Source organism: Lissotriton helveticus, chromosome 10, assembly GCF_964261635.1.
Source record: "Lissotriton helveticus chromosome 10, aLisHel1.1, whole genome shotgun sequence".
Lineage (NCBI taxonomy): Eukaryota > Metazoa > Chordata > Amphibia > Caudata > Salamandridae > Lissotriton > Lissotriton helveticus.
Window position 1 is genome coordinate 167,129,055 of NC_136071.1, and position 550,210 is coordinate 167,679,264.

General features: G+C 44.2%; 1 protein-coding gene and 1 long non-coding RNA gene across 3 annotated transcripts; both read right to left on the reverse strand.

The window, feature by feature from the left end:
* Nucleotides 1–164,954: 164,954 nt before the first annotated feature.
* On the reverse strand, nt 164,955–461,204 carry LOC144786058 (cytochrome P450 3A21-like). The gene is made up of 13 exons (XM_078665004.1): nt 460,981–461,204; nt 416,310–416,403; nt 391,991–392,043; nt 364,520–364,619; nt 360,414–360,527; nt 347,017–347,105; nt 301,761–301,909; nt 280,214–280,341; nt 258,181–258,265; nt 218,564–218,724; nt 203,532–203,758; nt 191,135–191,297; nt 164,955–168,051 (listed from the first exon to the last, which is right to left on the reverse strand). Exons 1-13 carry the CDS (start codon nt 461,055–461,057, stop codon nt 167,953–167,955), a joined length of 1,539 nt encoding a protein of 512 aa, XP_078521130.1. The 5' UTR covers nt 461,058–461,204; the 3' UTR covers nt 164,955–167,952.
* Nucleotides 461,205–494,246: 33,042 nt separating this feature from the next.
* LOC144785103 (uncharacterized) lies at nt 494,247–495,892 on the reverse strand. 2 transcript variants are annotated; one of them, XR_013601759.1, is made up of 6 exons: nt 495,769–495,892; nt 495,549–495,648; nt 495,344–495,427; nt 495,127–495,239; nt 494,958–495,016; nt 494,247–494,629 (listed from the first exon to the last, which is right to left on the reverse strand). It is a non-coding gene; the product is annotated as an uncharacterized LOC144785103 (long non-coding RNA). The 2 variants fall into 2 exon arrangements; XR_013601758.1 differs by having other exon boundaries at nt 494,958–495,239.
* Nucleotides 495,893–550,210: the final 54,318 nt, after the last annotated feature.

A 550,210-nucleotide genomic window follows, 5' to 3' on the forward strand; every position in this document is an offset into this window, starting at 1 on the left:
GTTCTTCATCAGGAGTATTAAAATCATTGTCCGCTTGTGCATCGTCACTTTGAAAAATTGTTCTAAAATGAGTTAACCACTCATCCTCGGGTATATTTGACCCAATCACAGAATTACTGGGGTCATCGAACAGGGGCTGATTTATAATGTTCCAGAACTTGGAGCTATTACCCAGAATTGCTGGGTCACTCAGAGATTCCCAGATGCTTGCCTTCACTTCTTTTTTCCGGGCTGCTAGGGATGTCTTATAGATGTTTCTCAGTTCTTTTACAAGGGTGGAATCTCTGGGGTTAGTCTTTAGTGCTTTTTTTAAGTTACGTCCGGCCTTTGAGCAGGTTTGGTCGAACCATTTCGGGTGGGGTTCATGATGACCCTTCACTGGTATGGTTAACAGTTCGCCCACTCTATCTACCACAACTGAAAAGGCGGATAGAGTCACTTCAGGCAAGGTGGTAGGAGAGGCACAAAGCGCGAGTTCTTTGCCACAACTATTATTAATTGAGTTATACAGAGTAACACTGTTGACTTTTGACCACTTCAAACGCCGATTTCCGTTTATTGGCTTTAAGCTGCCGCAGTCTTTCCTGGGCTTTCGAAGTTCGAAGAATCCTCCTCTGATTTTGATGGAGATGGGATTGTGATCACTGAACAAACTTATTAGAATTTCAAAGTCAGTTACTAGATCAACCAGGTCTCTTGAAAGAAGAATGTGATCTATATAGGTGCCATTTCCGGGTCCTTTATACGTGGGAATGTCAAAGATGTAGGAATCCTCTGATATAGACATTGCAACTGTCAGGTTCCTGTCATCAGTTAGATTATTTACAAGGGTACCACGTGGCGAGTGATCAAAGTGGAAGCCAGATCTGTTTTTGCAACCTAAAAGTCAGATCGGTGTGTCTACAGGGTTACCGCATGGATGCGTGTTAAAATCTCCAGCAATGATGGTGCTGCGGGGCAGACTTAAAGCTTTAGTTTTAAGGAAGTCATGTAGATAGATAATGTTGCACTCCCTATTTGATAATACGGCATTATAAAAGTTAATAAGGGTCAATGCCCTTTTTCCCCTCCTGAGTACCAGGGTTTGAATATGTCTGTTGTTGGATTCCCTGTTTGAAACCTGGCAATTGAGTGCAAGGCTAACGTAAGCTACCAAGCCCCCCTTTGATCTTCCGCTATTCGATGGAGTTGCAGGTAGGAAGAAACTTTGGAAGCCCTCAATATGTACGTTTACGTCTTCCAGCCATGTTTCTTGGAAACACAAAATGGTGTAGTCTTTTATGTATAATACCCATGTTGGATCCTTTACCTTGGAGGCCAGGCCAGCAACGTTCCAGGACAGAAGTTTTATAGTACTTGTTGATGTGTCATTTGGGCCTACTTCCTGGGCGTTGGTTGTAGGAGGAGGTGTCACTTGATTCCCTTGGACAGATATTGTATCCGCTTGTATTCCAGTGCTAGGTAGAGAGTTTACAGCGCCGGTGGTGTCGCAGAGAACTTGGTTCTGAGGATGTGGGGGACTAGGTTCATATGGGGGCAATGTGCTCTCTAACTGGTTTACTGGAAGAGCTGCCTCGGGGGTTACACCTAACCCTTGAGTAGGATTATTCGTACACTCTAGTGTGGTACTCACTAGATTGTTCGAAAGTGCCTCCATACAAAAGGACTCGGAGTGTGTAGGAGGGGGGGTTAGGGGTACAGTATGTCAATCAATCTCGTCCAGATAGTCTGAGGCATAAAGCGTGTCATATCTGTTTGAGACGGGGACCCCATAGTGCATGTTTAGCTGTTGTGGGTGTGAATAGTGTTGAAGCTGTGGGCGAGGTGGAAACTCCCTTCTCTCCTGAAAATTTGTACGATATCTGTTTTGCCTGTTAAACCATGGGGGTTCGTTCCTGTGGTTTGTATGATCCAACGGAGTGAGCGGGTCATACTGCCATGAGGTTTCCCTAGCTTGGTGATACGCCGTTTGCTCAGGCAGCCCCCCCTGACCATAGGTTAGCTGAGAATGATTTACGTTGTGAATGGGATTATTAAAGGGATAAAAGTAGCTCAGATCCATTGTGCGGATTAGGCTATTGGTCGTGCCATTTTTCCAGCTGTTCACAAAACTAGCTGCACGGCTATCGCCGAAGGTAATCACAATGCAATCACCCTCAGTTGATTTAAATCTGGTGCCCACCCAGTCTACTCTTTTCACATGTGAGATATGGCCAGTTATATGTTGTGGAATCGGTCTGTGATTTGTAAGCCAGTGGCTGACCTTATTTTTTAGTTCCGCATGGGATTCTGTTTTCTCGTCCGGTAGTTTAGGTACCCCGATCTTAACACTGGTATAAGGGCTGGATTCAGGTGAAAGATTTACGTGGGTTGGTCTTTTGACTGCCACTGGTTTTGGCAATTTGTCCCCTGTTAGCGTTATAGGTATACTCAAATGTGTAGTTTTAGTTTGACTCGGTAGTTCTGGGTGGGTTGATATTAGTTTGACTGGGGAACTTTCAGCGGCCCATTCACTTTCCTCAGTTTCGTTTTCAGGTGGAATTTGGGCATTAGTCAGGGTAGTGGCCACTGTGGGGGGAGGGTTAGCCGCCGTGTCTGGATTTACTCTCGGCATAAAGTGAGGAGTTTTATCCTGACAGGCTGGCAGAGTGTGGTTATTTGCAGTGTTATGATTAGTTTGCTTTGTCCTTACAGCTTTGTTACTAGTTGAGGCAAGTGAACTACGGGCTGGTACAAAGGTGGAAGTGTTTTTTGGTGCATTCAATATTTTAAGTAAGGTGGTAGATGCATCATTTTGAGCCCTTTCGAATTTCCCTAGAGCCTTCTCGATGTTAATGACTCTCTCACTGATGGGCTTCAGGAGGGTCTTGATTAGGGCTTCTAGTTGACCCAGAAGCGGCTCATTGCTTGATTGTGTGTTGGCTAACTGATCTGAGTGGGCTATAATCGTGAGTGTAGGACCTATCTGCTGCTTGCTCAAGGGCGGCCCTAGCTCCTGACTAATTGTGGGTGGGCAAGAATTTACTGCTTTAGATGTAGTGTTAGCCAGTCTGAAAGTGGACCAAATATCTTTGACTGGATGGTGTTTTTTGGCCTTTAAGCGAGAGGTTTTTTTAACTAAGGATGTTTTTTTGATTCGAAGACCACGGGACCTGTTTGTATTTTTTGACCCTAGTCTCCTAGCCGGGGAGGGTTCTATTCCTGTAGGAGCTATAGATGTTAAGTCTGCCAGGGATAAAGACCCGGGGTCGAAATGGTCTGAAGACGGTAGGCGTATATTAGTACCGTTTTCGCTAGGCACCATAAGACTGTTGTCCCTACTGCTGCCTGGGGAGGGAATGGACAGGACAGATGGAGTGTTGTCTCTTGTTTGGGGACTTGGGAGCCCTGTGAAGGACAGCATTAAAATTGATTCTTGGGAATTCATTGTAGTGTCTTTTGAGTTAACGTTTTCGGTAGTGTGTAGGGAAAGGTCCGGAAAACAAAGGTCTGGCGTTAGAGATAGTCGTCTTTCAGTATCCTGAATAGCATCAGCCACCACACTGATTGTTTTCTGTAACATTAAGTCAATAACAGTTATTGTAGGAAGAGGTGTTTTAGGTGCACTTGTTGTTCTTGTTACAGATCTCGTGGCCACGGGGGTCTTTCGTGTTTTGGACATCCTCACGTTGTTATCCGAGGTGTGACAGTAATGGGGAGCTCCCTTTTAATGCGCTGCAGGTAGAGAGCAAGGCGTATTAAGATGCTTTGGCACAGATGAAAGGGGGATGGGCCGTCCCGTCCTCCTCGGTCCCCTGAGGGCCACAGAGGGCCCGCCCTTTGCCCGGGCTTAGCCCGGCGCTGCCCCGCGCGCTCCCGCGACGCGGGGGATGAAGGCTGTTTTTAAGCGCCTCCTGGCGCGCTCCGCCTCGACGCGACTTCCGGTCGCGGAGGCCGCTGGGAAATGTAGTCTTTCCCTCTCCCCCACTCAGCGGCAGCGCGGTTGTTGTGAGGCTGCGGCGGGGGGAGGAGCTACTCGGCGGTGGAGCTGCAGCGAGGTCGACGGCAATGGCGCTCTTGCGAGGATTCTGCTGGCTGGAATGGCGACGTTACTCCCAGTAAGTTGCTGGCGTTTAGAAAGTTCACCCACTCCTCTGATGCTGAGGGCTGCTTTTAAGCGCCTCCTGGCGCGCTCCGCCTCGACGCGACTTCCGGTCGCGGAGGCCGCTGGGAAATGTAGTCTTTCCCTCTCCCCCACTCAGCGGCAGCGCGGTTGTTGTGAGGCTGCGGCAGAGGGAGGAGCTACTCGGCGGTGGAGCTGCAGCGAGGTCGACGGCAATGGCGCTCTTGCGAGGATTCTGCTGGCTGGAATGGCGACGTTACTCCCAGTAAGTTGCTGGCGTTTAGAAAGTTCACCCACTCCTCTGATGCTGAGGGCTGCTTTTAAGCGCCTCCTGGCGCGCTCCGCCTCGACGCGACTTCCGGTCGCGGAGGCCGCTGGGAAATGTAGTCTTTCCCTCTCCCCCACTCAGCGGCAGCGCGGTTGTTGTGAGGCTGCGGCGGGGGGAGGAGCTACTCGGCGGTGGAGCTGCAGCGAGGTCGACGGCAATGGCGCTCTTGCGAGGATTCTGCTGGCTGGAATGGCGACGTTACTCCCAGTAAGTTGCTGGCGTTTAGAAAGTTCACCCACTCCTCTGATGCTGAGGGCTGCTTTTAAGCGCCTCCTGGCGCGCTCCGCCTCGACGCGACTTCCGGTCGCGGAGGCCGCTGGGAAATGTAGTCTTTCCCTCTCCCCCACTCAGCGGCAGCGCGGTTGTTGTGAGGCTGCGGCGGGGGGAGGAGCTACTCGGCGGTGGAGCTGCAGCGAGGTCGACGGCAATGGCGCTCTTGCGAGGATTCTGCTGGCTGGAATGGCGACGTTACTCCCAGTAAGTTGCTGGCGTTTAGAAAGTTCACCCACTCCTCTGATGCTGAGGGCTGCTTTTAAGCGCCTCCTGGCGCGCTCCGCCTCGACGCGACTTCCGGTCGCGGAGGCCGCTGGGAAATGTAGTCTTTCCCTCTCCCCCACTCAGCGGCAGCGCGGTTGTTGTGAGGCTGCGGCGGGGGGAGGAGCTACTCGGCGGTGGAGCTGCAGCGAGGTCGACGGCAATGGCGCTCTTGCGAGGATTCTGCTGGCTGGAATGGCGACGTTACTCCCAGTAAGTTGCTGGCGTTTAGAAAGTTCACCCACTCCTCTGATGCTGAGGGCTGCTTTTAAGCGCCTCCTGGCGCGCTCCGCCTCGACGTGACTTCCGGTCGCGGAGGCCGCTGGGAAATGTAGTCTTTCCCTCTCCCCCACTCAGCGGCAGCGCGGTTGTTGTGAGGCTGCGGCGGGGGGAGGAGCTACTCGGCGGTGGAGCTGCAGCGAGGTCGACGGCAATGGCGCTCTTGCGAGGATTCTGCTGGCTGGAATGGCGACGTTACTCCCAGTAAGTTGCTGGCGTTTAGAAAGTTCACCCACTCCTCTGATGCTGAGGGCTGCTTTTAAGCGCCTCCTGGCGCTCTCCGCCTCGACGCGACTTCCGGTCGCGGAGGCCGCTGGGAAATGTAGTCTTTCCCTCTCCCCCACTCAGCGGCAGCGCGGTTGTTGTGAGGCTGCGGCGGGGGGAGGAGCTACTCGGCGGTGGAGCTGCAGCGAGGTCGACGGCAATGGCGCTCTTGCGAGGATTCTGCTGGCTGGAATGGCGACGTTACTCCCAGTAAGTTGCTGGCGTTTAGAAAGTTCATATAGTTCATATAGTTATTGCTTTAAAAGCTTCGGCATTTCATTGAGCTTTAGTAAAAGATGTTACTGTTTTTGGTAATCAGGTAATCAACTTCAGAAGTTAATACTACGTCGATGCTGCCAGGATTTGAATTGATGACCTGCACATAACACATAGACAAGAGTACTTAAAGGTTTGATTTATTAAAACATTTGTTGTCACAAACCCTGCAATTTACAAAATCACAGGCTTGACAATCGCCAAATCCTATGTTTCAGTGTAAAAAATCTACATTATAAGTCACAAATGTCTTCGCATTTATCAATCTCAACATTGCAACACATTGAAATTTGGCAGGGGCTGTGAAAGGACACCTGCGTTAGAAATCACATTGAAATGTATCAGTGCTTTTTTAAAACTGTTAAAATTGCAAACTATTAATACATTTAAATTCATGCACCTTTTACACTCCCCTCTTCCTTCAAACTGGACAGAGTCACAAGATGTACTTCAGTAGTCGCGAAAGACAATTCTGGAATGTAAGGTACCTTTTGTGCATTTGTAAGTTGGGTTCTTGCGATTGCTAAAACCCTTCAATTTTGCACATCAAAGGCTTTGGGACCACAAAAATCTTTTGTACATCGAGTCCCTAGTTCTGTAATCGAGTAAAGGATACATTTAACAGATTAATTTCCTTATTAATCTAAAGCTGTTGAGGTCAATCTGATTTAATCAAACTGTTTTCTGAGCTAATAAAATACTCCTCTGCAACTTCTTCTTGGGTGATGCACACCATCCAGAGAAGCAATAATTATCTTCAGCATCATTGCCTGCACACTTTTCTCTGCTCTGTGAATCTCCTTTACCTATTAGAAGACAACACTTCCAAACCAGGCCCGTTTACTATGTTTACACTAACCTTTTGTCACACATATCCACCAACTTAAGCACCGATCATTAAATTAAACGTGACATAGCAGGAAGATTGATCCCATAAATCTCATTGTGATCTCAGTAGAGGCCATTCCTCAGAGCACAGAGGGACATTCTAATCACTGGCCAAAGATAATCTTCCGAACACTAATACAATTTAGACCTAGAACTTTAATCTTTTGAAGTTAAATAAATAATCTCCAACAATCATTGAATTGCTAATCCCCAATATACCGAACCATTTGACTAAACACCAAAGCCAAGAAAGGAGGCAGGGTGACTGTGATTTGTTGTAAATGAATCTAGGACCAAAGTGTACATTTTCCTGATTCATGCCCTTATATAGGTATACATTATCCAATCCATATATAGGCATAGAAATCATTACCATATTTAGACTGAGCCTATGGAGCCCAAATACGGAAAGGCTACTTCCACTAAGTTCCAAGAATCAACAACGATTTCTTAGAAAAACCCGCCTTCAGCAGCTAGGGACTTCCCCTTGCCTGAATACTAATTTATCTAGGAAATCATGGAGTTTTCAAAGAACTTGGTCATTAATTAAATTTTAATGGGCAATTAATTTTAATTAATTGATTAATTGCTAATTATGTTAATTTTACTAATTTATTTTCTGTAGCGGGTTGTGGGTTTATAGGGGAATTGGGTGGGAAGTAATTTATTTATAATTAATTAAATATGTAAAATTATTTATTGGTATTTATTTAGAATTAATTGTTAATTAATTTTTTATGGGTAATTAATTAAATTTGAATTGCCAATTAATTTTATTTAATTTATTAATTGCTAATTATGTTAATTTTACTAATTTATTTTCTGTGCGGGTTGTGCGTTTATAGGGGAATAGGGTGGGAAGTAATTTATTTATAATTAATTAAATAAATAAATGTATTAATTTGTATTTAATTTGAATTTATTGTTAATTTTTAAATGTTAAATTATTAATTGTTAATTTGTAAATAATTTGTATTAATAGGTAATTAATTGTAATAATTAATTTTTATTTGTAATTTTAATTGATTAATTATTATATTATATTAAATTGGCAATTATTTTTAATTCATTTTTTATAGATATTAATTTATATTTTTTTAAATAATATATGAAGTATTTACTTTCTCTACTGTCGCACTTTCTGGAGTGGGAATAGTAATTTTTACCCCTACGCTATCCAACGCTTTCCCTACTGTTGCACTCTTTGGAGTTGGGATAGTAATTTTTACCCCTACACTATCCAACGCTTTCCCTACTGTTGAACCCACTGGAGTGAGAATAGTAATTTTTACCCCTACGCTATCCAACGCTTTCCCTACTGTTGCACCCACTGGAGTGGGAATAGTAATTTTAACCCCTACGCTATCAACGCTTTCCCTACTGTTGCACTATTTGGAGTGGGAATAGTAATTTTTACCCCTACGCTATCCAGCGCTTTCCCTACTGTTGCAATCTTTGGAGTTGGAATAGTAATTTTTACCTCTACGCTATCTAACGCTTTCCCTACTGTTGCACTCACTGGAGTGAGAATAGTAATTTTTACCCCTACGCTATCCAACGCTTTCCCCACTGTTGCACCCACTGGAGTGGGAATAGTAATTTTTACCTCTACGCTATCCAACGCTTTCCCTACTGTTGCACTCACTGGAGTGGGAATAGTAATTTTTACCCCTACACTATCCAACGCTTTCCCTACTGTTGCACCCACTGGAGTGGGAATAGTAATTTTTACCCCTACGCTATCCAACGCTTTCCCTACTGCTGCACTCTTTGGAGTGGGAATAGTAATTTTAACCCCTACGCTATCCAACGCTTTCCCTACTGTTGCACTATTTGGAGTGGGAATAGTAATTTTTACCCCTACGCTATCCAACGCTTTCCCTACTGTTGCACTCTTTGGAGTTGGAATAGTAACTTTTATCCCTACGCTATCCAATGCTTTCCCTACTGTTGCACCCACTGGAGTGGGAATAGTAATTTTTACCCCTATGCTATCCAACGCTTTCCCTACTGTTGTAGTCACTGGAGTGGGAATAGTAATTTTGATCCCTACGCTATCCAACGCTTTCCCTACTGTTGCACTCTCTGGAGTGGGAATAGTAATTTTTACACTTTCGCTATCGTACGGTAATAATATTGGATATTATTTAATTATAATATGTTACTATATATATATGTTTTAACAAATATGAGTGTAAAGATTTTTTTTTATAATTTTCATTAATTATTTAATTATTATAAGTTAATTTAAGTATTTTTAAGTATATATATTAGTAATTAATTTTTAATATTAATTTAATTTAACACTGTTTTTAATAAAGTCGATATTTTTATAAACTATATTTTTGTAAACGATATTTTGTACTCGATATTTTTGTACTTACCTGTTTGTAGATACAAACTGTCGATATTTTGTCAACGATATTTTTGCTACTCGATATTATGTCCCTCGATATTATGTCAGTGATCCCCTTCAAAGTATAAATATGCCTAGAATTGCCCAGTCAAACACACAGTGGTTTGTAGCAGATCAACTAACTACTTGCCCGACGCCCTGCAGCAGCAAGAGCCGAAGGAAGCCGACCCTCCAGCTGACGCACTGAGAGAGGCTGTCTTTTCTCTTGCCGAGAAATCCAGCTCAAGTGTTTCCAGGCTACCCTTGTGGGTTGCTGGGAAATCGAGTCCCGAGAGAGAGATACAAAACCTCCTTCATTCTAAACCAAGGTACGGAGCTGATTAGACCCTTAGAGAATTCTTGATTAGATTCTTGGCAAGAAATACTAAACTTAAAACTACTCCTCACTTACTTCTTCCCTTGTGCTAGCATTAGGTCAGGTAAACCGGGGTAGGCGTATTTTAGAAGCACCAGTTGAGTTCTTTTAGCCATCATTTTAACACTGCATGTATTTTATCTGTTTTAAGGCAATTTATGGCTTAGAAACCATATCATGCTTTTACAGTACTACTTTATAATACTGTTCGTATTAAATACTCTGTACTACGATTGTAGCAGTACATTACTTATGCTTGAGAAAGAAGACTGTTCAATAAATACTTTTCTTGAGAACGCCCGTCTCTCTATTTTCTCAGCACCTCTGGTGAAACGAAGCATGCACGAATGACTGAGTAAAATAGCTATCTATTGTTTCCATGACGCTAGAGATTGATTTCTTATTCTTGGGAAACAAAGTTGTCATGTTTATGCGGTTGTCACTTGTCAGAAACTAATCCCTTCTTGTGAATTCGAGAAAGTTTCTAGTGACCTCTGAGCTAGCTGGCACTCACAATTAATTTTAATATATACAATAGAGACCTAGTCGTCTTCACTCCTACATCTAAACTATAGTATATGTTATTCCAATGCGCAGAGCCTATTGGGAATATAGGAACTACACTACATGGCGCTCAACGTTTGGTAAGGCGATAATTTAACGCTAGATACTAGAGTAACTCAGTCGTGCTTTTCCCACAGACCCCTTTTTCCCGTAAAAACTCCAATAGACATCTGGAGTGGGTAAAAGGTTAATATCCGCCAGAACTAAGTAGGACGAAAATCCTATATATTAGTTTTTTTGTTTATTCAACGTTGAAGGATACAGTGTTCCACAATATTGGGCACCTAATCGTTGTTTCCTTGAAACTTGCTCTGCAAAACTTTCAACCGCCAAAAAGTCAGAAAGTGACGACGAGAGAGAAAGATTAAGAGCTGCAGCTGCAGCCCAAGCAGTTTTAGTTGACAGAAATAGGCTCCAGAAAGACCCGGATACTATAATCATCCCAGTAAACGTAAGAAAAACTATAACTTTCAGACTCATAAATAATGGGGTATCATCGAGAGGTGGTAAAGTAATCTTTGTTATAGAGGCACATGAATATCGGCAAACAGAGGTATTCTATTCATGGATTCATTTTCCTCCAGCAGATGGAGGAACACACGTGTTCCACTACTACAAAGTAGAGGAACCTCCGGAGGAATACGTTCCTTACGAGGACATTGAAATTCCATTAACTTACCAAGAGCATCAGCTCTGGTTTAAAGGCGCCCTAAAACATGAAAATCACATTACCAGGCTCGGTCCACTATGTAGACCAGGAGCTACATGGCCGTTACTAGCCAGCTATACACCACATCCTGACATAGAAAAAAATGACAGGTCGAGAACTGTTAGCTCAGCTGAAAGAGTTAATCAAAATACATAGACAATTGGTCCAATATGTCATGCGGACCTTACCAGTGCAACCTACTGTAAGGATTCCACAGCACACCCCTCACCAGGGGAACACAAACAAAATTACACCACAGACTATACAATCAGTCATTGGAAAATTGCTTGCCAAAAGCAAACAAATTCCGTTTTGGTTAGCACAAAAAATTACTCAAATTGAGGCAGTGTTCCCTGATAGTACACCTCATGAGAAACACAGAATTCTGACAATCTGTTCACCAATGGGGATAGCATCACATGTGGAGGACTGCGACACTTGGGGTACAGTCTTTGCTTCTATCTACACAAAAACACATGGGTGCCGATTCCGATCCTGGAAAAAATCATCCGTATGATTTTGATTCGGAGCCGTAGCCGTACGAATCGTACCCGTCCGTCTGAGTCGCGTAGTACGATCCGCATTCTGTGAATCCGTCCGAATCATCGCGATCCGTACATATTGCAAGGCTGAAACCGTGAACCGTACGACTCATACACATGCCGTTCGTCCCGCCGAGTAGGATCCGGACCGGGGAATCAGGACGCAATTCGTACGGTCCACGTCAGGTAAGGGCGATTCGTACGGAAAAGCACACAATCACATACACACCGTACGGCGCATACCCCCATGATCTCAGGGGTACGCGCCGTACCCCGCGATCGCAGGGTGTACGCACCGTACACCCAGCGAACATGGGGTACGGTGCGCACACCCCGAGATCGCGGGGTACGGCACGTACCCCCCATGATCGTAGGGGTACGGCGCATACCCCTGCGATCATGGGGGGTACGCGTCGTACCCGGGGGGGGGGGGCGTTCCGTACCTGTTTTGGGGCAGACTCTGCTTTTACGGCTGTTTTCAGCTCCCGTAGGAAAAGGGTCGTACGGTGCGTACCCGACACGAATCGTACTTGCCAGGTCGTAAAAAGCAGCCGCGAACCGTACAAACGTCACGTACAGAGGGTTCCGATGGCGATGCCTATGGAAATTCCATCCGTACGGTTCCTGGTACGATTCGTACGGATGGCTGCATTGGGGGTGAATCGTACTACGTTGTACGTATGGGGACGGTTACGGGTATGATTCGTATGGGAAAAAACACTCCGTACGACGATTCGGAGCGCTTTTTACAGGATCGGAATCGGCACCATGGTGTACCGTCCATGGTGGTGATACCAGACGTTCTGAGACAGATTCAAAATGAGTACGGTCCAGAACCGGCCTTAAATCTAGGTTTGAAATCACTGAAAGATTTCAAACAGGTCTCGGCTATACGATTAGCCAACATTAAAGGTGAAGCAGCATCCGTGGCAATCCGCCAAAAGTTAAAAGAAACAGATATAACAGACCAACCATATGATCTTGCAAGAATTATTGAAAAATCATATGAAGAACTAGGAAGAGATAGTTTGAGTGGGAAACCAGTAAAACCCGAATTAACAGAAAATCCTGAAAAGGTGTTTATTTAAAATAATCTCACTACTCCTAAGAAGAAGTGGGAAAGTAATAAACAGACACTTCCTAAAGAGAAATGTTCTCAGTCCAGAGGAAGATCTCCCCAGCTGGGAGGTAGGTCTCCCCAACGGGGGCCCTCTGAAAAAAGGTATAACCTTAGAAATAGGGATACTTTAAGAAAACCTGATAGATATCAAGATACTGATACTCGTTCCTCTTGTACCTTTCAGACTTCCTCGCAGAAATCCGAGAGGAGAGGTCGATCAGAGCAGAAAGAGGAATGCGTGAAGTCCAAAGAAGAACAGCACGCTCCAAAAAATAAGAAAACTCAATTCATCAAGAAGAAGGTAGCAAGCATAAAGATCAGACATGCCGAGGATCTAAAGGACACAACTCAGGAACGCGGAGTGGGCCCAGACAATGCTAGACAGCGCAGAAGAAGTCACCATAGTTTGCAGGATCCTGATGGATCATGTGGAGACAGTGGACTTAAATGAATGCATTCAGGTTGAAACTACTGACACCAGGGTTAGTGTACCCCACAAGTTATATGAAGTAACACTCTGGATGGAGGGGGATATAACTAGAAAAATAAGAGCACTCTTTTGGGAGAAGCTCTCTAAAGGCTATGACTTTCTTCTAGCTGAACAAGACTGGCCACCTGAATTTGTTAGGGAGTGCACACATGGCGAGGAAGTAATTATGCCAGCCTTCTCAAATCATATTCCTATTCATAAAAAATACACCTATGCCAGAAAATGGGCTGTGGCCCAAGCTCCAGCATTATGCAAAAATCATGCAGGATGGGATGAGGACTCTCCTCACCATAAAATCCAGTTAAAAAATCAACCTACTGCACAAAGGCAGTAACCAGTTAAGCAAGAAGCTAAAAAACAAGTCAGGGAGATTTTAAATCAACTTGAATACCAAGGGGTGATTGAAACATGCACCTCGTCAATGAACAATCCTTTGTTTCCTGTCTCCAAACCAGACAATTCATATCGTCTAGTTTTGGATTACAGACATCTAAACTCCTGTTGCAAAACATTTGCAGTACAAAATGCACATAGTGCAGCACTGATGAATAACATCGTTCGGAAAAAATATAAAACCACATTAGATATTTCAAATGGGTTTTTCTGTCAAAACATTGCACCTGAAAGCAGGAATTTGACGGCTTTCTCAATTATGGGGACACAGAGACAATATTGCCGTCTCACCCAGGGATTCAAGAATAGTCCAGGGTTATTTTCAGCCAGGATAACAGAGTTACTACAAACATACGATGATGAGGCATTATCATATGTCGATGACATCTATCTTACAGATGACGACTTGGACAGGCACTTGAAAAGAGTGAACACCATAATACTTGGGTTTGCTTCGGAAGGGTACAAATTCAATTTTAAGAAATCACGAATTGCCCACCTCAACGTCCTATTCTTAGGATACGAGTTATCAAGTGAAGGCAAATGCCTGGCAGCAAACGTTCTAGAGGAATGTGCGCTGCTCCAGCCTCCAAAAACGCTGAAGAACTTACAGTCAATTCTAGGTTTCCTGAATTTTGGAAGAACTTATGTTCTGAATTACGCAGAAAGGGTTAAACCTCTCTACGAACTAATCAAACCTGATTTCAAACCAACAAATTGGACTCAAACACATACAGAAATTTTGCGTTCAGTGCAAACAGACATGTTAGCGAAAACACAGTTAGAAACACGCGACAATGTGCGCAACCTTGTGATCCGAATCATCCCAGGGAGATGCGGATTCACGTACCTGACCATTAATGAAGGTGAAAAGGTACCAATAGCATATAAATCACACTTGTACACACAAGCGGAAGTAAAATTCACTTCTACAGAGAAAATTCTGGCAGCGGTTCAAACTGCAGTAGCAAAGGAGAGAGCCCTAGCGCAGGGTAAACGCATAATGATCGTTACACCTGTACCTGCCTTAGAGGCAGTGACAAAGGCAAGCATTCCAAATGCTAAAGCTTTACATCCAAGATGGATACAATGGGTTAACTCTCTTGCTGTAACAGACGTTGAATACGTGTTTGACCCCTACTTAAAAACACAAGAATTCCTACAACATGAGTACGAATGTCCTCTGCCGACCGAGATTCTGCCTCTAGAACATTACGGATGTATAATCTATACAGACGGATCAGCACAGCCCGCAGTTGGGGATAAACAAGCTTATAGTGCTGCGTGCGCGATCGTTAAAGGTCGTTGGCGCGAAGGTAAATTCGGACCTATGGTCACTAAAACTCAATCACTCGGAGACTGTACAGCTCAGCGAGCTGAACTACAGGCTTTCAAGATGGCGCTTGAAAATGCCGATCGCGAATTCCCCACACTAATAGTGTGCAATTCGTATTTCTGCGTTGAATCTTACAACGAACACTTGCAGAACTAGGTTCGAAATGGTTTCAAAAATTCAAAAGGTGGCACAATCAAGCATAAAACACTTTGGGAACAAGTAGTTCTTTTGCACAAATAACTACAAAAGACTCACGTGATTCATACACTGAGTCATCAGCGTGATGGCGTTCACGTTGCAGGGAATTCATTGGCTGATGAAGCCGCGAAGGCAGCTGTGCAAACGGTTTCCGTAGCTACAATCAAACACTCAAGAAAAGTAATAGATGGTCAAACGTTATTAGCAGTAAAAGCCTCAATGGAAGGCAATCATGCAGCGTTACCTCTAAACTATCCACTCACGTATACATACATAATTGATGCAAACTCCGTTCCTTTTGCTCAGATCCCTGAAGTGGGGGACAGAGTAATTCCAAACAGGAAACGGAGAGCTTACTTGGTTCAAGAAGCACATATGGGAGAGGGTCTGAGACATCATGGGATCTTGGAATCTCTAATAGAACTAGAAGAGATGTACTGGTGGCCAGGAATGAGCATCCGAGTTTACGAATTCGGAATCAACTGTGATACCTGTTACGGAAATCATAATTTTGACAACCACCAGATACCTGACTACAGTGTAGCCAGCCCAGCTCAGATGCCTTTGTTAGACAGCATTAGACTATCTACACGCAGACGTCATCATGATCAGATGCGGTCCCACAACTACTAGGACAAGATTTATTTGGATTGTGGCCCCAGCGCTCGGCTGACGCCAGAACTGTTATAAAGGATTTGCGAGTCTTTATCGGCACAAACGCAATCGGCACGCTACATTCTGACCAGGGTCCTGCGTTTAGCTCTCGAGCTTACAAAGAGGCCATGGCTAGCTTGGGCGTTGCATTGCGGTATTCTAGTCCCTTCCATCCTGAGAGTAATGCGGTAGTAGAAAGAAAAAAACGTGACATAAAGCAATCCATAACAGCTAAGGTATTAGGTTCGGGTGATAGGTGGGTCAAACATATAATAAGTGTCCAGCGTAGTCTTAATAATCTGTCAAGAAATTCTCTGGGTGGAATCACTCCTTATGAATTACTGTTTGGTACTAGAATGATAATCGAAGACCTCGATTGTCAAACTTCAGTGGTGGAACAAAAACCCTTTCATGTCAAAGATCGTTTGGCTGTTTTACAGGACTTAAACAAAACAAGAAGAAGTCTAAGTAACACAACACAGAAGCCAACATCCACTGAAGAAAAACCACCTGTCCCAGCAAGACCTGTCTGGATTCCAAAGATTGGGGATCTAGTCAGGGAAAAGGTCGCGGTAAAGAAGGAATTTGGGCCTTCTTACAGAAAAGCAGTACCTGTCTTGGCAATCAAAGGAACAAGATCAGTAGTACTACCGCCCCATGCTGGTAAAAGGGAGAACAGAGTTGTGTCCATCGACCTGGTCAAACCCCAATCATGTGGCCAATAATAAGTAGTAGGCCCAGTGGACTCCCAAGAAGTAGCAGAAGATCAAATCTCGCTACTATTCAAGAGGTTCAAACTGAAAGACTTATCATCTTCGATAAACCTGCAGTGAGAAAAGAAGGACTATACAACAAAGCCATGGAACTCGTGCCTCTTGAGACCCAAATAACAGTTCGTCAAGAAACACCTGTCTACAATGATGTAGCCTCTGACTATACCAATATGACAAAGGAAGAAGCAGCTCCAAAGATTAATAACAATCCTGATGCAATTCCAACAATTTACAGAACTGCCTCTGACTATTTTATCAACTTTGATACATTTTCTGAGGATCCCAGTGAGCCCGAAGATGAGCCAGCAACTAAAACTTTCAAAGTAAAAATAAAAGAACTCTTTCATCAACTTGAGGAAATATATCTGGTTTCACCATGGATTGAATTTTGGATTATGTTAGGTGTATTTTTCCTCCTCTGGCTCATTCTGGTTTTGAGCTTCGGAAGAATGATAGATGGAAAATATAGTACAATGGACACAGCAAGTCAGAAAATCAACTTGGTCCTGAAACCTCACAAATCATCCCATCGTGAAAGAATAGATCGGTCATCAGTAAACATCACAGCTGTTCCTATACCTGGTGTTATAGCATGGGACAAAACTGAGTATGACATCTATGGCCCGGTGGAGCTTCTGAAGATTTCACACCAGTTCAAGATCTCTTTAAGTGACTTTGTATCACCCAGCACATTTTCTGATGATTGGGACTTTGAGACTATTAATAATATGATGTTGGATTTAGAGATATATTATAGAGAACAATGGTCCCTGGTATTTGGAGGATCAGAAGAATAATAGACATACACTAAATAGTAAGTATGTCCTTTGTCCAGCCGGACAGGAGTTTATTTTGCAGGTATAGGCAATAACACATGGATTTTTCAAAATGACAAGTGGGCACGACCCATGACCCACAGTGAACAAGACAAAACAACGAACGTTTTAGGAAAAGGGGAACAAGGCGGTCTGTATACTTGTGCTCAGTGAACAGACTTAATTCAATTTCTTAATCACCATTGCACAAATCATTGTTGGACATTTCTACTGCATATGGTGCTAATTTGTCGACGACGTTTCGATGCCGAAACTAAATACAGGGCATCATCTTCAGGACATGAGAGTATATCATGTTTGTCTTAAAATCATAATAACATTATGCCTTTTAAAACTGTACACAATTAACAAGGGGGAAAAAATAACAGAGGGCAAAAGAAAAATAGAAACAGGGTTTAGTTTAAAAAAGGCTAGGCATGTATTTCTAGTAGAACGTGACTTGGATACAAAGGGGTGACATTCCCTAACTTGCAAGGAAGGAGTGACTTAAGAATAAAAGAGGTGACATTCCCTAATCATAACGGAAGTGAGACCTATATTTTAGAGTCAAGGCCCAGTGAGTTTAAAACACTTAAAGTATCTACTGATTGGTACGGTTGGAATAAAAGTGACAAGACAGGTGGAGAAATGATTAAAAAGCCGCGTTTTCAAAAAGGTGCCACTTGAGAAAGAACGGCGCAGTTGTGGTGATGAGATTAAGTGACATACATTGATGAGATAATGAAACATTTTTAAAAAGACAGTGGTTGGACCAGAAGTGAAAGAAAGATCTAGGCCGCCTGTGGGGGGGAAAAAAACAGAGCGGAGGGCGGGATAGCGTGATCGAAGGTAGGAATAAAAATGAAAAAATACCTATCAGGCGAATGTCGCATTGGTGCATCTGTAGTAGGGACAGGATTTAGTATTCCAATTAGATTCAGGAGTTTGTTAAAGCATCTGTAGTCGGGAGGTACAATTCCAATTATGAGCCCGGTGGTGTGAGTGATATTACGCTGTCTGCCGGGTTTCAAGGAGCGGGATGCTCATTCTGTTGCCTGGCATAAACAAAGGGGAGATGGGATGAGAATCGAGGGGGCAGAAGTAGACGATGCAAGTGGGGTGGATCGTAGTAATATATTTACCGGCAGCCCAGCAAGATCGCACTTCCATACGAGACCATGCCCGATCGTGTCTCGCTGTGGGGGAAGGAAAGGAAAAACAGGACATCAGGCTGGGACCTTGCACATTCAGATTGGGCAGGGGGAGGTGGGAGATTCCACAGGGTGGACTTACTTGTATGCCGGTTGCTCGATGGCATCCACGGCGGTCCGCGGGCGGGGATCGCTGCTGGGCCAGTTGCGAGGTGTCGGATTAAATGCAAAATCATGGCGTAAGTGAAAGAGAGGAAGGACCGCACTCGTGGTTGCGGCGGCCATGTTGAGGCAGGCTAGGGTGAGTGATATCGGCTGCCATCTTAGAGTGGTGGTGAATGTGAGAATGTAATTGAAAGACACGCGAGTGAGGATGCATTGTGAACAAAAGTGCATAACATCTTGATATCATGAATACATTGTGAAAAGAAGTGCATAACATCTTGGTATCATGAATACATTTGTATGGAAATTACTACATAGGAGGACACCATTGATTTTTTCAGGAAACAGGTATGGGCAAAACAATGAATTAGAGTAATGAAGTCCAATCTTCAAGTCTGTTGAGACCATTGCGGAAGCTGTTGGTTTGTAAAATCCAGTGCAGTTCCTCTTTATTCAGTAATTGTATCATATCCGCACCCCTAGGTGGGGGTTTAATCAATGTGATTATTGTCCATCTCAAGTCTTTTTCAGTATGTCCCTTGTCCGTGAAATGTTCCACAAGGGGGGCATTGGCTGTTTTACAGCGGATCCTGCTCCGGTGCTGTCCAATCCGAAGCTTTATCTTTTGGCTGGTTTGACCTACATAGATCAGCATGCAAGGGCAGAAAATTGCATATACTACATTCGACGAGTTGCAATTGGAAAAGTACTTTCTGTCAAACTTAATTATGCCAAAGGTAAAGGTTTTTCCCTCAATGGTAGATTCACAACATACGCAGCTTCAGCATTTTACGTGGCCTGTCAGGGTAGGTAGGCCCCATGCGTCATTGAGTGTGGTTTTAAATGTGGGCTGCGGGAGGGAAGCCCGTACCAGGTGGTCTTTTATGTTTTTTTCTCTTTTAAAGGCGAACATGGGGCGTTCCAGATTCAATGTGCCAGCATTTAGTACTGGCCAATGTTTTAACCGCATGCGCACTAGCGGTTTTCCCGCTGCGATTCGCAAAAACCCTCGTTACGTGACAAGGTCAGCTCGTCACACGCGCAGCGCAGGTAACGCCCATGACGAGCTGACCTTGTCACGCGCGTCGAAGGGGTTAATATGCTTTTCTTTATGGCGTTGGATGCTGGGGAGAATGTAGTTACACATATAAGTCTCTCCTGACTCTTCTTGGGTTTTGGTTCCAATAAGGTTTCCCTCGGGCAATACCAAGCTTGTTTTAAGGAACGGCGTACAAGTTTTCGTGGGTAACCCTTAATCCTAAGTTTATCGCTGAGATTCTTAGCCTCAGTGAAGTAGTCTTCTTTGAAATAGCAGTTCCTCCGAATACGGAGAAACTGTGAGAAGGGAAGGGAATCTCTCAATGCACGGGCATGGTGACTGTTGTAATTCAGTACGGTGTTACGCTCCGTGGGCTTGCGGTGTAGACTAGTGGTGAGGCGACCATCAGTGTGCTTTATTTCTAGGTCAAGAAAAGGAATTGATTCTTTACTCGTCGCGAGTGTGTATTTAAGCCCCCCACTGTTGTTATTTAACCAATGTAAGAATTGGTTGAGTGAGTCAGAGGAGTCAGTCCAAAGCAAAAAAAAATCGTCAATGTAACGTTTCCACAGGGTAATGCCACTGTGGAAAGTGTTTGATGTCTCCAGTATGCATGATGTCTCTAGGTGGTCCATATAAAGGATAGCTAGATTGGGGGCAAAAATATCCCCCATAGAGGTACCACGTACTTGGCCATAGAATTGTCCCTCAAAAAGGAAAAAAATATTTGTCAGACATATCTCCAAAAGTTGGAGGATAAAAAAAAATGGAGCATTATGTGGGCGTGGTCGTGATTCGAGGACTTTCTCAATAACTCGGAGTGATTCAAACCGGGGAATATTGGTATAGAGAGATTCCACATCCAGCGTGCACATAGTCCTGGATGTGGGATCAAACTGATGTTCTTCGATGAGATTAATCATCGACATGCTGTCTTTAATGTAGCATACAGTGTCGGGGACAAATTGCTTGATGAAGTAATCAATATAATGTCCGAGGGATTCCAGTATGGTGCCGCATCCCGAGACAATTGGTCGGCCTGGGAGGGTTTCGGAATTTTTGTGAATCTTCGGTAGGCAATAGATAACCGGTATTCAGGGAGCTTTAGTGTTGAGGAATTCATTTTCCTTCTTAGACAAGAAGCCTAATTCAAGGGCATCTTTGGTGACCTCGAGAATCAGCTTCTGTATCTCTTCGGTGGGGTTGCGTGGTAGTTTGCAGTAGTGCTCAGTGTTACTGAGTTGGCGTAGGATTTCATTCCTGTATCTATCAAGTTCCTGAATAATAATCCCACCTCCCTTATCTGCCAGTTTTATGACAAGGGACTGGTTGTTTTTTAGGGTCGACACGGCATTTTTCTCATTGATTGTGATGTTGTAGGGTATAAAAGATTTTTTATTTTCCAGGCCAGCAAGGTCATTTAAGACCAATTTCTCAAATGTGGGGATTTCTGGGGGTATCATTCCTCCGGTGGGAGAGAATTTAGAGGGTGGTTTGAACGGTATGTTAGAATGCTTCACAGGGGATGGGTTCATAAGGAAAAAACTATGTAGTCTCACCTTTCTAAAAAATCGAGTTCCGTTTGGGCGTCCAAATATTTTGAGCGTATGGTTGGGACAAACGATAGTCCTTTGTTAAGCAGTGACAATTCGTCACTAGACAATGTATGTTGGGTGAGATTAAAGATGGGCAGAAGAATATTCCCTTGTTCAATTTTACTACTGTTGCTGACAGAGTTGGGAGTCATTACCACCGGTAATGTTGACGACGGGTAAACCGTTCGCCCGGGACCTGGGGGTTCTGACTGGGCCCGGCCTCGACCTAAAATATTCTTCTGGGAAGGACCTGGGCTGTCACTTTGGTCTGAATGCTCTGATGAGTCCGCTGAGCTATCGGAGAAACCTACAAAATGTTGTCATCTGTTGAACCTTCCCCAGGGCCTCTGGTTTTGGGGGCCACTGTAGGAACGGTTAGTATAATAGTCTTTGTTGAGGTATGGGTATGCTCTCTCTGGGGAGAAGCTTTTAATGTCTTTTCTGACCTTTATGTTTTTTTTGTTGAGCTCAAATTTGTGGAAGTCTTCAATAGTTTTCTGTATTTGGTCAAGGAGTTTTTTGGCCTCAGTGGTGGTGTTTTTGTCTTGGATTTGTTTCTCTAGGTTGCGAATTTCACTACTTAGTTTTTGTAGCTCCTCTATGGCAATACCTATCCCGAGCACCATCCAGTGCCGGGAACAGGTAGTGCTGATGTAGCTAAATCCGTTGAGATATTTCGGGTTGTCGGTAAAGACACCCGGAATATTGCGCACTTGTAGGCCAACTGGGATTGTATTGGCCTTTAGGTAGTCTGTCAGAAGTTTTATCATAAGTGTCAATCTCACTTCTTTTTTCTTTGTTTTTTCTAATTCTTCAACTAATGTAGTACTTGGCTCATTGGGAGTTTCAGCAGAATCAGATAAAAGAGAGGGACCTCCTAAGATTTTATTAATGTATTCAAGAGTGTAGAGAGGTGGATGATCAGACATGCCTAGCAAGAGGGGCGTGTATATACAGCAGAGAATGGGTGGTAAGGAAGGTGGTAGAAAGAGGAGATGCTGAGGGGACCCACTTATCAAAAGAGGGTGAGGATTTCACAATCCCTTGCAATCCAGCGATTGCGCTACATACTGTTACAAGAAAATAAGGGAACCCAAAGGTAATGCACTAGGGACCTTGGGCGGTAACTTATTATAGAGAACAGTGGTCCCTGGTATTTGGAGGATCAGAAGAATAATAGACATACACTAAATAGTAAGTTTGTCCTTTGTCCAGCCGGACAGGAGTTTATTTTGCAGGTATAGGCAATAACACATGGACGACCCGTGACCCACAGTGAACAAGACAAAACAACGAAAGTTTTAGGAAAAGGTGAATAAGGCGGTCTGTATACTTGTGCTCAGTGAACAGACTTGATTCAATTTCTTAATCACCATTGCACAAATCATTGTTGGACATTTCTACTGCATATGGTGCTAATTTGTCGACGATGTTTCGATGCCGAAACTAAATACAGTACAGAAAAGGGGGTGGTGATGAACAGAGTGTCTGAATTAAGCAGACCACTCTTACCCAGTCCAAAGATCAGGGCTTGATCCATCACCGTTATTTATCTCACTGCCCCATCCCAGCTCAGAACCTGGCTATATGCAAATTAGTCTGTCCCTGGCCCAGTGCATCATGGGAACAGGGCAGACCAAACTACCAAGCCAATTCTTCACCAGAAAGGAGACAAGCTACCGGGGACCGGTTTCTGGCATTTCAGCCTCTTCGGCCCGGCTTGCTTGAATCCTGATGGAGCAGTGAGAAAGGGACTCATGTCTGAGTATACCCTGCCACACCTATAGTGGCCAAAAACGATACAGAAAAGGGGGTGGTGATGAACAGAGTGTCTGAATTAAGCAGACCACTCTTACCCAGTCCAAAGATCAGGGCTTGATCCATCACCGTTATTTATCTCACTGCCCCATCCGAGCTCAGAACCTGGCTATATGCAAATTAGTCTGTCCCTGGCCCAGTGCATCATGGGAACAGGGCAGACCAAGCTACCAAGCCAATTCTTCACCAGAAAGGAGACAAGCTACCGGGGACCGGTTTCTGGCATTTCAGCCTCTTCGGCCCGGCTTGCTTGAATCCTGATGGAGCAGTGAGAAAGGGACTCATGTCTGAGTATACCCTGCCACACCTATAGTGGCCAAAAACGATACAGAAAAGGGGGTGGTGATGAACAGAGTGTCTGAATTAAGCAGACCACTCTTACCCAGTCCAAAGATCAGGGCTTGATCCATCACCGTTATTTATCTCACTGCCCCATCCCAGCTCAGAACCTGGCTATATGCAAATTAGTCTGTCCCTGGCCCAGTGCATCATGGGAACAGGGCAGACCAAACTACCAAGCCAATTCTTCACCAGAAAGGAGACAAGCTACCGGGGACCGGTTTCTGGCATTTCAGCCTCTTCGGCCCGGCTTGCTTGAATCCTGATGGAGCAGTGAGAAAGGGACTCATGTCTGAGTATACCCTGCCACACCTATAGTGGCCAAAAACGATACAGAAAAGGGGGTGGTGATGAACAGAGTGTCTGAATTAAGCAGACCACTCTTACCCAGTCCAAAGATCAGGGCTTGATCCATCACCGTTATTTATCTCACTGCCCCATCCCAGCTCAGAACCTGGCTATATGCAAATTAGTCTGTCCCTGGCCCAGTGCATCATGGGAACAGGGCAGACCAAACTACCAAGCCAATTCTTCACCAGAAAGGAGACAAGCTACCGGGGACCGGTTTCTGGCATTTCAGCCTCTTCGGCCCGGCTTGCTTGAATCCTGATGGAGCAGTGAGAAAGGGACTCATGTCTGAGTATACCCTGCCACACCTATAGTGGCCAAAAACGATACAGAAAAGGGGGTGGTGATGAACAGAGTGTCTGAATTAAGCAGACCACTCTTACCCAGTCCAAAGATCAGGGCTTGATCCATCACCGTTATTTATCTCACTGCCCCATCCCAGCTCAGAACCTGGCTATATGCAAATTAGTCTGTCCCTGGCCCAGTGCATCATGGGAACAGGGCAGACCAAACTACCAAGCCAATTCTTCACCAGAAAGGAGACAAGCTACCGGGGACCGGTTTCTGGCATTTCAGCCTCTTCGGCCCGGCTTGCTTGAATCCTGATGGAGCAGTGAGAAAGGGACTCATGTCTGAGTATACCCTGCCACACCTATAGTGGCCAAAAACGATACAGAAAAGGGGGTGGTGATGAACAGAGTGTCTGAATTAAGCAGACCACTCTTACCCAGTCCAAAGATCAGGGCTTGATCCATCACCGTTATTTATCTCACTGCCCCATCCCAGCTCAGAACCTGGCTATATGCAAATTAGTCTGTCCCTGGCCCAGTGCATCATGGGAACAGGGCAGACCAAACTACCAAGCCAATTCTTCACCAGAAAGGAGACAAGCTACCGGGGACCGGTTTCTGGCATTTCAGCCTCTTCGGCCCGGCTTGCTTGAATCCTGATGGAGCAGTGAGAAAGGGACTCATGTCTGAGTATGCCCTGCCACACCTATAGTGGCCAAAAACGATACAGAAAAGGGGGTGGTGATGAACAGAGTGTCTGAATTAAGCAGACCACTCTTACCCAGTCCAAAGATCAGGGCTTGATCCATCACCGTTATTTATCTCACTGCCCCATCCCAGCTCAGAACCTGGCTATATGCAAATTAGTCTGTCCCTGGCCCAGTGCATCATGGGAACAGGGCAGACCAAACTACCAAGCCAATTCTTCACCAGAAAGGAGACAAGCTACCGGGGACCGGTTTCTGGCATTTCAGCCTCTTCGGCCCGGCTTGCTTGAATCCTGATGGAGCAGTGAGAAAGGGACTCATGTCTGAGTATACCCTGCCACACCTATAGTGGCCAAAAACGATACAGAAAAGGGGGGTGAGCTAAAAAACGGTGTTGGATCTAGCCCTGATCTCTTGACTGGGTGAGAGTATTCTGCTTAATTCAGAAAATCTGTCCATCACCAACCCTTGTTGTGAAACTAAATACAGGGCATCATCTTCAGGACATGAGAGTATATCATGTTTGTTTTGAAATCATAATAACATTATGCCTTTTAAAACTGTACACAATTAGCAAGGGGGAAAAAAATAACAGAGGGCAAAAGAAAAATAGAAACAGGGTTTAGTTTCAAAAAGGCTAGGCATGTATTTCTAGTAGAACGTGACTTGGATACAAAGGGGTGACATTCCCTAACTTACAAGGAAGGAGTGACTTAAGAATAAAAGAGGTGACATTTCCTAGTGATAACGGAAGTGAGACCTATATTTTAGAGTCAAGGCGCAGTGAGTTTAAAACACTTAAAGTATCTACTGATTGGTACGGTTGGAATAAAAGTGACAAGACAGGTGGAGAAATTATTAAAAAGCCGCGTTTTCAAAAAGGTGCCATTTGAGAAAGAACGGAGCAGTTGTGGTGATGAGATTAAGTGACATACAGTGATGAGATAATGAAACATTTTTTTAAAAAAACTGTGGGTGGACCAGAAGTGAAGGAAAGATCTAGGCCGCCTGTGGGAGGTGGGGTGGGGGGGGAAACGGAGCGGAGGGCGGGATAGCGTGATCAAAGGTTGGAATAAAAATGAAAAAATACCTATCAGGCTAATGTCGCATTGGTAGGGACAGGATTTACAATTCCAATTAGGTTCAGGATTTTGTTAATGCGTCCGTAGTCGGGAAGTACAATTCCAATTATGAGCCCGGTGGTGCGAGTGATATTACGGTGTCTGCTGGGTTTCAAGGAGCGGGATGCTCATACTCATGGATTTAGAGATGTCAGCTAGATTTACCGAACATGAATACTTACAAGGTTCATCAAATTATGAACATATGTATTGTTTTAATCATTATGGTCACCATTATTTGCATAAATCTGCAAGCCCTAGAAATGTTTATACATATAATCAATGGGAACACTATCCAATGCCACCAAAAGGCAGTTCAAAAACGTTCTATGAAAAGTTTCCATACTTCACAGGGTTTAATGTTACAAATCCAGAAACATTTTATTTAAAAAATGAGAATAAGACAGGAATGAAAACAATGTTGACCAATACTAAACAAATTTATTCTGCAAACTTTCATGTTCAGCTGTCTACATTAGGTTTTGAATTTCGGAAAGACAACATCGAGACAAAAACTGTCTGGGGCACAAGAGACTGGCAGGTGCAAGGATTAGAAGCCCTGTTCAGAGCCTAAATTATACCAGAACAAATAATGTTTTTAAATGACACTGTTCAACAAACTTCTTGTCTTGGCTTAGATAAGATAAAAGATTTAAATAAACCGTTTATACCTAAACCCACATCTGACAGTGATAACACTACAGAAGAGGAGGTAGACTTATCATATATTTTAAAACAGAACAGAACTAATCCTGATTGGAAAAAATGGTTAATCTGGCCCACAGACACTTATACCTGTCATGATAGATTCCTGAACAAAACACAGGGGTTCAAAATGAACAGGCCAGATCCAAGATATTCCCAGAGACAACATCCAGGGATAGTAACAACATACAGTGTAGGAAAACTATGCCTTGAATGGTTACAGAAATCTACACTTCCGGAAATCAAACAACACTTATCTTTACTTAAAGAAGGCAATGCTTTGCGAGATTTCTTAATGGGACCTCGCAAACCACGGCAAAAACGTTTCATATACGCTGGTATATACGCTGCGTACAACGAAGCTTGGAAAATAACGCAAATGGAAACAGCAGAAAGAATACGAGATATTGATCGTATTCATTTGGAGAAAGCACTCTCTGTAGTGGACAATGGGTTAACGATTCTGTCCTCCAGAATATATTCTTTGGACAGCATTGTATCCTCTGCAATTGACATAATAGAGCAGGACTTGCTAATGTTGCAACATGGCCAGTCTCAACTACGTTCTATAATGCAGCTAGGCTGGACATTACAAAATCTTCGTTCAGGCTATGTGCCATGGCGTCTAATCAACACAACCTCATTGTTTTCTGTATTTAACCTTACAGATAAACAAATCTCTTTGGCACAAAAAGGAGCAGACTATACGGTGCTGAGCATTGAAAAACTGGAAAGATTACCATTGACAGTTTCTGAGAAGCCTGTCATTGAATTGATAATACATGGCACCATTACGATATCAGTGACAATTTTCCAGTTTCAGTATTGTCTACAGCATATACCAACAGGCCTGTATGAAAGGTTGCGTAAAGAATACATTAAGTCGACCTGGACTTTACCTTACAGACACAAATGTTGGAATAAGGGAAAAGAGGTATTCCTTAGTGGTAAAAATTGTAAGAACTCACTAAGTGGTACACTTGTGTGCCAAGGTATTAATTTACACGGAGCCTGCGACGGTTCTGCAAATAACCTCTCTTGCCACCTGCACGGTACACCCTCCACAGTGATAGAACCAATTTTCAGGCAACTATCCAACGGCAGTTACGTTATGCTGAATGATCACAGCTGTTGTGGCATGTTGCCAGGAAAAGCTTATCTAGTTAGTGTGTCGTCCATGGTCACTTGTTGTATGCAAGCATTGTATCAAACGCACAAGGCAGACAGAGGGACGGACTTATGGCCTTCACTGAATATCTCTTCTATACAAATTGATACTTTAAGCAGAATGCAAGTCATTCTTTTGCAAAAAAATTTACCACTGACCTTGTCTAGAGAAACGTATGACCTGCAAGTTGCAAGGACTTCTGCAGAGATACATGCGCTATTATCAACAAACTGCCCAGTACATTTCGCAGAAATGTTAAGTCAAATCTTAAAAATGTCTGATACCAGCGGAATCGCACATGTATTTAAGACGATTTTTTTGGGACTGTTAACACCATTCGAATCAGTCCTCGTCATTTTTCCAAATTTCGTGCACTCTATGTTCGGCGGACTACCTCTCATCTTGGGACTCATAGCAGGAATACTATTTTTATTTCTTCTGCTTCGATATGGCAAGTCCAGTCACCGTCGATACCCAGACTACAATGGAAGGAACCCTTTTTGCCATGAGGTATCGTGAGAGAATTACACAGATTCTTGGCTTGGCTCGTTTAAGAGATCTGAACACAACCTCGTTTCTATCGTTCAGACCAATCTGGCTAGATTGCATCTTACCTGTTCTACGATGCCTGCTTTGCGGAGAAGAATGCTTGTTGGACATCTGTCTTACATTTCCATCAGTACAGCCATCGGATGTTGACGCCTTGCTATGTCTGGTAACGACTCATGCATCGTGTTGCCCCCAATGGCTGCCACTTCTGATGACGGCATTCATTGAGATCTCACCGGCAAGTCTAACTGAGGATGAGATACAAGGATCAACAGGCACACAGGTACCATCTGATATGAACACTGCTAATGCGGCACCTGGTGCTGACGGCAATGCTTCTCATCTGTGCACATTTGATCTGCTTGATCAAGTAGTTCCACTTTCACCTACTGTGGTAGATGATTTCTTTGCCAGCCTAGATGATCTGATGTTTTCTCCTGACACCGAGAATAACTTTTGATTCATGCACACAGCGTTCCCTGAACTCTGAAATTCGGCCTTCACTTTTTCAAAACAAAGACTACTAACTTTGGAAATCAATTTTTTCACAACCAATTGAAATTTTCTCTCCAAAACATTGAACTTTTTACACAGACTAATCTGCTTAAAGTAGAACTATTCTTAGAGAACATGAAATTCTTTTTGAAACAATTCCTAGAGAAAATATTTGGCCTTGTCCCCATTATTACAAACTATTGATAGGCTATGTCATGCTATGAAATGGTCTCGACCTTTTTTTCTGTATTTAAGAGCCATTTTCATAACTGTAATTATATGATTCATTCAGTTTGCATTTTATGTACAATGCTTTATGCTTAGAAGGACATCACTTCCTTAAATGCGTACTGTAGAAATGCTAATTTTCTCGTGTACAACCAGTTCAAGTGCATTTTTCATGTATTTTGGGGTGGGATTGTAAATACTAGCTTCAGATCTGTTCAGTGCTTATATGTTTAGTTTTATTGAACTTAAAATCGTGGTGTGGGTGTTGTGAATGAATCTAGGACCCTAGTGTAAATGTTCCCGATTCATGCCCTTATATAGGTATACATTATCCAATCCATATATAGGCATAAAAATCATCACCATATTTGGACTGAGCCTATGCAGCCCAAATACAGCAAGGCTACTTCCACTAAGTTCCAAGAATCAACAACGCTTTCTTAGAAAAACCCGCCTTCAGCAGCTAGGGACTTCCCCTTGCCTGAATACTAATTTATCTAGGAAATCATGGAGTTTGAAAAGAACTGAGTCTTTGATGACGTTATTAAGTCCAATCACACGTCAAACTCGGCACCTTCAAAGTATAAATATGCCTAGATTTGCCCAGTCAAACACACAGTGGTTTGGAGCAGATCGACTAACTACTTGCCCGACTCCCTGCTGCAGCAAGAGCCGAAGGAAGCCGACCCTCCAGCTGACGCACTGAGAGACGCTGTCTTTTCTCTTGCCGAGAAATCCAGCTCCAGTGTTTCCAGGCTACCCTTGCGGGTTGCTGGGAAATCGAGTCCTGAGAGAGAGATACAAGACCTCCTTCATTCTAAACCAAGGTACAGAGCTGATTAGACCCTTTGAGAATTCTTGATTAGATTCTTGGCAAGAAATACTAAACTTAAAACTACTCCTCACTTACTTCTTCCCTTGTGCTAGGCTTAGGTCAGGTACACCGGGGTAGGCGTATTTTAGAAGCACCAGTTGAGTACTTTTAGCCATCATTTTAACACTGTATGTATTTTATCCGTTTTAAAGCAATTTATGGCTTAGAAACCATATCATGCTTTTACAGTACTACTTTATAATACTGTTCGTATTATATACTCTGTACTTTATTACCGGTACTACGATTGTAGCAGTACATTTCTTATGCTTGAGAAAGAAGACTGTTCAATAAATACTTTTATTGAAAATGCCCAGTCTCTATTTTCTCAGCACCTCTGGTGAAACGAAGCATGCACGAATGACTGAGTAAAATAGCTATCTATTGTTTCCGCGACTCTAGAGATTGATTTCTTATTCTTGGGAAACAAAGTCGTCATGTTTATGCGGTTGTCAGAAACTAATCCCTTCTTGTGAATTCAATAAAGTTTCTAGTGACCTCTGAGCTAGCTGGCACTCACAATTAAGTTTAATATATACGATAGAGACCTAGTCGACTTCAGTCCTAGGTCTAAACTATAGTATATGTTATTCCAATGCGCAGAGCCTATTGGGAATATAGGAACTACACTACAGATTCACAAGAAGTACATCAGCCACAAACAATGATAAACTATTTCTGTTATGCATTTGAATGTCTTCCATTAAAGTTCGAATTGATAGCCCCCAAGTGTACATAAATAAACATCATATATGACTCAGAAATGGATAAAATCACATTTTTTGAGTAGTGCATGGAACATAAAATTCCCATAAGATACATTTCTCAAATAACATATTTGCAGGTAATTTCAAACTCCACTGGGGTTTTATTATAACTATCTTCTCTTACTTCTTCACTTTCTTATAAAATAAGACTCTTCTACAACATAGTATTATCACAATCCATAAGAAAGGTAAATATGATTCTTGAGGCCAGATGTAGGAGGCCATTTACCGACCGGTAACGGCCGATTTCGTCCGGTACCGACCGGTAAATGGGTATTTGGTATGTAGGGGGCCATTTTTACAGATTCGGTAAATTTACCGAAACAGTAAATTTACCGATTCTGTAAAATACCGAATCGGTATTTTTACCGATTCGGTAACGGCCAGATGTAGGTGGGACTCTTCAGAGTCCCTAAAGCCTTACAGATTCGGTATTTTACCACCCAATCCAATTGGGTGGTAAAATACCGAATCCAGGTGTGCATGCACATGTGTGCATGCACACCTAGTCATGTGACAGACAGACATGCCCCTAGGGCATGTCTGTGTGCCACATGGCACACATGCACGTCTTTGGGGTGCTAGAGGGTGTCAAAGTGACACCCCCTGCAACCCTGCTGAAATCGGTATTTACCCAATCGGTAAATACCGATTCGGTATTGCCCATTGATTCCTATGGGCTTCAAGGCCCATAGGAATCAATGGGCATTACCGAATCGGTATTTACAGAATCGGTAAATACCGAATCTTAACGATTCGGTATTTACCGATTTTGAAACACCTACATACCCCCCCCCCCCCCCCCCTCTATTTTACCACTTCTTAAATGCCGAATCGGTAAAATTCGGTATTTAAGAAGTGGTAAAATATAATTACCTACATCTAGCCCTGATTATCTTCAAAGGTGAATGCGTTTCAGATGATGATTCCACACATTACATGAAAGCACAAGCCTTGACACACAAAGCCTTTAAAGCGATGTGGGGTGTACTTAGCATTACATTTCTCATCCGTGCTATATTCAGCTCTGTGCTACTGCAGAGGAGCAAATGACTCAATCCTGTGGAAAGTAAATTAGGCCTTGGCAAGGGGTTCCCTTCACACTTTGGAAACATTATTCTTTTTAAAATATCGTCAGGGATTCTTAATTACATTTTTGCGAGAAAAAAACCATGTTGTGTATAAACATTGAAAGCATTGAATTCAATTAACAGTTTTGAGATACAATGCACTATTTCCCCCCAGTATTATGAAACGTGTTTGCCTTTTTCTTTTGTAAACAGTACTTTGCAGAAAAACATTGGAGAAGGCGATAGCTCAGCACTGCCATTACAAATGGTGAGACCTATTGGCTTTTATGGGTGGATTGGTCTTACAAGGCACCAGGCCATTTACTGGTGGGCTTGTGCCCTGGAGGTCATATTTTCCTCGGCCTGGGACATCCTGTACCTCTATACCAAACTAAAGTCTGCTCAGGCTTTTGGCACTGCTCTTCATTTTCTGCAGTTATTCTGGCGCAGTGCCAAGCACAGGTGCAGTCCCTCTGAATAACAGTCTCAGCACACAAATACAAACTGAACAAGTGAGCTGTGCTGACATGCAGTTTGTATACTAAACAGTGTGGCGGTGGTTTGGGAGGAGGTATGCATTCTGTCAAAGAGCTTCTCTTCTCCCTAAAGCTGCAATTCTCCAATGGCTGAGCTCTATGTCAGACCTACAATGTGGTTGTCAATCATATTGTGACGTCATCCCCTGTGAAGCGATGTAAACTTAAGCTGGAACTGCCAGTAAAACTGGATCTTTTGCATTGGCCACAAAGTAAGATAATGTAAACGATTTTTTTAAGTGTTTGTGCATTTGATAGGACCAATACCTGCTGACTAAGCCATTCTCATAGATTTGGGGACCTGGAATAGTCTGAATTGTCACTCTTGTAGGAGTGCAACGGTTAGTAGCTGTGTTGCTACTGTCACTAGCAGGGCTCGCTGGAAAATGGGTGGTGCAAGTTGCAGTGGCCTCTTGATCATCCTGCACTCAAAAAAGTGCAAATCTAAACTGCCATTTAGATCTCTAGAAAATAATACAGCCTTAATAATAGCTTTTCCTAAAACGCCCTTACTGTACTAACCAGATAATGCAATTAACTCAGAGGTACTCATTTTATCGATCTGAGAAGCATGAAAGGCTGAGTGAACACTTTCAATAATGTTTCAACTTGTGGACATCAAGTTCACAAAAAAAATCTCATTCACCGTATTGTGGGAAGGTGAGTGTTTTTAAATACTAATGTTGTTTGTTACATTATATAAACAAAGAAAGGCTAAGGCTAGAGATCCAGTTCCACAATTAATGCATGTCTCAGGGATTATGTTACGAATAATGGGTAACTAGTAGTAAAATCTGCCTAGAACAGGTTATTCTACAAGGGGCCAAGAAAAAGAAGATGCGTAAAGAGAAGAGGCAGGTCAAAGGAAGAAGCTGGAAGTAGTTCAGTTCGAGTCAAGTCAAGAATACTTTATTCGACTCTAAATGAGCCATAAAAGAATCCACATACACATTTTCATTTAAAAAGACAACACGTCCATATAGACCAAAATTACAAGTGATAAAAATATATAATATTTACCACGAACCTTAAAAGCAGGGGAAAGATAATTTAAAATGCAATATATGATCTAATTTGTTACTAAAGAGAGTAGATATTCCATTGACACTGTATAATTTCTAATCCCTGCTGCACGCAATAGCGGACAAATGAACTGCTTCTCCTGGGGAAAAGATAAAGTGCGTAGTGCTTTGGCATGAGCAACTGTCGCAAGGACAGACAGGGAGCTGGGAGCAAACTCTAGGGATGCAGAATGAGACATACATAGTTAGGAAAAGAAAAAAGAAGAAAGCAAGGGCGAGAGAAAATCAAAGCATTACTATGATTAGAGAAAGGAAGAGGAGAGGAGTTGAGAACATTATGGCAGAGGGAAGTAAATGATCCTAAGTGGACCAGATGAAATTAAAAATAAAGGGGTAAATGAAAACAGGATAAAAAGGCAATGTATGATCAAAAGGTATTGTTAAATGCTCCATTTTTAATCATTCCAGAACTATTTTCCCAGATCCAAACTTACAGTATTCAGACTAGCATGCTTGCTGTATTATAGGGGCTAGTATGACAACTTTTGCTGGGCTAATTTTTGGTCCCCAGCCTGGCCCTGGCTTTGCCAGTGCCTATTCCCATAGCCATCTGCAATGTAGATTGAATTTAAATTAGAAATCTTACCTTTGGAGGACATACATAGAATCCCTGCTATGCATTGGATAAGCCTTAACACCTATGTTGTCCTCTTTGTACCCACAAGGAGCATCCCTTGTGACACAAGGTGTATGATTTTCTAACTAAAGGTTTAAGTGTTCAAATCTGCCACGAACATAGCCCCGCGTAATGGAAATGGAGGAGAAGGTTTCAAATAAGCAAGCTGTTTCATCTGCATCTTGATTTCAATAAACACCTTCCCAGTTTACATCCTGCAGAAATTCTTGGTTGAGGCGCCTCTAGTTTTGAGTTGGAGTAGCGTAATTTTGATTCTACCCGCAGATACTGTAGATATGCATTATAATCATGTGTAGTCAGCACTCAAATATGTTCTGTGTGATTAATGTTATTAATGTTACCAATGAAAGATGGAGAATTTGATATTTAAAGTACTCCACATGAAACTCGTGATAAAATAAATAGTGGGCATAGAAATGTGACTGCTAGTGTTTTTTGCAAACTTACATATTAATGTTCTGAGGAGAACTTGAATTTATGATGTATCGTTGTGAACTAATAGTATATAATGTATGTGTAGATTAGTGTTTAGGCATTAATTCCTGTAGCAAGAATTATTTTGCTGATGTACTTTGAGATGGTATAGTTTGCAATTCTTTAAATTCATTCATTCAACTAGCTGTATTGGCAATATTCTGTATTTCTACACTGTGATGCCAAGGTTAATCTATGGCAACGTAACAACCAAAGCTGGATGTGGCATGGCTCTATGCGCAAGATTCTCAGTAACCCCCACAATAAAATGCAAAAATATAAAATTGTGTGCTCCAAGGACGAGGGCAGCCACTCAAACCCACAAAGGCGGACTAGAAAATCCAGTTATACAACAAGAAACAAGTTATCCAGAACAGCACCAAGTGTGTGTTATGAAAATAAATTCCAATCCGTTTTCTTTCCACTCCGATGTTTATTCTTGAAATATTTGCATCACAGGTCACTATTCATCATTCCTTGACACGCTACAATGTTCTCCAAATAGCCAACATGTGTTTAGTTGGACATGATGCGTTCGCATCTCTGACTTCATCAGGGCTCTCAAATATAATTCTACTCCAGACGTCAAATGCTTAAAGTGGATTTCTGTTCCACCACTATTCTTTTCTAGTCCTCTATCCAGGGCACTTGATAACAAAATTAAAATCCTTCTGACCCGAGTGGCAGAGAGTATTCCTCACTCGTCTTTCTTCGGCGTCTTGCAAGACGAGTGAGGAATACTCTCTGCCACTCGGGTCAGACGGATTTTAATTTTGTTATCAAGTGCCACTCGGGTCAGAAGGATTTTAATTTTGTTATCAAGTGTCCTGGATGGAGCACTAGAAAGGAATAGTGATTGAACAGAAATCCACTTTAAGCATTTGACGTCTGGAGTAGAGTGATATTTGAGAGCCCTGAGGAAGTCCAAGTTGTAGCATTTGCTAGTAAGAGATTGTCTAACCCTTTGGCTGAAGAAATACATGTGAAGATGGGGGCATTTGAAGATTATAATCAATATTTGGTGTGCGATTCCAGTCCTTTATGCCTCTTAGGACGTGATCTGTTGTGCAAGTTGCACCATTTATTGCACACCAAAGGGCATTGAGCTTCAAACAAATGATGAGGACATTGCTTTTAAATAGGCAAATCAAAATCTGCACGTTTCATTGGTCACCATGCTGACTGTAGAACACTTATCGTTAGATCATAGAGATACAGCGAGAGACCTGGTTTGGGATTTTTAGGAAGAATATTGGACTCATTAAAGTATTTGAGACAGTCCACATCCAAGTTAAGCCAAATGCTGAATACCTGAGAACCCCACAGTATAACGTGACACCTGAAACAGGTACTGGAATTACACCTGTAATTGAGTCTATGATTGAGCAAAGGCATTCTGAAAGAGATTTGGCGAATCCATGTAACTCACTGATAATGGGCTTGCAGAAGCCAAGCGGTAAGTACCACATGGGACAGGATCTCTGAGAAATTAACATAATAGTGGTTCCTTGTTGTCTTGTGATACCACATCCTTCTGTAATGTTGTTTCAGATTCCATGCAAGGCTGAATGGTTTACTGTCATTGATCTTTGCCAAGCTTTTTTTACCATTCCTCTGTATGAGGAGAGACACTTTTTGTTTGCTTTTCGGCTGGAAAATTGAGTTTTAACATGGTGCTTTGTCTCAGTACGGTATACAGAGTCATTCCATTTTTAATCAGATCTTGAAGAAGAATCTGGAGTCTTTGATCATGCCCTGCCCTTCTATTTTGGTTCAAGTTATCGATGACTTTTTGGTTGCATTGAATTCTAGAGAGGCATGTAAAACTGAAACCATTACCCTGTTGAACAATTTAGCTGAGAATGGACATAAAGTATCCCCGAGGAAGTTGCAGTACTGTATGACTGTAGTCCTCTACTTAGGACATCACATTGTGATTGGTGCATGAAAGGTGTCACAAGAGCGAACCTTAGCGATCATGGAAACCACGCACACAGAAGGACGTCAGGATGTTCCTGGGAATGGTGGGCTACTGTTGTCAGTGGATACCCAGCTTTTCCATAGTGGTGAAACGTCTGCAGAGTCTGACACACAAGGATGTGGCCAATCCGGTACTCTGGGACAATGATTGTTTGAATGCCTTCCTGGAGTTGAGAGAGGGCCTTTGTCATGCTTCTGCACTGGGAATACCTGACCACAATAATGTATTTTTTTCTTTTCTGAAGTGAAAGAGAAGGTTGTGCTCCCTCAATGTCACCTCAGAACACGGAGATACCCATAGACCAGTTGCCTGCTTCTCTGCTACTTTAGACCCAGTATAGAGTGAAGCAAGAGCATTCTAATGGGTCACCCTTTGACAGTTTATGTGGCACACTCTGTTGAAATTTTGTTGACCAGAACAAGTATGCAGCATTTGATGAATAGCCGGCTCACTAGGTATTGGACTCTTTTAGCTGCTGAAAGATGTTCAGTTCTAAATCCTGCTACTTTATTACCTTTACCTGATTGTGATGTGGATGAGACTGAAGTAGAAAATGACTGTCTCGATGTCACTGAACTGTCCACCAAGCCCCGTCCTGACATAATGGATGAGCCATTGCCTGAGTCTGATTGTATTTTATTTGTGGATGGCTCTTGTCTAAGGGATATTGATGGAAATCGGAGGGCTGCCTGTGCTGTCTGTACTGTCACATGAGTGGTGGAAGCTGCCTGGCTTACAGGAGTATTCTACACGCAGGTAGCTGAATTCATCGCCCTTACACAAGCATGCTGTGTTTCAGACTAGCTGAGAGTGACATTCACCAATAGCCAATATGGGATCGGTGTTGTTCACAACTTTGGACAGTTATGGTCTCAGAGGTGATTCATGACCTTGTTAGGGTCCCTGATCCACAATGAAGAAGATTTGAGAAAATTGTTGGAGACTCTACAAACTCCCAACAAGATTGCTGTTGTCAAATATTCTGCTCATTGTAAAGGAAACCATTTTGTGCAGTGGGGAATCATTATGTAGATGAGGTTGCATGTTACTCTGCTCTGAATGTTTGTACTTTCAATGGAGAATACACTAATAAGGGAGCAGATGAAACCAATTTCAACCTTTTGATGACTATCGCTGATACTTGGGATGAAGTGAAGAGATTGCAAGAGGAAGATATGGAGGAAGAGCAGCAAGGCTGGATTAGAGCAGGGTGTGTGAAGTGAGAAGATGACATTTGGGTTTCGGGTGATGGGAGGCCACTTTTGCCCAATAGTTTGTTGCCACCAATGATGATGCACTATCATGGGTCAATGCATGTAGGAAGGCATGCCACGGTGAGGTTCTTTAGGCAAACCTGGTTTAATCCAAAGTTTCTAGTGATGGCTAAAGCTTTGTGTCATAGACGTGTGACTTGTCAGCAAATTTATGTGGGAAAGAGAACTGCTGATACATTGAATCATATAGTAATATCTGGAGTATCTTTAAACAGGATGAGCTTGATTTCATTGAGATGCCAAAATACAATTGACTGAGGTACATTTTAGTAGTTGAGTGCATTTTCTCACGTTGGGTGGAAGCCTATCTGACTAGGAGATATGGTAGTCTCACAGTGGCTAAGCTGTTGTTGAGGAAACTCTTTCCGAGATTCAGATTTCCAACCTCTTTAGAATCAGAGCAAGGAACAATTTTAATAATGAGGTTCTGAGAATGTAATGCACAGCAAAACCGGTGGAACACAGATTGCATTGCAGCTATTGGCCAGAAGCTTCAGGTATTGTGGAACATGTCAATGGCATACTGAAATCTAGATTGGCTAAAGTGTGTGCTTCCACGTCTTTCAAATGGCTTGATGCTTAGCTTCTTGTGCTGATGAGTCTCTAAAGTGTCCCTGATCGAAGAACAGGTCATTTGCCCCATGAAATCATTATGGGGCTATGCAAGAGCCTGCGAATATGCTTGTAAACATCACAGATGATTTTGTGCTCTACTACTGTAAGGATTGGCTGACATGGATTGTTCTGTATCTCACCAGGTTGAAGTGTAAACAGCACAGCCATTTCAGGAGCAGTGTCATGAGTCATGGCCATAGTTCCGGTGACTGAGTTGTGGTGAAAAAACATGTGAGAAAGAGCTTTCTTAAGCCCAATTGGCGGGGTCCATACCAGGTGATCATGGTCACTGTGAATGCTGTGAAGTTTGGCGATCTTCCTAATTGGGTGCATGTATTCCACACTCTTAGAGTCCCCTGTCCCCTTGAAAAAGTAACAGCACCTCTCTCAGAGGAGAAACCAGCAGTGTTTGAAAGGCTCAAGAAGTGGTCAGCCAAGCTGTAAGAGACCGGACAGAGCCCAAGAAAGCCCTAGAGCAATCAGAGGGGTGTGTAGACAAATTAAAAGAGGAGGTTGAACAATGGTAGAGGGTGAATCAGATCTCGACACCAACCCAGTAGCTAGTGCTGTGGGACTGCAGGTGGTGGTGGTGGAAGAAAGTTGGCCAAGAAACAAAGCTAGAGAAAGACTGAAGTTGTCCTCTGAATGAACACTAGCACCCATAGCTGAAGCATCTGGAGAATCTGAACTGAGTGGAGATGAAGGTGAAGGGCCTAGTCTGAGAATGTCCAAAAGGTCAACAGTGCCTTGTCAGAGATATTCTTCTCCTGAGTGAACTTATCTTGCTACGGATGACAGCGAGGGAGTCTTTCTGAGATTCTGAAAAAATTGTGGAGATTCATCGGAAACTTTCGGAACTTGTTCACAACTTTCTGCTCACTTCTGAACTCCCTTATCCGACATGCTTGAGTGCCTTGAGCTACCTGGTACTGAATGAAGCTGAATTTCCCTATTTGAATTCAGGGGAATTTCCTGTGCTTGTAGATGGACTAATGATAATGATATTAGAAATGCTTGTAAATAAACCTGGTCCCTTTATCATTAGAGACGTTGTATGAACTTTGTTGAGTTGTTTAAAAGAAGATTACGTAGGCCCAAGTGGAAGAAGAATCAAGAAAAACATGGAGTAGAACTGGGGTAGTCTCAAGAAGACTGTTCACATTTTGTAAATAAAACTGAGCACCGATAAAGACTGGAGAAGATCCTGTGGCTGTTATTTCTCTACCCACTTGATCTGAGTCTAAATAGTATGGAAACTAATAATTCTAGTCATAGATGTAGGTACATGGTAGGTGCAGTAATAATATTACTAGTGTTGGGTTTAATAATCTTACTTGTAGGATTATATTCACATTCCACTAGTGCTATAGAAGAGAAACATACAAATAAGAAGAAACCTTCACATAAAGTAGATGGAAATGTATACTCATTAGGAGACCAGAACTTCCATGTAGATCTATCGAGAAGAGATTATACATCAAACACTTACACGAGGTTGCTGTATGAATATGTTAATACTATTGAGGCAAGGGATTGCTATATTTGCAAGCAGTTACCTGCTTCGGTAGTCAAAGGCAATACTTACCATCACATTACCACTGACATATGGTATCACTTGTAGTATATTGCTGAGTATTTTCGATGGAAAATGTCATTTTCAGTATTACTATTCTAATTATGATTTAGTTCTTTCAGAAGTTCCATTATTCAAACATTTGAATAGGCATTCATATACTCAGATTACTGAAACTGCTAATAGATATTTTGCTCTGGTTCACACATTGGACACTACTCATGCACACAGACATAATTTGACTTGTGTTCTCAGTGACATAGAAAACAAATTCTTAAATCAAGTAGAAGATAGATATAGAGAGGTGAAAACTAATGCAACTAAAGAAACACATTTTCCCATTTGGTCACAAGAAGAAAAGAATCACCAGACAGGAGGGAATACTGGAGCATTGACATTAGATTGGCAACACAGAGGGTAGTTGTGCATACAGAAAGATGCAAATGAATACAATACTGTTTTCCTAGAGGAGAGCGGATATGACCTTACTTTTGAAGTTCAAGGGACTTGGCAGTTGTTTGTGGATGGTGGTGATCCTGTGATTCCTGGAGTCTTCTTTATTTGTGGAAAGAACGCTTATTTCAAATTGCCTAATAAATGGCATGGCGCATGTTATTTTTAGTAGTGTTTCCAAAGATTTATGATGTAGAAAACTTCCATCATCCAGTTTGGGTAGAAAAATGTAGGTCTAAAAGAGGTGCTGGTGCTGGAGAGATTGTGGGAGATATTTTTGGCGCTATAATTACAAATGTAGGGGTAATACTGAACAATGTTGCGATCGAAAATTATCTACTGTAGTGGATAGGTTGTCTACTAATACTGCTGGAGATTTGTTGTTTGTAAATACTGAAATGGTTGCTATTAGGGCTATGGTTTTGCTAAATCAACTTGCTTTAGACATTATGCACGCAAAGGAAGGCAGAGTCTGACGGATTTCGACAGTCCAACAATGTTGTACTTATATCCCAGATAAGAGTAAGGACTTACAGGGGTATATAAAGAATATTACAGACATACAGAAGGAATTGAGTGTATTGGCATCTGCAGGTGTTTGGGATTCAGTTGAAAATGGATTTAGTGCCATTGGTACATGATTTAAAAAATTGGTGAGTGGTATATTTAGTTCCATCTTGAGGCCTCTGTTGATCATTGCTGTTTGTGCAGTGATCGTGGTGGTGACAGTGAAAGTGCACACTAGATATAAGGCAATGAAAGGACTATCCCGGAAAAGAGAAGACATAGACTTGGAAAAGAAGCAGAGTGATTATTACAATGAAATGAAGCATTTGAAAGAATTTTGACAAAAAGCAATTGCAACAACAAGGGTTTAGATTGGTTCATCTGATAAAATGAGAAGATAAGAATAAGAGATTATGTGATGGCTTGATACCCATCAGAGGGGCTTTGGGGTAGCGTCATTTTGATTCCATCCTCAGAAAATGTAGGAGTGTGTTATACTCATCTGCAGCCAACACTCAAATATATTCTGTGTGATTAATGTTACTAATGAAAGATGGACACTTTCATATTTAAAGTACTCCATATGAAACTCATGATGAAATATATTGTGTACTTAGAAATTTAAAACTGTAGAGTTTTCTGCAAACTTACATATTAATATTCTGAGGAGAGCTTGAGTTTATAATGTATCTTGTGAACTAATAGTATAAAATGCATATGTAGGTTAGTGTTTAGGCATTAATTCCTGTAACAAGAAGTATTTTGTCGATGCATTTTGAGATGCCGTAGTACTTAATTATTTGCATACATTCATTAACTGTTTTTGCTATAAGCTTGGAAATGTGCACATAATGTAACCCAGAGCAATGTTTCGTTAGCATAATTTGGGGCCTCAAGCATTTGTTTCAGTGCAAGCTCACATTAGAAAATAACATTTAATTCGCATTTAGCCTTCAAAGTAGGATGCATCTGCTTGTATTTCTTTCCCACTGCAGGTGTGGATAAGAATTAATTATTTCTTAAAGAAGTATTCTGTTTTAGTTAGATAGTAAGGTATGTGAAAATGGCTTTTGGCAAAGAGATATGCTGTAACAAGCAGGGGGATGAGTTCTTATGGCAGAGGAGAAGAATGCCAGTGGAAGAATGGAGAAACAATTTATCGATGTGGGCAAGGTGTTACCAGGAGCCATGGAAATTTGCTAGAATGAAAATGTGGTCTACCTTGATTGAGACAATATCTAATGTTGTAACATAGGATTTTATGCGGGGCTGACATCTTCTGTTTTGAGTGGATTTATGCTACCTGACCCTTGTATGGAGTTTTTCTGCTGAAGACTCTGACAGCTGACACCTTTCTCTTTTTCTCATTTTTCCTTTGAACTTATGCCTTTAGTTTAAGGTGTCCCTTTTGAGGTAGTTTAGGGAAAGATAAAGCGCACATGCTTAATTCTGAGAATCACTTGATGCAATTTTACGTTCAATTGTTTTTCGTTATTACCTGTGTTATCATAACGGAGTTAGTTGTATACTTTTTGTTATATAGGGTGAATCTCTTTTGGAGATTCTGACTCATTCTCTTTGTTCTGTATTCCTACACCAAGAGGCTAAGGTTGATTTATATTTTAAAATGTATAATATATAATATTTTATAATATAAACTCTTAACAAATCTCAAATGTAGTTGTCTAGGGGATGAGTGTGTAACTAAATTGGTTACATTGTTTTTGATATTTAATTGGAATAATTTTTCCGTCTTTCCTCTCAAACAGTCAAAAAGACCACTGACTAATGTGGAGATATCTATGTGGGCCCGAGCATCCTCAGAATCAACATCTGATTTATTCTACCCGGCCCAGTAGATCCATGAACTTTACAACATTTATTGTGGGATATAACAAAGAAGGACAGTTCCCTAAAAGCAAGCAATTGAAATGGGCCCTCTGCCTCTCTACTGGGAAGTAAAATACAGAAGTGAGTCTGGTGACACCACACCTGCTAAGTTAACGATAGCTTGGCCCTTGACTTTCTGGCTTCCTTACAGTGGAATCAAAGCACACAAAATGCTAGGAGGAATGCATGCAATTTGTCTAATCACTGGCTATTCCCTTGGGGTAGCATTCCAACCCATCATTCTCTTGCCCATCGTGCCACCTGTGTGGAGCCAGCCATATGCAAATCAGTCTTGCACCTTCTCCAATAGGAATAGTCCAGCCCAGACTGCCAGGCCAGGCCAGGTCCTTTCGTAACCAGAACATAAGCAACTTAGGAAGTCCGCAGATGTCACAGATGGTGAGTCACCAGTGTCATACAAGGGTAAAGTCTCTGAATCTCAGACAAGAGGTTACAGGTTCATATCCTGCTGTTGCCACAGCTTTGTACATGCTTAATGGTCCCTTTTTGCTCACACAGTGTCTGAGTAATCATGCTAGCAAGCAAACTTTCAGTAGTTTAGTGCTTTGTAAGCTTGGAATTGTCACGCAGGTTATATGCTTATCTTGAACAGATAGATAAGGCTTGTTCTAAGGTAGCATTACACAATCAAAGAAGCACTATTCATATTCTGTCATGTCACTTGATGTCTGCATTGTCTTACAGGCAGAGTTCAGAGAAGGATATTTACTGTATATAAGTTACCATTTAACACTTTCATTCTCTTCCTATAAATCCAGTGTTTCTATTCACCTGTCAGTGGCTATCAAAGCTCAGTTCTACTATTGAGATGTCCACAGCACATTGCTGCCAGGCCACACTCATGTTGTCATTTGTGAAGCATCTGGCACACAGTTCATTTTTAATTTACAGTTCTGAAACAAACATCCGCCATCTTCAAATGGCAATTTATCAAACTTTAAATAAAAACATCCAATATGATTGCTATGTGTGAGCATATAGGCATGCACAAGCACGAGTGACCATCTTGTTAATATTTTTTAATTAAAATTTAAAGAAAAGTAAACATTCCAATATGACCCATGTTAGAGACACCAACTTTATTAAACTTGATGATTTTTCATCTTGTGTCTCAATGAGTCTTCCTACTGGATCTCCAGATCAGAGAGTAGAGAACTCCCACTTGTCAATACAATGAGACCAATCCCAATATTGCTAACATCATTGCCTCCTCTAAGAAAATAACTAAAACTAAGTTTTGGCTCTTCGGTATTCAGAGGAGGTGAACGAAGAAAGTCATTTTATTAGGGAAACTGACATAAATGGCCTAAAAAAACAGCCAGATATGTCAAGCTTTTGTGTCACCCTTGGGCCACGCAAGGGGGCGCAAGTGTGACCCAAACCTAAGTGATATTTATCAAGCCACACAATGTCACCTTGTGTGGCCTGGAAATTGTGATGTAAGCAAGCCTCAGCTGGGCCTACCAGTGCAAGGGGTTCGCCCTTCTCTGCACAGAGTCCTCAGACCATAGGAAGAAGTTGGCACAGAAACTGGAAAATACAAAAGCAAAGTTTATTAAACCTTTAAAGGTGGTACTACAATCCACACAACACCCTTCAGTATTGTATAGAGTAGCACACCGAACTAAAGCACATGGCCCCTTTTATACACAATGAGGGGGCTCAAAAGAAGGCGGTACAAAATAGAAGAGCAGAGTTTATGTACATATAAGGACATATTGGAAAGCACAATCGATGAGGGGGCGGAGTTAACAGTTTTCAGAAACTAGTAAACACATTCCTATCTTGAACTAATTAGTAACAGCTGCAGACCATACTGCGCATGTCTGGGCATGTTAAAGTGGCGGATGCTAAATATATCCTGTTGCTGGGCAGACTTCAGGCACAGTTAACAAGGAGGTAGGACAAACCTTGTGGCGAGCACATGGCAATGTATGGCATACAAAATGGCCGCTACGAATACAAAATGGAGTCGCTTCATTTACTACGACAATGGTCAAAATACAGCATGTCTTCTGCTTTTTCTTAACCTAGTCGCCGTTAATTTACAACAATTGTTCCCTTGCTTTACTCTTCAGCAGTGAGGCAGTCCATGGGGATCCACCCATGGATTATTAATCATTCTCAGATTTACCATTAGTGGTAGATATGGGAATGTGTAAAAAATGCTACCCCTCCCCAGGTAAGGTGTAACAAGTAGAAATACCTTTATTTCTTCTTGGTTAACCCCTTTCTACGTATGCTGTATTCTGTAGCACACATAGAAAGAGGAAAATGTCCCAGAATTGTTGTTCTGCAGGAAGGTGTCCCTTCCTGCATAAAAAAACAATCCTACCTACAATGGAGGCACTCTTGCACCATGGCTCAAGGGTGTTTGCATTGACGCTAGGCAGTTAAATGTGCACCAGTGCTAGAAAAGGACAGGTATACACCATATAATGGTAAATATGGCGTATTCCTTATGTTACCCTTTAACGCAGCACAGTAAAGTGGCTTGCTGCATGTAAGAATGTGTAATCTGCTCCCAATTTCTCAACCGATCCAATTGTGCAGCATTTTCAAATTTGAGGCTGCTACAATAGAAGCAGAATTAAACCGACGTCAAAAAGTTGTGACTACGACTGAGCCTTTGACTCGCTTTGTATTTTTTAATGACCCTTCAATCACGCGCATTTTAATTTGCTCTTATCTCTAATTGCTGCTCTGGCGCTTAGCGTGAAACTTTATTAATTCTGCCTACCTTAGTGTAATGGTGCTCTCCACTGTGCACTTTTGAATCTTGCGTGTTTGCACATTTCAGGTCACTCCCGCCCTCAGCGCTCGGCCCCAGCGGTTCCCGGAAGTGAGGCGGGACCGCATTGCACCGGGGTTGGCGCTCTAGTTTCCGGAATCGGCCGACCCTATTTCACGCGTCAATGCGTCGAGAGCACAGCGGTCGCGCGCTGCGGGCACGCCGTCTGCGCGCCGAAGGAGCGCCAAAGGAGGGCCCGTCTGTGCCCGTCCGTGTCCCGGACGGGCCCAGGGCCCTGCCACCTCCCTATCTTCCCCGATGTGTTTATGCTGGCTCTCTGAAGTATACTTCTGAGGAACTTTTTGCCCTCAATACTTTCAGCTGCGATGCCACTAAACACTGGGAGGTGCTGGAGACCATGCTACATTGTTGTCCGGCCTGTGGGTTCCGTTTTACACACCAACCGTCCCCTGCCATTATATCCAGGACCAATGTAGACAATATTAAAGCCGGACTGATTAATGCAAGATCTATGGTCAGCCACGCGGCCGATATTTTTGAGCTGCTCGATGGCCAGGAGTTTGATCTCCTCTTCATTACTGAAACTTGGCTCACCGAATCTTGTATACCGGTGATCGAACTTGCCATTCCACGTGGATTTAGGATCACGAGGATGGACAGACCATCTGGCAGGGGCGGTGGTGTGGCGGTTATCTATCGTGACCATTGGGTAGTGGTGAATGAACCGCCAGATTTACTTGGCGACTCTGAAATGCTACACTTTGTTGTGGTCCTTTCCCCCCACTTCACTCTGGGAGGTACCCTACTCTACCGCCCCCCCGTCTATGCCGGCAGTTTTATGGGCAATATCGAGGAGGTTATTGTGCCTCGTGCCCTTAATTTTTCTCGCTATCTCCTGCTGGGTGACTTTAACATCCATATGGACATTGGGGACCTGCCCGAATCAAGGGGTTTGGCTGATGTCCTTGCGGTGGCGAACCTAACACAATGGGTGAACTTCCCCACTCATAAGGCTGGTCATTGGTTAGATTTGGTCTGCTCTAACTTCGAGATCACTATGTCACCCCCTATGAGGGTTACCTGGTCCGACCATGCCTTACTTCGGTTCACCTGGCCCTTGGGTCCTAAAGTGCTGAAGGATTTGCCTGCCCCTCAAGCTCACGCCCAGAGAATAAATGTAACCACCTTTTCAGATTCACTTTTGGCCAATCGGCCTACGTTGCCGTCTAACCTAGAGTCTGCAGTGGATTTATTCAATGCTTGGATTAAACATAGTGCCGCTGTGCCCACCAATAAAGGGGGCTGCAAACGGGTTAGGTCATCACCCTCTAAACCCTGGTTCTCCCACGCTCTCAGGGAACTTAAAGCCGGCTGTAAAAAACTGGAGCGAGCCTGGCGCCGTGAGTTCCGACCCGATCTGAAGATCGATCTGCGGAGGGCGCAGAAGGTTTACTACGCAGAAATTAAAGCTGCCAAAAGTAGGTACTTCTCTGATAGGATAGAGAAGGCGGACAACAATGGCAGAGAAGTCTTTGCCATTGTTCAGAGTTTTCTCTCTCCCTGTGCTGCCTCCCCAGTTCTTCCGGCTTCTGATCTCTGGTGCGAAGAACTGTCCTGTTTTTTTGATAACAAAATCATCAAAATCCAAGAGGAGCTCCGGAATTCCTGCGGTCTTCTTCAGCCCGCGCTACCCTTCGCCAGTTCTGGGGTGAAGCAATCTACTAGCCAATTGTCCACTTTTGAGCCAGCTACGCAAGCGGACGTGCTGGCCATCTTGGAGTCACTAAAGTCGGGCTCACCCTCTGACCCGTGCCCCGCCAGGGTTCTGGGGGGAGCTGCGAGCTTGGTCTACCAGGAGGCCACTCATGTGGTCAATCTGTCTCTGGCCTCTGCCTCTGTGCCCCTTTGCTGGAAACAGGCGAAATTGCTTCCCCTCCTTAAGAAGTCCGGCCTGGACCCTTTAGCCACGTCCAGCTATCGTCCGATATCGTTGCTCCCGGCACTGGCGAAGGTCTGTGAAAAGGTGGTCTTTAGGCAGCTGAATAATTTTATTGAGTCCTCCCAGGCCCTGCACCCGGCTCAATCGGGCTTCAGGGCGGCTTTCAGCACCGAGACGGCTCTGGTGGAAGTCTCGGAGGCCATCAGGGAGTGTCTGGACGGAGGCGGCAGAGCGGTCCTGGTTTTGCTGGACCTATCTGCCGCCTTCGATACGGTACCCCATGCTTTGCTGCTGAACCGGCTGGCTGAGGTTGGACTGTCAGGCGCGGTTCTGGCCTGGCTGTCCTCGTTTTTGTCGGAACGGACGCAGCAAGTTTGGATGCCTCCCTACGCCTCGTCTCCCAAGAAGCTCAGTACAGGGGTCCCCCAGGGGTCGACGTTAAGCCCCCTGTTGTTTAACGTTTATATGACCCCGTTGATCCATCTGGCTGAGCAGTGGGGGGCCAAAATAATGGCCTACGCCGACGACTCACAGCTGTTGTTTACCTGGCCTAAGAATAGCTTAGATGCCAGTGTCGTCGGCTCCTGTCTATCCAACGTCTTCCGGTGGCTCCTTTTAGCCCAACTTAAATGCAACGAGGACAAGACTGAGCTGTTGTTCTATGGCAACTTTTCGGCCAATTTTAAAGATCTTATTTGGCCGTCCGATTTTGCCTGTCCCAGCTCTCTTGGAGGCCTGGCAAAAAACTTGGGGGTCTGGTTCGGACAGGATCTTAAGTTTGAAGCACACCTAAAAAAACTAACGGCGACCTGTTTCTTGACCCTCAAGTCACTAAAAAGGTTCCTTCCACTGCTCCACAGGGAAGCAAAAGAGACGGTCCTGCGTGCTCTGATCCTTTCAAGGCTGGATTATGCCAATGCTCTCTTTAGCGGTCTCACTAAATATCTCATCAACCGAATGCAGATTATTCAGAATGCGGCGGTTCGACTTCTTTTCCATCTTCCTAGAAGAACTAGCGCATCTGTCCATCTCCAAAAACTCCACTGGCTTCCAGTGGCCCATCGTATTGTGTTCAAATCTTTGGTCCTGGCCTTTCGTGCCCTGCACCAACAGGGACCACAATATTTGCACAAAAGGTTTATTTTCTATACCCCTCGCCGTGCACTTCGATCAGCTAATCTCCTCCTGATGGACATGCCAAAATTCAGATATGTGAGATTGAGTGGTCAGTCCATTTCTGTCCAAACAGCCCGATCTTGGAACACCCTGCCGCTCTCTCTGCGAGCGTCAGCGACACTGACAGAATTTAAGAAAGGGTTAAAAACCCACCTTTTTAAACTCAGTATCTAGTTGCTCTTCCTCTCCCTCTGGTCAGGCTCTGTTCTAGCTCACATATCGCGCCAGGATACTCTGTAGTAGCAGAGCGCGTAATAAAATATTTTATACATACATACATACATACATACATTGTTAAATAGGCAACCAATCCTCCTCCCTATATACTGCAGTTGATCCGGATAACAAATGTAGGGAAATCACTAATCTCTTTGATGTAAAAGTAAAACACATCGAACTTGCCATTTTTAAGTGCCATTTTTTAAACTTAACATCAAATGGAAGTCGTACAATCTGTCAAAATGCTCTTAACAGTATTACTTTGAAACAAATATCCCAATCTGAATTGATCAACAGTTACTAACTTGAAACTTTCCAGTATTATTTGTAACCCAAACCCTGCCAAAATGTCAAAGGACTAAAGTAACTATCTTGTTGGGGGGCGCTAGGTGGCGCACTAGCGTATGGAAGCCTTCCTGTAAGGCTCCCGCAGTCCGGCGACATTTATCCGATAAAAAATCCTTTTAAAGGCAACTAAACGGGCTGTAGATGCTGGCAACGACACATAACGGTATCCGACACCTGTAAGCCGAGTTTGGTGGGAATCGGAGTGCAGTGGAGGCGGTGAACCGCCTGGGAAGTTTTGGCGGACTGGACAGTCGGAGATGACGAAGTGCTCAAACGGCCGCATAATCCAGGCAAGCCCGTGGCGGTGAATGAGGCCCTAGGCCAAGAGATCGGGATCATCGCGTGGCGTGCCCCTGCCACATCGCATTGCCGGGAGGATTGTGGTGGTGTCTGCCTAGGGTAGTGACGGCACGGCTCCCCCCCTGCAGACGGCTAATGCTGTACGCGGGTCTGTTTACTGGGGTCCGGTGGAACCGCTACTGATCGGGACTTCTGAGGCCCTACTGTTTAAGACGCGCAGCTTGAGGGAATCCTCGCCTAACTGCCGGACCAGGTGTGCTTGACTCTCCGTCCCCCTCCCCGCGGGAGGCGAAGTTACAATGCCGGGGGCCCACACGGGGGGTGAGTGAGCCGCCGGAAACCCCAAAGAGAGACTGGGAAGGAACCCCCCGGTGGCGAACTGGTGACGGAGCCCCGAGGGATAGCTTGTGCTGGCAACAGTTCGGCCCTTCAGAGTGCGTTCAGCACGCCTGGCTCTGGAAGATCTTGCTACCCCAGAAGAGATCCCTACCATTGGCGAGAGCCCTAACGTGAGTGACCATACAGTTTGGAGGGGAGCACCTGGTGATATCTGAGAGGCCACGCTTCAGACATATATGTCGTGTTGAAGAAAGCGGAGAGTCCGAATAAATGTGGGGACTGTAACGTTGCTTGTAGTGCCAGTGATATTGCGCTGCTCTTTACTCCTACGTACAGCAGGCGGAGTGCTGTGGGGTCCAGGAACTTAGTAGGGGAACTGGCGCCATTTTAAATTTGGAGGCGCTTAGCTGAGCTCGCGCTTCTTGATAGGCACAGCGTACAGTGCTGCCCTGGAATTGCAGAGTATTAAGGGAATGAAGTTGAGCTGCATGCACTGTTCCAGGAGTTGAGGGGCGTGAGATCGGGGACCCCGAAACGCACTGTGCTCCTGGCCTCTCCTGATAATTGGGGATCCTAAACCCCCCAACCCTCCCTGTGCGCCACAGCACTTTCGAACTGCTGGCTGAAGACTTGTAGCGTGGCCTTCGACGGAGCGAGATACTCTACACCGCTACGCAGAAAGGATGGGGCGGCCTGACACGAGACAACCAAAACTCACCTTTGACTCCACTAAGAAGTCGACTCCAGCTGGAAGGGCCCAACACAGAGCGGCGGGAGAATCATCGGACGCAGCGGGGAACCTACAAGAAGTCCTGCGCGAGATGCGGCAAGGATTTGCGACGATTGCTGACAAAGTTGATAGAATAACATCGCGGATGGATGCAGTAGTGCATAAATTAGACGCCCACGAGAACCGTCTGAAAGAAGCGGAACAGCGAATCTCGGAATTGGAGGACACCACTACGCGACACACCGCGCAGCTTTCCAGAATGGACAACCTACTGCGAATTATTGCGTCCAAGAACGAGGATTTGGAAGCAAGAAGTAGGCGTAATAATGTACGCATAGTGGGCCTTCCAGAGACAACAAATGTGGGCAAGATGGAGGAATACATTGAGAAGATGTTATTGGCGGCGATTGGCTCGGAAGTTTTTTCTCCCCAATTTATAGTGGAGAGAGCGCATCGATCCTTGGGCCCTAAACCAAAACCAGGTGCACCTCCTAGACCTATCATTGCTCGGCTACTGAATTATAGGGATAGGGATGCGGCCCTGCGTGCAGGCCGCAATGCAAAATCACTTTCATACGATGGCAATTCCTTTACCATATACCCAGACTTCACGCCGATGGTGCAAGAGGAGCGGAGGAAGTTTCTGACTGTGAAGGCTAAGTTGCGGAACCTACAAGTAGACTACGCACTACTGTACCCGGCTCGCCTGAGGGTCACATACCAGGGACGACAAAAAAAATTCTCAAACCCTCAGTAGGTGAAAGACTTCATTAAACATTACAAGCGTGCAAACAGGGAAGCTGAGGGGGCGGAGGAAGATCCGGATTCACTGCACGAGGAGATGGAGGAAGAGGGACAGTAAGTTGTTGAACATTGGCCACACCTGGTGACTGGGGTTCTTCGTATATGTGTATGGGACAGGGAGTATTGACATAAGGTTACTGGCCGGGAAAAAAAAAAAAAAAAAAGGATTGCACTGGAGCACTAAGGTTTGATTCTCCCCCAACTGTATGATTGCTGGGGTGCACGGGTGTCTATGTAGGACCCGCACTCTTCGTTGCTCCTTTATCCTTTTTATATTGACTGTTGGTGTTGTTGCTTGCTGATGCGGTACCCAAGTTGCCTATGTTTATAGCGCTGGACGCCCCTCAGGGTCAATGGACCGGGCTACAAGTCACATTGTGGTTTTGGCTAAAGTGAGGGGGATTGGTGTTGCCACATAGAAATGGTCCCTGAAGGGAAATACCCACAAAGTTCATTCTTGAGAGGGGAATCCACTGGCCCTAGTTCTCGGGGCAATTGTGGGAGGGATGGGGAGGGTACATGGCTGGCACGTTGGGGTTTGCTTCAGTGGGAGTGGGGAGGGTATGAAGTGCTAGAGGAAGAGCATGCTGTTAGGAATTCATTGGGGGGGAGGGAAGTTTGGGACGGTTAGGGTTTTTTTTCCTACAGAGGGGGGTGGAGTGGGAAGCACAATGGAATGCTATTTTTCATAGTCATGAATGTACATTACGCTGGTTGCTGGAGCCAATGCTGACACGAATACGGGTTCATGTGAAAAATACAATGCTCTGCAATATATTGTTGTTTAGGCGCTGGGAATTGATGAGAGATGGCAGACACTGAACGCATAACGAAACTCTCAGTCTTGTCCTGGAATGTGAGGGGATTAAATGACGCCAGAAAGGGCATGAAAGTGGTGGCTTATCTGGAACAACATCATATACAAATCGCATTATTGCGAGAAACGCATCTGAGCCCACGCGCTACTTATACCTTTGCTAGCAGGTGGGCAGCGTTCAGAAGATTTTCTTCATATTTCGCGTATGCTAGGGGCACTGTTATCTTAATTAAAAAGAATGTGCCGTTTATGAAACCAGGTGAGCATACGGATACAGAAGGGAGATTTGTCATATTGTGGGGCAGGCTAGGTACTGACACAGTCACAATAGTTAATTGTTATGGTCCTAACATAGATTCGCCTGAATTTTTCACGCAGCTATGGGGAAAGATATTGGACGCTGGGTCGGTGCATCTTCTGTGGGGAGGGGACTTTAATGTTGCGATGACCCCTGGTGTGGACAGATCTGATGGAAGCCCTCAATATAATAGGCGTGCCAGGGATGCATTGGAGGGTATAATGGCAGAAGGAGGACTTATAGATAGCTGGAGGTTTATACATACTGGGATTAGGGAGGGAACACATTTTACCACACACGTCAACACATGGGCCAGACTTGACTACTGTCTCCTGTCTCGGGGATTGGTGGTTAACTTGGGCAGAGTTACTCACTTACCGCGGTCCTACTCAGACCATTGCCCAGTACTTGTGCAGATATCAATCCCGGGATTTGATAGGGCCGCACCGACGTGGCGTATGCAACCCACGGCACTTCTAGATGCGCAGTTTAAAACAGAGCTGGGGGAGGAAATTGCAGAATTTTTTCCACGTAATCGCGGATCGGTAGATAATGTAGAAACCATCTGGGAGGCGTTCAAGGTGACAGTCAGAGGCTATTATATGTCAAAGAGCTTTGGGGTACTGAGGGATATACGTGGAATGCTTGAGAAATTAGAAAAAGAATTGAAGGAATTGGAATCCAGGTTGACTCGGGAACCGATGGGTCCCATACATAAAGAATTTCGAGACAGGCTCACGCAGTATGAGGAAGAAGCAGATAGGGAGGCTAAGTTTAGAGGCAAGCATTGGCAGGCACGACGATACTGTGAGGGAGAAAGGCCTGGTCGAGCATTGGCGGAAGTCACTAGACAACCACGATACAATACACACGTACTGGAAGTACGCACACCGGAGGGTGAAATATGTCGTGGATCGAAGGGTATACTAGGCCTCTTCACAGCATACTATGAGGGGTTATATGCCTCACAAGAGACTGGGGAGAATCACTTTGGGAGCTTCCTGGACGATGTAGCCCTATGCTGGCTGAGTGACACTCATAGGCAGTTCCTTGGGGCCCCATTCGAGCTTGATGAAATACGTGATGCAATTATGTCCCTGAATAATGGCAAGGCGACTGGATCGGATGGTCTGCCGGGGGAATTCTATAAATGTTATATTGATATCATGGCCCCGGTGTTGAAGGAGGTCTTTGAGGAGTCCTTGGAGGTGGGCATATTGCCGAGATCGATGAGGGAGGTGGTAATCACTTTTCTGTTGAAGCCAGGTAAAGAGCCCTCTGACTGCGACTCGTACAGGCCACTCTCATTAATAAACTGTGACGCAAAGATACTGGCGAAAGTACTAGCTACTAGGCTCTCCTTGCTTATGACCACGATAGTGCTTCCGGATCAAGCAGGGTTTGTCCCAGGACGATCCAGGGCCAGTAACTTGCGTACTCTTTTCTCGCTGATCCAAACGATAAAGCCAGACCTCCCTGTGGCCGCCATATTCCTTGATGCGACAAAAGCATTTGATTCGGTCGAATGGAGCTACCTTTTTACCGTGTTACACAGGGTGGGGTTCCCTAAAATATTCGTGGCGTGGTTAAAATGACTCTATACGGATCCAAAGGCAAGAATGCTCATTAATGGCGAACTGTCGGACTTGATTTCCCTTACCAGGGGCACCAGACAGGGGTGTCCATTATCCCCGCTATTATTCGCGATAGCGATTGAACCCTTAGCATGTCGCATACGACAATTAAACAAACACAGCGCTTTTAAATGTTTTCAACGACAGATAGACATTTCACTCTATGCCGACGACTTAACGCTATATGTGGTAGATCCGCAGACTAACCTCAACACATTTCTTAGGGAATTTTTGGTGTTTGGTTGACTATCTGGCATACAAATAAACTGGAGGGAGTCACAGTTTTTTCCCATTACCCCTGCAGTGGCCCGGTTCGCATTGGATTATCCACTGGAATGGTGTGACTCTGATCTACGATATTTAGGGATTCAGATATCGACCGTAAAGGAGGAGACACTGCGACTGAATTATGGCACTGCCATCACTAAACTGACGGAAGATGTCACACGGTGGATATCTCTTCCTTTCAGCATGGCTGGTAGGGCTTCGCTAATTAAAATGGTGGTCTTACCTCGTTTCTTATATTTGTTTCAGAATATCCCGTATTATCCAGGTGCATTTTTTTTTAAAACACTGCGGTCGGAATTGATTCGACTGTTTTGGGCTGGTAAGCAACCCAGATTGGCCTGGTCGATCATCACCCAACCTTACATAAGCGGGGGATTTGATGTCCCTGATTTTCTGGTCTACTACTTGAGTGCTCAAGCACATTTTGCCTACCATTGGTTTACACCTACTCCTTTCATGCCGCAACTGGCGGCGGAGGACTGGATAGCCAGACCCCTCCCGCTGAGGGGCATTATTCATGGACCGGTAAGTGCAATAGAGACACCAAATACGACGGTGACATGCACGGTTGATGCGTGGTGACGCATACTACGCCAAATACCGGCTACCTTATTGTATGCCCCGGCTCTGCCACTGGTTTATCATCCAGGTCTCTCCCTATTACAGGAAAGGGGGTTCCAAGCGATGTGTACTAAGCGGAAAATTTTCACCTGGGGCAACTTGTTCGAGAATGGTCAGTTTAAGACACGTGACCAACTGCTTCATAGCTACCAACCTACACCGCTGGAGATATTCTACTATGTCCGGCTACGGCAGGGACTGAGAACTGTTCTACCGCATTTTCTGGAGGAACCTGAAACGGTACTTCCGTTGCAAGTTCTGCTTACATCTACGGATGGTAGACATTTGGTTTCATACCTATACCGTAGGATCCGAGGGCAATGTGGGAGGGGAGAATGTAGGGCACTCGGTCGCTGGAGTACTGATATTGGAAGGGATATCACTGAAGCACAGTGGATATATTGCTGTGATCTCACTTCCAAGATCTCATCCAGCTGCAGACTACGGATTATCCACTATAAGTTTTTACAAAGAATGTATTACACCGGAAAAAAAGATGAGGTTCAACCTATCGGATAATGACAGATGTGAGCGATGCAACTCGGAGGGTGCAGGTTTCCTACATTTAGCATGGGCATGTCCGGGGGTGTTTGACTACTGGACTCAGGTACACACAGCACTACAGGCTATGGTGGGTGATACGGTTGAAAATGATCCACTTACTATGCTACTGGGATATACTCTGCAGATACCCAAAGCGACCAGGAAATTTGTAAATGTTGCACTTCTGCTGGCGAAGCGAAGGGTTGCGTGCAGGTGGGGTAGGGGCCGCGACCCGAAATTTAAGGAATGGCCGACTGATTTAGTGTATTGTCAGGAGCAGAACACGATATATGCTGATAGACAACCTTTGAGCAGCAGGGCTAGGGACATATGGGATCCACTCAGAGAGTACTTGCTAGCCACTACACATTCTTCGGATGATGGGAGTCAGGGAGAAGCGGTTACAGCCTTTGGTATAGGAGTGGAGGATCAAATAGAAAGGCCCCAGCGAATACCATGAGTGTAGAAAATTATGACATAAGGTTGAGCTCTGCAGGTGTATTGTGATTGAATATCCCCTGATCTGTCGCCCTTATTGTTATATCCTTACTGTGACAAGCCAGAAGAAGGTCTGTAATGTTCTAGAGCGCTGTTATTGCTATGAACCCGCTATGTATGTAACTACATTTATCTGAACTGGCAAAATTACGGCATCCACATGAATATGGTTAGCATGATAATTGTGGGAAAATCATACCCCAGGTTTACGATCACCGTTACTATGTTTTAAAAAACGCTTCATAGACCTTGGACTAATATGTACCGAGTTACAGTGATTGGAAGAATCAGCTATTGAAGTCTGCCGCCGGGCCTCCGGGTTATCGGCATGTTGGCTGTGTATATCTACAAAAGCTAATGACATGTTTCGTTGAAAGCAGCCGGCCCATGGGGTTGTAGGCATTGTGATGTGATATTTTTATTTTTTATTTTTTTGTGTTGGTACAATAAAGGTCTTTGAAAAATAAAAAATAAAATAAAAGTAACTATCTTGTTCCTTACTGAACAAACCCAGTGATCCTTTCTCTAGACCAGGGCGAGAACAGTTTTTCTTTAAGATTGAGATTGACTCACCCCTTATGTCAAAACGGTCCCTAGATTCCGAAGACTTCAACAATTTCACCTTGTCTCAAACATGCCCTTTCTAACCACAATACTTGAGAGGAGTATTAAATACTCAACTTAAGCAGTACATCTCTGAAAATAATCTCCTAACTGATTTTCAATAAGGATTTAGTTCTGGGTGCAGTAAAGACAGCCATTGTACAGATTTTTATGACTATTCTTGACTTGTCCACAGATTTTGATATTGTCAACCACGCATTCATACTTGAAATCCCCAAATTCTTCTGGATGTATAAGTAATGGCTTTATACAGTTGTGTCTTCTACTTAACTAATCACTCCCTGCAGAGTAAATTAAGAAACCTCTTTCAAACTCTGACCGAATATCACTTAAGTGTGCCATGTTTCAATTCTTGTTCATGCTTTTCATATGAAGGAGACTATAGACAGAAAAAAAATTGAGTGGATAAACCCGTTTTTCAGGTTTGGACAATAATCTGTGCCAATTCATTCTAATGGCCTATATTCAATATTTTGAATAAGTCAGGGACATTACTTGACAAGTGAAAGAATGAGTTGGCTGATTCAATCTTGCTTTAAAATGAATGTGTACATCTGTAACCAAACTAGGGCCATATTATCAAGAACAGGCGATAAAATGATCGCTGCTTTATCGGCAGGAAACTGCCGCTAAAGGGGCGATAATGGCCTTGATAATATGTCCTTGTAAATTCCCATAGCAGCCCAGGTTCTGGTGTTAACCAGGGCTGCTATGGGAATTCACAAGGGCATATTATCAAGCCCATCATCACTGCTTTAGCGGCAGTTTCCTGCCGATAAAGCGGCGATAATTTTATCGCCTGTTCTTGATAATATGCCCCCTAGTGCTCATGTAAAGCGCTCTATAAAACTCTAAAAAAATAAATAAAAAAATCACCCAGAATAAAAAGCTATTTGCGTTATACATTATCCAGTGAAATAGGAAAAGTAAAAACTTAAGTAACTGAAATTAAATAGAGCCTTGGACTATGCATTGGTGGTTTTATAAAGAGAGCTACTGCCTCATAAAATATTTACAAAAAATCAAACCAACTGAATAGGGGGCCCAATCCAAAGACAGACATGTATAGTTATAGGTTCTGTGTCGACCAAAAGGGGGCTTGGCAGTCTATATCTCTTCTGAGTTAAAGATTGAAAGTGAACAAATGGATTCAGAAGGACCAGATATTCAATTGATCAAACTGACATTAGGGCCTGCTAATAGATCAAAAATCGTCCTCTTGATGAACACATACACACATCCTTCGGCCAGGAAAAAATTGGCCCATAACAAACAATTAATCGAAATCATTACCAACATCCGGAGTACCTTTCCCTTGTGGGACTTGATACTCACAGGGGACTTTAACTCAAACCTAATTCATACTCCGGACGAGGACGAATCTACATCAGCAGACAACATATATTGGTCCGTCCCACATCAATACCAGCCAATGAGGCTAAAAGTGGACCGCGCAGGACAAGGGTTGGTTAATGCCTTAGAGTTTCTTGGGCTAAGAGTATTGAACGGTAGAACTCCAGACGATTTCCCCCCTAAGTTTACATTCCATGGGGGGAAGATAAGGTCAAGACTGGACTACACAGCAATCTCAGTATCGCTGATACCATCCCTATCGCACTTCTCGATAGAGTTCACAACCAGGAGTGACCATTCATATCAGCTGATACATTGTAGGTCAAAAATTCCCAAACACCAGGTAAATACAACTTTTGATGGTAACATACACACAGTGGACCTAAAACGTCTAAAATGGTCAAACGACACAGTTGAAACATTGCAGTTAAAAATAAAAAACTTGTTAATTACTAGCAAAATTGGAGCCCAGGACAAAATACATGCATGGGAAAGCTTTACAGCTGAGCTAAAAACATTAATGCCGTCAGGACAAAAGCAGTCCAACTCCCGGGAAAAAACAACCACGTTAGGTCTGCGAACCCTGAAACGTAAACTCAAAAAATGCATAAGGATGCTAAAAAGAACAACTCCAGACACAGCAGCATGGGACAGTGTAAGACAGCTCAGGAAATGTTATAAAAAAGACCTCTGGGAAGAAAAAAGAAAGAGCAACGACAAATTCTGGGCCGAACTCCTCTGTAGCTCAAAGAAATCCAACTCAAAACAGTTTTGGATCATTATAAACAACCTGAACCGACCGGTTACAGTGTTATCCTCAAGCATACAAGAATCTGAGTGGGTGGAATTTCTATCCAGGAGGTTTTGGGGAGCTCCCTTGCTACAACCAATCATGGGAAACACCTATGATCGAGGGGCAGTTCATGTAAATCCCACTGGGTTCTTTGAAAGCACCAGCCCAGAAGATGCCGCAACTTCAAAACAGAAGGAGCAATTGAACATGGTCACAAATCCAATGGAGGAAAATGTCTCCCTGATTCCAGCCATAAGTTACTCGTCCCCTTCGACTGAAGGAGTTAGACGTATAAATAAGAAAGGCAGAAACGACGGTGCACCAGGCCCCAACGGAATCCCCCAAGCAATCTTTAAATATGATATTCCGTTTTGGGGCAAACACCTTTCCAACTTATATCAAGAAATTGAGAAACTAAACATCATACCAGTAAACTGGCAAGGTTCGATTCTTTTTTATTTTTTTGTATTTTATTTTTTAGAATTTTGTATTCCTCATATACCAGATTGGGTATTCTAGCTAGGGCATCTCCTCCTCCCTACATTGCGATGTACGAACCTTAAGGATTATATCCTTTGTAGGGGAGGAGGCCGAAAACCCCTCTCTAGACTTGGCTGTTTGCTATGTCCGCTCCATACCCTTTCGACCTTGAAGACCCTTTCTTCGGCAGGCGAACAAGCACCAACAGTACCCAGGTGAAATCATAGGAACACTTTCATCGGTTCCGCCAAGCCACAAGGGCCGCCCAGATCTTATCTTGGCTAGAGCTGTCACAAGCCATATCGGACTCGCTAACATACACAATATACTTCAGACAATCCGTGAATGTAGGGGCATTCTCTGACTTCCAGGCCTTACAAATTTCACGCCTTGCTAGGATAATTACATAAAAGATGAATTTAGTCATCATATCCTGAAGCTGGTATTCTGCCCCTAACCCAAAGAAAATTGTCCTAGAAGAGATCTCAATATGTATACCTAGGACATCAGATATGAACTCTCCAATTTTAGTCCAATAGGGTAACAATCTTGGGCATTCTACGAACATGTGTATATCGTCTACCGCTGGGGCCTTACACCGTGGGCAGCTATATTCAAGATTTGTAATTCTAACCAGTTTTTTTGGAGTTATATAAACTCTGTTCAGGGTGAACAGATGATTGCACTTTAAGGGGGCAGATTTCACCACTATGTTTAACAATTTAAAGGAATCTCCCCATAATGCTAACAAGTTATCACATTGCAGGTCATCTATTTCTCCCCAGAGCTTGTTGAGTTCACCCTCTGTGATTTCATCCTTCTCATTTAGTGCCTCATACCAAAAGGAAATCTCCTTTTTCCATCCAGCTTTTCGCTTCACAGATTCAAATTTTGGGTTGGTTGTAAGCTCCCAAGAAATAGTAGACCATCAACTGGATAGCTGATAGTATTTGAACCTGGTGAGAGTTCCATTTGTCAGCCTAGAGAGTGAGTCCCACCCTAGTAGCTGGGAATTATCCAAAAGATCCTGCCATTGCATGATACCAGCTGTTTTAAGAGGAATTGATAATTGGTCTCTGAGACGTTCTGGCGTCCCAGGCGAATCCCATATAGGGGCCTGGGGTGTATAATAGGGAATACCTAATTTCTTTCTCACAAACACCCAGTTTCTCAGGGCAGTCCCTAACACCTTTAATCTAACCTTCTTATAGAATCTTGGATCCCCAAATTTAAATAAAAAGGATTCTTGCCCTAAAGGGGTGCCATGTAATAATGCCTGGAATAGCCGTCCTAAAGAAGATGTGTCAGCTTTGTCTGACATACGCCTGAAGTTTTTAAAGTGAAAAGAATGATAATAGTGCAAAATATCTGGCATGACAAGTCCTCCAGCTTTCAATTTCCGTCGCAATTTTTTTAAAGAGATTCTGGGCGATTTACAGTTCCAGATGAAGGATCCGATTCTTCCCTGTAGTTTGGCAATATCTTTAGAATTAAATGTCAGGGGTATTGAATTAAAAAGAAAAGTAACCTTTGGCAAAATAACCATCCTAATTAAATTAACCCTTCCAAAGATGTTTAGTGGTAGGCCAGACCAACGCTGCAAAGTCCCACAGATGTCCTTGTAGACTCTATCCAGATTCACCTTGGATGTTTCTGAGATGTTCTGAACTAAATGAATTCCAAGGTATCTCATCCAGGATTTTGTTTCAGGGAGTTTATCCACATAATTCCACTGCATGACCTCCGTTTTTTCTTTATTAATTCTATATCCTGAGACCACTCCAAAACTTTCGGCATGATGAAATAGACGGTGGATAGATATCTCAGGACTGGATGTATACATTAGGAGGTCGTCAGCATATAGTGCAAATCTTAGGTCTAACTCATTAATCTGGAAGGGTTTAATCAGAGCATCCGATCTTAGCTGGTTTACCAAAGGCTCTATATAGAGATTAAACAATAAAGGAGACAGGGGGCATCCCTGCCTAGTACCCCGTGTTATTTGAACCCAATCTGTTAGCAGATTATTTACAAGAAACTTGGCCTTAGGACTATGATACAGAGCTTTTATGGATGCTATAAAATTAGCTGGAATGCCAAACTTAGACAGAGCCTCCCATAGATATAGCCAATGGACCTGGTCAAAGGCCTTAGCGGCGTCAATTGCCACGATAGTCAAGGTTTTTTTTTGCTCTGAAGCATAGTCTATTGCAGCAATGGCTTGATGGGTCAGTTCATTTAACTGCCTACCTGGCATAAAGCCCCTCTGATCCTCATGTATTAAGGACTTAATTACTTTGGCCAATCTCGCCGCCAAAACCCCAGCGAAGATCTTATAATCTGTATTTAGCAGCGAGATTGGCCTATAGGACTCAACTGTCAAGGGGTCCTTATTGGGCTTAAGAACTAGCGTTACTGTAGCTTCCAGCCAGGTCGGTGGGATAGTCTGTCCCTCATAATGTATTTTATTAAATAGAGACGTAAGGATAGGAACGACTATGCCTGCCCCCATTTGATAAACTTCAACTGGAAGCCCATCTGGGCCAGCTGATTTTCCCCTGGCCATTCTTTTGAGCTGATCATGAATCTCCCCCTCTTTAATCAAAGAGCCTAGCAGCGAACTATCCTCATCTGTTAAATATGGGAGGCTAAGCTCCTCCAGCCAGTGAGCTGCTTCTTCAGTAGAAGTTTTATTGTTTGTACCTGTATATAAGTTCTGCATATATAACTTAACTTCTTCCAACAGCTCCTCATTATTAAATGTTATTTCACCAGAACTCTGTATCTTTAACCTACTTATCTGGTTTCTAGCTCGATCGGACCTAGCCTTCCATGCCAAAATACGGCCACATTTTTCGCCATAGGAAAAGTTCTGCAGTCTGCTTGCATCCCACCTCTCTTTAATGATCTTGTCAAGATTTGCCTGATATTTAACTCTTAAGTTCTCTAGCTCCTTCTGGATGGAAGGCAAGTTGGTTTGTTGCTCTAGTGAGGCTCTCTGTAGCTCTTGCTATTTTTGTTTAATTTTAAACAGCGAGTCTTCCTCTGTCTTCTTCCTACTTATATTTCTCTGTATCATTATGGTAGAAAGTGCCCCCTTTAAGTAAGACTTAAATGCTTCCCATACTGTTTGTTCTGACGCAGTGGCATTGTTAAATTCAAAATACTCCTCTATGTGCTTTAGTAGGTCATTTTCTAAGCCTTCCTGTAATAGGAGGGATCTATCTAAGGTCCACCGTCTTACCTGAATACATTGAGGAAATACAACTGTTAATTCTACCATAGAATGGTCAGATAAGATAGCAGGAATGTAAGTGGTGGACACAGTCTTTGGAAGTAGCCCTTGATCAATAAGAAAAAAATCTATGCGTGAGTGGTGCCTATGTCTATGACTATAGAATGAATAGTCTCTATTATTCGGATTCTTTACTCTCCAGATATCTAGTAAGTTAAAATCCTTCATCATGTTTCTGAGCTCTCTTTTGGATTTGTATGATGTGGCAGAGGTAGCTCGAGAAGTGCGATCCAATTTAGGATCAAATACTAAATTATAATCGCCCCCTAGTATAATAGGAGCATTTAAATTCTGGAAGCTAGTTTTTAAGCTAACCAGAGCATCCGGAGAGTCCTGGTTTGGTCCATAATATATAGCACATGTCACCCGTATATTTTTTATAAATAAGGATGCTGTTAGCCATCTGCCTGTATAATCAGTTTGATGTTTTTCAACTCTTATCCCACTATTAGATCTAATAACCATAGCCACTCCTCTGGTACTACCGCTCTGTTCAGAGCAGAGAAGATCCTGTACCCACACTTGATTCTTAAAAGCTGCCTTACATTCCTGCTGCTCTAAGTGGGTTTCTTCTAGAAATATAATGTTTGCTCCAGACTTGTTTAAAAATTCACAGATTCTATTAAATTTCCTATTTTCCCTTAATCCATTAACATTCCAGCTAATTATTTTTGTCTTATTCTCCATAATCCAAATTTGTTATAACCAAGGAAAGGGTATTTTGCCTCCATTTCACTCTGCTTAATAAGCCAATTTCATTTTTTACAGGTATATGAGGAAAATGTTTTCTCTTTTTATGCACCCACCTCCCACCACCGCCCTCCACCCCCATGAGGAACCCCCGCCGTTTTAACCTTGGCGATTGGATCGCCATACGAGGACTCTACCCCTAATCTGGATTATGGCCCTCAACAAAAAATTGTCTAACGAAGTGCACCTACACCAACACCAATCATGTGTGTTATAAAATATAATATTTTTTTTGTTGTGATTTATAGATTATATATATATATATATTTTTTTTTTTTTACTCTTATTTATTTTCCCCTATAGTGTATCTATTTTTTTAAATATTTTTTATTATCAATTCTTAACATCCATATACATGAGCCTAGTAAGCAAAATAGGGATTTATATATTAAATTCTTCTTCTAACCCTAGTAATATAACATTATCCTTATCCTTATTCCTAGTGCTGAGCTTCTTTCAAGGTAATGATGCAACTATCAACTTCCTGAGGGGAAATAAAATTGTATGTCTTATTCTTCCATACAACTCGTAATGCAGCCGGGAACTTCATCATGACCTGTGCCCCCAACTCTCTAATTTCCTGCATCCGAGTCCCCAACTCCCACTGTCTCTGTGCTGTCACTCTACCCACGTCGGAGCGGATTAAGTACTTAGTAGAGTCAATTTGAAGGGAAGAGTCAGTGAGAGCCCTACCTAGTATCAGATCTTTAACTGAGTATGAAAGAAAATTGACAAGTATCTTTCTGGGGGCATTCCTACCCGTATGCTGTCTAAAAGGGTCCCGATGTGCACGCTGTATTTCACTCTCTAGGTTAATGTCAGGTCTGTCCTTCAAAACTCCTTCTCTCAGTAGTCGACAGACAAAGGTCTTTACGTCCCCATTCTCAGCTCCTTCAGGAATTTTAAGGAATTTCAGGTTATTTCGTCTTGCATAAATTTCAAGACGCTCCATGCCCTGCTGCAAAGTCTTATTCTGAGTTTTCAGATCAGAGATTATTTTCGAGTGTGCCTGCGACACTTTATTAAGGACTGCCACTTCACTCTCCAGCGCTTCTGTTCTAGTACATATATCGTCAAGTTTATTTTCAAGATTGGTGCATTTCTCAGCTATTTCTCTTTGATTTCCTTCGGATATTTCGAACTTAGGCATCAATTTCGCCAAAAGATCTTCATGCATAGCTCTAAAGAGACTCTCCAGATTTCCGCCTGCCCCTCCACCTCTCTCTTCCTGTCGGTGTTGCTGATGGTTCACTTGATCACTGCTTTCCCCAACTAATCGAACAGCTTTTTCCAATATAGGGTCAGAAGAAGACTCCCCCAAGACTGTCTCTGGGTCTAATAGCAATGGACCGTACCTATTCTGGGTCACCACGGAGGAGCTATCTCTAGTACTAGAGCTAACACTAACACTAGCGCTGGCGCTGGGTATGGATATGGATAAGGAATCAGGAGCCAAGGCAGAAACAATGGTATCTGCCTGTAGGCCCGTCTGCGGCGTCCCCTGTTTTTTGGCTGTGTCCAAACCGGTTACAGTTTTCTCAATTATTCGAAAGTATGCCTTTAGAGAGGGTGCCGGTTTTGGCACGACTTGAGTTTTTTTTTGCTTTCTAACAACTTCTATTTTATTTTTCTCCTTTCTCTCTCTTCTTCTTTGCAGTGGGACTAAAGGAGCGGGAGCTGATGTGGGGGCTTGACCCAAAGATGTAAATGATGTACCCCTCTCGTGCAGAGAGCGAAGGAGATATCTGTTCTTAGGGACTAGGGGAGCAAAAGTTGCTTCTTCTGATGCTTTCAGTAAGTCTACAGTCTTAAAATTGCTGTCTCCTTTATTTAGCACTCCCTCTTCTGAAGCCCCTATAGCAGTTGCAGATTTCTTGGCTTTGATTATTTCCACTATGTCCATCCCCTTCGGGCTTATAAGCACGTCCCTAATAGTACCAGCAAAAAACAATGTTCTACCCCCAAGTGGGCAACAACTAAGGTTAATATCTCTATGCCCTTTAAATTGATAAATCACACTGCTGCTGCTGCTCAATGAATTTCCTCCCGTCACTGACTCCCCGGAAAAACACCCTCTCACCACCGTGGACCCGCGTCCTCCAGGGTAGACTCTTGCAGCCGCTGCCGAAATTCTTCTCCATACAATGGACTGGCTCGCCAAGCCGGCCTCTCCTCGAGCAACTGGGTCGCGGCGTCTGATGCGGAACTCCGCGTCTCCGAACATCGAGGTCAGAGGTCCTGGGCCCTAGTGCCGCCGCTTATCCAGCCGTCTTGAGTCCCGCTCCCAGTCCGAGCAAAAAGGAAGGGAAAAAACGAAAACACAGAGCAAGGGTTAGAAGGGGGGCATTCTAGACAAAATCAAAGAACCCCGCATATGCTCACCGCTCAGTGCCATGCGTCAGAAGGTGCAAATTACTGCCAGCCATCTCCAGGTCAGGGTCGGAGCTACCTCCCGGCCGGCATCAACCCGCCGCCATCTTCCTCCTCTGCCCAACCCCCGAATTAAACCCAGGTTATGCCGCAACTTCAAAACAGAAGGAGCAATTGAACATGGTCACAAATCCAATGGAGGAAAATGTCTCCCTGATTCCAGCCATAAGTTACTCGTCCCCTTCGACTGAAGGAGTTAGACGTATAAATAAGAAAGGCAGAAACGACGGTGCACCAGGCCCCAACGGAATCCCCCAAGCAATCTTTAAATATGATATTCCGTTTTGGGGCAAACACCTTTCCAACTTATATCAAGAAATTGAGAAACTAAACATCATACCAGTAAACTGGCAAGGTTCGATTCTGACACCTTTATTTAAAGGAGGAGACAGAGAAAACCCAGCGCACTACAGATTGATAGCCCTGCTGGATGTAGAGGCCAAATATTATGCCTCCCTGGTACTAGAAGAGCTTAAGGCATGGTCTGACGACCTTAACCTAATTCCGAAAAACCAGACGGGATTTAGACAAGGCCTTGGAACGACGATGAACATTTTAGGTCTTTCGCTAATTACAAACAAGTGTAAGCAGAGGAAACTGCAACTTTACCTATGCTTTATAGACCTAAAAGCAGCCTTCGACAGTGTTGATCGCCATCTTTTGTGGAAAAAGCTGCGAGCCTGGGATATCCCTGAAAGGCTTTTAAAAGGCATCCTGTTATTCTACTCAAACACCTGGCTAAGGATTAAGATAGGTGATGGGTCCAGACTCTCAAGGAAGCTGACAACCACCAGAGGCTTAAAACAAGGGTGTGTTCTGGCCCCCCATCTTTTTAATTTGTTTTTATCTGACCTCTCTCAAAGGCTGGACTGTACCAATTCCCATCCACCAAAGCTTGGCGAACTGAGACTTTCGCATCTCTCATACGCGGATGACGTGGTACTAATGAGCCAAACAAAGATCGGCCTGCAAAGATGCCTGAATGAAATGTCAGTTTATATTTCAGAAAACAAACTTGAAATAAACACATCCAAAACAAAAACTATGGTGATTGGAAAAAAACAGTTAAGAAAACAGACAATCTGGCTTAATGGAATCCAACTCGAGGAGGTAAAAAAATATAAATACTTAGGCCTTTATATTGACAACTCAAGAAACCTTACGGAGCATAAAAAATATATGTCTCAGAGATCAAGCGCACTAACATTTGCTTTCAGCATATTACCTAAAAAGCTGAAGGGCCCCTCCTATAAACCTTTGCTCGCCGTAATGAAGGCAAAAATCCTGCCAACTCTAACATATGCCAGCGCGGCCTTTCATGGCGAGGATGGAGAGCACCTAAACCAACTAATAGCTTCCATCTACAAAAAAGTATTCCAGATTCCAAGGTCAGCTGTCCCAGCCCAGTTTCGCCTGGAATTCAGCCTTACAAATGAAGAAGTTGGCAGAACGTATGCGACGGTGAAAACCTGGTATCGCTTCAAGCTAAACGATGCTACATCAAAAATCAATGAGGCCATTTGGTCTGAACTAAACCAAGACAAATCTTCTCCTTTGAATCAATACTTTTGTAAATCCCTTTCGGCCACATGTACGACGGAAATATGGAACAAAAACTTGCCGTACCAATCGTTTAAACGAGTTGTAAATAAAGCATCAAAAACCCATCCACTGCTACTGGACAAAAATATCCTAAGATCAAGGTCGCTCGCCTGGATGGTGATAAACCACTATAAGTCCCTTGCACCGGCAGCTTATTTATGCGAAACGTACTCAATTAACGTAAAAAAACAAGTTATGGCACTGCGTTTTGGAACACTACCAACCCAGGCTGAGCAGCCAGTTTGGCTGCACACAGGCTCTAAATCCTGCCGGCTGTACAATCATCACAAAGAAGACGTTATCCATATAATTTGCACATGTAAAAAACTGCGGGCTGAACGTGCAATCTTTCTAAAGACAAGTTTCAACGAAAGAGGTATTAGATCCTGCAGAGCTGCAATAATGGCATGCCTAAGCGCCTCAGACCCCCCACTGCATGGCAAACTGATCAAATTTCTTCAAGCCTTTAAAAAGCTTTGTTAAAAGGGTCGGAAGCTGGGCAAACGAGGTCTAACTTTCTGCATTGAACTTTTAAGAAACAAAATGATTTTATACTTACATTTCTGCTTTTTAACGATTTTTCGTAATATTGTGGTTTTGCTACTTGTTTTAAATTGTTATGGTTTTAACTAACTAAACAATAAACATTACTTACTTACTTACTTACTATAGGTTCTGTGTTGACTACAGACTCTCTTACGTAACCATGTGTTGTAGTAGGTACTCCTAAAACTGCCCATGCTGCCTTTAATCTCAGTACCCATGAAGGCAGGAGCAGGAAGCAAAAGTAAACAGAGCTCTAGGATCCCTCTTTAATTTCATAATTTCTTGCTTCTTGGACATTTTGCTGGCTACTCAGAAACAAAGAGGAGGCTAATGGAGCAAGTAATTGTGGGATGAATGTCACCACTATGGTGTTATTGCTGATCTAATGGTGCACAATGCTTTTTCCGTAGCTCATGTTATTTTGATGAACTACTCTCAAAAGCCTGGGTAGCTAGATAGGTAGCTGGCAGAATTACCACAACATTTGAATCAGTATAGCATTTACATTTCCATAAGTGGGTTCTTGACTATAGCATACTTTCATTGTAGACTTTACTAGTGAGGAACAAGCCTCCATAATCCTTGGTGGAAAGAATGAAGATACACAACTACGCGTAATCTGGGTTGTGAACTTGTAGTCCTAAGTGACAACAGAAATACACAACTTATGGAACACTTATACTTAAAGCAAGTATAAACCCATTCCATGTAGAACTGGGCCAAAGACAAAAAGGCTCTTTGGAAGCAGAGAGGGAGCATATTTTCAATCTCATAAATGTACATAATGACAATTCCTGTTCACTTCCATTAAACTGGGCGGGGTGAAAGAAGGTTGTAGAGACACAGAAATATTGTGACAATCGAATCTCATCAGCAGAGAATGTAGTTTGAGCAAGTTATTAGTGAGATTGCAGGGAGTTAGGAAAGCTTTTGGCAGGTGTCCACTTTACATGGGTTATGAAATACTCCAATGCTAAAAGACACTGCATCACAAAACCGAGTACAACAGCAGATGATAAGACAAAACATAAGAAATAAAAATCTATTGAAAAATACCCATTATATGCAAAACACATTTATTGGTGTTTTGTCTTTGTGCAGCTTTCAAACTAGCATTTACTTCAGTGTGGTCATATCAGTCTTTGACAATTCTACTGTAAATTCTGGCCCTCTTCTTTGTAACCCCTTGTGTTCCCTTGTGTCTTGTTTACTGTACTATCTTATATTGATTGCTTTGTAGTTGTACCCCCTTTCCCTAATGGAAATTTGGATCTCAATATAATCTGGTGGCAGCCTCATGGAGGGTAAGGCCAGATTTCCTTCAATGAAAGCCTATGACAGCTCTCACAAGCTCTCTGATTGGCTAGCTGTTAGAGTTTTAGAAAGTAAATGGCCACCGTGCATGTTTACTGTGAAAAATAGCAGGTGTTGTGGAAATGACATAAAAAATCTGTATACGGGGCTGCAGAAATGCATCCTGTCCTCCCACATTTAGAGATGAGGTCTCTAAGGCATAACTGGTGTGAAGAAAATACATTTATATTGCTAAATGTATGATCTCATGGGTCTCTTGCAGGATTGTGAATAGTAAAAAGGAGTAGGCAAGTTCTCAATATATTCTACTAGTAAAAAAGCATATTATGGCCCTTGCTATTGAGAGGAATTGTGTAAGATATAGGTACTGTGGTGAGTTGAAAATTAAGGGGGACATGTACAAGGAAGTGGCAGAGAGTGTTGTTAGCCTCCTTGGCTTAACGACACGCTCCGCCACTTGTGAAACGCAAAGCGGCACCATATTTACAAGAATGTGGTGCAGCCTTGTGTTTCCCCCGGCGATGGCGCTGAGTTTTACAACTTAGCGCCAACGCCAACACCTTTGCACCATAATGCAGGGCTATCTGTGTGCAGAGGAGGATTGGTTATGTCCAGGAAGGTGTCCCTTACCGCACATAAACAATCCTAAAATGCCATTTTGTAACTTTCATGTGTGCTGCTTCATGCATCATACATGAAAGTTACAGAATGGCATTTCTTTTAAAGGTTTTTTTATGTAAAGGAAGGGACACCTTCCTGTACATAAACAAACCATAGCATTTTGCTTTTTCCATGTGCGCCGCACAAGGCAGCACACATGGAAAAAGCAAAAATGAGGAGTAATAATGCATTTCTCCTCGTTTCACCAACTTAAGATCAGGGTTTTCCTGGTCTTAATTTTGGCGCTGCCTCATATGTATGCCACCCTTGTACATAGGGGGCAGCGTCAAATACTATGGGTGTTGTGGTAAAACGCCCACATAACACCCACTGCACGCCCCTTTCATGCTAACCATGGTGTGGAAGGGGGCCTTATGTACAAGGCAGTGTTAAGCCACATTAAGTGGCTTAATGCTGCCTTGTACATAAGGCGCAGCCCCCATCGCCACCACAACGTTCATAAAAGTGATGTTGTGGTGACGATAGGGGCTTATACATATGCCCCTAATTATTTTCTTAAACAATGTTACAATCTCGCAAGACTCGTGCAGGATTGTGAAAAATAGGAAGAAGTCGGTGATCTTTGAATACACTCTGGTATGCACATTTGTTATTGCAGGAAGGAGTCGTAGTGGAGATGGTGTCTATCAGTCTACTATTTACACCCTTTGGCTTGGGAAGTGATCTAGGTAGAGTTATGGTGCTTCCCACACCCTACTATGCACACCCATCATCCAAGAGAGGGGTCTGAGCAGAGAGGTCAGTCCCTCCCGACACTCTACTATGCTCATCCATCATGTGAAAGAGGTGTCAAAAAGGAGAGGCCAGTCCCTCCACACACCCTACTATGCACATCTGTCATCTGAGATAGTGGTCTCAAAGGAGAGGCCAGTACATCCACAAACCCTATTATACACACTTGTCATTTGAGAGAGAGGTCTCAAAGGAGAGGCCAGTCCCTCCCTACTCACTACTATGCACACCCGTCATTTGAGAGTGAGGTCTCAAATGAGAGGCCAGTTGCTCCCCATACACCCTGAAATGCAAACCTGTCATCTGAGAGAGAGGTCACAAAGGAAAGGCTAGTCCGTGCCCACACCCTACCACGAACAGCTGTCATTTGAGATAGAGGTCTCAAAGAAGAGTCAAGTCCATCCACACATGCCTCTATGCACACCCGCAATCTGAGACAGGGGTCTGAAAGGAGAGGTCAGTCCCTACTCTCACCCTACTACACACACCTGTCATCTGAAAGAAGGGTCAGAAGGGAGAGCCAAATCCCTCACCTCTCACTACTATGCACACTTGTCATTTACGAGAACAGTCTGAAAGGAAAGGCCAGTACCTCCCCACACCCTACTATGCACAACTGTCATTCAGGAGAGGGGACTCAACAAAGAGGCCAGTCTCTACCCACACCCTACTATGCACACCCATCATCTGAGGGAGGGGTCTGAAAGGAGAGGCCAGTCTCTCATGCACCCTACTATGTACACCAGTCATCCAAAAGAGAGATCTTAGCGGAGAGACTCACCCCTTCTCACACATTCCCATACACATCTGTCATCTGTGAGAGGGATCTGAAAGGAGAGCCCAGTCCCTCCCCACACCCTACTACTCACACCTTTCATCTGAGAGAAGGTCTGAAAGGAGAGGCAAGTCCATCCACAGACCATGATATGCACACCCGTCATTTGAAAGAGAGGTGTGAAAGGAGAGGACAGTTTATCCACACATGCTACTATGCACACTCGTCATCTGAAAGAGAGCTCTCAAAGGAGAGGCCAGTCTGTTCCTGCACCCTACTGCGCACACCAGTCATCTGGGACAGGAGCCCCTCCATACACCTTACTATGCATACCCATTATCTGTGAGAGGGGTCTGAAAAAAGAGATCAATCCATCCCCGCACCCTACTATGCACAACCATATTCTGAAAGAGGAGTCTGGAAGGGGAGGCCAGTCCCTCCCCACTCACTACTATGCACACTCGTCGTTTGAGAGAGGGTTCTGAAAGGGAAGTCCCTCCCCACACCTACTATGCACGTGTGTCATTCAAGAGAGGGGACTCAGCAAATAGATCAGCCCCTCCACACACCTTACTATGCACACCCATCAACTGAGAGAATGGTCTGAAAGGAGAGCCCAGTCCCTCCCCCACCGTGCTACGCATAATCATCATCCAAAACAGATGTCCAAGAGGAACCGCTAGTCCCTCCCCACACACTATTACACACACTTATCATCTGAGAAAGGGGTCTGAAAGGAGAGGAGAGTCCCTCTCCACACCCTAATACACATACCCATCATCTTAGAAGGAGGATTGAAAGGAGAGGCCAGTCACTCCAAAGGAGAGGCCAGTCTATCAACACACCCTCAAAGGAGAGGTCAGTCCATTCACACACCCTGTTACGTAGAAGTGCCATCTGAGGGAAAGGTCTCAAAGGAGAGGCTAGCCGCGACCCATAACACCCTACTAAGCACACCCATCATTTCAGAGATAGGTCTCAGAGAAGAGGCCAGTCCATCCATACACCCTATTGCGCACACCTGTGATTTGAGTGCGAGGTGTGAAAAAAGAGGCCAGTCCCTTCCCACTTACTGCTACGCATCATTTATCATATGAGAGAGAGATTATAAAGGAGAGGCTAGTCCATCCACTCACCCTTCTATGCATTAAAACTATGCATACCTGTCATCTGAGAGAGAGGTTTGAAAGAAAAGGGAAGTCCCACCATACACCCTAGGATGCTCGCTCCTAAAGCAAGAGAGGGTTGTCACTGGAGAGGCTAGTCCCTTCCACATACTACAAATTCTCTACAATACTGTTGAGATATCGCAAAAGTCTCAAGTGCGTAGAATGCAAGCTTCAGGGAGTGAAGCTTGCTGTATGAGGCTCGCTCGATCCCACGACCATCTTGCAAAACCTGCATGGAAAATCTTCGGGCCTGTCACGAGCCGTTTTACAATCCCATGAGAGTCTTGTAAGATCGTATGGGGAGAATTAGAGTAAAAAGGGCCAAGGTGAACCAACAGTTAACATTCATATTACATGGTTGAAGAAATTCTGTGATGTGATTGGCTGCAGAGGCAGAGATAATACACATTGTCCTTGGTGCTTTGGAGGAAAAGGACGTCTGTTTGAGTTGCGTTAAGTGAGTTGATTTGGAACTGAAATACACTGGTGTCTTCAGCTGCAGTTAAGAAAGGGCTTCAAGTTAAGGTATTTAATAATATACTTTATGAACTTTGTTGTGAAGTGTCAGTAAGTGCAGTACTGTTGCTAAACTTAATCTGCACAAAGTTTACTGAGTGAAAAGCTGTGTATCGAGGTGTAGATCTCTCAATATAGCTTTTGAAAAGTAGACATTAGAATGTAGAGAGATATCACCAGGTCTTTCACATTGTGTTAAAAAATGAACTGTGTAGTTCTAAGTGAAAGAGGGAGGGGCAGATTTACAAGCCCCTTGCGACACATTTACGCCACCGTTGCGTCACTTCTGTGAAGCAGCGGCGGCGTAAACCATGCGCCTTGTTGCACCTTATTTACAAAGTGACACATCTAGGGAGATGTGTGACGTTGTAAAACCCTGCGCCACATTAAACCTGCGTCAGGTTTAATGTATGCAGGGTCGGCGTTCCGCCAGAAAAAGCCTAGGAAAAGTGACGCGGTGAAATCTGCAAGATTTCACTGAGTCACTCTTCCGACGCCGCTGCATTAAAACCCTGCGCCTGCTTGAAGCAGATGTAAGGCGTGCTGCAGCATGTTAGGTTTGGGTGGCCCCTGAGCATTGCTGGAGTTGCGTCATGCTTGCGATACGACTCCAGCAATGCGCTGCCCTTACGCCATCAGTTGAGACACTCATCTGTCTATCCCTGCGCCACGGTGCACCGCATTGTAAATGCGGCGCATCCGTGGTGGCGCAAGGGTAGAATTGCGTGTCGCATCTTTACTGGCGCATCCCTGCTCATATGCAGGAATACGCCAGTCCTTGTAAATCTGCCCGGAGTGTTTCTCAAAGTATAAAAAGAATCTGGAATTTGTTAATACAAGGCCTAGTGTTTTTATGAACCTAAGTGTACATATACCTTACCTCTATAAGTTGTTTGAGTGGAGATATTGCTATTTCCAGAGTAAAACACTGTGGGGCATATTATCAAGGGGATTTATCTCTGCTTTTTTGGCTTTAAAAGCCAAGAAAGCGTAGATAAATGTATCTCCCTATTACCTAGCTGTCGCTAACACCAGTTAGTGACAGCTAGTAGGAGATAGCGACCATCTTGGGCCCCACTTTGCATGTCAGTGATATTTATCACTAATGACATGCAAAGTGGGCGTGCCAAGATGTTAGCGACTGGAAACAGTTGCTTTCATCGCTATCTCCAAAAGCTAACACCTGCCCTGAGCAGTTCTTAGTCATGTTATCCAATGGGAGGTGGATAACATGGCTAAGAGCATTAGCACGGTAATGCATGAATATAGCTGACTTTTCAGCGATATTCATGCATTGCGGCTGTTTTTTATCGCATTTGCGATAAACCTTGGTAATACCAAGGTTTATCTGCGATAAAAAGTGCCGCAGCTCAGCGGTAAAATTTTGGGGCATATTACCAACGTTAAGCGATATTTATCGCTAACGATGCTTAGCAATGAATTTTTTAACGCTAAGCATCGTCAGAAATGATCGCAGATAAACCTTGCTATTATCAAGGTTTATCGCAAATGCGATAAAAAACGGCCGCAATGCGTGAATATCGCTGAAAAGTCAGCGATATTCATGCATTACCGAGCTAATGCTCTTAGCCATGTTATCCACCTCCCATTGGATAACATGGCTAAGAACTGCTCAGGGCAGGTGTTAGTTTTTGGAGATATTCGCGCTTAGCGCGAATATCTCCAAAAGTTGGTAATAGGAGATAGCGATGTTAGCGACTGTTTCCAGTCGCTAACATCTTGGCACGCCCACTTTGCATGTCATTAGTGATAAATATCACTGACATGCAAAGTGGGGCCCAAGATGGTCGCTATCTCCTACTAGCTGTCGCTAACTGGTGTTAGCGACAGCTAGGTAATAGGGAGATAATTTTATCTCCGCTTTCTTGGCTTTTAAAGCCAAAAAAGCGGAGATAAACCCCCTTGATAATATGCCCCTTTGTCTCTAACCAAGCAATAGCGATAATTATCGCTATTGCTTGGTAATATGCCCCTGTGTTCACTGTTAGGAAAGGTGTGTCAAGAGGAATGTGTTACCTTACTGTTATGGAGTCATGTTTGATGGCATGTAATAGTTTAATTGTAAAAAGAAATGCACTGCTTGAGGGTGTGGAATTTCTCCAGAGAAAGGAATAAAAAGTTAATGGTACACTACATATAAATATGTGATGGCGGCTGAAAAAATGCAGAAATGTTTAGAGAATATAGTGATGTATCACTGTTATCAGTTATTGATCAGCAGGGGGCGTGGCTAGCAGGTCCAAGATGTTGGATGTATTCTAGGGAAGCTCCGTACTCCTAACCCCTTATCTGGCATGAATCCTTAATGCTGTTACACATCTAAAGATTCCGAGCTCACTACTTTGCTCCCAAAGGAGTATGCTGCTGCCTTTGTCTTGCTATTTGGTGCCTTCTTGGGGACATTTGACCCGAGCCTGGCTGTGGTCCATTGCCTCATGGTGGTGGATCAGAGCTGGCTCCAGAGATAGAATTGACACAGGTGCCCCAGATGGTGCCGTGCTCGACCTTGAGAGCTGGCCGCTGCCTGGTGCTAAGGGGCAGAGAGGAGACAATGCTACTGTGGGCGCACCTCATGAATCTTGGAGAGAGGAGACCCATGCACTTCAGTGCATGGGTGGTGAGGAGGGCTTGTGGAAAATGCACAGATGATGGTGGGTGCACCTGACATAATTTCAGTTCCATAAACCGGTGAGAGGGAGAAGCTTCAGCGCTGCCACGCCATTAGCCTCCTCCCTCTCTCTTTTTGACTTAGAGTGACTGGGAGTGACCTGGTGGCCCTGCCGGACCTGGCCTGAATGGGGACCGGGCTCAAGTGTGGACGATACCGAGGAACCTGTGAGGTGACCCCAGGAACCCATGACCCTATTGGACACCTGCTGGGGACCCACGACTGGTAGCGGGGCGGCAACAATATTACATGGTTGCAGTTCTGTCTGTGATGGCCGATAACATCATTGGTGGACCGTGGAATGTGCCGGGACCGGCCCACGCAGCTAATGCATGCCTGCGTTGGTGCAGTGGGTGTAACGGATGCTGCTTCTCTCTGACCATCTCTATCTGGGAACACCCAACCTATCCTTCCAACTGTGCTGTGCCTTGTGGGGCTCAAGTGCGACCCGGAGGTCTGATCGGACCTAAGCCCCGCCCTGCTGCCACTGCTGGACTTGGTGTGCTTTCTGGGGAGGGGGCTGCCTGAGGAAACATGCTGGGAATTGTCTCAGTTAGGTGCCGCACATGGACAAGGTGCTGGGACTTTAGGCTCTCGTCATAGAGCATGCTCCCCCTCGTGCCTGGGAAAACTGGCTCTGCTCCCGAACCTACATCAATCGTAGCTGCACACTTCTAGCTGCCATGCACCATCTATCGCATGTGTGGAAGATGGACTGAGCCCTGATCATACCCACTGACTAATGGCGGCTGTGCACCTGTTTGCATTGAGCCACTTTGTAAGTGAGCGACTTTTGCCTGGGGCTCTTTGTTGCTGAGGAAACACCTGGCTGCCTCCTACACTGCCTGGGTGTTGGAAACAGTATATTGCAGTGCGGCACCGGCCCACCACTCCCCCGCTGGGCACTTACTGAGGACACAGCAGTGTGGGTACCTTCTGGTCCAAAGTGTTGGAGGGCTCCTTGCTGCACTCGGGCAGTGCAATGGCCCGTATTCCCTTTGAGGTACTGGATGATCCTAGCTGGAGCTGCCACAGTGCTCATTCTCCTTGCCACACTGGGCCTGCCTCACTTAGAGACCTTAACTTTCTTCCCTCTCAGGGTTGCCAGGGGTAACGGTTTTCACCTACAAGACCTTAATCGTCTGCAGAAAGGCAGAGGTGGCCACTAACCCCCACCACCTCTCTGGTACCAGTACATCTGAACAAGTGGAACATAGCGACAGGAGATTGTGAACACAGCAGGGCTGCTCATGCTGCGACACCCCAGCGCCCACCAAGGTGTCAGAAAGCGGTCCCATCAAGGAGGTCACCACAGAGGTGTGGCTGAACAAACACCAGGTCCATGTATTGTTCCATTAGTCATCACACTGACAGCACAATGGTCTTGACGACCGGTGCTGCTCGTGCTGCGGCACCACCACGTTTATCCCGGTGCATGCAAGTGGGTCCCACTGTGCGCAACTTCCCATGAGCTCCTTGATGGAGACACCAGCTTAGTGCATCCCTCGGCTGCTCATCCTGCTGAGTCCCGTCAAGCACTACGGAGCAAGCAAATGGGCCCATTTTGGTTGCACACCCACATAGACTCAGAAGCCTTCGGTGGGCACGACACAGACACCCACTCGTCACGTTGACTCTGACCCCTGGAGCAAATCACACACTGTACTGCTCACTATAGGATCCCGGAGGGGCGAATACACTGGGCACCTCAGGCAAACCCCAATTCTTTGAGGCCCATCAATTGCTTAGTGCACGCCACCTGGCCACGGATATCACCTGCGCTCGGGAACCCATCCTACGATCCTGCGTCAACCATTAACTTTGAAGAAATCATCTGGTGACTAAGCATGGGCGGATTTTGCGAATTGGCAATCCGCAAAATTGCGGATTTACGGATTCGCAATCCGCAAAGTCCGCGAACTCTCGCGAATTTTTATTTTTTTGTGTTCGCAAGGATTTCTGCCAGTTCGCGAGGATTTTGTACCAGTTCGCTAACGCGAACTTACTTTTCGGGTAGCAACGGTCGCGAACATGTTGTTTCTACATCTGGTTCATCACAGCACCCTCTGGCTCACCCATGCCACCCTCTGGCTCACCCATGCCACCCTCTAGTTCATCACTGTAGATTATGGGTGGAAAAGCACACCCGCCCTGCCTCAACTGACATAAATGAATTAGGCCATTGAATCAATGGGGTTAACCCAATTAGTCACAGGACCTGGGTAGCAATTTGTATGTCGAAAACGGTCCTGGATATAACTCACGACACAATAGATGTACACCCTGCAATTATTTTAAGCAATTTCAATCTTTGGCAAAGTCAATTTGCACCTTAGGAGATGTATAACGTTACAACCAGCAATATTAAATGCATTTAACCCAACATATAAATCTCAAGAACAAAATTGTTATATATCACAAATTTATTTACATACTAAAAAGATTATGAACGATCCAGAGCAACTGTAGATGACAGTAAATAAGTGATAGATTCAGAAAAAAGGGGGTGCTCAAGTGAATTGAAAGGAACAATTTGAAAGAATAGATGCAGAATGGATTAACACAATCAAAGGGCGAAATTTGCCATTAAGAACACAGAAAGCCTACCCATACATTATTATATACATAATTTACAATGGAAATAAGGAGGTGGGTGTAGGCTGGGATGGGGGAATAGTCGTCGACGTTTCGACCCTAACGCAATACGGGCGATTTCAAGGCCTCTGCTACGGGTCTTCTTCAGGACAGGGATGGGGGGCAGGTAAGGACTGGATCGATTGACCATGAATGGTTAATAGCGGACGTCAGGCCAATGTTGGACCACCAATATTCGATGCCTCATATATTCCAATCAATGGGAGGAGTATGTGCTTCTGACGCTTTCAGGAATGGTCCGCACTTGAAAATTAAGGCGTCTGAAAAAAGGGAAGAATCCCCTACAGTTCAGCGTGGGAGGATCAACTGGACCGCTGACGGAAAAGAATTTCGGCGGTAATGGTAAACCTCAAGTTTTTTCTAGATGAGGAAGGTATCCTGCGAGTCCAATTCGAAGCAGGTGACGTGCTTCTCTCAGTCGAAGTACGAGTCAATCCTACATCCACGGTTGGCAATTTGAGCCGCGTCTCAAACGGGTTTGGCAAATATATATGAGGCATCGAATATTGGTGGTCCAACATTGGCCTGACGTCCGCTATTAACCATTCATGGTCAATCGATCCAGTCCTTACCTGCCCCCCATCCCTGTCCTGAAGAAGACCCGTAGCAGAGGCCTTGAAATGGCCCGTATTGCGTTAGGGTCGAAACGTCGACGACTATTCCCCCATCCCAGCCTACACCCACCTCCTTATTTCCATTGTAAATTATGTATATAATAATGTATGGGTAGGCTTTCTGTGTTCTAAATGGCAAATTTCGCCCTTTGATTGTGTTAATCCATTCTGCATCTATTCTTTCAAATTGTTCCTTTCAATTCACTTGAGCACCCCCTTTTTTCTGAATCTATCACTTATTTACTGTCATCTACAGTTGCTCTGGATCGTTCATAATCTTTTTAGTATGTAAATAAATTTGTGATATATAACAATTTTGTTCTTGAGATTTATATGTTGGGTTAAATGCATTTAATATTGCTGGTTGTAACGTTATACATCTCCTAAGGTGCAAATTGACTTTGCCAAAGATTGAAATTGCTTAAAATAATTGCAGGGTGTACATAAATGAATTAGGGGCTGATTAATGTGTTACTGAATTTTAACTTCCTGGCTGGAACCTGCTTCCTTATCTGTAATTGCTTTCTCTGAGACTGCTGTGAGGGTCAGAGCAGGGTCATAGAATAGTTGCAAGTAGGCAACTGAACTCTGAAGGGGCCCCTCAGGAAGCACTACAGGGAATGGTTACTAATGATAAGATTGAAATTTTGCACCTGCTGAGTGCTTTCAGTTTAGTAAAAATCCAAATATCCAGCAGCATCCACAAAAAGTAATCCTTCCAGGTACTACAGGGAATGGTTACTAATGATAAGATTGAACTTTTGCACCTGCTGAGTGCTTCCAGGTCAAGATCCAAATCAAAGTGACCAGCACATGAAGAAAGCACTGAGAGGAGCCTGCTGGACAGGAACAGGAAGTTGGAGACTGTGGGGCACTTCCTTCCTCCCACCCCCCCCCAAAATGGACTCCTTGCAAAAAAAAAGGGCAGGCAAATGTCAACCTGAGGAGTTATTCTGATAAAAATCATAATTTTCAAGGTTTATGCTGCCTGCTGGTGGATTTCTTGTGCGAAATTGCAAATTTTGCAATCTCGCAATTGCGAGATTGTCGCTGCCCGCCGCATCTACGTTTTCGCAAGTGTTTACTCCCGCGAAATTGTATAGTATTCTAGTTGGCAAGTGCGACCAAGCAAAAAAATCCGCTTCGCACAGATTTACGAATTTTCGGTAAGTTCGCGAGAGTTCGCGGATTGCGAATTTACCGAAAATCCGCAAAATCCGCGAGCGGAACGGATTTTACGCCCATGCTTACTGGTGACCCAGTAGCGGCAGGACCACCCAACTCCTCTGTGTCCCTCGGCGCCAAGCCGGATACTGTGTTACAGGCTGTGGAGAACTTTGGAGCAACTCTGGAACAAACATGCATGTCACTTGAAAGCAGAATTGATAAAGAAACAGCAGACTTCACCCTCCTGCATGCAGATCCACTGAAAATTAACAGATAAAGGGCCAGATGTAGGTAAATCTCATTTACCGATTCATAAATACCGAATTTTACCGATTCGGTATTTATGAATCTGTAAATGAGATGTAGGTAAAAATTCGGTATTTTTTACCGAATCGGTAAGATTCGGTATTTACCGATTCGGTAAATACCGAATCGGTATTTGCTATTGAATCCTATGGGCCTTGAAGCCCATAGGATTCAATAGCAAATACCGATTCGGTATTTACCGAATCGGTAAAAATACCGAATTGCTAAGGGGGACAGGGTGTCACTTTGACACCCTGTTGCACCCCTGTAACTGGCGTTTGCGCCATGTGGCACACATACATGTCCTTAGGGCATGTCTGTGTGCCACATGGCACAGGTGTACATGCACAGATGTGCATGTACACAAAAATTCGTAATTTACCATGCAATTGTATTGCATGGTAAATACCGAATTCTAAAGGCCCTGTAGCACTGTGAGAAGTGCTACCTACATCCCAAAATACATTTTCGGTATTTTTACCGAATGGTAAATTTACCGAATCGGTAAAATTTACAGAATCTGTAAATTTACTGATTCTGTAATTTTACAGATTCGGTAAAATTACCGAAAATGTAAGTTTTTTTGGCATCTCCATAGCCCTTTACCGGTCGGAAACGGCCGAAAATCAGTATTTTCGGCCGTTTCCGACCGGTAAAGGGCTACCTACATCTGGCCCAAAGTGTATAGTGTTGAACAGGCCCTAGCTAAACTCCAACTGACTACTGGAGAAAAAGACTTCTTGTTGCAGGCCTTGGTAGATTGTGTGTACACTGTGGAATGCAGGGAGGAAGATGCAAAGGCGCACGCTCGGAGGAACAGTATACAAGTGGTCAGCCATCCAGAGGGCGTGGAGGGACACAGTGACTTACGCTGACAACTGGATCCATGCCCTACTGCCTAATTCCTTGCTGTTTCCCTTCTTCACTGTATGGTTGCCCGGGAATACCCAGCTCTCCCGATTGCTCTCACCCACGATTACTACTACACGCCACAACACCCCCTGCCCTAATCGAACTGGCCACGTGTCATGTTTCTCACACGACCCTCACTAACATCATAATCTGGAATGTGCAGGGCATGCACACACTCTTGAGCCGTTATACCATGTACTTTTACCTCAAACGTAGATCCACTCGCATACCTCTATTTCAGGAGACGCATTTGAGCTAGCTGAAACCCATAGACTTCAAAGGCAATGGCGAGACCAAGTTTTTGCCACTGACTATTCCTCTTACGCTAGGGGAGTGCTAATCTGGGTGAAGCCTGGATTTCCATATATAGCAGATGAGTTGGTGATGAACATGGATGGTCGTTATGTGTTAGTACTGGGCCGCTTAGATGGTCTCTAACTTCTGCCCCTTTCACAGATCAGACCTCATTCCTGTATGTACTGTCTAGCAAGCTGTCCTGTCGGAGTGGGATCCTGTGGCTCCTAGAAGGTGACTTTAACTCTGTCCTGAGTATAGTTCTCAACTGCTCTTTCCCTCCCCTACCTCACATGCTAGCCATGTGAAATGCCAAGTTTCCTGCACTTTTAAACATATGGAGTGCTTGCAATACTGTAACATGAATGAACTCCTTTTACACTTTGCCTCACAACCTAAATGTTAGAATCAACCGATTCATTGTATATGGCCAGCCTACTCCATGCTATCCTACAAACAGACTACTTAAAACGCACACACTCAGACCATCTCCCTGAATTCCTGCAGCTCACATTGGGAGGACAGCATACCGCCATCCGCATGTGGCAGCTCCAACCTCCAACCCTAGAGGACCTACCCTTCCGTGTGTCTCCTGACTCTACCATAGCAGATTACTTGGAGTTTAACAGAAGCATAGCCACTGATAGGTTGATTAAATGGAACACCTCTTAGGTGGTCATCAGAGGACAATGCTTGGGTTTGCAATGGAATACTCACAAGCAATTAGATAGCGACCTTTCTCGTATTGATCGCACGCTCTAGCAACTTGAGAGCCGATCGGTACTTGACCCGGTTTACACCCACCAGTTAGCAGAAGTGCGGTGCGAGCATGCCTTACTACTGGAATCATACGATGTTTTAACAACACAACTCACGTATCGTGCCCATGGAACTTCAGATTTCTGGCATGGCTGACACTCCAGGATCAACCTAGGCACCCCATTCTCTCAGTGAACTCCTACACGGGACGCTTTCTCCAGCATGACACACATAGAATTTACACAAAACTTCATCTTGCTGTACTAGTCTTCCATGGAGGCCAGTCAAGGCCACCTTGAGGCATTTTCTCCACAATCCACCTACCCCACATCAAGCATATACAGCTGAAGGACCTAGACAAACCCATTGCTATCTCTGAAAATTGAGAGGCCATCAGGGTTCTGGTGACAGGCAAGTCTCTAGGATCAGAGGGCCTACCGGCTGAGTACTACAGAGACTGTGCTTCTAGGCTGGCCCCTCAATTACACACCCTATACGGTGAGGCCCTCCAAGCTTCCTGTCTTGCCGAGTACCTACGTGAGGCCTTACTCATAGGCCTACTTCAACCTAACAGGGATCCCACCCCTCTGAGATCCTACCATCCCTTGGCCTTACTCAACACTGGCCATAAATTATTGGCCAAGGTCCTTGCAGATCACCAGGCACTTTTGGTCCTGTTGCTGATCAATCAAGACCAAAACTAGGTTGTCCCGGCCCACAATACCTCATGAAATCGAGCATGCACCTTCTGTGTCTTTAAATATTTCAATCATCGCTGTCCACTCTCTTGGTGCCTCATACTGGACCTTGAGTATGCCTTCGTTCCCTGGAATGGGACTTTTTGTTTGCCATACTGTCTCAATCGACCCCTGTGTATCTACCCTACCTGGGTCCTTGGAGATGTCCCTATATCGTGGCAACCCAACACATTTAGATATTTAAGAGCCAGGGTGTACCATCAGCCAGCCAACTTGTTGGATGATAATCTTGCGAGAGCTACAACAACAATCAGGTTCCTGATGTCCTTCTGGCGCATGCGCCCGTTGTCTGTTGTGGGTCGCATAGCTCTTCTTAAAATGGTGGTCCTACCCATGGTACTCTGTTATTTCACTAACTTGCCTTAGTATGTCGCACCTCCCTTCTTTCGCTCTTTTGAGAGAACCATGAGATAGTTCCTTTGGAACAACTCCTGCTGCAGGGAGGCAGTGTCTAAGCTTTATTCACCTACTGACCAAGGCAGGCTGGCAGTACTGAACATGGAACAATATTAACTTGCTTCCCAGCTCCAATAGGTGGCCAAGTGGGTGGCATGCTTACATCTGTCAGACACTGCCACTTTGTTACAATCCTGGACTCTTCCAGCTCTATTCCGACTCTTACATCTCTGAAATCGTGAGAAAATGCCAAAGTCATTGCTCCTAGGAGTAAAGTATCAGTGCTACCATTGCTGCTTGTACATCGCCCACTCCACGGTGTTGTGTGCGCCGGTGCTACCCATACTTGGCACACCTCATAGTTGTAACACCACTACGCCAGCTGATATCTCTGCTTGGCTGGAGGCTAGTCTACACACCCTGGGGCACCTATACCAGGATCGTGCCCTGATGCTCTAGTACACACTAGTAGAGGAGTAGGGCCTACCTCCAAGCCAATTTCTTCTGCACTATTCGTTACTTCTGGTATTGGGTGATAAATGGGACGACATGATTAAAGAGCATCCAATCCACCTTACTGTACAGGGGCTTATTCGCGAACCCATTGCGCCGCAGGCGCATTACTTTTATTGATGCACTGGCAGCGCAGTGGGCTTCCCCATATTTACTAGTCCAAGTAAAGCCACCCTGCATGCCTATTCATAGCCTTGTAAAGATGTTTCCCTTTCACGCATAACTCTGCATGAAAGGGACGTTCCATAGGTTTTCCTGTGAATGTTCCCATGCAACATCCATGGAACTTGACACATTCCCAGTGTTACATTTTGTAAACCTGGGAATGCGTCTGAATCCTATGTCTCCCAAGGGGAGGGGTAAGGATGTGCAAAAAGGAGAAATACTTTATTTCTCTTTCTATGCGTGCTGCATTCTGATTGGTATATTCAGCTACTTTCAACATGGGGCATTCTGATTGGTATATTCAGCTACTTTCAACATGCAGCTTTATTTTCAGGTAATTACAAATGTAGTTTCATTAAAGTATAAAGTCTGTTACTACATTTTTAAGTAATGTAACCAGTCACAATATGTTTGTTTATTATGAGAGTTCTAATAATATGGATGTTTAAAATGCGAACTATCAATTAACAGTGGTTGCTACTTGAATCATAGCTAATTCTATCTTTGATATGTTGTTGAGTTTGTAGATGGCTATGAGATACTTTTGTTTTGAGATGTAGGTATCTCTCAGGAAGGGTGAAGTATTGTATTTACTACATATAATTTTGGACAGTGGGTGTCCTAAACACAGTGAGAAAGTGTGTTCACTAATATAAAAGGTGTTTGAAGGGAAGAGAGTTTATCAATAAACGGTATAGAACCTAGGTGTTATTACTAGAGAAGTGTGAGCTAAGAAGATATATTGTTATAAAATGAAATATTCGCCCTGTGGGGATTACTAAAATGAAAATCTAATGTATGAAAATGTACTGTAGAGAATGTATGCCCTGTTATAACGATACAAGCACAGCATAGTGGTTCTGTATAGAACCTACACAGTTTCACATTGAAGTGATGTGTCACTGTTAAGGCTGTTTTTTCAAACTCCATTATGAACCATGTTCACTGAAAGTAAGGTATGTGGAGAGAGCTTACTTCATCACTAAACGTTTTTAGATGTATACCAGAGTGTTGCCACACTAGAGAGTGTATACTATAGAGAAAATATGTTTCTATACGGAATGAGTTCCTTACTAAACTGATACAGTTCAAATAATTTTTTGGGAAAAAACAGATCTACATCATTGACAAGGGCCAATGAACCTGTCGTAAAATGGTACTTCAACTGCGTTTCAAAGCAGTAGTTACAAGGTCAGTACTCATTTTAGTCTGACAAACAAGAGACAGTAACAGTAAACATGTCATAGGAAATAGCTGGTCTTGTTGGATAGGACTAATCAATCAATCAATCAATCAGGTCATTTATATAGCGCACTACTCACCCGTAGGGTCTCAAGGCGCTGGGTGGGGGGGGGGTGCCGTTACTGCTCGAACAGCCAGGTCTTGAGCTTCTTCCTGAAGGAGAGGTGGTCTTGGGTCAGGCGCAGTTCGGTCGGGAGTGAGTTCCAGGTCTTGGCGGCCAGGTAGGAGAAGGACCTTCCTCCTGTTGTCGCTCTTCGGATGCGGGGGACGGCGGCGAGGGCGTGGTTGGTTGATCTGAGGAGGCGCTTGGGAGTGTAGAAGTTGATCCGGTTGTTGAGGTAGCTAGGGCCTTGGTCGTGTAGGGCTTTGTGCGCGTGGGTGAGGAGACGGAAGGTGATTCTCTTGTGGATCGGGAGCCAGTGTAGATCTCTCAGGTGTCCGGAGATGTGGCTGCGTCGGGGAATGTCGAGGATGAGTCTGGCCGAGGCGTTCTGGATCCGCTGCAGTCTCTTCTGGAGCTTGGCGGTGGTTCCGGCGTAGAGGGCGTTGCCGTAGTCCAGTCGGCTGGTGACGAGGGCCTGGGTGACCGTCTGCCTCGTCTCGGTGGGGATCCACCGGAAGATCTTACGTAGCATGCGCAGGATGTTGAAGCAGGACGAGGAGACGGCGTTTACTTGTTTGGTCATGGAGAGGGAGGAGTCCAGGATGAAGCCCAGGTTGCGTGCGTGGTCTGTCGGTTTGGGTGCGGTGCCCAGGGCTGGGGGCCACCAGGAGTCGTCCCAGGCGGAGGGCGAGGAGCCCAGGATGAGGACCTCCGTCTTGTCCGAGTTCAGTTTCAGGCGGCTGGTCGTCATCCATTCGGCTACATCTCTCATCCCTTCGTGCAGGTTGGCTCTGGCGGTGGCGGGGTCGTTGGTCAGGGAGAGGATCAGCTGGGTGTCGTCGGCGTAGGAGATTATGTTGAGGTTGTGTTGGCGTGCGATGGCCGCGAGGGGGCTCATGTAGACGTTGAAGAGGGTGGGGTTCAGTGAGGATCCTTGAGGGACGCCGCAGATGACTTTGGTGGCCTCTGACTTGTACGGTGGTAGGCGGACTCTCTGGGTTCTTCCGTCGAGGAAGGAGGTGATCCATTCCAGTGCCTTGTCCTGGATTCCGATGTTGCCGAGGCGCTGTACTAGGGTGCGGTGGCAGACAGTGTCGAAAGCCGCGGAGAGGTCCAGGAGGATGAGGGCCGCTGTTTCTCCGTTGTCCATCAGAGTTCGAATGTCGTCGGTGGCCGCGATGAGGGCGGTCTCGGTGCTGTGGTTCGCTCGGAAGCCCGACTGTGAGGGGTCGAGGGATCCATTCGTCTCGAGGAAGGCGGCCAGCTGTTTGTTGACGGTCTTCTCGATGACTTTGGCCGGGAACGGGAGGAGCGAGATGGGACGGTAGTTCTTGAGGTCGGTGGGGTCAGCTGTGGGTTTCTTGAGAAGAGCGCTGAGTTCTGCGTGCTTCCAGCTCTCAGGGAAGGTGGCGGTGTCGAAGGAGGTGTTGATGATGTCCCGCAGGTGGGGTGCGATGACAGCGTCGGCCTTGATGAAGACGTGGTGAGGGCAGGGGTCAGTCGGAGATCCGGAGTGGATGGAGTTCATTGTGCGGATGGTGTCTTCGGTGCTGATCGGACTCGAGGTGCGGAGGGTGGTGGTGGGTGGCGTTGTTGCGGTTGTGGCTTGCGTTGGTTGGTTGCTGAAGCTGTTGTGTATGTCCGTGATCTTGTTGTGGAAGTAGGACGCGAGGGAGTTGCAGAGGTCTTGCGTCGGGGTGATGTCATTGTTTCCGGCGTTGGGGTTGGAGAGCTCTTTCACGATGTTGAAGAGTTCCTTGCAGTTGTGTGCGTTGTTGTCCAGTCGGTCCTTGTATGTATTTTTCTTGGTGGCGCGGATCAGTTGGTGGTGTTTCCGGGTGGCGAGCTTGAGGGTGGTCATGTTGTCCGTAGTTGGTTCCCTTCTCCAGACTTTCTCGAGGGCTCGACAGTTCTTCTTGGAGCTCTTGAGTTCGTCGGTGAACCATGGTGTTTTTCTGCTGCAGGGTCTGCTGGGTGGGGTTCGCAGAGGGGCGAGTTCGTCCGCGCAGTTGTTGATCCACTTCGTGAGGTTGTCGGCGGCCTGGCTGGGGTTCGCTGAGCTGGCGGGAGGGTGCTGGCTCAGGGAAGTGGTGAGCTGGTCGGCTGTGATCTTGTTCCAGCTTCTTCGGGCAACCTGTTGCTGGTGGTGGTGGATCGTCGTTCTTCTGAAGGTGAAGTGGACGCAGCTGTGGTCCGTCCAGTGGAGTCCTGTTGCGTGGCTGAAGGTGACGTCTTTGCTGGATGAGAAGACGGCGTCGAGTGTGTGTCCGGCGAGGTGGGTGGGGGTGGACACCAGCTGCTTGAGTCCGAGGTTGGCGAGGTTGTCGAGCAGGCTGATGGTGTTGCGGTCGCTGTTGTTCTCCAGGTGGAAGTTGAGGTCCCCCAGGAGGATGTAGTCGGCGGAGGGGAGGGCATGCGGGCTGACGAAGTCGGCGATGTCCTCGCTGAATCGTGTGCGTGGTCCCGGGGGTCGGTAGATCAGGGTGCCTCTGAGGGTGGTGTTCGGGTTGGTGTGGATCTGGAAGTGCAGGTGTTCAGCGGTGGTTAGGGTGTCGTCGGTGTTGGTCGTGATGCGGATGGTGTCTCTGTGGATGATGGCGATGCCTCCTCCCGTCTGGTTGGCGGTGCGGTCCCTCCGGATGATCTTGTAGCCCTCTGGGATGGCGATGGCGATGTCGGGCGCTGAGGAGGCGTTCATCCAGGTCTCTGTGAGGAAGGCGACGTCAGGGGCGGTGGTGTCGAGGAGGTTCCAGAGTTCTACGGCGTGTCTGTGGACGGAGCGGGTGTTGAGCAGGATGCACTTGAGGTGGTTGCTGCTGGTGTTCGGCTTGGCGGGTGCGGGGAAGGTCCGGATGCAGGCGAACTTGCAGGCCTGGCAGCTGAAGGGTCCGTGGGTGTGCTTCGGGGCGGCTCGATGACATCCTGGGATGCGGCCGGTGTTGAGTGCGATGAGATCGGCGGCGCTGTAGGTTCGTCGGGTCGGCTTCCGTCGGTGGGGGCCAGGGGTCCTGGCGCTGGTCGTGATCCGGTCGCGGACGGGCGCAGACGGGCTTACCTTTGGCGCGCCTTCGGCGCGCCCGCTGCGCGTCAACGCTGCGCGTTCGCACGGTCGCCATTTAAGGCGAAGTGCGCGGGTGGGCGGGGCAGCTGGGAGGCGGGAGCGGGGAGGGAACAGAAGGAAAAAAGGGGCGGGGTCGGCGGTGGTGGCGGGAAGCGGGGGGCGGCGAGGGAGGCGGGAAACAGGATGGAGGACGGCCAAAAACTTAAGAAACAAGCACAAGTTACAGGCAAAAACGCTAAACACGGGCAAAGACTAAGAAAAACAGAAACAAGCACAAGTTACAGGCAAAAACGCTAAACACGGGCAAAGACTAAGAAAAACAGAAACAAGCGCAAGTTACAGGCAAAAACGCTAAACACGGGCAAAGACTAAGGAAAACAGAAACAAGCACAAATGAATGGCAAAACAGCAGGGTCAGCCGGCAGCGAGGCAGGCAGCGAGGCAGAGGGCACAGCAGAGGGGCACACGCAGCAGCTGGTGGCCGTGCGGCGCGGGGGTGTCCCACAAGTGGGTCACTAAGGTAATGTAATTTGCATCAGTAGGTATGCTTTTTGGAAAATAAACCTATGATTTGAAGGAATTTGCTTAGATATGGGACAGAACTCTAAATCAGGAGTTATGGACCTGAATAGCTCTGTCCCATAACCCTTCAGGCCACTGATATTCTCCCTAGAACCAAACAACACACTGTGCCCAACGAATGTAGGCTGCACCAGAGAGGCTGTAGTGTGCTGCGCCTCGGTAGAAATGAGATTCTGCAAGAAACACCTCTAAGATCTTAACTGTGGGCAAATGCAGGTAGGACACATGCCTGGCACAATGTGATGCAGTAGGACTAAGCAGGGTACACTGATAACACATTGACACCCAAAATATCCCCATACCACAATATCGAGTCATAAATTTAGATGTAAAAAATATCGACATGCTATATTTGTAAAAGGTAAGTACAAAAATATCGAAACCAAAATATTCATGACATAAATATAGATGTAAAAAATATATTGTTTCATATATAAAATAAAATAATAAATATTCAATAATAAACTAAAGTTAAAGAATAAATAGATTTAATATACATTTAATAAAAATAACAAATGAACTTAACTGAAAAAAGTTAAACACACATATATAATAATTATTATATATATTTACTGTAAAACAATAAATACATTTATGGGTTCTGCCTTCGCGCCTAGTTTCGCGAACCTTTTTGTGGGCAAATGGGAAGAGGAGCTTAGAAATTAGGTCAGTCTGACAGAAGATGTTGCCAAAGTACAAACTTGGATCAGATACATCGATGATCTTTTTATAGTGTGGTGTGGTACAGAAGAGGAAGCGGTAAGCTTCATTGATAAACTTAACAGGAATGTATATAATATACATCTCACCTACACGATAAGTAAAGATCATGTTGAATTCCTTGACACAGAGATTAATGTGGTAAATGGTAACCTCATCTTGAGTGTACATAGAAAAGAGACGGCTGGGAATAGCCTCCTGCACGCTCTTAGTGCCCATCCAGACCCCCTAAAATGGAGCATCCCCTACGGGGAGTTACTCAGAGCCAAAAGAAATTGCAGCGACAAAGATGGGTTTGCATTAGAACAAGAACGCATGCTGTCTAGCTTTCGGGAAAGAGGTTACCCTGAATGGGTGTTGAATAAAGCTACGAGAAAAGCAGCAGAAATAGAGAGATTAGAAACCTTGAAACCCAAATCTAAAATAGACAATGAAAAGAATGCAACCTGAATTATAACTACTTTCCATCAGAGATCAGACAAAGTCCGCAAAATCCTAGTGGATAATTGGAATATCCTACAGTCGGATAACATAATAGGACCTGAGCTTACTGAAAGACCCCAAATCACCTACAGAAGGGGGAGAAATCTCAGGGATATCCTAGTGAAAGGGGACATATCTGACAATAAGAAACAACATCTGCAGGGCCTCAAAGGATTTTACCCCTGTGGACATTGCCGGGCTTGTAAATCAAGCTACATGGTGAAAGAAGTCAGTATTCCTGGACACACAGAAAAACGCAAAATCAAACAATTTCTTACATGCAATACTAATTTTGTTATCTATGTACTTGAATGTCCATGCAAAAAGAGGTACGTAGGTAGCACATCCTGTATGGCTGAAAAACGGATACAGGAATATCTGAGAGCAATAACTAACATTGATGCCCATTATCCAGTTGCTAGACATTTTCAAGAGTTCCACCAATCGAATACCTCTTTGCTCAGGTATTTCGCAGTCGAACAAGTAAATGTAGGCAAAAGAGGGGGCAATCGGGTCCTAGCACTCAGAAAGAGAGAATCCAAGTGGATCATGGAATTATAAAGCATATTCCCCGGGGGTCACAATTTAGACGAAGAAGTAGCAACCCATTTATATGAAGAATAGCTCAAACACAGGGATAATAGGTTATGACCCAGTACTATTACCATCTTAAAAAGAAGTTTCAATGTTGTTTCCATTGCTATCTGTTATCTGATCTGAACTGTATAGATATAGAACATTCAAGCTAGTCTTGATTTATTTTAATGCATATTTTAATTAAGTCTATATGTTTCTTTCAGGAGGAAAGGAAGGGAGACATCACTTTTGTAAATACACTGCACATCTTCCCTGCCCTTTTCTTCGGCGAATGATGAAGTCACCTCACTGTATTAAGATAAGGAACTCACGTTTCACTGTTTTTGTTGGACATTATTTAGGAAGCTAATTGGTTAATTCTCTTAGGCTCCTTTTGCTTGTATATCAGCACACGCATGGTTGGACTTGTTAGTGATAATACTGTACTTTAAGGATAATTGTGGAAAAGTAGTAAGATATCGATCTGTTGATTCCAAACGAATATATGGTTTCTATAGGCACTAGTCCGCAGATAACTTTGTTTTGTTTTGATTGGATATAATTCATGGCTCACTGGCACTAGACCTTGAACGTGCGTTGCCTTTTTTGCAGAGTTGAAGACCTAATATGTTGGCAAATTGCAATATTTATGATTTATTTATTTATTATCATGTATTTGTGATACAATGTCGAGGGTTCGCTCTTACTAAACATAGCGGGGTGTTTAAAGATAGCATGCACTATTCTAATTGACACCATTCTAATGAGAGATGAATGCATTAGAGCCCGTTCATGAATATTACAATTGGTATCTTGGGCACTAGACCGCCAATGTAGTATAGCTCACGCTTCAAGACCAGTTAAATTGTTGGTTCTTCTTGCTTTTCCAGCCTACTATTTTTTGAAATATGACATAAAATGTTTCTTTCCAGTTTATATATACATTGTTGTACTAAGCACATTCGTAACTGGAAACCTATGCTGTAATTATATAGGGAGTTTACCACTCCAAAATGGCTGATCCATTTACCCTAAGTATCAACAAGCCAGAATACGTGTACCTTTTCACTGTTTGTCAAACTTTTTCCTTTGTTGATGTTTATTTAAACAAGCTGAATGTCATGTTGGTTAACGTATGAACAAGACACATTTAGTGTCGAAACGCGTAACGTTTTCTGAGAAATACATAACTGAGCATCTATACTGCTGAGTGCGCGTTATGCTTCCAAGCAAACTGAGAATTATAATATATATATATATATATATATATATATATATATATATATATATATATATACATACAAATACCAATAACATAACATTTATGTTAAACACTCTATTATTAATTAAAACATTAAACTATTTAAAAATATTTAAACTTAAATTTCTCACTCCGTTCAGTGCAACAGTAGGGAAAGTGATGGATAGCGGAGGGGTAAAAATTACTATTGTCACTACCGTGAGCGCAACAGTAGGGAAAAGGTTGGATAGCGGAGGGGAAAATGTAATATTCCCACTCTAATGAGTGCAACAGTAGATGAAAGTGTTGGATAGCGAAGGGGTAAACATTTATATTCCCACTCCAGTCAGTACAACAGTAGGGAAAGTGTTCAATAACGGAAGGTTAAAAATTACTATTCCCCTTTTGGCATGGAAAAATGGGTTGGACTTTAATATGGGCTTGGAGGTTCCCCTTTTTCGTGGATGCCCGATTAAACATTACAAGATCTGGAAGAGGTGGGCATTATATTGAGGCTTGGATCCGGAGCCCCCTGTTGTGAGAGATGTGGCACTTGAGGGATGCGCTGGGCGAGAGTTGTGGTTCTGGGCTTGTTGGGTCCTACAAATGGTGTTCTTCATGTTCGGGCGACTGTGTGCAAATATTGGTGGTGTGCAAAACAGTGCGGGGGGGGTTAGGTTTTCTTATAATTTCAGTTTTTTGTGTGTATCATGTTTATGTTAAACATCAACGTACTATGCTGTACGTAATAAGTGGCAGGTTGACTCTGGGTTACAGAGCTCTGCATTGTTTGTGACAATTGACAAAAGAAAAATTGTTGTTAAAAAAATAAATTACTATTCCCACTCCATTCAGTGCAACAGTAGGGAAAGGGTTAGATAGCGGGTGTAAACATTACTATTCCCACTCCAGTCTGTCCAACAGTAAGGAAAGTGTTGGATAGCCGATGGGTAAAAATTACTATTCCAAATTCCAATGAGTGCAACAGTAGGAAAAGATTTGGATAGTTGAGGGGAAAACATTACTATTCCCACTCCAGGGAGTGTAACAGTAGGGAAAGTGTTGGATTGCGGCGGGATAAAAGTTACTATTCCCACTACAGTCAATTCAAAATTAAAATCAAAATATCAACAACAACTAAAAATATTTGAAAAACAAAATACATTAAAAAATATATAAATATGTAAAACATTAAAATACAAATATATTTAATATTAAAACATTTAAAAAAAACTTATTATAATGTTAAATACATGTCACAAATACCTACAAGTATTATATCAAATAAAATATAAAATATTTTTCAAACTAAGAAATGTTTTTGCTACAAATTATTTATGAACAAAAACATTATTACATACATTTACCTTATTTACATCCTACCCCTTAACAAAACACAATTCACAACCCACATCTAAATTAAAAATAAAATGTACTTTCATAATTAACACAATTAATTATCAATTAAATACATATTATTAATTCAAAAACAAATTAAAACAAATACAGAAATAATTAATTTCCCATCCTTTACCCCTTTACATCCCACAACTAAAATTAATTATACAATTTAATTTTGAATTAATGAAATATTATTATTTAACAACAAATTATTAGTTAATTAAAAAGAAATGACTTCCCATCCTTTACCCCTATATACCCAACACCCCACACCTTAAAATAATTACACAATTGTAATATTTAATTTTCAATTAATTAATAATAATTAACAACAGACTATTAATTAATTTAAAAAAATACTTCCCACCCTTTACCCCTATTAACCCCACAACCTGCACCTAAATGTAATTACACAAGTTCAGTATTTAATTTTCAATTAATTAATATTAATTAACAAATTATTATTATTATTTTCAAATAGATTACTTCTCACCCTATACCCCTATAAACCCCGCAACAAACACCAAAAACTATTTACATGATGTCCATATTAAGTTTTAATGAATTAGTTAATGTTAATTAACAACAAATTAATAATTAATTAAAAATAAATAACTTCTCTAAATTAACACTATAACATATCAATTAAATAAATATTATTAAATAAATAAACTATCATTTATTTATCATAATTAAGATACTTCCCACCCTACAAACCTACAACCTGCTATGGAACTAAAAAACACAACATTTAATTAAAATAAAATTGATAACTACTATAAATTTAACACATATATAAAAAAACGTAAACAAAACATACAAAAAAATTCATCACATACATTTAAAATATATACTAAAATCCATAACTCTAATAAAAAAATCTATGTTTTAAACAGCTATATTTCTGCAAACAATATTTCTTCCCTTAAATTCGATGTTCTTGACCACGATATTCTTGCTGTGGATATTTCCCACTGACGATATTTAGGACTTGATATTCCTGTACTTTGATAATTTCAACTCTATATTTTGTCTTCATACCATGAGCAGCACTCGCAGCTCCATACTGTATGTGACTATGGGGGAAATGTATCAAGCTATTTTGAGATCCCAAACACTGCGAGTCGCAAAAAAACAGTGTTTGCAATCGCAAAATAGACTTGTCCATTGTACAACCTAGGTTCGCAGTGCAAAATAGGCATGTGCAAATTTTGCGATGACCTATTTTACGAGGCCCCAAATTTGCGAATTTTTAAGCGAATTCACAATTACCGATACGCTATTTGTAATATTACCAAATAGAGTAATCGCAAAATGCCAATTCACAAAGAAATGTATGGAAAAAATCACAAATTGCAAATTTATAAAATTCGCAAATTAGCAAATGCATTTTACCACCAACTCAAGGCAGGTGGTAACCAGGTGCAACCTATTTAAACCAGCCCACAATGCAACAGGGATTTCCACAATGGCAGCGCTGTATGTGAAAACGAGGAGGATGCAAATTCAAGCTGCAGCACAGAGAAGGAGTCGACAGGAACGGATCTTCAGAGTGCGCATCACTCTGTTCCAGCAGACTGACGAGGAGATCCATGAGAAGTATAGGCTGGACTCAGCTACCATTATGGACTTGATTGATGAGCTAAAACCCGTGCTTGAACACCCTATACGCAGGACCAAAACCATTCCAACCCATGTGCAAGTCCCTGCACTTACTGGCGTCAGGGTGTTTCCAGGGGGTGATAGCAGTAGCAGGAGGGTCTCCCAGAGTTGCCTGTCGCGCTTCTTCCATGCATTCTTAGATGCAATGGTACAAAGGCTACATCATCACATCCAATTCCCCAGCACACTACTGGCATTACAGCAAAAAAAACAGGACTTCTACCAGATTTCCCACTTTCCCCATGTGATTGGCTGTATATATGGAACCCATGTAGCCCTCTCCCCCATCAAACAATGAGTATGTATTCAGGAACCACAAATCTTATCATTCCCTCAACATACAGGTCATCTGCAATGCTAAATATATCATTACTGATATTGTTGCAAAATACCCTGGTAGTAATTATGACTCCTTTATATTTAGACACAGTGGGATATACAGACGTCTCACTGGTTACGATTTTGGCCAGGGCTACCTGCTAGGTAAATGCATGTCAAGCACTCTTACATACAGTTAAGGTCTGAAGTGAGAGGACAGTGATTAACCTTATGTCTTTCATCCTGTAGGAGACAGTGCATGTGCTGTGCGAGATTTCATCCTAACACCCAGTGCTTTAAATCGAAACAAATAAGTGCAGGTACTCACCAAAAATAATCAGTGGATTGGGGGTGGAGTTTGGGGCGGGGATATGTTTTTTTACCATTTTAAGCTTTGTATGCAAAAAATATGCATGCATTGTAAAAATGTCTAACCATTAACATAGTACTTACCTAAGTTTATGGTTATAAAACAAATGTTTATCAATAAATGGCACACTGATGAAACAGTACTAGTGGTGAAGTTTAAAAAAAAAGCATGAATGCATTGATTTAATCTAGTGGGCAGGGATTTTGTTTCATGCAAATCCCTTTTATTTAATTTGTTGATGGACGAAGATTGTTTGGCGTTTAAAACAGTGGGCATGCTAACAAGCTGCATACCTTGAACATTGTGGCCCACATTCGCACCTATTAGGTTTTATGGATACCTTCCGACCCCCTCTGAAAGGCACCATGCAGGGATACTACACGTTTCCCTCCAGAGAGGCACACACAGTTGTACAGAAGACGAGCTGCTGTGCTGGCGCTTTTGAACCAGCGCAGCCCAGGCTTCAGCTCGGTTTGGAAGATGCTTTAACCCATTGCAGGCCGTGGTGAAAGAGCTGCCAAAGATGGAGCTCAGCACCAACCGCATCAAAACCTGGCTGTCATGAGTACCGGTACTCTCCTTTTCCAAGGAAAGGTCCTGGTACTCAAGTGGAGAAAATATAAGAGTGCAGGTACTCAGAACCAGTGAGTACTTGCCCATTTAAAGCACTGCTAACACCATACCTCAATCCAGCCAATCCAAGGGAGCAGAGATATAATCACGCACTCAAATCTACGCGCTGTGAAATTGAGCAGACATTTGGGATACTGAAGAGCCGATTCGGCTGCCTGCATAAAAGGGGAGGAGCACTAAAATACAGCCCAGATACCTGCTGCAAGTTTGTGGCTACTTGTGCCATGCTCCACAACATAGCAACTAAAAAAGATATTCCAGTTGAACTTACTGATACAGATTCATCTGAGGATGAGGGCCATGTTGCAGGCCAGCAGGTGGTGTAGAGGCAGCTGCGGGCTGACAGAGGCGTGATGAGATAACACAAAACTATTTATTGGTGAGTAATGATGACACGATGCAAAAGATGATTTGTGTATGACTGTGTTTTATTATTCCTTTAACTGCATGTAAATATCAGTCACCCTACCTAAACACACACTTTGGGGCCGATACTGATCCTGGATTTTTATTTTCCATACAAATAGGATTTGTATTTTTTTCCATACAAATTGTAAAAGTCCCTTCCAACCCGTGTAACACGATTCGTACGGGAAAAATACATACAGATCGGCCCGATCCTTACAAATCAGATCAGGAAAAGCTGTACGACAAGGACTTGTAAAAAAGATCATACAATTTGTAAAAAGGCTGTCCAACCCGTCAAGTACGATTCGTACCGGGTTGTCAGCATACGATTTGTATGGAAAATGGGCTGTATACGAGGAATGACTCGTACCGGGCAACGAAGCGAACCCCTATACGCCTCGTACCCTGGTATGACTCATTCTGGGGGTACGACTCATACCGGGGTACGGGTCGTATAGGGGTATGAGGCAACAGGGGTCCCCCCACATGCGAGGCGTGTGTATGGTGCGTACCCCAACATCGCGCATGTACGCACCGTATGTACGCGATTTTGGCGTACGGTGCGTACGTATGCGATTTTGGGGTACGGTGCGTACACAGAGGATTTCGGGGTACGGTGCGTACATACGCGATTTTGGGGTACGGTGCATACACAGGCGATTTCGGGGTATGGTGCGTACACAGGCGATTCCGGGGTACGGTGCATACATACGCGATTTTGGGGTACGGTGCGTACACAGGTGATTTCGAGGTACGGTGGGTACACAGGCGATTTTGGGGTACCGTGCTTGTACGGTGCGTACACGGCCAGTACCCCTTCATCGCATATGTACGCACTGTACCCCACTTTCCGTGTCATCCGTACGCACTGTACATACGCACCATACCCCTGTATTCATGGGGTGTACGACGCGTACATGGGGGGGGGTCTGTCTCGTACTGTTTTCGGGGCGTACAAGGTTTTTCCGGCACTTTTTGGCTCTTGTAAAAAAAGAGCCGTACGGAGTGCCGTTTGTACAAATCGTACTTGCCGGGTTGTAAACTGCTGCCGAGAATACATGGGAACGTCGCGTACAGAGCAATCCTAATCGGAATCGCTTGTATATACGAGTTGTATGGTCTTTTTTACAATTTGTATGGAGTGCGTCTATTTGTACGGATCGTACTTCCTAGGTTGTAGGGGCCTCCTTACAAGTACGAGTTGTATGGGGAAAACTCTCCATACCACGATTTGTACAGCGTTTTTCCAGGATCGGAATCGGCCCCTTTATGTGTGTCACAATATGTTGCACATGTTATGTCCACAGTGCCTGGATGGAGGCCACACAAAAGTCCACATGCAATGGGTTACTTCACCCATTACCATTCTGTTTTGGTGACAGTTTATTTTCTGCATGCGCGTCCTGCTGTTACAAGCTCAGGGTGCTGACTGTTCTCCCTTGAGGAATCTGGTGTTGTTCCCTGCCTCACACTGAGCCGTCTCTGTTCGGCAATAGGTGGGGTGATGCTGCTTCTGCTTCTGCTTGAGAGCTCCTCACTATCCCCTGAGCTCAGGAGTCCTGTGCCACCTATGGTAGCTGTCTGCAGCTGTTCTACAGCATGTGTCACCTGCACCAACCCTTTGGCCACATCCTGGCTGCAGTATGCCATTTAAACCTGCATGCTCACTGGGCGGCATGACAGCAGGGAAGTGGCAGTACACAGGCTGTTGACCATCTTGCTGCAAGTGTCCAGACGGCTGTAGAGATGTTGTCTCCCCCATCATCTGGCTTGCCTGATCTCCCTTCATGGTGGCACAAGGTTCTTTAATTGCACCCGTCATTTCTCTAATGCCCTCCTTCATGTCACTTATGTTGTGGTTAAATGACAGCAGCTGCCTGTGTATTGACCTCACTGATTTCGTTTGCAGGTGCTGCACCTTTACCATGGTGCCTTCCAGTCCAGCAAACACCATCAGATCTTCAACAGCAGAAGCATTGGTGGCTGCCCTTGCCCTGCGTCTCCTGCATGTTTCTTCTCTATGGTGCACAGGAGGCTAATCGTGGACCTGTTGTGCCCGCAGCTCCTGGTATGGCTGGGCTTCATCCCCTCTGGCCTCTGGTTCTCCCTCTAACAGTGGAAGTCGAGTCAAAATATGACGCTGTCTACGTGGGACAGGTGTTGGCAGTGTGGTCTGCTCTGTGTCCTCTTTCCCTGCCTGGTCCTCTGTATGTGCTGCCTCCTCGGCTCCTGAACTGTCATCCTGTGTTTCAGGTTGCACTGTAAAAGAAAGGGCACATTTTAATGGTGTGTTTTGCTTCACATTGTTCACTGAATACAGTTTTCTGAATTTGGGTTAGCTAAGTACTGTCTAGAGTTGTTTGCCTTTACTGATATACTTCTACTGATTCTACATTGATGTGTCTCATTGCTCCACTGTATAATGCATGTGACTACATCTCCCATGATGCATTGCTGGGTGTGCTGGAAAAAGTGGAATGGACTTGCATTTTCACTTTGTAGTTGGTGCATTCCTGAGTGTTTGATTGAGATGGTAATGTGTCAGGGATGATTTGACATGCATCTTACCTTGGATGGTGTTGGGAGGGTCGGAGCTGTCTATGTCAGCCACACCACTGACACTCTCTGGCAGTAGGGTGGACTTCACCAGCTCCTCTAGAGGCGTGGATTTGGGCTCAGTGGATATTCCCCTGCCAGTCTTCTTTGCCTGTGCCAGCCTGGTCGCCATCTTGTCCTTGGACCTGGAGCGCTGGGTCACACCAACGGCATTAACCTTTGCCTGGATGTCCAGCCAGATTTTGGGATTCTGGCACATGGAGTGATTTGTTGCCAAAAAGCACCTCATGGCTATCGACCATTTCTTCTATCAAGACCTCCTGCTTCCTTTTCCTCACAGCCTCCTCCTTCTCTTTCTCCTGGGGATCCATTTGAATTTGGTGGAGTTGTAATCTAAAATGCCTCATCTCCCAGCCTCTCTCACAGCCTCAGGCAATCAGGAACAGCATGGGCAGTCTCACTTCCTGGGTGTGATGTCATCAAGCTGCACCTGAGTTGCAGATTCCCTATTTTTGAGATTCCTTATTTGCAAATTCGCAAATAAGGAATCGCTAATACTGAGTTTAGCAAAAGTATTCTGCACATTTTTGGTAATCGCAAATATTTTGCGTTTTTTATTTACATCGCATTTTGCGATTCTCAAAATGCAATTTGCTAAAAATCGCATTTTGAGAATCGCAAATTCCGAGTTTCATACATATGCCCCTATGATTCCTTGCCACTTCTCGGGTGCAACTTTGATTCTTCTCCGCCTTGTATACCCATTGGTCTAAGCTGGAGCACTACTTTACTTAGGTGGTGGTAGAGAAAGTATGGGGCAGTCACAGGGCCCGATTCGCAGAATGAACTTAAGACTAAATCCTAAACGTACTACTATTTTGGTATTCACAGAATGCACTTACTACTTTTGGCATTCACAGAATGCACTTACTACTTCGGGATTCACAGAATGAACTTACTACTTTCGGGATTCACAGAATGAATTTACTACTTTCGGTATTCACAGAATGAACTTAAGACTACCAACTTTACGTCCGCAGCCGGGCCGTATTTTCCACCACCGGGCCGGAATCTACGGCACTCTGGCGGAATTTACGAATACGCCCCGTAATTTACGAAACAGTGCCGGAATTTACGATTACGGGCCGGAAATTCCGATTTCGGGGCATAAAATACGAATTTTGGCAGTTGGTCATGTTATACAAGGGTAAACACCTGTTCAAGTGCCTACCATCCCCCACCAGGGATCAGCTGATACACTGCAGCCAATCCCAGCCAGCAGTCCCATTTTGCCATGGTGAATGTTGCCAGTGCCTACCATCCCCCACCACACTCCAGCTGAAGCCAATTAGCAATAATTGACCAGCACTAGAAAACACATAAAAGCAGCACACATTGAAGGAACCGGTTTGTCCACAGAGAGTTTGTGTCCACAACGCTCACAGTGACCCTGCAAATGGACATGAGGAGGAAAAGGAACTTCACAGCAGAAGAGACCACCATGCTTGTGGAGTTCATAGTAAGGCACCACAAGCGCCTCTAAGGCTTCCCACCCTACTGCACCAGTGGGGCACAGAAGGTAGAGCTATGGCAGAAGATAACCACTGCTGTCTCAGCCTTGGGGGAGGAGAGGCGCACAGTACAGGACATAAAAAAAAAGTGGCAGGACGAAAGGCAGAGGGTGAAGGAGAAATACTCAAGGATTGAGTTAAGCAGGATCCTCCCTGCTGCCTGCCCTGGACCCCGCATCCAGCTCACCCCACTGGAGGAGGATATCCTGACAACAATACACTCCAACTTGATCCATGGCCTGCCTGTCAGTGACGTCCACTACGTGGTACCAGGTAAGTGGAATGAAAAGGAAAAGTGCATGAAAAGATTGTCTGTGTTACACTGTCATTGTTATTAAGGAACTTGCCAAAGTGTAAATAAAAATATAGTCAGTCAGAGACTCATGTGTCACCCTCTGTATGTAGCACCACAAGTCCCAGAATCCTTTGCATTAGGAATGGCAAATCCCTCCCCCCTATTGAAAACATGGACACAGTACTGCAGCCGTACATACACAACCCTGCAAATTCAATAACTGTTCATACTGACTGAAAATGTGCAATGCTATATGGAAATGCTAAATAAAGTTACAAATATATAGTAGCAATTGACAGTTAGTAGCAGGGAAGCGCCAGTACCAATGTGACATGCAATTCAACCCTTGCGCATACACGTATGCGTTGTCTTTAGATGGTGGTGTACTGTGGCGCAGGGATAGACAGATGTGTGTTGAATCGGATGGTGTGTAGGGGGGCTTTGATGGAGTCGTGTTGCAAGAGCGATGCAACTCCAATAATGTCCATGCACTGCCCATACCTAACGTGCTGCACCACTCCTTACGTCTGCTTCAAGCAGGCGTAAGGTTGCGTCGCAGCGGCCTCTGAAATGTGACTCTGTGAAACCTTGTAGATTTCACGGAACCACTTGTACGCTGCTTTTCCCAAAGGAATGCCCACCCTGGCTACATCAAAGCTGATGCAGGTTCAATGTTGCTCAGGGCCTCACAATGGGATGCTTCACCATAGAAGCGTCACCTTGTGAATAATTCTAAATGTGTGGTCTGTTGTACACCACCGTTGTGTCACAGAAGTGATGTAACAGCAGTGTAAATCTTATTCATGGGGCTTGTAAACCTGCCACAAAATCTCTAAGAAGTACATCACCCTGTGCCAGCCTGATTCACAAAGCAGAAGGTGAGAATATCATCAGATGTAATTATGTCATTCACATATTCTGTTGTCCATTTTCCACTCTGCCACGCCATTACATCCCCAACACACCACTGCTCCTACCTGCCCCGTCTGCGGCAGTACTTCACAAACCTGTTAGCACGCAGAAGATATGGGCAAATCCCCAAAAAGTTCCACAAGCACATTTCCCATTTGTTTACTTTTCTCTATTCTCACCCATTGACACATTCAGCTACAGCACGGACAACTGCAGTAGCAGAGGTCACCGCATCTACTGGGAGGAATCAGGAACGTACAGAGGAAGGCATGACAACCACACTAACTGGTAAGTCATGCTGACCAGGAGATGGTCAAAATGCATACATTGTCATGAGACAACAGAGGGACAAATAGTGCCCAGCTATGTAAGTCAACCAGTGATGCAAAATTAGCTTCATTACAATTGGAGTTGTCAATGGACATTCACCTTTACCATATGACATTGGTGAACAGCCAAAGCCAAAATGTAAAATGTCTTGGCTCATCATACTTTTGTAATTGTGGTACACAACATATATTTCACCAACAGACCCAGACCGGGGAAACCATTCCTGCAATCGAAGGCCACAACTAGTCAAAAGGGTGTAGCCACTATATTGTTATTGTGTCTGTAGAACTTATCAAGAAAGTCTATTTGCACAGATATGGAAATGAAAAACAAACAGTGAGATACCAGTCTCTGTAGTATTGACAATGCATACACTGTCTAACTTCAAATCTTAACAACATACATTAAATTGCACAGTCCACACAGCTGGTCATGTACTGCGTACATTGGATGGATCATTTTCTGGGCATCAACAAAACACGATAGTGGACCTTACCTCAGAATTCGTAGGCATGTCATTGTGATATAGGTAGCATCAAGGTAGTGGGCCCATTCCAAGTGATATTTGGGATCACTCTTTACATTATGTATTACACACTTCTGCAACGGTGGTGCCCACAACTGCTTGTGCTTGTCCTCTGTGCCAGAAATTGAATGCATCACATGTGGCAGCAGGAATGTAAAGTTGCAAAACACACTTATCATTGTAGGTACAATGCGGTCCTCCCAGATACAAAGACGCACACTGACTCCTGCTACTAGGTTGGACTTGACATCTGTCCAGGGATCACACACTGCTCCGGTGCTGGGCCAAGGTAAGTCAACCTGGCTGAATGCACATCAATTGTACCTTTCACCTCCACCGTATGTGTTGTACAACACTGTTCTCCTGCATCACAATATGCTCACATATGACATCTGAACACATGGCCAATCAGACCCTGGTGGCAAATGAGAGGCTGACACAAAATGTATGCCAAGTTTGTGCAGAATGAACATACAATAGAACAATGTGTCATGTGAACTGACCAAAACACAACAGGCTTGCAATTCAATGATGGGATGAATCCGTAGAAAACTGTACATGGTCAAATCAAAATTAAATTGGTATGGCCGAGGCACACACTGGTGCCAGTTGTGTACCTTTCAGATGGGTGTAGGGGCTGCTAAGGTGACTCTTAATGCAGTTACACCTCCAAAATGAATTGGCTGAAGAGCTACACGATAATCCAGTGCAGGTGGGAAGCCTCAAAGCTTTTCAGCTCATCTGCAATGTGTGATCATAACCAAATTTTGTTTTCTGCTTGCCTCCCTTCTATCGTATTCACATGTATAGGTGAGTGTTTGACATATGAGGTTTGGATGTCTGCTGCACAAGACACCATCCATTGTCATGTAAGTAGTACCATGATGTTGGAAATGGAGTATGGGAACAGAGAACACTGAAAAGATGGACATTAGTAATCTGTGTTCTCTCATTCAAATATGAGCTGTGTTACCTCATGGGTAGGGAAGCACAAATGGGCAAGATCATGTCCCTGACAACTGCACATCTCACACATGAATTCCTTACTGACTTGTTAACAGGCAACATTAAACCCATGATAAAAGTTAGTCTCAATGGTAAAGGTGAAATCAGTGTGATGCAGATGAGTCAGGGTCATTTATCCCCTTCCTTGAAATATCAGTAACCTTCTCATACAAGTTTGTCAGTTGATGTGTCATCTTATTGATGTCAGTGCTGCATGGATGTAACAGCTGTCAAATGCTGCTTGTGAGCAGGTGCCCGCATGTAAAGTCAATGAGGTAAACATGCTGCACATCGTCCTTGATTATCCGCAAATGGTTAATGAGAATAACATGTTGGCTCATAGCTACAATCTGTTGTACTAAAATATGGATGTGTATTTCTCATCACAGGTGCTGACAGGATTAGGCCACTGCAGCGGACAACATCCCGGGGGATGCATGACATCCTGGCTGCAGCTGTGAAACCGTCGCGCACCTGTCCTTCAGGTAAATCGGACATGAGGTGTGTCACCAGCTTAGATTACTTAGCCATGACAGAGATCGATATCCCCTTCTGCATGGAATCAACAATTGTTGTTTACAAAGTGAAATACAAACCAGGAGTGTCACATATGCCTGTCTGTCAATTGTTGATGCAGATCATTGAGAATGTAGTTTCTACCCTCCACAGCTATGTCTACAACAACTATGAGAAGACAGGTGCAGCAGGATACACCAGGGGGGAGCGCGAAGGGACAGAGAGTTGTGGCTGGAGCTGGTGAGTTTGCTAGTATTATGTACATCTCTGTGTAACACCTCAGTGCTATGGTGTGAGCGGTCATTTGTGGTGGTACCCTGACCAGATAACATGATGCTCATCTGCTGATGCAAAGTACAGTTAAAACAACCCTGGTGTTGCAGCACATGTAATACCTGGTCAATCACTAATACGGTTGCAACCTCCATGTTTCAGATGATGCTGAGGGAGAGGTTGACAGACCGACAACCAGTGCTGGCCGACGGGGAATCAGAGGGGAGAATCCCCTGATCCTACAGGCAGTGATGTCGGCAGCAACTCATGCCCAAGAGGAGGCTCAAGATCAAGAGGACGTTGACTTGGAGGAGGAGGAGGAGCACATATACATTGACTCCGGGGATGACGGTACTGGCATCACTATTAACAAAATGGGGCTGGCTCTAATCAGTAAGGCTCAGCCTAATAAGTACAACAACAAGGAGGGGATGCCAATACTGATATGTTTTTTTGAGCAATTACTTATACCAAAGTACAGACGCCGGTTCAATACCTTGGATGGCTATAAAATAGCTATTTATTCACAATAATTCAAAAACAACGGACACAGTTTCAAGTTTTGTGCGCCTTTACAGGTTGTATTCTTAACAAACAATACAAATTAGAACAAAAAACAGTAAAAAAAAAAATTCAACCATATCGTCACTTTCCAAGCATGTCACATTCACACCACTCTCATTCAGACATATATACAATACACAAAAGATGAAGAAGAGTGAATTGGGAAGATGTAGGGTGAACTGAACAGTTCTAAAGTAATTATTAGGAGTAACACTATATACATCACTATCATTTCATTTTTGATTTTCAATCGTCAAAAAGAATATAAGCACTCAATGGGTGTATAAGCACGAAACCAAGTGCCAGAAAATTGAACACCAGGATAACACAGGTTGACCCTAAATGGTCTACGCGTTTCGAATCCTTACTAATCACAGGATTCTCATCAGGACCATAGAACGCACTGCAGGGGAAACAAAAAGAGAGCAAAGACCAAATCTGAGTATCTAATTCAGTAATAAAACCATATACACCTCTCAAGCACTACTACACCAGAAATCCAATAACAGCTTACCCATCAGAAGAGCAAACGGAGATTATGGTTGCTCCTACATGAAAGGAAGAATCGAAAAGGAAAAACAATCAACACAGGAAAGGGAAAGGGGGATATTAGTAACACTTCTCAGAGACCAATGTGGGCTCTATACATCTATTAACCACATAAGTTACCTTGAAAAAGAAATTTTCTTGGATGGCAAAAAATCCAATCTTCTTAAAAAAATCCAATCTTCTTAAAAGAGGCGCGGCCCGCTGGAATGCCCCTGGTGAAGCACAAATGCATGGTTAAGTGTACACACTTCATGACTCCACAACGAGTCGATACATGCATGTTAATCAGAGCCGTTAGTGTGCGCTTACCGGGCAGGGATCGTAGTTCAAGCCCGAGTGTAGTTCAAAAAGACTTGGCCAATGGTGGCAGCATCGGGGAATGAATCAGCACGCCGGCTATCTGCAGTGACAAAAGCCGGCGGGCGCCGTATTTAGTTTAAGCTGGGCTGTACTCCAGAATTGGAGCTAAAGTCGCTACTAAAGAAGACCTACGGTCTTACCGTTAGTTCGCCGAGCCGGACGCCGTGGGCGAGCACTTAACCGGTGGCGATCAGGAACTGATTGCGCATGCGTGCCCCTCAGCACGCTGGGTAATGTAGTTTCAGTGCGCGGGAGCGGTGGTACGGGCAGGAGAGTAACTGGTCCTGCTGTGACAACATCAGGGGGGGTGGTGGCTATCGCGTCATGGGTATGGGATATCATAATTAGTGAAAAATTAGTAAACGAACAGAATACTGCTGGCAAGTACAAAAAGCTACTGCGAGAACATAACGTTAAAGTTTGTAGATTTCGGACAGTTCATTGAGACCCGACACGGCCGTGTCGAATTTAACAATAAGAAGGGCTTCCCTCCTTGATAGTTTTAGTTCCCAATCACCTCCGCTGGGATCTTTTTCTACTTTGGAGATGACTGTCCATCTCAGGTCATTAATCCGGTGTTGGCATCTATTCCAATGATTGACCAATGGCGCAGTTTCCACTTTCTGTTTGAGTCTGGACTTGTGTTGCGAAATCCTTTGACGGATTTCTTGGTTGGTCTTGCCAATATACAAGAGCCCACAGGGGAATTTTATTCCGTAGACCACATATTTTGATTTGCAATTACTAAAAGTCTTGTGTTTCCACGAGATTCCATTGTGTTGGAAGAGTGTACCTTCTACAGTAAGGTCACAACACAGACATGTCCCACATTTGTGGTGACCTGTGATGGGGGGCAAACCCATAAGATGTCTTAAAGTGGGTTGTGATTCCTTCGAAGAGGCTGCTCTCACTACATAGTTGGCAATGCACTTTTCTTTTTTAAAAGCAAAAAGAGGAGACTCATATTGACTCTCATGTAGGTCCTTCACTAGATGCCAATTCTGTCCAATGATTTTTTTAAGTTTGTTGGCATTTGGGCAAAAAGTGGTGACGCACACTTGACGTTTCAGTGGGGATTTCTTTTTACGTTCAAGAAGGCATTCCCTAGGAGACCATCGAGCACGTTTCATTGAATTTCGCACTAGTTTTTTAGGGTAGCCTCGTTCACATAACTTTTTGACAAGATTGCCAGCATGCAGATTATAGTCATCATTGTAAGAACAATTTCTACACACGCGTAAAAATTGGCCGTAAGGCAGATTTTCCTTTAGACTCCTGGGATGATTACTGGAGAACAATAAGGCCTTGTTTCTATCAGTTGGCTTAGTAAATAATGAAGTCGCCAATTTCCCTTCAGCAGGAAAAACTTCCACATCCAGAAAGGATATTCTCTTGTCTGATTGAACCATACTAAACTGGATATCGATGGTTCTTGCATTCAACCAATTGTAGAAGAGTTCCAACTTTTCTCTCCCTCCTGACCAAATCATAAACACGTCATCGATGAACCGTAGCCATGTCTCAATGTACTAAGAGAATGGATTGTTCTCATGTACATAAGTGTCCTCGTATAGAGACATAAACAATACTGCCAGTTCTGGGGCGAAAGGACACCCCATAGCTACCCCCTTCGTTTGGAAAAATAATTCTTTCCCAAAACAGAAGTAGTTCTTTTTAAGGGCAAAAGAGGCCAGATCTACCAGAAATTGTGTGGGTACTTGAACGGTCTTGGTCTCAAGTCCAGAAAGTGGGAAAGCACTGCCACTGCTTCATCCTGAGGTATTTGTGTATAAAGAGAAGTCACATCCATTGTAACTAATAGGTCCTTCCCTGTTGTGAAGTTAATTGTTTCCAATTTTTTGATGAAGTCAGTGGTGTCTTGTATGTAAGAGGTTACATGCACCATGAATTGTTTCAAGAAACAGTCCACATATTTCGCAATTGGCTCCAATAATGAATCACAACCCGCCACAATTGGTCTTCCGGGCGGGTTGGTTTGGTTCTTATGGACCTTTGGTAAGATGTAAAACAATGGGACTCTGGGATGTTTATTCTGTAGATAGTCGTATTCTTTGGATCCAAGGAATCCTTGTTCATGGCCATCTTGGAGTATAGAAAAAAGTTGGTTTTGCAATTCAATTGTGGGATCCTTTTCGATTTTCCGGTAGCATGCTCGGTCATTGAGCTGCCTCATGACCTCGGATGTATATTCAGCAGTGTCCCAAACCACAATCGACCCACCTTTATCAGATCGTTTTATTGTGACGGTGGAATCATTGCGTAAAGTTGTCAAGGCATTAGTTTCGTCCTTTGAGATGTTAAATTTCACAAATTTCTTTTGTTTTTCCATTTCGACGATGGCAGATAAAACCGTTTTCTCAAACACAGTGAGTTCCTTAGGAATCTTATTAACTGGAGGGGAAAAGGTCGATTTCTTCCGTAAACCTGTAACTTCAGGTGTCAGAGTAGCTGGACTGTCTGCAAAAAACAATGTCAATCTCAGTTTGCGGCAGAATTCTATAAATTCAGTTTTCATTCTCACAAAATCAGTTCTCCTAGATGGCACAAAAGAAAGTCCCTTGGCAAGAACGCTTTTTTCCGCCTCATTTAGAATTCTTTGAGATAAGTTGAAAATAGGAGAGACCGCTAATTCTTGTAATGCTGGCGGCGGGTTGTCATTTCCCACGGTTGTGTGTATCTTTTTTTTGCTCTTGACCTGGGTTGACCTCTTCCTAAAAAAGAATTCGACGATTGTCCTTGAGGCTGTTGTTGTTGGTTCCATTTACGGTTCCTGTTTGGCCTATTACTACTATTGTCGCTGTCACTGCCTGCTGATGAGGACGAATCAGAAAATGTGATAAATTGGTTGCGAGACCTTCCTCGATTATCACTTAAAAAGCATCTTGAATCTGACTTGGTTTAGAAGTCCGCTTGTAAGAAAGGGTAGACGTTGTCCAATGAAAAGTTTTCTTTATCTTTTTGAAATTGGTTTGTTTTTTGCGTGATAGTATAATCTCTGAATTCCTGGATTTCCTTATCTACTTTTTCAAGTAGTAATTTGGAGTCTGTTATGGTTTGGCTGTTACTTATTTCAGATTCCAACTGTGCTATTTCCTCGAGTTCTTTTTGGGAGATCCTAGCTGCCGTTTCTATAGTAAGGACCATAAGGTCCCTACTACATTTAGTTTCCAATGCAGCTGAATCCTTTTTTAAACAGGGGATCCTCGGTGAAGATCACAGGTATATTCTTTATTTGAAGGCCACTGGCATCACAGCATCACATCCTCTGCCAAGCAACGCTCGTCTGCCTCCTCTCAAACAAACTGGGCACAAATCAAACCAGCAACGGCTCACACACATCCAATCACAGACATCACTCCGTCACAGCCCTCACGTCCGGGATCAACATGATATTTCCCCTTCCCAATCTTCCCTACGCAGTGTATCCCTGCCATCCTCTCCATCATCTGTGGGAAGTACCAGCCCTGTTGTGGTGCAGGTATCCCCTGGGCACTCTTCTCCTGCCCACAGTCTTCCACCTGCCACCCCCCCCTGTTGTTCGACCTGCTCATCTCATCCCTGGCAGACACCTGCAGAGGGGGCCTGCACGTGGCGATGGTGGCCAGTGGGAGCAGGACTTCAATCAACAGCAGGCAGATGAAAGGCAGGACATTCATGCCATAGGGGCTACACTGTCAGTCATGTCAGGGTCCCTGCAGGACATGGTCCAATTCCCTCAGGGGGTGGACAGGGTGTGCCAAGCTTTGGATAGGATGGATAGCACTTGGCAGGAAATGTCTAGGAATATGACTGACCTGAAATCCATCCAAAGGGAAGAGAGTGCAAGACGCCATGCCTTGGCCATGAAGATGATGGAGGGCATGGTGAGAGTGATCCAAAGTCTACCTTCACGGCCAATGCAGGGAGGGGAACCATCATATCGGCCTGCAGGACAGCACATCCCCACACCTGTAACACCAACTGCACAGCACCACAGCCAAGGTACACAAACACACCAGCACCCTGAACAGGCACCCCCCCCCACCTGCACAAACACCAACAACCTCTGAACAGGCACCCCCACCACCCCCACCACCTGCACAATCAATCAATCAATCAATCATGCCATTTGTATAGCACACTACTCACCCGGGAGGGTCTCAAGGCGCTTGGGGGGAGGGGTATGCTACTGCTCGAACAGCCAGGTCTTGAGTTGTTTCCTGAAGGCGAGATGGTCCTGGGTCAGCCGAAGGTGGATGGGGAGGGAGTTCCAAGTCTTGGCAGCCAGGTAAGAGAAGGATCTTCCTCCGGCGGTCGCTCTTCGGATGCGTGGTACGGCTGCGAGGGCGAGGCTGGTGGACCGTAGCTGGCGGGTGGGCGTGTAGAAGGTCAGGCGGTCGTTGAGGTACTTGGGGCCCAGGTCGTGGAGAGACTTGTGTGCGTGGGTGAGGAGCCGGAACGTGATCCTCTTGTCGACGGGGAGCCAGTGCAGGTTCCTCAGGTGGCTGGAGATGTGGCTGCATCGGGGCACATCCAGGATGAGTCGGGCGGAGGCGTTCTGGATGCGCTGGAGTCTTTTCTGTAGCTTGGCTGTGGTTCCGGCGTAGAGGGCGTTTCCGTAGTCCAGTCGGCTGGTGACGAGTGCCTGGGTGACAGTCTTCCTGGTCTCGGTCGGGATCCAGCGGAAGATCTTGCGAAGCATACGCAGGGTGTTGAAGCACGATGAGGAGACGGCGTTGACTTGTCTGGTCATCGAGAGGGAGGGGTCCAGGATGAAGCCCAGGTTGCGTGCGTGGTCGGTTGGCTTGGGTGCGGTGCCCAGGGCTGGGGGCCACCAGGAGTCGTCCCAGGCGGAGGGCGAAGATCCCAGGATGAGGACTTCCGTCTTGTCCGAGTTCAGTTTCAGGCGGCTGTCCTTCATCCACTCGGCGACGTCTTTCATCCCTTCGTGTAGGCAGGTTCTGGCGGTGTCGGGGTCTCTGGTGAGGGAGAGGATCAGCTGGGTGTCGTCGGCGTAAGAGATGATGTTGAGGTTGTGCTGGCGTGCGATGGCTGCGAGAGGTTTCATGTAGATGTTGGAGAGGGTGGGCTGAGTGAAGATCCTTGCGGGACGCCGCAGATGACTTCGGTGGCCTCGGAGCGAAACGGGGGGAGGCGGACTCTTTGTGTTCTTCCGGCGAGGAACAAGATGATCCACTCCAGTGCCTTCTCTTGGATACCGATGTTGCTGAGGCGCTGGTCTAGGGTGCGGTGGCAGACCGTGTCGAACGCAGTGGAGAGGTCCAGGAGGATGAGGGCCACTGTTTCCCCCTTGTCGAGCAGGGTCCGGATGTCGTCGGTGGCTGCGATGAGGGCGGTCTCGGTGCTGTGGTTGGCTCTGAAGCCGGACTGCGAGGGGTCGAGGGATCCGTTCGTCTCGAGGAAGGCGATCAGCTGTCTGTTGACGATCTTCTCGATGACTTTAGCAGGAAAAGGGAGGAGCGAGATGGGGGCGGAAGTTTTTGAGATCGGTGGGGTCCGCTGTAGGTTTCTTCAGGAGGGCGCTGATCTCGGCGTGCTTCCAGCTCTCCGGGAAGGTGGCGGTGTTGAAGGAGGCGTTGATGATGTTCTGGAGTTGGGGTGCGATGGTGGAGTCGGCCTTGTTGAAGACGTGGTGTGGGCAGGGGTCGGTCGGTGATCCGGAGTGGATGGTGTTCATCGCGCGGGCTGTGTCTTCGGTGGTCACCGTGGTCCAGGTGCGAAGGGTGGCGGTGGGGGGCGTTGGTTCGACGGTTGGGTGCGTGGGTGGGGCGCCGAAGCTGTTGTGGATGTCGGCGATCTTGCGGTGGAAGAACAAGGCGAGGGAGTCGCAGAGGTCTTGTGACGGAGTGATGTCGTTGGTGCCGGTGCTGGGGTTGGAGAACTCCTTGATGATAGTGAAGAGCTCTTTGCTGTCGTGGGCGTTGTTGTCCAGTCGTTCCTTCAGGGATTTCTTCTTGGTGGTGCGGAGGAGCTGGTGGTGCTTGCGGGTAGCGTGTTTGAGGGCGGTCATGTTGTCGGTGGTCCGGTCGAGGAGCCAGGCTTTCTCGAGGGTGCGGCAGGTCTTCTTGGAGTCCTTGAGGTCGTCGGTGAACCAGGATGCCTTCTTGCTTCTGGGTCTGCTGGGAGGGTTCTTTAGTGGCGCGAGGTCGTCGGCGCACGCGGTCAGCCACTGTGTGAAGTTGCGGGCTGCTTCGTTGGGGTCCGTTGTGTTGGCGGGTGGGCTCTGGCTGAGGGAGGTGGTGAGCTGGTCTGCGGTGATCTTGCTCCAATTCCTGTGAGGTACCTGTTGCGGGTGGTGGTGGGTCGTGGATCTTTTGAAGCTGAAGTGGACGCAGCTGTGGTCGGTCCAGTGGAGTCCGGTGGCGTGGCTGAAGGTGATGTACTTGCTGGAAGAGAAGACGGGATCAAGCGTGTGGCCGGCGTAGTGGGTGGGGGTGTTGACCAGTTGCTTGAGTCCGAGGTTGGCGAGGTTTTCCAGCAGGGCGGTGGTGTTGCGGTCCTTCTTGTTCTCCAGGTGGAAGTTGAGGTCCCCGAGGAGGATGTAGTCAGTGGAGGGGAGGGCGTGCGGGCTGATGAAGTCTGTGATGTCTTCGCTGAATTGTGTGCGTGGTCCCGGGGGTCTGTAGACGAGGGTGCCTCTGAGGGTCGTCTTAGGGTCGGTGTGAATCTGGAAGTGGAGATGTTCAGCTGCGGCGAAGGAGTCGTTGGCGTCAGTCGTGATGCGGATGGTGTTCCTGTGGACGATGGCGATGCCACCTCCGGTCTGGTTGATGCGGTCCCTCCTGATGATCTTGTACCCGTCCGGGATGGCGATGGCGATGTCGGGTGCAGAGGAGGCGTTCATCCAGGTTTCCGTGAGGAAGGCGACGTCCGGTGATGTAGCGTCGAGGAGGTTCCAGAGTTCCACGGCGTGTCTGTGGACGGAGCGGGTGTTGATCAGGATGCACTTGAGGTGGTTGCTGCTGGTGTTTGTCTTGGCGGGTGCGGGGCAGGTTCGGAGGCAGGTGAACTTGCAGGTGCAGCAGGTGAAGGGTCCGTGGGTGCGTCTCGGGGTGGCTCGGCAGCAGGCGTGGGTCCGGCCGGCATTGAGTGCGTTGAGAGTGACGGCGTCGTAGGTCAGTCGGGTCGTCTTGCCTCGGCAGGGAGGGCCAGGGGTCCTGGCGCTGGGCGCGGTCCAGGCGCGGACGGGCGCAGACGGGCTTACCTTTGTCGCACCTTCGGCGCTCAATCGGTGCTCCCGCTGCGCGCGTCCGCTGCGCGGTCGCTCTGGGTGCGTCATAAGTAAGGAGCCGGGAGGGAGGAGCAGCTGGGTGGCGGGAGCGGGGCGGCGAATGGAATCACAGGGGGGCGGGCCGCAGGGAGGCAGCGGCGGGAAATTCCAAGAAGCAGCGGGCAGCGGGAAATTCCCAGGAGCAGCGGGAAATTCCCAGGAGCAGCGGGCAGCGAGCGAAGGAATCTGCAGGCAGGAGGCGGCAAAGGCAGGCAGGAGCGGCAGCAGTGAGTGGGGCGGCCAAGCCCTGTGGAGGGCTGAGTGGTCACACTCTGTGGTCCCCTACGGTCCCAATAAGTAAGGAGCCGGGAGGGAGGAGCAGCTGGGTGGCGGGAGCGGGGCGGCGAAACACCAACAACCTCTGAACAGGCACCTCCACCACCCCCACAACCTGCACAAACACCAACAACCTCTGAACAGGCACCCCCACCACCTGCACAAACACCAACAACCTCTGAACAGGCACCCCCACCACCCCCACCACCTGCAAACACACCAACAACCTCTGAATAGGCACCTCCACCACACCCACCACCTGCACAAACACCAACAACCTCTGAACAGGCACCTCCACCACCTGCACAAACACCACCAAACTCTGGACAGTCACTTCCACCACCTGCACAACCAGCCCTTGTCCAGGTACAGACAACAAATGTGCAGACACCACCTGCACCTCTTGATCACCTTGTAGAACACCCACATACACGAAGGCGACAAGCTCAACCTCACCCCTCACCGCGTTCATCACCCCCACTATTGCGGAAACGCAAACAGAATCGCCAGTGACAATCACGTGGGCAATTTGTGTTGGGGTCCTTAGGTGTATCGTGAAAATAAAGATCTACAAAAGTAATATCCTGTTGTGTATCATGTCCTGTCTAACGATGTAGGCATGCGTGTGTGTGTGTGAGACAGTTACAAGTGTAACACATCATAGCAACACGTTATTATGTGCATAGCATATGACTCAATAAATATGTGTGCATCTTTGGAAACAGACATTCAAAATGAAGTCAAACAAGTTAAACAAAGTAGAATTACTCAACAATATTTATGTAGGAAAAAAACTGAACGTCCGTTTGGAAGGGAGAAAGGAAAACAAATGATGATCTTAATGCAGAAGGAGAGGGGAACTTGGATTGGGGTGGGGCAAAACAAATATAATACGTCAGGCAGCATCAGGGAAACCAGTCTATTTACAAGGGGAAAATGAAATCTTCGTCAAGAACAATGTCTCAGTCCAAAAGTCAAGTATCTTTCTGGTCAACCTCCAGGACCACAATGTCTAGATCCTCAGGGTCTGACAAATCCACACGGCTGGCTTGTGCAGGAACAGGCACCACATGGCGACGTGACACACGAGGAGTATGGGGGGAAACTGTGTGGGGCAACGGACAGGGGGACACATTGATGGTGGTATGGGAGGGCATTTGTGAGACAAAAGACGACATGGCTGTGCTCATGGACTGCATGTGGGTGCCAAAGTTGTCCATTGATCGTACAAGGTCTGCTCGCATAGACCGTATCTCCAGACACACTTGTAGGAACATGCGAGCGTACCTGTCAGGTTGACCCTAGACCATCCAACCCAAGTCCCCTGGCACAGCCACAGGAGGAACAACACCGGGAGGGGTGGGGGGGCGACAGAAGGGATGTGGGGCCTCTGGTCCGGACCTGATTTGTTCGGCTTGGCGGCTACGAGGAGGGGGACAAGTTTCAGGGGATCGAGCTGGAACCCCCAATGGCATGGGGGACTCTAGAGGTCGTGAGGGGCAGGTGGCAGGCCTAGATTGAATATTGGCCTGCCCGGGGACACCTCTTCGTTACCCACTGGTGTGTGGGTGGTGAGTAGCTCTCCACCACATCATGGTCTGAGGTGTCCGGTCCTTCCCCCACCCCTACAATGTCCACAGCCTCCACCCGGGATGTAGTACCAGAGTCTTGTTCTTCCTCATCCTGGGTAGGCGCAACCCCTTGGCCTGCAGATGTAGAGGGCCCCTCCTCCTTCCCTTCCTCGCTGGTGGAAAGAGGGTGTAGCCGCCGGCAAACTGATTTCCTCCTGCTCCGGACTTGTTCCTGTGTATCTTCTGTCTCACCAGATGTGCCTGCAGAAGTGTAAGCAAAATCCTGATGTGGTGGTTGTTTCATGCAGGACGATGCACATACATAGATGAGCCAAGGTCAGAATTAATTTCTCCTCTGATCACACTCTAAAGTTGTCAGGGGCCGATTTACAACTTCTGGGGCATCTCTGATAATCAGCAGAGGTGAGCCAGAGAGTTGCGACCCATCTGCCCACCCGTGCGCCACCCCTGAAGCACCGCATTTATAATGCGGCACACCGTGGCGCTTGGGTGGGAAGATGCGTGATGCATCCCCGGTGGAATAGCGGCGCTTAGCTGGAGTGGCGTGGCAAGTGCGACCCCACTCCAGCAAGGCTCGGGGGTGCACGATCGCTGACATGCTGCGTCAATCCTTACACCTGCTTCAAGCAGGCGCAAAGTATTGACGCAGTATGGCCCTAAAAGTGACTGAGTGAAATCTTGTAGATTTCACTCAGCCACTTTTAGGAGGCGTTCCAGCACCGGATGTGTCACGTTGTAATTACCCAGCAGCATGGTGCTTTGTCAGCTCCGCCGCTGCGTCACAAAAGTGACCCAATGGCGGTGTAAAAGTGGCGCAAGTGCCTTGTAAATCTGCAGCTCAGTCTTTATGGACTTAATGGGGGTTGGGAGCACACTGCCTCACAGTCCCAGCACAGTTCGCCCCTTTGCATCCTGGTAAATGCAGTACACAGTACAAACTTACTTCAAAATCATTTGTGGTTGCTGCAAATGCTGCCAAGTTCCTCCCAGGTCACAGTACCACTCACAGGCACACAGCAAACCCAGATGATTTTTCTTTGCTCTCTAAAACAGCTGCTCTCTACTGATGAAGCGCTCAAAACAGAAACACGTGTCTAGAGATATACAGCAATGTCTGAACGAACTTTGGCGAATGATTCCAGATAAATTTGAAGTAAGTTTGAACTGTGTACTGCATTTACCAGGATGCAAAGGGGCGAACTGTGCTGGGACTGTGAAGCAGTGTGCTCCCAACCCCCATTCTGTTTATGAACTTACATTACATGTATGTTCACTGTCATATACAGAATTGAGTTTGACTTGGACATCTCATGCGTATTATTGTGCCTTATGCAACGTTATTGGCCAAACCTCAACCTTGGCATTCTTGTGATCTGTGTGTCCTGTCACTGCTACATGTGCATGTTCAAAAACCAGTCCACCAAATGAGAACATGAAGAGTCCAGATTTAATAGATTCTTGTCATTGGTATGGATTTTCAGCTATTTAACGTCTGGACAAGTGTCATCTGCTTTGGAGCATTGTATGGGACAAGGCGAATGTGGGTCACACATCCACATGGGGTCTGGACTACTTCTCTAGCTACATTGTGAGTTCAGCCTTTGGCCCTCCCCACACATCATCGGACAATCCAGTGCCACATATTGGCTTTTTTGACTTAAACTGTAGTGCAGTACACCGGTGAACAGTGGTGGGTGGTTGTGATAGCTACCTGTACATGTGAAATGTCATACAGGCCACTAAGGGTGAGAAGTCTGTCAGTGGACACGCCTTGCAAATTTAGGAACACTTAAGAGTGATGCAAGGATCTCAAAGTCTGTCTTGACTCCATGGCACGTGATGATCTGTCTCAATTGGAACCCAACTCTACAGGTGCAATCGAAATCACAACATCCAATACCCTATGGCCTGCCATGCGCTCACTGGACAGTCTCTGTACCATTGCTCATCCAATGCACACATCAGTTATGATTTACTTGGTTCAATGTTAGTGGTGCTGGCAGAGCAGAATTCAATATGAATGCATGAGTGTGTCTCATTTACCCAGTTGTCATGAAGAAACTACAACTCTCAAAATGCGCCCTGCCCTGTACAGTCCATATGCCACAGTGTGCTACTTTAATCTTGGTGACTGCTGCTTGGACACGGGATTGATGAATGGAGGCATGGGACACACAATGGTACAACACTGTTTCACTCACATCATACTCCCAGACACATATTGCATATGATGCACTTACTAGGTCTCTGCTGCTCGTGCTCCTCCAGCTGAGCTTGGAGGGTTGGCCAAGCTGCTTGCAGGACCCTCCTGTACAGTGGGGAGAGGTGAGGACGATGCACATGGTGCTGGGAAGACAGGCCAGCCAGCTCCTTAGCCTTGTGACGGGCCCAGCGCTTTAGGTCCTCCCAGCGCTTGCGGCACGCCCTAGCACTCCTGGTGGACACTCCCACTGTACTGCAGCGCTCGGCGATGTTGGCCCGTAACCTGCCCCGGGCTGCAGTGCTCAGCTGGTGCTCAGGGTCCCCATATAGCTGAGGAAATTTCTCCAGCACCCCCTCCACCAAGATGTTCAATTCCCTTTCTGAGAAAGGGGGTGCTCTCTCCTCATAATCCTCAGCCATTATGGGGAAATAAGTTTTATGAGAGCAGCAGGATGCCTGAGGATCTCTTCAGTGATAGAGGATGACTCGGAATGAACACAATATGGCTGCCAACTACTTCCTGTGATGTATTTCCTGTCTCCCACTTCCTATATTACATTGTCTGTATGAAATGATGTGTTCCAGTTTATTTTCGTAATTTGCGGCCCGAAATCGTAGTTTCCGGTTCCGGGTCGCAAATTACGCGCACGCGCATTACGGCGCGACACCGGAAGTTAAGATTTTGCGCCATAACTTCCGAAAATGACCCGGAACACATTATATCATACAGGAGAGGTCATACAGACAGGAAATATATACATACAGAGGTCATACAGACAGGAAATACATCACAGGAAGTAATTGGCAGCTATTTTGAATTCATCATGGTCCATCCACAATCAGTAATCAAATCCACTGCCATCCTGTTGTTCTGTTGTAGTAAAAAGTGAAATGACAGTGCAGGTGTGAATCATGAATATGTATCTAAAGGGGAAAAGATCATTTAATGACATTTCTGCACAGGCAGGGGGGGCTGACATAACATCAGAGCCCAGTTTCATGTTCTCATACTTTGCATTATGGGACATGTAGTCCACATTGAGTGCTCAGTATCGGAGTTGTGTGATGTGTTACGCAACATTAGTGTGGAGCAGTGTGGATATGTCACAGACACATGGGGGCAGATTTACGAGCCCTGTATGCCACATTTGCGCCACAGTTGCGTCAATTTTGTGACGCAGCGGCAGCGCAAGGCCAACGCCATGCTGTGGCTTATTTTCAACGTGAAGCATCTGTGAAATGTGTCATGTTGTAAGGCCCTGCGCCACAGTTGAGCGTTCCTGCGCAGAGGAGGATCCAGCACAGGAACGCCTCCTAAAAGTGGCAGAGTGAAATCTAAAACATTTCACTCAGTCACTTTAATGGCCACGCTGGGTCAGAACCCTGCGCCTGCTTGTTGGAGGCGTAAGGATTGATGCAGCATGTTAGGCATAGGCATAGGGTCACTGCTTGCCTTGCTGGAGCTGCATTGCGCTTGCAACGCAACTCCAGAAGTGCTTCACCTTCACGCTTCTGTCTATACTTGCCCCATGGTGCCCCACATTGTAAATGCAGCACATCCATGATGGTGCTAGGGGTGTCTGCTGTGAGGCACAATAACTGTGGCATCCCTGCTGATATGCTGGGATGCACCAGTTATTGTAGGTCTGGTCCATTGTGCCTGATTCTCCCATGACATCATCACTCACATTCAAGGCCCATCGTTTGTGGTGGAGTCAAATCTGTGGAGGTCACAGGCCTAAGTATGCAACCTTTTGTGAATTGGTGACCCATCCTTATGTGGTCCAGGTATGTCTCTCAGGACATGTATTGTTTGTCAACAGCGTGAATAGTTGGTTTTAGGGATGTCCACTACACTGATCGCTGACATGGGCACATGACCTGAGGCACACTCCACCTTTTGACTACTGTCAGTGGCTGTGATTTGCATGCATTTCGTGTGGCTTGCAAAGTCGTCTCAGGGTGGGATTTATTGACACTGTCATGTCTATCCAAGTGTCATCATTGACAACAGACAGCAAACCACATTTTGTCCATGACACTACAGGTTGCTCATGTGAAAAACGTGGCAACGAGCTGATCACGGACTTGCACGCCCTGCCGTCGGTCATGTGCAATGACCCAGTTTCCCAGATTCAGAGCTAGCCGAGGTTCCAGAGGCATGTGTAAGCCATGCGTTAGAGCAATGTTGTGCAAAACACAACAGGCTAATATAATCTTGCACACGACTTCTGGGGAGTACTGCAGCACACCCCCTGTACGGTGGAGACATCTGAATCACGACTTCAACAACCCAAAAGTGCACTCTATGATGGCTCGAGTCCGTATGTGTGCCCTATTGTACCTACCCTGAGGTACAGTGTTTGCACGCCTGTAAGGGGTGAGGAGATGTGGGGAGAGTGCATAGCCAGCATCACCTGAGGAGGGAAGAAAGGGCAGTTGTTAACATTTCCCTTTTTAACTTGCACAGAACATTATCTATATGTTCGTACATGCAGTGTCTGTTGGGCCCTGATTCTCATTGTACAATGGTTAATATTGGGGGGCATTCAGACATTTCAATGGCACATATCACTCATTTTTAGTGCTTGGTACTTACCCAGTAGCCACATGTTGCCAAATTTTCCTGCAGCCATACGCCGGGAAAGAGGTGACATGCGGAATATGAAGCTGTCATGCGTACTGCCTGGGAACACTGCATGCACGTCGATGAACCTCCCACTGGCATCACAGACAGCTTGCACATTGATGGAATGCCATCTGTGTCTGTTGCAGAAGATGTGTGCAATGTGGGGGGGTGGCTGAAGGGCCACATGGGTGCAGTCAATTGCACCCAGCACACGTGGGAATTGTGCAAGGAGATAAAGATCTCTTGCTGCGGTTTGTCTCATGGCTAGTGTATGTGGCATTTGTATGTAGTTGGGGCTCTAGCAGTGATGCATCTCAGTACCTGATGCAGGCACCCCGACTGGCTTGCCTGGGAAATGCCCACAAGGTCACTGGTGACCCTTTGGAATGACCCAGTGGCAAAGAAGTGTAGGGCAGACAGGATCTTGAGATATGCTGGTATTGCATGTGAGCAGCAGGTCACAGAATCAAGTTCCTGCTCCCACTCACAGACCATATCCAAGATGACTTCTGGTGGGAAACGGTACCTGGCCCTTACATCATTCCAAATAGGTTGATCCTCTGCCTGAAAATCGTCTCAGCTCTCCTCCTCCTCCTCAAGTAGTTTTGCCGCATGGCAAGGGGCAGTGCTACGAACACATTCAGTGACATCCTGAAAAGGTTTGTTTGTGTCTGCTCTGCATTTATCCATGTTGGTGGGCTGGGATTGGCTGCAGTGTATCAGCTGATCCCTGGTGGGGGATGGTAGGCACTTGAACAGGTGTTTACCCTTGTATAACATGACCAACTCCCAAAATTCGTATCTTCCGGCCCGAAATCGGAATTTCCGGCCCGTAATCGTAAATTACGGCATTGTTTCGTAAATTGCGGGGCGTATTCGTAAATTCCGCCGGAGTGCCGTAAATTCCGGCCCAGCGGCGGAAAATACGGCCCGGCGGCAAACGTAAAGTTAGTAGTCTTAAGTTCATTCTGTGAATACCGAAAGTAGTAAGTTCATTCTGTGAATCCCGAAAGTAGTAAGTGCATTCTGTGAATGCCAAAAGTAGCAAGTGCATTCTGTGAATACCAAAATAGTAGTAAGTTTAGGATTTAGTCTTAAGTTCATTCTGGGAATCGGGCCCCCAATGAGTAGGGAGATAATGATAGCTTCGGCGAACCCCCTGCCTTTGTGGCATGAAAGGGCAGGTGCAGCACATCAGCAGTTCTAAGTGATGACAAGGGAAGGGGGGTTGTGATGGTACCTTCCATTAATAATTCAGAAGAATTTAGATTACAAAGTGTGGCTGGTTGAAGTCAAGAAGGGGGACAGAGATGATTGATGCATCTTACTTCTAGGAGAGCAGTGGAGGCAAGATGGCATTGTTCACCACTGAGACAAGGGAACATGCCATTCCGGAAATTTCAAATATGGTGAGAGAAGTGGACCAGGTATATGGGGAGGAAGGAGCAGCAGTAACATTTTAAGGAGAGGTAATAGAACCTGGAGGGGATACGACACAGCTGTATGGCATGAGCCTATAAGCCATTGAGGAGCAGGAAGAGACTGGCTTGAGTACAGAGACTATTTAGGGGGGTGAGAATGAGAAGCCACCACAAGAGAAGAGTGTAACTCCAGAGTCTGGCAAAGGCTCGGACAAAGGCCGGTGGGAGAGGAGAGTGGTCCTTCATAAAGGTGAGGCAAGAGGGAAGGAGTAAGAAGGTGTGGTAAGGTATCCAGGGGCAAGGCAGATGGAGCGCAGGCAATGAAAACCCAGAAAGGGTGAGCGGGATGAGGGCATGCGATGGGCATAGAAGTTTGGAAATAAGGAGGAGGTCATAGCTAATTTGTGCAATGTGCCTTGGTGGTTGACATAGGAGAAAGGTTCAGATAGGTGAGCTGTAGCACTGCCTCCTAAAAGAGATAGCCCTGAGGAGATGGTGAGACGGTCAGCAAGTGGATCTGTTTGTAAAATATCAATAGGTATGATAGTAATCTTCAGACAGACCTAGATCAATGTGACAAGAGATAAGGCAAAGAGGATGTGCATAAGAAGGTGACAGAGGTGGTGGTGAAGGCCATTTGGGTTACAAAAGTAGGTATTTTGGGATTTGATAGGAAAGTGCCCAAACTAAGATGGATGAAGTACAGTAATGACAGTGAATAGCCTGGTATGTGGGTAGATAGGGTTGGTGACAACTCAAATGTTGTGGTCGGAGTAAAAGGTAATTTCCTTACATGGTCATACCGACACCACTGGAGTTACACTTGCAAAAAGGTTCAAGAGGAAATATTGGTGCATTCTAGGCTTCTACTTATGGAGATGTGTTATAAGGAGGAAGGGTCTAAGTAGGAGGAACAGCAATTGTTGATTCGGCCGAATGTTGCACTGCACTTAAAATCAAAATCTGGATTTTGACCTTCCTGATTTAAGCCTTTGTGTACTTTAGGAAGTTCGAAGAGCAGAGTGTCTTGCCATTTAAATATAATGATAAGGACAACGCTGACAAGCTTTGTTAGAGTGACACGGCCAAGTTATGATAAACTTAACAAAGAATGAGTGAAAATGAGCCCATGGTACATGGGGATTTGCACACCGATTAACGGTCATAGTGGAAAGCTCACAGAAGGCTGTTAATGTCAACACACACACAGCTAGTGGAGTAGTGGAGTTCCTATTGAACCCTTCATGCAGGACCTGTGCTGTTCACGGATAACATATACTGTGGGCCAGGTGGTAGACTGACTCTGTACACCTCCACTGAATATGTTAGCCCATATTTTGCATTAGTTAGCTCTCAGTGCCACTAGTATCTCCTATTATCAGAGAGATTCGTTTTTGTCAACCTCAGAACACAACAAACCCTGATTACTCAGACTCTTGTAAACAATATACCATTTTTCACCCAGTCACTCGTGCTTGCTTGTTTTGCTCTCAGAGAGATACACAGAAGAAACAATCAGGTGTGTTTACAATAAGAATTTCTTGTACCGTGGTTCTTCTCATGTAAAACAAATGTGCTGCTACAACTGTGACACAGTAGCAGAGATATAGAATCAGCAGTACAGTGAATAAAAAGGAATGATATTGTTATACCATTTTTCAATAGTCATGAACACATACATGAATATAAAATGCATTTATAAAATAAAGTGCTTACTCCTAAAATGCCTGTCTAGATGTACCTAATTGTACCTAGCATGTGAGTAGGTGCAAAAGAACCTAAGCCTAAGAGCCTAAGAGCCAAGAATCCCACTAGGATTTATTTGAACGCCCATACCTGAATATTGAGAGTGTGGGACTTCGTCCTGGACTTGAGTTAAACACAGCGCAAGTGATAGTCAGACCACTGTCGGCTGGAGCGATGGCATGCCGGAGACGCAGAGTCTCTGGTCAGTGTGTCGGTCTTGAAGTCTCGGTTCCCTCCTGACTACTGATAGCAAGAGGTGCTGTATTCATACAGTCTATGTGCGTGTGTTACCCATTGTTCAGTATGAGGATGATGTTGGGGATTAAACCTTGTGCGTCGATGGGAGAGGTGAAGGGTACCTCCTGGAGAGTGTACTCATAAATTATTCATATGTGCTAAGGTTGACGTCTTAGCAATATCCCTCGGCATGGAAGTAGATCAAAGGTTTAGTCCATAAAAGGCTGCAGTCCTTATAAGGCGTTATGTCCATACAAGGCATTCTGTCTCTATTTGGAGTTATGTCCTTATAAGGCTTGTTCATATGAAATGACGGGGAGATGATGTAGGGAAAGTGTACGATGGTCCGTGGACCTATATCAGGGAACCGATATGAAATATAACAGCTACTCCACCTAATACTTAACAATAATAATACACATTTGAGATACACATTAATAATGGTGTCAGTGCATAAAATTATCAAGCATTATTTTAAAATGTTTCTAAAAACATTAAAAAATCCTTTAAAAACAGTTTAAAAGATGAGAAAAATGTTTGACATTGAAGTAAAGTTTCACAAATCAGTTCTAAATGAGTTCAATCACACAAGTCGAATACTGCAAGCCTACTTAGAAGGCCATGGTTTGTTATCTAAAGTGTCAATTTGATAAAAGTTCTTTTGAGAAAAAGGGGAAAGAAAAACTGAATTTGTTCCCAGCACCCGGTGAGTCAGATTCAGATTATATGTCCTGGCTGGGAGACATAACATGGTCGCTGCCTGCTGCCGTAGGGGACAAACATTGTAGTACCTCGCATAGCACGTCAAGAGTGCATAGACGAAACTCAGTGCTGCCAACAGCGGTTGGAGAGGCAACCGGTGCTGCAGTCGATACCTCGGTGCCAAGGGTGGAGCTGAAATCCCACTCAGTTAAGGACACCTGCGGATCCTGAAGGAATGCATGTGTCAAGATGGGAATATGCTGAGGACAGAAATTAGCATGGGACCGCAGTGGTTCAAGCCTGGAGTCTAAGTCCATTGGCGTCTCTGTTAGAGGTGTCAGACAGATGTCAAACTGGCATTCTACTCTGCAAAACAGGCATTGGAAAACAGGTACGATGCAGTCTTTGAAGAGTGGTCTGAATTACAAGAACCAAGCAGCACTTCGTTTTCGAAGGCGATGTGCATCCAGATGTTGCACCATGTGCTCACAGTAATATCTTTCCAGGAGAGTTTTTGCAATCTCGCTGGTGGATGGTCCATCCATTGCGTAGCAGGTAAACGACAATCAGGATTCCAGCAATAGCAAGCAGGATCAGAGGTGGACCCCTGAAAATGCTTCTCGAAACGGAGTGTATAAAGTTAGGAATAACTCCAAGGATGGCCTAGAAGGTGTTACGGAATCCTGACCCTATGGTCTTAAATAGTTGTACAACACCGCTTGTATGTGACATATTCATGATACAACCCATCATTTCTACGAAATATCGGGGGCAGTTAGTACATATTAGCGCCTGTCTCTCTGTCGAGGTCCTTGCAACTTGAAGTTCAAAGGTTTCTCGAGCGGAGGTTAACGGCACGGTTTGCTGTAGAAGCATGGCTTTATTCTGCTCAAGCTCATAGCATCAAACTGTATAAATGAAACATACAGTGAAGGCCATACTGGCGCCTCCCTGACCTTTTTTGTCAGGAAACAACACTTGCATACAGCAAGTAACCCTGGTGTTCACGGTGACCAGATAGGCAATGCCCGGGAGCATCCCACAACAACCTTGATCGCTCAGCATCAAGTAACTCCCATTCGACAGTAACTCAAACGCTGGTGTGATCATGACAGATGTAGTTCCTTTCATGTGGCAAGACAGATCCGAAACTGGACCATTACAGGCGCCGCGCAAAACGATATCTTGGCACATGAGACAATCGCTTAAAGCGTTCTTGCAGTTGGTACCACTAAGAAACACTTATTGAGCCCCACTCCTACATCAAAATCTATATGGTAAATCCCAGGATTTCGTAATTTATTCTTTACTCAACTTTCATGTTTGCCTGCCTGCCTTTGCTCGAGGCAATAGTGAAACTGAAAGGTAGCGACCAGGAGGGTGATTTGGCCGTGGATTAGCCACTCAGTGGATGGTAATTGAGCCACTGTGAATGGTAGCATGTCCTGTTTTTCAATTTGCAGCTTTGTATATTTTGCTCCCCTCTGTGCCATTTCTATCTGTGTATCAGTTAGATTGTATTCTGAAAAAATGTAGCTCCCCTCTGCGCCATTTCTATCTGTGTATCAGTTAGATTGTATTCTGAAAACAGAGACGTACTGTTTATAAAATGGCAAGGCACAAAGCCTGTACGCAAAGATTGCAGCATCCAGCTCAATAACATAATAGAACGCAACTGTGATTGGCCGTGTGGTAATATGGCTAAATCCTGTTCCAGTATGTCTATAGCAGAAGATACAGTGTTGCCCAATGAATATACTCTGGAGGTCAAAGTTCTTAACCCATTATCCACCACAGCTAACTCTTTTTCTAAGTCTATACGGTCTATTTCCCGTATTCTCTCTGCGGCTTCTTGTTGGGAAATCTTCCAGATTTCATTATAGGCAGCATAAATGCCTGCATATATGAAAAGTTGTTGACGTTGTTTCCTAGGTCCTAGTAAAAAGTCCCTAGGATCCATGTCTTGTGAGAGTAAAGATAAGTGTTGTTTCACTTCTGCAAGTGTTGAGGTTTCTAGCCAATCTAGGCACAAGTTCCCAACACTATAGGATGTCACTACCCCTGGATGTTCTCTCTGTACATATCGTGGATCTGGCCTATGCATACTGAGTCTCTTGGTGATGTGCAGGAACCCTTTATGACATGTGTTTGTTTCTAAGGACCAGACCACCCACTCCTTCCAATTTGGGTCTAATCTATTGTACGTTAGTAAGTCATCAACTGTTGCCCCTTCCTTTGTAGAAGGATTCTGCCACCCCAGTGTTGGTGTGGGACATTTTGGAGTGTTCAGGTCTTTTATCTTGGCTAGTCCAAGACAGGATGTCTGTTGCACAGTATCATTTAAAAAAATCATCTGCTGTGGAATGAGGCATGCTCGAAATAGTGCCTCTGTAACCCTGGACTTGCTAGTCCCTTGAACCCCAAATCGATTTTGAGTCAATTTTGTCTTTCCATAGGTTGAAACTCTGTTCAGACCATTGGGCCAAAAAGGAAGCTGAGGAAATCTGTTTAGTGTTTGTCAACATAATTTTCAGTGCTGATATTAGTACAACCTTATAATAAAATGAGGCTGGGTCTATGGTGTTAAACCCTGAAAAGTATGCAAATTTCTGTTCAAACATTTGTGAACTACTTTTCGGTGGTGTTGGGCAATGTTCCCACTGATGGTACTCAAAAAAGTTCCTAGCCAAAATAGATTTGTGCAGGAAATGACCATAATGTTGGTAACAGTATAATTTATTATAGTCTGAAGAACCCTCTAACATGTCATTATTAGAAAATGCAGCAGTTTTCTCTAAATCAGACAACATGCCATTTACTGTTTCAGTGTCCCAATCATCAGAAAATGTACTGGAGGTAATGAAATCACTCAATGAGATTTTAAATACATGATTATTTTTTAAAAGTACGGTCTGGCAGAAAATGTTAAAATCAAGCTTGTACCATACTATACCATCGGGTATAGGAACCGCTGTAATGTTCATTGGTGACAAGTCTCTTTGTTCACGATGTGATGATGAATGTGGCTTCAGTAGGATGTTGACCTTTTGGGCTGTGGAACCTTGTTGTAGATAGTGTCCATTGATAAGCATACTAAAAGTCAATACTAAGCCTAGCCAGAAAAGAAAAAAACAATATCCCAGAAATTACCCAGAGTTTCTATCCAAGGTGCTATCAGGTATGTCTTTTGAAGAAAGAGAAAAAAGTTATTTAATTCTTGCTTGAATGATGTTTTGGCTGGCGTCGTTTCCGGCCCACTTGGATCCAGATAAAACGTATCAAAGTTAATGAAATAGCCAGAAGCTGTTCAATCAATTGTAGGACTTGCATCGGGATTAGTTGAAATGTTATTTTCCTCTCGACGAGGCATGTTGATGTAGACATCTGTATTTGGTCTAATTGCAACTTGTGAATTATTCTGATTTTCATTTTGAATGTCTGGTTCAAGTGGAACAATTTCCATAGAATTGTTGCTTAGTCCTTCATTCCTTACAGGTGGCTCTTCAAACATGATGAGTCTTTCTGTTTGAACTTCTTGGATTGTAGCTAGAGGAGGGCGTCTGCTACAGCGGAGACCACTACGCCTACTGTTTAGTATCGGCCACGTAGTGTGGTTTGATTAAGTCGATGGAGACACATTTTTTCTCCTTTTTTCGGGCAAGAGGCGGTTCTTGTTCTGTGTACTGCAAGGACAAATACAGGTTTTCTGTAAGAGGGTCCAAATTTCTCTTTGCCCGCAATTTTCTCTCTGACCAGATCCCAAACAGGTCTTGCCGTGTCTACCTTGACTTCAGTGGCGGTCTGCTTTAGATGGAAATTGCTTTGTTTTGTCCTGGATTCATTTAGATCAGGGGTCACCAAACCGGTCCTGGAGGGCCGGATCCATGCCAGATTTTTAAAATTACTACATGTATCTCAATGGGGAAATCCAAAAAATCTGACATGGATCCGGCCCTCCAGGACCGGTTTGGAGACCCCTGATTTAGATCCTGTAAAACAGCCAAACGATCATGGATATCAAATGGTTTTTCATCCGCCACTGCGCCTTCACAATCAAGATCAGGTACCCATATTTGTTTCCCAAAGAGGACCTCATATGAAGCAACACACCCTTAGAGAGTTTCTTGGATGGTTGTTTAGTGCCCGCTGTACCCCATAATGGTGTGTGACCCAACTACCGCCCTTGCCTAATACCCTAGCTGTTAAAGATTGCTTTAAGTCCTGTTTTTTTCTCTCCAAAACCGAATTACCCTCAGGATGGTACGGAGTTGAGAACCTCAATGCTACGCCCATTCCTTCCATGGCCTTTTTGTAAGCCCAAGAGCTAAATGCAGGGCCGCGGTCAGAATGTAACGTGCTAACTGTGTATGTGCCAATAAAGACTCGCAAATCTTTTATAACAGTTCCAGAGTCAGCCGAACGCTGAGGCCATACCCATAGGAATCTCAAGCATGAATCTACTGCAACCATGATATAGCTGTAGGCCCCCCTGTTTTTAAGGGGCCACAATGGTAAAAGTACACACATGCAAGAGGTTTGTCATATTTTAGTAATGGCGTCTGTGCCGGGCGTCCAGCGGTGGAGCCTTTCATCTGCTGGCAGTTGTCGCATTTCAAGACGTAGTCTTTAGTTTGCTTAGTTAACCCTGGCCACCAATAGCGCTGTTTCAGTAAAGAAATAGTCGCTGTAACGCCTGTGTGCGCAGAGCCCAAACACTCATGTGCAGCAAGTATTAAACCTTGCCTACGATCCATATTTGGTATTACTTGTAGAAGGATTTGAGTGGAAATGTTTTAGGCACTGCTAAGCTGCCTTTGCGTGATGCGATGACAGGCACCATAATATCTCTGTCTATTTTAGTTTTTGAATGAGTCAGTGCTGCTACAGAAGCCATGCGAACAGCCCCCATTGCAGCTTCATCAGCCAATGAATTCCCTTCAACGTGAACGCCATCACGTTGATGACTCAGTGTATAAATCATGTGAGTCCTCAGTAGCTCGGCTTTCAATTCTGCTACCTGTTCCCATAGCCTTTTGTGCTTAATTGTGCCTCCTTTTGTGTCTTTAAACCTGTTTTGCTCCCAATGCTGTAAGTACTCAATGTACGACTGTACACAGTAAAAAGAATCACACACGATTAGTGTGGGGAATTCGTGATCCTTATTTACAAGTGCAAGTATTGGTGCTTTCAATTCTGCCAACTAAGCCGTGCAGTCTCCTAGAGTTTGCGTTTTTGTGCAACTAGGATGGAACTTGCCATCACACATGCAACCTTTAATGATATCATGTGCCGAAAAATATTGCTGCTTACTTCCTATTGCCGGTTGCGCAGATCCGTCAGTATAAATAATATATTTATATCGTTCTAGAGGCAAGATTTCATTAGGTAGAGGATATTCTTGTTCATATTGCAGGAATGCTTATGTTTTCAAACGTGGATCAAATCTGTATTCAACATCTGTTGCAGTAAGAGAATTAGCCTATTGTATCCATCTTGGATGTAACGCTTTCGCATTTAGGATGCTGGCCTTTGTAACTGCTTCTAAAGATGGTACTGGAGTTATGACAATGATGCGTTTTCCCTGGGCCATTGCTCTTTCTTTTGCTACAGCAGTCTGAACGGCTGTCAGTATTCTTTCTGTTGAAGTGAAACACATTTCAACATTTGTGTACAGGTGTGATTTGTAAGCGATTAGTACAGTTTCTCCTTCATTAAAGGTCAAATAAGTGTACCCACATTGACCCGCAATTATTCTCATCACTAAGTGGCGTACATTTGCACGTGTTTGGAAGTGTTTGGAAACAATCATGTCTTCCTGGAGTAAACAAAGAATATTAGTATGTTCTTGTGTCCAATCTCTGGCTGAAAAGTCCGGTTTTATTAAGTCTTAGAAAGGTTTTACCCTTTGTGCGTAATCTAAAATGTATGTCCTGCCGAAATGTAGGAATCCTAGTATTGATTGTACATTTTTTTATGATTTTGGAGGCTGGAGCGGCGCACACTTTTCTAAAAAGTTAGCTGCCAGACTTTTGCCTTCACTTGATAGCTCATATCCCAAAAATAGGACATTGAGGTGGGCTATTTTTGATTTTTTAAAGTAAAATTTGTAGCCCTCTCTGGCAAATCCCATTATAATGGTGCTTACCCTGGTCAAGTGCCTCTCTAAGTCGTCGTCTGTCAGATAAATATCATCTACATAGGACAACGCTTCTTCATCAAATTTTTGAAAGTAACTCTGTTCCTCTTGCTGAAAATACACGGGGCTATTCTTATACCCTTGTGCTAGTCGACAAAATTGTTGTTGAGACCCTAGCCCACTGAATGCGAACAGATACATGCTTTCAGGCGCTATATTTTGGCAGAAAAATCCATTTGAGATAGCAAGTGTAGTTTTGTATTTTTTGCGCACAATGTTATTCATTAATGCGGCACTATGTGCATTTTGGACAGCAAATGTCTTTCTGAATGAGTTTAAATGTCTGTAATCTAAAACTAGATGATATGTATTGTCGGGTTTAGTGATAGGAAACAAAGGATACTTCATTGGAGAGGTACATTTTTCAATCACCCCTGGTATTCAAGTTGATCTAAGATCTCCCTGACCTGTTTTTAGCTTCTTGCTTTATTGGATATTGCTTCTGAGCATTAGGTGAAACTTTTAACGGGATCACATAGTAGGTTGAGGTCTCATTCCCACCCTGAGTGACTTTTGTACAATGACGGAGCTTGGGCTACTGCCCACTCCTGTGCCTATGTATCTTTAAGGTGAACGGGAACGTGGTTGGAAAATGCAGGAAAAATTATACTTGCTCCCTGGGGCACTCCATTACGAATGCAGGTCGCCAATCTTGTTCTGCTAACAGGATGTCATAACCAGATGACAAGTTCTCCCAAAAAAGTACATTTACTTTCCTGGGCTTGCCCCCCTCCATCCGGAGTGTTATTTCATATAACTTATGTGGGACGCTCACCCTGGTTTCTGGTGTTTCCACCGTGATGTGATCATTCAACCACGCTGTCACCAGAAATTCCTTCAGGTTCAGGTGAGCTATTGTTATTTGTGCCGCACTGTTTAGCATCGTCAGAGACCATTCCCCGCTCAGAAGTTGTGTCCTCAGAATTCTGGGAATGTCTGATTTTCAGACCAGCAACTTTCTTTTTCTTAAATTGAGGTTTTGGATTTTGCTTATCTTCTTTTTCAGAAGTAAAGTCGTGAGAGCACTGCTTTTCTCTGGACTGTGTGCGCTCCTCTCTATTTTCTGACTGTCCTTCTCTTTCAGAGCTTTTCTCTTCTAGCCCTGAAAGGAATGAGAGGAACATGTCTCAGTATCCTGATACCAGTCAGGTTTCCTAATATTATCCCTATTCCTAAGGTGTACCTCTTTTCACAGGGCTCCTGTGGAGGAGACCTACCTTGGGACTGAGATATGTTGTTTTTAGAGTTTTCTTTTTTATCATCCCACTTCTTTTTAGAAGAAGTAGATATCTGCTTAGAAGTGTCTCTTTCGGGACTGTCCTGTAGTTGAGGTTTTAAAGCTCTTCCCCCTAAACTATACCTGCCTAATTCTGCATACGCAGTTTCAATTATTTGGATAGTTCATTCACCTATTCTAATGGAGAGAACTCCTGTAGGCGTTGGCAGATTGACACTGATGCTGCTTTCCCTTTAATATTAGCTAGTATTATGACTGATACCTGGTCGTAGTTATTTAATACCTTCATCCCTAAGTTTAGGGCAGGTTCTGCTCCGTACTCATTTTGTATTAGTCTTAATACATCTGGTATTACTGCTAATGAAGGAATACCATGAGTTCGGGTATCTAACTGTGGTGTAATCCCCATGGGCAAGCAGATTGTTAACATTCTGTGTTTTTCAAATGGTGTTGTATTTGGGAATACTGCTTTTAACTGAGTTATTTTCTGAGCTACCCAGAAACGAATTTGTTCACGTTTTGTGGGCTCTTTGCCCATTACCACGTGTAATGTGTGTGGAGTAATTCTAGTACCTGTGCTCTGTGTAGGAGCTGCAGTAGGTGTAATTACTGTTTGTTGGACCGCAAGTGTCCTTAAGACGGAGTGTGTCTTGTTTCTGTAGAGTTTTATCAACTCATTGTGTTGAACAAGCAGTTCATCACCTGGCATTGTGTCAGTGTCTGGATGTGGTGCATAGATCTCTAATATCGGCCATGTTGCTCCTGGTCTTCCTAAAGGACCAAGCCTGGCTCTTGTTCTTCTATGGGGTAGGGCGCCATTAAGCCAGAAAATATTATCCTGGTAAGTAAGTGGAATCTCAATCTCCTCAGACGGATTGTAGACCCCTGGAACTTCTTCATGTTTGTAATAATGAAAAGTTTTTGTTACGGCATTCGCTGCTGGGAATGTAATCTATGAGTAGAATACCTCTGTTTTGAAATCTTCGTGTGCCTCTATCACGAATATTACTACACCTCCTCTGGGTGCTATCCCATTTTTGAGTAGGCTAACTGTCAGAGTATGTCTTACATTGGGTGCAATCTGTATTGCATCAATATCTTCCTCACCCTCTGAGTTATCAAGTACCTGGACTAAGTTTCCTGTTTTGGTAGTCATTGTGCTTAACACACGGAATAACTGTCCAAGGAAATTGAAGAAAAATGTTTTATGCACAATTTTGGGAAAAACTGTCCTTCAAGCTTGATTAACCAACTGGCAATACATAGGATGTCTTGCCTACTCAGCTGTGGTGGAGTCTTTTCCTACCCACTCCAGACATTTCTTGGTTTTGTAAGTAGGGTCTCTGAGAATAAGCACGACAGAGCTACTCAGATTCTACTGTTGAATAAGTACCAAACCAAACGGTTGGGTGCCATTAGACCACATTGGGTGCCATGTAGTGTAGTTCCTAATGTACCCTTCATGCAGGACCTGCGCTGTTTACGGATAACATATACTGTGGGTCTGGTGGTAGACTGACTATACACCCCCACTGAATATGTTAGCCTATGTTTTGCATTAGCTAGCTCGCAGTGCCACTAGTATCTCCTATTATCAGAGAGATTAATTTTTGGCAACCTCAGAACACAACAAACCCTGTTTACTCGGACTCGTGTAAACAATCTACGATTTTCACCCAGTCACTCGTGCTTGCTTGTTTTGCTCTCAGAGAGATACACAGAAGAAACAGTTGGGCGTGTTTACAATAAGAATTTATTGTACTGTTGTTCTTCTCATGTGAAACAAATGTGCTGCTAGTACTGTGACACAGTAGCAGAGATATGGAATCAGCATTACAGTGAATACAAAGGAATAGTATGGTTCTACCATTTTGCAATAGTCATGAACACATACATGAATATAAAATGCATTTATAAAATAAAGTGCGTACTCCTAAGATGCTTGTCTAGATGTACCTAAATGTACCTAGCATGTGAGTAGGTGCGAAAGAGCCTAAGTCTAAGAGCCAAGAATCCCGCTTGGATTTAGTCGAAACCCCATACCTGAATAGGGAGAGTGTGGGACTTCGTCCTGGACTTGAGTTGGACACCCCGCAAGGGATAATCAGACCATTGTCAGCTGGAGTGATGGCATGCCGGAGCTTCAGCATCTCTGGTCAGTGTGTCGGCCTTGAAGTCTCAGTTACCTCCTGACTACTGATAGCAAGAGGTGCTGTATTTAAACAGTCTATGTGTGTGTACTACCCATTGTTCAGTATGAGGATAACGTTGGGGATTAAACCTTGTGCGTCGATGGGAGAGGTGAAGTGTACCTCCTGGAGATTGAACTCATAAATTTTTCATATGTACTAAGGATGATGTCTTAGCAATATCCATTGGGAAAACCCCACCCTCGGCATGGAACTAGGTGAAAGGTTTAGTCCATAAGAGGCTGCAGTCCTTATAAGGCATTATGTCCATACAAGGCATTCTGTACTTATTTGGAGTTATGTCCTTATAAGGCTTGTTCATATGAAATGACGGGTAGATGATGTAGGGAAAGTGTACGATGTTCCCTGGACCTATTTCAGGGTACTGAAATGAAATATAACACCCACTCCAACTAATACTTAACAATAATAATACACATTTGAGATAAACATTTATAACGGTGTCAGTGCATAAAACTATCAAGCATTCATTTAAAATGTTTCTAAAATTTTTTTTAAATCATTTAAAAACCGTTTGAAAGACGCGGAAAAATGTTTGACATTGTAGTAAAGTTCCGCAAATCACAGTTCAAAATGAGTTCGATCACACAAGTTGAACTACTGCAAGTGTACTTAGAAGGTCATGCTTTTGTTATCTAAAGTGTCCATTTGAAAAAAGTTATTTTGAGAAAAAGAGGAAAGAAAAACTGAATTCGTTCCCAGCAGACAGTGAGTCAGATTCAGAATATTTGTCCTGGCTGGGAGACATAACATGGTCGCTGCCTGCTGCCGTAGGGGACAAACATTGTAGTACCTTGCATAGCCCGTCAAGAATGCATAGATGAAACTCAGTGCTGCCAAGAGTTGTTGGAGAGGCAGCCGGTGCTGTAGTCGATACCTCGGTGCCAACGGTTGAGCTGAAATCCAACTCAGTTACGGGCACCTGCGGATCCTAAAGGAATGCATGTGTTAAGATGGGAATACGCTGAGGACAGAAATGAGCATGGGACGGCAGTGGTTCCAGCCTGGAGTCTAAGTCCATTGGCGTCTCCGTTATAGGTGTCAGACAGATGTCCAACTCGCATTCCCCTCTGCAAAACAGGCATCGGAAAACAGGTATGATGCAGTCTTCGAAGAGTGGTCTGAATAACAGGAACCAAGAAGCACTTAGTTCTCGAAGGCGAGGTGCACCCAGATGTTGTACCATGTGCTCACAGTAATATCTTTCCAGGAGAGCTTTTGAAATCTACCTGGCGGATGGTCCGTCCATTGCATAGCAGGTAAATGACAATCAGGATTCCAGCAATAATAGCAAGCAGGATCAGAGGTAGACCCCTGAAAATTCTTCCAAATACGGAGTATATAAAGTTAGGAATAACTTCGAGGATGGTCTGGAAGGTGTTACGGAATCCTGACCCTATAGTCTTAAATAGGTATACAGCACCGCTTGTATCTGACATATCCATGATACGACCCATCGTTTCTACAAAATGTCGGGGGCAGTTAGTACATATTAGCGCCTGTATCTCTGTCGAGGTCCTTTCGACTTGAAGTCCAAAGGTTTCTCGAGCATAGGTTAACGGCACGGTTTGCTGTAAAAGCATGGCTTTCATTCTGCTCAAAGCATCAAACTGTATAAAAGAAACATTCAGTGAAGGCCATACTGGCGCCTCCCTGACCGTATATGTCGGAGGAAACAATACTTGCATACAGCAAGTAACCCTGGTGTTCCCAGTGACCAGATAGGCAAGGCCCGGGAGCATCCCACAACAACCTTGATCGCTCAGCATCAAGTAACTCCCATTCAAAAGTAACTCAAACGCTGGCGTGATCACAGCAGCTAGAGTTCCTTTCATGTGGCAAGACAGATTCAAAGCTGGACCATTACAGGCCCCATGCAAAATGATATCTTGGCACACGAGAGAACCGCTTAAAGCGTTATTGCAGTTGGTACCACTAAGAAACACTTCTCGAACCCCACTCCGGCATCGAAATCTATATGGTAAATCCCAGGATTTCCTAATGTATTCTTTACCCAACTTTTCATATTTGCCTGCCTGAAAAGCTCACCCTCAGCATGCAACTAGGTAAAAGATATAGTCCATAAAAGACTGCAGTCCTTATAAGGCGTTATGTCCATACAAGGCATTCTGTCCTTATTTGGAGTTATGTCCTTATAAGTTGCAACAACTAAGAGGTCTTTTAGTGCTACAGAGTAATATGGCGCACACCTGGGTAACCGCTGATTGGTGTATAATAGCAAAGTGAACAGTGTAGGCAATGGGGCGAGTGGTAACACCTCCCAACCACTCAATTAGATCAGAAATCTGGTCTGTATCGATTAGAACTGCAATGCCCCTGCACTAAACACAAATTGTATGGTATGATAATAAAACGTAGTTAAATACAATGGTTAATATAATTGCAGCAATCCAAACACATAGTGAGTATTCAAAGTTCAGTGATCAAGAGCACAAAAAGAAGCTGTGATAAGATCAATGGTCCGTTCATATGTTCATTTTCTGTTTAATGTTCCCAAAACATAAGCCAACACGTGTTTCATCGCAGGGAACAACTGCGAATCTTCAGGGCTGGAAAAGATGGCTCATATGATAAGTGTTCTAAGTCGGAAACACCAAAGTATAAGGGCGCGAAAGAGCCGGTCAGTGTGTAGACTCTGGTTATTGTCGGAAAAAGAGGTTGCGATTCTTAGTTATTTTAAAGAGCTGTGGCCCGGTCTGGGTGAGCTAAGGATTTCCAATTTTTTCACTCTCAATGGACGGCCGATTTATAAAGTTTTAGCATAGATCTCGATTTTTCACAAGTTGAGTGAAAACCGGGAGGAGATAAGTCTTCGTGATAGGGCGGGTGTGCCTCTATTCACGGAGTGTTTCGTCTTAGTAACGTAATTCCCCCTCCTTTAGTTTCCCGGCGCCGTGTTTCTGGTACGGACCAGAAACACGGCGCCGGGAAATAGAGGCACACCCGCCCTATCACGAAGACTTATCTCCTCCCGGTTTTACTACACAACTTCTAAACAGACTCCAGATCATACAGAATGCTGGAGCAAAACTCATCCTCAACCTCATGCGTTGAACTCACATGACTCCCCCTAATCAAAGTACTACACTAGCTCCCTGTAAGCAAATGTTGCCAATTTAAACTACTCACCCACATCTACAAAGCCCTCCAACCCTGCTTACCTCAACCATAGAGGTAATTTCCACCAACCGACCAGACTACTGCGCTCAGTGTACCTTCACCTGGCCCACACCCCGTGCAGCTAAAGAAGCAGGAGCGGCAGCTGCGCCTTCTCCCACGTGACCACCAAACACTGGAACTACCTCCCTCTGCAACTCCGATTGACACCCACTCTCCAAGACTTCAGAAAGAAACTTAAAACTTGGCTGTTTAACAGCTAACCTGCACCAGCAGTAGCTTATGCTAAAATGGTGACGTTTAAAGGAGTGCTTAATTTGAGCCCTTGGTGTCTGGTGCTTGGACACAGGCACTAGTGCCGGAAGCTGCACTTTTAACAGCTGCCACATGGTGGTGCTGTTTGTGCAATTTAAAGATGAGTAGAAAAACAGTTGGGGGCATATCATCAAGGGGCCGTGATAAAATTATTGCCGCTTTAGCGTCCGTTTTTGGGCGAAAAGCGGCAATGATTATATCGCACTATCATCAAGGTCATCTAGCGTGTGAATTTATGCCTCAGCACCCGTTTTCTGAACGCCCAGCATCGCAACACCAATGAGATGCAAAGTGGGCGTATCTCAATGAAATTACGTGAGAAATGTCGCTAACACGACTTTCTATCATCAATGTAGCCGCAAACCCGCTTGGCGATGACAAAAGCAGTGCTAACCACGCTTATAGCTCCTTTCTTTACGCCTGCTTCCAATTCGACTTAGCCATGATATCCTATGTGAGGTGGATTGTGAGGATGAATCCACCCCGCCCTATCATCAATGATTCGCCTATCGCTGTGCGATTATCGCTAGATTTCCAGCGATAATCGCACATTTTGCAAATATCGCTGGATTATATATCGCATTGGAGATAAGCGTTGCTGATAGCGTGCTATCTCGGCGATATAATCCAGCGATAGCCGGCAATAATTATCCTCGCGCTAAGCGCGCTTAGCGATAATTATCGCTGGCTGTTGCTGATATGCACTTTGTTAAATAAGGCAAATGTGTGGTGCAAAGTTGGGTAGCCTCATAACGAGGACCCTGGTACTTATTTTTTTTACAAATTAAGCGCTAGTTTAAAGGTGTAACCCAAATTGCGCTGCACCACTATATTATGCATAAATATAAAAAGTAGGTGGTGCACTGTGCCAGAGAGGTGTGAACGCAGTGCAAAAGTGAAGGAACAACAGCCCAATGGTGTTTAAACAGGAAAACAACAATAGGCAGCTACAAACGTGCTTGCATACTTTTTGGGACAAAACATTTATATTCAAACAAGTTCTTAGCAGACAGATTATTTTGGAAACCATCTTTTATCTGCCTAAGCTGACAGTGTGTGGACACAAGGTTATTCACAGGTCATCATCAGGACGAACAAAATATGGCAGGAGCACAATGTATTCTTCAGGGGTGTGGATGGATTGAAAGATGGCGGGGATACGGCCAGCTCTTTTCCAGGTGGGTGCAGGTAGGACTGTGTTACTGAGGACTGCATCAGGCGAGAAACGGAGGCTGGAAGGCTTTGTACTAAACCGTTAGGCCTGGAGCATGACTTTTAGGTCTCAGAAAAGTTAAAAGGCACAGAATAAGAATAAGAAAGCTGGGGGATTGAGAGAGGGGAGGGCCCATTACAGCCAAAAAGAGGGACCAAATTGATTTGGTTAGCGGGTAGAAGTTGCTGTACTAGTTTGGTGTCAAGGACATATGAGTGTGTATGACCAGAAAGGGGCTAAATAATAAATGTTGTCAATTCTGTTATGCCCCACAATGAAGCAGCCTTTATATGAGCTTCACCCTGTCCCCAGTGAATAAACTTGACACTCGTGCCCACAAACCTGATGATAAGCTGGAGAGAGGCATGACCGAGCACTGCTTCAAGAGACAGAACAGTGGTTCTAGGGTTCCTCCTCAAGGCCCGTGAGTGCCTTGTCCCTGTGGACCTCATCTGGGAGTTTTCTGTTTAGCAATGGACAGAATGAGGAAGGCTGGGTGTTCTTACAAGAATAGGGAGGGGAGAAAACATTTGAAATGCGTTGAATACTCATAAATTCTAGATATTTGGTTGGCACGTTTGAGTCCTACCTCTCCAGTGAAGTCTCAGGTGAGGCTATGACAGGGAAGCCAGGCGGGGTGGTAATTACATTTTGCGCATAGCTGGTCTGAAAGCACCTTTTCTTGAAGTTTTACTGCATTCACTTATGTGTTCCTTATTTAAACCCTGCCAATAATGTCTGCTGCCCTTCTCCTGTGTCATTGACTGAATTAGTTTCAGATGCCCAGCGTGCTTCTGTTTATGTTGAATGGGTTTTATTTCAGATTAAGAGATTAATTGAAAGTGGAAGGATTCTAGCTGGAGAGTCTTAAAAAACTGACGGTAAGAAAGTTACAGCCCATCTGTCTCTTCAGAGAGCACCAGAGTGAATGGCGCTGACACGTTATTAGTGCAGACTCCCTACAGGGTTCAACTGAGCATGCCAAAATAGAGTCTGGTAAAACTGCAAGCATGCTTCTTGTAGGATGCGCTCTAGTCTATGAGCGTGAACGCGATGACGCGTCACGCCATAGACAGGAGCGCGAAGGGCGCGCATGCGCAGTAGGCGCCAGTTTGGAGGCGCGAAAGCGGGGATAACGGAGCTGGCGACCGGAGCAGTCGTGTTAGACGCTCGGCGCCCTCTTGCTTGAGATTTACCTATATATATATAATTGAAATAAAGACAAGTAACTCACCACCTGGACTCTGTGCATATGTGGGGAACAGGATAACATTACATTGGCGACGAGGCTGGGACCACGAACACCAGGCACTTCAGGGTCAGGAGCTGACCCCCCAGGACAGCCCCATATTTACAACAGCAGGACACAGCAACAGAAAATCCAGGAATAAATGAGCAGAGGGCGTGGCAGCAGCTGAAACAACCACGGAAATCCACCTGAGCCTGCTCCAACAACCAGGTCAGTGCTGGGCTAGGAAAAGGGAGCATAGCCAGCACCCTGGCAGCCAAGGGCATTGACCCCAAGTCAGAGGAAGGGGCGCAAACGGACGACCCCACACAGACCAGAAGGGATAGCACGCCGGGCAGTCCCAGAGGGCAAGGGAACACGGCAGAGAGTGCGGGAGCATCCGGTGGACTCAGTCAACACAGTGCCCAGGGGGTAGACCCCAGAGGTGAAGCCAGAATGGCAAATCAAGCGTCTGCTCTGATGGCCCCAGTCCCATTCCTGCCTAGACCGGGCGAACCGCAGTTAAAATGGGAGGACTGGAAGGATTATTTTCAAAACTATATAGAGGCACTCGAAGATGAGAATGAAGGGGAATTCACCTCGGAAAGGAAGAAGAGACTACTGCTCCACAACCTGGGCCCGGAAGGGGTGAGAGTGTTCAAGAATCTGGTGCCCAAGGAGAGGGGAGTGAATGAGACAGATGTCTTCAAAAACGCCCTGGATGACCTGGACAGCCACTACCGCCCAGCGGTTTGTGTCTCCATAGACAGGTATAATTTCCAGCAGCGGAAGCAGGAGGCTGGTGAGTCGATTGATGATTACGTGGCGGCGCTCCGACGCCTGGCCATCACGTGCCAGTATGGAGGGCTTCAGGAAGAATATATAAAAGACCAAATTGTTATGCACACCACGTGCAGGTCGGTCCAGGACAAACTGTGGGCGCAGAGCGAGACGTCCCTTAAAGAAGTGGTGGCGATGGTCAAAAAGGCTGAAATGTCACGACGCGGTGCGGAGGCAGCAAAACGGGAGAACGCGCCGAGGCAAATGGTGAACAAGATAGAAGATGCACCCCAGCCTGGGAGAGCCAAGGGAGGATATGGAGATCAGAGGAAGGACTTGAGATGGACAGGGAAGCAGGCAGGCCGCCCTAGTACAGACAACAAGTTTGCGTGTTATAGATGTGGCAGCACGGCACATTCGGCGCAGGATAAACGCTGTCCCGCGTTTCGCGCCAGATGCTCATTTTGCGGCCTGGTCGGCCATTTTGAGAAAGTCTGCCGCAAAAAGGGGAAGAAATCCACGGTCAAGTGCGTCGAAGCGGCAGCAGCCGACGTCAGCGAGGAGGACGATTTGGATGACGACGACTTGGTGTTGTGCATCGAGGACCAGGTACTTGAGGTGACGGGGAAGCGAAGAGACAAGCCTCGCACGGACATGCTGATAGGGGGAGTGAAGGTACACGTGGCCGTCGACTCAGGATCTCCTTGGACCATCGTGCAAAGGTCCATATGGGAGGAAGACTTTGTGCCTGTAGTGGGGCCAGACCTATGGCCACCGGACATCAGACCCATCTCGTACACGGAAAATGCCATTCCTTTGGTGGGGTGTCGAGACTTCAACTTCGAATTTAGAGGGAGGTCAGCCACGTGCACCCTGTATATAGCGGAGAGAGGACCTTCAGTGCTGGGGTGGAGAGATGCAGGCGATCTGGGGATCATACTCAACCCGGGAGGTAAGGAACAGATTCTCTTGACAGACGAGTGGCCCCTCACGAGAGAGGAAGATTGGAAGTCGGCATACCCCAAAGTTTTCGACGGATCAGTGGGAAAACTGGACAAGTTTGTTCACAAAATGGTCCTCAAGGAGGGTGCAGTACCGGTGGTGCATAAAGTCAGGAACATTCCCATATCCACCAGCGGAGCAGTACAACAGGAACTCCGGAGGCTAGAAGAGCAAGGTGTCATAGAGCCGGTGGATAGTGCAGAGTGGCTATCCCCCTTGGTCGTGGTCAAGAAGCCAAATGGGCAGGTACGGCTCTGCGTTGACCTCCGCGAGCTCAACAAAAGTCTCATCGTGGAAAAGTTTCCCCTTCCCAGAATCGAGGAGATGCTCGCCAAGACCAAAGGTGTGACGCACTTTTCCACCATCGATCTCACGTCTGCGTACTACCAGATAGAGCTGCATCCCTCGAGCAAGAAGTACACCGCTTTCATCACTCCATTTGGGTGCTACCAGTTCCGGAGGATGCCCTTTGGCCTGGCATCCGCAGCGGCTGTTTTTCAGAAGCTGATGCACCGCTTGTTCAAGGACATTCCTGGAGTACAATACTTTCAGGATGACATCTTGGTGATGGGCTCGTCAAAAGGTGATCACGACAGGAAGTTGCGGAGCGTGCTGGAAGTGTTGCAGAACAGAGGGCTAACGGCGGAATGGAGTAAGTGCAAGATAGGGACCCATTCGGTGACATACTTGGGGCATGAGATCAGCACGAGCGGAATTTCACCCAAGGAACGAAATGTGACGGCCATAAAGGAGGCGAAGGCACCCAGCTCCAAGGAGGAGGTGAGGTCGTTCCTGGGAATGGCCGAGTATTATAGTAAATTCGTGAGACACTTTGCCACCCGGACATACAGAATGCGACAACTCATCAGAGACAAGACCAAGTTTGAGTGGGACGCAGAGGCGCAAGAGGAGTTTGACACCATCAAGACCTGCATTAGTCAAGCTATTCCGTTGCAAGGGTTCGTTCCATCGGGCCAGACCGTGGTAACCACCGATGCCAGTGACAAGGGCTTGGGGGCGGTCTTGGCTCAAGTGAGAGATGATGGGGCCACTGAGACGATCTGCTTCGCGTCCCGTGCGCTGTCTCCGACGGAGCAACGATACAGCGTAATCGAGAAAGAGATGTTGGCAGTCACCTGGGCCTTAGGTAGATTCAGACAGTTCGTTTGGGGTACGAGATTCAAACTGCAAACGGACCATAAACCCCTCATCAAGGTCTTGACTTCCTCGGGGCATGAGACGGCGACCCCGAGAATAGCCAAAATGACTCTGAAGTTACTCGATTATACCTACGATGTCGAATATCTGCCGGGAACACAGAACAGGGTAGCGGATTATCTCAGCAGGGCTGCCGCGATGGAAGTGGCGCCAGAGGAAGCCCTGGATAAGGAAGAGATGGTGGCAAGCATGGAGGACTATGAGAGTTCGATAAGTGCCCAAGAATGGGAGTCCGCCTATGATGAGGACATGGAAAAAGGGGAGATTAAGAGATACTTAACATCGGGCTGGCCTGACAAAAGGAAGCTCACTGATGGAGTACGAAGGTTCTATGAAATTAGGGAAGAACTGTCCCTGAGTGACTCTGGGGTGTTTATCTATCGGGGCGAAAGAGTTGTGCCGCCGGATTCACTGATACCCAGATTACTAACTCTACTACATGAGGGCCACCTAGGTATTGTAAAGACCAAGGCACGCGTCAAGCAGATGTATTGGTGGCCAGGCATGGACGTTCACATTGAAAGGCAAGTGAGGGAGTGTGGCCAATGCCAGGGCGCTGACAAAGTGCTGAGGCCTCTCCGACCGGCCATGGGGAAGTTCGACACGCCACAGGGACCTTGGGAGAATGTGGCAATCGACATATTGGGACCGGTCCTGGACAGCAAAGGTGTGAACAAGTACTTGTGTGTGGTGATGGATAAGTACTCAAAATGGCCTGAGGTGGACATTCAAGAATCCATGGACACTGACACGATTTTGAGATTCCTGACTTCAGTTTTCTTAAGGGAAGGCATTCCCAAAACCATCCTTAGTGACAATGGCCCGCAGTTTGTCTCGGACAAATGGACTAGGTTCATGAGAAGGAATGGTATCGAATCCAGACACACGGCAGTGTATCATCCCGCATGCAATGGCCAGGTGGAGCGGTTCAACCGCGTGCTGATGGGCTCCATACAGGCGGCCATCATGCAGGGAAAGGATTGGGAGGTTGAAGTAATGAGCATGCTGTGGTCTTACAGGATCACCCCCACGGCTGTGGGGTACAGTCCATTTCAAGTGTTGAGAGGACGGCATCCGTTCACACGAGACAATGTTGTGTGGCGGGAAAAGACCATTACCAGTAAATGGTCCCCTGCGGTGGTCCAACACAACTTGGAAAAAGCCCAGAAGATTTATGCTGCGAATTTCGACAAACGTCGGAATGTGAAAGGAACAGAGCTGGAGGAAGGAGAGTGGGTTAGGGTCAAACTCCCTACCCTTCAAAAGAAAGGCGACAGCAAATATAGTCAGCCTCTACAAGTCAAGGAGGTGAGAGGTAGAGCAGCTCTCCTCAGCGATGGCAGAGTGTGGTCCCAAGACCGCATGGCTAGAGTAAACAGGATTGTTGTATGGCCCAAGCTGGAAGAGACAGAGGCACAGAAGGACTTCCACGAGAGCACGCCGCGACTGGAGCAAGCTGATGAAGTGTTGCCCGAGGAAACAGGAGACAACAGTGAGATGGACATTCCCGGCGCAGGGCGCGCAGTCAGAGAGGTCACTCCGGCTGGAGTAACTCAGAGTGGAGATTGGAGAGATGGTGCGAGACCAGGCGGAGACAGAGAGGTGGAAGAGAGCATGCCGGTAAGACACACCCGTAGTGGCCGGGCAGTTACAGTGCCCTCAAGATATAGAGACTATGAAATGGGTGGACATTAATGATAGTTGGCAACCTGGCCGCCAGCCAGAGAACATTGGGACACTTTGTGCTACTTTGTGGTGGTTGAATAGTTAAATGTGTTTACTGTTAAAAAGGGGAGATATGTAGGATGCGCTCTAGTCTATGAGCGTGAACGCGATGACGCGTCACGCCATAGACAGGAGCGCGAAGGGCGCGCATGCGCAGTAGGCGCCAGTTTGGAGGCGCGAAAGCGGGGATAACGGAGCTGGCGACCGGAGCAGTCGTGTTAGACGCTCGGCGCCCTCTTGCTTGAGATTTACCTATATATATATAATTGAAATAAAGACAAGTAACTCACCACCTGGACTCTGTGCATATGTGGGGAACAGGATAACATTACACTTCTTGTTAAACAACTTCAAGACAACAGTCAAGAGATTTATTATATTACATTCAATCATTAAATGGTGTCCCTTTGTATTTGGATTTAATTAGCTGCACATCTTTCCTTTCATGACTTGTACCTAAATCTTCAAGTAGAAGACTGCACAGGTTATAAAGCCTCAGATGTGTTACTATTCATTGATACTTTTCCTACACTGAAAGGCAAATGTGCTTACTGACGTAAATCTTGTGATTTAATCATAATCATAATTAGGCAGATAATGTGTGCCATGACATCCTTGATAAAAAAACAATGCATAAAAGATGCCAAAACATTATGATTATAATGAAACTCCAAATCTGCAGGAATGTGCCATATGGTACAGACATGAAGCACTATGATGAGACCATACTGACAACGAGACAAAACAAGCATTGGCAAAGGCACACGGTCACAGTTTTTAGTTGCCAATGTAGACCTATTTGCATTCCGAATGCTATTGACCGATGCTGTGCAGCATCAGTAAGAAAACAAAACAAAAAGCGAAAAAAGCACAATGGTGTACCTGCATGCATCACCATGCCTATGGATCACGACGATACTGCGGACCAGTATGATGGCATATGTATGTGCATGCGTCTCCACAACATGTGTGTGCATGTGGCATGACAAGTCTGCCATTGTGTTTTCTTTTATTTACCATTTCAAGATTGTGGATATCAATCTTGGAGCAGTAAGTTATAAACATCTAAATGAGTGAGAAACCCTATTTTATAAATGGACTGTAAAATTGCAAACTGCCTGTCCCTCAAAGAAAATAAAAAAAACAAAAATTTTCTTTAAATAGATAACGATGGAAGAGGTAGTTCAATAACAAATAGCAGAGGTGCAACAGAACCACTTGAGACAGGAGACAAGAGGAAAGGTAAAATAAAAAATCTGCGTACGTGCTGCCAATAAAATTTGTATATAGCGCTGGCCTGGTATGCCCGTATTTCTTTGGTGTTCCAAAGTGTCATGCTAGAGTGAGCAAGGAACTGTACTCAGGTCAGAGCACTTGCTCAAGTGATATTAGGGACACCGCATCAGCAGTCTACCGGCAACTAATATATATATTACCTACTGGCGATAGCCAGTAGGTATATATAGTTAGGATTTTTTTCCTATGGGATTTTTGAAAATTCTATGTCGAATAACTTTGGCGTTTGAGGACAGAATTGGCTGAAATTTTCAGGAAAATGGAACATTTTGTTTCTCAGCAGCCCCTGAAAATTTGGGGGGGTTTCGTCAAGGGGGGGCCGAGAAAAAAGGGGGGTCCCAAAACGTGTTTTTCCCATGCAATTTTCCATAGGGCGGTTGGCCTCACTTTTAGCCTGAACGGCTGAATGGATTTACACCAAACTTGGCAAAATTGTAGGGACTGGAAGCCCGATGTGCCTTTGCTATGTCTCAAGATATAGGCTCCAGTGGTTTTTACGAAAATTAACTTTGAAAAATATATATTGGGCTACATTGGGCTATATATATGTTGGAGCCCAAATGTAGCCCAATGTAGCCCAATGTAGCCCAATGTAGCCCAAAGATGGCCACCAGAGACAAAAAAAACAAATGTAGCCCAAATATCAGCCAGATGTAGCCCAACTATAGCCCAATGACAGAATGTCCCAGAGTGTTCTAAAGAACAACTAGAGTGCTAACAGTCCTACTTATTACAAAGGTATGGCACACCTGAAGCCATCTTGATTGGAATAAAGTGGTAACTCTTAAAACATTTAATTTAAAAAGGAACAAAATGAGGGGGTTCATTTTGCCATAGAAAGTATGATTAGCGAATATATGACGAAATCCCGCATGTACTATTAGGCCGCAAATTAAAATAACGAAAACTTTTGGAACGAATATGCCTTTAGCATACACTAAACAACTAAACTACCCTAAACCCTAAAACACTACCCCCAGCATGACCCTACACTACACAAACAGTACAACACTACCCTAAACCCTAAAACACTACCCCCAGCATGACCCTACACTACACAAACACTACAACACTACCCTAAACCCTAAAACACTACCCCCAGCATGACCCTACACTACGCAAACACTACAACACTACCCAAAACCCTAAAACACTACACCCCAGCATGACCCTACACTACGCAAACACTACAACACTACCCTAAACCCTAAAACACTACCCCCAGCATGACCCTACACTACACAAACACTACAACACAACCCTAAACCCTAAAACACTACCCCCAGCATGACCCTACACTACGTAAACACTACAACACAACCCTAAACCCTAAAACACTATCCCCAGCATGACCCTACACTACGCAAACACTACAACACTACCGTAAACCCTAAAACACTACCCCCAGCATGACCCTACACTACCCAAACACTACAACACTACCCAAAACCCTAAAACACTACACCCCAGCATGACCTTACACTACGCAAACACTACAACACTACCCTAAAACACTACCCCCAGCATGACCCTACACTACACAAATACTACAACACAACCCTAAACCCTAAAACACTACCCCCAGCATGACCCTACACTACGCAAACACTACAACACAACCCTAAACCCTAAAACACTATCCCCAGCATGACCCTACACTACGCAAACACTACAACACTACCGTAAACCCTAAAACACTACCCCCAGCATGACCCTACACTACCCAAACACTACAACACTACCCAAAACCCTAAAACACTACACCCCAGCATGACCTTACACTACGCAAACACTACAACACTACCCTAAACCCTAAAACACTACCCCCAGCATGACCCTACACTACGCAAACACTACAACACTACCCAAAACCCTAAAACACTACACCCCAGCATGACCCTACACTACGCAAACACTACAACACTACCCTAAACCCTAAAACACTACCCCCAGCATGACCCTACACTACGCAAACACTACAACACTACCCTAAACCCTAAAACACTACCCCCAGCATGACCCTACACTACGCAAACACTACAACACTACCCTAAACCCTAAAACACTACCCCCAGCATGACCCTACACTACGCAAACACTACAACACTACCCAAAACCTTAAAACACTACCCCCAGCATGACCCTACACTACGCAAACACTTCAACACTACCCAAAACCCTAAAACACTACCCCCAGCATGACCCTACACTACGCAAACACTACAACACTACCCAAAACCCTAAAACACTAAACCCCAGCATGACCCTACACTACGCAAACACTACAACACTACCCAAAACCCTAAAACACTACACCCCAGCATGACCCTACACTATGCAAACACTACAACACTACCCAAAACCCTAAAACACTACACCCCAGCATGACCCTACACTACGCAAACACTACAACACTACCCAAAACCCTAAAACACTACCCCCAGCATGACCCTACACTACGCAAACACTACAACACTACCCAAAACCCTAAAACACTACCCCCAGCATGACCCTACACTACGCAAACACTACAACACTACCCTAAACCCTAAAACACTACACCCCAGCATGACCCTACACTACGCAAACACTACAACACTACCCAAAACCCTAAAATACTACCCCCAGCATGACCCTACACTACGCAAACACTACAACACTACCCTAAACCCTAAAACACTACGCCCAGCATGACCCTACACTACGCAAACACTACAACACTACCCTAAACCCTAAAACACTAGCCCCAGCATGACCCTACACTACGCAAACACTACAACACAACCCTAAACCCTAAAACACTACCCCCAGCATGACCCTACACTACGCAAACACTACAACACTACCCTAAACCCTAAAACACTACCCCCAGCATGACCCTACACTACGCAAACACTGCAACACAACCCTAAACCCTAAAACACTACTCCCAGCATGACCCTACACTAAACAACCACCACAACTCTACACTACACTAACACAACACTACACTACACAACACTACACTACACTACACAATCACTAACCCACGAAAAAATTAACACAAACCCACTTACTTCTCTCGTCATCGTGGTTTTCACAACGCAAATGCATTTACCATACATGCCTTTAAAACGTAATTCTTTGTAAAGGCATGCGCGATAAATGCACATGCGTTTTGAAAAAATGCGGGATAATGGTATGCGAGGTCAATGACCTTGCGGGATAATGGTATGCGGACTGAAAGTCTGCGGGATAAAAAATGCGGGAAAATGGCTGCAAACCATGATTAGCAGCAGACTTCCCTGGTGAGCACTAGCTTTACTACAGTGATCTAATGAGCAACTAGAGTGCTAACATTCAGAATTTATGGCAAATGTGTGACACATCTGAATGCCTTCTTGGTAGAACCAAAGTAAACAAGCATTGAAAATGCAATAGATCTCGCCCTCGTTTAAGTTAAAGCCATTCTGTTTGTAATGAGGTGGCTTTTTAGCTTTGCTTTTATTAGTGTTTTTAAAACTTTCATGTAAATAACATGCATATGTATGCATATATGTATATGTATGCATGCATTTATATTTATATAGATATGCAGATTATATATGTTTATATATGTATATTACCTACTGGCGATAGCCAGTGGGTATATATAGTTAGGATTTTTTCTCTATGGGATTTCTGAAAATTCTATGTCTAATAACTTTGGCGTTTGTGGACGGAATTGGCTGAAATTTTCAGGAAAATGGCACATTTTGTTTCTGAGCAGCCCCTGAAAATTTGGGGGGTTTCGTCAAGGGGGGGCCGACAAAAAAGGGGGGTCCCAAAACACGTTTTTCCCATTCATTTTTCCATAGGGCGGTTGGACTCACTTTTAGCTCGAACGGCTGAATAGATTTACATGAAACTTGGCAAAATTGTAGATATGGTTTGCCCGACGTGCCTTTGCTATGTCTCAATATATGTGCTCCAGTGGATTTTGAGAAATTAACGTTTAAAAAATATATATATCTGTGACAGCGCTCCGGTTAGCGCCCCGGTTCGCGTACCTGACGCGTAACGTAACTTCGCGAAGCGAAGCTGATTGGCTCTCCGGTGTCTGTCAACATTCTAAACAGTCCGGAGCGGCCGCCATCTTGTCTCTCGGTACGATCGAGAGACAAGATGTGGTGATAAACGAAGAGGGAAATGAAGGAAAGGGGGCAAGGTAGACCACTCCTGACCCCCTAGGATTGATGAGGGGGATATTAAAGTCCCCCGCGATTTTATCGCGGTAGAGGCGCTTCCCGGTACGCGAACCGGGCAGCTAACCGGCAGCGTAACGGGAGTCCGCCATCTTGTGTTTTTGGAGCGTCCGGTTCGCGTACCGGGTAGCGTCCCGGTAAGCATAACAAGGGGAAAACCAAGAGAAACAGTAAAAAAAAAATTAAGGGAATAGATTTCCAGCAAACTTGGCAACATTGTAGGGACTGTTTGTTTGATGTGCCTTTGCAAGGCCTCAAGATATGTGCACGTGTGGATTTTGTCTAATTAAGGTTAAAAATATATATATATCTGTAAGCGTGCTCCGGCACGCTTACGTTACGGGTTTTGTTTGCGCTGCAGAGCCGATACGTCACGGTTATGCGACGCGTCATGAGGCGTCTCACGTGGCTACGTGATACGTCACGTAATAAAGAATATATTTTACAGCTATAGATATTAGCTTTTAAAAAACCAATGAAATTCACTGAAAAAACCATAGGTTATAGACCATATATAGTTAGGAATTTGCATTTACAAAACCTTGAAAATTCACTGAAAACACCATAGGTTAGAGACCATATATAGTTAGCTGGACATTTTATTGACATAAAACCAATGAAATTCCATATATAGTTAGTTGCACTAACTATATATCGCGCACCCGCAATCCACTGCTGATGATGTCACATATTACATCATTCATGACATGGTCAGTGACATCACTGATGACATCACTGATGACATCTCAAATGACATCACTGATGACATCACTGATGACATCTCAAATGACATCACTGATGACATCATGACACACCAATACCAGTTACTACATACGCACTCACTGATTCCTACGTCTACACACACATTTACTCATTCACCCATACAATCACTCATACATACAGTCACTCATTATTACAACACTATCATATGCACTCATACACCTATGCAGACACTCACACACTGCCACTCATCCATGGAGTTACTCACACACCTAGTCAGTCCTGTAAAGAATCAATCACACTTCCATTTCCTCATCTATACAGTTAAACACAGAACACCATACTTCCGTGACATCACTGATGACATCACTGATGACATCTCAAATGACATCACTGATGACATCTCAAATGACATCACTGATGACATCATGACACACCAATACCAGTTACTACATACGCACTCACTGATTCCTACGTCTACACACACATTCACTCATTCACCCATACAATCACTCATACATACAGTCACTCATTATTACAACACTATCATATGCACTCATACACCTAGTCAGTCCTGTGAAGAATCAATCACACTTCGATTTCCTCATCTATACAGTTAAACACAGAACACCATACTTTTCACACATATACTAACACATACTTACTCTCTTATACAATCACTGATACAAGTACACATTGATATGCACAGAGTCACACACCTCCCAGCCAGCCACACACACACTCAGTCTTCCATACATCCACTCATTCTTCAATATGTAAAACATATTTAAACTTTACAAAAACACACAGACACTAGATGATGTCATCAGTGATGTCATTTGAGATGTCATCAGTGATGTCATCAGTGATGTCATTTGAGATGTCATCAGTGATGTCACTGACCATGTCATGAATGATGTAATATGTGACATCATCAGCAGTGGATTGCGGGTGCGCGATATATAGTTAGTGCAACTAACTATATATGGAATTTCATTGGTTTTATGTCAATAAAATGTCCAGCTAACTATATATGGTCTCTAACCTATGGTGTTTTCAGTGAATTTTCAAGGTTTTGTAAATGCAAATTCCTAACTATATATGGTCTATAACCTATGGTTTTTTCAGTGAATATATATATATATATATATATATATATATATATATATATATATATATATATATATATATATATATATATATATATATATATATATATATATTTGAATCGCAGGACGGCGCGAGACTCTGCTGCTGGGGCTCTCCGGTGATGCCAGTGAACAAGCTGATTTGCATATAGCCATGTCTGAACTGGGGTGGCAGAGTGGGCTAAAGAACAGTGATGGATTAAACCCAGAACTTTTGACTGGGTGTGAGTGTTTGATTGGTTCAGATGCTCCGTCCATCACCACCCCCTTTTGTACCTCTTTTGGCCACCATAAGTGTGGCAGGATATGCTCAGACGTGAGTCCCTTGCTCACTTTGCCACTGGATTCAAGCAAGCCGGGCTGAAGACGGCTGTAATGCCAGAAACCGGTCCTCGGAAGCTTGTTTACGGTCCAGGGAAGGCATGGCTTGGCAGTTCGGGCTGGACTGTTCCCATGAGGCACAGGGTCAGACTGATTTGCATATAGCCATGTCTGAACTGGGGTGGCAGAGTGGGCTAAAGAACGGTGATGGATTAAACCCAGTTCTTTTGACTGGGTGTGAGTGTTTGATTGGTTCAGATGTTCCGTCCATCACGACCCCCTTTTGTACCGCTTTTTGCCACCATAAGTGTGACAGGGTATGCTCAGACGTGAGTCCTTTGCTCACTTTGCCACTGGATTCAAGCAAGCCGGGCTGAAGACGGCTGTAATGCCAGAAACCGGTCCTCGGAAGCTTGTTTCCGGTTCAGGGAAGGCATGGCTTGGCAGTTCGGGCTGGACTGTTCCCATGAGGCACAGGGTCAGACTGATTTGCATATAGCCATGTCTGAACTGGGGTGGCAGAGTGGGCTAAAGAACAGTGATGGATTAAACCCAGATCTTTTGACTTGGTGTGAGTGTTTGATTGGTTCAGATGCTCCGTCCATCACTACCCCCTTTTGTACCGTCAATGGTGGTGCAGCTTTCGTATGGATGTGTATATATATATATATATATATATCTTCACAAAGCCCTGGCGCTCAGGCGTGCACTCACGATGCCCCCAACAGTGATTACCTCGAGGCAGCATACATCGCCAATGTCTTAAAATTAAACCATGTCCGTCCGAAGCGTTCCGAGGACCCGCCTCTTAATCATGGACTGCTCATAGAAGCATTAAAGGGCTCACCTATAGTTTCACTCGTTTTTATTGACAACAACCCCCACAGTGGGCGTGGCTTACATAAGCATCCAAGTATGTAAGCTGGTAATTGTAGTTCGAGTGGGTGAGTATTAGTGTCCAACCTGTGGTAGGCTCAATGCTTCTGTGTGTTCTTTGTAGCTTTTAACATCCTTTGGTAGGAAGAAGACTTCTGGCTTGTGTGCTTGCTTTTGCCTTGAAGCATCGGCCATTAGGAAAGGAGTTCGTCTTTTCTCCAAACTTTCACCTCGGAAATGGTGCACTGGCCTGTTATCGTGGCTCGGGCAGCCGCGTGTATTATTTCTTCACAAAGCCCTGGCGCTCAGGCGTGCACTCACGATGCCCCCAACAGTGATTACCTCGAGGCAGCATACATCGCCAATGTCTTAAAATTAAACCATGTCCGTCCGACGCATTTCGAGGACCCGCCTCTTAATCATGGACTGCTCATAGAAGCATTGAAGGTCTCACCTATAGTTTCACTCATTTTTATTGACAACAACCCCCACAGTGGGCGTGGCTTACATAAGCATCCAAGTATGCAAGCTGGTAAGTTTAGTTCGAGTGGGTGAGTTTTAGTGTCCAACCTGTCGTAGGCTCCATGCTTCTGTGTGTTCTTTGTAGCTTTTAACATCCTTTGGTAGGAAGAAGACTTCTGGCTTATGTGCTTGCTTTTGCCTTGAAGCATCGTCCATTAGGAAAGGAGCTCGTTTCTTCTCCAAACTTTCACCTCGGAAATGGTGCACTGGCCTGTTATCGCGGCTCGGGCTGCCGCGTGTATTATTTCTTCACAAAGCCCTGGCGCTCAGGCGTGCACTCACGATGCCCCCGACAGTGATTACCTCGAGGCAGCATACATCGCCAATGTCTTAAAATTAAACCATGTCCGTCCAACGCATTTCGAGGACCCGCCTCTTAATCATGGACTGCTCATAGAAGCATTGAAGGGCTCACCTATAGTTTCACTCGCTTTTATTGACAACAACCCCCACAGTGGGCGTGGCTTACATAAGCATGCAAGTATCCAAGCTGGTAATTGTAGTTCGAGTGGGTGAGTATTAGTGTCCAACCTGTCGTAGGCTCCATGCTTCTGTGTGTTCTTTGTAGCTTTTAACATCCTTTGGTAGGAAGAAGACGTCTGGCTTGTGTGCTTGCTTTTGCCTTGAAGCATCGTCCATTAGGAAAGGAGTTAGTCTCTTCTCCAAACTTTCACCTCGGAAATGGTGCACTGGCCTGTTATCGCGGCTCGGGCAGCCGCGTGCATTATTTCTTCACAAAGCCCTGGCACTCAGGCGTGCACTCACGATGCCCCCAACAGTGATTACCTCGAGGCAGCATACATCGCCAATGTCTTAAAATTAAACCATGTCCGTCCGACGCGTTTCGATGACCCGCCTCTTAATCATGGACTGCTCATAGAAGCATTGAAGGGCTCACCTATAGTTTCACTCGTTTTTATTGACAACAACCCCCACAGTGGGTGTGGCTTACATAAGAATCCACGTATGCAAGCTGGTAATTGTAGTTTGAGTGGGTGAGTATTAGTGTCCAACCTGTCGTAGGCTCCATGCTTCTGTGTGTTCTTTGTAGCTTTTAACATCCTTTGGTAGGAAGAAGACTTCTGGCTTATGTGCTTGCTTTTGCCTTGAAGCATCGTCCATTAGGAAAGGAGTTCGTCTCTTCTCGTCGAAACGCGTCGGACGGACATGGTTTAATTTTAAGACATTGGCGATGTATGCTGCCTCGAGGTAATCACTGTAGGGGGCATCCTGAGTGCACGCCTAAGCGCCAGGGCTTTGTGAAGAAATATATATATATATATATATATATGTCTAGCAAATGCGCTCCTGCGCTACCAGCAGTCACCCTGGGTGAGAGTACTGCCTGCTTCCTTTGGTTTGAGCCCCATGAAGAAGAGGCGTTTAGCGTCGAAACGCGTCGGGCGCTTGAATAATTTTAGGAGAAACAGGATTCCAGAGGCTGAGAGGCTATGCAAAGCTGGAGAGCATGGAGCGTTTGAGGGTGACTGCTGGTAGCGCAGGAGCGCATTTGCTAGACTTATAATATATATATATATATATATATATATATATATATATATATATATATATATATATATATACTAGCTGCCCGTCCCGACGTTGTCCGGGTATAAAAAAAATCTACCTGAAGGACGGCAAACTTTACCGAATGCTACCCCACCACTTTCCAATGCAGCAGGCGTCTTAGAATGCACACGCACACAACAACGCGGAAGGGCACGCACACCTCACGACGTGCACAAACGCTAATCTCATCACAGTGAGATTAGCGTTCGTGCACGTCGTGAGGTGTGCGTGCTGTTCAGCGTTGTTGTGTGTGGGCGTGTGCATTCTGAGACATGTGGGCGTGTGCATTCTGAGACGCCTGCGTTTATCCCCGGTTGAGATCGGTAATGCCTATGCCCACAAAGGTTGCTTCGCAACATATGTTATTAACGCCGCCTGAATGGCAATGTGTGTGAATACGGCGCACCTTGTGTCTTCTATACGGACGTGTGAGAAGTGATTATAACTCATGAATGGAAAGGCGCGCTACTGAATGACGCAGCCATTTTTTTGGTATAAAATTTGTGGCACGCCCCTCTGAGAACGCTGTTGTGGTACGCCCATCTCACAAAGTATAATGTGTGTACGTTGACACGGCTACGAGCACACCCGACACGCCCACGGCCCTCTGAGTGTGTAGTTTGACACGCCCACGCCCCTCTGACAACGGTTACGGCCACAAAGTAAAATGTGTGTAGTTTGACACGCCCACGAACACGCCCCCGACACGCCAACGCCCACGCCCACAAGGGACTACTTTACCCCTAAGGTTCTTTGACATTTCTAATGTATATGGTGGCCACCTGTATAGCCTATGTGCATCTTCTGCAACTCTCCTTTCCAATGCTGTATTGGGTGTTGTGATTGGTGCTGTACTTCTTGAGTTTACCCGCCTCAAAGGTTTCAGCTCTCTCTTTATAATAGTAGTATGGATATATATATATATTCACTGAAAAAACAAAGTTTACAGGGACGTTATAGTTGGGAAATGAACAAAAAAGTAAGAATTTACAAATAAAACAAATGTTACAGGTATGTTATAGTTAGGTTCAGTTTTTAAACACACAAAATCATAGAAATTTTGTTTGTAGTTATCCATAACTTGTGCCCTAAGGTGACAGTGGAAAGCACTGTGCTAGTCCTATTCTCAAAGACTCTGCTGTAGAAATGGCAAAAGACATTGTCCCTTTCTATCTTGGAATGGATGGCACTGTACTAATCCTATGCTTAAACACTTTGATAGAAAAGCTGACATTTGAGATGATTAGATCTAGAGTGTCGCCTAAACTTGAGAACTACCCAGAGTTTCTGCTTCTTTTTTTGCATAATTTATGCGTCACTCTATGCCTGAAAGGGTATTGTTTTGACTTATACTGGGTGCTCCCTTGTGTCTGGCCAAAGCTATACCTCTCTGAAGAGCCCTAAGTAGAGCGAAATACTGTGTCAGGGGTTGCTTTTATTCATTTTAGGTTGGCTTGGATGGTTAGTTTACCAATTCAAAGCTGTAATACTGTGCCTGGGAGTAGTAAATGGCTTTTGTCATTTTACAGCTCTGCATGGACAGCACTCTGCTAGTCCTATGCTTAAAGACTTTGCTGTCGAAATGACAAAAGACTTTGTCCCTTTCTAACTTGGCGTGGATGGCACTGTGCTATTCTATGCTTGAAGACTTTAATAGAAAGGCAGCCATTTGAGGTGAGCAGATCTAGAGTGTCGCTGGTGTTGTGGGTGCTCTATACAGGAGGAATATGTGATGTTACAACGCAATCAAAATGATTGCAGAACGTTATTTCGCAGGTTTTACAACGCAAGTCGTTACAACGACTTGCATTGGAGGGCGCTGGAGTTAGGAATAGTATGAAGGTGTTGGAATAGTAAATCATACTATTCCTTAGGGTATAGCGTCATCCAGCGCAAGTCGTAATACCCGCGATGTAATGGCATTGTGATGCAATGCCAGCATGGTACTAGATGTTTCCCATACAGGAGCTGCTTTCCACTTAAACTTGAGAACTACCCAGAGTTCTCTACTTGTTTTTTTGCATAATTTATGCTTCACTCTATGACTGAAAGAGTATTGCTTTGACTTATACTTGGTGAAAATTTAGTTTTCATAATGGCGGATCACAGATTGAGAAAGACAGTTGTACTGCCGAAACGTGTCTCTGTGTTCTTTCGCCCGGGAAATCCTGACCCAATAAACAGGTTTCTTTTCCTTTTCTTTGAGTGCTGATTATGATTCTCATATTGAGGTTGGAATATTTTTTTGATACTTTAGCGCGTGAGGTAGCTCTGTTTAAAAGCACCACCAGCGATCAGGCAGTATACCAGCACTCCACATTTCTACCTTCTGATAAATAAATATAAATATAATAAATATATATATATATATATATATATATATTACCTACTGGCGGTCGCCAGTAGGTAGTTATAATTAGGACCTAGTTTCCATAGGAAATCCGCAACATTCTATTGGGAATAACTTTGGCGTTGATGGACGGAATTGGCTGAATTTCTCAAATTAGATGGCCCGCTCCGCTCTGCTCCTTCCCTGAATGTTTGGGGGGGGGGGGTTCGTCAAGCGGGGGCCGAGATAAAAGGGGGTCCCAAAACGTGTTTTCCCCATGTTAATTTCCATAGGGCGGTTGGACTCACTTTTAGCCCGAACGGCTGAATGGATTTCCACCAAACTTGGCAAAATTGTAGGGACTGGTAGCCCGATGTGCCTTTGCTATGTCTCAAGATATGTGCTCCAGTGGATTTTGAGTAATGTGGTGTTGTGGTGGTCCTTGTGGTGGTGGTGGTGCAGATGCTCCTGCTGCTGCTGTTACTGTAGCCAATTCTCAATGAATGAAAACAGGTCTTCCTCACTCAAAGAACAAAGTGAGAATGAGGAAAAAGGTGGGGGCTTTCATCATTTGGAAAACAAAACTGTTCTGAACCAATGAAAAGTGTTATTTTCAGGTCACATGACCCGGTCTTTCATCATTTGGAAACCAAAAGTGTTCTGAACCAATAAAGAGTGTTATTTTCAGTTCACATGACCCGACACGCTTACGCTACGTGCCCCGGGGCGCGCCCGGGGGCGCTTACGTTGCGCGATCGTATGCGCTCGGGCGCTTCCGGGAGCGCTTACGCCGTGCGTCATCAGACGCATCACGCGGCTACGCGATACGTCACGATGATGTTTTCGTTCGCGGCAATAGCGCTAATGGGACGCTCACCGGTACGCGAACCGGGGCGCGGCAAGACTGCGCTTACCGGTGAGCACATCGGTACACGCACCGGCAGCGTACCAAGGCAAACATTTTTTTTTAAAAAGGGAAAAATATACATAAAATAAATAGTATTACATAAATATACAATATAAAATTCATTCTAAAAAATATTACATTTCATACCTATAGAGATTTGCTATTAAAAAAACCTTTGAAATTCACTGAAAAAACCATAGGTTTCACACCAGTTATAGTTAGGAATTAGCATTTAAAAAACCTATTAAATTCACTGAAAAAAACATAGGTTTCACACCAGTTATAGTTAGCTGGAAATTTTACTCGCATAAAACCATTGAAATTCCCACGTTATAGTTAGTTGGACTCACTATAACTTGTGCGTGCAATGCACTGCTGATGACGTCACATATTACATCACTCATGACATGGTTAGTGACATCACTCATGACATCACTGATGACACCATCCTTGTGACAGAGTGACAGACCTCCTTTCACTGTAATGTAACCCTTGAAACACATATTCAAAAATAGAAACAAAAATTTTCAAAAAAATGGAGATACCCATACCAGTTACAACAACCAATTCAATAATTCCACCATCTATATACACATCCAGTCATTCACCAACAGTTCTATATAGTCACTCATAAATATACTCACTCATCATATGTAGTGAAACACCTATACATCCTCTTCCACACCGACAGTCATCCAAAAGATACTCTCACACATACTCACACATGCAAATAAACTATTGAACATCCATTTATTTGCATATACAGCTATACACACACTACCACTTTACTTCTAAGAAAACTTACACATACTTACTCTTTTAAACAATCACTTATAGAAACACATACTAATTTAAACAGGAACTCTTGCAATCCCTCACTCTCACATATACACACTTATATACATCAATATTTACATATACTAGATTAAAACATATGTAGTTACTGATAAAGACACTAGTGAGACAGTCATTCACTCACTAACACACACATATACACACTCATCCACCCATACAGTCCTGCACATATGCTGTCTTCAAAACACATACAAAGAGAGAGTCAGTCATTCATGCATCTATGTGCTAAGTAATACCCCCACCAAACCATACACACACTCATACTGATACTAAGAAAAACATCTAATAACCCATATACATACACATGTAGCTACTCACCAACCCATGCAGCCACTTATACACAAAGTGAAACACTAATACATATATTTAAATATTTAAACATTACTCTCTAATATATGTATTCACTAAGATACACTTAATAAACCAGTTAACCAATCAATTTTTTTTTTAAAAACATCCATGTAAACACTTATTTAAACATTTATTCTTCCATCAACTTTTACATATACATATATAACACATATTTATTTTTTTAAAAGACACACATTCACTGGATGGTGTCATCAGTGATGTCATGAGTCATGTCACTAACCATGTCATGAGTGATGTAATATGTGACGTCATCAGCCGTGCATTGCACGCGCAAGTTATAATGAGTCCAACTAACTATAACGTGGGAATTTCAATGGTTTTATGCGAGTAAAATTTCGAGCTAACTATAACTGGTGTGAAACCTATGGTTTTTTCAGTGAATATATATATATCTATATATATACACATACATCCTCCATTTAGGCAAGAAAGACAGCATTTGAAGTATGGATAAATCCACTGTTTATTGGATTATTCCATCAATAGACTTAGAACAGAGTTACGCATTTGAGCTGGCAAGCCTTTGCCAAACTGAAAAGGCGTCATTTTTAGCGAAACAATTATGCTCTTCCCCTGATACCAATCAAACAAACATAAAATAAATACTTTAAAAATCTCATTATCTGGCATAAATATTGCGTTACTTATATCCTCAACGAGTACCAACCATTCATTTGAACATCTCAAAAAGCATGCAATATCATTAAAAATCTATTACTATATTAAAGTGCACATTGTTGGAGGTATAAAAACCTGAATAGGCCTACTAAGGCAATGAATCACCCATTGAAATTAAAGCAATCCGCACCAAATACTTGAATTCATGAATTCATACATGCCTCATTGAATGGTTGTCTAATACCGCCTCATTGAGCAGGCTTAAATCACATTGAAATAAATAACTGCCACGAGAAAAATACAAACTCACAAAATTGCTATTACTGGCATTCAGTGCTGCTCTATAATGTCTGGTCGTAAAGTTTTAAATTTCCTTTATTTGAACTTCAACTGAATCTCCGAGGCGCCATAAAGTTCAACAGCCAAATAATAGTGAAATCACTAACTTTACCTCCACCATGGGTCTTTTACTTGGATAAAACCTTTGCACTGTTGATTCATTTATTTGTTCATTTCATTACTCCCCGTAACTATAGATGCTGATGTCTCAGTCTCATTTTGCCTGTTAGCACATTAGAAAGCGTCAAGCACTATGCAGTGAATTTCCAGCATGTAAACACATCAAGGCGAAAAAAAATCTGAGGCATCCACTGTAAGATATACCTAATGATAAGTGCATTTGACCGACTATATGTGAAACCACATCCTCTAATACGTTGAAACCATTATGTAATTTGGTCAGAAATTGTCTACTGAATGACACATATCTTAACCAGTGAATATAAAATATTGAGATAATGAAAAATTTCCTAGTAATCATTAAGAAAACTTTAAATTCAATGAAGGACACGGAGGAGAGGATTACGCTCATCTTTCTTTTATTTCTTTTCCAGCAGCTTCAATATCCAATCAAATAACTCTCTTTTTTATGATGCCAATGGGCAAGGGTTGAACACAGTCCCCCAATAACAGTGCAGGTATCCACCTAGGTGGGCTCCCCTGTTGCAGACTTCCCCTTTCTGGACTGCTACCAGGCATTCCACTAGTTTCCTTTACTCTGTTTTGGATAAATGGGTACCTGAAAGAGAGTAGAAGAGCAAATGAATCAGAACACTTTTTGTTTCGTTCCGTGGCGCAGGAGCCTGCTCCATATCTACGAAGCAACACTAAGCCACTTTTTTGGCTTGTTGCTGCCTCGCAAATATCGTTCCCCTTAACACCGTTTTCTGCATTAAAGGGGCATGCAATGGGTGTTGGTGGGGCATTCCCAGCAACATCCATGGCTTTTAGACACTACCCCAGATTTACTAGAAATCGTTAATCTGAGGCAGCGCCAAAAACGTACGCCTCTCCAGGGGAGACGTAAGGGGAGGCGTAAGGAGGCACAACAAGGAATTTTCTGTAGCACACATAGAAAGAGGAAAAAGCCTCTTGTGGTTGTTTTTGTGCAGGTAGGTCTCCCTTCCTGCACAAAAATAATCATCCCTGCAACACAGGCACCCTTGACCCATAGTGCAAAGGTGCCTGCATTGGCGCAATGCGGCCCATTGTGCACCGGCACAGGGGAAAGGAACAGGAATGCGCTGTATCTGATAGATACAGCACATTCCTGCCCTTTTCTTTTGCCTTAGGGCAGCGCAGCAGGAAGTCCGTCCCGAGGCACTGCCCTACAGCAAAACCTCATAAATGAGGCCTTGAGTGATCACTGGCAATGTAGTTAAAATGAATTGACCACCACTTTAATGTCTAAATACAGACTATGGGGCCCAATATGATCGCGGACGGACTTGAGTCCGTCCGCGACCATAGAGGAGGAGGGAACCTCCGCATGGCCTGTGGAGTTCCCTCCTGTCCAATTAGGATGTGACCGCCACCCTGGCGGTCACATTCTCTATCTTTACCATTGCGGCGGGTGCGGCTTCAAGCTGCACCCGCCGCAATGGTAAAAATGCATACATTGCATTTGTATGCAGAAAGCGGCAGGCACCGTGCGGTGCCTGCCGATTTCTGCATACAAATGCAGGGGGGGTACCATAGGTACCCCCATGTGCACCCCCCTTCACCCAGGGGGCCCGCAACGGGCCCCCGCAGTGAAGTTCCACATGCTTTTCCACGGCGGAAAACCCGCCGCGGAAAAGCATTTTTTAAAGCCCATCCTAATATGGCTGGCGGTGTCTGAGAGACACCGCCACCATATTAGAGCTTTTCCGCCGCGGTTGTACGCCAACCGCGGCGGAAAAGCTTCGGACGGAAACCAGGACCCACCAGCCATCCTAATGTGGCGGTGGGTCTTTGGTGGGTCCGCTGCGGTTTTTCCGCATCCTCCGGGCCGGCAGTGGCTTCCGCCGGCCCGGAGGATGCGAAAAAACCGCAATAGGCCCCCTATGTGTGAACAATAGTAGAATGAAATGTTATAAAGATGCTCTCATACAGATGATATGGTTTGTTAATTGCAACTCAAATTAAGTTATGTCTGATTTTTTTTATATATATATGGAATTGTTGCTATCTACTAGAACTCCCATAATGCCTCCGAGCGGCCATATTGGGCTCCTGTCTATAAGTTGCAACTGAAAACAGACTCACATACCGTGAGCAAGACCTTTAGTTGAAACGCTTTAGTGTGGGGCTGAGACGCGGTTGTTTGTTTGAAGTAAAATGCCTGGAATTTGATGAGGATACAAATTTAAAAGACCAAGACGTCAAGGGAATAGAAGTGGTTTTTCATGCATTCTTCCAGGCTCTCTGCACTGAGGATCTAGCACCAGTTGCCCAAGACCTAGACGACTGGTTGAGGGACAAGGAGTCACCTACACTTAGCTCAGAACAGCAAAAGTACTTAGGTAACAAAATAAGAGGGAGTGAAATCTTGGTAGCAATTAAGAAGCTCAAGCGAGGCAAATCAGTAGGACCTAAAGCAATTCCAATCAGTCTTTATATTTTGCTAGTACGGGAAGTCATCCCAGTTTGGATTAAGTTGATCAATTCCATTTTACTCCAGGGTCTGCTCGTACCAGGATCATGGAGTGAAACAGTTACTTCATTGATATGAAAGAGGACACTCTTAAGGAATTCCTCAAACTCTTTAATTAATTATGGAGAAATAATTATTTTCAGTTCATGAACTTAAAACTCTGTTGGTATTTACAATGCTTCCTGTTTTGTACATAGTTACACCCCACATAACATTGATTTTGAACACTCACATTTCAGGACTTTATTTTGTCACTCGTTTAGCAGGTATCAAAGTCATTTTCTAAAACAAAATAATTATTAAAAACCACCAAATCAATAACCATATTTCAATATTAGAAAATTATCTAAATTTCCTTGCTTCACAGGAGCAATCTTATTGACAAGTAATTTGCTTCACAATACGAGGCAATCCTTCAAAAATCAATCCAAAGTCTATGCAGTTCTCCTGCAAAGTCTCCCAGACAACACTAAAGTTATGGTTTATGTCCATTGGCTTTGTTGCCTTTCAACCTTATGTTCACTTCTGTATCAGTAATATACAGCTAGAGGACAAAACCATTTAATTTATGGTGCTCTTAAGATGACATCCCAAATTTCTTGTTACACCTCCATTCACAAAAAGCAGGGAAAAGCCTACATTAGACATTCGAGGCACTCAAAAAAGGATACAAGAACATTCTCTTCTCAAAGCATCGTCGTCATGTCTTCATCAGGTGTATGTTTTGGTACAATTTCGCAAGTTTGGCAGCAAAGTTGTGCTATATCATGATAATTGCAAAGGGAGTGATTCACTGAATATGAATGTGTTCTTGATGATTTGTGATTTTCCTATTCCGACTGTAATTTTATAAGAAGTTTGTCAATATATAATATTCCACATTGCATTAGATCACATAAATATAAATCAAATGTAATATTTCTTTAAATTCATAAAATGCTATTGCCCTTACGTTTTGTGTGATGTATATAATGACCTTTAAATATGCTGCTGCAATTATTGCATTAAAAACAAGGGTGTGTTGTGCCCATATGTTTTTTCTGGTCCAAGAGTAGTTGTACTGATTGTGATGTTCAGATTTTATTAACCTCTCCTTTAATAAATGTTTTCTGCCAATTTATTTTTTTATTAATTCAGGCATGTCTGCTAAACTGAATAAATAAATGTGTACATTATTCCATCTCTTTCTGACTTGACACTTTCAATTGATCCCTACTTGAAATCCAGGGGAAATTATCAGTCATTTGTTTTAATATTTGTTCTGAATAGCCTCATGTATGAAATGTATCAAGCATTTCTCTCCCACAAATTACACATTGTTCTTCGTTGGACACTGTGAATTTTCAAACAATAGTTGACTGTACAGGAAGCTATTTTTATTGAATTTGGATTAAAGCTCATTGCCAGTAATAAGATGTTGCAATCTGTCTATTTACCATAGAGATCCTTGATCAATTGATTATGTTCCACTCTAAGTTGCAAAAATAAAAAGATTTGTCTTGGACATCTTCTTTCCAAAATTAGTTTAATGGAGTGATGTACATTATTTAAATATTTGCTGAACTCTCCAAATTCTTTAGCCACGTTTAGTCAACCTATAAACACGGATTCTATATTATGTCATAATGATTGATGACTTACTTTTTTCAATTTGTATTAAAACATAAAATAAACCCAAATCAAATGAAACAACTCTGTACACATCACTGCATTTACAACAAGTCCCAAGTTGTATTCCCCAATCACGATGATGTAATATAAATTCCTTGAAAAAAATGCTCATGTAAATATTAGCCTATAAAGAAAATAATGAAGCTAAATTATAAAATCTATCAATGTCAGCACAGAAAGCACAATCACCTATTGAAAAGAAAGTAACATCACAATGTCCTTGATTGCTTCTTATCTCTGTATATATACTAGAAAGAACTTGTGTTTGAGAACAATTGTGACATTTTCTTTGTAATCCATTCTTCATTAATATTTTATCTAGTAGAATCAGTATATAGGATCACTATTTAAGTTAATGTAACCTCCTCTTTGTAGCTAAGGTAAGGCGCATTCATTATACAAGTACATGCCTATGTTTACAACAGAATTTCCCTTTATGTTGAATTCAACATGATATAATTCTTGTATTGCTTTACATTCTGATCTTCTAATAACTTTGTAATCTTTCTTCAGTTTCAATAACATTATAGCAATGTCTTTTTGGAAAATACGATGTATTGTTCAGTATGGGTGGCTGAAAATCACTTTTAGGTATCAATATTTATACTTCCATTTCCATATGTGTTTCATAAAAATTTACATTTGTTGAAAAAGATCCTTCAAATTAATTTTTTCCAGTAAACTTATACAATTGAATCTTAGTCACCAATTCTGTGGTGTCAAAGGGGCTGACTTAGACTTTGGAGGGGCAGAGAGCCCATCTGGATGGTGATGACCTTTGCCCCACCATCCTCAGGGGCCTATGCCTGCCAAATCTAAAGTTGTCCACCATCCTCGTGGACAGCTCCTAAAAGTGGCAGGTACTGGCTTCACAGCAGTTCCAGTTAATAATATAAACGTTTGATGGATGGCTCCAACGAATATGACAGACGCCCATCAAATCTTTACAATATTGTTCTTTTTTTAAAACAAACTTTAAAAAAAAAATGAAAAAACAATGTGACCAACACCATGGGAAATATATATATATGATCGATCACTCTAAATTGGGGGGCAGTCAGGTGGCTAATTGGAGTACTATGTAAGCACTGGAGCAGGAGTGCACTCCGTTGTTGACATACTTAAGATCCACCCCTTCCGAATTGAGCATGCAGACCTTGAGTTTGATAGAGAGGGTACTCCATTAATGTAGAAATGGAGCACCCTATCCATCAAAGTCTAATTTAGCCCCACAGTTGCATACAAATGTTTAACATTTTATGCACTTGCCTAACCTTCTTCAATAAACCACCACTGTTGCCAACATATCAAATGATCCTATCATTCCCTGATGGCACATATCACTTTGAGGATCAGATCAGCACAGATTATTTACTCTTTTATCTGAATGTGCAATATACTAGCTGCTAAGCAGTGACTTTAAGACAGTATGGACTCCATCTAGTAATAGATTCTCACACATTATTGTTGATCATTATTCTGCTAATTCATTGTTTCTCTATATAAATCAATACGTCTTCTAAAACAACACCATGTTAATACGTTTAAGTATCAGTGCTAATCCTTCAGACTCTGTTTGTCTGTGCCCAGAAGATAATTCTTGGTCAGATGTAGGAAAATATTAGTTCCGAGGAGCAGAGGACATTATCAAGCACTATCCCTTTCTGTGAAAGTTAACAGTAGGAGAACCTCCCACTATCAACCAGTTTTATATTCTTCCTAAACCTAGAGCAGATCGCGCCTATCAGGTGGATCAGGGGTGGCCTTAGGCATGTGCAAGCTGTGCACCAGCACAGGGCCACCAAACCCCAGGGGTCACCACGCCAATATATATCCTTAATATAATAATCCTCTGAGGATGGATACATATTTGTGTGGCAGCCCCTCGCAGGGATTTGGTGGCCTTCGACTCTGTTCCACTTCCAAACACCCTGATCCCACCTCTTCACTGGCCTCCGCGCTGTGCCCCGCCCAGACCCCCTCTTCTGGGGCTCCCTACCTACGCTCCCTGCCCAGGGCCGCCATGAGTCTAGAGCCGCCCCTGGGTGGATTTGCTGTACATGTCGACTGGTGATGCGGCCTCCCCGCTGCCAAGAGATCCCTGTGAGCTTTGGAGGCACCGGAGTCGGACATGCTGTTTGACAGGACTAAGGATACTCTAATATCTTCCCAAGAGGTGGTGGGAGGTTCCTGGTCATTGACAGCCGCATGCCAAGGAGAACAGGCGCGGCCCGGGGGGCTGCCAGCATCGGCTCTAGTGGCTCTATAGGATGGCTCACCGCAACAACAGTTTTAACTGAAAGTGCCCGATTTCTGCAGCTCCCCTTCAGCGCTAAAAGTTTTATTTTTTAACACTCATGAAGACACGACTGCCGGAAAAAAGAAGAGTCGAATGACGTGCAATTTTAGCACGTTTTTCAGGGTTTACAGAAAGTTGCCGAGTGCCTGTAGCAGCATGTCAATGAGTGATGCTATCCTCATGGTTTCAAGTCAGCAGCCATGCTGTTACAGATGCATAACTGAGAATTAAGAGGCAATAATTGGTTGCGCTAAATATAAAACCCCATATCCAAGGCATGATTATGTTAATTGATGACACAACACTGATTTTAGCAATTAAGGTGCAGGAGACGTAGGCCAAACAAGAAAACAAAATCCAAAGGCGAAGCGTAAAAACCGATATGAGGTCAAGGACAGGAGTTCTTTGGGAAATGCTTCAACTGTGGGTGTTGCTGGATAATATATTGCGCCTTCAATTTCCAGGGTGATATTCGCAATTGGTTGCATGCTGCTAGTATGGAGGCTTTGCAGAAGGACGTGTGTGGTTTGTGTCAATCATTTATCTTCTACTGGTGCAGCTGTCCTGGGCACAAGTTTTAGGTACATTGGCGTTTTGGTTTTTATGACTCCCTTGGTATCCAACTCAAGTGGAATCTGCAACAATGGAAAGAAAATAAATCATCGGTGACATAAAATCGGGACCATGAGACATTAGATGAAATTTGAGAGGCATATAAAGAGCTCTAATTCACAGGCTATTAGGTTCAAGACATACCTGACCAGCCACAAAAGCATCACACAGGTTAGAAATGCACCCAGCAGCAGATATGACCATCAGCTACCTAACACACACATTTATTTGATGGACAACTGGAAACATTACACATCTGGGTTCTTTGGATAATGGAATATGCAAAATTAAGATTCATGAACTTTCCAAATAGCACTGAAAACCACAAGATCTTGTACCAGAGACAGTTGTGAAACTGATGGAGGGTACCAAAAACAAGAAAATATTGGGTTATATCAAATTAGTAATAATTTGTTGAGGGTCTCTGAGAATACAGGTATTAAGTTGTTGATGGGCATGGAGAATAGACAGTTGTATGACAAAAAAGGGGGAGGTGCCACGGTACACTGATGATCAATTCGAACTTGGGGGCAGATTACGATGGCGGTTTTCCCGCATCCTCCGGGCCGGCGGAAGCCACCGCCGACCCGGAGGATGCGGGAAAACCGCTGCGGACTGAAAAAGACCTCCCGCTAGATTAGGATGGCTGGGGGATCGTTTTTCAGTCTGCATCTTTTCCGCCGCGGTCGCCTTCCGACCACGGCGGAAAAGCTTTATCATGGCTGGCGGTGTCTATCAGACACCGCCAGCCATATTAGGATGTCTGACTTTCAATGCCTTTACACGGCGGCATGTCCGCCATGCAAAGGCATACGGACTCTTGTTTGGGGGCCCGTTGCGGGCCGCCAGGGGTGAAGGGGGTGGGGGGTGCACATGGGGGGTACCTATGGTACCCCCCTGCATTTGCGTGCACAGAGCGGCAGGCACCGCGCGGTGCCTGCCGCTTTGTGTATGCAAATGCACAACTTTAATTTTTAACATTGCGGCGGGTGCTGCTTCAAGCAGCACCCGCCGCAATGTTAAAAATAGAGGATGTGACCGCCAGGGTGGTGGTCACATCCTAATTGCACAGGAGGGAACTCCGTATACCATGCAGAGGTTCCCTCCTACTCTATGGTGGCGGACGGACTCAGGTCCGTCCGCCATCATAATCGGCCCCTAAGTTCTGAAATATTTAATTGAATGGACAATACCGGTGAACAAGTGCTTGAATAACACTGATCATTTCCAGTGACAAAGTCACAGTCACTGTTTGATAATTGGTTCTCGACTGTTTGATGGGACCATTAATACATTGACGTCCTTATTTGCAGGCCATCAGCGTGACAGTTTACTTGAATGGTTGACTATCATATCATGCCGTGAACTGAAATTATTTCTCTCTGATCTGACCTTAGGGAAATGGGCATTCTATAGCTGTGGTCCATTTTATTTGTATGGTCACAACCACATTGTCTAGACCTGTTGGCTCACTGGTGCCAAGTGAGACGTCCAGAGGTTTCAGACGGTGGTATAATGAGGAACATTCTTTCTTATGCTTGCCACCACATTCTACCATGTATTTTGCACATGTTTCTCAGATTTATACCTGATCTTCAATTCCAGTGTTAACCGATGGTAGGCTTTATGTGTTAGGCTGTAGGCGTAGTCTTGCTACTTGGAACTCAACCTATTGCAAGTTAATTGTCTCTAGGATATGCACAGTTTGCATCTTAGCGTACACACACTGAGACAGTGCCAGACAGCCTATGTATGTATCATTTGCAATGGACTTCTGTGATATGAGTTTTAAATGTCAAGTAGAAAGGTTAACTCATACTTGTTAAAATTCAAGCTCAAATTGACATTGGTGCCACACCTAGCGACATGGGCACGGCTTCGTGGAAATCCCTAGACATTGCAACTAATGCATTTTCTGAGGGGCACTCATGATGGTCAAAGTAGAATCTATTGAATTAGAGGCTTTCTGATTGGAGCTGAGAATAATGAAGATCGGAGGTTCTGATTTTCTTTTAAGTGGCATTGAGGATAGCAAAAGTAGTCTGCCTTCAAATCAAAGGAGGCATTCTTTTATTGAACAGTGTTAAAATGGGGGTCTCTAGTTAGCAGAGGTATGCACCGTGTCCAAGTAAAGACCCTTCCTTGAAATCAGGATAAGGAAATTATACATCAAAAATAACACCTGTTCACCCCCTTCATAGCTTGGCACAAGCAGTCAGGTTTATCTCAGAGGTAATATGGAAAGCATTTGCACATAACACACACTAATGCACTTAAAAAACTACAAAAGGACACTAGTTTTAGAAAAATAGTCAATATGTATCTGTGTAAACACGACCCAAATGATAAACATCCCACATACTGTAATAAAGGTATGCAATTTGCAAGAAAAAACTTAAAAGACAGTTCCTTAAAGTCGATAGCCCTGTCCTGGGCTATCCCAGTGTCGTGATCAAACAAATTCAACAGTTCAGGCCGACGGCAAGGCCCGCAAACAGTACCTTGGAAATGCAGAGCGTTGTGTAAGTATGGACGGTCCGCGAATTCGTGTGAAATGGCAAAATAATCCACGAGTTCGCGAATTTTCCCGCAAACTCGCGGATTGTTGTGCCACTTGCACAAATATGTGACCACGTGTGCCTGTAACTTTGCCAGCGCGCCAAAAGGCGCCGAGGTCCCTTGAGTGAGCTGGCCATTATAGTGGGGACGGGCGGGAAGACGTTTCATACCGCTAGTGTGTGGTGGACGGGGCCAAACGGGCGGGGCTTCTATGCAAGTTCACATGCATCTTGTTTATAAAGGGCCAGAGACCGAGCGGAGCAGCAGAGGAGGAGAAAGCAGCCTCCTGGTCACAGGAGCTACACAGGGATGGCGCTCGGGAAACTCATGAATGCAAAAATAAGTTTGGCACAGGACCCCAGAATCCTTCAGATGTCCAAGATAGCTCTGCTGCGCGTGTTGGTACAAAGCCATTCTGATCCTGCTCAGTGGGTTCAGGCGCATGCAGCTGCTGCTGCTGGACAATGTCCTATCTCATACTAAACTGCCCAGTACAGACATGTGCTGGCGCTGGGCAGTAGGGTGCAGTGGCATGCGGGTGCTCCACGCCTGGTACATACGCATATGTAGCCAGGTCTGGGGTGCCAGGGCGGACACGTGTTTATTGGTGCTGTGAAGCAAGTTATGACTTTACATTTTGACTGCACCAGACGGTGGTACCACCTACACGGATCAGGAGCATCCAGGCACCAGACTTCATGGTGCAAGAGCATAATGGTGCTGTGCGGTACGGGTATATATGTACTGGGGGCAGGGGGGCACTTAGCACAATGTGTGCTCACACCCAGAGGGCTCCCAGGCAATTGAGCACAAATGATTTTCACACTGAGAGGGCTCCGGGGCAGTTCAGCAGCACGGGGGCTCACACCCACTGGGCCCCGGGGCAGTTCAGTAGCGCGTGGGCTCACAACCCCTGGGCAGCTCAGCAGCGCGGGGGCTCACACCCACAGGGCTCCCGGGCAGTTTAGCAGCGCCACCCTCTGGTTCATCACTGCCACCCTCTGGTTCATCACTGCCACCCTCTGGTTCACCACTGCCACCCTCTGGTTCATCACTGCCACCCTCTGATTCACCACCGCCACCCTCTGGTTCACCACTGTCACCCTCTGGTTCATCACTGCCACCCTCTGGTTCACCACTGCCACCCTCTGGTTCATCACTGTCACCCTCTGATTCATCACTGCCACCCTCTGGTTCACGACTGCCACCCTCTGGTTGATCACTGCCATTATCTGGTTCATCACAGCACCCTCTGGTTCACCACTGCCACCCTCTGGTTCATCACTGCCACCCTCTGGTTCATCACTGCCACCCTCTGGTTCATCACAGCACCCTCTGGTTCACCACTGCCACCCTCTGGTTCATCATTGCCACCCTCTGGTTCATCACTGTCACCCTCTGGTTCATCACTGCCACCCTCTGGTTCATCACAGCCACCCTCTGGTTCACCACTGCCACCCTCTAGTTCATCACAGCAGCCTCTGGTTCACAACTGCACCTTCTAGTTCATCACAGCACCCTCTGGTTCACCACTGTAGATTATGGGGAAAAAGCACACCTGCCCAGCCTCAACCGGGGGCTGGTTAATGTGTTACTGAATTTGAGCTTCAAGTCGAGCACCTGCTTCCTTATCACTCCCAAGACAAAGCAGGTCTCAAGGTACGTTACAAGACTCCACAACAGAGGGCATACCTACTAACGCAAATAACAACCAGGAGGTACCATCAAAAACAACTGAAAGGACCGTAGACTGGAAAAGCCGGGTCTGGGGTGGAAAAAGTCTACCCCCCACTATGGGCATAAAAATACTACTAAGGCACGGAGTCCGTCACATAAACTTGAACTGTAACGATGACGCCACCCCAGAGAGGGGTACAGAGTCTGAGTACATCAGAGCCCCCCAGACTAGCACAGCCACGACCGGAGGCTTAACGAAAGAGAGTAACCAGACCACAATAACCACGATACCCCAGCGTGCACAGGCAATCACTACGCACGGAACACAAACATCCGCTGGGACCGGGCCCCACTGCAAAATCAGCCCAGACAACATACCAGAACTAGGGAAAGGCCCTGAGAACCGGTCTAGCAATGACAACTTACACCTCAAACAACTCTTTTTTACCCCAGAATACGAAACTCATGGCCGGCATGACATCCTCAATAGGGGAAATTTGTTTAAACTTTACGCCAACATTGAAGGGCTTCAACACCTAACTAACATTGACCTACTTTCAGTCAAATTTTGCAAGCAAGACACAACTAGTTCATTGGAACAAACATTAACAACATGGCGAACAGCAGAAATCGCCCAGTTAATACTATTCTTTAGAGAGAGGTTCGATTCATGGGGCATAAGACTTTCCAGGCCGGTAAAACCACGCTACCCAGGCCCTTTTGATGTCCGGCGACAAAGGGAAAAAAAGGAAAACCTGACAGAAAAAAAGGATCAGGTAATTTCAGTATTACTGAACGCTAGAGGGAACAGCCCTTTATCGACAATCCATCCCCCAACCACAACAGGTAACCAAATAAACTCCAAGGAAGACGCCGCCTACTGGCGCTGGCTAACAGACACATTAAACAAACAGAAAAATAATTGACCTCGCCAAAAGCCCCAAAAGGATAGTACCCAGGAAATCCTCCACCTATTGTCCTGGAACATAGCCGGATCCAGGAAATGGATGGAAGAAGGTTCGCCACCCCACAACTGGACAGCATGCGACATCATTGCCCTCCAAGAAACATGGGCATTGGAGGAGCTACCTCTTGTTGGGTATACTCACTTCAACATACCAGCAAGGAAAAATGTCCACTATGGTCGACCAAAAGGGGGTTTATCAGTTTATATCGCGTCGGACATCAAGATTAACTCAGAACAATTAGCCCCATATGGGCCAAACATGCAATTAATAAAACTATCAATGCCGGGCAGACCAACTCCGACACTACTGGTTAACTTTTACGCACCTCCAAAGGTGAAAGTCGCATTAGATCAGCTAGTATCCACAATCAGGGATATTCGAAACAATAATCCACCCTGGGAAATCATCGTAACAGGTGATTTTAATTCAAACCTAATCTACACACCTGAGGATGATGAGATTATAGCAGCTGACAATGAATTTTGGAATGTCAAACCTCAAACTCAACTGCAAACAGAGCGCTTCGATCCAATTGGTCGAAAACTGGTAACAAGCCTGGAATTCCTCGGGCTGCGGTTCCTTAACGGAAGAACCAAAGGTGACAACCCGCCGCAATACACTCATCTAGGAACCTTGACGGCCTCAAGGCTTGATTATACAGAAGTCTCTCTTCCACTATTGCCATTCGTCCAGCAATTTTCAATAGAATACACCTCAAAAAGTGATCATTCATATCAGCATATTTATTTCAATTTAAAACTGACCAAATACCATAGCTGCAATACAGTGGGAGATAACCTCGCCACCACTAACCTGAAACGACTTAACTGGACAACGGCCAACATCAATGAGTTGCAGGCAAACGTGCACAGACTAAAAATAGAGAGTGAGCTAACAACAGGTACCCAAATACAAAAATGGGAGAACTTTACGGGAAAATTAACAGAAAGTATGTCCGTTCCAAATAAATCACAGCCTCTAACTACCAAAATTTCTCTGCCAAAGAACCTGGCAAAACTCAAAATAGAGATAAGGAGAAACGCCAGAGCATTAAAAAAGACAACTACGTCATCCAAAGACTGGGTCCAAAGACAAACCCTCAAAAAAGAATATAAAAAGAAAATGTGAGAACACAAAAGATCTTTGAAGGATGACTTCTGGGTAAAACTACTCTGCACCGCCAAGAACACCAACTCAAACGCATTTTGGAGGATCATTAACAGCTTAAATCACCCTTCAAACCCAACATCATCCAATGCCCAAGAAGCGGACTGGGTCGCGTTATTAACAGAGAGGTTCGCGGAGGTAACACTAGACCAGCCCAACCCAGGAGCAACCCAACAAATTACCAACGAAGTGGCCAAAAAAAGAAAAGGGAGCATTACTCCCAGCGGTGGAATCAGAACCTCTTGCATTCAAACACCAAACCCAAAGGATGATCGCAGAGCTAATCCATCTCCAGACGGGGATCTTTTGGTAACCAGGCTCCACCGTGACGTGGTTAGCCCACAGGAGAAGAAGGACGCAACAAACAAGGTAGAACAAACACGGTATAGCGAAGAGGACATAAGAAGAATCATAAGGAAGTCACGTGGCAACGGAGCTCCAGGGCCGAATGGGATCCCTCCAATAGTCTACAAAACTGATCCGGACTTCTGGTGCAGAAAATTAAAAAAATTATTTGAAGAGGTAACAAGCGAAAATCAAATACCATCAAGTTGGCAGGGCTCCATAATCTCACCCATATTCAAAGGAGGAGATAGAACATCCCCAGCTAACTACAGATTGATCGCCCTCCTAGATGTGGAGGCGAAGTACTTTGCATCCCTTGTCCTGGAAGATCTAATAAACTGGTCCGACGACACAAAGAGAATACCATTGAACCAAACAGGCTTCAGGAAAGGGACTGGGACACTGACAAATATTATGTCTCTCTCAGTGCTAGCCGATAAATATCTCCGAAGAAAACAGCCCCTTCACCTATGTTTCATTGATTTAAAGGCAGCATTCGATAGTGTAGATCGTAACATCTTATGGAGGAAATTGCGCAGTTGGAACATCCCGGATAAAATCCTGAGAGGGATCTTACTCCTTTATTCCAAGACTTGGATGGAAGTTAAATTGGGGAACGGAACACGGCTCTCAAGAAAAATCAATACCAGCAAAGGTCTCAAGCAGGGCTGTGTCCTAACCCCCCATATTTTTAACCTTTTTATGGCAGACCTAACATCAAGTCTAGATAAGATTCCATCCCATCCACCTAAACTTGGCTCCTTTCCGCTAACCCATCTATCCTATGCGGATGACGTGGTACTGTTGAACCTCACGAAGATTGGCATCCAAAGGTTATTAGTAGGGCTGGCAGAATTCATAACAAACAACAACCTGGAGATAAACACAACAAAAACAAAAACAATGCTTATCACCAGGCGGCGGAAAGCCAGCCCACACATCTACCTTGAGGGAACAAAGCTAGAGGCCGTGTCAAACTTTAAGTACTTGGGCTTCTACTTTGATAATCGACAAAGCCATCAGCAGCAAATGTCGTACATCGCTCAGAGATCAAACTCCCTCTCATTTGCTTTTAGATTTCTGGCCAAAAAGCTTACGGGGCCATCATATAAACCTCTACTGGCAACAATAAAAGCAAAAGTTCTTCCAACCCTGTCATATGGCAGTGTAGGATTGCATGGAAAGAATGCGGACCTGCTTAACAAAATGCAGACAGCCATCTTCAAATCCACCTTCCAAATACAACAGGGAGCCTCACCAGCTCAGACGAGGTTAGAATTTGGAATAATAAATGAAACACTGGGAAGAAAATACACAAATATCAAGTACTGTTATACACTGAAACAGAATACGTCAGCCTTGGAACTGCACCAAGCACTATGGGAAGAAATAAGATCTGATGTTAAGTCCCCATATAATCAGTATCTTGAAAAGGCCATAACTGAGACTGGAACAAGAAAACTTTTGGAACTCAACCTGCCTTACCCGGCGTTCAAACATGCTATAAACAAGTCAGCAAAATTCCACTTCCTCTTACTTGATAAAGCTACGTTTAGTACCAGAAAACACGCATGGATGGTCATATCAAATTACAAAACACCCGTGGCAGCCCCATATCTAACAATCACATTCCCAGCTCATAGAAAACAAAAATTAATGGGACTCAGTTTGGGGAAACTTCCATCGATTATGGACCAACCAATCTGGGTGCACGATGGACCCAAAATATGTAGACTATGTGGGTGGAGTAATGAGGACTTTATTCATCTTGTCTGTATCTGCCCGAACCTAGCTCAAGCTCGAATCTCTCTTTTAAAAAAGTCTATGAACGAGCGGGGCATAAGAACGTGCAGATCTGCAATCATGGCAACCTTGAACCCAATAGACACGCGATTGAACTGTCTACTACTAAAGTTCCTTGCAGCCCACTCCCAAGCGCTAAAACACAACTTGCCACCTTGTCCGCAAAAGGATAACACGACAGTGGTAGCTCGGGGAGAGGGCTCTCCGGAACCTAACAGAGGAAAAAAAACAAGAACTCTTGAACTAAGTTAGACAGACTGTATTTTAATTTCACTCCATTCTATTTTAAATAACAAACACTGTATTAGACTGTGAATGTTTTAGAACTTATTATCAGAGATTGCACTTATATATTAAGAAACTTTAAACACATTAGTTGATTCTTTTAAATGTATTGTTGTGGATTTAATTAACTGAAACAATAAAAAAAAATTCACTCTCACTCTTATCTGTAAGGGCTTCCTGTTGAGGTTTAATTTTTGTGACAGCCTGGAGCATTGTGCCATACGTGTAGCTATTCTCTGACCCTGCTTCGAGGGTCAGAGCAGGGTCAGAGAATAGTTGCAAGTAGGCAACAACTCTGGAGGCGCCGCTCAGGAAGCACTTACAGGGTTACAGCAGGTGCCCAAGTTGAAGTTACTTTCTTTGTAACCGTTTTGTAAATGGTTACAAAGAAATTAGCTTCAACTTGGGCACCTGCTGTAACCCTGTAAGTGCTTCATGTACTTCAGTTTTTGAAAATCCGTCCCGCACTCGATTTCGCGGATTTTTCTGCAATTTCGCGAGATTCGCGGACTGCGAAAATGCAGAAAATACGCAAATTCCGCGAACGGAACGGATTTTACGCCCATGCTTAGCGTTGTGGACCTTCAGGAGGTTGGTGCTAGAGTCGTCAAACATTTGAAGTCACATGCATTGTAGATCAAACTCCGTGAGGTGGAAGTCAGGAGCGCTGGCATCGGCAGGCGTCGGGCTGAGGTGTGAAGTGGAGCGTTGCTGTGTGCGGTGCCCTAAGGTCGCAGTGTAGGCAGTAGCTAGGTGATGGCGCCCGTCAGCATCAGTGAGACCAAGGTTGCGGTGCGAAGTGGGGCAGTGCTTGTTGCAGTGCTAACATTTTGCGGTGTAAGTAGCTGCATCATCACTGCTGAAGCACTGTTGTCGGAAGACCAAAGGATGCGGTGCATAGCAGGACAATGCGATGTCTGGGGCCCACAGGATGCGGTGCAGGAAGAGGCGTCGGTTGACGATCTGGAGTCAATGGCACTGGTGTCAGTGGACCAAGGCTGTGGTGCAGGACGTGGCAGTGTTTCATATACCTCACGAGCAGTGCCCCCAGGCCACGGTGCAGGCAGCATCCATGCCATCAGCTTGGAGCATTGTCATCAGTGAGACCAGGGCAGCAATGTGAAGCGAGGTGGTGCAACGTGTGGTGCTCACAGGTCACGGCGTAATCAGTGGCTCAGTGACGCGTTGGATGGCATCAGTGAAGCCAGGGCGGTGGTACTCATTGAAGTCCGAGCAGGTCAGGTAGCTGGCAGCGGCATTGTTAACAGCGGTTGGTAGTTCTAGGCGCAGGTACCCAGAGGATGGTGAGGTCTTTGGTGTGTCTGAGACTTCCAACAGGAGGCAAGCTCTCCTTCAAACCCTTGGAGAACTTTAACAGCAGGACTTACAAAAGTTCAGTCCAGTCCTTACATTACCCAGGACAGAAGCAGCAACTGCAGGATAACCCAAAAAAGCAGCAAACAGTAAAGGGGTAGTACTGCTCTTTGCAGCTCTTTTTCTTGCCAGAGTCCTTAGTCCTAAAGTGTTCTTTTGAAGTTTTTGATGTTCCTGAAACATCCAACAGGAGGCAAGCTCTACATCAAGCCCTTGGAGATACTTAGAAGCTACTTAGACAGCAGGATGATAAGAGTACAGTCCAGTCCTCTCACTGCCCTAGACAGAAGCAAGAAGAAACAAGCCAATACAGCAAACCATGCAGCAAAGTGGCAGTTCTTCCTGTCGGCTTTCCCAGCCCTTCTTCCTGGCAGGTTTCTTAGTCCAGCAGTAATCTATAGTTTTGGGGTTTTAGGTCTAACACGTATACCCCGCTTTCTCTTTGAAGTCTTTGTTCAGAATGTCTCTCTTGCTCAGTAAAACCAGCACTGTTCTCCCTGGTCCAGTTTCACTGAAGGGGGTGGAGATAGCATTGTGCAGGGCAGCCACAGCCTATTCAGGTGTCAGTGACAACTTCGCCCTGCATTCTAGCCCAGGATGGCCCATCATATGCAGGGCACACTGCAGCTCCCTTTGTGTGAGTGTCTGGATACAATGCACAAACCGCCTTTGTCAATCTAAAACCAGACGGTAAATCCAGAAGCAGGCAGAGTCACACAGGATGGTTAGACAAGAAAATAGGCAGTTCCTAAAAGTGGCATTTTCAAATACACCATTTAAAAACCACCTTTACTAAAAGGTGTGTTATTAGATTCTGAGTTCAGAGAGCTGAAACTCCATATCTTAAGCTGTTCCCAATGGAAAGCTACACTTGTAAAAATGTTACAAGGCAGCTCTGTTAGCCTATGGAAGAGCTAGTCATTGCAATCGTAAAAAACTAAATTGGCAGTATTTCACTAGCAGAACATGTAAAACACACCAGTACACATCATACCTTACATATACTCTGCACCTTGTCCACAGGGGCACCTTGGGCTTACCTGAGGGACCCTTACATGTAAGAAAAGGGAAGGTTAGGGCCTGGGAAGTGGGTGCACTTGCAAGGTCAACAGGCAGCTCTGAGAAACATTTGAAAGGCTATTTATGTGGGTGGCACAACCAGTGCTGCAGGCCCACTAGTAGCATTTGATTTACAGACCCTGGGCACACCTTTGCACATTACTAGGAACTTATTAGTAAATCAAATATGCCAATGATGGAAATGCCAATCAGTAACCCAATTTACGTGGAGAGCATATGCACTTTAGCACTGAATAGGAGTGGTAAAGTGTCCAGAATCCTAAAAGCAGGAAAAATAAGTAAACAACAGGAGGTAAAAAAGCAAAAGGTCAGGGGGTAAACCCGCTAAAAATGGCAGGCCCAGAACACAGTTTTAATATGCTGCTCAAACTCTGCTTCGGATCCGGAACCAGAGTACACAAGCTGTGTGCCCCGAGCAGATGACGCAGTTTCCTATCAAACTTTGTACTCTGTCCACCTGTTCATCTTTAATATGGAATGCACACCAGACTTTAACATGGCCTGCATGTACAGTCATGAACTATACTCATCTTCAAGGGCCATTTATTTGAGTTTTAGTGCTCACGGCACCATAATAAGTTTAAGTTTAAAATATTTATTGAGCGCAACATACACATGGGCGGTTTCTTGGCGCTAAAGTAGAAGGCGACTGACTGAGCGAGGACAGCAACTAAAAACAGCAACTGAGGAAAAAGGCAATTTGCTAAAGAAGAGCCTGAGGAAATAAAAAGGTCTTCAAAGCTTTGCGGAAGGCGGAATAGTCAGTGAGGGACCTAAGATCAAAAGGGAGAGAGTTCCAGAACATGGGGGCAAGAAAGGAGAATTTTGAGCCCCCCTGTCTTTTCTTCCGATACCGGGGCACAGTCAAAAGGAGTTGTGCCGAAGAGCGGAGGTCTCTGCCAGGGACATAAGCCTTGATGGTTGAAGATATAAATAAGGGGGCCAGGCCAGACCTGGCCTGGAACACCATACAGCCTAATTTAAACAGGGCGCGTTCCCGCACCGGGAGCCAGTGAAGGGTTTTCAGTAGGGGGGAGGTATGGTGGAATTTAGGCAGACCAAAGGCAAGACGGGCAGCCTGGTTTTGCACTAATTGCAATTTACGGAGGCTGTACTGAGGGATACCATTGTACAGAATGTTCCCGTAGTCCAGGCGGGACAGGACCAGTGCGGACATAATTAGCTTGAGTGCAGAGAAAGAAAAGAAACGGGAAATAGAACGGATAGTGCGAAGAGTAAGAAAGCAAGAAGAAACCACAGAACCAATCTGGGAGTGCATAGTAAGTTGATTGTTTAACTTAATACCAAGAGTCTTAACAGAGGGAACAGGAGCAGGAGGAGAACCAAAAGAGGGGGGCCAAAAGAGAGAATTCCAGGGACTGGAGCAACCACCCGTCACCACAAGTTCCGTTTTATCGGGATTGAGTTTCAGGTGGTTGAAGTTCATCCAGTCCCTGATGAAAGATAGAGTAGATTGGAAATTGGAGATGGGGTCAGGAGAGGAAGAAAGATTGAAAATGAGCTGGAGGTCATCGGCATAGTTATATACCGAGACCTCCAGTTGCTGTAGCGCAAAGATGAGCGGAGCGATATACAGATTAAAGAGTAAAGGAGAGAGAGAAGAGCCCTGGGGAACACCGCACTGGACCTGGCAGGGGGTAGCTGAAAACTCCCCAAGATGGACCGCCTGGGTCCGGTCCTTCAAAAAGGACGAAAGCCAGATAAGGGCTGATCCTCCTATGCCCGCCGCCTTGACACGGGAAAGCAAGATGGAATGGTCCACCGTGTCAAAAGCGGCGGACAAGTCCAGAAGGACCAGCGCCTGAGGTCTACCGGAGTCCAAACCCTCTCTGAGGGTGTCTGATACTGACACCACCACTGACTCTGTCGAATGCCTTGGGCGGAATCCCGCCTGACATGGGGCCAACCTCCCATTCTCCTCGGCAAAGGAGCTGAGTGCAGATGTAACATGCCGCTCCAGCACCTTCGCCAGAAAAGGGAGAAGGGAGATGGGGCGATAGTTAGCCATCACAGAGGGGTCAGCTCCCGGCTTCTTCAGAATAGGGACGATGGAAGCGGCTTTTAACGATGGAGTAACAACCCCTCGGGCCAATGAATCGTTAAGGAAGTCCAGCAGGGGCAACGAGCAAACCGTATAAATCTGCCGTAAGATGTGAGCCGGGCATATGTCAGATGGAGAACCGGACTTAATTTTGGGGAGAAGAGACACAAAAAGTTCTTCAGAAAGGGGAGGAAAGGAATTAAAAGAAGCTGGAACTGGGTGAGGGAAAGAGTCAACAAAAGAAGGGGAAGGGGGGGGAATGTTAGATTTAATTGTCCTGATTTTATCGACAAAATAAAAATTCAGTGAGTCACAAAGTTTCTGGGAGGGAGGGGGCTTGAGTGTGGTCCGGTCAGAGAACGCCAACTCATGGGTGATGGCAAAGATCTCCTTTGGCTGATTCTCGGCAGCTAAGATTTTCGCCGAGAAATATGCTTTCTTTGGCCTCAGTAATTTTTTGCTTATAGGTCCCCAGGAGGAGGACGTAGCGGGTCCTGGTATTCGGGGAGTAATCCAGTCTCCACTTGCGTTCAGCTCTTCGAACCGTAAGCTTCAATTCCTTCAGCTCGGTGTTGAACCAACGATTGGCGTCTTTGGGGCGCCTAATCGAGGTACGCCGGAGAGGAGCTAGACGATCGCTTCCTTCCGTAAGCCATGAATCAATGGCTTTGGCTTGGGCTGCGGAATCAAGTCCCGATAGAGGGGGAAGGGAGGCCCGGAGTGCAATCGAGAGATCAGACAAGTTGACCTTGCCCCAGTTGCGAGCCCATGAGTTCTTGATATGAGCGGGGGTCTTGGCCAATGAGAGACTGAGGGAAAACGAAATTATAAAGTGATCGGACCAAGTGCAAGGGACAACAGCCAGCGTGGAAAGGGTACAATTAAGGGACCAGACCTGGTCAAGGATGTGCCCGTGAGTGTGAGTAGGGATGTGAACAGAAGAAATAAAATTAAGAGCAAGAAGGGTTTCTGAGAATTCCTTAGATGACACACACTCCTTGGGGTCCGAAGGCCAATAATTAAAGTCCCCGAGGACCAAAGCCGAGGCATAGTTGACAGCCAGGGTGCCAAGTAGGTCTTGAAAGGCCGGGAGAAAGGAGGGAGTAGGTTGAGGAGGGCGATAAACGAGTGCTATGGCTAGATGGGGGGAAAGGGAGGAAGAGCGGACCACCAAATAGTCGATTCCGCCCAGGGGGGGAAAAGGGAGGACATGAAACTGGAGCTCAGAGCGGGCAATAAGAGCAACGCCTCCACCCGCTTTCCCGCCAGGGCGATCTGAGCGGATGGCATAATAAGTCGAGGGAAGGGTAGCCAGGAGGGAAGGGAGGGAGGCTTCAGTGAACCACGTTTCTGTCAGCAATAAAAGATCGGGTTTGTCAGTGTCTAAAAGAGTGAAGAGTTCATGGTGATGTTTAACGGCCGATCTGGTGTTGAGTAAAATGAAAGATAGAGGGGGAGAATTTAAATCACAGCTGGTAAGTGAAGCAGGGGGGGGCGGTGACACGTGAAGGAGAGGGCAACCATAATAGACCATCGTATACATCCACCACTCTGTCACTTTTTACACTCCTATTCTTCTTCACAGAAGGTGTGTTTGGATGTGCACAGGTGATCGTCCATTTGCCTAAAAATGGGACAGATAGCTTCTGTATGTTTTCAACACCTTAATTGTCTTCCGGAAACACAAAACATGCTAATTGAAATCTTTATCAGTCCGAGTCCAGATCTTACATGAGTAAGCTTAGTGACTCAAAGACTGTTGAGTCGGTAATTGCTCTGTATTTACAAGAAATTTTCGTTACTGAAAGTCAAACAAGTAAGGAATATGAGGAGGAAAATGGATGAGTCAGGAATAGATCAATTACTTACTATAAATGTTCCTTAATCTGATAGAAAGTCTTATTTTAAGTTGGAAATGTGACAAGGAAGATGGGCAAGTTGGTAGCAGCTTCATCACGCATTCGAAATTGTCATTACTTTGAAGATTACTCACTAGTAAACTTCATTACTCTTTACTTCATTACCTCTGAGTCTTAAGTGAGGAATGTGAAGAAGAAAATAGGCAGGGTGGTTCTGAGGGAAACTAATACGAAAGGAAGCTAGGTACTGGGTCTTATACATTTTGTGTGAGGAATTATGTCCATTAAGGTTAATATATGCTCCAAGGGGCAGGGACAATGGACAATTGTTAAATGTTAGAGTTTTAAAATTAATGTATGAAATAAGACCACACTTTCAGGGATCATTTCTGTGGTTTCCACTAACTATGATGAAGAGTTGGTGTGCCTAAAAAAAGATTTATGTGTGACTGTTATAATCTTCTTGCACCGTTAAGGTCATCGGCTCCTGCCAAGAATGTTAGTTTCGTCTCCATGGTAAAGGTTCTATTGGTCCTAGCTATTCCAGCTCAAGCCTCAGTCAACGCAGTTGCAAATTGATTTGTGGAAGCTCAAGCCTCAGTCCACACGCTCGACACTTGGTTCTCCTGGCCTCTATAATCTAGTGAGTGCCGGTGAACTGTTCCTTCAGCTGTAATTATTTCTTCTTCCTTGGAGGAGCGGCTGTCACGTTGTCGTCACACGCATGACGGGATGATTTCATGAGCATAGTGATGTGCTGTCATGAGGTTAACCCCTTCGGAATGGCAACTCCATGACGAGCTCAGCTCGTCATGGAGTTGCCATTCATTTCAATGGAAATTACATGACAAGGATGGAAAAGGCCTTAGCATCCAAGTGGTTATAGAGTAAAGTCTCTTTTCCTTGCTCACCGTGCTAAGGAGATCTTTTTTTTTTTTTTTTTTTTAAATCGTCGTTTATGGACTCTGCGCTCTGAGAAGTACACTGAAGTGACACTTTGATGAGATTTATTTGTTTCAGATTTCTCCCCATATTTTTGTGTTTTTAGATTTGTTTATTCCAAACTGTCTCGATTTTAGGAAGTGTATACCGCAAGACAAAATGACAACCACCAGTACGTCACAACCCCCTGCCTTTCTCTCAGAAAATGGTGAGCCTCTTTTGCCATGGAAAAGGTAAAAGACGTTTTTGAGTCCTACAATGTGGCAAGAGGGAGGACATTTTTCTGCCTTCAGGAAGCAAGCCATATTGCTGCACAATCTTGGCATTGAGGCACAGAATATATCTATGACAGCATTGATGAACTGCCAATTGGTAATGAAGATGGGGAGCCTTCGGATGTTTATGAGATGTCTATGAAAATGCTGGAACGGTACTCTAGATCACATATCAATGTGGTATTATACCATCACAGATAATTCACTAGGGTGCAGCAACCCAGTGAGAAGGTGGGAAATGATGTTGCTTCTCTAAAGACTTTAGCTCCCAGTTGTCTGATTCTCTTGTTAGAGATCAGTTGGTGAGATGCACAAGGTGAAGGAGAATGTGTTGTCTAAGAACCTGTCGCTTGTGGAAGCCGTGCAAATTGAGGAATGGATGGAGAATACCTCATGTTGGGTGAAAGAGATAAGGAAAGGTGCAGTGGTTTGGGACAAAAATCATATACAGAGTGTATTCATGGTGTTATGAATGATGCAGCACTCCAGGCCGGGGGTGAAAATGTTTTAAAAGTGTCCTTTGGGGCATAGGGGAGGAGTGCCTAGCACGAATTGCAGACACGTGGATATACGGATCATGACTCACAGAACGTGGACATACGGATTTGCAGAAAACCTAGTGTTTCAGATGTGGGAGTTTTGCTCATTATTCAAATAGTCCAAATTGCTATGCTAGAAGGTCGGTGGTAAAGAAGTATGGAATTGGATTACATTATGCGCGAGTGTGTCGATCGGTTGAGAAGATAAAAGGGATGGAAAGTGCGTTGGATGGTGTGCACACTGTAGTTTTCAGTGTGAATGATGAGAATAGAGAGTGAAAAAGTGACAATGCCAGAGTTTGAGATTGAAGTTGAGGGACAAACGTATGTGTCGCTGGCAGACTCGGATTCAGCATTCAATATGATTAGAAACAGGCAGTGGGATGAGAAATTTGCAAAGGAGGATGTCAAACTGTTCCAGCCACATTTTAATCCAGTTAGTTATGGTGGGTCACGTATTAAAGTACTGGGTTATGTTGTCACCAAAATTGATTTTAAAAATAGGTAAACTATTGGGACAGTATATGTGGCAGAGAGAGGTGACAGTCTCTTGGGGAAGAGGCACCAAAGTGATTTGGGGAATATTTCAACTCCTGGTGCTGGTAATCCAAGGGATCAAGTGGTGCTTGTTGATAACTCTGGCAATGGTGAACAGTTTTTCCAGTGTTTTCCTGCGGTGTTTGGTGAGGGGTTAAGTCTCTTCAAGGGCTTTGAACACAGTATCATTCTGAAAAAGGGAGCTAAACCGTTTGTGCATAAGGTGCAAAAGGTACTGAACATGATGGTGGACCTGTTAAGAATGGAACTTAAAAGACTGTTGGATTTGGGGGTCATTGAAAACATTGAAGCCTCCGAGTGGTTGGCACCAGTGGTACTGGCACCCAAGTATGTAGTATTAGAATGCGTGTGGACTTGTGTGGTTTAAATGAGTGGATTTGGCTGGACCGTCAGCCACTTTCAAACATCTCGAAGTCCACCAATGTATCGAAGGGAGCTAAAGTTTTCAGTGTCTTGGATCTGTCATCGGGGTATCATCAGGTGATGCTACATCGGAATTCTAGACATTTGACTTCATTTGTAACTCCTTAGGGAGCATATTGCTTCATAAGGATGTTGTTTGGTATGGCCTCAGTGGCAGCCTGTTTTCATCGTGAAACTGGTAATGGGTGATCTGGACAATGTCTTTTTTTCCAGGATGATACCCTGATTTATGGTAAGGGTGAAAGTGAGCATGAGGTTGTTTTGAGGTGTGTGTTGAAAAGGTTGTGTGAAAGAGGACTCACTGTGAAGAAACAGAAAGCCCAGATTGGGGTTATGTCAGTCACTTACCTGGGCATTATGATTTCTAGTGAGGGCATACAAACCACATTTGAACTGGTAGAGAGTACTGTGAATACGCCAACTTCTAGTGATAAAGAACAAGTTAGGTCATTCCTGGGCCTTGCAGAATTTTATTCAGAGTTTGTGAAGGGGTTTGCAAGTGTGGTTGAGCGAATCAGGATTTTGTTGAGGAAGGGTGTGCATTTCGGCTGGTCTGAGGTGTGTGAATAGGCTTTTGTGATGGTCAAGTCAGAAATTGTCAGGATGCCCACTTTGGGAACTTTGATGCCAATCTCAAAACTATTCTAACCACTGATACCAGCATCAGGGGTCTAGGTGCTGTTACAAATAGTTGAAGGAGAAGAAAGAGTGGTCACTTTTGCCTGTAGGGCACTCAGAGGTGCAGAGGAACACTTCTTGTGTATTGAAAGGGAGGCTTTGAGTATATTCTGTGCAGTGAGGCATTTCAAGTTTATTTATGGGGTATTCCTTTTCTGGTGAGGAGTGATCATCGGCCTCTAGTTCAATTTTTTTCTTGTCACCATAGTGATCACTTGACTCCTAGACTCAAGCACTTGAAGAATTCAATTTTCAGGTACAGTACCTTCCGGGGTTGGTGAATAAATCAGCGGAATATTTGGCACGGTTGCAGCTTCAGTACAAACAGAGTGATGTGGGCGTTGAGGGTGTGAATTGGGTCATGGAACCAACTTTGTTGGTGGAGGAGTGGTCCAAGGGCATGGAAGAAGATCTTTTGTTTCCTGTCCTCAAAATTTTTATCATAAAAGGATGGCCAGAGTATAAGCCACTGGATCAAAACTTTTTGGGTCAGTAAGGAATTAACTGACTTTTTGTCAAGGGAATCTTATGAGAGGTGACAGAGCTGTTTCTCCATGTGGTCTGAGAGATAGGGCAATTAATCTTGGTCATTATGGGCACCTTGGAAGTAGCCTCAGAAAAACTTGTGTGAGGGAAAGGTACTGGTGGCCAATCATTGACTGGATGGTTGAGAAGGTGGTTAAGGAATGTCATCTTTGTGAGACTAATGACACATCCCATGTCACAAATTGTGCTCCTTTGTCCCTGGTCATTGTTATGGAGGAAATTTGGTCCAAGTTGGGATTGCATATCATAGGCCTTTTTGACTTGATGCCTGCGGCTGAGAGGATTGTGCTTCCTTTAGTGGTCTACACCTCTACGTGGGTAGAGACTTGATGTGTAAATATGATCAATACCAGGACTGTACTTTAGCTTCTTAAGGATGTTTTCATGAGTGAGGGTGTGCAAAAATATTTAGTGACTGACAATGGGGTGCAATATTTGTCACAGGAGATACAAGAGTTCCTTAATGATCTAGGCATAGTACACCTGAGAATGGCTCTTTATGCACCGCAGGCCAATGGCTTACAGGGAGGATGAATAGAGTGGCCAGAGTTGTGCCCAAGGGGGATAGGAAATTAGAGTGTCCATTAGGAGTGTGTTGAGGGAGACATGATGCGCACATCGTACCACTCCTAATCTAGTCAAGCAATAGTCTGCTTCTGAGCTATTAAGGGGTAGAATGGCTAATTCCAAGTTGAATCCAGTTTGGTTGCCTATCAGAGGAATGAGTGAAGATGATGGTGAACTGAGGAGGGACAAGATTAGGTCCTATCAACTGAAATATAAATGGAGGTATGATGTGAAGAAGTCGGTCAAAGCTAAGAAATGGAATGTGGGGGATCAGGTTTTTGTGAAGAAGACGAAGCAAGGGAGGAAGGGGACATCTGGATTCATGGGCCCTTTCTCCATTAGTGCTATAAAGAAGAATGTAGTGACGGTGACCACTGGTGGTACGTGGAGCATATCCAGGCTTGTCAAGTACGCAGGTGGTTTACCGAGCATCTCTGCTTATGGTATGGATGGAGATTGTCCTGATGTGTCGTGAAACCTTCTCCATTAAGATGTAGGAGGGCACCTGTAAGGTTTGATGATTATGGTACACAGTGATGTGCTGTTCTTATTACTGTTGTTTCCATATGCTTTTAAGTTTCCGATTCTTGGTTTTGGTAATTACATTTTCTGCTATTGTATTGTGTAAGGGGAATGTATTAAAATCTTCTTGCACCTTTAAGGTCACCAGCTAATGCCCGGAATGTTAGTTTTGTCTCCATGGTAAAGGTTCAATTAGAGAGAGTTATTTGATCCTGGTGAGTTCGGACGTTGGTGGTGTTGAGCTGGAGAATAAAGGTTTCCAAATACAGTTCATCTCCACTTTTTATTAATTACCTTAAAGACTCTACCATACTGGGCACTGAGATGAGAAAAGGACGTTTTCTGTTAACTTTTGGATTCAACGCCTTGTACAGTCAGACTATTTTGTTAATTTCAAAGCCACAACTGGAATATGTTTATTCATAGTACGCTCATAATATATGAAGGCACATTGCATTACTAATATCAAGTTTCCCTCCACTCCTTATATTTATGAATAAAATTATGTTCTCTGGTAACCGTTAGATGTGACCTATTGTTGCAAACCAAGTCCGGGTCCCCCATTGACCACTGCCCCCCCCTACATTTTACATTTGGCTCCGAAAGAGATCAGTGCATCCCTGACCCCTTTACTAAATGAGATTACGAGTTCAGGGGCCTTTCCACTGTGTTGGAAAAAGGCCTGTATCAGACCTATCCTAAAAGAAACCACGCTTGATCCCTTGGAGACCAAAAACTATTGCCCAATATCCTGTCTCCCGCTACCCTCCAAGATACTGGAGAAAGCTATGAATTATGAACTGACGGAATATTTGGACCAGAATAACATCCTTGACTCCACCCCAGCATGGCTTTAGATCTCGGCACTCTACTGAATCAGCCTTGATCATGGCAACAGAAGTGATCCACAAGGTGATGGATGGAGGTGGTAGGGCCACCCTTATATTGCTTGACCTAACCGCAGCTTTCAACACCGTAAACCATGCAGTATTGGTGCGAAGGCTGAAGGCTGTTGGCATCAGGGATAAGGCTTTAGCCTTACGAACATCATTCCTGGCATCCAGGGAACAACTTATTTACTGGGATAGACTTCAGTCAGGAAAGTTAATTCTCCCATGTGGAATTCCCCAGGGATTCCCTTGTCCCCGACTATGTTTAATCTATACGTGGCACCATTAGCCAGACTATTAAAAAAACACGGTCTTATGCTTGTGTCGTACGCCAATGACACCCAGTTAGTGGTGTCAGTTACGCAAAGAGTGGAAATGACGGCAGAACGGTTCCGTAATTGCCTTACAGCATTGATGGCATGGATGAACACTAACTCTCTGAAACTTAATATGGAAAAAAACAAGTTTGCGGAGTTTGGTCAGAAATCTTCGGTTTGGGGCCAACTATGGTGGCCCCCTGAAGCCGGAACATGCCCTGACCCTGTGCCCAAGGCTAGGAATCTAGGCTTCCTGATCGATAAAGATCTAACGCTCACCCCACAAAGAAATCAAGTCACCTCGACTTGCTTCTTTACGCTGAAAATCTAGCGTAAGATTCTTCCTTTTATTCCTTTTTCACTAAGGAAAACGGTAGTCGGAACTTTAGTTCTGTTCAGACTAGACTATTGTAACGCTCTATACCTGGGAGCAGGCGCAAGGCAGTTTTCCAAACCCCAGTCACTCCAAAATGCGGCCGTGTGGGTACTGCTTGATCTACCTAAACATCAGCCCACGTCTGCCAGTATAAAGCAGCTCCAATGGCTACAAGTTCGTCGGCGAGTGGATTTTAAGGCCCTCTGCCTAGTGCATAAAGCCCTATATGGAGGAGGTGCGGTGGATTTACAACCACGATTTCCCCGATATGTGCCACTACTCTGCCTAAGGTCCACTAACACTGGGCTAGTACATCTCCCCAAGATAAGAAAAGTCAGGTGGGGAGGAAAGGGTTTCTCATTCCAAGCGGCTAAACTGTACTGATACGACTACAGTCCAGTAGGACTCTCTTTAGAAAAATGATAAAACCATGGCTCTTCACCAAGCTTTAAATCTGTCAGCCTCTCCTGTATTGCACACATCTCAGAGCCAAAACGCCTCGGCAATAGTGCGCTTTATAAATATTCAGTCAATCAGTCAGTCAGATTTGCATAAAACGTGATTACTGGGAAAACACAGAATTTAAGAACCTGTGCACCTTTGAAATATTGGTGAAAGTAGATGCTCAAAGGAGCACGAAAGTGCCAATCTGCATTTTTAGAAATATTTGTTTTCTATATGTTCATTGTTTCTGATACTGTTTACATGTGTAAGTCAGACTTATTGGTGCAAATGGCTCAATTTACGAGTGCAAGGTATTCGCAAAAGTTGACCTGCACCCATATGCTGCATTCCATATTAGTGCACACTGTGTGTGAGTAAATCCAACTCAAGAATTGAGGAGTGAGTTGTCTAGGCCAATTGCATGAGAAAATCTCTTTTCTATGTGGAAAGTGGAAAAAACACCCTAAATGCTGGTGTGGGGTATGTTTTCTCCAAAAGGGAAAATGTTTCACTGCACCAGGGAATCGCATTTCACCAGGCATAATTGCACAATGTGTACAAATAAACAGGCAAAACAATTTCCACACTTCAGAAAAAAGGAATTCACAAAACTTTTTGAGGAGTAGGTATGGACTCCTGCAACTCTCATATTCCCAGGCATGCATTACTAAACCTTTAGTATTCCAACAAGCTGCAACTTTTCACCCATGTAAGGCAACAGACCTGTGGCTGCCGATGTTCAATTCCATTTGTGAATTGGGCCCATAGCACACAAGCTGAGTAAGTCATTTTTTCAGCAGAGTAGTCCACTCAGAAGAAAGCTATGCTACAGTAGAATTGTGTTCCTCACCGGTGTTTCTTTGCAGATCTGGAAGCTGAAGTTTTGCAGCAGGCTAACTATTCCAACCTTCACATTGAGAAGGGCAAACCTCATTCCGATGCAGTTCCTGGGCCCACTTCCAAAGGGCAGGAAGGTATATGGCTCCTGAGTGTCTTTGTTTTCCTTACTGAACCTGGAAAAAAATTAGATGAAAGAGTGAAAACCCACCGTGAGATCCTTTTAAAGAGAACAATATATAGGTTAGTGCGGTCGGGCGGGGCTGGGTGGATAAAAGTGACATACCACAGAATAAGGAATATAAAATAAATAAATAATTATAACCACTTACCTTGTGCTTGCTGCATCGCCCAGTCAGCGATGCGGCGAGCGCAAGGTAAGTCGTTTAAATTATTTATTTATTTTATATTCCTTATTCCGTCATGGGCTACTTTCACCCCGACCACCCCTGCCCACCCTACTGTGCTTACCTGCATTAACCGCCACTGGCATCTTGACACTTTATTTAGATTTTATATCTATCTATATTTCCGTAGAACAATATAATTTTTGTACGATATTCCGATATACTACCCAATAAATGTTTTTATGTGCACTTCAGTACACAAAGGCATGGGCCCTACACTTGCTTCATTTGGAAATAGCATAATAAGCCATGCTATCCCTCAAATGCACCAAAACTTAATTTATACTTAGGAAAATAGATCTCCTCTACTTTCCACTGTCTGCATGCTAACCCACATCTTTCTACTTTTAACCTTCCAATCTGAGCCAACCTGCTAGCATTTGGCCAAGGGACCCATACATTTGTGAATAGGAAGCGACAGATAAAATACAATGTAGCCAGAGCTTCTGAGGGAAAATAGGATAGTTTGGACAGATAGTAAAAGTGAGCACTGCTGGGGTGCAAGAGACGGGGCAGCTTCTTGGACAACAGAGAAGGGAGCACAAGGTAGAGCCAGAAGAGCTGGGTATAGATCAGTAATCGTTTAAGAGAGATAGAGGTTTTAGACTGGTGAAGTAGTAGGGAGTAGGTCCTATTCATGAGAAAGAGGGGAAATTACAACAGCAGGCAGTGCTGGACAGAGATAGCAAGGTCTGACAGGCCTTTTATTCCACCTGGCATATCCCTGGTGGGGTGGAGTCCTTGGAGGTCGGTTTTAAAAGCCCAGGTGCCTCTGACACTTCTCCCAGCTCCCCAAGATTAATAGCAGCAGGCAGGGAAGGGTTCAAGATGGAGAATGAGATGGAGGGAGGGGGGGTGCAGGGAAAGAATGTTCAGAGAGTGGAAAGAGAGAGATGAGAGAGAGAGAGGATGGATGGATGGATGGAAAGAGAGATATTACAAGAGGAGATGAAGGGAACAGGACTTGTTTGAGCAATATCTCGAGGACCACATTTGGTTCCCAAGTCCGACCCTTAAAGATAGACTACTGAGAATGCAACATAAAATTCAGATGAGAGAGACGGGCAACAGGTAATTGTAATGGGAAAGTAAGGCTTGTAAGGAGAAAACAACAGAGAGGATTAAAGTTGAGAACATAGAACCTGCTGGACAGTGACAGACATGGGTAATGAAAATATAGCAGGGTTACTGAGAAAACAGGTACAAACTTTGGAAATGCAGCCATAGTGGAATTGAGCGAGGGGCAGAGTGGGAAAAGGTAGGAAACATGACATCTTCTGGAAGGGGCTCTACTGTGTGTTAGAGACAAGGGAAGAGAAGTGAGAATAGGAGCCGCTGATGAGAGACAAGGTAGAAAATGAGAAAAAAGTAGCTTTTGTCGAGAGATAGAGTGTGGGTACAATGCAACTGCTAGGGAAAGCAGTACAGAACTGACCCATGGTGACTAGTGATCTTTTAAAGTAGTGTATGTACTCACTCTGGATTGTGATCTTTTAAAGAGGCATACGTACATACCCACTCTGGATTGTGATCTTTTAATGGGGCGTACCTGTATACTGGCTCTGCATTGTGATCTTTTAAGTGGCCCACTCTGTATTGTAACCCTACCTAAAAGTATTGTAGGTTTATCTACCCAAGAAATGTTTATGATAATGAAATTGAAAGAGTGCATTTTCAGCACATTTTTCCTATGACAGTAGCAGCACAGGATAGGACAATGTGAGAGCAAATCACCAGTCTGCCAAGTGACAATGGACTAATTTTTTACACTACAGTCTTAGTATTGTGGAGGAGATCCAGAGTCGAATATGTGAACCTTTTACATCTTTACTGTGGTATTTTGCTGAAAAATGTTGGTAGGATTCACAAATGATGCCTCTTTAAATACTACCCTCGGATATCAATTGAAAAGTTTTACTGATTGGTGAAAGCACATTTTAAGTAGAATATAACTAAGAAAATATATATTAACGGGTATTGAAAATGCAAACGAAATGCATAGAGACTGTGCAGTTGGGAAGATTGCTTTTGCGCACTTTATAAAAGTTTATAATAAACTTTGCTAATTACACATAGTTTTGAAGATTTTTGCCAGGAGTCATGCTTATAAAACTCATGACTTGCGTAATGATAAATTCCACATATGTCCCAAATTAACATTACAAAATGACCTGGGCATGGTGACTACCCAGCAAGATGGTTGTTCTAGTTTAGACTCTCGACTCAACAACCTTTGGTTTCTTGATAAAAGCAATAAGAAAAAAGCTAGGATTGATGTAAATGAAGCTGTGTCTGCACAGGACAAAGAAGGATGCTATTGTAACTTCTGGCTTAGAGTAACATTTACTTGTGCATCTCAAATTCTACAAACCCTGAGGAGGAGTGCAACGACAGCTCCAGTGGCTTTATCTGCCTGGATCAAAAGACGAACCTGTTATTAAGGAGGTTAAAGAAGAACTTCATGGAGACCTTGGAATTCAGGAGTGACAGTAGTCAAGCCTGGCACAGGTGCATGCAACAGACTGGGCTCACAGATCCAGGGGTGAAAGCTGTGCCTCAGACACTAGTGTCATCTTAAGGATTTTGGCTCCCTGAGCAAGACATTTTAGGGGCCCGATAAGGAACAAATTTGAATGTATTATTGATTCCCTGCTAATTCAAGCTCGCATGATGCCAAACAACACTAAATTATTTGTTATGCTTCAACAGGATCACGGAAAATTAGTTGAAAAATGTCTTGCCTGAGACCTCAGAAATTCTTAAGATGACACTGGCAAGATAGAATGAGTCAGAGGTAGAGGAAGGTAGGGAGGGCGAGAGTTCTAGACATAGAAATAGAATATACAAGGGCCAAATAGAGAGAAAGTTCATTTTCCCAGTGTGCCCCTTAGAAGGGGGGCCCTGGGCAGCAGCCACTTTGCCCATAGATTGAAACATCTCTTTCAGAGACAAGTTGCCCACATGCTAGATGGGAAGAGCATGCTTCAAGCTTGAAACATTCCAGTGCAAGGGCTATGGTGGGTTCACCAGGTAAGGACAGCAAGTAGAGGTTGAAAGGGGTACAAATTCCCTAATTTATAAAATGTCATAGGGCGAGCATGGATTCAGGAAAATAAATATAGCATCCATGCTGTAGCCTTCTTGGCCTCAGTTACGACAGACTTGGAATTTGATGCAATAACCAGTAAAGACTCAGGGGTAGACAGCCGCTCTTTGCATAAGGCCCAGCACAGTAAATGGCTACCCATATAATTAGCTGCTGATATATGTGCATCAAACTTTGCCTGAATAATTTGGTAATAGAAATGCATTGAACCCTTATATTTATACTGCCAAATATACATCTCATATTGAGCAGCCCATAAACACAAGTGAAAGATCACCTCCCGTGGCCACACAACTTTGGATAGAGGAGCCTTTAAAAGAAAGCTGGCCACCAGCACCATTCTCATGGGATGTACAAAGCTACTGTGCGATAGTATAGCATACAAAGGAGTATAGACACCGTAAAACAGTATAAAAAGGACGAGACAGCTGCAGTTTCCCTCATTATTTAATTGTAATGTTGAAGGCCACTGCACAGGGTAAGGTGGTTTGCAGTCAACTAGTTAGTGACATTGACAAAGCAAGGTACAAGCAATGACATCATGGTGTCATGGAGACTTTGTAGCATGGCACTAATATGTTTATCATCAGCGTAATTAAAACAGCTAGAAGAATTGTATTATGTCTGGAGGAGAATTAAGGAGCTGAACTCAAGTATTTGGGCATGCAGGGTATGGCACATGGTGGTTGGGAGATATTGTAGACTATAATTGCCATAAAGGAGTATTTATAAAGATAAGATTTGCCATGAATACCCATGTCATGATAACTGGTCATTAGTGTTGCATAACGGACTGCATCACATGCAGGAAAGGTCATATTAAAAAACTGCTACTGAATTGCGAGACATGTTTCTGATTTGCCCCATCGAAACCTATGTGAATGAATGAATACGTTTATTTAGTGATTACTTAAAATCATTACAATGTAAAGTTGAAACCATATATCATAGATTAAAAACGGAATCAAGCTTTAAAATCGTACCAACAAAAGGGTATATACACAGCCGTTGCTGACTGTGTAGTTAGCAGATAAAGATTCAAGTATCAATATTGTTCATTTGTTGAGCCCCTAAGGAAAAGTAGTCCTTGCAGAGTGGGGTTCTGTTATGATGGAGCATGTCAAACTATTAGTCACTCTCTCCGTGAGCCATTTTTTTTCAAGAATGAACAAGCTTGGTCAATGAATTTGTCAAAATTGGCTATATTCTTCACTGTATCCAGGATGTAGAGCTGGCAGATAGCATATTTTACTGTGCGAGTGCCCAGTAGGAGGAGTGTGGGTCTGAGTTAGATTCGACGGGCTTGCCGCAGAGCCGGGCAACATAGGAGTATATGTGCCAGGGACTCCCTTCTATAGTTGCATAGACAACACTCTGTGATATCAGTGAGTGCTTTCCAGGTTTTATGGGAAGCGGATGTAGTCTTACGGCTAGGATCTGATATAATGCCTGACTCCCAACGGCATGCGTGAGGTGGCACTTGGTCGTTTGTAGAACTTGTGGAAGGCACAGAGTTTTGTGGAAGGCCCTGGCAACTAGGGATTCCATGTCCAGTTTGCAGGAGCAAAAACGCAATTAATTTGATGGCGGCGTAGTCGATTATACTCAAGTCCATATTCTCAATGGCTAGCTGCAATAGCTCATTTGCTGCCAAAAGTTTAATGGACTAGGTATTGTTAGGTTTTGTGAAAAGGGTTTTTGTGATGGCCTTCATGGAGTTAGCTGGGGCCATAGTTGCCCGGTGGTAGTATTTTGCTAAGGTAAGCCTGATCAAGGTGTTTCTTGTGGATGCGGGCCAGCAATATTTTTTTTATACGCAGCATATTGAATTTTCTACAGGTCTTCCGCAAGCATTCCCGGGAATGCCTGTTGCGAATAATTGAGTGATGGTAGGAGTTTAGCCCGCAGTACCCTTTGAATAACTGTAGGTGTTGGGCTTTCTAGAGTGGCATGCAGCTTGCAAAGGGAGTGCGTGACCATCTTTCCTTTCAGCCGCAGTTTTTGTAGATGGAGCGAAGGGAGGCCAGTCTCACTTAGCCAGGCGCCTAGGAAGTTGTAACTTTGCGCACAGTCCAGGCTCAAAGTACCCAAGCTCAGCTTAATGAGATTTTTCTTTGGGTAGCTTCCAAAGATCAGAGTTTTAGATTTACTCGCATTAGCTGTCAGCAATTATTTGATGTTGTATTCAGATAGGGCGTTGAGAGCTTTTTGGAGGCCTGTTCTTGTGTGGTCCAGAAGAACAAGTTTGTCGGTGTACTGCACTAAATGGATTTTTTTGCCTCTGATTTTTTGGGTGGCGAGAGAAGCCCCTTGCAGTGCCGGGCCCAGATCGGCAGTGTACAGGTTCAATGGTAGCGGTACCAAGACACAGCCCTGCTTTAGCCCCTGGTCAGTGGTGATTTGTTTTGTAGCCGACTCCATGGAAAGTTTTATCCTTACCCAGGTTCCCGAGTACAATGGTGTAATGGCTCTCAGTAGGCTTGGACTGATGTTCCACCCCACCAGTTTCCGCCAGAGGTTGTTTCTGTCAATCCCATTGAAGGCCGCTGAGTAATCAATGAAGCATGCGAAGACTGGGGGTGGACGATGGGCAACAGCTTGTTGGGCTAGATATGATAGGACTGTGATGTTGTCAACAGTAGAGCCCCCTGGTCTGAACCCGGTCTGATAGAATGGCAGGTGGCCTTCTGAGTAAACCCAGTCCGCTATTTCCTGGAAAAGGGTGCTTGCGTATGCCTTCCCCTCAATGTCTAGTTTAAATAACAAAATACTTGGTATCCTAGTCACTTTAACTTATTAATTTTGAATAAACCACGCTATATTCTTTCCGTGATCGGCCTATTTATTTACCCTGTTTTTTCAAATTCTCATTTTTTTAAACAAAGGACTATGGCCTTCAGAAAGGGACACACACATTTTTAACATATACTGTACACATTTACATATATCACAATTTACATATAACTGTGCGAAAAACACAAATTTTCACGAATGGATAAGACTATTACATTACTTCTTACAGTATAACCACATACAAACAAACCAATGTAGAACAATTATTCAATTGTTTTCGTTCACATATAATGGAGAAAAGTTTTTTTATAATCTTTCCATGCTCCTTTTTATTGAGTGTTTATAGAGCGTAAAGTCTCCTCCTATATCTTGATGCTTTATTTCATCCAGCTAGATTAATAGCTGATTCCCCTCAATGTCCAGCAGAGCGATCATCCAGTAGTTCCTGGGGTAGGTGTTTGCACTTTAAAAAAAATAGATTGCAGCAGTGAACCCCTCCAAGAATGTGACCCCTCCTCTATAAGCCCCTATTCTACATACAACATAGCAAGATTTGTAGACCAGAGGTTGATGTCCTCCCTAAAGAGGCCCGGCGCTCTATTTTTGCAGATCCTTTTTAGAACAGTGCGGACAGCCGCCATGCTTGAGGTTGTATATTCCACAGAGGGCCTGGGGTGGTCAGTTCTTTCAATTTCTGGTTTGCTCTGTGTGTGTTGAACCTTTACATATGTGGCTTTTTGATCACAAGTGTATACTGACTTCACGTGCGCTTCCCATTGAATTCCCTCTGTTAAAGGATTCATGGATTAGATTATTTAAGTAACCCCAAAATTGTTGGGCCTTATCACTACATCACTATCTGTTTCTCCTTGGAGTCTTCTCATTTTCGGTTCCAAACTAGATGCTTATGAGCCTTTCTTGCAAGTTGAAGCTGCTTCTTAGAGGCTTCAGTTCCAATTTATGTGTGTGCCTTTTTGTTTTCTTTTTAATTGCTGTGCACTTTGTTTGATCCGTGGAGCTGAGCCTGGATAATGAGTTCCCGTCCCTGTTTTGATGCGGGGAAAGCTTCCATGAAGCAGCGTGGCCAATTCTGGTGTGAGATTTTCCCATTCCCCTACGATTTCTTGAACGGTGGTCCTCGTCATCCAGCCAGTCCATGTGGATTTCCATGAGTCGAATTTATTAATGGTGGTTTGCACCCATTTGATTCTCATCATGAGTCTATGCTGTTCCTCACAGTTTGATTGCCCAGGGTGGCTGAGAACGTGTTGGCTTTCTGCTGAGGTCTTTAAACGCAGCAAGAGGGCTGCGTGGTCACTTTCAGTCTGAGGGAGCACTTCGTAGCTTATCCTGAACTTCCCTAATCGCTGGCTCAGTAGGATATAGTCAATGGTTGTCTAGTTGTTATAGGTAGGTGGATGGACTATACCCCGGTCGGACAGTGTAGATAGGAAGTTAGCTGATTCTAAGTTATATGTCTGTAGGAGGATGTTGAATTTTTCAGTGCTCCCTATTGTACTACCGTCAGCGTTCCATCCTCCTCGGTAGTGCATGTTAAAGTCCCCGAGGATGATAACTTCCAGTGATACATGTTGTATTATCAAGTTTTCAATGTGTTTGATCAGCCAGGTGAACTTATTGTAGGCTCCTTGGCCGTGGGGGGTATAGTATACATTGATCAGTAGGATAGATAGTGGTCCTTCAGCACCATTGAGTCCTTTCAGGATGCCAGCTAGAACCATGGTGGAGGTGTTTTTTATTTACGTAAAGCTCAGCTTCAGGGAATGCTTTATGTGTGAGTAAATGCCCCCAAATGGTCTCCCAAATAGCCTGGTTTTTGTTGCTGATTTGAAAAATCCTGCAAAGCCTGTAAGGGGATTAGATGTAGTTGCCCAAGTTTCTTGCACACAAAAAAGATCTGTCCCTTCAAGGAGCGTGATTGCCGTCGGGCTTTATAGGGTCTGATGCATACCTGCAACATTCCAAGTGAGGATGTTTAATATTTGAGGGCTTTCTATAGCCTTCTTGTAAAGAAGGGGATGCATGTTAGGGTTGAGGCCAAGTCTTGTCGTCCATGTTGGAGGTGACCCAACCCCAGTAAACTGAGTTTGGAGAAGGTGGAAGCCGGGGAGGTGGACAGTCTACGTTAGTCGCTGTGACAAACCTACCACCATGCTGGCAATCCACCCTGCACTTGATGTTCATATTTGCGTTTTCCAGAAGAGTTGCCCCTTGGCTGATCCCTTTCAGGACAGAAGTTGTTGGAATATTGTTGGGGGTGTGTGGAAGATGAATGGGTAATTTTCCTTGTCGACCATCTGGATGTCGATCCCCCACTTGCTGATAGGCTTGCGCCGCACCAGATTATGATGGCTTGTTCCTTCCTAGGTTGTTTTGTCGTGGTTACAAATTGCACCCTAGAAATATCCCTGGAGGTGATATGAGACAGCGAGTGTATATGGTGTAGAAGTTTAAGGATGGTTGTTCTGTTAAGGACATCCATATTGCCTCTTGAAAAATACAACATAGCCATACTGGTCTTTGACGGTTGTCCATCCTCTAGAACAGAGGTATTTGGCCTAAGACTAATGTCCAATTGTCCATATAAGAGCACCTTTGTATAGCTGAAGTTTTGAGGGCATGCAGGTGAATGCTGCATGGATCTTGTGAGTGCCCTAAGGTGCTTGTTTCTGCCCCTTGTGCTGGGCTTGAGAGTACTTTGCCCCTGTGCACTATGTCGAACCAAATGGGTTGCTCTGTTGGACTTTCTCTATTGCTGAGACTCCCTTGCTTATTTGTTTCTGACCCTGGACCATATTATGATGCAGTTGGTAGACTTATATAAGTGCCTGGGAAGAACTGAGAGGCCAAGGAGTGGAGGCCCTCGGGTGCAGAGTTAGAGTGGTTATACCTGAATCACTGGCCAGAGTGCTCTGTTGGTTGTCATTGGCATTTTTGCCCCATGGATGAAAGTTTTGAATGTTTACTGTCTGCGGCTTTTCAGTCCAGGCCTGGGGTGTTTTATCCCCTTGCGAAGTGGGCAGTATTTGTGCCTTGCAGGTCCCCGTAGTAGACTGTGCATATGTCTGCACTGTGATAGTTTTTGTTGTTGGGGCACCCGGTTCTGGGGTGGCCGGCGGATCTGCATTTTTAAGCAATATGTGGAAGAAAGGTGAACTATTTCCACCATCGGTGTTCCGCTTTGGTGGTTCTTTTCTTCCTGCTTTGTTGCTTGGTTTGTGCCAAGAAGTGTTTGTTAATTGTCATTTAAATGCTTTTGTTTGTTTTTTGAGGCATTTCTTCTCTCTACGTGACATGGGCAGTGCTATTTGAGACACCCCCTGAGGGCCTGTAATCCCTAGGTTGTATGGAGTTGTATTCACTATTTGGTTGCTGTGCTCTGTCATTTACTCTGGATGAGGTAACCAGGTTGCATTGGTTTTAGCCTGCTGCTTAGATTAGCTGGGAGCGGGAGCAGGATCTCTGCTTGCATCTACAGGCTCATTTATTTTGTCTCCAGAGGACTGTGAGCCTGGCAGATTTTATTTTTTAGTTTTAACTCCTCCACCAACGAGGTAAGTACTTTGGCAAGGGATGCCACTTTGTCCACTATCTCTGGGCACTGGCATTTGGATGAGGGGGTCGGACTGCTGCTGGCTGCCTCAATCCTACCAACTTTCTTGGCCATGTCAGCCATTGTAAGTGCCATTATTTGGATGGTTTCCATATGTAATTCCAATTTCTTTGATTGCCATGTTAGAGCATTTATGGCTTCAGACAAGGAGGAATTAACAGATTTTAGCAAAATATCTTGCATGCATGAGAGCTCAAATGGTAGTAGCGAAGGTGATGTATACAGGGAGCAGCTTAATTCTGGCTCTGAAAAAGAGTCGAAGATGATGCATTAGCCCTCAATTCACATGTGCGAGGTTTGGTCTTGATGAGGCTCACCCTTTGTTGCCTTGTTTTCTGCGTGCAAGGTGTGGGAAGTCGGCTTTGAGGTGTCGAACGGGCTGATGATGCCATCTAGTCCCTCTAGGGCAGTGGCAGTGTAGGGGCTTCCTTGTTGCGTTCTTTCCTCCATGTTGGGAGGCTCAAATTCTGTACTTGAGCCTCCAGGTTATGGCAAGAATGGTACCTTTTCTTCTGTCGGAAGGGACTGGCTTCCCTAGGTGCTATGCTTGTGGCTGTTGAATGGGAAGCTTCTGTTCCAGTTGATGCGAATGCAGGTCCGGTACCACTGTTGCTATCAGTGCCCATCGAAAGTGTGCCTTGCATCTTTGTGGGTGAGGAAGCATTGATTGCGTTATCTTTGAGGCACCCGACTATTGGTGCCAGGGATACACTCTGCAAAGGTCGAATCTGGGGTCCGTACCCAGCTGCACAAATCGTATGTCTTTGGATTAATAGGCCGGGTCGCTGCTCCCCCAGATGCGCCTGCATGTGATGGCATATCCCCAGAGGTGGATTTAGATTTCTGCTTTGGTCTTGCCACTAGCAGGTGTGTACTTGTTTTTATTGAGGTAGTGATGCCCTTGTCCGGGTCCTAAGTACGTGTGGCGGTGGGGGACCGAGGACAGATAGAAGAGTTTCGCGTCTTGGAGTGGAGTCTGGAGTTTAGGAGGTGTCTGTACCAGGAGCTCGGTTGCACCTGGTCCTCCTGGGAATCCCACCATATTTAGGCACCTGCTTTAACCTACTTTAACTATACCGGGTTTACCCCAGGGTAAACCCGGTAGAAAGGGTGGATATAGCCATCACATGGCAGAGATTTTGCTATCTATGCAGTGGGTTATGGACTATGTCCGCCTGCCCTGCCTTAATGTTTTGCGGCGAGCTGTTGCAAGCTGGTAGGCATACTGTATACCTGTAGCATGAATGCGCCTTACTATTGCTTTTACTGTTACCTTTGAGATTCCACTGCAGCTTTCTGGGCGGACTTGCTGCTTGTACAACAGGCTGCTGGAGAAAAGGCCGGTGGAAATGGCCCAAGGGGTCTGAGTGGATGTTCCTTAAAATCCCTGAATTCTTGGCGATCCTTAGATTCCCTGAAATCCCTAAAGTCTGGTCCGGTACAAAACTGGGCCAACCCGCCCCGGTCTTTCTCTCTCCCTTGTTCTGTTTTGCAGGGTTTGCAGGGTTTGGGGGGTCAACAAGGAGGCCCACGAGGTGTAAACAAGGTTCAGCGTGGAGGTGCAGCGTGGGGTCCTGGAGGTCCCTTAAAGTCTTTGGTTGGGCCCTACCATCAAGCAGGGCCAGGGGGAGTGAGCGGTTGGGGCAGCAGTTGGGGTAGCAGGCTGGGAGCGGTTGCGCCGACCCTAGTGCCGGCCGCCTCCGTGAGTTTAGACGGAGCCGCAGCTCTAGCCTTCATTACAGCTGCCGCCCCCAGCTACTGTCGGCTGGCCAGCTGTCAAACTGCAGACTGCCAATCCCTAAAAGACGGTGTTTCCGCCGTCGGGATAGTGATGTCAATTTCCGATAGGCTTTCCATGTCGGGATTTCTGACATGGAAAGCCTGTCGGAAAGTGACTTTGGGGTCCTTTAGCAGGGCCCCCTTCACTCTGCGGCCTACCGTTGTAGGTCTGGGCGGCACCAATGGTGTCTGCCACACAGTACAGAGATTTGCAGAAACTCCTATTTCTCTATGGGAGCTTGTGCTGCGGACAGTTTCTGGCCACTGAACAGGGTCCCATAGGAAAATGGGAGTCTGCGACCACAGCATGTGCGGTTGCACAGTAATTACGGTTTTGGGAGTGTCGACCAGAGGTTGTCGGTTCTGCAACCGCAGAGATGTTGGTCGGAGGCAACTTCGACCAACATCATAATGAGGCCCAAGGTCTCACATTCTATTGTAACATATACGTTTGTGCTCAGTTAAAACTCAGGTTAGTCCTGCAATGGGTGCTGTAAGAGACCACAATTTTAGCTTAATCTAACTGCTCATAAAAGTGACTTGAAACTCAGTCTTAACTTATTCCAGTTTTCTTCTCCACGGTGCACTTATTTCTTCAGTAACTTGAATCATTGATAGGTAGTCATAAAATTAATGGACCTCCTCGCTATCACTCTGTCCTCTTCTTGCACCCTTCATATGTTAATGATACCTGTCAGGATTGAACTCGTCTGGTTCTGACCAATACTCGGGATCTCGGTGAAGTGGATATAACGGGATCATCACCACTACTCCTTCTGGGATTGTCACACCATTCACCTCCACTGTCTTCTTACAGACTCTTTCAAGTCGTCCTCCAGGCGGGTACATTCTGAGGGTCTCATTAATTGCCATCTCTAAGTACTCCATCTGCATAAGTGCATCATATGTGGCAGGAGCCTACAGTTAATGGAAAATACCATAGGTTGAGAGGTGAAACATTATACGTGATATACAGTTTTCTTTTTTGACACAAATGCATCACCCATATAGTGCAAGAGATCTTATTACACTACCAACTCTTAGATACAGAACTTATGCTTGATGGGCCTACTATCCTGAAGTGAATGGTTTACAAATCTGGTGCCTTCCCCCTTCTAGGTCATTCATCTTCCTAAAACATTTGAATTTTAATTATACCAACTTTAAAAGACTTACAAAACCTTAACCAGACATGTCTCCACACACTTCCTATTTCCAAAGCATGGCTTCTAAAACAAGCATTAGCCTACTGTTTCCTTTTTTTGAATTTTGTTTTTTTATTACCATCGTTGGGTCATTTGACAACACAAGTATTACGTTCACAACTTAAAAAAGATAAACATTCAGTGTCTTCTTTTACAATGATATTTGATTATAACAGGTAGGTGGGAAGGACGGGTTCCCTGTAAACAAAAAAAAACATATATAGAATAGAAAAAAAAAAGTAAACAATTATTCATCCAAATACTCTTTGAGTATTCCCCATGTCAATATACCTAATCGTTTTTTCCTAACACCCTTTAAAGCATACAAATTCCATTCTAATTCATATATATTAAACAATTTCCTTCTCCAGAATTCAAACATCGGTGCTTCAGGTTGTAACCATTCTGTAGGTATACATAATCGAGCTATAGTCATAGCGATAAATAAGAAATTCTTAAATTTACATATATTCTCATTTTCATTAACACTTTGTCCTCCCCCAACTAACATAAGTGCGGGGGATATTTTAAACGGATGATGTATGACTGAAGATATAAATTTTTCTATACTAGATATAAAAGACGATAATTTCGAACATTTATAAAAAACGTGAACAATATCTGCATCTTCCCCTCCGCACCGAAAACATTTTCCATCATACATAGGCCCCCATGTTGCCATACGTTTAGGAGTATAGTATAATCTGAATATTGTCTTATATAGTTGGGCTTTCAGATTGGCGGACAAACATATATCTTTAGCCATCAAAATATAATCCGCAATATTTAGATCAATTTCCTCTAACTGATTCTGCCAATATACATTATATTTGTTCAAATCATCTGGTTTGTAATCCATCAGCAATCGATATATCATGCCTATCCTTTTTTTTGATTGGACAGCCTCTATTAATTTATTAGGGCTAGATCTGTTTAATTTCTTTGAACAAAAATCTCTAATTTGGAGATATTTAAAAAAAGATGACTGAGGTAAATGGTATTTGCTGCTCATATTAGAGAAAGATTTGAATATTCCATCAGTATCATATAGATCTCCAATTCTACTCACACCTTTCTTGCTCCATTCCTTTGCTACATTATCCCAAAATATCGATGGTAGTATTTTTTCCGCAGAAAAGGGAGTATGATACACAATTCTCTCTAACTTCATTATCCTTGCAACCCTTCTCCAGACTTTATATGCGGATTCAACCACCTTAAATCGAGTGTGTTTATAGTAGTTCCCCTCCAGTTCTTTTAACAAACATCCCCTCACATGTTCCCCTAATAGTAGATAAAATATCGACGGGGATTCTGCCGGATCCTCAATTTGTTCTCCCGTCAACAATATTCTCATTCCTTGTAAAAAAACAAACATAATAATAGAACACAAAATCCGGGATCCCACGCCCTCCTCTCTCTATGGGCAGGGTCAGCTATTTCATTGCTCGTCTAGTTTTACTGGGTGCCCCAAAAAATTTTGTACATAAACTTTGCAATTTGTAAATATGATTTAAGGGTATCTCTAAGGGAATACTTCGATATAGATATAAGATTTTCGCTAATACATTCATCTTAATGATGTTGCCTCTCCCTATTATAGACAATTGAAGTCTCCCCCACCTATCTAGGGATTGTTTAATTTGTAGCATTATTTTGCCCCAATTAGCCTCTACTATCTCCTGTGTATGGGATTTAATTATAATTCCTAAATATGTCACTTCATGAGTGACTCTGTGATCATTAAATTGAACAGTATCTGAGCAGAGTACCTGCGTTTTCGCAGCGTTTAGTTTGTAGTCAGAGCTATTTCCGAAATCTATAGCCAAGCATTCGATCTCTATCATAGCCTGTCTTGGGTCTGTGGTGATGATAGCCATATCATCCGCATATGCGAATACTGAATGGGGTATAGATGAGACTATGAAGGGTTTAATATATGGTGATTCTGATAGTTTTAATAAAAATGGGTTGATAAATAACGCAAAAAGAAGTGGAGAACAGGGGCACCCCTGACGAGTACCTCTTGTAATAATTATCTTTTCTGATTTTCTACCGATAGCTACAACTCTCGCATTAGGTGAGCGGTATAGTATTTTATTAGCTCTCAAGAAGTGTTTGCCAAATCCCATTCTATTCATTACTGCCCACAAATATGCCCACCCTACACGATCAAACGCTTTCTCAGCGTCGAGTAATATCAACGCCAAGTCTCTTTTATCGATTTCTGCTATATCTATCAAGGTGATCACTTTATTAATATGTGATATAGTCCCTCTATTTGGGATAAACCCATGCTGACTTAATGATACTAATGGTGTTATAACCTTGGAGATACGGTTTGCAAGCATCTTTGAATAAATCTTGCTATCGCAATTTAGCAAAGATATGGGACGATATGAGGCAGGCTGTTCCAGTGGTTTCCCTTTTTTAGGAAATATTACAATTGAAGCATCATCCTAAGACAGTGGGGCCCTCCCCAATTGTGCCATTCTAAAAGTCTCCAACATAAAGTTTTTTAAAGGTTCAAAAAACATGTATACACCTCCCCTGGGATAAAGTCAGGGCCGGCTGCTTTTCCATTTGGAGTATTTTTTACTGCTCTTTCCAGTTCTTCTATTGAAAAGGGCTGGTCTAATAATTCTTTCTCAAGATCGGTTAACTTACTGTGTATAGCCTCCTGCAGAAAAGCTTCAGGAGAGGGATTAGGTTGACATGTATATAATTCACTATAAAATTGATATAATATTTCCAATATTTTCTCTGTATCTTCAGTCATTGCCCCATTTTTATCTTGCATTTTCATAATTTGACGGGTAGAGCCTTTCATTTTTAATTTTAAGGCTAATGCCCGTCCTATAGACTCTCCGTACTCATGAATATACCTTCTATATGTTAAGTATTTCTTAGCTATTTCCTCACACCAAACTCCTGTGATATGGGCACGACATTTGGCGATTATCCCTTCACATTCCTGAATTTTTGTCATATTATCCCTCTTCTCCACTTCTTTTATCAAATTTTCTTCTGCTTTACACAGCTGATCATACAATTCCCGCATCTTCCCCTGTTGCAGATTTTGATTATGAAGTCCAAAACTCACCGCTTCCCCTCTAAAACAAGCTTTCCATGTATCCCATATTATTTCAATATTAGCGGAACCCATATTATTCTGTAAGAACTCTGCTATCCATTTACCCATGTGTTCTCTGTATTGTGCATCCAAACACAATTTCCTATCGAACGAAAAGCTCCTATTTTGTCGCATTTCACCAATATGGGGTATCTTAATTATTAAAGGGGAGTGATCCGATGTTACCCTGGGATATAGTTGGATCTTAATATGTGATTGGATACTAGTTGAAGTAAAGAAGTAGTTCAGACGGACAAATTTCCTATGTGGTGAGGAGTAATAAGTATACCCGGGTGATATTGGAAAGTTTTTACTCCAAATGTCAACCAACGCATGATGTTTAACTAAATTATATACTGCTTTGAATACACAAGGTTTACGCCCCTTATAGTTCTCTGGGCCAGCCTCTAATTCCCCCGCGGCCATATTTATATTTAAGTCGCCGCATACCACTAGGGGAGAACTCCAGTTAGGCAACTCAGAATTTAAATATTCGAATACTTCCGCCTCGTCCAAATTGGATCCATATATAGAACATATCGTTACATGAGTACCTCCTATGTTTAATGTTATTATCACCCATCTGCCCCATTTGTCAGTTAAGCTGCGTACAAGTATACCTAAACGCGGTCTCATCAATATCATTACCCCTCTTATCAAACTTGTTTGCTGAGATGCCGCTAAAACTGTATATCCTAACTCAGTGGCTAACCCCCTTTTCTCCCAGGGAAGATGGGTCTCCTGTATACACAAAATATCTGGCTTCAAAAAACGGACTTCAGATGCAATCCTTTTCCTTTTATTTATGTTGTTGAGGCCAGAGACATTAAAAGAACATATTTTAATACTGCTACCCATTACCGTAATTTCCCGCTCTCTTTACCTTCTGCATGATTAATGATTACTTTAGTACATCCCATCCTATATCCCATCCTACGCTCAAATAATGCTCTCTTGTTAAAACTTAATTTCTTTGTCTTCTCTATAAAGTCATTAGACCCCAACGTGGATTTTTTCCCCTTTAACCCCAGTGCCACCCTCCACGAACAACCCCCTGAACACCCTCCCCCTCCACCCCCTCCCTCCCCCCCCTCCATTACCGAGGCTTTCGGACTCCCGGTCCTGGTGATGGTAATGAGCAGCAAACCCCCACTGTCCCCCCACAGGCTTCTTTTCTTCCATTTTGTAGTTTATAAAGAAACGATTAATTTCATTATATCTAAATCTTCCTATTCTTAATCCCAGTTTTACTCTTAGGAACAGAATTAGACAATACTATATGTCTCTTAAGTATTAAACCATTCCTGTAAAAAAAAAAATAATAATATGATAAGAACATTCTATATTGAGTTTCATACAAAATGCATGTCCGTTGGCTAGTTCCTTAGCAAAATCATTGATAAATACCAACTGAGTCATTCAAAATCATTCAATCTAGGATCTAAGAATCCTTAATATTTTGCAGGTATTCCTTTGCTGCTGTAACATTAGTGAAAAAACGAGTATTCTCCTTATATATCACTTTAAGCTTAGCCGGGTTCATAATATAAGCTTGTGCTCCCTTTGTTTGGTATTGGTTCACCAACTGTCAAAGCTGCCAACGAGTATCCATCGTGTATTTACTATAATCCGAGGTTGCAAAGAAAGTAAACCCTTCGCACTTGCCTTTGCTGTTTGGTCGAGTGTGCATATATATATCTTCTCTAGCACGAAAACTATTGAATGCTACTAGAAAAGGTCTTGGTTTAGTAGCATTCTGTCCAGATCGAAGTTGAATGTTAAAAGGATACCTGTGGGCACGCTCAATCTCTCGTTCCCAATCCCATTTTTTCAAGTCCGGGAATGCCTTCTGGAACAACTCCACAATAAACTTACGTGGATCCTGTCCTTCCTTTCCTTCGGGAATTTGCATAAGTCTTAAATTGTTGCGTCGTGCGCGATTTTCAAAGTCGGCCATTTTCCATAATAAGTCCTCTTTATTAGCACTTAACGTTTCAGTGGCCACTTTCTGTTTTTGCAATTCATCCTCAATATTAGATATTCTGGTTTCGACCTCAGTAAATCTTTCCCCGAAGTCTGCCTGTGATTTTGCTAATCTACGGATAGAGTTTTTGAGCTTCCGGCAGGAATTTTGTATTTTATGGCTTTCTGGCTCAGTTTTGTCCATATGGCTCAAGATTGTTTGATATATTGTATCTAAAGTAATATTGCCTGCTGGACCTTCTTGATATCCTCCCACAGCTCCCTCTATCATAGAAGCATCCCCTTCACCCCTCACAGTGATAGGGCTTTCCTCTGTGAAATCATCAATTTCATCATCGTCCACCTCGCTTTCAACTTCCTCCATATGCATTTGTGTGGAGTACTGTGTGGCCAAATCTTCACATGAAGAGGTTGAATTTTCTGACACTGAGTAGAAATCCACGGATTCTGCCTCATTAGATGCAGCTGTATCTACCCTAACGTTAAAGCCCTTCTCTGCCATGTTAGAGCCCTCAAGAGATTCTGTAGCATGTCCCTCTAATAGTCTGTTACTAGTCTCAGTAGGCTCTCCATCTGCAATTATGACACCAATATTTTCATTTAGAAATGAGTTTTCAAGTGGTGTATTAACAGTTTGTGGCGTCATAATTGGAGCTTGTTCTTGCAAATTATCATTCTGTGACCCCTCCGTTAAGGTAATAATCTCTCCCGTGTTGTTCTTTAACTGTGGGCTGCGCGCCGCTTCTTTTTCTTTACGTTTTTTTTCCTCTGCAGCTAGGAACAGGGTAGAGAGCGTTTGTCTAGCGAGACTGGAGATTTCTGAATTTAACCCTGCCCCATTTTTCTTTACCGCAGCCGCAGCCCCGCTTATATTCTTCTCACCTCCATTCACGGCTGCAGTGTTGTTAATCTCGGGATCCCGTTTTTTCCGTGTGCCTTTCGGAGCAATTTCAAAAAAAGCTCTCGCAGCACCTCTTCTCTCACAGCCTCCCGTGAAGTGGCGTTCAGTATGCTCGCAGCGGAGCCAAGCAGCAACACCTGTGAAAGTTGCCGCCCACCAGGCTCGGCGGAGTCTCGTTAGCGCTATGAACACCTTCAACATCAGCATCAGTGTCAGCGTTCTCTTCTCCGTCTTCTCCGTCGCTCTTGCAGTGCACTTGCTATGCTCTCCACAAGGTAGGAAAAGGAGAAACTCACACACGATTCTTTTTTCGTTTCTTTCCTAAGATCAATTCAGCTCTATTCAGCTCTTTAAGCCAGCATCTCTCTCGCAGTTTTTCGCAAATCACCTGTGGGTCAGAGAGAGAGGTCAGCTCACACGTCCTGCACGTCCAGCCGTGCGGGCGCCATCTTGCCCCACCGATAAAGCCTACTGTTTCCTAAGGAGTTTGGGTGCTATCACCATTGACCTCTGCGTTGATTGGCTTAAGAAAGATAAAACATTTATTTATCATGCATATATTTTGTAGACATTGGGTCATTGAGCAAATACAATATTTCAAATGCAAAGAGTTCAAATGAGCAAAATCTATGGCCAATCAATAGTTCACCAGTGGCAACTGAAAGGCCACTGCAAAACACTAATACAACAATAGAAGAACATGAAAATATCTTTGATAATTTAAAACTGCAAGTACGAACAGGTCATTCTTAGCAGCCTCAATTTCAGTTCCACCTTGCCAAAACTGCAGAATTGTCATAAAGACTCTATAGAATCTTTAAAGAGCTGGTAGGATCTCCATACTATCACCCTCTTTGTTATCCTCACAAAAGATCTTAGATTGAATCCCCTCATTGAAATCCTATAAGTAGTAAGATGGGAGATAATGTGTCTCCTTCTTTAAATATTTGCAAAACCTATTTTCTCAATATGAGTATGCCAGCAATTGCACCCTATGTCGCCACATTCATCAATGAAACTGCCTTTATAATGATGCCCTCCAATAACTGAGGCATGCTACAGACTCAGATTATGACAGACAGACTATCAACCTATCTCAAGCATATGGAGTGTGGAAAAAAATGCTTAAAACCAGGCTCATTTGGCAACTCTAACTATACATCAAATCCTGTGTTTTATCACTAGATACCACATAGGAGCCATGCGTGAATGACTCTGAGCAGCTATAAAATAATTGGGCCACAGGCATACTTCGATTTGGGGTATTCCAGCAAGTCAAAAGAATCCTTTTTAAAATACAGGTTAGGAATCCTTCCAGCTATACCATATCATCCACCGTCGCTGAGAGAGAATTGCAGGAAATTATGCAGGCTATGCAGAGTTGGAAACGAAGATATAGCACATTTAATATGCTCCTGCATTAAGCTAAAAGAGGAAAGGGCAGATCTCCTAAAAAGGCACTTTAACGAACGAGGCATACGGACCGGAGACAAGCAGTGCTTGCCTGCTTTAACCCAAGTGACCCGCAGTTAAATGGGAAGCTAGTCAAGTTCTTGAAACTAGTAACATCCAAGCAAGGCCCGGTGGCATCTGTGTAAGTACAAAAACAACAAAAAACTTAAACCTTTCCAAACTGTAATCTGTGCACAGACTCCGGAGGCTCAGAGAAAAATTGTCACACTGGGAACTACTCGAACATTCCTGCATTTTTATAATATATACAGATTTTAAAAGAGCACTGACTGAAAAGGCTAACTAACAAAAAATGTTTTATTAGATTGTATTTTCGTAATGGTTTTAAATAATCAAAAAGAATAGATTTTGTACTTACTTACTAGATACCAATAGGGGACGGTTTGAGGAGAAAATGTGGTGAATTTTGTTTCGGGTTCAACCCCCATTTAGCAACTAACAATAATCAATTGATTATTACAGCACAACTAGCCAAGCCATGGACCCAAGGTATGCATGCTCTTTGATTCTGTTTGATATCTGTGCTGCCTACAAAACCATTAAGCATATAATATAGCTAAATTTTCTATGATCAAAGTCAAGCATTGGAGAAAGGCATTTGCTTTGTACACCCCCACATGGACAATATCACCATAATCTCACGAGAAGTACTAAAGACCGTAATTACCAATTCTTCATAAAAATATCTGTTAATGGCCACTGCAACTGCTTACACAACATTAGCTTCCACAAACATGGTCCAACAGGCCAATAGGGCAACCGGGAAGTGCCTGAAGACCTGGCATTTGGGCTGGTTTCTAATTCCCTAAAATTAACACTCAGGGTTGGCTACTACTAGTGCTTCAATTCAGCCGGTGGTTGGAGGTGGGGCCCATGGGCACTCCTTTTTGGGGACCAACACCTAATTTTCCCAACAAACTTTGATCCAGCACACAAAAGAGAAAATCACAAAAGGGTGGAATAAGGAGGAACAGAAATATGTAAAACAGTGATAAAGAGAGAAAGCTGGGCTGAAATAGACTGAGATAGAGGTGACGTGTGAGTCTGGTGGGGGATTAAAGAAGTATGAGGTGTAATTAAGTCCAAGCAACCTTGGTATTCTGCACTGGTGCCTAAGCAAAACTTTGGGACATGGCACTTATTCATTTACAAATTAAGCACTGTATCCCCATCCATAATGAGGGTGTAAGTGTTTTGCAAATTAGACTAACACTTAGCTATGTATTCTTGGCTGCTGCAGGCCAGAACACACAGAGGTCAAAGTACAGGAACTTCTTAGCATTCGGACTAATTGCTTGAACCTGGTTTCTTTTTCAACAAATTGAACAAGTATCAATCATAAAACCACCTCTCACAGTATTTTATAGCCATACCACTGGCTGAACCCATGACATTGCTTCCTCAAACAATGTGTCTGCTATTTTCTACATACACTACTGAAAGGTGAACCTGTTGGCTGTGTCATTGCTTGTAAAGATTTGGAACCGTAGTTTATCTCCATTACTTCTTCATGAAATTGATTTAAGTAGAGATGGCTATCACCAACAGAGTTTTATCAGGACTGGACATTATCATTGTAGCTTTTTCAAGAATTTTAGACCTACTTTGAAATTATTTCATGGGTTATGCTTTTCAATATGTTACAGTGGCAAAAGGGGCCTTTAGTTATACTTTCTTGTTTTGAGGCAAAATGTGGGCAATTTTATGAAAAAAGCTAAACTGAACAGTTTCTAAAATACAAAACTGCCTTATGGTGCTGTATAGTAAATCTGCCTTTCATAAATATGAAAATCGAGGCAAATTTATAATGGAAAAACCAAACACTTTTTAGAAAATGAAGTAAAAGATTGTCATTTTAAAAGTGTTAATATTGTATAACTTTTCTCCTAAAATTTTGACGCTTCACTACCTTTATGTTAGAAGAAAAAGTTGCTTCACAACCAAGAAGAGAGAACAGGTATTTGGAAACCTATATTTTATTAATCTAATAGGATAGTTAATACAGGATGGTAATTTTTATAGATTACATTAGTCATTCGTATTACAGAGATAATAGCTTTTTTCATTAATACACTATGTTGAAGATTGTTATGTAAACATTGTGATAATAGACTTGTTTTGAAGACCTTCAATTTAATTTATGTAGTTTTACAATGTACTTTTTAATGTTTACTTTAAACTGCATTCATGAGAAGACTGGTTACATAGTTAGCAACTAGTACCTCAAGTTCTACATGTTAGGGTAATCTGGAACAACATAGTATGCAGCAATGGAGTCCATCCAGAAATAGTTCTATTGCAACTTTCATAAAAGCTGTATCTGAACTATACAAAAAGAGAAAGGAGTATGCAGCAGGGAGTATCTAATTAGACTCAGTAGAAGGCTCTCATGAGGATATGGTGTTGCCCTAGTGAATTTCGTTTTGAACCCAGGCCTCAGTCAAATTATGAAAATAATTTAATATGTGTATCTACCTTCAATTCAGACTTGAACCCAATTAGGAAATACATTGCGAGGCACTAGCACTTTCTGTTTGCTTTTAAAAAGGAATTGCAAGGAACCTATAGAACCATGATCCAGAGTGTCAGTCTTATGGCCAAACTGTCCCTCTTGACAGTGACTTGCCCCTACAAATGTGACAACTCTACTGTTTGTTAATTCTCTTTGAATACAAAAACATTGACTCAAAGGCAAATGCCCTTCAAGTAAACTTTCACTGCACTCGCAACACAAACAATATATAGCATTTGTTGCCCTTGGTAATTCATCCTTCTGATCTAAACACAAAGGGCAAGTTTGCAATTTTCACATCGGAGAAGTATATGCTACAAGACTGAAAATGCTCCGCTAGTAGCACATTTTCCACAATCCAGCTGCTGTGAAAATAAGTTAGCCTTGATAATTGCTGATATGTCAAGAAAGACTAGCCACGGGAGGTGAAATTGCTGCAATATTCAGCGGAAGAGAATGTCCGTGAATTAATAAAATGAACTCTAACATTCATGGACCCAACATGGAAGAAAAGAATAGAATAAGTAATTTGTAACTGGATAGTTCCTCTATTTCTGAATTGATACCCTGCCCATTTTTACTTTATTGGTAGGGTACATACATAGATGTAGACTACCGTATAACATCTTCCCAGTTAGCTTAAAAGTGGGAGTGAATTTCAGAAGTTATGTCGGCTGATGGATCCTCCTAACACCCTCTGAACTCTTAAACATTTCCCTAGTTGAATTTCCAGCCAACTTTATCTGATTACTGCATTAGATTTTCATTTGCATTGAGTACTGCCTGCTAATATTGGCTCCTCATAGATTTAGCTTTTATTTAATCAATTTGATTTTTTACAATTTTTTTGGTGGAGTTCCTTTACTAGCTCTTCATCATTAAATGAGTTCTGTGATGCTTGGATTAATGAACTCAAGAATCCCTAAGCATTTTGATAACTTTGATACCTTGATAAGAGTTCTTGTACAATTACATGTGCCTTTGTATATTATATTTGATCATACTCTCTTCTACCCATATCTTGCTGTACCAGAGATTCCCTATATTAGCCATACTGAGTTTGCTTTCTCTTCGTGTCTCTTGACATGATTTTGCTGGCATTTTGGTTTGTACTGACTACTTTTTTCCAATATGAGTTAGAGACTTGAGCTGAACTACCGACAAATATATTGCTTTGTATGTTTCATATTGCATACACATATACCATCATTGTACATACCATATTTTGATGAAAACATGGAACTGTTGAATTTGGACTCATTCTTGAACAAATGATCTGTTTCTATGAGAATGCCAAAGTGACTTTGTAAAGTGTGTCAAATAAATGGGCTGCATGGACTACTGACAAGCATCCATTCAGTGTTGCAAGATTGTCAGTTTGTTTGGGGCTGCTATACTTAAATTTACTAGGGCTATTGCTGTCCAGTACCATTTTTGGCCAAGAGTTACCAAGAACAGATTTTTACATTTAAAAGGTTGCCTAAATGAAACACAGTTTCCCTAATTGTTTTTAAATATACGTGCCATTTTTTACAGCTGAAAATATTTAATCACCCCGATATTTGGGAGATTTTATTTATTTATGTATTTATTTATATAGCGCACTACGACCCGAAGGCGTCTAGGCGCTAGCATAGCAAAACACATCAAAACTGCCACATAAGAAAGAGCACAGTAAGATTAGATGGTAAAGAGCCAAGTTTTTAAATCTTTCCTAAAAAGCAGAAGATCTTGAGCTGATTTCAGATGAGTGGGAAGTGCATTCCACCACCTGGCCATAATGTGATGAAAGCTTTTCCCTCCCCATCTCTGTAGGCGGTATTTGGGAATCTTAACATTATTGGCAGAAGAGGAGCGAAGTGTCCTAGAGGGTAAATACCATTGAAAAAGATTCTGCAAAGACTCCGGGCCAATACCATGTAAAGCCATGAAGGCGATGCACAGGGCCTTAAAGCGAATCCGCTTTATAATAGGCAGCCAGTGTAATTCTTTTAAGGCATGTTTTGCAGAAGAAAACCGGGAAAGTCCGACCAAAAGGCGGGCCGCTGCATTTTGGAGAACCTGTAACTTAGCAGTCACAGATTTGCAAGCGCTTACCAACAGCCCGTTACAATAATCCAACTTGGATATGACCAGCGCTGCCATCACTGTTCTATGTTGATTAACTGGAATAAAAGGAAACACTTTTCGAAGAATACGAAGGGTGTAATAAGTAGAGGATGTCAACATGTTTATGTGTTGAGAGAAACCAAGAGAAGAATCAATAATGACACCAAGATTTTTGGCCTTTACTACCGGAAGGGGAGTGGGGCCAAGCTCGGCAGGCCACCAATCAGCAGACCACACTGAAGCGTCCTTTCCGAAAACTAATACCTATGTCTTATTGGAGTTAAGCTTTAAACAATTAGTATCCATCCATCTGCTGACATCACTCATACAGGTTACACTCATATAGGTAGTGTTCTGTTTTGCATATACATGGGCACTCATGCACACATGATAGACAAAAAAAATAACAAATCCAAAGATACACATTAGACTAACATTCTAGACATTGTTCTTTGCAAAATCAAACTACTTTTCCTAAAGTTTGCACTTGTGTCAAATATCTGTAAGGAGTGATGGGAGAGAGCTAAATAAATCATTTTCATTTCTGAGGTTGCTGTGATGTTATAAATGTGGTCAAGAGCAGAAGATAACGGACAGAGTTACGATGTTGTGAAAACCTTAATATAGCCATTTCTAAGTCGTTACTTTTTAGGTTTCAACATTTAAAATATAATGATGATTTATAACTGAATCCATAGGATCTTTTTTTGTTTTCGTCCTTAGTTTTGCTCCATTTTTCGTTATTCGGAAATAAAGGGCTAAAAAGATACAATTCGGGAAAAGTTACAAACAGATTGGTGAAGCAGGAAAAACATACGGTGGATGGTCCACAACAAATTAGTTTCCATTTTAATTCCTATATGTAAGTTTTAGCTGAGGCTGTAGATAAAGTTTTAGAGAGATCAAGGCCAGACTTTACATGAGGACAGAGGCTGCTACTGTCTGTGTGCTTTTTGATTTTATTTAAATTAATTCAGATGTTTTGAGAAACTGCATTATTTTCTCAGCAGGAAGGAAGCATTATCTATGAACTTTAAATTTTAAATTTGGACTTAAAATCAAGGATGTTTCAAGGACTTTTTATGGTCATTGTTTGTATAGAGTTATTTGGCACAAGCACCTATCAACCCAGCTTTACCCAAGGGCAAGGAAGACAGGGGCATATTACCAAGGGCCTTATCGCCGCTTTAGCGGGAATTTTTCCTGCTAAAGCGGCGATAATTTTATCGCCCTATTACCTAGCTGTCGCTAACACCAGTTAGCGACAGCTAGTAGGAGATAGCGATCATCTTGGGGCCCACTTTGCATGTCAGCGATAATTTTCGCTAATGACATGCAAAGTGGGCAGTCGCTAACATCGCTATCTCCTATTACCTACTTTTGAAAATATTCGCGCTAAGTGCGAATATCTCCAAAAGCTAACGCCTGCCCAGAGCAGTTCTTAGCCATGTTATCCAATGGTAGGTAGATAACATGGCTAAGAGCATTAGCTCGGTAATGCATGAATATCTCTGACTTTTCAGCGATATTCATTCATTTCGGCCGATTTTTATCGCTTAGGAGATAAACCTTGATAATAGCAAAGTTTCTAAGCGATAAAAATAGGCGAAGCACGGCGATAAAATTATAGCCGCTAACCAAGCTTAGCGATAATTATCTCTTATTCTTGGTAATATGCCCCACAGTTCTCAATCTTAAAAGATTTGTTTTTTCTTTGAAGCAGCTACAAGATGCTCTGCTTTCCACCACCCATCCCCGACTTTACCAAAGTACCTGGAAAATGGTTTCTGCCTCATCGATCCTTCTGCCCTACCCGAGAGGTAGAATTTTCTGATTTATCTTTTAACTCAGAAGTCTGGAAGGATTATTTGTACACCCACCTGCCCAAGGGCAGACTTTCACAAAATTAGAAAGAAGTTTTCATCCCCAAACACTGCATCCATCCCACCTCAAGGTCAAGAAGGTTATTTAAGTGACCACCACAGTTGAAAAGTACATGCAGAGAGGAATTTACCCATGTATTTATTGGTCCCTGGAGGTATGGTGCAGGAGCTGGGGCAGTTTCTTTATGACCCCTCTTTTTGTTTTGCCCAAGGGCACGAAAAGAGTAGTTTGCTTTTTTTTTAAACCTGCTACAACAGCTAACTGATGTTCTGAGTCGTGTAAACAACTGTGATCAGGGCACAAGGGTGGCTGTTAGCTGTCATGGTTCTTTGTCAACCAAATTCCATGAGACTAAAAGAAGACCAGGCAAGTGACACCTACTCTACACCCAGAAAGTTACCAACTAGAGGTGCATGGGAATAGAACATCATCCAAAGACCAGCAGGTATCCTGTTCGCCCTTCTCTCATGTCCCTCAAAGTAGTCCCTTTAGCATCCTCCTTTGGCAGGTAACTTTGGCTCACCTTGTTGGGTAGGAGAGTATCTATCTCTTGTTGCAGTTTCCGCTGAATGCCAGGATGGGTCGCCAGGTTGTAGGACAGAAATGCAAGGGCGGTGCTGGTGGTCTCGTATCCAGCCAATATGAAGATCGTGGATTGGGCCATAATTTCACTATCGGTTAGTGCTGTGGAAAGAAGATAATCAGGAAAGTGAGATAGCATATATGCTATGCTTTGTTATGTTAGGATGTGTTATGTTATGTGCTGCGCTGTGGTATGTCATGATACACTGGATTATATTACGCTATGCTAGGCTATGTTATGCCAAAATGTTATGTTGTGTCATGCTGTGCTATGTTGTGCTATTCTAGTGTGTGTTGTTATATGTTGGGCACAGCTATAATTTGTTATGTTATAATGTGTTGCAATGCTTTTTTTATGCTATATACGGGCGTGCTGAGTTATATCATGAAGTGCTATGCTTTGTTATGTTGGGGTGTGATATGTCATATTATACTGTGCTATGCTGTGTTACGTTAGGATGTGTTATGTTACATCATGATATGGTCTGTTAGGTGTGTTGTGTGCTTTTCTATACTTTATTGTTTTATGGTGTGTTATGCTGTGTCATGCTGTTTTGGTATATTGTATGACTTATGTTGTGTTATGGTGTGCTAGATTATGTTAAAGTGTGTTACGGTGGGCTATGCTGTATTGTTCTGTGTTATGGGTGGTGTGATATGTGTCATGCAGTGATATGCTGTGATATGCTAGGTTCCATTAAAGTTTGGTCATGCTGTACTATGTAAGGGTGTGTTGTGCTATGTTATCCTGTGTTATGTTAAGGTCTGTTATGTTACTTCATGCTGTGCTATGCTTGTTTATGTTATGGTTTGTTGTGATGTTGTTTCAAGCTGTGCAATGCTCTATTATGTTATGGTACGTTGTGTTATGTAGCATCATGCTTTCCTATGCTACGGATTGTTATGCCGAATCAGGAGTGTGTTCTGCAATGTCATATTAGGTTGTGCTTTGTTATGTCATGTTGGGCTCTGCTGTGTTATTTTATGGAGCGCTGTGTTAAGTTGTGCTATAATATTTCATGTTGGGGTGTATTATGTTATGCTATGTCATGTAGGGGTGCCTTATGTTGTGTTCATCTCTGCTGCCTATTTTATGATGTGGAATGTTTTGTGAAGCACCATGCTAACAACACATTACATATTCCTTTTTTTTTTCAAAAACATATTTTTCAATAACAAAACAGAACATTACAGCAATCTTTCCTCAATATTAGCAACCACTTTCAAATTGCACATTTAAACTTAAATTCGCCACATTTGCATGTACTGCATCATCATCATCATCTACTCTGATGTCATACATTGTCATAGGGGTGAGTATGAGCAGTGACCACATGCAATAGAAGCTGACGTCAGGCCCCCACTAGTTCACTGCTTCTTAACAGCACTTTTTGCGTCAGACAGCATCGTTCGTGGGGAGAGACACATTAGGAAACTGGGCTCGTTCATGGGGGTCTCTCATCTGAGCCTCTATTGCAGCTCATCACTTAGTTCAAGAATTCTTCGCTGGGTGTTTTTAATCCTGTGGGTGGTTGGCCTAACAACTCAATGCACTGCCCCTATAAATGGAACACTATTCTACACCCAGTTCCTCATGTCAGTCTTGCTTGTAATATTCAGCCAGTTGGCTGCTCTGTGTTGCCACTGTGCCATGTGGCCTTGGCAGCATGCATCAATGCCCTAAAACAAACATTGAAAGTGGGTAGGAACGCACTGCTTGCATGTAACAGCACCATTACCAAATAGTGTCTTGGTAGTTGTAGTTCAGCTTTTCACACAAAGTTCATATGATTTTTCAGCTAATGCCGTCTTTTGAAATCATATCTCTAGACACCGGTGTTTCGGGATTCCTCCCTCATCAGTAGAGATTATTTACGGGTTGCTTGACAAGCTGCCAATTTTCTCAGGTATAATCCCACTCCTAGCGTGCAGGCGTTCCAAAGCTCATCAGCTTGGGGGTGGCTCATTTGAGCCTTTTAAACGTGAAAGTGGGTAGGAACCCACTGCTTGCATGTAGCAGCGCTATTACCCCATAGCATCTTGGTAGTTGTAGTTCAGTTTTACACACAAAGTTCATATCATATTTTATTTTGATTAGTACACCGCAAACTCTAAGCGAGTGTCAGCCCAGTAGTTAAGATATTGAAAGAGAATTTCTGGGCTGTATATTTGCTTAACTCTCTTCAACTTAGTGTATCTGTTCCACCACCATGCTACCACCATCACTATTTTAGGCATTTGCCTGCTCTCAGTTCTTGCACCATATATCAGGCACTATAGAGTGTCTGATTTAATGACGGAAAAACAAGGAGCAAGTGGAGCAGGGAGGCCGATTGCCCAGATATAGGGCTGGTCATTTAAAAAAGATACCGCCTTCACGCAACCTACCAGAAAGATAGCGCTACTATCAAAGAATCCAGTCATGCGCAGTTGCTAAAAGCCGATATTCATACCAGTGGACAGCTACAAGCTACATATTACCAGACTTCGGTGGCTCCCTTGACCTTGTTATAAGGACATACTCCAAAAAGACGAAGGAATCATACTCGGAAGGTGACTTCAAATTAACTGAATATACGTTGAAGCACCCATCTCCAAGAAGGAGACTCAAAAATCTCTTGATTAAAGAGATGGAATCAATACCAAACAAATATAAGAACTTTGTCCTGATGAAGGTGTTATAATGATACCGAAACACTGCATCGACAACTTGTACTATGTTGTTCCCTATTTGTATTGATCACTTGTATTTTATGGTTCTTTATGTGAATTGTCACATTTTTAAATCTTTTGTATGGCACTTTTCTTATGCGCGTAATACTTTTTTGTATGCAATAAATTGTACAATTTTCTTAAACATTCTTTTTTATATATTGTTTTAGTTTTTATGCTTTATCATTTTACTTTTGAGGATGGATATGTGGTATTGATGGGTTCTAAAGTTATTGGTGGAAAGAGAGTGTTTTCCCACATTTGGTAAAATAGGGATATACCATATTGATTATCTATTGCTCCTTGTCCCTAATTGGATTTGTAAGGAGACCTCCTTGTTTCTTTGGCAATTGATGTAATTTCCACCATTAGGTATTCTGCCTTAGGTTCATTGGAGTGAGGAGTCCATTTAGCAACATATAGGAATTGTGCTGCTATACAGTAGTATTTATAATTAGAAGGTTCCAGTCCCCCTTCAGTTATTGGGAGTTTTAGTTCATCGAGTACTACCCTACTACTTTTACATTTTTAAATTTGCTGATTAGAGTGCGTCCAGGTCTTTAAGTAATGACTAAGATAAAGCCAGTAGTAACTTATTAAAGAAACATAGTAACTTGCATAATATTATTAGTATACACAGTTCTGTTGTTGCAAGGTGGAAGTATTATGTGATATGGATGCAAGGCCTTATCACATAATACTAACACAATACACAGGAGTAGACCACAGATTTACTCTTAGCAGCCTTAGCTCAGTCATGGTAGTGTGGCTTATGCAGTGAGGCGAACTCAAACAAACATGTGTTAAGCATTTAGGATAAGATAGGATTTAAGTTTATACAGCGCTCGAAAGCAGAGGCGTCTTGGCGCTAAGGTGAGATAAGAGGTATAGGTGTATTATACTAAAACAGTTAAGATGCTGAAAATAACCATGTTTTAATCTGCTTCCTAAAAACTGTCAAGCTTGGTTGAAGTCTGAGTGTCAAAGGCAGTTGGTTCCACAACCCAGCTGCACACAGTGATACACTTTTCCTGCCCCACCTGGCTTTGCGAACTTTCGTAGTACACATGGGGCCGGAATTTGCTGACCTTAAACATCTAGTAGGAATGTACCACTGAAAGATTCTTTGCATATAGGTCTCTGCTTCACCATATAAAGTCGTGTGCACAAGGCACAGGACCTTAAATTCCATGCGTTGCTGTATGGGATGCCAATGTAATGACTTAATGGCCGCAGAGGGGGGGTGTCCCTTTGGAATATTTAGGAGTATTCGAGCGGCCGCATTTTGTATAGGCTGCAGTTTTGTCTTCTGTGCCTTATCGCTGCCAACGAGAAGAGCATTCCAATAGTCTATTCGGAATAGGACTAAGGCTACCACCATAGTTTTTCGTAACTCCTGTGAAATAAAAGTAAACACCTTCCGCAATAACTTCAAGATATAAAAGCAGGTGGAAGTTACATGGTTTGTCTGTGCTGAAAAACCCAGTTTATTATCGAAGATGATCCCCAGGTTTTTTACTTTTATGGAAGGTGTTGGCTTGTTACATTACTCTACAGACCGTGAAAAAGTGAGTTGTCGCAGTTTTTTTATTTCTCGATTACCAGTGATGTTGTTTTCTTAGAGCATTTCTGATTGTTATTAGTTTATTTTTCTTTCAGTTGATAAGTTGGATTTATTTTTGTTCACACTGACTTAACATACAACAGACGATGTAATTCATTGAATCATCATACAGAATGTTCTATTTGCGTAATATGCACATGAGGTTTCTTTGAGATATGTATTGGTTTGCTTTTTTGGACATTGAAACGTTCATACAAATGCGGATGTTAAAGAGAGTCCGGGCCCGATTCACAGAACTAACTTAAGACAAAATCCTAAACTTACTACTTTTGGTATTCACAGAAGTTAGGATTTTGTCTTAAGTTTGTCTTAAGACAGACTTAAGACAGAATTAAGACAAAATCCTAACTTAAGTCTGTCTTAAGTCTGTCTTAAGACAAACTTAAGGCAAAATCCTAACTTCTGTGAATACCAAAAGTAGTAAGTTTAGGATTTTGTCTTAAGTTAGTTCTGTGAATCGGGCCCTTTATGTTTATCTTTCAGATTGAGCCCCGGACGAAGGGCCTCATGGCCTGAAATGCATAGGGCAACATTTCAAATATGTCATGGAACCTAAACATGTTACGGAATCCAAGTGTCATAAATAATTTGTAATTGTTTAATTATGTTGTTCATATCGCATAAGTAAAAATCACCAGTTGATGGTTTATTATTGTGATTTGGGTTTATGTTGTTAATTATACAGACTGATTATTGGTTAAGTTTGCATATGTAAAAAAGAGAAATTAGTACCACTTAAGGGTGGATCAGAAACAGTGCTCTCAGGTCAAGTGGTTTCACTTGTTTTCTTTATAGTTTGATATACACAATTGGGACATTGTGTATGCCTAGGCAGCACGCTGTGTTTAAAGATAGTTTAAAAGGTAGATTTATTTAAAGTATTTGAATAAAAAGGTGTGCCCCTCCTTACATATAAAATATAGGTGTTGGGCAGGTACCCGCTTTGACCGGCCACCATGTATGATCCTACAGTGCTGGACCGCCACCAAACTCCATGACCTCCGTCTTATCCGTGTTGATTTTAAGGTAATTATTGTTCATCCAGCTCATGATGTGACTCAGACACGCATGGAATCTAGAGGCTACCTGCTCCAACTGTTTTGATACCCAGATGATGATTTGGGTATCGGCAGCATACCACACAAACGAGAACCCATGCTGTCTGATGAGACTGGCGAGAGGGGTCACATAGATATTAAAGATTGTCGGTGACAGTGCCAAACCCTATGGGACTCCACATGGCAGATGGAAGGTATCTGACTGCAGGCTTTCCCAGTATAGAGTTTTCCTCCTATCTTCTAGGAAGGAAGAGAGGAGGGACAGGGCCCCCTTCCCAATCCCCACTGTCTTCAGCCTTTGCACCAACACCGTGTTATTCACTGTGTCGAATGCAGCTGACAGGTCAAGAAGGATGAGGATTGCTCTCTCCCCCATCCACCTCTCTCTGAAATTCCTTTGTTGCCATAACTAGCACCGCCTCGGTCGCATGCAATGTTCGAAAACCATGCTGACTACAATCGAGCAGGTTGTTGCTGACTAGATAAGATGTCAGCTCCTAATTGACTTCCCTCTCAAGGATTTTGGCTGCAATCGGTAGGAACGAGATAGGGCGATAGTTCTTGACCTCTAACGGGTCAAGTGCTGGCTTTTTCAAGACGGATCAGATATAGGTCTTCTTCCAGACCAACGGGTAGATCCCTCACGTGATCACCTGATTTAAAATGGGCGTTAGATATTGACTAATGGTCTGGGACACCCGATGTATCACCGTCAGAGGACAGGGACCTCATGGTGACCCCGACTTGGTGGTACAGATGGATTCATTTACTTCAACAGGAGTAAGTGAGTGGAACATTTTCCGCTGACATTACAGCTGCAAGTCATCTGTGGTGACATGTTGACCATCCATGCCTCCCTGCCTGTTATTTTGTAATTCCTCATAAATCACATTGATCTTGTTCTGAAAGAAACTGGCCATTTTATTACAGAACACAGAATCAGGACTAAAACGTACATTCTGCCGCGATTTAGATAGTTCCTAAACATTTTTTAAAAGTTGCTTGGTAGAGTTACTAGTCTCCGCAACTTTTGCTGAATAGTAGGTGGTTTTTGCAAAAATAATGGTATTTTATGCTCCATCCTGTATTCTGTTCTCCAGGTACGTTCGGCTTTCCTGCATAAGACTTTCAGCTTTTTCAGTTCCGGACCGTACATTGGAGATGGTGCCAGCGCTCTTCTGGGTTTCATTTCTTTCAAAGAGGCCACTTTCTTTACCGCCTTGGCTATCCAGCTGTGAAATTGTCTGGCAGCCTCGTTGTTAACGGAAACCTGAGCAGGGGGACAACTATTTAGTACCTGCTCCAATTCAGTGCCTTGGGTTTTGTCCCACTGCCTGATTTTTAGGCTTGCTGGTTTCCTCCTATCCTGCTGTATGTCAAGTCAAGTCAAGTCAAAATTTGTATAGCGCACTACTCATCCAGAGGGTCTCAAGGCGCTTGAGGGAGGGGGTTCGCTTTTTATCAAACAGCCATGTTTTGAGTTGTTTTCTGAAGGAGAGGTGGTTCTGTGTAAAGCGGAGGTGGGTGGGAAGAGAATTCCAGGTTTTGGCTGCTAAGTAGGAGAATGATCTTCCTCCCATGGTGGCTCTTCGGATGCGTGGGATCGCGGCGAGGGCTTGATTGGACGATCGTAGATGGCGGGTGGGGGTGTAGAAGGTTAGGCGCGTGTTGAGGTAACTGGGTCCTAGGTCGTAGAGGGCCTTGTGTGCGTGGGTGAGGAGACGGAACTTGATTCTCTTGTTGACGGGGAGCCAGTGAAGGTCCCTCAAGTGACCGGAAATGTGGTTGTGGCGTGGTATGTCTAGGATGAGTCGGGCCGAGGCGTTCTGAATGCGTTGGAGTTTTTTCTGTGGTTTGGCTGTGGTTCCGGCGTAGAGGGTGTTTCCGTAGTCCAGTCAGCTTGTGACAAGTGCTTGGGTGACCATCTTTCTTGTTTCGGTGGGGATCCATCGGAAGATCTTTCGGAGCATGCGTAAGATGTTAAAGCAAGATGACGAGACGGCGTTGACTTGTCTTGTCATTGAGAGGGAGGAGTCTAGTATGAATCCTAGGTTGCGAGCATGGTCCGTAGGTTTGGGCGCGCTGCCTAGGGCCGGAGGCCACCATGAGTCGTCCCATGCGGAGGGGGATGATCCAAGGATGAGGACTTCCGTCGTGTCTGAATTCAGTTTTAGGCGGCTGTTCTTCATCCACTCGGCTACGTCTTTCATCCCTTCGTGTAGGTTGGTTTTGGCGGTGTTTGGGTCTTTGGTGAGGGAGAGGATCAGCTGTGTGTCGTCAGCGTAGGAGATAATGTTAAGGTTGTGCAGGCGTGCGATGGATGCGAGGGGGCTCATGTAGACGTTGAAGAGGGTGAGGCTGAGGGATGATCCTTGTGGTACTCCACAGATGACTTCGGAGGCCTCTGACCTGAAGGGGGAGAGGCGGACTCTTTGGGTTCTTCCGGCGAGGAACGAGATGATCCAGTCCAATGCTTTTTCTTGTATCCCGACATTGCTGAGGCGTTGTACGAGGGTGCTATGGCAGACTGTGTCAAATGCTGCTGAGAGGTCCAGGAGGATGAGGGTAGCTGTTTCCCCGTTGTCGAGTAGTGTTTGGATGTCGCCTGTGGCTGCGATGAGGGCGGTCTCGGTGCTGTGTTTTGCTCGGAAGCCGGATTGTGTGGGGTCGAGGGAGCCGTTAGACTCGAGGAAGGCGGCGAGCTGGTTGTTGACAGTCTTCTCTATGACTTTGGCAGGGAATGGGAGGAGCGAGATGGGGCGGTAGTTCTTAAGTTCGGTGGGGTCTGCTGTAGGTTTCTTCAGGAGGGCACTGAGTTCGGCATGTTTCCAGCTTTCCGGGAAGGTAGCGGTGTTGAAGGAGCAGTTGATGATGTACCGGAGTTGGGGTGCGATGACGGAGACGGCCTTGTTGAAGATGTGGTGGGGGCATGGATCGGTTGGTGCTCCGGAGTGGATGGAATTCATCAAGCGGATGGTGTCTTCGGTGCTGATTGGGGTCCAGGCGCAAAGGGTGGTGGTGGGGGGCTTCAGTTCGGTGGTGAGGGGAGTGGATTGTTCGCCGAAGCTGTTATGTATGTCAGCGATCTTGCTGTGGAAGAATGAGGCTAGAGAGTCGCAGAGATCTTGAGAGGGGGTGATGTCGTTGGTGCAGGCGCTGGGGTTGGTAAGCTCTTTGACGATGCTGAAGAGTTCCTTGCTGTTGTGGGCGTTGTTGTCGAGTCGATCCTTGAATGCTGATTTCTTGGTGGATCGGATCAGCTGGTGGTGTTTGCGGGTGGCGTCCTTGAGGGCGGTCATGTTGTTTGTCGTTGGGTTTTTTCGCCAGGCTTTCTCGAGGGTGCTGCAGTTTTTTGGGGAGTTTTTGAGGTCGTCATTGAACCAGGTGGCTTTTTTGTTTCGTGGCTTGTTGTGGTGGTTTTTCACGGGTGCTAATTCATCAGCGCAGCGGGTGATCCATTGTGCGAGATTGATGGCTGCATGGTTTGGGTCCGATGATCTGGTGGGAGGGATTTGGTTTAGTGCTGTAGTGAGCTGGTCGGTGGTAATTTTGCTCCAGTTTCTGCGGGGGACTTGTTGTGGGTGGTGGTGTGTCGTGGTTTTTCTGAAGTTGAAGTGGACGCAGCTGTGGTCCGTCCAGTGGAGTCCTGTGGCGTGATTGAAAGAGATGTGCTTGCTGGAGGAGAAGATTGTGTCGAGCGTGTGTCCGGCGTAATGTGAAGTAAGTAGGGAAGGTTAAAATAGATTGCAAAGTGGTCAGACCAGGGAATAGGGACATGATTATTCAGTGTGACAAACGAGTTAGAAGAAAAAATCCCATCAAGCGTATGACCCACCAAGGGTGTAGGGCCCACCACTTTTTGATGAAAACCATAGCCTGCTAGGTTATCATGAAGCCGGCTGGTATCGGGGTTGTTGTTGAGTTCAAGATGAAAATTAAATTCACCCAGAATAATAAGTGAGTTGTAATCTGTGCAAGATTCAAGCAGGGTCTGTAAAGCCAGAGAAAAAGGGGCTCTAGTGCCCGGCAGTCTGTAGAGAAGAATCCCCTGTACTGTGGAAGTGTTGTTAAATTTCACCACAAAATGTAGGGCCTCCGCAGGCAGTTGTGTTATAGGCTCACTGTACACCTTCAGGTTGTCACGGGGAATTATAACTATCCCACCACCTGCATTACCTATCCTGTCCTGACTAACTACAGACTATCCCACCAGAAGGGAGCTATTCCAGTCAGGACCAGAGGCCTGACGAATCCAAGTCTCTGTAAGGAAGACTACGTGAGGGGCAGAGACCTAGATCATACTTGTGCTTGCTCAGCGATCTATTATCAAGCAGTTGGCTTTTTCACTGTGGTGGCTTCCCCCCACCCCAAGGCAGTCAGCCTGACTATTACTGCTGGCTACTGTGCTCCCATCGGGAAGGAAAAATCTCCTCCCCCCTTCCTCACCGACCGTAGCCCCTCGACATTCCCTGCCTCCCTATCAGTGTTTATGTCCAAAGTAGGGGAAGGCTGGAAGCCACAGACCGTACAGGGAGACTCCTCAAAATGCACCTCACTAAGAACCAGTTTAGGGCCACAACACTCACCGCCCAGGATCTGCGCTCCAGTGAACAGGTGGGATCCAAACTGACCAGGGGTTCTGACGCTGGACTCGCTCCGGGCATAGACGGCCGCAGACGGGCTTGCCTTTGGCGCGCCTTTGGTGCACCTGCTGCGCACGTCCGCTGCGCGCTTGTGCCAGCGTGTCTTTTATCCGCTGACTAGTGAAAAACTAAAGCGCTGACCGTACAAAGACTCTGTGGGCCCGCTATTACATCCAGGAAACTGTGAGGTCAAAGACAGCAACTTTAGTTTAGAAACACTTCAGCAAAATTTCAAGTGAGCATTTAGACTGAACTGCATTTACCAGGATGCAAAGAGGTGAAATGTGCTGGGAGGTGAAGCAGTGTGCTCCCATCCCCTTTCTGTTTAAAAAGGCTCCCTTGGGCCACTGAGCTGACGAGCTCTTGGAGATGCACCTGTGCACAAGAGAGAGATACAGAGACCTGGGAGGATTGTGGCATCTTTCTCAGCAACCCCAGATGAATTTCGTTGTTATCTCTACTGATGAAGGATAATATCCAGAAACACTTGTGTCAAGAGATTAACAGCACTAACCTGCACCAACTTTGGTGAAACACTTCAGCAAAATGTCAAGTAAGCATTTAGACTGAACGGGATTTACCAGGCGGGGGGAACTGTGCTGGGAGGTGAAGCAGTGTGCTTCCATCACCCTTCTATATATGTCCACACTTTTAACAAAATGGACTCTACCTCCTGGGCTTAGGAAGGCACTTAAGAGGAACTTGTCTATGTTAAGACAGTCGTGTGGCTCTGCAGCACTGTATTTTTATGTAAATATAGGCACCAAAAGAAATGTAATAAGTTGCATATAACAGGAGTTATAGATTTTCGAAGTGTTCATAAATGAATGCAATAAATCTGCCAAAAGTTCACCATTAAAGTCAATGAGGTAAAGACACACTTAGCAATGTGATACTTGCAGTGCGAGCGCAGTGTAGTTCTCTCATGGTTAAAGTTCTGCGGGCCCCTAGACCAAGATTCAACTGTCACTCTTCTGTTACCTTGCCCAGGGAGTCCGGGTGCATAGGTTACTTGCCTGTCCTTGGTGCTGACGGGATCCGCAGTAGCTGTCAAAATGCAGCACTTAGCAAAATCACACTTCACTATGAAGATACACTCTACCCTTGGAGCGTAGAGGCCTTTAGGGAACCTGGTCTGGATTCAACAGTTGGATTTCTTCTATCATGCTCTGTGGCTCCAGATGCAGAGGCAATTGTCAATCACTGAGGGGGTCATGCCAAAGATGCTTTACCACACACTCGACGACACTTTCTTCAGGATGCAGGAACAAAGCAGTGAGTTCGCTGTCTACAATGGCCGCTGTTGCTGTGAGGTACTATTGAGCTAGAGATGTTGATGGAGCGGTCAATCATCTGACTGGTGATCACCAAGTCTTGGCTGCTGCAAATGTAGTCTTGGGTTACTTCAACGGCGGGAGGTTGACAGGAGTGGACTAGCAGTTCGAAACTTGCTTTGAGTGAAGCAACCACTCCAGGCTTGCAGGCACCACTTCTCTTTGGGCTCACACTCGACAGGCTCAACGGGTTGCAATTCTTGTGGTGCAACATGCTGATTCTTCTGCAGGTTGCAGTTGACTGGTGCCATCAGTCGGGGGAGTTGCTTCGTATTTCTAGTGTCGACTGAAGTCCCTCTTGCTGGGATGAAGGACACTCGGGTTCAGTATATGATCTCTTCAGGGTACTTAAGAGTCCTCTCTTTGCGCTGAAGCAGTGTCCAAAATCCTGATTTTGGTGACGCATCTTCTTCATGCCCCTTCTCAGATTCCAAGTTAGATCTGAGGGTCTGGTGCCTGGGGAGCTCCTTAAATCCTAGTTTTGGGGGTTTCGAGGGCATGAGAGACAATGGCCAATAGGCTACTGGTCCCTGCGGCAAACACTCCCTGTTTAGTGACAACATCTTGTGGGTGTATGTCACTATGCTACCCAGAATACCCTATTTCAGGGTCTGTCAAAATGGAAGAACCCTTCCTTGGCTGTACAGACCATCTGGCCCATCCTCCCATCTCCTCTTGAGTTTACCTGGGAGTCTCTTGATAATGCCCTTAATGGTCTTGTTCAATCAATCCACCAAGCCATTTGTCCGAGGGCAATAGGGGGTTGTGAATCTGTAACTCACACCACATTCATCCCATATAGCCTAGAGGTATGCAGACATGAAGTTGGTCCCTCTATCTAAGACCACCTCCTTAGGAAACCCAACCCCAGAGAAGATGCATTTGCCACTGCAGGATCAGTTGTGGTCCTAAGCCTCTGGATATCTAGTGGCATGGTCCACTACCACTAAGTGAAGGGGACCAACCATGGGGATCCCTACCCTCTCAAAGGGAGTCCCAACCACAGGTAGTGGAATTAAAGGAGCCTTTGTATTTGCTCTGGTCTTGCCACTGGCTTGACAGGTTGGACAGGAGTGACAGAACTCCTTAAACTTCTCAGACATCTGGGGCTAAAGAAATGGGTGACTAGCCTTTGCCAGGTCTTAGTCTGTCCTAGATGTCAAGCAAGGGGGAATGTCATGGGCCAATGTCAGAATGAATTCCCTGTATACTTGGGGACCACAACTCTCCCGATTGCCCCTGGTTTGGGGTCCCTGGCCAGGAGTACATCCTTCTAATAGACCCTCAGATCTCCATTCACATCTCCCTCTTCTTGCCTGGCAGCTTGATGTCTCAGGCCCCCTAGGATAGGGCATACCTGTACACAAGTCCTCTCTGGAGGGTCCTCCTGCACTCAGAACCTCTGCCAGGTCAGGCCCAAGCTCCTCAGCTGCAGTTCCCTCTTCAGGCATCAGGGGGCATCATCCTCATAATATTTCTCCCCCTGACCCTTGGACTTCTTGGAAGCTGTGTCACCAGTCTTCCTGCCCTTTTCATTTTACTTGGTTTCTTGGGCCATACTTTCAGGCTCCAAGTCCTCTTGAGTATGCTTCATTTCAGCCTGTGCTTTTGTAGTCATGCACACCCATTCAGAGAGGCCCAGATTACGTGCATGGACCCTCTTTTCTACTTCTGCTCATGCAAAAGTCTCCAGATCGTTGTCTAACAGACATGGAACTGGTATGGCATAGAACACCACCAACTGTTTAGGACCAGAAACCCCTCCCCAATCTAGGCTTACCACAGCTAGTGGATGATGCCTAGTCTCATTGTCAAAATTGGTAATTTGGTGACTAGCACCAGGAATGTACTTCTCTTGGGAAACCAGTTTGGTTGTTACCATGGTAACACTGGCTCTTATGCCTGGGCCTAGACAGGTTGTCAGGCAGAGCATCCAGAGGTTCAACGTCCTCCCACCCAGGGGAAATAGCTTCTGTGTAACCTCTGTCCTCTGCAGAAAACACATCCATTCCTGTGCCCAAACTAGCTAAACTCTTGGAATGTCCACCGGTGGGGAACTTCTTGCTGCATGTTGGAGAACCTCTCATATGCCCTGGCTGATGACAGTCAAAGCATGTCCTAGCCTTCTTGGGATCTGAACTTTTGCCCTGGTACCCTTTTCCTTTGGACTGGGATGAGTCTAAGGGCCCACCCTCCAGTGAAGGGTTTTGGGGGTCTTTTGAGAACTCTCTTTTTATCTTTGTCGATGCTCACCTCCTTCCCCTGTTGAGAAGTCTGAGCACCCTTCTCGGGGTCACCTCCACCGTGGGTCTTTTTCTGGGATACCCTGGATTGGACCCATTTGTCTGCTTTCTTCTCCAACTTGACAGAAGAAGACACGTCAGACTCTACCAGATGCAGTCTTATCTGTGGTACAATTAATCAAAATGTGCTTCTTGACAATCAAATTATAAAGCCCAGTATAAGTGTCCCCTTGATTATATACAATTCAGCTCTTCAGTGCTGTGGCTCACTGGTTAGAGGAGGCAGACCCGGATGCTGAGAACAGACCCGGGACCAGGGTTCAATTCCCAACGCGGCAGGGTCTTGAGCCCAAAATGTCCACGGACTCGGTAATTCTCGCTTCGGTGCCTACTCGAATCACAGGTTCACACTCTGCAACTCTGGGCAATAGCTTGCTTAATCTCCACTATGGCCCCCCGTGGCGGGATGCCTGGCTTTCACCTTGGGGGTACCCAGTAGGGGCTATCTCACAGGGAAAAACCAGGACGGGTTCCCAATGCAAAGCGCTTTGAGACCTGGCGGTGATATTGCGCTATATAAAAACCTATCCATCCATCCATGAATGAGGAGCCAACAAAGTTGACCCAGGTTTGGTCTGGCCTCTTCTGGGCGTCTCTGAATCTTAGCCTGTACTCCTCTGTGGAGAGTCCAAACCCCTCAATCAGTATCTCCTTCATGTGTGAATAGGACACAGCCACACTCTCATCAAGGGTCAGAAGTCAATTGCTGCCCTTCACTGAGAATAAATCCCAAAGTAGAGAGCCTCAGTGTTGGTGACCTAACCTCCTCATCATGCAAGCTCTCTCAAAAGCTGCAAACCACTTGGTTATGTCATCTCCATGTCATCTCCATCGTTACATTTTGAGAGAAATCCTTGGGGGACGTTGAGGTCAAAAGACTCCTCTTTATCTCTGTTAAAATTGCTGCCAGCATCTTTGCGCACACAGCCCATCTTAGCTCTCTTAATATCAAGGGCTAGTTTCCTTCCTTCTATGTCCAATGTTTTTTCCTCTAGGGAGAGTACATCAAGCAGGTCATAGAAGTCTCCTACCACCCTACCAGGTGAGGGGATTCTAGAGTGACCTCTGTCACTTTCCACTGGTGAAGGAGGTCTGGGGAAGATCTGTGACTCTGGGTCATAAAAATCTTCTCCTTCACCAACTTTGGCTGTGACCATATCCTCTCCTTCTTCGGTGTGTCCCACAGAGTAGTGGTCATCCCTATCGAGTTTCGCAGACTCATAGTCTTTCAGGGCCTGGTCCAGATCCTCCCTTTTAGAGGTTGTCCTAAAGCTAATGCCTCTGAGCTTGCAAAATGCCCTCATATCATTGATCTTCAGGATAGAGAGAATGGGCTCATTAGGCTCAGAACATTCTTCATTATGCACTACTGGTTGTAATAAAGTTATGGGATCTTAATAAAAACTCCTAAGAACTTTAAAAAACATTTACCTAGCTTTGTAAAACACCTTTTAACCTTTTAATGCAATTGGAATAGGGATGTAACACAGAGCCGTAGCAATTATTATTAAATCAAGCTTTTAGAAAAATCTAAAAAAGAAATATCTTTACCTTAAATCTAAAGACAATTTTAATGATTTCTTCGTACAAGGAAAAAACAATTTATTGTCAGGTGGTCCAAATTAAACACTTTCTAGATCCTACCGCACAAACACCAATGTTGCAAGGTGTAAGTATTATGTGATATGGCTGGGAGGCCTTATCATGTTATACTAACACAATAAACAGGAGTGGACCTCGGAGTCACTCTTAGCAGCGGTACTGGTAGTGTAGCTTGAGCAGTCTGGCATACTCAGGGTGACATTGTGTTAAGCATTTCACAGTACCAACATTGTCAATAAGTGACAGGACTCAAAAGAAACTTTGACACAAAGTTATGAAAATAGATTGGATTTTTATGTAAGTAAAAGCACCAAAACAAACTTGATAGATTGCATATAACCAAAGTTATAGATTTTTCAAGTGTAAAGAAATGTAACAAAGCTGTCAAACTTTCACCAAAGTCAATGGGAAAAACACACTTAGAATTGCGATACTTGCAGGGTGTGCTCAACTGAGCCCTCTAGTGGTTAAGGTTCTGTGGGCCCTTAGACCAAGACTCAACAGTTAATCTTCCGTTACCTTGCCCAGGGAGTCCGGTTGCAGAGGTTACTTGGCTGTCCTTGGTTCTGATAGGATCCGTGGTAGCTGTCAAAATGCATCACTTAGCAAAACCACACTTCTCCATGAAGCTTTGCTAGCTCACCCTCAACACAAGAAATGAGATGGGGTGAAAAAGCATGGTGTTTCATACCAAACATAACACAATTTGGTTGTTCCATAATGAAGTTGGCTAACTCAGTTTGCCCGGTAGCCAGCCCATGTTACTTCATGGATGCCTAGTTACTTACAGTAAAACCTTGCTTGACAGGGTTACTGTAGGGGTATATATGTGGGTACATGTATATCCACACCTTTTACAAAATGCACTCTACCTCCTGGGCTTAGGAGGGCACTTAAGAAGTGACGTGTCTATGTTAAGGCAGTGGTGTGGCTCCAGCACATGGTGAATGCAGAGTCACTCTCGAGCAGAAAGGCTGCTCGGGCAGGGTTACTACAGTAGCTCTGCAGACATACTTTTACATGGTGTATGTTTCTATTTACTATGGGTTTACAAGGAGTGATAAGTGCTTGCCAATTGGGTGTACCAATTTACAGTTATAGTTTAAGGGAAATAGAACTGGTGTCTGGTTGGCACTGCAGGTCCCAGTGTACTTTCAGATCTACCAAGACAGCATCTAGGCAAAAAGTGGGGGGCGACCATGACAAAAAAACCACTTTCTAACATCTATCATGTCTACCACTGACAGGGGGATCACCATCAAAAACTCCATAGAAGTCCTGAACAATTCTGAACTATTGTTTGTACTATGCATTGTTTTTGACATCGGTGTGGCAGTCACACCTTTTCCTACCTGGCTCGAAAAAATATGGAATGAGCTCTGGGCCAATATTAATCTCAAAACAAAACTTTCACTAATTAAAAAATGCCGAAAACATGGGTTTTTATTTTGCCTTAAGCTCTCTGTCGTTCTAACATGTCTGTTTTTTTTATTTTTTGCAATCTAGCATCTGAACGTCCTTTTCTGGGAAAAGTGTGCTTTACAAATTATTTTTGACATAACATACCATAATTGCAAGCACAGCAGCTTTGAGGGGTTTACCCTCTATTACATATTTATCTGTGTGGTAAATCTGTACCTACAGGCATCTGAAAGACATGGATGCAGGCATTTAAAGGACTGGAACATCCCATTGCTGTTCGACTGTTTTTGTACTATGCAGTGGGAAAATATGGTTTTGTTTAGTTTAGCCTTTGGGTGGACAGGTCACTAAATGTATCTAAATGTTGTTTTATTTCCAGTATCTGTGTTTCTTGGGTCTTAGGATATCGAGAATATCTTACTCATATAAAGATATCATATGCTGGCATTCAGCTATATCTATTCTATTCACTTTTCCATATCGCTGGAAGTGTTGTGTTAGTGGCTCCATGGCCAGCATAAACCAGGAGGGTGAAGGGGGCATTCATTTCTCATGCCCCTCTTTACCGTCTATTCCCCCATATGTACTTCCCACTTTCATAGTCTGGCCAAAGGGTCTGTATACAGCATCTAGATCCAACTGTGTTTGAATTTTAGGACCAAGTCTCCTTTTTCTTTAAGGCTATATATAGGTAAGGGGAAACAACCATTACAATGCAGGCATTACATTGTAATGCCTTTACAACAAAACAATTACAATGCATATACCATTCATTACTATGCATGCTATTACAACACAATCCTTTATAACGCATATGCCATTACAACTTATGCTATTATAACACAATATTAGGTAAGTGGGTTAGGTAAGTTTTGTTTTTTATTTTTTCTGATGTTTATGTATTTATTGATTTATTAATAATTGAGTGATTTATTTATATTGATATTAATATGTATTTTATTAATTGAAATTTTTCTAAAAAGTGGGAAAAGGGGGTTTAGGTTGGGGAGTGCATTAATACCCAGGTATTGATTTCTATGTGTATACCTGGGTATTAATCAGTTTTGAGTTTAATATACATGTTAGGAATTTCAAAATAATTAGGATTAATACTTATGAGGGTGCAACCACCACCCTCTAGCACAAGGTGTAAGGGAATTAGGTGTTTTGGGTGTCAGGTAGATTAATACAGAGGTGTTAATTTTTATGCCTGGGCATTAATCTGTTTTGATTTTACCATTAATTTAAATAATTTCGAAATAAATAAATTTAATATTTGACGGGGTGCAAGGAAATTTGGGGTTTTGGTTGGGGGAGAGTATTAATACCCAGTTATTTTTTTATAACCTGTCTATTTGAAATTAATGTAATTTTGTTAATTAAAAATAATACTTCTGACTGTGTAACACCTATCCTCTGGCACAGGATGCAAGGGAATTAGGGGTTTTGGGTGGGGGAGTGTATTATTGCCCAGGTATTATTTTTAATATTTGGGTATTAATCAGACTTGATTTTAATATTATTTTAAGTAATACAAAATTTTACATTAATACTTATGAGGGTGTAACACTCACCCTCTGGCACAGGATGCAAGGGAATGAGGGTGTGTGGATGTGGAGCTGTACTAATAAATTTGATACTTGGGTATTCATCCGTTTCGCCCTTAATATTCCTGTTAGTAATTTAAAAAAATATTAATTAATATTTATAAGGATGTAACACCCACCTTCTGGCACAGGGGTTTTAGGTGGGAGAGTGTATTAATGCCCAGGTATTAATTTTATTGTTTGGGTATTAACCAGTTTTGATTTTATCATTAATGGGAAAAAAGGATTTCATCTGTTTCACCCTTAATATTCCTGTTAGTAATTAAAAAATAATAATAATATTTATAAGGATGTAACACCCACATTCTGGCACAGGGGTTTTGGGTGGGAGAGTGTATTAATGCCCAGGTATTAATTTTAATGTTTGGGTATTAACCAGTTTTGATTACATTATTAATGGGGAAAAAAGGAACTCATATGCGGGTGTAACATCCACCCTCTGGCATGGGATGCAAGGGAATTAGAGGTTTTGGATGGGGGGTGTATTAATACACAGGTATGACTTTCAATACTTGAGTATTAATCAGTTTTGATTGCAATAATCATGTTAGTAGTTTTGAAATAAATACTGTAATGTTTATGAGGGTGTAACACCCATCCTCTGGCATGGGATGCAAGGAAATTAGGGGTTTTGCATGGGGTAGTGTATTAATACCCAGGTATTCATTTTAACATTTGTGTATGTGTCAGTTTTGATTTTATTACTAATATTTATAATTTTAAACATTTTTAAATTAATAATTATGAGGGTGCAACACCCACCCTATGGCATGGGATGCAAAGGAATTAGGGTGTTTTAATAATTTATTTTATTAATAATAGTAATAATGTTATAATTTTAGGAATTATTAAAAATAATAGTTATGGGAGTTTAACACTTGGGGGCCGATTCCGATCCTGGAAAAAAAACGTCCGTACTGTTTTCATCCGGAACCATCGCCGTCGATTCGTACCCGTCCATCCGAGTTGCATAGTACGATCCGTATTCCGTCAATCCGTCTGAATCGTCGCGATCCGTACGTATTGCAAGGTTGAAACAGTGAACCGTACGACTCGTACACATGCCGTACGACTCGACGAGTACGATCCGGACCGGGGTATGAGGAGGCTCTTCGTACGGTCCATGTCAGGTAAGGGCGATTCATACGGAAATGCACACAATCACTTACACACCGTACGGTGCATACACCCCTTGATAGCAGGGGTACGGTGCGTACCCTTACGATCTTGGGGTGTACGCACCATACCCCGCGGTCGCAGGGTGTACGCAACGTACACCCAGCGAACATGGGGTACAGTGCGTACACCCCAAGATCGCGGGGTACGGTGCGTACACCCCATGATCGCAGGGGTACGCAGCGTATCCCTGCGATCATGGGGTGTACGCACCGTACCCGGGGGGGCGTTCCATACCTCTTTTTGGGCAAACTCTGCTTTTACGGCTGTTTTCAGCTCCCATTGAAAAAGGGTCGTACGGTGCATACCCAACACGAATCGTACTTGCCGGGTCGGAAAAAGCAGCAGCGAACCGTACAGATGTCGCGTACAGCGGGTTATGAGGGAGATTCGTATGGGGATTTGATTCGTACGGTCTCTGTACGAATCGTAAGTAGTCCAGCTCCTGGTACTTCGTCGTACTTCGTCGTACGTACGGGGGACGTTGAAGGGTACGACTCGTACGGGAAAAACGCTCCGAACAGCTATTCGGAGCGGTTTTTCCCAAATCGGAATCGACCCCTTAGTGTGGCATAGATTTGTTGGAGAAATAGGGGTTTTGTGTAGGAGAGTGTACTATTTTTAAAACTGTATTTCTTAATTTTAGTAAATATAAAATAAATTGATAAAACAGATCATTTTAGGTAAACATGGACATACCTACACTCATACAAATGTACATATATATAGTAAATATTAAAATTATAATAACAGATTTATCAAGTTTATTTTTTATCAGATTTATTTTTATTGAAATAATGAAATAGGCCACATATAATTTAATAGTAAAAAGATGCATTTATTTTAAAAAGGATATAACACTGAATTAAATATGAGAAAAAAATAATTAAAATAAGCATCAATATATAAAAAAAATTCAATAAAAACGTTTTAAAAATAGTACATTTATTATTTTTTTAACATTTATTTTCTGTACTTTCCCATGCTTTTCCATTGAAGTCAATGCAAGAAATTGTCCTTTTTTCCTTTTTTTCCTTTCATGGTTGTTCGTCTGATTCTACAGTCTGTGGAGTGTCACGGTAAAGATCGGAAGCAAGAAAGAGCTGCGGTCAGGTAAGACATATTTTACTTGTTAAAGAGTGATTGTGGGTGGCATTGTTTATTGTAAGGAGAGAGGAGGGAGGTAGTTAGATATATGTAAGTATTTTGATGTATGTTTTACCAACCATTTTAATTCCTATGCAGTTAGCGGTTTTAGGCCCAGGTCAGGATCATTGCTTATTTCAACACTTTTGGTTTAAAAAACACATAAGGCTCTGATTACGATGTTGGGCAGATTTGTATTGTATTATATTAAAATTGCATCTATATAGCGCTTACTACCCCATATGAGGCGTCAAAGTGCTTTTTCAGCAAGTAGCATGCTACTCTGGCACCCATAGAGGATTATTGTTGAATTAGTATAGTGAAACATTTAAGTAATTTTAAGTGGTGGATAGGTTAGTCAGTTATTTGGATTCGGAATGATAGCAGAAGGATAGAAGAGGAAAAATGGTTTCTATTTATATATCGCTTGTTACCCCTGATGGTGTGTTGAAGAGCTTTTTTTTGGGGGGGGGGGGGCGAGTATCACACTACTCCGGAAACCCATAAAGGATTAGTGGTGAATTAGTACAGTGAAATATGAAAGTAATTTTAGTGGTGGATATTGGTCAGGTATTTTGAGTGAGAAGGATAGCGGAGAGAAAGAAGTGGAAGAAAGGTTTACATTCATATAGCACCTGTTACCCCTGATGGGTGTTGAAGATTTTTTCTGGTGAGTAGCACGCTACTCCGGAACCGATAAACGTTTAGTGTTGAAAATTAGTATACTGACATATGAAGTAATTTGAGTGGTGGATATGTTAGTCAGTCATTTGGATTGTGAAGGGTTGGGTAGGGGCAGAAAAGGGAAAAATGTTTGCATTTATATAGCGCTTGTAACCCTGATGGGGTGTTGAAACGCTTTATTGGCGACTTGCATGCTACTCTGGAACCCATAAAGGATTAGTGGTGAATTAGTATAGTGGAATATGGAATTTGGGAAGTGAACATGTTAGTCTAATATTTTGATTGAAAAGGATAGCGGAGGGATAGAAGAGTGAAGGATTCTTTTTTTTTTAGGTCATAGCAGTAGGAGGAGGCTTTTGGATGAGTAAAAAGGGTTTTGTAGGGTAAGAGTTAGAGGGAAGAGTTTAGAAAGGTTTGTTTAGGGGGATCGGTATAGTAAAAGAGGTGTCAGATGATGCAAGGAGGGGTGGAGTAGGAGAAAGTCTAGAAAGGGTTATTTTGGGGATCATATTAGTGGTATGGGGTTTGGGATAAATGAGAGTGGATGCAGAGGATATATTGATAGATGTTTAGGATGAGGGATAGGGTAGTTTATTGGAAAGAGCAGTAGAAAGGAGTTTGAGGTGAGTCAGAAAGTTGGGCTAGAAGCTATATTGAGAGAAGTATAGGCTGAGAAATTGGGCAGTGCATTGGAAATGCTAAATTAGAATAAAGTGATAAATATATAGATCCATAAGTACATTGAAAGTATATAGAAGCATAAAGGAGGTAAGTATACGTAGATTAAAGATATTGATAGAAGTACAATATGAGAAATAGGGTAGTGCATTGGATATGATTTTTCATGAGAAAAGTAACATACACACAGATGCAAGTACATGGACGGTACATAGATGCACAATGGAAGCAAGTACATGTAGACCAAATATGATTTTTTTTTAAACAACATAATTATTCCACATGTTTATACAAAGCAGTACACAAAGATAGGTACATATCTATAGTGAAAATAAATGCTTATATACAGCGGGATATGCTGTAAAATTCTGTTTGTGTATGGTGCTTATGTGGGGTAGAGCCAATTCTTTACTTGTTTTTTTGAAGATAGTGTGGTTGTCGGTAGATCTTCAGTTGGGGGGTAAAGAGTTACATAGTTTGACTGCTTGAACAGAGAAGGATGTGCCACCCATGGTTTATTTCTTGTATCTTGGGATTTTGAGGCGAGATGCCCCTTTAGAGTGGAAGTTCCTTTGTTGAATTTGTTTGATGATATTATTCCTGATGAAGAGCGGTCCCATTCCATGTATTGCTTTGTGGGTGATACAAATTAGCTTGAACGTGGATCTTTTGGCAACCGGTAACCTATGCAGGGCTTTCAAGGCAAGTGAGATGTGGTCTCGCAGTTTGATATGCAAGAGTAGTCTGGCAGCCGGGATGATGGAGCCTTAAGGGCCCCCTGCTTTTGTGGAGTATGGTTTGGACGAGAAAGGTGGGATATGGATGACATTAGTTCTGTTTCGAAGGTAGGACGCGATCCAGTCTAGAGCAGTTCCCCATATGCCGGCTTAATAGAGTCTTTGTTTCAGAGTGTCATGGTCAACCATGTCAAAGGCAGCCTAGAAGTCCAAGAGAAGTAGCGCAGCAACCTGGTTGCGGTCTATGTATTCTTCAGGTCATCCCAGATGGCAAGGAGGGCAGATTCCGTTCCTCTTCCCGGATGGAATCCTGTTTGGAAGTCTGAAAGTGTGTCATTCTCTACAATGAATTGTGACATCTGGGCGAACGCTGCTCTTTCTATCAGTTTGCCCAGGAAAGGTTCATTTGTAATGGGTCTGTAGTTGTCAGGGTTCAGCGGGTCCAGTTTGATTTCTTCAGTAAAGGGCGTTTGTGTGACTTTTTAAGTTCTTCTGGCAATATTCCAGTAGTTAAGGAATCGTTGATGATTCTTCTTACTGGAGTGACAGAGGTTGTTAAAAGATTTGTCCCGAAAGTTTGTGGTGGACACGGGTCAGAAGGGCTGCCGGCAGACCTGCTTGCTTTGACCAGGTGCATAAATTCACCGTGTGAGATGTGTTGGAAGGAACGGAGAGGCTGGGTTAGAGTATTCTTGGCTTGTTGTTTTTTGCAAGGGTTAGTGCTGGTGCTTTGTTTCTGTTTTAAGTATGAGTCCAATGTGTCTGCTTTTTTCCGTGTAATGATTTGCCAGTTTGTCTGTGAAATCTTGAGTAACAGGATGCATTATGTTCCTGTGCTACCACATACTGCCCTCTCTTCCTCTGCTGCACACCCTGTTTTTGCCACCCTACCCTGTCTTTGACATCCTTCCCTACCTGTCTTCTTCACTTGCAACCACGCCCTTTCTTCTTCTGCTATTATCGCTGAAGTCTCTCTTGATAACATTCCCTGCCACCTGTTGCTCTGCTTCCTTTCTGTACCACCCCACCGTCTGTCACTGTCCAGTCTTTTTATGCCATCTCTCCAGCTGTCTCTACTATTTGCTGCTGACCGCCTCCTTTGCTCGGTTTTTATTATTACTACTAATATTATTAATTCCACTTGTAGGGTTCACTGTTATCTGTAAAGGTGTTATGGTGCTGATGATAACCAAAACTATCACATTCACTATATGGAGGGATTACCCATATGAATGGCCCTATTATCATGTATACTGCTGAATTTTAAGTGTGTAAAAGACGTATATTGTCAGTCGCGCACAGCTGAAAAGGGGGGGCGTCCTACAGTAGGGCTGCCTAGACAGCATGAGCATGGTTGCAGGTCCGCGCTTTCTTGAATTTGGGTGTAGTAAAATTAGCCTTAGAGGAGCACAGCAGGCGGGCAGGAGAGTACTGGAGGAAACACGGCCCTACCTGATGCACAGCATCCGTCCGACACCGTTGCAGGCAAGGAACCACCCGACTAGAGTTCGGCGGTTGCGACAACTCAATTGGGATGCCCCCGCACTTAGGGCCTGATTACGATGTTGGTCGGAAACTAATCCTTGTCGGATTCAATTCCGACCGACTCGCTTATGATGCTTCTGAAGACCGTTCGCAAGGACTCCCATTGACTTCAATAGGAGCCTGTGTTCTGACCGACAACACAGGATCCTATGGGGAAAATGGGTGTCTGCGAAAAACCTTGCACCCTGTCACGGGCACCCCATCGTGCCTGCCACACTGTGCATGGTTTTACAGGGGTGTCCTTTGGGTACCCCCTCCACCCCAACCCGGATGGCTCAGGATGAAAGGGGGCCAGACAACATTTTTATTCAGACAGACCGATTCAGAAAGGCTGTTGGATTCCGACATTATACTCGGTCAGTCAGAAACGCTGTCTGTTGAGCTGTATGAATCGGCTCCAACCGACTCAGAATCTCAGAATGCCGGTCGGAACTGATTCGGAATGACCAAACAGTTCCCCTTCCGAGCATCGTAATCGTGCAGATGGGTTCCTACACGGTCTAGGAGAATCTGACTGTCGGTCGGGGGCTTTCTGACCAACATCGTAATCAGGCCCTTAGTGCGGATAGAAACATCCATTTTCCAATGGGAGCTTGTGTGACGGGTGCAAAACGCCCGCAGCACAAGCTCCTATTGGAAAATTGATGTTTTCAAACATTCTTGCACCGTGTGGAAGGCCACGGTGCCTGCCACACGGTGCAGGGATGTGCCCCCCCAGGCCAGTATGGGAGGGCCAGGGGGGAAGGGGACCCTGCGAGGGGCCCCTAGTGTCTCTTCCAACAGCCTTTCCCTGTCAGGAAGGCCAACATGAAATGACTGTCGGAAACCGATATAACAATCTTGATGGCGGAGTCTTCATCATTAAAGAATTAGGCAGCCTTTCCAACGGACCAACGGGCTCCACGTCAGAACCCCACAGGTTTAACTCTGACTGCTGTCATCCTAATACTGCGTCCGATTTTAAACCTACCATGTCGGCCGGAAAGCCTCTGAACACTGGTTTGAGGCTGTCCGCCCGACATTGTATTCAGGCTCTAAGATTAAAGAAAGATTATGATTTCTTTAAAACCAAAGTGTAAAGAAATCAATCTAATTTTTAAAAATAAATTGCAAAACAGGCAAGTAAGATAGAATAGGTGTTAGTGTCAGTCAGAAGTGTGGAATGTGTACAATATTGTCTAGGTAGTCTGAAGCCACCATCAACAAATTTGTGTGTTCAGACTCCCAGTCAATGATTTTGCTATTCTCATTTCTTGGAAATTTGGAAAGTTTGGGTGAGATTTTTCGATTGATTTGTTGAAGAAGGTGTGCCATCCCTCTATGGCATTATTAGTCTTTGCTTCACTCTCTAAGCAGGTCATGTAACAGTTCCACTATTTCAAAGAAAACATTGGATTCCTTCTGCGACCTAACCTGCTTAGATGGCCATCCATGTGTCCTCAAAGTAATTAAGTAAGGTACCCCATTTGTCTTCATTTGCAGTAAAATACTCAGATTCAGTAATTGATGTGTAGTATTCATCCACACTGCAAACACAAGGAGATGATGGACAGAGCGCTGAAACTTTTCAGACACTCACCCCCATTCAGAGATCTGGGCTGAATCCATCATCATTCTTTAGCTCACTTCGCCACCCCAGTTCAGACCTAGCTATATGCAAATCAGTCTGACCCCGTGCCTCATTGGTACAGTCCAGCCCGAGCTGCTGAGCCAGGACTTCCTAGATCGGAAAGAACCATCCTGAGACCAGTTTCTGGGTAACACCCCTCATCAGCCAGGCTAGCTTGAATGCAGTGGCAAAGTGAGCAAGGGACCCATGTCTGGGCATACCCTGCCAACTTAGGTCGAACAAAGCAAACACAAGGAGATGATGGACGGAGCGCTGAAACTTTTTAGACACTCACCCCCAGTCACAGATCTGGGCTGAATCCATCATCATTCTTTAGCTCACTTCGCCACCTCGGTTCAGACCCAGCTATATGAAAATAGGTCTTGACCCTGTGCCTCATGGGTACAGTCCAGCCCGAACTGCAATGTCAGGTCTTTCATGGACTGGAAACAAGCATCCTGGGATAGGGGTAACACTCCTCATAAGCCAGGCCCGGGGGTAAATTAAGTTTACAACAGTCAATCCATGTTGGAAAGGCCGACATGGATTGGCTGTTGGAAACGGTGGAAATGCCATCCTTAAGGGATTAGGATGCCTTTCCGACTGACTGACGGGCTCTTTGAGCCCTTCTAAGCTGTGTCGGATTTCCCCACCGGTTTAAACTCGGACTGCAATCATCCTAATGCGGCGGTCAGACTTTAAACCTACCATGTAGGGCGGCGGTCCGAGGCTTTCCGCCCGACATCGTAATGAGGGCTAGTATAACTTGCTTTTTATTGATTACATTTCATAAAGCAATATCGGACCAGCACCTTTCCTGAGGCAACCACCCGGCACAGTTAGAATAGTAATTTTGTCCCCCATCACTGACCATGACCTTCCCTGAGGTAAGCACCCTGCGGAGTTAGAGTAGTAATTTTGGCCACCACCACTGACCAGCACCTTCCCTGAGGTACACACCATGGGGATTTCAAATAGCACTTTTGGTACCCACCACTGACCAGCAACTTCCGTGAGGAAACCACCCAGCGGAATTAGAGTAGTAATTTTGGGCCCCCATCACTGACCAGCACCTTCCCATCAGGCAAACACCCTGTGGAGATAGAATTGTGATTTTGGGCCCCACCACTTGCCAGCACCATCCCTGACGAAACCCCCAGCGGAGTTATAATAGTAATTTTGCCCCCACCAGTGACCAGCACCTTCCCTGAGGCAAGCCCCCAGAGGAGTTCGAACAATAATTTTGTCTCCACCACTGACCAGCAGCTTCCCTGAGGTAAGCACCATGTGGAGTTAGTTAGAATTGTAATTTAGGCCCCCACCACTGACCAGCAACTTCCCTGAGGCAACCACCCCTCGGAGTTAGAAAAGTATTTTTGCCCCCCCACCATTGACCAGCAACTGCCACAAGATAAATCACTTTTTTTTAATGTCATTATATATTTTTCATGTAAAATAAATAATTTACAGTAAGCTAACAGAAATATTTCTTCAGAGATTTTAATCAAGTTTGATAGTTGTATTTGTATGTTCCAAGTCTGAATGTATCATAAAAACAAATATATATTTTATGTTTGGGGTTTTATTTTAGCTTAAAATTAATTATGATTTGTCTAAAACATTCACTTACTTTCCACAGAAGATTAGTATTGTATTGCTATATCTGTATGGTCAAGATCTGTGAATGTTTCAAACATTTTAAAAAAACATTTTTAGATTTGTGAATTAATTATTTTCTATGTAATTGTGCTTCGTTTAAAACTTGCACTTACTTTAGTCAATAGATGGTGGTGTTTGAACTTCAAGCTATCTGTTTTATCCTCCTAATCCAGATGCATGTGGTCACCAGGGAAGTCTGTGTACCATTGAGCACAAAATGGTGGTCTGCAGAATTTATATGTTTGTTAGGGGTTTAGAAAATGTAAAAGGTAATATATGTCAGAATTGCATTTTCCACGTGATTCAGAACCCGACTGAATGTTTATTTTTAATGCACTGTGTAAAATGTTGTTTTTTACATTCCATTTTGAATGGCAGCCATTTTGAGTAGGTGATGGCTGGGCTGTTAAAGTCGAAATAGTGGAAGGACACCAGTTTCTTATGATTTGTATGAACATGCTGGTTTTGCCACTGAGTGTACACTGTTTATTTGTAAAATGTGATGTACGTCCTAAAAATATATATTTTTAAAGTTTGTGATATATATATGATGCTGATCATGATCATAAACAGTGTTTATTTAGACCATAGACTATAAACCATACAGAAAACTTTGGGTCCGCATAGTGATAACATAATTAGACCACATTTCATTTTAACACAATTTACAAGAATATAAAACCATAAAAGCCTCAATATTGGGAGAACTCTAAAAACTTTAAAATCTGCAACCCTCCTTTATTGTCTCCATTACAAATTCTCTTGTTGATTTCAAAAACTTCCCCAGAACAATTGTATTATCTAGAAATGACATTTCCGTTAGAAGACAAGCGGCGTGAGCACGTGAATTCACCTTATATTTTAAAAATATTGGACGTAGAAACACTTTCCGTATTGCTAAAATCAATATACAGTCAAGCAATATGTGTAAGATATCATTTCTTACTCCTAAGCCACATTTACAAATACTGTTTGGTTGGATCAAGGCTGCTTTTATTTTTCCTTCTGTCTACCATGGATTTATGCCCACACAAACCTTTAGGATTTCTTGTCTTAACCATTTATTGGGCAAAAAATCCAAGTATGGTAACCGAACCTCCTTTTCCCACTCGCTCCATACCCAGTTAACAGATTTTTTTACCCTCAGATAATCATGATCTAGAGTATAGGAGCCCTTGGTCCCTAAGCATTTTCTTAGTAAAGACTACATCCAGGGATGGCGGTGAAAGGCTCAATTTTAGGTGCGCAGCTACGATCTGGAGGATTTTCCTTACATCTCGTGCCCAGCAAAGGCCGCTGGTTTGGATTTCCTCTCTGCACCATGTTGAGACCTTCTGTCCGCCGCCAGGCTCCTGGCGTTTCCAGAATCTTAGTAAGGACATTTGGGTCTTTACATTCCATGCTATTAGCCCTACCTCCATTCTAATTGCTTGAACCATAGTACAGTTTGGTAAAGACAGCAATATTTTAAGAATCTTTCCTTTTTCACGATCCCACCCCCTTTTGCCGCTCAAATAGAGCACTTCTGCACCATAAAGAACTTGCGGGGGATCATAGCTTCAAATGCCTTTAAAACCGGTCTGTGTGACATATCACCATAATCTTTATAATAAAATTTCAACCCACCGACTGACGAAAAAGCCTTTGCAGCTTGTGCCTCCAAATGAGTGCTCCACTTTAATGCGCTATCAAACCAAAAGTCTAAGTATTTATATTCGCTTACTATATCTAGTTTGTCTTATCCTAAAAACCAGTTCAAATTTTTTACTCTCTTCCCAAAACATAGGACCTTTGTTTTTTCCATATTAACAGTCAGAAACTTTTTGTCACAGTAATTTTTAAACACATTTAATTTCCTTTGTAGACCCATTTCAGTTTGGTCAAGGATCACAAGATCATCAGCATATAAAAGGCATGGCACTTTATTTCTATTCATACGTGGACTCGCGCTTCTTTCGATTTCCAGTACTGCAGGGAGATCCGCTAAAAAGATTGAAAAAAGCAAGTGTGCCAGAACGCACCCCTGTCTAAGGCCATTCTTTACTAATATTTTATGAGTTAGTGATCCCTGTGTATCTCTAATGACCTGGGCCCAATTGCCACTATGTAACTCCGGCATTCCATAATTTTCCAGCACTTCCCAGAGGCTATTACGGTCCACTGAATCAAAAGCCGCCCGGAAATCGACAAAGCAACAAAACGGTTTACCGTTTTGCTCTATCGATTTCATGGCTAATGCCCACAGGGTAAAGCAATGTTCTATAGTGGAATGGCCTTCTTTAAACCCACCCTGTTCCACTGGCACAATAGATCCTTGTTCTACCCAGTATTTTAGCTTGCTTAGTATTATTTTCGCAAAGATCTTTTCTCCTATATCTAATAGGTTAATTAGTCTGTAGTTCTTAGGGGCATGGACATCCCCTTTCTTATGTATCGGCCTTATTATTGCACCCTTCCAGTTTGTGGGGATCTTCCCTTGTTCTAAGATTACTGAAAACATTTTAGAGAAGAATTCCGCCCACCAGGTCTGGTTTGAGTTTAATATCAGGGCCGGTAAATTGTCTGGGCCTGCTGCTCTTGCTAGGTTCAGAGTCCTTATTATACTTAGGAAATTAACTGCTGAGCAATCTTGCTTTAAGTCCTGTACAAGGCCTCTCCAGTCCCTTGATCTCTCATTCCCAGTTCTGCTCCCCAGGGCATACGGTTTCTGTAGATAGTCTTCCTAAGCCCCCTCTTCCACTACGCAAATCATTGGGGCAACCGAAGGTTCTGTAGCTGACTGTATTAGTTTCCAGAACTGACGTATATTCTTAGATTCGATTGCCTCCAATAAATTTCCCCAACAAGTTACTTTGTGGACCCTTTTAGCATTGCGTAGTAGTGAGGTATATTCTCTATTTATTTGGACAAGATTTTCAGCCCTAGCCTGATTAAACTTTTTGCGTAGCCTACGCTCTTCTCTCATTAGTTCTCTTTTCCTATTTAAGCAATCTAGATTAAACCAATTTCCTTGATTAACCTGTAACTTTTCTTTGTTCTTAGGGGCTCTTGCATCTGTTCTTAGTTCTACACTTTATGCTTTTAACTAGTTGGTTTATTTTCTCAACAAACCATGATAGATTTTGTCCGCTCAGGCATCCTAACTTAACATTTTGTTGTAGTCTAGTTAACCTTTCAATAAATGCTTCGGATAGCCGAGTGGTTATCCGATTTGGGTAATCCATCTCTTGTAAAATAACTTTATCGCAAGCAGACTGTGGGGATATTACCAGCTCCAATTTTATTAGTTTATGGTCACTACATTCCGTGGGGTTAATCCTAAAATCTTTTACTAGCTAAAAATTCCATGGCAGCATAAAAACATAGTCTATAAGGCAATTTTGGTCCCATATTTAAATGTTTTATTTGCCGGGCAATCTTGGGCTACCCTACCATTTAAGCAGAAAAAACCTTTTTGTAGCTAAGTAATTACCCAATTTAGCCACATCAGTCGGTATTGTACTTTCAGGGAACTTTGCTTTCTTTATCTCATATGACTCCAAAATTTCAGTATACCAAGGATCTGACAATTTTGGGCTTAATTTATGGTTAAAATCTCCCAACAACGAAATCAAATCATTCCCATACTTATCACAGAGTGAATCCATATCATTCTTAAAATTTATCAGTTCAACCCCGTATTCCTCCGGTGAGCCCCATTGCATATACACATTCAGAATCAACATGTTTTCATATTTTTTGTCAGCAAACGTTGTTGATATTCTACAACCCAAGAGCCACTTACACGTCACAGATAACTGGCATACCATAATCACTAAGTTTGTTGATACCAAAATTAGCAAGCCACCTGCAGGGCAGCCAGATTTAGATTTTAATGCCGGTCAATAGATTTGTCAAAACCCTTCAACTACAGGGGGCTCTCCACAAAGCCAGGTCTCTTGTATACAAATGATCTCGTTGTTTTTTGCAAGTTCTTTCAAGACTTCTTGCTTTGGCTGAGTTCCTAGGCCATTTATATTCCAAGAGACCAGTTTTGTGCTATGTAGCTGCCCCATTACCTATTCTACATCGCTTAGTGATCCGTTAAATTTGGTTCCCTCCAAATAACAGTGTGAAGGACCTGCAGAGCTTATGTTATTACTCCAATTCTTCCAGGCCTCCATCAGGTCTGAGTTATTTATTACTATATTGAAGTTTTCCAACCCTTGGTCCACTTCATTTCCGGGTAGCTTCACTTGTCTTTTTCCTAGCCCCGCATGGAACCGTAAGAAGGTTTTCTGCTGTGGGACATTGTATACTAGCGCTACCTCTTCTTTCGGCACTAGTCTAATCCCTTCTTTACGTATCTCCTGTTCTGCATTTAATATTGCAGTTTTGACCAGGTCAGAGTAAAGCTGTACCTTGGTAAACTCCTTACCATCACAGGATGCTTGAAATCCCACCTGTTGGAGATCTTCTGAACCTATTCCTGTTAGATTTGGGCAGTGGGCAAATGTATTAAGAAGGTGGGATCGATTTAAGTAAGAACTCTTCTTTGATTTTTTTCCCACCCCTTCCCATTTTCACTTGTTCAAAGTAAAACCACTTATTCCCTTTATCCTCCTCTTCTTCCAACCTAGGTCCCCCCGGGGTAGATGTGTGTTAATTCTGGGCCCTTCCTCCGAACTGCTTTCCCGGTGTACCTTATCTTTAAGGGGAGCCTTACGGGAGTGTATACTCGCTACCTTGAACGGTATGTAATTTGTATTTTTTATCACCTTTTCATGATGGTTTTGCTTCCTACTACAACTCTCCTTTTTTACTACCATCCTATCCGATTTCTATGGTCCTATTCTAGTTAATCTTGGTTCACTCACGATTTTAAAGGTTTCAGGCTTATGTTCTTGTTCAAGTACTTCTATTAACTCCTTCTGCTCTCTTCTCTTTTTCGTCACTCTTGTGTTACGCTTTCTTTGTGCATCTCTTCCTGTCAATCTCACTCGTTTTGATAAACCATAGCTTATGTATTCACCCCTTCTTTTTACCAACATTGGCCATCTTGAAACATAAACTTCATGATCCTTAGATAGGACTTCGACATCATGGCTAGCTAATGGGGGATCAACGATTCCGACCTCCTCCTCCCCCTCCCTCACCGGGGCTGTAAACAGAGGGTCTGAGACAAGTCTTAACATTGATGGCATTTGCCCCCTAATACCATGTAATTCTCCCTCAATTTTAGAGAGGTGCATTTTCTGACTTATTTAAATAACGTGGTTTAACATTGTTACTTTTGCACCATTAGCATCAATTCCAAGATTGAAGATGCAGGGGTTTCCGAAGATTCTAAGTTTATCTCTAGCGATTGGTTTTCGCCGTTAATGTCACCGTTTTTATCCATATACGCTGGACAATTGTCTCCATGTAAAACCGGCCTTTCTGTTCCATTTAATCTTCCATCTGAGTTTTGGGCTACTTCTTCAATTTGCCTTGAGCCGAGGCTATCTGCTCTTCTGATGTCTGTCGTAACAATCGCGGAGAGGAAGAAAGTTGCGGTGACATTATTGCCCCCTTATGGCCTGTCAAAGACTGTACCGATCGATTGACCAGATTTACAGAGTCTGCCAAGCATTCATCAAAGATTAAAGAGGAGCCCCCTTTCCAAGATTCCTCCCCTTCTTCAGTAGCCGTGGATTTAGCGGGGGAAAAGACCCTTTTAAAGTGCTTTCCCACGAAAACTTTAGGTGAATTTGATGCTATATTTCCCTTACTTCCTCCTTGTTGTGGTTCTTTGGAGGTTTTCTCTTTTTTCCTTTGGGCACGTTTAAGTTTTTGCTCAGCCCCTAGGCACATCAGGCTCTCTCGAATAGTTTGTTGATTTTCCGCATTGGCCTTTGCTTTCTTTGCTGTTCCCAATGTGCTTTTGTTTTTCTGAGGGGCCATTTACGTACTTAAGCACTTCACACAAGCGCTTCAAATTATAGTCTATTGCGGCTAAGTAACCACCCAATATTATCCCAAAACACAGTCCTCAGGAAATGGGTTAGGGGTAAATACAATTGGTGCCAGAAAATTTTGGCACTTACCTCTATTGTGCCTTAATCTTATACTTGCGCCCGTGCCTCGTGCCCTTCTCCGCTTCTCCTCGTGAAATGATTCTAATTTACAGTATCATAAAGCAGGGTTTTTCCTCCTTAGACAACCTCGCTATGTATCTCCAGCGAGGCTTAATGAGAATAGAGATATGCCATATTGCGAGGAGAGGCTCCCTCCTGGTCCACACCGCTCTGTTTCTCACTAGGCACCGGCGCCGGTTCTCTGTCCTCTCCTCTCCTCTTGTCTCCCTTGCCTTGCTTGAACCCTTGGGCAGAGGCTCAAGCTGGGGTCAGGCAGGGGGCTTAAATAATACTCAGCCCGCTTAAAGGGCAGCGGCAGGCAGCAGATGGCAGATAGCGGGGGGGAGTTGCTCGCAGGGACGTATACAGAAGCTTCCCTATGATACAAGCGGGCTTGCCTCACATCCCGATTCCTCGTGTCTCGGCTCCAGCTCTCTCCGATGCAAAACGCGCAACACGTCAGGGTCACGGGGGTCACGGTCAAGACGCTGTATGGCAACAACAGAGGTCAAGTTAAAAAGCGTATAGTGACGTAGGTTCAAGTAGCTTCTTTCTCCGAGCAAATTGTTGGGTCATATATACATTCTTAAATATTTGATGGCAGTAACATTTGTCTTTGTTTTACATAGGATAATTAATATACATTGTAATGGTATGCATTTTATTAGTATGGGTCGCAATGGTATACATTGTAATGGCACTTTCAATGTATCCCTATGATCATGTGTTGTAATGGCTGGTGTTGTAAAAACGTACGTTGTAATGGCAGTTGCATTTTAAAGTCCCCATTGTAAAAGTATTTGTTTTAATGGAATATGTTGTAACATCATATATTCATAGGTAAGATCAACCCACGGCGTAAATGACATTCTCTACGTCAAGTGCCACCGCTGAGGCTAATGAGTATGCTACAAGGACCTCTGTTAGAACTTGAACCTGTCTTTTGAGATTTTGGGAGCACTGCGACCTGGCATTCAGCCATTCTGTTCAGAGTGGATAAATCTTGTGATCAGCATTTAGTAATGATAGTAGCTCATACAATGCTTTGTCGAACCCTCTATACCCTATACCCCTATACCCTCTGCAGTTAAATAATTTGAGAGGTTTTGGACACAGAAGGTGTGTAAAGGAGTCATATATATGAAATAGTAGGCCATCCCTTACTGTTTACACCATTACAGGCTGTTCTAGTGATTCCCTCCAAATGTTGCTAAGCATTTTTAAATTAGCCAGGGTCAAGCACTTAGCTACCTGGAAGCTGGAACCTTGCTGTGTCCGTAGTTAGCCTTGCTCACTCCACAGCTGGCTACTTCTCAATGAACACACAGAAAATAGAGAAACTTACATGTTGGCTTAAATCTGACAGTTCCTCATATTTCTGTTCAGGCCTGTCCCCGTGTGGTGCCATTTGGTAGGGCTCAAATGAACACAGGAGCTTGTAATATTAATGTCCTGTAACAAGTATGTGCTGGCATTCAAATATTCACAATTTTGCATTGCAGATATGATTGCTGTCCCAGGCTTTACATTCTAGTGTGTGGTTTGTTGATATATTCGACGGTCTTAGGTCATAAATTAACCCCAGTTCCCTCTTCTCAGTCAAGTTGGCTTGTCGTAGGTATCCTCCTGGGATGATTCTAGATCATGCAACTGACTCGACTTATCAGAGGGCAGGGCATCTACCTCTGTGGTTACACATTCTGCCATAATTGGACATCAATTATTCGTGCCTCATACTGGCCTTTGATGTGTGTCTTGTTTTAGTTTTTTGCTAATGTCTCCTTTTGCACTTGAGATATTCTTCTCTTTTAGCCAGTCCCAGATGGCCGACCCATCTGATGAAGAGGGCACAGCCCTCATGTATCACCTTTAATTTCATCTCGATTAACAGCATGTAGCAACTTTGTGCTTTGAAGAGCTTCCTTTTCACTTTCATCAAATACCACCTTTGTGGTTGTATTCCTGTCATGTAATCTGGAAATAGAGAAACAATAGCATCGTCCACTTTGAAGGGCCAGAGAGAGGCGTGAGCAGGCATTCCGCAGGATAATATCCTGGTCTCGATAGTTCAGGAGCTTTACAATTGACCGATGGGTGTGTGAGGGGGCACCTGATTGATGAGGCAGGACCAGTGCTTTATGAACCCTCTCAATCACAAAGAATTTAGAGAGGCCCTAAGGCACAACCACCAGTGACATCTAATTTTTCAGGTCGGCAGCTTTTCCCCAACTCTCTGCATGCTCTTGGAGCCCAACTATTCCACTGGTAATTCTGTAGGCTCTTCCTTATGTATTTTCTGCCGGAAATTCTAAGCCACATTCAATTTCTAGTAACTCTGACCTGTTTTTGCTGATTTAAGCAATTTCATACTTCGCACAGCAATGTCTATCAGCTCAAATTCACTACTACTGCTTTCTTTGATCGTACCTTAGTAACTATACATCTATGGCTACTGTTTTGATTTTTTTGTTCAAGGACAGTTCACTTTTCTTGCACTACTCTTAATAGGCTATCCAGGCTGTCTGTCGGGTCAGATGATGCTACCACCTGTTTCTCTGCTTCTTCTACTAGTCCTCCTTTGCCACTGGACTCAAACATCAGTGAGGCTACTACCGCAGATTGTCTCGCGCTTTGAGTTTAACCACTGTTCCAAGCACAGGTTGGTTATGTTGTAGTACCATGATAACCCCTTGGTTCCAGCTGTTAGCACTTGAAATGTTTATTGGCCCTAACAGTGGGTCACATTAGTGTCTACAGTATGGGTAGCATACATATTGCCCTACTACTTATTCATGGTCACTGGGTTCAATTTACAATCCCACAAATGTTTCACGTGACAAAGTCCCTTGTGCGGGTTGTAGGTGAATTTGGGGGTTGATGGAGAAACGCCCTTCTTTGTACTTATCTGTGCAATCTGCCCAAACTGTTCCAGTCGACTCATGCTCTGGGGGAAACATCACCTTTCACCTCCTTGGCCACACTCAGTCACCGTCAGTCATTAAATACCTCCACTATGGAAATTCCTACATGCTAGCAGCTACTCCCACTTTCATCAGTTGACCACACTGGGTGCCCGATTCACAAAGGTAAACTGAGACGAAAGTCTAACTTTACGATTTTCAATATACCTTAAGTTTTGGACAAAAGTCTAATGTTACTACTCGTAAATGCCTTTTGTGAATACGAAAGTCATAAAGATATAATTTCTTCTCAGTTTACCATTGCGAATCTGGCCCTATTATGTGTTTCCACCCTTCTAGGTTGGTGCACCTGGAGGGCCCAGACTTCCTTAATGCCACCTGGGCACCTTCCACTGCATTGGATGCAGACATTGGGGCTGCCATCCCATATCTCTCGCTCCTTCATGTGGGTGCTGGGAGGTGCTCAGCCCTCAACCTATAGCACCACCGGTGTGGGTCTTCCTCCACTACTCCGGATCTACTGCATGCCACTTCTTCATGTTGCTTCCTGCTTCAATATATAGCCCAGTGCGACTCACTCCATGACTGTTGCATGGGGACCATCTTATTCTGCAGCCTAACAAAAGAACCAAATGGCAACACAAATGAGATAATGTAACCTTCCTCAAAATGACATGGGCTTCATGGATAGCCTGACCATACCATACAAAGCATGAAAGCCACAAAAAGGAAAGTAGCTGTAGGGAACTGATGTAAAGCCCACTCACATTCTCTGTGTGAATTGATGTAATGGGGCCATTGAGGCAATTAATGCTGTCCAGACAAAAACATGAGGGCACATGCATCAAGCATTTTTGCCTTCGCCAATGGGCCGTTTTGAAGAATCGGCCAGTTTGTGAACACATAAAAGATGCTTTTCAGATGCAGCAAACCCCCAATTTGCAGTTTGGGAAACTGTTACCAAATCGCAAAATAGATTTGCGATTCAGTATTTGGAAGGGGCATGTTTAGGGCATCCCTTCCAAATACCGAATCCTAACAGTATGCATGAATGTTTTGTGACCGTGAATGTGGTTGCAAACCTTTTGCATATTATCACCTACTTCAAGTAGGTGGTAACCTTTCGCAAATGGAAAGGGGTACCCAAGGGACCCCCTTCCCCTTTGTGAATGTTTGTAAAAGCATTTTTAAGAGCAGGCAGTGGTCCCACAGACCAGTGCCTGCTCAAAAAACAAGAAAAGATAACTTCTCATTTGACTTTTTGTAAAACATCTTGTTTGCCTTTAAGGAAATTGGGCTACTCTACAAAAAAAAATATTGTTTTATTTCAAAACAATCACAGACATAGTGGTCTGCTGACCCCCGCAGGCCACCATCCCTGTGAATTTTGCGATTTCTAGGGGGTCGCAAATTGTGATCTACCTCATTAATATTAGGTAGATCGATTTGCGACCTCCTAGGAATCGCAGTCTGAAACTCTTTGAAATTCATGCATTGTAAATTGCAATTACCTAATTACAGTTCTCAGGAATTCGCAATAAGGTATTTGCAATTTACTATGTTGATGCATGTGCCCCATGGTTCCACCAGAGCCCACATTGCAACCTGGATTTGAAAAAGCCATCAAAAAGAGATTTTAAATCTCATCTATAATACTGTTGCAGGGATTCTGCTCAGACACAGAACTGTGCACAGAGACCCAGGACCTCAGTGAATTAGGGTGTGCCAAAAACTCACCTTAGTACCCAGATTCCCTACCTGACTAGCATCAGTGTCTCATTAGCTCTTCCTCCTTTAGCAAAGTAACCAATGATTAGACAGCCCAGAACATGCGACTTAGGTTACCTCAGGTAAGGTGGGAAACATGAGTACTCTTTCGTTATACTCTCATACCAGTCCAGAACAGGGAGTAAAGGGAGACACGAGCAAGTTTAAAATGTTTATTTTTAATGCCGTGATCTCAGGTGCAGCATCTTAGCTAATACAAGCAGACATATGATAAGAAATAAGATTGTCAGCATAGTTACTACTCCATAAAATACAAAGGGAGAAAGCATGTTTCAATGCTAAATGGAAACAGGTTAAGTATATACCTATATTTCACCCTCCCTTGCTAATAGGCTATTTTATAACTACAGAAGGTCTCTTAGGCTTGCATAGGCGACCCCATACCTCAAAGATTTAGCAGGAGTTAATCACATTGGGTTCTGCACAAGTTCTCAGCATATGAATGTTCTCCAAGTGTGTTCAATCATGCCTACAGAGTGCATTATTAAAGGCGCCAGTATCTGAGGTGGCCACAGCTGCATACATGTTATGTCTAGAACGTGCGCTGATCATTTCGAAAAACAGCCACAGTGTTGAAATAACCTTGAAGGCCTCGGGACTCACTGTACAGACTAAGCTTACAAAGCAAGTTTAGCAATGTAGCAAAACAAGTTATTCTCATGTGAAGCAAAACATTCAGCCTAACTTTAAACAATTAATAAAGTGTGTGCCGTGTGCAAAAGACAGCAGAACGGTAAATTGGCGTTTAAACTTCTAATAAGCTCATGCTAACTTAAAACTGTGTGAAAGCAATCCTCAGCCCCACTACAATACATATACTATAAGGTGACCAGAGTGAAGCTGTGTAATTCAAGGTCTAAAGAATTTAAGGATGAGACCACCATTGGTTCCTTCAAATCTCAGATGAAGGCCCACTTGCTCTAATGAAACAACAGTTCAACTTTTAAAATTTCCATTAATTGCATGCCTTTCTGTTGTATGGATGAATGTTTGTTTTCACAATTCACTTGCATGTTTTGTATTTTTTCTTTAACCCTTTATTTTCCTTTTTTAGGTTTTGATCATCGTAAATATACTTTGTATGGCGTTATGATGTATGTTATACATATTTAAAAACAAATAACTCACTTACTCTACTTTTCAGATCTGCTGATTTCCAACACTATCTTAGACATTAAAACCCACTTAACTAATGGATACATTTTAGGGTATTACCTTTGTACCCAAGATTTATGCCATTGGATGCTGGAATGTCTTCTGTCTGAGAATCAACCATCAATTGCAAAAAATCCACTCGGTTCTGAGAATAGAAGGAAAGACACACAGTATACTATCAGTTAAAAATATCCGATACAAATATGTGCCGTCTCTAACAATTCGGTACAAAAGGGGGTGGTGATGGACGGAGCATCTGAATCAATCAAACACTCACACCCAGTCTAAAGATCTGGGTTGAATCCATCACCGTTCTTTAGCCCACTCTGCCACCCCAGTTCAGACATGGCTATATGCAAATCAGTCTGACCCTGTGCCTCATGGGAACAGTCCAGCCCGAACTGCCAAGCCATGTCTTCCCTGGACCGGAAACTAGCTTCCGAGGACCGGTTTCTAGCATTCCAGCCGTCTTCAGCCCGGCTTGCTTGAATCCAGTGGCAAAGTGAGCAAGGGACTCACGTCTGAGCATACCCTGCCACACTTATGGCGGCCAAAAGCGGTACAAAAGGGGGTGGTGATGGGCGGAGCATCTGAATCAATCAAACACTCACACCCAGTCTAAAGATCTGGGTTGAATCCATCACCGTTCTTTAGCCCACTCTGCCACCCCAGTTCAGACATGGCTATATGCAAATCAGTCTGACCCCTTTTGTACCGCTGTTGGCCGCCATAGGTGTGGCAGGGTATGCTCAGACGTGAGTCCCTTGCTCACTTTGCCACTGGATTCAAGCAATCCGGGCTGAAGACGGCTGGAATGCCAGAAACCGGTCCTCGGAAGCTTGTTTCCGGTCCAGGGAAGGCATGGCTTGGCAGTTCGGGCTGGACTGTTCCCATGAGGCACAGGGTCAGACTGATTTGCATATAGCCATGTCTGAACTGGGGTGGCAGAGTGGGTTAAAGAACGGTGATGGATTAAACCCAGACCTTTTGACTGGGTGCGAGTGTTTGATTGGTTCAGATGCTCCGTCCATTACCACCCCCTTTTGTACCATCTCTAACAATTCAGCTTGCTTGTTAAGGACATTATCAATTTTTGAGGAATACTAGGGGCATCAAGGTATGGCACATACCCAAGTGACAGTGAACTTGGGAGTCTTAGTTTATCACCAGTTATCATGCTGCAATCTATCACTTTATGCTGACAATGATGACAAATCAAGTCCTGTTTATTATAACTGCCCTATGTCCACTTACAAACCTTGGTTGTCTGTGGTTTCTTTATTGTCACCCATTGATGCCTCCGGTTAGAAGAAGTGTTTGTCAATGTATTTGACTAGGACAGCAATATCTGAAACTTTGGGCTAGAAGATGTGTCATGACGGAGCAGGGAATAACCACGACACGATGGTGTGCATTTGATTCTTTTATTCGAACATCGCTAGGAGAGCCTGTGTCTATGCATCCCCTCTCTAGCCTCCTGTTCCCATAACTGCTCCTCCCTTTCCAGTATCCCTTTAGACTTCCCCTGCCAGGGTCTCCTTTTCTCTTGGGTCCTACTGCCCTGCAGCCAACGTCCAGTTACACCATTAGATCTCCCCCCACTCACAAAAATGTTGATTGTTCTTATTGACATAGATGTTTAGATTTCTTCAATAGGTCGGGCAGGTTTTTAAAGTGTTCACTGTGATGGGCATAGCGGGCTTGGTTCAGTTGGTGCTGCAGCTACAAGAGTGAATACTGGGTCATCTCCTCTGGCTTGTTCCTGATTAGTTCCAGAGGTGTCACCCTTTAAGATGGCTGCAGGTTTATTGACTCCCAACTCCCATTTCTTGAAATGAGAAATGTCTCTGGTTATCCTCTTGTCATCGAGACTGCTATTATCATAGTTCCTTTTATATTGGTCACTTGTAATGGATGTTCATGATAGAGGCCATCCGTCTTTTTTCTCTGTTCTTGTCTGACCATGACCCAAACCTTTTCCTGGATGGTTGATGTTTTTGCTTTCTGGTGAATGCCACATGTTCTTTCAGCTTGGTCTTTTTGTTGTGGCCCCACTCCACCATCGCTTCCTGGTCTGGAGCGTGAGAAGCATTACCAGCTGGATTCTCCCAAGTGGGGATTGTGGTCTGCCCTGCTTGGCCCAGTGCCACATGGCATCATATGCTTTATCACAGATCTAACATTTGTGATTCTTTTTTGTTGTGCTGCAAAGAGGTCAGTTCTTTGGTGTCTATCTTTTGATTGGTCCTGCCTCCTTCAAGGTATCTCCACATGTCCGTTGGGAGATGATGTACTACATCTTGAAGGGTGGCATCCTCTGCAGTGGCTTTGTTGATAGCTTCAAGTGAAACGGAAGGTGGTCCGGCCTGGTCCTTGACAAAGTGAATGTAGTCTTCAACTAGTGAGGCTCTTGTTTTTGTGGACAACCTGGGATGTCTTGATATGTAGTTGAAAGGGTTTTCTGGTTTACCTGGTATATGGGCTCTCTATAGTATTTCCGATAGTATCCAATGCTCACCCTGGGCAGGTTAAGTAAGCAGTCTGCTGCTTCAGGTCCATCAATTACATAGATTTGAGCTTCTACTGTTCTCCCCTTATATGTGAGAGTAGTTTGAAAGTGTCCTAGCAGTGGCTCTTTGGACATCCAGGAGTACCCTTGCACTGCAGCTTTTTATAGCTCAGGCTTCAGGCTCATTTTGTGGTATTCCATGACACAGATGAAGTTAAAAGAAGCCCCACTGTGTAGTAAAAATTTGGACAGATATTTCCCCATTCATGTGTAGTCTCGGGTAGTTCTTTAACCTATCTTGATTGTCACCATGCATACATATTTATCGCTGTCCTGATATGTAGATGTGTGGGATCTCGAGTCATGGTACATGGAGCGTTTAGATCTGTAGGTAGCGTGCAACCGTAGAATTGATTCTGAAGAACTAATGGCGTGCTCTGTCCAACCGCATACTGCCTTTGCGTGATGTCGAAGTCTGGATTCTTTTGAGTTGCTCTACACACTTTTCCCAAGTGATTGTCCTTTCCATAACACCTACATCTTTGACCCATGACACGGCAGGACCCTACAAATGGCTATTCTTGTCCGCAGTGATAACATTCTAACTGTTGCTCTCTTCTATTTCCACTTTGTTTAGGGCTGCAATGAATATCCATAGCTCTAGGACCCTGCTGACGGTCAGACAGGTGTCGTTCATTCTGGCGCAACTGGAGTTGAAATCCCTGCTAACATTCTTCTGCCTTTCCTGCCTCCATTTTCTTTGTGTGCTCTTCTGCCTGATCATTGCCTGGTCAATTCTTAAATATCATCCAGCAAGTACCTTTTCTTCAGGAGGTGTCAACGTAGTGATTCTGATTTGCATCCTTCTATAATTTGCAGGCGGAGGGCATCCTCAGTATTAAAGTTATCAAGCTCACAGTAACATGCTTGGCGTTTAAGACACATAATGAACTTCCCCCATGGGTTTGTTCTTTTCCTGGGAGGCTAGATTAAAAGTGTAACATTCAAAGTCAATGTTTCTTTTGTGGAGAAACTTCCTGTTAAGTGCATCTCGCACATGTTGGTAAGAGGTTTCAGTTGCAGATTTGTCCAACGTCTTTACCTATAACGTTGGACAGGGTAATGAGTTGTTGATTTGAGTCACTGCCCTGTGAACCCTTGATGAAGTCTTCAAAGTCATCAAGCCATTCTTGCTAGCAGGTACTCATGCCACTGTACCCATGCCACTGCCAGACATGAGAGTCAGCTGTTCCGGAGGGGTGTAGGAACAAGATACCGAGCGTAGCTGGTCTCGGCAGGGTGTTTTGTGTTGAATCCAGTGAGGGTGACATATGCTAATGGAAGGAAAAGGCCACTGCTTTAGTGGTTTAGTACCAAAGTTGTGAGTGTGCGCCTGACGAAGTAAAGAAGTAGGGATGTCCCTTAATGCCCAGTGACGTTTACAACAGAGATGGTTACTGAAAGTCCGGGCTTAAATACTCCTGGGTATGAAGCAGAGTAACGTCCATTACACTGACATGCAGCCAGTCTGCACAGCAGTTGCAGCAGGATTGTGTCTCAATTTGTTTAATAATTGTCGTTTCTCATCTTTGTTCTCTTTTTTGTTTGGCTTTAGTTTGTGAGGGTCAAAGGGAGGTTGGTGCACGAGTTTATTGATAGTTGCCAAAGGCTGGGCATGTGGCTCAAACGTACGGTTTGTATTTTAGTTGTTGAGCCCTCAATTCAGGTACAGGCTAAAGTTTGCAGGGGCACCTGACTTCAAGATGGCCACCACGAGAGCAACAAAGTCCATTGGACAAAATGCCTGACCTCAAAATGGCCACCGAGAAGAGCAGAAAACTCGCAGGAACTTGGCCTCAGTAGACAGTTGGCTTGAGACAATGCAGCGAGTGTGTAAGTAGCAGGCTTCCATCTAATCGCAGGTAAGAATTGTATCATTCCTCACCACAGCAGGGTCGAGTAGGCTCCTGGCACCATGCTTACATCGATTATAACCACAACATGATGGTGTATATTTGATTTTTTTATTTGAACATCGCTGGGAGAGCCTGTCTCTCCGCATCCCCTCTCTAGCCTCCTATTCCCATGACTGCTCCTTTCTTTCTGGTTCCCCTTTAGACTTCACCTGCCAGGGTTCCCTTTTTCCTTGGGTCCTACTGCCCTGACGCTAACGTCTAGTTACAACATTACAGAAGGTGAACCTCAATCTTTGGCCTCAAATACATTCTTACTTTATTACTAATAACTCTTTCTTTCTTATTTCCTTTTCTCTTTCTTTGTTCCCCCTTACTTTATTTGCCATCTTACTTTATTCTTCATTTTTCTCCCTTTAGTTTACTTTATTTTTCCTTTCCTTCCTCCTTCCTTGCTCTTTTTCTTGTTACCTCCTTTTTTTCTAAGTTCATTTCTTCTCACCTTTTTCATTCCCTTGCCACCCCTTTGTCTTTGTTCCTTTCTGTTTATCTTCCCTTCTATCTTTCAACATTTTTATTTTCTTTAATTCCCCCTTCTTCCTTCCTTCTACCTCCCTTCATTTCTTCAGTCTATGTTCATTGTTAGTTTTTTCTGTCTTCCCTTTCATCCTTTCTCCCATCCTTCCTTCCTTTTCTCTTCCTTTTCTATCCATTCTTTCCTTTTTCTTTCTTTCATCCTTCCATTAACCTCTCTCTCTTCCTTACTACCTTTTATTAACTTGACATAAGCCCCAAATTACGAGTGGGTCAGTGTTTTCAGACTCTTTCGCAAACTCTTGTTTGCAGTAGAGTCAGAATTATTAATTAGGTGATATTTACCACACCAAGGGGCATATTATCAAGAACAGGCGATAAAATTATCGCCGCTTTATCGGCAGGAAACTGCCGCTAAAGCGGCGATAATGGGCTTGATAATATGCCCTTGTGAATTTCCATAGCAGCCCAGGTTAACACCAGAACCTGGGCTGCTATGGGAATTTACAAGGACATATTATCAAGGCCGTTATCGCCGCTTTAGCGGCAGTTTCCTGCCGATAAAGCAGCAATAATTTTATCGCCTGTTCTTGATAATATGGCCCCAGATATTTACCAGATGCATTAAATATATCCTTTCTTTAATTTGCAGTATGTCAGACCTAAAGGAAATTAACAGGTGAGCTTTGTACAATATTTACAGTAGATTTGGTGCAGTGCAAACTAAAATGTATAATTTAGAACAAGCCTTCACATAGAACTCATTTTCTAAGAACAAAATATGATAGTACAGGAAGTACTGGATAGATTTCATCTTATAAGTGACTAATATTTTATTGATTTTGATTTTGATATTGATGTTGTGACTCATGAGTTATTAATTTATGAAAGAATAAGCTTCGATTCGGCTGAATCCAATTTATTAATTTGGGAATACTGGCTGGTGTTTTTTTAAGATCAAATCAGAACAGAATTTATTTTCTGTAAATAAATATTACTGTCATTTATAAGATTAAATCTATCCTGGATTTCCTGTACTTTCATATTTTGTTCTTAGAAAATGAGTTCCATGTCTTGCTCCAAGGTATACACGTGACACTCATGTTTACATGGACATTTGGGTGGTGCTCTTGTTAATTTGTACGTGAGAACTAAAATGGCACAATATTCCCCAGAAACCCATAACATGTGCTATTCATCTCATCTGATAAATAACGAACCCTAGGGTATCATTACCTATCAGGTGCGGTAAATAGCACGTATTCCTCCAACATAGAATCATTGCCTCAGAGTTTTAATTTGCAGAGACAGGAAACGCCAATCACATCATGTCATAAATAAACACACATTTGTCACTGTCTCTCGGTTACGTTTCTTCCTGACTTCTTTCCTTCCTTTCCCCCTACTTACTTCTTCATACCATTTACATTGTCCCTTTCTTCCTCCCCATTTCTTTCATGCTTTCTTTCTCCCGTCTTTCATTTTCCCTTCGTTCCATTTTGCTTATTAACTGCCCCTCCCTCCCTTCACCCATTCCTTTCTCTTTCTCTTTCTTCTCATACCTCTTCCATTCTTTCCTTCTTCTTCCTTTAGTTCTTCCTTTATTTCCCTTTTCCGGCTTTTACTCTCCCTTTTTTATACACTCTTTCCTCCTGCGTCCCATCATTCATATTTGTTTAATTTCTACCACTTCTTGATTTCCACCCTGTATTCACCCCTTCCTTATTTAATTATCCTTTGCGTCTTTCTTTCCTCTCCAAATCCATTCATTAATACATTCCTTTCTCCCTCTATCTTCCTTTCGTTCTTTCTTTCTTTCTTCCTTTCTTTTTTCTTTTCTTTCTCTCTTCTTTCCCTTTTCTAGATTTCGTTCCTCTATCCTTCTTTTATCTTTTTTATTTGCTACTCATTCGACCTGTTTTTGTTTGTTCTCTTCTAACTTTCATAATTTCTCATTCTGTCTCTCTGTCACTGAATCTCCTTCCTTAAATACACATACTCCAGTCCCTCAATTTTGTGGAAGGGACCCATAAAAACATTCTGATGATTTAGCATAACCAAGATCTGTGAGAGGCCCAGCTGCATTCAAGGGTGTAGTGAAGCACCTATAACACCAGCTTCAGAAGGGGTGCCACAGGACATATGAAATAGTTTTCAATTTCTCCTCTTAACTTTGATCTGTGACTCACAGGTCACAAGATAGAAGCTAACGCCAATAAGTGACAAAGCAGCAACACAGAAAGACTATACCATGACAGTTCCATGGGGAGGGACCCAATGAGTGGTGAAGTAGACAAACATATTCAGAGACCAAAACATGATACACATTTCAAAAAGTAAATAATAATAAGTGAGAGGTAATGGAAAGACAGCGTGGTAGGAAGAAAAAAAGAATGCAAAGAAGGAACGAAAATGAAAATGAGGAAAAAGGAAAGACAGCAACAAGGAATGAAGGAAACGCTGCTTGGAGAACCATCAGACCTTCCTAGAAAGAGTTGGGGTGCCAGTCTTCCCTCACTCAGTGCAATATGTTTCAATGTGGGGGTATTTTATCCTTCTTGCGACTCCCGTGGCGACATCCCTCTGCAGCCAACCTTCACCCTACCAGTCTGCCCAGTGGTCCAGCTGACGAAGCAGGGCAGGACACCACGGAGTTTAAAATTTTCTCTAGGAGGAAAAACATTTTCCAGCGGCAAAAAAATGTGTTATGAAAATACATTCATTTGATTCACTTTTTCCTCCATATTGCTTGTATTATGGACAATCAGCAGGAGGTATAGCTCAAGGAACTAAACTTTCGACACTAGAACAAAGAGATCAGCAACTCACTTAATACAATTTTATTTACAATATTTTATAATCAATTGAAATGCGATGTTTTAATACATAAGCATACCTTTCATTAAAATCATTATTTTTGTTTGTACATTTTTTAGAAGATATTTGAAGCTAACTTTTTTTTTGTTATGAGCAACTTTTTTTGCATTCAAAGTCATTTTTTTATGGGGATTTGTTTTATTGCACGTCCTACATTAAGCATCAATAAGTTGGGCTTGGGAGGCCAGTTGCCCTGCTGAAGACTTTAAAGGGCCCCTTTTAGATAGATGATATCCTTTTTATGACAGCTTTTCCTTTTTAGGTCGAGCTTTGATCGACACGTTTTATCTCTTTTGTGGGCTTTGTCAAACCCACAGATTGCCATTGGTTACTAGATGTAGTTCAGAAATGCTGGATTGTTATTGGTGCATTTGTGTAAATGCTCCTTAATTTCATCCCTGGCGATTTCAGGTAGAGAACATTTTGTTTGGCCATCACACTGTACAGTTTGTGATGGCCCCTCCTCCTTTTTTTCATTCCTCGGCTAGTTTCATTTGGTAGTGTCTCCAAACGCATTTGGTTTCACATCCGCTTGGCTGTAACTTGTTTTATTTGTACAAGTGTTTTTCCAAGGCTTAGCACTGTGCTGGCTTCACGGACGCCAGGTCTCCTCCCCCTACTTGCTTTATTAGCCATGGTGTGTAGGCATCATACTACGCTTTTGACATCTTTAAACTTTGTCGATAGTAGTATCCTATTTCTCCAACGCATTCTCACTGAAAGGAGGTATAGTTTGGTGTGTGTGTACTGGCAGCCCAGCTTGTGCTGTGAGCGGTGTTTTGAGCAGGATGGCAATACAGCTTACATCAGTGTGCAGAATCAGAGTAGGAAGGGGTAATATATTCGTATTACTTGTTGTATACTTCATTTGTAATCCTAAATGTGTAAAATACATTGCCTGAGCTGAAAACAGCGCCGGCTTGGCAAAAATGTCCTGCCATAGGGATGAGAAGCCTGAATAAGATGCTCTTTGTAGCCCGCTCAGGAGCAGAGCCTACAGGACGTAGGTGTTACCCGGTCACAGGGGTTACAATAAGTTGAAGCTGCAGACATGCAAGAGTGTGCCCTGGCCCCGCAAGAGCGTGCCCTGGCCCCGCACCATGGGGTAGTGCTGGTCCGAATTCGAGCCCGCGGCCGTAACTTAATTGACCTAATGGGCGGCCTATAATTGTAGACCTGGCTGCCAAGCCCCCCACCACGCTGGTTAGGTCACGCCTATGCAGAACGCATGCACTGCTTAGGAGGGGACCTCTTGGAATCGATCAGCTTTTTTGGCCAAAAACGTGCACGCTTTGCATTGCTTTCTATTGCAACGCGTGCACGTTTGGCATTTCCCGTGCACGAGCGAGCTTTGACGACATCTGTTTGTAATTATCTTGCAAACAGATGGTGCACCTGCTCGCTCCCGCAAGGGAAATGTTGTGCATGTCTCGTCCTTAGTACTCTTTAACTTTCACAGCCGCTGTTTTTTAGGAGCGCTGTTTTACATCCTTGGATTCATGTTCTAGAAGCAACCTAATGTCACTTAGTTCTGACATCTCTCTAGTTTTTAGTCTATTTCCATCTAGTTTTACTGAGCCTTACTTGCAGTCAACGACTTGCCTTGTCTGTGCAGATTATATCGCACAGCTGACAGAAGGTCAGTGAACCAACTCGATGATCGAGAGTTCGATTCTCGAGTCACGCCTTTTTTTATTAATGGTAATTACATTATTTATTAGTTATCTCCACACTAGATCAATTGCTTGCCAGCTTTTCTCACTTAGTTTAAGCAAATGTTTTTATTAACCACCCACGATACTAGGATAGCAAACTCTCATCTTCTCCTTAATTCAACTTACTTCCTTACCGGAAACTACCATCCTTTACTGACAATGAGGACGGTTATCGGTTCAGTCTTCCACCCGCCAGAAGTATGACCACGCTATAACCAACCACATTCTTACTCTCTAACATGTGCTAGGCGCACTTTCCCTCACGTGTTGCGAGCATTAACTCTAGTCACTATTGCCTCATCTCAGGGATACTGGTGTTTGCTCGCTTATGAGAGGGCTTCCCCGTAACAATTGGGTACACTTTTTTAACTCGTATGGTTTTAAATATCGTAACAGGCATTGGGTCAGAGGGCGACTCTCTCTCTTTTGATGTTGCGATACATTTTTATGACACACACAGACCTAACGCAACCGGCATGGCTGTTTACTTTACTGGGCTTGGATTTCCTTCAGCTAAATGGTTTTTTTTTTCCCTGACGCCAACAACCGTTTGATTCTTTGCATCAACTTTTTACCTACAGTTATGCCAACGATAATAGGCGCACATTTATGACTTCTTTCATGAGACTTTCCCATCCTGCCCCAACTGACCATCTCTCTTGAACCCCCTTTTTTTCAGTTTACCGTTCCATTTTCAAACAACTTACCGTGTTTCCGTATTATTTATCCTGAGATATTGCACAAGGGTGTTTTATAACATTATCCCTTACTTATTTGGCTTGGATACTGTTCCATTTTCTCCTCCCTCCATCACCCTCAATTTCCATCCACGCTCTCATTTCACAGTGAACTTACTGAAGTAGGTTTTCTTTCGAGATTCTTCTCTTCTTTTACCATGTTTTTCCAAACTCAAACCCTCACCTTTCAACCACACAGATGACATTGCCGTCTCTGTTACACTAATCCTTACATCCATATTTACCTCACTGACGTTTTCGCAAAACTGAAAGGCATCATGTTTGTGAATATCCTACACTGAAACAGGGAATCCATAATAAGCACATTATAGAACAAGCAAATGCAATGCAATAGGTCTCGCATGTACACGAGTTTATGCTGTTGGCATTGTAAATGACAATGCCTTTTATTTATCTTTTTAAAAAATTAAAACAAAAATAAAAGGCATTGTCATTTAGAATGTCAATAGCTCAAACTTGCGTAAATGCGAGACCTATTGCATTGCAAATGCTTGTTTTTTGTTGCATTCGGCCTGTCGCTGTTTTTACTTGCTTTCTGTCCGTTACTTCTTGATTTACATTGTAGCTTCCAGTGGGGTGGCCCTATCATTTGGGAACATCCAGGGCTCGAGTCGGGGTACCACGCGGGTGGACGGCGCCCCCCCACTTATTTTACCGGGGGGACCCCCTGCAAAACAGCTGGACTTCACTCTTTGGCCTCTCTGGGACGAGGCGCTCGGCACCTTCCGTGACGTCACTTCCTGTTGTGACGTCACTTCCGGTGACAGCGTCCCCCCACTTCTTTTTTTACGACTTGTGCCCTGGGAACATCATAAGGCATGGCAGTATTATCCCAGCACGTCCCACAGTGTTGTGTTGCGGGTGTCTGAGGGCGCTGCGAGGGGGGCAGAGCTGTGTTTTTATGCACCAAACGCTCTTCAGCAGCCATGACCGTGGAGCATTACAAGAAAATGGCATGACTGAGAGAACTGGTATTAAGTCCGTTTTATTGAGTTTGTTATATGCACACACGCTTTGGAGCAGCATGTTTTCGGCTGGCAACTCAAATGTACATCCTCGCCGTGCCTTCCCTATCTCCATTTTAGGATTAAAAGGTTAATGCCACTGCTCAAATGTTTCCAAAAAGCTGTATTTCGGACCCGCCGTCCGCTTTGTGGAATTTCTTTTCGAAGTTGGACGTCAATATTCCATTTGTCTTCCTTGTTAAACATTTTGCCCAAATAGGTGAACCCGAGTAAGGAATCTGATCATGAAGGTTACAGGGAGAAAGTCAATGCCTTCAGCCCCAATTTTGTATGATAATTGAAACCTTTGTGCTTGCTGTGCCCCCCTGCTCTCTTACCAGATACATTGTTATGCCTTTCATCTGCCGGCTCTAAATGCTGCTGTATAATACCTTCCAGAAAGCTCCCTAGCTAGTGCTGAGAAGCCCATATTCTCTCACAGCGATGCTGTCAATAGGCAGTTAAAAGAGGCAGTTAAAGTGCCTACTGACTGTGGTAAAACAGGGGCCTTTCAGGGGTGTAACAAACGCCCCCGCAGCCCCCGCGGTGCGGGGGGGGGGGCAGTCTTCGGTACAGCTATTCGGCAGAGAGTGAGGTTTGCTCTGAAGCAGCTGCTGTGTCTGCAGCCTGCTCTGAGCCCCTCGCCCTTAAGAGAAATAAAGTAAAACATTTTCTCTTCAGTCAGCCTCCAGTCCCAGAACAAGGATGCCGGGCCCTCTGCTGAAGTGATATTTAGCAATTTGCAGAGTGCTTTAAGAAATATGGTATTTTTTTGTAAAGTGCTGTAAACTACAAATGGAGCAATGTCCAGTCAGTGCTCTATTTTTAGAAAAAGATAGACACGCTAGATATCATAAATTATTTTGGGATGAACAATAAAAAAAAAGACAACTCTGTAGCTCCTTTCCTGCTGGAGTTGAAGAAGGATTTATAGTGTTTGAGGCAGAAGGGGTAACAAACAGGAGGCGGTGTCTTCAGTTTGTGAAGGGGGCCACCTCAGCTCATCTGCAGAGAGGATTGCTCTAAAGCAGGTGCTGTCTGCAGCCTGCTCTGAGCCCCTGCTCTGACCCAGGACTGAAGAGAAACACATGTAACAAGTGACATTGTTTCTCTTCAATCAGAGCCAGAGTCTGGGGGGTGGGGGCCCCAGAGACAGCGCAGGAGGCAGCGCAGAGGAGAGCTGACAGGAGAAAGGATGGGGGTGGGGGCCCCAGAGAGAGCAGGAGGCAGCACAGAGGAGAGCTGACAGTGGAAAGGATAGGGGTGGGGCCCCAGGGACAGCGCAGGAGGCAGCGCAGAGGAGAGCTGACAGGGGAAAGGATAGGAGTGGGGGCCCCAGGGACAGCGCAGGAGGCAATGCAGAGGAGAGCTGACAGGAGAAAGGATGGGGGTGGGGGCCCCAGGGACAGCGCAGGAGGCAGTGCAGAGGAGAGCTGACAGGAGAAAGGATGGGGGTGGGGGCCCCAGAGACAGCGCTGGAAGCAACACAGAGGACAGCTGACAGGAGAAAGGATGGGGGTGGGGGCCCCAGAGACAGCCCAGGAGGCAGCGCAGAGGAGAGCTGACAGGAGAAAGGATGGGGGTGGGGCCCCCAGAAACAGCGCAGGAGGCAGCGCAGAGGAGAGCTGACAGGAGAAAGGATGGGGGTGGGTGCCCCAGAGACTGTGCAGGAGGCAGTGCAGAGGAGAGCTGACAGGAGAAAGGGTGGGGAGGGGGCCCCAGAGAGAGCACAGGAGGCAGCACAGAGGAGAGCTGACAGGAGAAAGGATGGGGTGGGGGTCCCAGAGACAGCACAGGAGGCAGCACAGAGGAGAGCTGACAGGAGAAAGGATGGGGGTGGGGGCCTCATAGAGAGCAGGAGGCAGCACAGAGGAGAGCTGACAGGGGAAAGGATAGGGGTGGGGGGCCCAGGGGCAGAGGAGAGCTGACAGGAGAAAGGATGGGGGTGGGGACCCCAAGGACAGCGCAGGAGGCAGTGCAGAGGAGAGGTGACAGGAGAAAGGATGGGGGTGGGGGCCCCAGAGACAGCGTAGGAGGCAAAGCAGAGGACAGCTGACAGGAGAATGGATGGGGTGGGGGCCCCAGAGACAGCGCAGGAGGCAGCGCAGAGGAGAGCTGACAGGGGAAAGGATAGGAGTGGGGGCCCCAGGGACAGCGCAGGAGGCAGCGTACAGGAGAGCTGACAGGAGAAAAGGATGGGTGGGGGCCCCAGAGACAGCGCAGGAGGCAGCACAGAGGAGAGCTGACAGGGGAAGGGATGGGGGTGTGGGCCCCAGAGACGGCATTTCCCACAGAGCACAGCCTCTGAGACGGGAGAGGAAAGGATGGGGGTGGGGGCCCAGAGACAGCGCAGGAGGCAGCGCAGAGGAGAGCTGACAGGAGAAAGGATGGGGGTGGGGGTGGGGGTGGGGGCCCTAGAGAGAGCAGGAGGCAGCACAGAGGAGAGCTGACAGGGGAAAGAATAGGGGTGGGGGGCCCAGAGACAGCGCAGGAGGCAGCGCAGAGGAGAGCTGACAGGGGAAAGGATAGGGGTGGGGCCCCAGAGGAGAGCTGACAGGGGAAAGGATGGTGGTGGTTGCCCCAGAGACGGCATTCCCCACAGGGCACAGCCTCTGAGACCGGAGAGGAAAAGGATGGGGGTGGGGGCCCCAGAGACAGCGTAGAGGAGAGCTGACAGGAGAAAGGATGGGGGTGGGGGCCCAAGAGACAGCGCAGGAGGCAGCGCAGAGGAGAGCTGGCAGGAGAAAGGATGGGGGTGGGGGCCCAAGAGACAGCGCAGGAGGCAGCGCAGAGGAGAGCTGGCAGGAGAAAGGATGGGGGTGGGGGCCCCAGAGACAGCATTCTCCACAGGGCTCTGCTCCTCTGAGGCAGCACAGAGCTGACTTTGGCCAGAAAGTTTGCAGCTCCAGAAACAGCATCTGCTGGGACGCACTTGAAGGTGAGAGTTAGCGCTATTAAAGTTGTAAAGGACAATGCATTTTACCTATGCATGTTACCTATGCGTTTTCTGTTTAGAGTAGAGGGAATGTGTGTAGTGTCAAGTGGACATATATGGTTTGGATTGAAATTGTTAGTTGTGGAATTGTGTTGCGTTGATTGGATCTGTGTAGTGAAATAATATGGCATGGTGTGCAGTGTAATTATGTGGTATTGAGTGGATGGGATTGTGTGTCTTGGAGTGGTATTATCTGGAATGGTATTTTGTGTTGTGGAGTGGTATGTAGTAGAGTTTACTTATGTGGTGTGCTGTTAAATATTGTAGCATGATGTGGAATTTTGTGGTGTAGATTGGATGTATGTGGTGTGTTGTGCATTTGTGGTGTTAGTCTGAATTATGTAGTTTGTTGTGAATTATGTGGTGTGGAATGGAAATGTATAGAGTTGAATTGTGTGACGTGGAAGTTGCGGTGTTGAGTGAAATTATGTTGAGTGGTATTATGAGGCATGGTGTGAAGTGTAGCTATGTGGAGTGTTGCCACGTGGCATAGACTGGATTTATGTGGATTGTATGTATGCAGTATGGAGTAGAGCATAATTATGTGGAGGTTAATTATGTGGAGCTGAGTGATATATGTGGAGTGTTATTATGCTGTCTGATAAATGGCGTGGGGATGAATTGTGGAATTGTGTGACGTGTGGAATTAAGTGGCGTGGTGTATAATTATGCGGAGTGGAATTATGCAACATGTTGCAGAGTTGTATTTTGTGGAGGGTAATTATGTGTTTTGGAGTTGACTGTAAATATGTTGTGTGAAGTGTAATTATATAGGTTGAAGTTGAATTATGTGTAGTTGAGTTGTGTGGAGTGTAATTATGTGGTTGGGAGTGGTATTAAGGTGTGTGGAATGTTATTCTGTGATGTGGAATTATGTGGTATGGAGTGAAGTGGAAATATGTGTATTTGTAGGATTATAGTTATGTGGTATGGAATGTTGTAGGGTTAAATTATTTATAGTTGAATTGTGTGGCATGGAATTATAAGCAGGGGCGTAACACAGGCCCCCGCAGCCCCTGTGTTGCGGGGGGGCCCTGCGCTCCAGGGGCCCCCTCAGCGGTGCCTGCAAGCACTACACATCACTGACCGTCTGGGATGGTAATTAATTAATATAGGTAGGTTATGTAACTTATGCTCGCTCTAGACTTTTCTTCATAAATTTTATGGTAAAATGTAAAAAAATGGAAATGGTGCACACTGCGCAGCGTGCATATGTCTCCACCGCCGCTTCTGCGCGGTCTTACTCTTAACCCTTAGGGTGGGGCTGGTGACCAATTGTCATGCGCATTGCTGACTTGTGAAACGAGGAGGTATCCCAGAGGCCAGTGTGGAGACAATTGAGAGGTAACGTGCGACGGCAACCGCCTGCCATAATTTCATTATTTCTCTGACTAGCCTTGTTTGCCCTGTCTTCTGTGGCTCACGCAGGTGAGTCTGTCTGTTCCGCCAGTCTATGCCACCCCCCGCAGACAAGTGCACCCCACCCAAAATTCATTGCGACGACCACTTGTGTGCGTAAGGTCTCCAGTTTAGAGTGAAGTCATTTAGTAAGAGAAAGGCGCCTTTGGTACATGAAGGTTGTTTGGAAAAGAGGGGGGGTTATGTTACACATTAAAGATTAAAAGTGCATGTCATCAGTTTCACCTGCGATTTAAGTTAATTTGCGGATTTTACAGAAAAGACAAAAATCGTTATTGAAGTTTGTGGGCGCAAGAAAATGCACTCTTCACCTATGAATTTACACCTTTGTCTGTGACTTTGGGAGAAGTTTCCCGGTTTCGCCCAACTTTATCAAGGCAAAGTGGTACCCACTTCCCCCCAAAACTGACCCGATTTCTTTTGTTGTGGATTTCTAGTTGCCGGGTGATGTCAGTTCTGAAGGGGCAGGTCCAGCTGAACGGGACATCAGGGTGTGAGTGGGTGGAGTGGGGGCAGGGTTGGGGCAGAGAGGGTGAGGATTGGGGCTGTGGTGGCAGTGGTGCTACATAAATTGCAGCTTGCAGAAAAAAATGGTTTCTAGCTGAGACAGATAAAAGTTACTAAAATACAGCAATATGCATTGCTGCACAGTCGATTGCCCTTCACTAAAATTGACAGGCCACCTTTCAGTTACTCTTTGCTGTTTGGCTGTTAAACTGAGACTGAGATGAAACGTTTGCCAGAACAGTCTTAACACCTTCCGTGCTCATGACGAGCTGAGGCATGGTGGCGCTGTGCTCATGTGGAGCTGAGCTCGTCATGACCCGCGCGGCGCTCACACGTGGGGATAATTCCCCTGCTGTGCTGAACGTTCCACAGAAACAGCCGTGCTCATGACGAGCTCAGCTCGTCATGAGCACAGCGCCACCGTGCAGCGTGACAAGCTGAGCTGTCACAAGCACCGTGGCGCTGCACGCGCCCCCTCCCACCCAGCGCAGCAGGTGAATTAGCCCTGCGGCGAAGGGGTTAAAAGGTGTAAAAGTTAAGTATAAGTATCACAAAGTGTGCGGCATTAGACCGCATAATTTGCCTTTCCTGCTGCATAATTGAGTACCGTGAGAATAAACAGCTGGTATGCACTCTGCAGTCTAACTAATCTTGTATACTTTAGACAATCTAATTAATCAACAATCAACAGTGTGCGTGCTCTAGGCGAAAAGGCCCTGCTTGACCTTTTGTACTAACAGTGGGGAAAATATCCAGATGCTAATCTGGAAACCTGGAGCACTGCTCAGTACACTCCTCTGAGTGTGAATCCTTATGCACAAAATTTAAACAAAATACAGAAGAACAATTTGTACAGTTATACGTGGTAATCAGCAGTTCAATATCACAAAATAATGAAAGAATCTTCGGACAAGATGTAGATGCTTGGATGTTTTAATTATTTGTAGGAGTTTGTTGGCTGTCACAAAATCCACAATGTTGGCATCATAAACTCAATTTTAGGCATTCCCAATGCATTTCGGGCTTATCCTGCCCTTCATCAGGGGTATCTGCAAAAACAGGTACAGTATATTGCAACAATCGTAATTTAGAGAAGCGTCTACACATGTGCTTACTCTGTAGGTTAGGCATATTGGTAAACTCAAAAATCAAATGTGTGCATTTGAAACAATCATTATATCGGAGTGCGGAGACGATTGAGAAGGTGAACTGAACACAGTGGTGTGAGGCAGCCGAAGTGCCAAAAGAAGAGGTTAAGGATAGACAACCAAGAAAAAAAATAGCGTGCACTATTTACAGATGATCGTGATGGTTGATCGTGCGCTAAATTCATAAGGGTGATGTTAAATGGTTGATAGAAATGGTTAATACTTGGCCGCGTGAAGGGGCACTATGTGAAAGATACCAAAATCGTCCTTACTTGGGTTTGTAGCAGGAAACTGCATGAAACCAACAGATACAGCCCGGGCTGTGAGCCCAAAGGGGCTGTGTGACAAACGATGCTGCGGATGTATCTCGGGGTAGGCTAAAAAGTAGAGGGGGGAAAATGCGGTTACCAAACCATTCGAACAACGGCTACGTATTAAATGAGGTTTTCGAAAGCGGGGCTTACCCGTCAACGCTGCCTGAAACCACTGCAGCAGGGAGAAGGGCGCTTGGTCAATGAATGACGCATTAGCGGCCCAGCTGGTTAGGTAGAGTATGTGAACGTGATAATATCAGTTCACCTTCTCAATCGTCTCCGCACTCCGATATAATGATTGTTTCAAATGCTCACATTTGATTTTTGAGTTTACCAATATGCCTAACCTACAGAGTAAGCACATGTGTAGACGCTTCTCTAAATTACGATTGTTGCAATATACTGTACCTATTTTTGCAGATACCCCTGATGAAGGGGTATCTGCATGGATTTAGGCCCAGATCTCTGTACTGGGGTGAATGTATGACATTGTTCTGTATCTGTCCATCAATTGTTGTTTTTGCATTTGTCACCTCGAGTGGGACGGGTATGCTCAGACGTGAGTCCGGTGCTCTCCACACCACTGGAGTCAAGCTATCCTGGCTGAAGACGGCTGATAGCCAGAAACAGGTCCTAGGATGCTTGATTCCGGTCCAAGGAAGACATGGCTTGGCAGTTCGGGCTGGACTGTTCCCATGAGGCACAGGGTCAAGGCTGATTTACATATGGCCATGTCTGAACTGGGGTGGTGTGGAGTGCAAAGAAACGATGGATTTAGGCCCAGATCTCTGTACTGGGGGTCAATGTATGACATTGGTCTGCATTCTGTCCATCAATTGTTGTTTTTGCAATCCCCACAGACCTTTTCAGGCAGAGAAACCTGCCAGCCCCACAGACCTCCCCAATCACAGAAACCTCCCAGTCCCACAGACCTCCCCGGGCACAGAAACCTGCCAGTCCCACAGACCTCCCCGGGCACAGAAACCTGCCAGTCCCACAGACCTCTTCAGGATAGAGAAACCTGCCGGCCCCACAGACCTCCCCTATCACAGAACCCTGCCAGACCCACAGACCTCCCCAAGGACAGAAACCTGCCAGTTCCATTGACCTCCCCGAGCACAGAACACTGCCAGCCCCACAGACCTCCCCAAGCACAGAAACCTCCCAGTCCTACAGACCTCCCTAGGCAGGGAAACCAGCCAGCCCCACAGACCTCCTCGGACACAGAAACCTGCCTGCCTCACAGACTTTCCCAGGCACAGAAATCTGCCATCCACACAGACCTCCCCAGGCAGAGAACCCTGCCAGTGCCACGGACCTCCCCAGGCAGAGAAACCTGCCAGCCCCACAGACCTCTCCACGCAGGGAAACCTGCAAGTCCCACTGGCCTCCCCAGGCACAGAAACATGTTAGCCCCACAGACCTCCCAGGGCACAGAAACCTGCCAGCCCCACAGACCTCCCCAAGCACAGGAACCTGCCAGCCCCACAGATCTTCACAGGCACAGCATCTGCCATCCCCACAGACCTCTCCAGGCAGAGAAACCTGCCAGCCCCACAGACCTCCCTAGGCAGAGAATCCTGCCAGTCCCACAGACCTCCCGGGGCACAGAAACATGCCAGTCCCACTGACCTCCCCAGGCCGAGAAACCTGCCAGCCCCACAGACCTCCCCAAGCACAGAAACCTGCCAGCCCCACAGACCTCCCCAAGCACAGAAACCTGCCAGTCCCACAGACCTCCACAGGCACAGAATCTGCCATCTCCACTGACCTCTCCAGGCAGAGAAACCTGCCAGCCCCACAGACCTCCCCAAGCACAGAATCTTGCCAGCCCCACAGACCTCCCCAGGCAGAGAAACCTGCTAGTCCCACAGACACAGAAACCTGTTAGCCCCGCAGACGTCCCAGGGCACAGAAACCAGCCAGTCCCACAGACCTCGCCAGGCACAGAAACCTTTTAGCCCCACAGACCTCCCCAAGAACAGAAACCTGCCAGACCCATAGACCTCCCAAGCACATAAATCTGTTAGCTCCACAGACCGCCCAGGCACAAGAACCAGCCAGTCCCACAGACCTCCCCAGGCACAGAAACCTGTTAGCCCCACAGACCTCCCAGGGTACAGAAACCTGCCAGCCCCACAGACCTCCCCAAGCACAGAAACCTGCCAGTCCCACAGACCTCCACAGGCACAGAATCTGGCCATCCCCACAGCCCTCCCCAGGCAGAGAAACCTGCCAGTCCCACAGACCTCCACAGGCAGAGAAACCTGCCAGTCACACAGACCGCCCCAGGCACAGAATCCTGCCAGTCCCACAGACCTCCCTCAGGCAGAGAAACCTGCCAGGCCCACAGACCTCCCTAGGCACTGAAGTCTGCCAGCCCTACTGACCTCCCCAAGCACAGAATCCTGCCACCCAAACAGACCTTCCCAGGCAGAGAAATCTGCCAGCCCCACAGACCTCCCCGGGCACAGAAACATGCCAGTCCCACAGGGCTACAGAGGCACAGAATCTGCCATCTCCACAGACCTCTCCAAGGAGAGAAACCTGCCAACGCCACAGACCTCATCAAGCACAGAATCCTGCCAGCCCCACAGACCTCCCCAGGCTTGCCGCCACAGACCTCATCAAGCACATAATCCTGCCAGTCCCACAGACCTCCCCAGGCAGAGAAACCTGCCAGTCCCACAGACCTCCCCTAGCAGAGAATCCTGCCAGCCCCACAGACCTCCACGGGCAGAAACACCTGCCAGACCCACAGACCTCCTCAGGCAGAGAAACCTGCCAGTCCCACAAACTTCCCTGGGCACAAAAACCTGCCAGTCCCACAGACATCACGGCCGGGGCACATGAGAAAGTTTTTCTATTTTTGTGCTGTGGCCAAAATAGAATAAGCTTACTATGGGCTAATTATTGTTGCTATATCAGTGCAAAATGAATTTGTTCTGTTTTTTACCTGGTGTTAAAGTGGATGTCTTATGGCCCGAAGTTGTAGGTCTGTTGCTCCTTAACTGAAATAAGAGGTATTTCTGACATTTTCACAGTGGCATAAGATAAGCCCCCGCAGCCCCCTCGGTGGAGGGTGGGCCCTCAAGCGCCAGGGGGCCTCCTCTGCAAAAGTGGTAGGTGGTGGCCCGGGGAGGGGGCCCCTCCATGTACTTTGCAGGGGGGCCCCCTCAACTTTCATTATGCCACTGGGGCCTTTGTTCAACTTTGCATAGGTATCCGGGTTTGAAAATAATCATGTGAACTGAGTCACTATCTGGGCACGCACCGAAAAAACGCAATGTATTTATTGATAAAAAAAAGTGTAACATTTCTGAAAGAATGGCTGCACAGTCCTGCTCTGGACTTGATTGATCATTAAAGGGTCATTTGACAGAGCTTTGCGCTTTTGAAAAGTTGATCATCATGTCTTACTCGCTAGGTAATGCCCAATGACAAGATGTTCTCTGGTTAGTCATGAGCAGTGCAGTCAGCTGGTTTTGGTGGGATTGTGTTTTAGTTGTGTTTGATTTTCAGCTGAAATTGCATGTACTGCAACTCTTGCTGCCAGCGTGTGATGCAATGGCTAGTTGTAAACCTCTTGTTACTGTATACATATGACAACACTGTCAAAGGACTTTAATTAAAGCCTGCGTTTAATTCCTTTTTCTTTTGGTGGCAATTATTTTCCACCTCCCTTCCTTCCTAACTTTTTTCCCATTTTATGGTTCTCCAGCGCCGCGAAGTTATACGAATGGCAATAGCGCTATGCAAATACGATCACTCCACTGCAAACAAAAGTAAAAAACACTCATTTACAACGGTAATAGCTCTAACTTTCACAAATGTGAGAGTGATAGCATTGCACATGCTTTTTTACTTCCCTGGTGGCTGTAGCGAGTCAGCAGTGCCGCCTGGGCTGCACTTGCTCACGCATAGCACTTCATAGTGGTGGTGAAAGCAGTCAACTAAATTCTTATTTCTGAGTGTCAAGTCTGAACACTTCTAACTGTTGCTTCTCGCTGTTCTGGAAAGGAAGCCCACAGAAGTTTTTCTAAGTCGTGTTAATTTAGACGATTAAATCTGAAAGACACCTCAGCCATCTCCCCCACTGGGCTGTGTAACCTAACACTGCCTACAAAATAAAAGCATAAGAAATCCAGGAACTAACGTTTAGTTAGCATTTCACAACCCCATTCTTTGGTAGGAGGATAGAGGATACAACCATGTACTCGCTGCATTGTGGGCCTTGTAGTTTGGTCTTTAATAGTTTCATTATGGCTCTCAAAAATATGCAGCTTTCTTACATTTCTTAGCACTCATGATAATATGCTGCATAGGTAAAAACGTATAAGATCCCAAAGGTGAGACCAATTGCTTTGCAAATGCTTGTTCTGATATTGGGCTGCACTCACCTCGTGATTGCCTTTTTTCCTCTTCTCCTTAAGGCTTTTGACAGCACTTGTAAAAAACTGCAATATGTCACTGGGAAGCGTGGTGACATTCATTTTTTTGAGAACGGGAATGAGGAATGGAAATAAGACTGGAAAGAAAAAAATGTATTGATGACAACCTTTCAAAGAAATCACATGGGCAAGACAAGAGTGCACAATATAATATTTATTCGATAAATCTCACCATCTCTTGTTGTACCTAGTGCTCAAACTTGTAAATATGCTGTTATCCCTGAATAGCAAAATCATTAACTGTTGTGGGAAGCGAAGCAAATCCCATCATAAAACATGTTGGATGAAGCCAGTGAGGATGAATGATGATTGACTGGGTGTCAAATGTAGTCTACTTCAGTATGAGAAGCAAATCTACATTACTTCTCAAACCACCTCTTTGGAATAATGGTTACTATAATAATGCATTAGTAATATTTGTATTTGTTGTTGGTAAGACCTTCTTTTGTGTTATAAAAATTCAATAAAGAAATTTGAACACAAAAAAGAAATAAGGTTCACCTTCAAACATGACTTCTCAGAGAAAGCATCAGCATCTGGAAAGGCCTTGCTCTCCCCCCATTTAGTACTTACATTTATACTTCTGATCTTCAAATCCATAGTGAAGGATCATTTAATGTACGTTTCCTAACAATGCTGAATGATATGAAGATAACTATACCTTGCTGATGACAGGGTTAAATGACCTTCCTGTTGTACATTATAAGGATATTGCAACTTACTGAGGAGTTTCGTGAGCATATAGAAGAACAAGGCAGATTTCCTTTTTAGGGTTGTGAAACTTTGATGTGTGAGTGCATATTTAACTAAATTCTGGCATCATTTGCTTGTCTAATCCAAACACTAACACATTGTGGCCTGGTCTCAGATATCAGGTTCTCTACCAGAGCCTAGGGGAACCCCCAAGCTCTTTAAACCTACACAGTAATCTGGACGTCCGGACTTGTGGTAATAAAATGCCACACAGAGTGTCACCCCTAGTGACCCCTAACCTGATTATTGTTAAAACAAGTGAAGGCCAGATGACCTGTTGTGGCACCTGGCAGGGAGATGGCTTTTTATATGGTAATAAAATATAAGCCCGGACGGAGTTTGCAGAGTTTTCTGTACTCCGCTGAGCATGCTGATTCTGGAAAACTCCGATCCACTTAGTTTTTTTCCTTGCTCACGCTCCCCATTGTCAAGTGGGCAAGCGAGAAAAATCCATCTCCCGGTGAGATTTTGCCTCGGTTATGCTACCCAACATCAAGTTGGCAGGCGGAGGGAGAGTAATCCAAATCCCAGCTAGATTTTCCAACACGGGCGGATGATTTATCAATGCGGGCAGTCGCGGGTGTTTGTGACTGCCTGCATTGAGAAACCTTCTGTTCGCGTTGAGACAGTTGCTGCTCGAGTAGAAAATCTACTCGAGTGGCAGAAAAGAAGCAGCGACCTCTTGCGCTGCACATGGTGCCATTTGCGTTGATTTTCACCCGGCGCTGAAAATCAATGCGAACAGGCATGACCAAGCGCATTCTGCCACTTGCGAACTCTGCATAGCGTGGCAGAGTTTTTGGATCACTTCGCAGAGTTGAACTCTGCGAACTCCGCCCAGGCTTAATAAAATGTTAATTTATGTTGAAAAAAAATACCCCTAGAAATTCACTAAAAACACACAAAAGGTTAAAGTAAAGCTAACTTTATAGTTAGGTCTGACAAAAAGATCAGTTTTTGGTTTTAAGAAAAACTTTAGAAATTCACTGAAAAAAACAAAGGTTAAAGAGACGTTATAGTTAGGTGAATATCTCTGTGGCAACATTAACATTTTGAACTAAAAAAAAACAAAGAAATTCTATAGCTTGTGACGCCCCCATGCACTGCTTAAGACCTCACATATTACATCACTCATAACATGTTCTATGACATCATTTATGATATCACTGATGCCATCTCAAATGACATCATTGATGACATCAATGATGACATCATCAATGCTTCTTTTGCACACATTGCTCTATAAAAGAGAATGACATTAGAGGACAGAAAGTAAGTGCAAAGTAGATCATAATAGCATGAAGCATCATTAATGCCATCATATATACAACTACCTTAGGTGAACTAAGCTTCTGTATGTGCAGCACTTAACCTAAACCATACACTTAATGTGTAGTGTAGTTCCTATATTCCCAATAGGCTCTCCGCATTGGAATAATATACACTATAGATTTGACATAGGACTGAGGTTAGTATGTCTCTATCAAGTATACTAAATTTAATTGTGTGTGTGCCAGCTAACTCAGAGGTCACTAGAAACTTTCTCGAGTAAACAAGAAGGGATTAGTCTCTGACAACCGCATAAACATGACAACTTTGTTTCCCCTAGACCAAAAGAATATCTTTAGAGTCGTGGAAACAATAGATAACTATTTCACTCAGTCAATTGTGCATGCTTCATTTCTACAGAGTTTGGCACAGAAAAATAGAGACGGGCGTTTCAATAAAAAGGGTTTATTGCACAGTCTATTTTCTCATGCAAGAGAGGTGAACTGCTACAATGGTTAGACAGAATGCGAAGTATAATGTGTACAGTGTAAACAGTAATATAAAATAATACTGTAATAGTGTCGCAGGGATCCTGCTCTCACACAGAACTGTGCATAGAGACTTAGAACCTCAGTGAATTAGGGTGGGCCAAAACTCACCTTAGTATCCAACATCCCCTACCAGACTAGCAATCAGTGTCTCATTGGTTCTTACCGACCCCCAATGATTTAGACAACCCAGAACATGGACTTAGAACACCTCAGGTAACGTGGAACACATGAACACTCTTTCGTTATACTAACATATCAATCCAGAACGAGGAGTAAATAAGGACATGTGCAAGTTTGAAAGGTTTATTTCTAATGCAGTGTTCTCAAACGCAGTATCTTAGCTAATACAAGCAAACATATTATAAGGAACAAGGTTAGCAGCGCATGGTTACTATTCCATAAAATACAAAGGGAGAAAGCATGTTAAAATGCTAAAGGGAAAAGGTTTAAATAGAACCTCAGTTTACCCTCCCTAGCTAGTATATTATATTATATCTACAGAAGGTCTCTTTCGGTTTAGAAGGGCGGGCCCATACCTTTGGATTCAGCAGAAATGGAGCGCATCATCTCCTGCACCAACTCTCTGCATGCGGATATTCATCAAGTGTGTAACTCATGCTCTGAGTAGTGCATTACTAATCGCGCCTAAACCCAAAGTTGGCCACAGCTGCATATATATTATGTCTACTCAGTGCGCTGATCAATCCAAACAACAAGCGCTGTGTTGAAATAACCGTGAAGGCCTTGGCACTCACTGTACAGACATAGCTTACCAAGCAAGGCTGATATTATAAGCAAACATGTTATTCTCGTGTGAAGCAAAATATCCAACTAGGCAAAAAGCTTTAATAACAAAAAGTGTCGTGTGCAGAGGCAGCAGAAAAGGAAAATGGCGTTTAAACTTCTAACAAGCTCATGCTAACATAACACAGTGCAAAGGTGAAACCAAAACACAAGACACCCTCCCTTTGATCCGAGCACTGATAGGACAAGTAAGAAGAGGCACATTTAGGAACGCAGAGTTCAAGATCGATAGTTCAAACACAAGTCTCCAATTTGGTACCTTAAAAACAGAGATAAAAGAAACATAATTTTGGAAAAAAGGAAAAAAATCCTGCTTTTTGGACATTGATAAAGTCAATAGGTAAGCGTTTCAAAAATTGAGGGCTAAAAAAATCCAATGATCCAATGAAAGGTGTCGGTCAAGAAAACGAGACTGCAAACACAGTTCATCCTAATAATGAATATGCAAAATATGCAGAAACAGCCTCCAACAGGAAGTCACTGTTATCAACCGAAAATAATTCGGCCATCCAATGTAACAAAGGGAAAGAACATACATGCTCTTCAATTACCGGAGCCTCTTGCACTATCAGAGGACAACTCGGTGGGTTCTCGAGGAAGCTGCGAGACAAGAAATCCTGCGCCGCTGCAAACACATTCCAACAACCCGGTATTCCATGCATCGCTGCAAAGGCCATAATCCCTCCATCTGAACAAAGCAATTCATAAGCAACTAAGGGACTCATAAATTGATTATAATCCGCATCGGGAGACACCGTATTGCAGAGACACAAATCCAGGGCCCATTCAAAGTCGCAACCAGGCAATGAAAGACAGGCTGGACGCATGTAAAGTAGGAAAATCGAAACGATAATCCATAAGCTGCACTCAATGTAGCAAGAGGCAGCGCACCATAGTACTCAAGCATCCGGGCGCGAAGGAGCCCTAGCAGAGACAGCTCGCCGTGTAATACAGGATGAGCATCCATTTTGAAATAAACAAAACAGCAATAGGACACCAGCAGCAAGAGCCAGTAGTAAGGGAAATCCACCAAACAGGCTGGAAAAAATAGAATGGAAGAAAGCTGGAATGACTCCGAAAATCTTTTGGAAAGAAGTCACTAAGCCACTGCTTACAAATTTAAAAAAAGTGAGCCAGCCCCGAAGTGGAGGATGCATTGAAGATTGTGTGAATTAATTCACCGAAGTGCAAGGGGAAATCAGTATTTAATAAGGCATGCACCTCTGTGCGGGTGTTAGCCACGTGAAGGACAAATGTTTCACGAGCAGATGTGAGGGCAACTTTTTTTTGGGACAATAGAGCTCTTATGCGACTCATCTTATTGAACTCTGCTTTCAAGGTTGGAATCTTAGGCCAGATGGAAACATCAAGTTTTCCATGCGGGGGTGGATACATTACATTCTTGCAACAAACTACACGTTCACTGACTGTAACGACATAAGTAATCCCTTTTATTAACCCACAACAATCCTCATTGTTTAAAAGTAAATAACTCCCATTTGCCAGTAATGTGAATGTGGGAACGATTGCAAGCATGGGGGGTACCTTTCAAAATACAGGCTAAATAAGGCTCATTTTGATTACAAGAGCCATGTAATTGGACATGTCGACACATTAAGGAATGATCCGGTGTTTCAGTGCATTCTTCACCATTCAAATAAACTTTCTTTCCCTCCCTAAGGCATCTATATGTCAAAGGAAGCGACCAGGCTTCATGGAGATAAGAACTTCCAAGAGGCTCGTATCTACCAATGGCAAAGTACTTCATATAGTTTTTAAACTCGAACTAAGGAAACGGTAGAGTTATTAAACCGTGAATAAGCCATGTAGCAGTATTGACTTCAGCCACAGAAAACGGTAAAGGCTCCAACCTTTCAATGTGCAACATTGAAAAAGAAGCATCTTTCATAGATAGTAAGCGCTGCTTGTCTGTCAAATTAAAAGGGGCAAACAATGATGACGTATTCATGTAATGCCAAGGCACTTTTCCTGCCTTAAGGGTGTGCAAAGTCCAAGCAAACTGAATAATGGAACGCAACTGATTTTGACCGTGGTACAACGCAGACACTTCATCTTGCACAATATCTACAACAGATGACACAATATTATCTAACGTGTAAATGCGGGAAGAGAGCGTGTTAATGCTGTTATCTACAACTGCTAGCACTTTTTCTAAATTAGCTTGATCTATAGCTCTAAGGTGGGTAGCTGCCTCAATCTGCGAAGCTTTCCAGAATTTGTTATAAACAGCATATATCCATCTTTTAGATCTACCTTTAGCCGGGCCTTTTATGAAATCATTCAGATCAATATCGTCAGTCAGTTTAGACAAATGCAGTTTAACTGATGCCAAGGTAGAATGTCTGAGCCAATTCTGACATAATTTGCCTACAGAATAGGTAGTCACAGAATGGCCACTTTCTAAACGGGGATCTACCCTGACCTGTGTAAAGCCATGTGCTAAACCCAGAAAACGATGCTGGCATGAGTCAGCCCATCTGTGCCAGAGCAACCAGCCTTTGGGATCCAAACTGGATATGTTAAAGGAGGAATTCAATAACAGAGTTTGTAACTCTCTCATGGAAAATTTTGTAGTATTACTCCAACCGGAATATTCCCTTAAACAGGAAAAGAAGGAGCACTTAATTTTTTAGGAGTGGCCAATCCAAAGCATGTTGTCTGTGAAATTGTAGAATTTAAAAACAACATATGGTTCGGGATGAGGTATGCATGGTGCAAAGCCCCAGTGCCTTGCACTTGCCAGCTTTTAGAACCCCAAACTGATTTAAGGTCAATTGTATACCTTCCACAACTCGTAGACCCCAACAGCCAACTGGTCTAGAAAGGACTTTGAATACAATAATTTAGTATCGGTAAGTCTAACTTTGGATGTGGACTTTTCACCCATTCTAAAATAAAAGGCATTAGGATTAGATTGATTAAAATCTGTAAAGTAAGTGAACCTTTTCAAAAAGGTAGCAGAACTGCCTTGTATAGGAGCTGGACAGTGTTCCCACTGGGTGTAATTTACAGTGAGTCTCCTGTTATTAGTTTTATGAAGGTAGTGATTGCCAAAATGTTAATAACAATACAAATCACCGTCATTAACAGACTCCAAGTACAAATCTTCAGCACCAAAGGCAGCATAATATTTCAAATCAGAAAACAATGATTCAACGGCCTGAACATCCCAATCATCAGAACGTATATTTTGTTTAACTACATCCCCCATAGACACTCTAAGCACATTAGGGACATTTATAACCTCAGTGGGCCCATGGATTTGAAATCGAACAGCATCCCATACAATCCCATCTAAGACAGGCCAAGCAGTAATATTAACTAAGGCCAAGGCTCTCTTCAATCTATGTGATGAGGAATGGGGAGCCAATGTTCCACTGATATGTCAAATGCATATTCTCTCCTCAACATAATGTCCATTGACGAGACGGAAAAAATAAAACACAAAACCAAGTGACATAAAAAGGTAAATGGAAAAAAGCACCATCCAAATATAAGTCCAAGGGGGAATAAAAAAATGTTTTTTAAACAGTCTTGCCAAAAGAGAAATCTTCGAAGGCTTTTTTGATGTGTGGGAAACAGTGTCAAATGAAAATCTGGATTCTGTAGCTAAGCAAGTTTGCAAATCAGGCATCGATAAGTCAGTAGGATAAGTGTAGTCAGTTTCATCATGTTGAGTACCAGGCAGTATACTCAATAAAGGACTTGAAATTGCAGGCAACTCGTGAGCAACATCAGGCACAGGATTGGAAACCGGGGCCAAAACAGAATTTCTCAAAATCGAAGGACATGAGACTGCCGGAGTCATACTAAGAAGAATCGGCCACTCTGTGTATCTTGACATTGTCAATGGAGATATACCTGTTCTCCTTACGACCTGGAAGTGGTGGTAAAATGACTGTTCTTGTGCCCTTCACTCCAAGCACTGGAACCGGAGCTCGATAGGAGGGACCAAATTCTTTCTTGTTATCGATCTTCTCCTGAACCAATTCTCCAACTTGGGGTAGCCAGCCAACTACCGGGATCTGCAATTCATCATCCGAGGTGTAGGGCAAATGTTCCTTTGCAAGACTGTCTCTGATCTTTTGTAGATCCTGTAAAACATTGTAATGTTCATCTACGTCAAAGGAGGCAGCTTGAGCCACCGAGTCTAGACCGTCAACGTCCGGGACACACATCTTGATACCAAAGAGCATCTCGTATGGGGTCCGCCCACCCAGAGACCTTCTAGGGAGATTATTAAAAGCACGCTGCACACTATTGAGGTGGGCCAGCCAGTTCCTGCCAGTGCCTATAACTCGAGCCGTCAAAGAATGCTTTAAATCTCGGTTCATCCGTTCCACAACACTATTACCCTCAGGTCAGTATGGAGACGAAAACTTGACTAGGACCCCCAACGAAGTCATGGCATCCTTATACGCCTTAGAGGCGAAAGCCGGACCCTGATCCGAATGGAAGGTACCACAGGCAAAAATCCCTACAAAGATACGCAAGTCTCGTATGGCAGTCCGTGAACCAGCACTGCGGTGTGGCCACACCCACACAAAGCGTGTGCATGAATCAACTGCTACTAAGATGTACTTATACGCAGTATCAGAAGAAAAAGGACCGCAGTGATCTAAATAAACACTAAGGGTGGGCGTAGTATGCGTGGTGGGGCTGGATGAAGCTATGCAAAGTGGGCGAGAAACTACGCCCACCTATGCACTTTGCGTAGCCCCACTACGCGCCGCCTACGGCGGCGCGAACAAGAAGAGGGAGCCCCTTGACGCAGCGGACAAGGTAAGTGCTTTTTATTTACTTTTCTTTTACTATTTACACAAATTAGATATGTAGGGGAGGGCGGGAGGGAGGCGGGTGGCGGGCAACTTCGCTACACCCACGGAGTGGGCGTAGTGTTGCCTGCTACACCTACTTTGCAAAGGGCAAAGTAGGCAACACTACGCCCACTCTGTGGGCGTAGCGAAGTCCTTCGCCCAGGGTTAATAAACACACCCAAGGGGTTTATTAGAAATGTACAACTGTGTCTGGAGCGGACGCGCAGCAGTTGAAGGCTTAATCTGCTGGCAAATGTCACATTGAAGGACATAATCACGCGTCTGTTTGTACAGCCCCCGCCACCAGAAACGTTGTTGTAACTGAGCTACAGTAGCCGAAGCGCCCACATGCGCAGGCGCAACACCTTCATGGGCTGCGGTACTTAGTGTGGGCCTGCGGGCCGCGTTGGGAAGCAACCTCCCACCAACGTCAGGTATTTTCACATAAGGAACTTTATCAGGACTTAAGTGGTATGAATACTTCGAAGGGAATCCTTCTGGATATTTACCTCCCTTCTCAGTTGCAGCAACAGCTGCCAAGATATCATCACCAATCTTACTTTTGGAACGTGTAACTGCTGCAACCAAATATGTCGATATCTCTGATTTTGCTGCCTCATTGTCAAGCGAATTGCCAACAGCGTGGACTCCCACGCGCTGATGACCGAGAGTATGAATCACAAACACGAGGGGAACTGCTCTTTAAGCTCAACCACTCGGACCCAGATCATTTTATGTTTTCTTGTGCTACCCTTGGAATCACGAAAATAATTCTGAATCCAAAAGAACAGGTTTTCATTGTAAGACTGGACACAGTAGTAAGAATCACTCACAATAAGAGTTGTCACACCAGGATCAGCGTACTCCAATGCAAGCATCAGAGCACGAAGCTCTGCCAATTGTGCGGTGCAGTCCCCTAGAGTCTGCGTGTGCACGACCCTGGACTTGAACTCATCATTCACCATGGCACCTACTACAATAGCTCAAGCGGAAACGTATGCATGCTTAGACCCATGCGCAACCTGCGCTGAACCATCAGTGTATATGATGCAATGGAAGTCCTCCAAAGGCCGCATAGCCAAAGGGGCAGGATGAACAAACTCATACGGCAAAAATTCCTGCGACTGTAAGGAGGCATCAAAAAGAAACGTGACATCGGAGACGTCAATGATGCTGCCCATTGTATCCACCACGGGTGCAAAGCTTTAGAATTTGGTACACTGGCTTTCGTCACTGCCTCTAATGCAGGAAACGAGGTCACAACCAACATGTGTTTTCTCTGCGACAGTGCACGTTCCTTGAGAATCGCCATTTGCACTGCGGTCAAAACTTTTTCCACGGAGGAAAACCGCATTTCAGCCGAAGTGTACAAGGGTGACTTGTAAGCAATAGGTACTGTGTCTCCTTCGTTAAAAGTAAGGTACGTGAAACCACCACCCCAGGGATGAATATTATCACCAGGTTGGTGTGGTTATCACGAGTCAGTAAGAATTTAGATTCTAGAAGATCAGCCTGCAAAAATTGCAAAATAGCTGAATGTTCTGGCAGCCAGCAAGATTTGGTAAAAGGAGGTTGTATCAAAGCATACAAAGGCTTGATACGCTGGGCATATTCGGGAATATAAGTACGCCCGAAATTCAAAAATCCCAGCAAGGACTGTAATTTTTTCAGAGTTGTAGGAGCGAGCAGTTGTGCGCATTTCTCCAAGAAGTGAGGAGCCAATCCTCGACCTTCATTGTTGTGCTCGTAGCCCAGGAACAACACTGTGTTCTCTGCAATGTGGGACTTTGCAAAGTTGAATTTGTAACCAAAGTCCGCAAAGTTACAAATTATGCGGTCTACGCGACACAGATGCGCCCAAAGCTCGTCGTCTGTGAGATAAATGTCATCCACATACGAACAAGCATCAGTGTCTAACCTCTCTAAGAGAGAGACTATACGGGCAGCAAATACGACCGGACTATTCTTATAGCCCATCGGTAATATTTTATACTGGCGTTGTTTGCCGCCACAGGTAAAACTAATCCACTGGGAACTCAGTCCGTCCAAATTGTGGGCAAAAAAAACGTTGGATATGTCCAGTGTGGTTTTAAACCGTTTATGCACAAGACCATCCACAAGAGCAGAGCCGTGAGTATTCTGTACTGCACAGGTACGGCAATGCAAGTTCAAATGCCGGTAATCCAATACCAAACGGTACGAGCCGTCAGGCTTGGTCACAGTAACAAGAGGGTTATTCATCAGTGACACACAAGTTTCAATCACACCCTGAAATTCCAATTGTTCAAGGATTTCCGCGACGGAAGCGTTAGCTTCACGTCGGATGGGATATTGAGGTTGAGGCTGTGGCATAGACCGTAAAGGAATTTCGTGGTGTGGGGAAAATGTATCCCAACCACACAGTGTACGGTACAGAGCCGGCGCAAGAGCCTTAGCCCACTCTTCTGTAAAAATTCAGCGCATGCTATTTTGACACTGTGTGCGTGACACTAGGGAGGATCACCTCCCCCCCTCTCGGAGCTGCGAGCACAAAAGGTGGGGGCCAGCCAGCCTCCGCTAACAAAATGTCATAGGTAGTCGTAAGATTTTCCCAAAATACCCCTTTGATGATACGTTGTATGTCACCTTCAATTAAAAGGACTATGTTAAAAAGTCTATCAGGGTGAGCTACTCTAGTATCAGCTGTCTCCACAACAACATATTGGTCAGTCGCTGTCACATTCAGTAGCGGACACAGGGCCTCTCGCACTATAGTAATCTCCGCTGCGCTGTCCAGCAAGGTCAGAGCCCATGTCTGATTCCGAAGCTGTGTTCTCACTATCTGTGGCATATATCGCTCTTAAAGAGGCAACTTTCTTTTTCTGAAACTGGGGTCTCTTCAGTGTTGAATCGTCCTGCTTGCCTTTACTGTCTTTCGGTCGGGGCTGGTCGCGTCCCTGCTGGCCACCCCGACCTCTGCCGCCTCATCCACCACCGGTCGGTGAGGCCAATGATTCCTGAAAAGAACGAGGAGAGCGTTGTTCAGAAACCTGAAAACGATCAGGTGATTTTATCGTTACGCGATTGCACAAGTCATAAATACGTTCAGTAAGTGCAGGCACTGGTGATGCAGGACGAGACTCCTGTTTCTGCTGTTGTTGTTTACCATGTTTTTGTTTTTTCAGCCAATTTTGCTTTTTGGCCTTGGGCTGTTTGTCAGTCTCTGACTTCGGCCCCTGGGGTTGCTTTTTCTCTTTAGTGGAAAATGGCTTGACTCCCAAACTATTGCGGCCTACGGTTTTTTAAGCCGCCACAATAGTTCTCGGTAACTGACGGGGTTTGTCGGCATCGGGCACAGCCTGCAAAGCATTAGACACCTGAAAGCTCACAGCATCTCTCTTGACATTCGCAAGAACGAGATCGGAAACTACGTCAAAACTGCCGCAGAGGCGCATACCCAATTCAACCGCTGCCTCAGGTCCTTGTTCATCTTGAACACGCTTAACGACCGTCGGAAGGAAAGTCATTGGTGGTGTGCCAAAGCACCTCGTATACAATGCCACAAAGATCTTACCCCATGACTCACAGTCACCAGCTTCTAGGATCAAGTCTTTAGGCATGCTAATTGTCAGAATCCTGTGTTTTTCACTAGGAGTCGTGTTAGAAAATACCGCTTCCAGTTGGTCAAACTTCTCGGCAAGCCAGAAAGAAAAATCATCCTTATTCTGGGGGCGCTTGCTCATTTTTTTTTTTTTTAAATATGTTTTTATTGCAGATTTATAAATCGACATCACAGTAAGGCAACCTTCCCAACCTCGATCAATATAAGGCACAGTTCAAGAACAAAATTGCACACAGCCATTCCGCCCACCTCCCGGAGGCTGGGCGGCGTTCGTGCCCAATCCGTCAAGTGTAACAAAGAAACCACCTCATAGAGGCAGCCGGTTACCCACACATTTTAGTATCTGCTTTTTTATAACTCCTAACCCCGGACCCAGTACAAACTTCCAAATACAATGTTCAAAAGGTAGGAAAGTACATCAAGTCCCTTACAACTTGCTCTGTCTGCTCGCGCGTCGGGACTTCCTTATTCTGGGACTTCTTATCCCCATCAGGTAACCATTCCATATGTTAATTGCATATCTGTTCGTGGGGTCTCCCTCATTCGCCTATATCTACGCAAGCTACTCCCCACATCTTTCCACTATTTGTCCCGGAGTCCTGATAACTACCCTCTTACCCCACCCCCCCTCAACCGCTGCTGATGTGGGCCATAGTCCTATGCACTCAATTAAATCTGCTCTGCCTGAAGGATCCATATCTACTGATCTTCATGTCTCGTGGAATCTCTCTCACCAGTCATCTCCTAATCTTCCTCTGCAGTCAAATAATCCTTCAGAGCTTGTACTATTGTGTCCCATGCCGTTGCCATTTCTAGACCCTTCTCACTTGCTGTGCGAGTGGCCTGCCGCAACCGCACCACCCCCTCACTCCTAGCCCATTTCTGCAATTCGTTCATCCATCTCTTGGGTGACGGGCCTTCCTTCGACTTCCAGTGCCACGTGATCTCTCTCTGGGCCAATATAAGTCCTAAATCAATAAATTTGTTTGTAATTTTCGTCTTGGCCGTGTGAGGGAACCAGAGCAGCAAACATGTTGCCATATCAAATTCTACTTGTCGGTCAGTAACTGTATTAAGAAGCTCCCCCACCTCCGACCAGTATGACCCTAGTCTCGGGCAACTCCACAGCAAATGGTCCAGCTCCACCTCAGGCGTTAAGCATCGCGAGCACGCTGCATCCAGCACCTGGAAATACCTTCGTATTTTCCCTGGGGTCAGATAAGCCCTATGTATCACAAAGAAATGCACTTGCTGGAAGCGGGCATTCCTGCATCCCTTCCATGTTCGTTTCAAGATATGCCCCCAGACCGTATCCGGTATGGGTTTCCCTATACTCTCTTCCCAGGTTGCCTTCAGAGACGTGAGCGGCTCCAGACCCTCGAGTAACATTCTAGAATGGAGGCAGGTAACCGCCTTAAACGTGCCTGCCGGCATAACTACATATTGACAGGCCATCGTTGTACATGGCTCTGTTAACCCTGTCTTCCAGTGCTTCTGGATCGCCGCCGTCACCGCCGCATGTAGGAGGTAGCTCCCATCCGGGAGGCCAAACTGTTCCTGGAGCACATTGAAGGGTACCAATACCCCGTCAATATACAAGTCACCCATCATTTGTAGGCCCAGGTCCTCCCATTCCAGTAACGAGGACCAATCCCCCCCATGCGGCAGCGCCGTCAGCATCCCCAAAGGGATCTCTGGTGCATATGGGCGCCTCACCTTCGCTCTTTTTAGGCTCCTATTCCAACATAGTCTTAAGGTTATCTCCTCCATGGTTAGGCCCCTCAAATCTAATTTCTGTTGCATGATGATGTAAGACAATACATGCCTCTGAATGCCTGTTCCTCTGGCTTCATCCGGGCCTCTAAACTCTTTGGCAACGTGTTGCGTCAGTACCTGCAGCTGCGCCGCCAAATAATACAGCTTGAAGTCAGGGACCGCCATTCCCCCCTCAAGCTTGGGTCTCATCATCTTGTTCAATGCTACTCTGCGCCTACCATGTCCCCATAAGAAATCCGTTGTCAGTGTCCTCAACTCTTTAAAAACCTTCTGGGGTATCCACACTGGTAATGTGCGAAAATAATAAAACAATCGGGGCAAGACCACCATCTTTAGCAGTGCCACCCGACCCTGTACTGATAGGGGTAGGGACGCCCAGAAGGTCATGCATCCCTTTAGGGCCCTAATACAGCGTCCTATATTCCCTTCAAGCACATCCATGGGTTCGTGATATATTCGTACCCCTAAATATGTGAAGCACGCTCCCTCCCAGACGACATCTACTGACAGGGGCGGACGAGGCATATTCGTCCTTACCGGGAACACGCATGTCTTGGTCCAATTGACCTTGAGGCCCGACAATCTACCAAAGCTTGATAGCATTGCAACCGCACCTTCCAGCGCCGGTCCCGTATCTTCCAAATACAGCAGCAAGTCGTCCGCATACAGTGAAATGTAGTGCGATTGCTCACCATTTACCATCCCGCTGTACGCCTCCCCAGAGCGTGCCTGGGCCGCTAGGGGTTCCATTGCCAACGCAAACAACAGTGGGGAGAGCAAGCAACCCTGCCTCGTTCCCCTACATACTGGATAATCGGCGGATATCACAGAGCCGAGTTTCACCCTGGCCGTCGCAAGGGAGTAAAGAACCCTCGTCCATCGCCCAAACTGTTCGCCTAAGCCGAATTTCTCTAGTACTTTGTCAAGGTATTCCCATTCTAAGCTGTCGAAAGCTTTCTCAATATCTACTGACAGCCCCGCCGGCCAATGATCCGGCTCCAGTTGGCTTTCCAGCACTCGAACCAGGCGGCGAATATTAATTGATGTGTTCCTAGTGGGGATGAACCCGGCTTGGTCCGAGTGGATCAGTGTGGTCATATGCGGTAATAGTCTGGTAGCCAGGATTCGACTTAAGATTTTATAGTCCACCGTCAACATGGACAGCGGTCTATATGAGGTGACATCAGTAGCCTCCCTACCAGGTTTCAACAGCGGCACTATCATCGCCTCCCTCATCGACGGAGGCAAGTGCCCCAGCTTCAAGGCCTCAGAATATACCTCTAGCAATCTGGGTGCCAGGACGTCGATATATTTCGCGTAAAATTCAACCGGTAGGCCATCAACCCCCGGCGTCTTGTTCCTAGCCATCCTGGGGGTGCTTGTTCATCAGAGCGTTGACCATTACAAGACTAAGCTTCATACCGCCCTGTCAGGCAGGAAGCGCCGCACCACCTGGGCCCCGCCCGGGAGATTGCAGGTTATGTATTGCACTAACGACCTAATTATAGAGCCATGCCATCCACGGGAACATTATAAGTCTGCAAATGATTGCGCATAACAATGCGACTATGTAGCGGAATGTCTACCGCGGCCATAGTGACACGGAAAGAAAAAGGTACAATAAAAAGTACGTAGCACAACTGGCTAGTAATTCAAGGAAATCGTTTTGAAAGAATCAAGCTTGAAAAGACCTATGTATGTATAGGTAGGTTTGTCCGACACCACTGTTTTCCGGAAACAATAGTGAAGGGTGTTAACGACTGATATATCAAGTGTCATGTAATAGGACCGCCCCACGTTGGGCCCCATGTCGCAGGGATCCTGCTCTCACACAGAACTGTGCATAGAGACTTAGAACCTCAGTGAATTAGGGTGTGCCAAAACTCACCTTAATATCCAAAATCCCCTACCAGACTAGCAATCAGTGTCTCATTGGTTCTTACCGAACCCCAATGATTTAGACAACCCAGAACATGGACTAAGAACACCTCAGGTAATGTGGAACACATGAACACTCTTTCGTTATACTAACATATCAATCCAGAACGAGGAGTAAATAAGGACAGGTGCAAGTTTGAAAGGTTTATTTCTAATGCAGTGTTCTCAAGCGCAGTATCTTAGCTAATACAAGCAAACATATTATAAGGAACAAGGTTAGCAGCATGGTTACTATTCCATAAAATACAAAGGGAGAAAGCATGTTAAAATGCTAAAGGCAAAAGGTCTAAATAGAACCTCAGTTTACCCTCCCTAGCTAGTATATTATATTATATCTACAGAAGGTCTCTTTGGGTTTAGAAGGGCGGGCCCATACCTTTGGGTTCAGCAGAAATGGATCACATCATCTCCTGCACCAACTCTCTGCATGCGGATATTCATCAAGTGTGTAACTCATGCTCTGTGTAGTGCATTATTAATCGCACCTGAACCCAAAGTTGGCCACAGCTGCATATATATTATGTCTACTCAGTGCGCTGATCAATCCAAACAACAAGCGCTGTGTTGAAATAACCTTGAAGACCTCGGCACTCACTGTACAGACATAGCTTACCAAGCAAGGCTGATATTATAAGCAAAGATGTTATTCTCATGTGAAGCAAAATATCCAACTAGGCAAAAAGCTTTAATAACAAAATGTGTCATGTGCAGAGGCAGCAGAAAAGGAAAATGGCGTTTAAACTTCTAACAAGTACATACTAACATAACACCGTGCAAAGGTGAAACCAAAACACTAGACAATAGCATTGTCTGTTGCTATGACATATATAAAAATACATACATAAATAACACAGGCTAAAATACTCAACTGGTGCTACTAAAGTACGCCTACCCCAGTGTACCTAAACTAGGTCTAGTACCAGGGAAGAAGTAGGTGCTGTCTTTAGTTATAGTTTAGTTTTGCCAATAATGGCCAAAGATTTCTCTAGGTTCTAATCAGCTCTATACCTTAGAATGAGAGAGGTTGGCATCTCTTTCCCTGGACTCAATTTCCCATCACCCCGCAAGAGGAGTCAGAAACACTGGAGCTGGATTCTCGGCAGGAGGATGACAGCTTCTAGTCAGTGCGTCAGCTTGAGAGTTGGCTTCCTTCAGGACTTGCTGTGGCGAGCTGCGTCGTGCAAGTAGGTAGTCGAACTGCACTGAACCACACCGTGCTTTGCCATAGCAAGTGAAAGTATATTTATACCTTGAAGGTGTTTAGGAATGCCAGTATTGACGTAAAAGTCGGGAATTTGAACGTCATGAATGAACCCCTAAGGAATAGATGTTCATGCATAATAAATGAGTTCTTGGAGAAATCAGTATCCAGCAAGGGGAAGTCCCTAACGGCTTAAGAGTCTGGTTTTCCAAGAACTCGTTGTGACGTAGATGAACGGATGGAAGTAGCCATGCCTGTATTTGGGTAGCATGGGCTATGCCTAAGTAAGGACTGGATTTCCATGCCTATATATGGACAATGCGAATTGCACCTATATAAGGGCATGAATCGGGAAATTCATTCGGAATCTAAAATCGAACACAACAAATGGGTCCCTGAGTTTATTTTATCAGCCACAGATAGAAGGGTAACTCCTACTGAACACAGTGTTCAATCTGTGTACAACTGTTTTGAGAGAACCAAGTTCCTCCAGATACCCAACTTCTGTTACATAACTAATGCCCTACTACTGGCAGCCTTTATCTGTATCAAACCATTCACAGTCACTAAACCTGCATTTAAAAATGAAGTTGATACAGAAAACAGTGTTTAGTCTATGGAGCGAGTTTAGTCTGTACCACACTGTTTTCAAACAGTGATACTCTAGAGAAATACACTACAGGGTATTAAAAAGTATCTACTAAGAACAGTGTACACTATATGCAACACTTGGCAAAGAAGACATTATCACGTAAAATACCTAAGTTCTGAAAGGTTTGCATGTCAGAACAATGCATGCCTTTACAACGCTTGCCATACCTTCGCAGTTTTTACAATGAATGCGTCTTTACCATGCATACCTTTAACATGCATATCGTTAAAACGACATGCCTTAGGGAAAGCACTGAACTTCGGAGCCGTATAAATTACTAATCCAAATCCAGTCTGCACAACAGTAAGGAAAAGCGTTGAATTTTAAAGTCCAACACTGCTTTCCCTAAGGCATGTCATTGTAACGACATGCATGGTAAAGACTCATGTGTTGTAATGGCTGCATTGAAACTCCAACACATGGTTCGGTCATCGTGGTAAGGCCATTTCCTCACTGAAGGTGCAAAAGATCACACTACTTTTAGCCTTCATAGTGTGGTGAAACTTGTACAGATAGCCCATCTTCTGAAGCAAATCAAGCACATGTACATATTTATTTATTTATTTATTGGGCTTCTAAAGCGCGACAGCTACCCAAATAGGGTTTCCCGGCGCTGAGAGACACTTAACCAATGAGCAGGTCATAAAACTCAGAGGAGAGGCAGGAGCAAGTTACTGATTAAAAAGCCATGTTTTTATGGCTATGCGAAAGTGGATGTAGCGAGTTTCCAAGCGTAAATACAGAGGGAGAGAATTCCAAAGCTTGGGGCCCAACAGGGAGAAAGATCTTCCCCCCATCCTCGCTCGGCGCACTTTGGGCACACAGAAAAGGCCTTGAGATGAGGATCTCAGGCAACGAGCCGGCGTGTAAGTTTGCACGAGGGCTTGTAAATATCTGGGGGCATTACCCCATTTAATTCTGTGCATAATGCTCAGTGTCTTAAATTTAACCCTGTTTTCAATTCGTAGCCAGTGGAGTGCCTTTAGATGACCGGACATGCGTTCCATTCTGTGGCACTAGCAGAGCAGTCTTGCAGCGGCATTCTGCACAAGTTGAAGGCGTCTCATGACTGCCTGTGATGACCCCAAGTAGAGGACATTTCCGTAGTCTAAACGGGAGGTGATTAATGCATTGACCACAGACTTCTGTGTGTCGTCAGGTAACATCCAGATGATTTTCCTGAGCCACCTCAGGATGGTGAAACAGGTAGAAGTTAGGTTAGTGACTTGGGGCTCCATGGTTAGGCCATTGTCGATGATAATGCCCAGATTGCGTACTTGGTGCGACGGAGTGGGTAGGGAACCCATTTCAGAGGCCCAGTGTCTTGGGTTCCAGAGAACCCAAGACACTGGCCAAGACACTGGCTTATGGACATAAGTTAGTACTTGGTGCACAAAGTCTTCTGTATTATGTAGAAACTGTCATGCTGAGATGAGTTTGACTAAAAACGGATTACTTAGCATTTGGTATGCAGAATGTTTGCCCTGTTGGAAACCTTTTTTCTGCAGAGTCACAAAACGTGTTACGCATATACTGGACACAAGTTGTCAACCTTCACCTGCACAAAAAGTTACTGGTCAATAAAAAGATGTATAATGTGTTCAGTACCTCTACACACCTATGGTGCATTAGCAGCACATGCATTTTGAAAACAATTACACCCATTAGCTGGACACAGCTTGAATTAGGTAGAGAAGTAATATGGTAGTTACCTGCCACTATGTAAACTATATAAACAAACTAACACACTCATTTGATACTGTCATCAGGGACGTCATTTTTCACTGCCAATTGCAAATGGGTGTTTTGTGCATGGCGGTTGATGTGAGTTATGCCATGCATAGTGCGCTTTGCATACCAAAACTGTCACATTTCTGAGGGTTTGCATGCTTGAGCTAGAACCATAATTTTGTTTTTAACTGTGGTTAGGTGACAAAGGTGAGACTTTGTTCTGAAATTAGATTTTTGGAACTATGATCCATACCACTAGTGTTTGAGCCTGTGTATCCCGAACTGCACCACTGTGTCCAAGAATAATTAGGAGTGCAAGTCAGCAGTTTATCCTCAAAATAATTGTGCATTCTTGATTTCATAGAGGAAAGCACACATAAAAATCTCTGTGACTCAGAAGTTACAACTTACAGTCTTGGACATATAGTGGCAAAAAAACACTCCTATGTTGACCCTGTTTAAGGCTGAGCCTTGTGAAATGCCACAAATTTTATTGTAGGCTGTGATTAAATTAGTAGGATCAGCTGAGACTCTTTCGTGCATGCCAAGCCCAGACTGAGGTCTTCACTCTATCCTTTCTCTCATAGTATCCTGTTAGCTGCGCTCTTGTTTTCCATCCATTTTGCTCTCCAGTGTTTCCCATGTCTGAGATTCTAAAGAACTTTGTGAACGTTTTTCCATGTTGGGACATGTGAGTTCTCTGCTGTTTTCCTAATATTCCTGGCATAATGGCTGCAGGCTCCAACCTTTACAACACACAGCTGATAGAAACCACAAGAAAGCTGCAACTGTTGCAATCTTCTCTCCCCTCCTTACAAGAACGTTTGTTAAGTTTAGTAAACTCTTAATTTGACAAAAAAAATCATGGCAGTTAGACCTTGGTTCAAAGTACTTTCCCAAGGCCCAATAGAAGACACCCATAGCTCGTGCAAACGTAGGCTGCAGTGGATTATTTAATTGCCCTTTGTAAAAATAAATGTAAATGTCGGAATTTGTAAAGCGCACAGCTACCTCCGCCGGAGGTGTCCCGGCGCTGTCCGTATACCGCTTAGGAACCCTTCCTGGCTTTCCTGGGAAATGTCCACTCCTGGGCAGCCCCCAGGTGCAGCCAGGCATCCCAGCGCTTTTGGGGCCATTGTGGAGACTAAGCAAGCTATTGCCCAGAGTTGCAGCGTGGGACCCATGATCAGAACAGGCACTGAGGCGAGAATATCCAGTCAGGGGAATTAATGAGCCGGAGACCCACCGAGGTGGGAATTGAACCCTGGTCCCTGGCCAGAGCTCTGCATCAAGGTCTGCCTGCTCTAACCATTGAGCCACACTTCTCCACCAGAAGTGTGGAGCCACCAGTTTAAAACATAAAGATCAAGTAAGGATCAAGTTAAATCAAATAAGGAGGGCATAGTCCAAATAGTGTAAGCAGATCTTCATAAGAAACTTACGTTTGTGTCTGATGCTAGAAAGCTAGTTAGGTTAGCTCAAACACAAGATAGAAGATTGATTCAAATTTCCATCACCAGATGATTTCAGAGCTGTCTAGAACCTTAGGAATGAAGTTATTTTGGTAAAGTAGGTAGATTAGAGAGTTTATGGACAAATGGTAGAGACTATAGTTCAAATACGAACAATACTTGTGTCACTCTAAGATTGAGCCAAAATCTTATTATTGAAGAGAAAAATTCAGTGTTGATAACAGGTGTTTTGCAACCAAAGCCTTAATAGGAAGTTAGGGAGCAATAAGAAATACATTTATGATGCCCACCTCTTTCATCCTTTTTGCCATTATGTGTAGGAAAACCTGAAAAATGGAGACTAAAGTGCCCAGTCGTTTACTCTAGATTTATCTAGAACAATTCTTTGTCCACCTGTCAAACTATTGACATGTTTATTTGAAAGGCCTTCCTGTCACGGGACAACACTCTTACCCACCCCCAGGCTTAACTCTGTCTCCAATAGGCTTTTGCACTTTCAGAAAGCACATAGAGTAAATTATTATGCAAGAGTTGCTAGACCGGAATGAGGAGCCATATTAGAAGCCATCTGGAGGGCTTGGATAGGAGATATCTAGTTTTGGTGCTAGGCAGGTCTCAGTGCCTGGTATAATCATTTTCAGGAATATCAGTTTTGTAGTCAGTTTTGTAGTTGATGCTTTGAGGTTATATAAACCTGGTCCTGACTGCAACATTGATGGCTAAAAATGCTAGAATCATCTAATTCAAAGGTAGTACTTGAGTACTGTGTGGCCAGTTACAACTTTAGAGAAATAAGAAATGTAGAGGAATATCATGTAAGAATAACAACACATGCTGGAATCAAGTAGATTTTAAGCTATGTTATGTCTGAGATACTCTTTAACATTACAAAGTGGCTCAGGATTCTTACCTATGAGAATTAACAATGGGCTCATAAATCTGAATTTAAAGAGTCTCCCTCCATTGGTAACAAATGGATCTTGTGGGTTGTTCATAGAGTCTATGTTCACACCAAAGGAGGTGCTAATGACCACATCAATACTGTATGAACCAAACATCCTGGGCAGAAAGGAAAAATAAATGGGGTTATTCATTATGTAGCTCAGATCCAAAACCTAGAGCAGAACCATCATTAACGTCTCCCAAGGCATTACTTTTAAGTGATATGTATGTGTGGATTCCATATACCCGCACTATGTAAAACTATCCCACCCTCGTTTCTATAAACTGCAACAGAATTCTATACAATTGAATAGAGTCTAAACCTAGGTATCACAGGAATGGGATAAATGGAGACTTATTAGTACATTGATTTTATAAGGCTTTCATCATTACCAAGTAAATATATTTTCAAGTTTTTTTATGTGGCGATTCAAATACTGTGAAGCATGAGTCTAGCATATAGTCAACATACATACAAATCTAAAGAAAATATACCCATATACCCGCACTATGTAAAACTATCCCACCCTCGTTTCTATAAGCTGCAACAGAATTCTATACATTTGAATAGAGTCTAAACCTAGGTATCACAGGAATGGGATAAATGGAGACTTATTAGTACATTGATTTTATAAGGCTTTCATCATTACCAAGTAAATATATTTTCAAGTTTTTTTATGTGGCGATTCAAATACTGTGAAGCATGAGTCTAGCATATAGTCAACATACATACAAATCTAAAGAAAATTGTCTAATAACAAAAACAATATTTTCTCTATAGGTTTCTGCACTTACCTTTATTAGAAATCTTCCCTTGAACTGGTGGTTTAATCTGTTTACAGTTTTACAAAAATGCCACACCTCCAACTCATGAGTGGGTCAGAATACGAGTGGTATTAACAGCACCTGGTAAATGCTTTACACCAGTGTGTGGCATTTACCAGCTGTGGTAAATATCTACTATTTTGAGTTTTTTGGGTGAAAATGAGTTATAAAATGCAGGGTCGGTGTTTGCCGTAACAAATTGCACATGTTCTGCCTTTTTTTACCGCACTTTTTCTCTGAGAAATTTCGATAGGTATTAACTACTTAAATGTATCAGGTCAATATTGTGAAAGGTATGGTGTATACTGCAACCACCATTCACTTAGATGTTCACCTATCAGTTTGACCATACCCAGAACCTTCCTTCTTTAAACCTCCCAGCCTGGCCCACACCCATTTTCAAACTTATACAGCACATTACTCTTTATACTGTCATCCATTCAGTACCCACCATGTTATATCCGACCCCAACACTGTTAGTATCTAACCTGCTCATCACATCCCACAAACGTTTGACACCAGCTACATCAAACAGAGACCAATCATTTCTCTTGCCTTTTTAGCTCACAGAAATGTAAATTCTTCAACTTTCCCATATGCTGTAACCAATCGCACATTCCTTTAACGCCATTACTCAGTTCCACAATTGTCAGTATTCATTCAACCATAAAATCACAAAAGAAAGGTGGTTAATCAATTATAGGACTTTGTAGATGAACAGAAGTTGCTTCATAACTTGCACTCAAGGTTTTAACAATCAAGAAGCACTGATCCCAAATCAACAGACATAAATAAAGAACTTTTCCAGAATGGAGAAAAACAAACTAAAAGTGCTAACATTCCTTCACATGCCACTAACAATGTGGGCCAAAACATACTCCAAGAATCCGTACAATCCATCTAGATGATGTGGCATTTTTTCTTACTGTTACTCCAGAGGAAAGTAATATGAAGCCAGTTTTTGAGACCATAAAAAAAGGTTTTGTATCATCTCAGGATATACGATAAATGTAACCAAGAGACAGGTTCTATTGATAAACTTTGAACCCCTAGATCTAACCTTTGTATGCTGAAGTATGGTAACCACCAACCCAATCAGTTTTTAGGAGTACTATTTTCTGCATCATTAGAAGATATTTCTAGTTTAAATTATGCTTGACTACTTGTTGAAATAAAGCAAGACTTCAATAAGCGTTACCATTTACCTCTCTTGATAATAAGTAGGATTTAAATAATCACAATGATTACCCTACCTCAGTATCTATTCTTTTTTCAGACACTGGAATGTTATTTCAAAAATGTTTTTTTAAAGAATCAATGGGATGCTTACATCATTCATATGCACTAGCAAAGAAAAAACGATGTCTATAGCTGGAGAAGAGAGGTGGGCTCTTCCCACTTAGCGGCCATATCACAGTTGCTTTAATGGCTTGTGATCAAGGTGAATAATTGGCAATATTGTATGACTCTTAAGAAGAAAATGACAGGGAAATATGGTTTGAAATGTTTTGTTTGTAAATTCTTAAAAGTTAGAAAATATAAAAACATATTTTTCAAGTTCTCAGACACAGTTGTCTGATGTATTCATTATGGATCAGATGATAAAAGAAAGATAGTAAGCAGGAATGTCTACTGTTATGGAACAATCCAGACCTCCTGGAAGAACTGTCTAGTCTAATACTTTAAATGGCAGAGAAAGGCTTATGGGAACTTAAACAATTGTGGAATCATGAAAGCTTTAGGACACTGGAAGAAGTTAGACAAACAACCAATATTCAATTAAAAGGAAGGCTTTGCAGCTGAGAAATTACTTTTCAGAGACATAGCTTAGAGAAGAGTCAGATTTTTTTAGGGAGATGGTACACCGTCTCGCCCTTAAAGGTTGCACAGCACAAGTTTATGCACAGTTTGTAACTCGAGAAAAAGTAAGTAATACAAAAATTACAAAAGCCTGGGAATTAGATTTAGGTTTCCAGTTCTCAGAGCAGGATTGGGGTGCTAAACTCAAATATCCACATACCTTTAAATTTTAATCTCCAGTGCATGCAGTATTTTTGGATATATCAGTTGTATTTAATGGCAGCTCTATTAACACATTTACAGAATCAATACCAGCTACAAGTAAGAAATGCTTTGAAGCGATTGAGGACTGGAAACATACGGAAAGGACTGTAACAAAATCAAACATTTTAAAAAGCCTTTGTTTAAATGGCTGCAGGAAAAGTTGGACCACCCTTCTCACCAGATTCCTGCTTAGGGTGCTAATCTCGCCAAAGGTTTCTAAAAGAAAGGAAAAAACGAATTTGACACTGTGTTAGAAATTTGGCTGTTGGTTGACTAGGGTATGAGATCAAGTCAGGCAGCAACCGCATTCCTAGTCAGGGTTAGAAGCTGGCAAAATCTTAAAAGAAAATGTGCTCACACTCTGGTAGCTTGGCACAGAGCAGTCAGGCTTAACATAAAGGCAATGTGTAAAGTATTTGTGCAAAACTTCAAACAGTAAAACAAAGAAAACCCCACACAAAAGCAATTTTATACCAGGTAAGATAAATGTTGTTTCATTTGATAAATAAAACAAGACCAAAACGACAAAACTCCAATAATTAGAACTTGAGTTATGAATTTCTAAAGAATAAAGCGAAATAGCGCCATAAAGCACTAAGCACCTACAAGATACCTCTGGGTCCACTGGACCGTTGCAAAGTTAAAAGTACAGGCCGACTGTGGAGGAGCACAGAATGGCTACAGGGAATAGATTGGATCCTATGAGCAAAATTACCTTGGCCCGGGTTGCATCAACATCAAAGATTCGGTCCAGGATGAAGAAGCGGGATGCAGCCGAAGTGATGCGTTAATCTTGAAGTGGTGGAACAGCAGGCAGCAGAGCAGCAGGGCAGCACAGCAAGGCAGGAGTCCAGCAAAGCAGCACTCTAGCAGATTTTCAGTCCTTCAGCAGCACAGCAGTCCTTCTTCCTGGCAGAGTCTTCATAGGTCCAGAAATGTGCTGAAGTTGTCGTGTCAGAGGTCCAGTAATTAAACCCAGTTGAGCCTTTGAAGTAGGGGAGACTTCAATGATGGGTCTTTGAAGTGCACAGAGGCCCTCCCTTTCTGCCCTGGCTCCAGACTCACTAAAGGGCAGTATGCAGCCCTTTGTGTGTGGACAGAACAAAGCCTATTCAGGTGTGAGTGAAGTTGGGTCCAGTTCCTCTATATCATCCTCTCATGATCGCCCATCAAGTAACACTCAAGCTCACATTTTGTGTGGCTGTCTAGGGGGAATATACAAAGCTCAGCTGTCACCCTCCCCAGACTTGTATCAAAGACAGGCAGCAGGTACCAAATGGATAAAGTAAGAAAATACAGACTTTCTAATAGTGTAATTTTCGGAATTGCAATTTAAAATCTGACTTCACCAAAAGTTGTGATTTTAAATTGTAATTCCAGAGACACCAAACTTGAACAGTTCATCTCTTCACAATTGGGAATTACACTTAAAAAATGTAATAAGGTAATGCTAATATTATCATACTAGCAGCCCGTCCCGACGTTGTCCGGGAGCAATTAGGCTTCAGGGCCCCCGCCCGCCCGGACGTTGTCCGTGGGTCCCCCGGAGCCTTCCTCCATATATTGCAGTATTATACCTCTATGTTTAGTTTGTACGCTTTTGTAACCTGCACACGTAACTTTTTCCTCCTGTAATGCACCGTTTGGCTCACTTTTTTAATGCTCCGTTTGCTTCCTTTTGCTACCTGCACACGTAACTTTTTCCTCCTATACCTCTATGTTTACTTTCTACGCTTTTGTAACCTGCACACGTAACTTTTTCCTCCTGTAATGCACCGTTTGGCTCACTTTTGTAATGCTCCGTTTGCTTCCTCTTGCTCACGATGTACGCTTTTGTAACCTGCACACGTAACTTTTTCCTCCTGTAATGCACCGTTTGGCTCACTTTTGTAATGCTCCGTTTGCTTCCTCTTGCTCACGATTTTCATTTTTGCTTCATTTTTCCGCCGCTCACCGCTCCTAAATAAATAAATAAATAAGGAGTAGTTTCTGTCCTGTAACTCCAGTTCTGTAGTAGGGGTATCTCTGTTATAGTCATAATCTAGTGAATAGACCCGCACATGTGCGTGGACCCCGGAGCAATCAAAAATAATCTCTTACTGTGTCGAAAAATGCAGAACTGCACAGACACTTAAGAGAGAATTTAAAGACAGATAATGCAGCCTAAAAAAGGCTACACTGTCCAGTACTTCAACTAGAAATTCCACCCCAAAATCCACAAAACAGCAAAGCCTGTACAGATTTCCCTTGCTTTAACAGCAAAAACCCTCTGGAATGATAGAGAGAAGAACCTGGACAGACAAGCCCCATAGGCTGCCATTATGTGGCTCAGAACAGGATACTGTGCCTTTAAGAGAACTTTCCAGAACTTCACAGTATCCCAGAATGCACTGCAGGTCCCAGTTACTTTCAGTTCTTTTTGAAGGCGTAACACGCCAGACCTGTAGCATTCCTTACACGAACAACTCTCTCCACCGGGGAGGAGGGCGGGCGCTTATGACTATAACAGAGATACCCCTACTACAGAACTGGAGTTACAGGACAGAAACTACTCCTTCTGTAGTAGGGGATCTCTGTGTATAGTCATAATCTAGTGAATAGAATGGCAAGCCCATCCCCACACCAAGCGGCGGTGGAGAAAACAGAAATAACACCACTATTGCGCGAACAGATTTCGCAGCGAAGCCTGCCCAACCTGAGCGTCTGCCCTAGCATCAGTCTCCAGGCAGTAATGCTTAGCAAAGGTATGGACCGACTTCCAAGTGGCCGCCTTGCAGATCTCTGCAATGGGAACATTACGAAGCAAAGCTGTCGTGGCAGCTTTGCCCCTGGTGGAATGAGCCTTAGGTTTTCCCCCTAAGGTCTTATTAGCTTTGTAGTAACACAATTGTATGCAGGACACAATCCACCTCGAGATGGACTGTTTAGAGGTAGCAAGACCCGTCCTGACTGATCCATAATTAACAAACAATTGGTCTGACCTACGAATATCTTTGGTTTTATCCAGATAAAATTTCAACACCCTCCTAACATCCAGGGAATGTAAAGACCTTTCCCCTGGAGATGAAGGATTCTGAAAAAACGTAGGCAAAGTTATAGTCTGGTTGACATGAAAATCTGAAATAACCTAGGGAAGTAACTTAGGGTGAGTACGCATAACAACCTTAGCAGCATGAAATACTGTATAAGGTTCTTGGCAACACAACGCCTGAATTTCACTCACCCTGCGGGACGATGTAATGGCCACGAGGAACGCCGCCTTCCAGGACAGGTGCTGCAACGAAGCATTATGAATAGGTTCAAAAGGCTCCTTCATCAATCTGGACAGCACCACGTTCAATTCCCATGAAGGCGAAGGAAGCCTGACAGGAGGGAATACTTTCTTCAAGTCTGTGAAGGGCATTTCCTGTAGGCAGTCAAAGCAGCCAGATGAACCTTAATGGAATGGACATTAAGGCCAGACTGCGCCAGATGTAGTAGATACGGAAGGATGACATCCTCCTTGCATGTCGTAGGGTCATAGTTCTTGGACTTGCACCAGATGCAAAACCTCTTCCACTTGTAAGCATAAGAAGTCCTAGTGGAAGGTCGCTTAGCCTCCTTCAGTATGTCCATGTAATCCTCTGGGAGATTCAGATGGCCATATTGCACTATCTCAGGAGCCATGCCGCCAAACTCAAAGACGAGAGGTTGGGGTGCAACATCCGCCCCCCGAACTTCGTAAGAAGGTCCGGCCTGCACGGCAGCTTCATGTGAGGAAGGAGAGACCGGTGAAGCAGGTCCGTGAACCACCACTGTCTGGGCCATTCCGGGGCAATCAAAATCATCCGCGCCCTGGACTGGGACAGCTTGATGAGAACCGTCGGAATCAGGGGAATGGGTGGAAAAGCGTACAGAAAGCTGTTCGACCAGTTGATCCATAACGCGTTCCCCAGCGTCCCCGGCTGGTAGTACCTGGAGGCGAAGTCTCGGCATTTGCTGTTTTCGGCGGTGGCGAACAGATCTACGTCTGGAGTTCCCCACCTTGCAAAGACTTCTCCTAGTACTTCGTCGTTTATGACCCATTCGTGGTTCTCCTGAATCAGTCTGCTCAGTTCGTCTGCCTGAACATTCTGCACACCTGGCAGATGTGTGGCCGTTATCGTCAGTCCTCGAGCCAGAAGCCAGTGCCAGATCGCCTGCGCCTCCTGCGACAGAGTGCGGGATCTCGAGCCCCCCTGCTTGTTGAGGTAATACATCGTGGTCGTATTGTCCGTCTGTATAAGCAAAGAGTCGGTCTGGAAGGACGGGCGAAACGCCTTCAATGCCAAGTGAACAGCTCTGAGTTCCAGGAAATTGATGTGGTACGTGGACTCCGTCGGGGACCACGTCCCTTGAATCTGTAAGTCTCCGGAGTGCGCTCCCCATCCCTGGAGAGAAGCATCCATCACGATAGTCTGTGTGGGAATGTCCTTGTGGAAGAGAACCCCTCTCAGGAGATTCTCCGCTGAACATCACCACTTCAGAGACTGAAGAGCATGCAGAGACAGTCGTATCTTGTCGTCCCAAGATCCTCTCCTCTGGTCCCACTGATCCTCCAAGCACTCCTGTAGCGGTCTCATGTGCAGACGCGCATGTGGCGTCAGGAAGATGCAAGAGGCCATCGATCCCAGTAGAGAAGACACCGTTCTCACCGTCGTAGATGGAGTGTTCATGAGAGCCTGAGCCTTCCGAAGGAGTGATAATCGTCGCTCCTCCGAAGGAGACACCCTTGCTGACAGCGTATTGATGGAGGCTCCCAAGTACTGAATGCACTGGACCGGAGTCGGAACAGACTTGGACATGTTGATGTGCAACCCCAGCTTGTTCAAGAGAACGCACGTCTTCTGGAAGTGCGTTTGAGCTTCCGAGAAGGAGAAGGCCTTGATCAACCAATCGTCCAGGTACGGGTAGACAAACACCTTGTTCTTCCGCAGGTGTGCCGCTACCACTGCCATGCACTTCGAGAAAGTCCTGGGCGCAGACTTCAGCCCGAACGGAAGTACCGTGTACTGATAGTGATTGGTGCCGACTTGAAATCGCAGGAATTTCCTGTGTTTGTGTGCAATGGGCACATGGAAATATGCATCCTGTAGGTCTATGGCACACAGCCAGTCCCCCTGTTGCAACTGAGGATAAATCTGATGCAACGACAGCATGCAAAACTTTTCCCTGCGAATCCACTTGCTTGCCTGTCGCAAGTCTAGAATGGGCCTGAACTCGTTCTTGTCCTTCTTGCGGACCAGAAAGAATCGGGAGTACAGACCTCTTCCTCTTTGAGACAGAGGTACGTCTTCCATCGCCCTTTTCCTTAACAGGATGTCGGCCTCCGCCTGGAGCTCGCGCAGCTGATACTGCGAGCTGACCGGAGGAATCGATGGAGGAGGGCTGGTGAACCGAAGACTGTATCCATTGCAAGCAATATTCAGCACCCACTTGTCCTGAGTAATTTTTCTCCACTCTGCCAGAAAAAATTGAACGCCTCCCCTCACCGGAGCGGGTAACGGATGAAGGGGAAGTAACCGCTCAGGGTCGAGACCCGGCCGGGCCTTTGTTCACGGTAGAGGACTGCTGTCCACCTCTACCCCTCTGGCGTTTCTGAAAGGGTCTCCGAAACTGCTGCTGTTGATGTTGCTGCTGTTGCCCCGAAGATTGTCCTCGTCCTTTCCCCTGCGAACCAAACCGTCGTTGGAACGGGCGGTAGGGTTTCTTGTCTTTGGGCTTCTCCAAGCCCACAGCCGTCAGGGTCTCAGCCTCCGCCTTCATGCGGGCCATTTCATCGCCAGCATGTTTTCCGAATAACGTTTCCCCGGAAAAGGGCAGATTGGCAACCCGCTGCTGCGCCTCGGACTTGAGGGACGTAAGTCTGAGCCAAGCATGGCGGTGCTGGTTGATACTGTGACAGTAACCATGTGCCACCAACAGCGAGATATCCGCCGCGGCGCTGATGGCCTGGTTCGAAACCAGCATCCCTTCCTTAACAATTTCTTGGAAGTCCTCCCTCCTGTCTCATGGCAGAAGGTCCGCAAACAGTTCCATGGAATCCCACAGCGCACGGCCGTACCGCCCCAGCAAAGCTGAATCACTGGAGGCCTTCATAGTAGTGGAAGAAGTCCCACAAGCCTTCCTTCCAGCCGAGTCAATCCAACGGCTTTCTTTGTCCGGTGGCACAGTGGAGGACGGGGAGGTAGAATGCAACTTCCTGGCCGCCGTCACTATCACGGAATCGGGCACTGGGTCCATTCGCAGGAAGGCCGGGTCCGAATCCGGAGCCCTGTACTTCTTCAGAAGTCGGGATGGAGCAGCCTTCACTACCGCAGGCGTGAGGAACAGCTCCTCCGCAGGTTCGAACAGTCCTGGTACCAATGGCAGCAGAGGGCGAGACAGATGCTTCTTGTGAAGTGTCTCGAATATCACGGACGTCGTAGGTGTAGGAGCCGTCACCCTGATACCCAACTTCGCAGCCCCCCTCAGGAGAACCTCCTGGAATGAGCAGATGTCGTCAACCGGAGACACCCTAGTCTCTGGAGAGTCCGATAAGGTAGGTGAATAGGAGCGAGTCCTAGAGGAGTCCGTACGAGACCTCGATCTTCGCCTCCTATGGTGATGCTTAGATCTGGTGGAGGACCTGTGCCTACTTCTTGATCTTCCTCTCCGTCCGGAGCGTGACCGTGATCTCCTAGGTCTGGGCCGCTCTGCCGGCTTCCCCGGGGCGGGCGCCTTGGGCTTGGACGGGACCTGAGGCTTTGGAGTCCCTTTGGGAGGGGTCGGAAGCCTGGGCAACGAGACCGACCTCGGTGGAACCGGGGGCGGCTTATCAGGTACATGAGGCCGCAGCACCAGTGGAGGCGGCGGCAGAGGAGGTAACGGAGGAGGGGTCGGAGCCCTAGGAGGGAGACCCCTCGGCAACGGAGGCGGGGGTGTAGCTGTCTTCCCAGGAGTATACACCTCGGAGTACACCGATCCCGGTGAACCGCTTCCCTTTCCAGATCCGGGCTGTGGGGAGCCCCCCACAGCATCAGGCCTCTCACCACGCTTCCTCGAAGTCGAAGAACGGTGACCAGATGGCGAGCGTAGGCCCTTGGACGTCGAGCGCCTCTTCGGCGTCGACCGCCGTCCATGCCTCGGCGTCGACCGCCTTCCATGTCTCGACGTCCATCTCGACCCCCTCGACGACGATCTCTTGTGTCTCGACGTCGACTTCTTGCGCCTCGACGGCGACCTCGACCGCCTCGACGGCGACCTCTTCCACGCCGATGGCGACCTCGACCACCTCGACGGCGATCTCTTCCGCCTCGGCGGCGACCTCGACGACGAGGATCCCCTCGACGTCGATCGCTTCCTCTTCCTCGACGGTGAACGGCGGTGTCGCCTCAACGGCGAGCGCCGACGCCGGGCCCGTTGATGCCGATCACTCGACGTCGACGACGACGATAACGACGACGAAACCGTCAAAGGATTTGACGGCGGCCTGTGTAACTCCCTCGACGTCGACCCTCGACGTTTCCTCGACCCAGAGCCCTAGGGAGATGGGGAACAGGCCGTGGTCATCCCTCTCGACGTCGTGGTCAGTGCCACCGATCCAGACGGAGAATAGGGACGTTTGCTGGTCTTCCTGCCCCTGGGGAGCCCCCCAGAGGCCTCAGCATGGGCAGAAGAAGCCCCTACAGACCCACCTTGCGCCTTCAGCCTTCTTTCCTCGAGGCCCTGAAGCCTGATCTTCTTTCTTTCCTCCAGGGTCCTGCCAGAGAAGCCTTGACAAATCCCACAGTCCTCAGGGATGTGGGAAGAGGGAAGGCAGAGGATACACACCTCATGGGAGTCTGATTTTGCCTTCTTCCTGGAGCACTCCGGGCATTTGTCAAATAATGCAGGCATATTTGACATCAAAAAAGAGCAAAAACCAAGAAGAACAGCACAAAAGTACTTTAGAAGCACTCAAATCGAAATTATAGTGAAAAAACACAAATAAACCCTTGAAAAGGGATAGCTCAATGCTCCAGGGTCCTGCTTGCAGGAGCCGGAAAAAAGAACTGAAAGTAACTGGGACCTGCAGTGCATTCTGGGATACTGTGAAGTTCTGGAAAGTTCTCTTAAAGGCACAGTATCCTGTTCTGAGCCACATAATGGCAGCCTATGGGGCTTGTCTGTCCAGGTTCTTCTCTCTATCATTCCAGAGGGTTTTTGCTGTTAAAGCAAGGGAAATCTGTACAGGCTTTGCTGTTTTGTGCACTTTGTGGTGGAATTTCTAGTTGAAGTACTGGACAGTGTAGCCTTTTTTAGGCTGCATTATCTGTCTTTAAATTCTCTCTTAAGTGTCTGTGCAGTTCTGCATTTTTCAACACTGTAAGAGATTATTTTTGATTGCTCCGGGGTCCACGCACATGGGCGGGACTATTCACTAGATTATGACTATACACAGAGATCCCCTACTACAGAACCTACCTCATCCGCCGCTCACCGCTCCTCCCCGCCTGTCCGCCGCTCCACACCGCCTGTCCGCCGCACCGCCTGTCCGCCGCACCTCGCCGCTCCTCACTGCTCCTCCCCGCGCCATGTCCGCCGGTCCTCCTCGCGCTCCTGGACGCCGCTCCTCCCCGCGCTCCTCACGTCGGGCACGCACGTCGCAGCCGGCGCTTCTTCCAAGGGACTATTTTTTTTTCGGTAATTTTTTTAAATAACGTATATTTATTACGTTTATACAGCCTATGTCCATCTGCACACCCTGACGATTACAACAATGTATAGGGTGTGTGGATTGGCGCTGTGGTTCCCGAGTTTACCCGCCTCAAAGGTTCAAAGTTCTTCCTCTAGAATAGTAGTATAGATATAGATATAGATATCTATACTACTATGTAAAGCTGCACTAAACAGACACGAATGTACTATTGCCGATGTTCAGTGTTTCCTTTACTTTTTGTCTGGGTAGTAATGTGTGTTTAATTCAGCCGCATGTTTTTATTGAGCCACACCTAATTTAGTTTTGCTGTCCTTGTTGAGAGTGTTCCCCCCTGTGCGAATGTTGTAGTTTCCCAAATGTCCTCATTTGCTAAGGAAGTCCAGCAAGTGTTACAGTGGTCGCTCAGATGTTTTCGAAGGAAATTGTTTTTTTGTGAAAGTGTTTTTCCTTGTTAACCTTTCCGATCCCTTTAATAATGTTGCAGATGTTTTTTTTGTTATTATCGGCCCAAGTACTGGCAGTGTTCCACTGATAACGCAGAGTGTTGGTTTTGAAGCAAATATCTTGTTTGTGAAAGGGTATTTCCTTGTTTCCCTTTTTGATCCCTTGAATAATCTGTCTTATTTATTTTTAATATGATCGGCGCAAGTCCTGGCAGTGTTCCACTGATAACGCTGAGTGTTTGAAAATCGGAAATGTTTGTGCAAGTCTTAAATTTTTCCCGCAACATACGTAAGTAGTCAGATTCTTGTGAGCAAAGTCTCGTGAATGTTCCGTCAATTGGCTTGCTCGAGTAAGAAATGTGCGTCTCTTCTGTTTCCGTTCATCCCCCTGTGACAACGTTGTTGTTTGTCCAATGGTTAAAGATTTGTTATATTTATTAGCGCAACTCGTGTGTGTGTTAATCATTGTGTGTCGTGATTGGTGGGCTGTGCGAAGCAACGTCGATGTTTACAAAGTGCGAATGATAGGCGTGCTTTTTTGTAAGCCTGTCCCCTGTGACACTGTATTATTATGGAAGGCGTGCCCCTTTTTGGATGTCATCCCACAAAGGCGTTAATGTTTGAAGGGTAACGCCGACGAATGCGCAAATGTTCAGGCGAGTGATAGGCATTGTTGAAGAGTGCCCCCTGTGACAGTGTATTATTTGTGAAGGCGCGGCCCTTGTTTGATGTTATCCCACGAAGGCGTGAATAATGTATCAATGTGCGCACCTTTGTTGATAGATTTGGAAATGCGCGGTATGCACAGTTAAGTGTGTGCCTTGCACAGTGAAATCAGTGAAATCGCATTTGCGCTATGCACATTGAAGTGTGTGGTGAAGTGTGTGCCTTTCACAGGGAAATCAGTGAAATCGTTTGGCATATGTTTATTGTTTGTACTTTGGGCCAGGCCCCTCTAAACGCCCACATCTTTTCTTTGACACGCCCACGCCCACCTTTGACACGCCAACGCCCACGCTTAGGCCCACAAGGGACTACTTTTCCACTTTGGTTGTTTTGCCTTTTTTAATGTATATGGTGTCCACATCTATAGCCTATGTCCTTCTGCTACATCTCCCCTTTCCAATGGTGTATTGGGTGTAGTGATTGGTGCTGTACTTTTTGAGATTACCCGGCTCAAAGGTTGGGGTTCTCTCTTTATAATAGTAGTATAGATGGGAGAGATAGGCCGGGCAGTAGTGAAAAACTAATTTGGAGTTTTCCACTACCAGGACTTGTCTTCCCTTTTAAATACATTACACCCTGCTCTGTGGGTGCCTACCTTAGGGGTGGCTTATATGTACAGAAAGGGAAGGTTTCGTTCTGGCAAGAGGTTTCTCTTGTCAGGTCGATATGGCAGTGCAAACTGTACATACAGGCTCTACAATGGCAGCCCTGAGCCATGGTTAGAGGGTGGGCTACTTAAACCCTTCTCTGCACCATGAATTCTGCCGTAGCGCGGGCGGGGCTAGGGGGTGCATGTGGTGCGCCGGTACTTATGACGGCTCCATGCCGTCACTAGTCACGAGCCGCGTGTGCTCATGATGGCGTGGAGCCGTCATGACCCCGCCCACTCACTAATTCGCCCGCACAGGCGGGGAATTAGTCCCACACGGGCAAAGTGGCAGCGGCATGATGGCTCCACGCCGACACGAGCACACGCCGCCCGTGATTCATGACGGCATGGAGCCGTCATGAGCACTGAAAGGGTTAAGTGGGCAGCACAATAAGTGCTGCAGCCTCACTTGTAGCATTTAATTTACATGCCCTGGGCATGTCTTGTGCACTCTACTAGGAATGTATAAGTAAATTAAATATGCCAATTGGGGATAAGCCAATGTCACCATGGTTATCAGTGGTAAAGTGCACATAGTCATAAAGCAAGCAAAACCGAGGTCAGAAAAATGGAGGAGGTAAGCAAAAAGTTTGAGGGAAGACCACCCTAAGGCTGCTAGGTCTAACACATGTCCCCCCTCAGCTGAAAGTGGGGAGAGCTCCCAAACCCCTTGGGAGTTCTCTTCACTAAGGCAGAAAAACCTTGAGAGACCATCATTGGCATGGTCTGACCCCGGACCATGTTCCACCATAAAGTCCATTCTCTGTTGGAAGATGGACCACCTCAACGGTTTGGGATTTTCACCCGTTATCCGCACAAGCCAACTGAGGGGACTGTGGCCCATCTGAACCAGAAAGTGAGTCCCAAAGAGGTATGGTCTCAACGTCTTCAATTCTTAGACCACAGCAAAAGCTTTTCTGTTAATGGTACTCCCCCTCTGTTCCTGTTGAACTAACCTTCTACTAATGATGACTACTGGTTGGTCTAGGCCCTCTTCATTCAGCTGTGCTAAGACTGCCCCTATGCCATGCGCTGAAGGGTCCGTCTTCATGATGAATTGCTTCGAGAAATTCGGTACCTTGAGTATAGGTGCTGTACAAATGGCTTCTTTGAGGGAATCAAAGGCTTTCTGACAAGTATCTGTCCAGATCCCCAAGCAGGACTGTTTCTTAGAAGTCAGCTCATTTAAGGGGGCAACAATGGTGCCATAACCCTTAACAAATCTTCTGTAGCAGACTGTGAGGCCAAGGAAGGCTCTAACTTCTGTCTGAGTTTTAGGTGGTTGCCAGGCCACGATGGGTTCAATCTTGGTCTTGGAGTTGCTGCATCTATTCCCAGCCACCAGGTGTCCCTGGTACACCACAGAACCCTGCCCAATATTGCACTTACTGGCCTTGATGGTCAGGCCAACCTGTTGCAGGGCCTGAAGCACCTAGTGGAGATGATGCAGGTTTTCCTCCCAGCTGGAACTGAAGACAGCAATGTCTTCTAAGTAGGGGGCACAAAAGGCCTCTTACCAGCCAGGACCCTGTTAATCAAACTTTGGAAGGTAGTAGGGAACTTTTTCACGCCAAAGGGCATCGTCTGGAATTGGAAGTGGCCCTCTGGGGTTGAAAATGCTGGTCTCTCTTTGGCCCCCTCAGTCAAAGCGATCTGCCAGTACTCTGATATCAAATCAAAGAAACTGAGGAATTTGACAGCACCTAGCCTGTCAGTGAGCTCATCAGCTTGGGGGATGGGTTATGCATCAATCATGGTGACTAAGTTGAGTGCTCGGTAGTCCACACGGAACCACAGTTCTGGTGTGGTGCCCGTTGGAGCTGCGGTGCCCTGAGGAGCAGCTTATGGAACCAGCACCACAGGACTGGACCAATGACTATTAGATGGCTCAATCACCCCTAATGCTAGCATCTTGGAGATTTCCTCCTTGATGCTGGTTCTCACCATGTCTGACAAGCTATAAATGTTTTTCTTCAGAGGTGGACAGTCTTCACTGTCAACATGATGGGAGCACAGATGTGTGAGTCCAGGGGTGAGTGAGAAAAGTGAGGCAAACTGTCTCAGTAACTGATAACAGTCACTCTGCTATTCTGGAGTCAGGGTGGAAGAGAGGTTGACACCCTCCACTGACCCATCGTGTTACTGTGCAGAGAGGAGGTCAGGGAGAGGTTTACTCTCCTCTTCCACCCTCTCATCTGTCGGGAGGAGCAAGCTCACTTTGGTACTCTCGAAGTGAGGCTTGATTTGATTTACATAGAGCACCCTTATGGGGTTCCTAGGGGTCTGGAGATCCACCAAGTAGGTGGCCTCCCCTTTTTCACCTTGATTTTGTATTGGCCCGCCCAGTGGTACTAGAGAACCTCGGGATCTACTGGTTCATGACCCACATTTTCTTGCTAGGCTGAAACTCCACCAGAGTGGCCTTCTAGTCACACCAGAGCTTCATGACTTCTTAGTTGACCTCTAGATTGCTTTTTGCCTCCTCCTAGAAGCGTTTCATTTGGTTGCAGAGGGCCGGCATGTAGCCAACCACATCATGGGAGGGTTTCTGGGGAGCTTGCTCCCACTCCTCCTTGACAAGGCTCAGAGGTCCCCTGACAGTGTGGCTATAGAGGAGTGAAAAGGGGCTGAACAGTACTCCTTTTTGCGTCACCTCCCAGGTGGTAAATAGACTGTATGGCAAAAGGACATCCCACTAATGCTTCATGGGCTCAGGCAGGCCCATAATCTTGCCCTTTTAGGTCTTGTTGAATCTTTCTACAAGACAACTGGTTTTGGGGGTGATAGGGTGTGGTGAACTTGTAGGTTACACAACATTGATCCCACAAGAACTACATGTGCACATGTGCCTCTGTCAGATACTACCTCCTTGGGGAACCCAACACAGGTATAGATCCCGATCAGAGTTCTAGCCACCACAGGTGCAAACGCTGACCTCAGAGGATGGCCTCTGGGTAGCAGGTGGCATAGTCCACCAAGCAGTGGGGGCTCCTATGCTATGGCGGAGAAGCGTTGACCGACTGCTTTTAAGCAGTTCTAAGTGAGCAATGACTGTTTGGTCGGCCCTCTCAGGCCGCCCAAAACAGTGATGCGCACTTTCCCTGCTCTGCATGCAGGCTGCACTACAGCCTGCATGAAGAACATGCCCAGGCCCAAATTCCCTGGCTGAGCGTCCAACCAGGACAAGCAGACCAACCAGGACACTCAGACCAACCAGGACACCCAGACCAATCATTGGTCAGGGGAACCTGGGTGCTTACTAATCACAACGCTGCATTGCAGCGTTGTGATTGGTCAGTGGGGCCTGCTTCCTGTTCCTCGAGTTCAATGAGGAGAGCAGGAGCAGAGACGCGGGACCCGGTGGCAAGGTACGTTTTAAAAAAAATGTTTTTTATGTGCGTGAACCCCCACTAGGTGCGCAACCCCCCTCCACACTGTGCGTGTAAGTTTTGTATTTATTTATTTCTATTAGCGTAACCCCACTCCTGGTGCGCGACACCCCTCCACACCGTGCGCGACCCCCACACACCACACGACACCCGCACCAGCCCCGCCACCCGTGAAACATGCAGACCCGCCACTGCCACCAAGACCAGGACAAACCTGCTCTCTTGGGGTACAAGGATCCAATGATGTCAATGCCCACCCTTTCAAAGGGGATGACAACAACTGGTAATGGGACCAGGGGAGCTTTTTGATTTTTCCATGATTTCCCACTGGCCTGGCAGATGGGACAGGATCTGAAAAATGCATCAAAAGTTGACCTTTAATCTGAACCAATAAAAGTGGGAGGCAAGCATGGCTGAGGCCATGTCTTGCTCTGTATGTTCTGCAAGGGGAATGTTGTGATCCAAACTCAGTAGGAAGGCCTTGTAACATTAAAGGACCACCAGCACATGGGCTGCCCCAGCACCAAGAGTCTTAGACATGCTTAGTATATAGGAGATCTTTCTCACAGTAAATTAGGAAATCCCCAGAGGCTTCACCTGCTACATGGGCTGAGACCTGTTTCCTCAAGCCCTCAAGAGTGAGGCACTCTTTCTGTGCTCTGTAGAATTCCTCCCTGGTGTGCCCACCTTCAACTTGCCAATCAGCATGCTCGAGTTGAAGGGTCATTTAGGGCAGCAATGTCTTCCAATGTTGGCCCAGGGCCTTCTCCTCAGGGAACCCATCAACCTCCACTGCAGGAGCTTCAGGAGCTGATTTTCCACAGCCCTTGCCCCTCTCCTTGACAGATGTCTGGGCCATTGTTCCAGGCTCTATCTGCCCTTGACTCCCTTCACAGACAGCCATTGACCATGTGGTCTTTCACACCCACTCAAGCAAATCCATCATCTCCAAGTGAGACCTCACCGCTACCTCACTCCAGCCAATGTGCTCCAGGTTGTTGACTAGCAAACAATCAACAGGCTTGGCAGGGCTCACAGCAACTTTCAAAGAACCTGAGAGTGCCCACCCCCCTACTCTAAGAGAACCAGAGTCACCAGTAGATGGCTCTCTCGATTGTCAGCAACTGAGTCTTGGTGGAATGTATTCGGTAGGACCTGCTCTGCAAACACCGATTGACACTTGATAGTAGACATGCAGGCTCCAATGGCTCACAGAGCCTCCCCCATTTTCCAATAATGGTGACCCACTGCCTATACCTTGAAGTATTTACAGGCACCTGGGCTTTAGGCACCATCTCTTTATACCCCAGAGAAACTAGGGTCACCTCTGTTTGCCCCCAAAAGATAACTGAAATGACCTCCTCCTCAAGCACTACACTTGCCGACTCAAGTGTCTGCCCACCTGTAGGAGTTGTGCCTCCTAGGGACATTTAGAGTTGCTTTTGGAGTGCTCATACTTATAGCACTCCATTAATTTGGGTACTAACCTCTCTGTCTTGTAATCATGGAGCCCCTTCTTCTTAGAGTCAGCCTGGAACTGGTTTCCACGACTCTCTCCGAAATGATTTTGGGGGCCTTTTGAGAACTCCTTATTTTTAAGTTTCCCCCTCTATTTTTTCTGCTGGGAATCCTAACCACTTTTGTGGGAGTTCCCCCCAGATACCCTTTTGGGCACTCTGGAGCTAGCCCAGAGATTCCTGGGGTCAATCAGATTACTGTCCACTAGGTGCTGGCACAACAGATAATGAGCATGTGCTCTCTCATAATCAAATGGTACAACCCATTAAAATCACTAACTTTGATGCCCTGCACCCAGCTTTTCAGTGCCTTACTGGAATAGCCCAAAATATCTACCCAGGATTAGTTGAGGGGCTTCTGCTGTTCCTGAGTCATTGGCAATACTTCTCAGGGTTCAGTCCAAACTTGGCAATTCAAATGGCCTTCATAGGGGTATACTTGGTTTGGTCCTCAACTTCTAGTGTTTCCACAGACCACCCTCCCATTGTCCCTCAGAAACCCTGTGAACCTTCAGTGCAACGTAATGAGCAGAACAACATTTATTAGTGTCTTCTCTCACCACATACCTAGGCACCAAATCCTAGGGTATTCAAACCCTTTTTTCTCCATTAGGTACTGCATGTATGCTGCCAAAATCACTGCTGGATTCTGCCTGCCAGGCCTTCATATCCAGCTCTTTTAAGCTCCTCTCATGCGCCAACACCAACTTTTTGTCTTCTAAGGCCCTCTCACCCTTTCCGTCCTCCAGGGCCAAATTCTTCTCCTCAGCCTCCATTTGTAACTTAGCCATCTGCAGCTAGAATGTTCTCCTCCCTCCTCTCCCCCAGTTCCTATACAGACAGGCCACAGGAAGAGACACTGTTCGCTGCCCTAGCAGAGAGCTTCAATTCAGAGGTCACCCCCTCATCCACTCAGAAGGCTTATCCTCCATCCCATCATCCTCTCCAGTGGTTTCACCCAGCACGGATGAGCTTCTGCCAAGGCCCTCATTGCTTTTTTAAAACTCCATCTTCCTGGTGGTGCTTTTGGCAGGAATCCCATCTTCCTTATAGAAGCCCTTGAGCTGGGCCACTGTGTATACTTCCAGGTTGGCCAGCTCACTTCCATTCTTGTAGGTGTAATTGTAGCTCCATCAGCCAGAGGCATGATTTTGAGAAAATATAAAAAATACCAATCAGGGAGAATTTAAAATTCAAAATGGTCTTGGATATGGATGTGTAGTGCCCACCAAGTAACTGTATGGCACTGTACAAACACAGGTCCTATCCTCACCGCTGATCACCAATGTTAGAAATTGGGTGGTTGGTTGACTAGGGCATGAGCTCAAGTCAGGCAGAAACCACAATTCTTGTCAGGGTAAGAAGTCGCCAAAATTAACCTGTGCTTATCCTCCTGTAGCTTGGCACAGAGCCGTCAGGCTTAACTTAGAGGGAATGTGTAAGTATCTGTGCAAAAATGTAAATAGCAACATAGAGAAAACACCACACAAAATGGCTCCATACTAGATTAGTAAAATAGAGCTTAATTTAATAAATGAAACAAGTTCAAAAAAACAAGTAGAACTTGAGTTAGGAATTTTTAAAGGATGAAGTGAAAATAGTGGCGAAAAGCCCTAAGCAGCAACAAGGAAAATCTGACTGCGCTGGACAGGGACAAAGTCAAACATTCAGGCTAACCGTGATGGAGCATGGCTGGCTACCGGGCCAGATTCTGCCCTCTGAGCAAAAGTACCTTGGTCTGTGTGGCATCAACGTTGAAGATCCTGTCGACGATGAAGATGTGGAATGCAGACGAAGCGATGTATCGATGTGAAGCATTCTGTCGATGTTGATCCTCACAGTGTCGGTGATACACTGATCCTAATCTGCGCAGCAGCAGCAATGCATCAGCCCCGATGAGGACAGGGGTTTCGATATGGAGTGCTCATCATTGAAGCTTCTGTTGATGGAGATCCGAAGATTTCAAATAGAGCATTACGCAGTACTGGTTCCGAAGGTGATGCGTTGGGTCGATTCATGTAGCAGACGCGTTGAGCTGGTTCTGGTCATCCAACAGGGACGATATGTCAGTTCCGAACCACGCAATGGCAATGATGCACCAGTCCGAGAGAGGATGCATGGGATTCACTAGAGCAAGCACCTTAGGCCTCACTTCCAAGGGTCCCGACTGGGGTGGCACCACTTGACAGGGCAGATTCACAGATGGCAGAGTCCAGGTGCATCAGCAGATGAGTTGGGAGTCTTTTATGTCACTGAGACTTCAGATCAGGAGGAAAGCCTTAGTGTCACTCTGGGTTTAAATGAAGCAGGTCCAGTCCTTTTCACCCAGGCAGGGGAACAGCAGGCAGCAGGACAGCACTGGAAGGCAGGAATCCAGCAAAGAATCAGTCTTGCAGAGAGGAACTCCTTCAGCAGCACAGAAGTTCTTCTTCGTGGCAGAGTCTTCACCGGTCCAGAAGTGTACTGAAGTGGTGGTGTCAGAGGTCCAGTACTTGTAGCGCGTTGTGCCTTTGAAGTGGGAGAAGCCTTCTTGCCCTGGCCCCCAGGCTCACTACAGTGGGAATGCAACCCTTTCTGTGGGGACTGGACACATCCTATTCAGGTGTAAGTAAGGCTGGGTCCAGCTCCTCTCTCCCATTCTTCCAGAATGGCCCATCACGTCACACCAAAGCTCCCATTGTGTGTGGCTGTCTAAGGGGACTACACAAAGCCCAGCTGTCACCCTTCCCAGACATGTATCAGAGACAAGCAGAAGGCACTCTGAGAAAGTCATCCTTTTTGCCCTGATTACCACAATGTTTGACTGATACTGGTGGTTACTGACTCTGATTGTGCCCTGGGCTCTACTAACCAGGCCCTGGGTCAGTGCTCTGTTCAAACAGTATATGCTAATTAGGTGTAATTGCAATTGGTATGATAACCTACCTATAAGCCCCTAGTATATGGTAGGGCATGCAGGTTTAGAGGCCCAGCAGATTTAATGCATTTAAGTTAATCCCGGGCAGAGACCTCCTCTCTGCCCGCGGAGTGTGCAGAGATTTGCCTTCTCCGCATTTTGCATTTTGCATTTTGCGGAGAACGCAGAGAAGGCAAATCTCCGCACACTACGCAGCAAAGCGGAGTTTGCCAGCCCCCGCCTCCATCCCCCTATTAAGAAATAAGGTAACCTTAATTAAAAAGAAACTTAAAACTACTAACCTGTGTACCCTGGAGTCCCTTGACTGCACTCCTTCTCTTCTGCGCCATACCAGTAATGCTTGAGAAAACTGGGCGCATGAGTATTTCCCGCAAAAAATGCGCATGCGTGGTCGCGTGTGCATGCGCAGTTTTCTCAAGCATTACTGGTACAGAGAGGAAGAGGAGGAGGGCAGCCCAGGGACGACGTGGTACAGAGGTAAGTGGTTTTAAGTTTCTTTTTAATTAAGGTTAACTTATTTCTTAATAATGGGGTGAAGGGGGGCGGCGTAGCGGAGCTCCACAGAGTTTGCTTGCAACTCTGTGGACCTCCGCGTAGCCCCGCTACGCACACTACGCCCAGAGTTAATTTAAGTGTGCACTGCTGTATGGCCTGCTAACATTTTAAAATTCAGCCATTTGCAGGCAGCTTTTAAATTAAAATGATATTCAAATTAAACTTTGGAAATAAAGATACTTCCAAAGTCCTAAACTACCTTAATTTTACATATGAGGCACTCTCTAAGGTCTCCAGTTGGTGCCCCAGGCGTAGATTTGCCTAGTAATTGTAGGTAGGGACATTATAAAAGATGTTTTACATGCCCTGGTGAGTGAAAACTGCCAACTTTGTTTTCCCTTTGCGGTACATTAGCTCCATAGGCTAACAAGGCTTTATTAAACTGTAATGAAGTCTTACTATTGAAAGGAGTGAGCTAAAATGATACTTCAAAGGGGTGCCGCTCGCAGTCGGTTTAGGACTCTGCTGATTTGTCTGCCTGTATTGGAGGAGAACCGTGCCTTGGATCAGTGGATACCACCGAAGACCGGGACTGCGAGGCCCACCAGGCTGTGCGTTTGAAGATCCCGCACACCTGCCGCCTCTTCCCGGGTCTCCTCCCCTCGGCCTGCTCAACCCACTGGCCCTTTAAAGACGACTCCCAGCCCCTGCTCCGCGGGAGCCGCTCGCAGTCAGTTTAGGACTCTGCTGATTTGTCTGCCTGTATTGGAGGAGAACCGTGCCTTGGATCAGTGGATACCACCGGAGACCGGGACTGCGAGGCCCACCAGGCTGTGCGTTTGAAGATCCCGCACACCTACCGCCTCTTCCCGGGTCTCCTCCCCTTCAGCCTGTGCCCCATATCATAGGTGACTCTCCTACGCGTGAGCGGGACGCGTGTGCGGGACGAAGGCCGGGACGAAGCCCGGACAAAGGGCGGACCCTCTGAGGCCCTCCGAGGCCTGCAGAGCCTGGGCTGGGCCCGTCCCCCTGTTCTTTAATCCATCTTTGTCCCCTCTTCCCGTTGCTGCTGTAGTTAACATTATATCTTTTCATTGTATTATTCCTGCAGCTGTTATCCCCTTTGTGCCTCTAGTTTATTTTTATCACTTAACGTTACTCATTGCTAGACATTGTTAATTGAATGGTACTTGTTATCTACTTCTTTACAATTCTCACATCATTAGTTCTAGTTGTTAAACAATATGTCTGCTCGTGGAACCCGAAGCCAGACAGCGGCAAGTGCTAAATCCAAAAAACTAACTGGCACTCTAGATAATTTTATTCACCGCACCAACTCCTTAATTGACCAGGGAATAGTACTTATGGAAAGGAGGGTTTCGATGGACCTTGCCCAAGCCAAAAGATCCTCATTAGGCAATATAGCCCTAGCATGCTCCCCGATCAAAGCTTTAAACAGCTCTGATCCTCACCCTACACAGTTAGATGCCAGACCGCACATCCCAACTAGTTGCCCAACACTACCGCTCGATCCTTCACCTGTGAGTGCACCAATTCCAGCTGCCCCTTTGTCACACAACTTATTATCAATACCAGTTGTAGTTCACCATGAGAATAACTGTTCTCAAAGGGGCAGTTTGGAAGGCGCAGTTCCAAAAACAAACCAAATGACCCACATGGTAAATACCATCAATCCTGTCTCACAAGAGACGTTGGGTCATATTGACGGCGAGACTGGTGCAAGTGTCCCTGTCGAAGAAGGGAGGGATCTATTGGGTAACAACGACAATGTAGGGAGTGATAAGGTCAAACTTGTACCCCATCCCTTACCATTGGGTATCCCAGATGACACAATTTCCGATAGTAGTTTGGTTAGTATTCCAGATGACAGCAGTGGTGACGAATCCTCAGTCGACCAAGAGGATAGGAATGCCTCCTTTTTGAATTCCTTGTCCAACCTTATCAAATCACTACTTCTGCCCCTGGAATCCAGATTACAGAGCATTGAACACCAGCTTGAGGCCATTCTCTTGGTACAAAAACCCAAGGAAGTTAATCCTGCCCTTAATGCCCCCACTGTAACTTCCTCTGCTCGTAATCATGCGTCTATTTCCAAGAAGAACTCTATAGGGGATAATCCCGCCCCCAAGACCCGCCCGCCCAAAATACCAATCCCTGTGAGTAAAAAAGCCTGTACTAGCCAGCCAACCACCGTTGCTCCTACCCACACTCAGAGTGGTACTGCCCTATTACTCCAGCTCCTAAAATCCCCTTACCCGACCATGAGAAGTTAAACCCACGCCGGAATATCAGTTTACCACCAGAAGCCTGTCCATATGTGATAGTTTTGACAGGCGTCCCTGAACTTGCCCCCGTCATTTCTGAACCATTTTGGGCACTTAAGAATAAAATCTGCCACTGGTTAGACAGAAATTATCTTCCACCTCCTGGACTAAACAACAAAATGCTCATGGTGGAGAGAGCCCCCTGGGTAGGTGGAAAAGAAAAGCTTAAAGTGTTGTTGTCACATTTGAGGACCCGCGATTGGTGGAATACAATTTTTCCGTTCCTCCGTGTGACAACAACACTACGATTATGGCCAAACCCCTGTCATATTTCTATATGCACACGGAGCTTCATGATAATTGGTGGATTTGGCTGAGGTCGTCCAATACGGGGAGAGGGAGGAACAGGAGGGAGAATTTCAGCTACCAGATACCCCCTAAGTGGGGTGGGAATGAAGAGGAAGGTTGGAATCTAGTTGGCAGGAGAGCAGGGAGACCATATTTGGGTGATCGACAGCCGAATGGGGATTGGTTGGGTCCACAGCTCAACCATCCTTTATTCCCCTGTTTCAACCGTTACAGTGGTTTGGAAGGGGTAGACTGACTTCCAACACAGTCCCCTGGACAATCTGGAGAGAGAGTTGAGCCCGCTTCCCCGGGGGTACGACTCAATAGTATTAGTAGGGATGTTTTAATTAATATGGCTACCATTAGCCCAGGCAGAGCAGAAAGGGAATCTAGCACACTGATCTCACCAAAGGAATTATCCATAGCCCAAACTTCTATTAATATCTTGTCTTGGAACATAGCAGGCCTAAAAAAAAACCTTGATAACCCTGATTGGAACGATTTTATAAATACCTTTCACATATGCATGTTCCAAGAGACTTGTGTCCTCTGCCACAATGTAAAAATGGATACTCAACCTTTTACATTCCTGCAGTTTCGACTGGGAAAGGACGTCCCTCTGGAGGTTTACACATCTGGGTAAAATTAAATTTGAATTGTGTCATCACTACCCATAATACAAACTCAGATGACATTCTGCCTATCTCTATAAAAAGTCCATCCGGAAATAATATACTAGAACTCTTCTGTGTATACGCAAGAGGCTTACCGGGTGGACAAGCTTCACCTATACTAGAGTTGCTAGATAGAAAGTTATCATCCCTCCCCTTGAGATCTAAAATACTGGTGGGGGGGACTTTAACTGTACTTTTGAGCCTCTGGACGATGAAGATTTAATGGGTTTAAATAACGAGGATAGGAGCCAGATTATACCATCACTAGCCCTCACTCCCATTAAGAAATGGACTGCGAGAGCAATTCAGTTAAATGCTCTGGTCTGGGAACATAACCTACGGGCTCTAAATGGGCGAACTGTTTCCGACCGTGATGGAGCAATGACTTTTAATAGGCTAGGTTGCCCATCACGGATTGATTATATCCTTCTGGATACGAAGTCGTGGGTTAATCTGGTGGATATGAAGGTTAGACAAAGATCAGATAGTGACCACAACCCTCTATGTATGGTAATTCATTGGGGAGACGGAATCAGCAAAAGGGGAATTCTAGAGATGACTACTAAAGAAGTTTTTCCTTCAAACTGCAATCGTAAGCTCAAGTGGAATGCAGTTAGGTGTGAAGAAGGGAAACCTGACAGTATTAAAGAGCTAGTTATGGCCGAATCCCGTGCCCTGGCATCTGTTGCTCTAGTGGCCCCCCATCCTACGGGGTCAAATTTACCAGCTATGTATAAGAACTTAACAGAGAAAATTGGAAAGTTCTTTACTAAAAAATCCAAGGGGACGTCATTGACACACCATAAACTAAACAAGGGCAACCTCTGGTACACAGATAACTGTAGGAGGAAGAGGAAAGCCATTACATTGGCTATAAAAAGTAAGGACCCTTTAGCAGTAAGAATTGCTAGACAAGATTACCACAAAAGCATAGCGACAGCCAAAAAGGACTTGGAGGAGAAGCATTGGCAGGAGCTCAAGGAGGCTGCCTATGGGAATAATCCTACTTTTTTTTTTTTATTAATTAACACTCTTGATAGACGAGGGGCCGAGCATATTTTAAACCACATAACCGAGCACCAATGGTACTCTCACTTTTTAAAATTGTACTGCGAGGACAGTGGGGAGGGCCAGCCAACATCTCCTGCTTTGGGTACCATGAGCAAGATTAGTACAGAGCTTGGTGCCAACGAAGAGTCCTTTTCACCACATGAAGTTCAAGACGCCATCCTTAAAATAATCCCGGGAAAGGCGCCTGGCCCTGATGGCCTCCCGGGGGACCTATCGTTGTACGACCCCAAATCATGGGCAGACTTCATATCTATGATTATGAATTTAATTCAGTCTGGCCACCCAGTACCCGAATCCTGGAAAGGTGCAGAGGTCATTACCATATTTAAAAAAGGTGATAGAGGGGACCCTGCCAACTACAGACCAATTAGTTTAATTGATACCATCCAAAAAGTAGTTGGCAGGGTCATCATAAACTGGACAGAGATGTGGTTAATGGAAAACGATATCTTGACCCACTTCCAGGCCGGGTTTAGGCGCAATGTAGGTGCCATGGACCAGGTCTTTAGATTCTGTGCGGTCTTCTGGAAGTCTGTGTCTGTTGCCAGGGGGAGTTTATACCTGGCTTTTATAGATCTGAAAACGGCTTTCGACGTTATCCCACGCGCCAAACTCTGGGAGGTCCTTCTGGACTTGGGGTTCCCTAGTTATTTGTTGCAGTTCATAATTAAACTCCATGAAGGAAATTACGCAAGGATCCGATGGGAGGACCAGGGGCAACTAACTAGGAGGATCCCCGTCAGCAGAGGGGTACGGCAAGGTTGTGGGATGGCCCCGACCTTGTTTTCTCTTTTTATAAATGGGGGGGTGGATCATCTGAGAGAGGACCCAGCGGATGCCCCTGTCCTTGCTGGGGAGAAAACACCCACACTCCTCTTTGCTGACGACACCCTCCTGTTGTCCAAAACCCCCAGTGGCCTGCAAAAACTCCTTGATCGTTTTAATGTGTTCTGTAAAGACCGTGGGTTAACGGTAAATACTGCAAAAACGAAGTTGATGGTCATGTCCGTAAAAAGAAATTATAGGAAGGTTCATCTCTCCTTGAATGGGTCCCCTCTAGAGGTAGTGGATGAATTCGATTATCTCGGGGTTAGAATTGGCAACAAAATGAATTGGGAATCCCATCTGTGCAAAATGGTTTTAAATCTTAAAAGGGTTTCCGGTGCTATCCTAAAGAATCAACGTCTTTCAGTCAGTAGACCAGTAGCCCCTGCCCTAGCGGTCTATGAGGGGAAGGCGTTAGCCACTGCGGTCTACGGATCCGAATTATGGGGCACTGACAATATTAAAGCACTGGTGGTGGCAGAGAACAAGTTCATGAGAGACCTAGTCTCGCTCCCACTCGCGACCCCTTTGAAACCATTATTTGCTGATATGGGCAAAAGATCTATTTCTGAAATAGTCCAACTCCGACCATTACTATTTTGGGTGCGCCTTAGAAGGACCCCGGAATTAGCAAAATATGCTTTAGTGCTGGGCGAGCTAATTAGCCTGAATGCTTCAAATAAAATAAAGTGGCTAAACAATTTAAAGAAGCTTGTGGTATCTTTGGGATTGAGCGACTCCTGGGCCTCCCAATCCCCCCCATCAAAACAAACAGTGAAAAAACTATACTGGGAGTGGATAGAGGCCAAGGTTCTGGTCAACCCAAATTGGGGTCCCTTAACGGAGAAATTTTTCGAACATAAGCATGTTGTAAAGTTAGAACCCTTCTTGGATTTCATACAAACCCCTCGAGACAGAACTTTATTTCTGAAACTTAGATTTGGCATTCTCCCTCTTAAAAATTTCATGGCAGGATGGAAAGAAAGGAGGGAAGAGGACCAGAAATGCCCAGGTTGTCCTTGCCCGGAAGAATCCCTGGGCCATTTCCTCTTTGCATGTAAAGCATACAAACAGGCCAGAGATAAATGGTTGAAGCCAGTCTGTAGAAAGCCAGGAGTTAGGGACCATAGATCAGCCCTTCGCATTATTGTTTCCGACACCTCTTGCATGGTTATTGTTTGCGGGGTTGCCAAGTTTTTGGCTAGTGCCTGGATTATCCTGTTAAGGTTGTTGTCCCATTCGTGCACAGATCATGACTCAGTATGAATTTTAACTATGTTATTTTTCTTTAGTTTTAATTGTTCGTAATGTTGCAACGCTTTTATGAGGACTGTAATACCTGAAATCTATGTATGTATTTTTATGTTTGTACTTTTATGATACATGTATCGAATAAAGTATTACAACAACAACGATACTTCAAAGTGTCTAAATAATAGAATAAATCCAACAACTTTGCAAGGTTGGATTTATTATAACTGTGGCAGAAAAGAAGTTAGAGAACTTGTTTTTCTGATGTGCCTAAATCCATCTCTAAAGTACTCTCTCCTGAGTGGCCAGCCTTTGACAGGCTGTGCCAAGCTGCTCTGATGATATGTGAAGTGGCCTGAAAGGAAACAAAGAACCATCTGATGAAATTAGATCTGCAAGCTGCAGAGCAAAAGGCAGGAAGGAGCTGGGTAGCCAAACTGGTCCTCAAAGAGGGAAAGACACGTAGGACAGCAGCCAGGACCTCCTTCACTTCCTGCACCCCATACCAGATGGGAGCCCCTGTAATTGAATTAGCAGAGGGGCTAGAAGGGGGGTGCTAGGGATAGTTGGAGAAGTGTGGCTCAATGGTTAGAGTGGCAGACCCTGATGCAGAGGTCTAGCCCGGGACCAGGGTTCAATTCCCTGCCTCGGCGGGTCTTGGGCTCAAAATTCCCCGGACCTGATAATTCTCGCCTCGGTGCCTATTCCAATCATGGAGTCCCACTCTGCAACTCTGGGCAATAGCTTGCTTGATCTCCACAACGGCCCCACAACGCTAAGGATGCCTGGCCTCCACCTTAAGGGTGCCCAGGAGTGGACGCCTCACAGGGAAAGCCAGGATGGGTTCCACAGCGTTATTCGTACAAGCGCCTTGAGACCCTTGCGGGTGAGTAGTGTGCTATACAAGTATCAATTTACATTTACATTTATAGTTAGCTACACCCGTAGGTTGGGTTAGCCAGACCTTAAGCTACAGCAGAGATTTTCTCCATTTTCATTTTTAAACAACAGTTCTTTCCTGGGACAAGAATTTGCCACACTTCAGGAGATGTGGTAATCATTGAGGGAGGCATCCTGCACCCCATTAGTCATGGGTGTCCTAATGCTTGCCAGCCTTGAAGCCTTGATAAATATGGGAGAGCTGCCCAGCAACTGAGATCCCTGCCCGAAGAAACAAGAAGAAGGACAGTCCTGCTGGAACACTGGCCTGCACCAAGAGGACTGCACTCTGAATGACTGCACCTGCTGCACACTTTGGAACTATAGCAAAAGAAGGACCTTGCCTTGCATTAAAAGTTTAAGGCATGGACTCTCTGAAAGCGGCAGGTTAAAGGAGATCCACCCTTATCATCTCCACCAAGAAGAAACACAGCTGACGACCTTTCATCTGGACTTTAAAGGATTTGGCCACGACCATTGTGGGAACTGTAGACTCAACTCTCAAAGGAGCAACTCAGAGCTTCTGGAACCTTGGCTGGTGTTGTGGACCCATCAAGAACCCAAAAGAACATGAAATTCAGGTCGCCGGCTGAAGCTCTGGAGCTTTTAGTCTTAGGCGAGACTTCCAGGAATCGAGTGAAGCAGTTGCTGTAGCACGCTGCTGTCATCAAACCCAAACCTGGCCTGCCGAGGAGACCCAATCAACGTCAAGAGAAAAATCTCCAAAAAAGTAGCTAAATCAGAAGGCAAAAACTTGACCGGGCCCTACCGCACATTGTATCTGACCCGCGCTCCATCGCAGTTGGCCTGAAACTTTGACTTTCTCCCAGTCTAGCACAACAAGATGTCCCAAGTTTGCACTTTTGGCTTTTAAGCACTAGAAAGTATATATTCTTTGCAAACTCATATCTCGGGTTTCCTATATTGGGTTTTTGTCGCCTTGGTGTAATTTGGATCATAAAAATATGTTCTATTTTTATAAATTGTTGATGGATTTTTATTATGTGTTGTGTCTTACTTATTTAATGTATTGGCATTTTTAAATGCTTTACATACCTGTCTCCTAAGTTAAGCATGCCTGCTCACAGACAGCTACCAAGGGTTGAGAAAGGGAATACTTTGACTGGACCTTACATTGTGATTGTGACCTTATTACTAGTATTAGGTATCTACCTACTAATAAACCATGTTTCAGCAGGCGCCAAATGGTTACATTAAGAAAGTGCTGACTTTCTATAAGTGGCATTTTTATTATTTCAATTTAAAATCCGACTTCACCATAAGTTGTGATGTTAAATTGTGATTTCAGAGACACCAACGTTGAAATGTCCATCTCTTCACAGTTGTGAATTACATTTAAAAAATTTAATAGGGTAATCCCAATGTTGCCTTATGGGAGAGATAGGCCTTACAGTAGTGAAAAACAAATCTGGGAGTTTTTCACTATGAGGACATGTAAAACTTAGGCATACATGTCCTGCCTTTTAAATTCATTTCCCCCTGCCCCCTGGGTTATTCAGGACATACCTTAGTGGTGCCTTAAATGTACACAGGGAAGTGTTAGGTCTGGCAAGAGGTTTATCTTGTGAGATCGATATGGCAGTGTACATTGCACATAGAGGCTTTGCAATGGCAGGCTTGAACCTTGGTTAGAGGGCTACTTAAGTGGGTAGCACAAAACGTGCTGCAGGCCCACTAGTAGCATTTAATTTACAGGCCTTGGGCATATGCAGTGCACTTTGCTAGGGACTGTTTTAATTTCTATATATGCCAACTGGGTATAAGCCAAAATTACCATGTCTGGGGTAGAGAACACTTTAGCACTGGTAAGCAGTGGTAAAGTGCACATAGTCCTAAAGCTAGCAAAAACAAGGTCCGAAAACTGGAGGAGGTAGGGAAAAAAGTTGACGGGAAAACCACCCTAAGGCTGTCAGGTCTAGCACACTGTATTTCACATCATTGCTTTTTTTTAAGTAGTTTTTTTAGTTTCATGTAAGTTGTCACCGCAAATAAGGTTAGATATTGAAGAGATACATGTGACAATGTCAGAAACCATAAGAAAAGAAACAGTAACATTACAAAGCATCAATTGGTCATGCATCTTACTAGACCTGGCAGCCTTGGCATAGGTTTCCACTGCATTTTTTGCCTTTGCCTCCTGTATTTTTACTGTGTGAAGGATTTCGTTTTTGGTGGTCTATGTGCTTTGGGCATATTGTCACTGATGATCAGTGCCACAGTGCAAGTGCTTCCTTAGTAAATTGTTATTATGGATTGGTTATTCCTTGATTGGGTTATTTGGTTTACTATTAAGTCCCTAGTACAGTGCACCATGTGTGCCCAGGGCCTGTAAACCGAATGCTGCTAGTGGGCTTGCAACACTGATTGTTCCACCCACACAAGCAGCCTTGCAACAAGGTCTCAGGCCTGCCATTGCAGTGCCTGTGTGCAGTCTAGTACTGCCGTGTCAACCTGGCCAGTGCATCCACTTGCCAGGCCCTATCCCTTCCTTTTCTTACAAGTCACCCCTTAGGTAGGCCCAAGGTACCCCTGTGGGAAGGGTGCGGTGTATATAAAAGGTAGGGCATGCCCTGGTGTGTGTGGCATGTCCTGATAGTGAAATACTGCCAATTTCCTTTTTCACGATGGGGAGTTTGCTCATATCATCTTATTAGCATTACTGCCCATGGGAACATGATACGAAAATAAAGTTTGATATGCCTGAATTCAGAATGTTAAGATGCATCTTTTAGTGAGGGTGATTTTTACTTTCTGAGTTTGAAAATTCCACTTTTAGAAAGTAGGTATTTTCATTGCCTAACCATCCAGTGTGCCTCTACTAGGTTGTGTATTGACTGTCTGGCTTTGGAGTGACAGGGGCTGGGGATGTGCATTCTGTTCAGACAGCCACTTGGGGGGGTGGTTAGGTGTGTCCTGCCTTTCCAGGGGGAGTCAGGGCTGGGCTGAATAGACCTGGACTTCATTCAGAGTAGGCGGATGAGATTTATTTCACACCTGAATGGGCCTGGTCTACCAAGGACAATGCTGTCTTTACCTCCTGCCAGGAAGCTGCACCAGAGAGGACAGAATTGGTTTTAGCTGGGAAAAAGAGCTTCTCTGCCACAGAGAACAAATAATTTTGTATTATAAAAGGAAGGGCCCAGACCCCAGACTTTTAGATCACTTCTGGGGATCAAGAGGGACCTTTGCCAAGGAGAAGAGCTGGAGAAACTGAGGAGGAACACTACCCCTGTGCTGTTTGCTGTCTGGGGTTGGCCTGCGTGGCTGTTTCTGCCAAGGAAAGGGCAAGGACTTTGATGTTTGCTGTGCCCCCAGCTTGAGGAAGATCTCCAAGGGCTTGCAGTAGACCTTGCCTCCTGTTTTGTAAGTCTCAGGGATACAAAGACTTCACCATCAGCACCCCTGCACTTCCTTGCTGGGAGTTGACCTGCAATGAGGTGCCTGCTGCTGTTCTGGGCCTCTAGAGGTTGTTTTGCTGCTGGAAGCTGGAAAAGCAATGAAACTACGAGAAGAGCAAAGCATCTGTACTTGTTTCTGACGTATTGCCAAAGAAACCGGCGCATCGCCTGCTCACAGCTCAAGGAATAGCTGCACGCCGCATCAAGTGCACCGATCTTTAAAGTCCAAGGTCACTGCACTGATTTCGACACAGCCCCTGCTGTGCGGCTGCACGAACCGTTGCATTGTCCTGAAATCGTCACACATTGCATCGAGGCACAAGGTCTGTTGCATCACTGAGGGAAGCAGTAAGAAACCGAAGCATCACCCCCCCCCCACTCAGTAAGAAACCAACACATCACCTCCTCTCCAGTAAGAAACCGATGCATCACCTACCCTGCACAGCAGTAAGGAGCCTGCGCTCACCTCCCCCGGAGCAAGGAACTGATGCATCACCTTCCCTATGTATAAGGAATGAAGCATCACCTTCCCTGCGACCCTTTTGTGTGTGTGACGCATCCAAGGTACTTTGTGTGAAAAGTGTTGCATCTGCAATTGGCTTTGAACAGAACTCTTTCTACCTTTTGAAAGTCATATTTGTATTACTCTATTGTGAATTTTTGTCTTTTTTGGTTGTGTTTGGTTTAGATAAAGATTACTTATGTTTCTAAACTGGTGTGGTGTCCATTTGTAGGGTTTTCACTGTATTACTGAATGTGTGCACAAAGGCTTTACACACTGCCTCTATAAGCCTGTCTGCTCTTGCCAAGCTACCAAGGGGGTGAGCAGGGGTTATTTTAGAAGTGTATCCCCCTTACACTGACTAGGAAGAAGGGTCCCTACTTGGACAAAGGTACCTACCTCTGCCAACTAGAGACCCCCATTTCTAACACATCTCAATTAGCAATTAGTGGGTTGGTGGGTACATTGGGTGGGGACGGGTAGAATTGGGCTACCTAAGAAAGTATTGGATGACCAAAAGGATTGGCTAAGGAGCCTATTACAAAGCTCCTACTGTATTCCATTTCTTTAGACCATTATGTGAGGATGCCCCAAAATTCGAACTAGGACCCACTCTCCATGGCCCAATGTGCCTTATGTGGATGAATTTATTTTATTCAGAAGTTTTCTATAGCGCTAACAAGACCCGAAGGTAGCAGAGCGCTTTACAGTAAAGGGAATGAAAAGGTGAACAACAAGACACGTAACAAGTAAAGGAGATCAACGAAAGACAATTTGGAAGGAGGAAAAGTTCGGACAGCAGGACTTCTTGGTAATAGGATACAGAGATACCACATAGTTCTGGGGATGCTTGCTGATCCTAGTTACCCACGACCTAGGGAACGGATAAGGAACAAGGATTTGAGTTGGCTCTTGAATTCCGCATGGGACGGTATAGTTCTGATGTGCGGGGGGATGGAGTTCCACCACATCTTCTGGGGTACCTGAAGGGTCTCTCAGTCATGTGAGGAGGTTGTCATTTCTTTGTGTCAGTATTTCACTGAAGAAAGTCAGGAGGTCCTCCCATGTTTGTGTATGCTCTTGCTAACCCAGATCTTTGTTGATTGCCCACTCTGATAACGTCTAATCCATTCCTTGCCCAATGAATTGTCAGCTCCAACCAGTTCTGTACTCTTGGTAACTACTGGGGTTTCCAAACAGTGACAATTGCCCCTTTAGTGAGAGTGTACACGTTTATTTATCATTATCTCCTTTTTAGTCAGTATGTACAGTCCAAAGAGGTAGAATTTTGGTTTGAGTAGTCCTATTCGGTTAGTAATCTGCTCTAATTTCCCATCTCCTCTTCCCAGTAAGTATTTCACATCATTGGTTTTAAAAATCTTTAATAGCACATAAATGGAAATCAACAGATGCCCCCTCATTTGAAGAGTGAAAATCAAGAGGACATTCATTCGTACCATAAAGGTGATGGGTTATGTAACTGATTTGAAAAGCGCTGGGGGAGCCTAAAAAAGGCTTACTGAACAACCTATTGTGCATGAACAAGTGGATTTTTTCAGATTTTTTTACATAAATATATTATACCTAAAAAAGAATATTTGAAATAAAAAATGCTTTTAATTCAAATGCAATATATAAGAATAATTCCCTTCCGAATGGTTAAAAAAAATAATGAGTACAATACTAGATTAAAATCACCAGTCTAACTCTAAAAAAGATGAGATCATCCTTCCAAAATGATTTGGCCTCTTTCAAACTATGTTGCACCAGGCCTGGTACTGCAGGCTTTGGCCCATGATTTTTAACATGGACATGTGGCTTCCCACAAACTCAATCCAACACCACAATCTCCTAGCCCATAGTGATATTAATGATAGACAAATCCTTCTGCCACCATATAGAACCAGAGTTAAAACCCAAAATCGCATACTGCTTAGTTAACATAACTATTACTGAAGAAAAACATCTTTCCTCTCCCTCAACCAACAAAAGCAGTACAGCTACTTGTAAGCGAATCACCAAAGTCAATCCTAGGCAATTCGCCAAGGACAATCCTACTGTTCCCCAGAGCCCAATTGCTGGATATGACAGGTGGGTTTGTTGAGAAGATTTGATGTTGCACACCATATTATACAGAGGTGGAAAAATGCAGGATTTGTCCTACACTCATCACAGTTCATCACTGTGCGTAGAAATATGGGAGTTTTCTATGTCATGGCAGCGTGGAGGTTTCACATCCCCCACTGAATTGAGGACAGGACATTTGGCCCTGCCAGGTAGGTGTCCCAAGAAAAGACAAGCAAAGAACAGACTGAGTCCAGGGCTGTTTTAGAATGTATAGCACTACCTGCTTCCCTCTCAGTGTTAGTGTAGGAGGGGTCCAAAGCTCCTGGAGTCATCCCTAACCTGGTAAATTATCCCCTAGGAGTTCGGAATCATCTATGTGAGGGATTCACCTCAAGCTTTGTGCTGGGCCCAGAGGATTCAAACAGATGCCACTGCTTTAGGGCACTCCTGCTGCTGACTTGTGAGTGGCTCTAGGTAGAACAGGTAAATGACTAGTTGAGGTGACTGTGAGAGCACAGGGTGAGTCTAGGGTACCTTAGTATTAGCGCAGTGTTGGGAAGTGAGGTTTGTGTTGCATCCGAATAAATGAAGAGATGTAATGATAGGTAAGAATAAGATTTATTCTTAAACAAGTGCAGCACTCAGATCCAAACAGAGTGTTTCTTCCATCAGCTCCAGCTTCAACTGAGTAGCGAGAGCCCAACATTCTAAACTGCTAAGCGACATCTAATTGAAAGATGCAGTAATAACATAACATTGTTAAAGGTACATTAAATAAAAATACAACAGAATAATAAATGAACATAAGATATAACACACCTCCTCTCCTTGCAAAATCAAAAAAATTCAAGTAAGATAATCTTCCAAATACTTAGGTGTAGATTTTAACCTAGATCTAGTCCTAATAGAAGAACTAGACATATCCGGAGAAACAATAGAATCATTCTCTTTTTTTTTTTTGCATTCCTCATATACCAGATTGGGTATTCTAGCTAGGGCATCACCTCCTCCCTACATTGCGATGCACGGGATCTCGAGGATTATGACCTTTGTAGGGATGGAGGGCGAAAACCCCGCTCTAGATATGGCTGTTTGCTTTGTCCACTCCATACCATTTCGACCTTGAAGACCCTTTCTTCGGCAGGAGAACAAGCACCAACAGTACCCCGGTGAAATCATAGGAACACTGTCATCGGTTCCGCCAAGCCACAAGGGCCGCCCAGATCTTATCTTGACTAGAGCTATCACACGCCATATCAGACTCACTCACATAGATAATATGTTTCAGACATTCTGTGAATGTAGGGGCATTCTCTGACTTCCAGGCCTTACAGATTTCACGCCTTGATAGAATAATTATGTAAAATATAAATTTAGTCATTAGATCCTGAAGCTGGTATTCTGCCCCTAACCCAAAAAAAATCATCCTAGGGGAGATCTCGATATTTATGCCTAGTACGTCAGATAGGAATTGTCCAATTTTAGTCCAAAGGGTAACAAACTTGGACATTCTGCGAACCTGTGTATATCGTCTGCTGCAGGGGCCTTACAACGTGGACAACTATATTCCAGCTTTGTGATTTTAACCAGTTTTTTTGGAGTTATGTAGACTCTGTTTAGGGTGAACAGATGATTGCGCTTTAAGGGGGCAGATTTCACCACTTTGTTTAAACATTTAAATGAGTCTCCCCATAAAGCTAACAAGTTATCACATTGCAAGTCCTCTATACCTCCCCAAAGTTTGTTAAGTTCACTCTCTGAGATTTCATCCTTCTCATTTAAAGCCTCATACCAAAAGGAAATCTCCTTTTTCCATCTACCCTTTCTCATCACAGATTCAAATTTTGGGTTGGTTGTGACCTCCCATGGAATGGTAGACCACCAGCTAGATAGCTGATAATATTTGAATCTAGTGAGAGTTCCATTTGTCATCTTGGAGAGTGAATCCCACCCCAGTAGCTGGGAATTATCCGTAAGGTCCTGCCATTGCATAATACCAGCTGTTTTAAGAGGAATTGATCATTGGTCTCTGAGACATTCTGGCGTCCCAGGCGAATCCCATATAGGGGCCTGGGGAGTGTAATAGGGAATACCCAGTTTCTTTCTCACAAACACCCAGTTTCTCAGGGCAGTTCCTAGGACCTTTAATCTAACCTTCTTGTAGAATCTTGGATCCCCAAATTTAAACAAAAAGAATTCTTGTCCTAAAGGGGTACCATGTAGTAACGCCTGGAATAGCCGTCCTAAAGAAGATGTATCAGCTTTGTCTGCCATGCACCTGAAGTTTTTAAAGTGAAAAGAATGACAATAATACAAAATATCTGGCATGGCAAGTCCTCCAGCTTTCAATTTCCGTCGCAATTTTTTTAAAGAAATTCTGGGCGATTTGCAGTTCCAGATGAAGGATCCGATTTTTCCCTGTAGTTTGGCAATATCTTTAGGATCAAATGACAATGGTATTGAATTAAAAAGGAAAGTAACCTTCGGCAAAATAACCATCTTAATTAAATTAACCCTTCCAAAGATGTTTAATGGTAGGCCAGACCAACGTTGTAAAGTCCCACAGATGTCCTTGTAAACTCTATCCAAATTCACCTTGGATGTTTCTACAATGTTCTGAACTAAATGAATTCCAAGGTATCTTATCCGGGGTTTTGATTCAGGAAGTTTATCCTCATAATTCCATTGCATGACCTCCGTTTTTTCTTTATTAATTCTATATCCTGAGATCACCCCAAAACTTTCGGCATGATAAAATAGGCGGTGGATGGATATCTCAGGATTAGATGTATACATTAGGAGGTCATCAGCATATAGTGCGAATCTCAGGTCTAACTCATTAATCTGGAAGGGTTTAATCAGAGTATCAGATCTTAACTGGTTAACCAAAGGCTCTATATAAAGATTAAACAATAAAGGAGACAGGGGGCAACCCTGTCTGGTACCCCATGTTATTTGAACCCAATCTGTTAGCAGATTATTTACAAGGAACTTGGCCTTAGGGCTATGATATAGCGCTTTTATGGATGCTATAAAATTAGCTGGAATGCCAAACTTAGACAGAGCCTCCCATAGATATAACCAATGGACCTGGTCAAAGGCCTTAGCGGCATCGATTGCCACAATAGTCAAGGTTTTTTTTTGCTCTGAAGCATAGTCTATTGCAGCAATGGCTTGATGGGTCAGTTCATTTAACTGCCTGCCTGGCATAAAGCCTCTCTGATCCTCATGTATTAAAGACTTAATCATTTTCAACATGTGCATCAGAAATTAACTCAGAACTTTGTGAGACATTCAGCCCACTGTCTTGTGAAACATCTCTTAGAACAGATAAATCACAGGCTTTGGATGACGAACCAACTGTGTGACTGAAAGGACTATAGAAGGAGTCGTCAGATTGTACCATAAAATCTGACTCTACAGAATTTCTCACTCTGGCAACATTTCTGTTACTCCACCATCTTCCACCTTCAACCATAACCAAATGTTTACCTACTTTAACAATAGTTGTTTCCGGATAAAATCTAGACCCTTTAACTTAAAAAATTCCTCATTTTTTACATGTTTATCCTCATCATATCTAGATTTTGACTTAATTTGATAATTTTCCACTTTCATTTTGATTACATCCAAATTAGGTGCATCATTCCCAAAGTGAGCTTTGCTCACAACCCATTCTGGAGAAAGTTCATTAAATTACTCTTTCCCTCGCAACATAGCAAAGGGAGTGACTCCAGTTGTGGAATGGGGAATGTTATTATACGACCAAATTATGTCACTTACTACTTCTTGTAGAATCAGACCTGAAGAAATGGCTAATTGAACCGAATCTTTTACAACCCGGTTCACTCTTTCGACTAAGCCATTTCCCTGTGGGCTGTAAAGTGCTGTAGTTAAGTGTTTTATTCCAAGAATACTCAAAAAATCTCTCATATCGTGTGACACAAATTGCACACAGTTATCTGAAACCAGATATGCAGGAACCCCTTCAGATCTGAACAGTTTTTTCAAAAATTTAATAACATTTTCAGTATTGGGATCCTTCATAAATTTGAAAGACACCCATTTTGAGTGGTAATCTACAATTGTCAAAATAAATCTGAAACCTTGATTTAAACCACCCACAGGACCTAAAAAAATCAATCCCTAGCTTCTCCCAAGGATTTTTGGGAAAGTTAACCGGAAATAAAGGAGAATTAGATGTGTGTAAAGACTTTTCAGCATGAGTACACTCAGCACAATTGTTCAACAAGGTCTCCACACTGATAACCATACCAGGCCACCAGTAATGCAACCTCAATTTTGTTTTGTGCTGGTGATACCCCCATGACCTTTGTGAGCCAGGGCAATCATTTTATCTCTAATCGAAGTTGGAGGAATGAGTAGGGAACCTCTCAAAACAAAAATGTTTTCGAGACTTAATTCCTCCTTAACTTTGGAAAAAGGAAGTACATTTTTGTCAAGCTGATTTTCTCTTGGCCATCCCACGATATAAGAATTTCTTGAGAATAATCTTCTGCCGAGGCTTTTACCCAATCAGATTGAGACACAACGCTCTCCATCAACCTTAAACCTTCAACCAGACTAATCACAACTTCTTTGTCATCAATCACAGTATCATACTCAGAATCTTGTAAGGGACACCTGGATAAAAAGTCTGCCTTAAAGTTTTTTCCACCCCGGATGTGTCTCATAACAAAATTAAAATCATAAAGTTTAGAAAACAAACGAACCAACCTAGGACTAGCATTTCTTAACCCCTTATCATTCCAGATAAAAATTTGTGGTTTGTGATCAGAAATTAGGATAAACTCTCTGCCCTAAACATAAGTGGAAAAATGTTTAACACCCCACACACAAGCTAGGGACTCTTTCTCTATTGTGCTGTAGTTCTTTTCCGAAGAAGAGAGTTGACGTGACGCAAATGCAATAATATTCTCATTTCCATCAACCATTTGACTAAGTACAGCACCTAACCCAATATTACTGGCGTCTACCTTAATGTATGAAGTCTTTTCCTCATTAAAAGTTTTAAGAGCAGGAGCAGTGATTATCAAATTCTTGAGTTTCTCAAATGCTAAAGTTTGTTCACTACCCCACATGAACTTAGCCTTGTTCCTAGTTAAAATTCTTAGAGGCTCGCTAATCAGGGCAACATTTTGAACAAACCTTGAGTAGAACTCACTCAACTGATCTTTGTTAGCAGGTCGAGCACATTCACGGATAGCTTTCAACAAATCCTGTTTAGGACTGATGCCACTTTGAGAGATGACGTGACCCAGATATTCTACCTGATCAAGTAAAAATTTACATTTTTGTTTCTTGACCGTCATGCCATGCTTGTCTAGTATACCTAAAACTTGGTCTAATTTAGAAAGATGTTCTTGTACTGTATTGGGAGAAATTAATATATCATCTTGATATGCTATGACGTCCTTGACATCTCCAAAAAGTTGGTACATTAATTTTTGGAAAACTGAGGCCGCAGAAGCCAGACCAAACGGTAATCTCAAAAATCTGAAATGACCAAATGGCGTATTAAAGGCAGTAAGATCTTTAGACTCATTGTGCAATTCAATTTGATGGTAAGCGGCTCTTAAGTCTATGGTGGAGAAGACCTTCGTACCTTTTAATTGAGCCAACATGTCCTGGATACGGGGTAAGGGAAAACAATCAATTTGAATATTTTTATTCAGTGACCTTAGATCAATACACAATCTGAGCTCGTCACAATTCTTTTTAGGAGCGACTACAATGGGAGAAATCGACAGCGATGAATCAATTTGTTCAATGACCCCATCATTGCATAATTGATCAAGACGACTTTTAAGTTTATCTCTAATACTGAGGGGAACATGTCTAACCTTATGAATAGTCGGAAAGGCATCTCGTTTTAAAATTATGTTATGTTCAAAACCCTTAACTGAACCTAATTTGTCAGAGAAGACATTTTGATGTTTATTGATTATGTCTTCTAAGGACAAACAAAAAGTGATCACTGCATTCACATTATTGGAGCGATCCAGAGAAATTGGTTTGTCAATACCCGTTCTTAATACCATACCAAATTTCCCTTGGTCCTTCCAACCAAGAATATTATAACCCTTATTTGCTATATAGATCTTAGATTCAATAACCCTATCCTCAAAGGTGAGACTATCGTTAAAGTAACCCATCATGTTAATCTCCTGTCCGTTAAAGGCTACAGTGCGAATATCAGGAGGTATTAGATCAACTCCTTTCCATTCTTTAAAGAAAAATATGTCAGAAAGGTTAGTGACGTATCTCGGGACAAACAACTTAGGGGCATTAGACTTTAAATGTGTCTCCTGAAAATAGACCACCTGGGATTTAAGAGATATTACCCATTTCAAAAGAGCCCGTACTTCTGTTTATTTAACATTCCATTAGCATTAATTGACAGGATATTGCATGTATTAAATTTCATCTTTTTTTCCTTGTTAAGTGCCTACCATTAGAAATTGAGAAAATACTATACCTATTGCACATGTTCCTTTTTACTGCATTTACCCCCCCTCCCCGACCTACCCGGGAATGTGGAAACTCCCTTCCCTTCCACGCTGTCCACATTCCTCCCACTTCTTCTGTTCTGGGTGTCCTCTTGCTACACCCTGAGTGACCCGTTAATCTGGGGCCGCCCCACTCTTGCTATTGTTTTACGATTAACGCTAGACAACGCTCCTCTTTTACCCCCCAAAAGGGGAAAGAAAGACAGAAAGAGAACAAAAGAAAAGAAACAACTCAGAAAGAGTAAGCATTGAAAACCATGGGTTAATTTTTTCAGGCCCTGGCCCCTGAAGAAATCTCCTTAAGAAGAGATTGTGCCTCTTCTAAGTCAGTAAACAAGAAAAAAATTCCGTTAACCAGGACCTTCAACTTTGATTGCTGTGCAATCGAGGCTTGGGCGCCATTTGCTTTAAATAGATGTAAAATTTTAACAAATTCTTTTCTCCTTCTTGCAGCTGCTGCTGTCATGTCAGAAAAGATCCTACATTTTGTTGTTTCTGACACCGAAAACTGTCGTTGTTGATAGGCTCGAGAAAGAATCCTCTCCTTAATCCTATAATCGGCAAAATTCAATAAAATAGTTCTTGGAAATGTTGAATTTGCAAAGCGCTGTGCCGGGACTCGATGAGCCCTTGTTATAGTCGAATCCCCCTCAAATTCAGGTAGAACTGTATGCTGAATAAAAGAATTAACCCACTGAATAGTATTGGAGCCTTCTGTTCCTTCCGGAACCCCTACGATCCTTAGATTTGATCTTCTAGAGTGGTTTTCAAGCTCCTCCAGCTTCTTTTCAAGAGAGTTTTTCTTCTTGGCTGCCTCCCTAGCTTCCCCGTGGCCAGATTCATTTGATCTTCAAGGGCAGAGATCCTTGCCTCTGCCTCCTGTAGTCTATTAGGGAGCGCTAACATTGACTCCTCAAATTTGTCCATCCTTTGATGTAAGGCAGCTATCTCCACTTGTTGCTTATTCTTTATTTCTCGAATCTCATCAAGGATCAAATTCAGCATTTCACGGATATCTAGCTGATATCTCGCCTCAGATCCCGGGAGGCTGACTTTTCCTGCCAGTAGATCTACGTTGGTACTCATATTTCTCTCATTAGGACTCAGCTGCACATCTTCTCACTCTACTCCTTCTACCCCAAATACTCCGCTTTGTATACTCAGTATTTGAGAAGAATCTTGCACAGGATCCCCCTCATCTACCATCTCATTTGTGAAAATTAGGGGGGATTGCGGTAGGGATGAAAGCAGAGGTTCAGGTCCCTGTTCATGGTAATGCGTCTTAGTCATTTTTGTCAGACCAGAGTCTTCGGACAGTGCAATGTTAGCTGGCGTGGCAGCAGAAATTGGGGCTATAGGGGATTGTGAGGGGAGAGACTTCGGAGTGGTTTTCTTTGCAAAGAGTGGGTAATCCATTATCTCCTTTCCTCCAATACCACTCTTATTTTTAACCTCTCCAACCTGAGGTGGTGTTTCTGAAACAGATACCAAGGTAGAAGCTTGCACTTCTGCTTCTAATTTGGATTGCGCAGTTATATTTAAAATGTTTTCCCGATCCACAACTGCCTTCTTCGGCTCTGTAACTTGCAGAGAGGTAGAAGAGAGGGGTAACTCATCTTCAGAGGACTCAAGCATGGTATCCTCAGCCGAGTTCTCTTCCCTATTTTATCTTTGTTTTTATCATTATCCTTGGCTGCTTTTTGTGAAGCCTCCCTGGCTAAGGCAAAGTAAAGATAGATGAATAAAAATGAATATAATGAGCTCTAATTAAATAAAGTTAAGAATTCAAAAAGGTTACGAGCCTGCATCGATAGGATTAATGAATGTGCTCCCAGCAGAGTTAAGTTAAAAAGCGCAATTAAGTTTTAAAAGATGTATATCTTAAATTTTTTTTTTTTTAAATCAAGCTGGAAATGAATGAAGACTTATCTTGAAGGTTGATGATAGTCTTCTTGAAAGGTCAGCAATTCTTTAATCAATCACTGTAGAAACACTGAAATTCTGATAGGATCTTCTGTAGAGGCCAAAAGCGATGGGTTCAGAGAGTGCTGACTTGACCACCTCGTCGCCAAATTTATGTTGCATCCGAATAAATGAAGAGATGTAATGATAGGTAAGAATAAGATTTATTCTTAAACAAGTGCAGCACTCAGATCCAAACAGAGTGTTTCTTCCATCAGCTCCAGCTTCCACTGAGTAGCCAGAGCCCAACATTCTAAACTGCTAAGTGACATCTAATTGAAAGATGCAGTAATAACATAACATTGTTAAAGGTACATTAAATAAAAATACAACAGAATAATAAATGAACATAAGATATAACAGTTTGCTTATTCAGAAGTGAGATGGATTCTAGTTGCTCTGAAGCTCTGATCAGGCTGAGGCCTCAAACATCCTCAGAAAACTGTACACCTGCAGGTAGCAGGGTAAGCACCCAGATGGGACACTGCTTCAATGATGTTCAGTTGAGAGGAGTAGGAGAGAGCATAGACCACCTGAGTCTGTGAGGAGTAATCGGTTTGAATTATTAGGACATGGTGATGGGTGGTTGTTTGGAGATAATGGTCAGTATCAGGTCCCCCTAGGGGTGCTGAGAATGCATTCTCACCCAAACTATTCAAAGTGATATGGAACAGGATGCTTAGGAGGTTTACTGCTATCATGCCCAAACTGGCAGAGCGTGGTTAATGACCCCACTAGGGTAAGAACCCGGAGAGGGTGGATTCTCCACTAAGAGTGGTGTTTACCGTGATTTGTGTGCACAGACCCACTCTACGAAAACCCTGTTCATGGCCAAGTCTGTCTAGGAGTAAACAAATGAGTAATTAATTGAAAGTATTAAGTGGCACTCGCCCCTTGAACCTGGAAGAGAGAATACTTCAGAGGGGCAGGCTGCCAGGACTTTAACCACAAAAAACAGATTTAGAATGTGAAATGATGAGGTTTTAAGGGAGCCCCTTAGACTGCTGAAGAATGAATCTGGAACTTTATGTGAATAGCTTTAATTATGTTCAATGAACAAATGGAATAGTGCACAACATCTCAAAGGATGGGCCAATTATTCAAGGACAGTATAGAGAACTGTATGTGAAAGGGACAATTTTGCTCTTTCTGACACCAATATGTGTAGCTGGAGTCAAGGCACACAAATAGAAATAAATTTAAGATAAATAGTGCTATGGATCACAAAAATGGCCCCTGGTGCATCTGTAAATGCTTGCTCCCAACCCTAGAGGGACATGATAGTCCAACGTTGTGAGTAGTGGGTTATGTTTGCATCCGTAAGTCAAAAAGATAGGCGCACAAATACTTTTGTGAATCAACCTCAGAGAACATTGAGCAAATCACATCAATTCCCACTCAACTCTCAATAGTCATACAAAGCTCAATGTTGCTCCCAGCCTTAGATCCCAATATTTCCTACACACTTTCAATTCTCGTAGGACCATCACAATTCATCACTTTATTGCAAACCTTTCAATTCACAACACAGTTACAAACTACACCTTTCCTCTGACAACTCTCGGTCAATTTGCAGCACCCCTGCCACACAACCACAATTTCCCAACATGCTTTCATTTCCTACTTACAGTTTCATATCTAACGGTTCATCTTGTTCTGTTTTTTTCTGAACATTTTTTACCAAGGTTTCTCCCAAATTCTTTATAATTGGAAACATCTGAAAATCAAGAAATACAAATTATGCTGGATAGAAATATTCAAAATATCAGCAATTTCTGACAAACATCCCCAGACCTTCCTTTCAGTAACAGATCATCCATCTTGGTCAACCACATATCAGAGCTGGACTAGAAACAGCTGATATGGAAAGGGCAAAGGCAGAGTGATGTAAAGTAAAACGTGTATGATTTACTAATATTTTACGCAAGACTTGAGTTGAATAGAGGTATAAAAAATGTGCCATATCTGCTATGATATGGCACATGTCTCCTCTACACCGGCGCTTGTGCACTTTTGGCTGCCATGCACCAAGTACAAGGGTGTGTGCGTTCTCTAAGGTATAGGTTTTGAGGAGGAAGGGTATAATTTCAGAACAAACAATATCTTTAAAAACTTCTCCTGCCTTGTATGTGTATTGCACAATGCAGCACATGTGTACATTTAATACATATCTCCTTGTCTGCCTCAAGGAGACAAAAGGTTTTAGGGCAAATTCCTATCTATGAATGTTAGTAGATCGGGATTTTCGCCAAAAATGCATAGGTGGTTGCGCGGTAACACCCATGTGGCAAGGATGTAACGCCCCATTGGCATAAAGTAGCACATAGCTCAATCTTGTGTTACTTTGGGGAACTATCCAACTTAAATCCTGGTTTGTGTTGGATAGTAAGTCCCACTCAAACCCTTTGCTCAAGGGTGCATCACTGTTGTGACGCAAGTCCAGCGCAAAGCGTTAGTAAATCTGGAACTATATATTTAGGAGGGTGTTTGCAGGAAGCCTTGTGAGCAATGATGGAGAATATGAGCTAACAGTTTATTCTGTCCTGAGTACTAAGAAGAATTTGAAGGCTTGAAGTAATGCATTCTCTGACAAATAATTCTCAAAGTAAATACGAGGGTACTTGTTAGTGTTTGAAAAGCAGCTTCTGAAAATCAGCTTCAGAGTTGTTATTCGAGATTTTTGTGCATGCAGGGAATGTGAGCGTAAGTATGGAGGTCTGCCATCCCTTGCAGGCATACAATCTGCATTCTCAGGTAATGTAGTGAGTACTGGGGTCGCAGAACGTCTCCAGCCTAATTATTATTTATTAGGTAGGCAAGATTTTCCAAATCTATATTTTGTGATCAGTCCCATCGCAAACTGAAGCCAAGATCACAGCCCAGTCGTAGTGCAGTTTGCACATGTTGGTTTGTGACATGGGCTTTGTACATCTGGACCATCAACACTAAGGCCCAGATGTTAATTTGAATTTGTGCTGGGGTCACGCCACCTTTGTGGCACAACCCTGACGCATAATCATTGTTGGCATTTACTAAGCAATGCAAATACACTTTGAGTGGTGTAGCAAATAACCAAAGCAGCCTTGAGTTACTTTGTGTCAGGTAGGCGTTACATGGGTGGTGCATGGGCATGCCCATGCCCATATATCCACCTATTTATTTTGAAACAAACCCAGATTTACAAAGGCTTGTAAACATGGGTTTGCACCAAAATGGCGCGCCTACCTGACAAGGCGTAGTGAGAAATATTTTTATTTCTCCTTGTTATGTCCTCTATCCATCTGTGCTTGTTAGAAATGGGCTTTATAGTTGGCGTGGGTTTGCACCGAAACCAGGCTGAACCCACCACTCTAGTCATGGTAAGTAAGTTAAACATTAGATATAGCCTGTGCTCACCCCTGATAGCTTGGCGCAAAGCAGGCAGGCTTACCAACAGAGGCAATGTGCAAAGCGTTTGCACAACACACTCACACCAGTAGCCCAATGAATACACCACAAGAGACTGCACACAAGATTTATAAATATATATATATATATATACTATATTGTGCATAGACCAAAATGACATGTTTCATCAATGCTGTGCATATTATTACTGTCATAAAATAGTACTTGTTACCCTAACCCACACTCTGCAGAAGTGCACAACATTCTCTTTTAAATCTACATGGACAAAGATAGCTTTCGTTATCTTCACAAATTAGTGCAAAGCTATGCACAAGTATTTTGCAAGTTATCACAGTATATCAGGATAACCTTGTTATCTGGCACAAAACAAGGTCACAATGACATAAATCAACCCAATATTTCACTAGCTATCAGCCTTTAATGAAAGAAGACCAAAGCAGGGCTGGTTAATTTATGAGCGTTTCTTAGATTTTCAAATACGGCACTACACCACCCTTGGAGTCCTCCCCATGTGTAGAATGAGGCAGGAGGCTGCCCGCAATCGGATGGTGCAGCGGCTGATCAATGCAGCCTTTTCTCCAGAAACCCAAAAGCCACTCTGAAGGGCAGAGAGTCTGGGTCCCTCCACCACCTCTAGGACCGCAGTGTGGAATTGAACGCATAGCAACCTGCTCAGGAAGTGGGGGACGACTGGGTATCTCCTGCTTGGTCCTACTCACCCCTGGTAACTCGGCCCTGAAATTGGCAGGAGTGACAGATTCAGGGGGTCGGGATGCATGTCTCACGAGGTGTCTCTCAGTGGCACAGGTACTGCGGCGTCTTCTCCCTTCAGCTCAATAGCTTTCCCACTGGCAAGAGAGATTCCCCCGGGCAGTGGCAGTGGCGAGGGCAACAATAGAGGGCCTGGCACTTCACTCCACAAGGTGGCACCTCGCAGTCTCCCTGTCTGGGGGCTGCGCTGGGGAGCACACCTGCCACCTTTTGAGAAAGTAGAGATTGCTCGACACGCATCATATGCTTCTGGCAACGCTACGATTAGCAAAGGAGGCGTACACACCCTCCACTCTTGTTAGCCTGAGAGGACCAGCAAGTACGGAGCATTAGTCCACACTCCTGGTGATAAGGCACCCTCCTAGAAAGCGGAGTGTTGGAATTCACGGAAGGATGCTCTTTAGAAGAGCCAACCAGTGACAGATACACTCCTGCATGGAAGTGCATTGTTACTGGTAGCAGGTACAAATGACCAGCTCAGTGGGTCTTTGATGTCCCTGAGACCTCAGGGAGAACAGGGGGCAAGCCAGCAAGCACTTGGAGATCCCTGGGGGCACATAAGCAGGAATACAGGCAGCAGGCCAGCACACAGAACCAGGTTCCAGAGTGGCAGTCCCTCCTGTAGCACAGCCCACAGCAAGCAGCAGGCCAACAAAGCTAAGCAGTTAGGAGAGTGGCAGTCCCTCCTGGTAGCACAACAATTCTTTCTGGCAAAGTGCAGCATGTAGAGCCAGTAGTGTCTGGCTACAAGTCCCACACAGTGTCTAAAATTATGGGGTCAAAGACCCTGCACTTATACTCGAAATGTCTTTGATGGAGAGGTGACTTCAAAATACCTTGGAAGTGCACAACACCCTCTTTCAACTCCAGCCCTAGCTCCAGGCGATCAGTAAGGGGTAAATCAACCCTTTGTGTGAGGACAGGACACAGGCTTTACAAATGTAAGTGCGCCCAACCTCCCTCTGTCCCAGACCAGGAAGACTATCAATATGCATATGTTATCCTGCTACACCCAACCTTTCCTGTGTGATAGCTGTCTGGAAAGTATGCACATAGTGTATCTGTCAACCAGGCCCAGACATGGATTGGAATCAGCCTGCAAAACACCAAGAGTCATAAGCACAGAGAAATGCCCACTTTCTAAAAGCGGCATTTTTAAAATAGTAATAAAAAATCCAATAACACCAGTAGGTGGAATTTATCACCAGTATTCCAAACATACCAAACATGACAACGCTACTCCTTTCAGAGCAAGAGTTACCACTTAAACATATATAAGGGAATTTCCAATGCTAGCCCAAGATAGGAGTAGGCCTCACAGCAGTGAGAAACCAAATAGGCTGTTTGTCACTGCCAGGACATGCCCCAAAATAAAGGAACATGTCCTGCATTTAACCTGCAAAGCACCCTGCCTTTAGGGCTCCCTAAGGCCTACCTTGGTGATGACCTATATGTAGTAAGAGGGGAGTTTCAGGCTTGGCAAGTAACTTCAAATGCTACGTCAATGTGGCGGTAAACTGCGTTCGAAGCCCCTGCACTGGCAGGCCTGCCCCAGGTTTGAAAGGATACTTCTGTTGTTGGCACAAGCAGTGCTGCAGGTTCACTAGTGCAAAAAACAACAAGTGATGGACTGAATGTGGATCAATGTCACACACTCCCCCAGTCAAAAGATCTGGGCCCAAATCCATCGTTTTTTTGCACTCCACACCACCCTGGGTCAGATAATGGTTTTATGCAAATCAGCTCTGACCCTGTTGCCCCATGGGAACAGTCCAGTCCGAACTACAACAGCCATATCTTTCCCAGACCGGAATCAAGCATCCGAGGACCGGACCGGTTTCGAGGTAACACCTCTCTTCAGCCCGGCTAGCTTGACTCCAAGTGGTGTGGAGTGCCTGGGACCCACGTCTGGGCATCCCCAGCGCACTTAGGGCGGCAATTGCAAAAAACAACAAGTGATGGACTGAATGTGGATCAATGTCACACACTCCCCCAGTCAAAAGATCTGGGCCCAAATCCATCGTTTTTTTGCACTCCACACCACCCTGGGTCAGATAATGGCTTTATGCAAATCAGCTCTGACCCTGTTGCCCCATGGGAACAGTCCAGTCCGAACTACAACAGCCATATCTTTCCCAGGCCGGAATCAAGCATCCGAGGACCGGACCGGTTTCGAGGTAACACCTCTCTTCAGCCCGGCTAGCTTGACTCCAAGTGGTGTGGAGTGCCTGGGACCCACGTCTGGGCATCCCCAGCGCACTTAGGGCGGCAATTGCAAAAAACAACAAGTGATGGACTGAATGTGGATCAATGTCACACACTCCCCCAGTCAAAAGATCTGGGCCCAAATCCATCGTTTTTTTGCACTCCACACCACCCTGGGTCAGATAATGGCTTTATGCAAATCAGCTCTGACCCTGTTGCCCCATGGGAACAGTCCAGTCCGAACTACAACAGCCATATCTTTCCCAGACCGGAATCAAGCATCCGAGGACCGGACCGGTTTCGAGGTAACACCTCTCTTCAGCCCGGCTAGCTTGACTCCAAGTGGTGTGGAGTGCCTGGGACCCACGTCTGGGCATCCCCAGCGCACTTAGGGCGGCAATTGCAAAAAACAACAAGTGATGGACTGAATGTGGATCAATGTCACACACTCCCCCAGTCAAAAGATCTGGGCCCAAATCCATCGTTTTTTTGCACTCCACACCACCCTGGGTCAGATAATGGCTTTATGCAAATCAGCTCTGACCCTGTTGCCCCATGGGAACAGTCCAGTCCGAACTACAACAGCCATATCTTTCCCAGACCGGAATCAAGCATCCGAGGACCGGACCGGTTTCGAGGTAACACCTCTCTTCAGCCCGGCTAGCTTGACTCCAAGTGGTGTGGAGTGCCTGGGACCCACGTCTGGGCATCCCCAGCGCACTTAGGGCGGCAATTGCAAAAAACAACAAGTGATGGACTGAATGTGGATCAATGTCACACACTCCCCCAGTCAAAAGATCTGGGCCCAAATCCATCGTTTTTTTGCACTCCACACCACCCTGGGTCAGATAATGGCTTTATGCAAATCAGCTCTGACCCTGTTGCCCCATGGGAACAGTCCAGTCCGAACTACAACAGCCATATCTTTCCCAGACCGGAATCAAGCATCCGAGGACCGGACCGGTTTCGAGGTAACACCTCTCTTCAGCCCGGCTAGCTTAACTCCAAGTGGTGTGGAGTGCCTGGGACCCACGTCTGGGCATCCCCAGCGCACTTAGGGCGGCAATTGCAAAAAACAACAAGTGATGGACTGAATGTGGATCAATGTCACACACTCCCCCAGTCAAAAGATCTGGGCCCAAATCCATCGTTTTTTTGCACTCCACACCACCCTGGGTCAGATAATGGCTTTATGCAAATCAGCTCTGACCCTGTTGCCCCATGGGAACAGTCCAGTCCGAACTACAACAGCCATATCTTTCCCAGACCGGAATCAAGCATCCGAGGACCGGACCGGTTTCGAGGTAACACCTCTCTTCAGCCCGGCTAGCTTGACTCCAAGTGGTGTGGAGTGCCTGGGACCCACGTCTGGGCATCCCCAGCGCACTTAGGGCGGCAATTGCAAAAAACAACAAGTGATGGACTGAATGTGGATCAATGTCACACACTCCCCCAGTCAAAAGATCTGGGCCCAAATCCATCGTTTTTTTGCACTCCACACCACCCTGGGTCAGATAATGGCTTTATGCAAATCAGCTCTGACCCTGTTGCCCCATGGGAACAGTCCAGTCCGAACTACAACAGCCATATCTTTCCCAGACCGGAATCAAGCATCCGAGGACCGGACCGGTTTCGAGGTAACACCTCTCTTCAGCCCGGCTAGCTTGACTCCAAGTGGTGTGGAGTGCCTGGGACCCACGTCTGGGCATCCCCAGCGCACTTAGGGCGGCAATTGCAAAAAACAACAAGTGATGGACTGAATGTGGATCAATGTCACACACTCCCCCAGTGAAAAGATCTGGGCCCAAATCCATCGTTTTTTTGCACTCCACACCACCCTGGGTCAGATAATGGCTTTATGCAAATCAGCTCTGACCCTGTTGCCCCATGGGAACAGTCCAGTCCGAACTACAACAGCCATATCTTTCCCAGACCGGAATCAAGCATCCGAGGACCGGACCGGTTTCGAGGTAACACCTCTCTTCAGCCCGGCTAGCTTGACTCCAAGTGGTGTGGAGTGCCTGGGACCCACGTCTGGGCATCCCCAGCGCACTTAGGGCGGCAATTGCAAAAAACAACAAGTGATGGACTGAATGTGGATCAATGTCACACACTCCCCCAGTCAAAAGATCTGGGCCCAAATCCATCGTTTTTTTGCACTCCACACCACCCTGGGTCAGATAATGGCTTTATGCAAATCAGCTCTGACCCTGTTGCCCCATGGGAACAGTCCAGTCCGAACTACAACAGCCATATCTTTCCCAGACCGGAATCAAGCATCCGAGGACCGGACCGGTTTCGAGGTAACACCTCTCTTCAGCCCGGCTAGCTTGACTCCAAGTGGTGTGGAGTGCCTGGGACCCACGTCTGGGCATCCCCAGCGCACTTAGGGCGGCAATTGCAAAAAACAACAAGTGATGGACTGAATGTGGATCAATGTCACACACTCCCCCAGTCAAAAGATCTGGGCCCAAATCCATCGTTTTTTTGCACTCCACACCACCCTGGGTCAGATAATGGCTTTATGCAAATCAGCTCTGACCCTGTTGCCCCATGGGAACAGTCCAGTCCGAACTACAACAGCCATATCTTTCCCAGACCGGAATCAAGCATCCGAGGACCGGACCGGTTTCGAGGTAACACCTCTCTTCAGCCCGGCTAGCTTGACTCCAAGTGGTGTGGAGTGCCTGGGACCCACGTCTGGGCATCCCCAGCGCACTTAGGGTGGCAATTGCAAAAAACAACAAGTGATGGACTGAATGTGGATCAATGTCACACACTCCCCCAGTCAAAAGATCTGGGCCCAAATCCATCGTTTTTTTGCACTCCACACCACCCTGGGTCAGATAATGGCTTTATGCAAATCAGCTCTGACCCTGTTGCCCCATGGGAACAGTCCAGTCCGAACTACAACAGCCATATCTTTCCCAGACCGGAATCAAGCATCCGAGGACCGGACCGGTTTAGAGGTAACACCTCTCTTCAGCCCGGCTAGCTTGACTCCAAGTGGTGTGGAGTGCCTGGGACCCACGTCTGGGCATCCCCAGCGCACTTAGGGCGGCAATTGCAAAAAACAACAAGTGATGGACTGAATGTGGATCAATGTCACACACTCCCCCAGTCAAAAGATCTGGGCCCAAATCCATCGTTTTTTTGCACTCCACACCACCCTGGGTCAGATAATGGCTTTATGCAAATCAGCTCTGACCCTGTTGCCCCATGGGAACAGTCCAGTCCGAACTACAACAGCCATATCTTTCCCAGACCGGAATCAAGCATCCGAGGACCGGACCGGTTTCGAGGTAACACCTCTTTTCAGCCCGGCTAGCTTGACTCCAAGTGGTGTGGAGTGCCTGGGACCCACGTCTGGGCATCCCCAGCGCACTTAGGGCGGCAATTGCAAAAAACAACAAGTGATGGACTGAATGTGGATCAATGTCACACACTCCCCCAGTCAAAAGATCTGGGCCCAAATCCATCGTTTTTTTGCACTCCACACCACCCGGGGTCAGATAATGGCTTTATGCAAATCAGCTCTGACCCTGTTGCCCCATGGGAACAGTCCAGTCCGAACTACAACAGCCATATCTTTCCCAGACCGGAATCAAGCATCCGAGGACCGGACCGGTTTCGAGGTAACACCTCTCTTCAGCCCGGCTAGCTTGACTCCAAGTGGTGTGGAGTGCCTGGGACCCACGTCTGGGCATCCCCAGCGCACTTAGGGCAGCAATTGCAAAAAACAACAAGTGATGGACTGAATGTGGATCAATGTCACACACTCCCCCAGTCAAAAGATCTGGGCCCAAATCCATCGTTTTTTTGCACTCCACACCACCCTGGGTCAGATAATGGCTTTATGCAAATCAGCTCTGACCCTGTTGCCCCATGGGAACAGTCCAGTCCGAACTACAACAGCCATATCTTTCCCAGACCGGAATCAAGCATCCGAGGACCGGACCGGTTTCGAGGTAACACCTCTCTTCAGCCCGGCTAGCTTGACTCCAAGTGGTGTGGAGTGCCTGGGACCTACGTCTGGGCATCCCCAGCGCATTTAGGGCGGCAATTGCAAAAAACAACAAGTGATGGACTGAATGTGGATCAATGTCACACACTCCCCCAGTCAAAAGATCTGGGCCCAAATCCATCGTTTTTTTGCACTCCACACCACCCTGGGTCAGATAATGGCTTTATGCAAATCAGCTCTGACCCTGTTGCCCCATAGGAACAGTCCAGTTCGAACTACAACAGCCATATCTTTCCCAGACCGGAATCAAGCATCCGAGGACCGGACCGGTTTCGAGGTAACACCTCTCTTCAGCCCGGCTAGCTTGACTCCAAGTGGTGTGGAGTGCCTGGGACCCACGTCTGGGCATCCCCAGCGCACTTAGGGCGGCAATTGCAAAAAACAACAAGTGATGGACTGAATGTGGATCAATGTCACACACTCCCCCAGTCAAAAGATCTGGGCCCAAATCCATCGTTTTTTTGCACTCCACACCACCCTGGGTCAGATAATGGCTTTATGCAAATCAGCTCTGACCCTGTTGCCCCATGGGAACAGTCCAGTCCGAACTACAACAGCCATATCTTTCCCAGACCGGAATCAAGCATCCGAGGACCGGACCGGTTTCGAGGTAACACCTCTCTTCAGCCCGGCTAGCTTGACTCCAAGTGGTGTGGGGTGCCTGGGACCCACGTCTGGGCATCCCCAGCGCACTTGGGGCGGCAATTGCAAAAAACAACAAGTGATGGACTGAATGTGGATCAATGTCACACACTCCCCCAGTCAAAAGATCTGGGCCCAAATCCATCGTTTTTTTGCACTCCACACCACCCTGGGTCAGATAATGGCTTTATGCAAATCAGCTCTGACCCTGTTGCCCCATGGGAACAGTCCAGTCCGAACTACAACAGCCATATCTTTCCCAGACCGGAATCAAGCATCCGAGGACCGGACCGGTTTCGAGGTAACACCTCTCTTCAGCCCGGCTAGCTTGACTCCAAGTGGTGTGGAGTGCCTGGGACCCACGTCTGGGCATCCCCAGCGCACTTAGGGCGGCAATTGCAAAAAACAACAAGAGATGGACTGAATGTGGATCAATGTCACACACTCCCCCAGTCAAAAGATCTGGGCCCAAATCCATCGTTTTTTTGCACTCCACACCACCCTGGGTCAGATAATGGCTTTATGCAAATCAGCTCTGACCCTGTTGCCCCATGGGAACAGTCCAGTCCGAACTACAACAGCCATATCTTTCCCAGACCGGAATTAAGCATCCGAGGACCGGACCGGTTTCGAGGTAACACTTCTCTTCAGCCCGGCTAGCTTGACTCCAAGTGGTGTGGAGTGCCTGGGACCCACGTCTGGGCATCCCCAGCGCACTTAGGGCGGCAATTGCAAAAAACAACAAGTGATGGACTGAATGTGGATCAATGTCACACACTCCCCCAGTCAAAAGATCTGGGCCCAAATCCATTGTTTTTTTGCACTCCACACCACCCTGGGTCAGATAATGGCTTTATGCAAATCAGCTCTGACCCTGTTGCCCCATGGGAACAGTCCAGTCCGAACTACAACAGCCATATCTTTCCCAGACCGGAATCAAGCATCCGAGGACCGGACCGGTTTCGAGGTAACACCTCTCTTCAGCCCGGCTAGCTTAACTCCAAGTGGTGTGGAGTGCCTGGGACCCACGTCTGGGCATCCCCAGCGCACTTAGGGCGGCAATTGCAAAAAACAACAAGTGATGGACTGAATGTGGATCAATGTCACACACTCCCCCAGTCAAAAGATCTGGGCTCAAATCCATCGTTTTTTTGCACTCCACACCACCCTGGGTCAGATAATGGCTTTATGCAAATCAGCTCTGACCCTGTTGCCCCATGGCAACAGTCCAGTCCACTAGTAGCATTTAATGTACAGGCCATGGTTATATGGGATACCACTGTACAAGGTCTTACAGGTAAATTAAATATGCCAAACAGGTGTAAACCACTCATGCCATGTTTAAAGGAGAGAGCACATGCACTTTAGCACTGGTTGGCAGTGGTAAAGAGTCCAGAGTCCTAAAGCCAACAAAAGGAGGGTAGAAGAAAAGGAGGAAGAAGGCAAAATGTTTGTGGATAGCCCTGCAAAAAGGGCCAGGCCCAACAGTACTACATTCTGCAGCACGTAGAAAGAGGAATATGCATCTAAAGATTGTTTTTTGCAGGAAGAAATCTCTTGCCACACAAAAACAATCATGCCCATAATGCAGGTACCCTTGCACTATGGTACAAGGGTGCCTGCATTGGCACTAGGCGTACCACAGTGCACCAGCAGAAGGAAAGAGCAGCAATGCACCATATAATTGTAAATGCGGAGCCTTTGTGCTCTCTCCTTTTCACACAACTCAGTAAGTGTCCTTGCTTTCAAAGATTTCCTGAAAGCCAAAGGATTTGGCATTGATTTGAGATATAAAGGAAGATTGTTCCAGGCTTTAGCAGCTCACAGCTCAAAGCCTCTGCCACCTCATGTTGATCGCTTAAAACTGGGTACTGACATCAGTTTAGCAGAGGCAAAGCTCAAGGATCTTGTTGGAACATACCATGAAAAACACGCTTAAAACTGGGAACTGACTCAAGTTTTGCAGAGGCACAGCTCAAGGATCTTGCTGGAACATACCATGAAAAACTTTTCTTAAGAAAATCCGGTCCTTGGTCATGCAGTCCTTTGTATAGTATACAAAGCACCTTCAAAATAACCCTCTGTCTCACAGGGAGCCAATGAAGCTTTCATATAAGCCCTTAAGGCTAAACTTAGTGCTGATCATCATCTTGAGCAGTTCCCACCAGGTTTCCTGCAATCAGGGGATGTTTGCTGATGTCTGTATGGGGAAGAAGGGTATGGACCGTCCTGCTGATACTTGTGGATCAGAGAACTGTCTGAGTTCTTCCGGAATGTGCTTGTACTGAGCCCAGCCAAAATATTCTGTAGTTCATTTTCTCGAGCCTGATGCAATAGAGTTGTCTTCTTCTTTAGTGGATGTTGGTACAACTCTGACAGATCTTCTCCGGGAATGACCAGGGTCAGGTGTGAAAGGTGACGCGAGAGCAGAGGCACAGTTGGTTTAACACTTGGACCAGGAGCACAGTTACAGAAGCGCATCTGAGAACTATGTCAAAGTACAATCAATCTGAACAAGGTTTTATACATTTGTTTGGGTATCATAAAGTGCTTCTGTCAATCCTTTTTTGCTAAAAGGATGCAGGCCCCTTGTCTTTGGAGTCGTAAAAATGGCCCTGATAACAAATGCTGTTGGGCCTTGACCATGCAGGGACCCAATGTGGGTCAGTAGGTAATGTGTCGGGATGTCTAGCATGAGGGGCGTGTAATCGCTGACTATACTAAGTGTGCTGTGTTCTGATAGGCTGTGTGTTCCTTAGTGTGGCATCTGTCTTTATAATGCTTTTGGGAACACGTGCACTCCTCTGGCCATGTGTGCTTTATTATGGCCAATCTCCCTAGACCATTGTGGTATCGCTGCACTTATCTGAGGATTAATCTGAGTTTCCTGTTTGCATGTTTGTCTACCGGCTATGTGTCCACCCACCTGTGACCTGTTAATCATTAACCTCAGGGCTAGGTCTCAGAGCCTGCTTGACCAGGTATTTTTGCGTTGGGGTTGATGGAGAGCTCACAACGGTCAAATTCAATAATAGTGATGCAATCTCATTTGTGTACACAAATATATCATTGTGCACATCAACATTAAGACTGGGTGGTGAATTCCACTCAGCTTGCGGACTTTGCTGAGTTTTCGGCAGCTCGCGGAGTTCCGAAAAACTCTGCTCCACGCTGGCCACCTTGACGTTGACGAATGCGAGTGAGGAAAATCCACCTCCCAGATGAAATTTTTCCTCATTCACGATCGTCAACATCAAGTTGGCGACCGCAAGCGTGGAAAATCAACCTCCCGGCAAAATTTCTCAAAGCCGGCGGTCAGATTTCTCATTGCCAGTGGTCACGTTGCTCGCGGTCACGTTGCTCGCAACCGCTCGCATTGAGAAATGGTCTGTTCGCATTGAGAAAAGCCGCTTGAGAGGCAGAAAGGAAGCAGCACCCACTTGCGCTGTGCATGGTGCCGTTCACGATGTTTGCACTGTGCGTACAAATCACTCTGCTTGCAGAGCTTCGCGTAGCGCCGCAGAGTTTTTTGCACTTCGCGGAGTTCTGCGTAGCGGAACTCCACGAACTCCACCCGGGCTTAATCAACATCAACTTTTTCAATATTAACAATTGTAATGGCATTTACCAGCCTTCTCCTCAGCTGAACAGCTTGCCCATGGCCAGATGCCTGTGCCTGGTGGGCACAGGGTCCAAGTGAATGCTTTTAAATTATGCAAATACTTTTTCTAATCATCAAAGTGCATGCATATACATTAATCTTACTATATGGAATGTTAAGTAATAGAGAAAGTATGTAGATTTTTATTGATCACATCACACTCAGAGAGAAGAGTGCAACAAACATATGGATAGGCTATTTCTCTACCAGGGCACTTCGGCCTCTCAGTTGATATTTTCAGAAAGCAGGTCCTTATGGAAATAACCACAATTTCAACAGGAAATCCTATTTGGGATTTACATTTTTTTTTTTACCTCTTTTAGTTTTCCACTGGTGAAGGTTGGGGATAGCACTGTACGAATCCTCTTCCATTGATCATCTTTAGCAACACTCACTGCGTCTTCCAAGGGCCCGATCAAGCCAAAATTCTAAAAAATAAATATAATATAATGAATTATTATGATAAAAACAACTGAAGTAAAAATCAAAGTACCATTAGGCACATTACCTCTACAGGCATGCAAGTAACTATTGCTTAATGCCACAAAAATGGCCACTATCCATTAAACACTATTTTAACAGACTAAACTTTAAAAAGTGACAATTTCTATAATACGAACCACTCTAACTAGTGACATGCTTCAACCAGTGTCACAACCTAGCATCATTGAAACGATTGCACAAATTCAGTGTAGTAAACAGGACTTGGATAAAATACCCATGCTAGATCTGTCATCAACTGAAGATCTTTCGATAGACCTACATTAGGGGACAACATATTTTAAACTGTTCAGAAAGTGTTGCTCTGAGTGAGTCAGATGTCATATTATTATAGGAGGTGGACTATTCACAGCAGGGTGAAAAAGGTGTTGTGGGGCTCGCTCTCAACCCTCCTAAATCACTGTGTGGCAACATAATAACATCTATTAATGTTATGCTGCAATGAACGCACTAACAAGGCAGTCATACAAACTAGAGCTTCAGGCGGACCAGTTACAGTCTTTGGCCACCTGCATTAGCAGTTTAGACAACAAATCAGTAACTTAGAAACTCAATTTATATAAACTAATCACTAGACACCCACATTCTAAACGTGCACGCACCCTGATGGTAGACACACTTTGCACATTACCAATCTTACTAACTCTTTGGTGAATAATTAAAAAAATAAATTGTCCAAATATAGACAGTCCCACCAAGGAGATGAAATGGGGATTGTTCAAAGTAACCACTGACCTCAATGCTACAGTTACCACTCTAAATGCATAAACTTCCAACCAAAATGCAGAAGCTTTAGTAACTGTCACAGAAAAATGTGGGCCACTTGTTAGAACCACCTAGGGCACACCACAGAGAATATTTTGGACTGTGTGAGTAATATATTGTCAATTCCAGAGTCTCTGCTTTCAGCATCAGGCTCTAAACCGCTGCAAGAAGGGAAGAGAAAAGGCTGAAATAGTAAAATAATCTGCTCAATAGAACTTCAATAACCAAGCCATGTAATATTTCTATAACTAGAACAGAGTCAATAATAAGCACACTATTTCCAATATTCAATGGCAGACCAAATAAATGTTTGACAAGGCCTTCTCTTAATGAATATATATAAACTTGACTCAAGGTATTTTAGCTGGGCATACCGAATAGACACTCTAATTGAGCCGTTTCCATGCTAACAGACAAAGCCGCAGATAAAGCCACAAAGCATATCAGATTCAATTGATATCAACAAACCTTTAACCTTTGAATCAAAGACTGAAAATAGGGACTATAGCTACTGCAACCACCAAGTATGTCATTAGAATAAATATCCTGATATCCTATCCTACAAAAATCTGTCAACCAGTACCAGCCTATCAAATCAAAATTACCCATCTGAATGTGCTTTTGTTCCACAATATATCTCTTGAGGGAGAGAGGATATCAGATATCATAAACAGGAGAAATATTCGATGATAATTTCAACACATTTCGAGGTTAATACACAAACGAACAGAGGACATTACCAGAATCCAACTTGTTAGTCCAGACGGCCCCTGGTGTGGAAGCCACAATAGTAGTATTGAGGTTTAAAAATATGGTACTGCAAGTTCTTTGAGATCAATTTCTCTTACCGCAATGGGGGATTATCACTTGAACCAGGGAGCCAAAGAAATATCCTGTTGTTCTGACTACGTCTTCTCAGAATCCCACCCTGCATCTTGTTTCAAAGAGGATCCTTATAGTCACAATTGATGCCTTGGACTCTCTATCAACTTCCAATAATCTAAATCATGCACACCTACTGGAAAACAAATTCAAGTCATTGCATTAGAACTGCATCTCCTAGTACGGAAAAACGAGCAGTCTCGAGCTGTCTGTCTACTCACCCTTTTTAGGCCGATCCAATCTGAAATCATTGAGAAATAGCCGTGCAGGTCAAAACTTATGCATTTCATGAAACTTGGCTGGTCTCAGACAATTGCTTGCTCAGGATATTTAATTTAACCTTCTTAACAACTTGGGGCATCATTTGCTTGAGGGAAATCTCAAGAACTACATCAGTTCTAGTTGGTGGCTTGCAAGAAATATGCTGGCTGGCTGTCAAGTCTAACAAATTTGGTAGACCATCTGGAGGTCTCTCTATATATGTGACAACAGCCATTAATGTAACTATGTTATTGACAGACGCGCAGTATCCCCCTTTTCAAGCAATATCTCTAGATCACTGCTGTTTATGTGGTAGAAATATGCAGATCTATATAAATAAAGTGTATTTAAATCTGCAGATGGCTGTCTGAAAATGAAAAAATGAAGCCTTCAGTGGATCAATTAAGGAAGTAATCTGTGACAATGCAAATCTTGCGATGATTGTGACAGGCTACTTTAAACCTTAGTGATCTGCATAAACTGATAGGTCTTTCTTTGCACAGGACCTCAAATCACTCGCGTTGTCTTGAACAAAGTGCTGCAAATCTCTTATCATATCATCTTTACTCTTTGCAGAGTACTTTTAAATCTTATGAATCTAATTGCATGTTTACTTCCCAGCTACTCTGCTCCTCCTGCACACGTTTTTCTATTTTCCAGCGTACAGAAAGAGATCCTGAGATGAACTACTTCATCCTTATTTTCACCCTTGCAACCAAGAAGAAACAAGAGGGCTGCTTTCTTTGGAATGCAGTAACCACAGCCTGGTGGTTATAGATGGCGACCAAAAATTCTGCACTGATGGCTACATTATTAAACTGAATTTGAGCTAGAAATGTAGGATTTTCTTTCTCCACCAAGGTAGATGATGGAATTTCCACCAACAAATGTGGAGACTGATAATGTGCTCCCGAAGTGGGTGCACATATTCAGGGCTCACATATCTAGTCACACTGCTGAGTACTTCCCAGCATGTTCAGGACACTATACTCACCACTGTGTAAAAGTACGCCACCTTTAGCTTTGCAGTGTTTCACCAAGGCAACTCTGCCACACATTGTCGCTCTAGATCAGGCAGGTGAACCACCACTCTAAATGGCAGAGCCAGGACAGTCTCTGTTGGTGGGATTTCCACATACGATATGCACATTCCCTAGTGGCTGCTGAATGACACAGGATGTTGAAATGTAGGAGTACTTTTTCGGATGATACATTCTTCAAAGTGAAACATAAACTCACACCTGCAGACCTGAAAATTGCATTTTCCCATCAGAAATGTACCACTTGTACTTTTATTTTTTATGAGGAGGGTACCTACCAGCTCTATTTTTGCACATAGGAATTGCAGGAAGGAATTGCTGGTGCCTCATTGAATGAAGTTTTGTTGGATCATTGGAGTAATGGAAATGACCTAAAGGAGGTATTACATTCCTTCTCTAGTAGGGAGTGGTACATACTCATTTGCTGGCACAGGTGTAGAATATGGGGCTTATTTCCTGCAATGCAGCACCAGTTTAAAGATGGGCCACATGCTGGAAGAATGTGGGTTAGATCTCATATTTCCCAAATCAAGCAAATCTTCCAAGCAGGAAAACGTAATGCAGAGCTCCAAGGCACCTTGATTCTGCCTACAAACTATGCATTTGTGTGTGATATGGGAGCCTCAGGAGCACCTCACCACATTCTGTAGGGGGACCCAATGTTTTACGTTATTGCTCTGCATCCCAGTGCCACTTCCCTTCAAGGCGCTTTCCAGGTGTCATGCAATATGTTAGTGACAGTGTAATGCACTGCATACCACTCTAGCAACTGCCCAAATACATTCCTAACTACTATAAAGCTTAGGCACTTTTACAGCAATTTGAAGATGCTGGGTTTGCAAGTCATCCTATACCTTTCACCCACTCTCTCACAGCAGAGATAGACCAAAGTCGAAGTCTAAAATAAATATTATGACTGCACATGCAAACCAAGCCATTTCTGTTAGAGTTACCCCTTTTTAGAAACGCACCCGCCTGTTTGTGAAGTGGGTGTAGCATTCTTTCACGAGGACGGTTTTCACTATTATGGGGTCCATGACAGCGAGTAGCGGGGTCTGCCCATCAAATATCCTGTAAAACAAAAAGAAATATATCTGTAAACTCACTGAAGCCAGCAGCATAGCAGAACAGACTTTGATGATGCAGTGATAAAGTCATGGGGACGTGGGTTACAACCTGTCCACAGATTCTCAGAACTATCTCAACTTTCCATGTGCTCTCTGCCCCCCAATGTCCCAGTAGAAACTACTGAAGAGGATCAATTGGGAACTTTGATGTCAGAAACAAAATTAAAGTCCAGCAAGGAGTAGTCCGTACGTATGCTGGCACAAATGCTAAACATAAAGGTTCTGTCATCAGGTAGGAGTAAGTGCAAACAATACAGACAGTGAGGGATATGTAGGTGTATAGGAGACTGAGAAGTGTCTTCTGATGAAACAAGAATGTGGTAGACAGATAGAGAGGGAAAATAAATGAATGTATCACTGATGCAATAAACATTTTAAATACGTATAAGTATATGTAATTATAGATCGCTTGCTATTTCTATAGATCATGTTTCCAGCATTTGGTCTATTCTTTTGTGATCACAATTTTGGAATTCTAGGAACCAGTTGTACAAGGAGTGATTTGTGTAGGATTACATAACTAATCAGGTGGGGAACGGGTACTACCCCACACATCTTCTCTATGTATAGTCAGATTTTGGAATGGATTCACGAAGTGAAAATCTAGCCAGTCTTAGGTAAATACTAACGACTTGGGTAGAGGTCTACATTTCTCTTGATACACAATGCTCTGAAGTGAATGTAAGGTGAAACTATAATATTCGTAAAATGGCGTTTGATATTTTGTAACAAGTCTCCCTCAAACTTCCCCAGCCATGGACTGATAAATTTCAAATCTGAACTCACCAGATCCTTATTTTGCTTTGAGTAGGTTACTAATAGAAGGCCAGCAAGCCAATGTATTCTTTAATGCACTACTTTGTTTCATTCAGTCACCATTCTGTATTCAACCTCCTCAGGGTCCCTTTTAAGATAGACGTTCCATGGTTAAACATGTTCCAAACGAATGCAAAAAGTTTTCAAAAAAATCAATACCCTCTAGAGGGTTAATTGATGCTTGGGTAGTTTCTAATCCATATAGAATGGAATATGCTTTCTACTCTTCTGTTCCCATTCCAAATCTAGTATGTATTATGTGTTGTTGACCAACAGCATGCTTAGCTCCGTAATCAAAGCTGATAGAGGACCTTTTAATTTCAGACCACCCACCAGTTATTGTTGATCTGGATTTATTGTATGATGTCTCTGGTTCCAACAAAAAGCATTTTAGTAATAGCTTGTTACATGATAAGATTTTTGTGGAAAAGTGTGAACAGCTTCTGAATGACTTTTAGACACCACTATTAGTTCAGATAACCATTTCAGCTTTGTGTTGGGTGCTTTTAAAGCTACTGCCACATGATTTATTATTGATTATAGTGAAGTTAAAAATAGAAGGCACACACAGAATCCTCCAACTTGGTGAATTCTCTTAAAAACTTGAGCATGAAAAGTACACCTCCAAACATGAAACCACTCTTAAACGTCTCATTCAGCAAGATTGGATTATTATCACAAAAACTCTATTGGAAATCCACCTGGTATGTTATTCAAAAGTAATCAAAAATATGGAGGTTTAAAGTACTTTTCCTATTACAGTGACTATAAACAGTTGGGCAACCAAGACAGTGTTGCAATCTTACAGAAAGATCTTGCTGTGCTAGATGCAATGTGAGATGCTCAGAGTCAGGAGAATGTTTTTGGCATGTGACGTGATAGAGAGTCAGATATTGGAATATCTCCCTAGAAGGTGCGTCCCCTTAATAATGACAGTGATGGCACAAGGAGTGGTCTGTGTGCTAGAGAGAGCACCCGGTCCTCTTTCTTTGTGCTGAGGCTTTTGGATCCTTATGTGCTTCCAGGGAGCAAGCTATTAAGAATGTTGCAACCCCTAGTGTGGAGCCTTATTGGCTTCAAGCGTGACGTGATTTCCAAGCCATTTACCACAGGGGCAATGGAGGTAGTCAGAGTAATACTTTGCCCACTGCAGTCTATAACGTTTCAGGTTCTTACAGAACACACTTAGGCACTCTCAGATGTTTATGGGAGGCAGGTGGAACAGGATTTAAATGCAGATGTATGGTTGTTTGGTGTAGATCTCAGATTTCCCAGAACTGACACATTCTATGACCATTGTTTCAACCCAATATAGTTTACTGCATGCTGGTGTTGGGCCCAGATCTTCTGATGGAAGAGGGAGGCTGCAGATCACCTAAAAGAAGCAGAATCCACTATGGAGTGAGAGACACCAAGTGATAAGGAACCTGCTTTGCTACTCACTTTAAACATTATTAGCTCGCCAGTGGAGAAGGTGATTCAAGCCTGCTAGGTTCATAAGAGAGAGTGTAGGTTCAGAATCATTCAGCTGGAACAGTTTTGATTTAGCCTCCTCACTTTTGCTTCCTTTTCTCCATTGGTGGCAAATCATAGGACAAACAGCGCAAGGTTGCAGTCTATCGCCACAGATGCAGGCCCATCCACTCTTAGTGTTCAGTTCTTCTCCAGATGCAATTCATTTCTTAGGTGCTAACTTAGCCCCCTCTACAGCATTCAGCAATATTCCTTTTTCCAACTATATTCACACATCGTTGCAAGTCTAGTGAACTATAACGACTTGCATTTGTGTGATCATTTGTCTCATCTTAAGTTATAGAGAAACACAGGGCCCTGAAGAAAATATCCAGCCAGTCTCGATAGACACCCAGACAATAAGGGGCCAATGGCTTCTCAAAATCTTCAAGTTACAGTAGTTTGGTGGCAGATCAAAGAGCTAGGGGGTAATTTAAATAAACAACACAATTCAATGAAAGAATAAAATTGATGAACTTTCATACCTATACATGGAAAAATAAAATAATTTACGAGATAAAAGGAAAGGAGTTGCACCTGTAATCAATGAAGCAGAAATAACTGAACACTAAAAGAAGACTAGATATGAGTGATATATGCTTTATTTCGATACATAGATATCTTAAAAGCAGTACATACATTAGAAATTACATCCTTAAGGCAAAGATGAAATACATTATAAGTTTTAAAAGGATAAAACAATCAACACTGTTGTAATAAATAATTAAATAAGAATTAAATTGAAATGGAAAGCCTTTTAGAACGGATCACCCATACCCATTTTAAGAATTTAGTAACACCACAAACAATGGGGGACGATGTATCAGTCAGTAAGATACGGAGGGCCACCAAATGCTGTCGTGTACCTAAAAGTCTGCACACTGGTGTAAGCCAGCGCCTCCTTGGAGCACAATGGTCCGGGCATTCAAAAAGAATGTGTGCCACCGTCTCCACCCGTGTCGAACACAGAGCACAGAAGGGTGAGGACTGGGAAGATGATTTCCACCTGGACACCAGGTTGCCTAAAGGTAAAGTACCCACTCTGAGCTTAAAGTAGAGAGCCCTGTCCAATGGAATAGAAATGAGGTCCAGATAAGGCTCATATGCAACCACATCTTTGATTCTTAGGAATGCTGCGGTCGAATTGCAGTGACGAGGATTGCCAATGAGTTTGGACGATACCCACTCCCAGTATAGTTTCTTCAGGGTGGCTTTGGGAGGAGCTAGATATGAAAACGTTAGATAAGTAGCAAACTGGTGTGGTACCACCTTTCAAGACTGAAAAATGTTGACCAGAGCCAACCACTCTAGTCAATGCATCCCAAGTAGTATATCTGTGCTGAGGGTGGTGATGTCTCCAAAAGAAATACAATTTCTGGCAAAGATGCAAATCTATCAATTGCAACAGCCTTCTGATGGAGTTCTGCTCTCTAGGATCCGAATCAAATATTGATGACTGAATTTTGACCGACTGTGAGATTGTTGTGTGCTCCAGTGTATATCGTACTAAGTGTAAAATCTACACCCAGATAAATCGATGTGATCAGTACGTCTAGTTGGATATATTATTGTGTCCTCACCCACAGGTACCACCTGTGGCCAGCTTCATCATCAGGCCTAGTCCTACTCACATAGTATGGGTAGGCGGGCTTGTAGCATTTGTAAGTGGAGCTCTTGATCTAAATGTCAGGCATTCAATTTTAAAATTGCCTGCAGAATCCTATTAAATTCTTTAATGTGTTGCTCCTTTGGCAAGGTTAAAAACAAAGTGAAGTTATGAGGGCATATTGACCCCCTACATCTGCAGTCGACATGTTTCAGCCGTTTTAAATGACCTCTGGGTTAGTCAGCTTTTTTAGGACCATTAGTTGGGATTATATCTAAAGTTCGACTATTGCACCTTACATTGTCAGCTTTTCGTATAGGCTACATAGGATTATCAGGTAGGACCGTCCTTGTAGTCAAACTTTCATCAAAGGACTGCATCCGCATCCTCACCTAACTCGTGGCCTGTAACCCTGGATGTTCATCTTACACTTAGTAGATAAATACACTGGACCAAGCAGCAATCTTACAGACAATATTTTGTTTCGGAAAGCAAGGATAACCCTCCATAATTATATACACAAATACAGTTTTTGTGAGGCAGAGTGTTCCAACCCAGCTATATGCCTCTCACTCCTCCCAGTGTTGACATGGATTTTTGACAGAGTCAGAGATCTACAGATGTGGTGTTGGGTTCTGAGTTTAGAATTCTGTGTAAAGCCACCGTGACAACCGTAACAAAGCACATAGAAAGAGATAGTGTAATGTTTTAATAGGGAGAGACAGTTGCTTGTGTTGCCAGCCGTGAGGGTGAGTAGGGGATTTCTGCAATAAACTTGGCAACTTACCTGAGTCTTGTGGGGATTCAAGACTTTCCAGAGGCAACAAGTTGGTCTACAAGGCTTTTCAACTGACAGGGCAGGCGGTTTCCAGATGGTTTGTCCCTGCCAGCTGAACTGAGCAGTAGGAGTTAAAGGCCCTGGTCTTCTTGAGTGCTGTGCCATCTGGGAGCGGTGTCCCTGTGAGGTGCAAGGCTCTACCCTCTGCAGCGTTGGGGTTTCACTGATTTTCCTGCCATTAGGGGCTGGGGTGGTGCATCGTGGATGTCACCGCTCCTCCGAGAAGTGTTCCTGAGGTGTGGAGTCCTTGCTGCATGGCCTCTGTGAAGGATCTCGCCAGTGGCGTCTGCTTGATCACATATTCACATGCTTATGACGGATGTATGATGTTACAACGCATACTTTTACAACGCCTATCTTTACATCGCAAGTTTTACAACGCATACCATTACAACGCATAATGCTTTTGGGCGCTGGATAGTGAATAGTTTAATTTACTATTCCAACTCCAGTCCCCGTGGATAGTAGGGAAGGTGTTGGATAGTACATTAAACCTCTTCCCTATCCTAGAGTGCCCCCCAGCGCTATGCGTTGTAATGGTTTGCGTTGTAAAAGTTGCGTTGTAATGGTAGTTTGTTGTAAAAGTTTTGTTGTAAAGGCTGTATACCGCTTATGACAGCACTCTAAAAGGTTTGGCTACACTGGTGGCAGTAGCATGATTGCTTGGGAGTATGAGTGATACTAGCACTTGTCAATACAGAGTCGTTTGTCAATATAGAACACTCCTGGCATGTTTTGGCTCATTATCGATGCTGATGTCTCACTGTGTATGATCTCGTGGTGACATGCACACCTGTAAGTACTATGTAAATTCATCTGCTTCACCGACCATCTGTAACGTGTGCCCCCTAATCATTTTAATAAATCGAGTGTGAGTTACAGCAGTGATACAACCACCATACTTCTAAGACCTGCATTTATTCTCACAATATCCACACCATATTGCTACAACCTGCATTCATTTTGAAAAATCTGGGGGCATATTATCAAGAACAGCGTTAAAACTATCGCCGCTTTAGTGGCAGGAAACTGCAGCTAAAGCGGCGATAATAGGCTTGATAATATGCCCTTGTGAATTCCCAAAGAAGCCCAGGTGCACACCAGAACATGGACTTCTATGGGAATTCTCAAGGGCATATTATCAAGCCCATTATCGCCGCTTTAGCGGCAGTTTCCTGCTGCTAAAGCGGCGATAATTTTAATGCAGTTCTTGATAATATACCCCCTAGTCTGCATGCTTTAACGGTGACAAGCACACCTTGCTTCTACTACCTGCATGTATCATCATTGGTGGTAACACCGGTCTGTGTGCACATAAATTGCTGACACCATATTCATAGAAAGTGTAATTGCGTCTGTTGTTTCTTAAGTGTGTTTTCCTTTTTGTTCATTTGTGTAAAAATTAGCACCTTAAGAGGCTGCAAATTGTGGGTAATTCTCGCTCTGGTTATTTGACACTGAAGTAATATTCCATTGCTTTTCCTGTCTGGTAACTCAAAACAAGATGCAACAAAGTGTAGTACCACCACATCCTTTGTTGTCATCACCATGATATCCCCTGTGGATTGGGAACTATGGTTTGAAGGGTTCGAGGCCTATTTAGAGGCTGTTGAGGGGGACGTTTTTACACACAAAAAGAAGCTCTTTTTATTACGTCACTCCTTGGGCAGAGAAAGGAGGAAGGTACTAAAACCTTTACCTGTTGCCGTTGTTATGGGTGAGGGGGCTGCTGTGGATGAATATGCCTCCACTATTAAAATCATGGATATTCGATCAAGAAAAACCACAACCTCATAATGGAAAGGCAGAAACTGTACATGGGAAAACAACTTCCGGGTGAACGGGTGGAGCGTTTTGTGAGTGATCTCACAGTATTGGCGTCAGCAAGTGATTACAAAACATTCGAGGACGAGATTATAAGGGATCAACAGGTGGAAAAGATTGATAGTTAGAACATTTTGGAGAAAGTGGTGGAAATAGCCAGGAGTGTGGATACCACTGCAGTATATTTGGAACAAATAGCTTTAGAGACAGATGTGCACACTGAAGTCTCCGAGAATGTATTGTAGAGAGGAGGAAGGAAAGTAGATGCAAAACAGAACTCATTAGAGTGCTACAGATGTGGCAGCAGAAATCATTGCGCTCTCTTGTCCGGCAGTGGACAAAAATTGAGCCAAATGCAAAAGAAAGGGGCATTTTGCCACAGTGTGCAAATCCAAAATGGCTAGCACTAGACCCCAACCCAAGAAAATGCTCTCAGCTGAGGGCAACCAAGAAGTGAATGCAAAGTCTGAATCTGATGAGGGGAATGTGGTAATGATGATAGGCGAATATGTAGAAGAATGCCAGACAAAAGGAGAACAAGGTGATGGGTGTGTTTAGAAAGTGGACCCAAGAGCCATTAAAAGACCGGTGTCTCTAATTGGAATTTCTGGACATCCTCTTTCCATGATGGCAGATTCTGGTTCATTTTTCACCCTTATTTTTCCAGATGAGTGGAAGAAATTTGACAATGTCACATTGAGTAAATCTTAGTTCAAACCACTAGAGTATACTGGCAAAATGGCTGGGGTTTTGAGGGTATTTGATGGCACCCTGGATTTCAAAGGGGACAGTACTCCAGCCACTGTTTATTTTTTTTTTGTTTGAATATATTTTATTGGTTCAAGTAAACAGTGTCCCAGTACATGGACATGCATTGCCAACATATAACAGTGAGTAGCTTTTACAAATACAGTTACATAAGAGAAATCGCAGTTCAGGTGAGTAGTGCAGGTACATTGCATGCAAGATAAGTGCTACGTTTATCAAGCTCCGTAGCGATGAGGTGAGAACAGTTTTATACAAAAACATAACTGCATTGTACGTAATATCACTTCAGTGGAAGGGCAATGATGTCACGGGGCGTTATATGTTGGTGTCCTGTAGGAGGTGGCATGGATGTGTGACTCTTGTGCGCATCCTCCTCATGTCTGACTGTCAGTGTGGGGTATCGTCAGATGCATCGTGTGGTCAGGTACATCGAATAATGGGTGTTTCTAGACCTCCAAAGCAATATATTCAGTAACCTAACAATAATGGCTGTTGAATCTGCCATAGTAACTTCCAAACCGGCCCCAGTCGAGGGCCATAGGCCCTACAGGGCAATCAACCATGGGAAAGGAAAGAAAGAAAGAAAACAATTGTTTCAAGTCCCATTAATTGTCCCCTAAGTGAGATCAGGAGAAAAGAGAAAATATATAGGAAAAGATAATAAAAAGGGGGGGGAAGAAGGGGGGATATTAGGGAAATGGGGTGTGCCAGGGGGAGTATCGTGTCATGTTATACATCAGTGGATAGTCGTATGAGTGAGCGTCGGGGACCGCAGTCAATATGGCAGAAGTATGCTGCTATCATCGTTCGTTGCAACCGGGGGGGTCCGAGCCCCCATCAGTCGGGGGGCACCACATCGCCAGCTCCTGGGGCTCTTAGGTGTCAGGGAGGCAATACAGTCTAGTCCCATGGTGTCATCATATCACCTCAGCGGGCGTCTTCTTCTAGTGTAATGACATCTAGGTGAGCCCCCTAGTTGCACCCTCCCGCTGGAAGGAACCCAAGGTGTCATCCCAGAGTTGTGCGATTGGGAATTTCCTCAAACCTGCTGTTTCTTCCCGGTGTAGTGTAGTGCTCTCAGCCCTCGCCCAGTTAAGAAAGGAAGTGCACCAGTACTTGGTGAGCGGAGGTTCCTTCTTCTTCCAGTGTTTAGTAATCATACGTTTGGCGGTAATAAGCCCCAGGTCCCAGAACCTTGTTGGTACTCTATTCAATTTAGTCCTTTTATAGAGCCCTAGAAGGCATGCCTCCCATGTGTGGGGCAGGTCCTCGCCTGTGCTGTGCGTCAAAAGGGATGTCACCTCTTCCCAGTACGTAGTGAGAGTGGGGCAATGCCAGAGCATGTGTATGATGTCCGCGCCTGTCAGGTTACATCGGGGACAGCTGGCGTCAGTAGTCGCAAAATACCTATTTATCTTACCTGGAGACAGATATGCCTGATGTAATATGTAAAACTGTATTATTTTGAAACGGGGGTTGCGTGGGATATTAACGGGGCTGGCTAACACCATTGTCCATTCCTTGTCCGTCCATTCCCTCCCTCGGGGGGCCGCCCATTTATCTCGTAGTGACTGCGTGGATCGTTGCGTATGCACGAGGAGGGCCTGTGCCAGCCAATGTATGGTGTGGGAGCCATTACCCAGGACATGCATGTACTGTATGAGGTGGTGCATCGGCGGTTCCTCGCGTAGATCACCCCAGATCCCCGTGTAGGCATGTATTATGGATGCGTGGAAAAGGAATTGTCCGGCCGGCAAGCCTGTGCTTTCTGCCAGTTCTCCAAATGGGAGCATAGTTCCATCTGCATAAAGGTCACCTGCAGTTTCCACACCAGCCGTGGTCCAATTTTCTAGCATGCGCGACGTCACCGTTCCACCACGTCTGGGAGTACCCAGCAGGGGGAGTGCAGGAGCATAAGGTTTGACTTCCCGTGTCAGTTTCAGGCTGCGGAGGAAGCATTTGCGAGCTACCACCACATGTAATGGTAACGGGCGGGGTCCTCTGGTCAGAGGGTGGAATAACGCGCAGATGGGTCCACATAGTGGCGTCGGTGGCAGTGTCATCCAGGTTTGTGCCACTCAGCCAGTGCGTCACCCATTGCAGCTGTGCTGCGAGGTAATATAATTCTAAATTGGGGACCGCCAGCCCACCAGTCTCAGTAGGTGAGTAGAGCTTCGCTAATGCAACTCGTGGTCGCCCAGCGTTCCATATCAGGTCCCGAAGCATACCCGCCAGGTCGCGGAACACTTGGACATACAGTGGAATGTTGGCGAAGTGGTATAACAGTCTCGGTAGCACTATCATTTTAGACAGCGCTATCCTGCTGGGCACATTTAGAGGAAGTGTCTTCCAGAAGTTCATTTGTGCACGCAATGACGAGATTGCCCGCATCAGGTTGCCTTCCAGTATGTCCGACGGGTCTCTATAAATGTGCATCCCAAGGTATTTGTAAGTGGTATCATACCAAGCGAGCTCAACACCACCAAGGCAAACCTCGCATTCCTGTGTGCCAGAGCTAAATGAGTACACTCCGGACTTGGCCCAGTTAACCCTAAGGCCCGACATTTCCTCAAACGTCCGGAATATTTCCGACAATAAGTACGGCACACAAGCGAGGTCGCGCACATACAGAAGCAGGTCGTCAGCATAGAGTGAGACCACATGTAAACCATCTGCCATTGGGATCCCCCATCCCGCACCCTGCGCTCGCAGTATCGCCGCAAGAGGCTCTATGGCTAGGGAAAAGAGGAGTGGCGACAGGGGGCAGCCCTGTCGAGTTCCTCTGCGTACCGCCACTTTATCCGAAAGAAACCCACCCGTTCGCACTCGCACACTGGGTCTCTGGTAGAGCAATCCGACCATGTCAACATATGCGTCCCCCAGGCTGAATTTTTCTAGCACTGCCTTGAGGTAGGGCCACTCTACAGAATCAAAGGCTTTTTCGAGGTCCAACACCAGGCACCCCGATCTCGGCCAATGCAGCGTAGCCGTTTCCTGTATCCGGAAGAGGCGACGGATGTTGTGAGAGGTACTTCTCGCGGGTACAAAACCATTCTGGTCGTGATGTACAAGGGTCGAGACCACGGCGGCTAGGCGCCGGGCTAAGATAGAAGTGAAAATTTTGTAATCGGTGTTTAACAGGGCGAGGGGTCTATATGAGCCCATGCGTGTGTCATCTCTGCCAGGTTTAAGGAGCGAGACAAGAGTAGCTTCGTTGAGCATGTCAGGTAGCGCCGAGTCATCTATTGCAGCGGCGTACACCTTAAGCAGCTCTGGGATAATGGTTTCTGAGCAAGCCTTAAAAAACTCAGCAGCACCACCCCCTTTTCTGTATCGTTTTTGGCCACTATAGGTGTGGCAGGGTATACTCAGACATGAGTCCCTTTCTCACTGCTCCATCAGGATTCAAGCAAGCCGGGCCGAAGAGGCTGAAATGCCAGAAACCGGTCTCCGGTAGCTTGTCTCCTTTCTGGTGAAGAATTGGCTTGGTAGTTTGGTCTGCCCTGTTCCCATGATGCACTGGGCCAGGGACAGACTAATTTGCATATAGCCAGGTTCTGAGCTGGGATGGGGCAGTGAGATAAATAACGGTGATGGATCAAGCCCTGATCTTTGGACTGGGTAAGAGTGGTCTGCTTAATTCAGACACTCTGTTCATCACCACCCCCTTTTCTGTATCGTTTTTGGCCACTATAGGTGTGGCAGGGTATACTCAGACATGAGTCCCTTTCTCACTGCTCCATCAGGATTCAAGCAAGCCGGGCCGAAGAGGTTGAAATGCCAGAAACCGGTCCCCGGTAGCTTGTCTCCTTTCTGGTGAAGAATTGGCTTGGTAGTTTGGTCTGCCCTGTTCCCATGATGCACTGGGCCAGGGACAGACTAATTTGCATATAGCCAGGTTCTGAGCTGGGATGGGGCAGTGAGATAAATAACGGTGATGGATCAAGCCCTGATCTTTGGACTGGGTAAGAGTGGTCTGCTTAATTCAGACACTCTGTTCATCACCACCCCCTTTTCTGTATTGTTTTTGGCCACTATAGGTGTGGCAGGGTATACTCAGACATGAGTCCCTTTCTCACTGCTCCATCAGGATTCAAGCAAGCCGGGCCGAAGAGGCTGAAATGCCAGCAACCGGTCCCCGGTAGCTTGTCTCCTTTCTGGTGAAGAATTGGCTTGGTAGTTTGGTCTGCCCTGTTCCCATGATGCACTGGGCCAGGGACAGACTAATTTGCATATAGCCAGGTTCTGAGCTGGGATGGGGCAGTGAGATAAATAACGGTGATGGATCAAGCCCTGATCTTTGGACTGGGTAAGAGTGGTCTGCTTAATTCAGACACTCTGTTCATCACCACCCCCTTTTCTGTATCGTTTTTGGCCACTATAGGTGTGGCAGGGTATACTCAGACATGAGTCCCTTTCTCACTGCTCCATCAGGATTCAAGCAAGCCGGGCCGAAGAGGCTGAAATGCCAGAAACCGGTCCCCGGTAGCTTGTCTCCTTTCTGGTGAAGAATTGGCTTGGTAGTTTGGTCTGCCCTGTTCCCATGATGCACTGGGCCAGGGACAGACTAATTTGCATATAGCCAGGTTCTGAGCTGGGATGGGGCAGTGAGATAAATAACGGTGATGGATCAAGCCCTGATATTTGGACTGGGTAAGAGTGGTCTGCTTAATTCAGACACTCTGTTCATCACCACCCCCTTTTCTGTATCGTTTTTGGCCACTATAGGTGTGGCAGGGTATACTCAGACATGAGTCCCTTTCTCACTGCTCCATCAGGATTCAAGCAAGCCGGGCCGAAGAGGCTGAAATGCCAGAAACCGGTCCCCGGTAGCTTGTCTCCTTTCTGGTGAAGAATTGGCTTGGTAGTTTGGTCTGCCCTGTTCCCATGATGCACTGGGCCAGGGACAGACTAATTTGCATATAGCCAGGTTCTGAGCTGGGATGGGGCAGTGAGATAAATAACGGTGATGGATCAAGCCCTGATCTTTGGACTGGGTAAGAGTGGTCTGCTTAATTCAGACACTCTGTTCATCACCACCCCCTTTTCTGTATCGTTTTTGGCCACTATAGGTGTGGCAGGGTATACTCAGACATGAGTCCCTTTCTCACTGCTCCATCAGGATTCAAGCAAGCCGGGCCGAAGAGGCTGAAATGCCAGAAACCGGTCCCCGGTAGCCTGTCTCCTTTCTGGTGAAGAATTGGCTTGGTAGTTTGGTCTGCCCTGTTCCCATGATGCACTGGGCCAGGGACAGACTAATTTGCATATAGCCAGGTTCTGAGCTGGGATGGGCCAGTGAGATAAATAACGGTGATGGATCAAGCCCTAATCTTTGGACTGGGTAAGAGTGGTCTGCTTAATTCAGACGCTCTGTTCATCACCACCCCCTTTTCTGTATCGTTTTTGGCCACTATAGGTGTGGCAGGGTATACTCAGACATGAGTCCCTTTCTCACTGCTCCATCAGGATTCAAGCAAGCCGGGCCGAAGAGGCTGAAATGCCAGAAGCCGGTCCCCGGTAGCTTGTCTCCTTTCTGGTGAAGAATTGGCTTGGTAGTTTGGTCTGCCCTGTTCCCATGATGCACTGGGCCAGGGACAGACTAATTTGCATATAGCCAGGTTCTGAGCTGGGATGGGGCAGTGAGATAAATAACGGTGATGGATCAAGCCCTGATCTTTGGACTGGGTAAGAGTGGTCTGCTTAATTCAGACACTCTGTTCATCACCACCCCCTTTTCTGTATCGTTTTTGGCCACTATAGGTGTGGCAGGGTATACTCAGACATGAGTCCCTTTCTCACTGCTCCATCAGGATTCAAGCAAGCCGGGCCGAAGAGGCTGAAATGCCAGAAACCGGTCCCCGGTAGCTTGTCTCCTTTCTGGTGAAGAATTGGCTTGGTAGTTTGGTCTGCCCTGTTCCCATGATGCACTGGGCCAGGGACAGACTAATTTGCATATATCCAGGTTCTGAGCTGGGATGGGGCAGTGAGATAAATAACAGTGATGGATCAAGCCCTGATCTTTGGACTGGGTAAGAGTGGTCTGCTTAATTCAGACACTCTGTTCATCACCACCCCCTTTTCTGTATCGTTTTTGGCCACTATAGGTGTGGCAGGGTATACTCAGACATGAGTCCCTTTCTCACTGCTCCATCAGGATTCAAGCAAGCCGGGCCGAAGAGGCTGAAATGCCAGAAACCGGTCCCCGGTAGCTTGTCTCCTTTCTGGTGAAGAATTGGCTTGGTAGTTTGGTCTGCCCTGTTCCCATGATGCACTGGGCCAGGGACAGACTAATTTGTATATAGCCAGGTTCTGAGCTGGGATGGGGCAGTGAGATAAATAACGGTGATGGATCAAGCCCTGATCTTTGGACTGGGTAAGAGTGGTCTGCTTAATTCAGACACTCTGTTCATCACCACCCCCTTTTCTGTATCGTTTTTGGCCACTATAGCTGTGGCAGGGTATACTCAGACATGAGTCCCTTTCTCACTGCTCCATCAGGATTCAAGCAAGCCGGGCCGAAGAGGCTGAAATGCCAGAAACCGGTCCCCGGTAGCTTGTCTCCTTTCTGGTGAAGAATTGGCTTGGTAGTTTGGTCTGCCCTGTTCCCATGATGCACTGGGCCAGGGACAGACTAATTTGCATATAGCCAGGTTCTGAGCTGGGATGGGGCAGTGAGATAAATAACGGTGATGGATCAAGCCCTGATCTTTGGACTGGGTAATAGTGGTCTGCTTAATTCAGACACTCTGTTCATCACCACCCCCTTTTCTGTATCGTTAAAAAACTCAGCAGGCAGCCCGTCTGGGCCAGTTGATTTGCCATTGGAAAGAGCAAAAATAGCGTCGCGCATTTCCTCTGGCTCAATCGGCGCCTCCAGGTCTCCCTGCTGTGCAGCTGTAAGGGATGGCAGCTGTAAATCTGTGAGATAATTTGTGAGGGTCTCAGGTGAGACTCCCAGCTGCGATCGATATAGGGCCCGGTAGTGTTGTACAAAAGCTTGGTGTATTTTGCTCTGAGTGTACACCACCCCTCCCTCAGCCGTGTGAATGGTGGACACCGGTGTGGTGCGGTCTTCTTGTCTGACGAGCCAAGCCAATAGTTTCCCGGGTTTGTCGCTATAGTGATGTACGCGCACCGAGTGGGCCGCATAATTAAGATGGCATAGCTGCTCCAACAGGTTTGCATGTTCCTCGCGGGCTTCTAATAGAGACCCATCAGCTCCTGCCACCGCTTCCTGTTCTCAGCGGAGCAAGTCAGACTCCACCCGGTACCTCCAGTTTTTTCTTCATATGCCCCTGTGTGCCTAGGCAGTGCCCCCTAATCACGACTTTGAAGGCGTCCCATTCTATCTGTGGGGAGGATGCCGTGCCAGAATTATCTGCAAAATATTGCGCTACGCAGGCTTGTAGGGAAGCTCGGAAGGGGGCGTCCAGTAGGAGGGTGGGCTGTAATCGCCAAGTAGGAACGGGAGGGTGCGGGCGCTCCCATGCAATGTCTAATGTGTGTGGGTTGTGATCCGAGTGCGTTCGGCCCAGGTATTGCGTGTCTGTGAGGAGGGGCAACAGTTCCGATGATACCATGTACCTGTCTAACCGCACATGTAAAGCATGTGCACCCGAATAGTAGGAGTATATCCTAGTGTTGGGATTGTGGGTGCGCCAGGCGTCTTGTAGGTCCCACTGTGCTGCCCACTGAATGAGTGCTTTTATTGTGCCACAAGATGGGACATTAGTACGGGGTGGAGAGGAGCGATCTAATGTTGCGTCCAATATGCCATTGTAATCGCCCCGAGTATCCAGGGGACTCCATGCCAGGGCGCCAGTTTTTCTGAGAGGTGTGCCAGAAAGCCCCCTTGATCTGTATTGGGAGAGTAAATGGATGCCAAAACCACAGGTTGCCCATCCAGACGGCCGTGCACAAGTACATATCTGCCTTCCGGGTCAGCAAGAGAATGTGTCATCGCGAAGGGAGTGCCCGGTCTCACCCACAGTAGTGCTCCACGTGCATATGAGGAGTGCTCTGTAGCATATAATTGCCCCCGCCATCGTCGGCGCAGCGCTATTGCTTCCGCCCTATTCAAATGTGTCTCTTGTAAAAGTGCGATTTGGACATGGTGCCGTTTGAGGTATGAGAATATCTGATAGCGGCGTGAAGGTGTGTGCATGCCTCTGATGTTCCAAGTGCAGATTTTTATCGTAGTGATGATTTCAATTCAGGCAGCTTCTCCCCCTCCCTTAGTACATTGGTTGACCCCGAGTCCGCCACATCCACCCATCGATCACAGCCACAATCATTTCCACTGACACAGTTACCATAACCCAGGAATTCACAAAAGGGGGGGTGGTGGGTAAAGGACATAACTAACCAAAGGGGGATGAACCATATGTGAATGCCAAAAGGGCAGTAGCGGAACATGCCACCGTCCATACTCTCGATCGAGAGGAACAACCTTTCAAGTCTAGGGGGTGTCACGTGCTAGGCACATTCTCAGCAGTACAACAATCTGGATAAAGAGGGAAAGCATTATCCTTCCCTGGGCCATGCGGCGTAGGTATTACACGGCCAGGGTCCATTGGGCGAAATGTGATATAGCCAGCGGTGCCGGAATCCCGACCTGGTCGGCCATTCTGGAATAAAGGAAAGTATACTGCATATCTGCAGGCTATAGAAACGACCAGTCTCCTGTGAGCATAGGCTGGTGAGCAGGGGAGGTGCAAGGAGGCCCTCCCTTTACAGTACTGTGTCAAAGTTCGGGTGACTGGGACGATACTCACTGTGTCTCATCCTCACCGCCTGTCCCAGAGGCAAGGAAGTCACTCCCGGTGTCACCGAGCTCTAACAGTGCAGCAGTGTCCATCCAGCTCCCACTCCCGTTACCTTCATTTTAGCGAGCCACGCCGGGGCTCTCCATAGGACCTCAGTTAAGCAGGTCAGCTGTCTGAGGTGTGATATCTGGTAGGTCCACAGAGAGCTGAGAGTCTGGTATACCATAGATGGCTTCATCATCGCTCGTAACTATCCGTGGGCTGGTGCTCGGTACGGCATCCGATGTCGGAGGGCTGCCAAGCTCGGAGACCCTGCGGAGTGCGTCACGTTGTTCCTGGATAATTTGGTCAGCCGGTGGGGAGTGACGTGCCGCTTCCTCCAGGCGACGAGTCTGATGTTCTCTGTTTCTGCGGCGACGTCTCGGTCCGCGTGTCCTTGGTCTCGCCGCGCGGCCCTGTGTTTGTCTGGGTGCCATGCCAGTGCCTTCATCAAGCCAGGCAGCTACGTCTTCTGGGTTAGTAAAGAAGTAGGTTTTATCTTGTGCCACCACCCTCAATTTTGCGGGGAAGAGGAGGGAATATTTGAGACCCGCTGTGCGAAGCCGTCGCTTTACCTCCAGGAAGGAGTGCCTTTGACGCTGCACCTGGATAGTGTAATCCGGGAAGAACATTACTGTGAAATTGTCTATGCGAATTTCTCAGAGCCGTCTAGCTTCCCGCAGAACAGAATCACCGTCACAATAATTCAGTATCCGGAGGAGCAGTGGTCTCGGGTTGGAGCCCGTAGGAAGTGGTCTCGTCGGTACTCGGTGCGCCCGTTCCACCACGAAATAGGGCGATAGCGTGCCTTCCGGTAAGATGGTCCTCAACCAGTCTTCCACATGGTGGGCTGGATTGGTGCCCTCCCATTTCTCCGGGATTCCCACGAGCCTGATGTTGTTTCGTCGTGCCCGTCCTTCCACATCCTCGGCACGGTCTTCCAAAAACTCAACCCTGTTCAGAAGGGCTTGCACTTGTTTGTCCATCCGGCTAACTTTGGGCTCAAGGTCTGCCACCGCCCCTCCAGTGTTTTGGTGCGATCTGCCAGTTTTTTATGGTCCTCCCTTAGGTGGGTGAGGTCTATGGCGACGCTGTCTATTTTAGTTTCCAGCGAAGTCCTGGTCGACTGGAGCGTCTCCTCCAGGCGCTCCATAGCAGCGAGCACGCTATCCAGTCTCGTGGTCACCTGGTCGGCATCCATTTTCTTCGGTGCTTTGTCGGTTTTCCCTTTTGGTGGGGCACCCCCAGTTCCGGTGCGTGTCTTTACCCCTCCGGACATGAGCAGAACGGTGTGGCTATCACCCCGGCAGAGTTCACAGGGGGGCACTGGCAGTGAGGCGCTCCCCAGTTCGCGGTCCTGAAGATGCTATGTGGGTCTCAGAATCAGGGGGGCCACAGGGTGTGCGATGGCCCCAGCGCAACCAGCGGGGGGCCTGTGTGCGCGTCGACGATGGTAGTCGCTGGCCCGGGCAGGCGTGTCTGCGTGACTCAGCAAGCGCCAAATCTCATCCTTGTTACAGCATGGGTAACGGTCAGCGGGCGGCCATGGTAGTTGTGAGGCAGCTGTGACAATCAGGGGGGTCCGCAGGGGGTCTCCAGTGGACCCGGGGGACAGCGGTCACAGCAGTACGGCACCGTGGTCAGTTGCAGGGGGCAGGGAGTCCACCGGTGTCCAAGACTTCTAAACCGGGCTGGTCGGATCACATGCGGCCCTCTCTCGCCCACCAGCGCTAAGGCTCTCTCCTGGTGACTTGTGCGTTATCCTCGGCACCAATCCTCCGCCGGATGCACAACATGGCGCCTCCCTTCAGTCATTCCTAGGCCAGCCGGCCGCAAGGGGCCCAGAGGAGTCCCGCGGTGACCGAGATCAGGCAGTGTCCTCGCCAGCAGGGTGCCACAAGCGCATATTCTACTGCAGGGTGATGGTATCGGTAGGCTTCCGGCATCTTCTCTGCGTGGGCCCTGGCGCCCAATCCAAGTTCCCAGGGGGGCCCTCCGCCCGCAGCGACAGCGTCCACGAGTGAGGAGGGGGTCCCGTCGCGCACCCGCGACCGTGGGACAAGTGCCTGAGGCAGGCCCTCTCTTCTGGTGTCCCGGCCTCGTCGAGGCACCGATGGTAGCCCTCCGGGTGGGCACGACGCCTCCGACCACGGCACTCAACAGCCGGGCGGTAGCGCTCGCAGCTTAAATCCTCACCGGTGTATCAAGCAGTTCCGGTGGGTAGGTGCCTGTTCCTCCTGGGCTCGGGTCCCTCGCAGTGCCACAGAAGCAACGCCGCTCTTGGATCGGAGCGGCCTGGGGGTTCTCAGATCCCATCTCCGGCAAGCAAGGAGGCAGTGATCGCCAGTTCGTGGGCCGCATGTATGGGCCTGGCTGCCGGCTCCGAGCCGCGGCCTCTCGTAATCACCCCGGCCGGCCGGGCGGCAAGGAGTCCCGCAGGAGGTCTTCAGGAGGGCCCGGTGCGGTCAGGAGCTGTTCCGCGGCTTGAAAGTCGGCCAGCAGGTCGATGATAGCCCCGCAATGGTCCGCTCGCTGTTTCAGGCCGCTGCAGGAGAAATTAGCGGAGAATCGGTCCAGGGAAGGGGAGCTCGACTCGGACCGCGGCCATTGCGTGCCTAGCCACGCCCCCTCCAGCCACTGTTTATGTAGCTAAAGATGGATTTTGCTTGTTTACAGCAAAGGAATTTGGGCATTATTTTAGACCCAAACTAGTTATGTTGAAGGACGAGTGCATGTCTGTATGGAAAGTTGACAAAGGGGGGTGGGAAACCTCTTTTCGTGAAGTGTTTAGTGAGAAAGTTGGATGAGTATAGGGTTTTCCGCACAGTATAATTTGAAAAGCTGGAGCAAGACCAGTTATCCATAAACCTATATGGGTGCTCCTTACCATGAGCAAGGAATTGGAGCAGGAATTTGAGTTCTTGTGTCAACAAAGTATTATCGAGCTCATAGAAAGCCCAGAATGGTTGTTGCCAGTGGTGTTCGCCGGGAAAGGCAATGGAGCTTTGAGAATGGGCATAGATCTGAGGGATTTGAACAAGAGGATGTGGATAGATACACAACCTTTGCCCAACATCATAGAAATGTCGAGTTCGTTGAAGAAGGCTAGAGTTTTCACAATACTAGACATTTCATCTCCGTATAACCAGATCACCTTGCAAAAGGAGAGTCATCATTTAATATCTTTTGTTACCCAGGGTGGGGCATATAGATTTAAAAGAATGACTTTCGGTTTGGAATCAGTATAGTCAGTTTTTCAAGAGAGTGGTGGAGGCTATGTTTAAGGGGCTTCCAAGACGACCTTTTGGTGTTAGGGAAAGAAAGATGTAGAGACCCATGACAAGGTGCTACGGTGGGTTTTGCGTTTCTTGAAAGAGAGAGGTGTTACCCGGAAGGCACATAAATGTAGGCTTGCTTTGGAGTCAGTGGATTATCTTGGCTACAAGTTGTCTGCCCAAGGGGTGAAGCCAAAGGAGAGTCTAACTAGAGCAATCAAAGAGTCTTCTATACCAGGAAATAAAGATCAATTATGGACATTTTTAGGAATGCTAAAGTTCTTTGTGGTTCAATTCCCAACACCAGTGGGAAGACCCATTTTATGAGGTCCCTCATGAAGGAAAATCAAATGTTTTTAATGGAGTGAAAACATGAGTTTGGAATTTGATGCCATCGAATGTGAACTGATGAGTGCTATTCCTCTCACGCCATTTGATACGTGTGAGTCATCAGTTAGTGGTGACCAATGCTAGTCAGCATGGCTTAGGTTCTGTCTTGTTGCAGATAAGGGAAGGTAGAGAAAGCTTTTGCCTTGTAGGCTCTCTGAGGTGAAGAATCAATGTACTCTGTGATTGAGCATAAAGCTCTGGCTTTGCCGTTGGGTTGTCGCACATGTTAGAAAGTATGTGTGGGGAACAGAGTTTACCATCCGTATGGACCACATGGCATTAGTCAATTTGTTTACTAGAAAGGGGACCAGTCACACCATGCCTCTCATTGCCAAATGGCACTATTGGCTGCAAGAATTTCAGCTCCAATTATACTATATACCCAGTGAAATTAATGTTTTCGCAGACTGTTTGTCCAGACTGCCACTCAAAAACGAAGGGGTGGTAAAGGATCTGGATGAGTATTTCTGGTGCAGCATTGGTGGATTTTGATAATGGATGTAGAGCAGAGGAGGAATGGAAGGCAGCTGTGCGATTGCTATTACGCATGTGTTCTCTGAGTTGAGTGTAAAGTAGGGAGTAGTAAGAAGAACATATTTGCTGGTTGTCCCACATGGTTTGCAGAGCAAAGTGCTGGGTCTGGTACATGATGGATATGTGGAGATGAGAGCAATGAAAAGGTGGATTAGAGAAACATTTGGTGGCCTGGGTGGACAGATGTGTGGAGCACTATGTGAGAGAATGTGTGGCTTGTGAGGTGAGTGGCAAAACACAGGTCACTTTTCCCATTCCGGTGGAAGCCATACCTGTTCCAGAGAAGCCCTAGTATAAATTGATTTTGTTGTTACAGGGCCAATGTATATGTTGAATGAGTGGAATAGTCACGGTTTGGTGCTGATGGACTAAGGGACACGATGGCCCGAAGTGCAGTTTGTGAGATTGGCTAATACTGAGGAGATGATGTTGTTTTTACAGTCCTTGTATTTGAGATAGGGTGCCCCTGTGGAGCTTGTCACTGATGACAGGGTGAAATTTGTGTCAAAGATGTTCCAGAAATGTATGTTTCACTGGAGAATAAAACGCGTAACAGAATTATCAAGGACCTCATTCACTTGTATGGGGCTAATGGTCTGGATTGGAGGAAAGAGCTCACATATTTGACGTAGGCTATTCACACTACACCTAATGCCACCACAAATGTGCCACCATTAGCAATATTAAAGGGTCAGTTGGCTGAGACCACGCTGGTTAGGCCCTGGATATATTATTTAATGGTGTCTGAAGAGAAACATAAGCAGGTGAAAGACAGGTGTGAGAAGTCTCAAGGGAATATATGAGCAAGGTGGCGGTGAAAGGGAGACAACATGTGGATTTCAAAGTTGGAGATTGGATCAACGTGAAACTGCCTGGCATAATATCCAAGGGACAGTCAACATTTTCCAACCCAAAGGAAATAGTGTATGTCAACGATCGGGTAGTTAAACTAAGTGATGGAAAGTGGTGGAACCAGGAGAAACTGTCCATACAAAGAGAAGTGGGAGACCCTCTTACCAACCAGAGAAAGTCTTCATCCGTGTGTGCGGGTGCAAACAGTCTGAGATCGGAGGAGGAGAGAAGACCACCTGCAAAGTTCAAAGATTATGTCTAAGCAAGAAAACATTTTTTTCTAAGTTCTGAAAAGTGAAATTTTGTTTTTATAATAACGTTTAGTCCTCATTAAGTATTTTGGATTACAAGGGTGGTGTAATATGTTCAAGTTAGTTTTGTCACCAACCTACTTGTCATTTGGGAATGTATATTTATTTTATTATTTTACTTGCTTTTAGGTGGGCGTTCTTTTTACTTCTGTTTTTTTGGTGTACAAGAGAAGAGATGTGTTGGACTCTGAGTTTAAAACTCTGTACAATGCCACCATGACTACTGTAATAAAGCACATGGAATGTGAAGGCGTGATGTTTTGAAAGGGAGCGGCAGTTGCTTGCCGTTATCAGCCTTGCCAGTTGTGTAGAGGACTTCTGCAATAAATGTTAGCAATTTACTCTGGTCGTGTGGTTGTTTAAGACTTTTCACATAGTCATGCTGATGTGAAAAGTTCTTGGCAGGTGGCAAAGATTGATTGTCTATTCTTTGGGAGTAAACACTGCAAGCTTTTAGAGTTGGAGATTACATATAAAAAGAGCTTGTGCGTAGAAGTATTTTCACAATGTGCTGCCTCTGCAGAGCACTCAGATTCATCAATGTACTGTTTTGCGAGTCCTTAATAGTGATTATTAAGGAATCGCTATTAAAGACTCGCAAAACGGGATTCATGTAGAAATCGCAAAATAAATTGCGATTTCTACAGCTTCCTTATTTGCGATTAGCAAATTGCTAATCGCAAATAAGGAATAACTATTCCTTATTTGCGATTAGCAATTTGCTAATCGCAAATAAGGATGCGATTTTCAAGGGTGACAGGGGTGTCCAAAGGACACCCTGTAGCACCCCTGAAATGAAAATGTAGACTGATGTTGCGCACATACATGTCCAAAGGACATGTGTTTGTGCAACATACAACTTAAAAAAATGCACTAAAGTGCATTTTTCTAAGTTTTCGCTATGTACCACGAAGTCAGACTTCGCGGAAAATAGCGGCCAAAAATTGCGAATTCGCAATTCTGAAATGGTTCATGAATAGCATTTAAGGAATCTCTAATTGAGATTCCTTAAATGCGATCGCAATTTGATAAATCGCAATTATTTGCGATTTTTCAAATTGCGAGTTCATGAACCATTGATGAATCTCAAATGCCATTTTTGCGGGCGCAAACGGCAGAATTTTGCGATTTGCACCGTTTGCGCTCGCCAAAATGCTTGATGAATCTACCTGCAAGATCCCAATGGAGCAGCATAAACCTGAGGAAGTAACATGCAGTGAAACAACTATTTAAGTACATCCGTGTCTAGAGGTTCATATCAACCTATGATGCCCCGGTAAACAAGCACTGTCAATGACAATCTTTTTTGCATTCATATCTTGTACAAAATTTCATGTAAGTTGCACATAAAACACAAAAGAGGTGGCAAATGATATGCAGCAGCCGATGTTTATTGCTGCTGCCTTTGATTTACTTTTGAATGTGTGTGTTTGTGTGTGTGTGTGAGAGAGAGAGAGAGAGAGAGAGAGAGACGGACAGAGAGACAGAGAGATACAGAGGGGAGTAAGATAGAGAGAGAGAGAGAGAGAGAGAGAGAGAGAGATATTAAAAGAGAGAATAACCACACACTTCTGACACCATGCTGTAACCATCCTTTCTGTTAGGATGCTTGCACTGTTGCTGCACATGCTGTGAATGTATTTTGTTGGTGAATTTAGGTGAACACTATTGTGCTGGGTGCAAGGGAGAGCCGCACATGGCTCAATGAGGACCTTGATGCGATGAAGGAGAAAGAGGTGCAGTGTGCAAGTATAGCACAGGATGCAGGCTTCACTTGTACATAAAGTACATGTACAGCACATGAAGCAGCAGTGCATAACACACATACATAGAACATGTCTCATATGGCATTAGCTTTGTTTGTTTCTCTTAAACACATGCAACAGTAGTTCATTCGGAAGCATAGGTTTCTATCAAACAGAATAATTTCAGCACAGCCAGCCATGCAGAGTGTAGATCTGAGGCCAGGATGCAAGGGGGTGTGCAGGGTGAAATGTGAAACATATGAAAAAAGTGGGCACGGATTAGAATGGGCTCACAAGAGGCGATAGGCTTGTGACATACATACCGGGTGGTTCTGGCAGAGGATTTTACCACAGAATTTGCTGTGTGGTAGAATCAAGTTAGGCTGAACTCAGCTTGGGGACTATTCTACTCATTAACACTAAATCTATTTGATGGGACTAGGCAGCTCTTACAGCTGCTACCAGACCTAGTTAATGGGCTACTGAGATGGACAAGCACAGGCAGCCAGACTCTATGCTAATGTAATCAAAGTGAACTCCGAACCAATTACCAATGGAGAAGAGCTTACTTAGTCAAACCATGACAAGAGTAGCACCCAAAAAATCAGGGCGAGGACAGGAAGTCAGCATCTATGTGCTAATATCACTGAAGAAGGTCCCATGGCCAAGTAACTCAAAATAGCTTCTCTAGTTGGTCAATTACAGTATCTGTCAGGCCCCATTCAGGGGTGGTAGGGGCGAGCGCCCATGGAAGACAGGTGATGCTTTGGCTCTGCTAACTGGGCCAGGTCCAACCCTTGACTCTCAGGGTAGCGAGGGCGAGCCATCGTGGGTTGCTAAGTTAGGAAGTGTGCCAGGGTAGAGCTCAGAACTCAACAATCAAGCAAAACACATAATAAAGTATTATCCAGTCCAGTGCTAGTATTTTAAGTAAGAAATGGTAATTTAGTCACACAGCATTACTTAATACTACACAGCGCAATTAGAGGTTTGCAAAGCAGGGTTAACATCCTGTTTCAATCTACGTGTTACAACCTTCTGTAATTAACCTGCTGATGAAGTTCACCAATGTATGTGATCTCTGCCATCTAATGTAGGTCATGGTGCTGGCTAGGCTTAAGTGCAGTCACTCATTCACCACCAATGCATATATCAGCCAACACCTCAGTACACTTTTCATTTAGTGCAATATTATCATTGAACGCGTCTTAGCTTGTGTTGAAGCTTCAGCCCACTTCAGAGTCTCTTCTGAACATGCATTTCTTCTGCCTCTGAGTTACCTGCATTCAGCCATTGGAGACCTAGAGGGTGCTGGACAGACACATGCAGCGGTCCCTCTCTGGCACCAACTTTGAAGCTTTCAGGACCACTGGGTCACCTTCATTGGGAAAGTGGAGACTGTGGGGTTCTTGGTGTGGCTGCATTCCCCAGCAGATGCATATCTTCACCAGTTGCAGCCTCCCTAAGTAGAGGACTGGAGGGTAGATGTCTCGGCAGGGGTTGCCTTCAAGTTGGTCTTCGCTTTGCAGATAATAGAAATGGTTTGCATTCGTTATATTTTTTATTTCATGGTCCAATTGATCTCCAAACTCACTCTTTGTGCAATGAGATGTTCCTCACAGGATATTGCAAAGAAAATAGCTCCAAGCGGAAAAACCCTAACTATGGGCACAAGGAAGTGTGAGTTCTCTATACATGGCTGCCTTCAACTTCATGAAGTAATAGTCACGAAAGGGCATGCCCTGCCTCGAAACATCCTCATCTTGAACAACAGAAACTGCAGTCCCATCTTTCATCCCTACCATCTGCTCGATGGCAGTGAACTATGAACTAATATGCAATCCTTTGCTAATAAGGCCTTCATGAATATATTGAAGTAGCCCTGTCTCCATCCTACTCACTTTAGTGTCTGGTGCTCCCCCCTCCAGGCACAGAAATACAGGCAGTACAATTCCACTCTCTGGGCAAGCTATTCTCCCCCTCCATCTAGTGCCATGCTACAAACGCACTATACAAACAAATACACAACATACACACAGAATGTCAATACAATTTTCAGAATTTCTCATGAAAGAGGACAGAGGGGTCAGTACACTGCCATCTCACCGTCACAGAATATTAATCTGGCCACACTACAAATTCCCAAAACATGGTATGAAGTCATCAATGTTTGATGCTATTTATAATCAGGGCAAGGACAGTAGCACTTTGCCTGATCTGAGGGCTTGTTTGGTGTGTCTCCCTTTAGGTCACAGGACAGGTCCTTGATCTCACATTGTCAGGGACGGATCTTGGCCTCCGCCTCTGTGCCTATGCTAGGTTAGTGCGACGCAATCAGCAAAAGAAAAGGCAGCGAACCAGTTTCATATGCAATCACGCACTCAGAGCAGGTGTACTTGCCTATATACCATGTAAGATACATTTCCGTTCCACAGTTCCAATCCTAAATCATTCCAATATAACCAAATATTGTCAACGCTAGTAATGTTACAAAACAAATAAAGGTACCCCTCTGCCTAGTCAAAAAAGCTAGAGTGCGCTTCACAGATAGACACCACCTCTGCATGAGATGGATAAAGACAAAATTATACACACCCACTCTAATAGTGGCATGCTTAATCATCAGGTTCATCCTGGCCACTAAAAGTCAGGATGGGCTCAACCGTATTCCAGGGATTTCTTTGAATATTATGGTGTGCAGGAGAAGCTACATGTAATAAAAAAATCTGATCCACACCCTAGCTATCCCTTTATTAGTGGGGTGGATGGGCACAGTTTAAAAGAATTAATAATGGAGGACAATGAAGGAAGTAATGGTCCTATGACCCTCATAGCAGCAACATGTTTCTGCCCTACTCTAATGGTCAAAAAATGATCCAGGGCATTCGTCAGGTGAGCTCGTTTTGCTATTTCTGCCCCAATGACATCCTGTGAATGTCTTTTCACTGTGGCATGGACATAAAAATATGGCTTGTAAAGGGAGTATTGTACTCACCTGATCAATGATACCTGTGTACAGGAATTTTTCAGGTGCCATGGGGGATGGATGGAGGTTTTGCCCTATAATCAGACCATTTTTTAGGGTCCCTAACCACCGTGCACCCACTTGGTTTCGCTCACGCCCGGCTTTCAGTACCACAGGTACCACTGATCAGGCGAGTGCAATACTAACCCTTTGTATGCCATATTTATATGTGCAAAGGTGTGCAGAGGTGGTGCCGATACGTGAAGCATACCTGAGCTTTTTTGACTAGGCAGAGAAATACCTGTGTTGGTTTTGTAACTTTAGTTTGGGGGAACTTACCCTTTTACTTCCTTTGTGTAACAGAAAGATCCCCCTTCCCTCATTGTAGGTTGGTGCCTGACCTCCCATACCATTGTCTTGAAGGCAATGCTAGCAATGTCACGTTTTCACCGTCCTACCTAATTTGTAGTGAGCACCTTGATTCCAAAATGTCTGGCTATTGCTGTACTTAAGGGACAAAATGTGTTAATTTCTGACGTTATTTCATCCTAATGAGTGATTCAAGATTTTTCAACACTTTACAACTTTGTTAATATATATTCAATCTTATATGCGAGTTTTAAATAGACATTTATGACAAACAATATTTCAGGTATCTTTATAACAACTGCTGGGATTTTCACAACAGAAAAAAACATTGAGTGCCTGACACTTTGCTTTCAAGAGTGTTCCACTTTTCATATATGTGGATTGCTGCGCATGTAGTCCTATACAATTATATTTCAAGATTGGTATTTAATTCTGAGAATTAAACCAGCCTATCACAGGTTCATTCATCTCTATTCAAGTAAAGCACCATAACATACTCATTAAATGAAGGGGCCAAATGTGAATCTTCTAATATATATTTTCTCACCATGACAATACATTTTAACCCTGTGGTGTTGCCACACCGCCAAAATATTAAAAGGGACTGGGAAAACAGATGTCATAGACCAATACCTAGGACACTATATCAGACAACCGTAAACAAAAATTTTAAAGGCCAAAGAACAAACAAACAGGTTAAACTTACCCCCAGACTTTTCCATATTTTTTAAAACACTCCATGTCATACTCCAATATACCCTAAAAAGGAAGACACGTCAAGGTGGTTAATGACAAAAGTGTAAGCGAAATAAATACACAATAATTTCATTTGATTTCAATAATGTTGATCTAAAAAATGCAGTAAACACATTTCCAGCATCCCCCCTTTGAATTTGGGAGACAAGTTTTTATTAATTTGCAATAAAGCAGGCCGTCAACCTAACATCAAATTAAAACATGTTCAAATGTAGCTTTGTGGTTGGTAATTGGAAAAAGGCGCTTATTTGCATGGTGATCATTACACTGAAGTACAAGTAGTGGAAAGTAAAAGCACATAATCAGAGGGTAATCCCTTCAAGGAGTGAAAACAATAGCTTTCTGTCACGCACCCTTTCTGCGGCCAAGAATATCATTAATAGGGCTGCCTATTACCTAATATGGGCAACTATGTTTTACCGAAGGCAATAAATCAAATAATTTTAATAAAGATGGTAGGTCCTCCAAATTAGCAGTGTCCATTAACCTACATGTTAAGTTGTTTCACTCGCATTGACCATCTCCAAATATTAACTAAAAGAAACAAGCCTGTGTGGTAAGTTACATAAATTAAAATGTATTTCTCTTTTTCAGTAGAAAGACCTTTTGATAGCTTTAACAGGGCAAACATATTAAAATTGGTCAATACAATACCAGACCAAACCAATATTAACATGAGTCAATGCGAAATGGTATAATTCCTGGAGGCCAAAATTGGCCCACAGGAAAAATGCACTAGGGTCAGTCCAACACAACAATACCCTTGGGGCTTACAACTTTCTTCGCATTCCCACTATTTGGGCATACGAATATAACCTGAATATGATGTACCTTATCCAACTTATTTACAACCAGCTTAAATTAAAACTTTTTCGCCACATCTCACTACATGCATGATTCAGTACCCGCCCAGGTTCAAGTCTGTATAATGCTTCTATAGAGAACCATTTATTGAATGTGTCCTTGTGTAACGTAACTGGTGCTCATGTAAAGCGATCTGATACCTGATACCAATGGGTCAAGTTCGCGCTATATAAAACTCCGCCCCCCCCGAAAAGCGTAAACACAACAATTATATCTCACAGGTAATTGATATTTTGGACAACAGAACACGTGATTAGGCTGGTGACACCCAGGCCAGCTTGAATTGTAATGGTAGGGTTCTTGAATAAACAATTTACCCCCTACACACAAGAATGATTATGAATAAGAGACCAAATTCATGTATGTCTTTCAAATCAAATATGTGCACATGAAACATTGCAGACTTGTGTAGACATATAGCAAACTGAGAAGATGACATCTTGGTTTCATCCCTCAACGCGGAACCACTGAACATGTTAATACAGTTATAACACTATTTGATATCACCGGTACAGAAAAGAGGGATTCAGCGCTGATAGTATTGGACGCTGAGAAAGCTTTCGACCGAGTTGAATGGGTTTTTTGTAGCAATTGTTGGGTCAAAGCGGTTTTGGAGATAAATTCATTATAGCTTTGCAAGCCTTGTACGAAACCCTCTCTGCTAAAATTTCTGCCATGGGTCTGCTATCGGAGGCGGTATATATAACTCGGGGCACTCGTCAAGGCTGCCCCTGCTCTCCCCTTTTATTTGCCCTTTATATAAATCCTTTTATAGAACAATTATCTCATAGTGCTTGTATTCCCCCATTCTCGGTTTATGATTATCAATTTTCTGTTTTCGCCTATGCAGATGACATAGCTGTGACTACTGTGGACCCCTCTCTTGCGATCGAGGAGATTGAGCGGCTAGCTATAGAATTTGGATCGATTACTGGGTACAAGCGAAACGTGTCAAAAACGCAAATTTTCGATCTTCTATGTCCGAAGTGATGGAAGTAAATTGGAATTAACTGATCCGCAACGTTAAAGACTCTTTGGATAGGTGGGGGTGACTATATTTTACATTAATAGGACGTTGTAATATTATTAATATGAAGGTTTTGCCCAAGGCTCATTATCTATTTTGTTCGCTACCTTTGGAAATTACAAATACTAGATTACAAAATCTTCAATAAATTTGTGGGAAATTTATTTGAAGCCCGGGCAGGCCAAGACGCGCGATGCGATTAATTTTTTTGTTGAATTACTTTATTCGATATGTTACATATCATAAAAGTACATACTGTATGATATGGCTCAATGGCTCAATGGTTAGAGCGGCAGACCGTGATGCAGAGATCTAGCCTGTGACCAGGGTTCAATTCCCTGCCTCGGCGGGTCTTGGGCTAAAAAATTCCACGCTCCTGATAATTCTCGACTCGGTGCCTATTCCATGGAGTCCCACTCTGCAACTCTGGGCAATAGCTTGCTTAATCTCCACAACGGCCCCCACAACGCTAAGGGTGCCTGTCCTCCACCTTGGGGGTGCCCAGGAGTGGACGCCTCACAGGGAAAGCCAGGATGGGTTCCACAGCGGTATTCGTACAAGCGCCTTGAGACCCTTGCGGGTGAGTAGTGTGCTATACAAGTATCAATTTACATTCTAGACATAAAAACACACATAAAATAGTATTTTCAAGTTCACAAATATAAGGACAATCACAACGTTAAAAAAAATCTATATACAATTTTTTTTTTTTTTTTAAACCCTGATAACAGGAAATAAAGTGCAAGATAATGAAGTACATATGGACTTTCTACACAGGCAAATTCACAGCTTTGTTTGAGTTTATCGACCTAGTACGTATCAGCCAAGCACTTGATAAGTATTTTGCAACCCCACATACAATAAGCAGAGATGTTGTGTCTGAAGAGAGGATGCGTAGGGCGACCCTATAGTCACTAACTCTCAGCTCCCTGCATACTGGTTTTAACCATCGCGATCTAGCTCTTTGTTATGCTTTGCAGGCAAACAGGAAGTGGGGTAAGGATTCAGACACACATGGGCAGTTTGGGCAGGTAGAATGTAGAGCTCGCGTTCCTTTCCGCCCTCCATGAACTTATTAAGAGGAAGTGTCCCATACCTCAATTTCAAAAAAAGAGATCTATCTTTTGGAACTTGAATAAAGTCCAGGAATGGTTCAAGCTTCCTCGTGGGCTTGCGATCCAGAAATTTGGTAGTTAGGGCTCCCCACTTTAGACTCTTCAACTCCTCAGCATGAACCCACTCCCAGTAGATTTTCTTGACAACCCCCTTGGGGGTCGGAGTCTGCGAGATCCAAAATTCAGCCAACCCCAATTCATAACCAGCTGCCTCAATTTATTAAGCCACTGTATCTTGTTAGCACTATTCAAGGAGATCAGTTCGTCCAACACCAAGGCATATTTTTCCAGTTCTGGTGTCCTTCTCATGCGCACCCAGAACAGCAAAGGACGGAGGCGAACTATATACGAGACCAAACGTTTGCCCATATCAAGGAAGAGGGGCTTCAATGGAGTCGAGGTAGGGTTGGAAACTAAGTCCCTCAAAAACTTGTTCTCGGCTCTAATCAAGTCGACTATATTCTCACTGCCCCATAATTCAGAGCCGTAAACTTCAGAGGCCAGTGCCTTTCCTTCGTAAACAGCTAATGCCGGGGCTATGGGCCTATTGACAGACATTCGCTGGTTCCTCAGAACTACTCCAGATACTCTTTTGAGGTTTAGGAGCATTTTGGCGACATGGGAGTCCCATTTCATTTTGCTGTTAATCCTGACTCCCAGGTAGTCAAATTCCTCCACCACCTCTAGCGGCGACCCATTAAGAGTAATGTAATTCTCTTTGCTTTTTTAGATGGGGGCATTACCATCAACTTTGTTTTAGTGGTATTGATTGTCAATCCACGCTCGTCGCAAAACAGAGCAAATCTGTCTAACAATCTCTGGAGACCAGACGGGGTTTTGGGAGGGTGTCGTCTGCGAAGAGGAGGGTGGGTGTTTTTTCCCCCGCCAGTGCCCTCCCTCAAATGGTCTACCACCCCATTAATAAAGAGGGAGAACAATGTCGGGGCCATCATACAGCCCTGGCGCACCCCTCTGTTCACAGGCACCTTCTCTGTTAGTTGTCCCTGGCTCCCCCATCTAATTCTGGCATAATTGTCCTGATGAAGTTTAACAATAAACTCCAGGAGATACTGTGGGAACCCCATGTCCAGCAGCACCCTCCACAATTAATCACGGGGAACCAGATCGAAAGCGCTCTTCAGGTCTATGAAGGCCAGATATAAGGTCCCCTTCATGATGGTCACAGATTTCCAATATATAGCACAAACCCGGAAGAACTGGTCCATCGTTCCCACATTTTGTCGGAAGCCCGCATGAAAGTGAGTCAGTATATTCCCTTCCTCAAGCCAAGTTCCTATTCTATTAACAATGACCCTGCCAACTACTTTCTGAACAGCATCGATTAAACTAATTGGCCTGTAGTTGGCAGGGTCATCCCTATTGCTTTTCTTGTAGATGGTTACTACTTCAGCGCCCTTCCAAGAATCTGGGACAGAATGTCCACGAAGAATTAAATTCATTAGTAGGGCGATGAAGGCAGTCCATAGCTTGGGATCATGTAGAAATAAGTCACCCGGTAACCCGTCGGGCCCGCTGCTTTAGAAGGGACTATACTTATAATGGCATCATGGACTTCACAAGTTGCGAAGGGTTCTACAGAAACATGCCTGTCTATGGTTAAATCTTTGGATGACCACAAAGTTTGCCCTGTCTCGTCCTCATCACAATATAGTTTGGAGAAATGGGAGTGCCATTGCTTCTCGGTTATGTGGTTAGAGAGGGGCTCTACTCCTCTTCTATCAAGTTTGTTAATCAGGTTCCAAAACAGGGTAGAATCTGGCAGCAATCTTAAGTTGTTGCCAGTGCTCTTCCTCCCAATCCTTCTTTGCCCTTCTGATACAGTTGTTATATTCCTTTCTAGTGACCCTAGCTGCTGGCGCGTTCTTACTTCTAATGCAATTTGATATTGCCTTTCTCTTTTTTCTACATTCTGCCGTATACCATGGTGACCCCGTTTTAGTATTAGTATTCTTCCTAGGCCCTTTGGTATCCCCAATGGTAAGAACAGACAATGTACCCAAAAATATAACAACAACAGGGAGTAGTTTAAATATAAACAAGTTCCCATCAGTCCACCTTCGAGACCGCCCTTCATCATCTGGGATCTTTTATGTTTATAAATAACACATTAAGGGGTAAAAAAACCTGTGCTGGCAGATGAGTAAGCCATGCGCAGGAAAAACCACAGTGTTATTATAGATGTGCGAAAAAGGCGTGTACACTCGGGGAACTGAATAGCAGTGCGAAAGAAAAGGTGTGTGTGAAAAGAAAGAGAAAAGCTCTAAAATTAGGTCGTGATCGGGAAAACAATTTTAATAGACACCCTCACACTCCTAAATCAATAAAAACAGTGCAAAATTAGTGGTATAACAAATGACCACTAAAAAAGATGTAAGGTCGACATGTTTCTGCAGACAGATGGAGTCTAGTGATCTCCTGCTGCTTCTTCAGGACCATTAGTGCTACTGCTATATTAAAATAACGTAAACCATATCACCTGACAGTGTATGTATATTCATCTTCTCATCCTAGGAGAGAAATATGTATATAAGAGGGTACAGTGTCGTGGATACTTGTAACAAAAAACAACATGCACTGTGTGCCATCATTATAATGTGCTAGTCATAAACAGTTATTGACCAACATCTCGGACCGTCAAAATCAGTCACAATCACCACTACAATCAATGTGTAGATGTAAATTCACTCACCCACGTGATGGGAAGGAACAGCCCCACCTCACCTGGCACGAGCTCAGGTAGTGGATGCACCGCACTAAGAAAAAGACAACAATTAAATAGATGTATCTACATCTGTAGTCCTAGCCCAATTGGTCTCAACAAACGCCACACACGGCGTCCCACCCTGTCAATGCCAGGAAACCCCACCTGGTTGCGTTTGTAGCTTATTTAGAGTTGTAACTCTTGATTAGTAGTCATTGGGTTCACATGCCAAAAATAATGCCAAAACCCGCGTTTGTAGCTTTTTAAAAAAAATTATTTACACATAGTTAACTCATCGTTAGGTTCAGATTGCAAAGCTAGTGGCCAACCACTCAACATCCAAGCGCATGCTGACTCACCTCTCCGTCGGTGCACCGGTCGTCCCTCTAAGCTCTCTCGTAGGGAGGAACCGACGCGGTGCACCGACGAGGTTTAAATGCCTTCTTCGGCTTCTGCATTCGATGCCGGGCGTGTCCCGATGCGTGTAGTGCGTCATAGCATCCGACGCGCAATCACTGACGCGCTAATAGTAATGGGAATTGTAGTTCCCAAAGAATGTTAGACTACCGCGTTTGCCAGTTCGAGTCCTCGTTAGAGGACATGCGTGACTCGAAAATGCCATCATTGTTTTAATCAGTTAGGGGACCAGTCGGGGGTCATTATTACTGTTATTAAATACATTAATACTTAGTGGCCTCGAGCGCGCTAGTGACCATGGGAAATATAGTTCCCGAAGGGCGTTATCTCCCGCAATATAGGTTCCGAACCTCATGAGAGGACATGAGTAACAGGGAACTCCTGAAAAGCTAAATGATCGTCTTTATGCGATATTTTATAAAGATCTTGAGTGATCCCAATGTACATGAATCAAGGGGACCCATCAAGGCTCAGTATTATGTAAAGACAATTCGACTTAAGGACCACAGCAATACAGAGACCATATATGACCAAAGGTCACTATGCCCATCAAAGCCTGATATATACTGGAATGGGATACATCATATCTCGAGTGGGGTATTACCAACTACACGGTGACCGCCGGATCACATTATTACATAACGTGTAGTATGACTGAAATCCAAATCAGATAGCTGACTTAAACCAGGTTTGCAATTAAAGGGACATCCAGGGGATTTCGTCATTCAGCCCATATTTATCGCTTCGAAGACGGTAGACCCACTTCTGTTCACATTTGAACAAAAATTTGGTAGTGTCTGTTACAGACGAAGGAATCCATGGTTGGTCTAATACCGTCCAAAGGATGTCAGTAGGTTGATGGCCCACCTGCACAAAGTGATTCGTCAACTTGGTGGCCTGTTTACAGCAACGAATCGAACTTTTATGTTCAGAAATTCATGCATGTTGTTTTTTGTTCCAAGTATCCACGACACTGTACCCTCTTATATACATATTTCTCTCCTAGGATGAGAAGATGAATATACATACACTGTCAGGTGATATGGTTTACGTTATTTTAATATAGCAGTAGCACTAATGGTCCTGAAGAAGCAGCAGGAGATCACTAGACTCCATCTGTCTGCAGAAACATGTCGACCTTACATCTTTTTTAGTGGTCATTTGTTATACCACTAATTTTGCACTGTTTTTATTGATTTAGGAGTGTGAGGGTGTCTATTAAAATTGTTTTCCCGATCACGACCTAATTTTAGAGCTTTTCTCTTTCTTTTCACACACACCTTTTCTTTCGCACTGCTATTCAGTTCCCCGAGTGTACACGCCTTTTTCGCACATCTATAATAACACTGTGGTTTTTCCTGCGCATGGCTTACTCATCTGCCAGCACAGGTTTTTTTACCCCTTAATGTGTTATTTATAAACATAAAAGATCCCAGATGATGAAGGGCGGTCTCGAAGGTGGACTGATGGAAACTTGTTTATATTTAAACTACTCCCTGTTGTTGTTATATTTTTGGGTACATTGTCTGTTCTTGGACTCACTGTTAATTTTGGTTGGTGTCAATTCTGTGTAGGGGGTTTAACAGTTGAGGTCGATAAACTTACCCCTAGGACCTTTCTTGTGTTTAGTAGTATCCCCAATGGTAAGCCAATTTTCTCTATTAGGCTCTTATAGGAGTCTGTAAATTTAAAACGTTGTTCAGTGCTAATCTGCCCCAAGATCGGGTGTCAAGTAAAATATAATCAATACGGGACGGGCAACTAAGTCTATTATAAGTCATCGCACCATTTGGATCTGAAGTGGTCCTGCCATTCAGGGCGCGTAGATTATATTCTAATGTTAACGCGTTTAATTGGATCGCTCTTGGTGTCGCTACATCCCAATTGATCATCTTCACTTAGGGGTTCATAGGTACAATTAAAATCTCCCCCCACAATAACACTAGACGAGGGGGTAAGTCCCGCTAGTGCTACCTCAAGCAATGATATAGTGGGTGAAGTTTGGCCTCCCGGGGTACCTCTGGCATACACATTAAACAGCTCCATCGAGCTTCCGTTATTGCTATCCTTAATAGAGATATGCAAAATGTCACCAGTAGGTAAATCATGCACAGTGAGTGCCCAATTCAGGGCCACACTAATCAATACATGTAGTCCCCCCTGATGGGAGGCCTCTCCCTGCACTAGTTGCCAGAATAAAATGGGTAGAATATCCACTTTTGTACAGGGGGATCAAACTCCAGGTTTCCTGGAACATACAGATCTCAAACGTATCTATAAAATCGTTCCAATCTGGGTTTTCCATATTTTTTAAGAGACCCGCAATGTTCCATGAAAGCAGCTTGATCATCTTGGTATTTGTGGCAAACGGTCTAGTGGACATACCCGGAGCCATTGCCTCTCCTACTGACTGCGATTTATGACGCTACCTATTGAGAGAGGGGGTTTAGCGGTTCCGGACTTTGCGTTACACTTTTATACATGTTTTTTTCTTAAAAATGCGGTTGTTAATTACGGGGGAAGACGCTGTTAACAGAGCTACCATACCCACAATTTTTGAAATCCTTATGGGTCTTGTTGCTAAACAGTGTTTATTTACAGAAGTGGATGGTAGCTATTTCAAACGAACGCAATTTAAAGTTCTAACAGTGCCTATAAAGTGTGGAAGCAATTACACGTGCCGATTAAAATGGGGAAAATTTCATATTATACTCCCTTGCATGCATTGAAGATTTTACCTGGCATATTTGGGGACAATATAGCTCTAGCTTGGAGGAAAAGAGGTATTAGGAACTTAGGGGACTTTTACTCTGTTGATGGGGTATGTAAATCTTTTGATGAGTTAGTTTTGCAATATGGTGTGCCTAAAGTGCAGTTTTTCAAATTTTTGCAGATTAGGGATTTTTTATTTCGGTCTAATGTAAATACGATACCTCATTCTCTTATAGAGATGGTCAGACGACAATCTAAAATTGGAGTTGTTTATCAGCTACTTTTAGCCGATAGACCAGATGATTTGAATAAATATAAGATTAAATGGTCTAGGGAGCTAGGAGAAACAGACTGAGAAACTTATTGCACTATCCAAGGAAACATTAATGTCAGCGAATTCAAAAGTTACATTTTTGAAGTCTTTATTTGATTTATATTATACCCCTGCACGGATGGCTAAGTGGGGTGTTGGGTTTGATGGAAAGTGTTTCCGCTGTGGGGATGATAGTGCGGATAGTATGCATATTTGTTTTAGTTGTGATAAACTGTGTAGATTCCTAACAGACATAGAAAAGGTGTTGTCCTTGGTTATGAATTTTCGCTTGACAATTAAACCTGCCATGATGTTAATAGGGAAGCTGCCTGAAAGTACCATCTCGAATACATTACATTTACATCGACAGTTGATCTTGTTTCTATGACTGTCGCTCGCCTATGTATAGCTAGTGAGTGGCTCCAGAAAGATCCCCCAGTATTCGAGCTATGGAGGGCAAAAATGTATAATCTATGTAAGCTAGAATGGGGACTATTCTCTGTTAAAGGTCCCAAGAAACGTCAGATTGGTAAAAGCATTTGTGGTGCCTTTCGTGATTATGTTGAGGGGTGATTCATTCTTTTATGTATTTATGTATATATGTGTATCATTTCATCCTCCCATTGTTATTTATCGTATATTGTATATGGTTTTGTGTAATTTTTCTGCTGTGAAGCTATAAATAAAAAACAAAAAAAAACAAAAAAAAGAGAAGATGACATCTTTCTTTAGCTTCCTTCAGAATAATGATTTTGTGTGTCTGCAGGAATACAGGCACATCTCGGATTTGACATTTGAAGGTTACACTGTCTTCAGTATCAGAGTTGTGCCCTCAACCCATGTACGCCCTAACGGTGGACTCATTACAGTTTGAAGACCACTAGTTGTGCACTGGTCCTAGTTTAGTTCCCTTTTATAACGAAGTTCTCATTTCAAGTGCAACCAACATCCAGATTTTTTTTTTAATCTTTTCTTTTGCTAATTGTAGGTCTCACTCCCACCAAAGGACCATGTAATCCCCTTACATGTAAGTTTATTATGTTCATAATATGTCACATTCCTACTGTGTTCACAGGTGATTTCAACAGTTTTTTATTAGGGGAAAGAAAACTATGATGTTAATTTCTATGCCTGCAACAATCTATTTGGTTTCGCACATCTGTGTGATCCCAGTGGCAAAAAGCTCTACTTTGAGTTTATGAGTGTGCAACTGAGATTACTGTAACACACATTCCCACTGGATCCACCTCTGGACTTCACCTATATATCTCTTTGTGGTCTCAGAGCTTTCTTTGACTATACTTATGTCTATGGCTGGGTCTCCGACCAAGTCTATGATTGTATATTCATCCATAGTTTTGATAGCAAGTACTATCTTATAGCACATTGTTTTCTCTTTGATGAAAGAGCCTGCAGTACTTAGAAACAAACTCTATTCTATTTATTGCATCCAAACCAATGATGCCATAAAGAGGCCTCAAGCTAATTTGGATAAAATTCGAACCTGGTCCAGCAGTATAGATAGGACCTTTTCAAGATCAATGCTGTTGGCAAGCTTTTAGTTTGGGGATGTATGTAATATTGTCTCTGTACTTGCTTTTTGTTTTTTACAGAGTTTAGTATGCCTGAACTCAGAATGTAGAAATGCATCTTTTAGCAAAGATGTTTTTTATGTTCTGTGTTTAAAAATACCACTTTTAGAAAATAGGTATTTTCCTGGTTAGGCATCCTATGTGCCTCGGCTGGGTTTTGGATTTACTGTCAGGCTTCTGAGTGACAGGGGATGGGGATGTGCATTCTCTTCAGACAGTCACGGGGGGGGTTGAGGTATAGCCTAAGCATGGGCTGAAAATTCGTTCTGCTTGCGGAATTTGCGGATTTTCTGCGATTTCGCGATCCGCGAAGCTCGCGAAATCGCGGTAAAATCAGCGAATCTGCGGGGACGAATTTTTAGCCAAGCACTTACAGGGTTACAGCAGCAGGTGCAAAAGTTGAAGCTAATTTTTTTAAGCAGGGTCAGAGAATAGTTACAAGTAGGCAATGAGGCGCCTGTCACGAAAATTAAACCTCAACAGGAAGCACTGACAGATATAAAAACAAGCATTTGCAATGCAATAGGTCTCGCATTAGGAAAGTTTGAGCTATTGGTCTTGTAAATGACAATTTTTTTTATTTATGTGTTGGTTTTGAAAATAGCTAAATTAATAGCTTTGTCATTTACAATGCCAAAAGCTATAACTTTCGCAAATGTGACACCTATAGCATTTGTATTGCAACATGTTTTGTATTTACGTGACTTAGCTGTATTGATATTACAAATTACAATGGCTTTTAATTTTTTTAAATAACTAATACTTAAATAAAAGTGATTTTAATTTGTAATGGCAATAGCTTAAACTTTTGGAAATAACTTTTGTGAAGATTATGTTCAGTGTATTTTATTTTATTGTAGGGAGAGGTGTGGCGCCGCGGCCAGGGCGGCTGATGCTGGAATCTGGGGACCACGGTTCGATCCCCGGCTCCGGCGGCAGGTTAGCCCAGCACCATGTGACTCTGGGCAATAGCTCGCTTAATCTTCCCGACTGCCCCCAGCGCCTAGAGACCCTTACGGGTGATTGTGCGCTTTACAAATGTGGACTTTTATTGTGACGAAAATCCAAGAACAGAAGTGAAATACAGCAACCCTAACAGCTTGTGCATTACCTGCAGCGCTCTACACGCAGCGCGACTTTGCCAGCAGCTTCTTGAATTTTAAATCTCCCGTTTTGGTCATTTTTGTTAAAATTGTTTATTTTAATTCTTCCCCTGATTTTAACAAGCCGGCCACGCATACTCACATCTCTGTCCCCTTTCCCGCACGGTAATTGGTTAACAGCACCGCACTTTGCGGGTCCTGCGCCCACGTCTCGTTGGCGGCCATTTCTGGTTGAGGATAGACAGTGTGCACGCTCTAGTCCTCTCTCTAGGAGGCGAGCAGTGCATAAATACAGGCAAATCAGGTCAGTCCACTCCTAACAGCTTGTGCATTACCTGCAGCGCTCTACACGCAGCGCGACCTTGCCAGCAGCTTCTTGAATTTTAAAACTCCCGTTTTGGTCATTTTTGTTAAAATTGTTTATTTTAATTCTTCCCCTGATTTTAACAAGCCGGCCACCCATACTCACATCTCTGTCCCCTTTCCCGCACGGTAATTGGTTAACAGCACCGCACTTTGCGGGTCCTGCGCCCACGTCTCGTTGGCGGCCATTTCTGGTTGGGGATAGACAGTGTGCACGCTCTAGTCCTCTCTCTAGGAGGCGAGCAGTGCATAAATACAGGCAAATCAGGTCAGTTCACTCCTAACAGCTTGTGCATTACCTGCAGCGCTCTACACGCAGCGCGACCTTGCCAGCAGCTTCTTGAATTTTAAATCTCCCGTTTTGGTCATTTTTGTTAAAATTGTTTATTTTAATTCTTCCCCTGATTTTAACAAGCCGGCCACGCATACTCACATCTCTGTCCCCTTTCCCGCACGGTAATTGGTTAACAGCACCGCACTTTGCGGGTCCTGCGCCCACGTCTCGTTGGCGGCCATTTCTGGTTGGGGATAGACAGTGTGCACGCTCTAGTCCTCTCTTTAGGAGGCGAGCAGTGCATAAATTACAGCCATGCTCACGCGCAGCGGTGACGCGCAGTGGGGACGCCTGTTTGACGCCGGAGTTACGCCAGAGTTCAGCCCGTCTGCGCCCGTCCGCGCTGAGGGCGGGCTGCAGGACGGGCTGTCCCCTGCTTCCATGTCCTCAGGTATGTTATGTCTGGCTGGACGCGTACAGTATACTTCTACAGCATTACATTTATTGCGATCCTCCATCCCCATCCACTTGTACTTTATGCATTTTACCTCATCATTATTTTAGATGTGCTGGCTGTGGCTTTTCCACTGGCAAAATGCAGCTCTCTAAGACGCAACAAAACATAAAGCATTATAGGGGAAAAAGGAAGCCTACTAAGGACCGTACTCCATCCCCTTCTCCGCTCCGTTTTTGGAGCTTAAATTGTTGATCGCTTCCTAAGAATAAACTAAACATCTTCGATTTCATAACTGATGAATCTCCTGACGCTCTGTTCCTGACCGAGACCTGGCTCCATGCCAGCTCGGGTCCGGACATTGCTGCAGCCATTCCTTCCAACTATGTTGTGCTGCATCAGGATAGACCCTCCGGTAAAGGTGGTGGAATTGCAATCATTTTTAAATCCATCTATCAATGCAAACTGGAACTATTACATCTTCCAGGTAGTGAGGCAGCTTTATTTAAACTCATGATTAATCCTCGATTGACGCTTTCCGGCCTGCTAATTTACCGGCCGCCCGGAAATGCTGCTTCTTGGATTTCCTCACTTGTTGATTGCCTATCAGCAACACTTTTGAAATCGAATAATTTCACTATTCTTGGTGATTTAAACATCCATTTAGAAGATGTTAATAATCCCCTTAATAAATCTTTTCTTTCGGATCTTGAGGTGTTCAATCTCAAACTTTGTAATTCTGGGGCTACTCATCATGCTGGACACCTCTTGGACTCAATTATTTCAACTCTTTCGTTCGATTGTACTCAATCGGCGCGTCCACTTGTTTGGTCCGATCACTATGCGATCCACTTTGTGCTACCACCTGGTCTTTTTTCGGCCACTGTTTATGTGGAGGAAATTAAATCATCCTACCGCTGGGATAAGCTCGATGTGGCTGCTTTTAATCAGCGTTTGACTGAGACAATCCCGTCTTATGCCAATACAGAGCGGGATTTGAACATCCCCATTTCCTGCTGGCTGACAGATGCAGTGATTGCTCTTGCCCCTCGCTCTAGTAGCAAATGCAGATCCCTGCGTCCCCCAGCCCCTTGGTTCTCTGACGAGCTGAAAATCCAACGTGCTAAATGCAAAGCCCTGGAGAGGAAGTGGAGGATGTCATATTCCGCCCCTTCTAAAGTGAATTATAAAGAAGAGTTGAAGTTCTATCATGCAAATTGTAAACGTGCTAAGGCCTCCTATATTGCCTCTACTATTACTCTAGCGCAGGATTGTCCTCGGACTCTTTTTGCCACGGTAAAGAAACTCACAGGAGCTGATACTACTCCTGTGTTGCCGGCTCTAGATGGTATACAATGCAATGCCATTGCTGACTTCTTTATATCTAAGGTCGAGGGCATTCATCAATCTCTGGCCTCCCTTCCACCACCAACTGACCCCTCTCAACCTGGCTTCTCCTGTAATATTTCCTTTTCTCCCACTGAGTTCATTTACAACTGGCTACCATTCGATGATTCTTCCTTCCTGTCCTGTTTAAACAGCATTAGGTCAGGTTCTCCACGGGACCCAGTCCTTATGAAGATATTAAAACAACTCGACCTTGAACCACGGAGATTCCTAATGAGGTTATTAAATATCTCTCTTATCAAATCTCGGGTGGCACAGGAATGGAAACATGCCATGGTCGTTCCTTTGCTCAAAAAATCGGGTGCCGACATCACAAATCTTGCTAACTTTAGGCCAATATCCCTGCTGCCAGCTTGCTCCAAAATCTTGGAATGCCATGTCAACACCCAGCTTAATGAGTTTGTTGAAAACGTGGGATATCTCCATCCATCCCAATCAGGCTTCCGCGCTAATTATTCCACCGAATCCGCACTCCTTGGGGTGACCGAGCGACTGCGACACGGTATCGATGGCGGTGAGACCTTTGCGCTTATTCTTCTTGATTTAAGCGCTGCTTTCGATACCGTGTCTCATTCCATTCTTTTGGAGTCCCTCCGCTCCCTTGGTGTAGATGGATCAGCGCTTGCCTGGGTGGCCTCATTTCTTAATGAGCGCACCTTTCAGGTTTTCTCAAACAAAGCTGAATCTGCGATTCACTCTTCAGCTTACGGCGTCCCTGAAGGGTCTATTTTAAGCCCTTTGTTGTTCAACATCTACATTAGACCGCTTGCTTCTATCGCTGAGGACGCCGGTCTGTCCATATATTCATATGCAGACGACACGCAGATTGTGTTCTCTCTTACTAGCAGCAGGGTACAGGAAACCTCTGCCCTTAAAATTGGCTTATCTCGTATTGCAGCTTGGATGCAAGTCCACCTGCTGAAGCTCAATGGAGATAAGACTGAGGTTATCATATTAGGCAAGCACAAAGATCTGTGGGGCTCTAGACATTGGCCCTGTGATATGGGCCCGCTGCCTACCCCTGTGTCTGTTGCCCGTAACCTCGGTTTCCTGATCGACGACAAACTTTCGATGAGGCAGCAGGCAACCAAGGTCGCTGCAGTCTGCTTTAACACCTTACGCTGGCTGCAGAAGATCATATGGATGTTGCCTGAGTCCACTCGAAGAACTGTCGTGCAGGCCCTTGTGATGTCTCGCATCGACTATGGCAATGTGCTTTATCTAGGAGCGGATAAAGCAACCATCAATAAACTTCAAATGGTACAGAACTCAGCCGCACGCCTCTTGCCCAATGTTCCACGGAGAACGTCCGTAATGCAAGCTTTGCGTGACCTACATTGGTTCAAATTTCGGATCGTGTGATCTTTAAAACTTTGTGTTTTATGTTTAAGATCCGTCAGGGTTCTGCCCCTATCTATCTTCGCAATCTTGCCCAGCCTTATATTCCTGGCCGCTCCCTTAGGTCATCTAACAATGGCAATCTTTTGATCCCAAGAATCCGACTGGCAAAAATGGGAGGCCGCTCATTCGCATATCTTGGTCCAAAGATGTGGAATGCTCTCCCGCTGGCGCTAAAATCTGAAACAAATCTTCTAGCTTTTCGCAAAAAACTGAAGACCTTTCTGTTCTGATTCTCTCTGTTGTGATCTTCTCCTCTGCACCTGCTTGTTTTTCTTCTTCTGTCTGTTCCTGGCGCCGGGAAACCCATTGCGGGTAGCTGAGCGCAATATAAATTCAATAAAATAAATAAAATAAAATAAAATAAAAAATATTAACATATTTTTGTGACATTTGTAATAAAGTTTGAAACATTGAGAGAACATATTTAAACCAGTTGTTGTTGAATGGTTGCGCAGATTGATGCTGGGGTGGCGCTGAGTGGTGCTGTGGTGGTGCTGAGTGATGCTGTGGTGGTGCTGAGTGATGCTGTGGTGGCGCTGAGTGGTGCTGTGGTGGTGCTGATTGGTGCTGTGGTGAAGCTGAGGGATGCTGTGGTGGTGCTGAGTGGTGCTGTGGTGGTGCTGAGTGATAATGTGGTGGCGCTGAGTGATGCTGTGGTGGAGCTGAGTGATGCTGCGGTGGCGCTGAGTGGTGCTGTGGTGGTGCTGAGTGATAATGTGGTGGTGCTGAGTGATAATGTGGTGGTGCTGAGTTATGCTGGGGTAGCGCTGAGTGATGATGTGGTGATGCAGGGAAAAATTAGTCTAACAGAGGGCAGAAGGGCACAAAAAACGAGTCTAACGGGAAAGAAGGGCAGAAAAACAAGGGAAAAACGAGTCTAACAGAGGGCAGAAGGGCAGAAAAACAAGGGAAAAATGAGTATAACAGAGGGCAGAAGGGCACAAAAAATGAGTCTAACAGGGGGCAGAATGAATCCCGCCCTGTGTGTTTGTCTACGAAGATGCCACCTTTTTGTGCAATACCTCTACTCAACTGGAGTACTTTCTACTGTCTAATCAGTAAGTGCTCCCTCGTTGGCTTAATGTATAGGGGCAGATTTACAATAACTGAGATGCGCCACCCATACAATGCGGCGCACCATGTGACAAAAACGGCACAGATGCGTCACGCATCTGTGCCGTAAAAGCAGCGCATTGCTGGCGCTGCGTCGCACTTGCGACGCAGCTCCAGCAATGCTCTGGGGGGCCCTATCTCCCCAATGCTGCATCAAGCCTTGCCCCTGCTTCAAGCAGGTGCAGGGTTTTGACGCAGCATTGGCCTAAAAGTGACTGAGTGAATTCTTGTAGATTTCACTCAGTCACTTTTAGGAGGCGTTCCTGTGCAGGAACCCCCTCCCCTGCGCCGGAACGCCTCCTGATGGCACAGGGCTTTACAACGTGACGCATCTCTCAGATGTGTCTCGTTGTTAATACCCAGCACCATGGCGCATCTTTTGTGCTGCCGCTGCGTCACAAAAGGTCTCAGTAGAGGGTGGCAGTTGTGCACCAGAGGGTGGCAGTGATGAACCACAGGGTGACAGTGATGAACCAGAGGGTGGCAGGGGTGAACCAGAGGGTGACAGTGCTGAACCAGAGGGTGGCAGTGCTGAACCAGAGGGTGGCAGGGGTGAACCAGCGGGTGGCAGTGATGAACCAGATGGTGGCAGGGGTGAACCAGAGGGTGGCAGTGGTGAACCAGAGGGTGGCATGGGTGAACCAGAGGGAGGCAGTGGTGTACCAGAGAGTGGCAGTGGTGAACCAGAGGGTGGCAGTGCTGAACCAGAGGGTGGCAGTGGTGAACCAGAGGGTGGCAGTGCTGAACCAGAGGGTGGCAGTGGTGAACCAGAGGTGCTGTGATGAACCAGAGGGTGGCAGTCGTGAACCAGAGGGTGGCAGTGGTGAACCAGAGGGTGACAGTGCTGTACCAAAGGGTGGCAGGGGTGAACCAGAGGTGCTGTGATGAACTAGAGGGTGGCAGTGGTGAACCAGAGGGTGGCAGTGGTGAACCAGAGGGTGACAGTACTGTAACAGAGAGTGGCAGGAGTGAACCAGAGGGTGCTGTGATGAACCAGAGGGTGGCAGTGGTGAACCAGAGGGTGGCAGGGGTGAACCAGAGGATGGCAGTGGTGAACCAGAGGGTGGCAGTGCTGAACCAGAGGGTGACAGTGGTTAACCAGAGGGTGGCAATGGTGAACCAGAGGTGCTGTGATGAACCAGAGGGTGGCAGTCGTGAACCAGAGGGAGGCAGTGGTGAACCAGAGGGTGACAGTGCTGAACCAGAGGGTGGCAGGGGTGAACCAGAGAGTGGCAGTCCTGTACCAGAGGGTGGCAGTGGTGAACCAGCTGGTAGAAGAGTTCATCTTCTACCAGCACTGGGAACTGTGTGTTTTGTGCTGTAACAGAAGAAAAAGCAATGCGATGCCATCAATGACACCACTGCTGACTCCGTGTCTTGAAGGCACCGCAGAGGGCACCGCCGCACCTCGCACCACAACCCTGGTCTCACCGACGAAACAACCTTTTGCCGTCACTGAGCCGCTGCTTGCACTGTGACCTGTGGGCACTACACTCCACATCACCTCTCTTCACGCCGCCGCCCTGGTATGACTGACGCCGCTCCCCACTGACATCAATGCTGCTGCTTGCACCGTGTTTCAAGGGCACCATTCATAAGTTATACAACCCACCATCCTCATCCGGCACAGCAGTCTTGGCCTATCGATGCCAGCGCCATTGATTCCAGTTCATCAGCCGATGACAGCGCATCAGCAACGACAACGCCGCTGCTTGCTCCGTCACCTGCTAGCACCACATCACTTTGCACCACAGCCCTGGTATCACTGATGCCGCTGGATGACTGTCACTGAGCCGCTGTCTGCACCCCAACTTGAGGGCTCCACATGCCATACCACTCCACTTCGCACAGCAGCCCCGACGTCTGCCAGCGCTCCCAACTTTAACCACAAGGAGGTCGATCAGCAACGTGTGTGACTTCAGGGGCCCGAGGACTCCTGCACCGACATCTGGAACTGACGCCTGCAGACGCCGACTCTTTGGGGCTCAACGATAGGCCGCTGACGCCCTGCATTTCTAAAGGTACTGCTTTGCGGGTCTTACCGACAGCGTAGTTGGCCAGCGACGCCGTGGTCTTTCAGAAAAGTTTGGATTTGTTGTTCACAACGCCGTGATAGCCCCGGACAGGGCTATTGACTTCAATTAACTGTGTTTCAAGTATATTTTTAAGTATTGATATTTCTGAGAACTGCATGATTGTTTTTTATTGTTTTTGGTCTTGTTTGCACAGATAAAATATTGGTTATTTTTCTAGAACTGGTGTGGTGTCCTTTCATAGTGTTTTCACTATTACTGTTGGTTATGTGCAAATGCTTCACACACTGCCTCTGAGATAAGCCTGACTGCTTGTGCCAAGCTACCAAGGGGGTGAGCAATGGTTATTTCAGTAGTGTATCCCCCTTATCCTGACTGGAAGGAAGGGTTCCTATTTGGACAAAGGTGCAAACCATTGTCAGCTGGAGACCCCAATTTCTAACAAGGAATTATCACTGGAAACAGAGACACAGTTGCAGCACTGCCTAGAGGACTAGAATGGGGTAGTTACGGACAGGACCAGAGAAGCAGCTACAGCACTGTCTAGAGGACTTAGAATAAGGAATTATCACTGTGATTATGTGCCACTAGTTAATCAGCCATGGACGGAACCCACGGATTCTATTACCACCGATAGTAACTCGTTATTAGCACGATAAGATAACACGGGAAACTCTAATGAAGACTTTATGATCGGCACTAACGGGTTGCAAGGTAAACAGCAATGCGATAAACGCTCGTAAAGGCACGTGAGCGTAGGCATATGTGCATTCTTGTTAATGTTTGTTAACTTTTTTTTTTTTTTAATCTTCAACTAGATAATCTTCAATAGACAGACTCAGGGTTGCATGCATCAACGGCAAACTTTTTTAATTTGCACGAGGCGACAATAGACAATAGACAATCAGCACACATTCTCAAGCCACATGACACCGGCATATATGAAAATCGGGCATTTTCACCACGGCGGTCAGAACTCACCAATGAGCACGATATGATTACATTAGGGCACTTGTAGTCACATTAAATACATTGAAGAAATCCATACGGACATGCCTTAGTTTACTCAGAATATTACCACATGTGGTCCCTCATGTATATTTAGCAATGGTTATAATTATAAATGACAGATTATCCCCCGATGAAGGCCCGATGAGCCGAAATGCATTGTGATTAGTGAAAAGTTCACTTGAGTATGTAGTGTTGAAACTGCAAAAGAATTAAAATCATGACAGAAAAACCATTTAACAAAGAATAAATCAATGTTATGTACAACGTATGGTCTGAATGAATTTATTGACGCTGGGAGACTAAAAACTGAGTAACCTCATTGAGAGGACATTATACCAGTGCCCTGGGGACATACCCCATATTTGTGGAGATGCTGCTTTGGAATTAACACTAGGAACAGAGACGCAGCCACAGCACTGCCTAGAGGACTTAGATTTTGGGAGTTACTGAAGAGACCAGAGAAGCAGCTAGCAGCAATGTCTAGAGGACTGAGAATGAGGAATTACCACTGTGAACATAGACACAGCTGCGGCACAGTCTAGAAGACTTAGAATGAGGAATTACCAACGGGACCAGAGAAGCAACTATCATCACTGTCTAGAGAACCAAGCATGAGGTGACTCATGGGACCAGAGAAGCAGCTAGCAGCACTGTCTGGAAGACTTAGAATTAGGAATTACCAACGGGACCAGAGTAGCAGCTAGAAGCACTGCTGAGAATACTAAGAATGAGGAATTACCACTGGGAGCAGAGACACAGATGCAGCACTGCCTAGTGGACTTACAATGTGGGAATTACGGATGGGACCAGAGAAGCAGCTGCAGCACTGTCTAACGGACTTAGAATGGGCAATTACCGATGAGACCAGAGAAGCAACCAGCAGCACTGTCTAAAGGCCTTAGAATGAGGAATTACGAAAGGGGCCAGAGAAGCAGCTAGCAGCACTGTCTAGAGGGCTAAGAATGAGGAATTACCATTGGGAACAGAGACACAGCTGCAGCACTGCCTAGAGGACATAAAATGTAGGAATTACCAACGGGATCAGCGAAGCAGCTGCAGCACTGTCTAGAGGACTTATAATGAGGAATTACCACTGGGACCAGAGATGGAGCACTGCCTAGAGACTTAGGATGAGGAATTACCGACAGGACCAGAGAAGCAGCTAGCAGCAGTGCCTAGAGGACTGGGAGTAAGGAATTACCACTGGGAACAGACAGAGCTGCATCACTGCCGAGAGGACTTAGAATGGAGGAGTTCCCGACACAACCAGAGAAGAAGCTAGCAGCACTGTCAAGAGGACTTAGAATGAGGAATTACCACTGGGACCAGAGTAGCACGTAGCAGAACTGTTTAGAGGACTTATGAGGAATTACCACTGGGAACAGAGAAGCAGCTGGCACCACTGACTGGAGGACTTAGAACAAGGAATTACCACTGAGAAAAGCAGCTGCAGCACTGCCTAGAGGACTTAGAATTGAGGAATTACTGATGAGACCAGAGAAGCAGCTAGCAGGACTGCATGGAGGACTTAGAAAGAAGGAGTTACAGACAGGACCAGAGAAGACGCTTTTAGCACTGTCTGTACGACTTACAATGGTGAAATTACTGATAAGACCAGAAAAGCAGCTACAGCACTGAATCCAGATTGATTCAATTTAAATGTCTGCCCTCTGTCTGTTTTACATAGAATAGATGTGGAACATGGACCCGAGCAAGAACAATTCGTATTTGAGTACACAGACTAATCCGGAGCTGCACAACCCTACACTCTCACTGGATACCAGTGCAGGAGCTGTACAACCCTACACTCTCATTGGGTACCAGGGAGAAGGAGGAGGGCTGAGAAGGATGGGAGAGAGGGGCAGAACTGTAAGTAGGGAGCTGCTCCTACAGAGAGATCTGCAGGCAGAACCAAACCCTTGTTCTCCTTCCCAGAGTTTACATCTGGAGGTGCCAGTGTCTTTATAGCCAGGTCACTGCGTAACATGTGGGTTGGTGTCAGTGCTATGGAATGTTATGTTTTAGCCATGTGCCTTTCCCTTTACATGCCAGGTGACCGTGCCATGCTGGCAACGGAGTGTGACTGCAAACACAAAAGATGCCACAAAAAATAAACAAGAGAAGGTGAGCATGAAGCATGTTGTTGTTCAAGCAGTTGGCAAGCCACTAAAACAAAAATAGTGTTCACAGAGTATCATAAGTAACTGTAAAAGGAAGAGCATATATAATGGGCAATCCCTATGAGAGGTTACAAAAGTCCAAATGTAGGGACTAGTAAGCAATTTAGCCAATCAAAAGTCAGCATTTACCGAGGACAGAAAGAGGAACCAATTGTGGTTCTACAAACCCATATTCTAGATACTGCATGCCTCGCAGAGCAGCGCATGTGCTGCCTAGGCTTGAACTAAAAAATAGGTCCCAAAAGTGCGAGCAGTGTAAGGACACATGTACTTGGACCATAAAAAAGATCCTTTTACGCAACCCGAATTGTGTATTCCATCTATGTATTGCAGTGACAAAATTGGGCCAATTTAGATCAGTAAATACTTCCCCAGAGAGTAGGTTAGATTAGGCCAGATGTATGAAACTATTTTGCGTTTGCAAATGGTGCAAATGACAAAATTCGTCCATTTGGAATGCAAAATGGCCTTTCTTTAAATATATGAAAGGTTTTGGGATTCGCAATTTAGGTAATTGCAATATTTAGCGATTAGCTCAATTTAGAATGCAAATGGAGAATCGCAATTTGCGAATTCCTAATGCACCTGTTTGAACCCTTTCCTAAATGCGATCTGTGCGTTTAGAGAATCGCTATTACCATCAACTTCAAGTTGATGGTAACTATGTGCAAACTTAAAAAATGCACAAAACTGCATTTTTCAAAGTGCCATGTAGCACGCAAGTGTGCTTTACATGTGCACATGTTCTTTTTTGGGGTGCTTCATGGGGTGCCTTAGTCCCCAAGCAACCTTGGCTTTGTATTCTCTGATTTGAGATTAGCAATTAGGCAATCGCAAATTAATTAATGCAAAACCATTCACACCTATGGGCTTTTAGGCTCATAGCAATGAATAAACTTCCATAATAGAGATTCACTAATTACTGAATCGCTATTAGGTAATATTGCGGAATTGCTAAATATTTTGCGATTCCTACATACATAGCTGTAACAGCCAGCTTGTTATGTTTTACTTTGAAACCATGACCAGCATGTTCTTCATTACATTGTGTGTGCAAAGATTCCTTATTCTAGAGTGTTCATACTGTTGGAGCTGTTATAGAACTCCTACATGTCAGTTGCTGCTTGCACTGCGTGGATAGGATGTTTCTTCCTGTAGATGTTAGCTTCAAATAAACCTTCTGCTGTCAACCTTCACTGCGTGCTACGACCAGCTTTATTACAATGCCATTTTGCGATTACCAAATACCAATTCAGTAAAAATCACTATTTGAGAATCGCAAAATGCTTTTTGCATACATCTGGCCCATAGTTTACTCGTGGGCGACACTGCATCTGTGAGCTACAATACTCTCAGAACTTTATAGGCTGCATCCTACCAGGGATTGATATTTTACACACCAAGGACACAAATGGTGATGAACTCTGTGGAGAAGTATTTACTCATTTAAATTGCCCCAATTTTGTCACTGTGATACATAGATCAAATACGCAATTCAGGTTCATAAAAGGGCCTTTTTATTTTACAGCAACCTGAGCCTGCACCGGCGTGCTTGGAAGAATTTAGAGCATTTCAAGATCTGAGACTTTATGCACTGTCAACTCAGGAAAGATTTGTGAAACTTCTCTTTTGTGCTCCATGCGGGGAAGACTCACTAGGCCATCATGCCCACCAGAGCATAACACTAATCTGAGCCCTGAAGAAGTCTTTTGGACGAAACATGTTGGCTACTATAAAATAAAAAGAAGACGGTTTTAAAATGAGACGAACATGAATAAAGGAATTAACTTTTAAAGAAAAAGCTCCATTGACTCTGTGCATTTTTGTGATTGAGTTGTGATTCAATTATTTACCATTGAATGGCTTGGTATATTACTAGAAACAATAATAACTAGTGAGTGCTAAGTCATTCTTTATGGTCAATTCTACTAGAGTTTCTCCTGTGCAGAAGACTAAGATGACATGCTCCTTGACTGAGGTGCCAAACCACACAAGTACCTTTGCACCCACATGCTGGGACCGACACTGTCCTGCATAACTATGCTCACAAAGCTGAGCTCATCTGGTGAGAACATTTTCCTTGAATTCCTGACAATTGTAGTGTTGACGGATGTGTGATCAATGAAACAAGGAAATGGCACAGAGAAATGTAAAGTTTCTGCACTTACATTCCTATACCCATGGAATGTTCCAATGAATGGAAGGGGCCTCGGTCCAGGGATCCCCAGTTTCCTAAATATTCCATGTGTCCAGGTTCCATAGCTGTGGAGCAAAAGTAACATTTTTTCAGAATCAAAAAGTGACAGCAATTAGAATTTAAACTCGAACAAATTCCTTCATTTTGAGAACATCAAAGTCGTAAATCATGTTAATATTGTGCAGTTCTACCCTTTTTTTACAATTTAAAGTCCTGTAGTATTACGCATCACAAATATGATCATACGATATCACAGCATGAAGGATTGTGTGTGCTAGGACAGGGGTTGGGTGAAGTTGGTTATTTTTTTTCCTTGCTTACTACATGAATTTCTCACAAGAGTTGCTGCTTTTACATGTCTGAGTGAACATTGGGTATTTGCAATTCGTTTTATCACAAGATTCCCATTTTCACCATATATCTGTGAGTATAAATGATCTCACATCCCTTTCACTTAAGACTGTCTAGTTAGTCGCAAGAAAAACATGCACAGCAATGTGCACTCTTGTACAAAAGGTTCGCCGGGTATCTGTGCAAATTCATACCCATCCAGTTTCTGTACAGCATGGTGAATGTTGCTAGCATTCTGTACAGAATGGAGAATGTTTCCAGCACAGAACATGAAGCGCATACCCAGCAGGGCCGGACTAACGGTAGCGGGCACCGGGCATTTCCCCAGTGGGCCGCCAGGGTGGGGGCTGGTTTTGGGCACAGAACACAAAACACACATGAAGTTTCTCTTGAGCATGGTAAATGTTGCTGGCATTCTGTACAGCACAGTGAATGTTGGTACCATTCTGTACATCATAGTGAATGTTGCTAGCACAGAGCACGAAGCACACACTCAGTTTCTGTACAGAATGGCGAATGTTGCTAGCATGACACACACACTCAGTGACTGTACAACACGGTGAATGTTGGTAGCATATAACATAAAGCACACATCCAGTTTCACAGATCCCTGAATAGATCTTAAGTCATATACTTGGAGTAGGCGTAACAAAAACAGAAAGTTACACCAGACGTGTGTAACCAAACAATCAGGATCTAAGGGAGATTATGAGTGTCTAATAAACATTGTGTGCAGACTTTTTTAGTACATGCAAAAAGTAGGTGCTTTGTTTAACCTCAGATTGTGGAAAAAATATGGAAACATATAATCAGCATTTAATGTTAAATGTGCAGTTTTATCATAATGTGTGGTTGAAGTAACACAACAAAGGATTCGTGAAACTCCAAATAGTCAATAAAACATTTTTTCCCACTGAACCAGGTTGGTTAAACACAAGTCTCTACAATAGTAAATTGTGAAAAATCACAAAAATGTTGCAGTTCAAAAAAGATTGCAAGTGCTTGCTGTTTAGGAGAATGCTGGCAAACATGTAACTTGGCTCAAGTTTGCACATTTACCCGTTTTTGGGAATGTTATGTGGGTGTTGTTTGGCCTAGATGGGTTTCCATTCAACAAGCACTGGCAAACCCAATAGGCATTGCATTACTGTGCTATTGCTGCAAACTGAATGTTTACAGGTGTGTATATGTTACCAAATGAAGGATAGGCATATTGACCTTCAGCCTGTTCAGCTAGATTGTCCTGTGATACTGTGGGTCTTATTTACAAGCCCCTTGCGCCGCCAGTGCATCACTTTTTCCCATTTTAAAAGTGATGCACCAGAGGTACAAGGGGCTTGTAAATGAGCCCCTGTGTTCATGTCTTAAAGTCCGAGTTCTCACCTCACATTAACATCATGACAAGTAGCAGAGGGAGCAGATACATTGCTCTCTCTCTTCCATAGCTTCCCATTTTCTAAGTATAGAGTCAGGACTCTATGCATTATATCTCTAACATTGCATACATTTATGTGAGTGTTTGTGTTGTTGCGGCCATGTGTTGATTCTATGTATGTGTTTTGTGGCAGCCTGTACCACAGACCGTTGCATGGATGTGTGTGTTTCTGGACCAGATTGTATGTCTTCTGATTACATGATTTTATTTTGCCATTTCCATATAGTGCAAACTCCACCCGAAGGTACTGGAGCCATTTACATGAGCATCAGTTACATTACACAAGGACATATTCATGTCTTTTAGGCAAGTCTGGCAAGATCAAGTGATTTGCCCAGAATCACAGGATGTTGTGCGGATGCCAGGACTCGAACCTGGTTCCCCAGTTGCAAAGTAGGCAGTTCTGGTCAAAACGCCACATCCTCTACTGACTTCAAACACTACAGACAAGTGCAAGTGTGTGATTGCACTTCATCGGTAATCTAATCTGTATTCGTTAGTGGAACTCCAGGGCTGAAAAGCACCTAAAGTTGGCTCCTACCATATTCATGGTTGTGAGGGCGCATTCCCATTACCTCTTCTCTGTTCCTCTCATTATGAAATGAGGCATTCATGCCTGGTGCAGACAGTATATTGTATACAATACTACACAGAGCAGGCTTCATGACAGCCCATGATCGGATGGCTTGATTGTTACTCACTGTTCCCTGCTCTTCATTGGATGCCTTCCCTCCCTGCCCAGAGTTTGTGTCAAGCCTGTTTACTCTTACTTTTGATTGGCTAGGGTTTATCCTATCTCTTCACTGCTGATGTTTACTTATTTACAGTTTGGTTGTTCTTTACCTAATACAATGGACTTCACCACCTGCTTAACTGGGAGTATTTGGGACTAAAAAGTCTCTCTTCCCCTGGGTCCAGGGGGTCTGGTGACAAAATTCTTGAATGCGCTGACCAGATGACTCCATGTCATCACTGAGGTGGTGTGCCAGTCCTGGATTTTAGTTTAACAAACTATAGCTTTATGGGAATGTCCTATTTCCCTTCAGTTTATCCACTTGAACTAACACATCAGAAAATTGATTTCCAAAAGAAAATCCCACGACTGCAGCATTTGGAACTTAATGAAATGGGGTTTTCTGGTAACCCAAGGTATAAAGGAACTACACTTACCAGACTGTTAGAAAATATTCTACATTGATTGTCTGCAAGAGCAGTACAATGAGATGTCAAACGTTTTTTAAGGAGGGATAATGTTGGCGAGATTTTTATTTGTGTGTCTCAGAATTAGTGGGCGAAGTGGGAAAAAGTAGGGGAACTATGGGCGGAGAATCAGAGGGCCGGAATAACCTGTGGATTGGGTCAGTGGGAGGAGTCAGAGGTGTGGCAGAAAGAGCAAAATATCCCAATTTTTAGAATTTGTTTCCCATTTCACTAACCGGTTACAGCTTATTACGTTATTTAACTTAACCAATTGATGCACATGTTTATTTAAGGTTTATTGTTTTTCTACATTAAAATACATTCACAAAGTGGGATACGTTTCCATTCACAGAATGTCCCAAATATCCCTAAAAGTAGAATCACAAACCACTTGTCTCCCAGCCATGGAGTTTCTATCATCCGCACTTCTCCTCCCTTTTTCCACAAGAGCAGTTCAAACATGAATGGCAAAATATCCTAGCTTGCAAATGTTTTTCACATAATTATGGCTCTGCCATATTTGCCACATAATACATGATCTGCTGCATAATCTAACAATTTTAACTAATAAATCGTTTATTTTATAGCTCAAACGGATCAAAAGTTCCTAAACAATGTGACTTGTGCTGCTGTGAAGTGGAGGTCCCTTTGCAAAGGTTGACTGGTACCCTTTCTCACTGCTGCAGTTGTATGTTGCACTAGTACTAATAAGGAAAAATCTTTGCAGAGACTGTTAACATGATAAAAAATGTCAAAATAATATAAACTATCAGAAAATTTACAGCACCACTAATACCAGTGTAGGGTGTCAGAGCACTTTACATCACACATTTACACAGAGACAATCATACGTGTGTAAATCATTATATAGGAAATGTTACATATGATAAAGCACTACAAGGTGTAGGAGTCACATTACAACCATACTAGTAGGCAGCATAGTTTAATAGTGATTGGTCTGGAGAAATGCAAACTTAGAATTTAAAATGAAATACCATGGTTGGTGGTTCTCTTTAATAACCAGAATTTATTTCAACCCAAATGAACCCTTTTTCAGCAACATTAGTATAATCAAAGCCTGGGGGAAAAACATAACGCTCAAATTTATACCTTGCAGTTTGCATGCAGCTTTTACATGACAGTTAAGAGCTCACTGTTCTATGTTAGGAATTTAACTTATTAACTGCAAGTAACAATAGGGTCTCTCTGACAAAAGCAGTGACCCACTGATCTATTTACATTATGTGTACTTTGTGATCTCCGTGATACATGTTCTTAGCAGCCGGCACATTAAACCTCTGTGCTTCCTTTCCATGAGTCAAAACGTCCACTAGACAAAACACCATCTCCCCCTACTAAGAACATTATTCACTGGAGTTATCATGACATTTTTATTGTTGCCGAAAATTGTTGGAGGCCGGGAAGGAGGCAGCAAGTGCTTTTAAAACCATATTATACTTGCAAACACGTGGACCCCTACCTGAAGTCAGTGCCAGCCGCGGTCCTTGCAGGTAACATTGGTGGCGTGGTGGGGCCGGGTAGGGGAGTATTTTGAGGATGAGGCAGAGGGAAAATTAATTAATTATTTAATCTTCCCTCTGCATCGTCCCTCGAAATCCCCCCTTACCGGGCCCCTCTGCTCAACCGCTGTTAGCTGCACGGACAGAGGCTGGTCAGTGCCTGGTGCAGTCGCACTGCCCTAGAGCCACCCTGCTCAAGAGTTCTGTGACCCCAGTGACAGAGTCACTGTCACTCCAGGGTGTTCTGCTTCATAGGCCTGCCTGCAAGACTGGAGGTGAACTTTAGAATGAATTGTGGCGGACAGGACTTTAAGGTTAACACACACTTGTCACTGCTAGGGTCCACCTGCTGGTGCTAAGACACCAGGGCTTTTAAGATCTTGCGGGCCTTCTAAGGTCTAGCATGGGAATGTGCTCCCTCAGGGGGAGTGGTCTGGTGGACTGGTCATGACGGCTGTACCTGGTTCCCCAGCTCTTAATTTAGCACCTCTGACCACAGTGCCACATCCTCTCCTCACTGAACACCATACTGCCCAACTGAGAGAAACTTGCATTGCACTGACCCGCTATAAACACCTGGATATGACTCAATTCAAAATACGCTCTAGATAAGAGAAATATGCTGTCTACAAAAAAATTAACAACATTCTAGAAAAAGCAAACACTCAGGGAATGCAAGATTAAGTAAAGCATGTGAAATGTAAGCAAGAACAACATGGTTACCTTTTCTTTTTACACTCATTATTCAGAAATTAGTGAGTGCTTTTGCCTGAAAAGGTAAGGCCATGACTACAGGGCCCAGAAGGGACCCACTTCAATACCCATTGCTTATAGCCTTCCAAATGTAATCAATATGGTTTAAAAAGACCACATTTGTGAATACAGAGCCGCGGTATGCATTTTGTTTTCCAATTCACCCATCAAGCAGGTATTTCAGTACCTCCAGGAATAGTGCACTTTCCCACCCAGGAAAACAATGTTGTTCAAAGAGAGACGAGAAAACAAAAGTAGAGCTTCACTGGCAAACAATGTAAAGTGCTGCTAATGAGTTTAGGTGTGAATAAATCAATCTGGCCACCTTGCAACCACTCTGTCTTGCATTAGTTAGTTAGTTATTTTTCAAATTTTGAATGCTTTTTTATCTCCACCCCAAAGCTGCACTTAGAAATTGAAAAATGTCAGAAAAAGACAACGTTTCTCGCAAAAGTGTTTTTCTTTTTTGGATCCATTTCACAGGGGAGCAAGTAAACGAAAGGAGGAAAGAGAAGGTAATACCCGTTTCTTGAAGTCTCGGTTTTTACTAAATGAGGAGGAGCGAGATAGAAAGTGAAGGAAGATGGGGAACAGGGGGGGGGGGGGCAGCTGCCAGCGGCAGGAGAACTGGACACTGTCCTTGTCTTCTCTGGGCATGAAGGAAAAAACAGAGGGCCAGATGTATCAAGATACACTTTTGAGATTCTCAAATAGCGATCGCAATTAAGGATTAATTTCCCATTCATTTCTATGGGCCAGGAGGCCCATAGGAATGAATGTGAAATTATTCTCAATTTGCGATTCGCTAATCGCAAATTGAGAATAATTTCAAGGGTACAGGGGTGTCCAAAGGACACCCTGTTGCACCTCTGAAATGAGCATGGGTGCACATGTGTTGCACATACATGCCCTAAGGGCATGTATGTGCATCACATGGCACTTTGAAAAATGCAAAAATTTGCATTTTTCAAGAAATACGCAAATTACCACCAACTTGAAGTTGGTGGTAATTCGCGATTCCTTAGGGACAATTAGCAAATTTTTTTTGCTTCATACATTGCATTTAAGGAATCGCGAATTTCGGCGTTTGCAAACCAATTTGAGCTTCATACATCTGGCCCAGAGTCCTTTTCCTTCTCCGCCCGTTCCGCCCCTCCCCAAAAGTCGAGCCTTAACTACCGGCTTTGGCAATTTGTGCCAGCCAGGAGGCATGTTTAAAATAGGAAAGTAGGGGAACGGACTCTATGAAATTAATGAAGTAGGGGCACGCTGTGCCCTGCCGATCCCACCCACTTCGACCTCTGCTCAGACGGCTGTCGCAGGTGTGCCTAAGTGCATGTTTGTGAAGCAACTGTCATTATCCAACAGGCTTGCTCCTCATTTAATCAACCACAGGAGTATAAAAAGCTGAGCCTTTCACTAGGATACGAGCCAGGAAAAGTCAATTTACACAAAGATCACTGTAGCTGAAGTATTAGCCTACTTAGCTATCATAAGAAGCCAAACAAGGAATTAAATGCAAGGAGTAATATCTGTTGACAATTCAAACTACTTTACAAAGAAACTTTGGAAGAACATGTACAAAAGTGAGTAATGTATGATTCAAGCGCTGGTGCGCAGTGGTGGTGCAAGGAGGGAGGGGTGTGTGGATGAGGGAATACGAAGTTCCTACTTCTTAAAGGCCCAAATAAATGGGTTAAAAAAATTGAACCATTATCTAGTTGTTTTTTTACCAAATCTGTTTATTAAACGTTTGCTCACATACAGCAGATGTTAAATATAACCACAGTTATGCCAGTAATACGGATAAGATTTACATTACAGTTTACAATTCAAACCATCAGTGGCCTATTACAATTCTTATAAGTATACAGTGGTAGGAGCTTGCACACCCCGGTAATCCTTAAACTTGTCCAACTGTAAAATGTGGCGTGCGACACCTGGTTCGCTCTCTCTAGATAATGCAAGGACGAACCGATGAACAATTTGTTCAGCCGGTGCAGGGTGCACAGCCTCGAACTCAAGCCACTACCTTCGTGGCTCCATTATGAAACTTTTAAACATACTTCACCTTTGTGTATCTGAACATTTGTATCACATCTTCTCGTATTTTTTCTTTGAATTCAAACAAATTACGCAGTAGGTATTAGAAACTTCCAATTTTAGTCACGTCATGATGTTAAAAATGGAGACATCCCATGATGGTATATTCCTCAATTGTATGCGTCATACATATCGTAGCCAATGCAATTCGAGAATATTCTCTTCTTCAGGGGTCACTGTAAAACATTTGAAAAGAACGTCCCATTACAAACCGTGTGATTAATCAAAGCGCCCTTAGTATAAAACTCCACCTTACATTTATACTAAACACGAAACTAATGCTGCCACTCTCAAACCTAATGTATGCAAGAAATGATGCAACTGAATTTGCTACCTTAGCCTCTGCTAACCATTCTCTACTTAAACGAAAATACAGTTTATCCCTGTATAACGTAGTGACTTGTGATGGGACTTTCTTTTCAAATGTTTTACAGGTAGTGGCTTGAGTTCGAGGCTGTGCACCCTGCACTGGCTGAACAAAGTGTTCATCGGTTCGTCCTTCCATTACAATTCTTTGCCATTTTCCTCCATATTGTTCCCTTCCCAGCAGATTCCTCCCATTCGACTGGAGGGAGAGATACATATACTGCGTCTGTGGGCAGTCCGTTTGCCCCACACCCAGTCCCACTTCCGTGGGCAGCTCCTGCTTTTGTAGACGACCCTTTCTGCTAAAATGCACCAGTCCATGTCTCGTTCCTATTCCCCTATTGTTGGCATCTCTATCGTCCCCTCATCTCCTGGCACTGTTTCATTTCGCAATTGTCAGTCGCAAGGAGACCCAGAGCTGCTCACGTCTGTTGCTTCCCACTCTTTGAGGTGACATAGTTTAGGCACAGTGTTACGCCCTTAGACATCCCCTGCTAACCCCTTGGTACCTTGGCACGAGCAGAGAGGCTAATCTCAGAGGCAGTGTGTAAAGCATTTGTGCACATACAGTAATACAGTGAAAACACTACAAATGGACACCACACCAGTTTAGAAAAATAGGCAATCTTTATCAAAACAAAACAAGACCAAAATGGCAAAAATCCACCATACATATATCAAGATATCATCAAAAATGGGTTATTCACAAAAATAAAGCTTGTAGCAAAAAATAGCTCCACCTGGGGCTATAACGACAAGGTGACGATGAAAATCTCTCTGAGTAAACGAACCCCAAACTACAGTACCTTGGTAAACGATGAAAACAAAGATGGTGCATGTTGTTAGGGAGGTGGTGCTTTGTTGGGGCCGGGCGGCGTAGGTTCCTAACAACCACATGCCAATGCAGTAGAGGTGAGGTGTCAGTTCATTGCTATTGTCGGGGAGGTGAAGTCATGGTGGAATCGAGGCGTTCCTAACAATGATGCAGGGTTAATGGATTTGGGAGGTCACCCACGTCAGGTATCGGCTCCGTGATGATGAAACATGGGCATCGGTGAAGTCGGGGCTGTCATGCAAGTCGATGAGGTGCGTCGTGAGCATCACAAGCGGTGTCCTCAGCTCCGGTGCAGGCAGCGGCTTCGGGCACAGCATCAGAGTTGGTACGGTGCGGCGTCGGCAAGTGTTGGGGTTGCGGTGTACATCGGGGAGGTGCATCGTACCAGGGGTGTAACACAGGCCCACGCAGCCCCCGCGGTGCGGGGGGGCCTATAGCTCCAAGGGGCCCCCTCGGCACTGCACTGTGGCCAGACAGCTCCTGATTGAGCCCGGAGGGGGCCCCTCTAAGTTTGGTGCAAGGAGGCCCCCTCACTTTTCGTTACACCAGTGCATCGTACACCTCATGAGCGGTGCCCACGGCTTTGTTGCAGGTCACGGCATCGCTCACCGGTGTCAGTGTTGCTATTTCTCTCTGTGGCATCTGAAGCAAGCAGTTCCAGGTGCAGGAGGTCAGAGGGAATGAAGTCTTTGTGCCCCTGAGATTTCAGAACAGGAGGCAAGTTTCAAGCAGGATACACAGTACACAGTAAAGTCTTGCTCCTCACCAACCCCACACAGCAAAGGGGCAGTACTTCTCCTTCAGTTTGCCTCGCTCTTCTCCTTGCAGAGGTTCCTCTTGTGCTCAGAAGTAATCTAAAGTTCTCTGGTCTGGGCCCTAATATTTATACTCTTTATTCTCTTGTGGCAGAGAGGCTCTGTGCTCAGTACATACCAGTTCTTTCCTCTGTGGTCCAGTTTCCTGAGAGGAGGTGGAGACAGCATTGTCAAAGGGAGACCAGGCCTATTTAAGTGCCGGAAAGTCTCCTCCCACCACTCAAGAGGGAGCCCAGGTCTATTCAGCCCAATCCTGACTCATCCAGGAAAGGCAGGACATACCTCAACCCCCCCCAGTGGTTGGCTGAAGAGAATGCACATCTCCAGCCCTGTCACTTCAAAGCCAGGAGAGAGAAAGGGAAGTCACTGCTTCCACTCTTATTCCCCAGTGAAATATCAAATAAACATCAGAGGAGTGAAGCTTGAAAGTCAAAAAGCTTTCAACAGGGATCACTCATGTTTGTTAAAAGAGGCCTCACTCACCAACCTAGTTGGTGACATGCTTCATTATTGGGCCCCCACCAGAGAGGCCTAGTGCCTCTCCGGTGTGCTACAACGCCTGATTACAGCTGAGTGGTTTTTTTTGTGACAAGTACTTGTGCATCAAGTGAGATTAAAATGGACCTACTGCGTCCTAAATAATTTTTTATTAGGTGGAGAGTAAGGCCAGGTTAAAAATATGTGGTGGATGCTATGGTTGAGTAAATTGCTGAAGCACATCCAAAGTTAAGAAGTCGGGTCTACATGTTTCAGCCACTGAATGCTAACTGCCAGGCTTTCGTCAGGACCGGAGACCATGGCGATATGCACACGCTAAGGTGCACCCTAAACTATGGTCTAGAAATGGGACCGAATTACTCACGGTCCAAGATTAATACTTTCCAGATTACTGAACGCCTTTAATGAGCATTTGTCGTGGTGAAGTTTTACTGCATGGGTCTCGGCGGGCGGCGGTAACTGATAATCACACGTACTCCGTAGTACACTGCCTGCATTGTGCCTAGGTCGTGCTCATGTCCGGGACTCCGATGGTGAGAGAGGGCTCTTTTAACAAACATGAGTGATCCCTGTTGAAAGCTTTTTGACTTTCAAGCTTCACTCCTCTGATGTTTATTTGATATTTCCCTGGGGAATAAGAGTGGAAGCAGTGACTTCCCTTTCTCTTTTTTTGTTTATATATAACCATTATGTTCATCATTGTTGCTGAGCTGTTAACCGCATGCGTGCGGGCGGAATTCCGCTCGCACGCTGAGATTTGCAGTATCGCATGTTACGTGACGAGCTGGGCTCGTCATGAGCGTGCGAGGAGGCTACCTCATGACGAGCCCAGCTCGTCATGAGCGTGGAAGGGGTTAAACAAGTTGTCCTCCCATTCATGTAATAGATCTGTATCTAAATCATCAAAGTTGGGGAAGGTAAGTATACGCAAGCTCCTGGGGATTTTCCGATTTCCAATGTATTTTCTTAAAATGACTACATCCCACCACTTAGAGATTTCTTGTTCTTTTAGTATTTCCAGTTGCCCCCAGAGTGATTATCTCTCTGTAAATGTGTCTGGGTGTTGGTATCAGATGTATTTCTGAAACAACATAGCCAGCTCTTCCCTATCATCATCAAAGAGTGACATTTTCTAATTAGTGTCCACCTGTACAGAGGAAACAGGTGCTGGAAAAATCACTATTTCCAAAAAGAAGCAAGAACAGTTATGGTATATATTCCAGCACTCTGTATAGTTTCCAAAAGATGAAATGGGGGCTCACTCCCTGGGCCAACTGTCTTAAAAAGACCAACACAAGCATAAATATTTAATTATACATTGAGTCACGAAAAGGGTAATATAAGCTCATACATTCATACCAAACATGAGAACAAGAAACAAAATTGTTGTATTTTACAAGACAAGACAACACGGATCAAATAGTCCCATTTTACTTGGATGCTAAGGTATGTCCAACAATTTCAATGTAATTTCCATTGAAATGAATGGGCACTCCATGACGAGCTGAGCTCGTCATGAGCGTCCAAGGGGTTAAAGATGTATTCTTTATTTTTCTTGTTTCCTGTGAAGCAACAACCACAGCGAACGTGTTTCGTCCTGCAAACACAGAGACTTCTTGAGGGCTGTTATAAAACATAACAGACAATGCTTAAATTTAACAGTCAACGTAGGACAATATAAAAGGTAAAAACACAAAACACTAAATGATATAGATAACCCTAAAATTATTTTTTACAATATTCATTTATGAGTTTATTTATGGTGTTTTTTTGTAAGAGTGTTTTTAGAATTGTAAAACATAATTTTAGGGTATATCACTTAGTGATTTGTGTTTTTAACTGTTTTTAACTGTTATATTGTCTTATGTTGAGTGTTAATTTTATTGTCTGTCATGTTTTATAACAGCCCTGAAGAAGTCCCTGTGTTTACGGGACAAAACACAGTGGCTGTGAATGTTGCTTCACATGAAACACGAAAAACAAAGAATAAGGGGCCCATTATGATGTCGGGCAGATAGCCTCCGCCAGGCTGGCGGTAGCCACCACCGGCCTGGCGGAGGCAATCCGCCCGACACCTATGCCCGGATTCCCCCCCGCCGTATTAGGATGGCAGGGGGAGCGCGGCGGATGGAATGACCGTCCGCCGCATTTCCTGCCGCGGTCGCCTTGCGACCGCGGTGGAAAGGGAATAATATGGTGGCGGTGTCCAATGGACACCACCAGCCATATTACAATGGTGGGTGTAAGGGGCCTTTCCACGGCGGCAATGCCGCCACGGAAAGGCGGGCGGTGTGTGCTGTGGGGGCCCCCTGCAGGGCCCCCAGGTGATGGCAGAGGTGGGGGATCACAGGGGGGGTACCTATGGTACCCCCCCATATTTGCATATGCAGAGTGGCAGGCACCGTGTGTTGCCTGCTGTTTTGCATATGCAAATGCGCTCAGAAATGTTTAGCATTGTGGCGGGCGGTGCAGAGTGCACCGCCCGCCACAATGCTAAACATGTAGGATGTGCCCGCCACTGTGGCGGGTACATCCTAATTCCCTCTACGGGACCCCCGCCCTTATGGCTGGCGGTCCCGTTCTCCGTTAGGGTGGTGGGCGGTCCGCCCGCCATCCTAATGTGCCCCTTAGTCTTTTAAAATGGGACCATTTAAACCTTGTTGACTTGTTAAATACAACAATGTTGTTTATTTTTCTCATGTTTGGTATGAACTTATGAGCTTCTATTACTCTTTTCGTGACTCAATTTAACATTAAGAATTTATGCTTTAGGTGTGATTTTTCCTCCATTAATATATATTAATTTGTCACCAGACAAGACACAGCAAGCATTGGCAAAGTTAATCAGTCTCGGATATGTGAGAGCTATTGGCTTAGTCAATGTGTTTCAGCATTGCATGGTCAGATGGTCAGTGTTTCCCAGGCAGATGCAGCATCCATAGGCCCGCAGCTGATGCACCGTTACTCCTTTGTGTATCCAGGGGAATACATGAAAAAGGTATCCCAAATCAAATTTACCATTTTAAAAAGAGCAAAACACAATATAAAATGTGTCCATTCCCCTTAACAAGTGCTGCCAAATTTACCTAGTAAAATCATACTTTTTTTGTTCACCTTTCAAGAACAGAAGATACTGTCTGCATTAGTGCAATTCATACTTGTGACTTGCATGTTACACATACAAGTCTGCAGCAGGTTCTCAACCCTCTGAGCTATCTGACTGCCTAGAAGTATGACAGCCAACAATCATCAAAATGCAGAGATTACTGAATGCTTAGATTCAATTTCATGAATCCTTTATTAAATCTATCACCTCTTCCTACTACTTGGCGTTTTGTGGGTCACTGTTGTGTCTATCTGATTTGACATAAATATGGTATAGTCTGACCATACCTCCCTTCCAGTCAGTGAATTGGATTTACAACGACCAGCTAGATGTTAAAGCCATTGCAAGAATGCTGTGACCAAGCTCATTAGGCCACTGTACTGTTATCACTGGGTCATGTGGCCGTATCCTGGCAGGGCCATCTCGGCCTATGGACATTCTGAGGTTGATAAAAATGAATCGTGTTGATTTATATAACAGTAACAAATGCTTGCAGTAGTTAGATATGTCACCCTTAAAGTGATACGTAAAAGTATTATATTATTTGTTACTATTGTTGTTATTATGGTTCACATGGGGCTTACAGACCATGCATGTGCAAAGTGTCCCTTTGGTGCCCCTGGTAGGTTGCAATTTCAAAACTTGAGTAATTTGAATTTACTTCAGTGCTGGCATCAACATTTACCAAACCTACATCTCAAAGACGGGGTGCTGTCTGTTGAAAACACCTTTGTTTATTTTATCTTGCAATAAGCCTTATACTAAAAATTTGCTTTTAACCTGTAATTTTGCAACATAACAAACCATGTGGTTGCTTATGCACTGTGCACTGTATTCTAAACCACAAAACGCTTACTATGTATATGCACTCCAGCACCTAGGAGTGCAGCTGGTCACATGTGGCGCTTTACAATGACCATCCAGTGAATTGAAACAATCCCTTACCGCAGCCCTTTTTATTAGTAACCAGCGAACCCATTATGATGTGTTCCTGTTTTTTGTAACTATCTCAGGGGTAGGCAGGGAGTTGAGAATGATTGAGTGATGGGCAGCAGAAACAAAGCCGTCACATGTCCTTGCAAGGCAATCAAGACCATGGAAGGGATTTCTGAAGTACTGTGAGCTGTATTCTAAAATACAAAACGCTTACTACACAGATGCACTCCAGCACTTAGGAGTGCAGTTGGTGGCATGTGGCTCTTTACAATGACCATCCAGCGAATTGCAACAAGACCTTCTCGCAGCCTATTTTATTAGTAACCTGTTATGAGGTGTTCCTGAGTGGGGGGAGGGTGAGAATGATTGAGTGAAGGGCAGCTGAAACAAAGTGGTCACGTGACCTCGCATGGCAGTGGAGACCATGGAGGGGATTGTTGATTTTTTCGCTCTCCGTGCGGAGGTTCTGCTGGTAATGAAGTTAATTTACAGGCCTGTTTATAGACACTGTGGGGCATATTACCAACGATTAGCGATATTTATCGCTAACGATGCTTAGCAACTAATTTTTTAACGCTAAGCATCGCCGGAAATTATCGCAGAGATAACTTGCTATTAGCAAGGTTTATCTCAGAAGTGATAAAAATCCTCTCGCTAACTGCCAAATGAGAGATTATCGCTGGAAAACCAACGATAATCTCTCGAAGTTTGGCGTTAGCTTGATGTTAGGGACTCACAAACTTAGCCATGATATCCACCTTCCATAGGATATCATGGCTAAGTCAGGAAAATACCAGGTGTAAAAAAGGCAGTGCTAACCGCGGTTAGCGCTGCTTTTTTTTATCACTAACAGGGTTAGCGAAATCCTTGATAATAGGAGAAATGTCGCTTAACAACATTTCTCCTATTATTTTTCTCTGGAACGCCCCCTTTGCATCTCATTAGAGATGCAAGGGGAAGCGTAGAGAAAAAGGGTGCTAACATGCGAATTTGCGTGTTAGCACCCTGTTGCTGATAGGGAGATAATTTTATCTCCGCTTTCTTGGCTTTTAAAGCCAAAAAAGCGGAGAAAAATCCCTTGATAATATGCCCCACAGTGCGGCGCTCGGAGCATGTGAAAACACAAACACTGCTGAGGTGGGCTCTTAAAACAAAGAAAAAAGAAGTTAGTAAAATGGTCATTAAATGGGAGAAGTGGATAGTTAGTAGTAATTGGTCCATGCCCTCGGAGAGGGCTAAACAGAGGAAAAAGAATGACTCATGCAGGAGATGGATAAATAGGAAAGTGGCTGAAGACCAAAAAGAATATACAATGTGTCTCTTTCGAAACAGTGCATGCGCTGTCTAGTACCAAGACCTAAAAAGAAGCACCTTCCAACACAATAAACATGATGCTAGCATACAAGATCTTGAAATGTAAACATGAATTAATGAATGACTGAAATATTTACACAGAACGGCATCCTAGCGCTAAGACGAAAAGCCATCCATGAGTTAAGGTGAGAATATCCTATCCAGTTATTCACCATTTCTGAAAAAAGTTAAGATTTAGATTATAGTGGAGCTACTAAGGAGGGTTCCAGATTGTGGCCGCCACTTAGGAGATAGAGGACCCAATCACAAAACATTATTGAGTGGCGCTTTCTGATTTACAGATTAAGTATTACTGTATCGAACTATGATGTAATGTACCAAAAATGAGACCCATAACCTGCATGTCAATTGTAATGTGTTACGGAAAAATGGAAAAATAAAGTTATGAAAAATTATTGAGTGGCGCTATTTCATGACTTGGTGGTAAGTTAAGGCACAGCTTGGTGCAAATTACTTTTATCACCACAGTATGAAGCAGGCTTCTGAAGGTGGTAATCTGTGGTAAGAGTGTTTGTACATATTTGTTGTGCGCCATTTTGTTACGTGGTGACGGGTTCTGATGATTTTCTTGTGCTGCTCAATTCCATATTAGTCCAATGTGATGTAGTTGTATTAGAATACTGTAATTGTTTTATCGGCTTCTGTTTTGACTGTTTTGCTGTGTTGTGCCCTATTAGGATTTAACTGTGCTGTCAGGTTGTGTATGTTATTGTGTATCGTTCTGTTGTTTACTTCAGATTTCAACAAATGCCATTACGGTTTCTGCTAAGTACACACAACAACAAGATGATGAATGGAGTGCTAAGATTTTTCAACCATTCACCAGTCCAGAAATATAGGTTTAATCAATAATTCTTTAGCTCACTATGCCACCCGAGTTTGGACCAAGCCATATGCAGATCAGTCTTGACCCTCCTCCTCATCGGAAAAGTCCAGCCTGAACTGCCACACCACCTCCTCCCTTGAGCAGAACCAAGCATTTTGGGACTGGTTTTGGAGTATCTCCCCTCATCAGCCAGATTAACTTGAACACAGTGGCACAGCAAGCAAGGGACTCATGTCTGGGCTTACCCTGGGCCACTTAGGAAAAACATCCCAAACACAAGATGATGGACGGAGTGCTGAAACTTTTCAGCCACTCACCCTCAGTTAAGAGATCTGGGTTTAAACCATCCTTCTTTTGTTCACTCTATCACCACAGTTTGGACCCAGCCATTTCCAATTCAGCTTTGACCCTGCTTCTCACTGGTTGCCCTAAGTGGGAAGGGCATGCCCAGACATGGGTCCCATGTTTGCTATGCCACCAAATTCAAGCCACCAGATTCAAGCTAGCCTGGTTGATGATTGGTGATACCTCAACACTGGTCTCAGGATGCTTCTTTCTGTTCCAGGGAGCACCTGGCCAGGCAGTTCAGGATGGACTGTTGCTATAGGGTGCAGGGTTGAAACTGATTTGCATATGGCTGTGTCTCTGCTGAAATGGCATGACATGCAAACCAAACGATGGATTTAACCCAGATATGTGACTGTGGATGAATGTTTAATTTTTTCAGCATTCCGTCCATCATGTTCTTTTTTCATTTGTTGGCCTAAGTGGGAAGGGTACGCCCAGACGTGGGTCCTGTACTCGCTATGCCACCAGTTTCATGCTAGCCTGGCAGTTGAGGGGTGATGCCACAAAACTGGTCCCAGGATGCTTGTGTCTGGTCCAAGGAGTATCTGGCCAGGCTGTTCAGGCTGGATTGTTCCCATGGGGAGCAGGGTCAAGACTGATTTGTATATGGCTGGGACTAAACTGGAATGGCGGGGTGAGCAAAATAACGATGGATTTAACCCAGATCTGTGAGTGGGGGTGAATGGTTAATTTGCTCAGCATTCTGTCCAACATCTGTTGTTTTTACATTTTCAGCCAAGATCAGCACAGGCATTTAAAGTTTCCAGGATAAAAAAACGTACCATTTTCAAAGGTGGTGAAATGGCAATACTCCAGCTCGACAATTATTTTAGACACCACTTAGCCCAAAACTGTGTCAGACACCTGCCTTAAATTAACATTTAAAGCACTCACTTTATGGTACAAGGCCAAAGCGTAACAGATGCCAAAAAATGGGATTTGAAACTAATGCAGGAGAAAAGCCTATGTTGGCTGAAGAAAGGACCAGCTTTGTAAAAGGTGTGGGGCAGATACAAAGATCGATGATCCAAGAGCCAGTTAAATGCAACAAGATGCCACCTGTGACACACCGAGTACCATGCAGCCACTTCAATCTATTATTTTGGGTTACAGCATAGTGTTTATTGCAATGGAGCATAGTTCAGCTTCAGGGACCCCGTTAGGCCTGCTGAACACAGTACATTAAATCCTGGTTTGCGGAGCATTATGGGGATTCATGTCGAAGATGCGTCGTGCAGTCAAAGAGATTTGTCGGTTGCAAGATGCGGTGAGGCTATGGTGCGAGGTCCTGCGTCATTTTCAAGGATCCAGTTGACAAGGGCTTGAGATGCGAAGGCCAGCATCGAGGATGCTTCAGGAAGTCAAGGTGATGTGTTGGTTCTGAGGAGCTGTGAGTTGTGTTTCGGAGTCTGGTAAGGTCGTCGAGGCTGCCAGCGAGGAGGGATGCGAGGGCCTGCACTGAGGATGCTTCAGGAAGTCGAGGTGATGTGTTGGTTCTGAGGAGCTGTGAGGTATGTTGCGGAGTCTGGTAAGGTCGTCGAGGCTGCCAGCGAGGAGGGATGCGAGGGCCTGCACTGAGGATGCGTTTTGTGGAGGTGGTCACGAAGAGTCTGCAGAGGCTATGCGAGTCTTTGCGACAGGTCCAATCCATGCAGAAATGCATCAGTTCTGCTCTGGGTTGTGACGCACAACAGAGGAGATGTGTCGGTTCAACTGTATCCACAGATACTGGCAAAGCACCTTTGAGACCAATTCAAAGGGTCCAGGACTGCGATGGCACCACTTGGAAGGGTAGACTCACAGATGTCAGAGTCCAGGTGCAGATGCAAGGTTGTTGGAAGCCTGTTGTGTCCCAGAGGCTCCAGATTAAGGAGGCCAGCCAACAAGACCCTTGCACTCACTCTGGGGTTCTGGGTTCAAGCGATGCAGGTCCAGTCCTTCTCACCGAGGCAAGCGGGCACCAGGTAAGCACAGCAGGGCAGCAGTCCCTCAGAGCAGCAGTTCAACAAAGTGGTCAGTAGCACAGCAGTCCTTACTGGCAGAGCATTCACAGGTCCAGAAGCATACTGAGTTGGTGTCTGAGGTCCAGCATGTATACCGAGTTGTGCCTTTGAAGTGGTGAGAAGCTTCTAGAAGTATGCTTTTGAAAGTCCACAGTTGCCCTGCCTTCCTGACTATTGCTCTATACTAACTACAGGGGGTATGGAGCCCCTTGTGTGGAGCCAGGACAAAGCCTATTCAAGTGTGAGGACGGGCCCAGCTCCTTCCTCCCATCCTGCCAGTGATGGCCCATCTAGACACACCTAAGCTCCCCATTGTGTGTCGCTGTCTAGGGGGAAAACACAAAGCCCAACTATCAACTGCATCCAGTCATGTGACCCAGGCGAATCTGCAGACGTCAAAAATGCCTAAGGCAGGAACATTCCAACTTTCTAAATGTGGGATTTTCGAATATGTAATTTAAAATACAACTTCACCATAAGTTTGGGCTTTTCATTATAGTTCCAAAGAGACTAAACATTAAATAGTCAACTGCTCCCATTTGGAAATTAAAGCTTATCAAATGTAATTAGGTAACTCCAATACTATCCTATGGAAGAGGCAGACCTTGCAGTAGTGAAAAACAAATGTAAGCGATTTTCACTACCATGACATGTAATACTTAAATATGCATGTATTGCTTCTTAAATATATTGTACCCTGTCCTCTTGGCAGTCCAGGGCCTACTCTAGGGATGACATATATTTGAACCCCTTTCCACACGGGGCTAATTCGCGCGAGGCACCCCGGTGCTCGTGACGAGCTCAGCTCGTCATGCTGCACAGTGGAGCTGTTCTAAGGCCATCAAAAATGAAGTCTGAAAAAACAGGTCTGAATGTAAAAGTTTAGGGGGAAAGCCATGCCAAGGATGCCAGGTCTAACACTATATCTTTTACCTCACAATCAAAGACTCTTTTGGACTTACGTTTTGTGACTCCTTTATTTTTAATGAACCATTCAGAATTACTGTTACTATACTGAATAACCTGCTTTACTCTTCAGATGGGATCTTAAAAGAACTATAACTTCACAAAGGTCATAAGGAGGAAAAAAAATATTCACAGATCTCCTTTTAAATTCATTTGCTCAATATCTACTGGGCCCAGTTTGAAGCTTAATGATATTGAGCAAGAGCAGTTAAAAAGACTTTAAGGAAAAAAAACTTGAGAAATTACTTTTTGCATAATTTAAAAACAGCAGAAAATGTGCTGGTTCATTGTAAAGTTGAGAAACATTATTTATCATTGCACTACCTTATATTGAATCTGACTTAGAATCAACTGTTAAATTCAACTTTCTTTTGTTCTGTCTTCTATACTCCACTATACTCTCAGTTTGTGCAGGTGTGAGTTCCTAGAAAGGATAATAAACAAGTTGCCGAATTTGCACAGAGTATTACAAAACTATCAAACATAGAACACATTTTGTCCCAGATTACAGAAAGACTAAGATTACTTCAAAATATTTTTAATTAAAGCACCGGGCACATGTCAACACTAGCCACTATGGTTCACAATTTGATGAGTCACCTTTGATTCTGGGATGCTTTTCTCCCATATGTCAACAATGTAATGAAAAAAGCATGTTCCTCCTTCATCGCCAATGCTTTGAAATCATGCCTTCTCTGATGACACATCACCGCTTCTTCTGGCACTATGAGCTTATCCAGGATTGGCTATTGAAAGAGTCTTTATAGATTCTTCCATTTCAAAACATTGGAAAATCTATACTGGGCTGCAAAAAATACAGCACCCCTCCTTCTTCTGTTCCAAAGAGCATACTGTATATCATCTACCCTAAACCCCTCCATTTGCAGGGGTTTAGGGGGTTAAGTTTAAAACATGTACAGTCGACTCTGTGTGGCCTATTCACAAACTGCATTCTGTATTTTTTATGTGTGGAGAACTCTGTCACTGTGATGGAGATAACTGCACATGCAGGTATATGTTTTAGTAGTAAACGTTGGAGGGCCAAGGGGGAAAGTGGGCGGAGAATAGGGAATACTTAATTGGAAGAGTTTATGGTGGGACATGCTAATATAACAAATTAGTATGCTTCCACTACTCACAGATTGAAATTCTAAAGTTACTACAACCCTAAGGGTGTGAAACTAGGTTCAGATGTACTCCAGCCCAGTCTTTCAGTAAGTCAAATAGCACACATGGCCAATCACTAGTATAGAAACAGTCATATAGGAAACAGTCGAGGCAGGGCAAATAAACTAACACCTCACGGGATCTGATTTTAAATTAATAACATTATTTTGACATTTAAATTGTATTTATACTCCATATGTATACATGTGTGTGTATATATATATATATATATATATATATATATATATATATATATATATATATATATATATATATATATTCACTGAAAAAACCATAGGTTTCAGACATGTTATAGTTAGGAATTAGCATTTAAAAAAAAACTTAGAAATTCACTGAAAAAAACATATATTTAGAGAAACACTTTAAATTAATCACTTAGACAGTCAATCACAGTGCTGCTAAATCCTCCATCCTGCCACTTATACATCCACTCAGTCTTCAAGGCACATTGCTATATATATATATATAATACTTATTTAAATATCAAACCAAACCACATTCACTGGATGATGTCATCCGTGATGTCATCAGTGATGTCATTTCAGATGTCATGAATGATATCATCAGTGATGTCACTGACCATGTCATGAATGATGTAATATGTGACATCATCAGCAGTGGATTGCGGGCACGCGAGTTATAGTTAGTACAACTAACTATAACGGGGGAATTTCAATGGTCTTGTATGAGTGAAATGTCCAACTAATTATAACACCTCTAAAACCTATGTTTTTTTCAGTGAATTTCCAAGGTTTTTTTAATGCTAATTCTGAACTATAACATGTCTGACACCTATGGTTTTTTCAGTGAATTTCAAGGGTTTTTTAAATGCTAATTCCTAACTATAACATGTCTTAAACCTATGTTTTTTTCAGTGAATTTTAAAGGTTTTTTAAATGCTAATTCCTAACTATAACATGTCTTAAACCTATGGGTTTTTTCAGTGAATTTCAAAGGTTTTGTAAATGACAATTTATAAATGTATTAATTCTTATATTTATTTTTTAGATACTGATTTACTACATTTTTTAAACAATTTATTTTTAGATATTCTATTTTTTAAATTACATTATAATAACATTATACATTACATTACAAAATATACTTTCTCAGAATAAATTATTTTAGTTTAAATACTTTGCAAATAGGCAATAGAGTTTTAAGTACAATAGTTACAGTTGTTGCAATAGGCAACACAATTTCAAACACAATGCAACTTTGAGCTGAATGGGAATTTCTAGTTAAATGCAATTAGTTACTTTATGGATTACTTTTCTAACCACAGGACTGGATCCTAGATTTAGTCCTGCGACATCTCCTGTAAACAGTTGAGTAAAAGCGTTTTGGTTACAGTAGTGATTTTTAAGGAATATTATTGTATTTTAAAAGTTGACACTTAGAAACTTTTTCACATAGAATCCCCAATGTTATCCTATGGGAGGAAATTCACTTAGCAAGTAAGTAGTGTTGTTGTTACTTTTTCTTACTCAGTGGTGGATCCTGGATCCAGCACTGGTGCATCTTCTGTAAACAGTTGAAATAATGCATTTAAGTCATACAGGCAATTTTTATGGAATATTTGTAGATTGTGAAAATAGACACTTTGAAACTTTTCTGGTGAAAACCAGGCAATGGATTCCTATGGAAGGAAATACAAGTTACTGGTAAGTATCGTTAGAATTACTTTTCAGGATCAGTACTGGGCTCAAAGATGCAGCACTGAGGTCTCTCCTGATAACAGGTGAGTAAATCAGAATTTGTTGTTCGGCTGATTTTAGGTGAATATTTTAAAGTTCCAAAACTCCACCCACAGAAGTATTTTCAAGTGAAACCAGTCAATGTTACCCTATGGAAGGAAATTCACTTAGCAAGTAAGTAGAGTTATCGTTACTTTTTCTTACTCAGTGGTGGATTCTGGATCCAGCACTGGTGCATCTCCTGTAAACAGTTGAAAGAATGCATTTAAGTCATACAGGCAATTTTTTAGGAATATTTGTAGTTTGTGAAAATAGACACTTAGAAGTATGCACCAGGAGGCTGCGTTGCGGAGAGGTGTTCAGAGGCCACGCCCCTTTTTACAACACTCTGAAACGCAGCACCGTGGCGCTTACTATAGGTACCTGGTGGGCTAGTTGGCCCCCAGGGACTCTCAGTATTGACAAGGAATTAATTCCCAAACTTAACTTGCGCCACAGGGTGTGCTTGCACACATGTGAACTCAGGCCAGCCCCCCCCCCCTTCACCACTGTGAAAACGCGCCTTGTGGCATGTTTTAAGTTGGGGAATTAAGTCCCTTTGAATCTGGGGGTCCTTGGGGTCCAACTAGCCCACCAGGTACCTCCAGTGAGTGCCACAAGGCTGCGTTGCAGAGAGGTGCAAAAAGGGGTGTGGCCTGGTGCACCTCCTTGCAACGCAGCCCTGTGGTGCTTACTTGAGGTACCTGGTGGACTAGTTGGTCCCCAGGGACCCCCAGTATTGAAGGGGTCAATTTAAAACATGCCACAGAGCGCGTTTGCAGAGTGTGTTTGTGAGGGGGCGGGGCCTAGGGCCGATCACGTCTTTTAAAAAGAAAAAAATTGGAAGGGGGGCTGTGTGGCCCCCCTTCCTTTCACTTTTTTTGGGCCCTGGGGACCCCATCCTCCGGGGCATAGCCAATTAATTTAATATTTTTATGGAGGGGGGCTGCATAGCCCCCCTCCTCAGGCCACTTCAAGGCCCCGGGGAACCCATCCCATAGGGCGGGCCATTGTTTAAAAACAAAATTGTTAATGGGGAGGGGGCCTTGTGGCCCCCCTCCCGGGCCACTGGTAGCTCCGGGGACCACATCCCCCGGGGTAGGCCCTCAACGTTGGGGACCGTGGAGGCTCCACAATCCCCCCATGGTCCCGCCTGCTCCCAGCCTCCTGCGGGAGCCGGCATTGCTTTTCCACATGGGGAGCAGCTAACATGCTGCTCCCCATATGGAAAAGCAATATGCTTTGCTTTATTGAAGCGAGAGCAGGTTTTGCTTCAATGAAGCAAAGCAGTTTGCAATGGCAGGGTGGGAGCCGCGAGGCTCCGGCCCTGCCATTGCAAACAGCAGTTTCCCGGGGGTGGGCATCCCGAGACACTGCAGGAGCCGGCCCTGGGGTGTAGCGGTCCCCAGGGCCTAGACAAGGCTCCAGGAGGGGGGCCGCATGGCCCCCTCCCACATTTTTCAGAAGCCCCGGGGGGTGGTGGTCCCCAGGGCTGGAGGGGCCTCAGAGCCCTCACACCCATTTTCAACAAGCCCCAGGGGTCGCAGTCCCAGGGGTTGTGGGGGGCCCCGTGAGCCCCCGCATATATTAACATAGAGCCCCAGGGGGTAGTGGTTCCCAGGTCAGTGTGGGGGTATTGGGACCCCCACACAATTTTTTGAAAATGCCCCTTGGATTTGGCCCCCCGGAGGCTAATAACCTTTAAAGCACAGGAGCCCACGATTAGTTTTTTTTCTCAGCAGCAGGATGCACGGATCCTACGCGCATCCCGCGATTTTTGAAAAAAAAATGTTTTGGCCTTTGGGGGACCCCCTGAGCAGGCCTAGAGGGTCAGGGTGTGTCTACCCTGCCCCCTTTTCACGTTTTGCAGCATTTTTTGGGGGGGTTCTTGTACCTCGGTTCTACCTCTTTGCCAAATTTGGTGTAATTCCGTTCAGCACTTCAGGCTGTAGCTGCGGCTAAAGGTCCTATGGGAAATTGCATGGGGAAAATGCGTTTTGGGACCCCCTTTTTTCTCGGCCCCGCTTGATGAATCATCGTGAAACTTTCAGGATCAGAGCGGATCGGAGCTGGCCAAAAGTTTTGAAAATTTTGCGCAGATTAGACGCTCGACGTCAAAGTTATTTCATATAGAATGTTGCGGATTTCCTATGGATAATAGGTCCTAACTATAACTACCTACTGGTGACCGGCAGTAGGTTTTATATATATATATATATATATATATATATATATATATATATATATATATATATATATATATATATATATATATATATATATATATATATATATATAAATAACCTACTGGCCGTCACCAGTAGGTAGTTATAGTTAAGACCTTGGTTCTAATCAAAAAGTGTTTTTTCTTTTCCCAATAACTGTGATGCTGGTTGACGAATCTTCGCAAAATTTTCAAAACTAGTGGGGCGCTTCAGTCAGCTCCTGTCTTGAAAGTTTCGGGGTGATTCGTCAAGTGGGGGCGAGAAAAAAGGGGAGTCCCATAACGCGTTTTCCCCATGTTAATTTTCATAGGAAACTTTAGACAAAGCTACAGCCCGAACTGCTGAATGGAACTATACCAAATTTGGCAAAAAGGTAGACCTTGGTTCAGAAAGAGCCCTTTTTGTTAAATGGTGTAAATCCGTTCAGTAGTTTCTGAGAAATTAAAGAAAGAAAAATATTGATATCTGAGCACTGAGGAGGGCTCGCGAACCCTCCTGGGCACGAGCTTCTCTCTGATTGGCTGCCAACACTCCAAACCAGGAAGTGTTGGCAGCCTTCTTGTGACTTGGTAGAACCGAGTTACAAGAAAACAGTGTAATGAAGTTTAAAAAACATTAAAGGGGGCAGGGTATAAGGGGGCAGGGTATAAACACCCTGACCCCCTGTGCCTGCTCAGGGGGTCCTTCCCAGGCCAAAAAAAAGCATCTTTTTTAAACAGCCAAATTCGTGCTGGATTCGCGAATCTGGACCTAAAAATAATAATAAAAAAAAAGCATGTCACCCGACCATCGTTTTCTATAAGCCCCTGGGTTGGCCAGGTCCCAGGGGCATTTAGTAATTAATTTGTGGTGGTGGGGGCCACCGGGGCCCCCACAGCCTGGGTGACCACCACCTCCCAGGGGCTTAGTTAATTGAATGTGGGGGCACGAGGCCCCCTGCAGCCCCTGGGACCGCCTGCGTGAGGGGGTCCCAATCCCACCCACACTGCCCAAGGGACTGTCACCCCTCTGGGGTTTTTTAATTATGAGGTGAGGGCCTCGCTGGACCCCCCAAGCCCCGGGGAACGCCACCTCCCTGGGGCTTATAATAATTATAAGGGGGACCTCGCAGGCTCCCCAAACCCCGGGCACCACCACCTCCCCGGGGCTATGCAAATTGAGGGAGAGGGCCACCCTTCCCCCATCCAGGAGCCCTTGATGGCCTGGAGACTGCCCATAGCAAACCCTGCTTTGCTTAATTGAATGGGAAGAAGGAAAAACTGGCCGGCCAATAGTGGTCCAGGGAAGGGGGGCCACACGGCCCCCTTCTCGTTTGTTTAAAAAAAATTTTAAAATGCTCCGGCCCTGGGAGATGGGGTTCCCGGGGCCTTAAGTGGTCCAGGTAAGGGGGCCCATGCAACCCCCTCTCATAAAATAAAAAATAAAAAAACATTAAAAAAGCCATAGGTTTTAGGGACGTTACAGTTAGAAATTAGCATTTAAAAAACCTTGGAAATTCACTGAAAAAAACTACAGGTTTCAGGAACGTTATAGTTAGAAATTAACATTTAAAAAAACCTTTGAAATTCACTGAAAAAAACACAGGTTTCAGAGACGTTATAGTTAGTTGGACTTTTCACTCGTACAAAACCAGAGAAATTCAGCCGTTATCGTTATTAGATATAACTATAACTTGCGCCTCCGCATTGCACTGCTAATGATGTCACATATTATATCACTCATGTCATGGTCAGTGACATCACTGATGACATCTCAAATGACATCACTGATGACATCACTGATGACATCATCCATGTGATAATCTGATGCACCTCCTCACACCCTAATAAAACATTTTATACACCCACTCTAAAATACCAATATCGAAACCATAGGCAGACCAACAGCAGTTAGTACTAGGCCTGGGCGGTAAATTCCGTTCTGTTCGCGGAATTTCCGGAATTTGGGTAATTTCGCATCCGCAGAGACCGCGAAATTGCCCAAAATTCTTGTTTCCGCAAGATCGCAAAATTTTTTGCTTGTTTGCGTTCTCAAAATGCGTGTTCGCGAGATATTTTCCCCCGAGCACGCAAACAGCGATTGCGAACAGTAAAAAAGCATCGTGAACAAGCAATTCCACGTGTTTGCGGAATTTCTGCGTGTTCGCTGAGATTTTTTACTGTTTTGCAGAGATTTCGTAACGCTATTACGCAAATTCCGCCCAACCCTAGTTAGTACATACCTGCTCAGTGATTCCTAGGTCTACACACACACACACACATCCACTCATTCACCCATACAGTAACTCATACATGCAGTCACTCATCAATACAGCACTATCATATGCACTCATGCACCTATTCATACACTCACACACCACCACTCATCCATAGACTTACTCACACACCTACTCAGTCATGCAAAGAATCAATCACACCCATTTACTCACCTATACAGTTATACACGGACCATCTCATTTATTCATACAAATACTAACACATACTTACTCTCTTATACAATCACTGATACAAGCATACACTCATCCATACAGCCAATCTCACAATTCCTCACTCTCACGTTTAGTCATTTATATACTCCAACACTCACATATACTGCCTTTCACATATGTAGGTACTCACACTTGACCCATACACCCAGTGAATCACCCACTCACACATCTATGCACAGAGTCACCCACCCCCACCCACTCAGACAGACACTCAGGCACCCATACAGATACTCAGACAACCAATCAATAACCCATATAGACAGTCGTGTTGCTACTCACCAACTCATGCAGCCAATTATACACCATCTGACAGACTGATACAGACATTTACACAGTTTACTCACTAACTGATGCTTTCAGTAAGATACGCTTAATCAGTCACTTATACAATCAGTCACACACCTACTAATAGTCCATTTAGACACTTATTCAATACACCTTGGCATTTATATATATATATATATATATATATATATATATATATTATGGCTCCAATTTACACCGATCTTGAGGGTCACTCTTTGTGTCGGGTGCCGTAAAAACGCGTCGGTGTATCGCGTTTAAAAATTGCAGCTCCAGTCTTTTTCAACCCATACCCAGCCGGGCCAGGAACAAAGACACAGCACTCCCGGGCTCAAGTTATACAGCGGAGGTATTTATTTAAGCAAACGCGTTTCGGGACAGCGTCCCTTCGTCAGTGGTTCAACAATGAACCATGCAGTTTCATGTTTTAAAAAAGACGCCAGAATTGGTCATGAACATAGAAAACGGACTAATGCGTCCACAATAACATTGCGCCATCTTAGATTAGTTTCGATGTGCATTTTCAACACAATGCATCGCAATGTATAATTGTATTTGAACATTTCGCCGTGTATCGGCCAATGCGACTGAATTCATCATCGCAAAACTACTTTCTCTTATGTTTGCATATATGCATAGTGGAGTATGTTCTTTTGAGAGGGATTGGTAGTGTGTGTTATGCTATAGTCATAATGACAGTCATGGCCAATCGACCATGAGATAACTTATGCTGAAGTTTACTTTAGATTTAATCTTGCCGTGTATCGGCAATGGCAGCCATCATGGCTGCGTGAGTTCACACTTCTTCGTCCCTCTCCAAGAGCATCTCCCAGACCAATTATTCTAAACCAAGCCGCTGCATGTTAAAACCTCATAGTCATATAACCCACCACCCACCACATCTATTCAATACTTCATGTATGTCCAATCATTTTTCTATAATCTTAGTAATTCCAATTTATAACATTTCAAACAGTTATTACATTCCAAAATTTATCATAACTTTCATGAGCTTATGATACCTATGTATCGTATCATCCAAGGTGAGTTGCCATCTCCTCTCCCATATTTAGACCCCCTGGTGCCTTCGTTTCCAAATCAATAATGTAACGGGATTCAAGTCTCCTAAGAGTCTGAAGTCTATTCCCTCCCCTTGAATTTTTCGGGACACAATCTAAACAGAAGACCCTAAGTAGGTCTCTGTTGCTGTTATGTTTAATCGCAAAGTGTCGAGCAACAGGGTAGGTGAAATCCTTATTCATGATCGCTCTCATGTGTTCTAAAATTCTTAATTTTACAGAATTGATTGTACTACCAATATATTTCAATTGGCAGGGGCACTGTAAACAGTAAACCGCATGATCTGTCTGGCAGGTCATGAATTTTCTAATCTTCCTTTCACCTTGGCAGCCTCTCACTTGGTAAGTGAGTGTGCGTTTGCTGAAGGCGCAAGCTTCGCACATCCCGCATGGAAAGAAGCCCTTTGCCTCCTTCAGTGTGCCTTTGATGTTACGTATAGGTTCTAAATGGCTATGAACCATATGATCTCTTAAGGATCTTGCCTTCCTAAAAGTAAATTGCGGGGTTATAGGTATGTCTGATCCCACAATATGATCTGTTTTTAGGATATGCCAATGTTTGGCCATGCGTTTGCTTAAATAAATACCTCCGCTGTATAACTTGAGCCCGGGAGTGCTGTGTCTTTGTTCCTGGCCCGGCTGGGTATGGGTTGAAAAAGACTGGAGCTGCAATATATATATATATATATATATATATATATATATATATATATATATAATATTTAAACTTTAAAGAAACACACATTCACTGGATGATGTCATCAGTGACATCATCAGTGATATCATTTGAAATGTCATCAGTGATGTCATCAGTGATGTCACTGACCATGTCATGAGTGATCTAATATGTAACATTATCAGCAGTGCATTGCGGGGGTGCAAGTTATAGTTATTTCTACCACCTATAACGCCTGAATTTCTCTGGTTTTGAATGAGTGAATTGTCCAACTAACTATAACGTCCCTAAAACCTGTGGTTTTTTTTCAGTGTATTCCTAAGGTTTTTTAAATGCTAATTTCTAACTATAACATCCCTGAAACCTGTGTTTTTTCAGTGAATTTCTAAGGTTTTTTAAATGCTAATTTCTAACTATAACGTCCCTGAAACCTATGGTTTTTTCAGTGAATATAAATATAAATAAATATACACACACAATTATATATAAGTCTATTTTGTTATTTTAAAATGTATTTAAAAAAGGTGACTGTTATTTAAAAAAATCAAATTAAATAAATACTCATCAAAATGTCTAACACATTAAATAGGCCTAAAAATGCTGGTGAGGATGAGACTTTTAATAATTATTATTTTTAATGTATTTATAAATTAAATATATATAGTTAAAATAACGATTGAATATCTATTTATTATGATGAGTTAGTGTGCTAACCTTTCATTATATGAGTTCTAGGTTAATAAAAACATATTCTAAAAAAATTGACATTTATATTATATATCAAAATATTGGTATTTGTTTTTTTAAAGAATAATAAACCCATATGGAGATTTCTGCCTTGGTGACAGAAATCACCACCTACATGTGCAAAGTTACTAGTAGCAGGTGCCTATTTACAAACTACATTTTGTAGTACATTTAGCAGTAATATAATAGTACTACAAAATGTACAAGAAACTGCTAATCACAAACCTACATTTGGGGGTGTCTACCTCTGACTCTCTTATTTTTATGTTTGCAATCTTTGCTCAGACTATGTAAACCTCCGCACACATACGCCCTTGTTTTTGTAGTAAATGTGGGTAAAATAGGGAGAAGTGGCTGAAAAGTGAAGAATACTCACTACTGAAAGGGAGGTTAGGGAGGATCAAGGAAGGGTTAAGAAAGGGATAAAAAGGAATTTGGGGAGGGATAGTAAGCCCATTCCCTTTCACCCACTGCACTTTTAATGGTATTACAGCCAAAAGGACATTAAAATGTTGTAAATGTACTCTAGCTCATAATTGGAGTAAAACCAGCACCTCACATGGCCAACCACTGGTACTGCAACACTCTTCCTTAGAAAATAGTGGAGGCAGGAAGTAAAATAGAATCTTACCGTAAATAACATTAAAATAAATGAATTTGGCTACAGCCACTAGTTTCAGGGTAGGGACATGCAATTCTATACTTCGTAATAAATTTGCATTCGCAAAAAGTGAATAGCCAAAAGTAGTAATGTTACTATAAAGGGGCTGATTCCGATTTTGGTCGGAAGGGCTCCGAACAATGTTCGGAGCCCTTCGGACCGCATCGGAATGTGCCGGCCGGATTCCATTCCGACCGAGCCATTCCGATGGGCTTGATCGGAATGGAATCCGACTCGGATTTCCGGATACCTTACAACGGGCTCGGAGAGCCCGTCTGCCATCCGGAAATCCTCCAGTACTCCCCCGGTTGCCTTTTTACGACTGAGGGAGTACAATGGCAGTTTTTCACTGCCTTTTCGTGCCGGTGTTTCCGGCACGAAAAGGCAGTCGGAAACTGTCTCTGGGGGCCCCCAGCAGGGTGCGAGGCCGCCAAATGGTGACCTGGGGGCACCTATGGTGCCCCTCTGTTGATCCCTGCAGCCGGTGGCAAGCACCTTGGGGTGCCGGCCACAGGGTGCAGGGATGAACTGCACCCCTGCTTTCAACAATGCAGGCAAGCATTCCGCTCGGAATGCATGCTCCCATTGTGAGGCCTACGATTGCGACCAAACAGGGTTCGGTCACATCGTACTTGCAGCAACCAACGACATCAGGTCTGTCGGTTACGGCTCCTGAACGATGTTGGACGGACCTGAGTCTGTCCGACATCAGATTCGGCCCCAAAGTGTATACGTAAAGATACATATGTAGATTTAATTAACTGCAAATTTACCTTTGTGAAGAGGCATGGTAAATTCTATTGTAGGACGCTCCACCCTTTACTTGAGAGGATGGAGACAAGTAACCCTACACCTTTATGTAAATTTACAATCAGAAATTGTGAATAGCAAGAGTCTAGTTAAATCTTGGTGTAGAAAGTGGAGTTTTTCATCTAGGTCTAGTAGTAAATATACACATTAGTAAATAAATACATGTCTATTTATTTGTGAATAGGCCCCTATGTCCTAAGTGATTTTGCACTGGGCTACCTATTAAAGCTGTTACATCAATACCTCTGCACCAGAAACCTAAGTGAGCATTCAACAACCACCTCATGCTATTTCCATCAAGAAACACATGATGTGGGAAAGATCCCTGGATCCACAAGCCATCATTCCATAAAACTCCCTCTACTGTCATTCACTGAGTTGAATTTCAGAAAATTCCGTAAAGACCTTCCCTTCTGGCATATAGAGCATACTTTTATTGATTTATTACTTTTTGTTGGCTATCTCGTGAAAATTGCTCTTCACCCTCCACAAAACATACCCCAAAAAACTCTGAAATCTACTTGGTCATAGTTCCAGTACTATTCAAAGATGCCAATTCAAATAAAATGGCCACTTACTATTAGGCCAAAACATATGGGGCAAGTTCATTTTTAATTCATTAATTATGTCAATATAAACTCTTTTTCTGAATTTACAGTCAACAAATCACATTGATTACATTTTTTATACCTTTTTCTGTTCCTTTTTAGGGAGGGAGAAATGTTAGCAGTATCAGTTTGAAGCCGCACACAAATCTTGGAAAAGGTATGTCAGTGGTTCCTAACTTTTGGGTCTTCTGTGTACCCCTACTTAATTATTACTGCGGTCTGGGGACCCCCACAGAATCATTACTAGAATTGGAGGACACCCATTGAGTAATTGTTGGAATCCAGGTGCCCAGGCCTATTGAATTTCGATGATTTGAACCCGCAAAACAGTACATGGAACAAGCATTCATAAAGCAAACACACATTTGGTACTTTATTAATCTCGTAATTATATATATTTTTATCTTCTAAGCATTTGCTGAATCCCTGATTAGATGTTGCGAACTCCCATGGAGCCACAAACCACAGGTTAAGAACCACTATTGAGAGTTACTGGTATTGCTTCTTTTGGTGGTAGTAATGGGGGGACATGTTTTACTTCATCATGATATTCCATGTATGAGGAGCATTTACAAAGCCGGTAGGACTAGCTTTACCTTGGCCTTATTATTTATAGTTGCTGTAAATATATTAATAACACTGATATCCTCCATTTGAACTCCTGTTAATGATTTCCTTATTGCAGTTCCACCTGAACTTGCAGTGATAAGAAACTCACGTAGGCTGTGGCCTAATATAACATACCCCATGCCAGCTGTGACATCATAATGCCACCAGCACTCCCACTGACCTGTGGCACTGCTTTTTATCCAGGTGGGTGGACTGGGTGATATGCGAATGCAGGCATTTGAGAACGTTTCATCTTTATCTTCAGGGCAGAGTCCCTCTTTTCAGCACTTCACACATAGTGGCTTTGATGGCTTGTGCTCTGTGCCATGCTACTCAGGAGGGAGCGTGTGCTTTCAGACCTATAACAATGCTAAATTATGATGGTAAGATTTCTACTAAGGGGCTGCCAGCTGGTTGGAAAACTATCTTCCTGGGTTGATAGAGGTGGACCAATCCAGATTCATTAAGTGCACACAAACTAATGATAACATCAGACAGGTTACCCACCTAACAGAAAAGTCACCAGGAAACAGACTACAGCGAGCTTACTCAAATTAGATGCAGAAAGAGATTTCAATCACGTTAGCTGCCACTTCTTAAGTAACAACCTGCAAAAGCTAGGCTTAAGAAACCCGAATGATTAATTAGAGTCAAGCATATTATAAAGCACCCACAGCATGCAGTATAACAACCAGAATACACCTAACATAGTAGAACTGCTGAGATGGAGCAGGCAGAGATGTCCCTTGCCCCTCCTCCTTTTTTGCACCATGTAACAGTAGCCCACACTCACAAACCTATAAAACCCTGCCCCTGCGCCCCCTGCGGCAATCCTAGCACCTCTTAAACTCGGACTCTAATACCCGCTTAAATATTCCGGGTGGGTAGGCCCCTTCTGTCCAGCCTCCCAAAACCTTCATCAGGCTGGATAGTGTCTCCAAGGACGACTGACTATATGATAGTGTGTAAAAGCCACTTAATTGAAACAGGTGCACAGAATGGCAATACCAAAAACCTTGCTCTACGCCATACAGTCTAATCATGAACATGGGCCTCACTATTCATTTAACTAACTATCCAGAAACTCTTCCCCTTCCCATAAGCAACCCTCACAAACCATACCAGCCAAACTCCAATCACACACTCATCACTCACATCTCTACATCCATACATCGTGCATACCGTACTGTTGTCCTCTCATTCCATTCATAAACTCCCCTCCCACCAAACTTCAACTGGGTCTCAACATGACCAATATTTCATTAATAAACCTTTAAATCTATCTAAGAAACGGGCACCAGTAAAACCCTTGAGGCTTTCTGTCCCCCCACCTATGGCCCAGTACATCCCCACTGGCAAATGCATCATTTCCGCTAACAAGCTCTTTACTTGCATGAGGTACAATTCCACCCCATAAAAGTATAAATGGACTCCATCATCTTGGAAAAATTCTGCTGCCTCATACTTAATATCACTGTGTTCCAGGATAACAACCCCATTCGATTTGCAAAACCTTTAAATTTCCTTTTCGCTACATCCTGTCAATGGCCCCTGGTTTGTTGTCCACCTCCATACTCTCCTTGGCATGAACTCAGTAAATATCATCATTGTGCCTGACCAGACTGCCTTAATCTCTAGCAAGTCCTGCTTGACAGCTTTTACTAGCTCCAGTCCCTTCAACCGCACTAAGTCATTTTCTCCTAGATGCAACAGTAATATGTCCAGGTAAAGGGAACCTTTTATCAGTGCATTCAATTTTGGAGACAGTTCCTGCCATCGTATTCATCCTTTTTCAAAGCATCTTAACTGCACTACTGTATCAGGCAGTCCCACCTGTCTTGCTCCTGGCCTGGACTCTGCTAAGCGTGGACAGAGAACTCTGCCCCGCCAGCGGAGTTTGCAGAGTTTTGCCTACTCAGCGCACTGTTGAGAACGCGGAGTAGAGGCAAAACTCCTACTCTGTAGTGGAGCAGAGTTAGCCATTAATCCCCCTGAAAATTAAAGAAAAAAAAGCACTTGCCTATGCTATGGCGTCTCCGGGCTGCCCTCCTCCTCCTTGGCTTGGTCTCTCTTGCCGTCTCCTCATCCATCCACGCAAATCCCTACGTCAGACATACGTCTTGGTAGGACTGTGCATGCATGCGCGTGCACCCATGTGCAGTTCTCGCAAGGCGTATGTGGATGAGGAGACACAGAGCATCAACCCAAAATGGCGGAACAGGCTTGCTGTCCCTAAATACCCTGGCCCTCAAGTACCCACCTCTCATTACCTTGCAAGGGAGTGACGCGAAGTCCATAGTGGCCGTCGCCACACCTCCTGCTGACCTCCTCTTTGGGCACTCCTGACCCACCAAATATGCCTCCATCAACGCGCCCTCTGACAGCAGATTGATTCTATCTGCCTTTTGGAGCACTAGCAGGGAATGTCTTAAGCCTTCCAACACATCTATGTTCAGTGACATCCTACAGAAAAAGCGAACTCTATAATGGAAAAATTGTCACTGTCCCTATGTCAACCGGGGTGTACCCAACTAAAATGGCAGCCAGTAACGGTATCCCACACTCAAAAAACCTATAAAACCCACCACGTACCTACTGGGACAATCGCTGTGGCCCTCTAACCCTAACACCATTCTGGGAGGGTTTGGCCGTCAGCATATCCTCCCAAAACCATCAATCTCACAGCATTTTAAAAATACATAAAGACCTGCCCTGAAGCCATAGGAGCAATTTCAACATCTACAAAATACTGGAAAACTGAAGACAAAACTGTTGGGGCTTCCAACACATTAGGAGACAACGCTGAAAATAGATATCTCTGACCGTGAATGGGAAAAGCTTTGTAAGGATATAATTAATGGACACAAAAATTTCACACTGAGAACAAATATATAAACTGATGTACAATTGGAGTCTAACCCCAGAACAACTAAAACAGACCTACCCGAATATGCGGGGGAAATGTTAGAGATGTACTAAAAAGGAAGCAACTGCCCTCCACATGTGATGGTCCTATAATAAACTGCATCACCATACCAAATGGATAACAGGTGCATCCATCGTTGAAGACCCAGAATTGATTGGGCTGTGACTCAGAGTTCCCAAAGAGCGAGGCTTGGACAAGGGCCTGAGATCACATACTAAAAGCTGCAAAACATCTTATAGAGGCTGACTGGAAAAGATCAGAGGCTTCCACAGTTAATAGATAATAGATAGTATCCGAAACTCTGGAATGTACAGTTGTATAACAGAGGCACACATGGCTAAACCACATGTGCCTCTATCATGAAGCCGGAACCACGAATGTGTCTTACCCACGCATTCCTTTATCACCCAATTTCGTTATCAAGGCATGATTGGTGAGGGGGTATTTGTGGTTAAGATCGTCATTATCCCACCCCCTCCATGCCCTAAGCCCTGAAATGCTATCCCCCACCTCACCCTCCACCCTGAGGCCTAAAACCAGCCCTGCCCTTAAAACTACCTTGTCTCCTCCCCCTGCCCTGAGGCCTAAAACCCATGCCCTTACCATAAACTACCCAGACCTCAGTCCCCCTGTTGCTTTCTGCACTCCACAGAGCAACCGGAGTTCCACTCGCGCTCACCAACATCAAGTTGGCGAATGCGAGCAACAAAAATCCACATCCCGGTGACATTTCTCAACACAGGCGGTAAAATTTCTCGATGCGGGCAGTCATGGATGGTCAAGACCGCTCGCGTTGAGAAACCTTCTGTTCGCGTTTAAAAAGCTGCAGCTCGGATGGAAAAACAACTCGAGCAGCAAGAAAAGAAGCAGCACCCTTGTGCACTGTGCATGGTGAAGTTCACGCTGATTTTACAGTGCTGAAAATCAATGCGAACTGCATGACCAAGCACACTCCGCCTCTTGTGGAACTCCATGTAGCACGTGGAGTGTTTTGGTCACTTCGATGAGTTCTGCGTGGCCTACATTAGACTACGGTATGCCTTAACCAGGCATATGTGTACTTTTACCAACCATGATTGCTTCTCAATAAAAAAGTGTCAAGTTAAAAAAAGAAAAAAAGAGTGTGTGCCGGAGGTCTCATCGCCACCACTCAGCAGAGTTCATTCTTTGCTACTACTTACTATAGAAGGAATGCAAATGACTCAGAAGAGCTGGAGGTGGTCAGCAACTTGCTTTTACTTTCAAGGAGCAGATACCCTTCACCCAGTGGCATCTCTCGATTAGATTTCTAGGGAGGGATCAAATTGAGCCACAGATAAAATTATTTGGCCCACCTACATATGAATTATATGTACATATTTGCTTATACTGTTTAAATCTAACTTTTAATGTACATGTGTGACAAATTGAGCGTGGCACGGTGCAGTGTCTCTGTTTTTCAACGTCGCTTCTCAGCAAATTCAACACCTGTATTGGTGGGGCCCAAGAGGGAACCACGACAAATTGAGCTGCAGAACAAGCCCCCGTCTGCAGCTCATTTAGAGCTGATGCTGCAATTCCCTCTCAAAGTAAAAGGCTTTGTAAAAAAATACAATGGGCCCAAATCACAAATAAAGGAAAAATATCGGCACAGATTTACATCTACACCTTTTTATGTATTTTGTTCCTAATCACAATCATTCCGCGTAGTACCTTAAACATCAGGTGTAGATGTGATGATAGAAACCTGACATGACAATTTGCACAAGCTCCTATTCCGCCAGTGCGGTGTTCTACATAGCATTCAATTCTCAAGGGGGTATGCAGTTTTCCAATCTAAAGCACTTCCTCACACCCAGCTAATAGGGTGACTGTTCTTTCCACCTTAAGGAATCATTTTGGGGGTGGAAAGAGGGTAGATTAAAGTTTGGGACTGCACAGGAACAAACATGATGCGTTTTCAGACCTAAGGGCCTGATTTAGACCAGATGGATTTAGTAATCCCGCCATGGAGGAGTACTTTACTCCTGCCATGGCAATGGAAGTCCACCTGCCACATTTAGAGATGTCCACCGGCCCAGTGGGCATCTCCTGCATTTCCAGAAACCGATGTTATGGCGGTTCCTATAAATGCATTGAAAGTTTGAGGAACGGTTCCGTCAACATGACAGAGCAGTACATCAAACTTTACATTTTCTTAAAATACTTAAATAATTGAAAATCACAAAGTCAGATTTTCTATTCTGAAAAAAAATTACCCCTCCCCATGGGAGCATTCTCCAATGTTATGTGGATAATTTCCAGTTTTTACTGTCATTTGCAGTGAAAAGTTGCAATTTATTCGTCCACTCTAAATAGGGTGAGCAGCCAAATGTCCAAATCTCTGACGGCCCTTACCTTGTTGAGCCATCAGAGAAGGAGTAGTCTCTGCCCTCTTCATACTAAAGTTCCACCTGACTCTAAATAAGGTGAGCGGACCTTTGCTTTGGCAGGAAGGGTAGGCTGCCAACGTTGCAATGGAGTACCCTCTCCGCCAAAGTTTAAATAAAGCCCTATGTTTTTCATTTACAGCCAAAATTTCTTTCTTTATTGTTAGATCCAAACAGTAAAAGAAGGAATTAATTGTAATAGTAGAAAAGCAGGAGAGAATAATTCAGAACTGGTCAAATACTGAGCTTCTGTCCTCCAAAAGTAGAAGTGAATTTGATGCCCCAGCAGATGAAAGGATAGCTCAGTGGGTTAATGCAGCTGTTGTAGAGATAAATGTAAAACTTTGCTCACATATGAATTTACCTTTAGAAAATAAAAGACAAGAAGCATGAGACAAAACAGACACAGTTGTTTCAATTAAACGCAGCTGACGGGTGATCAGGCAACAGAGTCTTGTCTGAAGACTGTCTCAAAGAACATTGGTTTTGGCTGTCTTTTTATACTTTACAAGAAAAATCGTAAAAAACGTTATATATACCTTGGCATGCTGAAATCTCGGCCTGGACAAGGAGCCATGAATCTAGTTATCTTCATCAGGAGCACAGGTGGGTTTGCGACCTGGCATGGACACAATGTGGGACCAGTGCGTACATGTCCAGATGTCTGGCATGGGGAGCACGTGATCATTGTGTGTATTGTGCATGCAGTGTTCTGATTGGTTGAGAGATCCTAACTTTAGTGCAGCATCTGACTTTATGTTGTTTTGGGATCGCACGCCACGCCGCCCAAACATGTGAGACCATAGTGGTGTTGTAGCCTATCTGAGGGATCAATTTGGGTTTTCCTGTTTGCACGGTTGTCTAAGGATAACATGTCCCCCCCACCTGTGATCTGTCAATCAGTTGCTTCAGGCCTAGGTCGCAGTTTGTTATCATGCGAACACACATCATGAGTAAACAGTCTAAATATCGAATTCTAAATATCGAGTGGACAAAATATCAAGTTTTTAATATTGAGAGGACAGAATATCGACTGCCAAAAATATAGTGTTACAGAATATCGATATGCAGGTAAGAAATATCGTTTGTCATAACATCGAAGTCAGTAATATTGTCAGTCATAATATCGCTGTTAAAAATATCGATATTTTTTAGTGTTTTAAATGTCAGTATATGTGTTAAAAGTATATATTATTTTTGTAATGTATGTTTTAAATTTTTAAAAGTAAAGAATTTTATGTTAAACTATTTTTGCGTATTTTAGTTCTGTAGCGGGTTGTGGGTTTATAGGGATATATAGCGGGAAGTAATTCAATTATAATATATTAATTAAGATTTTTTAAAATTAATTAATCATATGTTAATTCATTTTTGCATTATTTTATCCTGTAGCGGGTTGTGGATTTATAGGGGAAGAGGATGGGAAGTTATTTCATTCAAATTAATACATTAATAAATTAATTATTTAATATTGTGCATTTAATAATTTATATTGTTAATTGTGTTAATGTATTAATTATTAAATAATTTTGAATTGATTGATAATAATTGATAATTTATTGGTAAATATGGTAGTTGTGGTAATAAAGTTATTAATTCATTATTAATTTGATATTAATTATTAATAATTAATTTGTTAATATGTTAATTGTGTACTTTTTTAGGAATGGGTTGAGGGTTGATAGGGGAGTAGGGTGGGAAGTAATTTAATTTTTATTAAACATTTTAATATTTTTTAAATAATATTTTTTTTAAGTTCTTTCATACTGTTAATTGTGTGAATTATTTTATATGTGATAGTTATTAGTTTGATCATTAATTGTAATTAGTTAATTAATTAATTAATAATTAGTTATGTTAATTGAATATTATTTTACAATATTGGTGGTGATGTTTATAGGGGAATAGGGTGGGAGGTAAAAACATTTTTTAAATTAATTTATTGTTACTGAATGTTAATTATATTGCAGGAGTGGGAATACTAAATGAATCCCCTACGCTAGCCAACGGAATAGTTGCAGTGTAGTTCCTATATTCCCAATAGGCTCTGCGCATTGGAATAATATATCCTATAGATTAGATTTAGGACTGAGGTCTACTAGGTCTCTATCGAATATACTAAACTTAATAGTGAGTGCCAGCTAGCTGAGAAGTCACTAGAAACGTTCTCGAATTCACAAGAAGGGATTCGTTTCTGACAACCGCATAAACATGACAACTTTGTTTCCCAAGGATAAGAAATATATCTCTAGAGTCGCGGAAACAATAGATAAGTATTTCACTCAGTCAATCGTGCATGGTTCGTTTCAAAAGAGTTTGTAGAGAAATAGAGAGACGGTGTTTCCAATAAAAAGATTTATTGAACAGTCTTTTTTCTAATACAAGAGAAGTGAACTGCTACAATCGTTAAGCAGAATGCAAAGTACAATGCGTACAGCGAGAATAGTCTAATATAATATTACTGTAAAAGCATTGTATGGTTTCTAAGCCATATACAAATACATACAAATACATACATAAATAACATTGACTAAAAATACTCAACTGGTGCTTCTAAATACGCCTACCCCAATGTATCTAACCTAAGTACGCGGGAAGAAGTACGTTTTGTGTAGCATAGGTTTAGTTTTTGCCAAGAATCTACCAAAGGTTTCTCTAGGTTCTAATCAGCTCCATACCTTGGTTTAGAATGAAGGAGGTCTGGTATCTCTGTCTCAGGACTTGATTTTCCAAGGGGAGCTTGGAAACACCGGAGCTAGATTTTCGGCAAGAGAAAGGCAGCCTCTTGATCACTGCGTCAGCTGGAGGGTCGGCTTCCTTCGGCACTTGCTGTAGCGAGCTGCGTCGGGCAAGTAGATAGTCGAACTGCTCTGAACCACCGTAGTTTGCAAGTGAAGGTATATTTATACCTTGAAGGTGTTTAGGAATGCCATAGATTGTCGTAAAGTCGGGCATAATAACATCAGGAAAGAACTCCTAGGGAATAGTTGTTCTTTGCAAAGTACATGAGTTCTTGGACAAATCAATATTTAAGCAAGGGGAACTTCCCTAACTGCTTAAGCCGATTTTCCAAGAAATCGTGATGCTTGGTACGGGTGGAAGAAGCCATGCCTGTATTTGGTCTGCACAGGCTATGTCTAAATAAGGGCTTGATTTCTAAACCTGTATAAGGGCAATGTGAATTGTACCTATATAAGGGCATGAATCAGGAAAATTCACTCAGAGCTCCAAACGCCACACAACATAGTAAATTATTCCCACCCGCTATCCAACACTTTCCCTACTGTTGCACTCGCTGAAGTGAGAATAGTAATTTTTACTCACCCAACACTTTCCCTACTATTGCACTTGGTGGAGTGGCAATAGTAATTTTTACACACCCGCTATCCAACAGTTTCCCTACTGTTACACTTGTTGGAGTGGGATTAGTAATTTTTACCCACCCGTTATTCATCACTTTCTGTACTGTACACTCGTTGGAGTGGGAATAGTAATTTTAACCATCCCACTATCCAACACTTTTCCCAACTGTTGCACTCACTGGAGAGGGAATAGTAATTTTTACCCTCCCACTATCCAACATTTTCCGTACTGTTACACTTGGGGTCGATTCCGATTCGGGAAAAACCGCTCCGAATAGCCGTACAGAGCGTTTTTCCCATACGAATCGTACCCTGCAACGTCCCCCGTACGTACGACGAAGTATGATTCGTACCAGGAGCTGGACTCCGTACGAATCATACAGAGACTGTACAAATCAAATCCCCATACGAATCTCCCTCAGAACCCGCTGTACGTGACATCCGTACGGTTCGCGGCTGGTTTCTCTGACCCAGCAAGTACAATTCGTGTCGGGTACGCACCGTACAACGCTTTTTCTACGGGGGCCGAAAACATCCAGAGAAGCAGAATTTGCCTCGAAACAGGTACGGAACGCCCCCCCCGGGTACGGTGCGTACACCCCATGATCGCAGGGGTACCCCTGCGATCATGGGGTGTACGCACCGTACCCCACGATCATGAGGTGTACGCATCATACCCCATGTTCGCTGGGTGTACGGTGCGTACACCCTGCAATCGCGGGATACGGTGCGTACACCCCATGATCGCAGGGGTACGCACTGTACCCCTGCGATCATGGGGTGTACGGACCGTACGGTGTGTATGTGATTGTGTGCTTTTCCGTACAAATCGCCCTTACCTGATGTGGACCGTACGAATCGCATCCTAATACCCCGGTCCGGATCGTAATCGTTGGGCCGTACGGCATGTTTACGATTCGTACGGAGAGGGCTCCGGATACGAATCGTACAGACTTTTTTTTCCAGGATCGGAAACGACCCCTCAGTGTAGTGGGAATAGTAAATTATTACCACCTGCCATCCAACACTTTCCCTACTGTTGCACTCGCAGAAGTGGGAATAGTAATTTTTACCCTCACACCATCCCAACACTTTCTCTACTGTTACACTTGGTGGAGTGGGAATAGTAAATGATTCCCACAAGCTATCCAACATTTCCCCTCTTTTGTACTCTATGGAGTGGGAATAGTAATTTTTTACCCACCCACTATCCAACACGTTCCCTACTGTTGCACTCACTGGAGTAGGAATAGTCATTTTTACCCTCCCGCTATCCAATACTTTCCCTATTATGGAGTGGGATTAGTAGTTTTATCCCCTACGCTCTGCAATGTTTTTCCTACTGTTATAATTAATGTATTGTGAAATATTATTAAAAAAATTATAATTTAAATAATTTAATTTATTATATATAAAATTAATGTTTATATTTATATTACAGGTTTATTTAGATATATATGTAATTATAAGTTAAAATATGTATTTAACATTTTATAATTCAATGTAATGATTATTTAATAATATTATTAAGTTTATATATATATATATATATAATATATAAATGTTTTAATTATGCATGTTTCATATTTTTTTACATTATTATTTATTATTTATTGATTTAAACATGTTTCAAATAATTCTAACTATGTTTTATTTAATTATATTTATAATCGAATTATTTTTATATTATTTTTAAGACATTAAAAAAAATTGATATTTTATACAACTATATTTTTAACAATATTATTTTGGTTTCGATATTTTGGTACTTATCTTTATGGAGATAGGAAGTCGATATTTTGGACATGATATTCTGGTACCTCGATATTTTGACTGACAATATTATGTCAGTGAACCACATCATGACATGCATCGATGTTGCATTGTCCAATATTAACATTATGTGCACATATATGATGATGTGCATTGATATTGTATTGTCCAATATTAACAAAGCTTTACAGGCCTGACCATCTTTTTAGAATAACAGATGTGTATAGGTTACACTACAGACCTCAATATCCATGAGACAAAATCGTGTGATACTGGTGAAACTGCTTTATTGACCCATGTTTCCCCTGTGCAGCCACAGTATTGCGTGCCACAAGAGTCACTCCATAGTGCGTGGCATGTAAGAAATATGAATGGAGTCACAGCCTCTGATAGGAGGTGCAGTTTTTGCGGCCATCTGTTATAAAGAATAACATGCCACCGTTGTCTGTAAAAAAGACAGTGGAAGTCACCTTCAGGTTCTGTGGTTTTAAAGGGGCACTGGGAATTAAGGGCCAGATGTAGGACCGTGGAAATAGCGTCTCGCAAATTGCGAGATTTTTGTGACTTTGTACAACAGTGTATTTCACATGGGGTCTCAAATTGGGAGGCTCGTTAATAATAATGAGCCTCTAGCAATTTGCGGCCCCATTTGGAATGGCAGACCTTCCCAAGTATGGTGGCCTGCTGGGCTAAGCAGACCACAATGTCTGGGACTGCATTTAAATAAAGCAGTTTTTTGTTTTTTAATGTCGCCCGTTTTCCTTAAATGGAAACGCGATGCATTTACAAAAATAAATAATTTAAACGTTTTTGTTTCGTTTAGTGTTTTTTAAGGGCAGGCAGTGGTCCCTGGGCCCACTGCCTGCCCTAAAAAATATTTTCCCCTGCATTTGCAAAGGGGACCCCTTCTCTTTTGCGAGTGCATTACCAGCCTCTTTAAGAGGGTGGTAATTTGCGAGTGTTTTGCGCACGTAAAACATTCTTACATAGAGTTGCGCGCGCTATTAGGAAGGGAACGCTCATTCTTAATAGCGTGTCGCAAAACCTTTTTTTCCGAGTCGCAAAAAATTGCGACTCGTAAGATAGGGTTTGTCCCCCATGCTGTTTTTGCATGCGCAAACACAGCTCGCAAACCCATTTGCGCATGCAAAAATGGTCGTACATCTGGCCCTAAGTCGTGTACCTCTCTGTGATCTTAAAACTTTTTAGGGACCAGCAATATTCTCAGAACGACCAGTACTTTATTCAGTGTATAATATTAATAATACATTTATATCACACACATGACAAACTTGTCACTCGGAGTTTAATAGCAGATATTTTTACACAACACTCATTTTGTTCATGTTGGAAAAACAAAAGGCTGAGTGAGCCAACTCAGAAATTATCAAACGTGTGAAGTCCACAGAGATTGCAGCTGGTGCCCCACCCACTGGGCTATTGAAATACCTTAACGTTGAGGAATGTGCCCTGTTTCCCGTCCTCTTCCTCCCACTAATCTCTGCCACCCCTCAAGCAAGAACATTTAAGCTGTTTAAAGTTTATGAAAATAATTTGCGGCTCGTTTAAGTTGGACAGCCAGGTAAAGAACCGCTGTGCATTACTTACAGAAAAAAGACCATCACGAGCACGACAAGCAGAGTCCACGTTTCAGTGGAGAGGTTGGGAAGAAAGTCCATGGCCATGGTGCCTGATAGAGTCAGCGCTGCCTTTACCCTCTGGCTTGAACCTATCTGAGGTGAACGTTGTTTTTCTCAGCTGTTTGCCTGGAATGTTTTCATAGCTCTGGGCTTGGGTCTTGTAGTGTCGATTCCTGTCAGTGATTGGTCCACAGGTAAACCAATTGCTATGCTGCTTGTCTTTTGATATGCAAATTCCTCTCGTGCAGGAGTCCTTGACTCCTGCACGAGACGTGACGAGACGAGATTAAACCAGCCTAAGGCAAATGCTTGTCCCGGAAATGTCGATTACTATGTTTAACTAAAATAAACTTCTCAACACTGCCTCATTTTAGTCAGTAAACAACCTTTGATAATTGTGTCGCACTCAAGTGTTTATATAAATGTATCAGATATTTATATAAATTCACCATTATTTTAAAATATAACCAAGAGCTTAACTTAACCTTTTTGAGGTAGATAAAATGAGTCCTATTGATCTGTCCTTTACATTGTTTTGAAGCAGTGGTTGTAATACTACACTTCATTTAAATTCCTATGATACACCCATGCGTGTGAAAGAGGTAAATTATAAAAACATTTGGAGAAGTGTAATCTTGAATCCTATTTGAGAGGATGGAGGGGAGTGTTATAGCTATAAGTAGGAAGCACTCCAATGTATTCTGTGTAATTAACTTTACTAATGGGAGTGGGGTATTGCATATTAACAGTATTCCACTGTGAATTATTTGTGTATAGAATGTGATTAATAAAGTTATGTGACATTGACCTTTACATATTAATGTGATATGAGAATATAACATATAGGGACCTATTACAATGACAGTCGGAAAGCCTCCAAACGTCGGTTTCAATTCCGATCAGCTGATTATGATGCAGCCGATCGTAATAGAAACTGGCCTGTCATTTCGGAACTGCTCCATAATCCAAATGGACGGCGGTTTATGCCGTCCTGATTAGGATGCACAGTTTCTGGCAGGGTTTCCATGTTGGCCTTTCGGACATGGAAATGCTGTCGCAAAGCATGTTTGGAGGCCCCTAGCAGGGCCATCTTGTGTGTGCAGGCGCCCGGTTCGGGGCAGAGGGGGACACATAGGGTGCCCCTGTTCATCCCTGCACACCGTGGCAGGCACCTTGAGGTGCCTGCCTCGGGTTGCAGGGATGAACACCACCTCCTATATCCCTAATGGAGCATGTAATACTGCCGGTTTAGGGCGTAATGTATGCTCCCATAGGGAAACGTATGAATACGACCGTACAGTTTTTGGTCACATCCTAATTAGGCAGAATCGAGATGGTCCGTCAGCCGTCATAATTAGGCTCAAAATGTCTCATTGTGAAGATTATGAAGTAGGGTGTGTGCAAAATGAATGCTTAAACATGTATGCATGTAATGAGAATTAATCCTATGTACGTGCATAAAGAATGACACTTTTATAACTCATTGTGTTTTATTCTGCATTCATTTTATGTGTAGAAAAGTGCATGTATTCTGTAACCCTGTGTTGAGTTCAAGCTCATGTAAAGATTTGAAATGTAATTTGCATTTAACCTTCAAGGTAGAATGCATTTGGCGCCTAATTTGTTTCCACTGCAGGTATGGAGAAGAAGAATCCTCATTAGCTAGCCTAGAAGGTGTTTTGTTTTATTTAGATAGCAAGGTGTGAGAAGCTGGAATTGGCAAGGAGAATCACAGTAAGGAGCAAGGAGGAATAATCAAGGACGAGCGAACGAAATTGCTACTTAACGATGTGGAAAAGGTGGTGAATGTATCCAGTTGTGCCAGAGCTAAGGAAATTCACAGAAGAAGGTCACGTGGGATTGCCTACTTTGACTACAATTTATATTTTATTCTGAACGTAGTGAGGGATAGAGGAGCCCGTCTTCGGTTTTCACAGAGAGCAGACCTATGCTTCTGTTTGAGTACTTCTACTGAAGACTATGATTGCTGACACCTTTCTTCCTTTTTTTCAGATCTCACCCTTACCGGAGAATTCTTAGGGCTTGATTATGATGGCCCCTGCAGGTCCACCCGCAGCATTACGATGCGGAGGGCAGAGGCATCTGGCTGAGGGACTGTCCGCTGCGGTTCCGACTGGCTCCAGGAGTCCATCGGACAATCGGTAGGACAGTAATCCCTACTATAGGGGTGGTGCCTGCTCAGGCACCACCGTAGGGATTAAAATGTCCCTTTCTGCCTGCACTTTTCATGGCGGTTAGCCCGCCATGAAAAGGGAGGCAGAAGGTGACTTTGGAAGCCCCTAGCAGGCTCCCCTTCCTCCCTGGCCATCCACTATGGGCCCTAAATATCCCTGTACCATGTGGCAGGTGCCTGCCACACAGTGCAGGGATGTTTTAAAAGTTTTTTTGTAATGCAGCATGTGCTGCAGCCCGCAGCACATGCCACAATACAAAATATACACACGGCGACTGGCGTGAAGACAATCGCATCATAATGCAGGCAGCAGGACCACCGATACCTAGTCGGCGGTCCTGCTACCGTCTCGGTGCTGGTCAAACAAAAGTCCAACTGGCATTGTAATCAGGCTTTTAGTTTAGGGTTGCCCTGTATAGATAGTGTAAGGAAAGATAGGTTGCTCATGCTCATTAACCCCTTTGTTGCTAGGCCTTCCCCCCGTGCTAAGCCTTTTGTTAGGAGGACGGCAAACGCGAATCAGGAAGAAACAGGCGAAGACTCCCACCAACCACAGGTGGACCACCAGCGAGACCAATCTCCTGGATGGCATAGTCAGGAACGCTGCGGGCCAGACCCAGCACCCTGCTGGGAGTGCTGCTGAAACTGCCGCGGAAAGGACCGGCCACCTGACTCCTGAAGGAAGACCGCTGAAACCAGGAAGGCTGGTGGATTGACCTGGCACCGGAGAAGGAGGTACCCCCACGGGATGGAAGCTGACGAAAACAAGGAATGCTCACGCTCCTTAAACACATGCAGCTTATCCTCAAGAGAGTCACAAACAGACGGGTACCAGTGAAAAGCACCAAAAAGCCATGGAACATGGAGCTGCATCCGTCTTCCAATCCCGCAGCAACAGGTTCCGACAGGCCGCAATGGAGGAACCATAGGACATAGCAGAAGCCCTCATTGAAACAAATGTGATGTCCGACAGGAAGTCAGTCCAGCGCTCCATGGACTCCAGCAAGACCGGACAGCTGCCATCCTCCTGCATCGCGGAAAACAGGAACTGGAAAGCAGACATCAAAGACAGGGCAACATAGGCCCCATGAAGGTCAGATCGAACAGCAAAGCGAGAGCCAGCATAAGAATCTTTTAAAGCTGATTGACCATTTCATCCACGCCGTCCCTCAGGATGCTATGGAAGGACGCCCCACAAGACTGGCTACAACGGAGCCCACTGGGACAGAATCAGGCAAGGAGTCCGCCATACCCCCTAAAGGATAAAGCTCAGACAGAAACCTGGGCATGGTGATGTGATCCGGGACCATCCATTCCCTCAGCAGGACATCCAACACATAAAGGCGTACCGGCAGAGAAGAGGCAACAGGCCTGCCAAACAGAGGCAAGACCGAATCCTGGGAGGAGCCGGGCGCAGAAGCAACAGGAAACCCCACATTCACCTGAACATGGGAAAGGACATCAGGCAAGAGATCCCTGGAAACGCACTAGCCCAGAAGCACAGCAGCAGCAGGAGAAGACCCATCAAAACGTCCGAGGAAAAATCAGCAGCCCCAGAAGGACCACAAACAGCCTACTTGCCCGCCATCAAAAACGACAGTGCCACCAGGGTAAGGTGAGTAATCCGACCAACATCCACACAGGCCCGCATCACAGGATTAGTCGAGTCTTCACATCATAGGAGAAGAAATCATCCTCGAGCAAAGATGCACGGCCAGAAAGCACAAAGTAATAGCAGCAGTAAACACAACATAATCACGCCCAGAATACATAAAAAGGGAGAAAACAAACCAAACAGCCATATTGTTTGTTAAGTGACTGTGTTACTGTAACAGCGACCTGTCAGCATTTTGCACGAGTCCATACCTTGCATAGATTTTTTCGCAGGCACTCCGAACTGTGTGACGGTAATAACACACAAGTCTTGGGGAGACATATGCAGCTTAGCTCTATCGCTCCATGGAGGAAGGAAACCGAAGAGGCCGAAAAGTCTCCAAAACGACCAATCCAAACATCGGACCCAGGGAAGGGTAGGCCCGAAACCGGCAAAACGAACTCAGTAACGGCCAAGCCGCCGGCCAAACAAACAGAGGCCGCAGCGAACCAGGAATCCGATGAGAGAGGAAGGGGGTGTCACCCAAAAGGGAACCCGCGGCCAACAGCAAGCGTGGGCCGACAAGGCATCCCGCTGCAGGAAGAGTGCCCAGCGCAATGACAGGCGCGCCGGAGCCCACCCAGGTGCCTGAAGGAAAGGCAGGCCTGCACCAGCGATGAACGCCCCAGGGGGAGGAAACGTAACCACGGCGCGCCCAAGACACGGCCAAGCACTAGGTTATAATCGCCTACCTGCACCGCCAGCTGCAGCAGGATCGGCACATCCGTTCCACAAAGCTCAGAAGGACCGGGCTCCAGCGGAAACGGAGGACCTCAACATCCACAATGATCCGGACACCATGCAGCATGAAACCGGGCAGCAAGAACGGGGAGACCCGCGGAGCCACGCAACACAGGTCTCCCGAGCCCAGGAGGAGACAGGGAAGCCCAGCAGCCCAAACCCACAGCATCCCACAACGGTCCACGGGAGCCCCCAAAGCCCAGCAGAGGAGGAAGCCACAGGACAGGCGAAGCAGGTAAGTGCCCAGCACTCACCCAAGCGTCTCCCATCAAGTAAACCACCAACAGGAAACAAAACAGGATGTGCTTCTATTGGTTGGGAGTAATATAGCACCTGGCAGGAGGAGGGCTGGAGCCTAAAAGCGTTTCCTGTTTTGTTTCCTGTCTTGTGGGATACCTCATGAGTAATGACTGGGCGAGGACGAGGGACGTAGAGGTAATGGTTGTTCTCTTTTGAATTATAATCTGGCAGGAATTAAGTTTCACTATGGTGGCGTTTTCTTCTTACTGGTGTCTTTGGCGTACACATTTTGCTAATTCGCCACATTTGAAATTTGACAATCTGGAGTTATTAGACCAGCCAGTGTTTCAGATGTTTGACAATAACTTCATTCCCATCCCTTTGGCTCAGCAGATTATGTGTAAATGCTCTGTTTAGAGTATCGGCTTTTTTAAGAGGTGTGACTTAAAGGTATCAAGATTGGTGCACCCACACTGGTTCAGTCTCTCTGGTTTGCGCCCTCCTCCTTTTCTCTGTTACATGTCTTTTAGGAGTTCTTAGCATGTAGGAAGAGGATTTTTGCACTTTCTACTTTGTTGTGATCTGGGTGTCTCTGTTACTACGCCAAAATCACTAATCACGGAAGTTTTATTAAAGATTTTAAAGCACACATATTTTGTTTACTTTTTTGTAGTATTTTATGATTTAGTATCACGGACCATCCTGGCGCCAAGCCATTAATTCCCTGTCTCACTCAATAATTTGTCTTTTTTCCACAGAAATTAAGAAGTGCCTCACATCAACCAGAAATGATGTACTGGGGTCAATGAGTCTGTTTGTCAATTTTTTTCATTGCTTTTCTCTCCTCGTTGCTCTGCTGAAGGAACTTTCTGTTACTTTTTTCTGTTTTGCATTGACTACTGTTTGGACCTTTGTTTACATTCACACAGCATTTCTATAAAAATGGCATACATTATGAAAGATATAGCATAGACTTTCAGTTCATTTTCGCGTAACCACTTTATGTAAATTGAAAACAAAATCACTTAATGACCTATGCTTTTTAAATGTAAAAAGAAATGTTATGTAAAACACTAAACTTGGAGTAAAGTTTTCCACAAACACATGTGCACATTGGATATACATTTTACCACAGAAAAGATTGGAGTACTTTTTGTGCTTTGCCCATCTTTAGAGGGTCATGGAATAGGTTTTTGTGCATTTGAACTCCAGACCAACCTATAGCCCCCGGCCCTCAGCCCATTGCTGGACTGTTTGCATATAAAGCCTATCTTGTAATTGAGGAAAAAGTGACTTACATTTATTGACTTTTGTTTGTGGATACTATATCTCCCAGGGAATTTCTCATCTTTAAATCATCCATTGGCATTAAGATGAGTCCTGGAAAATATTTGCAGCAACACCGCAGAACTGGTGCTGGGTGAATCATTGCAGCTTCTGCCCCTTGGAGGTGACGTTACAGGACCATGGAGGTGTTTTGTCTGTGACATCAGTTCCCCATGATTGTCAAATTTTGCTAAGACAAGGAGAAATAATTGAGCTAACATACCATAAAAATAGAGAAATATAGTTTTTCGAATTAAGCACCTCCTTCAGCTCATGCTCACCACACCACCCTCAGAAGCAAGGTGACAGAGGTTCGGTGAGGAATAGTCAGCAAGACATAGACCCCTCTAGAAAAACCATAAAGTAAATAAGTTGCAAGGTTAATGATTACTTCTTCTTGCAGTAGCCTTATCTTTGAAAGGCTCCCATATTAATGTCCACCTTCAGGAGGATAGTCCCTGCATTAAGTGGGATAAACCCATTTCTGGATGGCAATTTTCCATAAATCCTGATTCAAACACTAGGAGATGTTATTATGAGGTTTGCGAGAAACCCGGTACCCTCATGCTTTTCCTAGGATATATTTTGCCTGTGAAACGTAGGGAGAATATATCCAGGGAGTAGACCCAGGAACAAGGGAAAAATACACGGAAATCAGTTCATAAACACTGACATGTGTTTGATCTTCATTCCAAGAACGACACCTGTAATGGCGCTGTAACACAGTACACAGTAATTAATTACACAAACCCTTGGTGTCTGTAACTCCGGGTGGAATATTACTACATTGGATTTGACAGTTCTACTGTGTCTTTTGTTCTTTGTGTACCCCATTAGCAAGCAAATGTCAAACTGGGAATTATTTCAACTAAATAAAGTTATATTATTTATTTTTTATAATCTCCATCCTGGATAACAATAAATAAACTAATAGTAGTTCCGTTCGTCAGTTCTAGTGGCTACTGAGATGGGTAGTCAGAGTCAAGGGACTGGACACGTTCAGTCAATAGAACAACAATCAACAAAACAACCAAGGAATAATAGAGTAACACGAAATAAAAGCAACTACCGAACAGGTAAAAACTTGTAGCTGAGCTGGCTTGAGTGGAACAGCCTCCAAAAGTCAATGGTGACCCAGGGTTGCAGGTGTAGATAACTACTTGATATTGTACTAAGGTCCAGAAGTAAACAGAGAGAGGGGTGGTTTAATCTGTAAGTGTTTATAAAAGGTTAGGTTTCAAAGAGCATAATGTGGGCTATGCAGATAACACGTGTTATATATTAACTTTGCAATATTTATATCTGTGTGAGGTTATAATGAGAAGATTTTAAAAAAAAAGGCTACATTGTTAGAACACTTTAGAAGGTGGCAAAGGGTGAGAATGAAAACATTACGCATAAGAAAGGGAATGTTAATATAAAGACATGAAAGATATAGTAGCAGCTAATTCAAGGATTAATTGTCAGAAGCATACACTTGTCACTTGTTACTTTTATGACTTGGGTTTCTAAGGAACGATCAGAATCAATAATAATACCCAGATTACAAACTGCTTTTACGGGAGGAGTATCCAGTACTTCCGGCCAACAGGCTAAGCTCCATTTATACAGGTGATAATTTGGCAATTAGTATTTCTATCTTGGATGGCTTTGACTCGAGAAAATTGAAAGACATCCATTTCAGTATGCTGAGGAAGGTATCAGTTAAGTCTTCCTTAAAGAAAACTGCCTTACTGAGACCAGAAGGCTGTTGATTTCAATGCAGAATTGCAATTAACATAACTATTGTGTATCGTCAGCATAGGTATGGAACTGTACTACCCTTGTCTGTAAAAGGGCTGCCAATGGGACCACATAGATGCTAAAGAATAACAGTGACAGTGCAGATGCCTGCAGCATTCCATAGGCATCATGCTTTGTTGCAGACTTGAATGGTGGAATTAAGACAGTCTAGGATCGCTCTGTGTAGAATGACAGCAAATATTTCAGGGCAAGGTTGTCAAGTGCCATGTCCTTCAGTCTGGCCATCATTGAATGTTCTATGGAGTCAAAGGCCACTGACAGGTCTAGGAGGACTTGGGCTCCTCCACTACCCGGAAATGCAAGTCTTTCGAGATCATGCTGAACTACCAGCTCGATGCTGTGGCTTGATCTGAAGCCTGCTCGAAGATGGTGCAATATTTTATATGTCACACAGTAAAGCTTGTAGTTTGATGCATACCCATTTTTCAACAGTTTTCATAGACAGACTAGCTGTGATATTGGGTGGAAATTGTTTGGGTCATCTGTTGAAAGGGGGGTAGCTTTGAAAAGGGCCTCATCATTGCAGTCTTCCATTCGATTGTACCCGGTGAAACAGATTGATTATGTCAGCGATGAGTAAAGGTTCTACTTGCCTCATAATATATGCTGTAGAGATATCAGAAGGAGATCCTAGTGGTCTGGTGTTATCAACTACCTTTGATGCTTCTACAGTGGACATCTTCCTAAAGTGGCTAAGCTTGTTTTGGCTTGACCCTAGTGTAAATAGTAGCAATCATAGAACTGCTCAGGGCTTCTGGCTCCAGCTTCTGTTGAATCTTGTATATATTTGCTGTGAAAAATTCAAACAGATTATCGCACTAGCCCTAAGTATACTTGACATTGTGATCTTGTAATATGTGTGTTGTCAGTTTATTCATATTTGACAAGTTCTTTAGAGGAATTTAACCCTGTATTTATACAGGTGGAATAATTTAGAAACAATAATTTGTTTTTTATATGTAGCCATTTCTGTGGTGTGCAGTTGTTTGTCTTTCTCACAGTAATTCAGCATCATTTATTTTCTTTCAGCTCTTCTGCCTTTACATTTGAAAAAGAGTGTAATTCCAGTATGAATGATGAGTATGGGTAGGAGAAATTCAATGCTTACAAAGATTCCTGGCTAGAATTGTATCCAGTAGAGAAGTTATGTTTGAGATGAAGACTGTTGATGCTTTATTGACATCAGTGGCCTTGGTGTTATGGTATTAAGTACTTGCACTGGGGCATAATATCACATGTTCCCTTATTTCCTGGATGGAGCTAGATCTCCATATTTCATAATTGTGACTTTGTAGTCTTGCTTTTAGGGATTAATGGTGTAGTGACAAGTACGTTCAGGTGATTGAGATCAGGGTAATGGCATGCAATGGTCACCTATACAGTGTAGGTCCTGAGAGGTAAAGATAGTGTCCAGACGATTGTTTTCAGTAGTTTAGTTTTTTATTAGTGTTTAGTTATAAACCTCAAGTTCTTGAAAAAACTTGTGAGCAGTGGTATAGGTTTTCAAGTTGGAAGTTAAAGTCTTCCAGAACTATAGTCCGATCATTATTCAGCGCAACGTGACTGCAGTCCAAATACTACCCCAGCCAGAAAATCCATCATGGACGACACAGCTGACACAAAAGTGTGGAGCAGCAACACTCTAGCTGATTCAAGCTGCATCAGGAGGCTGCCCAGAACCTTTGTGGTAAAAAACTTGGAAAAGCTGGGGAAGGTGGGACTATTCAGCAGGAGGTAAGAGAAACGAGAGGACACCAGAGACCTCCTCGAACCCACAGAGGCTATGAAGCTGGACAAGCAGCTGAGGATGAGAGGGAGCCAGCCCTGCCTGCTGGAACACGAGGAGCGGATGCCATCCTGGTTTCCGGGGTTGAGGACTCCCGCAACTAACGCTGAGCTACACCCAAGTCGTTTGAACCATGATGGAGGCCTGTTGGATGCTGTGGTTTCCAATGCCACTACCCCAGCAGAGGGCGGTGGTCTCATGCAAATGCCATTTATACATTCTTGGTCTATAGGGAGGTGGTGGTCAGGGATGCGGCGACCGGTTCATAGAGGTACAGTCTAGGTGGAAGGGGAGTACGCTTTGGGAAGAGAGCATTACACTCTGCACGAGCACGGTAGCAGCTTCACTAGAGGTGAAAGAGAGAATGAAAAACTGAATATTTGCCCTGTTGTATGTTTCTTTGAAGCCAACAACCCCCACAACTGTTCTTGGAGGCTGGTGGAAGAGGAGTTGGAAAGCTCTGGGCGGAAGAAGGAAAGAACGGAAGGGGATTCGAGAACTGCAACACTTCTCAGACTACCCTGGTTAGGAAAATACTTTACTGAAAGGAGGAAAGGGAACCTAAGCAAGATTATATGTTAAAAATAAAAGGTTGAAATATATACCTTCATAGGAAGAGGAGACCACAGAGACCTATATCTTCTAGTGTGGGTGATAGCTGTGTCATTGGAGTTCAATGGGAGGTGATTAATATACCAGAATATTCATTGACAGAGAGTCTATTTGACGAGGCAGGTAAGGGCTTGCCTCAAAAGGTTTTTGGAATGAATTGGTTTTGCTGGCAAGGTTGGATTTATAAATTATGGCCACTCTATCTCTGGATTTTTTTGCCTGGCACCATCTTAGAATGTGATAGTTGGCAGGTAGGAGTTCGTCTAGTATGCAACCAGATTTTCCTGTGACCATGTTTCTGTTAGACAGCACATGTCTAGATTTAAGGAGATCAGAGATCTGCAGCCTTTGTTTTCCTAAGAATCTCACACTCTCTGCTGAAGCTTTCAGATTAAATGGTGGACTAAAGGGAGATATGTATCGATTCCCATAACATGATAGTTTGTACAAAGCAACAGCATACGGTATGGTGCAGGTTCTCTGTTATAAAGTGAGTTTTGTAGCCGCTAAAAGCAAATAAATTGGTGAGATTAATTTGAATAACTCTTTGAGATAAAGAAGGGATCAGGAGGTTCCTTTCTACCAAACCTTTAGTGCCCTTGCTGATGAGGAAACAGCATCTGAAGCTCACGACATGGAAAACCAGGTAAAGCTGGAAAGGACCACCTGGCCTGCAACAGATCCTGGTTAAAGAAGCATTAGTTCACAATGCACCACTTAATTCCATCTTTGTTTGTAAGTTGTGAAGCTGTGCAGAAATATCAAACCTCTTAACACTTCCCACAGTGGTGGAAAATTGATTGTGAAGATTCCTAATATGACAATGTTAGATTTTTCTTATTTACAATAAATAAAGTTGGCCAAATTAATTATTCTACCTACAAAGAGTCTCACACTGTTTTTATCGGGGGGTAGTGATAGCCATTGACTCAGTTTAGAATTTTTAGAGCCATATGGTGGTTCCTTTCTGATTTACGCCACACCACTGTTTGTTCTGTGGGGCTATCAGCATCTTGGCTGGATTGTCCATAAGCTGTGTTTACTAGCATATTTTCTGTGCTGTAATTTATCCCTGCCAGCTGTTTGCAGAAAATGCTAGCCCCTTAGAGGAATCTCTGCACAGCTGTAAGGAGAACATCCAGCCATAGCCATCTCTCTAGAATGTCTTCCATTACAGCCGAGCTATGAAGCCGCAAGTTATACCTACACTTCAGTGTCTCATGTCTATGACAGATACTTCTGCACACGCAAAACAAATCTCTTTACACCTCAGTTAAAGAGCCGACTCTGGAATAAAGGCAGCCATCCTTTCCGCTGTCTTCTTTATTTGTTGTTTGTCAATGAGCTGGATATTTTCAGATGTACGTTCTTGTGCTGAGATGTCTGACGTCATATAATTGTTCAGTGGTCTCTCATGCATTAGCGGCATCATAGTCGGTGGATGGGCTCTGATTGTGTGCTTCCATGTACAGTGCGTGTCAACTTGAAGTAATTTGTGATCTGGCAGGTCGTCCTCGCTCTGGCTTGAAGTGTCCGCCCATGCAGATGCTTGCAAAGTGATTTTCTCAGTTGCATTTCGGACATTTGTGTCCGATGGCCAGGCAGGAGCCAGCATGCGGGTATTCCAGTCTACAGCGATAGCAAGTCTGTTCATGTTTTTCATTCTGTGTCGGTGATGCCTTGTCATACCTGATGCTGCTCCTTGCCATGTGATAGGCCTGTTCAGTCATCTGCGCTGTTCCATTTTTCATGCGTATGGCATGCAATGTGGCTTGGCTTCTGTTTGCACCATGGTCAGTATTTTGTGTAGTGTGTGTGTTACCGTCACGATTAATGTGCGGAATTCTGTTGAATGACATCCTTCAATGATGTGCAGCTATATTGATGTCTCGTTGTCAAATTTTTCAAACTCGCAGTAGATGACCAGTTTGCGCAATGGGTCGCTAAATCGTTGAAGGACTCATATGATCGTTGGCACGCTGTGCTAAACTTGTAACTTTCTAAATGGACGTTTCTCTGGGGGTTGGAACTCTCAGTGAGACATTTTATCAGGCCTTATTACGGGGTGGTTGAGTCTGGTGGGAAATTCACGAGCAGATCTTCGACATCATCAGCAACCAGATTTAGGAATTTGTCTCTGGCCTGTTCATCCGTGTAGTTTTGCAGGTTGGCGCGGATTTAGTGTTTGAAATGTCTGATCCATTTCTCCCAGCAAGTACCCTTCATCTGAAGTTCAGAGAGGTCAAAGGGCAGAGGGAGTTGGAACATGGCGCTTTAAATTGTGCCCTCATTGCGTTCCTCCATCATGGCTAGAGCAAACTGGTTTCAAACACGCTGTTGGCTGCGCTATGTCCTTGTAACTGTCTCTCTGCTCTGTGGGCAGCCCTTGTATCAGTTTGTCCTGTTAGGTGCCTTTTTCTGGTCTCTGTATTGCTTATCAGGAAGGTGTCTGACTTCAAAAATGGATGTGGGCACTTGGTCAGTGCTTATTGGCTCACATGCCTGAATTTAAAATGGCCATAGAGGTCTTGCAAGATCTCTTGTGTATTTGAGATCAACGTGGAAGGCTAGGATGGCTGTGCTTGCTTGTGGGCACGTTGGTAGGGTCAAATACTGGCAGATGCCACGGAAGTGCACACGGCAAGCTCATGGGCACAATGGGAAGCTCGATCCGCTGCACTGATGACAGAAAAGTTTACCGCTTGTTTGTCTGCTTGTTCTGGCTTCTTCATGGTGCGCAACCAGGGTGGGCTCATAACGTCGCTGTGAGACCGCATATGGTACCTGACATCATTCTGTTGTGGCGGATAAGGGTGAGCTCCTGGTGTCGTTTCGCCTGCTGCGGGGAAATGTTGCGTAGTACTGGTGCCACAGTTCAGTTCGCCATCTTCTGTCACCAGATGTCGTGTCCCCTGTGCCTCAGCCCAAAGGGACGGCACATGGAATCTGGTATGGGTGCACAAAGCCTTTGTCAGTCGTGCAGTCAGCACGGTGTGCGCAGGCACCTCCTTCCTCCTCTTGGGTATTCCTAGAGTGTCCTCTGTCCCACACCCTGACCGGAAGTGGTGTCCGGTGTCCAGTCCCTTCCCCATCTGTTCTGTGCAAGGTCCTAGTGACTGCCTGCACACTTCATTCCAACACAAGTGAACAGTCCATCCATACCATCTGACAGGCAAGAAGATGGTCTCAAACGTCCCGACATTTACGTAATCACATCCCTGACATGGCTGTTGAACGTTAAGCATTGTGCCAGAGACACAGTCCGGCTGACTTCAGGGTTTGTTCTGAACCCCCAATCCATGTGTGTTTGCCAGTTAACAGGGATAACCCTGGTTGCAGTAGAAGGATAGGTAATGGTGCACAGCCAAGACCATCGCCTCATCACGCAAGCCAGTGGACGACCTACATGACTGGGAATTCCTGGCTCTTTTCACAGTTGTGCAGGTCTTTCCAGAACTTTTCACTGGGCCATTTGTGGTGCACATAAATTTCTCCAGCCTCACCAAATAGAGGGTGAGGGCAGTTCTATTTAATTCTAATGATTTGTACACCACAACTGTGCTGCCTCAATGTCATCAGATAGTGATTTAGGACAACGCACATGACTTCACTGACCCACACAGCATAACAATGGACGGCACTTGAGCTCACCCAGAGAAGGTTTCTTACTTCCGTATTGTACCTAGTTGTAAAAAGGCAGCTATTCCACCAGAGTCTGACTCTGTGCAGTCATAACCCTCTCCAAAGACAGCTACTCTCTGTCCAATGTCAATATATAATGTACCTCAGAGGACCCAACTAAACTCGCCCTCCAACCCCAGCATGTACAGTGCCAGGGGCTGGGTGTACAGCCCACTTATGGGAAGAGTTGTGAGAAAGCTGAATTATAGTTTGTGTAAGGGTGGCACAGGCCATGGTTTCACGCTGGGTGCTGGTGCCTGTGGTGTACTCTGGGGGTATGTTCTAGATCCAGCTCATCCTTGTGCTGAAGTGAACAATATTAGTGGCAAGCTCCAAGTGGTCTTGCTTTTCTCTCTGTAGGAGGGAGTCCAGGAGGGGCCATTTCCAGTAAGACTATAAACAAATGTTGGACACAAATTAATTTCTGCTTCCAAGGACAGCCTGGGGGAAAGTAGTGAATGCACAGTGATCGGAGTAGTTGGAGGCCTGACCAGCTCTAGGCACTTCACTGGTACCTTAAATGAACAGAAGTGCAAATTCATAGGACCAGATGAAGTTTCACAAGTCGTCCAACATATCCACTATTAAAAAAAGGAACTTCTATGGTAACCAGGACTGACCCTCATACCGCTAATCCAGCAACAATAACAGAACATGCCTCACTCGTACATTACAAGGAGATCCAGTCAGAGCAAAGCTGTTGAGTTTAGGATAAAATTATATTATATGTCCCAAACCATTCGAATCAAGAAAAGCAAGATATGAGTGAATGTGTGGAAAATCGAGAAGATGCTACTTGCTAACTCTTAACAGCTAGAAAGGAATTTTGACTTGATCCTAAAAGCAAGCTGTTATTTTAAACCTTATTGAGGCTCTTAATGAGGGTGATCCAATTCTAAGGCTTTAACGAAAAGCCCCCCTTGTAAAACCCTAAACTAAATAAAATGAATAAATAGCACACCAAACATTCAGGGTACATTCCATTTCATCATATCGTATGCACTCATTCATGTGGCGAAGACCACTATATGGGGGAAATATTACAGGACTGAACTTTATACATTGTGCACATTTCAGCTTTGTGCTATATCATAATGCTCCTGTTATGGTCCCTGGTCATGGAACGAAGGGTTATGGATAACCAAAATGAGGTTCTAGCATGCTTATCAATTTCATGCTGGGGTCATCATCACATTCTCAACTATATATAGTTTTGATCTAACTAGTCTTTTAGTGGGTTCTGTAAACTTTTGTCGTGGCTAATATGAAACTGCACAGCACTACTAATGGTTTATATGGGTAATGATTTGGTGCCTTTTGAACTCTTATGTCTCAGTTAGGAATTACCAACTACTTCCAAAGCATGGGGGCAATAATGCAAATGTCATGAAGGACATTTTAGGGGCTTTAGAAAGTAGCAACAGGTCTAGAAGTTATCTTTTGCATGATGGTTACAGGTATTCCAGGGCTTATAAAGTGCATATTGTAATCTGTGCTACATCATAAACCTGTAACAAATGACACTGACTGATACTGCTTAGCATACTATAAAGCCCCGGTCTTAGAAACACCTCTGTATTCCTAGAGCGTCCACTGTCCTCTTATAAGACAGGTTCAGAACAAAAACATGTAGTATTACAGAAACACACCAGGACAGCTATGATGTTATAATTAATTTTCAAAATAAAGGACCTGTCTTTATCTCAGATTTAATCATCACTGTACTACTGTTTTTGCCTTGAAACAGAAGAGAGGTATCATATAAAATCTCTTTATTGATGTCAGAGCTACAATTTCACAAGTGCTTTATTAACCTTCTTGCTTTCTCAAAATGTACCATTTACCCACTATTATTTCTAATCCCACTTACGACGGTCAGGCTTGCTTGCTATGCTTGCTTGCCACAGGGCACTTATCCCGAACTTTTACTCCCCACCACTCTCAAATGACACCAGTCGCCACTGCTAATACAAACAAGAAACATTTCTCTAGCTAACGAGAAGCATGATAATGCACCTGCAAGAGAACAGAATAATATATTGGCAAGGCTAAACACATCCCAATTGAGGACTGTACTCAGGCTGAGTTACCTCCTTTGTCAACATGAACTTCGAATACATGATTATACACATACACATATGTATAATTTTAAGAAAAAATGCAAACGCGAATAAGAGAAAACATGATTACATGATTCAATTGAACATTTGTGCTCTTGGATGCACATCCCTAGTCTCTGAGTACATTTCATTAATACATTTAAATGCATCACGTATGTTAAGGAAATCAAGTCACACAGTGAGTATAATATCATATATGAATATATAATTGCATAATTGTGTGATATAAAAGATCAGAGCCTAAATTACGCTGCTCCACCTTGTTGTTTCATGTATTTTGGAAATGTCAGATTCTTATGTGAACTTCCAAGCATGAGCCTAAGTTATTTGGCTTGAGCAGGTCTTACGTGAAAACTACAACGTTTTGGTACAAAAAAATGTGTAGGATTCCATTTTAAAATCGCCTTTTTTAAATGTTAGTAGGTTTCTCAAGTTCCAAGTGGAAATGTGATTTATTTTCATTCCATTCAAATGAAACAAAGGAATATTTGCATTTTGTTTCCACCGCAACATCCCAGAGACTAAAGTGTTTTTATCTTCCAGTGTAAAAAATCCTGGCTGTAAGAATCTTATTTTTCTGATGGAGAGGACAACTCAAAAACTGCAGAAAACAGACTTTCTCTAACACCTCCCACATCCTAGTTAAAGAGACACATCTTTGTGATTCCTGACGAGGGAGGAGCATAGGAAGACCTACTCCAATAGTGAGCACTCTGAACCACAGATGGTTTTTGTCATGGTTGAGAAGTCTCACCCCTTGATAATCCTTTTATTGGACAAGTGGCAGGACCTTACCTGAAAGATACATGAAGGGTCCACTGATAGGGCTCATTCTGGGGCAATCAGGGTGGACGTTCTCAAGATTCCAAAGGTACAGACCACCTTCTTAAAGTTCATTAAGTAGATAAAGCCTTTACAGTGTTCTCTTAGATGGATCACTGGATGCAGAGTTAGCACTGATCTGAAGTTGAGAAGATTGTACTTTTTCCAAATTAGGCAGAACCACACACTGAAAGGATGGGGCGTATTACCTAACCTGAGTTTAAAGTGAGAGCAAAAAATGGTGCACCTAGGTATTTAGTTTATCAAAATTGACACCAGAGTAAAAAGGCAGAGTAGGGCAAGATATCCTCTTGGAATCCTTGCAGAATTTATGAACAGGATCAATCAAAATCAAAGAATGCAACTAACTAAACATAAAAGCGATTACATTCTGCTCTGGCTCAGATTTGTTCCCGAGTTTATTGGGGAATGGTGTTCCCGCAAACTCGAAGAACTGCCGGAAGATCCTTGGCCAAGAGGATACAGTGGTCCATACTTCCTGGATCTGGACCGAAACTTGCAATGTTTATCATGGAATGACCCGCCTGCTGATGAGGTTCCCCTGTACTGTAATCTAAGAAGATGGGAAGGTTGAAGAACACACAGAGGTAACCTTGATATCCAGCTCTACATAGTAACAGATGAAGGTTGGATGCAATGTTCTGAAAGAATGATGAAAGGGTGTGAGGAATGAAAGACTGAGGACACAAAAATAGCCAACAATTGTCTAGCACGTGCCCTAGGCTGATGAGGGGTGTAGATATACATAGCCCACAACCAAAGCTGTTAACCCACACCATAAATGATGCTTCTTTTGATATTCCATGCTTCGTTCATAGACAAACAGCCATTGTGGAATTACTTTATGAACAGAAACAAATCAGAAATCGACAAACATAACCATATTTGAACTACATTCTCAGGAATAATTTGCTAAAAGCTTGAAAAACAAAGAGATAGAAGAGCCAGTCACCTCACACTGCACCTCACATCACTAAAAGCTGTGCCACTATCTACAGATTCATGACCCAAACCGCTTAGTTCATTTCTCAACAGGTACACTCACCTCTCATACTCTCATCAAACCATGTCCTACACTACATGAATAGGAACAATGGGAACAGTAGCAGGGTTGTTGTTGGACTGATAGCGATATATCCATCAATGTCGTAGCCCTACCCTATTGCATTGGGGACTGCTCGCTAGTGGATTCTGCCTGTTACTCTCATGTTTAATTTTTCCTCAGGCGTAGTCTGAGTGCTAAGAGCCTGGGACCCTAACTTGACTGCGAGGCGCCTGGGCTGGACGAGACCACAACATGGTGATAATGGCTGCTGTTATGGGGGCATAGATCATCTGGTCAGCTATATCTAGGCTCAGCAGGGTATCCCTCCCCACCTCTGGCATGTGTTTCCATAGACTACCCCCCAATCTTCCTCTGGGACCATTCTCATTCAAAGGGCTACCTCGTAGGCTGCAAACCACTAGTCAATATCATACACTTCAACATAACTAGGCTCTAAAGGGCCATAATTGTGGCCAAGTCACGCAGTGCAGCACAGCAAGTCACTGTGCTGAGCTGCGTGACAGGAATACGCAAAAAAACGATGGGCGGAATTCTGAATAAATCATGCCCCCGTCGATGGAAAGGGCAGGAATACGCCTTATTAAAGGCAATATGCTAACGCCCTTTTGTCTGCCTAGTGCCAATGCAAGCATCCTTGCAACATGGTGCAAGATGCCTGCGCTGTAAGGAGAATTGTTTTTATGCTGGAAGGAGTACCTTCCTACACAAAAACAAATCCTTATGGCTTTTTCCTCTTTCTATGTGTGTTGCAGAATGCAGCACACTTAGAAAAAGGAAACATCAATGCCTTACTTGGGGAGGTGTGCGTTTTGGGGCATTCCCAGGTTTACAAGTTCTTGTACATCTGAGGATGAGTCAAAATCCTTGGGAGTTGCATGGTAACACCCCCGCACCACCCATGGAACGCCTACACAGGGCAGAGTAATGCAACACATCGATTTGCGCTGCTCGTGTAACTCCAGATTTTTGGAGCCACTCATAGCCAAGCAAAGTGGCTTTGCGGGGCTCAAAATATCTGTCTTGAGGTTTATGTCACTCTTGCACCACGTTGCATGGTGCAAGAGTGACACAAATGGCCTCATAAATAGCCTGTGAGATCTTTAAGACTGTGGACCTGTTGGAAATCGGGTTACTGGTTAAGGGAATGGAACCCTACTCAAACAGCAGCCACAATCTCTTTCAGGTTGAAGCACAAGCAAACTCCAAATTAACCTATGCTCAACCCTCTGGTAGCATGGCACAAACGCAGTCAGGCTTAACTTAAAGGCAAAGTGTAAACTATTTATGCAGCACTTCAAACGGTAATAGAGTGAAAACACAACTCATGAAAAATCCCACACTAATTTAGAAGAATAGATTAAACTGTCATAAATTATTTGAGAGCAAAACAACAAAAATCCAATCAGTAGAACCAGAGATATTTAATTTCAAGGTTTACCTACCAGACGTGACTGAATCCCCGTTTGTTGAGGAACACTTTACTCGAGATTTGAATTATATGAATGATATGAATTCCCTGTGCCACGGCATCTTTAGAAACTAATAATCAAAGATTGCTGAGCATTTGAATTTGAATAAATAAGAAATATTCAGACTGCACAAACCGATATATAAATCAAGTAACTGGTTACAAGTAACAACATTCGATTAGAGAACTTAGCTCGTTTGAGCAAGGGGTCACCGCTACAAAATACATGTTGTCCTGAAGAAGGTCTTGCGATTTATCAACATAAGACCGAAACGTCGACTGTCAAAGTCCATATCTACATTGTTGATCAAAGACGCTTTTCATTTTCACTATTAATAGAATAGGAATCATTTGTTATTCATCTTGATTTGACTTATGTTCAGATGTTTGAGAGGTCGATTGATCTATTCCTTTAAACATTTGAAATTTTCTGATTTAATTCACAATAAAATTTTGATTTTTATATAAAGAATTATCTTTCATAAAGATTTGCCGTGTTGCTGTTTTCATTACATTTGAATTGTTTAGATTTTGTCTTTTTCAACTATACACAGCCCCAAATGGGGTTCAATCAGATTAATGCTTTTGTATTAAATACAATCTGATTTCTGAAAAAGTTTCTTCAAAATAAATCCCCTTGCTGGTACTTTCTACGTTACATCTGTGCTATTAAGCACAACATTTAAGGGAGGGACAACTTCTGGCTCCCTCGGGTAGTCAGAGATGAGGCATTTCAGTCCCTCCCGGAGGCGTATGTAGTAGAAAATGTCAAGGGGGGTAGGGATAATGCAACCAAAAACTGCTCTTGGGTACGGAACTCTCCATTGAGAAACAGGTCCCCCCACACCGACACCTGTAGGCGTCTGCACATGTTTTGAAAGCCTGTCTCATGTAGTACCGTCAGGCATGGGTCATATGTCAAGGGCAAGGCCGGCGCATAGAGCAGTGGGAGCTGCATCCTGCGCAGTACCCTATGCCATGCATCATTAGTGCAGGACACTAGGGCGCTGTATACTAAATCGGTGGTTGTTTCTTTAACGGGATCTACTATGACGGCTGTTCGTATTTGGAAAGACGTGACCAGCTCGTTAGGATGGAAGAATCGATTGACATTGGCGAACCCGCTTTTTGGCTCTGATAGACTAGGCAAATTGTGGAATACTAAAGGATTCGATAAGTGGGATCTCATCAGCATTTCTAAGGTGGGAGACCTCTGGGCCAAGGGGCCAGTGAAGTCGTTTTCGACCTTGCAGGCTGAGTTTGACCTGGGTGCAACAGAGTACTTCCGCTATGTCCAGGTCTGACATTCCATGATGTTGGTCTTTCAGGAAGGGGAGGTGATACCGGAGTATACCCCGCTGGAGGATCGGGTGCTAGATGGCCATATGCCCGATAGTACTATATCCCTGATTTACAAGAAATAGATTAACGATAGGACAGACCTTCTGCTCCATTTGCGTGATCTTTGGACCCACAATGGCCTTGAACTAGATGATGAGGACTGCGATTTCCTCTCCTAAGGAGTTCGCGATTCAGGCAAGACTTAGATTGGTTCAGCTAAAAATTTTGCACAGGGTCTATGTCACGGGTCCCCGTCTGGTACGGATGGGTTTTTCTGAAGAAGGTCTGTGTAAAAGGGGTTGTGGAATGTTGGGTACTTTTCTTCATATTATTTGGGAATGTCGGGAAGTTGCTGATTATTGGAAACAAGTGCATGAAGTGATGCAGGAGGTCACGGGTGTAGGACTCCCGCCCAAGGCTAGGCGCAGCTTGCTGAATGTATGGGAGCCGACTGATTGTAATGTTGCTCAGACTCAGTGGGTGACCTTGGGGGCCATGATCGCCAAACGTAATATAGCGCAGCTATGGGGATCGCATAGTCCTCCTACCCTTGAGGTATGGGTGGAGAACATGGACTGGTGCATGTTTAGAGAGAAAACGGTCTATTTGGCCCTGGGTCGTCCCTGGAAATGCCATAGAATTTGGGCTTCATGGAACCGATATAGGGGTGACATATGTGTTCCTCCTGCAATTACCATCATGGATGTTTCACTTTCCCCCTGACCTTCAGATGATTTCTTCTGTTCCCCTCCTCTCTTCCCCTCCCCCATTATTGCATTATTTGTATTGTAGTACATTAGGGGGGTTGTCCGCCTCGATATGAGCTATGCACTTTTTATTGTGTATTCATGCCTTGTTTGTTTTTTTTTTTTTTAATAAAAAGGAATATTTAAAAAAAAATAGTGCCGATCACCGTTGTCGGTGGTGTCTCCACAACCGTCGTTGGCCCATGCACAATACCATTTAGGGGCAAAGGTTGTGCAATCTAGTCCTCTAAAGCTATCTGAGGCATATAACGTGTGGGCTTAATCCAGTGATATAAAAAATGTGCTCGGGCGCTAATGTAATAAGCTTCGAAATCAGGGATGTCAAAGCCTCCTTTACTATAAGGCTGAGCCATAACACTCAATTTAAGCCTCGGCTGTCGCCCTCCCCACACCAGCCTAATTAATTCTGTTTTCAAGGGCTTGAAGAAAAAGGCCCATGGATGGTATGGAACATTGAGGAAAAAATAAAGGAATCGCGGTAGCACAATCATTTTAATCAGTGACTCGCGACCAGCCATTGACAAAGGGAGAGCAATCCAGCGAGTGATACTGTCCTTAAGCTTCATTATGGCAGTACCATAATTCATCCGCAGCGTTTCCTCCTTATCTCCGGAAACCCTAATCCCCAGGTATTTTAAATCAGAGTGGCACCATTCAACAGGATAATCTAGGGGAAATTCAGTTACCGCAGGCGTCAATGGAAGATGTCGAGACTTACCCTAATTGATAGTTACGCCCGACAGTCTCCCAAAAACCAAAAATTCTCGCAGCAGAGAATTGGGCATAGCCTGTGGGTCCGTGACGTACAGCGTCACATCGTCCGCATAAAGCGACACAGAGATCTGTCTCTGCAAGCAACGGAACACACTATCTTGATGCAATTGCCTCAATCGGCATGCCAGTGGCTCGATTGCTACCGCAAGAAGGAGGGGAGATAGAGGACATCCCTGCCGGGTGCCTCTGGAAATAGATATAGCAGGTGAGAGATGCCCATTCACCATCACCCTTGCAGTAGGAGTATTGTATAGCAGCTTCACCCGGGGGTAAAGCCCATCCTTTGCAACACCGTAAAAAGGTAACACCATTCTATGGAGTCAAATGCCTTGGAGGCATCTAAAAACACAGCCGATAGAGGAAACTCCGGTGCCACAGTTTGTATCAATGAAAAAAGAGTATGGAGGTTGTGATGGGTCGCTCTGGACGGGACAAACCCCGACTGATCAGGGAGTACTATTTGCGTCATTAGCAGAGACAGCCGAGTGGCAAGAACTTTGGCCAGGATCTTCGCATCATAGTTAATGAGTGATAGGGGTCGGTAGGAATCGCACGCCGTGGAGTCCTTGCCTGGTTTAAGGAGAGAAGTGATCACCACCTCGTGCATGGAGTGCGGCAGAATTCCTCCCTCCAGGGAGTCCTCAAAAACTTCACGCAAGACCGGCGCCATTATATCGATATAGCATTTATAGAACTCGGCTGGTATGCCATCTAAACCCGGCGCCTTACCATTTTTCAGGGACATAATTGCTTCCCTAATCTTGTCCAATTCCAGAGGGGCGCTCAGGAATTTCCTATGGACATCACTCAGCCAGCATAAGGCCAAGTCTCCTAAGAACCCATCAAAATCCATAGTACCTGAAGCCTGTGTAGTGTATAGATGCTTATAATGGGATGTGAGGGAGTCCATGATATGGGCAGTGTCTCTACACATCTCCCCATTAGGGCCAATAAGTTCCATAATAGTGTTAGTGCAACGGTCATTGCGAATGATCATCGAGAGAGCTTTCCATGGCCTCTCTCCTTCGCCATACCTCCTAGCAGTCCATTACTTCCCTCGGAATTTCGTCTCTCGTTCTGCTGAGTCCTCGTATTCGGATAATGTAGCTCGGAAGGTCTCCTGCACTGTGGCACTCCCACCCCCCTGCATTTTGCGCTCCAGTTCTTTCAGTTCGCCCTCCAGCTTGTGGATCATGCGCCGTATGTCACGAAGGACACCAAACCTTTTCGCTATACACCAACCTCGAACAGTGGCCTTAAAAGCTTCCCACACCATTTCTACGGTAGCCACAGAGCCCTTATTGCATGGGAAGAACTCGAGTATGTCTTCCCGTAGTTCCTCTCTGAATACTGCATCTAGCAGGGCCGTTGGTTGCAACCGCCATCTTGGTCTAGGGCAGTCAAATCCAGGCATGTTCAATGCAACCCGCACCGGACAGTGGTCTGAATAGGTACGAGCCAGATGTGTTGCAGTAGTTATACTACCCGCTAGGGCCCGTGATAGGAAACAGTAATCCAAACGTGCCCATGTGCCTGCGTAAGAGGTGAAGTGCTTGTCCTCCAGTGTTACAGGGTGTACATGTCTCTGAGGTTCTTTAATTTTGACTCCATCTTACATTTGTCATCAATTTGTGTTGCCTTTACACAGACTGCTCTATTCATGAAGTGTTTCTGCCTTTTGGACTGCAACGTGTAGAAAAACCCCCTCTGTCCTTGCTTTGAAAGCAATCTCAGACACTAGCTGGCCTAACTGCATACAGACATGTTCTGCCATTACTGATTGACCTATAAGTGCTGAAGTTGATTAACTTATGGGTTGGGCAGAAACACGACGTAAGGGGGACATTCTGGTTACATGATGTTTTTCTATTGGCTAATATTTTGCAGATCTTATATGTCCATATTAGATATTTTGTATGCGTGCAGAAGCTAGGACTGCCCCTTTGTTTATGCTGAGTTTGTAAATCCTAAGCATATAAAAGACCTCAGTGTTCTGTATTCTTTAGACTACCTCATTCACTTGCTACGGCTTCTGTGTGACGTGGCCTCACTTATTAAATTTAAAAAAGATGTCTTTTAATATTTCAGCTTCTGTGCCAAGTTCTTTTGTATTAGTGAGACCCCTGAGAATGAAGATTTCAGTTCTTCAAATGGCGCGGCCAACGCGGGCTTCATCAGAGAAGTGACTTTCTGTGGGAGTGATCTTGTCAGGAGACAGAAAGCTACTGAGGAGGACAAGACAGGATTCTACTAAGAAGGTACTCTGTGCACAGGGATTCTGGGGATCCTTCGTCTCTGCAGCCCAGTGTATTTCTGCTCTTCCTGATTTTGATCCTCCACATGATGTCACTCCTGACTGAGAACCTTTTTGGTGTGAGTATTAAAAAAAAACAAAGAGACCGTTAGGTCATTTAGAACTTGACAGTTAGAATTTGGATAACCTTTTTAATTGGTAAGAGTAAGGTAGTTTAGTAATGCTTACTGTAGCTTTGGAACTTTGGAATTTGTGTTGGCCAACTTTTGGATTTGTATAGGTTTGTATATGCAAATTGCAATTTGTGTAGACCGGTAATGAGGAGAATTTTCTCTATTTGGTTCAGTTGAACGGTGCACGTACGAAAAGTACATTAAGCACTATTTTGATTATAATATTGTATATTTTGCAATTATTTTGGGCATGCCTGTTTGAAAGCTCACATGAGAATGTGTTGCTTTATATTTGGAAGGTACCATGTTGTGACGTGAAGTAAATTAGCCGGCTTCCCTAGAGGGAATACCTAAATAGGTTTAGGTATACAAACATATTTCTTCCTTGGGGATTTTGTATCCCCAGGGAATTAAAATATGGACATAATACATACAAGGATCCTTTGTTCTGTTCAATTTTATGAATGTGATATGCAGAGCGATTTTTTGTGTTCTGCAAGTCAAAGTCAGCGAATTGAGTGTATTTTCGCTTCTTGGACATACATCAGTCTGTTGGGCTGTTTTTGCAGTCTTTTGGAACACAATTGAGAAGCGTTTCTTGTAAATATGACTTACAACTAGTATTTACAAATGGTTTGGTTTAAGTACAGTCTGTGGGCTGTCCTTTATTTCTGTCCTGAGTATTGATATGTGGGTTAAATGTGTGTTTAAATGTCTATGTGGTTTTCCCATTAGTGCAATTTCTGTAGGTGAATGGCGTTGGCGCTATTCACGAAATGCATGGCTAAAAGTGCGCCGTATTGTGTGTCCTGAGTGTTTGACCCCTTTCTGTTTGTCTAAAATGAGCTCAATGTGTGTTTGTGGTTTTTTCTTGATGTTTTCAGTCTGTTATGCAAAATGTTAATTAATTAATATTAAATAAGATATATACAGAATCAAAGTGTGTCATCTGCAATTAGTCACGATACTGTCCTCTTCCTTTAAGGAACAGGCAGCCCTAAAATTATGTATCCTTGATTGGACGTAAGGATAAATTATAGATTTGTGACTCTTGTACATGGTGACCTAATTTCTATATTACATTAGTCAGTTTTGTTCTGCTTCCTAAGTAGTGCATGGCTTTGTACCATAAAGGAAACAAGGCTTCATTTTTACCTAGTCCCATTTCCCTTTTCCAAATTCTTTTCACCAGTTGGTGTATTGCTCAGGTTCACACTTCCACACTTCCAGACTGCAGTAATGTACCAGAGACCCCATATTATGTATAATTCCCTTTTGTATGACCAGACTGGTTTTCAAAAATTTTCTTTAGGCCTACTCTGATGTTTCCCAGTTTGACTGTTAGGGTAGTGATGGACTGGTTAACTGACTCAATACTATAGTAAGATAAGTTTTCCACCTCAATAGGAGATACCTCACGTTTTTTTGAATATGACAAATTCAATGCCTATTCTAATTTGGTTTTTAGTTCCTTTTTTCTGCTGCTTTAATTTTTGATGGACCAGATGTATTTTAAATAATGGAAATACCAGGACTCTCTAGTTCTTGTCTTTTGTTTCCACATTTTGATCATTAGCTTTTGTATTGTATAGTCCACCTGATGCACAATTATTAAAGGGAGGTATCTACATGTCCCTGATAATATGTATGATGTGATCTCTCTTTTGAGGTGCTCTAGATAAGGAATTTAGGAACACCTATATGTAATCATTGAGAAAAAAAATGTGTTTGCCCCATTAGACAATCTCACTATGTGTGAGGACATCCATTCAGATAGAATTCCCATGTCGCTATCTACCCTTAGATGGTAGAGGATATGCTCTCATATGGAAACCCAATTGAAGAAATCAGAGGCATTGTTTTGCTTATTACCTTTGTTTTTGTATTCTTTTAGAATAACAGTGTGTTCTAGACCAGAAATGTCCCATGACGTATGGCCACTCCTTTAAAGATTGCAGGCCACTTGCTTGCAGTCCCTTGTTATACAATGAACTGTTTTTGTACTTAATTGAAGGAAACAACTGTGTCACATTTCCTACGTCACTAGGTTCTGCGGGATTAAATCATGATAACCTGCAGAACTCACCCACAATCCCATCAGTGTCAGCTACAGATGAGGGCTACATACCTTGGCCCTAAAGTCCCAGCACACAGACAGCGATCGCCAGCGTGCCATCAGTGATATCTCAAACTATTGTACTTGCTTCATCAGAAGGCGTTGAACATCAGAAAAGAAGGAGGATCTGGTTTTGCCACAGAACCAAAATTTCAGTGCAAAGAGCGAAAGAGAAGGATTCTTGTTGTTTTGAGGCTTCAGTTTTCCACCCACCTGTCATGTGCTGGTTAACCTCTGACAGTGTGCAGTCCCTTGAGCCCCTTGGCCTGAGTTTTGGACACACAACCCCTTTTCCTTTGCTCCAATGGAAGTGCAGTGCACCGGAGGATTTGAGATTGGCAAAAGGCACTACATTATGGTGCCCATGAAAGAGCAGCCCGAGCATCCTCTGACACTGAATAAGAGAGTGTTGGAGCCTGAAAGTGTTGCTGAGAGTGACAGTCTGTTGCTCTTCCCCGATTAATAGTACTTGGGTCTGCATGAGATGATCTGTGCCCTTGATCAATGAAGAGCACACTATCTGTAGTGCCTGCAGCACAGGAAATATTGGTGCACTGCATTGAGACATTGAGACTTTCAAGTAAGCTGTGAGTGTTTGCCCGGAAGGCACTCCAACGGATACTGAGTAACATCATTTTCATGAAAGGCTTGAATGAAGATGCCCATGCGGAAGAAAACAACAGAAACAGGATTTGATGGACAATAGAAGCCTGCCAGAAGAGGCTTTGACGGACTCTGGGTATTTCCCGTGCGATTGTATAGAATTGGTGTTTGGAGACTGATTCTTATTGTTTTATTGGCATTGTCAATAGTCACTGAAATACATAATGTTTGCAAAATAATTTTAGGATTTGCCTGTGTAATGGCAAAAGGGAGGTCTGAGGTTTTTTAATTTTGACTCCATCTTACATTTGTCATCAATTTGTGTTGCCTTTACATAGACTGCTCTATTCATGAAGTGTTTCTGCCCTTTAGACTGCTACGTGTAGAAAAACCCCCTCCGTCCTTGCTTTGAAAGCAATCTCAGGCACTAGCTGGCCTAACTGCATACAGACATGTTCTGCCATTACTGATTGACCTATAAGTGCTGAAGTTGATTAACTTATGGGTTGGGCAGAAACACGACGTAAGGGGGACATTCTGGTTACATGATGTTTTTCTATTGGCTAATATTTTGCAGATCTTGTATGTCCATATTAGGTATTTTGTATGCTTGCAGAAGCTAGGACTGCCCCTTTCTTTATGCTGAGTTTGTAAATCCTAAGCATATAAAAGACCTCAGTGTTCTGTATTCTTTAGACTACCTCATTCACTTGCTACGGCTTCTGTGTGACGTGGCCTCACTTATTAAATTTAATAAAGATGTCTTTTAATATTTCAGCTTCTGTGCCAAGTTCTTTTGTATTAGTGAGACCCCTGATAATGAAGATTTCAGTTCTTCATCTCCAGCCGTCAACCAACAATCCCTCCTCCACTATTCCCTGCAGAGCTTCCCTGGCTTTAGGATGATAATGTGCTAATCCATCCGCCCTGTCTAACTCAGGTCGCAGTGCCACATTACAATCACCTCCCCAAATCACATGCATTGTGCCTATATCCAGTATTTTGCCCCACAGTACTGTAAACAATTCCGGTGTATCCACATTAGGAGCATAACAATTTTCAACAGTGAACGTGTCCCCACCCAGCCTCCCCCAAACAATCAAATACCGCCCATCCTTATCAGCAACTTGACCAAAGGGTAGGAATGGGACAGATCTCTTAATAAGTATAGCAACACCCCGCGCGTAAGAAGAGTAGGAAGAAAAATATCGATATCCAGCCCACCTGCTTGCAAATGAGGGATTATTCTGTGGGGGAATGTGAGTTCCCTGCAACAATACCATTTGTGCCTGGTGCCGGTCAAGATACGATAAAATATGTCTACATTTGCGTGCATTATTAAGACCTCTGACATTCCAAGACATTACCGTTAACACCTCTTTAGGCGACTCGTTTGTCATTAGAAAAGAAAGGTATATGGAAGGAAAACAACAATATGTTGGGCTCTATCCCACCATCACATCCACCATAACTATCTGCAGTGCCCCCATGTGCACCAATGCTGTGCAACCCGTAACAACCAACCCAACCCACAATCCTTCCCCTGTGTATCATCATAACATTCCCAAATCTCACTGTCGCATCAAACAGTCCCCTCGCCTCTCTCCCTCCATTTGCGACATATCCACAACAATACATTACGCATTCGTGCCCCATCCATCCCCCCTCCCACTGAAGCAACCCCAACTTGCCAGAGGTGTCTGCCCTCCCTCTTACCATCCCTCCCAACAAAAACAACATAAGCACCCCACTGAAATGGTCCATTAATGGGCAATACCCACAGGGGGACATCAATAGGTCACACAGCCACTATCCCTCCTCAAGCCCCGGAACCTGTGCGCCCTCTGGGCTTCGTCTGAGGATGGGTAGTGGGAGCCTGGAATACGTTACCACTGGAACTGGTGTAAAGGTTAATGGGCAGTAAGCCATGAGTCGCCTCCATCCCCGTATATGTCCCGGTATAGTCCAACAGTTTGTGCGGTAGTCATGAAACACGATCCAGTTCCCACGTTCTGCTGATCAAGCATCTTCATCTGTCTCCCTTGCATCGTCGCGCCGCACCGGGTTGCGATCAGTCTCTACGCATTGTGTACGTTTCAGTGCACGCAGATAATCCTCCACTTGCTGCAGGTTTGTGAAAAAACGTTGTTTCCCTTGATGCGTCACCCTGAGCCTCGCAGGGTATAGCAATGCATAGTCAATTTGTGCTGCACGAAGCTTCTTCTTCACCTCTACGAACTTGCGCCATTCCTCCTGGACTAGAGCTATAAAATCCGGGAATATCGAAAAGGTAACTCCGTCATAAACTAAGTTCTGGTGGGTGCGCGCAGCACGCAAAGCCACATCGCGATTGCGATAATTTAGGAGGCGCGCGATTATGGGTCGCGGCGGGGCGCCAGGTTTTGGTTTAGGCCCAAGAGACCGATGTGCCCTTTCAACAATAAATTGCGTAGAAAAAGCCTCAGACCCAATGGACGTCAAGAGCAGCCTTTCAATATAATCCTCCATACGCCCAGTGTTTGTTGATTCCGGCATGCCTGTGACGCGTCTGTTATTGCATCAGCTACGGGCTTCCAAGTCCTCATTTTTCGCAGCAATGACCCGCAGCAGATCTTTCATTCTCGCTAATTGCGTAGTGTGTCCAGCCGTTACGTCATCAGCAGCAGAGATGCGGCTCTCCGCCTCCTTCAGCCGTTCTTCGTGTTGATCCACTTTATGGACTATGGCGTCCATTCTGGAGGACATCCGGTCCACCTTGTCCACCAAAGTAGCGAACCCCTGTCGCATCTCTTGTAGAATTTGGCACATATCGAGGTCCGCAGGCGCTGCACCGTTACACGACACAACTGCGTCATGCGCCGCAGCCTCCATCTGGGTATTTTCCGGGGGTCCTTTCTTGGTTGCGTCAAAAGTAAGTTTAGGCTGCCGAGTGTCTGGTTTCCCCATGGTGCCACGAGGGTGCAAGTAAATTGCGACTGCACAGTCAGCTCGTAGCGCAATACTCCCCTCAGAATCACGTTGTTTCTTTGTCACTCCGTCTGATGAAGGTAGCAATGTTTTAAGCAGCCCTGCCTCCCAGCAAGTAGATCTGAAATATCCTGTTGCGGTCGCACTAATTCTCAATAATCATTTGCGGCGTCACCTGAGTTGAATAGGCACATACCAGAAAGTCTGACGTTCTGTCCTGGACTGCCCCGCATACAACAACCAAGGACCGCAGCAATGCCAGTTCACATCCACCACCTGCTTACTGCGAAATGGCGCCAAAATAATTGTCCCAGCGTCCATGTCACTTGGGCGATGTCATCCGTAGTGGTGGCTATTACGGCAGTGAGTTGGGCATAAATCCGCTGGCCGGTATCTTAATTGCCGCTGCCGGGCCCCGCAGATCGAGAGCGATGTGTCCCGGCTGATTCCCGCATAGATTATTGTCCAGGCCTTCCGCGCAGCGCGTCCCGCCAAGCCCTCTTCAGTGTGCTGCCTGCGATAGTCGCGGGTATTGCAGGGGGGGCAGGTGCCTCCTCGTCTGCCTCAGAAATGGCACCAGTCTGCGTGGGGGTGTGTGCCCTGGCTGTCCGCTCCCGCTACAGCGCCACTAGCCGCCCGTACCTTCAGATCGAGTCCGCTTCACACCCGCGCCACACGCATGCAGCAAGGAGGGCCCACAGCCCTCGTGGCAAGCCTCGGAGTTTCCTGCTTCAGGCAGCGCTCAAAGCAGACCCCTCTGCTCCAGCGTGAACCCAGGGCAAACTTCGGAGCGGTCGTTCTCAGGCTGATGATGTACGATCAGTTCCAAAATTCCACCGAGGACAGATGGAGGTACCAGAGACGTGTGCCCTTCTTTTCAGGCGTATGGTAAATTTTTACAAGCAGATAAATGTAGGATTACTGGTCCAGGCAGCAGGACCCTCACCAGAAGGCGGCCATTCTGCTTGTGCGCCCTCTAGCGCCCCTTCCATAGATACAAAACTTGACATTCTTTTCTGCGCTTAATTGAAAGTTCCCACTTATTAAATGTAATAAGGCAACACAACGTTTCTCCGGCAGAGACGGGCCTCACAGTTGTGAAAAAGGAATTTAGACATTTTCATTACCAGGACATGTAAAACTTAAAAGTACACGTCCAACTTTTTAAATACACTGCATCCTGCCCTCTAGGCTGTTTGGGGCTACTTGAGTTGTGACTTCTAAGTATTCAAAAGAAAGGTTTAGGCCTATCCTAACGAGAAACCATAAAGAGTTCCCTTTGGAAAAGAGCAAGTAAATTCTGGTAGGGAAGTTCCAGAGACTTAGCAGTGTTCTCCAAACAGCTGCAGTAGCAAACATTAAGACAGGTAGGTACAAAGAAAGAATCTCAGCAGTAGCTATAATTGACATAGGGACAGAAAGTCTCCTCACTTTGAGCAAGGATAATCTAAGTAAATCCCCATAAGCAATAGTTTATGGTAATTCGAGCAAGCACCATAAAGTGCTGTGGGGCAAGGCAGGGTAGAAGTGCATAGACTCTTTAGCTAGGAACACGTACCATATAGAAAAGTCACTAAACATGTTGCAAAAACAGGTGAATATGTCATCAACAGCATCATGCAGCACACATAAAAACAACAAAACACCATGTATGTTTTTATGTGCAGGAAGATGTCCCTTCCTGCACATAAACAATCATTTAAAAAATGATGAGTTGCAACTTCTATGTGTGCTGCACAAAACAGTACACATACGGTCTATCCCTGCAGTTCATAAGTGGCAAATTGCTGTATTAAGCCAAGAAAGCGAATGCTGCGCTCCATCACTTCTTTGTAAATAGACCCCTTGGTGTTTCTAAATCTTGCAATTCAGGTTTCCAAACTTGAAATATTCTTTGTAAAGATTTCTATTTCATCAGTCTCATCAGGTACGTAGGTACAACAGTGAGTTAAGTTAAGTATGCGGCAAACTTCGCCCTTGTCTTCAAGAAAAATATCTAATGCAAGACAGTCTTGGGAAACCATCGATCAGATAGCTATTCGTTCTGTATTTATTACAAGCAAAGCACCGGATGTGCAAGTTGCCTTTTTGTCAACAACTGTTGACAATTTTCTAATCTTTTTAACATTTAAGGTGACGCCTACAGGTGGAATGACTGCTCCAAATATGTCTCCGACTAATTCAGTTCCTGCACTGCGTTTCTGCCTATGCGTGGGTGTTAATACATTTTTGGTATTAGGATGTTCAAATAGCAGATAACTTCCCAGTCAGCTGGCAATAAGAAAAAAGCATTCTGTCCACAAATGTAATAAACCCCTGCAATAACATTCTTGTTTCCCTGCAAAAGTTGCCAAGGTCCACTTGTCATTTCAAAAGTGTGTTCAGAGCTCACTATTCCCTACATGTCTGATTCTTTTAGGTGTCCATCTTGTATACACGCACATTTTTCCTTTGTGTTGGCTGTCAAGTGTCAGATAAGGGTAAACCATCTTCTTTCTAAATACATTTTCCTCTTTCCTCCAAGCATTTTCTAGAACATCACTCTTTTTGTCAGTAGTATTTGTCATGTTAGTGTATATTTCTTTTAAACATCAAAAGCAAAACGGGTACCTGCCCTATGGATTTGAACAAAAAGGCCTAGGAGAGGTCCAAATATATAAATACAAAAACACCTAAGCCCAAGCAAATTACACCGCACAAACAGGTTTATTCATTTAGTATCAAAATTTATTTTTCAGGAATGAATTTTTTCAAGGGACTGCTTTTTTTATATAAACTAATACATAAATATATTTCGTGGGTTAACCTACACTGAGATAAATAAACACAATAATAAAAATAAGTAAATGGTGGTTCAGATTCCGCTCTAGCATATCAACAACATTCATACGGCATTCATTCTCTAATCAAACAGCACCAAGCGATGATGGTTGTAGATAACATGGGGACCGATGGTTCAAGGTCCGGGTAGGTTCCTAAAATAGGAAAAAGCGCCTACGCGCGTTTCGGTGTATGGTCCCGTCCGGGACTACACCTTCATCAGGGCACAGTGGAAGGGCGGAAGGGGAACCACAAACAGGTAGGATTTCTGTGAAATAAACATTAAAAACAATGGTTAGGTGTATGTACATTTTTGCGAGGGTTTAGGTGTAAACAAAATAGGCTCACATCTACATTCAGACTGTGGACATCCAGTTTGTGGGCGGTCAGGACTAGACTTGCAGAGCACATACATGACATCATACAAATATTGATTTCCACGAAGGGGGGACAATGGGATAACAATTTAAAAGCTATGCTTTACTGGGACTGCTCGTGGGCAAGGAATGACCGGAAAGAGGGATATGAATGGGGGCTGCACATTAATTTAATGTAAATGCCACACATTAAGGATGTAAGGTTTAAAAAGAGTTTACCTGACTCAGGTATGACAGGGCTGATGGCGTTTCTGGTGCAGGTCGAAGGCGCGACGACCCTGTTAAAGAACAGAGCAAGCTCATAAAGGTGCACAGTGCCAGAGATAAGAGCATGGGGTGCTGAGTTTAGACAATTGCGCAAGATAAGGATGCACACAGGCGCAATTACCAGCGATGGCGGGGGATTCTCCTAAGTCGATTCTCAAGCGGTCTGCCCCCGGGGATATGCTCAAGTGGGGCGAGGCTGATGGAATCCTGGGGCGCATGGAATGCGCAGAGACCCTGTTAAAAGACAGTGCTTGCTCAGAAAAATGCGGGATGCCAGTTTAAAAGAGCAAGGGGCGCTGGATTTAATTAATCACGCTAGGTGGAGGTGGCACAGTTACCTGAAGTGGCAGGGAATACTCTCCTCGATGGATTCTCAGGGAGGAGGGAGCACGCCGCCGACCGGTACAGGGAAGTATAGAAACCTGTACAGGAAATATATGTACAAAAAGAAAGTGCAGGTTTGAGGAAGGAATTACACAGCATAGGTGCACTAGCGCCGTAGGTGGAACTGCGTGGGCGGGGGGCGCGAGCTGGAAATCTTACCCGAAGGGAAATCAAGGATGGAAATAAGATCCCTCTGCTGTTATTGGGACAGAAGAGGTCCGTCCTGGCAAGTTCTAGGCTGCGGGGATCAGCGGAGGCACTAAAAAGATAAACGGTGAAGGTCACTGAGAGGTTTTCAGGAGAAAGCCTTAGTGATTAGATCTACAAATCTGGCTGACAAGCGCAAGGGGGCATAGCGGACTCAGGGCGGTCAACTTACTTAGCGTCGCATCATGTCGGGCGTCCCGGTCGGCGGACTCCACAGAAGTTGAAACGGCTGGTCTCGGAGCAGGGCTACACTACTCGGGCGCCTCTATATATAGTGGGTTAAACGCTGTGATGGCAGTCAGCTGCGAGGGCGCGCGACCTCACACGGGGGCATAGAGATGGATGATGGTTAGAGATGGCCGTTTAATAGAAGGGAACTGTGGCGGCCATCTTGGAATGGCTAAGAGGAACGAGTTTCGGGATAGAACGACATAGTATGGCATGAAGGGGGGCACAAGAAGGTGATGGGGCACTGCAAAGAATAAGGGGAACAATGGTAGAGGGGAATTCAAGCGAGCAGCTTTAGGAACAAAAGTTGAATTTGGAGTAAAGATTACTCCCAGGATGAATCACATACAGGGTAATAGGAAAGAAATAGTGCAAGAAATCTGTCAATAGGCAAGGGAACCTCCGCGAAAGCTATTTATTGCTGGGTTCCTGCAAGAGAATAATAGACCATAAAGGGGGACTCGGATTCCAACAGGGCCCCTGTCTACAGAATACGGCTAAGCTCAAGGCGAAGTGCGAGTTTACAGTAGTGCATTGGCCCACGGGCATTCCTCGTTTAGGCCCTTTTCCAAACTATTGAGAAAAAAGATCCAGAAGACCTCTCGTTTTTTTCTCCACAGTGTGGGGTCAGTGCCGGCCGGAGTTTGCATCTTTTCCAATATGGACCACCTAAGGTCAGTTTCAGTGTGTTCGAGGGATATCCAGTGTTCGACAAGGGGGGCTCCCCTTTTGCCGATACGTATGTTTGATTTATGCTCCCCGATGCGGAGTCTTATCTCCCTGCTCGTTTCGCCTACGTATGGCATTTCACACGGGCATAGGATAATATAGACACAATTAGTCGTCCGACAATTGGTCATGGTGGAGAGATTTATACTCCAAGCATTTTCTAGAACATCACTCTTTTTGTCAGTAGTATTTGTCATGTTAGTGTATATTTCTTTTAAAGCCACTATATATGACTTTCTCTATTGACCGCATTAAACATGTTAAATTGTGTGTATAAGCCTTTACAGTATCTATGGGTCTGTGAGGAACGAAATTGTACCAGGCCATATCCATTTCCTTTGCTTATAAGTGTGAATTCATGCTTTCTATTAATGGAATACTATAATGTATTAAATCATGATCAAGATAAAAATACTCGAAATGTCCTCTCCTATAAACTAATGATAATAGGATACTACAAGATATGGTATACAATAATGGCATATGGTAGTACGTAACTTCCTCTGACACTGATGTAGATAAGTGTGCACATAACATAGCACTCCCGTGTGTTCATGGCGTTACTATATTCCTGCACGAGCCTAGAATAGACATTACTGGAATATTCATTTTTAGGTTGAGCCTGAGCCAGTGCGTAAGCGCTGCTTTGGTGATCTGTTGTAGGTAGAGTACGGAGGAGAAGCCTCTTCCATGTTTTTAATTGGCTTGTGTCTTTGTCCTATGTAAATGCTGCCGTATTTTTCCTCACTAGGCTTGTTAGTCTCTCCTTAGTATGGCCATGTCATCATGTGTATCCTGCAAGGCTACTGGGCCCTTTACTTAATTTCTTACATGGTAAGCACTATATTCCTAATTAAGTGTGTCCTACATAGGACGTAGACGTTTGTCCTACGTAGGACACATAGACGTGAGGTAGGACGACGTGCTTTGTATAAGATCTAGAGTTGTGAAGAACTTAGCACCACTTTATGTTGACATAATCTTCTCTATGTTTGGCAGGGGAAATGTATCTACTATTTCCTCCTTGTTGAGTGACCTGAGGTCCACACATAGTCTAATATCACCATTTGGCTTGTTAGCAACAACAACTGGTGCCAACCACTCGGATGCTTCCACAGGAGTAATGATCTCTTGTTTGAGAAGTTTTTCTAATTCCTGTTCAGCCTTCTCTTGTATAGCAATAGTAATTCTACTTACTTTAGCCGCTGAGGGCATAGCCCCACATTTTAGTCTGATACCATGCAAGTCTTCTTTAAATAAATGAGGAAATTCTCTCAAAAAACCATTTGATTTGCTTTCAACCCCCTGAACTTGTACCTGAGGTTCAGCAGTGGGATTTAACATAACATCCAATAAACGCTGGTGTGGCCACCCAAGTAAATCATCACCTTGTTTGGCTGCATACATTTTCCCCACAATCAACTTCTTTTCCATCTCAATGCAAGCATTAAAATACCCTAACATGCTAATGGTTTGGCCACCATATCCCACTGGGTTTACATCCATTTGATGTAAGCAGTTTCTATCCTGAAACCACTTGCAGAAGGTTTCTTTTGGAATACTAGTGAGATGGGAGCATGAGTCAGATTTCATCTCCAGGTCAAACCCATCAATTCTTACACTTCCAATATGATGATCAGATAACTTTTTTCACTAACTTGACAAATTACCTCTTTTATATCCTTATTTTGAAATCTTCTCTGTTTAGATCTACACAATCTTATAAAATGTCTCTGCTTCCTACAACCATGACAGACAACGCTTAAATTAGGACAGATTTTAGAATTAGCTTTGTGGCCGGGTCTCCCACAACGAAAACATTCAAATGAAATTTTTGAAACATCTTCCTTCACAACCTCTTTAGAGGGTGTTCTTTAATTTTTTACCAGACATATATTTTCTTGTACCTCTTTTACAATAGATTGTGTTTTACTTTTCCCACATTTTAATTCTCTAACACATTTTAACATGTGTTCCCCCCATTTTGCTATGCAAACTACTTCTTCCAATGGAGGGTCATCCCTAAGCCACAGTTCTTCACAAATGTTATTCTCTCTACACTTCAAAACAAATTGATCTCAAATTCGTTCCTCATTAGCCACCCCAAACTTATAACTTGATGCCAGCTTTCTCAAACAGTTAAATAATCTTCAACTTATTCTTCCTTTTCCTGTTCCCTTAACCCAAAGTGGTACTTTTCCATAATTGTGCTCAATCTGGGCAAATAATGCTTCTCCAATTGTAAAATGCATATCTCATATTCGTATAACCCTCTCTGTTGTTCTGTAGGTAGTTCAGGTAAGTTTTCTAACACCTCTTGACCTTCACCGCAAAGACAGTGTAATAGCAAGGGATACTTCCTTTCTGCCCTCGAGTTTGTACCGCTGACCCTTGCATAATGTGTACAAAAAAATCCACTTGCTCCATTTCCCAACTGAATGGAAGGCAGAACAGAATACAATTATCTCAGCGTGAAGCTGGATTCTGGCGGTCATTTCTTGGTGCAGAAGAACAGCATGAGGCAAAAAGGTTTAATAATAGCAACTTCCCTAAAAACCTTAAATTCCAAATTATCTGGCCCATCTATCCTGCCACTCGCAGACTAGAGGTGGTTCGAGCAAAACTCTTACCAACATTCACCTACGATAGCGAGGTACAGAAAGGCAGGGACACGGAAATACTCGATGCCACTGTAATAACTGCCTACAGGGTCATTTTTGGGCTGCCGAAATATAGCTCACCCGCACAAATCAGACTTGAGTTTGGCGTCCTGAAACAAACAATTGCCAGACAAGGGGCCTTCATCACTGCATGGGATAAAGTGCGAAAAACTCCTCAGTGAACGTTAAACAAACAGCTGTGGAAAGAGCTACAAACGCACACTACATTACCAGCTGCAAAATATCTTCACAGCAGCTTACACAAATTAGGGCTAAATCAACTTTGGGAAACATCAACAACCACCCTAACCTTAAAATATATAGTGTGGAAGACAGTGAAACTACTGTCATGGCTGGAGGATATGGCCGCACTTTCCCAGAGAGCCCATGGATGGATGACTTTGAATACATACACAAAGCCGGTTGCTCAAGCTTATTTCAATCTGGGATATGACAAGAATATAAAAATAGCTTTTATGAAATATAGATTTGGTCTGCTCCCCTGCACCCAGCATCTTCCACCTTGGCTATGCAATAAAGCAGGCTCTGTGTGCCGACTATGTGGATCAGCTCAGGAAGACATGCTGCATTTACTATGCTCCTGTAAAGAACTCCTCAAAGAACAAAAGAAATGGTTGAAACAATTGTTTAATCTATGAGGGATTCGAACAAGGAGGCAAGCCCTTTTGGTATGCTTTGCACCTAGAGATCCACAATTGAACTGCAGAGCAGTAAAGTTTCTGAGACTGTGCGGAGGCAAAATGCCAGAAATGGAAACATCAAGAGCCTAGCCAGAAAAAGTATGACCTAATGTGCAAAGCAGCTCTGAAGACATTTTTAACCCATAAATTAAGGAGATAAAAACTGATAAGTATTTTGCTGCCATAGTTGTTCAAAACTAGCAAGCTTTATTAGCATGGTTTTAAGACATAAGCATTATGAAGGAACAAGTTTTATGCATGTACATGATAGATATTTTATTGAATATATATATTTTTCTATAATGCAACGGTTTTAATTAACTATGCAAATAAAATGTACTTACTTACATACCATTTCACAACTGGTTCTTCTGGACTGTTTAAAAAAAACGGCGGTGCTGGTACATTTTGCATGATTCACTTTCTTTTTTTTACCAGTGCAGCAGAACCAATACGAGATGGTAAGCTGAAACTCCGGAGACAAGAACAATCAAAACATTTTTTTTAATTAAACAAAATGTGTTTTGTAAGTCACCTGCACCTAATCCATTTTTAGATACAATTTTGTCATTTAATTTTCTTTTTTCGTATGGTGTGTCTATCACTGAAGAAGACACAGGTGTGCCTATCACCGTAGGCAAATTATATTAGGAATTTTCACTGTTTAATATAAGTAAATTGTGTTTATAACAACCAGGGAATTATTGGGGTGTGCATCCCTGAGACATCACAATGTTTTTTTAATATTCTCCTGCGCACTTTTCAGATGTTCCTTCTCTTGTTTTTTTCAGACTACGTCTAATAAATTTTCAATTGAAAAAAGTATTTCTGGTGTGCATGCCACCAATGCCTCTCCTCCAGGATATTCATGTGACACACAGGTTCCTAATTAGCTTCACTGCAGAGCACTTATCTGACAGGTTTTTAATTGGTTTCCCTGTTATGGATGTAGTACGGCTTTATTTCCGGTAGGCTTGCCAAGATCTGTCTTTGTACAAAAGGTGTTGTATTTACAAGTGCTTATTATGTCTCTTTCATAGAACTTCTATGTTGTCATGGGGCTAAAGGGGTTCTAATTCTGTAAAGTGTCAGTTGGTGTTTCCCTGTGCCAGTGCATGGTGCGTGGCTTGTTGCTCTAAGAATAAACACACCGACCTACTATTCATCAGTTTCCAGTATTTTTATTTGACACCCACAACATAATTTTGGCGACGAGGACTAGGGGTCAAAAGAAAACGAGCCACTGCTACGAGATTTGTCGAGTTTTTACTGAACCTTATGAGTGCTCAATTTTATGAGGCAAACTTTCTCTGCAAAGTGTTGTTTAACCCCTATGACCCCACGACCTTCTCCAGCGGCTGTAAGTTTAAAAGGGAAATTTATTTCCCCAGCTGCAGGGCGTGCATTTCTCTACTTAGAAGGTGAGGAGGTTGAAGGGTGGGGTATTTCAAAAAAAATTCGGCTGTCGATAATGATAATCGTAGAGGAGCTCACCCCTTTGTTTAATGAGTTCACTTGATGCAACGTGTAAGACTCGTTTTGTGTTGAGCTGCAATGACTGCTATCGTCACTTGATCGTGCTGCGAGGTCCTCTCTGGCTGTGTGCTTCCTGCAACTGATGACGTTGTAGAACGTGTAGGGGGAGTCGGCGAAAGGACGGCGCGTCATTGGAGTTTCAGCGCGTTTCAGGAGCGTGTATGTCATCGCGTCTGACGTGAACTCCGGAATCAAAGCGTTGCGTGTCATCGGAGTTTCAGCGCGCTTCTGGAGTGTGTATGTCATCGCGTCTGACATGAACTTTGGATTCAAAGCGTTTTTATTATAGCGCGTTTGTTTTTCTGTTCGCATTATCGGAAAAAACTGAAGGAAGACACAGATTGTGTGAGCAACTGCCTCTATCGAAAGTGGAGTTTACATAAATTCTACATTCATTGTGTTGTAGTGAGATTTTATTTTTCGTTTGGTGCAACAACTCTACTTCACTGACAATTTATGTTGTTATAACTCTGTTTCAGTCATTATTGGTTGATACATTTTTTTTATTTCTGATCTCATTTACTGCTTATTACTATTTTTGTTTACTTTCATTTGTTACACACAGAACTTATAACATGCAAAGTGTGTAGAATAAGAGTATATTAAGCAGAAGTGTGTTTTATCTATTGTTTGAATTTAGAGAATTGTGATATATATTTTTCTTATTATGCAATCTGTCAATCAACCTCCTCTTTTCTTGGAAAGTCCTGGAACACCACAGATTTAGTGGAGGCAGTGGTTTGATGCCTTTGAGACCTATATAGGTGCTATAGGTGCTTCAAGATACAGGGCAGAAAGAAAGACATTTTTGCTGTTGAACTGTTTGGGATTTGAGGGCAGGGAGGTGTACAAGCACTTACCTGATTTGGTTCTTGGTGTGGGTGAAATTCTCGATGAATACCAAGAAACGATAAAGAAACTTGTTATCAAGTTCGATGTGCAACCAAGTTTGGTTGTATTAAGGCACAAGTTTTTCAAGAGGGCGCAACTCCAGAGTGAGGATGTCGATTCATATTTAAGTGCCTTACGCAAACTATGTGCAGAGTGTCAGTTCGGTGATTTTCGGGAACAATTGGTGAGGGATCAATTCATCGCACATTGCAGCGGTAAATCCATTCAACAAAAACTACTTACCATGGGAAACCCTACTTTAGAAGAGGTTATAAAAGTGGCAAAAAGTCTTGAATTGGCTCAAACTTCTATTACAGAATTGAGCAAATCAGATGTGCACAAAGAGAGTGTAAATGTTGTTGTTTCTCAAGTATCAAAGACTAGTTTTTCTAAGAAAGAGAGGTTTAACGAAAAGGGGTCTTTTAAAAAAAATATGTGTTATAGATGTGGGTATCCACCACACTCTAAAGAAAATAGTTTTTGTCCAGGGAAGAATGCAAAGTGCTATAAGTGTGGAAAATTTGGTCATTTGGCTAAAGTTTGCCAAGCCAGTTTGAATAAATCTGAAAAAGTTAGTTGTGTGAGGAGGAAGAACATGTCTTGGAAAGTGATATGGTGAAAGAGTTTAAGGACATGATTGTCACTGTTACTGATGATGGTGTTATTACTGGGGATCCTTCTGAATGTTTAGATCCTTATGTGGATATTCTGGTGGGTGAGGTTTCTTTAAAGCTTCTTGTAGATTCTGGAGCCAGAATAACGATAATTACTTTGGAGTTATTCAAGCAATCTTGGGCAGATAGGCAACTCTTTCCTCCAGACAGGGCACCTGTCTCTTATGAGGGTCGCAAGATAGATTTGGAGGGCTACATTAAAGATGTCTTGCAGTTCAAAGTAAGGAAGATACAGGTAAAGATATATGTAGCTGTACGTGGGCTGAACATATTAGGTTGGTACCATCAGGGCCTGTTTGGTATGATGTTGAAACCGGGGGCTAAAGAACAAGTACTTGCTGTGCTGGACATGCCGGATTCAATATGTCTTGAGAAAGAATTTCCCAGGGTTTTCTCTGATTCGCTTGGAGAAATTGCAGGTTTTAAACACAGAATCAAAGTAAAAAGTGATGCTGTGCCTGTGAAACATAAGGTCAGGTCTGTTCCTTTTAGTTTAAGAGCAGATCTCAAAGCTGAACTTGAGAGACTGGAGAGCAATGGCATAATAGAGCCCATTGAGTCTAGTTTGTGGCTTAGTCCTCTGGTAGTCGCGCGAAAAAGGAATGGAGAGATTCGTCTTTGCTGTGATCTCAGGAGACTAAACAAGGAGATCAGGGTGGATGCTCACCCACTTCCCAAAATTGGTGATTTATTGATTTTAATTGTTTTGGAGGCTGAGTCTAGGCATTACACCGCTTTCAATTCTCCCTTTTGGACATTTAAATTCTGTAGAATGCCATTTGGGCTCGGCTCTGCGGCTTCGGTCTTTCAAAGAGTCATGCAGAGTGTACTCAAAGATGTCAAGGGAGTAGTAATTTTTCAAGACGATGTTTTGATTTTTGACAAATTTTTAGATCAACATGATTATACTCTCAGGTCTGTTCTTAAGAATTTTGATGAAAAAGGGATTTTGGTTAAGAAGAACAAGTGTGAGTTTTGGAAGAAGGAAGTTGAGTTTCTTGGACATTTGGTTTCTGGTAAGGGAGTTTCTCCTAGACCTGGTTTGGTTAAGGCTGTGGTTGATTGTCCAGTACCCAAAAATAAAGATGAATTACGTTCATTTTTGGCTTTATGTGAATTTTATTCACGTTTTATCCCGGATTATGCAACTAAAATGAAGGCTCTTTCAAATATGCTCAGATCTTGTGTTACTTTTGTTTGGGATGAGGTCTGTCAACAAACATTCGATCTTGTTAAATCTGAGTTGGTCAATGCAAACATTTTGAAGGCTTATGATCCCAGTGTCAGTTGCACCATTACAGTTGATGCGAGTAATTATGGATTGGGAGCTGTGCTCACCCAAAAAATTGATGGGGAAGAGGTCACTATTAGCTATGCTTCAAGGGTCTTGAGAGATCCTGAAGTAAATTATTCAGTGATCGAAAAAGAGCTGCTAGCTTGCTACTGGGCTTGTGAAAAGTTTCGGACTTATATTTGGGGAAGGAAGTTTGTAATTCAAACTGACCATAAGCCTTTGGTATAGATATTGTCTGGAGATCGTGGTAAGTATGCCACACAACGTATAGCTTGTCTTACGACCAAATTGTTGCAATATCAGTTTGTTGCCATATATATATACCTGGCAAAGATAATTGTACAGCTGACATGCTCTCTAGACTACCTTTACAAGACAATGAAGGTATGGATTTGGATGAGGATAGAGAGGATTGCTTTATTGCTACTTTGGATGCAGTAGAAAATGTTGGTTGTTGTGAGAATGAATGGTTAGATGCCATGAATTCTGATGTAACTTTGTTGAAAGTAAAAGATTATATTGTTGCTGGTTGGCCTAAGGAAAGAAATTTACCTAACAATATTCAACCTTTTTGGAAGGTCTCTGAAGAACTTTCAATTGAAGATGGAGTTGTTATGAGGGATGAGAGATGCATACCTCCTGTGAACATACGAATGAAATTGATAGATAGGGCACATGATGGTCATCTCGGGCTTTCAATGACAAAGAGGCGTTTGAGATTACATTATTGGTGGACGTCTATGGATAGTGAGGTTGATGTAAGAGTCAAGGAGTGTTGTGTCTGTGCTTCTGCTGAGAAAGGTTTGAAGGCTGTTTCTCCTCCTTTGCAGCCCATACCTTTCCCTTCTAAACCCTGGTTGAAAGTAGGAATTGATCTGGTAGGTCCCTTTAATTTTCTTCCTACTCATTTAAGATTTGCTTTTGTGCTAATGGACTTTCATAGCAAATGGTCAGAGGTTAAATTCTGTGCTAATCCTACAGCTAAATGTGCTATTCTTTTTCTAAGAGAAATATTTATGAGGGAAGGATTTCCTGAGACACTTGTTTCTGACAATGGTGTCCAGTTTATAAATGCAGAAATTTATTTATTTATTTATTTATTTAAACATTTGTAAAGCGCTACAAAGGCCCGTGGGCATCTCGGCGCTGATATCTGCTAAATTCAGCCCTAAAGGAGGATCTACCTATTGGTCAAATAACCAAGTTTTGATTTGTTTCCGAAAGGACCACAAGGAGGGACTGTTTTTTATGATTAGCGGCAAGGAGTTCCAGAGCTTGGGTGCTGAAACAAGAAATCTTCTGTCGCCCCATGAGACCAGTTTGGTACGGGGTACTTCCAGCTGGAAGAGATCAGAGGACCGCAGGGACCTAGCGGGCCGGTAGGGGATAAGTTGTTGAGTCAGAAAGGCTGGTCCCTGGTTATGCAGTGCCTTATAGACAATGCACAGAGCCTTAAACTTAGTTCTGTTCCTAATGGAGAGCCAATGCAACTCTCTGATAGTGCTCGAGACTGATTGGAATTTGGGGATGTTACCCAACAGTCGGGCAGCAGCATTTTGAATAGTCTGCAGCTTGTTGAGGACTCTCTCTTGGGCATTCAGGAATAGGGCATTACAATAGTCCAAGGTGGATAAAACCAAGGACGTGATCAAGGTTTTGCCAGCTGAGGTAGGGAGAAAAGGGAGGATTTTTTTGATGATTCGTAGTTTATAAAATGCGGAGGAGGCGAACTGATTTGCATGAGGAAGAAAAGTAAGCCTGTCGTCAACCATGACACCCAGGTTTCTCACCTTGCTGACTGGGGTGGGCGGTGAACCCATGGACTGTGGCCACCAGCGGGAGGACCAATCTGGGGATAGGTGTCCAAAGATGACCACCTCGGACTTATCCGAATTCAATTTGAGGCAGTTGGCGGCCATCCAACTTCCTATAGCCTGCATGCCCAGATTGAAGTTATCAGCCACTTTTTGTCCGTCATTTCTGATGGCCAAGACCAACTGGGTATCGTCAGCATAGGAAGTAAGGCTCATCCCATGAGCTCTGATGGTATTGGCAAGGTCCGACACGTATATATTGAAAAGTGTCGGACTCAGGGATGAGCCTTGGGGTACACCGCATGGCAGGGACAGGGTGGTAGACTGAAAAGGCCCTAAGGTGACCACCTGAGTCCTTCCGGCAAGGAAGGATGCCAGTAGGGTCTTGGCCTTATGCTTAATCCCCAGATCTTCGACACGGTTGATCAAAATAGCATGATCGACCGTGTCGAATGCTGCTGAAAGGTCCAACAATATCAAGACCGCAGTGCCACCCGCATCACGAATAATTCGGATATCCTCTGTGGCCTTGATCAGGGCCGTCTCCGTCCCATGATGTTGGCGAAAACCAAACTGAATGCGTGTCTTTTTGTCAGAATCAGGAGTGAAGCACCTGAGGAGCTCAGTGGGGCATCCTCAAACAAATGGTCTAGTTGAGAGAATGAATTGTGTGGTTGTGGAGTGTATAAAGTGGGCTAAGAACAACAATTTTGATGTGGAAAATGCTGTGACATCTATGATTTGGTTTTATCGCACAACCCCACATTCTGTCGCAAAGATTGCACCATTAGTTTCTCTCAGAGGAAGATTGCCCACTTCAACACTTTATCCTGCCTGGTTATTGAGAACGGTTGCTCAAAAGGTTTCTTGTCAGATAGACAACTATGATGAATTGCAAATGCGTGTCAAGGTAGCCCAAGACAAAATGGCTAACAGGTACAATGACAAGAAATCAACTAAAAGTGTGCATGTTTCACCTGGTGATATGGTGCGTGTTAAAAATTATAGGACTGTTAGGAATGGTTGCGAGTCTTTTGGAGAACCAGCTTGTGTTGAGAAAGTGTGTGGAAATGCTGTCATGGTTGAAGGTGGACATTGGTGGAATCTTGGAAAAGTTATCAGAGTGAAAGTGAATGACAATGTGTTAAGTTCAAATCGTGGATCTCAACCTGTGTCTCCTGATCCTGTGGAAATGCCTAAACGTTCCATACCGACTTGTGTTTCTGAAGTGAGTCCCATGGGTGGTGGTTCTGTGAGAAAGTCTACTCGCGTAATCCGACTTCCATGGAAACTACGTTAGTTTTTGCACTTCTCTTACTGTGATACTACATTGTTCTTTACTCTTTTCTTTTTCTTTTTCTTTTGTTTTTCTTGTTTTTTTCTATAGTTTCTCTAAACTTCTGTCTCTTTGGAAAAAAAGAGATAATGTTGTATTTACAAGTACTTATTATGTCTCTTTCATAGAACTTCTATGTTGTCATGGGGCTAAAGGGGTTCTAATTCTGTAAAGTGTCAGTTGGTGTTTCCCTGGGCCAGTGCATGGTGTGGTGGCTCGTTGCTCTAAGAATAAACACACCAACCTACTATTCATCAGTTTCCAGTATTTTTATTTGACACCCACAACAAAAGGCTATTACCGGTCTCTGCGCAGACAACTACAAATCAGGTAAGTAACCTTTATCTGTTACTGTTTTGTTAGCAAAGCCTTGTTATGTCAAAAGATCACACTTGAGATTGTGCGCCTCACATTACTTGTATGAACCCTTACGCATTGACCGACGACTCCTTGCGCACATTAGCCTTTGAACTGTGCTTGCGGCATCCACGCGCTGCACCCTTTAACTGTTGTGCTTCTTGTTTATGCCACACACAACCCCCAAATAAATTAAATAAACAGTACCTTGCAGGTCTGATCCACCCGCAAACATTGGGAATGTGTTTTAAACTTGCAGCTCTCTTCTTTTAACCACGTTCTTTATGGGATTCACTATTTTACAACAGTGCCCGCATTCTTCATTTAATTCCGTCTTGATGTTGAGGTGCTCTGTCTGCTTTAGTCAAAAACACGTCCCTTGCTCGTCCCCACTGAAAGATCTTCAAGTAGATATGACAAGTTCACAGCAGAGGTTTATTGAAAGCACCTAATCCATCAGCAGCTGGTCAGCAACTGCCAGATGAGACACTTAACTAAATACATTCCAAGTTCTATGTTCCATAGAACTTCCATAACATGGATGAAATGAAGGAAGATGCTACACCATCCTCATGTTACCAGTACCTCTCCTTTTTTTCTTCATCCATGTATTTTTACCATACTCCCAGCGACATTTAAGATGTCATTGTTAGTCAGTTTAACAGCTTTTTACTCTTAAAATCCCCAGTTTTGTCACAAAATGGTTTCTCACATACCCTGTGCTGCGCTGCCTGCAATGCAGTACCACTTGTGCGTTCAGCTTGTTCGACCTACCTAGGGACACCTCTTGAGTAGTGGGAATCCAGATGTGCTCATTAACGAAGGGCTCAAGCAAGCCACTTGCTTCATTGTTGTTCTGGAAGTGTTTATATGTGCGTTTTAGTGTCTTTGCTTGTCTCTAACTGGAACTTTTCCAACACCTACAGTTTTTTTATTAGATTTTTTTGTTTCACCCTATATGCATGAAATAAGATTCCCCCTCGTTCCCCCAAAACAATTCCAAAGGAATTTACAATTGCAAAGAATATTACATTCACAAAGACGGTGTAAGGATATACTTACTGAAGGCACAGGCAAAACTGTATTTTCCAGTTCTTCTACCTGGAATTTGTAACAACAGCTGTAGGCAAGCTTGTTAAAAACCTAAAAGAGAAATACAAACTCAACCGTAGATTCGGATCCTGCCTTGGTGCAGTTATTGGGAGAAACTTGAAGTGGTTCTGCGCCTTTAACTCTCACTTCTTACACCCCGCCCCAACTCCTCACTCTACCTTCCATGCTCTGTGTAAACATGTTATTCTGGCTGATCTGTGTCTCTATTAGTACGCCCTGTTTCCCTATCTCTCATTCACTTTCTCGTGCTCTCTTTCTGAGTGTCTCTCTCTCTCCAAATCTCTCTCAACCATCCTCTTTCTCTCCCAATTTGCCAGTCCACCCGTCTCCCACTCTCTCCCTTTCTCTCTCTTTCTATCTCACATGCCTATATCCCTTGTATCCTCATCTCTCTCTCACCTCTTTGTATTTCTCTCCTTACACACCCTCTTGTCTTTTCATCCCACTCTCTCTCTTGCTACTTCGTCTTACTTCACCTGTCAACCCATCTCTCTCTCCCTCCTCCTCTGTCTCTCTCACCTCTGTATCTTTTCTCCATCTGTCTTCATCTGTTTCCCCTTCCTCTCTTGCTCTCTACGTACCTATCCACCCATGTTGCCCCATCTCGCTCTCTTTCCTTAACATCTTTTGTTTCTTTAAATCTGTATCTCTATTTCTTCAGTCTGTGTTTTACATACCGCTCTTCCCCATCTCACACAATCATCTCTCTCTTTTGGTTCTCTGTCTGCTACCGTATTTGCCTCTTGTTTCTGTGTCTGTAACCATATCTTCACTTATCTCCATCTATCCTCTGCCCCATCAACACGCTTCCAATGCTTATAGTTGCAAAAAATGTGAAATAAATATTTAATTCAAGACACCTCACAGAGACAAGAAACACAAGAGTGTGTGTAAATGTGTACATGCATGCCTGCATGCATGTGTATCTGAGTGCACACATGCCTAGGTATTTTTGAATGCCTGTGTATGTATGCTTGTATATATCTGCATGCATGTTAGTTTGTAAATGTATCTCCTCTTGGTAATGCTGTATATGTTTGTGTATGCTTGCTTATGTGCTTGTCTATGTGAGCATGTTTCTGTGCTTATATGTGTTTGAGCCTGCATGTGTGTGGGTAAGTGTGTGTTTATGCTTGTGTGTCTGTTTGTGTATACGTGTGTCTTTCTACCTGTGCTTGCACATTTGTGTGTGTCTATCTGTGCATCTATGTTTATTTTGAAAGGGTTTTTTATTGCACATAAAAGGCTTTACTAAAAACAATATCTGTGACAATAACTATTGGAAGGGAAAAGATTAACCGCATTAATGCCTGTTTAGCACTTGAATTCAACAATCAGCAACTGAACGGTGCCAAATTAAACTTTAGAGAGACCATGCCAGTGCCCAGCACCACGTTTCATGCTTTTTTTGTTTAAGCTACAATGTGTTTGTTGTTGTAATCTAAGATTATGCAGTAGGTTGTGGATTATGTGTCATGTTTCCGAAATGCATAGTCCAGTTTAAAATCTTGTGGCTTCAAGAGCTTATAATTTCATAGTTACTTTTTTTCACAGCCAGCACATTACTCTTGTCTCCCCCCCCCCCCCTCCAATTCATAACCTATTTCCCATTTTCTGGATCACCAGGCTCGCAAGGTCATATGAATAGAAATAGCGTTATGCAAATATCATCACTCCACTATATACAGAAAACAAAATTAAAAAACATTGTATTTCTAACCCCGAGCTCTACCTTTCTAGGATTCAGGTCATGAGAGCATTTGCAGGAACGGCGGGTGATCTCATTGCCCTGCCAATTTGTATCTCATGGGGGGATAACCCCGCTTTCCTGTCAGGTGTACTCCAAATACTCATTGCCACCAATGATAAAGCACCTGACCATTTTAGAGCAATGGGTGGTCAGACTTTAGCCAATCTAGACTTGATGTCACCATTCATTTGTTTAACGATACCAGAGGCTTATAGTCTGTAACTGCAAAGTAATCTTTGTTCAATCTGTAAAGCTGTGCAGATCATTTTCATAACTTCGCTGTTGAAGTTTGTTCCTCTATCTGACTCAAGAGAAATCAGAATGCTGAACCTCGGTATCAATTCATGGAACAAGAGCTTTGCTACAGTTGGGCTGCCGCTTTTTCAAGCTGGGTAGGCTTTCACCCATCTAGAGAAGACACACACAATCACCAGGATCTATCTCAGCCAATTATGGACAGGCATCTCGGTAAAATAGTTCTGCATCCAGTTGAATGGGCCAGCTGATCTCCCCAGGTGTGTTAGAGTGGCATGTGTATGTTTCCCTACATTTAACTGTTGACAAATTATACACCGATGGCAAACCTTTGTTGCTAGCATCCTGAATCTGGGATTATACCAATTCGGTCTGAAAAGTCTCACCATTGCATCTTTCCCTAAGTGTATGTATCCATGGTAATATCATGCCATTGGAAACAACAAGCTATTCGATAATAACAGTCTCCCATTTGCTGACATCCAAATATCATTTGCATTTATTTCGCAACCTGCCTTCATCCAACTATTTTATTCTACTTCTGACACATTCCTGCACCCGTTTCAGTTTTCCCCACATATCTGTGAGTTTCAACATTGCAAAAGAACTTTCCTCTTCTGACTCAAAAGTGAAACCTCTATTAAACGAACAGGCTAACAGAACAGAGTACCTAGTTACTGAGTCAGTGTATCGGTTGCCCATGGCTACATATCAACTTCCTCCTTGATGTGCTAAGCACTTTACCCTGTGATCTCTCCTGGCAATTGCAGAGCATCCAGTATGTTTTTGACGTGCTTCCCGTTCTTTATATGGGCTTCTGAGAATGTAAGAAAGCCTCTGTGTGACCAAATCAGGGACTACACCAAACTCTTTCTGGCTGTCAGTAAATATGGTGACTCACATTTGAGAAGTTAAACTGCAAGCTCTAGTAAGAGCAACCAGTTCAGCAACTTGGGCAGAAACAACTTTTTGAAGCCATGAAGCTTCAACCACATCATTTATGGTGCACACGGCATATGCTGTTCCGATTGGGTCATCATTACCTTGCAAACAAGAGCCATCTACAAATAACACATGATTAGGCTCAGTCAGAAGTTTATCCTTAATGTCAGGGCGGGGATTGGTGCACTATTCCGTGACATCTAGACAGTCGTGCTCACTTTCATCACAATTATCATCATCATGTACAGGCAATAACGTTGAAGAGTTCAATACTGTGCAACATTTTAAAACAATATTGTCTGTGAGAGGATGCTCTGCTCATAGCTTGTTGACCTATTGGGGGTCATGTATTGGGTCTTGGTTCTTGTTAACAAAAACTCCACATAGTGTGAGACCATGTCAGTTAGTGGGCATCTCATCACTCTTCTCTTGCTCTTTTCCAGACTAGTACTTACCGCTTTAAGGCAACTGGGAATGCCTTTAGCTATTGGGTCAAGGGTGACAGAAAAGTAAGCAACAGGCTTTCGAGATCATCCTGTTGAGCGTTCACTCACGATGTTCCTGTTATTCCCTTCTTGTTGATGCAAACTCCCAACCCCCTCGTGAACCAATCAGATAGCAAGGAGGGTACACTTGACTATGCTGATTCGTCCACAAGGGAAAGGGGAAGTGGAGAGAGATACAAACAAGACACTGATTCTTGGAGTTCCAAATGCTGTTTCTCAGGATGAAGTGTTCTGGGCCTCTTTGTATGGATTCGCTTACCCCCAAATTCTTCCTTTATCAACAACAATTATATCTGGTTAATTACTATTCCTTCAGATTTAACGAAGTTTTCTTAAACACTTTCAATTAAAATCTGACTATACATACCAAGTAACTTATTGGCCCATGCCCACACTTCTACAATTGTCAAGGCGACTCGGATAAAAGAACTTCCTTTCTTGAGTGCCTAAAAAAACATTAAGACAAAACATGTTAACCAGAACCTGCAAACAGTTGCCCAGTTGAATAATAGTTTAGTTGGTTAGTACTTAGTTTTGATTACCTATTTGTTCTGCAAACTAGCCCAACCTGACATCTGTATAGATGCTAGCCAAGACGGGGATTCTGGAAAAGAAATGTAAAAGAAAGAAAAAACAACAACAGAAAACTCTACGAAAATCAAGAGGAGGGTACACCTTAGTACAATTGGTGAATACCTTCCAATTCTCTGTCTTTACCCCCAACAAGAGTTTTCAGCTTTTACAATGATTCTCTCTCAGTTTTCACAATTGCATTTGTCAATGCTTTTTGATAATCTGTAAACCATCATCTAGTACTGAATGAACATAAACATTAGTTAAACGCAAGATATTGCAAAGTGTTCCTTTGTCTTTACCAGTGCTTGATTGTCTTTTTGGCAATGCTTGTTTGAATGCTTCTCAACAATTGTTTTTGCCAAGGTTTACTTTTCTTTTGACAACTTTACCAATGTTTGTAACGATGTCTTGCACTCGATTCTTAAATGATCACTGTCCTCAGTTGTACAACCATTAGAAATAGTTTTAAAACGTTCTTACTTTGTTTTTTCAGGAAGAGGAAAAGGAAATCCAAGATGACCTGGAAAGCAGAAGTCCCAGCTGGCCTGAGTCGGAGAACACGAAGAAGGAACTGTTCTTGAAGCTGGGAAGATCACGGTGAAGGTAAGTGGAGATGTGGAGCGAGGTGGGAGGGAAATGGAAGTAGAAAGGCTTCTCTGATGTCAAGGATGAAGGGCAACGTCGGGAAGGGCTCACGGAACCAGATCGGCTTAAAGAACACTCGCGGTGATGATCTGCAACGAAGCGAAGCGTCGCCGCGTGTCAGGACTAAGCTTTTATAGCTTTGGGTGCGCAAGGTAATAGGACGTATAGTTCTCTCACGTGCAAGCCAGAATCCGTTTATTCAGCATGTACACGTGAGAAGGGCTGAAAGAGTACACGGCGCTGGGCACACAAAAAACAAGCACTGCTAGTTGCAAGGAATATGAATGTTACAGCAATACATCATGGTTTAAAAAAAATACATCTAACTGCAAGAATCCAACACAATTATATTCAAGGTGTTTATAACAAGATATAGGTACTATCACAGCGTATTAGCACCATTGCAGAAGTTAAATGACAGCAGCATATTACCCCTTGACAGTTCTCCCCCCCAAAGGCCGTCTTATAGATCGGGGTTTGTCCGATGAAGAGCATGAAAGGTCTTAATTAGTCGGGGGCATGGACGTTAGATTCTGGTTCCCAGTACCTTTCAGATGGGTTGTATCCTTTCCAGTCAATCAAATAATATAGACGGCCTCGTATGCGTTTTGCATCCAATATTTTGTTCACCTCATATTCTACATGATCTCCGACTACTATAGGAGGGGGAGGGTTATCAGGTCTTGTGGAAGAGTTATAGGATTTCAGGAGTGAAACATGGAAAACTGGATGAATTGAATAATCTGCAGGGAGAATCAATTTAATGGAAACTGGATTTACAATTTTGTCTATGGGAAATGGTCCAATAAATCGTGGCTTTAGTTTTTTGGGTCCCTCTATTTGAATATTCTTGGTTGATAACCAAACTAGATCTCCTACGTGATAGAGTGGGGTTGGTAACCTATGTTTGTCTGCTGCTTCTTTCATCTTTAGTTTATTTTTAGCTAAATTTGTTCTTATGTGTTCCTGAAAGGCTTGTAATTTTGCCAGTCTTTCAGAACCTCAGGCATTTTTTGTTCTCTGTCTGGAAATATTACAGGAAGAGTTTGTGGATGTTGACCAGTTAGGAAGTAAAAGGGTGAGCATCCTAAAGCTGAATGCACTGTATTATTATAGGAAAACTCTGCTAATGGTAGTGCTTCGTCCCAATTAGATGACATAGTGGCTGTTAAACAACGTAAACTCTGTTCTAAATACTGATTCACCCTTTCGGTTTGCCTGTCTGTCTGGGGATGAAAAGCCGATGACACCGCTATTTCAATTCCCAACTGACTACTAAGTTGTTTCCAAAATTCTGAGACAAATTGGGGCCCCTATCTGTAATAATTTTGTTTGGAAGTCCATGGAGTTTTACTATATTGGCCAGAAATATATTACTGAACTCCACTGCTGATGGAAGCTTAGGCAACTGGATGAAATGTCCCATTTTTTAAAGTAAATCTACTACCACTAAAATAGTGGTAAAACCATTGGATTTTAGTAAGTCAGGCACAAAATCTAAACTAACTGTATGCCAGGGAACTGGGGGAATGGCCATTGGTTGTAACAATCCCACAGGGGAAGTATGCAACGCTTTCTAACGTGCACAAACTGGACAGGTTCCAACATCGTTGTACATCCAAGGTCATGTCTTTCCACCAAAAATGTCTTTGGCATAATTCCAGAGTCTTATTAATTCCAGGATGGGCTGCTGTAGCTAGATCATGATTCCATTTAATAATTTGTTGACGCAGTTCTTTTTCCGGATGAATATTTTTTCTTTATGAAAAAATAATCCTTCTCGAATTGAATTGTGTTTCTGAGAAAGCCAATGTTCTTGGTCTAGTAACCCTACCTTCCTTTTAACCAGTTGTAAAAAATCATCAGAATTGATTTCAGCACACACCTTTTCGGCAGGAATAATACTTTGTGATTGTTTACTTTGATCATTCTGTTTCTCACAAACCAAACGGGAAAGAGTGTCTGATAATAGTTGCTTAGCTCCTGGACGATAGGTGATAAAATCAAATTCGCAAAAGAATTGCAACCAACGCATTTGTCTGGGTGTGAAAGCTTTTACAGTCGAATAAAATTGCAAATTTTTATGATCAGAGTAAATGGTTATTGTGTGTTTTGCTCCCAGGAGATGATGTCTCCATTCTTGGAAGACTGCTTTTATAGCTAACAACTCACGTTCAGCAATTGTGTAGTTCTACTCAGCAGGTAAGAGTTTTCTTGAAAAGAAGGCTATCGGATGTAAATGCCCTCTAAAATTATCTTTTTGCATTAAAACTCCTCCGATAGGTGTTTGTGAAGCGTCTGCTTCTACAAAAAACGGTTTGTCTGGATCTGGGTGTACTAAAATTGGTGCTGAGGTTAAAGCTTTTTATAAGATTGAAAAGGCTAAATCAGCCTCAGGACACCAATGGATTTTTTTTCCTTCCTGCAATATTTGTGTGATTGGCACCACTATTTAGGAAAATTTAGAGATAAAACGTCTGTAAAAATTTGCGAAACCTAGAACCCTCTATATTTCCTTGACTGAACTTGGAGCAGGCCAATTCAAAATTGCTTCTACTTTTTTTGAGTCCATAGTAATCCCCTCAGGAGATAACCAGTATCCTAAGAATTCCACCTTAGTGGAACTGAAGACGCATTTCTCAAGTTTCACAAAAAGAGCATTGTCTCTAAGTCTTTGTAGGACAGATCGAACATGTTCCACATGTTCCTCCGGATTCCTGGAATAAATTAAAATGTCGTCAATATATACCATTACGCAAACGTCTAATAAGTTGTGCAAAACTTTATTTATGAAGTATTGAAACGCTGCTGGAGCGTTGCACAGATCAAAAGGCATCACAGTATATTCGAATAAGCCGAATTAGGTGCGGAAGGCGGTTTTCCATTCATCACCCTCTTTAACGTGGATTAGGTGATATGCAAATCTAATTTGGTGTAAATACTGGAACCCTTAATTTGATTTAGTAGTACGGGAATTAAAGGCAATGGGTATCTATTTTTAATGGTTGCCTTATTGACCGCGCGATAGTCGATGCATGCTTGCAAATCTCCCGTCTTCCTAGCTACGATAAAGAGTGGAGACGAGACTGGTGAGGTAGAATGATGGATAAAACCAATTTCAAGCAACTCATCTAAGTAGGATCTCAGATATTGATTTTCAGGCTCCGTCAATGCGTAATTTCTACTATATGGTAGTACAGCCCCGGGGATTAGATCAATCCTACAATCGTAGATTCTGTGTGGTGGTAATTTAGTAGTCTTGACCGGATCAAAAACGTGTGAGAAATCTGGATACTCTTTAGTAATGTTAGAAAGTTCTGAACCTAATGTTGCACAAAATAGAGGCATGACCTGGTCTTTTGTACCTTGGTAACAATGAAGCTTACAATGGACTGAATCTAGTCACAGTGCGTTTCACCCAATAGATTTTAGGATTGTGGAGTTCTAGCCAAGGAATTCCTAAAATTATTCCGAAAGCAGGTGTGTCGATGAGTTCGAATACAGTGTATTCCGTATGACCATTATCAGTTACTAGCAACAACGGTGTGGTGTTAAACCTGATCAAACCGGAGGATAGAGCCGAACGATCCTCAGCCCGCACTGGTTCAGGCTCCTTTTTAGGTACTTGAGTCAGTTGCAGTTTCCGAGCTAATTCTAAATCAAAGAAGTTACCAGTGGCTCCAGAATCAATGAGTACTGGAATACTATGTCTTTGTTGTGTGGACAAAATCAAGTTTATTCTTACTGTAAAGTATCTAGGTATGTGATTTGTTACATTGGTTGCAGAATGTGAGATCTTAACGCTGTCACTTCCCAGGGAATCGTTCTCTTCATTCCCCAAGGAGATTAGTTTTCTGAAACCTGAGGGGAATCTGTTGTTATACTTAAGGCCTTCTTCTTGACTGATTTTGCTGGACAGTCTCTGGAGAAATGTCCAGACTTTCCGCAATACAAACACAAATTCCCTTTTCATTGTCGTTCTTTTTCTTCAAGCGTTAAGGGCCCTCTTACTCCTCCAATTTGCATTGGTTCTACACTGGTGCTTTTATCCTCTACCTCTCTTTGGTCAGTTTTAAAATGTAGGTTCCTTATATCCCCTTTAGGTCTCTCACTCTTTTGTTCCCCTAATCTATGATCCAGCCTAACCACCAGATCTTGAAACTCAGTGAAATCTTCAGGTAGATTGACATTATGGGCAAGTGAATCCTTCCAGTCTTCTCTAAGACCCCGATAAAATAAGGATACCCTCTTTTCTTGTGGCCATTGTGTTTCCGCCAATAACCTATTGAAATTAGTAACATATGTAATCAAATTCTTTGAACCTTGACGCAAAATTCAAAAGCTCATTATCTGATGCTTGAAGGAACACATGTTTGGCGAAGAGACTGGACATGGCTGCCTTGAAATTATTTAAATTGTGTAACATAGGGTCATCTTTATCTACAAGAGGCATAGCCCAGTTTGCCGCCACCCCTCCGAGATAGGAAACAATAAAAGCCACCTTTGAAGTGTCAGAAGTGAACATTTGTGGCTTACACATAAAGTGCAATTGGCATTGGCTCATGAAAGTAGTATATTTATTGCTATCTCCTGTGAACCGCTCCGGATTTGCCAAGGGAATTGGACTAGGTGTCATGACTGTTACTTGTAATGGTTGATCAGAGGCGTGTCCTGAGGTGGTCTGGGAATGAAAAGCAGGAGCGTCAAATTTTGGTGGACTTATAATAGGCCGCCCTCCTTCTGCAGACTCCCTTCATGTAGTAAACCCTGACCTTGTTTTGTCTAATTCCTGTCTGAGTGATTGATTCTCTAGACGTAAGTCCTGCATCTCTTCATTTAGTGTGCGCACTACTTGGGTTAAATGGTTGATATCCATTGTTGAGATATCCATGAGGTTTGCAGCGTCAAAAAGGAAACAAGGAAGTGTGGCTTCGCTTTCTGTTGAGGGTTCACTCACGAGGTTCCTGTTATTTCCTTCTTGCCGATGCAAACTCCCAACCCCCTTGTGAACCAATCAGATAGCAAGGAGGGTACACTTGACTATGCTGATTCATCCACAACGGAAAGGGGAAGTGGGGAGTGAAATAAACAAGACACTGGTTCTTGGAGATCCAAATGCTGTTTCTCAGGATGAAGTGTTCTGGGCCTCTTTGTATGGATTCGCCTACCGCCGAATTCTTCCTTTATCAACAACAATTATATCTGGTTAATTACTATTCCTTCAGATTTAACAAAGTTTTCTTAAACACTTTCAATTAACATCTGACTGTACATACTAAGTAACTTATTGGCCCATGCCCACACTTCTACAATTGTCAAGGCGACTCGGATAAAAGAACTTCCTTTCTTGAGTGCCTTAAAAACATTAAGACAAAACATGTTAACCAGAACCTGCAAACAGTTGCCCAGTTGAATAATAGTTTAGTTGGTTAGTACTTAGTTTTAATTACTTATTTGTTCTGCAAACTAGCCCTACCTGACAGCTGTATAGATGATAGCCAAGACAGGGGTTCTGGAAAAGAAATGTAAAAGAAAGAAAAAACAACAACAGAAAACTCTACGAGAATCAAGAGGAGGGTACAACTTAGTACAATTTGTGAATACCTTGCAATTCTCTGTCTTTACCCCCAACAAGAGTTTTCAGCTTTTACAAAGATTGTGTCTCAGTTTTCACAATTGCATTTGTCAATGCTTTTTGATAATCTGTAAACCATCATCTAGTACTGAATGAACATAAACATTAGTTAAACGCAAGATATTGCAAAGTGTTCCTTTGTCTTTACCAATGCATGATTGTCTTTTTGGCAATGCTTGTTTGAATTCTTCTCAACAATTGTTTTTGCCAAGGTGTACTTTTCTTTTGACAACTTTACCAATGTTTGTAACGATGTCTTGCACTCGATTCTTAAATGATCACTGTCCTCAGTTGTACAACCATTAGAAATAGTTTTAAAACGTTCTTACTTTGTTTTTTCAGGAAGCGGAAGTAGGAGAACACGAAGAAGGAACTGTTCTTGAAGCTGGTAAGATCACGGTGAAGGTAAGTGGAGATGTGGAGCGAGGTGAGAGGGAAATGGAAGGAGCAAGGCTTCTCTGATGTCGAGGATGAAAGGGCAACGTCGGGAAGGGCTCACGGAACCGGATCGGGTTGAAGAACACTTGCGGTGATGATCTGCAACGAAGCGAAGCATCGCCACGTGTCAGGACTAAGCTTTTATAGCTTTGGGTGCGCAAGGTAATAGGACATATAGTTTTCTCACGTGCAAGCCAGAATCCGTTTATTCAGCATGTACACGTGAGAAGGGTTGAAAGAGTACACGGCGCTGGGCACAAGAAAAAACAAGCACTGCTAGTTGCAAGGAATATGAATGTTACAGCAATACATCATGGTTTAAAAAAAATACATCTAACTGCAAGAATCCAACACAATTATATTCAAGATGTTTATAACAAGATATAGGTACTATCACAGCGTATTAGCACCATTGCAGACGTTAAATGACAGCAGCATATGACCCCTTGTCACATCCATATGTTTGTGTCAAAACCGAGAAAACCCACCCATCTCTCTCACTGCAAAATAGCTTGAATTCTTCTGTATAATCTGACATTTATAATGCTGGGTGTGACACAGTTCATCCTTCAACTCTAGGAATGCTTTTGTACATTTAATGTCCTTTGGAATCGGATCAGACACATTTCTGTGTGCAAGCATCAGAAAGGGCTTCACCACAAAAGAAAAGTTTGGTATCCACTATCTACAGTAGCCAACAATCCCCAAAAACATTCTAATTTCTTTCTGAGTTCTTGGTAAATTCATCTGCAAGATTGCTTTCACTCTTTCTGGTTACACTTTCCTAGCTCCCTTCACAATGATGTGTCCCATATATTGAACTTCCTTTTGACAATACTGCAATGTCCCTGGAGACACTTTTTGTCCGTTCTCAGCCAGGTGGTTCAAGAGTGCGGTGGTGTAATTTTTACATGCATTCTGCGTTTCTAACGCCACAGGCAAATCGTCTATATAGTAAATAAGAGTGGATTTGTGTGGCATTCTCCGGGTCTCTAGATTTATTTTTAAAATCTTGTTAAAGATAGATGAACTCTCTGTATAGCCTTGCGGGACACTATGCCATGTACTACCTTCAGCTGCAAGATAAAAGAAAATATAAATTGCCTTTATTCATGCAATGACACAGAAGAAAGCCTGGCATAGGTCAATTACGGTTAACCATTCTGTAGAACATGGATTTGAAACAATATAATAGCTGGATTCGGTACACTGGACAACGGGGCACTACAATTTCAATTATCTTTCTTAAATCTTGAACTATCCTATATATACTATTGGGTTTCTGTAAACCCGGAATTGGAGAGTTACATGGACTTCCATTAGTTCTTTCAAAATTCCTTTTTGAAACATGTCATCTATCATTGGTTGTATTCCAGCAATTGCCTCTGGGGTGAAAAGGTACAGAGGTGTTTTGGGGTATGTAAAATTTGGTTTCAGAGTAATTTGAGCTGGTATACACATTAAATTAGTCCAATTGTTTTCCCTGTACAATACCAAACTTTGTCATTCACCTTTTCTTTCACATCTTCTTGTAATTCATCAATAGTTAGCAAAGGGAATATTTATGCCTCAGTATGCTGTCTGCTCAATTTAAAATCCAGATCCTCCTCATGTGTCTGGAAGGCCATGCCATCCGGTGTACAGTAAATAGTGCAATTTTCCATGCACAACAAATCCTTCCTAAAAAATGCCCAGCACTTGAATCGCAAACAACAAATAGGTACTTTTCTTCGAATGAACAATTCTTTACTGGGACTTTTTCAGAAGCTGGAATTTGGATTTGTTTATTTGTTTCTCCTACAACTTGGATAGTTTTCCCCGAGAGAGGTAAGTCTGGGACTTCCAATGTTCTAACTGTGGACCCAGTAGCATCGGTATCAATGAGAAATGAGACAGGGTGGTAATAAACCTATGCATCTACATATGGGCCACAATGGTCTACCTCTAAGACTGTGCAAAGTATGCAATCTTCATCCTCTCTCAGGCACCAACATTGAGAATTCTCTGAACAAGAACCATCAGTTTCGAATGACAGTCTTTGTTGCAGGGTATTCTGGTTTGGATTCTGAAATTGTGGCATGGCATTCTGAAATTGATTCATATTCATTTATCGCATTTGGTGTAAATCTAGGATTCCCCATTTGTGCAGGTGCAATTGGCATCGTACCAACCTGTCCCTGCATTGGCATTTGCATCTTCTGAGCGGGCACATTTTGTATTTGCATACCTTGTGGCACTTCCACATTTCCTCCAGCATTTTCAGGATTATATTAACATTCCCCTAGCCAAAGTCCAATTCTATGACAGATGTGACAAGCTGTAATCTTTTTCATAGTAGCGATATCTGATCCAAATGCTATGACCACAGGACCTCCTCTACCTCATCCCTGTGACATTTGCATTCCTCCTTGATTCCCCTGAAAACCGAACTGTGACATCACAACTTCTTGCATGTTTCCTTTGTTCCCTATAAAAGAAAGGTTCTGAGAACCTTCCTGAGCCAGCTTCGTCTGTGCCAACATACATTTTTCTTTTATCTTTTTCTGCTTCATGTCTCACTCATTGCTACAATACTTGGCATATCTCAAGATTTCGCCGATGGACTTATTTTGCCAACAGATCATGCTTTGGGTTATGTGCAAACAGATCTCTGGCTTCATTCCCAATACAAACCGGGACACTTATCCCCATATCTTTTTCGTCAGGATATTCGTATCCACTATGAGGCTGGAATGCCTGCAACAATCTTTCATAATATTAATGTAGTCTCATATGCCTCCTGAGTAGTTCTTTAAATTTCGAGCCAATCCATCTCTTTCAGAGGCACTCTACCCTTCAAAAAGGTAATAAATGCTTCATACATCTCGATCACTGTTGAAGACGGCGCATTTGTTCCAGACACACCTGCATAAATCAGCTTGCACTTCAATCTAGCTGTAGAAAAACTTATTCAAATCAGTCCACAGTACCTTTGAAATCTTTATGAACTTATCTACTTGTGCATACCACTGCACTGGCTTGTTTCTCAATTTTGTAAAATTGTTCGTGAATGCCGCCAAATCACCACGACACCAAGGAACATGTACATACGACCCTCTGTTATTTCTCTCAATAAACTGTCACCTCTTCCTCACTTCCTTCATCTTGCTTCCCTTCAATAGGTGCTTCCCTCTTTTTCTCCTTACGTTTCTTTGCCAATTTAATATCTAATTTTTCAATATCAGCCCACCTGCAAATGCACTTGACCAATTCTATCAAATGCAATTGCAGTCCTTTAATTCTCATATTTTCAAATGCCAGGTCATTCAATTGCACCCTCTATCTTCTGTGTAGATGCACAATTTTTGTAAGATCTTTCTCCCATTTATGAGCTAATTCAGTTAATTTGTCATTTGTTAAGGCTGCACTTCCCATAACTTCCTTGCACAGATACATTAATTATTTCCTTTATTACTGTTCTATGTGTTCAAATTCTAAACACTCCCTTATTATTTCCTCCAATTTAACCTTCAGGGGCTTTTCTTTTTCAACCTCTGATCTCTCAGGTGTCCCCACATTCTACACCCTATTAGCTCCTTCAGTTTCATCAAACCAGGCTGGTATATATCCCTCTTCAATTGCAACTATTTCTTCTGACGATATTGGGGCTGTAAGTACTGTACTAGCATCCCATCATCTATAAATGCTTGCACAGTTAGTGATGGCTTCCAGGCAACTATCTGCGAGTTCTAGGAAGTTGGGACAAATCCTGAAGGAGATAGTCCTCTTGTAACTAGATGGGTCTTTGGTCTCGTTTCTAAGAGGAGGTGCGCTTGCTAGCACCTGAGTTACAGATGGAGCATTAAAAACAGATACTGGTGCTACAATGGTCACTGCAGCTGTAGAAGTCACAGTTGGAACAGCAACTTGTGGTCCAGCTACTACTGGTGTGGCAATCTGCCATATTTGCAGGGGTTGTTCAGTTTGAGGTGCATGTTGCTGTACTGTTAGCTGTTGGCATTATCAAGCTGATAATGGCACCTGATCCACTCTGGCCTGCTGGGTCGCATACGGTGAGGGCCTGAAAGTCAACATTTGTTCCAATATTTCTTCTCTACAAAATATCGAATGGACATAATATCGACTTCAAAATATAGAATGGACAAAATATCGAATGGACAGAATATAGTCATCAAAAATATCGTTTTTAAGGTAAGTAATGTAATATCGAATTTTTAAATATAGAAAGTCAAAATATCGTAGTATATCATATAGGTTATTAAATTATCACATTTTTAATAATATCAATTTTTTATAGTGTTTTTTATGTTATTATATGCGTGAAAAGTGTGTATTTATGTTATAATTTATTTTAATTAATGAATTTTATGTTCTTTAATTTTTGCGTAATTTAATTCTGTAGCGGGTTGTGGGTTTATAGGGGAATAGGGTGGGAAGTAATTTAATTATAATTAATTAAACATGTACATTTATTTATTAGGATTTATTTTTTAATTAATTGTTAATTAATTTCTATTTGGTAATTAATTACATTTTAATTGGCAAATAATTTTAATTAATGGATTAATTGATAATTATGTTAATTTTACTAATTTATTTTCTGTAGCGGGTTGTGGGTTTATAGGGTAAATGGGTGGGAAGTCATTTATTCATAATTAATTAAATATGTAAATTTATTTATTGGTATTTATTTCGAATTAATTGTTAATTAATTTTCTTTGGGTAATTAACTAAATTTTAATTGCCAATTAATTGTATTTAATTGATTAATTGATAATTATGTTAATTTTACAAATTTATTTTCTGTAGCGGGTTGTGGGTTTATAGGGGAATAGGGTGGGAAGTAATTTAATTATAATTAATTAAATAATTACATTTATTTATTTGTATTTAATTTGAATTAATTGTTAATACATTTTTAATTGCTAATTAATTGTTAATTTGTAATTAATTTGTATTAATAGGTAACCAATTGTAATCATTAATTTTAATTTGTAATTTTAATTGATTAATTATTATATTATATTAAGTTGGTAATTACTTATAATTAATTTTTTATAGATATTAATATATATATTTTTTTAAATATATATATAGTATTTACTTTCCCTACTGTTGCACTCCCTGGAGTGGGAATAGTAATTTTTACCCCTACGCTATCCAGCGCTTTCTCTACTGTTGCACTCTCTGGAGTGGGATTAGTAATTTTTACCCCTACGCTATCCAACGCTTTCCCTACTATTGCACTCTCTGGAGTGGGAATAGTAATTTTTACCCCTGCGCTATCCAGCGCTTTCCCTACTGTTGCACTCACTGGAGTGGGAATAGTAATGTTTACACCTACGCTATCCAATGCTTTCCCTACTGTTGCACTCACTGGAGTGGGAATAGTAATTTTTACCCCTACGCTATCCAACGCTTTCCCTACTGTTGCACTCACTGGAGTGGGAATAATCATTTTTACCCCTACGCTATCCAGCGCTTTCCCTACTGTTGCACTCACTGGAGTGGGAATAGTAATTTTTACCCCTACGCTATCCAACGCTTTCCCTACTGTTGCAGCCACTGGAGTGGGAATAGTAATTTTACCCCTACGTTATCCAACGCTTTCCCTACAGTTTCACTCTTTGGAGTGGGAATAGTAATTTTTACCCCTACGCTATCCAACGCTTTCCCTACTGTTGCACTCTTTGGAGTGGGAATAGTAATTGTTACCCCTACCCTATCCAACGCTTTCCCTACTGTTGCACTCTCTGGAGTGTGAATAGTAATTTTAATACTCCCGCTATCCTACGGTAATAATATTGTATATTTTTAAATAATATTATGTTAATATATATATATATATGTTTTAACAAATAAAATTGTATTTTTTTTATAACTTAAATTAAATATTTAATAATTTTGAGGTTATTTAAGTATTCTTTGTCAAAGGTGTTTTTATTAATAGATAAAGACAAAGGAAAAAACATGTGACAGTCCCGCACAACTTCCCACGCAGGGGGCAAAAGTGAAAGCAAGGTGAAAAGGGGAACCTCTATTCCTGAGCGGTGCCACGGCCATCTCCAATAAAACTGTCTCAATCTAAACTCAGTAGCGGCACGTCCAGGCCGACTGCTAAGGAAAGGCAGGAGCTACATCACGGAGGGGGTCGAGGAATAATACCAAGTATTGAAGCATATAGAAAGGTGCGGCCACCTCTTGTGGGAGAAGCTCCGCAAGGCCCTTGAGGCTGGGACTTCGCATAAACATAAACATAAATCCTCCCTACCCCCCGCCCCCCTCCCCAGTGGTGGTAGCAAGTAGTCTGAAAGGAGAAAACACAAGGAATGGTGGCAATCATAGTTGGAACAAGTGAAGTGCTCGCACACTAGGTGGACAGACTGCGGAAGGAAGACCCTTGGAGAGAAACTGAACCAGGGGGCCCCAGCGAAATATAAAGTTTTTAAAATCGTCTCGGAAAATGTCAGCCATTCTCTCCACACTCAGCAATTTCCATAGCCTTGCATGCCAGAGTGAGATCGCGGGGGCCTCTTTCTGCTTCCGGGCCGCCGCGAGGGCTAGTTTAGCTGCCCCCACACAAAGCCACATTATCCTCTTATCAGCTTTCGTTTGATGCTCAAGCTCTGGGTCTCGAAGGCCTTGCAGTATATGAGCTATGGAGTCCTCGATGGGGTAGCCTAGTATCTCTTTAATGTGGTACAAGATCTACGCCCAGTAAGGTCGGATGATGGGGCAGTCCCACCAAATATGGCGGAAGTCCCCCAACAGCCCACAGCCTCGTCAACATCTGTCTGAGGAGCTCGGGAAGATCCGTCTCAATTTGGCATGGTAGAGATACCAGTCCATTACCGTTTTGAGGTGAGCCTCCCATAGTTCTATCGAATGGTTGTGTTTCGCTACGTCAGACCATAGACGGGACCACTCTACCTCAGTGATATCACGACCAATCACTCCCTCCCACATTGACATGTACCGAGGTCTGGGGGACATGGTAGTGGACAGAAGAAGACTATACGAGAAGGAAATCGTCCCTTGCATGGTGGAGGTCCTCAAGAGGAAGGACTCAAACGGTGTAGGTGGTTTGGTGGCTGCATCCCTCACCGGGGGGGATAGGGCCCAATGTAATAGCTGGGTGTGGTGGTACTTCTCAGATCGTTGGACACCATAGTCCCGCATGCAATTGTCAAATGTGAGAGGTGCGTGGCCATGGAACAGATGCGTCAGGGCCAAACATACTCCCTCCCTCCACTTGTCAAAGGGCCCCTCAGTTGCTGCCGGGGGGAAGGCTGGGTTAAATTGTATAGGAGTAAAGGGAGAAGGAAATGTCGTCCATCGGTCATCACCAGAGATCGAGTCCCATACCTTAATGGTAGTGCTAGTGGGGGTGCTAACGTAGGCATTCCTGGGCCTGTTGTTCTTGGGTTTCCACGCCAGGTCCCATATCGACCTCCCCGCTACGCTTCTGTCCATATGCAACCAATGCTTTTCCAATTCATGTTGGGACCATCGTACCAAAACGCGGAGTTGTGCTGCCTGAAAATACAAGTGCATGTCAGGAAGGCCTGTTCCTCCCTCCCTCCTTGGGCGACGAAGGGTAGCATAGGAGAATCGGGCTCTTCCCCCCTACCAGATAAAGCGGAGTATCTGCGTTTTGACCCGTCGAAAGAAGTCCCCATCAGGGGTGATGGGTAGAGCTTGAAAGAGGTGTAGGAACTTAGGGAGAAGGGTCATCTTGATCGCATGTATGCGCTCAAGCCAGGAGATAAACATCGGTTTCCACCGGGCTAGAATCTTCTGGATAGATGCAAGCAGTGGTGGGAAATTAGCGGAGTAGAGCTTCTCAACCATGGGAGTCAGATGGATCCCCAAGTACTGTATAGAGGTATGGGACCACGATAAGGCCGTGGTAGATTGAAGACGCAATACCTCCGTTGGGGGCAAAGTAAGGTTAAGGACCAGGGACTTCCCATAGTTGACCTTAAAGCCCGCCACCCCATCAAAGCAGAGCAAGGCGTCCTGAGCGTGGGGTAAGGAATGGGCGGGGTCCGAGAGGGAGAGTAGGACATCGTCCGCAAACAGGGTAATTTTGTGTGAGTCTCCAGTGAAGGGAAGGCCACGGATATCGGGATCCTCTCTCACTGCTACCGCCAGTGGTTCTATACTCAGTGCGAAGAGCAGAGGTGGCAACCCTGGTGCGTGCCTCGGGAGTGGAGGAAGGGCACGGAGACGTGGCCATTGACTACTACTCTAGAGCGGGGGGGGCGCTGAAGTTGGCCTTAAGCATCGTCAAGAATTTGGGAGAGAAGCCAAAGGATGTCAGGGTTAGGAACAGGAAGCTCCAATCCACCCTGTCAAACGCTTTTTCAGCGTCCAAGCCCACTAGAACGGCAGGGATCTTAAACTTGTTAGCTTTTTGGATGAGATGTACCACCCGTCAGGTGTTGTCGTGGGTTTGTCTGCCCTTGATGAAGCCAGACTGGTCTGGGTGGATAAGAGCTGGCATCAAGTCCTGTAGCCTCCCTGCCAGTATGGACGAGTAAAGCTTGGCGTCCAGATTGAGTAGGGCTATCGGTCTATACGATGCGCATGAAGACGGATCCTTCCCAGGCTTGGGGATAACTGAGATTAACGCTTCAGCCATGGACCCGGGGGACACTCCTTCGTCAGCAATGCAGTTGAACAATTGGACCAGGAAATCGCACAATTCGGAGGCAAATGTTTTGTAAAAGGTCGCGGTAAACCCTGGGGACTTATGAGGCTTCAGGGCCTTAATGGCTGCTAGGACCTCTTCTCTGGTGAAAGGGGTGACTAGTTGCTCATTCCATTCCGCCGACACCTGAGGAAGCGGAAGCGTCCTCAAGTATGCCTCCTGTGCCCTGATGTTGGGGGAGTCCCCGGTGTAGAGAGCCCCGTAAAAGTCTCCGAAAAGCCCCGCCTTAGTGCTATCTTGATGAATGATGGAGCCCCGCTCATCACGTATGCCCCCAATATACTCCTTCTCGTCACGGAGTTGGCGGGCCAGGTGTTTCCCCACCTTATTACCTTGGGAATATGAGAATCGTCACAGTTTCAGCAACGTGAGCTCAGCTCTGTTATTATAGTGAGCTCTAAGCTTCCCCCGAACCGCCGCTAACTGCCGCTCTGCCCGCCGGGATGGGTTCTGTTTGTGGGCGAGTTCAAGCAAGGAAAGATCGTCCTCTAGTTGTTCCCGCTCTTTCTTTCGTAGTTTGTTAAGGGCAGCGTTGAGCGCTATACAGCTGCCACGGATCGAGGCTTTAAAGGCATCCCACGTGGTGCAAATCGACGTATCGCCTATAGCGTTAAGTTAAAAAAAGCGGCTATAGCTTTTCTCAACCTTTGGCAAGAGGTTGCATCGTGAGTCAGAGAGGCAGGGAAGTACCATCTACTGTAGGTGGCATCCACGGCTTCCCAATGGAGGCAAATAGCAAGCAGGCTATGATCCGAGACGGATAAAGGGAAGATCCTTGCACCACGCAGGTCCCCCTGGAGAGACTGACTAAGGAAGAAGTGGTCTAAGCATGAGTAGGAGCGGTGAACATGCGAGAAGAAAGTAAAATCCCTGGAGTGCGGGTTCAAGGACCGCCAACCATCCACCAACCCCATGTCTGCGATCATTTGTTGGGTGTCAGGGGAGAATAGGCCGGTGTCTGATCTCTGGTGATGAGTGCTGTCCATATCCCTCTGCCAAACGAGGTTAAAATCCCCCATTACAATTAGGGGACCCTCCACAAAATCTAGGACTGTCTTCAGCAGGCCCTGTACAAACCTGTTCTGACCTACATTGGGGGCATATAGGACCAGGAATGTGCAAAGTCTACCCCGGAGCATCCCTTTGACCCCCAGCCAGCGCCCCTCCTTGTCAGTAAGCACTCCCGTGGGCTGGAAGTGCAGGCTCACCCGGAACATAAGGGCCACCCCCCTGTGCTTCGTGAGGGCAGAGGACCTATATATGAGGGGGAACTGTTTATGTTTGAGGCGGCAGTCGTCCTTCCTAGACAAATGGGTTTCCTGTAGCCCCACCACATCTAAGTGATGGTCCATCATGTATTTCTAGACTTTCAGGCGCTTTTGTGGGGAGTTTAGCCCCTTCACGTTCCAAGTCCCTAAGGTGAGTGGCATCTTAAGAACGGGGATACTTCGTGCATTCTATGGGGCCTACGGGCTCGTCCAGCCCTCCACCCCTCAGCCAAGAACAAACAGCCAACCATTCTGCTTCCGTCAACCATTCCGTGTAGCCACACAAGTCGTGTTTCAATAGCAAAGAATATAACGAAAATCCCCCCCGGCTACCACCATTACCCCCCTACCCTCCCCTCCCTCCCCTCCCTCCCCAACCCCAACAACCCTCCTCCCCCGCTCCCTGTCCCAAAAAAACAACCGTTCTGGACAGCAGACCCCTCCTGGAGAGGACCCTGAAGTGGACCATGGGGGTCGAGTCTCTCGGACACTGTCAACCATAGGTCCGAAGGCTCTACGGGGTCGTGTACCCGAGAAAGACATAAAGTACTGTGATGTATTCTTATAGGTTCTGTATCGATCCCCCTATTCCTGACCCTGTTCTGGTTAACAAGTTAACTAGCAGCCATCCCATGATGCAGAAACCGTTATCTGATTAAGCCACACTACGGCACAGGAACGTGTTATCTGATTAGGTCATAACGCTTGCCATCTAATTAGACAAGCGATATTCCTCCAGCCCCTGATAAGGCATACGGAGTTCTCAAAACAAATCAAACCTATGACAACCTGGGAAAAACCCTGCGGCCATTGTTTTGATTTCATCGAGAACTTCAGCAAAAGAATGTGCTAACGACCAAGTCATATGACATCCTTATTGACGTATCTATGTCCATCCTTACGTCAATCTCGGCACCTTACAGGTATAAATATTACCGGTATTGCCTTAAGCAAACACACGCGGTGGTGACGAGATCGGAGCAGCCAGACTTGCCGAAGCCCAGAGCAGAGCAGACCCCGCTGGCGCAGCCCCGCCTTCCTGACGCGCTGAGAACGAGACGCTGCTTTCTCCTGCCGAGAAATCCAGCTCCGGCGCTTCCGGGTAGCCCTCGCAGGCAGCCTGGAATATCGAGACCAGAGACGAGAGATACCATCCCTCATTCATCCTAGATTCCAGGTACAGAACTGAATAACCCCTTGCAGAGAATTCTTGAGTCAGTCACTTGGCAAAACAAACTTAACTTAAACTGCTACTTTCTATTCCCGCCCACGTATTAGGCTTAGGTCAGGTACACCGGGGTAGGCGTAGTTAGAAACACCAGTTGAGTACGATTAGTCAAATGTATATGTGTATGTATCTATTTTATCCATTTTAAACCACCTTATGGCTTAGAAACCATATAAATGTTTTTACAGTGTTATTTTATACTTCTGCTTTTATTGTATGCACTTTACTTAACCATAAGTATTGCGATAATATCGATCCATTTCTCTTGTATGAGAAAAGAGACTGATCAATAAATAACATCTTTTATTGAACACGCCCGTCTCTTCCTTTTCTCTACAATCTGGTGAGACTAAGAATGCACGTACTGACTGAGTAAAATAAGTTGTCTTTTGTTTTCACACGACTCTAGAGATACACTCTTGATTAGGGGAGAGCAAAGTTGTCATGTTCTATGGTTGTCAGAAACTAAATCCCTTCTTGTCTATCCAGGGAGGTTCAACTCCTCCTTGCCTATTCGAGAAAGTTTCTAGTGAACTCTGAGCTAGCTGGCAAACCCAAAACTTTAAGTCTAATATCGACAATAGAAGACCTAGTTAACGTCTGGTCTAGGCCTATACTATTGAAGGTATTATTCCAATGCGCAGAGCCTATTGGGATAATAGGAACTACACTACATGGCGCCCAAACGTTTGGAAAGGCGATAAAACTAACGCAAGACATTAGAGTAACTCAGTCGTGCTTTTTCACTCAGACCCCTTTTTTCCCATAATACTCCAAAGACGTCTGGAGTGGGTGAAAGGTCATATCCGCCAAACCTCGCAGGAGGAAACTCCTATGTATGGTTCTTGGTTTAGTCAACGTTGAAGGATACACTGTTCCAAAATATTGTGCATCTAATCTTTGTTTCCATAAGAAACCTGATCTGCAAACAAACAAAATAACCTTCCTGACAGTAGAATGTCAGACACTGAAGAAGAAAGAGAGATAGCTAGAGTAGCAGCTGAACTCGTAGCAGCTGATAATACTATGCAAGAAGCAGACCCGGATTTAATACTCATCCCGGTCAACATAAGAAAATCTATAACTTTAAAACTTATAGAAAATGGACTGACACCTAGAGGTGGCACAGTCATATTCGTAATAGAGGCACACGAATATCGGCAGACAGAGGTATTCTATTCATGGATAAACTTTCCAGCAGCAAACGCTGTAACAAAGCACTTCCACCATTACAAAACAGAGGAACCCTCTGAAGAATACACTCCTTTCGAGGAGGTGGAAGTACCACTTAAATTTCAAGAGCACCTGCTCTTGTTTAATGGCGCCCTAAAACACAACAATCACATCACCAGGCTCGGTCCATTAGGTAGACCAGGAGCAACGTGGCCGGTCCTAGCCGGATACACATCACATCCAGACATCGAAAGAATGTCTGCAGCAGATCTTCTAATACAACTAAAACAATTAATAAAAGTACATAGACAATTAGTCCAATATGTAATGCGGACTTCAACAATCCAACCAGCAATTAAAATTCCACAGCTGACCCCTCATCAGGGGAACACAAATAAAATTACACCACAGAACATACAGTCCTGCCTAGGTAAAGTACCAGCTAAAAGGGAACAAATACCATTCTGGTTAGCACAAAAAATCACCCAAATAGAGGCGGTGTTTCCAGACACCACCCCTGTGGATAAACACAGGATTCTGACTATCTGTCTTCCAATGGGAATCGCACCACACGTGGAGGACTGTGACACTTGGGGTACAGTCTTTGCTTCCATCTACACAAAAACGCATGGTGTTACATCCATCTCGGTAATACCAGATGTGCTAAAACAAATTCAAGATGAATACGGTCCAGAACCCGCTTTAACTCTTGGTATGAAATTACTGAAAGACTTCAAGCAGGTCTCGGCTATATTACTAGCCAATATAAAGGGAGAAGCAGCAAACGTGGCGATCCGCCAAAGGTTAAAAGAAACAGATATAGCAGACCAACCAGCTGAAATTGCCAGAATTATAGAAAAATCCTATGAGGAACTAGGTAGAGATAGTTTAGGTGGAATACCAGTAAAACCCCAACTGATTGAAAGTCCTGAAAAAATATTTATTAAAAATCATCTAAACAGTCAAAAGAAGAACTGGGATGGAAACAAACAATCCAATCCAAAAGAAAAGAGATTCCAGTCCAGAGGAAGGTCTCCTCGGCGGAGAGAAAGATCTCCGGACCAAGGACCCAAGTCTCCCCAAAGTGAGCCCTCTGTGAAAAAATACAACCTTAGAAATAGGGATAATATAAAGAAACCGGATAGATATCAAGATTTTGATACACGTCCCTCTCAATCTTTTCAGACTTCCTCGCAGAAATCGGAAAGAAGAGGACGATCGGAACCCAGGGAAGGGCACGTCAAGTCCCAAGACAAGGAACCTGCTCATCCAAATAAGAAATTACAAGTTCCAAAAAAGAAGGTAGCCAGTATTAAAGTAGTTAACAATGCCGAGAATACTGAGGACACAACTGAAAAACGGAGAATGGGCTCAGACAATGCTAGACAGCGCAGCAGAAGTGAGCATAGCTCGCAAAGTCCTTATGAATCATCTGGAGACAGTGGACATGAATGAATACCTTCAAGTGGAAACTGCAGACACCAGAGTTAGCAAACCTCACAAAATATATGAAATAACTTTACGTATAGAAGGGGATAAGACTAGAAAAATAAGGGGACTATTTTGGGATAATCTCTCCAAGGGCTATGACATCCTTCTAGCTGAAAAAGACTGGCCACCAGAGTTTGTCAGGGACTGCCCTCATGGCGAAGAAATAATTATGCCTGCCTTCTCAAATCATATCCCAATTCATAGAAAATACACACTTGCTAGAAAGTGGGCATTAGCTCAAGCTCCTGCTTTATATAAAAATCACGTAGGATGGGATGAGGACTCTCCTCCTCACAAAATCCAGTTAAAATCACAACCTACTGCACAAAGACAGTACCCAATTAAGCAAGAAGCTAAAAAACAGGTAAAAGAAATCCTAGATCAACTAGAATACCAGGGGGTGATTGAAACTTGCACCTCACAAATGAACAACCCTTTGTTTCCTGTCTCCAAACCAGACAATTCATATCGTCTAGTTTTGGATTACAGACACCTTAACTCATGTTGCAAAACTTTTGCAGTGCAAAACTCGCATAGTGCAGCGCTAATGAATAACATAGTGCGCAAAAAATACAAAACAACATTAGACATCTCTAATGGATTCTTTTGTCAAAATATAGCACCAGAGAGCAGATATTTGTCTGCGTTCTCAATAAATGGCGCTCAAAAACAATTCTGTCGGTTACCCCAAGGGTTCAAGAACAGCCCAGGAGTATTCTCAGCGAGAGTAACAGAATTACTACAAACATATGATGACGAAGCATTATCTTATGTCGATGACATATACCTAACAGATGATGACTTGGATACTCACTTGAAGAGAGTGAACACCATAATACTTGGGTTCGCAGCAGAGGGTTACAAATTCAACTTTAAAAAATCTAGAATTGCCCATCTAACAGTCCTGTTCTTAGGATATGAATTATCAAGTGAAGGCAAAAGCCTGGCTGACAATTTCCTAGAGAAATGTGCCGTACTCCAAGCACCTAGAACACTAAAAAACCTACAGTCAATTCTAGGCTTCCTAAATTTCGGAAGAACATACATTGCAAATTACGCAGAAAGGGTCAAACCCCTTTATGATCTAATAAAACCAGATTTTAAAAGAACCAATTGGACTCAAACACACACAGAAATTTTGAGATCCTTACAAACAGACATGTTAATTAAAACAAAATTAGAAACACGTGATAACACACGCAATCTTGTGATTCGAGTCATCCCAGGAAGATGCGGATTCACATACCTGACCTCTAACGAGGGAGAAAAGGTACCAATTGCATTCAAATCACACTTGTACACAGAAGCTGAAAAGAAATTGAGCATTAAAGAAAACATTGTTCATGCAGTTCAAACCGCAATAGCTAGAGAAAAAGATAAAGCTGAGGGTAGACACATCACAGTCAGAACAGCAGAATCAGCCTTTGAGGCATTAACAACACCGTGTAATTTACCAACAACAGCATTGAATCCGGAATGGATACAATGGGTGAATTCAATTACAACGGACAAAGTAAAATACTACTTTGATCCAGAATTAAAAGAATTGAAAAATCTAGAATATGAAAGAACATTCCCTCTGCCAATCGACATTCTGCCCTTACGACAGTACGCTTGTGTAATCTATACAGACGGACATGCTCAACCCTCCGTTTGGGGAGAACAAGCATACAACCCCACATGTGAGATTACAAAAGAAGTGTGGCGCGGAGATAAACTAAGACCTCTATTAACAAAAACACACTCAGTAGAAACCAATTCAGAACAACAGACTGAAATAATAGCATTGAAAATGGCGCTAGATAATGCAGATCGCGAATTCCCGACACTTATAGTGTCCGATTCGTATTACTGCGTCAAATCATATAACAGCGATTTGCAGAAATGGATTCAAAACGGTTACAAAGATGACACAGGTGCAACAATAAAGCAAAAACTGCTTTGGGAACAAATAGTTCTTTTACAGAAACAACTACCAAAGACTCACGTGACACACTCACTGAGTCATCAGCGTGATGGCGTTCACGTTGCAGGGAATTCATTGGCGAAGACAGCCACAGCGGTAGCAACTAAATCGGCTTCCGTAGCTAGAAAAAAGCGTACAATGAAATACATTGACGGTGAAACAGTGCTGGCGGTAAAAACGTCATCAAAAGGCGACTGCTCAGCGCTACCGATCAACTATCCACTCAATTATACATACATAATCGATGCAAACTCCGTCCCTTTTGCTCCAATCCCTGGAGTGGGGGATAGAGTAATTCCAAACATGGACAGGAGAACTTTGTTAATTGCAGACGCACATATGGGCGAGGGTCTCAGACACCTCAAACTAAAAGATTCTCTGGAAGAACTACAATCAGTGTACTGGTGGCCAGGCATGAGCCTGCAGCATCACATTTTTGTAAAAAAATGCCCGGACTGCAACAGAGATCGCAGTGGCGAGAGAAACGGTATACTACCGTGGCGTTTCACTCCAGAAAGGATCAGCAGTAAAAAGCAAAGCGTCCGATTAACATATACAGGCTAGTTTCCACTTATAATGTAGATCCCCAGCACTCGGCTGACGTCTGGACTGTTATACAAAGATTTGCGAGTCTAAATGGCATATACGCTAGGAGCATGCTACGTTTGACCAATGTTTTCACTTTAGCCCTCAAGCTTGTGGGGAAGCACGGCCAAATGAGCATAGCGATGCGGGATTCTTCTCACTTCCTTCCTGAGGGATACGGGATGGTGTAAAGAAAAAACCAAGGCATAAAGCTATCTATAACAGAAAGGATATTAGGTTCGGGAGCTGGGTGGGTCAAACATCTAATAAGTGTCCAACGTAGTCTAAATAACCTGCCAAGAAATTCTCTGAAGGGATTCAGTCCGTACGAATTATTGTTTGGAACTAGGATGTTAGTCTTAGATCTTGACAGTCAGACTTCAGTGGTAAAGGAAAAAAGCTTTGATATCAAAGATCGTTTGGCTATTTTGCAGGACTTAAACAAAACAAGAAAAGACCTGAGCAACATAAAGTTGAAACAGCAGCCAACAACCACTGAAGAACCACCACCTGTCCCAGCAAGACCTGTCTGGATTCCAAAAGTCGGGTATCTAGTCAGAGAAAAGATCGCGGTAAAGAAGGAATTTGGGCCTTCTTACAGAAAAGCAGTTCCTGTCTTGTCTATCAACGGGACAAGATCAGTTGTACTACCGCCGCTTGCTGGTAAAAAGGAGAACCGAGTTGTATCCATCGACCTAGTAAAACCACAATCATGTGGCCGATAACAAACAGTAGGCCAAGTGGACTCCCGATAAGTAGTAGAACACCAAGATTTGCTACCAATACAGAGGTCCAAACTAAGAGGCTAATCACATTCGAAACGCCTACAGAAGAACAACAAGGACTATGCAACAATGCATTGGAACTTAAACCTCTGAAAACCCAAATAAAAAGATTTAGTAGAGACACACCAACCTACAATGAAGTAACAAACGAATATGCAAGAAACAGTAATCCTGAAGCAATTGGAACAATTGACAGAACTGCATCCGGCTACTTCATAAACTTCGATGATTCCTCTGAAGACCTAAGTGAATCAAAAACACAGCCATCAACAAAAACCTTTAAAGATAAAGCTAAAGAACTTTTGAAACAGCTGAAAGAAACATATCTGATTTCTCCATTGATTGAATTTTGGGTGGGCTTTGGTGCATTTATCCTCATACTTTGGCTCATCGTGGTACTAACTTTGGGACGCTTCATTGAGGGAAAATATGCTAAAATGGACACAGCAAGTCAGAAAATCAACTTGATCCTCAAGCCACACACATCTTCACACGTCGAGGAAAGAGAACTTTCTTCAGTCAACTTCACAGCCAATCCTATACCGGTTGGGGTAGCATGGGACAATACTGACTACGAAATTTATGGTCCGGTTGAGATCCTGAAATATCCACACCAAATTAAGATCTCGTTGAGTGACTTTGTAAAAACAAGCTCATTTGCTGATGATTGGGACTTTGAAAGTATAAATAATATGATGTCTGACTTAGTGATGTCTGCTAAATTTACCAAACATGATTATTTGCAGGGTTCGACTAATTATGATAGTATGTACTGTTACAACCACTATGGTAACCATTTTCTACATAAATCTGCACAACCTAGAAATGTTTTAAATTATAATCAATGGGAACATTGTGCAACCCCTCCAAAAGGAAGCTCAAGAACCTTTTACGACAAATATTCATACTTTTCAGGGTTCAACACAAGTAATGCTGAAACATTTTATTTCAAATTGTCAAATAAGACAGGGACAAAGACCATGCTAACAAACACGAAATTGATATATTCAGACTCATTTTTTGAACAAATGAATACTTTTGGTTTTGATTATTGGGACAAAAATGTTGAAGTTGAAAGTGTTTGGGGTACAAAAGAATGGCAAGTACAAGGTATAGAATCATTGTTTAGAGCCTGCATGATCCCAGAACAAATTATATTTTTAAATGACACTGTTCAACAAACCACCTGTCTTGGCTTAGCCAAAATCAAAGACTTAAATAAACCGTCTATTCCAAAGCCAACAATGGACAGCAATAGCTCTACAGATGAAGAGATAGACGTAAACTATATATTAAACCAAAACAGAACACATCCTGATTGGAAACAGTGGTTGATCTGGCCCACAGATACTAATAACTGTCAAGACAGATTCCTGAACAAAAAACAGGGGTTCAAATTGACCAGGCCAGACCCTAGATATTCCCAAAGACAACACCCAGGGATAATAACCACCTACAGTGTGGGCAAATTATGCCTTCAATGGCTACAAACTTCCACACTGACAGAAATTAAGCAACACCTAACTTTACTTACTGATGGTGCTGACTTGCGTGATTTCATTATGGGACCGCGCAAACAGCGTCAAAAACGCTTCATAGCAGCCTCTGTATATGCAGCTTACAATGAGGCCTGGAAGGTAACTCAAATTGAGACAGCAGAAAGTATACGGGAAATTGACCGTATTAATTTGGAAAAATCACTTTCTGTAGTGGACAATGGGTTAATGACTCTGTCCTCCAGAATTTTTTCTTTGGACAGCATTGTGTCTTCAGCAATCGACATAATATCGCAAGACTTACTGTTGTTACAACACGGTCAGTCTCAATTGCGTTCTATTGTACAGCTTGGCTGGACGTTACAAAATCTGCGTTCAGGCTATGTGCCTTGGCGTTTAATCAACAAAACGTCACTATTCAATATCTTTAACCTTACTGATAAACAAATCAGTATGGCACAAAAGGGTGCTGTTTATACAATCCTGAGCATTGAGAAACTCGAGAGATTACCAGTGACAATGTCAGAACGACCTGTCAGTGAATGGATAATACATGGGATAATTAATATTCCAATATCAACCTTCAGGTTTCAATACTGCCAAAAATATATACAGGCTGGCATGTACGAAAAATTGGGAAAAGGGTACATTAAGACAACATGGAACTTGCCCTATTCACATGCATGTGTCAGTAATAAAGGACAGAAAGTGTTTCTTAGTGGCAATAATTGTGCGATGTCACCAAGCGGTACACTTCTGTGTAATGGAATTAGTTTGCATGGAGCCTGTGAAGGGAACTCAAATAACCTTTCATGTCACCAGCTAGGCGCACCTGCAACAGAGATAGAACCATTCCTTAAAAGACTCTATAACGGGAGTTACATTCTAATTGTGGATCGCAGATGTTGTAGTCTTATGCCCGGGACTCCTTATCTCGTAACTACGACTGCGAAGGTCATGTGCTGTGGACACTCATTGTTCCCCAGCTCCTTTCCAGACAGGGAGGCAAGGGCATGGCCTAACTTGAAAATTACTTCTATTCGAATAGATACTTTAAGCAGAATGAAAACAGTGCTTCTTCAGACGCCGACCAGACTCACGTCATCAAAAGAAACGTATGATCTCCTAGTCGCAAGGACGACTGCAGAGATTCACTCATTGTTATCAACTAATTCCCCCATACATTTCGCAGAAATCCTGAATGAAATCTTAAATATTTCTGATACCAGTGGAGTCTCAAAAGTATTTAAGACAGTATTTTCGATGGCATTAACACCATTCAAAGCCATACTGGGTATTTTTCCAGATTTCGTCCATTCGATTTTTGGCGGACTTCCCCTCATTTTAGGACTAATTGCAGGAATCCTATTCTTGGTCCTGATATTTCGTTATGGCAAACCATGTCACAGACAAAACACCTGCGACAAGGGAAGAAACAATCCGAGCCATTGGATACCGGGACCGGATATCAAAAATCCTGGGACTATCCCGGCTTAGAGACCTGAACATGACTTGGTTTCTTTCATTTCGACCAATGTGGCATCGATGTGTTTTACCTGTATTAAGGTGCTTGCTGTGCGGAGAAGAATGCATGTTGGACACCTGTCTGACGCTACAATCGGATGCGCCTATGGATGCAGAAACATTGTTGGGTCCGATAAAGGCTCATGCTTTGTGCTGCCCTCAACGGCTGCCAATCCTGATGACGGCATTCGTGGAAACTTCACCACTACGATTAAGGGGTAGTGGAGTTCAAGATGAAAGCAGCATCGATCAGGTACGACCTTCTGTCAGCAATACTAATCAAAACGTCAATGGAGACAATCATGCGCACGAATGCATGGTTACACCTTTTTCAGAGTTAGTGGAACTCTCCCAGGAAGCTGTTGACAGCTTTTTCGACAGTCTAAATGATATGATGTTCTCACCAGAGCAGAAATAGAGACTTTTAAGCAAGCTAGCACACGGCGTTCCCAACACCCTGAATTTGGCCTTCAACTTAATAGCAAAATAACATGAACAATTTTCCCTCCAGTTCACGGACAGCGATTTTTTCAGCAGCCCCAAAATATTTTTACGAATTTTCGGGACACTTATCTTCTGCTTAAAGTAAGAACTATTCTTAGAGAACTAAAATTTCTATTTTTAGAAACTTTATAGACATTAGCTGCCCGCTGGTATGTTCATAATTATTTTTATTCTGTGATGAAATGGTCTCGAACCTTTTTTCTTCTGTATTAAGAGCCATTTCATGTGTAAATTCTCATATACCAATTAGCAATAATGTATACATATGCGTGATTACTTTAGCATTATTCTACAGCTTGAGTGCATATAGTACATGTGAATATTTTTTTTCCGTATATTACATTATTCGAAATGCATTACATGTATTTTGGGGTGGTAAGGTATACACGATACTCTACAGTATGTTTTACTATGCCTAGATTCGTAAACATGGCCATAGTTAGCGTGGAGTGGGTGTGATGTATTCTTATAGGTTCTGTATCGATCCCCCTATTCCTGACCCTGTTCTGGTTAACAAGTTAACTAGCAGCCATCCCATGATGCAGAAACCGTTATCTGATTAAGCCACACTACGGCACAGGAACGTGTTATCTGATTAGGTCATAACGCTTGCCATCTAATTAGACAAGCGATATTCCTCCAGCCCCTGATAAGGCATACGGAGTTCTCAAAACAAATCAAACCTATGACAACCTGGGAAAAACCCTGCGGCCATTGTTTTGATTTCATCGAGAACTTCAGCAAAAGAATGTGCTAACGACCAAGTCGTATGACATCCTTATTGACGTATCTATGTCCATCCTTACGTCAATCTCGGCACCTTACAGGTATAAATATTACCGGTATTGCCTTAAGCAAACACACGCGGTGGTGACGAGATCGGAGCAGCCAGACTTGCCGAAGCCCAGAGCAGAGCAGACCCCGCTGGCGCAGCCCCGCCTTCCTGACGCGCTGAGAACGAGACGCTGCTTTCTCCTGCCGAGAAATCCAGCTCCGGCGCTTCCGGGTAGCCCTCGCAGGCAGCCTGGAATATCGAGACCAGAGACGAGAGATACCATCCCTCATTCATCCTAGATTCCAGGTACAGAACTGAATAACCCCTTGCAGAGAATTCTTGAGTCAGTCACTTGGCAAAACAAACTTAACTTAAACTGCTACTTTCTATTCCCGCCCACGTATTAGGCTTAGGTCAGGTACACCGGGGTAGGCGTAGTTAGAAACACCAGTTGAGTACGATTAGTCAAATGTATATGTGTATGTATCTATTTTATCCATTTTAAACCACCTTATGGCTTAGAAACCATATAAATGTTTTTACAGTATTATTTTATACTTCTGCTTTTATTGTATGCACTTTACTTAACCATAAGTATTGCGATAATATCGATCCATTTCTCTTGTATGAGAAAAGAGACTGATCAATAAATAACATCTTTTATTGAACACGCCCGTCTCTTCCTTTTCTCTACAATCTGGTGAGACTAAGAATGCACGTACTGACTGAGTAAAATAAGTTGTCTTTTGTTTTCACACGACTCTAGAGATACACTCTTGATTAGGGGAGAGCAAAGTTGTCATGTTCTATGGTTGTCAGAAACTAAATCCTTTCTTGTCTATCCAGGGAGGTTCAACTCCTCCTTGCCTATTCGAGAAAGTTTCTAGTGAACTCTGAGCTAGCTGGCAAACCCAAAACTTTAAGTCTAATATCGACAATAGAAGACCTAGTTAACGTCTGGTCTAGGCCTATACTATTGAAGGTATTATTCCAATGCGCAGAGCCTATTGGGATAATAGGAACTACACTACAGTACCTTGTGGAACAGACTGTTCCGCATCCCTCCGACGCCGGCCTCACCTTCGCCCAGGGTCTCACTCGGCTGAAGGTTCGGCTTGTGGGGTTGCCTCCATCACCAATGCCACAGAGGCGACTGCTGCCCCCCGTTCCTGGAGGCTAGCTGATGGGTCTGGTTTCCCCCTGGGTACGGCCCGGCCAACCCTCTTCCAGGCCGGTGAGCATGGCGACATTGTGTAGGGGGACTGCTGTCTCCGGGGGCCATCGTGGAGTCCTCCAACCCCAGCATTTCCATGGCTGCTGTGAGAGATCTGACTTGGACTAGTTTGTTCTTCCAGTGAAAGATAAGAAGAAAGGGATAACCCCATGAGTAGGCCACCTTCTGGTCCCGCAGGAAGTTAGTGACTGGACGGAACTCTCTGCGCTTCTGCAACGTCGACACTGCTAGGTCTTGGAATAGTTGGGGAGGGTGCTCACGGAATTACAGGGGTCTGCCTTCCCGGGCCTTCCGGAGTATGCGTTCCTTAAGTTGAAAGTCGTGGACACAGACCAGTATGTCGGGGGCGGCGATTTTGGGCCCCTAGGCAGGCCGACCCAGTGGACTCTGTCCATGCGTATGGTCTGGAGATCCTCTTCACCCAAGACGTGTTTAAAGAGGCTTTCCACGTATTCCCGCAGATAGGCACCTTCCCCGGACCAGGGCACTGCTCGAATATGGATGTTATTCCGGCGGGAACGGTTTTCCAGGTCTTCGGCATGCGCCTGGAGGTCCAGGTTCTGCTCTGAGAGGCGGAGCACATCTTGCTGGAGTCGGTGTACGTCTTCTGCCATCCCCAAGTCGTGTTCCTCCAATGTCGCCACCCTTTCGCCCATGTCATCCACATCCCTCCGCACCTCACGGAGATCCGACGCTAGTTGCGAGCGTAGTTCTGAAATGTCCTCCTTGATGGCAGAGAACAGTTCCTTCATGAAGGCCTTTGTTGCCGGTGCTTCCTTGTCTCCTCCGGGGGGCGACTCGCTCGGTCCTGGTGGCTTAGTAGGCGATGCACCCTTGGACAGGCCGTCCTTGCCGGGTTTATCTTTACGGGGTCTGCCCGCCATAGCTCCCGTGGCCCGGGCCTATAGAGCAGGGACGCCCCCTCCTTTCCGGCCTCCATGGATTGTGTTCAAAGTGACTCTGGGCCACCACTCTCAGGTTGCCAAGCTGGGGGGGTTGCATCCGTTGGGTCCACACCGCACCTCTAGGTTCCCGCACCACCTGATCTAGCAGACCTCGCTAGTAGGACCCGTTGCGGCCTGATGCGCTGTGCCAGGGGGCAGCCTCGACAAATAGCAAGAGGGATCTCCGCAGGTCCCCTTCGGGTGATCCCAAAGCGTAGTCACGGTCGCTGGGGGGCCCCTACGGAGCACTGGGTGTGGAAGCAAGACTCTGATCCTTGTCAGTCCGCTACTTGCCCGGGGGCACCCGGCCCCAGGACACTCCCTCGCGGGTCCTCACTTTAGGGTGGCACAGCGTCGCGCAGGGTGAGCCCTGCGGCCCCCTGCGTTCGGGTAGTACTCGTCTTCAACTGCGAAGGCGCCTCCGCAGAGGCAGCGTGCAGTTCGGCGGCAGGGTGGGGATCCACGCCCAACAGGCAGGTGCTAGGCCCTCTGCGACCTGGTCTCCCTGGGCCAGGATACCTCCGTCTCTGTCCCGCTGCACTGTAGCGTAGGTCCCTGCAAGCAGCACCCTCATGGGGGGCACAAAGCACCGTCACAGCTCGCTGTGGTCTCGCTCCAGGGGTAGCACGGGCCACCAAGCCAGGCCCCCGGCCGTCAGGCGCTGCTGTCCACCTCCCGCTTGCAGGCCGCCCCTCTATGTTGCGCAATCCAGTCGCGGCCTACCTAGGCCTCGGATCCCCGGTCTGTCCTGACCCCGCAGCCAGTTCACATCCAGGTGTGTTCCAAGCACTCAAGGCGCAGGGGCGGCTCCCTTACTGGCACGACTCACTCCGGGTGCAGAAAGTCAAAGCTAGGCCTCCTCTAGGCCTTGGACCCCGAGCTCTCGTAGAGTCCGCGGCCGAGCCGCAGTCAACAGGTCCGGGCGCCCGCCCTCTGTACTCGCCGCGCTGCGATGGTCGGGAGAACGGCGATGCGCCTTTTACTGGGTCAGCTCGAAGGACACAGCAGACCACGCAGCCAGGGGCGGTCCGCCGAGCTCCGGGGGGCGCCGGTCACTGCAATCCCGCTCAGCTCCGCTCCACGACCCGAGCCGCTCCGTCCCCAGATGCCAGAGGGCCCCGCGCGCTCACCGCCTTACAGGCCGCGGCTACGAACCACGTCCCAGGGATCCGCCGCGGATGAAATGGATGCCCCGGACGCCTCCAATCGACTGTAGAGCCCAGGCTGCACGGGTGGCGATGAGCAGGAGAGCCCAGGGGAAGCTGAAACAATGCTAAGAAGGCTCGTGGCGCCGGAGGGACTCTCAAACACGTCTCACTCCGTCGCCATCTTGGACACGCCCCCCTATTTAAGTATTTTTAAGTATATTTTAATTATTTATTTTTAATATTTTTTTAATTTTACATTAATTTTAATAAATTCGATATTTTTACAAAGTACACATTTTCAAACGATATTTTGGAGTCGATATTTTTGTACTTACCTGTTTGTAGATAGGACTTCGATATTTTGTCTTTCGATAATTTGGCATCGATATATTTAGTACTCTATATTTTGTCCCTCGATATTATGTCAGTGATCCGTAAAAAACAGGCGAATATTTAAACGTCCAATGGAGGAAGATATTCCAATGCTCTGTCGTCTTCATCCTCGATTTTCCACGATAAGCATCCATGTTGATAAGAAGTCATTCAGATGTGGCTACAGCATATTACAAAAGATACATCTAAGAAGGTGCTTATGAGAACCTTTTTGCTATTAGCTACCTAGTGTCCCATCATGTAAAAATGAGCTGTTCTATGAAATGAAACATTTAAATCCGATATGTCCAGGTTAAATCGTGAAATTTTAGCTGCAGCAAGCATTTTCTTTCAATAATACGTTTGTTAAAAAAAAATACGTTTGTTCATTATGAATAAGTGGCAGAGGAAACATTATAAAAATAATGAAACCATATGGTATGAGGCAAAAGGAATACAATTTTACAAAAACAGCACATTTCATAAAGAGGTCTGGTTCTACAATTCAGTAAGATTATTATTTCACTTTTTACTAAAGCATTTATATTCTTAAAGGGATAGAAAAGATTGAAAGAATAGTGATGCCTAGCAGTGAGAGAACGATAGAAATGAGAGCCTTCTGCAGAAATAAGCAGGTTTTTCATTTTTACACGTTTAATGAAGGGACATTTTCCTAACATCTATTTTATTATGCATTTTTTGTTAACACTAAGGCACATTTCTATTAACCCTGGACAAAGCACTACGCTACACTCGCATAGTTTGCACAACTTCGCACTATGCGAACTGCATGTAGCACAGTGCAAATATGCGTAGCGTAGTGCAGCGGTCATTTTTTGCTTGCTCGCGGTCCTCAATGTCAAGTTGGCAATCGCATGCATTGGAAAATAAACATCCCGGCGAGATTCTCAATGTGGGGAGGTCAGGTTTCTCATTACGAGTGGTCACGCATGCTTGCGACCACTCGCGATGAAAATACTACCAATCCGCGTTGAGGAAGCTGCCGCTCGAGTAAAAATCTACTCAAGCAGCAGAAAAGTAGAGCTCGCACTGTGCAAGATGCCGTTTTCAATGATTGCGCAGTGACGGATGCTTGTCCGCACTGTGCAATCATTGAAAACGACATCCTGCAGAGTGCGAACATGCTACTAGGCAGTTCGCGTAGTGCTACGCGTAGCTCGCGTAGTACAAAGTGCACTTTGCATAGCTACGTGTAGCGCTACTTCGTGAACTACGCCCACCCCTTATTTCTATATTAATAGGTGGTACATTTTTCCATAAAATGTTTCAACTTCCTCAGTGGCACAATACATGCTGCATGCCCACTTGTAGCATTTAAGTTACAGGCCCTAGGTGCATGTCGTAGCACTTTACTAGGGACTGATGAGTAAATTAAATATGCCAGTTGGGGACAAGGCAATGTTTCCATGTATTAAGGAGTGAGCATAGCACTTTAGCATTGGTTAGCAGTGGTTATGTGCAGAGAGTCATGAGGCCACCAAAATCGAGCTCAGTTAAAAACAAAGGAGGAAGGTAATATGTTTGGTGAAAGGCCTCCATAAGGCTGACAGGTTCTAATAGTTTTCATTTTTTACAGCCCAGTTTCTCCTTTCTAAGTTATGCTGAGAACCCCTTAGCCTGAGGATTCTTTCATCCAGGAGTTACCAATTTGAGGGGATTGTGTGTCTAATACTTTCTCAATGGCACTATGGTACCCGGCTGCCACACTACTGGTATCATCCTAGTCACCAAATAGTGGTAACCTGAGTGATTCTCTTAAGTTCAACTTCATTCCCCTTAGTGCAAGAACGCTGGCGAGAATGAAGCTTGACAGGAGCGACATCAGCTTTGGGTACCAAAGGAGGTAGTGGTCTGTCCAAACTAGGGGAGCTGGCTGATTGATCTAAATAGCATTACAATTACTAAAAATTTGATTCAGTGTATGGCCAACTGAAACAGTGGGGCCTTACACTCGTTGGATTAGCTCAGCCGCCTCCATTATATCCTTCAAGTTTTGAGCATGATGGTCTTCAGGATCTTAATATTGGACATTAAAATCACCTACCACTAAAACGTTGTTGGAAACAGTAATGCAGGGGGGCAAAGAAGCCATTAGTTTGAGCCAAAAATCTCCAGAGGGGCCAGGAGGCCTGTATACTAAAGCACCTTTACAATCAGTGAACAGGGGAGTGTACAATGTCAAAACGAGCATCGCAAATTTCTCTTACAGATAAGTGTCTTATATTGTACAGCTCATCGTGAATTTTAAAAAATGGCCCCCTCACCACCTACTTTCCCCTGGTGGTCCAATTTGCTACTTTATAAACCGGGATGGATGCCTACGTCATGATTAGCAGAGTGAAAGCGTGTGTCTGTAATAAAGCAGATATCAGGCCTACAAGAAGACACTTAGGGGCAGATTTATGAAGGACTTGCGCCGCTGGTGCATCACTTTATTTGACGCAACGGCGGCGCAAATAATGCACCCTATTTACAACGTGACGCATCTAGGAGATGCGTCACGTTGTAAAGCCCTGCGCCATAAGGAGGCGTTCCTGCGCAGGGGGAGGCGTTCCTGCGCAAGAACGCCTCCTAAAAGTGGCTGAGTGAAATCTATGAGATTTCACTCAGTCACTTTCAGGACAATGCTGCGTCAAAACCCTGCGCCTGCTTGAAGCAGGCGTAGGTCTTGACGCAGCATTGTGGAGATGGGGCACCCCGGAGCCTTGCTGGAGCTGCGTCGCGCATGCGACGCAGCTCCAGCAATGCGCCACCTTTACGGCACAGATGCGTGACGCATCTGTGCCGTTTTTGCCCCTTGGTGCGCCGCATTGTAAATGCGGCGCACCATGGGTGGCGGAGCAGCGGCGCAGGATGACTGGCGCATCCCTGGGGATGCGCCAGTCATCATAAATCTGCCCCTTAGAGCCTGATGTAGAGTACGGTGGACGGGTTACTCCTTCACAAATGTGACTGATATCCTATCCGCAGTAATGAAAGTGCCACAGGATATAATACATTTACATTAGAGCGGATGGGATATTTGTCACGTTTGTGATGTAGTATCCCATCTGCTAAATCATAATCAGGCCTTAGGGCCATATGTATCATACTTCGTTTTGCGAATTCCAAATAGCGAATTTTAAGGAATCGCTATTTGGAATTCGCAAAACGGTATGTATGTACAAAATAGCTATTTAATAGCGATTCCTTACCATTCCTAATATGCGATTAGCTAATTGCTAATCGCAAATTACCCATTCATTTCTATGGGCCAGGTGGCCCATAGGAATGAAGGGGCAATTTGCGATTAGCAATTTGCTAATCGCAAATTAGGAATTTTTTCAAGGGTGCAGGGGTGTCTCAAGAACACCCTGCTGCACCCCTGAAAAAGACATTTGGGGGCATATGGCGCACATACATGCCCTAAGGGCATGTATGGGCGCCATATGGCGCCTTTTGTTTTTTTGAAAAAAGCTTTTTGAAAAGAATTCGCAAATTACCACCAACTAGAAGTTGGTGGTTATTTGCGAATCCTTAATGGCATTTTTTGAATATTTTTTGTTTGATACATTGCATTTAAGGAATCGCAAAATTTGCGATTCCTTAAGTGCAAACGCAAAATAAGGAATAGCAAATGTTGCTATTCCTTATTTTCCATCAAACATGTTTGATACATACCATTTGTCAAATTAGCATTCGCAAAGGCCGAAATTCGCAGAATTTCGGCCTTTGCGAATGCTAATTAGCTTGATACATATGGCCCTTAATCCCATTAGGCAAGCACCTTTTCAGGCAGTGACCTGGCATTAAAATAATGAATTTCAAATTAAGTCTTTCAGCTCGATTGTAGGACTTATATGACTTCCCCAGCTTCTGCACTGATTCTATAATATCATACCCTTCCTGCTCCTGGTCTTCCCCAGGAGAGGCAATAAGAGGGTGCATAAAAACTGGTCTGGCAAGAAAACCCACATGACTGGCAGGAGAAGGGACCCATGTGTGGATAGGCGAATTCTCAAAATATGACGTGTACTCATGTTCTGTCCTATTAAGAGAATCCAGAGTGTTGAATGTGTAAGTAACTTCTACATCTAAACATTTTGCGGGGCAACCCACAGACAGCAGCAATGATGAAGAATGGGAGGTAGTCTAGCAGATGTTCGGACAGCTCTCGCGGGAGACCAAAGATTGTTTCTCCACCTCATAGGAAAACATAAAAGAGATTCAAGTGATGTTCTACAATATGGAGGATAAGACAGTGGGCTTAGCCCACTGTACACAAGTATTGGAGAACATGATTTGATCTCAGTGGTCAGTACGAACTCACAAGAGGCTGTCCCGCTTAAAGCAAAGGGAGGGAGTGATGGCAAATAAGGTTGTAGCCGAGGGAGGGGTCACGAGTGGTGGGGAGCATGGGTAAAAAAGGGAAAAATATTGGTCCTCAGAGGTTAATAATAGGCTGGTAGACAAAATTCAGCCCAGGCTAAGGGTAGAAGGTGCTAAGAATGAGCGATCAACCCAGAGAGGAGGTTCTTTACTATACTCTGTTGGAAAGGTAAGAAGGTTGCAGGTAAAAAAAAAAGTGTATTCTGATTTTGCAGTATTCAAAGGAGAGTGCATCTGAGTCATAATGTTCCAGGAGACACACTTATTACGAACGGAATGTAAAGATTTTATACTAAAACAGAAATGGGTTGAGAACATGGTCGACAACACTGCACGAAAGGTGCAGCTATTTCAATCAAATTAAACTCAGGTCTGGAGATAGTAGGTTATCGAGCAGATGAGAATGAGCATTGGATAATAGATGAACTGAGAAAGGGGCTAAGTATATTCACGTTAGCCAATTACCATGGTCCAAATACGTATGATTCCCTCTTCTCCACTTTATTGGAATTTATGCTACTTTTTCTTAGTGAGTAGGGAAATAGGGGGAGTTCTAGTGATAGCACATCTCCCATGATATTTGTCCGACCATGCTGCATTATTACTAAACATTAAAACTTCCAGAAAGTAATCAGTGTAAGAGATGGACTGCAAATGGAAGAGGACTTCCCCAGCCAGAGATTAGGCAGGAGGTGGGGAATGGAATATATGAGTTTTTCAGTTGGAATCTGACCTTGGTCCCAATTCAAATAATAATGGGATACATATAAGGCTTAGCTTTGAGGTTTCCTAAAGTGTCAGCTGGTAGTCTGGAATAGGAGAGAGAGGGGCAGGTTGCATAGTTGGAGGGGGAGCTTGGCAGTGGGGTAAATTATAAGGGCACTAGAGGAGTAGGGCAGAGAAAACACTCAGGCAGAAGCTGTGGGAAACTGTCAATCT

Bases quoted from the DNA above. Each gene is read 5' to 3' on its own strand.
- LOC144786058 (XM_078665004.1), bottom strand. From the start codon at position 461,057: ATGGCCATGGACTTTCTTCCCAACCTCTCCACTGAAACGTGGACTCTG. The intron at 416,404-460,980 runs GTAAGTAATGCA...TTTGCTCCACAG, and splicing joins CTCGTGATGGTCTTTTTTCT to CTATGGAACCTGGACACATG. The intron at 364,620-391,990 runs GTAAGTTTAACC...TTTGTTTTACAG, and splicing joins AAATATGGAAAAGTCTGGGG to GATATTTGATGGGCAGACCC.